At 41.5% G+C, this 574,097-nt stretch overlaps 6 protein-coding genes and 2 long non-coding RNA genes across 41 annotated transcripts in view; 5 read left to right on the forward strand and 3 right to left on the reverse strand.

Annotated features, from left to right (window-relative positions):
* The first annotated feature begins 5,970 nt into the window (after window positions 1-5,970).
* On the forward strand, window positions 5,971-73,945 carry slc6a2 (solute carrier family 6 member 2). 2 transcript variants are annotated; one of them, XM_061765604.1, is made up of 16 exons: window positions 5,995-6,018; window positions 6,271-6,389; window positions 6,699-7,096; window positions 14,761-14,892; window positions 21,708-21,945; window positions 41,063-41,201; window positions 41,277-41,411; window positions 45,958-46,061; window positions 51,729-51,853; window positions 55,958-56,070; window positions 58,140-58,268; window positions 59,653-59,752; window positions 62,229-62,329; window positions 68,898-69,065; window positions 70,926-70,997; window positions 71,096-73,945. In XM_061765604.1, the coding sequence occupies exons 3-16, from the start codon at window positions 6,799-6,801 to the stop codon at window positions 71,117-71,119; spliced, it is 1,878 nt and encodes a 625-aa protein (XP_061621588.1). In that variant the 5' UTR covers window positions 5,995-6,018; window positions 6,271-6,389; window positions 6,699-6,798; the 3' UTR covers window positions 71,120-73,945. The 2 variants fall into 2 exon arrangements, with proteins under 2 accessions (XP_061621587.1, XP_061621588.1); XM_061765603.1 differs by having other exon boundaries at window positions 5,971-6,389.
* An 11,729-nt stretch (window positions 73,946-85,674) lies between these two features.
* slc12a4 (solute carrier family 12 member 4) lies at window positions 85,675-113,551 on the forward strand. 2 transcript variants are annotated; one of them, XM_061765606.1, is made up of 24 exons: window positions 85,678-85,932; window positions 97,671-97,765; window positions 97,835-97,966; window positions 99,777-99,923; window positions 100,454-100,508; window positions 100,627-100,757; window positions 102,439-102,680; window positions 102,783-102,997; window positions 103,500-103,664; window positions 104,361-104,459; window positions 104,550-104,607; window positions 104,703-104,877; window positions 104,986-105,104; window positions 105,562-105,660; window positions 105,816-105,935; window positions 106,027-106,131; window positions 106,232-106,400; window positions 106,520-106,715; window positions 107,746-107,915; window positions 107,994-108,125; window positions 109,101-109,208; window positions 109,281-109,471; window positions 111,929-112,062; window positions 112,148-113,551. In XM_061765606.1, exons 1-24 carry the CDS (start codon window positions 85,803-85,805, stop codon window positions 112,237-112,239), a joined length of 3,279 nt encoding a protein of 1,092 aa, XP_061621590.1. In that variant the 5' UTR covers window positions 85,678-85,802; the 3' UTR covers window positions 112,240-113,551. The 2 variants fall into 2 exon arrangements, with proteins under 2 accessions (XP_061621589.1, XP_061621590.1); XM_061765605.1 differs by having other exon boundaries at window positions 85,675-85,932; window positions 109,101-109,471.
* Window positions 113,552-116,335: 2,784 nt separating this feature from the next.
* Window positions 116,336-119,118, forward strand: LOC133474183 (uncharacterized). Its single transcript, XR_009787390.1, has 3 exons — window positions 116,336-116,589; window positions 117,880-117,987; window positions 118,060-119,118. It is a non-coding gene; the product is annotated as an uncharacterized LOC133474183 (long non-coding RNA).
* A 3,748-nt stretch (window positions 119,119-122,866) lies between these two features.
* Window positions 122,867-125,824, reverse strand: LOC133474182 (uncharacterized). Of its 2 annotated transcripts, none has more exons than XM_061765609.1 (2): window positions 125,692-125,824; window positions 122,867-125,239 (listed from the first exon to the last, which is right to left on the reverse strand). In XM_061765609.1, exon 2 carries the CDS (start codon window positions 125,148-125,150, stop codon window positions 124,326-124,328), a length of 825 nt encoding a protein of 274 aa, XP_061621593.1. In that variant the 5' UTR covers window positions 125,151-125,239; window positions 125,692-125,824; the 3' UTR covers window positions 122,867-124,325. The 2 variants fall into 2 exon arrangements, with proteins under 2 accessions (XP_061621593.1, XP_061621591.1); XM_061765607.1 differs by having other exon boundaries at window positions 125,537-125,820.
* Window positions 125,825-221,673: 95,849 nt separating this feature from the next.
* On the reverse strand, window positions 221,674-466,986 carry celf6 (CUGBP Elav-like family member 6). Of its 10 annotated transcripts, none has more exons than XM_061765614.1 (13): window positions 466,637-466,981; window positions 444,278-444,360; window positions 318,136-318,184; window positions 300,887-301,015; window positions 292,038-292,117; window positions 268,360-268,533; window positions 266,044-266,188; window positions 261,190-261,339; window positions 257,535-257,597; window positions 256,271-256,351; window positions 253,406-253,549; window positions 245,329-245,478; window positions 221,674-229,468 (listed from the first exon to the last, which is right to left on the reverse strand). In XM_061765614.1, exons 1-12 carry the CDS (start codon window positions 466,887-466,889, stop codon window positions 245,351-245,353), a joined length of 1,479 nt encoding a protein of 492 aa, XP_061621598.1. In that variant the 5' UTR covers window positions 466,890-466,981; the 3' UTR covers window positions 221,674-229,468; window positions 245,329-245,350. The 10 variants fall into 10 exon arrangements, with proteins under 10 accessions (XP_061621598.1, XP_061621600.1, XP_061621601.1 ...); XM_061765616.1 differs by having other exon boundaries at window positions 266,044-266,191; window positions 300,893-301,015; window positions 466,637-466,980; XM_061765617.1 differs by having other exon boundaries at window positions 266,044-266,191; window positions 268,390-268,533; window positions 466,637-466,980.
* On the forward strand, window positions 273,380-276,236 carry LOC133474185 (uncharacterized). The gene is made up of 3 exons (XR_009787391.1): window positions 273,380-273,475; window positions 273,882-273,957; window positions 276,125-276,236. It is a non-coding gene; the product is annotated as an uncharacterized LOC133474185 (long non-coding RNA).
* Window positions 466,987-510,616: 43,630 nt separating the features above from the next.
* On the reverse strand, window positions 510,617-557,762 carry parp6a (poly (ADP-ribose) polymerase family, member 6a). Of its 18 annotated transcripts, XM_061765623.1 has the most exons (26): window positions 556,786-556,928; window positions 553,210-553,375; window positions 552,421-552,480; window positions 550,448-550,580; window positions 550,232-550,328; window positions 549,841-549,918; window positions 544,702-544,796; window positions 543,436-543,496; window positions 543,185-543,275; window positions 542,948-543,014; window positions 541,124-541,273; window positions 536,579-536,729; window positions 535,446-535,577; window positions 535,170-535,265; window positions 532,661-532,753; window positions 531,503-531,629; window positions 523,327-523,394; window positions 523,056-523,123; window positions 522,004-522,052; window positions 521,769-521,881; window positions 518,942-519,014; window positions 514,584-514,653; window positions 513,138-513,217; window positions 513,002-513,083; window positions 512,808-512,892; window positions 510,617-512,310 (listed from the first exon to the last, which is right to left on the reverse strand). In XM_061765623.1, the coding sequence occupies exons 5-26, from the start codon at window positions 550,232-550,234 to the stop codon at window positions 512,223-512,225; spliced, it is 1,920 nt and encodes a 639-aa protein (XP_061621607.1). In that variant the 5' UTR covers window positions 550,235-550,328; window positions 550,448-550,580; window positions 552,421-552,480; window positions 553,210-553,375; window positions 556,786-556,928; the 3' UTR covers window positions 510,617-512,222. The 18 variants fall into 18 exon arrangements, 10 of the variants coding, with proteins under 10 accessions (XP_061621607.1, XP_061621610.1, XP_061621609.1 ...); XM_061765626.1 differs by lacking the exons at window positions 553,210-553,375; window positions 556,786-556,928 and adding an exon at window positions 557,569-557,762; XM_061765625.1 differs by lacking the exon at window positions 553,210-553,375.
* Window positions 557,763-559,946: 2,184 nt separating this feature from the next.
* The window catches only part of pkma (pyruvate kinase M1/2a), a 27,370-nt gene continuing 13,219 nt past the window's right edge, over window positions 559,947-574,097 (forward strand). The window contains exons 1-5 of one of the 5 annotated variants that reach the window (XM_061765636.1): window positions 559,947-559,996; window positions 568,776-568,960; window positions 570,650-570,741; window positions 571,695-571,826; window positions 571,915-572,101. In XM_061765636.1, the coding sequence (XP_061621620.1) occupies window positions 559,962-559,996; window positions 568,776-568,960; window positions 570,650-570,741; window positions 571,695-571,826; window positions 571,915-572,101 (631 nt within the window). In that variant the 5' untranslated portion in view covers window positions 559,947-559,961. Of the gene's footprint in view, window positions 559,997-560,542; window positions 560,697-561,366; window positions 561,501-564,937; window positions 565,103-568,775; window positions 568,961-570,649; window positions 570,742-571,694; window positions 571,827-571,914; window positions 572,102-574,097 lie in introns of those variants that run through there. The other 4 variants (XM_061765637.1, XM_061765635.1, XM_061765634.1 and 1 more) reach the window with 4 other exon arrangements.

Consider the following 574,097-nt stretch of genomic DNA (forward strand, 5'->3'; position numbering starts at 1 on the left):
TGGCTTGCGAAGGCTACGTGCGTGGTTATGTGACTGCCTTGTGTCATCTGATTGGTGAATTGGATACAAATGACATTAGTGATCACGTTGGATTGGCGCAACGGCCGCCCTATTCAGAAGTCAAAGATGAAGTTTAAAAATAGATGCGCACACGCAAAAATGGATAAATAAAAGTAGCGAACGGAATGTCGATCATTGTAACAGAGTAAACGTATCGATCCTTCTTCACATAAATAGTCAAGTAAAAGTAAAAAGCATGGTGCATTTAAAGTACTCTGACAAGTAAAGTTTATCGAAAATGTTACTTGAGTGAATGTAACGAAGTAAATGTAACGCATTACTACCCACCTCTGGCTGAATGTTCCGTACAGAAAAATACGAACAAAAATACATGTGCAGTCAACCCCTGCTATTAGCGGGGTATAGGGACTGAGCCATGCCGTGAATAGTGAAAATCTGCAAGCAATTGAGACCCACCTTGAAATGTTTGTAACTGCCTTTTGTTGCCACAAGATGGTGACAAAGTAATATTTTTAAATAGGACAATTTCGGATCCTAATCCTAAAAAGCTGCGAACAGGCAAATCTTTGAATGCCGAACTGGGAATTTTCAGGGGTTTACTGTACCATTAAACTCCTAGTATCCAAAAAAGATCAGATAATATAACCTCTAATAATGGGTTTTCTCTGGGCACTCCGGTTTCCTCCCACATCCCAAAAACATGCGTGGTAGGTTGATTGAAGACTCTAAATTGCTCGTCGGTGTGAATGTGAGTGCGAATGGTTGTTTGTTTATATGCGCCCTGCGATTGGCTGGCGACCAGTTCAGGAGGTACCCCGGCTCCATCTCACACAGTGAGGATAAGCAGTACAGAAAATGGATGGATAGTAAAACTATGGGAACATTTGGATCGTTTCAGTAGCAATCGTGGATAGAGGAAATACAGTGTGAAATAAAAGATGTATTCCCTTTTAAATCACTCATCAGCAGTTGCAACTCTGCAGTAAGGGCAAGTGAGGTGGACAGTGCCCACCCAGATAGTGCTGTTTTTGTTTCTTTCTAATTTTTACAAGTCATAAACACAATCTCATATGGGACACTTGAAATTGAGCCCTTTGAACTCTTCCTTGCAACTTGTGGCTGGGCAACAAAAATATTTGGCTCTACATCTACGAAAATGTCACTTTTGATGTGTTATTATGAACCGCAAATGATTTCTGTTGTCCGTGCTATTTATAACAATTCAAAAATATTGGTCGGCAAATTAGGATTTTAGAAATCACATCCACGAACTGTAGTTTTCATAGCAGTCAGTGTCAATTTTTCACCATTTCAATTCTAAAGCCTCCTACAATATCCAACCTATACTGTATCATTGTGCTTTTGCAGTATGGTACTTAATATACTGTAGCTAAATATGCTGCAGTCCAGCAAATACAAAAATTCTGCAGATTACTACTGACAGGGGATTTTACGGAGACATTATGGCAAATTTATGGTTTATTATTTAGCATTGCTTTATTAATCTTTGACTTTTGGGGGGCAATTTCTAGGTTGTTTAGCTGTTATCGAGCTATTGCAGCTATTGCAATCCCGCCTTTACACAAGACTGACCTAGAATTACTGAATCATCCGAATTGCGCCTGTGGCAACGCAAACTGAAGCAGGCCTACGCGACTTCATTATTATGGTGGGCATCATCATAGTCATGGTTGCCCTCAGAGGACCGATTATACTCATTTTCTTTTACCAAACACATTGTTGGATGACTAGTTTTCATATCAGAAGTCAAAGAAAACTACTGGGCGACATTTGCGGCATTATTTCCAGGACATGTTAAACATAACGAGTTGGACAACTGTGCTTTAGCTGATGTCCCACAATTTTTTTCAAACAAAACTTTTACTTTCAACTGATGATCCAACCTTCCTTGACCTTTTCTCGCCAATCCCCCTTCTGTCTAGCCACCCTTTTTTTGCACCTCCCCCTAATTACAACCTACCATTCAAACGAACCAGCTCAGGTTCACTCCCTATTGTGCTCTTCATCTAAGCATCTTAGAACCTATAGAAGGACTTTTCCAGTCGGTCGTTATTTTGAATGACATTCTCTTGCATTCGCTGCGCTGATGGCGGTCTTTGCAGATGTGCTGCAGTCCTCCTTTGCTGCGGACATCTGAATCATGTTATTTCCACTCCATGCAATGTATGGAATAAGGCTTAACATTACTAAGGCACTTACACATTTTCAGATACTATAATCGGAGAAGCTTAACCACAATTGGAGATTTTTAACACAGCAAGCCTTGGATGGTATTGAGAAAAACAAGCATACTTATTGGTAATTCCATGACCCTTATTATTACTACGTGGGTAAAGCACTTTGAGATGCATGTTCGCATTAGCTTCCGCTTTATGTTTGCTGTGTTAGCAGTACTTGAACCGTGTTTGTTATTTGTTGTTGCATGACGCATTGGGGCTATTTATGGTTATGCAAAGGTCTTACACCACCAATTAGATTATAGTATTGCTATAGTGACCATATATAACTAATGACATCAGTAAGCGAAGACCTCTGCCAAGGCCAAACTGTTAGTTAGTTAGTTAGATAGTTAGTTAGTTAGTTAGTTAGTTAGTTATCAGGCTCAAGGAAGCTGGTACTGTTATCATTCTGTGAGTTTGGACCTTTAAATTGACGTCATAGTGATGCAAATGGTAAAATTAAATTCACGTATCTACACTTTTATCCCAATGCTTATCTTCAACTACTGAAAGAACTTCAATTGCCTTTAACTGAACTTTTGTAGATTACTGTGACCAAGATCTGACCTGATGTTCACAGATTCTCAAAGAAGCCTATGATTGGCTCGGCAGACAAGTTAGGTCAAGAGTTCAAAGCTGGACTATACGTATTTAAAAGTCTAGGAATACACCGCTTAGTCAATAATCTAATCAATCAGATGTTGGGCAAGGCCCCTTCGTTCACTATCAATCTTAATCCTTCATTTATTCAAGGCATTTTGGACAATTGTCTGCCTCCAATATGGTGGGATCATGGTTGGGAAAATGCAAACCTGACCTTGTCTCAGTGACCTTACAAATATTCTGGATGTAAAATCCCACAGACACTCCAAAATATTCTTCTCTTTGCAAGTAAGAAAAATACTTGCGCGTGTGGGTCAATAAGGTAAAAGGCAAAAGGTTGTGACTCTAGCTTGGTGCTCCAGCGGTTCATGGTGGGACTACTGAGAGGCTACGTCTTGTTTCATTACTCTCGCATCTTGAAGGTCAACAACCAGAGCAACTAAACCTTAAGAATGGGACAGAGAGGAGAGTGCGATCAAGGTAAAGGAATGATGAAATTAACGTGATTTTTGAAGGAGCAACGTTACAACTGCAAAGGTTAGGGTTCAGTCTGCGCAGTGTGCACCTGCGCTAGTCTTAATCTGGTTGCTGATAATATACCAAACATACAGAAGTCGTTCAGAAAAACAACAACAACAGTAATATAATCTTTTCTTGTTACCTGTTCCCTTCACTGCAGTTAATCAATCTCCACACAACACAACAACCGAGCCTATTAGGCTTTTATAAAACAAACCCCTGAAGAGCAAAGAGGACAGTCATTGACTTTAATAGGATGAACTGATCAACCATATCTAATAGAAATCATTCCCCCTGGCAAAAGCTGATGTGCAATTGAATTACGTGTGGAACACAATGCTTTTACTGCTTCTTAGAAAAACCCTAATTTGATCACTTTAGTGCAGAGAGGAAACAGATTGTCTGTAATGTAAACATTATTTTTGCAAGTTTAGTTGCATGCAAAATTCTAGTGTTTTTTGTATAATGCTAAATGAATATTCAAAAGTCTATTGCAAAGGCTGTATATTTGTGTTTTTATCCCGAAGTATTTTACATAATGTACTTTAGGCGTTGGGTAGCCAAACTGCGGGTCAGGACTCAGGTCAATTTTTATTGGGTTACCAGTTTCTAGAGTAGACTGCTAGAATAATGTATTTTATTGAAGGCAGACAACTTAATGTGAATGTTTGTTCTGATAAATTCATGTCTGCGGAAATTGTACTTCTTCACGAGTAAACTCATCCAGAAGTGGTATCGACTGTTGAAGGGGGTGCGTGACATAAAAAGTTTTGGAAAGACTGCAGGTTAGATAAGCATTTAGGTCTTTAGAAACAAAACTTTCTTACTTACTGACAAGTAAACATGTCCATGAGGTCAAAGATCAGGGATTCCCAAACAGTGGAACGCACAACCCATCCATCCATTTTCTGAGCCGCTTCTCCTCACTAGGGTCGCGGGCGTGCTGGAGCCTATCCCAGCTGTCATCGGGCAGGAGGCGGGGTACACCCTGAACTGGTTGCCAGCCAATCGCAGGGCACATACAAACAAACAACCATTCGCACTCACATTCACACCTACGGGAAATTTAGAGTCTCCAATTAATGCATGTTTTCGGGATGTGGGAGGAAACCGGAGTGCCCGGAGAAAACCCACGCAGGCACGGGGAGAACATGCAAACTCCACACAAGCGGGACCGGTGATTGAACCCGGGTCCTCAGAACTGTAAGGCTGACGCTCTAACCAGTCGCCCACCGTGCCGCTGGAACCCACAACCTACCCTCCAAAACAGAAAATAAAATGGTTAAATATACAAGTAAATATTTATCTATAAAATGTATTTAACTCAAAATAGGCTTCCTTGGCTGTAAACTTTGTTTTGACTCCTTTGAACGTGTGTGCGAGGGAAAGGGGGTGCGCCAATATGTTAAAGGAAATGCAGGACTTGAAAAGTTTGGAAAAGACGGGATGAGAATTTGGCAAAAATGTGATTTTTACTAAGATTAGTTAGATCAGGCGGCACGGTGGACGACTGGTTAGAGCGTCAGCCTCACAGTTCTGAGGACCTGGGTTCAATCCCCGGCCCCGCCTGTGTGGAGTTTGCATGTTCTCCCCGTGCCTGCGTGGGTTTTCTCCGGGCACACCGGTTTCCTCCCACATCCCAAAAACATGCATTAATTGGAGACTCTAAATTGCCCGTAGGCATGGCTGTGAGTGCGAATGGTTGTTTGTTTGTTTGTGCCCTGTGATTGGCTGGCAACCAGTTCAAGGTGTACCCCGCCTCCTGCCCGATGACAGCTGGGATAGGCTCCAGCACGCCTGCGACCCTTGTGAGGAGAAGCGGCTCAGAAAATGGATGGATGGATAGTTAGATCAATGATTCACAAACAGTGGTTTGTGCACCGCACTCGCCACAATACTAAATATGAATATTCCTTCAATAAAATGTATCCTTAACTTTATTAAGTTTGCATGATTAAACTGAATGGCCTATAAACAGACTTTGTTTGGACTTCTATTAGGTGGTTTGCAGGGCTGGGAGTGGGAGGGTGGGGGGCTGGCTTGCAAAGTTAGTTGTCAGATGTCATAACAGAGATTTCCAAACAGTTGGCGTGTGCACCTCTGGGAGTGCTTGAGTTTCATCCATCCATTTTCTGAGCCGTTCTCCTCACTAGGGTCGCGGGCGTGCTGGAGCCTATCCCAGCTATCATCGGGCAGGAGGCGGGGTACACCCTGAACTGGTTGCTAGCCAATCGCAGGGCACATACAAACTAACAACCATTCGCACGCAGAGTCACACCTACGGGCAATTTAGAGTCTTCAATTAATGCATGTTTTTGGGATGTGGGAGGAAACCGGAGTGGCCGGAGAAAACCCACGCAGGCACGGGGAGAACATGCAAACTCCACACAGGCGGGGCCAGGGATTGAACCCGGATCCTCAGAACTGTGAGGCTGACGCTCTAACCAGTCGTCCACCGTGCCGCCAGTGCTTGAGTTTAAAAAAGTAATTGTCATCTTAAATAATAAAAACACTGAGTATTTGAAATATAAATAATGTTTACATGATTTAAATTTGTTTTATGAGCTTTGTTTTGACTTTTTTCCAGGTTTAATGCCGGTGACGGAGTTGCGCCAACTGTGTGATGCTGAAGGGGGTGCGTGACTTTGCATTTGGGAAAGACTGAGTTAGCCTTTTGTTTTCCTGAATAAATGCAGACAGTTGACATAACGTACATCATTTATAAGAACTTGAGCTCCTCATGCACAACAACGAAATAAATAAATACAAGCAAAACACATCTAGTTGAAAGTGGAGACAAAGTGGCCAATTACGGTACATCACGTGGATGGGAAACCCGGTTAAAAAAAACAACACTTTTTTTTTTTGGTGGGGGGGGGGTTATTAGCGTCTCTGGTTGGATGGAGGCGAGTCTTAAAAGTTTCTTCAGGATGGGCCAGCTCCCTTCAGACGCATCTGGAGCAGAGCGGCACCGGGTCACGGAGACGTGTACTTGAACGTTACCAGGTACGTTGTTTTCCGCCAACCTTAACTTTTAATTAGTTTACCAACAAAGCTGTAAAGTTCTTTTGTTAGCTTTACGAGACATTTTCTGGATGATTATCTGAATTGAATAGCTTGTTTGGTGCGTTTGTGGACTTCTTTGTGGAGTGTTGGTTCGTTTGTGTGTTGTAAAACTATCCATTTATTAGTAGGACACGCAAAAAAAAAAAAAAAAAAAATTCTTCTCTCAAAGTGTATTTCTCGTTGTGCGTAATGGCGCAACTTTTACGCACGGCCACCTTACCCTCTCTCCACCTCATTTCCCCTCCGCAGCCCATGTAGGCGAAGGTGTCACCGGCTCTTTTTCTGGTGGCGAGCACCCGCCCGCTCGCACACCGTGCCGCGTGGACCGTGAGAGCGCACCCCTCCAAAAATGAACATCCAAGTCGTGCCCGAGCACAAGCTCTCGTCGGTGGCCCCGCTCAAACAATGCAATGTGGAGAAAAAGGAGGTCGAGCTCTTGTTGGTTAAGGACCAGAACGGGGTGCAGTACACCAGCTCGTCCATCGCCCCCACGCCCAGCCGATATGCGGGGCCGCACGGGTCCAACTCCGAGGAGGAGCGGGAGTTGTGGGGCAAGAAAATTGACTTTCTGCTCTCGGTCATCGGCTTCGCGGTTGACTTAGCCAATGTTTGGAGATTCCCTTACCTGTGCTACAAAAATGGAGGGGGTGAGTATAAAACACACACTCGTGCAATTTACAAACATACCGTGATGATGGTGTGGAGTGTAGACATTCGTCTCAGAATGATGAGTTTGCAGTCACAGTGTATTTAAATTTTTTTAATAAACCACCCGTCATAGATTAGACCATCCGGCTTTAATGCGCCCTCTTTCAATTTCAATGAGCTAAAACTAATGTTTCTGTTCAGGAATGAAAGTCAAAGCCCATAATCTGACAATTTAATTAAGAAATAATAATGTGCTTATGCCAGATGTACTTTAATCTTTAAATTTCAACGAGCTAAAACTAATGTTTTTATTCCAGGATGTATGTGCATAAATATATTTTGCCGTCTCAATCAATACACAATAATGCACTTTATATATATTTTCAATAAAACATTACATTGGAAATTCATGGATAACAAGACAAAAATTATTTTAGCATTAAAAATAGAAATAAAGAACGTACTACATACAGGTGTATTGATCATTACAACATAAATGATGACGTTGGCAATTACCAAGGCTGTTCGTTTAAGGGCAACTGTGGCATAAACGCAACCCGTGCTTATACAGTGTCTCGCAACCTTTATTGAGCCAAGGCACCATTTTACATTAGAAAACTGTCACGCCACACCAACAACAAAAATGGCTCAAAAAGTATGAATATTGAAATAATGATGATCCCGTCTCAGCTTAACCACAAATTGACTTAGTGCGAAATCTGGGCCTGTTTAACTGAAGGCAAAGCTGATATACTCACAGGAAGCCATAACTTTTTCTCTTGTATGAATGGCAACAGGTGGATGTTCTGCCATCTAACAGAAGAACTTTGTTGTTCTGCCTGTCCCTGTGCGTCACTGGCATAGATCGATGAATGAAGATATATTAATAATTAATAATTAATAGTTTTCGAAAAAAAATATGTGAAATTGGATCGTTTCCTGCAGTACAGCTGATGATCTCCGGGGGCACAATAGGATGCCACTGCACCCTGATTGGGAATCACTGGTCAAATAAACTTTACTGTCCCTGTGGGGCAGTTGGGTTTGCGGTACAATTATAAGGCATTTCATGACCTGACAGACATAAGGAACAGTCCATACATCAGACATTGACAGACAACACGGAGAAGATACCTCACACAATTACTGCAAATACACTATGCACCCTTGGGAATGACTTAGTCAGCTGGACATCTAGTTTATTTCAACAGATTTATTGGATTGTTGTGACTTTCTTAAATTCTTTCTTATTGGTATTTGATAGTGTGAAACTGGCCCATGATCTACCTCCCCATCCTATAGCAGGCTCATTAGAGCTCTGTAATCTGCATTTTTAATAACACACCTGTTTTGTGAAGTGCAAGTGTGTGAATTTGTGTATAAAATAAATCTCTGTGGAGAGCCTGTGAATGTTGTCGTCATATCAGACAGAGATGAGGCCACTCTGACCCATGTGCCCATCCAATAAATAATACCTGTCTCTTTAAGTGGTGATATTGGAATACATTGTAAATCTTTACCAGATGCTCCAGGCACGACATGACCAGTGATGTACCGCTATTGGTCGGAAGTCATTGGACTCGGTGGTTCTTGGCAGTCTTGGAAATGGTACAATTGTGGATGATTTACACAGGATATGGACTTTCCAGAGGTTTTAAGGTAGGAACTTAAAATGTCAGTGAACACAGTGGCTTACTGTTCTACACAGTGCTTAAGTTTCTTACCACATACATTTTGCCAGGGACAGGGCTTTTCCGTGGATTACAGCAATTAAAAAGGTTAAAGGACTCCGATTGTCTGATGTTTAGGACAGATGCAGGGGACGGAAGGGGCAGAACGATGCCAGCTCCAATAGCACTGCTGCTCTCAAAGCAACAAAAGAAATTTCTTTTGTTGGAAATCCAGACCTCTCACATGGAAAGAATGGTGCTTTCTATGGGTATGACGTTTACGTTCAAGTTTCTGCAATTAAAACAACACTGCAGGGCTATAATGCTGTCATTATTCCATGCTTTAACTGAGCATTCTTGGGGATTTTCCTTTTGCAAGAGCCTCTGATATGTAGGCTGGAGGTAAACCACATTGTGGTCAGATGGCCCTAGTGGTGGGAGATCATGACTAAGAGAAGGCGTCTGACAGTTCCGTAGCAGAGGTCGAAAAATTTATTATTCCTGTAAGCTGCTTATATGTGAAAAATAACTTTTCCACAGGACAGTTATTAAAGCCTCCTAAAATAAATGTGAGGGCATCAGGAGACATTGAATTGAGCTTGTGGGAAGATATTAAAAATAATATTCAGACAGTGCCCTGTCAAAATTTGCCTTTGGCTGTATGTATATGAAAGATATCAGAGGCAACTCTCTGGGCAGATACCGTAGAAAGGCAGAAGGGAGATGAGCGGCATTTCACTGTCAGGGGTAAAAAACTCTCTCCACTCCTGTCCGACACCACTTGTCCCAGATGATCAGACAGACCACAGAGAAGTTGAGGAGTCCCACCTCACTGGACATGATGCTGTTGTCCAACCATGTCTTTGTGATAGCCACTAGACAGGTGCTTAGGTATTCATGCACGTGGCAGATATTCACACTCAGTTCATCCGTTTTCGCTTTTAGAGACAGGGTGTTGATGAGTAGTGTGACGGGCAGAGGAAGTTTGCTTTTCAGTCTCCTTACTCTTCCCCGAATACCCTGTTTAGATCCTCGTTTGCACTATGTCTGGGTAGTCCCATTCTTTGGGTTGGTCTTTAGATGGTTCGGAACAGAGTTTACTCTAGCTGCATGATCAGTAGATGAACGTCTCACGTGTTAGTAGGAGGAATTATCAATTGGATTTCACCCACCATGCCAGTGACATGGTCATGGTAGTTTCCATGGTCGAGACATGTTTAAAATCGCCATAAGCAGTCTGATCATACACCAATAAGACAAGCCCATGGTTGCCTTTAGTGCAGTGTGGGATTAGACACATCCATACAAACAATATAATAGTCAAAATGCATCCAAATAAAGAAACAAGTACTAGATGCGAGAAGCATACAGACAGGTTTATGCTTGCCTTGCAAGTCTAAGTCTAGTAGTTTTCTACAGCAGTGTCATTTGAATAGGATTATACCTCAGTGATGCTCATTGTTTATTAACCAAGAAGTCCTGAAAGCATCTTTCCAAGCACATGGAAAATAAAGGATGAGACGTAAAACATTAACTGTGTCACTACAGGACAGTCTGGTGGTTCATGGAAATTTTGCGATTGATTTTATGGGTTTGTATGTTTTGAATGTCCCATAAAGCTGGCGGTTCACTCAGCAGGTTATAGCTCCCAAACGGTGGAAGGAGACAACCACATGAAGGTCTGACCAGCTGCTTTTATTCAGGCCCTTATGTCTTAAAACTTACGTAAGCAGTGACATGTGCCCCCTGTTAAACACCAGGCTTTGTTTTTGTTGGCTTCAAATGCTAAGGAGGATTTGTTCCTCCCTCCTCCATGAGAGAGTGATGTCTTTACAGCTTGGCTGTTTTCTTATAAGAAAATCCCCCTCTAGTAAAAGCAAAAACTTTCTCTATAAAATTTAAGTTGAAATGGATGTTCCATACATGGTGGTTTGAGAGACATAGATGGTGGGTTTTTATTTTCTGGCAGAGACGAAGAAAAGCAACTTAGCCGATTTGTTTTACTTTTGATTCTTTTAAAACTATTCGGATGGATGGATGGACAAATAGACATATACATAGATGGATGGATGCACAGAAATAGATGGACAGACAGACAAGGACTGATAGGAAAACAGGAAGACAAATTGATGGATGCACAAATGTCCAATTTGACAGACCGATGTACGGACGGACAGACAGATCGATAGGACGGATGTATGGACCGATCAAACTAGATGGATAAATTGACGTTGATTAGGGGTCACCAACATTGTGTCCGCAGGCACCAGGTCGCCCCCCCCCCCAGGACCACATGAGTAGGCTGATCATTTTAAAATTTCAGCACTTTCAGAGATCTTTAGAAATTCTTTCAAGTATTGCCAATTGATATTTGTTACCTACCTTGTTAACTTATTGTGGATCATAATTAAGAAATCATTAACACGAACAGTCTCTTTACAGAGATAAATATAATTATTTAATAACATAAATTTTAAGGCAAAATGAGCAAATATATTATTTCAGAAGAATGGGTCAAACTGGTGGGCAATTGCAATAATCAGTAACGAAGCAGTAGCTCTCACGTTTAAAAAAAAGTTGATCACTGCTGAAATACATAGGTAGATGCATGATACACTCAATGGACAGACAGACAGACAGACAGACAGATGGATGGTTGGACAGATAGATTGATGGATGTCTCAATAGTTAGATGGACATCGGGAGAGACATAGATGGATGATTGGATGACTGACAGATAGAGAGACAGAATACAGACAGATGGACAGTTAGAGAGAAAGATTGTTCAAAGACTGCAGGAGAAAGATCACTGGAAGAATGTACAGATAGACAGATGGATGGACGTTAGGAGTTAAATGGCTTCAGAGGAACCAGACAAGGATGTCCACTCTCACCAATGATATTTGCAATATTCATCGAACCTCTTGCTGCCGCTATACATCAGAATGCTAATATTAAAGGTATCTGCTCACTAGCGACAGAACACAAAATCAATCTTTATGCTGATGATATTCTTCTTTATTTACTGGAACCCAAGTATTCTCTTCAGGCAGTCTTCAATCTCATTAAAACATTTTCAGAAATATCAGATTACTCTATCAACTGGACAAAATCAACAATACTCCCAACAATACTACAGCAAACTCATGGACTCCTGCAGATCAAATCCCAGATTACCCTATTCCGATAGGAAACATTAAGTATTTAGGTATTAATATTTCACCAAAACTCACACAGCTAACCAATCTAAATTACACACCACTTCTGGAAAAAATCTCATCTGATTTAAGACGCTGGAATAACTTCCCTATATCACTACTGAGAAGAATAGCCACAATAAAAATTAAAACCTTACCTCAAATAAATTATTTATTTTCAATGATTCCATTTAAGACCACATTTAAATGGTTTCAAACCTTTGATTCTGCTCTAATAAATATTTATTCAAAAAATAAGGAAAATAGAATTAGTCTATCCACTCTTCAGAAAAGTAAACAGGAGGGAGGCCCAAATGCTCACAACTTTAAACACTATTATTTAGCTAACCAATTACAATACCTCATCAAATGGTTGCACCACAATGAGGAGTGTGATTCTTGGCAAGAATTGGAACAAATAGACTGCAACCACATCAAACCAAAACTCCAATTTATTTCTAAAAGTCTTAAACACCATAAATGCTTCAAGAACCCAATAATCGCATCCACCATAACGGTTTGGTGACAAAGTTTAGAATCTATAGGATCATCAATTAGTTGTATGAGTGAGTTGGGCGGGTCCCAGTGAACGGCGGAAGCACGGCGAAGGTTGACGTGTGAGAGAAACATTACGCTTTTCGTATGTTTTCTTTGGAAAGATGAATCGTTCATTTTACAATAAAGAGGTTGTTAATTGACCTTTGCTCATCCTCTTTTCATCATTTAGGCAGACACCACAAATATTGTCTGTGTTTTCACTGTTACAGGAGGAGGTTTGATGAATTTGCTGATGTGAGGATTTAAGCCGCTCGTCAGCTAGATTTAGAGGGTACATTTTCAGAAGGGTGTACATAGCACTTGTGCTTTTGTTATATTTGTGGATAGACTTGCAAGTGCTATCGGTATAATTTTCAGTAAAATACCACCACAACCCTTGAGGCACCGCTGCTTGTTTGCTGCGTGAACCCACCACCTGTTGATTCCAGCAAGAGGTCCGTGTTGTTCTCAAAACATGTAATTGACTATTAATCGACGACAAGCTATTACCATTATTGCAGAGTGGGAAAGCCGACCCGTCGACTAGTCAGTCCAACCCATATTGGATGGGTAGATAGATGGACAGACTGCAGTATATAAACAATTGGAAAGGTGGACGTAGAAAGCAGAATGGATGAACAGACATGAACGGACAGACAGAGAAAGATGGATTGAAATTTGGACAAACATATGGACGTAAATACATGGATAGATGAATGGACATACAGTAGCTAGGTAGATGGCTGGACGGACAGACAGCTCGGCCTGTCGCGATAATTCCTACAGTATGTCAACTTAGCGTTCGATAAGTAAAATGGATACGATAGTTTTTCTGCACTTGATAAATTCTCATTGTTGTGGTGACCTGGCGCACGGCTCAAGCTGTAAGCCGACAAAAAATTTGACGGCTCCACTGTGAAGTTGCCTGCTACTAGCGGGTGGGCTAGTACGTATTAGCCGCAAGTGGGCTCATGGACTTGCGGCGGCCCAGCGTTGGCTCCGTCCAATACTCCACAGCCTTGCTTCATGCGCCGTGCGTAGATCCACACAACAGAGACACTTAAGGGAAAGTTAACTGTTTATTACCTTCACTAGTCCGCCAGCTAACAAGCTAGCAAGCTAAGGAGCTAAACAGTTTGTTCGATCACGGCGACGTCATTTAAAACATCAGCGCCTCAGTCAGAGTTGTTGTGTGAGTTGTGAGGTGAAGGGCTCATCTCCAGCGCCTTTAGGTGACATGCCCACACAATCCTGCAGCTCGAGGGCGGGCCTTATTTTTCATGATTTAAGAGCCTTATTTTAGATACATGGTGTTTTTTTTCTTTTAATTCATTGAAATTTGGCAGGCTTTTTAAAAACACTCTTCTCTGCGGTGTGTCAAATTTACAAGACCTTTTATGGCCTCTTCAGTGGGTTAATGACTCTCTACCTCTGTGCCAAATGTTTCATGTTTGTTTAAGTACAATTTTTGTGAACAGAACCTGAGTCGGTTTTATTCAAATTTCATCATTTTTATTTTTGTATTTACTGTTGTTTATTGGGATAGTTTTGGGGAAAACATTTGCGATCGTGACAAGCCTACAGACAGCTAGTGATTTAATTACAGGTTGTCAGTGCGGTGTTAAAAAGTGACCCATAAAGCTGTCGGTTGAGCCATTCAAAGTTCATCATTGTTACTGTATGTCTTGTTGTGATTCTGTTTCCACCGTGACTCAACACTGATTGCTTTGAATGGAGGCTGGAGTTGACACGGTGTGTGTGTGTTTGTGTGTGTGTGCGAGTGTATGTGCGTGCATGCATGCGTGTGGCCTCATGTGCCTGTGTGTGGCCTCCCAAGACGTCTTAGCTCTGCCACCGGTCTCTCAATCATATTAGCCCAGGGCAAAAAGCTATTTATTACTGTACATAATGTGTCGTTTGCAACATGAGGGAAAATCCAATTACTTGAGATAATTTCCTTGTTGTGCCGCGTAAACATAGCTGCTTGCCTTCCCTGCCTGCACACGTGCACGTGTTGGTGTTCTTAGAATGTCAAGATGGCCACCTCGTCAACATATAAGCCCTGAGCCTAATTCTATCATCAACCTGTCGCCTCTAATTGTCATGAATGGTCTTGTTCCGTTAGTTCTTTAATTCTATTGTGCACTGAATCAATGTGACATTTCCGCATGGTTATGTCACACATCCACACCACAGGGTGCTATGCTCACTTGATTGTCTTTTTTCCCCCAAACGCAATTATTTCTGTTTTTTTTCCAGGAGCCTTTTTGATTCCCTACATTCTTTTCTTGGTCATCGCGGGGATGCCATTGTTCTACATGGAACTGGCCCTGGGCCAGTACACCAGGGAGGGGGCAGCCACTGTGTGGAAGATCTGCCCCATCTTTAAAGGTGAACTGGAATTTGCACCACACATTTTGTACACAAGATAATTCTCATCATCATGCTTTCCTTTGACTTCTGCATTCAATAGCGATACAATACAAAATTCTGCCTTCACAAAGAAAATTAGGGTAAACAAAATTTTCACTGACTAGAACAAGGACCTTCACCAAGGTGGAACTGTGATGATCACTGGACTGTGCCATTTTTTTCACTTTGAGAAGGGCAAAGTTCCATCATGACGCAAAAGCCCAAAAGTGAACAATTAACTAAAGTGACAAATTTTCAGAGCACCTTATTCATTTTCTCAACCATCAGGTTACTTCCTGGTTCATGGAGGATGACGATTTATAGGATATTATTTTTTATTCTCGGGAAGATTAAAATGTTCTATCGTGCCTCAGATGGTAAAAAGAAGATGCATGTCTCTAACTAACAGGAAATTGTTTTTAGAATGACAAAATTATATTAGTCATTTGGTTTGTTAGCTAGCAGGCTAGTTCCTGGCTCATGGAGTATAACGTAACACAACAGGACTCTACCATTTAGAAGGGTGAACAGTTCTTTCGTGACAAATCGCAAAAAGTGAAAACAACCCCAACCACCCCAAAAAAGGGAGCAAAAAATGTGTATTCGGGCGCTAGCAGTCTACTTCTTGGTTCACAGTAGGTGGCTAAGTGACTATACCATTTTTGATTCTGTAAAGGTCCGTTGTGACTCAAATGGCTAAAAGAGAAAACAATTGTCTCGAAGAAAAACACTGTAATCTGTGTTTGTCTGTCAGTTTGTTAGCTAGTAGGTTAATTCCTTGATTACTGAGATTGACCTAATAGTGCTTTGCCAGTCTCAGAAAAGGTGAGCTGTTTGAATCAGAATCAGAATCATCTTTATTTGTCAAGTATGTCCAAAAAACACAAGGAATTTGTCTCCCGTAATTGGAGCCGCCCTAGTACGACAGCAGGCAGTCAATTGACAGAGAACACTTTTGGGACATAAAGACTGATTGTGACTCAGATGGCAAAAAGTAAATGCATTTCACCAACTAGGTTGAAATGTAATAATAATAAGACCATACCATTTTTTATTTTGAGACTTGGTTAACCGGCACGGTGGGCGACTGGTTAGCACATCAGCTTCACAGTTCACAGAGGACTGGGGTTCAAATCCCGGCCTCGCCTGTGTGGAGTTTGCATGTTCTCCCCGTGCCTTCATGGGTTTCCTCCCACATCGCAAAAACATGCATGGTAGGTTAATCGAAGACTCTAAATTGCCCATAAGTGTGAATGTGAGTGCGAATGGTTGTTTGTTTATGTGCCCTGGGATGGGCTTGCGACCAGTTCAGGGCGTACCCTGCCTCCCGCTTGAAGATAGCTGGGATAGGCTCCAGCACGCCCGTGACCCTTCTGAGGATAAGTGGTACAGAAAATGGATGGATGGATGGATGGACTTGGTTATGAGGTCATAGTGACTCAAACAACTACTATCTACCAGAAATAAAAAATCATGGCGCACTGTATTTGAATTTTCCTCTCCGTTTGCTTGTGAGCTGGCTCCTTCATGACATGACTGTACCATTTATGACAATTGTTCCATCGTGACTCAAAGCAAAAAGAGAAAACAAATTTATTTTGTGAAATTGTTTATTAAGTAGGCTACTTTGTGATTCCTGGAAAATGATGTAAGACAATAAGAATACAGTCAGGACACTAAAATTTGCATTCTTGGATTAGTGGGTATGGCTAGTTTGTTGTATTGTTTTAATTCGGCTCGTCAAGAAACCAATAAAATGGCTATCAATATAATCCCACTTGCCTTCAATCCATAACTGCAATGACAAATATACTGTTAAATTAATTTCTCGCTGGTAATTTAATTAAAAACTGAGCAAGAACATTTTGTTTTTTTTCATTTTTAAATTGTATGCCATTGTTAAGATGTGTACCTAATGTTACTGTATAAATGTATATATTTTTTGCAAATGGCAGGTGGGGCAAAGGAACATTTTGATGATGTCAATCAATAAAATAACAAATCAGTCATACAAGAAAAATATAATAAAGACTGATTTTTAACAAGAATAAAACTGACAAAATGAGCTTCATACCATATAATAATTAATATAATTTCTAAATACTTTCTATAATTCACACATTGACAGATACGAGTCATGTGTATATGATGCGACTTAGACCAGTGCTCATTTCCTGACTATCTTTGTCTTTTTGAGCCATGTGTTTTTAGCTTAACGGCAGACAGCAGTGTGAACTGATGCTACCTTTCCGTTCCCGTTATCATCGTAACCATGACAACCAGTTCTCCGTGTATTTACCTTCATGTCACTTAAGGCGGTATGTTTAGATGACGAGCATGTGCAGGTACTCCGACTTCCTAAATATAGACGCGATGAGAACTACAATATTACATAGTTGCTCAAAGCTTCAGTTACTGTAAATTGCGGTTTCATCTATTTGTCGTCCAATACAATAATTCAAATTATAAGAAAAAAAAGTTTGAATGTTATGAGAAAAAACTTAATATTATGATCATAAAGTCGTAGTTTCATATAAAAAGGTCCCATAATTACAAGAATAAAGGCGTCATGTTACGAGAATATAGTCATAATGTCATGGGAATAAAGTTGTAATAATAGAAGAAATGAAGACGGAGTCTCCCCAAGGATGTTAATTTTCAATGATCTTCCAGTAGGCACCGAGGTTCTTAAGCACCGTGTCCTGCGCTGTTCCCAGAAAAATTATTTAAAAAAAAAAAATAAAAAAATCAGTCTATCTGTGCAACCCATTACTGTATGGCCTGTGGCCTGTTACTGGTCCACAGCCAAGTGGTTGGGGATCCCTAGCATTGGACACCACCGTTATATACGTGTGTTTACACTTGTTTTGTCTTGGAATCTGTCCAATTCCTTCTTTTTAAGTTTGTTGCTAACTGGAGGTAATTAGTGATAATTTCAGCAAAGCTCCTGAAGCCCAAGAAAACAAGTCAGTGCGAGGCTGGGGGGGTATGCCCGCGAGTGTACGGGAAATGATGTAAAGATGTTGGTCACGCCTTGTGTCTCTGATACGTTGTTCTTCCTCGGGCGTGGTGGAAAAGAAAAATGCAATCATCCCCTTTAATATTACAAGAAGAATAAATTCATAATTTTACAAAAATAATGTAGTAAAAATTACAGGAAAAATGTGTAAGTCATGGTGTAATATTACCGGCATAAAAGTCACAATGTGAGGAGATATATTTCTGAACAATTAATAAAAAATTATTTGACTATATTCTTGTAAAATTTCTAATTCTTTCTCCAACGAATAGAATCTTTTTCTTGTAAACTTACAACTTTCTTCTTATAAAATTAGAAAGAAAATTTCTTCAAAGGTATGACTTGATTTTTGTAAAAATGACTACTTCTTTCTGAGAATAATACAACTTGTCCAGTACAACTACAGTTAGGGCTGTCACGTTAATTATTATATCGACTTATCGTTTGATAAATAAAATGGTCACAATAGTTTTTCCGGACTCGGTAAATTGTTATTGTTGTGGTGAGCCGGCACACGGATCACACAGTGAGACGACAGTGTTGGACGGCTGTGTCATTATCCGCTTCACACAACAAAGACACTTAAGGGAAAGTTAACTGTTTATTGGGTTTGCTATCCCACGAGCTAACGAGCTAGCCCGTGAGCTAACGAGTTAAGGAGCTGAACAGCTCGCTCCACCGCGGCGATGTCGTTGAAAATGTCAGCGCTTCACTCCGAGTTATTTTGTGTGTTAGTCCCCAATTAACACACACGCACGGGAAAGTTAACTCTTTATTATGTTCGCTAGCCCACAAGCTAATGAGGTAGCGAGCTAAGGAGTTAAACAGCTCGCTCCACCGCGGCAAAGTTGCTTAAAACGTCAGCGCCTTTCTCCGAGTTGTTGTGTGTGTTAGTCCCAGAGGTGGGTAGTAACGCGCTACATTTACTCCGTTACATTTACTCAAGTAACATTTTCGATAAACTGTACTTTTAAAGTACTTTCAGAGTACTTTAAATGGACTGTACTTTTTACTTTTACTTGAGTTTTTATGTGAAAAAGGATCGATACTTTTACTCCATTACAATGATCGACATGCCATCCATTCATGCTTATGCGCGGCAAATTTTAGACTCCATCTTCGACTTCCGCATAGGGCGGCCCTTGCGTCAATCAAACGGGGTCACTAGTGTCATTTGACTCCAATTCACCAATCAGACGATACAAGGCAGTCGCATGACCGCACACGTAGCCTTCGCGACGCAATCAAAATGACTCATTTTGGGGGGTAAAACCATCCCCACGAGTGTGTTTACAGACCAAAAAACATCAGCATTGTCATGCAGTTCTTCAATTGTGACTGCCCAAACTTGGATATTTCAGCCCACTTCTAACTTGAGAAAACACATTGCAGTAAGTTGCAGATGTCTCTACTGCTGTTTTGGCAGTGGATATGGCAAAATTAGCACTATCCCTATGGTGTCGCACACACAATCACAAAGTGTAGTCAGCAAACAGCTTCTTCATGAAGTCATTTAAGTGAATAAAGCAAATGATGTTTCTGTAGGGCCCAATCCATGTGTTGTTGTTTTTTGGCCACTTAAAATGTAAAATGGTGGCAGGTGTGTGTGTCGACTCCCATATATTATTTTTTTTATTTGATGTTCATGGTCTGATTTAAATTTATTTATTTTTTTAAATCAGAAGTTACTCACAAATTACTCTTTACTTGAGTAGTTTTTTCATTGAGTGCTTTCTTACTATTTCTCAAGTAAATATTTGGATGACTACTTTTTATTTTTACTTGAGTCATATTGTTCTAAAGTAACAGTACTTTTACTTGAGTACAATATTTGGCTACTCTAGCCACCTCTGGTTAGTTCCCAATTAACACAAACACAGGAAAGTTAACTGTTTTTTTGTTGTTGTTTTTTTTTAAGGATAACCTCAGTGGCACACATTATTCAGCTAGTAGTTGACTACAGCGAACGTCAACATATATTTGACTGACAAGTGAAGGGTTCATCTTCAGCGGACCAACCACACAGTCTTGCAGCTCTTTATTATTTCAGACCCATCCATATCAAAGTTTAAAGAAAAACAATTTAATTGAGAACCAAGAAAGGACATTCATAGATCATTTTACACTGGAGACTATGTGAGTCCCAGCATTCACATGACTGGAAACAAGAAAGGACATTCATACATCATTTTACACTGGAGACTATGTGAGTCCCAGGATTCACATGACAGGAAACCCTGAGTCCCAGCCCTGGAACAATGACGCAACTTATCATCACACAATACAGATATATTAAGCCTTCTCTATATGAAAGTTATTGCTTTGCGGTCCCGCTATATTGCAGATTTTTATTAGTAAAATTTGTACAATATTTTTGTGTTATCCATTGCTCTTGCTCTACTATATATATTTTTTATGCCACTGATATAATGATATAGAGCATAATAATTCAAGTACATAATTTTTAAGAACAGTTAACTTTCAATTCTAAAGAACAATGAACATTGGTATTGTAAAGTAGAACAATAAATAAAATATCTTTGATAATTAAAAAATCTAATAAATTCCCAGAAATATTAAACATTTGGCACATAGTTATGGAGTAATTTATCCAACGAAAGAGGCTCAAAAGATGTCTTAAAGGCTGCCAGATTTGAATGAAAAAAACAACATGTACTCGAAAGCATCTGGGCTTTGTCACTGTTTTTAAATCAGATGCCATACATTTTAATATAACTGTTATTTTTGTTATTCTTTATTTTTATTTGTTTGAATGTTGTCGCGTTATGTAGTGTATAATTTCTGCTGCCTCTTGGCTTTTGAAAAAAAAAGGATAAATAAAATGTAAAATAAGGCCCGCCGTTGAGCTGCTGGACTGTGACGTGAGACCTTTACCTTTCAATCAAATGACAAATGAGTTCGCTGAATTCATCTACTGCCTGAATATTGATAACGTGTGCCGCTGTGGTTAAGGTTTATAAACAGTTAACTTACATGAATGTGTGTGTGTGTGTTATGTGGTGAACACACACAACTCAGAGTGCTGACGTTTTAACGATGTCACCGTGGTCCATTGAGCTTTTTAACTCTAGCCCTTAGCTCGCTAGCTTGTTAGCTCGCAGGCTAGCGAATGTAATAAATAGTTAACGTTCACTTAAGTGTCTCAGTTGTGCATCTACGGAAAAAACGCCGTTTTGCCAGCAGCTTGCTGCATTGTAAGCAGCACGGCGAGTGTTACCACAACAATGAAAATTAATCGAGTCCAAAAAAACTCCCGTTTCCATTGTATGGAATGATAACCTGCCCTCCTCTGCCTCTGATTGTCTTGCACCAAGACAGGATTCATACTTTTCATTAAAATTTCTACTTTATTCTTATTCAATTCTTCGATGTTATTCAAGTACTATTTTGTTTTCTTTTCAATGTGACCCTCACACTGTACTCTGTAGTATCAAAACTAGGCAACTAATATTTTGTTTTTTAGGTAAGAACATGTGAGGAGCAAAATATTAAAAAACACTCTTAACCACTTAAAAAACAAATGAATGCTGAGTGTCAGTTGAGAAGTACTCTGTAACACTAATATTATATCACATCAGAGCAATTTGACTGCAATAAGTGAGGTACGATCGGGTCATGACAAGGAATAATTTTTGCGTCATTACATTTCTCGGTAGAAAAATGAATACCTCAGCTGGGTTGATTCTGTGGGTTTGCAACATATAAAACCCTTTGGATAAGTTATTGCAAATGCTGACACAGCCTTGCTCCACAGGCGTGGGCTACACAGTGATCGTCATCGCCCTTTACGTGGGATTCTACTACAACGTCATCATTGCCTGGTCACTCTACTACCTGTTCTCCTCAATGACCCGCAAGCTGCCATGGCTCGAATGTGACAACCCCTGGAACAGCCCCAACTGCACTGACCCCAAGGCAATCAATGGCTCCGTCCTGGGAAATGGTACCTCTTACGCCAAGTACAAGATCACCCCAGCGGCAGAGTACTACGAGTAAGTGACTTTTTAATTTTGTAACATTATTCACATCATTCACTCTTTGGAACGTCCTCGTTCCTCGACCAGTGTTTGCCGTAATTCAATGTCCTTTCATTGATGTTACCATTTCATGGCGATGTCAGTTAAATATGTATCGTCTCTGCAGTTGATTTTGCAAATGCTTATGAAACTTCAAATCTGACTTATAAAACACCTTTACTCTACATCACTATGTAAGCTACTAGATAGAGCAGAGCATAAAATATACGCAAACAGAACTGATATCTTGATGTACGGTACGCGATGGTGAACAATATTTTTATTACAACTAACTAACTTTCTCTGTAGATAGGGTATATATATAAGAGGGTAACCAAAATGTTATGTAATTACACAGTGTTTTGAGGAACAAATTCTGGGAGAAATGTTGTTATGTAACAACAATAAAGTAGTAATGTAAGGAGAACAACAGTGCAATGTCTGAGACAAAAGTCTTAATATAACACAGTATTAACTGAATGAGAATGAAGCCATAATGTAACAAAGTCATAATGTAACAAGAATAAAGCTAAAGTGTAACATTAACAATGTTCGAATGTAACGATAATAATGTCAGAATTTAACAAAGTTGTAATCAATGTACAGTTGCAGGAGCAAGTATGTAAACCCTTTGGATTTACCTTGATTTCTGCATAAATTGGTATTAAAATGTGATTGATCTTCAGCTAAGTCACAACAATAGACAAACAGTTTGCTTAAACTACACAGAAACAGTTATGTTTTCATGTTTTTGTTTTTGTTGTTTGTTGTATACATGTAAACAGAAATTACAAAGTATACGACCTAGGGATTTACATACTTAAGTTTTACTTTAAGGACTTCACCGAGAGCTAATCAGAGTCAGGAGTCAGCCAACATTCCAATCCATGTGAGGAGATGTTGTGTTGGTTAAAGCTGCCCTGAGCTTGAGTTTCTACTCGCAAAAAACATTGCCCGATGTGAGCCATGCCTTGCACAAAAGAGCTCTCAGAATACATAAAATTAAGAATTGCAAACTTGCATGTAGGTGGAAAGGATCACAAAGCTATTGCTTAGAGGGCTTGATGGTCATCACTCCACGGTAAAACGGCAAAAGGTTCTGCACTGTTGTTACTCGCCCTATGAATGGCCGTCCTGTAAAGAGTACAAGAAGAGCACAGTGCAGATTGCTCAATGAGGTGAAGACCTACAGTGTCGGCTAAAGACTTAGATAAATCTCTGTCATAACCTAATATCTCTGTTGACAAATCTACAATAAATAGAACATTAAAAAAAAATGGATGTCATTAGAGGACGCCACGGAGGAACCCACTGCTGTTTGAAGTTTGCAAGAGTGCCAGGGTGTTCCACATCACGACTGAGAAACCATTCTGTGGACGGATGAAACCAAAGATATGTTGTTTGGAAAAAACACCCAAAGCATTGTGTGGGGAAAAAAAAGCAACAGTTCTTATAATTTTGTGAACCGGCGTACCCCCAGCGCATTAAAAAGTGGGACAGCTCGGCTGGTGTGGGCGTCGTCAGAGCCGATTTCTTCCTGTCCAATCGAAGCCATCTTTTTCATTTCCTTTAAAAGCGGCACACTAGTTTCGCATGGAGACGTCTCAATATACGGAAGAGGACGCAGCAATCTCTGCGTGACTGGAGCATTGAACGTTAGCTGGTGAGATGGTGAAAACCGATGACGACTTAAATATGTCCGCAGACCTTACCTACAAGCGTCCACTCCAACGATCGTTCGTTCCCATCCCCTGCCCTCCACTACCCCATAGCTGCGCACTGGCCAGTATGTATAATAATAATAACAATGTGTTGAATTATTTACTTTCTTCAATGATTCAGAGGGTTCGATGTAATGAAATACGTCTGATCAACCACTCATGTCCATGGAGCATGCGTATCAGTCTACCTGCACTTCAATCAAATTCACCAAAATCAGGTTAGACTAGCTGCACCAAAAGTTAGACGTGGTCCAAGCAGGTGTAAGTTTAGACTGACTTTCAGTCAAATTCTCACATGCGACAGGCAGATGTCAAAGGAGACACCCTCGTTGCGTCAGTACGCACATCTAGGTGCAGACCAGTCTGCCAAATTGGAACATTCCAGTGAGTCTTGCGCTTGCACAAAAATCAAGATAAGATACTCCACCATTTGCGCTCTGGCGCACCTTGCACAGTGTGTGAAAATAGAGCCCCTTGTCTTCAGTAAAAAAAATGGAAACAGCAATATTTGTGTAGTATTAGTTGAAAAAAACTATGTTTGTCTATTGATGGGGCTTGAAGAAGTATACAAAATATACAGAAATCAAGGTATTTCCAAAGGTTTCACATATTTTTTTTCTTGCAACTGTACATCTCAAGATATCCCAAAATTGTCACAAACGAGGTTTATCCTTATGTACGTATTGCAAGCTGTCCTAAGGATACTGAATCCAGCCATGTATGAATACATAAAAGTTCATGTAATCTTTGAAGTGTACTAAAAAGTTCCATATTTTGTACTGTACTTCAACGTGTGCTGGTCCTGTGCTAAAGGGAGCTCAGGGGAACTTCAACTGCTTATACAATACAGTCCATGGCGTTCACTGCTGACTCTCCAAGCCAATAGTTATATTAGCTCTCACCCTCCATTAAGTCCTCCTAGGGTCATACTAAAATTATGACAAAATACGATTGAAAGAGCGATCATATGTTTATTATTTTTTAATTAGCATTTGTGGGTTGAATGTTTTTGTGGGTTTTCTATCAAAGTTCTTCTGGGGTTTTATTCATCATGACAATGTTCATTTTTGTGGTTGTCGTTAGCAGTGGCATATAACTTCCCGGTATCATACTGAGAGCTGTTTGTAATACTGTGAACTGTGTCTCTGTGAAAAATTCCAAGTGAAACACGAGAATCTGATACTCAAATGAAAATGTGTTCAATCACATATTCTCTTTCATTTACGGCTCGCTCACCATTTTTCTCACTAAATATACTGTACTTCCAAAGGTGCAATTGACCTGAAGATTTCACCAGATGTTGGGAACAACCCAAGTAATCCATACATACAAACAAAGTAGCACAAATAAGATCAGAAATTAAGTTGTGTAAAAATGTGAAATGGCACAGGGAAAAAGTATTGAACACATAAAGGGTGATGCAAAAAGCCATGGAAAGTTAAGACAACACCTAAAATCTATCAATAATCAAATAGCAATCCAGCCCCTTGTCAGTGCAAATGAAAATCACCTGGTTCAGTCCTAATTGATGGCCAACAAAAAGGTCTCATTGCCAAGGTTTGAGTCAAGACACATCTCATGATGGGTAAGAGCTGTGCGCTGTCTCAAGACCATCGCAAACTAATTGTTCCAAAACATAAAGATGGCATTGGTTACAGGCGCATATCTAAGCTTCTGAACGGTCCAGTGAGCACGGTTGGGGCCATAATACGTAAGTGGAAAGCCAATCATACCACCATAAATTTGCTTCGATCAGGTGGTCCTTGCAAGATTTCTGACAGAGGAGTGCAAAGAATAATCAGAAGAGTTGTCCAAGAGCCAAGGACCACATGTGGAGAGCTTCAAAAAGACCTGGAATTAGCAGGTACTGTTGTCACAAGGAAAACAGTGAGTAATGTAGTCCACCGCCATGGCCTGTATGCACGCTCACCACGCAAGACGCCATTGCTTGAAAAAAAAGTATGTCAAAGCTCATTTAAAGTTTGCTGAACAACATTTAGACAAGCCAGTTAAATACAGGGATAATATAGTATGGTCGGATGAGAGCAAAATTGAACTGTTTGGATGCCATAATGCACACCACGCTTGGAGGAGAAATGGCATTGCACATCACCCTAAAAACACCATACCAACAGTGAAGTTTAGAGGTGGGAACATGATGGTGTGGGGCTGCTTTTCATTAAATGGTACAGATAAACTTCACATTATTGAAGGAAGGATGAATGGGCAAATGCACCGAGACATTCTTGACAAAATCTGTTGCCATCTACGAGGATGATGAAAATGAACCGAGGGTGGACATTTCAGCAGGAAATCCAAAACATACTGCCAAGGAAACTCTCAATTGGTTTCAAAGAAAGAAAACAAAGCTGCTCGAATTGCCCAGCCAATCACCTGACTTGAATCCAATCAAAAATATAGAACTGAAACTCAAGGAAGCCCACGGAACCTTGAAGATTTCAAGACTGCTCGTGTGGAGGAATGGGCCAAAATCACACCAGAGCAATGCATACGACTAGTTTCTCCATACAGGAGGCGTCTTGAAGCTGTCATTGCAAACAAAAGCTTTTGTACAAAGTATTAAATAAATACCAGTTGACATATTCAATACTTTTTCCCTGTGTCATTTCACATTATTACACACAACTTAATTGCTGAGCCTATTTGTTCTACTTTATTTGTATGTATGGATTACTTGGGTTGTTCCCAACATCTGGTGAAATTTTCATGTCTATAACACCTTTGTAAATATATTTAATGAGCTAGATGGTGATGTGTTAAATACTTATTTCAGCCACTGTATCTTTGGGCAAGAGGCGGGATACACCCTGAACTGGTCGCCAGCCAATCGCAGGACACATATAAACAAACAACCATTCACACTCATATTCACACCTGCGGGCAATTTAGAATCTTCAATTAACCTAGCATGCATATTTTTGGGATGTGGGATGAAACCAGCGTACCCGGAGAAAACCAACGCAGGCAAGGGGAGAACATGTAAACTCCACACAGCCGAAGCCGGATTTGAATCTGGGTCCCCAGAACTGTGAAGCAGAAGTGCTAACCAGTCAACCACCATGCCACCAAATAGGCCGATTCAACAAAATTCCAATTGACTGTTAGTGAGTGTAAAGTGGATAAGGTAGATGTTGGTGCAGTGAAACAAAGGCTCCAATTACTCCAAAACCTTTTTGACAAGCGAGCCATAAATGAAAGAGAATATGTGATTGTTCATTTGCACAAACTCCACTTCTTGCTCCTTTTTGACATTTTCACTCATTCCCCTCTCATAAGCAAATAAAAGGGAACTTTATGAGAAACATAGACAAACTGACTTTGTGTTAGCGCTATTTTAACTTTGGGACCCAATTGTCGACCACCAACTGACCAATCTTCAAAACTGTTGCAAATGGTAAAACATAAGCAAACCCATTAGCGTCCTTTAGGGGAATTCATGCGTCGGTTAAGGATGTGATATCTAATAAACAATGGCTGGCTTCCAAACATATAAGCGTGAATGTTATCATGGCAACAGTTTTCATCAGAACAACTGGTCCCTGCTTTTTCCAAACAGTCAGCTCTTTTAGAACTATATTTTGAGTCGACCACAGCATTGTTTGAGGAAACACCTCAAGGTGTGAGCGCTTTAAATAATAGCAGTACCAAACATTTCAGGGAAGTCACGGGGGTATTCCTGCAGCAGGTATTGAGAAAACTTGTAGGAAGTTCCCCCTGAGGTGAGGGAAAGTCTAGTCTACTTACCCATTGCAGAGAGCCGGTAAAAGAAATTCAGAATCAGTCACTACTGTACTAGACTCTGTGAACCTAACCTGCTTGCTATCAACTTTTCTATGCTCAACTCTGACTTTCTACCAGTCTCATCCCATCTGAAGCGACATGGCTTGTCCTTTTCGCCATGATCCCATCCATATTGAGGCCCAACCAAATTTAAAATTATATCAGAATCATCTTTATTTGCCAAGTATGTCCAAAAAACACACATGGAATTTGTCTCTGGTAGTTGGAGCCGCTCGAGTACGACAACAGACAGTCAATTGACAGAGAACACTTTTGAGACATAAAGACATTGACAAAAAACAGTCACTGAGCAATAAAGGGTTGCTAGTTATCTGGTAATGCCGGTACATTTATTGATTTATTTTTTTACAATTGTGCAAAAAGATGCAGAGTCCTCTAGCACTTAGAGCAGTTCGAAAGACTAATATTGCAATAGTCCGGTGCAATGACCATTGTGCAAAGGGCGCCGAGACTTCAAGGAGTGTATGCAGTTTAAAGTGACGAGTAGTGCAAATAATCTGGGACAATGTTGATTGTGCAAATGTTGCAGATACTCCTCAGTCAGTGTGCAAATGGATCAGATGGAGCAGATGCTACTCTGGCATGAGTGGCCAGTATTGGTCAACAACAGATATGCAAATAGTGCAGCGTGGCGAGAGTACTACAGTGAGTGCACGAGTAATATATAATTGGCCCCACAGAAATGTGACAACAAACTCAAGACAAAAAATTGCAAGCATGTTGTAATGGAATTGTAGGTTAGGTGTTTAAGAAGTTGATTGCAAGAGGGAAGAAGCTGTTGGAATGTCTGCTAGTTCTAGTTTGCATTGATCGGTACCTGAGGGATGGAGCTGGAAGAGCCGGTGACCGGGATGTGGAGGGTCCGAGAGGATTTTGCAGGCTCTTGTCTTAGTTCTGGCAGCGTGCAAGTCCTCAAGGGTGGGTAGGGGGGTACCGACAATCCTTTCAGCAGTTTTGATTGTCCATTGCAGTCGGAGTTTGTCCTGTTTTGTAGCAGCACCAAACCAGACTGTGATGGAAGAACACAGGAATGATTCGATGACCGCTGTGTAGAACTGCCTCAGCAGCTCCTGTGGCAGGCCGTGCTTTCTCAGAAGCCGCAGGAAGTACATCTTCTGCTGGGCCTTTTTGAGGACGGAGTTGATGATGGTCGCCCACTTCAGGTCCTTAGAGACTGTAATTCCCAGGAACTTGAAGGTCTCGACAGTTGACACAAGGCAGCTGGACAGCGTGAGGGGCAGCTGTGGCGAAGTATGCCTCCTGAAGTCCACGATCATCTCTACAGTCTTGAGCGTGTTCAGCTTCAGGTTGTGTCGGCCGCACCACATCTCCAGCCGCTCCACTTCCTGTCGATATGCAGACTCGTCACCGTCCTTCATGAGGCCGATAACAGTGGTGTCATCTGCAAACTTCAGGAGTTTGACAGCCGGCGCGCTGAGGTGCAGTCGTTCGTGTAGAGAGAGAAGAGCAGCGGAGAGGTCACAACCTTGGGGCGCCCCAGTGCTGATGCTGGGTGTGGATGAGGTGGCCTCCCCCAGCCTCACCTGCTGTGTCCTGTCCGTCAGGAAGCTGTAAATCCACTGGCAGATGGTCAGGTGAGATGCTGAGCTGGAGAAGCTTGGAGGAAAGGAGTTCAGGGATGATGGTGTTGAATGCTGAGCTGAAGTCCACGAACAGAATCTTCGCGTAGCTCCCTGCACTGTCGAGGTGTTCTAGGATGAAGTGCAGTCCAAAGTTGACTGCATCATCCGCAGACCTGTTCGCTCGGTAGGCAAACTGCAGGGAGTCCAGCAGGGGACCTCTGACGCTCTTGAGGTGGTCCAGCATGAGACGTTCAAAGGACTTCATAACCACAGATGTCAAGGCGACAGGCCTATAGTCATTTAGACCCGAGATTGTAAGTTTCTTGGGGACTGGAATGATGGTGGAGCGTTTGAAACAGGATGGTACTTCGCACAGTTCCAGAGATCTACTGAAAATCTTTGTGAAGACTGGAGCAAGCTGGTCCGCGCAGACTTTGACGCAGGATGGAGACACATGGTCTGGGCCTGCCGCTTTGTTAATCTTTTGTTGTTTGAAGATCCGTCTCACATCCTGTTCGCGGATGGTTAACGCAGAAGTCGGTGGAGTGATATTGGTCGGTGGTGCGGCTGGGTGGGTGTGGGGTGTGAAAGTGTCCTTTTCAAATCTGCAGTAGAAGGTATTCAAGTCGTTGGCTAGTGTGCTATTGTTCTCAGCTTGGGGGGATCGTCGCTTGTAATTTGTCAGCGATTGGAATGCATGCCAGACTTATTTAGAGTCGTTAGAGCTCAACTGTTTTTCCAACTTTGCTGCATAGTTCTTCTTTGCAATGTTAATTTCTTTAGTCAGATGGTTTCTAGCTCGATTATACAGGGCCCTGTCCCCGCTTTGATATGCGTCCTCCTTGGCTTGGCGAAGCTGCTTAAATTTGGCAGTGAACCAAGGCTTGTTGTTGTTGAATGTGCGAAATGACTTTGTTGCCGGCATTCCCAGAGTAATTTCTGATTGAACGGTATCACTTTTCATCAGACTCAGTCATGTACCGTAATAATTCTATCTGGCCATTTTCCGACGATTTTCTAAAATGGACAAAGATCTTTATAGATGCACCATTGCAGCAGGCAACCAGTACCTGCTTTTTTTCCAAACTGTTGCTGTTTGCTCGTTTTCAACTTCCTTGTGAGTGAACCAATTTGCATCCTTTAAAGGTAATAGCAGCAGAAACTCAAAGGGCTCTATTTTCCTGACAAGCGCAAATCTGTTGTATTTTTGCAGACACGCCCAGCAATGTATTTAACCAAAGGGGCTGTCTGCGCCAGTGGGCGTGCTTTGTAATATTCATGGCTTTAAAGTATTTGAGCGTTTCAGTGTAAATAACAAGACACGTGTATATATCAAGAAACAAAGGCAAGAAAATATGATTATTCAAGAAAGAGAATGATCATAAGAATCTACTGTGTAGAAATACTGAACACTAACAATGCGGCCTCGTTGAAGAAAAGCATTGTTGTATATGCTTCTATTATATACACGTAGTGAGGTAGTCACAGTATGTTTCAATAGGATGAAGCTCATTGTTGAGGTCAAGAAACAGGAGCCAATTGCTGCTGCGCAGAGTGTCAACAGATTCAAGTAAGCTAATCGCCAGTAAATACTGCTCTGGTGGATGAGTACAATGTATGAAGTGGTGAATGACTCCAGAATCCAATTCAGACTACTCTGCTCCCACTTTTTATTATTATTTTTTTGCGAGTAAGTTACTCTAAACTTGAATTACATTCACTTATTGGCAACATTGTTGCCAGTAAGTTACTGTTAAAAACTTTATGATTATCGCACTACTCGTCACTTTAAACCGCATACACTCCTTGAAGTCTCGGCGCCCTTTGCACAATGGTCATTGCACCGGACTATTGCAATATTAGTCATTCGAACTGCTCTAAGTGCTAGAGGACTGCATATTTTTGCACAATTGTCAAAAAAATAAATAAATAAAATGTACCGGCATTACCAGATAACTAGCAACCCTTTACTGCTCAGTGACCTTTTTTTTCTTTTTTTTTTTTTTCAATGTCTTTATGTCTCCAAAGTGTTCTCTGTCAATTGACTGTCTGTTGTCGTACTAGAGCGGCACCAACGACCGGAGATAAATTCCTTGTGTGTTTCTTGGACATACTTGGCAAATAAAGATGATTCTGATTCTGAAATGTCAAATTGTGTGTAATGCTTTGTTAACTTCCACCATCACTTCGACTTACAGTTGTAGCCAGAGTTGTACCCAATCACATGGATCATGGAGCCGTGGTCTCCACCGAGACGATCATCTCCTCGGAAAAAGGCATCTTGTCTAATGGCCATGAGGAGCTGCATGGATGTTTATGGTAGACTGCGAGGGCGGCAGATGAATTGGATAAGTTATGCAAGATTCATTCAACACATTGTGGCAGATGATTGACAAGAGCTAGCCAGCTACCGCTATCTAGTAGCTTAGCTAACTAGGTGGCTTAGCAGAAGCAGATGTTGCCAGCCAGCGTGGATTTACGCATTTTACGGCACTGAGACCGGCGTATAACAGACCACAGCCACGATGCGGCGAGGGATCCTGGTTAAAGTAAGCCATTTTAAACACAAAATAAGCATTTTTGCAACCACTTTTTTCTGGAGAGAAAAGCGGTTGCTAAAACACGCCAGCCAAAATGCATCAGCTGTCTTCTCTGGTGTTGTGACAAAATCTGCTCCCAGAAGAGACCCCGAAAAAACCTTTGAATGTATTATCAGCTCAGATAAGGCCACATCAAAGTGGACTTTCACAGATCCCTTTGGCTTGTCTGCCTGGATGTCGTTCTGCTTTGCGTGTCTTGTTTGTGCTTGAATGTTGTGTTTCGTCGTTTATCAGCACTGCATCACATGCTGACTCAATTAAATCTAGACATCAGTAAATGAACATAAGTAGTGTATTGAAGTCAAACAGTCAGTCCTTGGTGCTTTACTTCAATGGGCCACAGTAAAGTATGTTTGTTGCAGAGCTACTGTTATCAGTAGTGCGTACAAATACTTCCTTAGTGTGCTTAAGTCCATTTGTCAGGTATCTGTACTTTACTTGAGTATGTATTCTTCGGACGACTTTTTAACTTTCTACTCCCTGCTTTGTGAAAATAGGCACATTACATAACCTCTACAGACGACGACATTACATAAAGAAGACGTAACTAGAGAGAGGTAACATCAATGCCGGTTTAAAGTCTTGGTTAATTGATTGAATGATTATTAGGGATTTAGAAGGGACAGCAGCATCACGTAAGAACATGAACCAGGAAGCATTAGAGACCCTGTGAAGTAGTGATGCACCAAAATTCCGGCCCCCGAAATGTTTCCGCCGAATGTAGCCTAAAAGTAGTGATGTTACGAGATGTGCAGAGTAATGCAGGGGACGTTTCCACAAAGCACGTATCGAGGCTTGCTTCATTTAGGGGTGGACCCGGATGTGATGACTTCCGAAGCCTCCCTGCCCGGCTGTACCACGTGACCGATTCGGGAAGCGCTTCAGGGTTTGCCGCGAGGTTTGACAACAATCTAAACCCCTCATGCAGTGTGTGTGTTTTTTTATTTTTTTCATTTTTATGTAGAGTTGTGGTCAGTGCCCGATGATAGCTGGGATAGGCTCCAGCACTCCTGCGACACTTGTGAGGATAAGCGGCTCAGAAAATTGAGTTGCGGTCAGCTCAGTTTGGATAGCGACTGTGTAGTTTGTATAGGCTAAGAGTTTGGAGAGTGTTAACAGCTGTTTGGACAGCTTGGACAGTAGATAGCGATTCTACGTCACTCCTCGGAATCCTTCGAAAGAGGCTGCTGCCCGCTAACCCCGCACCCTGGTCTAATAGCCCACCAGTTGGTGGACTCGACTCTCAACCTGGGGTACGGTGGTCGCCTGAGTTTCAACCCCAAGCAAGACCCCACAACATAAGGAAATATAATTGAGGCTTATCAATTACCTTTGTTTATCAAAAACTGCATTTTCCACCATTTCTTATTTTATTCATGGGGAAAGTATTTATTGTCTTCACAGAAAGCAAGGTAAAATAAAACCTACCTGGGAGAGGAGAAATTACTGTACCCCAATTTAAACTGTTATTTCTAAATAAGCACTTTCAAAATCCTCTGCCCTCTTAAGCCCATGCCATTTTCAGTGAGAAAAAAACATTATACAACCTGCCATACCAGTGATGATGAACAATTTAAGCACACAGAATATGTTAAAAAATAATATATTTTACACTTTATGTTGGGAAATTACTTGGTCAAACATTGTTTTGTAATACATAGTGATTCACAGGACCCAAAAATGCAACGCAGCACATACTGTATGTGGTAAAGATACAGCTGCCTGTGATTAGCCAGCAGGTTGTTTCGCGTGCAATGAAGCATCAAGAAATGAACCATTACTAGAACGAATGGCTGAAGTGTTACGATGCTTCATGAAGCTTCACCTCGCCATCACTACCTAAAATAACATTTTCAGTTTCGGACTGAAAGACATCACCGAAATAAAACTACCGAACTAACATGTCACATGCAGAACATGTCACATGTTGAACGTCGACGGCCGTCGCTCATGAGTGTGTATACCTCAGAGTAAAGAATAATTTAACAAGCAGTGCCCTATAGAGCTTTGCTAAATATCCAGTTGAAATGACTGGGAGGTCGCGATATTATACACAATCTATAGCCATGGTTTGATAATGACAGTGCCATAAATCAACCATCAATGTGAAATAAGCATAGCTGTTAAATAACATACATTCACCAAACTACTGGTATTATAAACACACATTAATAACAAATATGAACATCTTTTTTACTGTAATAATTAAAATGTGCATGTTGCAATGAATTATGGGAACCACGTGGCTTTTCCATCATCTTTCTAGCAGCCCAAACTGGAGTGTCCCTATTGTTGCCCAACCTCGCTGTTTTCCGCTGCTAATTTGCGCTGGCCCAGCTACCTATGAGCGACAGCTAACGCTGCTAATAAGATGTCGAGTCGCGGAGGCGAATGTGCGCCTCGTGTCCGTTGTCAGCACAGCATAAGTCACGAATCATCGCCTCCATGACAGCGAATAGGCTACACTTTTAGACAAGTTTCGTTATCACGAAGGGCGGGCAGAGGATAAGACGGGGACAAACGGGGATGAGAGTATTTCCTAGGCTATCACATGAAGTCACAAAATACCAAAATAAGTGATTGGGTGGTACAGTACACTTGTCACATTGGTCTGACTGGATCCATGTTATAGCGGAGATAAGCCAACTTTGAAGAGCAAAATAGCAGGCAAAGTAATATGTTTCTATAAAGGAAAATACTGAAATACACTACAATAGACAGCCACACAGGGACCGGAACCCGGAAATTAATTAGTACGTTACAGCTGCTATGTCACTTGAAAAAATGAACCTAAAATTGAAAAGTACATTAATATAATAAATCTTTACAGTGTAAGATAACCTTTATTAGTCCCACAATGGGGAAATTTACATTATTTCAGCAGCAATACCTAAAAGATACCATTGAATACGGAAAATACAAAAATAGCATGCAAGAGAAAATATTTGACTGCAAATGCTTCCGCCATTACAAGGGAATGCCATAAATACAATTAAAATAACAAATATTGAAGCCATGATTTATTAACCAGTACAGAGTAATGATTATGTTGTGAAATTGAACAATACGCAGAATTTATTTTTAATCCTATTACATAATATACTGCAATAACTGTCCTGCTGTAATTTTTGTACATAATTTTAAACATGGAAATCCAGACAAATTGTTCTGGGAGTGAATTTCTATCGGTTAGCAGCTCTGCAGTCATAGCCATAATGGCAATTTTACGAATAAGTGGCATTGTTTTCTCATTAATAATTGGTGGATTTGATTATTTTTATATTTTAAATAATGTGAAACGCTTTGTATTGCTTCCTTTTGTATGAAAAGCGCTTAGAAATAAAGTTTGATTGATTGATACAGTAATTAGCAGCCTGAAGAATAGAGCGTCAGCCTCACAGTTCTGAGGACCTGGGTTCAATCCCCGGCCCCGCCTGTGTGGAGTTTGCATGTTCTCCCCGTGCCTGCGTGGGTTTTCGCCGTGCACTCCGGTTTCCTCCCACATCCCAAAAACATGCATTAATTGGGGACTCTAAATTGCCCTTAGGTGTGACTCTGAGTGCAAATGGTTGTTTGGTTGTATGTGCCCTGCGATTGGCTGGCAACCAGTTCAGGGTGTACCCCGCCTCCTGCCCGATGATAGCTGGGATAGGCTCCAGCACGCCCGCGACCCTAGTGAGGAGAAGCGGCTCAGAAAATGGATGGATGGATGAATAAAACTGTCTTTGAGTCAGCTAGTCCTGGCCCGTAGACTCCGCAGTCTCCTCCCTGATGGCAGAAGACTGAAGAGGCTGTGTGATGGATGGGTGGCATCCCCCGCTCTGCGGAGGGCTTTGCGGGTGAGGCGGGGGCTGTAAATGTTCTGTAGGGAGGGAAGAGAGGTTCCAATGATCTTCTCAGCTGCCCTCACTATGCGGTGGAGAGTCTTGCGGCAGGATGCGGTGCAGGCTCCGTACCACACAGTGATGCAGTTGGTCAGGATGCTCTCTATGGTCCCTCTGTAGAACGAGCACATGATGGGGGTCGGGGCTCAGGCTCTTCTCAGCTTGCGCAGGAAGTAGAGAAACTGGACCCTCCCCACTCAGCGCCGCGTGGCTCGGGCTGTCCAATCTAGTGCCACCTGCTGCCGTCACGAACCCCCGGTCACTCACAGGGGACCGAGAAACAATCGAACCGTGAGAACAGTGATCTTGAAAATACTATATGCTTGTTGTTATTATTTTGTTACGGTATTGGTTGTGTTTTAAGTTTTCATCACCACTATTTCGTTGTATCTGCACATAAAATGAAAATAAAGGCTTTCTATTCTATTTATGTTAAATTTTTATGTACAACACTTTGTTTTTCCAAGTGGTCTATAAACAAAATTGAATGAGTGTCTTAAAGCTGTGCAAGTCTTAATTACACACACGTGCGTATGTATGTTGCTTGTAAATACTGTGATACTGCGAATGGCTCATGAAATCAGATAAGGACCCTTTGATTACTTTAATGATACTTGGATAACTCTAGCAATTATAATGGTATTATACGGTATAATGCCATTCATGTTAACTTTACGTAATTCCATTAGCCAACGACTATACTTTGAAGAGTTTCATGCTGTCATTGCTATCGCTATGCATTTGCCAGGCAACCGGAAGTTAATGTGCTACCTCCACCCAAACATGGAAGTGGTGCGTGCATTGGGTCTGTTGCTGAAAACGTGCAAAGACTGAGAACAATATAGTAGCGACTGAATCGTTGAGAAAAAGCATTAAACTCTTTTTCACTCTTTCAGTTGTCCAGATTTTTGGGGCATGGCTAAAACAAAGCGCAGGTACGCACTTGGACTTTATGACATGAGTCAGCCCACCCCCACTATATACTGTATACTATGGACCTTCATTCTATCCGTGGCTATCTCAGAATCAGAATCATCTTTATTTGCCAAGTATGTCCAAAAAACACACAAGGAATTTGTCTCCGGTAATTGGAGCCGCTCTAGTACGACAACAGACAGTCAATTGACAGAGAACACTTTGGAGACATAAAGACATTGAGAAAAACAATCACTGAGCAATAAAGGGTTGCTAGTTATCTGGTAATGCCGGTACATTTTTTATTTATTTATTTTTTGGGACAATTGTGCAAAAAGATGTAGAGTCATCTAGCACTTAGAGCAGTTCGAATGACTAATATTGCAATAGTCCGGTGCAATGACCATTGTGCAAAGGGCGCCGAGACTTCAAGCGAGTAGTACAATAATCTGGGACAATGTTGATTGTGCAAACGTAGCAGATACTCCTCAGTCAGTGTGCAAATGGATCAGATGCTGCTCTGGCATGAGTGGCCAGTATTGGTCAACAACAGATATGCAAATAGTGCAACGTGGTGACACTGGCACAACTACGAGTTACTTAGTTTTTATTAGCCCTTCGATTGGCTGGCGACCGGTTCAGGGTGTACGCCGCCTCCCGCCCGAAGATAGCTGGCATAGGCTCCAGCAGCTCGCGACCCTGGTGAGGATAAGCGGTAAAGAAAATGGATGGATGGATAGTTTTTATTACAAGCCCTATTTGTACCACTACAGCGTGCAGTTACCAACCAATCAATGCTACATAACTTTAAAAATGCATCCTCCCTGGATGACACAATTTACAGAACAGCTCGATGTTGTGTTTTAAATTCCCAAGTGTTCAATGTTTTGCGTTATTCCAGCCACCGTAATCGAAACATTTAGCATTGTGGGTTTATAACTAGCAGGATGTATGTGCTCAAATATCTGTCAGTGTGTGCCAATGGCTGAAGAACGTGTTGCTGTAAGTGAGGTGGTGACGGCAGGACGGCACAGTCGCTGGTCTGGAAGCCTGTTCGCCCGCGAGTTATAGCGGCTCGCACCGAGACGTAGCGGCCTGTAAAAGTCCCATGACGACTCGGTGGGATACATTCCAGGCACTGGAGGCTTGAAGCAAATATAATGTATTTTCAGGCCTCAAACATGTAAGGATGTGTAGACATATACTAAACCTTTTTAAACATATTTGAGTGACTGGTGAGAGTCGAGCGGGGTGTGTTATATAGACTAGTTGCCTTTCAGCTGGAGAGATTGTGACTTGAGTGAACGGACTGGTCCGCGCTCAATTGTAGGAAGATTGTGAATAGGGGGAATGGACTAGTTTACAATCAGTTTTAGAGAGGTTGTGAATAGCGCAAAATTGACCAGTTGCTAGTCAGCTATGCATTCATTTCCAGTATCGCAACACCACGTTGAGTATCTAAAGAAGTCATGTAGACAGGATGCTAATGTTGTATTTAGTATATTGGTTACAGCAGACACTCCACTACAAAACGGAACGAGTTCAAAGCAATTTAGCCTGTTTGTACATGTAATGCATTTGATAAAGGCTTCTTGTCAGTGCTACAATGCTAGTAGTCTTTTCAGATTGTTTATTTTGAATAAGATCAGACAAGACGTCTAAGTTGACAGACATCAAAGGTGGACTTGGTCCATGCTCCTGATGACCGTTTGCTGCCTCAGCCAATCTTCTCAAACTTTTTTTAGATTAGATTTTTTTGTCCATGTCAGTAAAACCCAACCCAATAATCCTATTGAGTTTTTCCTATTGATTCCAATTATTTTTTTAATATCTGACAAAAGACAACTGAGGTGGCTCCGATTTAAAATAAGAACATTCTTTATCATCTTTTGCTGATCGTCAGAGAACTTTCATTAATTGTTTGTATGTCATTGGAAGAAAATTAATTCATTCATTATCTCCAGTAGCTTTAGCAGGGAAGCCCAGAGTTCCCTCTCCCCAGCCACTTGGCCTAGCTCTTCCAGGGGGGATCCTGAGGCGTTTCCAGGTCATCTTGGAGACATAGTCTCTCCAGCGTGTCCTGGGTCGTCCCCTGGGCTTCCACCTGGTAGGACGTGCCCAGAACACCTCACCAGGGAGGCATCCTAATCAGATGCTCGAGCCACCTCATCCTCTTGGATGACCGTGCTTCTCACCCTATCTCTAAGGGAGATCCCAGACATCTTCCGGAGGAAACTCATTTCGGCCGCTTGTATCCACGATCTTGTTCTTTCGATCACGACCCACAGGTGAGGGTAGGAACTTGGATTGACTGAGAGCGCTTCGCCTTATGGCACAGATCCTTCTTCACCATGACAGACATACACAGAGTCCGCATTACTGCAGATGCTGCCTCACTCGTGAACAAGGGTGGGTACTCTGAGCTGCTGTTTGGTGCACAAACAATAGTCAGGACCGGTTCCCTCACTAAAGGCCCACCCCAACATACAGGCACTGAACCGGGGCAATTAGTGCCTCTCAACTCCAGAGTGGAAGCAAGTCCAACCCTTCTCAGGAGGACTGGTACCAGAGTCCTAGCTGTGTGTAAAGGTGAGCCCGACGATATCCAGTTGGAATTTCTCAACCTCACACACCAGCTCAGGCTCCTTCCCTGCCAGAGCGGTGGCATTCCACATTCCAAGAGCCAGCTATTGTAGCCGGGGATAGGACCGCCAAGGCCTTTGGCCACCACCCAGCTCTCTGTGCACCCGACCCCCTTGGCCCCTCCCACAGGTGGTGAGCCCATGGGAAGGGGGACCCACGTTGCCTCTTCGGGCTGTGCCCGGCTGGGCCCCATGACATGGGTGCAGGCCCGGTCACCAGGCGCTCGCCATCGAGCCCCACTTCTGGGCCTGGCTCCAGAGGGGAGCTGTGGTGGCCTGCGTCCGGACAAATGAAGACATCGTCCATATTTGTTTGCCGTCATAAGAGGTCTTTGAACTGTGCTTTGTCTGGTCCCTCACCTAGGACGTGTTTGGTATTGGTGACCCTACCAGGTGCATGAAGCCCCAGACAACTTAGTTCCCAGGGTCATTGGGACACACAAACCCCTCCAACACAATGACAGCTCAAGCAGGGGTGCAGTCAAGCCAATCTTTTCAAAATAATCTAAATATTTTTTTCCCTGACAAAATGCCACTTTTTAATTTTTTTGTTATATTCCAAAGCAAGAACCATACTGATCTTGTGTCTTTGTATTGATTTTGCCTGATGGTCGGAATTGATGTTTACACCTTCAGGGACATTATTTTTCTGTCAGAGTACGAACAATATTTGTTTTCAAGGCGTATCAGTCCAAAATGGATGACTTTGCAAAGATCATTTTCTCAACGTATCTTTGAAATTTCCAGTAGTACAATTTTTGCTAACTAATGGTCCTCGAGTTAAGTGGGATTAACAGTCACAGTGGCGTTATTTGGAATCCAATGCGTGTTCCTGACAAGACTGTCATATAATATATATATATATATATATATATATATATATATATATACATAGTTTGAGATCGGCTGAGGATAGCAAAGGTGACAAGCATCTACTAACTTTGTATTTGAGATCAGCCACCTTAGTCGCCTTGTACCAGATCTCAGTCAAAATCAATAGGATTCTTGCTTTGACATGGCCAAACTACCACTGAAAGTTTGAAAATCATCAGTTAAAATTTGCAAATGGTGACGAGGAACATGCACTGATTTGGTATTTGACCTCAGCCATCTTAGTCATCTTGTGCCAGATCTCATTCAAAATCAATAGAATTCCTCCTCTGACGCCAAAATAATGCTCACAAGTTTGAAGATCAGCATAAATTTGCAAAGCGGACAAGGAAAATGTAACTATTATGAATTTGAAGTCAGCAACCTCGGACGTAGAGCGACATATCATTCAAAAGCAATAGGATTGTTGCACCTATGTGGCCAAATAATGTCTGAAAATTTAATTAGCGGATGCAAATTACAACAAAAAGTGACAAGCAATACTGATTTTATAGCTTTCATCAGCCACCTTAGTCATTTTGTGCCAGATGATGTTCAAAATCAATTGGATTATTGCTTTTCCATGGCCCAATAATCCGGAGATGTTAAAAAAAAAGATTGTCAGGAAATTGAGAACAGTGACGAGGAACATGCACTGATTTTAAATTTGATGTCGGTCATTCAAAATCAATAGGATTCGTGCTTTGACAAAAGTTCAAACAAGATTGTAAATGGTGAAGAGTAAGTGTACTGATTGGCCCACTGACATCAGATACCTTTGTCATCTTGTTCTGGATCACATTCTAAATAGGATTCTTGCTCTGCCATGGCCAAATAATCCCTGGACGTTTAAAGATGAGTGTCAGAAAATTGCGGAAAGTAACTAGGAACGTACACTGGTTGGACTTCTGACAACAGTAATTTTGTGCTATATCTTATTCAAAATCAATAAGATTCTTGCTTTCACATAGAAAATATTGCTCCAGGATTGGAGGCCATGGTCTACTGCTTCATCACTGTTATTTCTTGTGTGTATGTGTGTGTGTTTCTGTGCAGACGCGGTGTGCTCCACCTCCACAAGAGCAGAGGCATTGAGGACCTGGGCCTCCCCCGCTGGGAGCTGTCATTATGCCTTGTTGTGGTGGTCTTCATCCTCTACTTCAGCCTGTGGAAGGGTGTCAAATCCTCAGGGAAGGTACGAGCCCACCACACCTTAGTCTCCCAGTACTATACGCCGGTTCTATTTAATATCTGTTTGGTTTCCGCTTAGGTGGTGTACATCACAGCCACCATGCCCTACGTGGTCCTGTTTGTGCTGCTCATTCGAGGAATCACCCTGCCGGGGTCCATGGATGGGATCCGGGCCTACCTGCACATCGACTTTAAGAGGCTCAACAATCTGGAGGTCAGCAAAAAGGCATACCATCTAAATGCAACTATTGAATAATAATATCTTTTCCCACTGAGATCAGTTATATTTGGAATACAACAGTCATGGTTGCGACTTGAGGCTTGTCCCATCGTGGGTTGCCACAGGAAGTCACTCACATGATTTCTTTGGCACAGTTTTTACACTTCCTGATGCAACCCTCCCATTTTTTATGCGGGCTTGGCACTGGCAGTGGTTGGATATTTGGGCATTGGTCGTTTGTCATCGTCATAAACCCTTTTATTTGTTGTAGGGGCAAAAATTAGCTTAAAAGTCGTACAAGTATAAGCACAAGTTAAGAATTGTACTATTGTATATTAAAAACAACATTTTAAACCAGGGGTAGACAAACTAGTGCTCAAGGGCCACATTTGATTTTTTTGTGGATAGATGGGCCAGGATCTGATTTCAATTTAAAAATACTTTTTGATGATTAATACAATTATAATTAATTAAACTATTATTTAAAAAATACATAAATTTTTGATGTGCAGTATGTTACAAAATTATTATGTTATTTAGAATAAATCAATTAAACAATTATTCAATTGAATAAATACAAAATTAATGGGAAATGTAAAAAATCAATGTTATTTAACAAAATTTCAGGAAAAAAATACCTAAATTCATTCAATAAATATTACAGCACTCTTGAAAATGTAAATGCTTGATGGGCTGTATTAAATAACAGAGGCGGGCCATACTTAGTTTAACCCTGATTTGCACATGATCAAAACTGAGAAGCGTATGGCATCTAGCGAGCCGGTGGCTATGGTGTGAAGCTAACGTAGCAGTCTACATCTTTATTATATATCTTTTTAAAGAACATGGTTGGACTCAAATGCACCACAGAAACTGAAAATCAAAGTGGGAATGAAAACAAGAAGTAGAAATCCATCAAAAGAACCCCTGCAACAGAATACAATTTTAAAAGACACATAAGAGAAGAATTTCATACACTTAATATCCACTAAGTTGGCTAAAACATGCTCTTTTGCGGTGGGGTCATGCAAATGCCGAGCATATTACCACGATGACCGAGGCACAGCTAGGACCCGCAACAAAATGAGACACAGTACACAGTGTTGCCAACTTCGCAACTTTGTGGCTATATTTAGTGGCTTTGCCAACCAAAGTAATGAGCAACAAATCTAGCAACATTTTGGGGCATTATTAGTGTTACAAAGGAGTGGAAAATTTCAGGAAAGTCTCCAGAATGTTTCTGGTAAATTTCCATGTGAAGATAAGATAGGGGATTTTGGAAATATTCCACATTTTTAACATTTTATCAGAATTGAGGGAATTTATGGAGATTAACTGAACATCTGAACTGTGGGTCGTGACCGAAAGAACAAGATCCCGGATACAAGCGGCCGAAAATGAGTTTCCTCCGCAGGATGTCCGGGCTCTCCCTTAGAGATAGGGTGAGAAGCTCGGTCATCCGGGAGGAACTCAGAGAAGAGGAGCCAGATGAGGTGGCTGGGGCATCTGATTCGATGCCTCCCGGACGCCTCCCTGGTGAGGTGTTCCGGGGACGTCCCACCGGGAGGAGACCCCGGGGTCGACCCAGGACACGCTGGAGAGACTACGTCCTTCGGCTGGCCTGGGAACGCCTCGGGATCCCCCCGGAAGAGCTGGATGAAGTGGCTGGGGAGAGGGAAGTCTGGGCGACCCGACCCGGATAAGCGGTAGAAAATGGATGGATGGAACTGAACATTTGATGGTAATTTAATGGGAAAGTATCATATTCAAGGATAAATACAAACAGACAATTCCCATGGAACGTTTCCAACTTTGAAAATTCCTAGAATTTTTCAACCCTAGGAGAACCCTTTAGAGAATTCTAAAGACTCTGAGACTCTTTCCAGAGCAGGATATTGGCTATTTTAATTCCTCCACATTCAGACTGCAAATTAATGGCATTTGTACAAAGTCACCACTGGCTAATTTAATCATATCCTGTACAACCACCCACCAGCCCAATCCCCCCATTACGTGGCGCAGACTTGCAGACAGCTCGTTCACAGAATCATTTTCCAAATTAGGTAGATTATACAGGTAGTCAGGTTTAGAATATACCTTAAAGTTATGCTACTGGTCTATAAATCACTAAATGGTTTAGGTCCTGAATAAATGAAAGAAATGGTAATGGAATATAAACCCAGTAGGGCTCTGAGATCTACAGAATAAAATAGTGGAGCACAGAGTCCAAAGCAAACATGGTGAAGCAGCATTAGCTATTATGCTGCACACAAATGGAATAAGTTGCCAACAGAAGTGACGTTAGCACCAACTGTGAATGTTTTTAAGTCCAGGTTAAAAACTCTTCTTTTTCTCATGCTTTTTAGAGCATTTCCACTTTTAAATGATATTTCTTACACTGTATGCAGTTTTAATTGTACTTTTCCCCCTCTTTGTTTTAAATGTTTATCAGATGTTTTTTTCTTTGGTTTTAAATGTGTTTAATCATGTAAAGCACATTGAGTTACCTTGTGTATGAAATGCGCTGTATAAATAAAATTTGCTATCCAATGTATAAATGAGTCTCCAAAGCCAAATTTTTGATGTACTGCAAATAGGAAGGACAGTTAACTTTATCGAAAGCTTTCTCTGCGTCAAGTGACATGATGATTGCTTTTAGGTTTTTACGCTGTCACATCCATCCATCCATTTTCTTTACCGCTTATCCTCACTAGGGTTGCATGCTTATTAAATTCAATAGACGTCTGACATTATTTGTGGAATTTCTACCTTTAACAAAAACTGTCTGGTCATAGTGGATTATCGACGGGAGTACCTTTTCAAGTCTCACTGCAAGGTCTTTCAAGATAATCTTCATATCGCCATTAATCAGTGATAAGGGCCAATAATTCACCGGGAGAGTGGGGTCTGCCTGATTTTGGTAGTAATTTGATTGCAGCTGTGTTCACATGACTACTAATTTGACCTTTATCTTTTATCTCCTTGACTCTTCTGAAAAATAGAGGCACGAGTATTGACCAGAAGCGTTGAATGAATTTGACCGAAATTCCGTCCGGGCCAGGCGCTGTTCCTGATTGTATATTTTTTTATCCATTATGTAATTTTTTGATGTTAAAAGAGGTCAAGACAGTCTCTAGTTTCTGTGTTTAATGGAGGAATGTTTAGATCATTAATAAAAAAAAAGTTATTTATTTTTGGTCTGGGTTACTCGAAGATGCATAACACCGGCATAAATATTTCATTTATTTCTAGCAGTGACTGTGTACAGCTGCCGTTTGAATCTTGAATGGCTGTAATTAATGATTTTTCTTTATTGCATTGAAGTTGGTTTGCGATAAATTTGCCTGATTAATTATCGTACTGAAAGTTGGTGTATCTTAACTGTTGTAGAAATTCTGTTGTTTTTGATGTGATGATGTCTCATTGATGTTTTGCTTTTTGAAGTTGGTTTCTAAGCGTATATGTCGGGTTAATTGCCTATTCTTTTGTGAGATGTTTAATTTTTTCCTCAATTTCGTTTTCTAATTTTAGTTCTTGTTTTTTCTTCTACGAAGAATATGATATGATTCAACCTCTCATTACAGATTTAACTTAGCCATATCGTACTAAGCAGCCAGCATATAGACGCCGGAAGCACTTCCGTTGTTACGTTACCTGTATGTTCGCAATAAGTTCCATTTCCAGTTCTTAAGTTGCTTTTGGGTGGCACGGAGGCCGACTGGTTAGAGCGTCAGCCTCACAGTTCTGAGGACCCGGGTTCAATCCCCGGCCCTGCCTGTGTGGAGTTTGCATGTTCTCCCCGTGCCTGCGTGGGTTTTCTCCGGGCACTCCGGTTTCCTCCCACATCCCAAAATCATGCATTAATTGGAGACTCTAGTTGCTTTTGGGCCGGCACAGTGGCCCTGCCTGGGTGGGTTTTCTCCGAGCACTCCGGTTTCCTCCCACATCCCTAAAACATGTGTGGTACGTTGATTGAAGACTCGTAATTGCCCGTAGGTGTGAATGTGAGTGCGACTGGTTGTTTGTTTCTATGTGCCCTGCGATTGGCTGGCGACCGGTTCAGAGTGTACCCCGCCTCGCGCCCGAAGACAGCTGGGATAGGCTCCAGCAGCCCGCGAACTAAGTGAGGATAAGCAGTGAAGAAGATGGAAGGATGGATGGAAGATGCCTTTGTCTTTTGCCTTCACTTTAGTCATATTGTACTGAGCAACCATGATCGAGTTGCCTCTCACGTATTCGTCCCTGCACTCGTGCTACAATGTAATAAGTTTACTTCTGGTTTCATAGTTGTAATTTTTCCTCTTTTCCATCACTGGTACCGCTTTGTGGGAAATCACCAAAGAACCAAAGGTTTAGGTGAAACAGACTTGTGGAGTTCATCCTAGGTTAGAAGATCACTAAGATGAACTCTCCGAAATGTACTTTTGGGTGACTTTTTTGGGGCAGATGTTTTTTTGTTGGTTTGTTTTTTGTAGAATGTACATTATTTACTTTAGTGGGCTAACCATTTAAAGCTGTCCCGTCTCGTTTTTACCAATAGGTGTGGATCGATGCAGCCACCCAGATATTTTACTCCCTTGGAGCAGGATTTGGGGTGCTCATTGCCTTTGCTAGCTATAACAAATTTGACAACAACTGCTACAGGTAAGCGCCTTGCACAGGAACACACTTCTAAAAGGTCTGTAATAAATTTACAAATATGAACGCAAAAGGGTGTGCACAGTAGATTAATGGCTACTTCACATTCGGAGGTTCGAAATTTGAATCTGGGCTCAGGTCGTCCCTTGTGTATTTTGTATGCTCTCCCTGTGTTTGCGTGAGTTTTCGGCGGGTACTCTGGCTTCCTCCCACATGCCAAAAACAACATCTGAAGACTCGAAATTGCCCAAAGGTGTGAATATGAGTGGGAATAGTTGTTTGCAGATGTGTGCCCTGCGACTAACTGGTGACTGGTCTCTCACTCTCCATCAGCTGGGATAGTCTCAACAATGACGGTAGCCAAACAATTAAGAACACCTCCACTTCTGCTCCCTTTGCTGCTGGACATATATCTCAAACGGCTTTCGTTATCGTAACAACTAGGATAAGCTAGGGGGTGGCTACTTGTTGAGCACCAATTGTAAAAACGTATATGCAAACTGCACCAAGCCACCGAATTGAACTTGTCATTTAGTATAAGAGATCCACACAAATGGTGCATGCAGCAGGCACACTGGCAAAACCAAATTCTCCCCATGTTGATAACTTTGGCAAACATTTGAGTTATGCCAACATTGATAACACAGTTAACTAATGCTAATCTGTGCATCCAGCAAACTCAATGCAGCTCTTCTTAACCTTTGGCTTTGACATTGTGTTGAAGACACAATGGCTGGGTGCACTTTTTTGGGGGTTGGTATAGTTGTTGTTGGTATTATATACAATGCCGTGAAAAAGTATTTGCCCCCTTCTAAAATTCTTTTTTTTTTTTTTTTTAACAGTGTCCCTACTTTGTTTAAGATCAAATATAAATATCAGACAAAGATAACCCAAATAAACATAAAATGTATTTTTTAAATGGGGATTTTATTTATTAAATAAAGAAAAACTATTCAGAGCTACCTGGCCCTGTGTGAAAAAGTAATTGCCCCCTAAACCTAATAACTGGCGTGGCTACCCTCTGCAGCAACAACTGAAATCAAGCGTTTTCTTGCAATGAGTCTTTCACATCGCTGTGAAGATATGTTGACCCACTCTTCCTTGCAAAACATTTTTCATTTCGCAACAGTGGAGGGTTTTCAACCATGAACAGCCTTTTTAAGGTCATTCCACAGCATTTCAATTGGATTCAAGTTCGGACTTTGACTAGGCCACTCCAGAACCATTTTTCTCAAGTCATTCAGAAGTGGACTTTTGGATCATTATCCTGCTTCAGGACCCAAGCGCGCTTCAGCTTGATGTCACAAACTGATGGCTGAATATTCTCCTTCAGGATTTTCTGTTAAAGAGCAGAATTCATGGTTCCATCAATCACAGCAAGTCGTCCAGGTCTTAAAGGCGAGAAGAGGACCCAGACCATCACACTACCACCACCATATTTGGCTGTTGGTATGATTTTATTTTCAGAAATGCTGTGTTTCATTTACGCCACATGTAACAAGACACACACCTTCCTAAATGTTCAGCTTTCGTCTCGTCATCATAGGTGGGAAGTTACTGTATCTGTAAGTTTCTGTACTTGAGTATTTTTTTTTTTTCTGGCAACTTTTTACTTTTACTCTTTACTTTTTAAACACGTATCTGTATTTTCTAGTCCTTACATTGTAAAAATGCGCTTGTTACTTTGAAAACCTAAAGTCAGCAACAACATGACATAAAAAGCAGAACGCTGAAAAAGCGAAGTAAGCTAGTCAAGCGCCTTGATCATAGACATCAGAGATATGACATTCCCCTTTGAGCCGCATATCTACGCCGACGCTAAGCTAGTGGGGCACATTCCATGTAGCTAAACTAGTGTGGGCAAAGTGTCAGTGCATTCCGGGTTTGTGGATGGCACGGTCCAAACCAAAATAACGACGCCTGCACAATGTGCTCTGTGCGGTTGCACACCCGTCGTACAATTACAACAAGGGAACTACGAACTGGTCATAACCTTTCATAGGTAACAATTAGGGCTGCACGATTATGGCCAAAATAATAATCGCGATTATTTTGATCAATGCAGCAAGGTGGTCGACTGGTTAAAGCATCTGCCTCACAGTTCTGAGGACCGGGGTTCAATCCCCGGCCCCGCCTGCATGGAGTTTGCATGTTCTCCCCGTGCCTGCGTGGCTTTTCTCCGGGCACTCCGGTTTCCTCCCACATCCCAAAAACATGCTTGGAAGGTTAATTGACGACTCTAAATTGCCCCGTAGGTGTGAATGTGAGTGCAAATGGTTGTTTGTTTGTATGTGCCCTGCGATTGGCTGACAACCAGTCCAGGGTGTACCCCGCCTTCTGCCCGATAATAGCTGGGATAGGCTCCAGCACTCCCGCGACCCTTGTGGGGATAAGCGGCTCAGAAAATGGATGGATGGATTTTTATCAGTATCGGAATTATTATTCACAATTATTTTTCATGCTATAGAAAAATCTTTATTTTTATTGTACTACTTTTCAACAAACAATATGTAACAGTTTTCAGTGCAAAATGAATCTTTAAATAAGAATAGATGATAGATAATAATATAAAAATAAATGTACTCCCAAAAATTCTACTTTACAAAGGGCTGAATAAATATGCTATTACAAAGTGCAATCACGAATTGCAACTTAATGTAAGCAAATACCGTTAATGCATAAAACGCAGTAAGAGTAGGCTGTAAGCACCGACTTTTCATTTGAAAATCCCCGTCAATATAGTGAATTGTCAAGGAAGGGAACATTTCTGTTCTGTTTGATTGGACAGTCGTGCACGGTCACAAACTGCAAAAAACTCGACAGTTATGATTTCCCTCTCTATTTACTTATCCCGTTTTTTACTGTGGTCAGGCCACTCGGTAAGATGACGTCAAGGTAGCCGCTACAACGATTGCTAATTAGTGTCTTACCGTGACACGCCGCCTCTTCGTCAACATGCTGAGAGGGCCAACTTCAAAATAAAAGCTTCTTATATTCCTATATTGGACATCAATGCCACTTTAAGCTTTTATTTTGAAGTTGGCGACGGAGTGCGGTGCCGGCCCTTAATGAAGCCTTAACCATACATTTGCCCCCTGGTGACTGGCTGACAAGGTTGCGGGCACTGCTGAAAATTAAGCACTTTTCATATACAGCAGTGCCCACATTTTAAATGTAAAAAATCGCCAATGATCAAGCTCATTTAATCGTGGCAGCCAAAATCGCGATATCGATTAAAATTCGAATAATTGTGCAGCCCTAGTAAGACTATTTGTTCGCTCTTTTTTCAAAAGTGACAGCAATGAATGAACTATGTTAGTTTTTAGAACGCTAGGTTGTTGAAGTCTGCCTCACTGGCAGGAAATTATGTCACGTTTGAGCATTATTATTTGCCCACTGCCAAAACAAAATCGTAAAAAAAACAAAAACTGAGAATAGCCATAATTTGCTAATTTTTGATTAGTTTCAGTCGGACCATTTTGCCCAGTCTCTTACTTATTGTTGCTTTATGAACACTGACCTTAACTGAAGCAAGGGAGGCCTGCAGTTCTTCAAATATTGTCCTGGGTTCCTTTGTTATCTCCTGGATGAGTTGTCACTGTGGTCCGGTGTCATTTCTGTAGGCCGGCCACTCCTGGGAAGGTTCACCACTGTTCCATGTTTTCTCCATTTGTGGATAATGGCTCTCACCGTGGTTCTCTGGAGTCCTAAAGCTTTAGAAATGGCTGTTCAAACATTTCCAGTCAATTATTTTACCTGTTCTTGAATTTCTTTGGATGGTGGCATTTTGTTGCATATTTTTGAAATCTTTTGGCCGACTTCTTTTTGTCAGACAGATTCTATTGAAGGGATTTCTTCATTGAACAGGTATGGAGGTTGTCAAGCTTGGGTGTGGTCAGTGAAAATGAACTCACCTTTATCAAAATGTGATTAGCCACACTTAATTCATGATTTAACAAAAGTAACAAAAACTTTTTCACATATGGCCATTTTCACAACACTGTAAATTACTGTATTATGATGATGATTATTATTATTTACTGTGTCTCCTTAAAAGCATCAACAAATCTAAAACTAAACGTATCACTTATCAAGCCCATGCCTGGTTGAAGGCATTGTAACCTCTTTTCTTTCATGTCCAATTTTGAGACTTGCACATGGTGTACAGTAGAATTTCATTCTTGAGTGACCTATTTTGGATGAAGTGGGATCGACATTCTTTACATTTTTAGGCTGTGTCTGATGGGTGTGTGAGAAAATTTCAGCCAACTTTGTTACTGGACCCCCAATCTCTGCTCATGGCTTTGGGTCAAAACTGTTTATGAAGATAGACAAATTCATATGACACCTGCACAAATTGAATGAGAGCCAATACAAGAGAATACATTGACATTATTATTGACATGTGTAAGGATACGGAGGCTCTCTGGCCAAGTTTCAAGGGTTGTTATGAAATAAGCAACCACTAGTCACACCAATATATGCAACAGATGTGAGGTGATGTCAGGTGAACAGGACTGTACCAATTTGGCATCAGAGGTGACTAACTAACTAACTAACTGACGAACTCACTGACTGACTGATTGTCTAATTAACTAACTCAGTGTTTCCAAACCCTTTTTGAGCCAAATTTGAAAAATCTGATGACACACCTCCAAACAAAACTGTCACAAAAAGCATATACAGGAAGTCCTCGATTTACGAACGAGTTTAGTTCCTACGCTGGCGACGTAAGAATAATTTCCGTGTAAATAGGATTTCACCGTTAAAGGCGAAATTTACGGCGAAATACTTCTGTTAAGGGTATTGACCCACGTGATTGCGACAGCAAGCTCAGTGTGTGTGGGCGTGTGCGTCGATGTGTGAGTGAGACGGGACTGCGCAGGCTGTGACGGAGGAAGGAGTGCGCGCCGGTGCGAGTGTGTACAGTAGCAAGTGTAGTGACGGCGACCGGGGAAGAGTAGCGATTAGCGGAGGACCCGTTGACGTTGAATGTGCAGAGGAGCTAATAAAGCCATTAAAGCAGCAAATCGGTGCTTCGTGCCTTTATTGTTGCCGCCACCCAGCTCAGCTGTGCAACGAGAGAAGGGAGTTAACCCCTGCGTCTCCCGACCACGGTCAGGTCATCGTAGCAGGAAAGGTTAATACTTCGTATAAAGAAACTAAAATACATTAAAATAAAAAAATAAGATGCTGTACTTACCATTACTGCTGAGAGTGTGAAAAAAGGAGGGCAAAAAAGGCAAAGATACTCCCGGCGCACAAACACAGACAAGCACTATGCACTAGCTAAGCAGAAACACTATGGTGCTGGGGACAAAATGGCGGATGAGGCACGGGCGTCGTAAAGTCGAAACGTCGTAGGTCGAGTGCGTCGTAACTCGAGGACTTCCTGTAGAATGAAGATACACCGTAATGATGATCTTATTTCAGTTCATTCTCAAATTTGCTTCGTGTGAAATCTGGGCCTCTTAAGTTGTCTGTTGTATGAATGGCATGAGCAATGGCAGGTGGATACATTAATTAATTGTACATTCTGCGATCGTGTGGAAGAGCATTTCATTGTTTTGTCTATCACTATATGTCACTGGCATACTGTAAATAGCTGAACAAAGACATTTTTTGGAGTAAATCATGAACTAACTACTATAAGTTATATTTTTATCTCTCCAGGGATGCTCTGTTGACCAGCACTGTGAACTGCGTCACCAGTTTCTTCTCAGGGTTTGCCATCTTCTCTGTGCTGGGCTACATGGCGTACAAACATGGGGTGAAAATCGAAGACGTCGCGACGGAGGGTGAATCAATGCATCATTTCCTCACAATTGCATTTTTCACCAAACTGCAACATCAGAGGGCCACTCATTAGTTTGTGTATTAACTATGAACTTCTTGGAGCAGAAATTGTCTAAACGTTGATTGTTGGTCATAGAATTTTCCATCCATCCATCCATCCATTTTCTACCGCTTATCCGAGGTCGGGTCGCGGGGGCAGTAGCTTTAGCAGGGACGCCCAGACTTCCCTCTCCCTAGCCACTTCATCCAGCTCTTCCAGGGGGGATCCCGAGGCATTCCCAGGCCAGCCGAAGGACATAGTCTCTCCAGCGTGTCCTGGGTCGTCCCCGGGTTCTGCTACCGGTGGGACGTGCCCGGAACACCTCACCCAGCCACCTCATCTGGCTCCTCTCGATGTGGAGGAGCAGCGGCTCTACTCTGAGATCTTCCCGGATAACCGAGCTTCTCACCCTATCTCTAAGGGAGAGCCCGGACACCCTGCGGAGGAAACTCATTTCGGGCGCTTGTATCCGGGATCTTGTTCTTTCTGTCACGACCCACAGCTTGTGACCATAGGTGAGGGTAGGAACGTAGATCGACCGGTAAATCGAGAGCTTCGCCTTTTGGCTTAGCTCCTTCTTTACCATAACGGAGCGATACAAAATCTGCATCACTGGAGACGCTGCACCGATCCGCCTGTCGATCTCCCGTTCCATTCTTCCCTCACTTGTCAACAAGACCCCATGATACTTGAACTCCTCCACTTGGGGCAGGATCTCTTCCCCGACCTGGAGAGGTCACGCCACCCTTTTCCGACTGAGGACCATGGTTTCAGATTTGGAGGTGCTGATTCTCATCCCAGCTGCTTCACACTCAGCTGTGAACTGCTCCAGTGAGAGTTAGAGATCACGGCTTGATGAAGCCAACAGAACCACATCATCTGCAAAAAGCAGTGATGCAATACTGAGGCCACCAAACCGGACCCCCTCTACGCCTCGGCTGCGCCTTGAAATTCTGTCCATAAAAGTTATGAACAGAATCGGTGACAAAGGGAAGCTTTGGTGGAGTCCAACCCTCACTGGAAACGAGTCCGACTTACTGCCGGATATGCGGACCAAACTCTGACTCCGCTCGTACAGGGACCGAACAGCCCGTATCAGGGGTTTCGGTACCCCATACCCCCAAAGCACCCCCCCCGAGGGACACGGTCAAACGCCTTCTCCAAGTCCACAAAACACATGTAGACTAGTTGGGCGAACTCCCATGCACCCTCGAGGACCCTGCCAAGGGTGAAGAGCTGGTCCACTGTTCCACGGCCAGGATGAAAACCACACTGCTCCTCCTGAATCTGAAATTCAACTTCCCGACGGACCCTCCTCTCCAGCACCCCTGAATAGACCTTACCAGGGAGGCTGAGGAGTGTGATCCCCCTGTAGTTGGAACACACCCTCCGGTCCCCCTTCTTAAAAAGGGGGACCACCACCCCAGTCTGCCAATCCAAGATGTCTGTCCCCGATGTCCACGCGATGTTGCAGAGGCGTGTCAACCTGGACAGCCCCACAACATCCAGAGCCTTTAGGAACTCTGGGCGAATCTCATCCACCCCCGGTGCCTTGCCACCGAGGAGCTTTTTAACCACTTCGGTGTCCTCAATCCTAGAGATTGGAGAGCACGCCTCAGAGAACCCAGACTATGCTTCCTCATGGGAAGGCGTGTCCGTGGAATTGAGGAGGTCTTCGAAGTATTCTCCCCACCGGCTCACAACGTCCCGAGTCGAGGTCAGCAGTGCCCCATCCCCACTATACACAGTGTTGATGGTGCACTGCTTTCCCCTCCTGAGACGCCGGATGGTGGACCAGATTTTCCTCGAAGCCATCCGTAAATCTTTCTCCATGGCCTCACCGAACTCCTCCCATACCCGAGTTTTTGCTTCAGCGACCACCAAAGCTGCATTCCGCTTGGCCAGCCGGTACCCATCAACTGCCTCAGGAGTCCCACATGCCAAAATGGCCCGATAGGACTCCTTCTTCAGCTTGACGGCATCCCTCACCTTTGGTGTTCACCAACGGGTTCGGGGATTGCCGCCACGACAGGCACCGACCACCTTACGGCCACAGCTCCGGTCGGCCGCCTCAGCAATGGAGGTGCAGAACATGGTCCACTCGGATTGTCACCCCCCTTCTCTGCCCTGCCGGTCCTCCAGTTTTTAATGCATCCTACACCTGACAGTGAGGGGAGGGCAGTGTCGAGCTGAGGAGGGCACTCGGCCAGGTGTTCCGGCCCTCCAGCCTGCTCTCTAGCCCACCTAAAATACACGCTTCCTAGCCTAAAACATTAAATTTGCAACAACAAGAAAAAATCAGTCTAACATGTTCCATAATTTTTCGTGCATTTCCACCCCCCCACCCCCAAAAAGAAATTGTCAAATACCCTCACGGGGCCATATTGATATAAAATCCAAAATATTGGGGATTTTGTTCTTATATTTTCAGATGGGGAAGGAAGCATAATTAAAGATGTCCATATAAATTTTGGTGACGATTGGTGGCAGTTTTGTATCATTAAGCGACATTAAGCTTTTTCTGTATCGTGAGTGGCCGAATGGGAGGAAATGCTTAATGTCCATAAAATAAAAAAATATTAGGGACTGGATTCTGATATATTCAGAGGTTGAAGTGGGCATAGGTATAGATGTCCGCATAAATTTTGGTGACAATTTGTCGCAGTTTTGTGACATTAAGTGACGTAAGGCTTGATCTGTATGGTGAGCGCATATGGAGAGGAAAACGTTTAACGTCATTAGAATCCAAAATATTAGGGATTTCTTTCTGATATTTTCAGATGGGGAAGAGGACATAATAAGAGCTGTCCATATAGATTTTGGTGACGATTGGTCGCGATTTTGTGACATTAAGCAACGTTAAGATTTTTTAAGCATGGACTGTCTCGACACGAAATTAAAAAAAAAAAAAAACAGCATTACATCAGCGCATGCATGCTACTTGGTGGAGTTGACCTATTGCGGGGATGGTCTGGAACCTAACCTCCGCAAAAAACGAGGCATTACTGTATATGTCGTCTAATGATGCACGCTTGCAGGGATATCATAAATATGTGACACCTTACAATCCTTTCAAAGTTTTTAAATCGCCCAAAGTTAAGTAGGGAGGAGTAATTGTTTTCATATGTTAGTTTTATTGGCGTGCCAGGCCCCATATATAGGTCAATTATTTTTAAAGATTATACGACAAACTGTGCGGCACGGTGAACGACAGGTTAGAGCGTCTGCCTCACAGTTCTGAGGACCGGGGTTCAATCCCCGGCCCCGCCTGTGTGGAGTTTGCATGTTCTCTGCGTGGGTTTTCTCCGGGCACTCTGGTTTCCTCCCACGTCCCAAAAACATGCGTGGTAGGTTGATTGTAGACTCTAAATTGCCTGTAGGTGTGAATGTGAGTGCGAATGGTTGTTTATGTGTGCCCTGCGATTGGCTGGCAACCAGTACAGGGTGTACCCCGCCTCCTGCCCGAAGATAGTTGGGATAGGCTCCAGCACTCCCGCGACCCTAGTGAGGATAAACGGCTCAGAAAATGGATGGATTGACGACAAACTGTCGCTAATTCTTTTAAGTTATGATTTGCAGACCCCAAACATCAGTTTGAGAAAGAAAATAGGCGTATTTTGACGAATGATTGGGGTGGGAGTCAGTCTCCACGTGGCCAATTCATGGCGCAGATCTGTGATCTCCTCCTAAGCCGACTTCACAGCATCCGCCCGTGGAGGTCTGCTTGCTGCAAACTGTACTTTACGCGCTTCGACCTCCCGAACTCGAGCAAATCAGTTTCTTCTTCTGCCATGTCAAAGTCTGTCAGTGTGCTCCTCATGCGCCACATTTAAAAGCAATGAGAAGAGCAGCTTTGATTGGACAGGTTTGAAGTCGGCTGTGATTACGCCGACAGCAGCGCAGACGTCACTCTTTTAAATATGGCGGGGGTGCACTGGTCCATGAAACCAAACAACACCGGGTCTAACCCGCCTCCGCACAGAGTTATGCCATGCGCCATGCCGGATTCACGCCAGTCATGAAAATAGAGACCCATGTCTTGACATGTTTGTTTTTGGACACACAGGGGCAGGATTGGTGTTCATCATCTACCCAGAGGCCATTTCTACCCTTCCGGGCTCAACGTTTTGGGCTATTATGTTCTTCATCATGCTGCTGACTCTCGGCATCGACAGTTCGGTCAGTCTAAACTGATTACTCAAACATCAAGGATTCAAAAGTAAACTATGGATGCAAATGTGTACGGGTGTCCTCAGTTTACGACAGAGTTCCGTTCCTATGGCAGCAATGTACTGCAAATTTGTGTGCAAATCACTGCAGTCCAATCACCAACCTACGCGAACGGAGTTACTCATAATTACATTTGGGGACTTGGGTTCAAATCCCGGCCCCGCCTGTGTGGAGTTTGCATGTTCTGCCCATGCCTGGGTGGGTTTTCTCCGGCCACTCCGGTTTCCTCCCACATCCCAAAAACATGAGTGGTAGGTTGACTGAAGACTCTAAATTGCCCGTAGGAGTGTATGTGAGAAGCAATGGTTGTTTGTTTCTATGTGCCCTGCAATTGGCTGGCGACCGGTTCAGCGTGTACCCCGCCTCGCGCCCGAAGACAGGGTGTACCCCGCCCGAAGATAGCTCCAGCAGCCCGCGACCCTAGTGAGGATAAGTGGTAAAGAAAATGGATGGATGGATGGATTTGTTTTAAACACTATTCTAGGCCAACAATCAAATGAAAAACAGTATGTTTGTTGATAACTGAGCATGTTTTCCTGTGCTGTGTGACGACGTATTCTAACGTCGCTGCACAAACCAATTCATTGTGTGTAAACAACGAAATGTCATGTCTTTACTGTAGTTAACAGAGGATGCTAAGTTACTAAAAAGAGTGTAAAAGCCTTTGATTTTTGTTTAATATCAAGCGAGATAATTGTCATATTTACTATTTACTATTGAAGATTATTTGGAAGGAATCATATCTTGTTTACTATACAAGGACTCAAAACTGGCACAAAGTAGAAGGGGAAACACATTTGAGATAATCAATTCGTCATTTAAATGTCATATTTGGACTAACAATTGGGATGGGCATAACAATTGATTAGTCGAGTAAATGATCTTTAATACGTTAAACAGTTGGGTGGAATTGGTTGTCAATGTCTGGACCCACCCATTCATCCATTTTCCGTACCGCTTTATCCTCACAAGGGTTGCGGGCGTGCTGGAGCCTATCCCAGCTAATCAAGAAAAAAACATTAGTACACTCTTGATATCTGTTGAAACACTGTTGATAGTGTCATGATCACTTGCCTTAATGACATTCAGCAGATCTCCATATGTTACAATAAAAAAAAACTAGCCTGCTGGAATAAAAATAAAAATAAAAAAAACCTTAAATAAGGCGGCGGCACGGTGGACGACTGGTTAGAGCGTCAGCCTCACAGTTCTGAAGACCCGGGTTCAATCCCCGGCCCCGCCTGTGTGGAGTTTGCATGTTCTCCCCGTGCCTGCGTGGGTTTTCTCTAGGCACTCCGCTTTCCTCCCACATCCCAAAAACATGCATTAATTGGAGACTCTAAATTGCCCGTAGGTGTGACCATGAGTGCGAATGGTTGTTTGTTTGTATGTTCCCTGCGATTGGCTGGCAACCAGTTCAGGGTGTACCCCGCCTCCTGCCCGATGACAGCTGGGATAGGCTCCAGCACGCCCGCGACCCTAGTGTGGAGAAGCGGCTCAGAAAATGGATGGATGGAAAACCTTAAATGTTTTTTATATACTGTATTTATAAAAGAATCAAGAAATAACTTTTATTTTTTATTTATTAGTTTTATGAGAAACATTTAGCACTTTATCCATTAGTTTTATTTCAAGTTCAAAAAACACCTTACATCATTCCATACATTATTTGTATTTCAATATTTATGTCATTATTTTAAAAAATAATGAACTAAAAATAATGTATACAATGCTATATGGTATTTTTTATCTTTTTAAAACTAAAACAATTAAAAAATACAAATGCTCTTAGCTATTGCTTTAAGATTTTTTTATATAAAAACAAACAAATAAAAATAAACGGTATCACCTTTTAAATAAAATTGCTTATAGCGTTTTCTTTTCTTTTTTTACCCAATAAAAACTGACCCAGGATCTGTTTTGTGTCCCTACCTTTAGCCTGGGAAAAACACAATTAGTGGATTATGTTTGTGTCAAAGCAGTGAAGCAATAAATCTCTTGTCTGTTTTGTCCGTCAGATGGGCGGCATGGAGGCCGTCCTCACAGGCCTGACGGACGACTTCAAGATCCTCAAGAGAAACAGGAAGCTGTTCACCTTCGCCACAGCCTTTGGCACCTTCCTGTTTGCACTGCTCTGTGTTACTAATGTGAGTATCACAATGTTCACCCATTCTCTGCCCTTCAATACCTAAATGAACAAGTGCTTGTCCTGCTTTTATAACAAGCTTTATCCTTGCTGTTATGTCACCTTACAGTGGAACTGCAAGTCAAACTCTCCTGAGGTTTCAATTCAGAATCCTAATTTGAAACCTTGACCCTGTCTTGACAACCTGATTAAAATTCCCTGACCAGAAACCCTAATCCCATCTAGAAACCCCTATTTGACATCCTCACCTTGGCTTTAAATTGTAATTTGAAACACTCACAATGACTTCAAAACCCCAAATGAGGTTTAAAATCCTAACCGAGGCCTAACCTGAAACTCTAACCCTGTCTTGTAACCCTAATTTGAAACCCTAACCCTGTCTTGAAACCCTAATATGCAACCCTAATCCTGTTTTGAAACCCTACTTCAAAACCATAATGATGTGTTGAAACCTTGGAAATCCTAATCCTAAAATTCTAAGTGTTGAAACCGTACCTTGAAATTCTAACCCTGGCTTGAAACCCAAACACAGGTTGGAAAGCCAAATATGAAACCTTATACCTGGCTTGAAACCCTAACCGAGTTTGAAACCCTAATTTGAAACCCGAACTGTAGTTTGAAACCTCAAGCCTGTCTTCAAACACTAAATTGTAACACCCTGTCTTGAAACCTGAGCGCAGGCTGGATGTTCTAAATTGAAACCCTACTTTAAAACCCTAACCTTGACTTGAAACCCCCATATTTTACCCCTATTTGGATATACAGTAACGATGTCTGTTTGTATTGTGTAAGCGGCCGAAATGAATTTTTTTTTTTTTTTTGGTCATCAGAACCTTAAATTAAAAATATCAACATTCACCCATCTGTCATCAGTTAACCCATGTAGGTCTGCTGACATCATACACTTATCGTTGTTAGAATACAAACAAACAGCGTGTCGTCGCTGCCTCAAAGGATCTAGTCATATCTCATGATGCCTTTAAACGTCAAAGGCGCTCGGAGCAATCAAAGGAGAACTCCGGTTAACCGATTAGAATTTAATGAAAAAGGCATCAGGACACAAGATCTATTTTTCCCCCACTTTTTCAAGCTTCCCAATGGTAGCAAAATTAATTGTTTGGACTTTGTTAAAGAAATCAGTCTAATGATTAGAAAAGTGAACTAATGTCCTCCGCCTGCTTCTTCCGTCACATGAGGTTTGGAATCCAAGATATGAGTCAAAGAGACCACTCACAAAAATGACCGCTGCCATGCACCACTGAGGACTTGCGTTTCCACTGGTGAATAATTAGATCATTAAAGGGAGAAAATTGAGTGCACCATTTTTGTTTTTATTTATTTGCCAAAAAAAACCAAAAACACAAGAAATTCCCTTGCCTCTTTAGGGCGGAATCTACGTGCTGACTCTGTTGGACAAGTACGCTGCCGGGACATCCATTCTCTTTGCAGTGCTGATCGAAGCCATCGGCGTGTCGTGGTTTTACGGTATGGAATTCTATTATGCCATGTCTCTGCCTATAGGAACAACCTCACTGCGTCATCCGTCTTGTTAATTGAAACGGAACGACGGAAAACTCAACCGCCAGTGTCTGTGGAAACAACAACAAGCATTTTGTCCTTTTCAATCAATCAATCAGACTGTATTTCGAAAACACTTTACTTACATTAAAATGCAGCACGAAATACTTTACCCAATAAAAGCAAGGAAAGTAAGCAAACCCAATGCCACCGACACACAAAAACAGATGCACACAAAGACACAGAAATTCCCCTCACCCCTTCACCTTCTTTCACACATAGCAGAACTGTGAGGCGGACGTGTTAACTAGTCGTCCACCGTTCCGCCTAATATAAAAATTATACCATTTAAAATAATAATATTATATAACATAAGATAATAAATAAATAAATTGGCGGCATGGTGGCCGACTGGTTAGAGCGTCTGCCTTACAGTGCTGAGGAGCGGGATTCAATCCCTGGTCCTGCCTGTGTGGAGTTTGCATGTTCTCCCCATGCCTGCGTGGGTTTCTCCGGGCACTCCGGTTTCCTCCCACATCCCAAAAACATGCATTAATTGGGGACTCGAAATTGCCTGTCGGTGTGAATGTGAGTGCGAATGGTTGTTTGTTTGTATGTGCCCTGCGATTGGCTGGCAACCGGTTCAGGGTGTACCCCGCCTCCTGCCCGATGATAGCTGGGATAGGCTCCAGCACGCCTGTGACCCTAGTGAGGAGAAGCGGCTCAGAAAATGGATGGATGGATGGATAAATAAATTGTTAAAAGATGACATGTCAATAAAATAGTTAAAAGCAAAGTTAAAATCGTAGTGTTAAGAACAAAAAATAAAGTAAATGATAAATGATTCATTAAAAAGTAAATATATATACTATATATATACTATATATATATATATATATATATATATATATATATAAGGGGGTGAGGGGAATTTCTGTGTCTTTGTGTGCATCTGTTTTTGTGTGTCGGTGGCATTGGGTTTGCTTACTTTTCTTGCTTTTATTGGGTAAAGTATTTCGTGTATTACTTTTAGGGCGGCACGGTGGCCGACTGGTTAGAGCGTCAGCCTCACAGTTCTGAGGACCTGGGTTCAATCCCCGGCCCCGGCTGTGTGGAGTTTGCATGTTCTCTGTTCTCCCCGTGCCTGCGTGGGTTTTCTCCGGGTACTCCGGTTTCCTCCCACGTCCCAAAAACATGCATGAATTGGAGACTCTAAATTGCCCGTAGGTTGCGAATGGTTGTTTGTTCCTATGTGCCCTGCGATTGGCTGGCAACCAGTTCAGGGTGTACCCCGCCTCCTGCCCGATGACAGCTGGGATAGGCTCCAGCACGACCGTAGTGAGGAGAAGCGGCTCAGAAAATAGATGGATGGATATTACTTTTATTTTACCTATACAGGGGTGTCAATATTTTTGGCCATATATATATATATATATATATATATTTTATTTTTATTATTATTTTTTTTTTTTAATGGATGCATGGATGGATATGATATAAATATTCAGACACGAATGAAGCCTATCCATATCAAATATTTTAATTTTGGTTGCTCTGTGCTTACATCTTCTGGTGAAAGCCATTGTAATTTATTATTAATCAAATATTTTGCAGGTAAAGTCCACAAGCTCGAGATGACAGCGATACTCGCCATCGCGTGATGACATCACTTAGGAAAAGTGGAGTCGAATTAGATAGATAGATAGATAGATAGATAGATAGATAGATAGATAGATAGATAGATAGATAGATAGATAGATAGATAGATAGATAGATAGATAGATAGATAGATAGATAGATAGATAGATAGATAGATAGAGCTGTACAGTCTTTCCTGTGTTCGAAAGGAAGCACCTTTATATGTCTCCTTGACCCAATGATGTATTCCAACGAAGGTTAAGGAAAAGTGGCATAATGAATAGGAGATTGGACTTTCCAAAGAGGGCTATGGTGTAAATGCCTGTTTGTATTGTCTTTAAGACCAATTATTTTCAATGTGTCTTTATGATACAAAGCTATGAGGATTTATGAATAGAAAAGCATGCATGTCTCAATGGTATATGAGTTGTTGTTGTTTTTTTTTTTTAAATCAGAAATGCTAAGAAAAATTATAGCGCTTGTTTTTTTGAGGAAACCTCACTAAGCTTGGAGCTGCTTGCTATTTGGTCGTCATCAATTTTATCTTGAATTTATTGGCAGGCAAGCCAAGTCAAATTAAAACAACATTTTTTCAGGACATGATAATTAGAAATTATGTGCAAAGCCATCACATCAGCTCATATCACATCTTGAGGCTTTGAGGGTTGTCTTTTGGGAGCATATAGTTGGCTTTATAGTTGGCTCGCTCGGAGTAGAGCGGCTCCAACTACCAGAGACAAATATGTTTTTTGGACATACTTGGCAAAATAAAGATGATTCTGATGAACTTATCATCTTCTTTTAGGTGTGGATCGCTTCAGCGAAGATATTGAGCGGATGATGGGCTTCAAGCCAGGACTTTACTGGAGGCTGTGCTGGAAATTTGTCAGCCCTGCTTTTCTTTTGGTGAGGAAAATATATACACAGTATTCACACACACACACATACTGTACAGTATATAGTGTACATGTAGATATACATTGTATATACAGTACTTCACAAATTAATTTGACCGCCACCGCCTATTAGTTTCAGAGACAATCCAGCATCATGAAATGCTTTGATACCGACTCTTTCCATTTCAGTGAGATCTTCTCGTTTTACCATTTTGAACAGGAATGAGAAATTTCTAATTGGATTAACTATTGTATACCCACATTTGAGCTTGGCTCACTGGGATTCTCTGTCAAAAATTCAGCTTTAAATCTTATTATTGTCGACTCAGCCATATGGTACTGAGCAGCCAGTACAGTAACCTGTGTACTACTTTCCTGTATTGGTTCTCACATTTTTCCATTTAATGGGGGCACCACAGCAAAAAAATACACACATACCCACACACACACAAAAGCAAAACATACTTTTGAGGTTAATACTTTTCAGATGCTCAGAATCCAAAGAACTGTGCTTCTTGACTGGGATAGGCTTGCACACACCCCTTAACCACCATTTCATTTGTTAGTGCTTGTTCAAGTCACTTGACTCATAGGAAGGCACTGTGTAAATATCACTAACGAGTTCACTTGTGGTCAAATGAAAAAGTTTGTAAAAGATAATGAAAGCACTGTAGTATATGTTAAAAGATCTCGAGCACATCCATCATCCTCTTTCAGTCAAACAACTCGTCCAGATATTAACGGTATGACAACTTTGCTTTAATGTTTGTTTGTTTTTTAAGTACCACCCATGATTTTTATATTTCTCAGAATTCCTATTCCTGGAACAGAGTGGGCTCCAAAAGTCAGACCCCAAAACCCAAAAAATCTGGTGTTGGGTTTTTCCCTTTGTTGTTCATTTTATCGTTATTATGTTGGATAATATCTCCTCCATGTATTTCTTTCCACAGGGAAGATTTTAGAAGAATCTCTTTTCTCTTCGCACAGAGAAAGGTCCCTTAAGGCCAGCGATGAGCAAGTTACTTCCAAAATAGATAGATATATTAAGAGCTATTAAGCGACCAGTAATTTAAAATATTTCCACACCGACATATACAAAGAAACCAAAATAGTAGATATAAAGAGGTATTCCAAAATGCTATAACTCCGTTTGGATTTTATTCTGAGAAAAATGACATGAGGCGGCACGGTGGCCGACTGGTTAGAGCGTCAGCCTCACAGTTCTGAGGACCCGGGTTCAATCCCCGGCCCCGCCTGTGTGGAGTTTGCATGTTCTCCCCGTGCCTGCGTGGGTTTTCTCCGGGCACTCCGGTTTCCCCCCACATCCCAAAAACATGCATGAATTGGAGACTCTAAATTGCCCATAGGCATGACTGTGAGTGCGAATGGTTCTTTGTTCCTATGTGCCCTGCGATTGGCTGGCAACCAGTTCAGGGTGTACCCCGCCTCCTGCCCGATGAGAGCTGGGATAGGCTTCAGCACGCCCGCGACCCTAGTGAGGAGAAGCGGCTCAGAAAATGGATGGATGGATGAAAATGACATGAATTTACCAAGGTTTTGGGCAAGGTCATCCGGGACCCTAAAATGCATATATTTTTGGCAAGATTCATGGGTTTGCAAAGCATCACGTTTTTGTACACACATTGAGTGACAGTACTACTGACTGGATGTACATGACATCTCTCTCTTCTACTGGCGAGTCACCCGTCACAGAAGTTCCATACATTGACAGTCAGGTCAGAAAGCAAGAAGGTGGGACTTAAAAACATGTTACTGAGATTGTAACAGGTAAACTGTTATCGTAATTAAAGAGAGTTGAATGGTGTTTGGTGTGGAATAACTTCACTGGCCAAGCACTTTTAGAATTGGCTTATAATGCAGATCACAAGCAAGGCCCTCTGATGCAGGTGTGATTGCACACAAATGTACCTTTTTTTTTTTTTTTTTTTTTTTACTGGGAAAACCAGAAAAGAAAAACGTATTCAGCATAGGAAAAAATCTATAACCACTACCTTAAGGGCCACCACACACGGAGCGACACAGACGAAACCGACTGAACTGTTAGACAGTGTGGAGGGTTCAGCAACTAGTTTTCACGAGTCGCTGACAGTTGACCACTGGTTTTGCTGTGATTCAAAATTTGAATTGCAGGTGAATGGTGTCACAATGTTGCCAATCAAAAAACAAAACAAAAGTTTCCGTATGCATAAGCGAGACACAGCCGGCCAGTGGGCACAGTGGCGCCAACAGGCTGTACCAATACAGTATACACAGTATTTATGTATTGTGTTTTACACTAATACTTAACAATATTTATCATTTTATATGTATCTATGGCTAGAAGGCAAAGTGCAGGGAGTCTGTCGCTGAAATGCACGTGTAGTCATTGAACGTGGCAATCAATCAATACCAGCAGCCTCTCAAAATATCCGCATTCCCTCCTGTATTATCACCAACTTTCCTTCTTTGTGGCAATCCGCTTCTTTTTTGGCAATTGCACCATGTTTTTATGGTTCAATAAAATAATACAGTACATCCATCCATCCACTTTCTGTACCACTTATCGCGGGCGTGCTGAAGCCTATTCCAGCTATCTTCGGGTGTGAGGCGGGTTACACCCTGAACTGGTCGCCAGCCAATCGCAGCTAATACAGTACAGTATATTCTATATATTATGTGGAGTGTCAAAACCCAATACAGGTTGTGGCGAAGAGTTGCCAACTTTAATTTTTTTCATAATGGGTCACTTCACTAAGTGTTGCTTTCTTGCATTCCTTCCCAGGAGTGACCAACCATTTCGGTTTCTAATGTATTGTCATTTAAAATTGGCTTTACCCACCACATCTGCTAAGGGGCAGGGAGGATATTTAAGAAACACAAAAGGTGGCATTAATAATATTGACAGGGACTCCCCTCGGGTAGTCTTGAATCAAGAGGGGTCCAGGGTGAGAAGTTGAAGCGTTTACAGGACCTTCAATTGCAACATGACCGAAAATCTCAACAAACACCCCATATCCAAGCCTGTCTGCACCGCTCCAGGAAAACCTATAAACCAGGGGTGTCAAACTCATTTTAGTTCTCGGGCCTCATCCAACCCAATTTGATCTCAAGTGGGCCGGACCAGTATATCTGTGGCCTTATAAACTATTAGTAACAACAATTTCACTTTTTTTTTTTCTCTCTTTTTGCTTTTTGAGTAACAAGTGACCCCTTCTCCCAGTCTTGCTGGTCAGTTGGGCTAGTTCTACAGCACACCCGTGACCCTTCTGAGGATAAGTGGTATAGAACAGATAAAAAAGATCTGCGCTTTACTGAGAAAAGCGATCCCTTTGAAGAAGTTGGACCGATGATTTGGTCCATTCTCCAGTGGGTCATTGCTTCTCACACTAAACAAATATATTCCATGTGAGATTCACGCTCCTGTTGTATATGGAGAATGTCATCGGGACCAAACCATAGCAGACGCTAATGTACACACCAGGAAGGCTCTAGCCAGACATCTGTTTAATGCACTTAACACCTTGACAATGCCCAGGTCAACACACAAGATTACAGCCCCTGTCACAAGGCCAACTTGCCACAGGCAGACACAGTGCAGCTTCAGTGCTTTCATAACTCATTTAGCCTCCTCGTCCTTCAAAGGCTAAAACTACTGGGAAACAGTGGCAGAAGACAGAAACACTTATCAGCAAGTGAATACAAGAACTGAGAAAAAGGATAACATTAACTTGATACCTGACACATCTAAAGGCTTGAGCGACGCGGCCGATCACAACTTGCACAGTGTGCTGGGTTTGGCAACTATTTTTATGAGTGAGTGATCAGTCGGCCACTGGTTTTGAAAAATGTTATTTGCCAGTGACTGATCAGTCACAATATTGCAGATTACAGCCAATCAAAATGCATATAAGCTTTCACTCACGCTAAAAATACATTTCTGTGTTTTAAGACCACAAGACACAGGACGTCCCTTGTGCCGCGTATTCATAATCTGTAATGCTCATGGGGATGAAGTAGACAAGCTTGTGGCCAAAATGTGCGCGAGCCGTACGTACTGCACTCGGTACATTGAAGCGAATGCGAGCGAGCCTCTTTTAAAATATCCAGTCTCGCTTATTCTCGCGAACATCCTCTCTCCTTAGCAGCCCGCGTCTTCCTTAACTATGCATCTATCTTTTTATGATTTTATAAATGTGATTAATTACAAGCTCGCTGTACAGGGTGTCCGTATAGCCAGTCCCTTCGTGTGCGGGGGGTAAGTCACCAACTGTCATTTTTTTCCGATGGTCCGGTCCAGTCGGGTTTGACTGCATTGCGCAGTGTGCAGCAGGCCATAGAGTGAATAAAATTCAAATGCATGTTGAAGTTTATGGTTAATAAACCGTTAACCTTCCCATGTGTGTGTGTGTGTTATGTGGGGACCCAGACACAACAACTCAAAGCAAGGTTCTGACGTTTTAAACGACGTTGCCGCAGTTGAGCTAGCTCATTAATTCGCGGGCTAGCAGCTAACAGTTAACTTTCCCTTAAGTGTCTCTGTTATGCGGATCTACGTGTGACGTATGGAGCAAGGCTGTATTGGAAGGAGCCAACGCCGGTCCGCCGGTCCTCGAGCTCACTAGCAGCTAATACATACTAGCCTAGCCGCTCGTAGAGGGCCACTTCGCAGTGGAGCCGTCCAACTCACCATCGGCTCGCTACGGGAGCAAACACGCATGTACGGTGCACTTGAGTAAGTTTTTAGCCAGGACTGTGTAGTCTATATTATACAGTATATATATATATATTTTTGTATCCTTCTTTCATTATTCTGGCATTGAGCAAATAGAAATTTTTTTTGGTAATCCTAACTGACCTAAAAACAGGTTGTTGGAAGGTGAACCTTTTGCCCAGTCTGAGGTCCTGAGCACTCTGGAGAAGGTTTGCGTCCAGGATATCCATTTACTTGGCCGCATTTATCTTTCCTTAGATTGCAACCAGTCGTCCTGTCCCTGCAGCTGAAAAACACCCCCACAGCATGATGCTGCCACCACCATACTTCATTGTTGGGACTGTATTGGACAGGTCATGAGCAGTGCCTGGTTTTTCTCCACACATACCGCTTAGAATTAAGGCCAAAAAGTTCTATCCTGGTCTCATCAGACCAGAGAATCTTATTTCTCACTATCTTCAGGTGTTTTTGTTGTTTTTAAACTCCATGCAGGCTTTTATGTGTCTTGCACTGAGGAGAGGCTTCCGTTGGGCCGCTCTGCCATAAAGCCCCGACTGGTGGAGGGCTGCAGTGATGGTTGACTTTCTAGAACTTTCACCCATCTCCCGACTGCATCTCTGGAGCTCAGCCGCAGTGATCTTTGAGTTCTTCTTTACCTCTCTTACCAAGGCTCTTCTCCCCCGATTGCTCAGTTTGGCCGGACGGCCAGCTCTAGGAAAGGTTCTGATCGTCTCAAATCGTCTTCCATTTCAGGATTATGGAGGCCACTGTGCTCTTAGGAACCTTAAGTGCAGCAGAATTTTTTTTGTAACCTTGGCCAGATCTTTGCCTTCCCACAATTCTGAGCTCTTCAGGCAGTTCCTTTGACCTCATGAGTCTCATTTGCTCTGACATGCACTGTGAGTTGTAAGGTCTTATATAGACAGGTATGTGGCTTTCCTAATCAAGTCCAAGGCGTATAATCAAACACAGCTGGACTCTAAGGAAGGTGTAGAACCATCTCAAGGATGATCAGAAGAAATGGACAGCACCCGAGTTAAATATATGAGTGTCACAGCAAAGGGGATGAATACTTATGGCTGTGCGATATTTCAGTTTTTCCTTTTTAATAAATCTGCAAACATTTCAACAATTCCGTTTTTTCTGTCAATATGGGGTGCTGTGTGTACATTAATGAGAAAACAAATTAACTTACATGATTTTAGCTAATGGCTGCAATATAAAAAAGAGTGAACATTTTAAAGGTGTCTGAATACTTTACCCACTGTATATATGACAATTTATCGAGTCCAGGAAAAAAACGATCATCTCCATCTTATTTATCGAACGCTAAGTTGATTGTAATAATTATCGTGACAGGCCTAAACATCATCCACACTTGCATTCACACCATCACTGAGTGGGAACTGAGCCCACTTAACCAGTCAGTTTATTTATTTTCTATACTCTATACTTTATGATGAGGCATCAACCCGGACTGCTCATAAAAATTTGGTAATCCAATAATATTTTATTTTTCATTGTTGCAATTGGTTAAATATTTCACATTTGCATCTATACAAATCTGAAATTGCATACAATTTAAGATGTTATCGAATCTCATCATAGAAGGTTATCATTTCCTAGGATCTAGTCGGAATTCTGCATGTGGTTGGGACTTTTATCTTTAACACACTTTGAAACTAATCTGTGACCCTTTGTGCTACAAAGAGTGTGACAAAGGCAGCTGATTGGGGAAGAGATTTGAAGCATTTAGTCATTGATTCCACTGGTCACAACTCTTTCAGCCTTGGCGAAGGTCTCAAAGTATTTCTAAAGAACACCTGCATTTATTTGTTTCTTTTTCTCCTTGTCTTTCCCTTGGCAGTTTGTGGTCATCGCCAGCACTGTGACCTCGTCGGGCCTCAAGTATGATGAATACGTCTTTCCACATTGGTCCAACGTGTTGGGATGGGGCGTGGCCATGTCCTCCATGCTGTTTGTGCCTGTCTACGCTGTGTACAAGTTCTGCAGCGTGCCAGGAACTTTCAGAGAGGTCAGTGAAACCCATTTCATCAAGGTAAATAGCAATAAACACATGTGAGGGGGGATTGCTAGTGCTAGTGTGATGTTTATAGATGCCATTTGTGACGGATCATGTTACAAAAGAAGTTACATAATGGAATCCAGCGAAATTGCTGTTATGGCTACGCTTTGAAGCTGGAGGGGATGTTCCCCTCTTAAACTACATCCAATATAATCATCCCTTTTGGAAAGAAGCCATCAAGAATTTACGATGGCAATCATCAAAGTGCCAGAGAGTTGTTTGCATCCCTTCCGTGTCAACGTCCAGCTGTTGTAACTGCGCCGCATCCCGGTATCTTCATTGGCATTTCCTGTTGCCACTCCGTGCTCAAAAGTTTCTTCTCCTTTTCCCAGAGGAGTCATTTCCTCACGAGAGGTCTTGCCATCGCCCCCTATCAGTTTTTAAGCTCGTCCACTATTCGCGATAATGGATGTGTTTGAAGTTCCTAGCAAAAAGGTTGCACTTAACAATTAATGGCATTCCTCTCAGATCAGAAGAAAATCTTCAGACGTTTGTTTAGACCTCAATTCCCTCATTTCCCCCCCCCCCCCCCAAAAATATCCCCATAAGAAACAATCTACAGTATTAATGTGGTAATGATTTATGTCACAATTTAGCATAGTTACTATTACAGTACAACCTCTAAAGTCTAACACAATCTGTTGCAAGGTCTTAGATATCTCCTCCACACTCTTGGCATTATTCTTTCAAGTAAAACGTCATAATTAAGCTATCATTTTTTCATGGTAAAAAGTCTTATTTTTTTTCAAAATGAAAAAATATTATGAGAATAAATTATTTTTCAAAAATAAGTACAATTGTTCACGTTCTTCCTTGTTGTACGAGGTGAGTCAAATAAGGGGCTATCCTGATATCGGCCATGAAAACAGGTCCCCATGATGATCACCTTAAGCTTGGGAAGAGGGAACAAAAAAGTCTGGTTGGATGAGTTGGGAGGATGCTCCCTCGCGGCGATGTTCTTCTTGGCCAGTAAGTGTTAGATGCTCAGGGCATTATGAGCGGGTGGGTTGTGATGGTGAAGCAGCCACAAGTTGTCCTGCCGCAACTCTCTTTGTAGACGAGTTGGTTGATTGTCTGGCCCACGTTGAAGGGGTAAAATTTGTAGTTTGGATTGGAAATATATTTTTTTGACACCAGTCCTGGAACCTTTCAACACACCTTTTTTTCCCTCAAAAAATCACTTTTCTTTTGTCAAAGTTAACTTGATTTATATATTTATTCATTTTTAAAAGGCGGCACGGTGGCCGACTGGATAGAGCGTCTGCCCTACAGTTCTGAGGACCGGGGTTCAATCCCCGGCCCCGCCTGTGTGGATTTTGCATGTTCTCCCCGTGCCTGCGTGGGTTTTCTCCGGGCACTCCGGTTTCCTCCCACATCCCAAAAACATGCGGGTTAATTGACAACTCTAAATTGCCCGTAGGTGTGACTGTGAGTGCAAATGGTTGTTTGTTTGTATGTGCCCTGCGATTGGCTGGCAACCATTTCAGGGTGTACCCTGCCTCCTGCCTGATAATAGCTGGGATAGGCTCCAGCACGCCCGTGACCCTCGTGAGGAGAAGCGGCTCAGAAAATGGATGGATGGATGGATTCATTTTTAACAGTTAGGCTGGTAAACATCTTTTCACACTTACAATGTTTTATTTGTATAATTCAATAGTAATAGTGGTAAACATATTTTACACTTGTACACTCGCCATCAAGAATGTTAACATTTTACATTATAGTAACAGTTTGATCCTGTGGTTTACCAGCCTCCTGAATTCCAAGAGGTTTCACTGTATATGCTCATGTTATGTGATTGTTTTTCAGAAAATAGCCTATTGCATCACTCCCGAACATGAACATCACTTGGTGGCGGAGGGAAACATACGGCAGTTTAAAGTAAGTAGCTTTTGGTACAAAATGTCTTCCATTCTTATGAATATTCACGCAAACGTTCCTAACTTTTTTTCATTTTCTTTTCTTTTCCGGTTTCTCAGCTCAGGCACTGGTTGGCCATTTGATGAATACGCCAAGAATCCTGTCATCCATCCTTGCCATCCCAAGACAAGAGGGGCCTTTTTTAACGCAGCTGCATCACTCTTGTTACTTAGCAAGGCTTTTTTTATTGTCAAGCACTTGCTATCAAAGTAGTCTACAAGTAGTTTCACGTCATTAGATACATGTACTTGTCAATGAAAATGTGTAGTATTGCATTCATTCGACTCAACTTCAGCAATGTTGACTGTTATCTCCTGCAAGGCACTGTATCAAAACCAAAAGTTGACACACATGACACACTTTTTATTTTTTATAGGTCTTATGAATGTTATTATTGCTCTTATTTAAGTGACCATATTTCCTGTTTTGTTGGCTTATCGGTGCCTTAATCAAGTGAGACACTCTTTATTTTTTACAGCGCGTTTCGGAAGAGGTAAAAAAAAAAAAAAAAAAAAGTAGTAAAATTGAACCGTATTGACTCAGGAAGCCGCGGCATATACGGTATAAATATATATAAAACCACAGTTTGTGGATAGCTATCTCTCTCTGTCATCGTTAATGATCCTATAGGGCCAAACGGGTCGCCTTTTTTTGTGTCACACTGAATTACAAACACAAGGGAAAACAAAATACTCATGCAGAACTCCAAAGAGACAAGAAAAAAAATGCTTGAACGTGTGGTGAAATTTCAGCAGTAGTGGTGGTAACTGTTTCATGCTCGTTTGAACAAAGTGTTAGGGCCACAATGAAACTAAAAGACTATCTATTCTTCGGGATTAAGGTTGGAGTTTATGAGAAAATAGTTGTAAGGTTGCAAAATACAGTAGAAATGTTATGAGGAAAAAGGTCATAGTTTGTGAATTCTTAGATAAAATATGACTTCTTTCCTTTGTGAATATTACTATTCTTGTAACATTATCAGTTTACTTCCTCAGGTTTTTTTCTTTTTCTCATATTGAAAATAATATATTAAAAATACAATTTTATTCCCCAGAAATATGACTTTATTCTCATAGTCTTGTAAAATAAACACTTTCCTCCAACAAAATATGACTTCATACAGGAAAAAATATGAATTTATTCTAAAAGAAAACTTGAAAAATACAACTATTCTCATAAATTTAATATTACAGCTATTTTTATCTAGAAGAATATGACTTTATTATCATATTACTATTTGCCTCGAACAAACATATTTTTATCAACAAACATTTTTTACTTTATTCTCAAAACACTAATTTTGCCAAGAAAAATCTGACATTTTTCTCACAATTTCTGAAAAAAAAAATTATCCATGTAAAAGTAATTGGTTTTTTTTCTTGAAAGAGTACAATTATATTCTCATGATATTTTGATTTTTTTTTTATGTCGAAAAAAAATCAATGTACGGTTTCTTTCCCCCTAAACTTTATTCCAATAAGATTACCACTTTCAGTCTTGCAAAAATACCACCTTTTTTTCTTAACATTAAATTCACTATTTTCTCAACAAATACAATTTAATTCTCATAAAATCTAAATCTTTTACCTCGAAAAAATAGGACTTTATTTTCAGGTGATTAGTAAAAACAAAAATGCATTTTTGCAATATTGTAACTTTATTCTTGTAGCATAATTGTTGTTTTTTTAGTGCAGCCCTTAGCCTCCTTTGTACTTTTAGTAATGTTACTGTGCGTGTTGTCCAATGCCTATGGGGCTTCAACAAGAGAGAGGCGATTGTGTGTTTGGCTTTTTTTCCGTCAAGCAGGGTTTTTCCCAAACTGACCCAACCTTACTTAAATGCATCATGTATTGCCCTAACATAAACATCCTGTATAGTGTACATAAAGTAAGGATGACAAACATTGCATTATTGTGACAAAATGAGTCATGAATCAAAATGAAACAAAAAATGTGTGATGATTAATTTATATGTATCTTTTTTTAAATTGTCAAACCCCCCACAAAAAATGCCTATTTTGGGCACCTGGTCCGCAGTCTGGAAACCCTGCTATAAAGTATGCTGGCCATATAAGTGCCATGATGAAAATGAATCTGCCTTTTTTTAATTTTAATTTATTTTTTTTACATTGACTTGTAAACGTGACAGAAAGAAGTCACAGAGTTAAAAAAAAATCCAATTATATGTGGAATATATAAGATATAAAAGTATATATTCTTTTGTTATATCTAATCTTGTATTTATCAAATTGTTTATAACAAAATGTGAATGTAAAGTATTTCAAATGTCCTTAACGTCATATGTGTGTTTGATGTGTAGCTAAGATTATAAAGCCAAACTATTTTTTAGCATAATCACGGGCGAATTTGTCATAATGCAACGTGAAAAACTACACCCTGGCTTTCCTGGACTAACCAACCAACCAACAATATTCTGAGCCGCTTATCCTCACAATGCTCACAGGAGTGCTGGAGTCTATCCCAGCTATCATCGGGCAGGAGGCGGGGTACACCCTGAACTGGGTGCAGGCCAATCGCAGGGCACATATAAACAAACAACCATTCGCACTCACATTCACACTTAAGGGGAATTTAGAGTCTTCAATTAACCTGCCATGCATGTTTTTGGGATGTGGGAGGACACCGGAGTGCCTGGAGAAAACCCACGCAGGCACGGGGAGAACATGCAAACTCCACACAGGCGTGGCCGGGGATTGAACGCCGGTCCATAGAACTGTGAGGCAGATGCTCTAACCAGTCGCCTACCGTGCTGCCGCTTTCCTGGACTATGTTTACAAAAATACTGTGTATTATTATAATAATAATAATAATATCCTATAATGTCCTGTTGAACGTAAGTGGAAAATATCTATGAAGATGTAATAAAAGTATGTATATCTTCTACACTCACTTCGCTGCCATCTGGTATATTTGGTGTGCTGGTCTTTCTCCTAGTATATTATCCACTCTCTTGGTGTACTGGCTTGTCTTTTTGTATCTTCACAAAAATCACACTCAGCTACAGTATATCTCCTCCACACACTACTAGTGTACTAGCCTGTTTCCTACTATCTTCTACACGTCTGTAAGTGAACTGGCCTGTCTCCTGCCATCTCTTGGAGTACCAGTCTCCTGCTTTCTTCTCTATACTCTTGTTGTACTGAGCTGAGCTTTTGGTGTACTTGGCTGTCTCCCAGTATCTCAGCCACACTCTTAACACTGACCTGGGAGACAGAGCAAGCACGAATGTATGTGTTGAGTCACACAAACATGTACTGGTTTTCTACTTTCCACACTTGAACTTCTTCTTCCAACAATGTGAATCTGAGCCAGTTTAGGTTGTTTTTATACTTTGTAAAACTCCAGTGCCCCTCATTCCCCGGCAACAGGAACCTGCCATAGTGTTTTGTTTTGTTGCTGACTGTGGACCTTTCATAACGGCTGACTGTGCTGTGCTTCCTTTTTTTTCAGCCTGCTGCACTGCTATGTGGGCTGTCATCAGCATGACCTTTGCCTACACTGATAAGGCTAACAATGTTCACTCCCTCATATGCGTTCCTTAATTGATCTGGCTCAGCCTTGAGGTGAGAGATGAGGTGAGAACAAGTGTTGCCGTACTACAAGTGAGTGTTAGGTACACAGATTTTTTTTTCTTCAAATGGTAAAAAGTCATAATGCTAGAATATAATTTTTATGAGACTTCCATAATGTTATGAAAATGTACTCGTTTTTTTTTCCAAGAGTAAAATTGTAGTATTAAGAAAATTCATTAATGATTTTACAAGAATTTTGTTTTTCAAAAAGGTTCCAGTTATTTATTTCAAGAAAATAATTAGAATAAAGTCACAAAAAAGTCATAATTTTACGAGAATTATTTTATACTGAGAAAATGAAGTATTTTTTCCCCAAAAATGTTTTAATAGTACAAAATGCAGTCTTTTTCTTGTTTCAGTTGTTGCATTAAGTTAATTAAGTCACAATGTTTCTAGTGTTCGTCAATTTTCTTTTTACACGGTGGACGACTGACTCCAGCACCAGCGGCATTGAAAATGGATGGATGCATATTTCCATTATTTCCAATGCGAAAAATAATGAAATTAATCCTGTGTTCTACAACGGATTTTGCTCGATCTGTTTCACTTTTATGTAAATTGTCCCACTAAACACTCATGAGAACACATTGACGTGTTAAATCTATTTTTCTGCTATGAATTACATTACATAAGATAAAGAAGTCTGCAAGCAAAAGCAAATGCCAGGCACACAAAAAATGTAAATAACTGCAATCACTATGCCATGAATCGAGGCGGTCCTCTACCACATCTTTTGCATTGTTGACATTGTTGTAAGGAGGCACGGTGGGCGACTGGTTAGAGCGTCAGCCTCACAGTTCAATCCCCGGCCCCGCCTGTGTGGAGTTTGCATGTTCTCACCGTGCCTGCGTGGGTTTTCTCCGGGCACTCCGGTTTCCTTCCACATCCCAAAAACATGCATGCTAGGTTAATTGAAGACTAAATTGCCCTTAGGTGTGAATGTGAGTGCGAATGGTTGTTTGTTTATATGTGCCCTGCGATTGCCTGGCAACCAGTTCTGGGTGTACCCCGCCTCCTGCCCGATGATAGCTCCAGCACTCCCGTGACCCTTGTGAGGATAAGCAGCTCATAAAATGGATGGATGTCTGAATGTAACAATAAAGTTACATATTTTCAAGACAAAAAAATAATATATGATGGGGGAAAAAAAATCATCTTATAAGAATTAGGTAGTATTTTTTCAAGATTACAAAATGTACAGTTGTACCATTGATCATTATAATTTACAAAAATAAAGTTGTATTGTTTTAAGAAAACAAGTCAAATTATGATTTGTAATCACATTAATTACGCTTTTAGACAAAAGATAAAATAAAATTGTACTTTAAAAACATAATATTACAAGAACAAAGTCAAAGTTAAGTTATGAGTATTATTAATTTGTTCAAGAAAAAAGTAATGTTCAGGGAATAAAGTCCTAATATGAGATGAAATCAGATTTTGATAGCTGGGATAGGCTCCAGCACGCCCGCAACCCTAGTGATGAGAAGCGGCTCAGAAAATGGATGGATGGATGAGAAAAATCGAGATCAGTGATTTCAAACATTCAGCCTGTGGGCCAGAATCGGCCGGTCAGGTGGTCCAATCCGGCCCGCGGAGATAGTTTTAGTTTATTTAGTCATCCAGGTTTGGTAGGACCGTTTTATGTTTTCATTGCCACAAGTTGTATGTATTTTTATGACTTGCAAAACAGAGGGTTATCTGTACCCTCATTCTGAAAAGTCCCAACTTTAGTATGTATGGTGTCATGAGTAAATTGAGGTTGACCAGATTTACAGATGGATGTGGAAATTTACGTAAATTAAAAAGTTGTTTCATATAAGGTACATACAGGATATAGAAGCACTGTGATCTATAAAGTGCATCTGTAAATGAAAACTAAGATTCATAATAATGTTGAAATTGCACATTTTTGTCTCAAAATTTCGATTTTAAGCCAAATTTGTAAAAAGATATTTAATAAATGTGAATATTTTCAAAATGGTCACTGATGGTGTTGGGGTGCACTCACCTGACTTTGGTGTGGGCAACATGGATTCCGTTCCCACTCAGTGACCGTGTGAATGTGAGTTGGAATGGTTCTCCGTGTCTATATATGCCCTGCGACTGACTGGGGACCAGTTCAGGGTGTAGTCTGCCTTTCACCAGAAGTCAGCTGGCATAAGCTCCAGCATGCCTGTGACCCTAACCAAGATAAGCAGTGTTGACAATGGATGGTTGGATTTTCCAAATGTGCATGTAATTTGTCATTTTCACCCCAAGTATGGCATTGTCTGTCGCGATGAGATGGTGTTAATTTTAACTGGACCCAGAAACAGGCGGAGGCTGAAGAAGTTTGTGATGAATGGTTTATTGTGAAGGGAGTTGGAGGTGGATCCTTGAGGCGTACTAGCGGGTCGTCGAGACAGGGAGCGTGCGGCAGTCAGTGGCGTGGTGGAAGAGGTCTGCAAGGCGGGGAACACGGAAGGTGCACTGAGGACAAGGAAGAACATGGAGGTCAGAAATATTGCGAGGACTGGCGTAGCTTACGTGTAAGTTCAGAGCCGTTGTACCACGGGTGAACGTTAATACTCTGGCAGTGGTCTTGGATCTGGCAGGCTTAAATGCAGGTGATGAAGAAGGCAACAGGTATGCGGCTGAGGTAGTGCTGATTACTGGGAAGAGAGATAGTGAGAGAGAGAGAGACAGAGAGAGAGAGAGAAAGAGAGAGGGGACGAGAGGGGCGCAAAGGGCCATCCAAGCTCCAACATGGGAACTGCAGGGCACAGCTCATGACATTGTCATTATTCATAGCTTATTGGACAATGAATATTCTGATCCAACCCACTTGAGATCAAATTGGGGTGTATGTGGTCCGCAAACAAAAATGAGTTTGACACCTCTGCCCTAGATTCTATATAAATGAAACAAAAGCATTAAAAAAAAATCAATAAATTAACGCCGATAAAACATGAACTCGGAGGCAGTAAAGATCACTGAAGACATACAAAGGAGTCAGTCGTGAGTGTACTTTTTTTTTGTCCTGTTTGGCTGTTGTCAAGCAGAATGGAGGATCTGTATCCCTTTTATGCTAGAACAGTTTTACTGTGTCACAATGGAGTTTTTAAGCTTCCGCTGTGGTTTCTTAGTATTTATAATTGAAGTTCATTGACAATCAGAGTCGAACAGAACAAAGTTTCTAGAGGGGAGAGAGAAACGAAGACAAAAGAGAAAGCACTAATTGTAAACAGGATGAGAAAAGTAAGACATTACATTATCTACAACAATGAAACATTAAATATGAGTGTTGCATGGGGCTGTAGTGCTACACCCTGTGAGGGAAGGACAGGACAAGATAGAACAGGACAAGGACAGGAGGAGAAGCATGCAGGACAAGGGTCGTGAACCCGGCTGTACAATTGAAGTGTGGTGGGATTGACTATGTAAATTATAATAGTCTAGTCTATAGGACGAGAGTGTGAGTGAGGGGATACACAAGCAATTCGCATATTCATGAGTTATTGGTTGCAACAAGTGAGTGGCCCCACACCCAATGAAAGAGTCCCAGGGGTGTGTGCGCCTGCAGACACATGCAAGTGAATTGACACCGTTCTACATGCACAAAGACTGACAGAAGTGTCCTGAGTGTACAAAGGTAACAGCATTTTCATGCCTTTTTTCACGTCCTAAATAAAAACTCCAGAATGCATATACCAGTGGAAACCTTTGAGTCTCCTGGTAGGTCCATCTTTTTTACTGATGTCACGGTTCTGGTTCTCAAAGGTCAAAACCGCTCCAACTTCAGCCAAATGTGTTTAGCGATCAATGCTAATGTAATTGGGCCAAAGCAAAGTCATTCTTTAACGTCCCTCTCGCATGTGACCACTTGTTCCATGCGCTTGATCGAATCCCTGTGATTGTGCAGTAGATGCCTTTTGGTGTTTTTTCTGCCTGCCAAACTTAAGTTCAGTGAGCATCTCGAGGATTTTACCAGTAATTGCAAACTGTGATGATTGAACCGATTAATGTAGCGCCAAAAGCGATACATGATACTTGTTAAGTGAAAGAACAACAAAGGTAATCTACACGACAAAGTCAGTTATGTTGAGTTTTGATTTGAAGAGTCCCACATACGCACCACAGATAAAAGAAAGGCGAGGAGTTTGATTCCATTTTAGTTCCGTAATTGTCTTAAAGCTGTTAACTTAATTTTGCATGTGTATATCAGTGAAGAATGTTAAAATGTAACTGAAACGAAGACTACGCAGTTGATAGAAAGTAAAATAAAAAATAAAGTACACAATAAATTCAGGCATACTAGACAATAATTTAGACAATTTAAATAAAGTAAAAGAAAGTAAATAAACACATTTTGATAAAATAGAAATGACTTCCATCAAGAGAAGCCCTCAATAATTTTCTGTTGTACATTTCTGATAGTGATGCACCAAATTTTAGGCCAACCAAAGATTTTCGTCCGAAAATGGCCCAACAAAGCAGTTTCGGCAGCCAAAATACGTTTGTCACTGAAATAAAACACCAAGATAGGATGTTGTCATGACGGAGGCAAAACCCGTGGCCAGCATGTGGTTGTGTACACTATAGTATGAAAAAAAGATGCATCGACATTGAACCTCCCTGCTTTTCGCGGTTCGCATCGGGGAATGCTTGTCAAACACTATTTTGCGCCTATAAATTTAAAAGTACATTAATACAATAAATAGTTATGATATGGGGATGATATAATTATGGGGAAATTTGCATTGTTTCAGCAGCAATAATGGACAAAGAAATATAGAAAAATAGCATGTAGGAGAAGACATTTGGCTGCAACTGTGTCTGCCAATACAAGGTTGATGGAATAAATACATTAAAATAATACATATTGAAGCCATAATTTATTAATGATTACAATTACAGAGTAATGATTAGGTTGTGCCATTGAACAGTATGGAGAATTACTTTTATCCTATTACATAATATACTGGAATAACTGTACGGCACATAATTTTAAAAATACGGAAATTTAGACACATTTTTCTGGAAATGAATTTCTACTGGTTGGCATCTCTGCAGTCACAGCCATAAATGCAGTTGTACTAATAATTGGCATATTCATTTCTTTTCGTTTTCAGCCTTGGTTTTCTCATTTTCTGATTTCATTTTCGGCCAAAAAGTTTCATTTCGATGCTCGATGCATCAACTAATATCCCATAAAACTGGTACTTTAAATATAGCAGTTAACTTGTTTTTGTACAGTTGTGTGACAGTGAAAAATGTTAAAATGGTGCTGGAAACAAAGCCTGTGTCGTAAAAAGTACAATAAATGTAGTACATTTTAAAAATACAAAACTATAGGCACACCATAAAATAATCTGAATAAATGATCAAATAAAATAATGTAGTACATGTTTGATATAAATGGTACAGTACTAAGTGGAAAATCCTTGCCATGTTTTACAATACAGCGCCTAACTTATTTTGACCCTTGTATAACAAAAATATAAAACATGGAAAAGTCAGGCACATAATGAAATAATTCATGAAATACTAGTAATAAATTATTTCCATCTTGTTTTTACTCTTTTTGTATTTATTTATTTTCTTTTTTAACTACCACTGAGTATAAAATCCATGCCATTGTTTACAAAATATCCCTCACTACTTGCTTTCACTAAACTTACTTTATGATAACATTGAGGTTCTAAAAACTTTATGAACTGTACGTACGGCCATTGGCCAAAGGCACCCACCGTCCATGATACACTTCCTGTTTATCCCCCGGCCCTCCCATCCCATGAGAATATACTGCTGTATGTAAACAATGCGTGTAACCCCTTCTACCACCTTCATTCCATCCCTTTTTATCCACAGAAGCAAAAAAGTACCGCCTGTTTCCTGTCTTGGAGACACGAATCTACTGTAATAGACGTCACATTTTGATGGCAACAAAAGATACGGCCATATATCGCAAAGGCTTATCGCAGCTTCCGTCTGACCTCGGGTCGAGGAAATTAATGAGCAGAAAATAGGAAACGTGCGGTTAAACAATGGAACTGGTGGAGAAAAATTTCAAAATGTCACTCGAGTCCGATGCGTGCAAGGTTGAGGAAGAGCATGTCATACAGTACTTGGAGAACCAGTCGTGGCGAAATACAAATACTGTACTTCGTTAGTGTACGAAAGTATATTTTTAGGTATCTGTACTGGAGTTTATTTTTATGATGACTTTTTACTTTTAGTATCTACAGTACATTTGAAAGCAAATGTACTTCTACTCCTTGATTTGTAAAAAAAAAAAAAAAAGGCTTGTTACTTTTTTCACTTACGACATAAAATAAAGTGGTGAAAAGAGAGAGGAAAAGTTAATCGTGGCTGAGATCGTGATTGACTGAAATCTCGCTGGAAAAAACTGGCACTACAGCAACATTAAGATTAAAATGATAAGCATTAAGATGACGGCAACAGATTCGGAGATTCACACATTTTCAGAGTTCTTTCTGCGTGCTCTGTTTTTACTGTGTTTACAGACATACAGATTCTGAGTTCATGCGAAATACGATATTTCCCTTAAAGAGAAAGCTCTTTTCACAATTGGACAAGCATTCCCCCAAACTGCTAGACGTCATCAGGAGCAAGGGAGGACATCTGACACCAGATGAGCAGACCACCGGGACCTTGCATGTTTTAGATGAGGTGTCTATGAGTTCGGTATCAGCGGGATCCATAGTTGAATAGTTGGTGTCTGTGCAGACTGAGGACATCACCATCAGAGGAGAATGAGTCTTCAAATCTCAGATCTACCCGAGTGAACCTGTTCAACACCTTCTTCTGAATGTATTACTTTCCAAACTGCATTTTACTTCAATAGCGCCTACCTGAGGGAAAGAGTTGAAAAAGGTGATGACCAGGATGTGGAAGTTGGAGAATTTTGCATGCTCTTGTCTTAGTTCTGGCAGCGAGCAAATCCTCAAGAGTGGGTAGGGAGGTACCGATGATCGGCAGTCCCAACTGTCCGTTGCAGTCGGATTTTGTCCTTCTTTGGAGTAGCATCAAACCAGGCTGTGAAGGAAGAACACAGGACTGATTCAGTGACTGTTGTATAGAACTGCCTCAGCTGCTCCTGTGGCAGGCCCTGCTTCCTCAGAAGCCCCAGGAAGTAAGTTCATCCTCTGCTGGGCCTTTTTGAGGATGTAATTGATGTTGGCCTCCTACTTCAGGTCCTGAGAGATTCCCAGGTCTCGATGGTTTACACAGGGCAGTTGGACAGCGTGAAGGGCAGCTACAGTATGGCGAAGTCCACGAGCATCTTTACACTCTTGAGCGTCTTCAGCTCCAGGTTGTGTTGGCCACACCAGAACTGCTTCAGCTGCTTCACTTCCTGTCGATATGCAGACTTGTCACCATCTTTGATGAGGCCGATACGTGTGGTGTTATTTGCAGACTTCAGGAGTTTGACAGCTGGTTGCGTTGAGGTGCAGTCGTTTGTGTAGCAAGAGAAGTGCAGTGGAGAAAGGACACATCCTTAGGGGGTCCCACGTGTTGTGGTGCATGTGGATGAGGTGGTTTTTCCCATCCCCACCTGCTGTGTCTTGCTCGTCAAGAAGCTGTAAATCCATTGGCAGATGTCCCATGTTGACTGCATCATCCACCGACCTATTTGATCGCAAGGCAAACTGCAGAGGGTGGAGCAAGGGGTCCCGTGACGCTCTTTAGGAGGCTCAAAGGACCCCATGACCAATGATGCTTTTTTTTTATTGTAGTTTGCAGTGGTGTTAAAATGAGCTGTATGATACTGCAGAAGCAGCCTGTGTGCATCCTATCAACATGTCCTTCTGTAAGAATCTTGTTGGAAATTTTGATCCCATGCTTGTGGAATCGAATCGAAGTAGTCACTTTGAATCCATGCGAAAAGGATGGTTTTGATACCACTTCAGGTGTAGCAATCGAAAACGGTCCAATTCATTTGGATTTCTGAGTGATTTCAAGTGGAAATACAAATAATCAGTCGTACGGCTAAACTGACAAAATCTTCTTGAGGCTCATCCTTCTTTTGGAATAAGTCTTACAAAAAGCCAAAGAAAAGACGAAGTATGGACGCTCGCTGAACTGATGTCTCCAGAGGTATGCTGAGGTCTGTCGTTACATCAAGCATGATAGCGGTTCTAACTCTGGAGTTTTGTACCACTTTATAGTTGTATTTTCCCAGGGGTATTCAACAACCCCAGTCTGTTCTGGGGTATTGCATAAAAGCCGTCACAAGTAGGTATTGTGTGACCATTGCAAACAGTCTTGCGGGCGCCATGTCAAACTAATGATGGCAGCCAAAGTTAATTGGATTGACTTCAGCCCCCTTCAGGCTCAGTATTAGAAAATCCAAATCAATGTCACTGCCGGACGAAAGCAAGAGAAGCTTAACCTTCACTCCCAATTAGACTGGGCCATGAAGTAGCATTTATTTGTTCTTTATCTTATGATGGTTCGAAAAGCAGACAGGGGTGACTGTGGGAAAAGGGCGCATTGTCTGGGAAATGGCTGCAAACATTCATAATTTTGAATTACATTTCTGCACAATCAGCATGAAAGAGGTTAATAAGAGTGACAGTTTGACTGCTGGTGCATAATAGAGTAATTGCAGTATATAGAGATTTAATCTCACAAATATTCTCCAATAAAAGTAAGCATTTCTTAATAATAAATAATAAAAAATCCACAAATTGAACATTTAATTAGGTACACCTCTCATAGCTAATGAGGTTAAATACAACAAATAATACTTTTGCAAAGATAATAATAGTCCATTTTGATTAAGCGTTATTTATATGTTCATTTTCGTGGTTTTAATCTGCACGGTTTCACTTTGTACTAGGACTATGCTGTACAGCCCTACAACCTCAATATCAAATTTGCCTGAATAAACTCATTAACACATAACACCTCTCTTACAGTGTCAGCGCAAAATGTACATATTTAACCCTCACAAGTTAACTCTTGTATGGAATCTCATGAAATCGTGTAAGTGCACTTCATGTTGTGGCTGCATTTCTGCAATACAGTAGCGTATACTGCAATTTCTTTCATAGGTCTGCCATCTAGTGGTGATAATCAAACTGCAAAATTGGCAGCAGGTAGGATACACGAGGCGAACCAATGTCGGCATCTAGTGGTTGAAAACATTAGTTACAAGTCAGAAATCTAATAAACGTCATTCCAAATATGGTAGAATTAGAAATTACAGGCGGAGGTCTAAAGACCCCTCTTGCGGGCCTCTGGAGACCCTGCATGTTCTTCTGCATGACTGAGCCAGGTCTGTGGCAATGTTATTATGTGGCAATATAGCCACAGGTCTGTGGCTATATTCAACAAGTGTCATAGTTCAACCATTAGGAATGAAAACATATTTTTCTGCTGTCTTTCTAGGTCGCTGTTCTGTAAAAACAATGCAGAAATGCAATATTCCGGCTTCGGAGGTAGTAAATGGTGAATTTAAATGTGAGTGTCTAAATGGTGAATCCCGGAATGGAGGGACACGGGTGTGAAGTTTCACATTGGGCACTCAAGGTCTCCTGCGGGGCCTGTTGTGTTGAAAGCAATGTCGCTGTCCTGCACGCGTCACACCAGACACCGGGTTTGATGTTGTCGCGTTTGTAATTATCTGATTGTGGGACGCCATGTGTAAAACACAAAGCGGCCTCAGATCTTCTGATTTGCCAGCTATGTGGGCTCTGTGTAAAAGAGGCACATAGTAAAGCTAAGTGGCTAGTTAGCAACTAGGGCCTTCTGGTCTGGATTTACACTGCATGGTCCAAGCGACACAATTCCGATTTTTATTTATTTTTTTGCTTTCAGGTGGCAGTGGCGCGATATGAATATGCGTCATAGCAGCCCAAATAGGTTTGAAATGGACATCTACATATTAGAATCAGGCCTCGTCCAAACGTGGATAAAAATCTGGTGCATATTGGGTATGTGCCAATGCGAGTACAGCGCAAATGCACAGATCGTATTACCTGTCAGTGTGAGCTTCATGTCATCAAAATACACCGATCGGTTATGTATACACACCCCGTATCTCCTCGAGCGCAAATTAACACATTAAATGCTGCTAAGCTAAGGTACTGTACTGTACTGTACAACGAAACCATTAAATACGTTGTAAATATGGTACAATAAAGTTGCGTTTTAATAAGCAAACTGAATACAGGTCACGGCCAGTGGCGTAATGGCAAATTTACTGGCATTTACATCAGTGGCATTCTTATGTTTATGATTTGTACTATTTTTGTATGGTTTACTTCAGTGTTGTCACAGACACTTGTGGGGTTATTAATGTGCAATTTGGGTGTATGCACATGTTTTTTGTCTTTTGTCAGTGTAAACACAGCCACATTACATTACTGTCAATAGAATTGGCAATATAGTCGGTATTAAATCGGAATTGTGCACTTGGACCTACAGTGCAAATCCAGCCTGTGTGGACTGTGTTCCAAAGACCATTTCTCTAACAATCCCAGCAATAAATGTAAGAGAGCTCATAAAGTGCCATCCGAAAAGAGCCGTTCGCAAGGTCCACGAGAGCTTTCATAACAGAACGTTCTAGGCTTTGATCGGACACGTTTGTGGTTTTAGGACTGTTCTTGGAGCGCGGGGGCAGAGAGATAATGGTTGTGCAAACATCTGCAAACTCTTTTCAGTTTTTAGGTACAGCTCTCATTGATTCCTGTCTAGTGATCACCGGTTCTGGCTTATTTTCCAGACTGCCACGTAGCAGTCAAAGGGCCCACAGAGCAGGGCACTGTCTGGACCTTGAACACACAACATTGACTCTGTTGGTTGAAATCAGGATGCACGCCCAAACCAAGCGGGGGTCACCCTAAACTTAACTTTGCAAGGGGTGGATGACTTCACATAACCCAACCCCCTTAGGACCCTCCTTCTTGAAGGTAGGCTGTGTGTACGTGTGTGTGTGGGGGGGTTGCTTTTGTTAAGTGTTAAGACCTCCACATGGCCTCTCCCTCTTCTCACACACACACAAAACCAGTGTGCAGGAGGGGGGCCGGCCCATGGGCGGGGAGTGCAAGCATACCCTGTCCGGGGGAAGTGAGCGCAGGGTAGTGGAATGTAGTTGCCATTAGCGGGAAGAGGCGCTAACAGCTAGCCTGCAATGCCCAGCTGGAGTTGGCGGGGATGAAAAAATGCCTCACTTTACGGTGGTACCCGTGAGGGATCGAGCCCAGTCCGGCTATGACGGTCTGGAGGGGATCAACTCGGTGGACCACGGGGACGGTGGACCACCAGATCATCAAGACACTGTCAGCTCTGACGGTAAGTCACACAACTTTCAAAGTTTGGAATTAGTGGTGATGCTTGAAGCGGAATTCGCTCAGCATGTCTCCCACTCTTATGAACAGCTGGTTGGGCGGTTACCATGGCAATTGTACAAGGCCAGAAACCAGTTTTTGCAAGCTCCCTTCTTTATACTAATATCTTTAGAGGTTTCAAAACTAGGCGCAGAGACAGTTGGGAAGGGGTGAGAGCTACACAAAGGGGGGTAAGCTTGTATGGAGGTGGGAGGGCTCCGTTGATAGCACCCACCACCAAAAGGCCTCAAGAGGCGCCTGGTACAAAAGATGGTGCCAAAACCCTCCTTTTTTGCCTTTACCAAAATGGGCTGCAGCACATTTCTGCCTCAGCTTGTCGCTCGCGTGTTTCCACCCTGTTCACACAAGAAAGGGAGGGCGGAGGATCCAAAACAAAGAGAGAGAGAGAGAGCAAGGCAAGAAGAGTATGATTATGTGGGATTTGTACATGGGCTCAAGGAAAGAAAACATTTTATGGAATAAAAGACACATTGGGTGCGGTCTTTGAAATGAATCCGACAGAACCAAAGGCCACACTTTGTACAAACCCACACACTGACTGCCTCCTTTTTTATTTAATAACTGAAACTCAGACTGAAGATGTACCATAAAAGTTGTTGCGAGCTGTGTGGTAGATTTGTTTAAAAAAAGATTCCTCCATTCCCTCTACCACTTATCCTCACTTGGGTCACGGGTATGCTTGATCCTGCCTTTGGGCGAGAAGTGGAGTACACCCGGGACCGGTCGCCACCAATTTACGGGGCACAGATAGACAAACAACAAGTAACACTCACATGCACATCTATAGACAATTAGAGTCCTCAATTAGCCTACCATGCATGTTTTTGGGATGTGGGAAGAACCCGGAGAGGCACGGGGAGTACATGCAAACGCCACACAGGAAGGCTGGAGCCATGACCTCAGAACTGTGAGGAGGATGCGCTAACCAGTAAATCCACTGTGCCGCAGCCCAGTGTTTGAAAACATAGAGCCAACAAAATCAAAATCAAATCAAGTTGCTCACATGTACATTTCTATTATTATCATTTTAAATAGTCTTTAAACACATTATACATTGAACTGCATTAAGAAAGCACAGTAGAGAGTAAGTATAAAGACATTTCAAGGCTATTACAACCCCGATTCCAATGAAGTTGGAACATGTTAAACATAAATAAAAACAGAATTCAATGATTTGCAGATCATGTTCAACCTATATTTAATTGAATACACTACAAAGACAAGATATTTAATGTTCAAACTGATTATTGTTTTTAGCAAATAATCATTAACTTACAATTGTATGGCTGCAAGATGTTCCAAAAAAGCTGGGACAGGGTCATGTTTACCACTGTGTAACATCACTTTTTCTTGTAACAACATTCAATAAACGTTTTGGAACTGAGGACACTAATTGTTGAAGCTTTGTTGGTGGAATTCTTTCCCATTCTTGCTTGATGTACAGCTTCAGCTGTTCAACAGTCCGGGGTCTCCGTTGTCGTATTTTATGCTTCATAATGCGCCACACATTTTCAATGGGAGACAGGTCTGGACTGCAGACAGGCCAGTCTAGTACCCGCACTCTTTTACGACGAAGCCATGCTGTTGTAACACCTGCAGAATGTGGTTTGGCATTGTTTTGCCGAAATAAGCAGGGGCGTCCATGAAAAAGACGTTGCTTGGATGGCAGCATATGCTTCTCCAAAACCTGTATGTCCCTCTCAGCATTAATGGTGCCGTCACAGATGTGTAAGTTACCCATGCCATTGGCACTAACACAGCCCCATACCATCACAGATGCTGGCTTTTGAACTTTGCGTCCATAACAGTCCGGATGGTTCTTTTCCTCTTTGGCCTGGAGGACACGACGTCCACAATTTCCAAAAACAATTTGAAATGTGTACTCATCGGACCACAGAACACTTTTCCACTTTGCATCAGTCCATCTTAGATGAGCTCGGGCCCAGAGAAGCAGGCGGCGTTTCTGGGTGTTGTTGATAAATGGCTTTTGCTTTGCATAGCAGAGTTTCAAGTTGCACTTACGGATGTAGCGCCGAACTGTATTTACTGACATTGGTTTTCTGAAGTGTTCCTGAGCCCATGTGGTGATATCCTTTACACATTGATGTCGGTTTTTGATGCACTTCCGCCTGAGGGATCGAAGGTCACGGGCATTCAATGTTGGTTTTCAGACCTGCCGCTTACATGCAGTGATTTCTACAGATTCTCTGAACCTTTTGATGATGATATGGACCGTAGATGATGAAATCCCTAAATTCCTTGCAATTGTACGTTGAGGAACATTGTCCTTAAACTGTTCGACTATTTTCTCACGCACTTGTTCACAAAGAGGTGAACCTCGCCCCATCTTTCCTTCTGAATGACTGAGCAATTCAGGGAAGCTCCTTTTATACCCAATCATGGCACCCACCTGGCACCCCAATGAGCCTGTTCACCTGTGGGATGTTCTAAACAGGTGTTTGATGAGCATTCCTCAACTTTCTCAGTCTTTTTTGCCACCTTTCCCAGCTTCTTAGGAACATGTTGCGGCCATAAAATTCTTAAGTTAATGATTATTTGCTAAAAACAATAACGTTTATCAGTTTGAACATTAAAAATCTTATCTTTGTAGTGTATTCAATTAAATATAGGTTGAACATGATTTGCAAGACATTGTATTCTGTTTTTATTTATGTTTCACACAACGTCCCAACTTCATTGGAATTGGGGTTGTAGATTGCACCAAAAATGTAACATTCAACTGCAGTTGAAATGTGACACAGCATTAGAGCTTCTATTCCAACTGTTCCCATGAAGGGCTTGATGACAAATGGGAAACAGCCAAGTCCTGATTCTGGGAGTGTTTCACACTGAGAGCCCTCTTCACTTGTTGCTGAGCAATGAGCTTCCCAGAGCAATGACATCCCAGTTTGCGGGCAGCTGTCACGGTGACTACATGCTGTCGAAAAGGGAAGTGAGACTGGTGAATAAGGAGAACAGGCGCATGCTATAATAAGGTCGTGTAAACAGTTTGGTTCATGGCCATGGAGATGTAGTACAACAATGTCCATCCATCCATTTTCTGAGCCGCTTCTCCTCACTAGGGTCGCGGGCGTGCTGGAGCCTATCCCAGCTATCATCGGGCAGGAGGCGTGGTACAACCTGAACTGGTTGCCAGCCAATTGCAGGGCACATACAAACAAACAACCATTCCCACTCACAGTCATGCCTACGGGCAATTTAGAGTCTCCAATTAATGCATGTTTTTGGGATGTGGGAGGAAACCAGAGTGCCCGGAGAAAACCCACGCAGGCACTGGAAGAACATGCAAACTCCACACATGCGGGGCCGGGGATTGAAACCGGGTCCTCAGAACTGTGAGGCTGACGCTCTAACCAGTCGCCCACCGTGCCGCCTTACAACAATGTCAACCATGCAAAAGATGTGGCAGAGGACCGCCTCGGTTCATGGCATAGTGATTGCAGTTATTTAAATGTTTTGTGTGCCTGGCATTTGCTTTTGCTTGCAGACTTGCAGTTTTATCTTATGTAATGTAATTCATGGCAGAAAAATAGATTTAACACGTCAATGTGTTCTCATGAGTGTTTAGTGGGAAAATTTACATAAAAGTGAAACAGATCGAGCATAATCCGTTGTAGAACACAGGATGAATTGCATTATTTTTCGCATTGGAAATAATGGAAATATGCATCCATCCATTTTCAATGTCGCTGGTGCTGGAGCCTAGTGCGGGCGAAATGCGGACTACACCCTTAACTGGTCGCCGGTCAATCACAGGGGACATACAGAGAACGGACAGCCATTCCCGCTTACATTCACAGAGGGAACAGAACCAACGCTGCCTTCACCCAAGTCAGGCAAATGTACCATTACACCATCAGTGGCTATAATAGAAGTAGAAATAATTAACTATTGTACGGGCAGTGTTTAAGTAACCTTTAACATTCTTGTCTTGCAGTATACTGTATCTTACCCAGTCAGCAAACATACGTCACACCGATGTCGGCCCGTCATCGAAAGCTCCATCGCCCAGATATTGCAGGGAGATTTATATTTATATTTACAGACATTTATATAAGTTTTGTTGCCGTGATGTCAGCATTCAACCGAAAACCACCACACAACGTCTGAACGATTCAAGCTGGAGCGTCAGCCAGGGTAGCCTCTTCATGTGCCTTTAATGATGTCATTCAGCGTGCCATTTAGCTGATATGCAGGTGGCAAGTCTCTCTGCCACTTGTTGTCCTCCATTCACTTGACTCCACCGGCTCAGTGCTGCATTCACTCTTCGAAGGTGCGTTGGAAGTCTTACTATGACCCCTAAGAACAACAACACAGATCGCTTCAGTACAATCAGTACATCTTTAAAAACAACCTAATTTCGTGTTTGTAATGAAAACACAGAATTCAGAATTCATTAAGAAACGTCAAAATTAGCGGGGGGGGGGGGGGGGGGGGGGGGGGGGGGGGGGGGGGGGGGGGGGGGGGTAGCTCACGTCATCTTGTAAGTTTCATCATTCAAAAGTGTCAAACTCATGGATGGTGCTATTGTTTGGTGTCGACACACAGATTTGTTTTGTGTGACATCAGCTGTAAGATCGAGTTGCATGTACCGCAATTATTATTAGTCAATACTTGGTCGGGTTAAAACAGGACAAAGTGTGTGGAAAAAAAAAAAAAGAACTGTGGAAATGAAAGGCAAACTGTTTACATAATTAAAGAATTATTACAAAACATTGCTTGCTGGTGAATTAGATACACATCGGTTTATCTTCTGTGGTACTAGTCCGTGAAAATCACAGCCAGCTGGTCGAGTTACCTTTAATATGTGTGTAACGCTGGCAGCAGTCGGGATATGAAGGTTCCTCCTGGCATACTCGGTTTGTTCCTACAGTAACCCACAACTTCATTACCTGTGACAACATTGTGATTTTCTTCCAATTTAATGACAATAGCTTACCTGAAAACTGCCGGTGGCGAACGGCATGCTGGTGATGTAATTAATACAGCTTTGAACAATTTATGCAGCCGCGGCGCTGAAACCGGTAAATTCCTGCCCACATATCTCGGGATTGGCTATCCGAGCCTAAGCAAAAGACCATTCTGAGACGTTTTGAATCTGGGAAGTACACGCTTTTCGGCAGTTGCTTGTCAGACACATAGCAAATGCCGGCCGACGGGGTTTCCTAAAGCCGACGTCGGTGCTACGTATGTTTGCTGACGGGGTACATATGTGTAAAAAAAAAAATAGGTCAACCTCGGTGATATTCATGTTAAAACAATTAAGTGAAAAGAAGTTACTAATATAAGTGAGCTAGCATTAGGCAGCTAACTAGCTAGCTATTATGGTGCATTATTTCGTACAACACGCTTCATCGTCAATGAAATTTAGATTTAAAGTATATACAATGTTTTGGAAATATCAGCACGAGGTCAAGAAGTTGGGTTTGATTCTCAGCTCAAGCTTTCCTGTGTTGCATTTGCATGTCTAGGTACTCTGGCTTCTCCCCACATCCCAAAAACAAGCTTTTTAAGTTAGGTGAAGACTGAATTGTCCATAAGTGTGAATGTGAGCGTGAATGCTTGGTTGTCTATAGGTGCTCTGCAAATGACTGGAGACCAGTCCAGGTTGTACCCCATTTCTTGCCCAAAGTCATCTGGGATGGGTTCACTCGTGACCCCAATAAGGACACATGCTATAGAAGATGTATTTTATTTTAGGAAACGTGAGCTTATACATGCAACAAGGGTGGAAATGACACACTTTAACGTCATCCTCAGCCTATAAACACAGCTCTGTCGGGCCCAGAAACAGGCCACTGCTGTAACACTGCGGTCATTGTGGCAGAGCTAGAAGACCACTCCTATATATTCACCACAAAGGGCGGAACGTTTGCAGTTGCATGATTCGACTCTTGGCAACCTGTCTATGGTTTCCCACCCCTTTAGGTTTAACTCCACAAGTCCTTTTTTTGATGTCAATAAAATGGCAAAGAGGCGGCACGGTTGACAAATGGTTATTAAATCTGCCTCACAGTTCTGAGGACCCGGGTTAAAATCTGGCCTCGCCTGTGTGGAGTTTGCATGTTCTATTTTCTCCAGGTACTCCGGTTTCCTCCCACATCCCAAAAACATGCATGCTAGGTTAATTGAAGACTCTAAATTGCCCGTAGGTGTGAATGTGAGTGCTAATGGTTGTTTGTTTATATATTTGTCCTGCGATTGGCTGGCGACCCTGTTCACCGTGTACCCCGCCTCTCGTTCAAAGTCCGCTGGAATAGGCTCCAGCTCGTCCGCAACCCTAGTGAGGATAAGCGATACGGAAAATGGATGGATGGATGCAAAATGCCATAGAAGGAAAATGTGATAAAGACCACAGAACAGAAAATGGAACGCAGGGGCAAACCGAATTGCTCAGTAGGGTACGGCCATATCATTTGGGTGGTATCCTCAAAGGTTCTGCTTTTGTAATAGTAATGTTAGTAATACTAGTAGTTCTTGAATGTAGTATCTTTTAAGGACAGCTTTGGACTTCTACTTTACCTCAAATATATTTGTAGCCTATTTATTTGTTAACTTGCACAATGACGGCATGTGATTAACTGCAAATTCTACAATTTAAACCTTCTAATCAGTTAACTAAAAAAAAAAAAAAACATTAAATTAAATCTAAAATGTTGCCTTTCCCTGTTGACATTTTACCCTCCGAGTTCATTGGATCACGCTGTGGACTCATCATTAGTGCAGATCAGCGCTAATATGTTTTGCTGTGCATCTCAGCCGGTTAGCACTGCATGGAAGACAGCCATTAAGGCTACATTAGGACATGGTTAAAGCTACAGTGTTTGTTACCCCAAGAAAGGGTAAGCGCCCTTTGCACAATGGTCATTGCACCGGACTATTGCAATATTAGTCATTCGAACTGCTCAAAGTGCTAGAGGACTCTGCATCTTTTTGCACAATTGTTTTTTGTCAATGTCTTTATGTCTCCAAAGTGTTCTGTAAATTGACTGTCTGTTGTACTAGAGCGGCTCCAACTACCGGAGACAAATTCCTTGTGTGTTTTTGACATACTTGGCAAATAAAGATGATTCTGATTCTGAAATGAAGGCATGTGCCTAGTTTCTACACCAATTTTACAGAATAGAAATCAAAATATAATCTTCTCCAACATTTATTAATACCTGAAAACTGTCTCTGACGTGTATTAATGATATGATGATGATTATGGGGAGGCCTTTATTTCTTCAAATTCATTTTTGTAATGGTTTTAAATAATGTATTTCTAAAATATTTTTCCACATAATAGTTAATTTAAATACCGCCTATTACAATATAATCTGTATTATATTAAACATAATATATATTCAATTAAGGCCTTTGTCATTCATTTAACTGGCAGATCTGAGTTGATTTCTTATAATTTTTCTCCTCGGTTATGCATATCACTTCAAACTCCACTGTAATGTAAAAATCCAATCTTGGGCTAAAGTGGCTCTATCATATAAAAAAAATAAAAATAAAAATCTGTACAAGCAATATTTAAGTAACATTTGAATACTTTTGTCATACAAATATAAAAATATGTCTACCACTTTATTATTCATTCATTAAAACAAACTCAAATAAACACTTTTATCATCCTCGTAACATTATTGACATACAAGGTTAGCATAAGAAAAATTTAACATTAACAATACATTTTATACATGTTAAGTGTCCCACAAAAAGGAGTTTACCACTAATTTAAGTGAGCTAGCATCATAAACATCAGCTTAACAGATGCCACATCTATGTGTTGGACTGTATAGCGTGACATATGGACACATTGTAAATATAATCACAGCCATTTTTTTCTGAGTGGGGGAAAATTAGGTCACTATTTGGGATGCACCTGGCTATTATTTGGGACATGGCTTCTACCAGAGCAGAGATCACTATTTCAGCCACTATGGTATGTTCATATAAAAGCTCATTATTTAGTGTAGATAGCTAAATTTGGGAGTCTACCTATAATTGGAAGGAATAAACCAGTATTTACGCAGCGGCGTAGAAACCATATTAATTAGGAAGTAGAGTGAGCTAATCTACCTTTCAGTGTTAAAAACCTTTAATTCAATCATTATAGGGGAAGTTTAGCAGATAAGAAGCTTTTCCAATAAGGAGCTGATGGACACTCATACTGTTGAGAAAGTGCAGGCTGCAGCTGCAACACAAACAAAACATCTTGTTTTGTACCCAAAGCAAAACACAAATGTTCTCTTATAAGAAATGACATATTTTGTAGTCGCTGTGCACATGTCACTTTGAAATCAATGTGACAAACTAATATCAGCTCTTCCAGCAATCTGATCTGTTTGTATGTTTGTAAAAGCACCCACTGAAAATGCGAGTGTGACTTTCCTGACATATTGGGGTAATCATCAACACTTTTTTTGACAGTCAATTGTACACCAGAGCTCCAATTAAACCCATGACAGAAAAGTTTACTTTATTCGTGAGATGGTTTAAAATATAAGAGCCCAGTGTTTACTCTGAAGCTGCCGCTTTCAGAGGTATCAATTTAACAACACATTTATTGTTAGGGTTGTAGTTTGTGACAGTGAACATAAGTACTGCATCATCCCTTCCAAGTGAGATTTTCTTTTAGTAGTCTACTCTTAGTATTAGTCATGTTACTGAAAAAATATATACGTTATTTTCAAATTAATGATGTTAATTAACACATGACTCATGCTGTTTTAACTTACATTGTATAGCACAACACTGTGATAAAGGTTGCCTGGTCATCCTGGAAGGGGGATTCCGCCATCTGTGGTCCCTTCTCAAGGGTTTCATCTCTTTTCGCCCCCCAAATGTATTTTTTAATTTTTTAGTTTAGTTTTTTTTTTTGTGATTAAGGGCTATACAAATAAATTCGACTTGACATGCACTGAAAAATATTAGATTAATTTAGTTGTAGATGTTTTTTCTTAAACAGTCCAGCGACTAATTTCACAGGAGTCCAAGAAGGTGTAGTATTGCTATTATATTATAATCTGTGAAGATTTACTGTGTGATTTATTCCTCACCAGCACCTAAATGAACCAGATAATGACAAACATGTAAACATTAATCCAGACTTAACCCTCCTGTTTCATTTGTTTCTTTGGTACAGTAAAATTGATCAAGGGTTCATGTGAACCATTTAGTAAAAAAAGATACATGTAAAAAAGAATAATGATAAATAGATCAATACAAGAAGAGTCAGTAAGTTTCAAGTTTTCTTTTTTTTTTACATTTATAAAATATATTTTTCTACGTTTTAAAATTTTAAACTCGGTCAATTTGACTTGCACTGTAACAGGAGTGTTAAAATTGAGCTCGGATTCAATGCATTGACTACAAATGGACACTAGATGACAGTGCTGTGTTCTTATTTTTAATTCACCTTGCTGCAACTCATCTGTGTAGCATTTTGATGGTGATCCATCATATGTATGCTTTTACTAGTTCTGTCTTCTCATGTGCACCTCACTGAGACACTGCTACATTCACGTAAGATGACAGGAGGCTCTGTGCTGCATCAATGAGCACTGCCTCATGGGCCACGTGTTGGATCAGGCCCCGCATTGGGTGTTGACCCAGGGTGAGCGGGGGTCCTGGATAGTAGTTGGTGATGTGAGTGCAGCATGCACAACACTGCTCATAACTATGCTGAGCCTCAGTGACACCAGTAGCAGCACCACTGCACCTCTGAGCACAGGTGAGTGAGAGGACCAGACATATTTATTATTAACCACTGGTGCTGCAGAAGATTATTTTCTTAAACAATTTTTTTTCCAAGGCTGATGCAAGGTTTGATGCAGATGTCATTTTGGGTTAGTGCATTTGCATGCATACATTTCTAGGCAGGGTTGGGTTCGGTGCCTTCCTGTGTGTTACTTCATTTACAGTAGACGTAGTATTGTGTTGCCCTAAATGGCAGGAACCATATATGGTATGGCAGCTACACTCCTCACTGAATACAGCATGTGATTTATCCCAGCCAAACAATTAAGAACTGTAATGATAAAAAAGTTAAATATAGAGATGTTAAATGTGTAATACATGCATATTAGAATTGTTTTTCATTATTATCAATAGTCAATTTCAAATATCAAGCCAGATGTGCTGCCAGAAAGTTTGTTCTCAGCAAAAAACAAAACTCACAGCTAAAGAATGTCTTGGAACAAAACAGCAGACTATGCTATAGTGGCCTCCTGTGAACCCTGATCTAAATTTATGAAGGTACCTGAAGCATGCAGTATGGAGATGTTACCCTTCCAACCTGACAGGTGGAGCAGTTTAGCCCCAAATAACAAAAATAGTTTCAGGTTGCTTCAGTTGTCCTAATGGTTAGCATGTCTTCCTCAGAGTTGAGAGGTCTGGTTTTGAATCTCTGCTCAGGCCCTCCTGTCTGGAGTTAGGCTAATTGAAGGCTGTAGTCTATGTGTGAACCCAACCTGATCATGTACTTGGTGGTGGATTTTCCATAATGCCCACAGGTTGGCTGTAATATGTGCCGGTGCTGACAACCAACCGCTACACAAAACCCTTTCATCCCTTCTGCCGCAAGGTTGCGGAATGCACAAAATTGAAAAAAGAATGAGAAGTAATCATTCATTCTGCATGCTGTTCGGATGCACGGTCACTGGTTGTGAGTGTTGTTGTTGTTATGTCATGAGGTACTATTTACTCAGTTAAATTACCTTAACTCTATGTGTGATGGACACATATATATATATAATTTTATATTATATATACATTTTGCCCTGCGATTGACTGCCGACCGGTTCAGGGTGTACCCCGCTTCCCGCCCGAACATAGCTGGGATAGGCTCCAACAGCCTGCGACGCTGGTGAGGATAAGCGGTAAAGAAAATGGATGGATATATATACATTCACTGTACACTAACAATATGTCTAAGATGAGTCTATGCTCCTCTGCGTCTTATGACTCAAATGTTTGCTTGTCTACATGTGTCTTGTGATTGACTGGTAACCAGTCCAGGGTGTGCCCCACCTCTTGCCCTAAATCAGCTGCGATAGACTCCAGCTCACCTGCAACCCTATTAAGGACAAGCGCTACAGAAAATGGATAGATGAAGTTATTTCATGGGATGACTCAACTTTATTTCTCGAGCTCTTTAACAACAATTGCAGCTGGAACAAATTGTTGTACAAAAAAACATAAATAACATAAAATGAAAATAAATCACAATGAATTAAACTAATAATAACAATCATAATAATAATAATGAATAATTATAATAAAAAACAATATTCTTATGTATAAGAGCTCCCTGTACATTGACATTTAGCATACAGGAGTTGCAGAGTTTTATTCCGTCTGGCTGCAAAGTCTACATGTTTTTTAAGCTGTGAGTAGATGAGAGGAAGGCACAAGAATGAAGTCTCCAACGACCAGTATGAAGGCCCTGGGATCATAAACGTCTATGGCCGGGATGCTATAATTGTAATCTCGCGATTACAGTGTGCATGCCATGACGTCACTCGTGTTTGCAACAAGCTGAGTTTGAATGTAAACAAACAACTTCAGTTTTCCAATAAAGATATAAGAAATGACTGATGTGCAAAATGCTTGAAGTACATCCTTAAATTTACTGACTTTCTAACTTGTATTGTTTGTTTTCAATCATAGGACTTGGCAATCACAAAGAGAACAGCCCGTTCCTCAACAGTCCTGATGAGAAGAAGAAGAATGACTTCTATGACAGGAACCTGGCTTTGTTTGAGGTATCTTGTGGGTTTTCCATCAAATTCTAATAACAGGAATGATTTTATTTAACTGTTCCCCTCATCCAGGAAGAGCTGGACATTCGACCCAAGGTGTCCTCTCTGCTCAGTCGCTTGGTCAGCTACACAAACATCACCCAGGGAGCAAAGGAGCATGAGGAGGAAGAGAGCACTGAGGCCTCTCGGAGAAAAACTCCCAAGGTCAGTGTAATGGTCCAAAGATGCCTGGTAACATTATTAATCCACCTGTAGGGCAAGTTTTGTATGAACACTTGCTGACAGATTATCCAGCATGATTGGCTTTAATACAATGGAGCCTCTAAAGCCTGACATAATCCAATTCAGGACTGATTTGTTTGGATTTCTGAGCATTTTTACTGCATAGAAAATAATATAAATGGAATTATTTGTGTTCCAGGATCAGTCTGTCACCATCATTGCCCCTTTCCTAACTGGATCTATGTTTTGAGTACTGGTAACATTTTGAGTACCTTTTTAGAACCAAACTTTTTAGTAACATTATAACATTCTTAATTGCCAAACAAGTGTTTAAAAAAAGTGTAATAAGAAGTTAGCTAGGGCTAGCTAGAAGTTAGGGTAGCATGGTGAAAACAAACATAATCAATGACACGTGACAGACAAGGGCAGCGTTATCACACACACCACAGTTGGCATGATTGCTTGAGTCTCATTTACCGTAATTTCTCGTGCATAATGCGCATTTTTTTACCCCCAAAAATTTTCAAAAGGCAATAGTGCACATTATACATAGGTATAGGAGTAAATGAAAAAGACTTTCACATTTTATCAATGTATGCTGCCATCGAGAGGTTATGAAAAAGCTGTACACTTTCATTCCACTATGCCACCGCCCCCAAGATGTTATGAAAAAGTTGTACACTTTCATTCTAGTATGCCCCCTAGAGGTTATGAAAAAGGTGTTGACTACACTTTCATTCCAATATGACAGGTGTACATATGACTGCATATATGTACAATTGTGCTCATAAGTTTACATACGACTGATGACTGAACAACAACCATCATTAATTTATTTATGGTTATGTTTTGTTTAATGATATTGCTTTTCTGTAATGCTTGACAGTTTAATTTGAATCCCATTAAAATAAAATTAAATATGTTTCGCCTGGTCCTTCATGTTTTCTTAAAATAATTGTACACATCTTACAATTCCTGCCGGGGTAATCAAACGAGGACAAATGTGTGTTTTCTCATTTACTAAATAAAAGTAGGGCTGTGAATTTCAAAATAAGAGCAAGTCAATAAAAATAAAGTATTGTGTGTTCAAATAAGGTGTTTAACTTCAGAATAATTCTTTGAAAAAAAACTAACAAAATACAGATAATACTTTGTTTTGTTCATATGGGTAGAAGCAAAATCATGCATTGTAAAATTGCATTATACATATGGAGAAGGGTTTTCCAGAATTTTGAGGTCAACTTTGGGGGTGCGCATTATACATGGGTGCGCATTATACACGAGAAATTACGGTAGTTTATGTCACTTCCAATGCTAATTCCATCAACTACAAATGTCTCTTTGCTGTGCTATATTTATTCCTTACTATGTATTTTAATAATGTATGCAGTGTTAGTTCATTCTCGGCTCTTAATTTTAAATTATTATTTTTTACTGTATATGTAAGTTTTGTGTTTGATTCTCCATAGTTCTGAATGTCCGTGTGAATGCTTGTTTGTCTGTACTGTATGTGCCTTACAATTAGCTAGCAACCAGTTCAGGATGTACCCCACCTCTTGCCCAAAAGTCAGCTGGGATCGGCTCCAGTTCACCTGTGACCCGATTGTGGTAAAGCAGTTTAGAAAATGGATGGATGATGGATGGATAGGTTCCACTGCTCATGAAAGCTGTAACATGCTATACTGACCTTTAAAGAGTACACCAATCAATACTGTTTCCTGAATTGCTCAATAATCACAACCCCCGCACTTCCCACCACCCATCCTCACTCTCTCGCTCTCTGTCTCCCCAGTCGCCCAATATGGGCACTCTGATGGGCGTCTACTTGCCGTGCCTACAGAACATTTTCGGGGTCATCCTCTTCCTGCGGCTGACGTGGATTGTTGGGGTGGCCGGCATCATGCAGTCCTTGCTGATTGTCATCATGTGTTGCACATGTGTTAGTACACACGCATGCACGAACACACACAAACACACGAACTAGTCTAATATGCCGGGTGGGCATTACCTCCAATGTGGGTCATGAGTCTGTTCCTACTGCATACAAGTCAATAGAACCTTCTCACCGAGCACAACATTAGGTACGCCTGGCCAATACAAGAGCTGTATTAAAAATTCCGCCTTTACAAAGATACTAGAGACACCACCAGTGAGGTACCGGTAATATTTCAATCATATGTTTTGTATTGATCGTGGTGTAATATTAAGAATGCCATTTTGACTTGTATTTCTGCAGAGCGTGCCTCCATTGCCTTCCACTGCCTTACACAATCAATGTTGTAGTTGTATGTATTTCCAGGACACACCATTAATATTGATTATTTCAAGCGGGATTATGCTCAGTCAATTGGAAAACCATCCGCCCGAGCGTCACTTTGATGGGTGGATGTTGGCGTGCCACACAGATGTTCCCTCGCAACATCCGGGCCAAGCGTTTTTTTGAATGCAATGTCCCTTTCCTTTTTGCAGACCATGCTCACAGCCATATCGATGAGTGCCATTGCAACAAATGGTGTTGTTCCAGGTAATGTGTGAATCACTGTGGCCACAGATAGTTTAATAGTCTTGCATAAAAATGACATAAAACTGTATTCCGAATCATCTGGATTAGTGGATTGTAACAGTCTGTTTCCTCTTTTTAGCTGGTGGGGCCTATTTCATGATCTCACGCTCTCTGGGTCCAGAATTCGGAGGAGCTGTTGGCCTGTGCTTCTACCTGGGCACCACCTTTGCCTCCGCCATGTACATCCTTGGAGCCATTGAAATATTTTTGGTTAGTTTTTAATAAAATAACCACATTTGGTTATGTCAGATGGTGTTGAAAATGCCAGCATGCCTCTCTGTGAAGAGCCATTTGCTCAAATAGTGGCCTCAGCTGTGATAGACATCATGTCAGCTGGATAAATCAATGTCACAGCTCAACGTCACACCCTTTCTTTCCCCTCAAGGGAAAACAAAATACCCTGAAGTGACCGTAACCTTTACTATGATTGACACGTAATGTGGGTAGTAATTGTCAGAGCAGAGCTGGCATCGGTAAACCTGAATTTTGCAGTGAAGTTTAAAGAGAATGCTTTGCTGTACGGAGAACATGAAAACAATATTTCATGTTGATTATTATTATAAAAACGTATTGTTTTTAAAAAATTCATGCAAAAGCTCCTGGCTATGTATGACAAAAAAATATTAATTACTCAGGCAAATAATAATAATAATATATCACAAACAAAAATGAAATGTTCTGCAATGTAATCCAAAATATCGTGAATTTTCTTTTAAAATATTTGTTTAAATATAATTGAAATATTCAATGTAATTAATTGAATGAGGTCTAATAATAATATAATATATTGTCAACAATATTCATCCATCGATCCTTTTTCTTTACCGCTTATTCTCACTGGGGTCGTGGGCTGCTGGAGCCTATCCCAGCTATCTTCGGGCGGGACACGGGGTACACCCTGAACCGGTCGCCAGCCAATCGCAGGACACACAGAAACAAACAACCATTCGCACTCACATTCACACCTATGGGCAATTTAGAGTCTTCAATCAACCTACCACGCATGTTTTTGGGATGTGGGAGGAAACCGGAGTGCCCGGAGAAAACCCACCCAGGCACGAGGAGAACATGCAAAATCCACACAGGCGGGGCCGGGATTTGAACCCCAGTCCCAAGAACTGTGCTAACCAGTCCTTCACCGTGCCCGCGTCAATAATATTATAATTATAATATTAAAATCCATCCATCCATCCATTTTCTGAGCCGCTTCTCCTCACTAGGGTCGCGGGCGTGCTGGAGCCTATCCCAGCTGTCATCGGGCAGGAGGCGGGGTACACCCTGAACTGGTTGCCAGCCAATCGCAGGGCACATACAAACAAACAACCATTCGCACGCACAGTCACACCTACGGGCAATTAAGAGTCTCCAATTAATGCATGTTTTTGGGATGTGGGAGGAAACCGGAGTGCCCGGAAAAAACCCACGCAGGCACGGGGAGAACATGCAAACTCCACACAGGCGGGGCCGGGGATTGAACCCTGGTCCTCAGAACTGTGAGGCTGACGCTCTAACCAGTCGTCCACCGTGCCGCCAAATACTGCAATATAACTATAATTAATAATTAATTACGTTTAATGTATTTATAATATGTCATATATGTATATTTTAAATGTTGCAAAGTATAATAATAGTTATTTTAACTATTACTCATTACTAACAATACATTTTGACAATGTTATTAATATGTATATTTAATGTAAACATTAATAAGTGGTCAAATATCATCAAAACTTTATTTGAATATTTAAATTTTATCGCAATATTTTATGACTGGAAAATAAATCACTTAATTTAATAGTAAAGTATTCCAAAACCTGTCTAGCATTTCAATGAGTTACATGTAAATTGAAAACGCTAATATACATTATTTTTGTATTTTTTTCCACCTTAGAAATATCTGGTCCCCCAGGCCGCCATCTTTCATGCCGTAGATCACCACGGCACTGACAGCGCGGTGCTGAACAACATGCGCGTCTACGGTACCATCTGCCTCAGTCTCATGGCTGTGGTGGTTTTTGTGGGTGTCAAATATGTCAACAAGCTGGCCTCGCTCTTCCTCGCCTGCGTCATTATCTCAATTGTCTCCATCTATGCTGGCGCAATCAAGTCTGTCTCTCATCCACCAGAGTTCCCGTGAGTCTCTGTAGAACAGTTGGTGTGGCTGTAATGCATCCACTGAGAGCTGTTTGAAATATTTTGGTTAACTTATGTCACTGATTTCTCTGATTGCATTAGGATCTGCATGCTTGGCAACAGGACCTTGGTTAGAGATCGTTTTGATGTGTGTGCAAAGACGATAACCACTGGCAACATCACAGCGCCCAGTCAGCTGTGGGACATGTTCTGCCTTCCGGGGAACATGAGCAGCGCACAGTGCGATGACTACTTCCTGCAGAATAATGTCACAGAGATCCAGGGCATCCCCGGGCTGGCGAGTGGAATATTGCGAGGTATACGCAAAGTTATCATAGTGTAGTGTACAAGTGTTCAAACTGCTGTTCATTGTAAAATGTATAAACAATGATTTGGAAAATGTATCTTTTATATATACGAAATGTTAGTTCTTTTAGTTTTATATAACCTTCACATGTTTTACTGACAAACATTCTACCTTAAATTTGACAAGTGACAGTGCACCTGAAGCCCAGCTCATGTAACCTGTTTACACGTATTGCAAAAAGCCAAAGTCAATACAAAACACAATCACATATTTGATCTTTGGATGCTCAACTAAAGTCCCGCTTAGGTCTTCCATGACGGCAGTTCGAATTCTCAAGTCTTGACTTTAGAGGCATATTTGTCCAGAAAATTTTGCTCAGATTCCCATTTTGTACAACCCCAGGGTTGGTCAAAATGTGAGCTTTTGGGCTCCTTCATTGATACAAACAATCAATCATGAAAACAAAATCTGCTTGGGGGAGGTAATAAAAAAAGGTCTTCTGTTTCTGTTAGACAACATGTGGGGCAACTACCTACAGAAAGGGGAGATCCTAGAGAAGGAGGGGCTAGCGTCGGTGGGCTCACACGGCACCATGGAGAACTTTGGCATGTACGTGTCCGCAGACATCGCCACGTCCTTCACACTACTAGTGGGCATCTTCTTCCCATCTGCCACGGGTAAGACAATGTCATGAACGGGGTACGATCTGATAAATTTCCACCTCTGCAAGTAGTATCAGTACGGTAAGAGACTGGATGATGTTTGTTTGTAATAGAATTTTCCAATAACTAGGGTAGGTTGGGTTTGAAGTTTAACATTCACCACTCGCTCTCCCGTCCAGTTGTGTTGTAAGCTAATGTCCCTGTCCGACAAGTATTGTATACATTTAATTAGCTAATATCTAATAATCTGATTGTGGGATGCCAAGTCGCTGTGTTAAAGCACACACAGATGAAGCTAAATCCTACTTTACTGACTGTTTAAAAGGTAAATGCAAAGGCAAATAAATACCGGATTGAAAAAAATCATGCTCGGTGGCGCTAATACACATTGCAAAGTGGGTGCTACCTATCACGCAAAGCAAGGTATTTTCACAACTCCTTCTGCTTGATCTGGTAGGTCATTGCCCCACTTGGTCCCAATGCAAGCAGACTGCAACAGTGAAAAGTCTGCCACCTTATCAGCATCTGTACCAAAATTTAACAGGCTACTTGTTGGGCTGTGCACCACCCCTTGCATTTGTTAAGTATCTGATGCCGCATGGCTATTGTTAGCTATTAGCTATACTATTAGGATTTCTTGTGAATACCATTAAATTAAATTACATTTTACATTAAGAATAATCATTACATTGTCCTTGTGTTGTTTTGAAGGCATCATGGCAGGCTCCAACAGGTCTGGAGATCTCCGGGATGCTCAGAAGTCCATCCCCATTGGAACCATTTTAGCTATTACCACCACTACTCTTGTCTGTATCCTTATTTTGGTGACCATATCAAGTCAAACGTTTTGTTTGGAAATTTACCTGCCGTGATCTTAGTACCTTGACTTATTGTTTCAAGATCTAAGTTCTGTTATCCTATTTGGGGCCTGTGTCGAAGGGGTGGTCCTAAGAGACAAGTAAGTCCAGTTGCATGCTAATGCAAGCAGTCATTTATCATGTTCTATTTTTATTTTTATTTTATTTTTTAAACTTACCCAGTATGTATTTTCAGATTTGGTGACGCAGTTAGGAACAATTTGGTGGTGGGAACTCTGTCCTGGCCGTCCCCTTGGGTCATTGTCATCGGGTCATTCTTCTCTACGGTGGGAGCAGGTTTGCAGACGCTAACTGGAGCACCAAGACTTCTCCAGGCCATCGCCAAGGACAATATAATCCCTTTCCTCAGAGTGAGACATTTCACATTGTGGATTATAAATGTATTACTAGAAGTGTTAGACCTTGCCAGAGAAACCACGCAAGATGTTTGATTTGTTGATTATTTGTCTTGGTTTCAGGTGTTTGGACATGGGAAGACAAATGGTGAGCCAACATGGGCCCTATTGCTGACTGGCCTCATAGCTGAACTTGGTATCCTGATTGCCTCCTTGGATATGGTGGCTCCAATCCTTTCCATGTAAGATGACTTGCAGATGTATTCCTGTGTACTGTGGATCCAATCAATAACCACAATAAAATGAGATCAACACGAAAGCTGTTTAAAATATCCTTCCATAAAAAGATACATACAATGGCAGACTTGCTGCGTGATACTGTTTCCTTTTTTTCCTGTTGGTGGCAGTCATGTTCATTACAATGTGGGTGCCAACTGGCACGCAAAAAGCTTTTTTCACTTTCATGCCATTCACCGTGTCTTGGTCACTACCCCATTAAGCCCCAATAAAAGCACACTGTAACAGTGATAAGAGTAGTGTGAGACAACTGCAACCTATCTAGCCGTGTCAATTAAATCCAAGCATTTTTATTTCAGAAATGGTAGAATTTTTCATGTAGTTCTTATATTGGATCGTAATGCTTTGGCTTTATTTATGTATTTCATTTTTTATTAGGTATTTGTGTTGTTTTTCCCCCAGGTTTTTCCTTATGTGCTATCTCTTTGTTAACCTGGCCTGTGCCGTGCAAACGCTGTTGCGCACCCCAAACTGGAGGCCAAGGTTCAGATATTACCACTGGTGAGAACAACTTAAAACTGTTTCATTTCACTTGAAAAGCTTGATCAGGATTTTGCTAGAGAATTTATAACTATATTTGATAAGATGAGCATGTTTTTGGCCAATAAGATTGCTTGTACAAGATGCAATGTGTTCTTGATCTTGTTCCCTAAAAGGACTCTATCCTTCCTTGGAATGAGCATGTGCTTGGCCCTGATGTTCATCTCCTCCTGGTATTATGCTATTGTGGCCATGGGCATTGCTGGGATGATCTACAAATACATAGAGTACCAGGGGTATGTCCAAAGCTTGAGTGGATCTTATGTCCTCTATACCGCTACAATTGAAGTAAGCCTTGTCTTTTTCCACTCATACAAACAAAAACAGAGCAGAAAAGGAGTGGGGAGACGGCATCCGAGGACTATCCCTTAGTGCGGCACGTTATGCTCTGTTAAGGCTAGAAGTCGGACCCCCGCACACTAAGAATTGGAGGTACAGCTACGCTGAAGTCTTCCTTCAAAAAGGTTTTTTATATAAGACCCAATAATCTTGGTGAAACAGTAATTATGCCGCTCATGACTATGCCTAACAGACCTCAGTTGTTAGTTCTGTCAAAGCTGGATGAGGACCTCCATATCAAATATCCTCGGCTGCTGACCTTTGCCTCTCAGCTTAAGGCAGGGAAGGGCCTGACCATAGTAGGATCTGTCATCCATGGAAATTTCTTGGAAAGTTACGGGGAACTGCAAGCAGCTGAACAGGTAAATGAAGACATTTCTCAAGTCTTGCATTGTGTATGATCAAAACTGTGTGCATGCTTATCAGTGGTGGTGATAAAAGGCACGTTAACTTATCAAGATTGATTGATTTATCCTACCAGACCGTCAAGAACATGATGGACATTGAGAGGGTCAAGGGTTTCTGCCAAGTTGTGGTGGCGACCAAGGTGCGGGAGGGCATCGTCCACCTGATCCAGTCCTGCGGGCTCGGGGGCATGAAGCACAACACGGTGATGATGGGATGGCCGTACGGCTGGAGGCAAAGCGAGGACCCTCGAGCCTGGAAGACCTTTATCAGTAAGCCCCTGAAACACAGCTGCATTTTTGCACCGAGGAATCCAATTTATCCCCTTGGTTCCCCTGGTAACTAAGGTAACCTTAAAGTCAAATGTTGCATTCCTAGTTTGTTTCTTTTCAGCGCTCGAGCAGTTGCAATTCTATGCCAATCGTCAAATCTTTTTCCTTCAAACCTGGTCAATAACGATTATCTTCAAGGATTTCTTACTAACATCAGAACAACAAGCCTGTTGATTTTTAGACTGTATCTGACCTGTTAAACAAGGTCAAAAGTCATACTGTATTTCCAGCCTCAGGTCTGATAGTGACATAATGTATTTCATATTAAAACTTTTAGCTTTTCACCGGGCATGTGCACACATAACCACTATGTGGTGCTCAAGCACCTGCCCTTTTGCTCTGAACCAAAAAAGTGCCCTTTTTGCTGCAGCCCATTTGTTCTTCATTCATCAATATTTAGTCCTTGGGAGAATTGTATATATGATCCCGCCTTGCCCCCAGCCCCCTTCCAGAAATCTGTCATTTGAACAGGGGTGTGTTGAATTTTTATATCCACTGTACCCTCCCTACACCTCCTCTGTTAATGGTGACTGTTGTGTTCACAGAAATAAATACATAAGTTAAATACATACTACTGTTTTTCTTAATTGTATAATTTTTGCGATAGGTGCCTTTTTTGGCTGGAGCACCTGCCTCCAAAAATTTATGTACACGTTCCTGCTTTTCATTCTTGTCATACAGTGTGTACTGTGCCTGTCAAAGAAGGGGTTAACCACTATCAAAGTTCTGTTTGCTAGTTTTACAGTATATTTCCACTCTGCGCTCTGCTCGGCGTAACTTTCAAAGGCCAAGCAAAAAAATGTAATAATAAGGTTGCTCTTGAATTATGAACTGTGAAGTAAATATCACGGTATCATTCCTGCCTGACATACTGTATATTGGAACATCATGACGCTATGCATCCTCATGTCCTGGGCCGCTATGATTCAATTAAGCCCTAAATAGCCTTCATGTTCTCATCGCTGCACAGACACAGTCCGGTGCACCACAGCAGCCCACCTGGCTCTAATGGTGCCCAAAAACGTGTCGTTCTACCCGAGCAACCACGAGCGCTTCACTGATGGCAACATTGACGTGTGGTGGATCGTCCACGACGGTGGGATGCTCATGCTGCTGCCTTTCCTGCTCAAGCAACATAAAGTACAAGAACACAAATCATATCAATGATGCTATTTGAAGTAGAGTTTAGTTAATAAGTTCTAGCTCTGTTTTTTGTAGGTGTGGCGAAGATGCAGAATGCGTATCTTCACGGTAGCCCAGATGGATGACAACAGCATTCAGATGAAGAAGGATCTAGCAACATTCCTCTACCAGCTGAGGATAGAGGCTGAAGTGGAAGTGGTGGAAATGGTAAGAGTTGCTCTCACGCAGAGAGACGTAAGATTTAAATTATTAATAAAATAATTTCACAGCTATTTATAATTGCCAGACTTTATTGACGCAGTTTTGGTTAATATGTGGTGTGCGAGTCAGTTTTATTTGGAACCTATTGTTATTTTGTGACTGTAATGCACATTATTACAAAGAGGCGGGAACCAAATGTTCAAATCAATCGTTGGTTGATTAGTTGGAGGAGGGAAGTGGTTGGTTAGTCAGTTAGGAAGGTAGGTGGATGGTTGGTTGTTTGGTCGGTTGGTTAGTTGGATGGTTGGTCAGTAGGTTGGGTTGATCAGTGGCTGGTAAGGTAGTTAGGTAGGTGGTTGGTTGGTTGGTTTATGGGTCGGTCAGTTTTTTAGTTTGTGAGTAGCTTGGTAGTTTTTTTTAGGTGAGTTGATTGGGTGGGTGGGTCGGGACTTAAGTAGGTTGTTTGTTAGTTAGGTGGGTGGGTGGGTGGATGGTTGTTTTTTCGGTGGGTCCATTGGTCAATAGGTGAGTGGGTAGGTTGGTGGTTGTGAAGATAGGTAAGGCTGTTTGTTGGCATGGGTAGGTGGATGGTAGAGTGGGTAGGTAGGTAGGTAGGTGGTTAGTAATTTAGGTGGGTAGGTGGATGGATGGTTGGTTGGTCAGCTGGTTAGGTTAGTGGTTAGGCATAGGTAGGTGGTTGGTTGTTGGTAGGTCTGATCTGCACAACACAAACAATGGGATGATGTCCGGTGGGTAACGTTCTAGTGGTCATCTGCTAACAAAAATGTACATTTTTCAAGAGTTTTCAAAATACCAATAGAGGCACACATTATTTTTGTACAGTGGACACAACATCAGGTACACCTAAAAAACGACTGAGATCCAATACAAGAGCCGTACCAAAAGGCCTGCATTTAGAGAGATGATCATTTTGACTTTTGATGGATACTATTGATTTACAAATGCACTTATGTATTTCAGCATGACAGTGACATCTCGGCATACACTTACGAGCGCACGCTGATGATGGAGCAGAGATCTCAGATGCTGAGACAAATGAGACTTTCCGGCGCAGAGAAGCAGAGAGAGGTAACGCACACACAAAAGTGTCATCAAGATGGGCATGTCTGGAATTCATACTTCCGTCCTTTCTCCTCACAGGCCCAACTTGTTAAGGACAGACACTTGCTGGTGCGAATGGGAAGTTTGTACTCAGATGAGGAGGAGGACACGTTGGAGAGTCCTCTGCCGGGGAATGTTCAGATGACCTGGACGAAGAAAAAGTCTGAGGCTGAGAGAAGAAACACAAACAATGCACCCGAAAACTTCAGAGAACTCATGAGCCTCAAACCGTGAGTTACAATTTCTCAACATTAAATTAATTGTGATGAACCGGAAATGTCCGTATGCAGAGTTCGCGCACCCCTGTGCCGGCACCAGTCCTGTACAAAATACCTCAAAACGAGACCTGAATAAAAATTAAATTATTTTAACAGAAAATGACTTTGGTAGAAGTTGGTCACCTTGTAGAATATTACTTTGGTAAAAGTGTTAAAGTATCTGACATTTTCTGTACTTACGTATCAAAACTAATTTTCAGAATTTTCTAATTAAATGTAACTATCATTAAGTATTGGAAGTAAAAGTATTCAAAAAATGGAGTGGTTAGAAATTAAATTGTATTTTTATTCATTGTAATTTTATTTGTACTCAGTTTACTTCAGTAGTGTACAGTAGTTAGAGATCTGCATGTTGGCTAATGAGCGAAGTTAGCCTGGCCATCACACGACGCTGGTGTCTGCTGGCCTCAAGTCGAAAGGAACGACAGAGAGAGAGAGACACGCACTACCGTTGCGCCGATATAGATACTTCCTGATTACCTGCATCTCGTTTTCATGACTTCCCCTTACATTTATCCCAACAGATCAGTACAGGCGGGGCTAGTTTCCACTTTGTGCTGCATGGTTCAGGCATTACTTCAACAAGCAAATTCTTTGTTTTGTAGTCATGACTCAGTGACAGACATGGTTAGGGGAGGTCCATCGCAGTAAAAGTATACATTTTATTTAAGAAATGTAGTGGAGTAAAAGTGAAAGTTGACAGAACTATATATGACAAAGTAAAATACAGATATGTGAAAAGTAGTTGTAATTTGATACATTGAACCACAACGGCAAATATAAAAATCCAAACAACCCGTGTTTGGAGTACAAACCCCATTTTCAATGAAGTTGGGACATTGTGTAAAATGTAAATTAAAACAATATAATGATTTTCAAATCCTTTTCAACCTGTGTTCACACTGCAAAGACAAAATATTTAATGTTCAAACTCATGAACGTTATTGTATTTGTTGTTGTTTTGCAAATATTGTCTCATTTTGAATGTGATGCCTGCAACACGTTCAAAAAAAGCTGGCACAGGGGCAACGAAAGACTGAGAAAGTTGAGGAATACTTACGAGTATTCCTAGTCGGCCACCGTGCCGCCTATATATATATATATATATATGTATATATATATATATATATATATAGTGATTTGTATTCCTCGGTGCCATGCCACTCTCTCTCACTTTATGTGCAATAGACAATAGATATAACCATTATCACATGATAATGGTAACCATCACATGGCCGCCACGTCAATGCCCCACATTCAAGGCACGGGAGGCACGTCTTTTGAAATTGAATCTAGTCATAGTCTATATGTATGACCCAGAAAAACATCAGTCCCATTCTCTGCCTGCATTGCACCACAGCGAAAGTAAACAACAGCAGCCAATTCTGAAACTGACAGACTTTGTCAACGGCATTTTAAGTAACAAATGGACACTATTTTTGGACACATTGTTCAGTACCGACGGTCCATTTTATCCAATATCCGTTATATTGGAGTCCGTTTTATCAAGGATCCACTGTATTTCACTTTTTTCTTATTTAAAGTAGCGACTTAGATGATCGGTAGGGGGCGCCCTTATTGACTAGCCGTCACTGCTTCTCATACTTTTCCCCAAAGAAATTGTTTAGTGTATACCTATGTTGATTTTCTGTGGTCGAACAGCCTTTCCCAATTTTTTCCAGAAATGCACCCCCTTCAAAACTACCAAAGAATTGGTGCACCGCTATGCCTGGCACCACAAGCCCCCCACCCCAAAAAATATAAATACAATGCAAACAAACCCCGAGAGTATAGCTATGTTGATTTGATGTCATACTACAGCCTCCCCATCCACCCAACTTAACACCGCAACAGAGTTGGTGCACCCCAATTCCTGGCAAACATACCCAAAAAGCCAATCAAACTCTGGCTGAACCAATTTTTTTCCCCAAAACTTTTGAAGCCACGCACCCGCTTCCAGATCCCTGGCAGAGTCAGTGGACCCCCTTTCCCTGCACCACAAACCCTCTTCCACCATCCCCAACCCAAACCCCCCAAAAAATAAAATCCAAACAAAACTAAATTAGAGTATAGCTCAAAACAAATCCTTTTAAGTATATATCTAAGTACATCTGTTTTTTTAACCCAGCAATAAATGTCAGCTTTATTATAGATACTATGTATTTGGGTGTTGTGGAAGCCATCTAACGCGACACATAGTGGCATCAAGTCATAGTGAAGATAGTTACATCCACCTAATGGTACAACCATCTTTTTCTTCATGTCAAGTTTCTATTTGATGTGCAGCATTTATTTGTTAGAGGTGGACAATGCACCCAGCGATTAATGGAGGCTATTTGTGGAAATAAATTCTATATATTTTTCAGAAAATGTAAAAACTTCATGTATCTTATACATTTTGTACTCCAGGGACCAGTCCAACGTGCGGCGCATGCACACAGCCGTGAAGCTGAACGAGGTGATCGTCAACAGGTCTCACGACGCTCGGCTGGTGCTCCTCAACATGCCGGGACCACCTCGCGACACAGATGGAGATGAAAACTGTATCCTTTTGCTGCCGTGACAACAAACACACTATCTGAGCATTTTGTTGTTGTTGTTTCCTTCACTCCCCCCCGCCCCCTTCAGATATGGAGTTTCTGGAAGTGTTGACCGAAGGTTTGGAAAGAGTGCTGCTAGTGCGAGGCGGCGGGCGTGAGGTCATTACCATCTATTCTTGACCAAACAACAAACCATGGAGGTTCACATCACATTAGAATTCAGTGTCTTCATATACTGTAAGATCATGATCAGACCATTTATTTAGAGCAAGAGTGGGGAACCTTTTTCCCATCTAGGATCATTTCAGTCCTTTGAGGTCCACATGGTGGACCGGATCACATGGCCCATAGGATGTAGGTTACCTTCCCTGACGCAGTATACAGTATATAGAGCTGCAGTACTGCCTGTGTGTACACAAAGACAAAGAAGATTTTGATTTTGGGGGTGAGGGGGGGGGTCACTTTATTTATTTATTTATTTGACACTTTACATGTTTCTCCTTTATAAGGCAATATACTGTGTTCCCAGCTATAAAGCAATGGAAGACTTTAGTATTCAGCTTTGCATGCAAAAGATGATTGGTTTGTCTGTTATTTTAAACTGATATTTCTATTGTTTGTATATTTCTTTTTCTGTAAAGTTTTTATTTCTAAGATGATGTGCAAAACTAGTGTAGGGAACCACTGGGTCTTTCTCTTACTGAAAGAACAGTGTGTTTTAAAGTGATTACGGTCGACAAGTTGTGCAATTACAGAACAATGCTAAGATTCCTGAATTAGATTTTGTTTCAAGTCAGTTAAATTTAGAAAATTACTTCAAGCTAATAGATTTCAATCAGTTTAGTTTAGTAATTATATTTTTATTGTAGTTTTAATTTTTAGTTGATGTTTTTTCCCCCAAAGCAGAATTGGTCGGTGTTAAGGTTGAACAATGTAGTAGTAGCTATTTTTATATTCTAAATTAATGGTGGCAATAATCATTTTGGTGAGATTTTTTTTCACAAAACTTCCCACATATAAAAAAGTGAATTTCTATGACTAGATGTCCTTCAATAAATATATTTATTGCAAAAGTCATACTCTTGTCCACTGATGCTTTGTGCTTCTTCTATTTTATATATTTTATTTTGGCACAAAAAAAAAAACAATATAAAGAATCTATTACAATATAGCTATTAGTAGTGGTTGTATTTTTTTGTGTACTTCTGACCTGCTGCTGGTGATGGATGTTGCAAAATGTTGTTTGGTTCAGTCTTTCAAGTGTGAATATTTTTAAATTCTGGTTAAAAACTTTTTTTTCAAGCTTTTTAGAGCATTTCCATTCTTAAATGATCTTTTTTGCACTGTAAATTTTTTTTTTGCCTTTGTTTTTAAGCTTTTTTTCTCTCTTTATTTTTATTTTTTTAAATGCTTTTAATCATGTAAAGCACATTGAGTTACCTTGTGGATGAAATACGCTACATGAATAAATTTTCTTTGCTTTGCTTTTACAGTTGCATTAATGACTGATGTTTGTTTCCACTCCATTTTATTGGTCTGCTGCACAGAAAGTGAGCATGTGCCTGTGGCTAAAAAGCGAAGCGTGGCGAGTCTGTCGCCAAAATGTACAATTGCCGTCAATGAGTAGAGTCAAACGCCTCTCGCCAATTTCCTCTCTTTGTATTATAATGTAGCAACAGCAGCCAGGACAATCTGCTTTTTCCTTCACAATCGAGCCATGCTGTTTATTGTTTAATAAAAAAAATAATACAACACAGTACTGTTCATGTAGCGCCTCAAAACGGGGAATCCAAGTTTTTCTTTTGCAGCGAGTTGGTGTATGTGTGAGGGTCAATCGCCTAATGTACGAGTGTGTGTGTCACAGACTGCAGTTTTCGCTATTTTCCAGTTACGTCACGTTTGGTCGTGTCGCTCGATGTGCAGCAGCTTTAACATAGCAACATTCTCCATTTAACTAAAAAGTAGAAATTGTCGGTCCACACAAGTATGTCTTCTACTGGCTTTGTGGAGCATATGGATAGCTTCTAAAATATAGCACAAATCAAACTTAACCGTTCAACTTGGAAGCAAAAAGTGTCTTGGCTGTGGATTTTGGAATTGTCTCCACCAGAGGGAAGCAATACACAACTCATCTGTCAAGGAAATAATCCACACAATTGATAGATAAAACTATTCATCCAGCCATACAACCGTCCAGAGCAATGGTGAGTGTGGTCAGGAAGTGAAGAAACGGGTCCAAGCAGGTTGGAACGGGTGGAGGAAGGTGTCAGGTGTGTTATGTGACAGAAGAGTCTCTGCTAGGATGAAGGGCAAAGTTTATAAAACAGTGGTGAGGCCAGCCATGATGTATGGATTAGAGACAGTGGCACTGAAGAGAAAACAGGAAGCAGAGCTGGAGGTGGCGGAAATGAAGATGTTGAGGTTCGCTCTCGGAGTGACCAGGTTGGATAAAATTAGAAATGAGCTCATCAGAGGGACAGCCAAGGTTCGATGTTTTGGAGACAAAGTTAGAGAGAGCAGACTTCAATGGTTTGGACACGTCCAGAGGAGAGAGAGTGAGTATATTGGTAGAAGGATGATGAGGATGGAGCTGCCAGGCAAGAGAGCTAGAGGAAGACCAAAGAGAAGGTTGATGGATGTCGTGAGGGAAGACATGATGGCAGTTGGTGTTCGAGAGGAGGATGCAGGAGATAGGCTCTCATGGAAAAGGATGACGCGCTGTGGCGACCCCTAACGGGACAAGCCGAAAGGAAAAGAAGAAGAGATCCAGCCATACATAAAGAATGTTTTCTGTTTCAGGGTATGGTTTTCTTGATGCTACTCAGCCACAAACTAGTGGATTATATATATATATATATATATATATATATATATATATATATATATATATATATATATATATATATATATATATATATATACCATTACCATCTTCAATTTCAACACACTGTTATCATTTCAGTAGCAAGGAAGCCTTGCAGGAGACAATAAATGGTGTGACATTTTACTGCATGCTTTGAATGTAAAAAAATAAAACAAATAGCACCATCTGGTGGTCAAATATACAAATTAAGACATTGAAAGCCAGTATTCCAAATTGAAGGTTTAACATAAATGATTGCATTGGTTTATGTTCATGTGGGATCAAAACACCTGGTCAGTAGTGAGTCCTGAGTATATTTTGCTTTTAAAAAAATGCCCTGTTGTTGAAAGTAATTACAAAGTGCCCTCATTTCCTCGTGAGGCTTTAAATAACGCTGAAGTGACAGTTTTGTAAGTTGTCATTTCTTCTGCCCTGGATGTTGGCAGCCTTGTGGCCATGTGCTCATTATCTGCTCTTACAGCTTTTGACTCCGGCACGGCAATTACATCCTCGGACGCACTGATTAATCCAACACTGAGGGTTTATTTTTTATTTATTTATTTTCTGAATTCAAAACGATAAGAACATTGGCAGACACTTTGCCAAGGAGGAGTTGCTCATTTATGCCTATAGCTCTTACGTTACAATAAGAAGTTTCAATGGCTGCTTAAGTATTCTATAAAATCTTCAATAACTGAGGGATTAATGTAATCCATTTAATTCCAGAAATGAAAGGGATGTGATGTGGTGTTTAAGCAATAAACATTTCTGTGTCACTGCACTGCACTTGAACATATACATACCTCTACCTCAAAAAAGGGTGGGGGGGGGGGGGGGGGGGGGGGTTGGTTCCTACTTTTTTAAAATTCTCACATGGAAATTGAAGAGAATTTCTCTTGCTAACCAAAACAGCAGCATCTACAAAGGCTTGTTGCCAGGATCTCCAAAGAACTAAAGTGTTTTAAAAATAATAATAATAATAATTATAATACATTTTATTTGTAAATTCCTTTCGAGACCATCAAGGACACTGTACATAAAAAGCAACAATAAGAACAGAATTATACAGAGAAAGTAAAAGAATAAAACAATTACAAAAAAAAAAAAAAAAAACAGGGCAGTGGAGGGTAGAAAAGTATAAAGTAAAAATACTCCTATGCCTTGGCCAAACATGGCCAGACATAAATTACACACACACACGCACACACTTGGAGGTGCGCCCCCCCCCTTTCATTCTGTCAACTTATTTCTCCACCACCCATTTCCTTCTCACATGCCTTCTTTCTTTTCAACATTCTCACCTCGCCATCGTTTTGCAAGTTGCTGACAAAGGAAATTGAGGTGACCCTGAGCCAATCAGATCTCAGCAAAAATATGGACGAATCCAAAGTGGTTTGGGGGAGGGGGGCGGAGACCACAATACTGCTAAATTGTTGGTCGCACAGTGCGCAGCACAGCAGCAACGGTCCGGTCCCACGAATTCATGATTTATCAACACATTCTGCTGTAGCCCGGCACCTGCGTGCACGGCTTTGTTGACAATATTAGACGGACTACCCATTAAGTCTTCTTTTATTTGTTGGATAGTAGTCTCGAGTTACGTTTTGTTCAAAGATAGCTCTACACGCGCCTGCTCCTCTGAGACACCTCTTGTCCTCAAAGCCCAGGTAGATATCATATTAATAATGCATTTGATTGTGCTAGACACTGATAAAGTTGTCGTGAGGTTAGGAGAAGCTTTCCAGAAGCACCATTTAGGTCTACCTCAACCCGGCAGATGCTTTAGTCAAGCAACGCTTTGGCCTAGCTAATGCTATCGCCTAGCCCAGTGCTTCCATCTTTTTACCTAAAAAAAAAAAAAAAAAAAAAGAAGACTACGTAACGTAGTAGGTTTAAGTGTTCATCAAAAAAGGCAGAGGTTTTATTCTCACAAGATGTATTGTAAACCACGTTAACATTATGCACAGTTGGAATATTAACACTGTGCTTAAATATAGGAAAAGCGGGGAAAAAAAGTATACTTAAATGATTAAATTAAATGTATTGCATATCAGTAAAATACAAAGTGTACAAGTTTAAAAGCAAATTGTTCTTTAAGGTTGAATGCAAATGTGTTGTAGCCTACTTAAAAGTTAAATACAGCGGAACTGTCCTTAAAAACTAAAAAATGTACTGCACATGAAAAGTAAAAATAATGTAGTGTACTAGATTTCAAATAAGTTTAAACCGATGTACGCCTAGCTACAAGCTTCATTCTAATATGTTTGAATGTATTTCATGTTTCATATGTTTAAAAATGCACTTAAGTCATTCTTTTTGATTCATTCTTGAGCGAATCCTCATACCAGTAGTGGTACTTGTACCACACTTTGAGAATCACTGCCTTAGCACCTACTTTAGCTTTGTACATGCTCAAGAGGCACGTGGCCATACATTTGGATGGGTAGATATGACGCGCCCCTTTTAAGATCATGCCTATGGGGACACTAAGCTAGGATTGTGTATATTATAATGTTTAATATGGTTCTATAAATATATTTATGCAAATGAAGGCCTCGCCCTATTAGAGTCACAATGCTGGCCCAATTTGCCCTTGAGTAAATAACTACATGAGCCAATTTAGTTATCTCACTAGCAGTGATTCTCAATGGGTGGGTCATGGACACCAAGTGAAAAATACATTTAAAAAGGTGCTTTTATTCTGGAAGTTATTTTATTTTGAAAGGACATTTTGTGCTGCTGTTCGGAGGCAAGATGTCTGAAATCTAGCCCAGGGTTTATAAAATGTGGATTTTTTGCATCAAATGTGACATAAATTCAAGTGTGTGTCTTGTTTTTATAAACATTTAGTTGTCATGCTTCCCCTCATTTTGGGTTCAGTGCAGAGAATAAATTATTTAATTTGTTCAGCATTTCTTCCGTTTCTATTCTCTCGTTTCTGTCATGTAATCAATCAGCGTCCCCCCCTCACTTGACAAGTTAAAGGGGGGAAAAAAACAACAACAGCAGCACCGCAAACTACGAGAGCAATGTCGACTCCACTCCGGCACAAAACATAGGCCTCGGTAAATATTAAATTTAAAAGGATTCCCAGATAAGGCGGTTTGAAAAATTGAGGCACCACCCCATTCTTCTAGATAAGAGAAGACGGAGCCATCTGGAGGCTGCCAGATAGCGAACTCCCACGCCATCCGCGAGACCTCACTCTCATCCGAGGCGGCGGCCGAAAGAAAGACGACTGACACTTTCATTTTGTTAACTTTCAAAATTAACTCATTGGCATTCAAAGCATATGCAGCTTTTTTTTTTTTTTTTTTTTTTTTTTTTTTTTGCTTCGTAAACATAATGTTACTCATGCAAAATCTTTGACGGGTCAGTCCCTCAACTAATGTTTATTATTGCTGTGTATTGTGCTAGTGAAGTATTTGTAATATTTTGCTCACCTCATTTAGCCACACGAGATGGTCAAAATATGAGAAACTGTCTTCAGTATGATGCACTGCACTTCTAGACCCAAGCAAGCAAACAAACATCTATCTATCAAGTCTCTCTCGCGCTTCTCCCTACTAGGGTCGCGGGTGGGCTAGAGTTTATCCCAGATGACTTTGGGCGAGAGACGGGTCACACATGAACTGGTTGTCAGCTAATCACGGGGCACATACAGACAAACAGCAGAGCTGCCCACCTATAGAAATTCACTACCAGAACAATTTGTCTGTATTTCCATTTCTTTAAAATTATGTCAAGAACATTACCACGGTACAGTTATTGCAGTATATCATGTAAAACACAGGTGTCAAACTGGTGGCCTGGGGGCCAGATCCAGCCCGCTGCAACATTTTATGTGGCCCTCGAAAGCAAATCATGTCCTTCAACTTAATGTTTCTTGCGAAAATATTAAAATTGAAAATTGTCTTCACTTCTAATAACGTTTAGAAATTGCAAGCATTTTTTCTTGCCAATCCCCCTTTTTTAACATGTTTTTAATGAGTTGTAAAAACATGTTTTTTTAAAGGCTTATGATTTAAAAACTAGTTATCCATCAATTTGTTGTGCATATGTATTATTATATGAGGTGCTAATTAATTTATTTGGGTTCATAGTCATAAGGGCCCTCTGAGGAAAATCATAACTACGTGATAAAAATGAGTTTGACACCCCTGATGTAAAAAGAATAAAAATAATTCTACATGCTGTTCAATTGCACAACATAATCATTACTCTTTGTCAATAGATTACGGCTTCAATATTTCCATCCATCCATTCATTTTCTGAGCCACTTCTCCTCACTAGGGTCGGGGGCGTGCTGGAGCCTATCCCAGCTATCACCGGGCAGGAGGCGGGATACACCTTGAGCTGGTTGCCAGCCAATCGCAAGGCACATACAAAGAAACAACCATTCACACTCACATTCACACCTACGGGCAATTTAGAGTTGTCAATTAACCTACCATGCATGTTTTTCGGATGTGGGAGGAAACCGGAGTGCCCGGAGAAAACCCACGCAAGCACGGGGAGAACATGCAAACTCCACACAGGCGGGCCGGGGATTGAACCCCGCTCCTCAGAACTGTGAGGCAGACGCTCTAACCAGTCGCTCACCGTGCCATGGCTTCAATATTTGTTTTATAAAATAAAACAAAAAAACTGTCATTGATTTGTGATTGCCTACAGATGTCACAAGATGGCAGCAAAACACTTTATTTTTAATTTTTTATATTAGACAAGGCAATGGAGTGACCGAATGAAGCGACTCCCCTCTCTTCAACGTGTTTGCTTGGCACCAAGATGCCTCAAGATGGCGCCAAAGATAATTTTTTTATATTAGACATCACAAAAAACTGTGACTTGGTGAGTTTGGTTTGGTGATTTGGTGATGAATATCCTTGGTGAGGAACAATTTGCAGATTCCGTACCGGGAATATGTAAGGGTTCACTTTATTAAAGCACCTCTATTTTGCCTTGATTCTTTGAAAATTTAATTTAACTGACAGAATTCTCATCGATGAATTATTATGGCCAACCCTAGTCGAGAGAAGACTGAAATCATCCATCATGAAATGCCATGTCGTTCTGATAAAATCTCTGGTTATGGAAGCTGATATATGTTTTTGAGAGAGCATTTTCTCACAGGGTGAAGCCCAACAAAATGGTTGCCTGCTGGTTAATCTATAAAATAGCTTCTAACATTTTATTCTGACAATTGGGAGTCCTAAAGTTTGTGAGACCGTACCTTAAAGAAGAACTAAACCCAAGAAGTCAAAACTTCAGATTATGTTTTAAATGTGGATATCTTTTTTTATCAGCTGCTGCTTAAATCTACAAATGATTTATTCTAAAAGATATATTTCCTGAGGCTGCCTGCCATTTTTATTTTTTATTTTTTTCCAGTCTCGCAAGAGTGCAAATTTGCGGGAATGTGACCTATGATCACCAATTTCAGCCTGCTTTCTTAACTAAGAAAACCAAACAGTAAATACTCAGCAAGGACAAGCTACATATTCAATTGCATTGCATTTACAAAAGCTACAGAATATACCATGATCACAACATCATTATCTACATGTACTTACAGAGTAGCGAGACGATCTGGATTTCTTTTTGCTGAGCTCCTTCACGTCAAGAAGTTGTACAATGCTTTTACTCTTCGTTGCACTTCCTCTGATAGCTGCTGCATGTTAACCCACCCAGCCATTATGTAGACTGGATCGAATGATTAAATCAGGACAAAGTCTCAGGCGGCACAATTCAATAGGCCGCTGTATTAGCAGGCAATGCTCTTCTTGCGCTTCGTCACTTCCGTTCTGCACCTGGAAATGATTTAGCTCCACATGGTGCCACCCTTACATTTATGAATTATTATATTTAATTCTTATTCCACAAACACAATATTAAGCAGAGTTCTGAGTTTTTCTTGCTTGAAAATTTTTAGGGTTTTTTTTCCTCTTGAAAAGATGCTGACTTATGTGTAGTAGTTTTATCTCAAATATACTCTACATATCAAACAGGACTCCTGTATATCTTTTTTGGGGGGGAGGGGCTTAACCCCTTATTACTTAATTTATAACGCTAAGTGTGGATTTCTAAGACACAAGACTTATGAAGTGGGACACGAAAGACACTTATACACACCCGCTTTGTTTTTACATATACACCATGAAGAAAACAGTAAAAATTTGTTAAACCTTGCTGCAAATAAGACACACATATGCACTCACACCCACACAATAATATCCTCCAGTAATAGACATACTTATAATTTCAGTTGAAAGGCAAACTAGCATGAAACAATCCAAGGTGTGATATTTATTTATGTATTTATTTTTGGCTGGATGCTTTGAATGGGGAAAAAGGTGGCTGCTATCCAAATTGAAATTTAAAAATAAAAGACTGCATTAGTTTATGTTAAGATAACTGGGAATTTTCTGTGGTTTTCAATAGTATTTTTTTGTCATCATGAAAAAATGTGTCAGTTTTTGGGTAGCTCTGCCATTTTAGGATCATTTAACAAATACAGATGACCTGTATTCATTCATTCAACACACTTGAGAAAGAAAACAAATTATGGCACAAAATCTCTCCTAGGGTTTAAATAGACTGTGTGCAACACACAAACATTTTGTGGTTTGGGTGAGGGCCAGCATCTCCCCCAAATCCATGTTGACCGCCTGTTTGAAAACAAATAATATGACTGTAATAGACTCTCAGGATGTGTGAATAACCTTGTCCACATTGCTACATTGTTGACTCCTCCGCTATTTCTTCGCAGCCACATTGGATTTGGCTCCAGGATAATACTTTTGTCACAATGTTTTATCTGCGCTCTCACTCCACCGTTACCCCTAATTACCCCCACCCCTCCGCATTTTACACTCGGCCCACCAGAATTCTCAGATAACAGATGCAGGTCGATTAGGGAATATCTTTTTGACCTGCATTGCGCAGCGCCTGTCCTGTAGGCTCTGGGATGAAAGCTGTTACCTGCTTGATAACGGGCGACCCTGGAGCGATAACCTTCCAGCTAGTTTCGAGGACACGCCGTTTCGTTTCCCACGTAAGGGCTTGCAGTCGCAGCATTTCTTATTCAACCTTGTGCCAATGTTTTTTTTTTTTTTTTTTTTGAATAAATGGGATTTGCCGGGAGGGTAATCATTAAGTTTGACTGGTCGGGTGACCGCCGACCACTTGTTGAAATGTGATGAAGGGCTTTGAAAGACAATCCCATGGAAAATGCAGTGACTTCTTTCTTTCTGTATGCAGAACAGATTTGTCGGCGCGGTTACGCCGAGTCACTTTGATTAATTTACTCATGGATGCTGACATCTGCATTTGCAGATTTTCATTAAGATCAATGGCAAACACTTCAGACACGCTTCCACTTGTCTAGGCTATTATCCCCAAAAGGCACGGTAGATTAAGTAGAAAAATAACTCGTTGATTAGGATAAAATCTCCCTTTCAGAATCAATTGTTTTTGTTTAAGGCAGCTTTTTAAGAAATATAATTAGAACACACCTTACCTGAGTGTTCAGGAGATGTGCATGGAGGCCCCCGAGGCTGAAAGTGATGGTGGTGGGGGCTGGGAATAATGTATTACATACTTTTCAAGAAGAGTGGAGTGTGAGCCACTGTCAACCCTAGTTTTAATCCTTCCCTCCTCTGTGTTGTGCGATGTTATGTTGTTATCTTAATGATAATCGCTGCCTGTATTTCTGCCCCCCCCCCCCCCCACCTCCCGCCCAACCCCTGGGCTCCTCTGCCAGGCTGAAGAAGAGCTGCGCCTTATCAACAGCTTTGTCATTTAATCAGCTTTTTCTACGCCACGTCCCAAAAAGTTTACCGCCGTCGCTGTTATCAGAAAGGATCGGCATGCTGGTTTTCTTTTCAATCATGGCTTTGCACATTCAGCCAGGCGGAGATCAAATACAGCACAGGCTTTTCCATAGGGGGTGGAAATAGCATTTAATACTGAGACAAATAAAAATGGACAATGGCATGATTTGCATTTGTCATCAGTGGCATTCAGCTTTTTTTTATACAGCCACACACACGCAAACAGATGCGCACACACACACACACTTTATTTTGACATAAAATCACGAGAGACACATGATTTCAGTAGCAAGGCAACCTTGCACAAAACAGTATAAGTTGTCACATTTTGCTACATGCTGTTAAAGGGGAAACATAGCGCCATCTGGTGGACAAATAGTGGTCAAGTATTTTTGGAAATTAATATGCTCAGACAAATTCGAGCTATAGTAAATTCGTTCAACACAACTAAAATAGCAGGGGGGATAACATAATACGGAGGAAAAGAAAAATGGGCAATGGCGTGATTTGCATTCGTCAGTGACTTTCACCTGTTTCACACATTTGCCGCTCATCAAGAGCGATACACACTTATTTCAGCAGCAACCAAAATGTCGCATATTGCTACGTGCTTCGAATGGGGGAAAAGTGGTATCATCTGATGGACAAAGTCAGCCGGTAGTCCAAACTGAAATTTTAACATAAAGAATTGCATTTGTTTATGTTAACATAAATGTCGGATTAAAAAAAAATATTTTTTTTTCATTATGAACATCCTCAGGCAAATTGGACCTATGTAATTCATTCAACACAGCTAAAATAGCATTAAGAAGAATATAACGGAAGCACCTAAAAATGGACAATGACATGATTTGCATTTGTTGCCAGTGGCTTTCAGCTCTTTCTTTCAAACACATTCATACGCGCACTCTTTATTTTGACATACATCAATAGCAACACACACTTTGCACAAAATTGTAAAAGGTGCCATATTTTGCTACATGCTTTGAATGGGGAAAAGTAACATGTGATGGACAAATGGTAGTCAGCTGGTAGTTCAAAATCAAACTTTTAACATATACTAATCAAACCTAAAAGAAATCCTTTGTTAAAATGTGTGATCAGAAATGGGCATTTTCATGTTCTTTAATGAATATCCTCTGGTAATTTTGACTTAGATTTATTCAACACAACCAAAATAGCACTGGGCTGAGAGTAACATGTAATACTAAGAAAAATTAAATTGGCGAATGGCATGATTTGCATTTGTCGTCAAGGGGTTTCAGCTATTTTACTTTGTAATCTTAGCTTGGAACAAATTAAAAAAAAAAAAACTTTGTCTTTGCAGTTCATGGCTATTTTTCAATCTTAAAAGTATTGTAATTGAGTTAAAGGTTTTAGAACAGGTACATTAACACAATTCTCACAGCTTTATGTTACAGAAGGCAAGCTGTTAACATCCTAGTAAGGATGCAATTGGTAGATAATTCTTGTGAGAAAACGCTGTTCTGTCCCAGGGACTGTTCTGATTGTCTTGGTGTTGTGCTTGAGTGCAGGGCAGTGCCAAACGAACTCTGATGTTTGACATCCAGTCAGTGCAGGAGGGGGGTCACGGAGATCCCCTCACCCAAGCACACACGCTTGGAGTCCGGCAAACTGCTGAACGGCGTAGGTTCTGGAGGTCTCTTGAATGCGGATGGCATGGCACACCCATCTCTGTCCTCCCACAGTGTGCCGAGAGTCTCTGGGGGTTGATAGCCCGGCTCCTGAGGATCCAGCGGGTCTTTGGAAAGCAGAATGCTGATGGAGGGCACCGTCCTGTGCACAGTCATCTCCGATGTACCCCGCTCGGTGTTCTCCCACACTTCCTTCACCACCTTGTTCTGTAGCTTGGTCAATTGGTGCAGCGAGCCCACTTTGCGCTTCATGATCTCGGCACACGTGATGGTCTTGGTGACGGCGCGGCCTGACCCGGTGAAGACCACCTGTCTGAGCCCATCCTCTCCTCCACCGCAAAGTCCTTTCTCTCCTTGCATCCGCGCCATGGCGAAGCCCATCAAGTTGCGGATCTTACTCCCCTCTTTCACACGCATCTCCAGTACCCCCGAGGTCAGTCCGGGGAAGGGACAGGGGCTGTGCTCCTCAGTTCTGCAGACTTTCTTGAAGCCTTCCTGCCCCAGTTTGAGTGCAGCAGGAGGCACCGGTAGGGGTATCGGTTTGAATGTGGTTGTAATAACATTATTCTCCACTTTGGGCAAGCTGGCATTGTTGTAAATCTGGCCCTGGTATGGAGGAAAGGTCCCAAAGTGTTGTCCATTCTGTATTTGAATGGAGGCGTTTACTTCCAGTCCCTGATGGGGCTTGAACGCACCCCCGGTCAGGAAGTGGCCACTGACCACGCCGTCCCCTGTGAACATGGCTCCTGTCCTCAAAAGCCTCACTAATAGTCCAGATTTGTTTACTTTTCCATCATGGCAAGCCACTTGATTCTTCCTCCTACTGTCAGCTGTAAAGTTTTACAAACAGACTTCATAAAAGAAACATTACACTCTTCTCCCCTAAGAGTGATATCAACGCAGTCTTTAATACAGACTCTCTTAAAGAGGTGGAGAATTAAGATAAATGCCCGGCTCGTGAATCAAAAGCACTGCCGGGACCATTCAAGACGTTCTTTAAAGAGAGTCTCCATTTCATAGCATTTAGAAAGCGCTTCGGGGACAGATAACGATAATGAAAATAGCCTATATTATTCATTTCAGTTGAGTTTTTCTGCAAAAGGTATCAAATATAAGAAGTACTTTGCCTGTATCTTAAAGAAGACTTGACCTTTCCTCAAGCAGTCCAGTCCATCCGGGTGTCGCTCTAAACTCAGAAGTGACCTCGTTTCACTCCCGCTCATAAGTTCCGCCATCATATTTTGGACTTTTGCCCATTTCTAGTCTGGCATGAGTCTGTCACCTGAGTTGTGTGGAGTTCCCTGGAGCGCCCCGGAGCGTTCCTCCCCCGGAGCTCTGCCTCGTCTCCAGTGATGCCACGGGAAGTGTGTTGTTGCTCCCACAAAGAGACATGAGGGACAGGAGCTGCCTCGCCAATGCTCACAGGAGGAGTGTCTGTGTGGCTGAGAGGGAGTGGGGGGCATGAGAGGAAGAGGGGAGACGGCCCTCTTAAAGGCACAGAGTTTTTCATCTTCCATCACAACACCGTCCCCTCCCATGCCGCGTCAGCCCACTGTGTCCCTTTAAGAACACCCCGCATATCCCTGGCAACTTTGCCAATCTCTTTAGAGGACATTCCACTGTTCAATGTACATGACTGATTAAATCTGAGTATCAGAACAGTGGGTAAGTCAACCTTTAAAAAAAAACAAGTTTCCTCGAAACAATGGATTAAATTAGCTGTGTTGTAATTGCAAACATCCTTCAAAAGAGGTGAATGAAAGTCAGCTCCATAAAATTGTGGTGCTTTTAACTTTTTGCGGCCATTAGACTTTAAATAATGCCACTTTAAGGGCTTCAGTCAAGCGGTCCCGTTCTTGGGTTGTCATGCTGCCATCCAGGCTGAAAATTCTTTAAAGGAGACATTAAGCATGTTTGTTCTCAATTTCAAACAATTGTCAAGTGTCTTAATATAAGGTGTCTGTCATTCTGAGATCATAATACAAAGAGGAGTAAGAATTACAGCTCACTTATCCACATATAATGTTCCACATGAAACATTTGGGTTGCAGTTCTTTCTCATGCAAACGAGCCACTGATGAAGCCGCCCCCCAGTATTGTGGGGCCAATGCCGAGTATACTGTAGCTTTCGTTACCAAGATGACCAGGGCCAGAGTCAGGGGGTTGCACCAAGGCAAGGACTACTACTCGCCCAGTGTGTATTTAAAAAAAAAAAAAAAAAAGTGAGCCTACATTAAGAAAATCACTTCAACTTGGTTCAACTTGTACGCCAACCCAGAGCAACGTCACCAATCTGATGTCCATATGTCACTTTGAGTCAACAAAGCAGTGTACGACTACAGTTTGCTTGGCTTTTTGTTAAATGTTCACCTCTCGTCACTGCCCCTTAACCATTGACGTAAAAGGAACCTCTCTGTTGGGTCTGCAAAGAGATGGTGCTGGTCTGGCACCAGATTTCCGAGCTCCAAATTGGTGCTTTTGCTGTAAAACCATTGAAGAACAGGTGTCAATTTTCAGTGGTTGTACGTGACAAATTATAACTACTTCATATTGTAATAACATTTTGTAGGTATCCGTACTTGAGTATATCGTTTTCTGACGGCTTTTTACTTTTAACCTCTACATTTGAAAACAGAAATCTGTACTTTCTACTCATTACATTGTAAAAAGAGGCTTGTTTCTTAATTTAATCTCAGCATCTGACAACATGATATAAAAAAGACATTGAGAGGTAGAGTCAACCGCAGTTGAGATCTTAACTTATTTATTGACTGACATCTTCAAGTTACATAAGGTGGAAAAAAACAGGCACAGCAGCGACAGGAACGTGAACCAGGGAACATAAACGAAAAAAAAAATTCAAAGGAGCAAGATATTCCCAGTCCACGGTCATATTAAAGAGACTTCTTTGATGTTGTCAGGTGCGAGAAATATTTGTTGCTTCTGGTATTCAAAAATGTTCAGTCTAATCTGGAAAAAGACACAAGTTAAAGTGCATTTTTTCAGTTATCGTTAATTCTTAGCATTTCTTGTTCGGCAGTTCACACCGTTAGCAAAGCTATGGTTAAATGTTGTTTTGGAGTGTTTAGTGATTTATTTTTTCTTTCTTCCCAGTGTGACCCCCAATAAAAGAAGGAAACTAGTTTGTGTGCGGTGAAGTTTTATTTTTGGTTGTGCCAAGCTATTAAAGTGGGTACTGTATATGACTGACCAGTAAAAATTAATTTTTACTTTTGTACTTGAGTCTGTCTGTACTTTTCAGTCTGTACTTTTATTTTTTTTTTAAACTTTTAAGTAAAGGAGTTAAATCAGTAATTCTACTTTTACTGTTCTACTTTTTTTTTTTTTAAACACAAATCTGTACTTAAGCACAGAATGTGAGTACTTTTCCCACCTCTGCTAATTTTGGCTAGACCTCTGAACCATAAAAAAAGTGTGTTTTTCTTTAGTGATCAAAGACTCTAAACAGAAATTGCAGAGCATTTCCATGCTCAAAGCACCTCTTCGGTGACAGTCTTTCTTCTGTTAGATAGAAAGATGGATGGATAGATGAAGGGTGGATAGGAATCTTGATGGGCTTTCCATCACCAGTGGGTGGCGCTGCCCGACTTGCTTCTTGCACCCTATACAGGCCCAGACAGTTGTAGCGTCCACCTAATCAGCTTGGTGGACAGGTGGATTTGTTTTTTTCCACGTGTGACTGACAGATTGGAGAATGTGCGAGGACAGCCCACTGAGGCTGAACCTATAAGGCCGAGAGAGAGAGACCAACGAGTCGTAACTACCCTTCCACTCAGTATATCTCCCGGTAAACAGTGGTGCCCAGACAGGTACAGTATATGAGGCTAATATACAGGCCTGTGTGTTGCATAGGATGCTAATAAGGGAGTCCCTCGACCTTATTCAGGGATAGTACACCTTGTCACCTTCAAATGTCTCCATTGTACCTCACTGATCACCATCCCGAAAACTCAAATCATCTACATAGGCTATTGTCAATATTATCGAAATGTTTTGTATAACTGGCAATGAGTCTTTCAACATCTCTGGAGATATTTTGGCCCACTTTTTCTTGCAGAATTGTTTGAATTCAGCAAAACTGGAGGGTTTTCCAGCATGAACGGCCTTTTTAAAGTCATGCCACAGCATTTCAATCAGATTCAAGTCCTGACTTTGACTAGGCCACTCCAAAACCTTCATTTTTCTTTTTTCTTTTTTTTAAATACATTCAGAAGTTGACTTGCTTATGTGTTTTGGATTATTGTCCTACTGCAGAACCCAACTGTGCTTCAGGTTGAGTTCACAAACTGATGGCTGAGCATTCTCCTTCTGGATTTTCTGGTTATGAGCAGACTCTTGGTCTGATGTTCTTCTTCTGAAATGCTGTTACATTTACACCAGTCTGTCAGTCCATAGAATATTCTCCCAAAAGTCTTGGGAATCAGTCCTTTTTTTTTTTTTTTTTTGCCAAAGTAAGAGTAGTCTTTGTTCTTTTTGTTCAGCGGTAGTTTTTGCCTTGGAACTCCACCATGGATGCCATTTTTTTCACAATCTCTTCCTTATTGTTGAGTCATGAACACTGACCTTAACTGAGGCAAGAGAGAACTGCAGTTCTTTAGATGTTGTCCTAGATTCCTTTGTGACCTCCTGAGTCGTCGCTGTGCTCTTGGGTTATATTTTATAGGCCAGCCACGCCTGGGAAGGTTAATCACTGTTCCATGTTGTCTCCATCTATCCATTTTCTACCACTTATCCGAGATCGGGTCGCAGGGGCAGTAGCTTTAGCAGGGACGCCCAGACTTCCCTCTCCCCAGCCACTTCATCCAGCTCTTCTGGGGGGATCCCGAGGTGTTCCCAGGCCAGCCGAAAGACGTAGTCTCTCCAGCGTGTCCTGGGTCGTCCCCAGGGTCTCCTCCCGGTGGGACGTGCCAGGAACACCTCACCAGCGAGGCGTCCGGAAGGCATCCGAATCAGATGCCCCAGCCACCTCATCTGGCACCTCTCGATGTGGAGGAGCAGTGGCTCTACTCTGAGCTCCTCCCGGATGACCGAGCTTCTCACCCTATCTCTAAGGAAGAGCCGGCACACCCTGCGGAGGAAACACATTTCGGTCACTTGTATCCGGGATCTTGTTCTTTCGTTGTCTCCATTTGTGGATAATAACTCTCATCACCAAGTTGTAAAGCTTTAGAAATAGCTTTGTAACCCTTTCCAGACGAATAGATGTCAATTACTATTTTTTGTCTTTTTTTTTGATCGTGGTCTTTTGTTTCACCTTTTTGAGATCTTTTGGCCAACTTCATTTTGTCAGACAGGTTCTATTTAAGTGGTTTCTTGTCTGAACAGGTGTGGAGGTAAACAGGCTTGGGTGTGGTCAATGAAAATGAACTAAAAAAAATTAATCAGCCACAATTTAATTCATGGTTTAACAATTATTCACACAGGACCAGGAAGTTTTGAATAGTTTTTGTTCTTTAACTAATAGAAATCACCATTTAAAAACAAAATCTTACATTTAATTGTGTTATCTATGTCTGATTTTGACATTTGTTTGATGTTCTGTTGAATGTTTGATGTTGAAAAAAAGACATGATAGCAAGGACAGAAGGAGGAGGAGGAGGAAGAGGGAGTGTTTTTAAGCGCTTACCACCAAAGTGATCATTGTGTTGTTTGGGAGAAATTACTCTCATCAGTCATACAGGGATGCACAGCTGCCTACGGGGATGTGGTAATGTCACTGCGTAATAAAGCGTGTGTGCGAGTATAGCAGTGGGGGGGAGGTGGTTTGGTGCAAATGTAAGAGGGCAGCAGGGAGAGAAGTCTAATTTAACCACAGAGAGCTTTAAATTGATGATGAAGACTGCTCTGTAATCATCTGTATTTACCACATCATCACGGCGCGTAGTTTACTGCTTGTCGCGTCTGGAAGGTGATTGATGAACAAAATGGCCGTGTTAGAGGGAGCGCACTATGGTTTTAAGAGGAAAACGCACACGAGAAGCCAACGTAGCAGTCTACAACAGTGGTTCCCAACTGTTCTGCCTTGAGAACCCACCTTCACTCCATATATACAAACTGCGACCTAAAAACATGTTAAAACTTGAACCTAACATATTACAAAATATCGGAGTACGCCAATAGACACGAAATCCAACTTTTACGATAAACAAACAAAAGTGCGACGATCGAGAAGAAAACTTTCCATTCAATACTCAAGTAAAAACCAAAAACTGAATCTTGGTGACACAACAAGCATAGAAATTTAGTGTAACTGTTTTATTCACAAACCGGAAATAAAAGTGCAGCAGTTTATAATCTACAAACTCAAAATATATTGATCAAGATGAAGTTTACAAAATGCAATTCAAATATAAAAAAATAACTGTCATTCAATCATTGGTCTACCTTTACTCTGTGCTTCTTTGCTTCAAACAGCACACACAGATTGTCCTACGTTCATAAAATCCAGGCCAAGAGTACCAAAATGCCGAACACCTTTTGATCACAAGTGACAAGCACATGGCACCTAACCAAGCTACGGCTAATAAGAGAAGCTAACATAGCAGTCTAAGGTTGCGTTCGGAAATGCACTCCGAGCGCGCTCTGCTACATTCCGGACCGTTGGGAAACTAAGAGCATTGTTGGAATGTAATGGGTGATTTGAACGACCTCATTCACCATTCATGTAACGTGGCTGTACGGACTCTCAGAGTAGAGTTATGGCATCAGATTAAATTTCCGAATGCACCCTATGTCTTTTCGCAGGGTTCTTTTTTTCCTTCTTTTACAAATGGCACAAACAGATGAACGACACCATTCATAGAAGATCCGAATAAAGTGACAAGCTTAAAGGCTGACACACACCGAGCGACGCGGCTGAACCTGACTGAACTGTCGCGCAGTGTGCATGGTTTGACAACTGTTTTTATGAATGGCTCATCAGTCTGCCAATGGTTTTGCAGCAATTCAAAACCTGAATTGCCGGCACAAATCGTCCCAATGTCGTAGATTATAGCCAATTAAAAGGTACACAAGCTTCCACTCATGCTAAAGATACATTTCTGGGTTTTTAAGTGAGCGAGACAGAATGGCTGCCACACTGTATTAATATTTGATCTGATCTATTCTTATATGCCACACTGCCATATAAATACAGTATATACTGTAAAGCATCAAATATTGTTTTACAACACTACTTAACTATATTAATAACTTCTCATGTGCCTGTGGATGAAAAAGCAAAAATTGTGGACAAATAAGCAACCCGCTTCTTCCCTAACTATTAATGTATCTTTTTATGGTTTATTAAATGTGATAGAGTACAATATACTGTGTATATATAGTATTAAATGCTTATATAGACTTGCTGTTCAGGGGCATCTACATATCCACTCGCTCAATGTGCGGCAGTGAGTCGGCAACTCTCATTTTTATGCAATGGTCCGGTCCAATCGAGTTAAACCACATTGCGCAGTGTGCGGAAGGTCTAATAAGGCTTCTAACCTGTCGGTGGCTAATGCGATATGTAGCTAAAGTAGCAGTCTACATCTTTAGTGCTCCTTTTTGACAAACAGATGGACTTAAATGAAGTACACCAGTCACATAAAATCAAAACCAAGTGAAAAGCAAATGGTAGCTAACCCATGGCAGTCTAAATCCTCATGCAGTACAGTGCTCCCTCTTATGAAACAACACAACAAGATGGAGTCCAAAGACAAACTCTGAGGAAATCTAAATTGAGTGACAAGCAAATGGAAACTAACCGGCTTGCGGCTAATGTGAGCAGCTTTGTAGCGGTCTACATCTTTACACACAATTCTTTGTTGTCAAACTCCACAACCAGATGAAATTAAATGTACGACACTGGTCACAGATCCAAATAAGCAAATGGAAGCTGACCTGACGGTTGCTAATAGGAGAAGCTAACTTCTTTACTTAGTGCTCCTTTTCACCAAACAGCCTGATGGGTTTCTTTGCAGTTTCCATTCATATTCTTCTTCACCTCGCTTTGTAAAACCATCAGGGCTTTGAAGTGCTGTGTAATGACCTTTTTGTGGAGAGCATTTTTTTCCCCTTGCACTTCTCCCTCCCTTGTAAGTGCCTTCATTTAATGACGGGGAAAAGGCGGCGGCCATGTCGGGGGATGATGGCTGTGTCGGCGGCGACGGGCACTCGTGCTTGGTGACTTGCTCCTTTGTAATTCCTTCACACTAACACTTCACTTGATCTGACCTTGCTTCTTCACATCTGTGACATTCAGCCCTCAGAGACTTACTGGAAAGTCAGACAAAACTTTTGGCTCACCACAGCTGGAACTGAAAGCAATACTCAGGACTTGTTCTTCGTCCCAGACTGCACAAACAGATTTTTGTGACATGTATTGATCATACCATACAGTAGTTTTAGTATGTGTTAAAATTGGTGTAAGAACTGTACTAAAGGAACACTAAAGCAACAATAAATTTTGTTAGTTTTTTCTTTTTCATTGTCCTCTGCTTTCCTTATGTCTTTAAGTGAATATAATTCCCATTGAATTTACAGCTACAATAAGGGATACGTTTTTTAATACGATCTTTTTTTAAAAAATTATTAGTACAACAGCACATGGAATTTAAAGCGGCAATAAGGGACCCTCATCGTTCCCTATTAGGCTTACCTCTTGTTTTCTACTAACAGACTGTCAATAGAATTTAAAGCAACAAAATACTAAATTTTATTCCCTCTTAGGCTTTCCTTAGGTTTTTACTGACCAGAAAAGCATATAGCATTTGCTTTTGAGCTCCTCTTATACGAAAAATGTAAAATAAAAACTTGTTTATGCACAGCAGAACCTTGAGGCTCGAATGGTTAACAGCGTTACTCCATATTTGTAATTCGCTACTCCCAAAATCGCCTATTCACTGATTATTATTATTTATTATTTATTTTCTGGGGAACTTACTGTAAGTTATTCACTGAAAACTCACCTTATCGTTGTTTACTTTCTGTGTACAGTTCAAAGCCCTGTCTAATAATCCATCCATCCATTTTCTGAGCCGCTTCTCCTCACTAGGGTTGCGGGCGTGCTGGAGCCTATCCCAGCTGTCATCGGGCAGGAGGCGGGGTACACCCTGAACTGGTTGCCAGCCAATCGCAGGGCACATAGAAACTAACAACCATTCGCACTCACAGTCATGCCTACGGACAATTTAGAGTCTTCAATTAATGTATGTTTTTGGGATGTGGGAGGAAACCGGAGTGCCCGGAGAAAACCCACGCAGGCACGGGGAGAACATGCAAACTCCACACAGGCGGGGACGGGGATTGAACCCCGCACCTCAGAACTGTGAGGCTGACGCTCTAACCAGTCGCCCACCGTGCCGCCTGTCTAATAATAATAAAAATAAAATAAAAGCCTATTGCTTTGTTGCCATCTTGTGGCAACTTGGCGCGAATGAACTATGTTGAAGTGAGGGGAGGAGCTTTATTAAGTCAAGCCTTTACGCTATCTAATAGAAAAGTAGTGCTTTTTCACCATCTTGTGGCATTTATAGGCAAATCTAAACTTTTTGGGGGGCGTCAATTACTTGGGTATTTTCGCTATTCATGGCATGGCTCGGTCCCTATCACCTGTGTATAGTGGGTTAACACTGTAATTCTATTTCCATTCATTTCAATCGGAACCTTTGCTACAGTTTGCAAGCAGAGCCTCAGAACAAGTTAGGTTTGTGTACCTTAGCTTGACTGTACTTTAGTTTTCTGCAAACTTTGTAAAGGCACGATATCTAACTCAAATTGCAGTGTATAATGTCAGAAGCAGTGCTCGCTGTAACGTAAATTCATTAGCGCTATTTTGGCCACTAAAAGTTTACGGTCTTGGGTGACCATGGCAACAGTAGACACCATATTGCACCAAGCAAAGTCTATGTATATGTTGAGTCATATACGCCTTACTGTTTCCTTAACTAGAATTGGGAGGGAAACGTAATTGCTAACCGGTTTGACACATTGATTTATTTTTCTGACGGAACTGCAGAGGCGTCCATTTTTATTGTTTGTTTGCACTCTGCTGAGTGTAGTCGTTATGCTTCGTTGTCAGGGCTGCACCCAGACACACTCACACATACACATGCCCCCCTGACAGCCGGTCACTCACTTTGCGTTAACCGCAAGTGTTTTCACGGTCATCAAACAACGTTGGCCTGCAGGCGCTCATTTTCGCTCCGTGTGGCGCTCGCCCTGCAGCTCGGTTCTGCCCCACAAATTCACAGCCGGCCCCCCAGTTGAAGCGGGGAAATAGGGGGCACAGACACACGCACACACACCTAAACTTGCATATGCGCACAGCCTCTGGATGAGGACACACACACAAAAAAGTATACCCTCAGCATAAGGAAGGCTGTTGGAGCAATTACAAAAACATGGCAGAACACGAGCAAATAGGGCTGCACGATCAGAGGGGAAATAGAGTGAGCGACGGAAAAATGATGACGCCATTAATAATGCTCGCGGGAGGCGGATGGATGACTCTCCCCGCCATTTGTGTGTGACAGCACTTTGAGGTGAAAATGGTTGCTGTGTTTGATTTTTGGACATTTTAATGGGCCACCATATTTTTGTTATTAAAAAAAATACACGTGTGTGTGTGTGTGTGTATATATGTATGTGTGTGTGTGTATATATATGTATGTGTATATATATATATATATATATATATATAATCTTTGAATAAATCTGTAATGTTTACATACGATTTTCACCTTTTGTGTCTATTGTGGGCCATTGCCACTTTTGCCCAATTGAAACTTATACTGATAATAACTTTGATACCTTGTTATTTACTGGATTGAATCATACAATTTGTGAAAAATGGGTTTCATCCAAGACTCAACACTTGAAAATCTGTTTTTTTATATTTGCTACCAGATTACATTCATTAATCTTTGGACAAGGGACCAACTTCATGTAAAACACTAGTTTCCGAAAGAGGCGTTTAATGGCTTATGGCACTGCAATTGAGCAAATGAATGATGCAAATTTGAATTTAATAAGAATTATGTTTTAATTTAAGAAGTGGAAGCTTACTCTGATGATTGACCAAAGACAATACTATTAGCACTATTAGGGGGGGAAAAGTACTGAAAATATACATGAAAACCATTTTTGAGGTTGTTTTATAACATGCACACTTTATTAACAACAACAGATTTTAGTTCAACACTTTAAGCAAAAAATGGCCACGAATAACCTAAAATGGAGGTAAACTCAAACAAGACCTGAGGGTTAAAACATTTACTCAATGATATGCAACTGTACCCTTATGCAGGGGCCTAGCTTGTTATTTGAGGTCCCAATGAAAACATTGGGCCCGCCACCTCCATGTGTAACTAAATGCATTTGCTCAAGTACTGTACTTAAAGGAACTAGTTAACGGTGAGAAACATTGGCACTTATTCCATAGTTCTGGACTTAAAAATGTCTGCAGAAAAATATCCTGCCAAAATTGACTCAGTAGTAATTTGAGCCTCGTTTTGTGATTAAATATTTGATTTTACGCCAGATTTTGGCCCATGCTATTGTCGGTTCTGCACATTCGTCACTGTGAATAAGTTGAAACGTTTGATAAAAAGGTTAGTTTCCACTTTATTTCTCCTTTTCACTGCTTAACTGGGGTAACTCCACTTCATAGCTAGAACCGCACCAAGAAGTTTATTTTGCAAGCATCTTCCTGATTACATGTGCTGTAAGAAGCTGGAATAGTCAATCCATTGCATGCGCTTGGAAGGGGTAGCAGTCCAAACGATCATGATCATGCTTTTTAATGTATTTTCAAGTATGGGAATTAAGACTTTTAAACAATAATTACTTAAAATTTAAGAAAACTATATTATTCAGTTGTATTAGATATTTGAGAGACCCTGGAAATCTCGGGCCCCAGGCAACTGCCAATGTTTGCCTGAGGGTAAGTACGCCCCTCTTATTATACCCCTTGTTTGGCTAAGAGATTAATGGCTTAGTGCCTGTATATTTATTATACTCCTTCTTTTGTAAGATTTTGTGTTAATAAATATCTATCATTTCATTCATGCATTCAGCCCCACCCTAAAAGTAAAGCATTTAATGCTATGTGAATTACATTATGTAAGGTTTTTTTTTCTTTGAGGAGCAGTTTTGCTCATCATTTCTTCATTTGAGGAGCAACTTTATAATTTTGAGGAGCAAATTAATTATTTTTTTTTTTTCAGGTTTATCGCACAGGGACCAGAAGCAGGGTTTTTATTAAACAATACAAATACGACAATATAATGGCGGAATTGAATGTAGGGCTTCGTCTGTTGAATATTTTAGTACTCTGGTATTCTACAAAACCCTCTTCTGTTTTGGTAAATAACCCATTTTACCCGTTATTCCTCTCTGACCACATTTGCTGTGTTTTTCACCTTTGAATAAAAGTGCACCCACATCCAGATCAGATGGTAGGATACAGGCCATTTGTCACACAGTGACTACACAGCAAACCTTTTAAGCACCCTGTTTGTAAGTAATGTCAGTGTTGGGAAAGTTATTTTTCTACGCGAACTAGTTTAAAAAAGTTCAGTTCACTGTTCCAAAAATGAAGTCGTTCAGTTCATAGTTAGTAATTCAAAATTTTGAACCAAGTTCACCATTCCTAAAATGAACGAGTTCATAGTTGTTTTTTTCCTCAATATTTCGCTGATGGGTCATTACCCTCAAAATACTGGCATTTCATTTCCCCCATTGTCCACACTAGTAGCCAGCTGCAGCGTTTACCCTACAATCTCAAAAACATGTTGCTTGAATTATCTTTTTTTAATGTGGCTTTTGTCTATAATGTGCAAACTACAACGTGCAACACAATATGACAGGAACGATGATGAAAGGACATTGATAACTTTGCATTCCTTGCAGCTCTGGCTGACTATACAGTATTAACAAAATATTTGATCTGATCTATTCTTATACTACAAAATTAAATAAATTCACTTTTATGACAGTGTGATCGTACACTGTTTTAATTAAATCATTCTGATACTAATAATTATCCTAGGAATCCATGTTTACAATGATGTACTGTATTACAAAAGAACACATTCGCTCCCACTTACGCAAAACTCACCAGCTGCGATGTAAACATGAATGGCGGCAGCGGCCACACTGAATTGGTTGTCAAATAGCTTACAGTGTTTATGATAAATGTTTTTTGTCGTTTGTTTATAACGGCTGAACCCCGGCTGAACACACTTTATACGAGCTTTCATACTGTATGTCGGTGAAAATATTTTGCCGTACGGAAAGGTCTGTGTTACATCCTTACACGGCACAGGTGCTCGCCTTGCATGTCACGATGAAATGCGACAATACTTCGCCATTTTCCATGTTGCCCTTGCATTTTTCTTATTAATTCAGCTTCGCCCTTCCCGCGCCAGCAACCAAGCTTCGCTTCACCTCCGCCTTTTAGGTGACGAAGTAATCGCATTGTCACGTCCATACATCCATCGAGCACAGTGAGCAATCTGTGATTCGCAATTTTGCTTTTCAATGGGTTTTATGGGGCGCAAAATGAGAATTTTGACTTGAAAATAGCGATGCAAGACCACTTAATTTGAGCCCTGATCTTGTATAGGATAAAGAAAAAGGGTTGCATGACGTGTGAGGAAATGTTTTCCTGTCCCCCGAGCATCACTTTTGTTGGTTGACGACACTCTCCTATTCTTTCTTCTTCTTGCCTTCTCCAACTGTTCACAGAAACACACGCGCATGCACACACACACACACACACACATGAATCCCTGCTCCCTTGGGTGCGACCATTCCCTCGGCACTGCATTGCAGATGAGTCTCACACAGCGAGCTGGAAGTTGCACTGTAGACACGCAACATGAGACGGCTTGAAAGACATGGAGTCAGAGGTACAAGTTGACACATTCCCTTCCAGGATACTGGTTCACCTTCCATTTTGTTTGGATTTTGAGAGAATTTTCCGCATTGGAAATAATGGAAATAGAAATAATCAGGTCGAGGGTAAAATTGTCACCATCATAAAAACATTCGCTGTACAAGCAACATATTTAAATACCCATTCGGTTTCTACATGGTACAATATGTCCTCACGGACCACAGTTTTCGGTTTTGCAATCGGATTTTGCATTCGGGGTGAGTTAAATAAAAATAAATAAAAACTAAACTAACTAAAATAAGTGATAAAACATTTATACGGTTATCGGCGTGAACGGTTTATTTTCTTTACCTCCGTGTTTTTTTGTTTTTTTTTGCCTCCTCCACTAAAAAAAGTTTAAAAACCTCTTTTGAACACGGGATACGAGCTGTCGGGATGTTCCGTGTGCAAAACCACAGAGATGATAAGCGGGCTGCAGTGTACCTCGCTATCCCTAATCAAGTGGCCATCCCTTACGGATAAAAACACCTCGCTACTTCAAGTTACCACAAGAGAATATATGATGTGGTTGCAAAAGTAAATGCTTTTGAATGCACTAATTTAAAGGTCAATGCTTTAAGAGACATTTTTACTTTATTTTATATGATACACTTTTTGTGCCCAGTATGCACAAAAGATTCTACTGCATTTTAGTGACCGTGAATAACTATTTGTTTTTAGCATTTCTTATCGATAATTTATTTCTTCAAAAATGAAACTCGTATTGGAACGAGTAGTCTTCTCTTGCAGACAGAATTTCACCTACTTTTAACCTCAGACTGCCTTTATTGTTCGTTTTTAAAATGACTACACAAGACAATTGATTTTCCAAGCAGTCAAACGTATAACCTATACAAAACTAAACCAAAAAGCATGACCACATAACAAAACAGAAAATTAAAAAAATATGAACCGAACCATGGATTTTGTGAACCGTTTCACCCCTACTACCTACTGTAACTGCCTACCCACCTACCTACCTACTGACCATAATCTGAGCACCACATTTCCATTGTAACATTCCTTGCTGTTATAATCAATATAATTGATTGGCCTATTCATAGGTTATTAAGAATTGTGTTGTGAGAAATTGATTGTTGATTGATTGCTTAGCCACAACCAGCAGAGGCACTGTTAATTCAGTCCCAACTATATTTTGATGTTAGCATCTTCATTGATTGGAACAGTTTATTTTCCAAGTGGAAAACCTGTTGCGGATGTTTTTATATTTTATTATTACAGGCTGTTTGATGGCGGCACGGTAGCCGACTGGTTAGAGCGTCAGCCTCACAGTTCTGAGGACCCGGGTTCAATCCCCGGCCCCGCCTGAGTGGATGTGCCCTGCGATTGGCTGGCAACCCGTTCAGGGTGTACCCCGCCTCTTACCCGATGACAGCTGGGATAGGCTCCAGCACGCCCGCGACCCTAGTGAGGAGAAGCGGCTCAGAAAATGGATGGATGGATGGAGGCTGTTTGATGAATGACACCCATTTAAATTGACAACAACCGCAGCAGCTGATAATGGCCTTTTGTGTCTGCGTCTGTTTTCACTCGGCCTTCGGGCTAAAAGTTAATGGACGCTATAGAAAAATGTTGATCAATTATATTGTGAATTAATAAACCATGCAAAGGCAAATTCGCAAGGCCTTAATGAATGCCTCAGAGACACAATCTACCATCTTTACTTTTCAATTTGGAAGCGTTGTGCCTCTCCACACTTCACATCCAGAAAAACAATGCTGCACCTGAATGGAAAGATCCACAGCCGAGAGACAAATAGACAAGGCATTTTCATGTTGTAGTGGCCCAAAGGCAGGCATGTTGGGAAAATGGAAAAAAAAAATATTTTTTTAATAGAAATCATTTAATATGTATCTGTTGGTCTCAATTTGTCTCTGAGAATTTTTGAGGCTCCCAACTCATCATAGATACATTTTCATATTATCTGTAATTATGTAGAAAGTTCCTCTCTAATCAAACCCTTCTTCTTCTGTGAGGAATTTACATTTTAAGCAATCCTGACTGATTTGTGATTGGTTTTGCTCTATGAGCTCCTAATCTTACTCATGGTTTGATTTAGTAGGAAATCAAACAAAAAGTTACACACTCCATGGAACCTCCAAAGTCAAATGGACCAAAAGTGGTATACAGTTGTGCCTTGAGATACAAGTGAACCGACTTACGGGTTTTTCAAGATATGAGCCGCTGTTCAGATGATTTTTTCTGCTTTGACTTCTGAGATATGAGTGTTCCATGGTGCCAATGAACTCAACTCAATACAGCAAGCAGTACTTGGGCAGAAAGTAAAAAAATATTTAAAAAGAGGCTTCACGCTGTTCACTGCCTATCCCAGTTTACCCTAAACCTTTACTGTCAAAAGAAACAAAGAGAATGACATGTTGTGTATTTAAAACAGCCACATAAATTTGCCTTAAAGTCTATCTTAATGCGAACAAACAATTCACAACTACATCAATTATATATTATTAATGGCATCGGTGTTGCCGTGATTTAAGCAAAGGCAAAGCAAATTTATTTATATAGCGCATTTCATACTCAAGGTAATTCAATGTGCTTTACATGATTAAAAGCATTAAAAAAAACAAAGAAAAAACAGCTTCTAAACATTTAAAACAAAGAGAAAATAAAAGTACAATTAAACCAGCGTACAGTGCAAGAAATATAATTTAAAAGTGGAAATGCTCTAAAAATCATGAGGAAAAAAGAGGAGTTTTTAACCTGGACTTAAAAACATTCACACGTGACATCACTTCGGTTGCCAACTTATTCCATTTTTGTGCAGCATAATAGCTAAATGCTGCTTCACCATGTTTGCTTTGGACTCTGTGCTCCACTATTTGACCGGAGTCTGTAAATCTCCGAGCACTACTGGGTTTATATTCCATTAACTTTTCTTTCATGTATTCAGGACCTAAACCATTTAGTGATTTATAGACCAGTAGCAGAACATTGAAATCTATTCTAAAGCTGACTTGGAGCCATTGTAGAGACTTTAGAATTGGAGTAATTTGCTCTGACCTCTTTGTTCTGGTCATAAACCGTGCTGCAGCATTCTGAATGAGCTGCAGCTGTTTAATGCTCTTTTGGGGGAGTCCAGTCAGACCATTACAATAGTCAAGTCTACTTGAGATAAAAGCATGGATGAGCTTCTCCTGGTCTGCTTGGCACATGCAAGCCTTCACTCTGGATATGTTCTTCAGATGGTAGAAGGCAGTTTTAGTAATTGATTTGATATGACTGTTTAAGGTCAGGTCGTAAACTATTTGTACACCAAGGTTTCGGACTTGGTCTTTGGTTTTTAAAAGAGTGACTCCAGGTATTTACTAACCGCAATCCTCTTTTTTTTTAAATTGCCAAAAAACAATGATCTCAGTTTTGTTGTGTTTTAATTGAAGCACATTTTGGCTCATCCAATTATCTGTTTTGGACAGTCACACAACACCTCAATTGAACTGTAGTCATCTGGAGACACTGCTAGATATAAAGGTGTGTCATCAAGCTATGATAGTCAAAATTAAAGTTCTGAAGAATTTTACCCAGGGGTAGCATATACAGGCTGAACAGGAGGGCTCCAAGAACTGACCCTTGAGGGACCCCATAGGTCATTACCATTCGATGAGATTGAACACTTCCAGTGGTTACAAAATAACTCATTTCCTCCAGATAGGACCTAGAGCATTTTAGGACTGTTCCATTTAGTCCTAACCACGTTTCCAACCTGTTCAGCAGTATATTATGATCTACCGGGGGGTGGTTGTGAGCTTGTCAACCACAGTAAACAGAGTGCGAGTATTGTTGAAGTTCTTACTGATGATTTCAGAAAATTGTTGCTGTCTGGCCCTGACTAACTCTTGGTTAACGGTCACAGTCAATTTGGAGTTTAGTTTTTCTCCACTTACGTTCTGCTTTCCTGCACTTTGATTTAGAGGTCTTTTCCATCATTGTGCTCCTCCACGGTGTTCTCGGTCACCTCAAGATTGTCTCTTAATAGGAGCGACAGCATTCATGACATTTGAAATTTCCGAGGTGAAATTATCCAAAAGTTCATCAACTATCTCAGCATTCACAGTTTGTGCCACAGCTGTGGTCACCGTAAAATTAGTGGCGGTACTCTCATTTATGTACCTTTTCTTAATAGACATAGAGGTTGTCTGAACCTTTGGAAAAATCTGTAATTCAAAGTACACACAAAAATGGTCAGAAATAGCCATATCCTTAATGTCAAGTGATAGAATTTCAACATCCTTACAGATGACCACGTCTAAGATGTGACCTTGAGTGTGGGTTGGACTCTTATGTTGAGAGAGGTCAAATGTGTCCAGTATAGCAGAGAGTTATTTAGATTATTTTCCCCATGTTATTGTCAACATGAATGTTAAAGTCTCCAGTTATGAAAAAATTGTTCTGAAAAATCGTCCATAAATTTTCCGTTATGTCTTGGAGGTCTAAAAATTATTAAAATAACCTTTTGGGTCACCTTTAACTACAAAAACTGATATTCAAAAGAGCTAAAATGACCCAGTATAATTTATTTACACAGAAATAATGACTTAAAAATAGCAATACCACCGCCAATAACTTAACCCTTCGTCAATTTAGACAGAAACCGTTTGCCTTGTAAAGATGTCTGCGCTCCCAAAAAAACGCAGAAATTGTCAATGAAGCTCACGGATAGCGTAGCACACACTTCTTTGAGCCACTTATTTAATTGACTGAGCCTACTGAAACGTTAACCTCCAAATCGTGCCATTGGTGGAGGTCCACTTATGAAAACCTCAGCATCTAAACATTACACTTTTGTTAGAAGATCAAGGAAACATTGCTTCAGTACCACTGATTGCTGCTTGACAACATCCAGGGCCCCTGTGTGTATTATTAATGACAGATTTCACAGTTGGGTGCTCATTCGTGATCTCCAGGATTTTTTTTTAGAGCTATCAGACACCATATCATTGGTAAAACAGTACTTTGGTATTCTTCTCACTGCAAAAATGTTTCCCATCCTTGACAGCTCCATCACCAACTATTAACGTTTGGGGTGCCATTTTTTTTTATTAAATAAAAATAAATTCATGCCTCATTGCCCCTGTAGTTTGGAGTTTATAACTTTCACACAAATCCATCCCCCATCCATCCATCCTTCCATCCATCCATCTTCTATAGCACTTGTCCTCATTAGGGTTATGGGTGAACTGGAACCTATCCCAGCTGATTTCTGGGTGAGAGGAGGGTTACATCCTGAATCAGTCGCCAGTGATGCCTGCCCCCTAAGGCATTATAAAAAAAAATAATAATAATAACACTTAAGGAAATGTAGTATAATGCCCATTCCTCAATAAAATACCTTGTTAAACACATATATAATGGCAAGTCTGTGAATTGATACATCATAGCAGCAACTCAGGCTTCTTTTAACATAAAAAACTCAACATTCTGTACCCTCTCTGTTTCTGACTGCTTGCCCAATCATCCGTGACCATGTTTTTGTCTTTCCTTTAGTTTAGACACCATATCACTTACTTGGATATTGATCCCCCCGCCCCACTCGGGCTCCAGTCTGAGCCTTCCAAACCTGGCTCTCTCAAAGCCTTTTGACTGCGCTGCACTGAATCAGTGACTTGTGTAAGACAAATAGAGACAAAGTAGGTGGTCTCACTTTGTCCCTCGCCGCCACCTAGTCACTCATCAACATCCTCCTGTTTTTGTAGTTTTCCAGATGGCTTCACTCCTCTGCATCCCACCGTTCCTCGCTCGGAACTTCCCAGAGCACACATTTGCATCAGGTCACTGCTTGCTTCCACGAGTGCTATAATCATGCCGCGCTTGCCACCCTGAAAATGCTCTCTTTGGAAGTACAGCGGGAGGTCGATCACAATCTGTTCTGGGGCGCTGGTCAACCTTTTTTATTTGTTCACTTTTCAAAACCATTCGTCCCGCCAGGGGATCATGGGAATTTAGTAGTCTAGCATTTCTGGGATCAAACTGTTGCCATTGTAAAACTGTTATTAACTGTACAGGTACGGTTTTAAGTCACATTTCAACATTTTTAACATATTGTAACTGTCATTGTTTGAAGTCATTTATTGTTTACTTCTTGCTCACTTAGCCATATTGTACTGAGCAGCCTGAACAGACACGCGTGTATCACACAGCCGACGTACGGTTGCCTTAAAAGTAAATTCCGCCTATATTCAGGTGCACCTTATGTTTTTTTTTTATATTGTCAACTTAATGTTGAAGAAGGTGTGTGTACCAACAAATTCATTTCGTACATTAAATAACAACAAGCCGTGGTTCACTGCCAAACTTAAGCAACTTCGCCAGGACGCATATCGAAGTGGGGACATGGCCCTGTATAATTGCACTAAAAACTAACTGACTAAGAGAAACTATGCAGTAAAGTTAGAAAAACAGTTTTGCGCTAACAACTCTAAATCAATCTGGCATGTATTACAATCGTTAACCAATTACAAGCGACAATCCCCCAAGCTGAGAACAATAGTAGACTAGCCGACGATTTGAACACCTTCTACTGCAGATTTGAAAAGGACACTTTCACACCCCACACCCACACAGCCGCACCACCAACCACCATCACACCTCTGACTTCTGTATTGACCATCCACGAACAGGATGTGAGGCGCATCTTCAAACAACAAAAGATTAACAAAGCGGCAGGCCCAGACCTTGTGTCCCCATCCTGCCTCAAAGTCTGCGTGGACCAGCTCGCTCCAGTCTTCACGCAGATCTTCAATAGATCTCTGGAACTGTACAAAGTACAATCCTGTTTCAAATGCTCCACCATCATCCCAGTCCCCAAGAAACCTGCAATCTCGACTATAGCCCTGTCGCCTTGACATCTGTGGTCATGAAGTCCTTTGAACGCCTCGTGCTGGACCACCTCAAGAGCATCACAAGTCCCCTGCTGGACCCCCTGCAGTTTGCCTACTGAGCAAACAGGTCTGCGGATGATGCAGTCAACATGGGACTGCACTTCATCCTAGACCACCTCACGGGTACCTACGCGAGGATCCTGTTTGTGGACTTCAGCTCTGCGTTCAACACCATCATCCCTGAACTCCTCTCCTCCAAGCTTCTCCAGCTCAGCGTCTTGCCTGCCATCTGCCAGTGGATTTACAGCTTCCTGACGGGCAGGACACAGCAGGTGAGGCTGGGGGACACCACCTCATCTACACGCACCACCAGCAGAGGGGCGCCCCAAGGTTGTGTCCTCTTTCTGCTGCGCTTCTCTCTCTACACAAACGTCTGCACCTCAATGCACCCGGCTGTCAAACTCCTGAAGTTTGCAGATGACACCACAGTCATAGGTCTCATCAAAGACTGTGACGAGTCTGCGTATCGACAGGAAGTGGAGCGGCTGGAGCTGTTTTTTTGTCTTGAGTTTGTTGTCACATTTCTGTCCGCCCAATTACACATTACTCGTGCACTCACTGTAGTAGTCTCGCTATGCTGCACTATTTGCATATCTGTTGTTGACCAATACTGGCCACTCGTGCCTGAGTAGCATCTGCACCATTTGCACAATCAACTGAGTAGTATCTGCAACATTTGCACAATTGGCATTGTCCCAGATTATCGCACTACTAGTCACTTTATACTGCAGGCATTTCTTGATGTCTCTGCGCCCTTGGGGGGCAGATATCATACAGGACAATTTTGTGTCAAGTAAGGCTACATGACAACGCTTCAATATATTTAAAGAAAATACCCATTTATCAACTCCTGTGTCTTTTTGATGTGTGTGATATTCTTGGTGTTGGTGTGGGGGAGGACGCCAAAGAATGTTTTACCCATTGCCATTCAAGCTAGGACTGCCACTGATCGCTGATACCTCCACAAATACTGATATCAATTATTTTGATAATTAAAATGGGTTAATCATAAAATTTCTAAATCTGAATGGATTCTCATGACCTCCTGATATGTTTTTTGGGTGTTTCCCCCTCTTTGGATTGTTAATTAGTTAAAATCCACGACAGCATTTAGGAAACGTTTATAAGCAGATAATAATATAATAATAATTAAATTTATCTTGTTTTTGTTCAGAATCAAGTTGTCATTATGACTGGATTGTTTGCTTAAAAAAAGTTAAACAAATTAAATTATTTTTTATTAATGTTCAAAAACTACAATACAGTAACAAAATTTCAAAATTATTTATTTCATTTAACTGGATTATTTTCTTTAACTCCAAACACGTGCAAATGTACTGTATATTTTCAAAAGAAGAATTATTTGTGGTGGAGAAAAATTACACTAATGTATGAAAATCTAAAAAAAAAAATTAAAAAAAGTATCCATCAATATCAAATACCAACTCTGACATCCATATGATTGATTCTGTATTTGGAATGATCCTTCAAACTATAGTGTGGTGAAAGGGTGTGACTGACATTTCATAAAATAACATCTAAGGACACTTTTTGTTTATAAAAATGCACATTTGGGTTTAAAAAAAAAATCGACTTCGACTAGAGCATACAGTATAACCAATTAGCAGTACCAGCCACAATTACTATTATCAAGTCCAAAGCTTTCATCGGCATGGGAGATTTTAGTTGTTGCTGGCTGCAGTGACAGCCTGTTTGGAACAGTAGCAGTCAACTTAAAAGGATCTTCTCACAGGTCCATACCAGATTCATCCTGGATTTAATTGCGTCACCGACCAATCACTCTGTGCCCCACAAATCCTTGGTAAAGCCGTGTTTTACAATAGAGGCATAATTGCGAGAGTTTAATTGCCTGCCAATGCTCTGCTCCCACAGCCTGCTAGCGTTGAAGAGCCCAATAATTAGAAACAGGGAGAAATTAGGCAGCAATTTTGTCTTGGCAATTATCATAATGCAAAAGAAGTGCCATTAGTATTGTTAGCCCCACACAACATAATCCTTTGATATCATCAAGTCTTCGCATTTTCCTGCTGCGTGCAATGTCTCTTGATTTCCCCACTAGCCTTTTGCACTGCCTGTGTCTCGTTAGTCATTAGGACAGACCAACGGGTTCGCAGACTGAGCCTGTCCGCACCCCGGAGTGTTGCAAGGATTAGTCGCTAGCGCATTTGCAGCCCCGTGTTTCCCTTTAAAGGTATATAAATTGGGTGTTAATCCTTTTCACCATGTCATCCATGAAATTGGGATTGATGTAAAATAAAAATAATGCACAGGATGGTGGACTGTATTTTTACCTCACTAGCACTGGATTTTCATTGTATGAGGTTGTATATTATTTGTCCAACACTTGTTAAGCATACAACCAAAGATTTATTACACAGATAAGGCCTGCTTTGGTTAAATGCCCTTCGATATCTCCACAGCAAATAAACTTTGCATACGTTTAGTAAATTTGGACATTCTGCAGGAGGAAAAAGAAAATGTCTCAGCTATTCGCCGCACATCTTAATCTTTGCCTAAAGCCAAGCAAAATGTGTATTCTGCAAAATCCAAAGGAGCGTTTAACATCCGCGCGTTTGGAGATGATACAATTCTTTGCCAAACATAACTCACTTATCTGAAACATTGGGGTTCAGTGTTCATTTATTGTTTCTTTAATACTCAGCTGATAAGTATTTGGTGGAAGGAACAACATTTTTGGCTGCAGTTTATCAATTCTGTAGAGATTTTTGGGGTAATGACTTTTATGATGAATTTACAGGTCATGATTGTTCAACTGAAATCACACAATAGTGCACTCTCAGGTCAAACAATTTGTTCCATAAAACTGGTCAGCTGTGTCCCAGGGTGACACTGTTGCCTTGATAAAACCTTTATCAACTGTGATATTTGAAGTATAATTTAACATTTGTAACTGGCATACATACTCTAAACAGAATGGCCCATGTCAATTCATGTATAATTTCATTTTCAATTGGCAATCAAAAATCAAAAAGGGAAAAAGTGACTGATTAATTTCCTATTTTTTGTTTAATACAACACAGAATAATTAAAAAAGGACACATTTTTGATCATTCAATTTTAGGCTCACATCAAAAATAGGAAATTAAAAAACAGGCCACAGGACTGAGTCTGATTTTAGTATTTAACTGGTCGTTTAGGTTTGGTAAGAAGCATTAGTGAAGATACGTTAGCTTGTTAGCCATCACGGAGAGTGAGGACCACGACCACACTCCATCAATTGATCCATCAATCAAGTCCGAGGCAAACATGTTTGCGGTATTGTAATTAGCTTCATGCGTTACAGGTGATACGTAACATACACATTTGCTGCAGTCAGAACCAGTTTGTGAATGTTTTCCTTCTGCTTGGTGTAGTTGCACCATACTGTACAGACTTTCTGCGGCCACGCCCCACAACTGAGACATATAATGTGGACACAGTTCCTTGCGTGACATCGTACATTGGTTAAAAGAAGAACGATGATAATGGTGAGTGGAAGACAATGTCATCGGACAGACAAACGGTGCTAAAAGCAGTTGTCACCTCTTCCTCCTTAAGACTTACACATTTTATTTCTCTTAATGTTATAATATGGTTAATGGACCATGGTCCTGGTCCTGGCTCTACAACGGACTACTGACACCAGTTGTCACATCTGAGGAGGAGTACCCTCCACCCGAAACTAACTAACTAACGTTCCGGTTCTCCTGGAACCGTTCAAATTAAAAAATTTCTGGTCCCAGTTTCGATGCCTAGTCCTCCAGCTGCGAAGAATTGCCGAAAAGCAACAAAGAAGCGGCGTACACCAACGAAGAAGAACGCGCACGATGACATGCTTGTGCCCAACGGCGGCGAACAAAGGTTTGTCTTAACTTTGTTCAAATGAATGACCAGTAGACTCACAACACTTGCAATAAGATTATATTGTGCAACGGAGGTTTTCACAATGTGTAGCATATGACGCGCTCCAAGCCTCAGCCTACACCGCGCGGAGCTTTAGTGAAGTCAACTCTCAGTCAATTGGGTGAGTGAAACAATAAAATACGTCTATGCCAACATTGAGACGGTTAACAAGGGAAACTGTTGCTTGAACTTTTGCATTGATGGTTTTTAGTATTTATATTAATCTTCAAACCAACGTAAGCGGCGATGACAAAAAAAAAAAAAAGCTTAGCATTGGGCTAAAACTTCACCGTAGCACCTTTACATCACAATGAATTGGGACAAAATTCACATAAACGTCTCATGGTATCACAAACACTAACCTTGTGCCTCATTGGTGGGTTGGGAAAGGAAACAGCATTTTATAGCGTTTGGTTCCATCCATTTGAAAAAGGAAAAAAAATCAAATACAATCACCGGTGCCGTGTGAAATTACTTTTCGTGGTGCGTACCCTTCAAAATAAAAGGCTACAAGCTTAAAACAAGAATTCAAGTTAAAACTTGCACATATAAACCATTTGACGTGATGAAACAGAATACAGGAGCAGCTATATAGCATTGTTAAAATAACCATTTTTAAATTAACTATTTTAACAATGCTATCAGTCAAGTCAACTATGTCAACTGGGTGAGTGAAACAATAAAATAAAATGGTTAAAACAGTTAAAATAACTATTTTAACAATGCTATATTTAACTTTTAGCTGAAACATTAATTAATGAATATTAAGTCAATTGGGTTAGTTCCACACACATTGCCTTTTCGTTCATAGGTTTGATAATGGCGTCAGCCTCACAGTTCTGAGGACCCGGGTTCAATCCCCGGCCCCGCCTGTGTGGAGTTTGCATGTTCTCCCCGTGCCTGCGTGGGTTTTCTCCAGGCACTCCGGTTTCCTCCCATATCCCAAAAAATACATGCATGAATTGGAGACTCTAAATTGCCCGTAGGCATGACTGTGAGTGCGAATGGTTGTTTGTTCCTATGTGCCCTGCGATTGGCTGGCAACCAGTTCAGGGTGTACCCCGCCTCCTGCCCGATGACAGCTGGGATAGGCTCCAGCACGCCCGCGACCCTAGTGAGGAGAAGCGGCTCAGAAAATGGATGGATGGAGGGTTTGATAATGATAATAGTTATAAAGAACCTCGAGTCAAATGTTCATTTTAGTCTATTTTGCGGGCTGCTAAGAAAATGGATGTTCATAATTTGGACACCCTTTATTTAAACCATGCAACATTTTTCGACCTAGCCTCCTAAAAGAATCGGAATCGAGAATCGTTTGGAACTGGAATCGAACTAAGGAACCGGAACCGGAATCTCTCAAATTCAAACGATGCCCAACCCTAGCCAAGGATGACATTTCAGCTAATAATCCCACTTAGGATGCCTTTTTTTTTTTTTACAGATCTTCAATCAGTATTCAAATATGATCTATTTGGTTGAAAAAAAAAAACTAGCACTAAGTCGCTGATGGTGTAGCGGTACACTTGCCTGACTTTGGTGCGGGCAGCGTGGATTCAGTTCCCACTCAGTGACGGTGTGAATGTGAGTGCGAATGGTTGTCTGTGTCTATATGTGCCCTGCGACTGACTGGCGACCAGTTCAGAGTGTAGTCTGCTTTTCGCCCGAAGTCAGCTGGGATAGGCTCCAGCGCCCCGTGACCCTAAACAGGATAAGCGCTGTTGAAAATGGATGGATGGAAAAATTAGCACTGAACTTGACACCGAAGAGCCAGCCACAGAGACAAAAAACACTACGGTGGATGACTTTGTCCTCCGCCATACTCTTCTATTTACAAGTTTAGAACGTATTATTGGATATCATATTACAGACCAAAAGAACCATCTGCAATGCTGAAGTGTAGGATTAATCGTGCATCTCCAGGAAATGACTTTGGGATTTAGGAAGCCCTTCAACATTGATGTTGGGTAACTCTCAGTGGCTCGCGAGTAATAAAGCAATGGGATTTGCTTAAGATTTTAATTGGGATGCATTATCCCAACCCCTCACAGACCCAAGAAGCAGGCAAATGATATGCACCGGTAAGTATGAAGGTCAACCAGCTGCTTAGGCGGAGCTACCTGTGCACCCCCTACTTGGTATCACTCTTGCAAAGTCAAGTGCATGAACACGTTAGCCGGTGACCAGGTGGTGATAACATTTTCGAAAAGCAAAACTGTGAGCATAATTAGCCTGTTTTCCCTCCTCGTCAAGGTTTACGATCACTGCAGCACTTGTTATATCGCACATTTGGTGCGACGCTGACAAGTTCCAAGCGCCATAAAAGAGAAGAGCTAATGAGGCCGTATGTAGAGAATAAAAGAGGGATTAATAAACGTGTTTTGAAGATCAAAGCCCTTTACAATACACCCTTAAATATATAATATACACTAGGTGAGAATATTTGCAGGCTTGGCATTGAATGGTTCATGCCGCGCTTGGAGGAGCATTCTGCTGATGGAATCAAAACCCCTTTCACACATTCAAATGAGGCGCACTCAGCTGTGATTGGTATTGGAAAGGCATTTGTCGGAACAGAGGCTCACAGAAGGCTTCTTAAATACAAGGCAATCACAGCGACTGACGGCGAGGCGAGAGAGGTGTGCCCAGACTGCAGAGTGGGGAAACGGGACAAAGGATTATGATGGTAATAAGCAGTAAACCAAAACAAAGTCATCCCCTGATTCCCTCCCCTTCACTCGCGGTCTCTCCCAATCTCGCTCGCCCCTAAATCCTCTTGCTTGCCGGCTGAATCGTGCATGCTACATATTGACAAGGCCCATTTTTCCCCACTGCTGCCGAAGTCACAATTTAAAACTCATTTCTCATTATTTGCGGCGAATACATACACACGCGCGGCACAATTTCTAATCTGTCGAGTCCATGATGGCTGCTGGCAGAAGCGCAGGCACTTTATGCAGATGCCTGACTGTACACCTGCACGCAATGTCAACTCTTGCACACCCGGCTGGCCTTATTTTATTACAGGCGTCAGTGAATATGCAAGCCGTCAACTGTGAAGCTTTTTGTGTTAGTCTTTTTTTCCTCTCTCGCCCTTCCTTTCGCTGGGCTTGTCGTACAGGCTTTTTATTTATTACTATTTTTTAATATCCCAGTAATGTGCAGATCTTAAAAATACTTTTTTAGAGTTAGCCTCCCCTTGCACGGCTGTGATGCGCAATCACAAAGGGTAAAGCGGGGTACACACAAAACGATTTTTCACATCTTAAGGGATTTTTGTAATGCGAGAGAGCCCACACATACAAAGGAACAAAATCGGCACGTTAGTGCTCTTGTAGTGTGGGGTGTCCTCGAGATGATCAAAACAGCACACCACACTTGCAATAATAATGTCTACTATACCAATGGCTAGTCTCCACCTCCAAACTAAATGTCTGTCACAGTACCATGACTGAGCTGTGAGAAGCAACAAAGTGCAACAGGACCTCCAGAGTGCGGGAATACAGAAAAGAAGAAAAAGTAGTAGTAGAAGAAGACATTGCAAACTTGTCATTTTAGTGTGGTGTATGAGACACGTTATCTCGGCACGTTACTTGTGCCGAACAACAGCGTAAGATTCAGGTCGCTTCCTAATTAGTTGTCATTCAATACAATCAATCACAGAGTTTGTGGCTTAGCCAAACTCAGTGCTGACCACACAAAAGAACTTGCGTGAAAATCCTAAATATTGAACAGGTTTATCTTCAAAGCGGAACAGGGAGAAATAATCACACTTACCACATACCCACACCACTGGATAATCTGTCACAATAATCTTTTGGAAACATCTGACAATTGGAGCTTTGCTGACTTAGAGATGTAGTTTTTATTTTATGTTATTATTTTTTTTTTTTAGTCATTTTCACTTGCCACTACTATAGGAGATGATTAAGCCCATCAGCTCCTCTAGCATCTTGCTGTGTTTTTCAGTGTATATATATATATATATATATCCGTGCTTGCTGGTTCACTGAAAATGACGTGCCAAAAATGATAGAGCGGAAATGATGCATTTTACCTGAAATGGGCGGCACACGGCCCCTTGTCACCCGTTTTTAAAAAGCTAACCAAACATATTATTTTGCATTTCTGGAGCAGGAAATAATCATACAATAACTACTGTGTAAACGGAAACAATAATTGCTGCAAACAAACTCAACCCGTCTTTCTGAAAACCCCTTAGTTGCCCATCAAGGTGCTGGACGTAAACTACACGAAGTTCAGCACCCTACGAACAATGCATGCACAAAACGCAACAATAGGGAATTCACAATAATTTCTTTTCTGAAGAATCCATCTTTTTTCTTTCTATGCAGATAACCGCGTAGCGTTATGGAAAACCTGTATTAATCTGGATTTGTCTTGGGTGTTTATATGTGCCTTGCGATTGGCTGGCGACCAGTTCAGGATGTACCCCGCCTCTCAACTGAAGATAGCTGGGATAGGCTCCAGCACGCCCGCACCCGTGAGGATAAGCGGTACAGAAAATGGATGGATGGATGTCTTGTGCTTTGAAAATGAAAAGACAAATATCCCTTTAATCCCTACGGCTAATACACACGACAGAGAGGAAATCTGGGAAATGTAGCCTCTTTTCTGCGCTACGCTGTGTTTGGCCAGTCTACATTCTATGCTTGTGGTTTAATAAATGGCCAATTAAGTTGTTTCAAACCCAGAGTTTGCATTCTCTGGTCTGGAACAGTTGATTCCCCTTTTTTTCGATTTGCTGTAGAATAAGCCTTGTTCTTCTAAAAGGCACTGATGCAGTTTTCCACCTTCAGAGAATAGAGAGTGGTAGAATATAGCAGGAGTGAACTTTAACTCTCAGAAGTGTGGCTCTGATACTATTTCCAAAGATGAAATATTCCTGCGACAATTTAAAGTCTCGATCCCCACTCCATCCCTTTCAGTGTCAGTGCCATTCATGAAGAAAAGCAGCTGGAACAGACATCCATCCATCCATCCATTTTCTGAGCCGCTTCTCCTCACTAGGGTCGCGGGCGTGCTGGAGCCTATCCCAGCTGTCATCGGGCAGAAGGCGGGGTACACCCTGAACTGGTTGCCAGCCAATCGCAGGGCACATCGAAACAAACAACCATTCGCACTCACAGTCATTGAACCCGGGATTGAACCCGGGTCCTCAGAACTGTGAGGCTGACGCTCTAACCAGTCGTCCACCATGCCGCCTGCTGGAACAGACAGACAATGCAAAATGAGATTCATCATGTTGTTAGACTCAAATTATTGACCCTCTTGGAAGTATTGATCAAACTATATCGGGTGATCTGTTGTGATCCTCGGATTTTAAAAAACATTTTTTAGGCAATTGTGTTTTTTTTTTTTTTACTTTTTGCTCCTATTTAATAGCCCGAATATGTTTTACGAACACCCAATAATATGAGTCATTACCAGTTGCACCCCTGTTAGTGGTACGAGATCCATCTTGTTTATGTGTAGGCACATGAACACGACACTCAAGTAGGCGGCCGGGTGATCACAGCCATCCATAAATACGGTTGTTAATTCAAGCGGCTCTTATTGATTGTTCCACCTCAGAGTGGATCGACAAAGTAAATGCCCACTAGTGATGTATGGTTGGGAGAAAAATGGATGAAATACTGACTTTGTCTGAGGGAACTTGAGAAAACTACTCTGACATAACACCTCTCATTGCTGTAAATGTATGTAAACTCACGTTTTGCCAATTGTTTTTGTTTTGTAATATGTTGCCCTCATACTCCTTCTAGAAAGTTGACTTTCTTTTTAACCAAAGTGAGAGAATAATCTTTAGATTATATTCAAGCGTGAGCTGTCAAAGACATTCAGACAGGTGCTGACTTCGGTTATGGGGGAGCGAGTGAGCTAGCTCAGAAGCCCAAACCTTCTATGTAAATATTTCACTATCCTGTCACAAATCACCCACTGGTTTTCTATTTAAACACAGTATTACCATTATCAGCTGCTAAACTTGTTACCAGGAAGAAAAAAAAAAATCATTCCACGGTTGACATCACGTATCAGTGTCATCATATCATAGTGTGTTTGTGTGTGTTTGCATGTGCGTGTCTAAACCTTAATTTGTCCTCTTTTTGCCATTTCACTCATAAGAGTATTTGGCTCATGTATGATGGAATCAATAATAGTATAGAATACTGTAGTATCTAGCTAGCTAGCTACGCGAGGGGCCATATTTACTTCTGTAAACACAGCACCTTGTGTTTTGTGCGCGTGCATGTGACATCACGGACGCACTCCTTCCACAGTCGATCACATTTGTTTTTGTAATGTGAACGACTACAGAAAAAAGCCAGATTTAACAAGGCATTAAATCAAAGCCACCCATCCATCTATCGATCCATCCATCTGCAGCACAGCAAACACGTTTAGCACGTCTGCCTAGCAGTTCTGAGGTTTTGGATTTGATCCTGGGTGCTCAGGATCCCCCCTGCATTACAAAACCATGCATAATAAACATTAACAAGTCTGAAAAGACCAGGCACATATATATAAATGCATTTAAAAAAATAAATAAAAATAATGACAAGAAATTAAATATCAATGCAAGATATTTAATTTCCTTTGTCATTTTTTGTAGCACATTTCTTAACAGGCACCTAGTCACTGGATTGGAATATATTTTTAAAGTAACCCTCCCAACCCTGATTTTATGGTTTATAAGATTATCCTATAAGACTATACCAAAGTCCGAGTTGTTTTAAGAGTGGATTTGCCCCGGTAATAGGGTCAAAAAGGTTCAGGGCCGACAATCTTAAAAAATGTATGTGTTCAATATTTATGACCAAAACTCGCCATCATCTCCTGAATCATGACGCTGACGTGAAAAGGGGAATGTAGCCAATGCAACCAAGAAGCGACCTGAGTGACGAACAAGAAAGTGGCCGTAAATAAAAACAAACAACGTCTTACCCGATGTCGTTTTTTGCATAAAAGTGGGTTCCCCAGACGGCAAGTATTTTAAAGTATTTTTATTGACATCACCACCATTTTACACCAGTTCCGCCTCCAGTCCCTTCAACAACAGATTGGGGCATACCGAAATTGTCTGCCCGCCTTGTTCTTTATGGGTTTTTTTTTTTTAGATCATGTGTGATCACACGAGATCTCTACTGCGGCGGACTTGTTTGTAGAATGGCAGTGGAATAGAATATTTGTGTGTGGTGTTATGAATTGATAACAATTGAAAATACAACCAAAACAGTTAAATGCATGTGTGGGCCTGTCACAGATTAAAAAATAAAAATAAAATTTGAAAAATCTTTGTGTGTACCAGGCCTAAGACTCACTGCCCATGCCGCAATTTTCACTCTCCCAAACGCTGAGAATGATGTTGCCACGTATGTACGTAACTACTGTATCTAAAGAGTTGAAGCTGCAATGGCCATTTGAAGGTGGACTTCAGTGAGTTCTGTCTAAAATTCCTCAATAAGTACACCCCACAGTGTAAGAATAACACCCCAGGAATAATGCCGAACAGACTAAAAAAAACAACATCTTAACCAGGCAGTGTGGTGTTTACACCTGATGTTAAGCAAGTGGATAGATAGAGCATGTGCAGAACAGGTCAAGTGTGGTAAATCTTCAGTTCTTGGCAAATCCACAAATATGCGATTGGGCGATGGGAAAAGGGAGGGGTGAGTTTAGACAAAGAGCGGTGTTGGGCCACTGTGTGTGTGAGCCACCTCTGGTGAGGGAGGGAGTGTTTTTTTCATGCTCTGTTAGCGCGGGAAAGCCGTCGCCGGGCAGATGGATGAAAGGAAAAAGTGCTGCTATGGCACCGATAAAGTGACTGAGGACCACTACCGCCACACTTGGATAATTCTGCACACGCACGCACACACACACAATCCCGTCCCCTCTTTTCTTTACTTGCCCCTGCTGCCAAGAGCACTGATCTTGCAGGCAGTCATGACTCTCTCACTCGTAAAGCACACGAGGTGGCTACTAGTTTAAAGGAGACATACTGTATTATGCAAATGTTTCACAATATAATATCAATCCCAGGTGTCTTAATAAAAAGTCAGATATTCTTCTGTCAAGATACAAAATGAATCAAGAATAATTAGAACACGTAATATCCACTTGTAACTCTGTTTGAAATCACACGGTTTTGGGGGAGAGGTTCTGTCTGTAAATGCCCAGTACGGCTTTCATTACCAGGGACAACCAGGGGTGGCGCAAGGACGTGACGAAGCAGGTACTAAGTGTAGCCAATTTAGCAACTTATTTTTTATTTAAAAACAATTTTTGTAAACTACTTAACCCCTCCAGTAACGTTTTTTTAAAGTGACAAATAATAAAGTGACATTTCGTGGCGTTTTTGGAGACTTCTGGGTCTGAGACACGCTCCAGAGCAAGAGATGTTCACACCTGCGCTTCCAAACTGCAAATGAATGGCCTTTGCACAAATCCAGCACTGGCCAATTGAACCATATCCCCCCCTATCAGTAGAGCGAGCACCCTTGCAGATTGGATTGTATTTTCACTCGTGGAGGCTGCACTTCACCGCTAATCCTCAGATTACACATGATCAATTATTGTAGCGCATGACCTCACAAAACAGAAATACAGTGAACCACCATTTGCAAGTTGGCTTTTACAAATTCGCCTATTTGCCACATTATTGTGGCAACCTATCCAATCAAACTTTCTTTAAAGAGCATTTTTCATACAATGCCATGCAACTCAAAGTGCTTTACATAGTTAAAATTCATCCCCTCCCACCACTCATCCACACAGACACACAAATACACATGCAGGTAAAACTAAAAATAATAATCTAATGACCTATGGCTGAGCACAGAGAATCCAGGTGAGGAATACCATCTCATGGAGTCGTCTGTCCAAAGGCAGACAGCAGACTGCGGCCACAGAACTTGGTATGGAGCCCAGGGTAGTGGTGTAAAAGGAGCCAGTTTGCCCGTGGGCACCATGTTGGTGACCCTTATGCTAATTAATACCACTATCACTGCAGCTCTGCATACCTTTTGGCTTTGACATGATAGTGCTTCCATGTAGTCCACCCATTGTGATGTAACAATTGGGGGTGTCGCGATCCAATCTTTGAGATCAGAAATTGGTCCAGTGTCAGCAAAAAAACGAGCGTCAAATCGGACTGGATCTAAAATCTCAGATTTTACCGCTCTTTTACAAGCAGTCCATTCCAAACTCCGCTCCAGCACTTTTATCCAGCAGCGCCCGGATCGTATGCAGAGCCCACGTGATCTCAAACAAAAGGTTGCTAAGATGCTACCAAAGTAGCAAGGAGTAAGAGTGAATGTTGCTGGCTTAAAGTCGTTCATTGACAGTCCAGTTTAAGTTTACTGTAAAACGAAACTCACAGAACAAAAGAATTACACCTAATGAATGTTCAAATTCCCCATCCACATATAACGTGATTTTACTTTGTAATGTGTCTTGTAGTCAATTATCTTAACTATCATTCTGTTGTGGTTCACACCCCTATTCCCCTTCTCTCTTCTGTTCCTCTGTCTGTCCCCTAAAACCCTTTTCTGTCTGGCTGCATTTTGAATAAACATCAGAATAAAAAAAGAATGTCCAACTATATCACAGACTTTGTTCCTTCGTTTTTGTTCACAAAAATCGCTGGTCAAAGCTAACACACAATGAATGAAAAACATCATTGATGAGCTAACAAAAATTAGCATCGAACTCGCGGCACTTATATCTCCCACAATAATGAAATACACAAATGCTGTATAAACTCATACAAACAGGCAGTATAACAATATTCTCTGGTGTATATTCTTCAAACTCTGGAAAAAACGAGTCATCATAACAATATTTCATCGTGACTACTTCCACTTTCTTTGTTACTGCAAGTGTGTATCTCATTGTGTGCACCACACTTCCCTTCAGAGGTCAAACGTGCACAGCAGCTGCTTTATGTAATGCTTTGGTTAACAATAAATGGGTCACTTTTTCTCATACATACATCATGTTGCTGATTATTGTTCTCTGTTTGAGAAATGTCACTTGATCAAGCCTTTTCTAACATTCCATACTACAAAATAAGTAAATTATTTATGATTATTGCTGAAATCGGATCGGACGATATAATTTTTTTGCCAAAACTCAAGGCTGCAATATTGGTAGCAGATTGGAAGTGAAAAATTTTGCTTGGGATGTCCCTAGTCACAATTGCAAAATTCTGAATGACTGTCTCAGAAATACATTTTCTGGAATTGGCAGGGAACATTCATCCATCCATTTTCTGAACCGCTTCTCCTCACTAGGGTCGCGGGCGTGCTGGAGCCTATCCCAGCTATCATCGGGCAGGAGGCGGGGTACACCCTGAACTGGTTGCCAGCCAATCGCAGGGCACATACAAACAAACAACCATTCGCACTCACATTCACACCTACGGGCAATTTAGAGTCTCCAATTAATGCATGTTTTTGGGATGTGGGAGGAAACCGGAGTGCCCGTAGAAAACCCACACAGGCACGGGGAGAACATGCAAACTCCACACAGGCGGGGCCGGGGATTGAACCTAGGTCTTCAGAAATGTGAGGCTGACGCTCTAACCAGTCGTCCACCGTACCGCGGCAGGTAACATATTTTCTTTAATTTGACAGACACTCCAACTATTGTATGGAGGCCATTAAAAGTTAATTTTCCATGTCCCCTTTCAGACATTCAATACCCTAACATATACACATTCATGGTGCTACTGCTCCATTTAAGGTTTTTTTTTTTTGGCTAGTTGTACCAAGTAATCACACACAATCGGCCAAATTCTAACAATCAATTTCTCGATTAATCGATTTTAATTATTTCCCCTTATCAGGTGTGCTATATGAAAACAATTCAGCTCAAAAATCATCCTAAATCAATGGTTTGCGCTTCAGGCAAAGCTGGCCACGCACGATCACTTTTAAAGGCTTCAGAAGGCGTAAGCAAACTGGATGAGCTGATGATCAGCAGGCTGCCCAAAGGCCTTGTGTTGACCCACTCAGAGGTGAGGGGTGATGTTAAGTCAAAGATTGCCAAAACTGTATAGTTTAACTCATCACAGTACAGAATCTGCTCTTATCCAAGTGCCAAATGATATAAGGTTGAATATTGACTCTGGAAAGGTGTCAATTCTGGTCTTGTTGGACCTAAGTGCGGCTTTTGATATGGCAGATCATAATATACTGCTGAACAGGTTGGAAATGTCGGGAGGAGTAAATGGAACAATCCTTAAATGGTTCAGGTCCTACTTGGAGGAAAGGAGTTATTTTGTAACCGTTGGAAGTGTTCAATCTCATCGAATGGCAATGACCTATGGGGTCCCTCAAGGGTCAGTTCTTGGAGCCCTCCTGTTCAGCCTGTATATGCTACCCTTGGGTCAAATTCTTCAGAACTTTCATTTTGACTGTCGTAGCTATGCAGATGACACACAGTTATATGTAGCAGTGTGTCCGGATGTCTGTAGTTCAATTTTGGTATTGAGTTACTGTCTAAAACGGATAACTGGATGAGCCAAAATTTTCTTCAATTAAACCACAACAAAACTGAGAACTGTTTTTGGTAATAAATAAAAGAGGATTGCTGTTAATAAATACCTGTAGTTACTCTCTTTAAAAACCAAAGACCAAGTCTGAAACCTTGGTGTTCTGCTTAGATTCCGACCTGACTTTCAACAGTCATTTCAAATCAATTACTAAAACTGCCTCCTACCATCTGAAGACCATATCCAGAGTGAAGGCTTGCATGTGTCAAGCAGACCAGGAGAAGCTCATCCATGCTTTTATCTCACGTACACTTGACTGTTGTAATGGTCTTCTGACCGCACTCCCCAAAAAGAGCATTAAACAGCTGCAGCTCGTTCAGAATGCTGCAGCTTGGGTTCTGACCACAACAAAAAGGTCAGAGCATATTACTCCAGTTCTAAATAGTCTCTGCACTGGCTCCCAGTCAGGTTTAGAATGGATTTTAATGTTCTGCTACTTGTCTATAAATCACGAAATGGTTCGATCTTTTTTCTTTGTTTTTCAATGCTTTAAATCATGTAAAGCACATTGAGTTACCTTGTGTATGAAATATGCTATATAAATAAATTAGCTTTGCTGTGCTTTGCTTTACATCTGAAGCCACCCAGGAAAAACTCTATTTGCATGTCAGAATTTGATACAGTTGACCAAAAAAACTGTAGCTAAAACGATTCAGCAGCTGAAAACATCATTGAGCTGTCTTGACTCAATACCATCTGACTTTTTCAAAGCTATTGTGAAGTTTGTGCTAGCTGATTTGTAGCAAATAATCAATTGCTCATTTAAGTCAGGTGAGTTTCCTAAAGCTCTTTAAGTAGGTGCCATGAAGCCTCTTCTAAAAAATAGAATGCTGGACGCGTCCATGTTAGCAATCTATAGACCCATCTGAAATCTCCCTTTCATAGCCAAGATTATTGAGTTTTTTTTTTTTTTTTTTTTTAATCAACTCAGCAATTTCTTGAAGTTAAATAAGCTTTTTGACAAATTTCAAGTTTTACGAACTCATCACCGTACAGAATCTGTTCTTATCAAAGTGCTAAATGATATAAGGTTGAAAACTGACTTGGGAAAGGTGTCAATTCTGTTCTTGTTGGATCTCATTGCGGCTATTGATATGGCAGATCATAATATACTGCTGAACAGGTTGGAAATGTGGGTAGGATTAAATTGTAGTGTGCACTAAAGTCCTTAAATGGTTCAGGTCCTACCTGGAGGAAATTTGTAATTTTGTAACCATTAGAAGTGTTCAATCGCAATGGAATGACAATGACCTATGGGGTCCCTCAAGGGTCAATTCTTGGACCCCTTTTGTTCACCCTGTATATACTACCGTTGGGTCAAATTCTTCAGAACTTTAATTTTGACTATCATAGCTATGCAGATGACACACAGTTTTTGGCAATAAAGAAAAGAGGTTTGCTGTTTAGTAAACCTATCATGCTGCACACAAATGGAATAAGTTGCTAACAGAAGTGACATCAGCCCCAAGTGTGAATGTTTTTAACGCTAGGTTAATAAATGCAAAATATTTGATACATCTCTTGTATTGAAGTCCATGAATCTGCAAGAGGTGCATATGTAAAAGGTAGAGAAAAAATATACAATTTCTTTACAAAAATCTGTTCAGCCGAAGTAAGTGGCTTTTCCATTGTTGCACATCGGTATGAGCCCATTGAAGAATGTGGCCAGATTGAGCAAATAATTGATCAGGCTGAAATTACCAATGGATTTCTTTCACGAGCTTGCGCCTGGGAATCCATTGTACTTTCAGGGGTGGGGGGCGTCTATTGAGAATCACAGCGGTATGTAATCTAGTGGAATGGGCACACAACACAGCATTAATAATCTGTTTACACAAGAGCCCCCCACTTCACATTGATTTTCATTGGCGCCATGCTCCATGAGCTCTGGGTTAGTTTCGAGACATTTGAAGCGTAGCAAATATGAACATTGTGGATAGCAAATATGAACTGTGCTATCCACAATGTTGTTTTTCGTGCAATACATGGTGTCCATATAGTCTTTTGCCAATAAAAAAGCATTTGATGGGACATGTTAATCGTATTTGTTCTATGTACTCAGTGGTTATCAAAGTTGTTAATTACATTTGTGTAATTTAGGTAAGCAGTTGATGAAACGGGGTACTCCTCAAGAAAAAAAACAAAAAAACAAACTGTATAATGTTTGTTAAAAATGAAAGTTATGGAAGATATACCATGTTGTTAATTTGTTCATTGAACAAGAATTTTATGGAGATGGGGATCATAGTGGATAAAGGGAAGAGGGGATGGCCAAGTTTAAAAAATACAATTAAAAAAAAGATCAAACAAAAAGCTTGAATATATACTCCTTATTCTGGAATAATTTCCACATATTTGTCACTTCATTTATTTTAGCAATATCCATCCATCCATCCATCCATTTTCCACTATCCTCACTAGGGTTGCGGGTGACCTGGAGCCTATCCCAGCTGACTTTAGGTGAGAGGTGGGTTCCCCTTGGACTGGTCACCAACTAATCACAGGGCACATAGAAAAATTCACACTTACGTTCACACCTACAGACAGTTTAGTCTTCAATTAACCTAAGAAACATGCTTTTGGAAAGTTTTCTCCAGTGTACCCAAAGAAAACCCACGCAAGCACGTGGAGAACATGCAAACTCCACACAGAAAACCGGAGCCTGGATTCAAACCCCCAAACTCTGAACTGTGAGGTGGATGTGCTAACCACTCACCATCTTGCCGCCACTTGTGGGAAAAAAATGTTTTCATCTGAAGAGAATTTATTTACAAAATGTAATGTGAATTAATCATTTTGAGTATGTACACAGTTTAACAAGTGTGTTGGACCACCTGTCTTTCCCTATTCATCTTAGAGACCATCCAGCTCCATGAAGTGCTTTCATGCCAGCTCACTCTTTTTCTTTTCGCATTTAGTGTGCTTGATGTTTTAACATTTTGAAACACTGAATTCACATTTTCATACCCTATTTTCTTCTCTTCAAGAATGCAAGTAAACTATATTTTGACATCCTCAGAAATTCATGGATAACCATAATAATCATTTTAGCATTAAAATATTGCAGTTAGAGAGCTTCTGTTCATTTATTCTAACTGGCATAAACTTTACAGTGGTACGGTGGACGACTGGTTAGAGCGTCAGCCTCACAGTTCTGAGGACCCGGGTTCAATCCCCGTGTGGAGTTTGCATGTTCTCCCTGTGCCTGCGTGGGTTTTCTCCGGGCACTCCGGTTTCCTCCCACATCCCAAAAACATGCATTAATTGGAGACTCTAAAATTGCCCGTAGGTATGAGTGTGAATGGTTGTTTGTTTCTATGTGCCCTGCGATTGGCTGGCAACCAGTTGAGGGTGTACCCCGCCTCCTGCCCGATGACAGCTGGGATAGGCTCCAGCACGCCCGCGACCCTAGTGAGGAGAAGCGGCTCAGAAAATGGATGGATGGATAAACTTTACATTGTGTGCTGGTGTAATACATTTATTAAGCACTGTATGCATTTGCGTAAATGAAAAAGAAACACAGACTCTTTACAAAGAGCGGTTTTTAAAAAAAAATCTTTCACAAATTCACACAATGCTAATTAACGTCACTTGATTTAATTTGTTGTGGGCAACACTGATAGCACTGTGCTTTTAAAATGCAGTTGAAAAAAAAAAACATCTTCAGAATTTCTAATTTGCGTCATGTTTTTGATAGATTATCTGCATAGTTTTGCGCAGAATCACAGCGCATACCCCTTCAAGGCTAAACGATTCCAATTTAGAACAGCGCCAAGATACTAAACCTTGGTCATTGGTTGACTTCCAAGTTGCTCTCAGTTCAAAACAGTTTTGGGAAATGGAGTAATGTGAAGTGAATTTATTAGTTCGAGGTCCAAACTGTTGCCATCGTAAAAACTTTAACTGTATATGTAAGGTTTTAAGTTACATTTAACATTACTAACTTTTAGTGAATTTTAAAGAGACTGTGTAATAAAACTAAATGAAAGTAAAATAAAGTAAAACAAATAACTAAGACAAGTAATGGAGAAAGAATAGATTTGTTAGCATCTGCTTGGTCACAAATTTAACTGATTGTAGGGCTCGTAAAACTGAACAACTAGAAACCTACGTTGCAGAAAGCTTAGTTTCCTTTTCTATGATTATCATCACACTTTTCCATCTGTGACACAAGTGTCAAACTCAAGGCAGAGTGGCCAGATCCAGCCCACCACAGAATTTTTTTATGGCCCACTAAAGCAAATACAGCAGAGTGCCGTCTTCATGTTTCTTGTGAAATGCATTTGTTCATATTTTAGTTAAAAATCTGTACGGAAGTTGCAATTTAAATGTATTTTTTTTAACCAGCATTTTTTCCTCCATGTCCCTTCTTAACATAAATTAAACAATAGTTCAATATTTGCATGCCAAAGTTTACCATGAATGCTAATTTGAAATTCAATTTGTTGTAAACAACATATATGTATGAAAATCAATTGCAGGGGCATTGTGTATACTGTTTGCAATATGATGCAGCCATCTGACGGAAACCATAACTGCAATGTGACCCACAACGACAATGCGTTCAACACCCCAGCTTGAGATGCTCACTGAGTCTCCCAAGATTTGGTGAAGTCATACGTGGCATCATGTATGAGGAGGATGGAAGTTTGGTTTGACTTTATAATTATATGGCATTTGTCTTCAGTGGTTATCATATCAAATTGCAATGAAAACATAAACCTCCTGGTGGAGGTAACTATAGCCATCTCTGTGGCACGTTCAAGAAAATGTGTATGCATGAGAGCCACGCAGCTCAGTCTATCTGTCTTCAAAAGAGGCCGTGAATGATCTTATTTAGCGTCCGTGCCGATTGCCGCTTTAACCTGTTGGCTACGCCGGCTGCCGTTGCATTAATAATCACAGGGTGAGGCAGGAGTGTAGCTGGCGATGCCCGCACCTTGTTGTCTGCTTGCTATCTCCACATCCCGGCCCGTAGAGCGAGGAGAAGGAAGAAACAGCAGGGGAAGCGTGGTGGAAAATTACTGTCAGCCAGGAAGCCTGCTGCTGCTGCTCAGCTAAGGAATCGGTCGGACATTTTATCCTATAATGTATGTGTGAGGGCACGAGAGCCGCCGTGTGTGTCTCTACAGTTTTGCCACATTATCCATTTGAAGGCGTTGGTATGAAATTAAACTCTTGAATTGTAATTCTTTTGAAATAGACTATTATTATTTATATTGTAGGGGGGGAGTGCTCAATGAAAATATGTTCCCTTTCAATAGCAGAGTGGAATAGTGAAAGAATTCCTTTTAATGTCAAAAAATTGAGCTATATTTTCAGGTATTTACATCTTGATTGGATGCACAACTAAATTGAGGTACACGTGTACTGATTTAATGTTTTAACCTAAACAACTATTTGGAATGTCTCAAAGAAGAAGAAAAAATTCACTGCTGTACGAAATAGACATTGGATAGTTAGACCAGGGAAAACAACAAAAGTAGGTGTCAAACACTTTGAGATCTGTTAAGAAAGAACATAAAACAACTGATCATTGTTAGTCGTATAACTAAGTATTTGGGTACACTGTATTTTATGGGTAAAGTAGTTGATTGTAAGTCCTTAATCTGGAGGAGGCTTATATCATCACTGTCCAATTCAAACCTTGAATTTCCACATTTTGAGCAGTTATACTTTTAAAATGTATGTATATATTTTTTTGTATTCTTTTGTACCCCTAATGGAAATAGACCCCACTCCAAAAGTATTTGAACAGTTAATGCAATAGACTCTATACACGCAACACTTCCACATTTGGGGTACGGGAGCGTGCGAACTTCCGGTCGCCAGTTAAATGCATAGCAATAGCGTAACAATGACGGCATCAAACTCTTCAAATTATACTCACTGCCTGGTGGAATTACAGGTACTTAAAGTTACCCTGAATGATGTATTACCTTTATAATTACTACAGTTTCCCAAGTATCAGCAAAGCGATTAATTTCAGAAGATATAAACAGGTTTCGTCAGCGCAATTTTGTACGAATTACATCAGAAATTCCTCTATTACGTTTGAAAATAATTTGATGGATACATAGGTGTTTCTGTAGGTGGCATTGGTGGCTGCATCGGGAGCTGTAATGGAGCGTGGCCATGATCCTGCCTCATGGGGTCCTCAATCGCCATATGTGGCACCTCTTACGCCACTACGCTGGGGCTCCATGCTTGTGGCCTGTGGCCGTGGTCGGTTGTCTGCTTTTGGTGCTACCAGAGATGACGTTTCCTCTCCTGGATTCTCTGTACCCAGCCATAGGTCATTACATTATTTTTTATTTTTTACCTGCGTGTGTGTATGTGCATGTGTGTGTGAGACATCATAAAACGAATAGGAGACAAGAGATCAACAGTTCAGCTTTCAATTCTGGGTACAGTTTTTATATCTGGATTGGATACACAATACTGAAGATCGCGCATTTTGTAAGAACTCACCTATTATTGTGTTATGTGACCAAAAGAATTAGAACAGACTGACAGGTGTATTATGTAAATTCATTTGTGTCCAATTACATTCATTGTTCAAACAAAAGTACCACTGAATGTCTACACTCACTTTCAGACCAGATTTTGCCTGTGCAACAAATATTTACGGTAGGGGTATGACCAACATGAAAACCAGAGAGCTGTCTGTGAGTGAAAAACAATCAATTGTGAAGCTGAGTGACAACAGAAAACCAGTCACAGCCATTGTACAAACATTGACCATGGTGAGTAGAACCATTTGAATGATGTCCTGAAGAAGAAAGAAACCACTCGTTTACTAAATAGCAGACGTTGAACAGATAGACCCCCCCCCCCCCCCCCCCCCCCAAAAAAAAAGAAATCGTAGCAACAGAAACATTTTGAGAGCAGTAAAAAAATAGAGCAGAATTTACAAATGTTAGTGACCTCAGCAACAATGTCCAGAGGTTATGAGCAAATATTTGGATATAGTATAGGACAGGAGTCCTTGATGGCTACATCAGGGACAAAACCCGAATTTGTACTACTCTGTAATTTTTTACCATGTTGTACTTTTTGACAATTTGCATGAGTGTCCACGTCAGACACAAACTCGTTGAAACTGCTGCTCTTTTTAAGTGTGGCCAACCACCCCACCACCTCCCCCAACAGTACCACTAGCCCCTTCCAACACCCACCCACCGCTCTTTTTCAGTTCAGTCTAGGCAATGTTCTGATTGGTCGTGCAAAGATTAAAGCTTTGCACTTTCTGCCAAGGAGAAAACTGTAATTGATATTTCACAGCTCTAGGCAAACTTGCGCTCGTTGGCCACTGGCTGTTTCAGCAGAAAATTAATGTAAGCACAGCTTGTAAGATACTGTATTTACTCTGAGTCTGGTCTTTGCTGCAATGGTTTTACAAAAGGAAAGTCGGCTATAGTGGCAGAAAAAAAAAAGAAAATGTCAAAAATTCATAGAGGTCGTATAGATACAGTATTTACAAAACTAGGCAATGAGAATAAGCAACTGTACCAGGACAATAAATACTATATATCCAAATGTAAATGTGAACAAAAGTATCATGCATTGCATAAATACAGTACGTGCTATACATGTAACTGTGGTGGCATGCGCGGTCCAGCCACCCATTGGCTCAGACCCACAGCAGTTAATAGCTTAGTGTGTCAATGGCTAGGCTAAAAGCCCAGGCTTCAACCTTACCGGCCAGTGCACTCTTAGGGCACTACTGTTGCAGCACTTGCTTGCATCCATCATATAGAGTCTATATCAGCAACATGAAAAATAGGTGAATGCCCGAACACCGAATCACAAATATGTGGGGGAACACTGTATTTACTTTTCAATATGGTAAGAAGACGGCTTTTATTAAATAGATTAATGGTGGAAAGAAAACAGGACCGCTGTAGTGCATAATTGGTACATGTGTATCTCTCCTAAAGATGACATCAATCCCAATTCCAATGAAGTTGGGACGTTGTGTTAAACATAAAGAAAAACAGAATACAATGATTTGCAAATCATGTTCAACCTATATTTAATTGAATACACTACAAAGACAAGATATTTAATGTTCAAACTGATACACTTTATTGTTTTTAGCAAATAATCATTAACTTAGAATTTTATGGCTGCAACACGTTCCAAAAAAGCTGGGACAGGTGGCAAAAAAGACTGAGAAAGTTGAGTATGGGTATAGGTATGGGTATAAAAGGAGCTTCCCTGAATTGTTCAGTCATTCACAAGCAAAGATGGGGCGAGGTTCACCTCTTTGTGAACAAGTGCGTGAGAAAATAGTCGAACAGTTTAAGGACGATGTTCCTCAATGTACAATTGCAAGGAATTGCATCATCTACGGTCCATAATATTATCAAAAGGTTCAGAGAATCTGGAGAAATCACTGTATGTAAGTGGCAAGGCCGAAAACCAACATTGAATGCCCGTGACCTTCGATCCCTCAGGCGGCACTGCATCAAAAACCGACATCAATGTGTAAAGGATGTCACCGCATGGGCTCAGGAACACTTCAGAAAACCAATGTCAGTAAATACAGTTCGGCGCTACATCCGTAAGTGCAACTTGAAACTCTACTATGCAAAGCGAAAGCCATTTATCAACAACACCCAGAAACGCCGCCTGCTTCTCTGGGCCCGAGCTCATCTAAGATGGACTGATGCAAAGTGGAAAAGTGTTCTGTGGTCCGATGAGTCCACATTTCAAATTGTTTTTGGAAATTGTGGACGTCGTGTCCTCCAGGCCAAAGAGGAAAAGAACCATCCGGACTGTTATGGACGCAAAGTTCAAAAGCCAGCATCTGTGATGGTATGGAACTGTGTTAGTGCCAATGGCATGGGTATCTTACATATCTGTGAAGGCACCATTAATGCTGAAAGGTACATACAGGTTTTGGAGAAACATATGCTGGCATCCAAGCAATGTCTTTGGACGCCCCTGCTTATTTCAGCAAGACGATGCCAAACCACATTCTGGACATCTCACAACAGCGTGGCTTCGTAGTAAAATAGTGTGGGTACTAGACTGGCCTGACTGCAGTCCAGACCTGTCTCCCATTAAAAATGTGTGGCGCAATATGAAGCATAAAATACGACAACGGAAACCCCGGACTGTTGAACAGCTGAAGCTGTACATCAAGTAAGAATGGGAAAGAATTCCACCTACAAAGCTTCAACAATTAGTGTCCTCAGTTCCCAAACGTTTATTCAATGTTGTTAAAAGAAAAGGTGATGTAACACAGTGGTAAACATGACCCTGTCCTAGCTTTTTGGAATGTGTTGCAGCCATAAAATTTTAAGTTAATGATTATTTGCTAAAAACAATCAAGTTTTATCAGTTTGAACATTAAATATCTTGTCTTTGTAGTGTATTTAATTAAATATAGGTCGAACTTGATTTGCAAATCATTGTATTCTGTTTTTATTTATGTTTAACACAACGTCCCAACTTCATTGGAATTGGGGTTGTATTATGCAACAGCTCCGGTCGGCCACCTCAACAATGGAGGCAGGGAACATGGTCCACTCAGAGTCGATGTCCCTCGCCTGCCCCAGGATGTGGGTGATGTTCTGTTGGAGGTGGGAATTGAAGCTCCTCCTGGCAGGGCACTCTGCCAGATGTTCTCAACAGATCCTCACAATACGTTTGGGTATGCCAGGTCGGACCAGCATCTTCCCGACCAACGGAGCTAACTCACCACCAGGTGGTGATCGTTTGACAGCTCCGCCCCTCTCTTCACCCGAGTGTCCAAGACATGTGGCCGCAAGTCCGATGACACGACAACAAAGTCGATCATCGAACTGCGGCCTAGGGTGCCCTGGTGCCAAGTGCACATGTGGACAATCGCTCTCTTGAGGTCATGCCACAGCATCTCAACGGGGTTGAGATTGCCTGAACATTGTGTTTGTTATGGACAATCCATGACGAGCACAGAAGTCCAATAACAGAAAAACACTCTGGTTCTGGTGGGGGGTGCGTTCCTACCAATCACGCCCCCACAGGTCTCACTGTCATTGCCCACGTGAGCATTGAAGTCCCCCAGCAGAATGAGGGAGTCCTCAGCGGGAATGCTCTCCAGCACCCCCTCCAAGGACTCCAAAAAGGGTGGGTACTCTGAACTGATGTTTGATGCATAGGCACAAACAACAGTCAGAACCCGTCTCCCCCACCCGAAGGAGGAGGGAGGCTACCCTCTCGGGGGGCATTAAGTATGCCCACACCTGTTCGGCACCTCTAACCGTAAAAAATAAAAGTTGAAAAAAATTAAATAAATTGGAAAACCCTGAAAATTAATCTCAATAAATAATAAATACAATATATATTTTTAAAGTGCAAAATATCAAACTTCAATTCAGTTTTTTTTACTGTCAGTATATGGTGGGAACATAATTTTTGTTACGGCTCGCAACACAGGAGAGGACCCAACAGTAGAGACAAGCAAAGCAAGTAAACGTTTTGGGCGTTTATTTCCTTGCAACAAGCAAACAGGGGGAAACGGCGCCCAGGTAGGGGGAGCAGGGACTTTGTGTGGTCCGTCTCGGCCAGAAAAGGGGATACACAGGCAGGCAGATGTGCAGGCGTGAAGGGAGTGCGGGCGAGGAAGCAGGCGTGGGGGAAGTCTCCAGCCAGGCAGGTGTGCAGGCCAGGTGGCAGGTGTGGAATTTCTCCGCAGGCAGGCAGGTTTGCAGGGTAGGAGGCAGGCATGGAGTCTCTGGGTGACAAGTGGGAAAAAGCTGATCAATATTTATAATATATATATATATATATATAATATTAAGATTTGCGAGCTAGATGCAACTGACAGTACGACTACTCAAGACGATCTGGCGACGAGGTGGTGTTCGGGACTGGCTTAAGTACACCGTTGATGAAGATGAATTCCAGCTGGTCCCGGCTCCATTTCGTCTCTCCACTCCTGCACATAGACACAGAAACTCCCAAAGAAGGAGGAGTTTTGGGTGCTGAGGCAGCAGCTCTGACAATTGTCTTTCTCCAATACTTCTTGATGCTACTGGGGTTTATTTTTATTGACAATTGCTGTTCCTGCTGTGCACGTCTTGGCCTCTGAGGGGCAGTGTGGTGCACACAATGTAATACACACTTGCAGTAACAAAGAAAGTAGAAGTCACAATCGAATATTGTTGTTGTAACTCGTTTTTTCACGGAGTTTAAAGACTATATGACAGAGGGTATTGTTATATTGAATGTTTGTATGTGGTTATACGGTGTTTGTGTACCAATATTCATTATTTTGAGAGATATAAGTGCCGCAATACAATGCTAAGGTTCAAACGTTCATTAGCTTGTCAATGGTGTTTTTTAGTTATCGTGTGTTAGTTTTGAGCTTGCGTTTTTCGTGAACATAAACAAATTAACGGTTGTGATGTATTTGAACACCCAATCGGTGCTGTTGCTGTGATCACGTGGGCACTGCCTGCCGTCGAGGCACTGCTGGATAAAAGTGGTGGAGCGGCGCATGGAATGGACTGCTTGTATAAGAGTAACAGAGATTTTAGATCCAGTCTGATCCGATCCGATACTCGTTTATTTGCTGACATCAGACCGATTTCCGTTCTCAAAGATCGGAACGGACACCATACTAGTGAGGATAAGCAGTACAGAGAATGGATGGATGGATACATGAATTTGAATTTGAAATTTTAAAACTGAATACAAAATATATTCAACATATCAAAAAGATTCAACATCAAAATTCTAATTCAAACTAAGATGGCAGAGATATACTTAAATACTCTGCTTAGGTTTTTTTTTGTTTTTGTTTTGTTATGACATGGTTTTGTGTAATCCACCACCCAGCTCCCATGTGGTGGATGGAGGCGATGTTATTTAAAATAGTTTTAAGGCCTAAAACATACATATTTTCTGACATAGGTAGCTCACAAAGAAAAATACTTGGTTATTTAATTTCACTCCCCATACCCCAACTTTGTATGCAAGCAATTAAAAAGTCAAATTTTCCATATGCTCCCTTTAAATATAAGGAGTTACGATTCAGGATGAACTAAAGTGCCAACTCCTGATTAAGACTTTTGCCCTTATAGTGTATCTGCTGTATTCTCAGCAATTTAGCAGCCTTGCAAGGTTAATTTCTTTGTAATTGCATTTTTAATGGCCCTCATAAAGATGTTACGTTTTAAGATGTCAAGCACATCAAGGGAGTCGAAGTCAGAGCCGATCAGTCCCCAGAGCTTCTTAGCTGCCAGAAGCATCTCTTGTCCACTTCATTAGTATCACTCAGAGGGTGTGAAGAACATAAAACCCCACCTAGCATGAAAACAACGCTCTGATCGCGCCCTCACTGTGCACTCGTCTTGAATGGGCCATTCGAATGGACACAGGGGATTAAGCAGAACACGGCCTCGTATCAGCTGCGGTGTGACTCTTCTCGGACCGCATTAACGGGACATTAGGGTTCATTTTCATTCCGCCAACGTGCAGCCTCCACGCCGCGCAGGAAAGCGAAAAATCATTGTGACCCTCATGCTCCGAGCCTTTCATTTCCTGTTACTATTGAAGCCTGCCTTATCGCTTGCTCTTGCCCTTTCAGCTGCTGTCTTTGCTATTTCTCTCCTGTCCTTGGTCCTGCACCTCCTCCTTTTCTTCCCGTCTTGTTCCACATCAGCGGCCGAGTGAAGCTTCTCCCCTCAACCCACCGTCACGCTTTGCAGCCCTTCCCTTAATTATCGTGTATTCTTGTTCTTTAGCTAATAAAAAAAATGCTGATGAAACAGATTAAATGGCAGCGGGCCTTTGTGCCAAGATGAATTTGGGCAGAAGGATGTGGAGCTGGAGACAAAAGGTGCTTCAGAGAGGAGGAAGAGAGAATGTAAATGGTCGATGGAAATAAGAGGGAATGGTTTGGGCAGTCACTCGTTTGTTGTCTTTTTTGTTGTTGGGGTCAGCGATGCTTTAGGCCCCAAGGGAACTTCCGCATCTTATCACAGTGAGCAGACGGCTGGCACATCTTTCTCATTACGAGCCTCTCAGTTATAGATGACTCCTGCTGTATTCCCCCCTAAGCTAAAGGCAACCTCCTCTCTTAGCGCTCGGCAAGCACAGTTTGAAGTCCTGGAATATAGACTTTGCTTTATCCCTCTCATGAACATTTAGTCCGTCTGTCTGTCTGTGTAATTTAACGTTCAAGCGCGACCTGCTGTGGCTTGGAGGAGAAAGTGAATTAGCGCGTCTGGCTTGATTGAAAAGCCTTCTGAGAGTATGCTGCTTGCCGCTTCATGATAGCCATTCTCTTTGGATTATACGCCATTGCTGCTTCAGCTGGATGCTATGTGGCTCATTTAGGTTCAAACTCAACACTCCGTCTATATACACTTGTTTCTGAGTTGAGAAGCAAGAGTGTCCACCGATAGATGCCTGCATCTACATCTTCTTTATTGACCACAGCAGTGTACACACATTATTATTAATATCATAACTGATTTGTAAAATGTGAGAAACCCCACAGATGATGAAGAAAAACAATTCTGTGTTCTAACTGCTCACAGTTTCTGGTGTACTCGAGATGACCATCACAGCACACCACACTCGGAACCATATTTCCAGGGACAATGGAGAGTCTCCTCCCCCAAACCAAATGTCTCTTGTCGTACTAAGACTGTGAGAGGCAGCAAGGTGCCACACGGCATCCAGAAGAAGAAACCGTAGTAGTAGAAGATGAAAGCATTGTCATTATTATTGTGATGAGTTAATTGTGAGGCACATTATACAAACACTCAATCAGCTCAGTTACTCCTCTGTTTGTGTCTAGCAAAAGCACGAGCTTCAGATCGCTTCCTAATGAACTATTAATCTGTTTAATGTCACAATCATGGAGTCCATGGTTCGGCTGCACGAGGATTGGCCATTTTAAATATTGAACAGGTTTAACATTTACAACTGTTGGCCTGGGCTGTTTTCCCAGCAGATTGCAAGAATAAAATCACTCTCGACACACCACAGGATAATCACTCAGGATAACCTTTCAGAGACTTCTGACAGCTGTGGTAATGTATATGTGTGTGTGTGTGTGTATATTAGACTTTACACCGATTTGATCGGGCTGATCGTTGTCGGCCGATATTTAGCATTTTATGCTGATCGGCTGATCGGCTTTAATGTCATAATTTGCCGATCCAATCAATGAGGTCATTGATCAGCTCCGCAAAAGACAGTAACTCCGCGTCGCCACGTGCCCAGTATATTTGAATCCAAAAGCTAGTTTATTTTTAGCCTTGTGTGTCTTTTGACGTAGTACTGTGAATATCTGATGGCCAAAGAAGTTATATATATATATATATATATATATATATATATATATATATATATATATATATATATATATATATATAGATATATATATCTATATATATCTATATATATATATATATATATATATATCTATATATATATATATATATATATATATATATATATATATATATAGATATATATATCTATATATATCTATATATATATATATATATATAGATAGATAGATAGATAGATATATATATCTATATATATAGATAGATATATATATCTATATATATAGATAGATATATATATCTATATATATAGATAGATATATATATCTATATATATAGATACACTTTTTCCCTGTGTCCTTTCACATTACACACAACTTAATTTTAGAGCTTATCTTTTCTACTTTCTTTGTATGTATGGATTACTTGGGTTGTTCCCAACATCTGGTGGAATTTTCAGGTCAGTAGCACCTTTGGAAATATATTTAATGAGAAAAATGGTGACATGTTAAATACAATATTTCAGCCGCTTTATAAAGAAAGTAGAATTCTTCTTCTTCTCGAGCTCCCCGATTTCCGGAGTGGTCTCCTACGTTGAGTGCAACCTGTATCTGGGTTGTAGCGCTCCAAGTTGGGCTTCCGTGCGCCACACACTTGTGCTAAGTCGTCCCATGCTGTGGATGCTTTCGATCTGACTCTCGTGTGCATCGAATGCCAAGTTTCTCGAACAGGACAAGAGAATCCACTGCATATAATGTAACACTGACTTTGCTCACATAGCCTCGTGAGCTGCGGATTCTGAGGTTACCGTCGCGGTGGCCAACGCTAACGTGTGCTAACGTGTCCGCAGGAGGCAGAAACTAGTCAGCAGTTTGAAGCCATTTGTTCTCCCGGCTCCCGCACAGTCGCACGCACAGAACCCTCGTCCCACATGCCACACTTAAAGGCATTTTCCAACATTTCAGGAGATTGGAAGTCAATGGCTGACTGTTGGCGTTTTGTGTGCTGGCTTTAAAGACACCATATGTGCGCTGTTGGGTATGTTTGTTTGTTTGTTTTTTTCTTTAAAATACTGGTACCAAAAAATAAAAAAAACTGGTACCGTGCTATATTTTATGTCAAAATACCTCCGGTACAAGTACTTGGTGCAACACTAAGCGCAGGACAAACACTTCCATTGTGACTTCAACAGAAAAAGAAAAAGGGTGCTTAATGTCAATAATTGTTAAACGGTTGATATACTACAATGAAATAATGTCACGTGCTTATTATTCAAACAACTGCCAACTGTGAAATTTAAATTGTGAAAAAAAAAATGCATAATAGCTTCTTCTGAAGATGTCAACATGATATCTTTGCAAAATTGAGCTTCATCCACACTACATCCAGTTTTGGCAGTAACTCATCCAGACATCATTATTCTGACAGTACTGATACAGGAGTTCAGAACATTCAGAGTGAACTTATCCCATCGCATTCACATTATAAAATAAATATACAGTAATTATCATTAATTTTCCCCTTCATCCATCGTAAATTTAGTCAAATTCCTACTTTTAACTAACCCCTCTTTGATAGCATTATATCTCTCTAGTACAACATGTACTAGTGCAACTAATGTAATGTCTAAATATAAAAACAGGACTTTTTACAAATTACACAGCATCAAGCTGATCTTCTGAGTGCACATCCGCTCCCATTAGCGTGAATGCTTCGCAACAAGCTGTGCCATTGCTGGTTTGTTGTCCTACTCCGTGACCCTTCCTCGCCCGCGCATGCGAGCCCCTGTGCGGCACCCCGCCACCACATTTACATGTTAATGCTGGCAATTTGTAAACATAAATTGAAAATGTCAGGAGCTCAATAGCTTAAATGGAGATAAGTAAACGCATTATTTAAATGCTCTGTCCACTTAAAAGTCAGACACCCCTTCCATACAAAAGCGGCAAATTATTAGAAAGAGGAACATGAGGAGGAGAGGGAGAAGAGGGAAGACAAAGAGGATGAAGAAACAGAAAAGAGGGCAAGGGCACTTTAATTCGCACAGCACGTACTTGCCGAGGGGGTGAGACGATTAGGTTTGTGATGAGAAGCAGCAGTGTGACGGAGAGGGCATGGGCGGTGTCAGGATGAGCGAGGATGAGGCAGATGAGAAAAGGGGAGAAGCATTATCTCGCCGTGCTGTAAGAATAGCGCACGCGTATGTGCACTTGTTTGTACGTCCTGTGGCTTTTTATGCACGTCTATGCGCTGCAACAGGGGTGGGGAACCTTTGTCTTATCAGGCGCCGTTTCTATAAAGCAACTTTTTAACAAATATCTAGTCTGGTTTATTATCCCAGAATTTTGTTTCCTTGTCCATCCATCCATCCCTCCATTTTCTGTACCGCTTATCTATCCTCACAAGGGTTGTGGGCATGCTGGAGCCTATCCCAGCTACAGTATCTTCGGGCGAGAGGCGGGGTACACCCTGCACTGGTCGCCAGCCAATCGCAGGGCACATGCAGTATAAACAATCAACCATTCGCACTCACATTAACACCTACAGGCAATTTAGAGTCTTCAGTCAACCTACCACGCATGTTTTTGGAATGTGGGAGGAACCCGGAGTGCCCGGAAAAACCAGCGCAGGCATGGGGAGAACATGCAAACTCCACACAGGCGAGGCCGGGATTTGAACCCGGGTACTCAGAACTGTGAGGTAGACGTGCTCACCAGTCGGCCAGCATGCCGCCTGTTTCCTTGTCATTCTTCTAAAATATATAGCTATTTTGAGGGCTTTTCTATACCAATAAAAAATTCCAAGCCTGTTTATCCTTGTGTATCTTTGGTAGGGGTACTACACATGAACCCTAAAAATTGGATTGGTTAGTGCCCCCCAGAGGTTTGCCACCTAATATGGGCAGAGCAGAATGTCAAAGGTCGATCATTTCGAGGATTTACCATGAAAAAGGGCCTTTTATAACTGCTTGCAGCTTTAATTTAGCATTGCTTGGCGAGCTGTATCTAATGCTCATGTAGGCAATATTCCCCTTCTCTACATGTACCTAAGTCATGCTTGCTTACACAAAGCATTGCGTCGAGTCTTTACCTCACACACTCACCCACACACACAGGAGAGTCAAGGCAGTTGGTGCTGGGTTCCTCTTACTACACACATTCATCACTCACCCATGTGTCTGACAGAAGCCTCTACCCTTCAGGCCACTGTAGACACACACACACACACACACACACACACAAGCAGCGATGAAGTAACTACCCACGGGCTATAAACATACACTATCAGTCAAACATGTTTACGCTGTATTTTAAATGACCTAAAGCTGCAAACGGCGACTATCAGAGACTAAATTGCATCGGCTAGAGATAAACCATGTGGAAAAATGGTTGACCTCGATCCATTCCAGAAGACTGTCGATCTGTTCTGATTTTTTTTATTTATTTCCCCAATTTCTCCACAAGAAATAATGGAAATACAATTAATCTGCGCTCGGTGTCAAAACTTTTAAATACTGTACTGGTATGGTTGAATTAACTTTTAAGCATAGGTAATTGTCATGTAAGCACAAAATCAAGTTAAACAAGTAACTGTTGGTAGGGTCATTATCACTAGAAAGTGTCTTTGTGTCCTCATCAAAATCCCTCAGTCATCTTAAATATGTAGCAGAATAATGAAACTTTGGATTCTTCTTGTAAGTGGCCAAACGTGCACATTTACCAGTAAAATGCTGAATTTCTTTAAATGTGTTTCCTTCATTTTATTCCTTTTTTTTCATCAGGTGCATGTGATTTTGGCATGTACAAACTAGGACTGGGGATACTGATGAATTATTTGAATAATTAATTATTAAGAATTCTGTGGAATTGATTTTTGAAATTATGGCAAAAGGAAGTGCACTATACCGGTGCAACCAGCTGTTGATTCAGTCTCAACTAGTTTACTGTTGAAAGGACAACGTGGAATGAGCTAGGGGAAGTTGTGAAGCTGCTTTTTTCTCAGTACAACACTGGCATGGAAACAGGAGCTCAGAACATTCAGAGAGAAATTATACCATCCCCATTTCCTCCTAGTCAATACATTTCATTTAGTCAAAGAAAAAAAAATGGTATCCATCTCGCTCGCTCAATTTATTTAACCGCTAAAGCTCTCAAATTCTGATCTGCATAATCTTAATTTGTTATTTAACTGCTTACAGCGTCAGCCTCACAGTTCTGAGGACCGGGGTTCAATCCCCGGCCCCGCCTGTGTGGAGTTTGCATGTTCTCCCCGTGCCTGCGTGGGTTTTCTCCGTGCACTCCGGTTTCCTCCCACATCCCCAAAAACATGCATGAATTGGAGACTAAATTGCCCGTAGGTGTGAATGTGAGTGCGAATGGTTGTTTGTTTCTATGTGCCCTGCGATTGGCTGGCAACCAGTTCAGTGTGTACCCCGCCTCCTGCCCGATGATAGCTGAGATAGGCTCCAGCACGCCCACGACCCTAGTGAGGAGAAGTGGCTCAGAAAATGGATGGATGGATGGAAGTCCTGTTTATCTGGCCCCTTCTATCATACCACACTTTGCAACGTGTTCCCTTCCCATCAATGTCAGCTGCCACACTCATTCGGCCATCACTTTCCTGATGTAACACTGAATTCCTGCAATCCTCCTAACTCTGTTAAGGTAATGCCAGTCACTGGGTATTTTTATTTCAAAATGATGTTCATTGGGTACCTTTTCCTTCAATGAAGGGGCGAGGGAAGTGCACCTTGGATGTAGCATACACACTAGTCAAAACAATCCAGATCCACTCTACTTTAAGTGTGACCAAGGATGGAACTGATTTAAACTTGTGTATACATGTATCCATCAGTAAAAATTCAGTTTTACTCTACAACCTTGAGCCCAGATTAGCTTGTATTAACTGCTGTGATAAATATTGAACTTCTTTGTAGAAATACCACAGAGGGATGCATTTTGATTTTACAGTCACAATGGGCCTTAATGGGCATAGCAGGATGCCTTGATTGTTTGTAAAAAAGAAAATGCTGAACTTAATGTAAATAACCCTGAGTTAGGTAATGCTGCCAGCATAGTCGAGTGCAATTGTTATAATAGTGTACACTCGGGCCTCATAGCATTGTTTAGGGTTTCCATTTTGGTGGTCTCTCCAGTCCCCTTAATGTTCATATATTATTACACATTAAGTCACTGATAGTGTAATGGTACGTTCGCCTGACTTTGGTGTGGGCAGCATGGGTTCAGTTCCCACTCAGTGACAGTATGAATGTGAGTGCGAATGGTTGTCTATGACTATATGTGCCCTGCGACTGGCTGGCGACCAGTTCAGGGTGTAGTCTGCCTTTCACCTGGAGTCAGCTGGGATGGGCTCCAGCGCCCCGTGTCCCTGAACACAATAAGTGGTGTTGAGGATGGATGGATGGATTATACATTACTACAAGCCCCAATTCCAATTAAGTTGGGATATGATGTAAAATGTAAATAACGAAGTACAACGATTTGCAAATCCTTTTCAACTTATATTGAACTGAATACACTACAAAGACAAGAGATTTAATGTGCAAAATGTTCCAAAAAAAGATGGGAAAGTTGAGGAATGCTCACCTGTTTGGAACATTCCACAGGTGAGCAGGTTAAATGGAAATAGGTGAGTGTCATGATTGTGTATAAAAGGAGCATCCCTGAAAGGCTGAGTTGTTCACAAGCAAGGATGGGGCAAGATTCACCACTTTGTGAACAACTGTGTGAGCAAATAGTCCAACAGTTTAAGAATATTTCTGTTGGTAGAATTGCAAGAAATTGAGGGATTTCATCATCGAGGCTCCATAATATCATTAAAAGATTCAGAGAATCTGGATATGTCTCTGCACGTAAGTGGAAAGGCCAAAAACCAACATTGAATGCCCATTGTTTTCAATCCCTCAGGCAGCACTGCATTGAAAAGTGGCATCGTTGTGTAAAGAATCCTGCCATGTGGGCTCAGGAACACTTCAGAAAACCATTGTCAGTTAACAGTTTGTCGCTACATCTACAAATACAAGTTAAGACTCCATCATGCAAAGCAAAAGCTGTATATCAACAATACCCAGAAACCGCGCCGGCTTCTCTGAGCCTGAGCTCATCTGAAATGGACTGACGCAAAGTGCAAAAGTGTGCTGTGGTCTACCGATTCCACATTTCAAAAATTGTTTTTGCAAATCATGGACATCGTGTCCTCCTGGCCCCTCAACACCCTTTTTATTTTAAATTTTTTTTTAAACTCCCTGTCAATCCTGCTTTGTTTTTCTTCCTCAGCATAAAATACGTAGTACGTCTGCTTTAGTCACCGTAATAAATACATTGAATCATCGGAATGATCAAGAAACTAAACAAGTTTATTAACAAAAGTCGTATTAGTCCTTTAGTTTAGCAAAGTTTAGCTCGATGCTGAGGGGAAATGTTCCAATATTGATTTGATTAAAGATAAAATATAACTGCATCATGGTTTCAATTCCATCATGGTTTCCACTCACGTCAACTCCCGCCATCACAGTTTTGACTCCCGTCCATTCCCGGTGACTTTGTTTTCATAGTTTCCGCTCATACCCCCTCCTGATGACCTTCGCTCTCACTCCTGCCTAGTTCTGTGGTTCACTCGCATCCCGCAGGACCCAGTGGGAATCACGAAAAATGTCAGCCTCTAGTCCAGACCTATACCCCATTGAAAATGTGTGCTGTATTACGAAGCGCAAAAGATGACAACGAAGACCCTGGACTGTTGAGCAACTGAATTTATACATCAAGCAAGAATGGGAAAGAATTCCATCTATAAAACTTCAGCAATTAGTGTCCTCAATTCCCAAACGCTTATTGAGTGTTGTTAAAGGGAAAGGTTAGAACACAGTGATAAACATGCCCATGTCCCAGCTTTTTTGGAACATGTTGCAGACATCAAGTTCAAAATAAATGAAATTTTATTTATACATATAACCAATAATCATCAGTTTGAACATTAAATATCTTGTCTTTGTAGTGTATTCAACTTAATGTAGGGTGAAAGAGATTGGCAAATCATCGTATTCTGGTTTTATTTAAATTTTACACAACATCCCAATTTCATTGGAAGTGGGGTTTGTACATTATAACAGCAGATTATTGAAGAGGTACAATGAATAATAATTTCCCCAAACTTCTATATTAAACAGCTCCTGGTCGATCAAAAACACACTTTACATTAAAATACTGTCTCTGTGTGGTCCTAAATAAAGCCAGCTTAACAGCGACGTGCGTGTGCTCGCAGAGTGAACAACTGCATTTGAATTTAAATGAGCTGCGAGTCGGGCACCACCTTCATTTGAAAGAAAGTAATTAGCCTTATCATCTGAAGTGGAGAACTTTTCCAACACAGGGGTCTTTATCTCGGCTTTAAAAGACTTAATTACAAAAGATGGCGACTTAGCATTAGATGACTGTGTTTATTTATAGTAGAACAATGATACGGCAGGGAATATACTGAAGCTCGCTGTGGTCAGTAGATAAAACTACAATTGAACACAGTTAATTTGCTCTATTTAATTAGAAAGTCGGATCTTACAATCAAGCATATTGGTCACAAGATACATTTTTCATACTCTGCTCATTACTCGGGATTTTCCATCAGAAAAACCAGACACTATAAGGTACTGTCCTTAGTACAGTAGCTGATCAGCCGAGTGTGCCGAGCCGATACCATATCGGCGATGTAAACCACTTCTAGTGGCTTATTCATTGTACAGCTTCACCATTGCTCGAAATGATGAAAGTAAAGACACATGCTAACGCTAACTTACATTGTTGCTGGAAAAAAATACCGTACTGAGCTGAACGGAAACTGCGCAGTGGAAAAGAGGCTTTCCACCTTAAGTTGGCTCCATTGACTGTAAATGATATTACAGAGTACCTTAATTTTATAAAACAATCTAATAATAACTTAGCGGTACAGATGAAAATGTTCAAACAAATCTCCCAAATAACTGAAAATGTAGTACTGAAAACCTCAAATTCAAATAATTTTTTCTATCCTCCTTATTGACTGAAAAACTCAGCTAATTGCTGTTTTGTGCCCAGGTCATAGGCATCCACCCATTCATTTTCCATACCCCTTCTCCTCACTAGGGTCGCGGGCGTGCTGGCGCCTATCCCAGCTGATTCTGGGTGAGAGGCGGGTTACACCCTGAACTGTTGTCAGCCAGCCAATCGCAGGGCACATATAAACAAACAATCATTCGCACTTACATTCACACCGACGGACAATTTAGAGTCTACAGTTAACTTATCATGCATGTTTTTGGGATGTGGGAGGAAACCACAGTTCCTGAAGAAAACCCATGCAGGCACGGGGAGAACACACAAACTCCCCACAGGTGTGGCCGGATTTGAACCTGGGTCCTCAGAACTGTGAGGCAGATGTGCTAACCAGTCCCCCAAATCCATATTTTATATATGATATACAAATTTTGCTTGTGGGTGGGAAGAGCTTTAGTCAGGCCATAGCCTAGTTTAAAAAAAAAAAAAATAAAGTGATTTGCGTCATCTTGTGGAATCTACAGGCGATTATGCATCTTTTTTGGGTGGGCTGTGTTTCACTATTATAGCATTTGTTCGCTGTTATGCCCATACCAGGCCAGTAGCTGGAAATGTCCGTTTGTAAAGAAATATTACAATCATGCATACAAACTGCTTGTCCGCATACGTCTTGTCAAAAATCACATTTTGATACCCCAAATCACCCATTAATGCGTTTGAATTTAACATACAGAAGTAATTTGCCTCCTCTCGTGGTAGTAGAAATGTTGAGCAGCAAAAAGAACAGCATCACTGTGGTTGCCATTACTCTTGAACTTTTTTACTTTTAAGTTGACTTCTGAGCTGTCAACCGTTCGACTTCTGTTATACTTAACCATAATTCCCACATTTGGACAATGCTTGGTTCTCTAACCCAGTGATTCCCAACCACTTTGGTGCAGCACACTGTGTGCCGTCAGAGCTCATCATGGAAATGTGCTCACAACTACACCACCACTCGGCCTAGTTTGTTTTCAGCCTACAACATGCTTTTGTCCTGTCAATAAATTGCCAGAATGAGTTTTTTTCTTTGTCAAGCAACTCTATTATGAAATTGCTATGGATTCAAACATTAATGCCCTCCTGGTTTGTTGGAATGGGTCACAAGCCCAGTCTAGACTTTTTGGGTGAAAATTATGTTTTGGAAAATACTGTGTGTCAATTTTACAAGGTCTGTTATTGTTTGTACTTGTGTTATGTCTTCTCGGAAACAACAATAAAATGTATTTTTTTAAATTAATTAATTTATTTAAAAAAAAGATCTATTCAGTTTCTGTTGCAGCTGTGTTTTCAGATAGTTGGCATGCGTCCTCCCATTGTGCGTTGACCTAGACTGGCATGCCCAATGTCAAATGTAAAAGAATCGGGCTTCAACGCGGGGTGCTACCTTTTTTTTTTTTTTTCTTTTTTTTTTTCCTCTCCTGGGGAGGGGGGGCGACGGCTTTGCTATTCTGCACCAACAGTTTGTCTTTGAAAGTGGATGCAGACGCTCAGCGGTAATCAGAAGCGGCAAATGTCACCTCGCAAATGGAGAGCAGACAAGCTGTTATTACTCCCAGGGGTAAACCGTTGCCTTAGAGAAAGACAAAAAAAAAAACTACGTTGGAGTGGTAAAAGACCTTCACAGGGTCCCGACATATGACGTTTCGAGGTTATGAACCGCTTAATAATACATCACACAGGGAAAGTAGGCACACTCTGTTACGGCCATATTGTTATTCATTCATTCATTCATTCGATGGTTTTAGATTTATAGCCTAGAAGTGTTTTTCAAACAAATATTTACTGTAATCATGACCTCTGTATCAGTGATAAGACTACAGTTTGTTCCGACTGAAGTACCGAACTGAACTGTACTCCGTTTTGGGCATGTGTCTAAATTTTCTTGATTAAATATGAGGAATTAATTAATTGTTGATATTTTGAAACATTTCTCAAGAGATGAGAGTTTCTCTAAATGTTCTTAACTTCTGTTTTTATGCCGGTGGCATAATGATCAGAATTCTGCTGCCTGGACGAATTGCTATTGTGTGGATTTTGGCTCGAGAGGTCATGTTTAGACTTTACACCGATCTGATCGGCTTGATGGGTATTGGCCGATAATCAGCATTTTATGCTGATCGGCCTTAATGTCATAATTTGCCGATCCGATCACGCCGCAGAAAACATTTACTCTGCGTCGCCATCATGTACAGTACGTTTGAATCCAAAAGCTAGTTTATTTTTAGCCTTGTCACGCCGCGTGTCTTTTGATGTCGTACTGTAAATATTTGACCGCCAATAAAGTTTTTTTTTTTTTTTTTATATAAACATGTCGGCAATGTGGGACAGACAGCAAGACGAATTTGGTCTTTCACGATTGCACTACATCAGACTACTGCAATAAAATCTTGTATTCCAATACCACTGCATCCCGTCTTTTACAATCACTGGGCTTTATCTTGTCAACTCAAACACTACCGGACAGTAACAATGGATCGCGCTGCGTGTGTTACAAGAACAAAATGTGGAAAAACGTGTGGTGGTGGTCACCGATGCTCAGGAGAGGACTTTCATTCAAGGATTTCTTGAGGTATGTTCACGTACCTTTTATACGATACAAAACCTTATGTAGCCTAGCCAGCTAGTGCTAGCACTGACTGTTGTACGTAAACATGCCGGTGCTCTGTCGAATCATGTTCTAAAGTATTGGTGTGTGTGAAGTAATGTAATTACCGTATTTTCCGGACTATAAGCCGCTACTTTTTCCCCGCGCTCTGAACACTGCGGCCTATGCAACGATGCGGCTAAAATATCAATTTTTTTGTCTTTTTCGCTAACTGCAATCAGGGAGCGCAATAAGTGCAAAAACAAGACAGGCCCAACTTGTTTTAACGTACTGCCAAACTTGTTCGAACGTAATGCAAGGCTAAATATGGTTAAAACATGACCCTTTCCCATAATGCACTAGGGTTTGGGCATGCGCAGATGCTTCCAGTGTGTAGAAGACGACAACGCTAGTTTTTGGCGCACTCAACGCAAAACGCAGCACGACACGCACGCAAAATATTTTTTATTTTTCACACCCTCATCATGGAAAGTACAAGAAGAAAAGCGTATGATGCAGCTTTTAAGTTGAAAGCCATCGATCTGTCTATCGTGCTTTGAAAGCGGCACGCCGAGGTGAGTGGGAGACTTGGATGACCACTGGCGAGAAATCTTACACAAAAATTGGCCGCATGCGAAGATCATCCTTTTCTGAGATCTGCCAGTGGATCTTAAAAGCGTGGAGCAGTGTGAAAGAATCTATGATCACCAACGAATTTTGAAAGGCTGGACTGCTACCTGAGGAGAACAGCACAACTTCAGCGGTAACTGTGTCTCGAGATGAACCTGACATTGAGAGCGACACCGACAGAGAGACTGAAATGGTGTGTGACGGAGATGTTCTGAGGCTCTTCAACTCCGACACTGAAGAAGATGACTTCAGTGGTTTCAGTGAAGAGCAGGAGGATGAATAAAAGCAATTACTTTTCTGTTATGTTTGAGCCGTTTTACTGCCGTGTTACAGGCACTGTTTGGAAACAATTAAGGTATGTAAATAAACATTTACAGAATCTTTCTGTTTAAATATCTAATTTCACAACGTATATATCCGTGGCGTATAGTCTGGTGCGGCTAATATATGTAAAAAAATATATATTTTCTACAAATTTAGTGGGCGCGGCTTAAATTCCGATGCGCTCTGTAGTCTGGAAAATACGGTACAATAAAGTAATTTAATTATAGTAAGTTAGCACCCATTAATTCTGACATGTTGTAAAGTTGGTTTGACCTGACTAGAGAATACTTTTGATGATACTCAGTAGACAGTACACAAGTATATCCAGTAAATGAACAAGTCATTTACATAGACACATTGGTCCATCTTGTGATTGGATCAGTGATTGGTTATCGTTTTTTTACATTTTTCTTTAAATTTAAACTCGCTGATCGGTGCTCGGTTCCAAAAATCCTGATCGTGTAAAGCCGAGTCATGTTCTTTCATTTATTTACACAGCAAACAAGGAATGGAATCAAGAGTGCCTCTGTTTGTCCCAGCCAAATGGATTTTGCCTCAAATGCTTCAATACACATTTAATCAATAACAATCACTTCCGCTGAGTTGAAAGAATTACTAATGATATATTAATTTTGACCATCCCTAACAATAATAATAAGCATTATTTATAAAAGCAGACATTATTTTTCATTTGTTCAGTTGTAACAAAGGATAGTTTGGTTTAGCCTGTATGCATTTAGCAATGCTCATGAGTCGGCCATTTGTTGTTGTTATGTCCTCTACGGACGTCTATCTGCCTTTTGCAAACAGACCAGCATGCCCTAAATTAATCCCTTCAGGGGTTTCCCACGGTGACTCAATTTGAAATGCAGGCCTGCTCCCACAAGCCTATGCTTGTGAAACCGAGTTTGACTGTTCTTGATGTGATTTGTCTCCCCCAGGATCGGTGCGGCTCGGCCTAATCAGTGGAACTGTTGGCTGCCAGTTGTTTTCCAGTGATAAATATCAAGGCAGCATCTGTTCAGTCACTTCTATATTACTTTTGACACACAGCTTCCTCAATCGGTTATCAATCAAACATTTGAAAATCACAACACTTCCCACATGTGTTTGGGAAATTTTGTCATGGTCCAATGAAACCAAGGTTGAATATTTTGGCCATAATTCCAAAAGGTATGTTTGGTTCAAACACAACACTGCTGATCACCAAAAGAATGCCATACCTACAGTGAAGCATGGTGGTCGCAGCTTCAGCTGGAACCCGGGCTTTAGACAACCTACTAGACCAGCTAAACTTTATTTGGGGTTAATTAGAGGCACTTTGAATTGTGGCACAGGTGTGTGCTGACTGGTCAATTGTGAACAGAGCCACATCCCAGTTATAAGAGGATGTGGACAAAACTTCCAGGCTTTGCAAGAAAGCCAAAAAACAAAAAAAAACATGACAGTAAAAGCGTACAAAAACAGATTAAATTTGTTTGGGGTTAACCAGAGGCATTTTAAATGGTGTAAAGTGTGCTGACTCCCATTAAACATGAGTTTAAATGTGATTGGTTAATTCTAAATACAGCCACATCCCAGTTATGAGGGTATCCACATTATGCAACCACATTATTCCAGTTGAGTTGTTCAGGTTCTACATTACAATAATGGTGAAAAAACTTTTGAAATAATTTAACTTGGTCTCATTTTTCTACATTACACAAACCTGACATCTCAGCAGGGCCGTGTCAACGGTTTAACCCGGTATAGGACCCAAAAAGTCTAACTTTAATTTATTATTAAATTGTTACTTTGAGAAACTGCACGTGAGTATAGTTGAAATCAAAGTGGTGGCCACTTAAATACATGCCCACATGTATTTACTCAGCTGAAGAAGGAGATAGTACCATTGTATGTTCTATATTGTATGGCATGTTTGGGGCAGTTTTTATATTTTTTTAAGTGCATGACACACCTGGCAATACAGTTTGGTAATAATTGTAGAAAATCCAATATGGAATTTTAATTTCTTTTTTCTACGAGGAGAATAGACTTAATTGAGCTGAGGCCACTATTTAAGGAATTATTGTAACTGGGAGGGATGGCCGTGAATGACTTAAGAGCACTATGAATTTGTATGGCTCCATCAAGGCTTGACATTACTTTGTCACTCTCGAAGTGACTTATTTTCATAATTCAGATTTGTATGATTTTATTTTATTTTTGCATTACAGCGTGTGTACAAATAGCAAATTTGAAAGTGAGATTATCTTTTTTTAAGTTTACAAACTTTGTTTGACTTTCTTTCATAGAGCTGCACATGCATAACGAGAAAACACAATTTGCTCAATACACAGGACGTGTTTGCTCCTGTCCTTCATCTACGAGGCTGTGGAATTGTGCTGATAACACCCAGCACACAGCGTTTGACTAATTGCCCATCTTGTGTTAGCAATGGCGGCAGTCTTTTTGAGATTTAATAATTGTTTTGTTGTCTGTTCAAAGAAAAATGGTCACATAACAATAACAAAGGTGTTGACAGCAATTTTCAGACAAGCATTGACTCAGCCCATTTACGATAGTAAAGTGAATTACGATGAAATAATTACACGATTAAAAATGTCTCATTTCTTGGAGATCCACTAGCAAAGAAACAGCAAAGTCTTTACAAAAACAAAAATTGGAACATTTGAGTACTATCATGCATTGGCACTATCATGCAGAAACGTGTGACACGCCTTGCTATCATGTCAAAGCCAAAAGGTAAGCACTGACATTTTTGGGATATGCAGATTAGTTTAGCCTAGAGCAGTGGGTTCAAACTTGTTAGTTACTACCTAAAAAAAACTTTATTTAATTACAGGTTTTATTTCTAAAAATGCACCCATATGGGGGGCACAAGCCAGTGCAAACTGTACGCCGGTCCCGAGCCCGGATAAATGCAGAGGGTTGCGTCAGGAAGGGCATCCGGCTTGAAACTTTGGCAAACAAATATGAGCGTTCATCCAAAGAATTTGATACCGGATCGGTCGTGGCCCGGGTTAACAACGTCTGCCACCGGCGCTGTCAACCTGCAGGGCGCGGTTGGAAATTCAGCTGCTGTGGGTCGAAATCGAAGAAGAAGAAGAAGTGGAAAGCGGGTTCTTCGGCAGAAAGACAAGAGGCAAGCACAGAGCCTAGAACTGAATGTGGGGACTTTGAATGTTGGGACTATGACAGGAAAATCTTGGGATTTGGTTGACATGATGATTAGGAGAAAGGTTGATATATTGTGTGTCCAGGAGACCAGGTGGAAAGGCAGTAAGGCAAGAAGTTTAGGGGCATGGTTTAAATTATTTTACCATGGTGTAGATGGGAAGACTCCATTTGTCGGGCTTATTTTAAAAGAAGAGTTGGCTAAGAATGTCTTGGAGGTGAAAAGAGTATCAGATCGAGTGATGAGGCTGAAACTTGAAATTGAGGGTGTTGTGTATAATGTGATTAGTGGCTATGCCCCACAGGTAGGATGTGACCGAGAGGTGAAAGAGAAATTCTGGAAGGAGCTACACGAAGTAGTTCTGAGCATCCCAGACAGCGAGAGAGTCGTAATTGGTGCAGATTGTAATGGACATGTTGGTGAAGGAAATAGGCTTGATGAAGAAGTGATGGGTAAGTACGGCATCCAGGAAAGGAACTTGGAGGGACAGATGGTGGTAGACTTTGCAACAAGGATGCAAATGGCTGGAGTGAACACTTTTTTCCAGAAGAGGCACGAACATAGGGTGACCTACAAGAGCGGAGGTAGAAGCACGCAGGTGGATTACTGTTGGATCTATCTCGCTCAACACCTATAAAAATAGACACAAAGGAATGAAGACGCTGGTTTCTTTTTGCTCATGAGGAGGACGTGTGGGAGATTGTTCAGTTACATTCTCCTATCACGCGCTGAACAATCTCTTGCGTTGCTCCTGTATTTATTTAATTTAGGGAGGTATCTAAGTTACAAAACATGTCATACTAAGGGGAGGGAGTCAAGGTGAAGATATGAGATTAACACCTGGCTATGTGTCCTTGGTCAAGGTGTCCTTTCCTGTTGATTCCTGCTGAGTCATTTTCTTGAGGGCGAAACATCTTCCTCCCCCCCACGGTCAGCAAGCAACCATCAAAATCGTCCACAATACCAATGCAAGCCAGCAAATAAATGATAACTTTGTACAATTTATTTAAAAATATATCTTGTGCAGACGATGTAATCTGAAGGAGGTTAGCGACTGTAAGGTTGTGGTAGGGGAGAGTGTGGCGAGACAGCATAGAATGGTGGTGTGTAAGATGACTCTGGTGGTGGCGAGGAAGATTAGCAAGACAAAAGCAGAGCAGAGAACCATGTGGTGGAAGCTGAGACAGGACGAGTGTTGTGCAGCTTTTTGGGAAGAGGTGAGACAGGCTCTCGGTGGACAGGAGGAGCTTCCAGAAGACTGGACCACTGCAGCCAAGGTGATCAGAGAGGCAGGCAGGAGAGTACAAAGGAGAGAAGGAGACTTGGTGGTGCAACCTCACAGTACAGGAAATCATACAAGGAAAAAGGTTAGCTAAGAAGAAGTGGGACACTGAGAGGACCGAGGAGAGGCGAAAGGAATACATTGAGATGCGACACAGGGCAAAGGTAGAGGTGGCAAAGGCCAAACGAGGCATATGATGACATATACAGCAGGTTGGACACTAAAGAAGGAGAAAAGGATCTATACAGGTTGGCCAGACAGATGGATATAGATGGGAAGGATGTGCAGCAGGTTAGGGTGATTAAGGATAGAGATGGAACTATGTTGACTGGTGCCAGCAGTGTGCTAGCTAGATGGAAAGAATACTTCGAGGAGTAGATGACTGAGGAAAATGAGAGAGAAGGGAGAGAAGAAGAGGCAAATGTGGTGGACCAGGAAGTGGCAATGATTAGTATGGGGGAAGTTAGAAAGGCATTAAAGAGGATGAAAAATGGAAAGGCAATTGATCCTGATGACATTCTTGTGGCGGTATGGAAGCATCTAGGAGAGGTGGCTGTGGAGTTTTTGACCAGCTTGTTCAATAGAATTCTAGCACGTGAGAAGATGCCTGAGGAATGGAGGAAAAGTGTGCTGGTGCCCATTTTTAAGAACAAGGGTGATATGCAAAGCTGTGGGAACTATAGAGGAATAAAGTTGAAGAGCCACACAATGAAGTTACGGGAAAGAGTAATGGAGGCTAGACTCAGGACAGAAATGAGTATTTGCGAGCAACAGTATGGTTTCATGCCTAGAAAGAGTACCACAGATGCATTATTTGCCTTGAGGATGTTGATGGAAAAGTACAGAGAAGGTCAGAAAGAGCTACATTGTGTCTTTGTAGCCTATGACAGAGTACCCAGAGAGGAACTGTGGTACTACATGCGGAAGTCTGGAGTGGTAGAGAAGTATGTTAGAATAATACAGGACATGTACGAGGGCAGCAGAACAGCGGTGAGGTGTGCTGTAGGCGTGACAGACGAATTTAAGGTGGAGGTGGGACTGCATCAGGGATCAGCCCTGAGCCCCTTCCTGTTTGCAGTGGTGATGGATAGGCTGACAGATGAGATTAGACTGGAATCCCCGTGGACCATGATGTTTGCAGATGACATTATGATCAGGGAGCAGGTGGAGGAACAGTTAGAAAGATGGAGGCATGCACTGGAAAATCAGGGGAATGTAGATTAGCCGAAGTAAGACAGAATACATGTGCATGAATGAGAGGGGTTGTGGGGGAAGAGTGAGGCTACAGGGAGAAGAGATAGCAAGGGTGGAGGACTTTAAATACTTGGGGTCAACCGTCCAGAGCAATGGTGAGTGTGGTCACGAAGTGAAGAAACGGGTCCAAGCAGGTTGGAACGGGTGAAGGAAGGTGTCAAGTGTGTTATGTGACAGAAGAGTCTCTGCTAGGATGAAGGGCAAAGTTTATAAAACAGTGGTGAGGCCAGCCATGATGTACGAATTAGAGACAGTAGCACTGAAGAGACAACAGGAAGCAGAGCTGGAGGTGGCGGAAATGAAGATGTTGAGGTTCGCTCTCGGAGTGACCAGGTTGGATAAAATTGTAAATGAGCTCATCAGAGGGACAGCCAAGGTTCGATGTTTTGGAGACAAAGTTAGAGAGAGCAGACTTCGATGTTTTGGACACGTCCAGAGGAGAAATAGTGAGTATATTGGTAGAAGGATGATGAGGATGGAGCTGCCAGGCAAGAGAGCTAGAGGAAGATCAAAGAGAAGGTTGATGGATGTCGTGAGGGAAGACATGAGGGAAGTTGGTGTTCGAGAGGAGGATGCAGGAGATGGAAAAGGATGACGCGCTGTGGCGACCCCAAAAGGGACAAGCCGAAAGGAAAAGAAGAAGATTCCTAAAAAGCCACTGCCACTTTAAGCCACTGTAAAATGATGCAGTTTGAACATTAACACTGTGCTTGCTCCTTGCTGCTGCAGCTTCAGCTTGCCTTGCACTGGTGAATCTAATTCGTATTTCGGTATTACTCTTTCTTTTTGTGTAATCTGTTCAGATAATGAAGACGCCGTCCGATACACGCCCCAAGTGTGTGCTTGTTTTCATGCGCTTGACTGACTCAGAATTAGCTGTTTGGAGAAACAGATGCCAATGAAAGCCCCGCAAGGACAAATGGTAAAATCACGTACGGGAGTACGTTCACTGCGTAGTACATCGTTCCTTGGCGAATCGCGAACGAATCACTAATGACCAGTGTATTCAGTACAGTGAAGTCCCTCCCCTGCCTGCACACTAGCTGTTAATTGGTCATCCTCCAAAGATTCACAAATGAATGACAGAACGTTGCAGCAGTTCCGTTTCAGCTCCAAGCCAGCTCCCTCGTGGCAGAGGTAACAGAAGAAGGAATTACTTCATAAATTGATTCAGTTCACTACGTTCACTAAATGTTTTATGGTTTGGACAAATTGTACGTTTGAATGAATCATTCGTGAACGATACAACATTACTGTACTGTACTATACTATACCATAGATCATTTTACACTTAATACTATGTCAGTCACGGGATGAACATGTCATGGAAGCAATGAGTCCTAGCCCCAGAACAATCAGTCGCTGCAATTTATCATCACGGAATACAGATACAGTAATTCTCCGCTATATCACGGTTCTTGCTTTGTGGTCCCGCTATATTGCAGATTTTTATTGCAGTTATTCTTTTTTACACTGTTTGTACAATACTTTTGTTGTCCATTGCTCTTGCCCTCTCTCAATATATTATACGTGTTTAGCACTACCATGATAGCAAATTTTTTAGAATATGTTTTCCAAAAAACTTTCACGATAAACGATAGTATTGTTGTTTTTTTTTATTTTATTTTATTTTTTTTTTTTTTATAATGCTACTGAAATAATGATATTACAGCATAATAAAGAATTGTACACATCTTACAAATTCTGCCCTGGTAATCAAACATAAGAGCACAACTGTGTAATGTTCTCTCATTTACTATAAATAAAAGTAGGGCTGCATTTCACAATAAGAGCAAGTAAATAAAAAGAGAAGGTTACACGTGTTCAAATGAAGCGCTTGACTTAAGAAAAATACAAAGGTTTTCTGTTTGGAATATTGACACGACATAGAAGTCTCAAACAGTTTTACATATTTTAATTTAACAAATCTTAACAACTGAACCGTTTCAGAGATTATGTTTGTTCAAAACCTGTGTTTTGGTTCATAATGGCATTTCACATAGACGCACTTTTAATGAGTGCTCCCAGTGGGAACTTCCCACTGATAAGTACAAACAAAAATGACACAGAGCGTTCCATTTTAAGCACCCTTTGTTCTAAATGTTCTCTTGCTTTATCAGTCATTTCCTGATCTTTCTCTGTCTTTTACCAAACTTCTTTGTTGGCTATGGTGTCAGTCCATTTAGGACTGTTTCTGGGTCTGAACGTGGACTGTGGTCCGCCAGTCAGTGACCTAGTTTAAACGATGTCGCCACGATCTAGTGAGCCAGAGCGATCTGTTTGGCTCCTTAGCTTGCTAGCTGGTTAGCTCCCTGGCTAAAGAATGTAATAGCTAACTTTCCCTAAAGTGTCCCAAGTGTCTGCATCTACGGATCCAAATCCATTCCCCCAGCGTCTCGCTGCCTCGTGAGTGGTGCGCCGGGTATCACCACAACAATGAAAATGTATTGAGTCTGGGAAAAAAAAGTCTGTTGTGTGTTTTTTGGAACGGTAACCCGCCCTCCTCTGCCTCTGATTGGCTAGCACCAAGACAGGAATCATACTTTTAGTGGATAATGATTCGCTGAAGCACTTCAGCAAAACATGCACGCACACGCACAAACACACACACACACACACACACACTCACACACACACACGTGTAGGTAAACAATGTTGTGTTTCTGTGTGTCAGATTGATCATACTTTATGCTTTCCTGCTCATTTTTGTGCCTCTCAGACATGGACCGCACATCAAACGAGATCCATGTTATACTATACTATACTCTATTATAGTATACTAGCAATAGAAGGATGTAAGATAGTGAGCATGTTACTGTAGAAAAGATATGATAGATAGATGGATGTGACATCATAGATAGCGCCCTAAAACTGCACATTTGTGTCTTTCTCAACGCGCTCCTTGATAGGAGCACTCAATTGTGGATTTCAGGATTAATGGTCTTTCCAGTACATTTGGTCCGATGCCAATGGACCCAATTGCTGAGCATGCCTGCAGGACATTAATTGATGGCCAGGTTACACTTGCTAATAAGCGTCATAAATAACGCTTTAGCAGGACAAGGGGTGACGGGGAGGGTCGGTCTCAAAAATATGAACGGCTGCTTTGACATCTTAATGGACATCGGAGTGAGATAGGATCACGTGTTGTGGGGTGGTGGGGGGATTATCCATTATGGCGGAGCGCAGCCCTCTGCAGTGGCAAAGCGGTGACATAATGACCCAAATGGCACAGACGGGCCGGAGTGCATCTCGCATGTGTCAGGCCGGCGTAGCGTTAATGGAAAGCCTTGTCAACACGCTCAGCCCCCTGCTCGCACACGGGTCCCTCACCAACACAGCTGTTGAAGATCCGTCAAATACCCTCGAACCGGCGTCGACAGAAAGGCACAGCCCTCCTCAAAGTCACTGATGGCGGCCGTAAAAACCACAGAGCATTTACTGACGGCGTCATTGATTTTATCCTCAAATTATTGTTGAGGACACACCACGCCTTGCATACCAATGGCAGGCCTTTCACCAGCAGGCAGAAAGTAGGGGGCCAAATGCTTCGCGGATCACGGCCACCACAGATTTTGTTGGGCAAAAAGAAGTTGAGCAACACGTGCGTATACACGCACACAGTTTGCCAAGTTTTACCTCAGCATATTGCAGCCAGGAAGCTCATCAGTGGAAGTGCAGGTTGTGCCAAAACAATGTTTTACGTAAGAACGAGGCTCAAATTTCGGGATTAAAAAAACAACAACAAAAATGAGCTGGCAGGACAGAAGCCTTACTGGACCAGGGACTAAGGGTGCAAATCCTGCATTCCCACCTAAAGTTCCAGGAGCAGGAACTAGTAGATTATGCAACTACATATACACGTTTACTAATCACCAGCCCAAATGTTTTCCCTCTTTCCAATCAAAGTCAGCAAACAACCAATTGGCTGATGTTTGTAAAGATCAGAATCAGAATCAGAATCATCTTTATTTGCAAAGTATGTCCAAAAAACACACAAGGAATTTGTCTCCGGTAGTTGGAGCTGCTATAGTACGACAACAGACAGTCAATTGACAGAGAACACTTTTGAGACATAAAGACATTGACAAAAAACAGTCACTGAGCAGTCACTGAGCAATAATGGGTTGCTAGTTAGTTTTATTTTTTTTGACAATTGTGCAAAAAGATGCAGAGTCCTCTAGCACTTAAAGCAGTTCGAAAGACTAATATTGCAATAGTCCGGTGCAATGACCATTGTGCAAAGGACGCCGAGACTTCAAGCGAGTAGTGTAATCTGGGACAATTTTGATTGTGCAAATGTTGCAGATACTCCTCAATCAGTGTGCAAATGGAGCTGATGCTACTCTGGCATGAGTGGCCAGTATTGGTCAACAACAGATATGCAAATAGTGCAGCGTGGCAAGACTACTACAGTGAGTGCACGAGTAATGTATAATTGGCCCCACAGAAATGTGACAACAAACTCAAGTCAAAAAATTGCCAGCATGTTGTAATGGAATTGTAGGTTAGGTGTTTAAGAAGTTGATTGCAAGAGGGAAGAAGCTGTTGGAATGTCTGCTAGTTCTAGTTTGCATTGATCGGTAGTGCCGACCTAAGGGAAGGAGCTAGAAGAGCTGGTGACCGGGATGCGGAGGGTCCGAGAGGATTTTGCGCGCTCTTGTCTTAGTTCTGGCAGCGTGCAAGTCCTCAAGGGTGGGTAGGGGGGTACCGACAATCGTTTCAGCAGTTTTGATTGTCCGATGCAGTCGGAGTTTGTCCTTTTTTGTAGCAGCACCAAACCAGACTGTGATGGAATAACACAGGACTGATTCGATGACCGCTATGTAGAACTGCCTCAGCAGCTCCTGTGGGAGGCCGTACTTTCTCAGAAGCCACAGGAAGTACATCGTCTGCTGGGCCTTTTTGAGGACGGAGTTGATGTTGGTCACCCACTTCAGGTCCTGGGAGACTGTAATTCCCAGGAACTGGAAGGTCTCGACAGTTGACACAAGGCCACAGCTCCGGCTGCTCCACTTCCTGTTGATATGCAGACTCGTCACCGTCCTTGATGAGGCCGATGACAGTGGTGTCATCTGCAAACTTCAGGAGTTTGACAGCTGGGAGCGCTGAGGTGCAGTCGTTCGTGTAGAGAGAGAAGAGCAGCGGGGAGAGGACACAACCTTGGGGCGCCCCAGTGCTGATGCTGCGTGTGGATGAGGTGGCCTCCCCCAGCCTCACCTGCTGTGTCCTGCCCCTCAGAAAGCTGTAAATCCACTGGCAGATGGCAGGTGAGACACTGAGCTGGAGAAGCTTGAATGAAAGGAGTTCAGGGATGATCGTGTTGAACGCTGAGCTGAAGTCCACGAACAGGATCCTCGCGTAGGTAGGTCCCTGCACTGTCGAGGTGTTCTAGGATAAGTCCCATGTTGACTGCATCATCCGCAGACCTGTTCGCTCGGTAGGCAAACTGCAAGGGGTCCAGCAGGGGACCTGTGACTCTCTTGAGGTGGTCCAGCACGAGACATTCAAAGGACTTCATGACCACAGATGTCAAGGCGACAGGCCTGTAGTCATTGAGACCCAAGATTGCAGGTTTCTTGGGGACTGGAATGATGGGGGAGCGTTTGAAACAGGATGGTACTTCGCACAGTTCCAGAGATCTATTGAAGATCTGTGTTAAGACTGGAGTGAGCTGGTCCGCACAGACATTGAGGCAGGATGGGGACACATTGTCTGGGCCTGCCGCTTTGTTAATCTTTTGTTGTTTGAAGATCCGTCTCACATCCTGTTCGCGGATGGTTAACGCAGAAGTCGGTGGAGTGATATTGGTCAGTGGTGCGGCTGGGTGGGTGTGGGGTGTGAAAGTGTCCTTTTCAAATCTGCAGTAGAAGGTATTCAAGTCGTTGGCTAGTGTGCTATTGTTCTCAGCTTGGGGGGATCGTCGCTTGTAATTTGTCAGCGATTGGAATGCATGCCAGACTGATTTAGAGTCGTTAGCGCTAAAGTGTTTTTCCAACTTTGCTGCATAGTTCCTCTTTGCAATGTTAATTTCTTTAGTCAGCTGTTTTCTCGCACGATTATACAGGGCCCTGGCCCCCCTCTGATATGCGTCCTCCTTAGCTTGGCGAAGCTGCTTAAGTTTGGCAGTGAACCACGGCTTGTTGTTGTTGGTTATTTTTGTCGGGTGTGGGTGAAGCTACGCAGAGGTGCTGCGCGGGGCAATTCGTTGGTCACGTGATGCAATGTGTGCGTTGTCGGCCGGGCGACCGTGGGAGTATAAAGAGGCTTTTAATCTGCCCACACAGGAAGGCATAACAGTACGTATACTATTAAAAGCCTTTTGAAAAAGGATTGCTTAAAAAACGGGGAGTGGCTGGGTGTCACGAATGATGAACCACGATGAGTGGGTGGGTATTCACTATACTGTACTTTTCTTTTAAAATAAATAAATAAATACATTTTATAAATACAGTACATTAAGTATATAATAGGGTTCATTTTTGTTCCTGGAGTCTGGTGTAATAAGGCCGTGTTGAGCTCTTCCAGCAGAGGGGTGGACGTACGCTATCATTAGCCTACATGCTAACTTGACAACAGCTTTTGTTGGGTTCTCTTGAAGTTCCGGTGCCGGACGTGCCAGCACTTAGGCGAGTGCGCGCCAGCAATTTTGTGTCCGATATACGTGCAACTTGTGTGTGTGTGTGCGTACGTTCTTGCATGCATACATGCATGATTGTGTGTCTGTGAGAGAGAGAATGTCTTCTGGGGCCTAGTGGGGTGACAGTTGTGCTCTAGCAAGTAGGTAATTAACATGCATTATTCAAATGAAAGACGGTGGGAATGAGGGTGGGGACCCAGTCCACCTGGTTGTCAGGCTCCCGAGCTCGTCTCGTTCAGCACCACTTACTCGGCACATTGAGAACATCACAGTGCTTCTTGTCAATGCATTACCCCCCCTCACCCCCCTCATGTCCACGTCCCCACCCCTGCAGGGGGACAATGCACCAAATTGTCTGAACCACATTGTGAAGGGATTAGCCCAAAAAGTAGCTGATGTGCAGAAGTCACCAAGCTACCACTTGGTTGTTATAATGAGGTTTTTCACGGCAACCGTTGTCATATATGTAGAAGCTCATGTCTTAATAAATGCCCATAATGTAATTCATTTTCCCTTTTTAAACATAATAGGCCCATAACATTATAACTGACCAATAACATAATAACATACAAGTAATTAGTTTTGGCCAATTACGGAATAAGTTATTACGTTATGTGTGTAACGCAATAAGTTATTACCTTGTTGGCTAAACGTTATTACGTTATAGGTTCAAGACATTATATGCCAGTTTTTTATTTTTTTATTTTTATAAAGTGACTGCCAGTGACTCAAATAGTGGAAATAAATTCCTATGTGCACATTCATCGAGATCAGGTGTCCATCCATCCATCCATTTTCTGAGCCGCTTCTCCTCACTAGGGTCACGGGCGTGCTGGAGCCTATCCCAGCTATCATCGGGCAGGAGGCGGGGTACACCCTGAACTGGTTGCCAGCCAATCGCAGGGCACATACAAACAAACAACCACCGCACTCTAATTCACACCTACGGGCAATTTAGAGTCACCAATTCATGCGTGTTTTTGGGATGTGGGAGGAAACCGGAGTGCCCGGAGAAAACCCACGCAGGCACGGGGAGAACATGCAAACTCCACACAGGCGGGGCTGGGGATTGAACCCCGGTCCTCAGAACTGTGAGGCAGACGCTCTCACCAGTCGTCCGCTGCACCAAAGCAATATTTTTATATTAGACTTTGCTTTGGCCTTAGCTCAAAAACAGTGAATAGGTTATCTTCTGTGAATAATAGAGGTACAAAAATACTTGAAAAGGAAAATTCTGGTTTTGGTCTTGGTGTTCCTAATGTCGTGGCCACCAGTTTGTTATTCCAAGCATGTTGTTGAGCGCCGCTAAATTAAAAATTTCTACCCAAGCCTTTTGGCATATTTTGCATCTACACTGACCACCAGCTGCTTTGCTGCCTTCTCATCTCCTGACTCCATTTAGCCACAGATGAGTCATTAGCACTTTAGCGTTATCACCCACACATCCCACCAGCCCCCTGCCTCCTTGCCCCCCCCACCCCTCCAAAAGAGGCCTCTGTTTACCAAATTGATCAAATTAGCTGTGTAGAGTAGGCTCCCCTGCCCCCTCCCCTCATGTGTTTAGCAGTGCCAATATTTACATGTGTCCGTTGCTCCTCTTCCAAATGAATTTCAAACACATTCCATAACATGTATGTCCTCAGGCGACCGATCGCACCAAAAAAAAAATAGTGGCTCATCAACTTTTACCTGCGAGCATCAACACACACACACACACACACAAAACAGCGACAAAGACACGTGATGATATAATACAATTTAAATGGAGAGAAATTACACTTTGTGTGTTTTTACAATGCTTTGCTCCCCAGCCAGAGCCTATCCAACAATGCTTCTCCTGGCTCCAGGTCCAATTCCTAGTGGATTGACTGGCCATGAAATTAGACTGGCCTAAACCCTCCACACGATTTACATGCAGCACTTTCTGGCTGGTTTTGACCACCAACACGTCCTTTGTTCCAGGGGCGTTACGGCAACAGACTTAGACTGCCCCCGTGTGACAAAAGTGTACGACTGCACACCAGTGTCCATCTTTCAGCTGTGTCTTATATAAAAATGACATTACAAATCCTTCCGACAGTACAATAAAATACAATACAATAATTGGAAACAACATGATATAATACAAAATATTACATTACATATACTGTAATGTCAAATGTAATATAAAATTGTCAAATATAACATTATATAAAATTATAACTCAGCATATTAGGTCACATTATATTATTCTTATAATTTTCAATATTTTTTTTACATTCTTAAATAAAATATACTATATTTACTATTTTCTTTAAACCAGATTGTCAAAATGTTCATAGTTTCTAAATCATATTACCATGATTTATTCCATATTGTGCTCTTATTAAGTATGTTGCATTATTAATAAGTACAATGGAAGTATAATTAATGTATAATGTAAATCATATGCTACAAATTCTTTAAAATGTTCTTGGTTTGGAAATCCGATATGTATCCTATATGAATATACTCTTTAACCTTTATTGCTTTTCTTCATTGTCCTTATGCATTTCAAATAAATAGTTTTCAAATGTTTATAGTTTCTAAATCATTATTCTTCCAAGCTTTATTTTACAAATGATTGTTTTTATTTTTTTAATTAAATATGTTCACAGCAGGCGGCACGGTGGCCGACTGGTTAGACCGTCAGCCTCACAGTTCTGAGGTGCGGGGTTCAATCCCCGTCCCCGCCTGTGTGGAGTTTGCATGTTCTCCCCGTGCCTGCGTGGGTTTTCTCCGGGCACTCCGGTTTCCTCCCACATCCCAAAAACATGCATTAATTGGAGACTCTAAATTGCCCGTAGGCATGACTGTGAGTGCGAATGGTTGTTTGTTTCGATGTGCCCTGCGATTGGCTGGCAACCAGTTCAGGGTGTACCCCGCCTCCTGCCCGATGACAGCTGGGATAGGCTCCAGCACGCCCGCGACCCTAGTGAGGAGAAGCGGCTCAGAAAATGGATGGATGGATGGATGTTCACAGCAAATATGTTAAGCATAATTATAATAATACATGATGCATGGCACCTTATTTAAAATGCTATTGTTTGTTTGTAAATCATTATAGTTTATTTAGTTTAATTCAACATTTAATTTACAAGTCACTTCACATCATACAAAAATTACTAAAATGGAAATGTATTCGTTATTATTATTAATACAGGTATTTCATGTTAATAGAACTAGCTGTGGACGTACAAAAAAACCACAAGATGGTGCCAAAATACTTCTTTCTTTTAAATCTTTTCAAACCAATACTGCATATACCTGTATATACTATGGTGTCTTTTCTAATTACTTGACATATATCAAGAATAGTGTTCCTTTAAAAGAAATAAAAAAAATAAAAAAATCAATAGCAGGCTATTCATCAAGTGGTGTAATTAAAAGATCTGCAGTCTCCAAATGCAATAAACACTAATACATTGTCAGTATTTTATGTTCACAGTGTGAGGTTGTTTTGTTTTTGAACTCTATGAATTATTTGAGTGAATGAAGTCCCGCCATGTAGCCTACTGTGTGTAAACGCTACCATATTGATCCATTCCCAAAACAACGGCATATTGCAACTGAGTCACATTAATACATGCAATGACTTCACTGTGTATTGTCGACTAGGAGTTGTACCATATGTCATAAAGCAAAACAAAGTGTTGTGTATTTGCAGACTTGAAAGTGCATGTTTCAATGGAAAGTAAAGGCTGAAGAGAGATGCTCATTAATGTGGACACTAGAGAGAGTTTATAATGGTGAGCGAGCGATCATGACACAGAGCAGGTGGCTTCACCAGCTCGCACTTTCCTAGGACACGCCGGCTCCGTTCCAGCTTGCTCTCCGGTAGCAGCCTATCATTAGCCTGCGAGATGGAAAGGCATTGGGGGAATTGCGGCCTTTCACATACACAAAAGCCGGTCTGCAGGACACCAGGCGATTTCAGCTCAGAGGTCGTGGAAAATTCTGGGCTAGTTTAAATGACAAGTTGTTGGCAAAAGCACTTGTCAGTGAGTGGGCCGTCCACATGACATGATGGCTGCCTGCCATGCACACAGCCAACAGAGAAAGTGTATGCGCCACTGTGCCCCTTAAGTCCTTATCTCTTTTTAATCAATGTTTTGCAATGAAGATTCTAAAAATATAAAATATACTCAAAATATGACAGCTTGCGATCCAAGGGCCATGATGAACATAGAGCTTTTTTTGTGTTCAAAGAAACTCTGAAAATCAGATAAGTTCAAAGTACAAAAAGTATCCAAATATACTGATATTTAACACAATCCAAAACCTACCTAACGAAATTCTGTAAAACTTTATGGGCTAGTGGAGGGAAAAAAGGGAAGTTTTTATTGAGAGTCTCCTTTTTTCCCATTAATATTGCATGCATCTTGACAAAAATGACAAAAATTCAGGCAATTATCGTTCAAGGTGTCCAACTTAATAATCCGTATGTGTTTTAGGGGGTCTTTGCCACACTGTCACTGTATTATTTATGTGTATATATACATACATATATACAGTGGCTACGGAAACTATTCAGACCCCCTTAAAATTTTCAATCTTTGTTATATTGCAGCCATTTGCTAAAATCATTTAAGTTAATTTTTTTTCCTCATTAATGTACACACAGCACCCCATATTGACAGAAAAAAAATCTCACACAGCCATAAGTATTCAGACCCTTTGCTCAGTATTTAGTAGAAGCACCATTTTGAGCTAATACAGCTAATACAGTCTTTTTGGGAATGATGCAACAGGTTTTTCACACCTGGATTTGGGGATCCTCTGCCGTTCCTCCTTGCAGATCCTCTCCAGTTCTGTCAGGTTGAATGGTGAACGTTGGTGGACAGCCATTTTCAGGTCTCTCCAGAGATGCTCAGTTGGGTTTAAGTCGGGGCTCTGGCTGGGCCATTCAAGAACAGTCACGGAGTTGTTTTGAAGCCACTCCTTCGTTATTTTAGCTGTGTGCTTAGGGTAATTGTCTTGTTGGAAAGTGAACCTTCGGCCCAGTCTGAGGTCCTGAGCACTCTGGAGAAGGTTTTCGTCCAGGATATTCTTTTACTTGGCTGCATTCATCTTTTCTTCGATTGCAACCAGTCTCCCTGTCCCTGCAGCTGAAAAACACACCCACAGCATGATGCTGCCACCACCATGCTTCACTGTTGGGACTGTACTGGACAGGTGATGAGCAGTGCCTGGTTTTCTTCACACATACCGCTTATAATTAAGGCCAAAAAGATCTACCTTGGTTCTATCTCTCACCAAGGCTCTTCTCCCCGGATTGCTCAGTTTGGCTGGACGGCCAGCTGTAGGAAGGGTTCTGGTCATCCCAAAAGTCTACCATTTAAAGATTATGGAGGCCACTGTGCTCTTAGGAACCTTAAGTGCACCAGAAATTCTTTTGTAACCTTGGCCAGATGTGTGCCTTGCCACAATTCTGTCTCTGAGCTCTTCAGGCAGTTCCTTTGACCTCATCATTCTCATTTGCTCTGACATGCACTGTGAGCCATAAGGTCTTATATAGACAGGTGTGTGGCTTTTCGTATCAAGTCGAATCAGTATAATCAAACACAGCTGGACTCCAATGAAGGTGTAGAACCATCTCAAGGATAATCAGAAGAAATGGACAGCACCTGAGTTAAATATGTGTCATAGCAAAGGGTCTGAATACTTGTGATATTTCAGTTTTTCTTTTTTAATAAATCTGCAACAATTCCATTTTTTTCTATCAATATGAGGTGCTGTGTGTGCATTAATGAGGAAAAAATCAACTTAAATTATTTTAACAAATGGTTGCAATATAACAAAGCCTATCCCAGCTATCTTCGTGCGAGAGGCGGGGTACACCCTGAACCAGTCGCCAGCCAATCACAGGTCACATATAAACAAACAACCATTTGCACTCACATTCACACCTACGGGCAATTTAGAGTCTTCACTCAACCTATCACGCATGTTTTTGGGATGTGGGAGGAAACCCATGCAGGCACAGGGAGAACATGCAAACGCCACACAGGCGGGGCCGGGATTTGAACCCCAGTCCTCAGAACTGTGAGGCAGATGTGCTAACCAGTCGTCCACCGTGCCGGCCTACTACTACTAATTAGAACAAGTTATACTGGGATTTTTTTTTTAAAAATGTTTCCCCTGTATTTAAAATTTTAAATGCTTCTTTATTTTTTATATGTACAGTGTGAATGAATTCTAAAAGTATGTGAAGCACTTTTGAGCCCTCTTTGAAGTGAATATAAATACAATTTACTTTTCTTTTTTTAACGTTTCTTACTATCCTACTAATAGCAGTACTAATAATTGAAAGATGTTGAGCTGTGTTGATGTATTGTTTATTAATACATCTTATTCACTTTGATCTTGAAGCTTTGGTGAAAAAAAAAATCAATCCTCCATCTCCGTCTCCCTTGGCAACAGGTTATCATCTATAGTTACGAGGAGTGGTTGCTAGGCACGTTGCCGAGATACCGACCCCTCGATCCGCCGCTGGTGCTACGTAGGAGGCCGTGGGGTCTTCGCCGATAGTGCGGAGAGATGAGGGGATGGGTGAAAGAATGACAAAAGGCGGGACAGTGAGGCACGGGTACAAAATAGCTCCACGCTTGATCGACAGCTCTGGAAGGACAATGCAGCAGCCAAAGTGGGCAATCTGCTACAGCTGCATTTTAGTGTGTACTATTTGTGCAAGACAGAAACTGAACCAGAGCTGAACAAGCAGAGTATACTTTTAAAAAAAAGCACCAAAAAAAAGAAAAGAAGGCCGCTATCTTGCTTGGAAAAGGTGTGGACGACTTCAGTCGTTGTGTCCTTTGCGGGTTTTCCTCAGCGGGGTTGGCAAAAAGTTAAGTGTTGGGAAGAAACTTTCTAGCACAGCCTGCATTTTGCAAGATAGCTGTCCTCCCTTAAATGATACATGACAAGCAACACAGCTGTGGTTGCTATACTTGAATAAAAGCTGTACAAAGTGAAGGTAATTTAGAGTTGGTTCCCAGCTTCCACTTTTCATGGGAAAACTTTCTACAAGATGGTGAAGTGTGTCTGTGGGAATATTTGTCCATTAATCGAGAATAATATGTATGAGGTTGTTGAAGCGTCTTCTATTGCAAGGTCCATCGTTCCATTGATCAACCTTCTAATATGGCTTTGCACAAAATCTGTCTACAAAAATGGAAACATAGAATTGTCCATAATGTCTTGATAAGATGAAGAATTAAGATTTAGCGGGTAGGTCATATTTTTGTCATATCTTTATCTTTCCATTTATTTTTACAGGAATATATCAAGTTGGACTTATAAGTGCAAGATTAATATTAATATAATAGATAGGTGTGTCCCAAGAGTTTTGGCCAATATATTTTTTAAATATATTCCTCACGGATTTCACTGTTTTCGTGCTTTTAGCCACATAAACACCGGACTCATACAAGTACACACACACCATCTCCCATCTATTTCAAGACCAGTTTTTACAGTTTTCTTTTTTTGTTTGAAAGAAAGGGAACATTAACACAATGTCACCGCAGGAGAGGCTGACCTCCAAAAGAAAGGCTCACTTTGGATGGGCGTCCAGATGTTTCTTTTAGTTCTCCGCTTCTGACGTCGTTATTAGGATGTTAATTGACAAGTGAATAAACACCCCAAAAAAAAATAAAACACCCCATGTGAATATGCCACTCAGGTTGGCTTATTGTTAGCGTATTTCACTGGTATTGTGTCATCTGGCGAGGGAATGGAACATGTCGGGGTCGATTTGAGGTGAGCGCTTTCATGTGCCGAGCTTTTTCAAAACGATGGCAAGCTTTCCCTCCCTGCTTGAGCTGCTGCCCCCGGTGACCCGACCTCAGATGAGCGGAAGAAAATGGATGGATGGATGTCTGGATGGATAAAGTCTTCTGACTTGAATGTTCAGGTTACGTCCCTGCCGTAGCACCCCGTGTTACATTGACACGCATGTCGTCGTTCCGACATGAACGGTTTGTTTGTTAAAGTTTGAGTAAACATTGTCAAACATTTAACATGTCACAGTCATGTACTAAAGATGTCGTTTATGGGGATTTTATTTTAAATAATATATATGTCATGCAAAAACAGCAGTTGTGCTTCAGTCTTGGAGGTGTCTTTGGCAAAGGAGAGATCGGAATGACAGCCCTAATTGGATTCAAACCCTAATTGAAACATAATAAAAATGCATCAGTACACAGTGAGCTGACAATTACCTCATGCAAATCTCTTGATGAATTGACGTGAGGGGTATAATTGCAAATCAAAAAAAAGAAAAGAAAAACGCATTGATTTTTTTTCCTTACTCCTTACCTGGAATAACATCAATACAAATCGGGTTTGATCGGATGGCGTGTTTACACAAGGAAGCATTTAAATGCACCATGCAGAGGAGGGACACAAAAGGCTTGTTTTTTTTTTTGTTATTTTGTTTTCCTCTTTTGTTTTCACAGAATCGGTTGGCTGCGGTTTGCATCAGTTTGCTGAGCAAAGACAATGAAACTGCCATCCAGCAAAGTTAATCACGGGAGAGAAGAAAACATATTTCCTTTACAAGCTATTCTGATCATAGTGCTCAAGGAGAATTATTGTCTATCGCTGTAGTCATAGCAGCAGGTTAATAAGATTCCCCCCCCCCCCCCCCCCCCCAGTTGCTGCACAGGTTGCTAAGATACCAGCAGCATCCTGCATCCAGCGCGCCGATGCTCAAACACTATTTTGATAAAAATTCACTTTAAACTTGTGCAGCATTGTGAAATAAGTTGTAATGTAAGACAAGATACTGCATGGACCAAACTCAGGGAGGGATGACAACAAAGTGGCTAAATCCGAAGACCTCACGAGCGGTTGGCCCGTGTCGAGAGCCGCACGGGCCAATCGGCGGCGGCCTGCTTCCTCGACGCGTGCCCGGGGAACCAAGGGCGAAAAAAGCCAAAGCGTTGCCTCCGAGTTGCATCAGCTCCATTAAAGTGGGGGCTCGCCGCAATGTCTCTTTACGAGAGCCACTCTCTCGGAGAAGAATTAGCCTCACTTCCCCGCAGTGATGGGCCTTTTTATGAACCACACTGGCATCGTGTGTGCCAGCTCCTGCAGGGGCAAACTGCTGTTAAATTGCCAGGGGAGATGCTTTTGCGGATCCCTTTGTTACTTGTAAGGTGATGTAATAGCACAGCTGGTTTGATTCACTCATCCGAGAGACATGAAATCGGATATTAAGGACCAGCGTTGGTAAATGTAATGCCAGTGACATTGTTTTGTTGTTGTCATCTGCTCATCTCTTTTCCTGGTGAACTTTTATTCTGGAAGTGCACTGACTCAATATGTGCGCAAAGAAAGAAAGAGAGCTCTTTTGGAGTACTGCACTCGTTTCACGACAGAGCTTGATCCAGCTCATGTCTCACATTTTGGTTATGCACATTAAAAATTATAAAACGTCAACCCCAGTATATTCGTGTTTGGGCATTCTTGAATTCGGTGATTCGCTGATTTGTTTTTTTTTTGGGGGGGGGGTGGTAGGGGGGAAGCCTTTCCTTTGTTATCTGCTGAAAAACTCACCTATTTCGGAATTTTGTGCTCAGTCCAAAACCAGGTCTATACAAAATATAGCTTTGGCGTCATCTAGTAGTATTCTGGGGCCAAGGAACAACGTTTAAGTGAGAGGAGGAGCTTCATTTGGTCAGGCCACAGCCTTGTGTTATAAAATGTGCTCTGCTGTCATCTTGTGGCATCAAGAGGAAATTACAAACCTCTTTGGGTGGACAACCAGTATTTGCAGATTTTTGCTATGAGGGGCAGGGCTCGTTTTCACATATATATATGTAGTTCAGTTCCCAGGTGCATTAATAACAATAACACGTTTGTGACATGATTTTGTCAAAACACCCCAGGAGTCAAGAATAGCTAACTTTACTTATTTATTTACTCTAAATGGTCACTGAGCTAAAGTCTCGTGATATTTTCTATTATCCTGTGGGATGACATCGTTAATGTTTTTTTGTTCTTGTAGTCACATGGAAAGGTCATTTGGGTTCACCATGGCAAGGACAGAGATGTTATTCTCCTTATAACAAGCCAGTACACCATCCAATTGTTTCTAAAGATGTTATTCCAAGGTCAAAATACCACTTATTTCTTCATTCATTACTTGTCTATAAATGGATCATGATAGCAAATCATCACACAGTATATTGTCAATTAAACAAAAGGAAACACACAGTCTAGTAGAAAGCAGTCACTGATTAAAAGCGCCCCAATGCGCTGCATGGTGGTCCGAGTTCATTCAATCTCATCCTTGATTACTCTATTGGACTTATTGATTCAGCGCCAACTTTAATGGCCATATTATCACAAGTGTTAATCAGGTGTCGACAAAAGCCCTGCAGAATGAGCACCTAAAACATGTGAGTTGGTACACAGCCCTAAGAAAGATCTTTTTTTATTTGTATTTTTTATTTTAGACTTCTTTTCAATCTTCTCTTACAGTTTTATCACCCTATGAATTACATAGGCATGAGCAAGGAACAAACACAGAGCCATTTTGTATGTTCATATAGCCCGCACACAAGTTTCATAAATTTAGAGAGCCTATTTTAACCCAGAGAAATATTACCCTTCGGGATTTTTATTGGGAATGGGAACGGGGACTCTCATCTGGGCCGGAAAGTATTTCAGGGTTGTCAATCAAACCTATGAGTCACTCCAAACTTTTACAAAATTCTTTTAATTATCTTTTCTTTTTTTTTTATCCTGATTTTCACTCATGGTCACATCACAGTGCAATCATAAGAAAAATTGATACAAATTGGCAATATGTGGAGATATAAAACCAAAGAAAGTATTGTAACAGTGTAATTAATGACTGTTGGCAGGGAATAAAAAGTAATTATGACTGCTGTCACGGTGTATAGTTCAACACTGCTCCCGCTAGAATACACGCTCACCTTCATGTATTGTATTAATAACTCTTGTACAATATTCAACATGTGACGGCAATGACCAAATTCTGAAGTCCTCTGACGGGAATAAATTAGTGAGCATATTTAAAAAAATATATATAAGGCCTGTCATGTTGTTATTTTTAAGGACCAGCTTCAATTGTGTATTCAGAATTCTGTGTACACTGGAATGATAGACGCTAATGTCTCCATCACTGCTGATGCGCTGCAGATTTTTAACAGGAGGAATCTCAAGCATCTTTAGAATGGTAAGAAAAGAAACTACCAAAAAGAATAAAGTAGGAAATATTAACAATATATCATAAATATACAAATAAGTTAACCACACCTCTTGAGAAAATGTAAAAACACTTAAACCAAATGTCGATTTACGTAATTTCAAGTCATGCGCAGCACAAATGTTCTTCTTGTTATTTTGACTGTCACAGTTGTAACAAGAAATTAACTGCTGTTAACATGACCTTAACTTAATGACACTTGCTTCGAATGCAAGTCTGCACCCCGTAATGATGCTGCTCTATCTTGTAAAAAGCCAAACAAAAAGCAAAATGCAAACACACAGAGTTAAAACATTGATCATTGCTGAACTCGGCTACACAGAGTTTACATATGTGACTGCGCTCCAGACCTGACTAGCGAGTCGTACATCTCCCACAAATGTTGGTCAAATTCCGAACTGTACAGAGTTGTACAGGAAGAGAGTCATTGGATGCTGGCTGAAATGAGGTCTATGGAGGTTCACCTACTGATACACATGACGATGGTTCAAATCTCAAAGTACAGTGTTCCCCGCCAATTCACAACTTGCGGATTCATATTTTCTTTTCCAACCTACCGGTATCGGCTAGCGAGTTGATGAGAGCGTAGCAGAGAAACACTGTACATAATCTTTGGGGTGTTTGGAAGCATGGTGGAGCAGTAGTTAGCATTTCTCCCTCGCAGTTGGGAGATCCTGGTTTGAATTTCCTTGGAGCAGCAGCCATACATATTAGTTTTGTTCTGTTACTTGACAATGATACAGTAAATGACAAAAGGTTTTTGTATTTCACTGGGGTATGATTACAAGCAACTGAAGAGCTACAACAACTCGGCTACTTAAAGAAATATCACAAAAAATGGACACTAGATGATCATCCAGTCCTTCAAGAAATCTAAATGTTATATCCCTAAATGCAATTTATGCTGACAAAGACCACATGCATCATTATTTTGACTGCCTCTTTCGCTTGATTTAGCCAGACTTTTAGTATAGTAGAAAAAAAGTAATACCGTAATTTCTCGTGTATAATGCGAATTCCCCCCCCAAAACAATTGTGCACGTTATACATAGGTATAGGGGCAAATGGGAAAAAAAGTTTTACATTTTATAAACGTATGCCACCATCTAGAGGTTATAAAAAGCTGTACACTTTCATTCCGATGTCACCGCCACCTAGAGGTTATGAGAAGGTGTGCACTACACTTTAGCCTACACTTTCATTCCAAAATGACAGGGGTCCATATGACTGCATATACTGTATTTACAGTTGTGCTCATAAATTTACATACCCTGGCAGAATTTGTGAAATATATATATATATATATATATATATATATATATATATGTATATATGTATATATATATATATATATATATATATTTTTTTTTTTTTAAATATGACTGAACAACAACCATCATTCATTTCTTTATGGTTATGTTTTGTTTAATGCTAATGCTTTTCTGAAATGCTTGACAGTTTAATTTGAATCCCGTTAAAATAAAATTAAATGTATTTCGCCTAGCCGTTCATGTTTTCTTTAAAGAATTGCACCAGTCATACAAATTATGCCTGGGTAATCAAACATATGAGCAAAAATGTGTGTTTTCTCATTTACTCAATAAAAGTAGGGCTGTTAATTTCAAAATAAGATAAAGTACATAAAGTACTACACGTTCAAATAAAGTGCTTAACTTCAGAATAATTATTTGAAAAAATACTTCGTTTTGATCATATGGGTAGAAGTAAAATCATGCATTGTAAAAATGCATTATACATAGGTAGAATGTTTTGAGGTCAACTTTGAAGGTGCGTATTATACATGGGTGCGCATTATACATGAGAAATTACGGTAGTTCTGGTCAAAATGCCACAGAGCGCCCACAACGCGGGAGAACCAACACCAAAGCGGTCGTAGGACTGTAGAGTGCAATACCTGTGGAAAAAATAAAGACAAATCTGCCCCCCATTGGCGATCAGTATTTGCCCCCCCGCCTCGCATCGAGAGCCAGTCTCCTTTTACCAGTGACCCTAATGAGGGCAAGTGCTATAGAAAATTGAAGGCTCGACTTCTGGATTCCCACTGTATTCTTGATTTTCACACATACACTCTCCACATTTTCCCATTTTGGACCCAGCTGAGTACCCCCCCTGCCCCCTCACATCTCTGTTTAATTATCTCCCTTTTCCATCCCGCCCTCGTCAGGTCTCATCAATGCTTCTTAATTTCCATCAATACCTCTGCAGCCCTAAGCTCCCCCGCACCTGTCCGATCGCCATGGCAACCCTCACCTCCGACAACAAAGACCTCCATAAGACAAGGCGCGCGCTGTATTCCCCTTAATTAGATATTGATTAAGCTTTTGTAATACATAATGGGATCCCGGGGATTCTGCTGCTTTTGCTTACCGGCGTTTTACATGCACTTTCATTTAGTTATAATCCTTTGTTACTAGGGGAATCTGCATGTAATGAAATTGGAATTTTTCACCCTTTTGTCGAGAGCCTCCGTTTCCACCGCCTGGGGAACCTTTTTTGCACAAAAGTCCCTTGGGAGCACATCACAATGCATGGAGGAGTCTCATCTATGCATCATCTCCAATTTAAGTTCTGACCGTGGCTTGGTTTATGCTTCACTTGTTGCGGGCTGCTTCGCCATTAAAGCAGAGAATAGTAAAGAGAGCCTGTTCAAAAGTGCACAGGCTTCCAAGTGCTTGAGTGTCCCTAATGGATGCACTGATAGATTAATGGACGATAAAAGTCAAGCACTAAATGCGCGCTAAGTGACAAGTGATAAGTCAATGTGGTAAATATTTGTGTAGGAGATGGTTAAGAAGTTGAAAGGTCGTTATTCAGGATTACCTACAAACGAGCCATCCGACACAACAATGAAAAGTGGCGTATGAATTCCAAAGAAATGCTCTTGTGCACATTTGGGTTATATTGACCTTAGCAATGTTCGACGTTTCAACAAGTCATAAATGAATGACAAATGAGTCTCCTGTATCATCAACCATTTTTAGTTGTAATGCTACAAAAAAATCAAAAATCCAAATGATGAGGTTTATCTGAAGCTGACACAACACATTGAATTATTTTCCAACAAGATACAAAAACAACTTCTTCGTACTGGAATAAATCTAAACTGCCTAACTTTTTAAAAAACCAAAATTAAGGCTCTATTTACATTAAAAGGTTCAAGTGATACTATTGCAATATTTTTCTCCCATGGGGCCCTATTTGAATGTGCGTCATGGAAAAGTAAAGGGGAAAAACAAACAGTGGAATCAGATATTAACAAGTCGGAGTCGTGCCACTTCCAAATGTTGATAACAATTGACAGAAAGATTCAGTCAACGGCAGATAAACAGCATTTAACATATATTATTATAATTCTTATCGTTTACCTCTGTGATGTCCTTGGACAATTTTGACACTTGTGTAGTTGTGTACGTTCATTGGGCATGCGTGTATGCAGGTGGTATCAGGTGTTCAGTAAACGGGATATGAGCCCGATACGAATACATGTATTGCCATAAACGTCTATGATGGCTCGACTACAAAAATGGTGTCACGGATAAACTTTGAGATAGGACCATGATGCATCAATCATCATCGCAATCAGTAAAAGCATATTTCTGTGTATTTGATATTGTGATTAATGTGTTATAGATATTAAAGGCCATCTGCCCTAATACTTAAAAATGACATTCCATACAGTATGATTGTTTCATCCTCTGCCGCATTTCAAAGTATCACAACTTTTGGCTATATTTTGTGTGAAATTGGGGTGATTGATTATGATGTTGTATTAATAATGTATGGCATCATTGACTGAATTGTATTTTATTAGAATTTGAGGGAATCACACTGTAATTAGAGGTAACTGTATTGTAATTGGAGTGAATCACATCGTATCATACTGTAATTGGAGTGAGTCCTGTCCTAATTGTTAGTAAACTGTATTGTATCATAATTGGACTGAATTCTATCTCTTGCCATTGTAATTTGAGTGATTTATAGTGTATTGTAATTGGATGGGAATGCATAACATTGTCATTGTAATGAATCATATTGTAATTGGAATGAATCGTATTATTGGAATGAATCGTATCGTATAATTGGAGTGACTCTTATTGTAATTGAAGTGAATCACGTCAAGATTGGAGTGAATTGTATCATATCGGATTGAAATTAGAGTGAATTGCATTGTAATTAGTCATTCGCATCATAATTGGAGTGAATCACACAGTATGTAACTAGAGTCAATTTTATCTATATATTGTAAATCTCTTGTTTCGTTTCAGATATAGTTTGCTGTTAAATCAAGTCAATCATCCATCCATCCATTTTCTGAGCCGCTTCTCCTCACAAGGGCTGCGAGAGTGCTGGAGCCTATCTCAGCTGTCATCGGGCAGGAGGCGGGGTACACCCTGAACCGGTTGCCAGCCAATCGCAGGGCACACATAAACAAACAACCATTCTCACTCACATTCACACCTACGGGCAATTTTAGAGTCTTCAATCAACCTACCACACATGTTTTTGGGATGTGGGAGGAAACCGGAGTGCCCGGAGAAAACCCACGCAGGCACGGGGAGAACATGGAAACTCCACACAGGCGGGGCCGGGGATTGAACCCCGGTCCACAGAACTGTGAGGCAGACGCTCTAACCAGTCGTCCACCGTGCCGCCTCAAGTCAATCACTCAATCAATATTGTGTGTAAATGGGGTCTCAAAGAGAAGAAAAAGAATTGAGGCTAACTCGCTCCAAAAAATAACCTATTGGAACAATCCTTCGCTCCTTTTTGTTACAAGTCAAACACGGATAAAGACAGCACTCTGCCCCCTGTCCAATCCATACTCCTTGATTATCCCCAACGCCGAAACATTTAAAAAATGGAGCTGTCAAAAGGGTCTTCTTCCATTCCCCTCACACCTCCACCTCCCAGAGACAAACAAACCAACCCCCCTGTTAGCACCTTTCATTCAGTTTTAGGGGCTTCACAACAGATTGAGTATCGACATCAGGTGGCTGTCAAGGCTCACAGCTCAAAGGCAACAGCGGTGGGAAATTCTCCCGGGGTGGGAGATTCAATCGAAGGAACCAAATAATTCAGAAAGACTCACTCAAGGAACATTCCAGTTTGTCATGTGGAATCGTGGATCGTCTTCCCTCACAATGGATAATTTCTCCGGAGACTTGAGCGCTGGAGTTGAGACGTGAATAGCCGAGAGTTAGTGGCCTAGTCTTTGCCCTTTTTTTATCACCTGCAAATTTAGCGACTGTAAATCTATTTCCACACCAATGCTAGTGCCCAGATACACCACGGAGGGCCATAAACAAGAAATTATGAGCGGGGTCTCTGGTATGGTTTGGCCACTGACGTCCCCTGAGGTGGAACACCCCATTCAGGGAATAATAACTGTCTAAGGGAGTTTAGATGTTTCCACCGCGATGGGGCAGTTGTGGCTGTAGGAATCGGTTGATTTATGTTGTGGAAAGAAATGGCCCACCCACCAACCTTGTGAAACAGAGGATAAGCTTTAAGACTTTTCACCATCTAGACATTTTTAGAAGGTTTTCCCCTGTTCAGGGTTCAGGGCTAGAACTTAACCTGACTGACTTTGGGTCTAAGGCGGAAAACACCCTGAACTAGGAATGGGCATTTAACTAAATGTTCTTGAGCTAACAATCAATGTTATGAACTCCCTGTTTCTATGCCATTGGAAATGGCATAGATTCTAATGTTACATGGAGAGCTTGTGCCATAATAGAGTTTTTTTTTTTTTTTTTTTTTTAACCTGTCCTGTTTAGCTGCATGGCCATGCAAAATGGTGGATCTGTATGCCTTTTCTGCTGAAGCAGTTTTGCTGTGGAATAGGGGAGTTTGAAATACTCCCTCTGCTTATATTTTATTATTATTTGTTAATTATTCTGATGTTTATTGAAAATGCAGCCGGACAGAAAAGGGTTTAGGGCACAGACAGAGGGACAGCGTGGAAAAGGGGAATAGGGGTGTGAACCACAGCAGAACAATAGTTAGATATAGTTTAGATATTTGACCACAAGTAACGTTACAACAGTCAAATCGTGTTCTTATTTGTGGATGGGGGGGACAGCCAGTTAGGACATGAAATAGCGAACCAATAGGACAAGATGAGATAGGACAGAAAAGGGCAGGACAGGACAGGATGTGGGAAAGGAGCAAGGCAGTGCTGCTGATGAGTGGTGCGGTGGGCAGCTTTTTACAGTGTCTAAACACCTATAAGTACCTGTGAGTTGTTAATATTACCTGTGTTATTATTAGTGGTCCCAGCACAAGCAATTCAAGTCTATAGCATGTCTATGGAACTTAGGAGTGAATGAACACCATACTGGTGTACGGAGTTGCTGATTGGGCACATTGAGGAAGGGTTGGCTCGGCCGCCTCCACCTGCAAGGGGGGGCCACGCCATCAGCACAAAAATCAGCAATGTGAACTCTTACACTACCAATGGTCTTAAAACTGGAGTCATTTTCTTTAAATCAGAGGTTAAGTTTCACAGTGTTTTCTTACATTTGGCTGTTTCATTACACAAGTGTCTGAAAAAAACGTGCGCGTCCAACTCATGGTGAAAGAAAAAAAAATAAATGCTAGTATAAATTGTTTTAATTAGTAGTAGTAGGCCGGCACGGTGAACGACTGCTTAGCACATTTGCCTCACAGTTCTGAGGACCTGGGCCGCTCCTTTGTGGAGTTTATATGTTCTGCCCGTACCTGCGTGGGTTTTCGCCAGGTACGCCAGTTTCCTCCCTCATCCGAAAAACATGCGTGGTAGGTTGATTGAATACTCTAAATTGAAAAAACCTAAAATGGTTGGAGAAAAATATTACTCAATATTACTTTTATATGATGCACCTTGACTGACATGTTTCATATTTCATATCCATATTGCGTTACATATGATTCCTCTACTGCATAACAAATGGCTTTATTCTGTGAAATCACAGACTCACCTTTCCAGTAGATGTCGCTCCCTTGTTATTGTCTCTACTCATCCGTCCTGATTGCTAAAGTTCAATCGTCTATTATTATTAATATCTACTCAACTATAAGTAAATGAGCTCAGCTCCTGTTTCGTGGTGTGAATTCATACACAAAGTTCACTCTATAACCTTCTTCATCTTTATGTAAACAGCCAGAAGCTTCATGATGCATTTCAGGCTAATTGACAAGCAAGTTAGTCAGGGAAAGCATGGACTGGGGTTTCAGTAAGAAGGACTTTCTCGAGAAGACAAAGTGGAACGGATTGGATAGCGACAAGGTCCTCCCTACCACCCTATGATCCATAGATTTATGGTCCTATTTAAGTGACTATTGACACTCCATCCTTCACTTTTTTCCCCTCACGCTGCTTTTAATCAACCCTGTGAGCTACCTACCAAGGTACACTCTAATAGAGGTAGGTACCAGTGCAAGTAAGGTTGCAGGTAAAATTGGATAATAAGTAATAAGGACGTTCTCTATATGAAATAGTGGAACAGAATGGACAACAACACACTATAGATTCACTGTATGATCATATTTAAGTGAATACTGTTAGGTGATTTTTTTTTTTATGTGTTGTTATTTTTTTGTTAAAAAAAGAAAAGAAAAACAAACAAAAAAAACAACAAGGTGGGTTTAAGAACAAGCCCCCCTAAAATAGGCCTAACGACGCCACTGTATTGATATATATTATCTGTCTTGTTTTGTAAATGTTTAATTTGCATGTTTTGGGAATTTGGGAGTGGGAGGAACACGGAGGGTTTCAAATCCAAAACCTCAGAACTGTGAGACAGACATACTAAACTCTAACAATGTTTTTAAAAATATCCACATGACTCAGTGTGTGTGTGTGTGTGTGTTATACCGAGGGAAATGGAGAAAAAAAGAGGACTAAATTCATGAAGGCAACCTTTGCCATTACTGGTATTTTAACACCTTCCCTCCCTGACACACACATTCAGTACACTCACATGCACACGCACGCACACACACACACGCACACACACTTTATGACACAATGATGCATCGCTAAAAGGAAAAGGTTGGGGTTCAAAATCAACAACCGGCCTTTCCCTTCATTGAAATTGTATTCCTGCAAAATGATCCCAATTTTTAATGAATGTACCTGTAACCGGATTACAGTAATTTCTCGTGTATAATGTGCACCCATGTATTATACGCACCCCCAAAGTTGACCTAAAATTCTGGAAAACCCTTCTACCTATGTATAATGCATTGTTACAATGCATGATTTTTCTTCTACCCATATGATCAAAACAAGAAGTATCTGTATTTTGTTAGGTTTTTTTTCAAAGAATTATTCTGAAGTTTAGCACTTTATTTGAACATGTAATCCTTTTTTTAATTTACTTGCTCTTATTTTGATAGCCCTACTTTTATTTAGTAAATTAGAAAACACACAGTGGTGCTCATATGTTTGATTACCCAGGCAGATTTTGTAAGATGGGTACAATTCTTTAAAGAAAACATGAAGGACCGGGCGAAACACATTTATTTTTATTTTAATGGGATTCAAATTAAACTGTCAAGCATTTCAGAAAAGCATTATCATTAAACAAAACATAACCATAAAGAAATTAATGATGGTTGTTGTTCAGTCAGTCATATTTAAAAAAAATATATTTTACAAATTCTGGCAGCGTATGTAAACTTATGAGCACAACTGTAAATATATGCAGTAATACGTACCTCTGTCATATTGGAAAGAAAGTGGAGGCTACACTTTTTTTATAACCACTAGGTGGCGGTGGCATTTTGGAATGAAAGTGTACAGCTTTTTCATAACCACTAGATGGTGGCATACATTTATAAAATGTGAACGTTTTTTTCCATTTGCCCCTATACCGATGTACAATGCGCACGATTGACTTTTGACAATTTTTTTGGGGGAAAAAGGCACATTATATACGAGAAATTACGGTACTTGTTTATTTTCCTGTGACTTTAATGGATTGTATTCTGATTATATAATCCTGTTACATGTATTCTATTCCCCGCAAGCCTGATCACAAGTAGCTAAACTAGCATCTTACCCCTTCAATCAATACGTTTCGAAGACTTGGATAATAAAGAGAACGAGATGGGGTTCCTGAAGCCATGAGCTGTTGGGCGGTTTTATATACAGTATCAGAAGTCATTGATTGAAGTCATTTTCGTTGGTGGCACATAACAGGCAGATCACAGGAAAGGAGACTCTTACGTGTTGGCTGACAGAGAAATACAAACCCCAATCCCAATGAAGTTGGGCTGTTGTGTAATATGTAAATGAAAACAGAATACAATGATTTTCAAATCCTTCTCAACTTCTGTTCAATTGAATACACTACAAAGACTAGATATTTATTGTTCAAACTGATTTTTTTTTGTGTGCAAATATTCACTCATTTTGAATTTGATTTGAAATTACAACATGTTCTGTTTCTCTATTTTTTTGTACCTATAGGTGCTCTTCGGTTTATGGCAGTCACGACATATGAGGCTTCAACGTTGCCAAGAGTACGCAATTAAGTAGTTCGCGCAGCAGCATAAGATTAAGTTGTCACACGGCACAAGAATGCACACACAGTTACCACTGTACTTAGCTACTGTTTTTTCCCCCCATTGGATTGTTTATATTTTTTATAACAGTGTACAACTGGTATGAAGGGGAAAAGACAAAAGGCTTTCTTTTCCACATCCATTCACAAACGCTGAAGGCGGACATTTTGAGTCTTCAGCCTGGCCGAAATTTTTCAAAATATCTATCTTAAAGAATAAAAACCTGAACGTGGCGAAAAATCCCAATTTTACGAAAATCAGAGCACTTTGTAGTCTATCACAACCTAATCATTACAATAAATACTGCTATGAAAATACCTCTTAGGCCATGAAAATAAAACAACCTAATAAAAACAAAAAACAAGCGTTAAATGAGTGTGCCTTTTTGTGCCGCATGACGTGAGCCATAAACTCAAAATGACATGTCAGAACTTTCATAAAAACATGTAGATTTACTCAATCTCTCCCAAAATTCAGAGTAAAGGGCTATTGTTGCTTTTAAGGTTTGTTTTATGGCTATTTCAAGCATTGTGTCACTTATTGGTGATATGTAGGTGGAGAAGTGTTTTATTTACTTGTTGAGTGATACACACAATAAATAGCAATATTTTTGTTTTGATTTTATTGTTTTGTGTTTTTATAATTTCTCCACAAAACCAGGAACCTGCCGGCCTCCCTCCCTAGCATAACCTGTTTTAAATGTTAAATATTGGGATTAATGAGGGAGGAGGAGCCAAAGGGCCATTTAATGGAAACTAAATAAAAGCCTTCAATGTGACCTTTACTCTCCTTTGCCATGCAGTCTACATCAATAAAATGCAGCATGATTAACCAATTGACCTCCCGCTTGTTATGTCGGCGGGGACCAGCAGCTCCCTTTTGCACCTGGTTTTCGGTTCCGCGGTGAGGCCTCAGTCACGAGCTAAAGATCCATTTCCATTTAATCAATTCTTTCCGCTCTCCTTCCAATCTCCCTCCCATTTTTTATGCATCATTCACCCTTTTTTCAGTGATTTTCCACTAACCATCTCATCTGATTTGGTATTTGGCTCTGTTAGTTAATACAATGATATGTCCGACATGCACGGCAAATGACATGGGGCTCGCCAAAAAACGCAAAATTTTTCTTAGGGACATCCCAGTAGTGGTGCAGACAAGTCAAAGTTGTTCATTTGACGATACAAACATGGCATTAGGCTGAAATACCCATTGTGGGGTAAACTATAAGAGAAAGTATAACCACCTGAAATTCCAACATGTTGTCCATTTTCCAAGATGGTGCTTACAGTGAAAAAAATAACCTGTTGTTGTATGAATAGCCAAGGCACAGTTATCATGATGGTGGTTAAATAAATGCCTATTGTGCCCAATATGCAAAAGTTCCTGGGTATTACTACATATTTGCCCATGTATTGTAACTCAACCTTTATGTTTATTTTTATGTAGTTATTTGTTAAACGATATATTGAACAAACAGATATGATTTGAATATTAACGCATTATCAACTAATGTATGTATCAATTTGAGAACTACAGACAATAAGTCCTTCAGTAATTTTTAACACAGACTTAACCACTGTGAGCAGTAGACTTGTCTCATGATATAGCAGATAACTGGTTATTTTTCGAGAACCTTCATTTTGAATGCCCTCATGGCCATCTTGAAAAAATGGTGACGAGTACATTTATTCCTCGCAAATAGTGACTAAAAGAGTATATTCATACCAAATGTGAAAAAAAACATGAATAATTTTGGCCAAAAATCACATTTACCTGCAGCACAAGCTCTGCAATGTGAAAGAATAAAATGGACAGATCGTTTTTATACAGGACTGTGCTTTATTTTAGTCTAAGCAGAATATAATGAACTAGAGAACTACAGTGTTCAGGAGCACTATTGGGAGGATATGACTCCAAAATCAGGGGGATCAGACCCGAGCCAACATTAATTCAAATTACATCTGTTTCAAAAACATATTTTAAAAAAAATGCTATCTCAGTTGGTTGGAGTCATGGAATAATACCATTTCATTCATTGCTAATTTGAATAAATACATGAGAGCAAATAAATAGGATAAAATGGTGTAGCTGAGAATTATTTGTGATAGAAAAATCCATGAGGCAAACATTTCCAGTGACTCAATGTGACTTCTCTGAAGGCTCTGATTAGATTTTGTGCAAACCGCTCAATCTGAGTTTGTTTACATTTTGGTCCTTGTAACCAATGGCAATGGAGACATTCTCATTCTTACAACAAATGGGCTTGAGGTAACTTAAACAGCAGTTTTTTTTTTTTTTTACTCTTAGGATTTGGCACCTCCCCATTTTTACAATACATGGTGTCCAAGCAGTGTTCACAGGTGAGAGAGAGAACAGGCTGGATTTAAGGCAGAATTCCCTCATCACATTAGCAAATCAACATCTCCAGTGGACTGCGGTTGGGAGGCAAAACCCTCGCCGCTAAATATGAGATAAGCATGTAAACACAGAGTAGATGAAGTCCAGAGACATGACCAACCACCAGCCCTTAAGAAATGAAACATAATCAAACAAAGAGAATTCCTCCATTGCTTAAATACAAGGTTACATAGGTTTTGATTTGATGTTGTAAGTGGATTTTCTTGACTTTGCCACCTTTCGAGGACTCTTTTACAACCGATGACGAGTTAATTTGAGATGTCTAACACTACCAGGGTCAAAATTGAGTCCTTAACTCGTCTGATTTTTTTTAAAAATATGTTTATATATATTTTTAAATTAAAGGTCAATGTTAAGGTTATTGGGATGACAGTCTGCAAGGGTCCCCAAAAGTGACATCAGCAAGAGTATGTTGGACTTCTCCTAGATTCCCCATGACCAGTACCATAAGTGCATTTAGTTCAGTTTATTATTGATCCAAGAGCTGTCAGCATGCGGAATCAGATTTTTTATTTTATTTATTTTTTATTAAAATGTTTTTTTTTAACATATGGAGCCTGGTAAATATAAATAATAAAAACAAAACACATCATAATAAACCTCATGACAATGAGTCCATCCCAGCTTCGGAAAACATTGGAGAAATCACCAATTTCCCAACATGAGTATAAAATCCCCGTGAATCACTGTACAAGAAATTATTGTAATATTATCTATTCATTTTTTTTGTTAAAATTATTCCATAGGTTCCTTCTCTTTGACTGAAATATATTATTTAATTAGTTTTTTTTTATTTTATTTTATTTTTTTTACTTTTGAACATGATATATTGTACCTAGCCCAGAAAGAAGGCTGAACAAAATTGAAAAATAAGCTATATTGTATGTACAAGAGAGATTTAGCAGCAGTGTGGTTGAGAGTCGTGGCAGGTGACACTTTTCTTCACTAATTTGTCATTTCTTCAAACCCTTCTTCCAATCACCACTTAGCTTAGGTCCATTACTGCTTTTTAATGTTTCAAAGCAGATTAGAAACATGACCCAGAGTTCTGGCATTGTTTTACAGAACTAGGTTGTAGGTACAGTACCTCAAGAGTCAATGGGACCATAGCTTTGTTTCCACCAAGCAGTATGATCCGGTTTAGTTTGGAATGCAAGTTTTTTCCCATCAAATGTAAAGGCTCCAAAAACGTTAGACCTGAACGGTCAGTTCGTCGGTCGCAATGGTAGGCTTCGGTACGCTACGGTATGCTTTGGTAGGCCTGTGAAGGGTGGAGCTACACATGTTGCTGTCAATTGATTGGTCCACCTTCTTCGCTGTCATAACAAAAATCCCTATTTCGCCTACTCATGTCTCAGTGAAAACGCAATGACCAGAATTGAACCGTGTTGGACTGAACTGAACCGCTTGGTGGAAACAACTTCTGTTTTTTAAGATAGATAGATACTTTACTGATCCCAAAGGAAAATCTACAACCTCGGTCCAATGCTTGGAAGAGTAAGATAGATTCAAAACCTGAGGGACTGAAAAATGACTCCCAGATCCCAGCACTGCTGTGGTGTATATAGTGACATCATTGTACCAGAGAGTGGGGCTTCTCAGAGCACACTACTGTACAATCTCTCTAATTTTGTATTTTATAAGCTATTTACATAAAGAAATAATAAAAAAATTGGTCATTATTGTTCCGAGTCCAACATGATCGTACATCCCTAGTGACGTCTGTGCAAGATTGGCTAAGACTACGCTGTAATCTGTTTGTTGTTACTCTTGTGATTGATTGACAATAGGATTTAGGTACTTCATCACCTTGTTATCACTCCATCCCAGTGACTGTATGCGATCTCCAATCTCTGGATAGGGTGATAAGGCGAGGCTCTGAACTGTTCCCCTAATCATGACATCATCGTGCTTGATGCCCTGAGTATCAGGAATGATTTTGTAGAGTTTTTGGGTTTTAGCCCTCCCCCCCAACTACCACCTCACAAAGCCTATTTCCATCTCCAAAATCCTATTTCCACAGCAGAGCTCACTGTCCCAACTGCAGTGAGATGACGAAGCAGCTCTTAAATAAGAGGCATTAATTTCGTCCCTGCTGTTCAACAGGTTACTTTACTTATCCCTGCACTTTCATTCAATTACATTTCATTTCCTTTCCTTGACAATGTCTACTATTTTAGGGTGAGTGTCGGAGACAGGTAGACATTGGTTGCAGAGGATCTTAATGGCTAGAGGCGCACTGACAACTGAGAGATACAGTATATACAGTATGCCCTGTCCACATGACCACAGGATTTTTTTTTATTAAAAAAAAAATGAAAACAGCATTTTTGAAAACAAAATTTTTAAGCCATTATCAGCTCACCAGGGTTTTGTGTCTGTTACAGAACATAACAGTAAGAGTTGTTTTTATTTTCCCCTGCCAAGTGAAAAAAACAAGGTCTGATGGTCTTTTTGCAGGATAACACAATAACTACTTTTCAGGAAACTTAGTGTAGGGATGATAAATGTGACAAACAAGAGCCCGTACACTTTTGGTGATGTTCCAACTACACGTCTGGAAAGCGGACACAAGAATCTCTATTCCCTTTTGGCTGTTACAGTCCACCTGCGTCGTGGGGTATTAACCAAACATATCAATCAGATGAATTGATCAACAGGACTACACAAGCCCATTAAATGTCGGTTAGAATCGGTATAAAGGTACAAATGGAAGACGTTTTCACCGATGCAGTCTACTTGTTTTGGGGGCCGGGACCAACCAGACCGAGCCTCCAGGGCTAATGGTATGGCTTTGCGTGTCATGTTTTTTTTGCCGACACAAACCAGTTACATGGACGTGTAGGATTGCAGAGCTGTGGCAGAGCTCTGCGCTCTACTGTGGAGCTTGATTCTTTAATTGAGTTCATATTAAAACATGTTTCATTCGTTCAAGAATTACTCCGCCTCCTTATAAGTCCACATTACATATTTACTAAATCTGGCCGTTGTTGTTAGTGGGACATTTTCAGGGAATGGCTTTTAATTTAATTGGGTAAAATGTCCTCATTTTTAAGAGTTTTAGCATCAACTGTTCCCTTTGCATGATCATAACACACTGAAAATGCTCCTTCAGGTTGAAGTGTTAAAATATATGGTTGGTACAAGTTTGGTGTTTTTAATTTTTGAAAATACCTGTGTACATGTGGACACATCTTTTGTCATCTTTTTGTTATAGTGACTCAGACTCAGAATATATTATTGCATCGATAATAAGTAAGATAATATAATACCTTTGGGTAAAATAATCTACATGGCTCTTTTCATTTTTACTGCTCATCACTTTAAAATCCTCTTCCTTCAGTGGCAAAAGTAATACAGGCTATCGTTGTTGAAAGTTTCCAGCTGTCTTTCTAACGGTTTCATTTTGCCTTGCTGTAGGATATTACATGTCGTAAATTCAGCGCTGGTTATTCAGCAGCATGCTAGGCTAGCGTGGGGGTCAGCTCACCTGCGGGCCCAATCTGCAACCGGGAGCTAGAACCGCATCTGGTAACGACGAGTACGAGAGTAGTTGTGGAGGTTTCGGTTCCGCTTACAGCATTCACTGTAACATGAGGCCAAGAAGAGCGCAGGAAACTTCATTGGAACATTGGATTTGCTTCTTGAATACACCTGATGGCAAATCAAAGACCGGGGGAGCGGGACAGCAGTACCGTATTTCCTCATATCGTGGTCAAGGATGTTTAGTCTTGCGACTGCAGAGAGTACAAGGTATCAGTTAGGTGTTTATTGTTTGTTAGATTGTTCTTTTTTCCCCCCTAATCCCTCATTCTTTCCACATCAAAGTTGAAAACCTATGCCTCCGGAAGTATTTAATCTTCAAACTCAACCGTAAAAATCGGCTTTACAGATGCCACTGGTGGTATCAGTCATAGTAAACGCAAGTACAGCGATCTAGTTGTACTACCTATTAATTGAGGATATTTTGGCAGTGTTGCATGTGCCAGGTCAGCTGTCAACAGCCTTCCCAATATGGGGGTAGGCAGAAACATCATCTGGCCTACTCGTCCCTCTGTCATCCAACGAAGCAACGGCCTCGCCCTCGCCATTTGGTCCCGGTGAGTATTTCGGTGATTTTCTTCTTATTAGACTCTGTTGCTGGATACAAGCTGGTGATCAGAGTGCAAGCTTGGCTAATACTGAACAGGGGATAATTGAACAGTAGCATTGACAGACATTCTGTTCAGTGATATGAACAGAACTGAGGGACGTGGTTTTGACTCTGGCTTGGCAACTTGTGCTTTATCACAATTCATCTACAAATCTGTAGCACATTGTCAGTTATTTGCAATAAATTTGGTTTAGTTTTTTTTTTTTTCTTGTGACAAAATGAGATTTAATACTCAAATTATTTGTACCAAGCTAACAGACTTTTTAAAACCTTTAATCCTATTCCTTTTTCTGGAAACACACAGCACAGATATATGGTGCTTGTCACCAGGAGCTTGGTTACACTTTCTATTTTTATAATGTTTGGGCTTCATCCTAGAAGCATGACTTTGAAAGATGTTTACTATCCCCCACCTCCCTTCTTACCGCCTACCATCCACCACTGTTGGGATCGGATCGCTATTGCGCTCCAACCGAGAAAATTAGGGAACGTTCAGAGCCAGAACCAATTTACATGTTTGCATTTTACGAAGCAGTGTACCCGCATCTTTTCTGGAATCTATATGGATGGTTACCAAGAAAATAGGTCAAATAACATGTTCACAGTGAAATGTACATTGTATGATAGTGTAATTGTGATGGTCTTGTGTCTTACATTTGTAGGTAGTTGTTCATTTAACAGCACAGCTCGATGATTTTGAGGGGACATGTGACACAATGACACAACTTCTTTATGTGTAGGCCGTGTTTCCACCAAGCACTATGGTTCCGTTCAGTTTGTTACACATGTTATTGTTTCCATGGTAATGTCCCACTTTTGAGTTTCTTTTTGTAGGGATGTCAAAGTGGTAACTTTGGTATGCTTTTGTAAGTAAAGTTCTCTTGGAGCAAGACGTGGTTTCTCTTTAGCTTTTTCTGTCTCTCTTACACAGACAACTCGTCAGAGCCGTAACAAAATATCCAAATATCTGCTTGTTACCCACAACCTGGCATAGGCGGGATATTATTGCAATTGTGTGCATTTTTACAAAGCGGCCCAACATTCTTTGAGCAACCAAAACACAGTGGGAAAAGCAAGTGTCAAGTTTGTAGCTCTGCACCACGAGCCCACACTTCCGGAATTGCTTTACACGCGTCATCGTCACTCTGTTGCGGCTCTGATACTACTTCAGAAGGCGGAATATTGGCGGGCTTTTGGTCACCGAATTCCGTGTTGTTTATACAGAACAGTGACGAGGAAAGAGAGGTGGAAAAATCCTGTTTATTTCCAGGTACTGTCTGCACACAGCACTGTACCATTATTTTCTTTGATTAATTAGTTGGCAAAATTACATGCTATAGAATGGTGGATTATTGTATGTGGTTGGCTCACAGTTAAAAGGGTCTGGGTTTTAGACTTGGCTTAATCTTTTCCTCGTGGATTTGATTTTCTTCAGCATTCTAAAAAGACATGCTTGTTCCGTGAAGACTTTGGTTATGAATGGTTATTTGTCAATATGTGTCCTGTGACGACTGGCGACCAATTGACAGTGTACCCAGCCTCTCACCCAAAGTCAGCTGGGATAGAAGATAAGCAGGACCAAATTGATGGATTACACTCAATCTTGCTGGCATGCGCCACTATGTATGTCGCTACCAAAGCCTGATCAGAGTTTACAGAGCCATACTGTGGCAAACTGAACTATACCACTTGGTGGAAACGTGGCTTCAAGGTTCATTCTTCTGGCAGTTTCAGTAGCTTTTCTGTTCCTTAAAAATTCTTGTGTTCACCTCCCTTCATTGAACCACTTTGCTTTTCACGTTGCGTAATACAAAAAGGTCAAGAAAAAAAATCCAAAAAGACACCCCGGGGGTCCGTGTTGCTTGGTCTTTTACAGTGGATTGTCGCTTGAACGTAAAGGCCAAGGAGAAGCCTTGCGTGTCTGCACCCTGTCCAGCGCAGGCACGAGTAAGTTCAGTCTTTGCCCTTTCTGGGAAACAGTCTCTCCTTTTGTGGTGCCTCGGACATCGTGATGAGCGCAATATCCAGTGGTTAAGACTTTTTCTAGTCCCGTTTCAATGCAACTTCAAGTATTTTTTTTAACAACAGGAAAAATGAGCAAATGTACATTTCTTTTTTTTTTTTTTTTTTTTTTTTAACCTACTTCACTATGATACAAGATGGTGCCACATTAGCATCCAGAGCAAACAAAAATCAGCCCCTACACTACGGTTCAATTTTTTTTTCAATACATAGTCCATTTTCTTTTTTTACAGTAGGCCACTGGATATCGATTTAATGATTTGTTTTTGTTTGTTTTGTTTTTTTGACAGAGTAATACTTCCAGCTACAAAGTTTTTTTTAAATATATATTTATATATTTATATTCTTTTAAAAAGCATTTTTTTTAGTCCTTTGGTCCCTATTTCCTAAGGAATGATGCATGTAAATTATCCTGGATTCTTCTTCTTCTTCTTTGTCGTCGTCATCCATCCAGAGCTCGGCCCTGTCACAGAGCACACAACGTCTGTGTAGGCACAAAAAACGAAATGGCAGCAGGCTGGTGTGTGTACGTATGTGTTTGCATGTTTGTGTGTGTGTGTGTTTGATTCAGTACTTGAATTGGCATTTGCACTTATGTACAATGTTTTTTTTTAAATTATTTTCATTAGCAATAACTTTTTTTTGTATGCGTGTTGACAGTATGCATGCGTTGAGCATAATGAGTCTATAAATGTGTTATTTTCTTCTTTGCAACCCATCATCATGTCTAAAAAAAAGAGCAGCAAAAAAGTCGGTCTCTGCAAAAAATCTGCTTCCACGGACGCCAAAGCAAAAAAACAAAAAAAAACAAAAACCAAACAAAAAAACGGGATTAGTAAGACAAAAAAGGCATTTGCGAAAAAAGGAAATAACTCTGGGATCCATCGCTCAGTCACCCAATCTTCCAGCGGGATTCCAGTGGGATCAAGGGACCACCTGTCCGTCGTGATATGTAGCAGAGCAAGGAGTCTTTGTACTTTGACTGCACTTGTGGAAATAAGGTGTTGTGGGCCCTTCATCCTGCGACACAGAGAGAGAGAAGGAGAGAGCGAGGAAGTCATCACACAGACTGACTGACAGGCCTAGCCAACAGCATAAGGCACAGACGGGGTGGGGTGGTAGGTATATCAGCAGTGTGTGTCAATCAAATGCAAAAATATGTGCTCTTGAGGTGGTGTGGAGATTCTTTTTTAACCTCACACATCAACATGGCCCCTTTCAAGGGAGTACGTAAGGAATTGGGCACCAACCAAAGCCCATAGAGGTTAAAGTCTCAAATGATTTTGACTGGTACCTGATGGCGGAGTTTATCGACGTCAGGGTTTTCCCAGAACCAAATCAGAAAATTGTTTTCGTCTTACAAAATGTACAAAACCACAATATCCCTCTCCCGATGACAACAAACAACCTAATTTGCATTGGAATATTTCAGAGGGATACAACATAAACGACTTCTTTTCACAGCTTAAACCGGAGCCCCAGAAACTTAAATCCATCATCTTTCATTGCTGTAGGTTGTACGTTTTACTGTATGTTATAAAATGTTTAAATTGACTTGTTCTGAACGTCCATGTGCGAATGACAGTGTATGATACATTCATTAGGAACACAGTCAATTATGTGGACATGTTTGAAGTACTTGGCAGAGGCGCTGTTGATTCAGTGTCAACTGGTTTGCTGTCAAAAGAATGACAATGATGTCTTCTACACGGAGTTGAGCTATATTTTTGTTATTATCGATTTTGAAACAGGTATTCAAACAATTCCTCCCATTTAAAAATAAATATATTAAAAATATTCTTCCATAATTTTCCTTGTCCTTGATCAAGGACATTTGGTTAAATGCCATTAAAACTGGCTATTTTAAATCACTTCATATGCCTCTTAGCTTACAACAAAGGGTGTCAAGGTTAAACAAAGGTCACACAAAGCTCACAATGTCATAATATTGATATTCTACATTGAAAACCACACAGCCCAAAACAAAAAGTGTAATGTTTCATGTTGTTTTCATGTTAATGTTTTCAGTCATTGTCCAAATTGATGGCATTTGGTTTAATAAAACAATTGGTTCTTTTCATCTTCAAAACAAAGTGAGTGTGTGAGATGTGGTCTGAAGAGGAGGTGCTGTATGTGTTTTGAAAGAAAGTTGTGGTTGCCAATGTAGAGTATACATTTATAAACCGAGCGTTGGTTTATCTGGAAATCGAACTGGGGTCGCAGGTAAATAAGTAACGCCTTTTTATTTATGTATTTATTTATTTAAACCTGTCCTGTTCAGCTGCATGGCCATGCAGATTGGTGGATCTGTATGCCTTTTGTACTGGAACAGTTTTGCTGCGCAACGGGAGTTTGAAACACTCCCTCTGCTTAGTTTGTAATTTTTTTTATTATTCAGATGTTTATTGAAAATGCAGCCGGACAGAAAAGGGTTTTAGGGGACAGATGGAGGGACAGAATGGACAAGGGGAATAGGGGTGCAAACCACAGCAGAACAATTGTTAGACAGTCTAGATACTTGACCATAAGTAACGTTAGAAAAGTCAAATCGTGTTCTCATTTGTGGATGGGTTGGGGACACCAGGTGAGGACATGCATCAACTAACCAATAGGACAAGATGAGAGACGACAGAAAAGGGCAGAAAAGGACAGCATGTGGGAAATAAGCAAGGGAGTGCTACTGATGAGTGGTGCGCTGGGATGCTTTTATAGAGTCTAAACACCTGTAAGAACCTGTGAGCTGATATTTTAATATAACCTGTGCTATTATTCGTGGTCCCGGCATAAGCAATTCAAGCCTATAGCATGTCTATGGAACTTATATACTTTTCCCATATCACATGCATGTTAGTCAACTGGCGTGCAGAGTTGCTGAGCCGGCGCATTGAGGAAGGGTGGGCCCTTATATGTTTATGTATGTGTGTATGTGTGTGTGTGTGTATATATATATATTATATATATATATATATTATATATTTGAGAAAGTCTTTGAAATGGTAAACTACTATAACATTTTCAACAGGGTAACAAATGTAATCTAACACTGGTTGTCAAACTTTCATGGATTCATTTTCATCTAGCCGATAGCTTTTAGAGAATATTCGCCACAAGATGGCGGATGTAGGTGAGGTTGAAGCTTGTCTTGCTTCGGTTATTGTTCTGTTTTAGCGCCCTCACAGACACAAGTCATCATATCTTCTTGAAACATTGATCGATTGTTGTCGATGTCGAATCTAAATTGTTCGGTAAAAATCCTATTGAACTTGTTCAGTATCGAAAATGTTTGACTGCAATTGACTGGCGACCAGTTTAGAGTGTACCCCGCCTCTCATCCGAAGTTAGCAGGGATAGGCTGCTGTTACCCTTTACGCAAATGAGGACAAGTGGTGAAGATGGATGGATAGATGGTACTTTTGACCAAACTTACTTGCTTATGCTGGAGTATTCTGAACCCGACTAAATTTTCTCAATGCTTATTAGTGATGTCCTAGTGTGGATGATACATCTGGCAAAGCTTTTTAGTTATTTAGTTTAGTTTATCCATCTATTTACTCTACCGCTTATCCTCACTCGGGTCGCGGGCTGCTGGAGCCTATCCCAGTTATCTTCAGGCGGGAGGTGGGGTACACCCCGAACCGGTCGCCAGCCAATTGCAAGGCACATAGAAATAAACAACCATTCGCACTCACATTCACACCTACCGGCAATTTAGAGTCTTCAATCAACCTACCACGCATGTTTTTGGGATGTGGGAGGAAACCGGAGTGCCCGGAGAAAACCCACCCAGGCACGGGGAGAACATGCAAACTCCACACAGGCGGGGGCGGGATTTGAACCCCAGTCCTCAGAACTGTGAGGCAGATGTGCTCACCAGTCATCCATCGTCCCGGCTAGTTTAGTTGAGTTTTTTCTAAAACTAGTAACAAAACAGGTCATCGAATGACAGCAAAGGCAGCAACAACCAAACAAGAGACGGTCCATGAAAAACACCCATGCCTTTGTGTTACGGATAAATGTATCCATGCGCCGGAGATTTGGACATAAAAGATCTAGTTTATCTCTAATATGTTGGGAGCTATGATGTGGGTGAAGAAAGGCTGGCATATCACAGTAAATTGCTCTCCGAAAGAGCGAACATGAAAAGCCGCGACTCGCCGATGCAAACCCGCCGCCAGACACTCTTTGTTCTACCGTCCGCCTCCTGTAAAATGAGCTTGTTATCGTTCCATAATAGATCTGCTTTTTAGATGTTAGTCAAATCGAGGCCGGCCATTAGTGGCATACAAACGCCTGACGGGTCTTCTTATGGATTCTGGTTAAGAGGCAACAACTGACTCTCCCTGTACATCTACCAGAACACAAGATCATTGGATTTAATTGAGTTTTATTTTATTTTCTATGCCAGGAACTTCTCGGAAAACATTGCATTTCTACAACTTTGCTAGATAACGTGTTTGTATACTGAAATCTCTGAAGTTTATCGCTCCAAAGGTCGTCCACGTCAGAATTCAAACTAAATATGCCTCTTAAATTGAGGTGTTCTGGGCACGTCGCACCAGGAAGAGACTCCGGGGACGAGGTTGTAACATACTGCCAATTTTGCACATCTCTGTCGGGACACTTATTCGTGCACTCACTGTAGTAGTCTCATCACTCTGCACTAGTTGCATATCTGTTGTAGACCAATACTGGCCACTCATGTGGTTGAGAACTATCTGCACCATTTGGACAATTGTCACTGATCCAGATAATCTCACTACTAGTCAGTATAAACTGCTTAAATTTCATGAAGACTCTTCACCATTTGCACAATCGTCACTGTACCAGATTAGCGCTCTATTAGTCATTTCAAACTGCTCTAAATTGTACAGGACTTTGCATCATTTGCACAGTTGTCATTGTATCAGCATTACCACACCATGGGTAACCTTTCATTGCTCAGTGACTCTCCGTAGTATTTTTATGTCTCAAAAGTATTTTTTGTCACAATGGGTGTCTGTTGTTGTATTAGAGCAGCTCCAACTACCAGAGACAATTCCTTGTGTGTTTTTGACATAGTTGGCAAATAAAGATGATTCTGATTCTGATTACATATGTTTGAATGACCAGTCACGCAGTCAATGGTGATACATTATCATCCCCACATAGTTGTGGTTCACTATTCACAGATTCACCTACACACGTCTTTTTTTTACTTCTGTGGAACCTATCCTGAGCTATTTGCGTAAAAACACATCTAGTAGCTCTTTTTGTGCTCTTTCAGAAACGCCTAAAGACTCCGCAAGATGCCACCAAACCCCTGTCTAAATATAAATTGGTACAAGGAAGTATATTGAAGTGATACGTCTTAACTGAGAAACATTGCATTGTCAAGGAGAAGCTAAGTTTTGCATATTTTGTTAGTGGAAGTTACGGAGAGTCATTGCATGTGCATGTACTTGCAGACTTCCTGTGCTTTTTTTTTTTTTTAATAAAATCATCATCGTCATCAAAATGGCTTTTGAATTACAAATATTAAAATGTGTTGGGATTATATAGTTTGTGGTGCTTTTTGTTATACCTTAAAGTACAGTACAGTGAAAATAAAACCACAGAGAAGAATGCTGTTAACAAGCCTGACAATTTGAATGAAAAAATAAAATAAATGAGAAAATAAGAGAATAAGATAAGAGTAAAAACATAAATAATTAAAAAAATCACCTAGTAAATAAAATAACGTTCCATAATTGTGAAAAATAGACCTCCTCCCAGTCCCAATCGACCTTCCCCTGTCACTCAGATCCATTCATTCGTACAGTCATACCCGTCACCATGGGCGGGCCATAAAGAGCCGTACCCGCCAACCAAGATGCTTGCCACGCTGTTTTAACACGTGCAGAATGTGGCTTGGCATTGTATTGCTGAAAAAAGCAAGGTCATCCAAGACTTTGCTTGGATGGCAGCATATGTTGCTCCAAAACCTGTAAGTACTTTTCAGCATTCATGTTGCCTTCACAGATATGCAAGTTACCCATGCCATTGGCATTAACACACCCCATACCATCCCAGATGCTGACTTTTTAACTTTGCGCTGATAACAATACGGATGATACTTTTCCTCTTTGGCCAGGAGGACATGACATCCGTGATTTCCAAAAACAGTATAAACTGCTTAAATTTCATGAAGACTCTTCACCATTTGCACAATCGTCACTGTACCAGATTAGCGCTCTATTAGTCATTTCAAACTGCTCTAAATTGTACAGGACTTTGCATCATTTGCACAGTTGTCATTGTATCAGCATTACCACACCATGGGTAACCTTTCATTGCTCAGTGACTCTCCGTAGTATTTTTATGTCTCAAAAGTATTTTTTGTCACAATGGGTGTCTGTTGTTGTATTAGAGCAGCTCCAACTACCAGAGACAATTCCTTGTGTGTTTTTGACATAGTTGGCAAATAAAGATGATTCTGATTCTGATTACATATGTTTGAATGACCAGTCACGCAGTCAATGGTGATACATTATCATCCCCACATAGTTGTGGTTCACTATTCACAGATTCACCTACACACGTCTTTTTTTTACTTCTGTGGAACCTATCCTGAGCTATTTGCGTAAAAACACATCTAGTAGCTCTTTTTGTGCTCTTTCAGAAACGCCTAAAGACTCCGCAAGATGCCACCAAACCCCTGTCTAAATATAAATTGGTACAAGGAAGTATATTGAAGTGATACGTCTTAACTGAGAAACATTGCATTGTCAAGGAGAAGCTAAGTTTTGCATATTTTGTTAGTGGAAGTTACGGAGAGTCATTGCATGTGCATGTACTTGCAGACTTCCTGTGCTTTTTTTTTTTTTTAATAAAATCATCATCGTCATCAAAATGGCTTTTGAATTACAAATATTAAAATGTGTTGGGATTATATAGTTTGTGGTGCTTTTTGTTATACCTTAAAGTACAGTACAGTGAAAATAAAACCACAGAGAAGAATGCTGTTAACAAGCCTGACAATTTGAATGAAAAAATAAAATAAATGAGAAAATAAGAGAATAAGATAAGAGTAAAAACATAAATAATAAAAAAAATCACCTAGTAAATAAAATAACGTTCCATAATTGTGAAAAATAGACCTCCTCCCAGTCCCAATCGACCTTCCCCTGTCACTCAGATCCATTCATTCGTACAGTCATACCCGTCACCATGGGCGGGCCATAAAGAGCCGTACCCGCCAACCAAGATGCTTGCCACGCTGTTTTAACACGTGCAGAATGTGGCTTGGCATTGTATTGCTGAAAAAAGCAAGGTCATCCAAGACTTTGCTTGGATGGCAGCATATGTTGCTCCAAAACCTGTAAGTACTTTTCAGCATTCATGTTGCCTTCACAGATATGCAAGTTACCCATGCCATTGGCATTAACACACCCCATACCATCCCAGATGCTGACTTTTTAACTTTGCGCTGATAACAATACGGATGATACTTTTCCTCTTTGGCCAGGAGGACATGACATCCGTGATTTCCAAAAACAATTTCAAATGTGGTCTCATCAGACCACAACACACTTTTCTACTTTGCATCAGTCTATGTCAGATGAGTTCAGGCTCAGAGAAGCCAGTGGCATTTCTGGGTGATTTCTTTCACTTTGGATGGTAAAGTTTTAACTTGTCTTTGTAGCTGTAGTGACAAACTATGTTAACTGACAATGGTTTTCTGAAGTGTTCCTGAGCCCATGCGCCAATATCCTGTACACAATGATGTTGATTTTTAATGCAGTGCAGCCTAGGGATCAAAGGTCACAGGCATGTTGTTTTTCGGCCTTGCCGCTTGCACGTCCAGAGATTTGACCAGATTCTCTGAATCTTTTGATCATATTATGGACCATAAATGACATAATCCCTTAATTCTTTGCAATTGTACTTTGAGAAATGTTGTTCTAAAACAGTTGGAATATTTTCTCACGTAGTTGTTCACAATGTGGTGAACCTCGCCCCTTCCTTGCTTGTGAACAACTTAGCCTTTTTGCGAAGCTCTTTTTATACACAATCATGACACTCACCTGTTTTCAATTAACCTGTTTACCTGTTTAATGTTCCAAACAGGTGTTTTCTGAGCATTTATCAACGATCCCAGTATTTTGTCTCCCTGGTCCATGCTTTTTTCTAATGTGTTGCAGGCATGCAAATTCAAAATGAGAGAATATTTGCAAAAAAAAAAAAAAAAAAAAAAAACTAAACAAAGCAATAACGTTCATCAGTTGGAACATTAAATATCTTGTCTTTGTAGTTTATTTGATTGAAAAGGATTTGCCAATAACTGTATTCTCTTCCTTGAGCCATAACCATATCGTGGTGGGGGAGGGGAGGGGGGGTTAGGTGGGTGGTGTTACGTGTCCCAATGATCCGAAGAGCAAAGTTGTCTGGGGTTTTATGCCCCTGGCAGGGTCACCCATGGCAAACAGGTCCAAGGTGAGGGACCAGACAAAACACGGCTCCAAAGACCCTTATGATTTTTAAAAATACTGGAAGACATTTTCCTTTGCCCAGACGCGGGTCACTGGGGCCCCACTCTGGAGCCAGGCCTGAAGGTGGGAGCCGAAGGCGAGTGCCTGGGGCTGGGCTTGCACCCATGGAGCCCGGCCGGGCACAGCCCGAAAGGGTAACGTGTCCCCCTTGTCATGGGCTCACCACCTGTGGGAGGGGTTTTAGTGGTCGGGTGCAGTGTGAGCTGGGTGGTGGCCAAAGGCGATCCGATTCCCAGCTACAGAAGCTGGATTTAGGGATGTGGAACATCATCTCTCTGGCAGGAAAGGAGCCCGAGCTGGTGGATGAGGTCGAGAGGTTCCGACGAGATATAGTCGGACTCGCCTCCACACACACCTTGGGGTCTGGTACCAGTCCTCTTGAGAGCGTTTGGACTCTCTATACTCTGGAGTTGCCCACGGTGAGAGGCACGGAGCAGGTGTGGGCATACTTACTAGCTGCCGGTTTGGCGCCTCTACATTGGGTTTCACCCTGATGGATGAGAGGGTAGCCTCCCTCCACCTTCGGGTGGGAGGACAGGTCCTGACCATTGTTTGTACCTATGTACCAAACAGCAGTTCAGCGTACCCACCCTCTTTGGAGTCCTTGAAGGGGGTGCTGGAGAGTGCTCCCGCTGGGGACTCCAATGCTCACGTGGGCAATTACTGTGAGACCTGGAAGGGCGTGATTGGGAGGAACGCACACCCCCCCCCCCCCCCCCCCCCCCAACTCCCGATCTGAAATGATTGTCCACCTGGTGGTGGTTTGGCTCCGATGGTGGGGAAGATGCCGGTCCGACCTGGCAACCCAAATGTATTGTGAGGGTCTGCTGGAAATGTCTGGCAGAATCCCTTGTCAGAAGGAGTTTCAAATCCCACCTCCGGCAGAACGTCACCCACGATCCGAGGGAGGCGGGGGACATTGAATCCAATCGGACCATGTTCCACGCCTCCATTGCTGAGGCGGCCGACTGGAGCTGTGGTCGTAAGGTCCTTGGTGCCTGTCGTGGCGGCAAACCTGCACCCAGAGAGTGGAAGCGTTCCGTCAAGCTGAAGAAGGCGTCCTATCGGGCCTTTTTGGCCTGTTGGACTCCTGAGGCAGCTGATGGTTACCTGCTGGCCAAGCGGAATGCAGTTTTGGTAGTCGCTGAGACAGAAACTCGGGCGTGGGAGCAGTTCAGTGAGACCATCGAGAACGACTTCCAGATCGCTTTGAGGAAATTCAGATCCACTATCCTGCGTCTCAAGAGGGGGAAAGCAGTGCACCATCAACACAGTGTATTGTGGGGATGTGGCGTTGCTGACCTCGACTTGGGACGTTGTGAGTTGTTGGGGAAAATACTTCGAAGCCTTCCCCAATTCGATTAACACACCTTCCCATGAGGAAGCCGAGTCTGGGGTCTCTGAGGCGGGCTCTCCTATCTCTGGGGTTGAGGCCACTGAGGTGGTTAAAAAGCTCCTCGTTGGCAAGACTCCGGGGGTGAATGAGATTCGCCCAGAGTTCTTAAAGGCACTGGATGTTGTGGGGCTGTCCTGGTTGACACACCTATGGAACATCACATGGACATCGTGGACAGTGCCTCTGGATTGGCAGACTGGGGTGGTGGTCCCCCTTTTGAAGAAGGGGGATTGGAGGGTGTGTTCCAACTACAGGGGGATCACACTCCTCAGCCTCCCTGGTGAGGACTATTCAGGGGTGCTGGAGAGGAGGCTCTGTCTGGAAGTCGAATCTCTGATTTAGGAGGAGCAGTGTGTTTTTCGTCCTGGCCGTGGAACAGTGGACCAGCTGTATACCCTCAGCAGGGTCCTTGAGGGTGCATTGGAGTTTGCCCAACCAGTCTACATGTGTTTTGTGGAATTGGAGTAGGCGTTCGACCATGTATCCTGTGGGGGATGCTTCGGCAATATGGGGTACCAAACCCCCTGATACGGGCTGTTTGGTCCCTGTACAACCAGTGTCAGAGTTTGGTCCGCATTGATGGCAGTAAGTCGGATTCGTTTCGGGTGTGGGTTGGACTCTGCCAAAACTGCACTTTGTCACCGATTCTGTTCATAAATTTTATGGACAGAATTTCTTGGCGCGTTGGGCAGCATGGGTTCAGTTCCCACTCAGTGACAGAGTGAATATGAGTGCGAATGGTTGTGCTTCTCTATATGTGCTCTGCGACTGACTGGCGACCAGTTCAGGATATAGTCCGCCTTTTGCCCGAAGTCAGTTGGGATAGGCTCTAGCGCCCCGCGACCCTGAACAGGATAAGCGGTGTTGAGAATAGATGGCTGGAATTCTCGGTGCAGCCGAGGGTGTCTGGTTTGGTCGCCTCAGTATCCCATTTCTGCTTTTTTGCAGATGATGTTTTTCTGTTTTGGCTTCATCAAACTCTCACTGGAGCAGTTTGCAGCCGAGTGTGAAGCAGCACCTCCAAATCTGAGACCATGGTCCTCAGTCGGAAAAGTGTGGAGTGCCCTCTCTGGGTCGGGGATGAGATCCTACCCCAAGTGGAGGAGTTCAAGTATCTTGGGGTCTTGTTCATGAGTGAGGGAAGAATGGAACAGGAGATCAACAGGCAGTTCGGTGCAGCATCTGCAGTGATACAGACTTTGTATCAGTCCATTGTGGTGAAGAAGAATCTAAGGCGAAAGGCAAAGCTCTCAATTTACTGGTCGATCTATGTTGCTACCCTCATCTATGGTCATGAGCTGTGGGTCGTCACTGAAAGAACAAGATACTGGATACAAGCGGCCGAAATGAGTTTGCTCCTCAGGTTGTCCGCGCTCTCACTGAGCGATAGGGTGAGAAGCTCGGTCATCCGGGAGGGGCTCAGAGTAAAGCCGCTGCTCCTCCACAGTACGAGAGGACCTAGATGACCTGGCTCGGCCATCTGATTAGGATGCCTCCTGGACGCCTCCCTGGTGAGGTGTTCCGGACAAGTCCCACCAGGAGGTGACCCCGGGGATGACCCAGGACATGCGGGAGAGACTATGTCTCCTGCCTGGCCTGGGAACACCTCGGGATCCTCCCCAGAAGAGCTGGATGAAGTGGCTGGGGAGAGGGAATTCTGGGCTTCCCTGCTAAGGCTACTGCCCCCGTGACCTGACATTGGATAAGCAAAAGAAAATGGATGGATGGATGGATGGATTCTATCTGCTGAGTTGTTCAGTTGTTCAGCAACCAGGGCAGGGCCACGGTTCCAGTCCCCCGTGGAGTACTGTACTCGATTAAAAAAAAACGGTATTATAAAACACAAATATTTGGGTTACTTAGGAGAACGCTGAAAATCTCATGTTACGAAATTAGCAATGTTGTTCCATAATACATACTGTACATGCCTTTATTGTTAAGAAGGGTTTTACAAAGCCAAGAGTTTGACAGTGAAATGCATTGTATTTCTAGTCACATCATTTCCTATTGGAATTATTGTTTCAAACCACAAACAACATCAGGAGTGGATTGTGTTTGACTTTAGAGGTTCCAATTTATTTCTTTGTTGCACAATCCGGCAGCTCCTTCTGTCACCTTTTGTAGACGCCTCCGTAAAAGGCTCCTAGAACGTTAAGAGGCGTGCTCAAGGCCACAAAGGCACCGGCGGTGTCCCTCCCAACCCCTTGCAGCACACAGTCCCGTGGGTGCATCTGGCTAGACAAAAGGAAAGGGTGAGTCACCTGCCTTTGAGAGAACACACTCTCACTGAAATTGACTTAGCCTTATCAAGGTTTGACCTGGCCAGACTGGAAACTTGCAAAGAAAGGACCTTTTTCACAGATAACTGGATGCCAGCACAAACAACTCACCCCCTCTCCAGTTACCAACAGGATGCGTTCTGTAAGTCTGCACAATGGTGATATTTTGGGACTAATGTGGCTAGGCATTACCTCTAGCTGCTCTGTTGCCACAGTGTGAACGGTTTGCTTCCTCATAAAAATAAAAATAAATGATAAGCGATTCTGGTGTTGAGCAAACAAAACAATCTTGCACAAATGAAGCCTGCACAGATGGAAATCTGCAGAGAAGTGGAGTGTCAACATTTGCAGGCACTCTCTGCGAGATTTAATTGGCCGCGCAAATACGGCGGGGTCATCTCGACCCATCTCTCTGCAAAACAGTTGTTGATTGTGTGAGGAAAAAGGTCCTTTTTGCAGACTTTCATACAACCCCAATTCGGATGAAGTTGGGACCTTGTGTTAAACAAATAAAAACAGAATACAATGATTTGCAAATCATGTTCAACCTATATTTAATTGAATACACTACAAAGACAAGATATTTCATATTCAAACTGACAAACTTTGTTTTTAGCAAATAATCATTAACTTAGAATGTTATGGCTGCAACACATTCCAAAAAAGCTGGGACAGGTGGCAAAGAATTTGACTGTTATAGACGGAAAGTTCAAAAGCCAGCATCTGTGATGGTATGGGGCTGTGTTAGTGCCAATGGCATGGGTAACTTACACATCTGTGAAGGCACCATTAATGCTGAAAGGTACACACAGGTTTTAGAGAAACATATGCTGCCATCCAAGCAACGTCTTTTTCATCGACGCCCCTGCTTATTTCAGCAAGACAATGCCAAACCACATTCTGCACGTGTTACAACAGCGTGGCTTCGTAGTAAAAGAGTGCGGGTACGAGACTGGCCTGCCTGCACTCCAGACCTGTCCCCAATTGAAAATGTGTGGCGCATTATGAAGCGTAAAATACGACAACAGAGACCCCGGACTGTTGAACAGCTGAAGCTGTACATCAAGCAAGAATGGGAAATAATTTCACCTACAAAGCTTCAACAATTAGTGTCCTCAGTTCCCAAACGTTTATTGAATGTTGTTCAAAGAAAAGGTGATGTAACACAGTGGTAAACATGATCCTGTCCCAGCTTTTTTGGAACATCTTGCAGCCATACAATTCTAAGTTAATGATTATTTGCTAAAAACAATAAAGTTTATCAGTTTGAACCTTAAATATCTTGTCTTTGTAGTGCATTCAATTAAATACAGGTCGAAGATGATTAGCAAATCATTGTATTGTTGTTATTTATGTTTAACACAACGTCCCAACTTCATTGAAATTGGGGTTGTATAAAAAAATGAGTAATAGCTCGTTTGAGAAAACACTGAACGTGAGGAAATATCGATGTAGTGAAACATCAATAATAAGGTGGAACCTCCAACGTCGAACACCCCAAAAGTCACACAGTACAGCTGTACGCTGTCTAGATCTTAAAAGACTTCAACTCAGCAAGCGTCTAAAGATTTCATCATGTGTGTTTTTCTTTTTCTTTGGCTTTTTCTTTATTTAAGTACCAGAGATTGTGGTTACAATTGACACCTGTGATCTGGCTGCTTTGTATTTTATGACTAAAACAAAGAATTAAAAGGCAATTAATTTTACCACTATATAGATTGTTCTTTATTTTTTAAATATTGTGACTCTATATTCTGCCCCATGTACAACATCAACATTACGTGCTGTATATAACGTACTTCAACCTCCAATTTTTTTCTCACCCCAGAAAAGAAATGCTGCTTCCACTTTTCATCAAACTAATGTACATTTTCATGGTAAAACTATTTTTATATTCCAATATTTGATGTATTTATTTGGTTGCACGTGCAATGTGCAAAACCTCAGTACTTACATGGACATGATATATAAAAAAGGACCATTGACACTGATTGACTTCTATCTGTATCATGATACTATAGGGTCGTCAAAAATATGGTGACATCATATCACAATAGCTTTTACCTCCAGCAATATCATAAAATACCACTAGATGGCAGTATTGTCTGTCAGTTAGGTTTCTTCAAAAAGTGAGCAGTTTTACTTTAGGTTAGTTTTATAATATCAAGGTTAACATCTCTCAGGGAAGTTAATGTCTTACTTGAAACATTGCCTGTACAGTTAATACAGATTTTATTGTAGCCGGAATGAATACATTCAGTATATTTTATGTCTATTGTGAGAAAGTCAAGACTGTTCAAATATTATACTTAAGATATTGTCTGTACAGTTAATAACGGTTTTATGAGCCTGTGACAATTTCATTCTCTTTTAATTATTTCCTGTGTGTGTGTGTGGGGGGGAGGTGCTTGGAAGTCAACAGGCATTATGGCACACATTGTGGTTAACTTTGGAGGTTTCATCGTAAACATGAACCACACATGATAAAGTCAAAGCATTACAAGGGCACACTAGACAGCAGCACAAAGGGTTAATAAAGGCCACTTCCAGAGATAGTCCAATGACCCAGTTTAGCACAGCAGCTACAGTAACAGATACCAGCCAAGAAAGTCCGTTGCACTGCACTCCACAAGCTGCCGGTGGACAGAATATGGTGTTTAATCAACGCTCACGTCATGCAACGCAGTCACAGTCCCACCTCATGATGTCATCAGAAGTCAAATGACACCATGGCTCCGACTTACAGCTGCGCCAACTTGGCTGGCCCCCGTGACGGGCGTGGCTACAGCGAAGAAAGGCCATCTCACACTGTGACTGGCCATTTGGGTTGCCAGGTTGGTGGAAAAGAAGGAGACACACACACACACACATACATAATGGGATGGTCCTTATGTCACAAAGCACCCACTTATCTTGTTATTAATGCTACACACTATAATGATTAGGTAAACGAAAAAGAAGAAACAACAGAATTGACATGTTAAACAGAAATGACAATTTATCAGCACACCACCGTAGAAAGTCATTTGTTGTTTCTCTTTGTGGTGGAGAGGACAGATTCTCAGACAACTCGTGGTCTGAAAAGGATGAATTGATGTTTTTTCCCCCTTTTTTGTATATGCACAAAGATAACCCTGAAGGCAGAAATGCATATTTCAAAAACCCTCCTGTCTACAGTAATTGGATTTTCCTTGCATTGTTTGCGATGAGGTCGGCCAAACAGAGAGGGGTCCACTGTTTTTTTTTTTTTTGAATTATTATTTTTTGTTTTGTTTTTTTGTCTGCATGAAGTTTATCTTTCCAGCACAGAAACACAATTTATGAGTAGCTTCTTCCTGGTAGAAGAGAACAGCGCTTGAGCTTTTTTTTTTTTTTAAATTAAAATTTCACCAACCAAAATTAAGTATCAGTGAGGATACAATGGGCCTCGGGATTTATCAACATGAAAGTTTTTGTTAGTGTTGTTTTTTTTTTTTTTTTACTAAAGGGAAACAACATTGAAGTTTCATTATAGTTTTTTTCCCCATTATTATGGACCTGGTGTGGAAGGCTGGAAACCCAGCTGTTGCTGCAAAAGTTTGATGAAGTTAGTTGAAGGCTGAAATGGATGGAAAAAACAAAACAAAAAAAACTGACAACAAACACAGACATTTTGGACCGGGTGTCTATTCGGCCAATTGTGCAAAATTTTGGACTATGTGTCTATTAGAGGTAAGTTAAAAACATTTTGAACCAAGTGTCTGTTAGGACTTAGACATATTGTACCATTTTGGACGTACAGTAGCTTCGCTTAGGGTGCTGCTGGTTTGGTTAGTAAAGACGTTTCAAGTGTCAAAAATGAACTGAATATTTAATATTTTGTATTTACAAAAAAGTGTTTGCAATCCACCTGAGAAAATATTTGAGAAAAACAGTTTGGAATAGGGCCGGTTTTATGTTATTATTAGTGTGTTACTTTATAACATAGCATTTATGCTCCAATTGGGTGTTTTGGAATTTGAGCCAAACCATTACGTTCCTGATTTATACCTCCTCTTTTGGACCCCATGCCTCATAATGGGTGAATTATTTATCATTGAATTGGATATCTCTAACCTAAAATGCTACCATATGTAATTATCTGAACAAACCTGAAACTGGAGAGAACTAAAATATTTGCCAAATCTTGAAATCCTACAAAATGTCATAGATTGTGAAAGTGGATGATAATGAATTCAGTCGGGGTACTACATTGCCTTTCCGTTTGAAATGTGTGAGCGGTAATCGTGTCACTTCATCATTCTAATATGAAATCACACTGGTTCCAGAGTACTATGACCAAAGTTACTGTAAGCTGTCTTTCCACCTCCTGACATGATCTCGGAAGGCTGTTGGCTTTTGTGGATTTGTCCACTGGACAGCTCGCATCAATTGCGAATGCTGTCTCCAGTCGTCAGGTAATTATGCACAGTTGGATATTGATGGTGTCATCAATTTCGCACTGGTGCATCCCGTAGATGCTAATGGTATTCTGAATCCCACAGATAAGATGATTCTTTTGAGCGGGCAAATTTCACAACATATTTACTCTCTCACGGGGACAAAGCTGTATTTTATTTTATTTTTTGAATTTATTTTTGTAATTCACATCTTATATTTGCTATTGTCAAACGTGGTTGACATGACACCTAAGAGGGAAATTTGTGGATGTCACCATACCTCGATCAGGACTGCAGACCAGTCAGTAAGGTCGGTTGGCATCCTTTGGCCGCTTAAGCTGCACCTTCAGCCTCTTCATGCCTATTTGGAAGCCGTTCATGGCCTGGATGGCAGCTTGGGCGCTAGACGGGTTATCAAAACTCACAAAGCCTGAGATGAGAACACAGAGGGGCGGAGGGACAAAAGGGAATGGGAGAGTGGAAGAAAAAGGCATATCGGCAGGGATGGAGAGGGGTGACAGCAGGAAGACGAGATGAGACAGCGTTTGAAAGGAGGCCCCTTTTAACTCGCAACAATGAGATGACAATAGCTCTTTGTCTTGTCTTTTTAGCACATTAATTGAAAATCTGGGAATTAAGAAATGATTACATAAAATAGCACAAAGGCTAATAAGGCAGATAATACAATCAAACAGACAAGGTGCTTTTAGAAACTCAGTGGAGTCACAGCAGTGAACACAAGAAACACATACAAAGGTGTGAAAAGATTAAATAGAAAATAGATTTGCAGGAAGCATTTGATAATTAAAACCACATTCTCACTAAGTGTTCACTAATTTCAGTTCACCACAAAATGGTTCATAGTAAGGATGGGCATTCTGAGTGGATTTGCACAGTGTTTGATTGTATTGTGCAGTGATAGCCCAGTTGTTAGCCCAGTTGTTAGCACTGGCTTCCTCCCACATTCCAAAAATGACGTCATACATACTAATGATGGGAATTTTGTCGCTTTTTGGTGAGCCGGTTCTCTTTAACAGCAAAGGGACACAAAAACAATAAACTGGCTCCCACTGTTCACTCCAAAAGCCGACTCTAAGAACCGTACGAAGCATCACTAATAAATACCAGCGAGACAACACTTAATTTGCCACTTAGCGGCGCAAAAACATACACCTGCGGTGAAGACTCTGTAACTTTTGCTAACAACCCGGCTGAAGCTTAGCTTCTGATCGTAGAACAGTTGAGATGTATCACTTCCACATACTTCCTTGACAAGTAAACACCAAATGCAGCTTTTCTGTTTGCCAGGGCTTTGGCGGCATCTGTGAAATCTTAGGCTGTTAGGTAACGAATGATACGCAGTTCACTTGTTTGTACAGTGGTGTAAGAATACATCGTCATGCGGCGTGCTCAGTTTCTGCCATACTAAGTATTTTTCACACAAATATTTACTGTAATATTATGATTTGACTTTTGCATTAGGGTAGGTAAGTGATCGGCGACAGCACGTTCAGACTTACACGTATGTCCACTTTTAGGTTACATTTCCCTCATACAGTAGGAACAGAACACTGTTGTAAACCGAGGACCCCCTGTATTCGAAAGAAGAGGACTAGTTGGCACATACTGTATTTAACTAGTGTTTCTTTACAACATAAATATTATCGACAACTACTGGTGTGGCATGCACGTTACAGAGTCATTAGTCATTTTCTTAGGTTTGTGCAAATGCGGATCATTTTGACAGTGTTCTCTGAAATGCCATTATTGTCGTGTAAATGTTGAACGTACGTGACAAAGCTTGCAGGCGAATAAATGGCACCAGCTTGGGATGAGATCTGACCCAAGAGGGTTGGTGGGGGGCTACAGGATGTAGACGCCTGCAGCACTGCGTTATCACCTGGGAGTCACAGCGCAATGAGAGCAGAGGTTTCCACACTGGGACTCCGTGCCCGCTCTTATCAGACACGGATGTGATTGACGGCGCGGATTTTCCACCTGCCAGCTGATTTCATCGCACTGTTACCGGTCCAATTTAATTTGGGGGTAGAGGGCAGGTTTTTGTCAGTGCGGCTGAGATAAGGCTGCTGCTTTTACAAACCTTTTAAACAAACGGCGCAGGCAAGGGCCTGTCAGTTGGCAGTGATCCCCCCTCCAAATCCCTCATTTCGCTAACCCCCCCCCCACACACACACACACACACACGCCTGCGCACAAACACACGCACACACTTCTGTTCCTAGCAACCACATTTAATGAATCGCCATACCTCACATTTACATCCTCTTGCCAAAAACCGGTGATAGGAAATTGGGGAGGAATAAAGGAAAGTGTTGTTAGAGGACGGCGGAATGTCTCAGGCTACTGGAGGATTTTTGGACATCAATTAATTGGCTTTTTTCACAAGACAGTTTAAGAGCTGATTTGGTGCATGTTCGCGGTTTGTTTGGGAAGGGATCTCTGAAAGGACTCAGCATATCAGGATCCTGCATGGTTAACTTCATAGAATTTATATCATACTGTAGGATGTGTGAATGTATACTTGACTTAATTTCCATGACTAAGGAAATTGAATGATCTCAAAGCTTTTTTTTTCAGTAGGGTTTCAGTCTCTGAATGTTCTCCCCTCCTGTTTTGATGCCAGTGTTGTATTGAGACAGATAATGTTGTTATAGAGGATGTCTGTGTGGATGTAGTTCAACATCCCATAGCTGACGTACTTCTTGAGACGGCAAACGAGTTGACGGTGAATCAAGTGGTGCACTCCAGTTTGCCTCAATTGCTTCAAGGCGAGATTAATCAATAATTAATTCATCAATACTAAATTCCTCATGATTCTTCAATCAATTAATCAATACTTATGTCCATATATAATTATTGCTGTGCAATGATGCTTTATTTTGTCTGAACATTTTTGTATAAGGGATTTTAGAGCTTTTGGTAAGGTGCAAGTCTTCTGGGCAGCATCATTTTGCCCAATCATTCTGGCATGGAAACAGATGTTCAAGACATTTAGAGAAATGGTGTATTCTCCCCTTGCATTAATTTTAATTTTTAATTAATTTCACCATAATTGATGGAGAGTTACTCAAATGCCCCGAATCTCTAGTCGGAACCAATTGTGATATACAGTATTAAAAAAAAAACCTGGGAAAAAATCCATTTTAGAAGGGATTTGAAAATCATTTTACAAAGTAGTTTAGTATTGTTTTTTTTGTGTGTGTTTTTCAAGCTTGTCTATGGACCTCCGAAGACTGTGGGCGGTGTAGACAGTAAATGACTAAATCAATAATTGAGACGATAAAGGTGGTTTTTTTGGGGGGGGGAAGATTGCACCTGCTTTCAGACATGAAGAGGCATACTTAGAAAATTCATTCTCTGCAGTGTTCTTCAACCTTTCCAGCTCTCTTTACTATTTGTTGTCACGTGTGTGTACCGGTGAGCGTAATAGCCACTCGTAGTAACAATTTGCCCTTTAACCACTTCAACATTTTAAGCAGAAATAGCGTACTTTATTAATAGCTTAGTCTCCAGCCTGTAGCAATTTTACAAAGAGGAAACCTTCACAAAGAACAAAGTAATGTGCTGGTTTTTTTGTTTTGTGTTTTTTACAACCCCAATTCCAATGAAGTTGGGACGTTGTGTTAAACATAAATAAAAACAGAATACGATTTCTAAATCATGTTCAACCTCTATTTAATTGAACACACTACAAAGACAAGATATTTCATGTTCAAACTGATAAACGTTATTGTTTTTAGCAAATAATCATTAACTTACAATTTTATGGCCGCAACACGTTCCAAAAAAGCTGGGACAGGGTCATGTTTACCACTGTGTTACATCACCTTTTCTTTTAACAACATTCAATAAACGTTTGGGAACTGAGGACACTAATTGTTGAAGCTTTGTAGGTGGAATTCTTTCCCATTCTTACTTGATGTACAGCTTCAGCTGTTCAAAAGTCTGGGGTCTCCGTTGTCGTATTTTACGCTTCATAATGTGCCACACATTTTCAATGGGAGACAGGTCTGGACTGGAGGCAGGCCACTCTAGTACCCGCACTCTTTTACAACGAAGCCACACCGTTGTAACACGTGCAGAATGTGGTTTGGCATTGTCTTGCTGAAATAAGCATGGCCGTCCATGAAAAAGACGTTGCTTGGATGGCAGCATACGTTTCTCCAAAACCTGTATGTACCTTTCAGCATTAACGGTGCCTTCACTGATGTGTAAGTTACCCATGCCATTGGCACTAATACAGCCCATACCATCACAAATGCTGGCTTTTGAACTTTGCGTCCATAACAGTCCGGATGTTTATTTTCCTCTTTGGCCCGGAGGACACGACATCCACAATTTCCAGTCCACAATTTGAAATGTGGACTCGTCGGACCATAGAACACTTTTCCGCTTTGCATCAGTCCATCTTAGATGAGCTCGGGCCCAGAGAAGCAGGCGGTATTTCTGGGTGTTGTTGATAAATGGCTTTTGCTTTGCATAGTAGAGTTTCAAGTTGCACTGACGGATGTAGGGCCGAACTGTATTTACTGACATTGGTTTTCTGAAGTGTTCCTGAGCCCATGTGGTGATATCCTTTACACATTGATGTCGTTTTTTGATGCAGTGCTGCCTGAGGGATCGAAGGTCACGGGCATTCAATGTTGGTTTTCGGCCTTGCCGCTTACATGCAGTGATTTATCCAGATTCGCTCAACCTCCATCCATCCATCCATTTTCTGAGCCGCTTCTCCTCACTAGGGTCGCGGGCATGCTGGAGCCTATCCCAGCTATCATTGGGCAGGAGGCGTGGTACACCCTGAACTGGTTGCCAGCCAATCGCAGGGCACAAACAAACAAACAACCATTCACACTCACACCTAAGGGCAATTTAGTGTCTTCAATTAATGCATGTTTTTGGGATGTGGGAGGAAACCTGAGTGCCCGGAGAAAACCCACACAGGCACGGGGAGAACATGCAAACTCCACACAGGTGGGGCCGGGGATTGAACCCGGGTCCTCAGAACTGTGAGGCTGACGCTCTAACCAGTCCGCCACCGTGCCGCCCAGATTCGCTCAACCTTTGATGATATTATGGACCGTAGATGATGAAATCCCTAAATTCCTTGCAATTGTAGGTTGAGGAACACTGTCCTTAAACTGTTCGACTATTTTCTCACGCACTTGTTCACAAAGAGGTGAACCTCGCCCCATCTTTGCTTGTGAATGAATGAGCAATTCAGGGAAGCTCCTTTTATACCCAATCATGGCACCCACCTGTTCCCAATTAGCCTGTTCACCTGTGGGAGGTTCCAAACAGGTGTTTGATGAGCATTCCTCAACTTTCTCAGTCTTTTTTGCCACCTGTCCCATCTTTTTTTGGAATGTGTTGCAGCCATAAAATTCTAAGTTAATGATTATTTGCTAAAAACAATTAAGTTCATCAATTTAAATATTACAACATTAAATATCTTGTCTTTGTAGTGTATTAAATTAAATATAGGTTGAACATGATTTGCAAATCATTGTATTCTGTTTTTATTTATGTTTAACACAACGTCCCAACTTCATTGGAATTGGGCTTGTAAGACATTATTTTAATAACTGGCTGAGACTGATAGGGTTGCCTTCTCCCAGCATATAGCGTCTCCTGCGGAGTGACGGACAGTGAAGAAGGGGCTCCGTCCTGAGATGGACGTGGGGGTTAGGTGTTGGGGGCTGTTGAGCGCCTCATAGACAAGCGTGTTGAAGAGATGCTGAAAGAAAGCCAATGCCGGGAGTCTTTCTTGAGCTCTCTCTTGGGTGCTGCTGTCCAACTGAATCAACAGCAAGGTCCGCCCCAGTCTATTATTATCTCTTTAAGCTTGTGGAGTCCACCTGCACCGCCTCCACCCTGATGAACTGGTTGCTGTTGGGAGGCAAGAGGGGAATGGGGTGGTGGGTGGGGGCGAATGTTGGGGTGCTGCTAGGTTAATTAGCGGTGGGGGTTTTTGGGGTAGAATAGGCCTGGAAGAGAGGGATGTGTCACGCTGATTGTATTAGAAAAGTGAAGCTATGCCGAAAATACCCTAATTTTACCACAATTTACACTTGCTTCTAATAAGAGGAATACTTCTGCTGTTACCAAATATCACCTACTGTACTATAAACGTGATTAGCATTCAACATTCAATTCATTGATAATTTTTTGAGTACTATTTCATTGAGAGAAACTTGGGATGGGCGAGCACCAATACCAGCAACCGTGCCTGATTTCAACCCGATACCACCCACCGATACTTAAGGCAAAACAATTCTGACATCAACTAAGTCCACCTCGCCAGTACCGGTCGTTGCCAATACACTGTGGTTTGACACACTGGCAAATCATCATATGGTATTGGTATTAGGTACTCGGTATCGGTGAGTACTCAAGAGTGAATACTCATACGGGTATTGGTCTAAGAAAGTGGTATAGAACATCCCAAATGTAAACACATATAAATGTATGATTGCCTAATATTATTCAATATACCACAACAAATTGATGGGTAACTAGTTTTGAAATCAGATGCCAGTAAAAAAAAAAGTTCAACTATTACCCAATTTATTTTAAAATGAGAATTGCTGACAAAAAAAAAAAGTAGAGATTTTAGCAAGAATCATGGAAGTTGACGCAAATGATTTGCTTCCATGTAAAATTATGTGGCTGGCCTGATGTCGCCGCCGGGCAGCAAGTTTGACATCCCTGCTATTTGATTCAATCAGATCCACTTGATACTCTTCATCTGAGAGGTGTTGCTTGAGGATTAAAATAGATTTTTTGTTTTAGCAGTAATTGATTTCACATTTTATCAAATTATGAATTGGTGTCTTTTGTGTTAATGTTTACATGTTCGACTCTGTAGCATATATTTGGAGTAACTACTGTATCAATGAATCATGTGTGATTACACTATAGATGGACTTTGTGCTGTACGAATCTATTATTTGTACTATTGATTATATGTGGATTATATGTGATTAGCAAACTGCTACAACACAAGCTAATGAGGATGCGTTCGCGACTGCTGCTTGAGACAGTCATTGATATTTTCACCAAAACACTTTGCCTACAACACCAAAAATAGCAAATATCCAAAGTTATTTAGCATATGATCGCCAGCACTAGCTGTAATTGCAATCATCCACGAAGGTTCATAATTACAACAGTTAACTAAACTAGCTAGCTTTAAACAACAAACAAAGGCAGCGTACGCTGGAGCCATCTCATTTTCCGAGACACACTGAGAGCTATCGCATTGTCAGATTTACTTCAAACTTCACATAAAACAGGAATAATAATAGTGAATCACGTCCATATACCGGTAGTTTTCCATTGCTTCCAAAAAATCCTATAAATGAGGGATTTTCAACGCCAAAATCACTTTTTGCAGTCTGATTTGCTTTGTAATAACCACGAGGAACATTTTCATCATTATCAAAACCTTGAATAAACACTAACGTAACGTAGATAACCTTAATGAAAACTAACCCCATAAGAATCTGAAAAGCATTTCTCTAGACATCATTGCCTCTGAACATATGAGTGGTCCGTCCGCGTTCTTTTCATCGTTGTCGTTCGCCAGTCACTTTCACTTTTTGCAGTTCATCGGGAATGCGTCTTCATTCACTCGACAACAGAGCTTACAAAATTAGCAGTAACAGTTACTAGTACTTAAACTGCATGAGCCGTTCATAAGTAGTCGTGGCTCATTTGAAACTGGTACCTGTGTAACGGGAACAAGCTTGGCTTTGCTGATGTACATTAAGAAACCTCACACCTCAATCCTAAGAGGGTACTGGTCAGCGTTCTATCTCTCTCTCTCTCTCTCTCTCTCTCTCTCTCTCTCTCTATATATATATATATATATATATATATGTATGTCTTTAGAAATATACCATGTAATTCATTAGTATCTAATCAATAGTCTTTTCAATATCCTAAATCGAACTTTCCTCAATAAGATTGTTTACAAATGCGTGAATACTGCCTCAGCATGGGTTGTTAAAATTTAATTACCCTTTAAACAGCATTTATAAGACATTATTCCTTATTGTTACTTTAAGTGTTGATCTTTCACTCCCTCCCCAAAGCTACTGTTACCAACCCCCACCACTTTTTTCTCTGATTGATAAAGGGATGCTCCCCCCGCTCGGTGGCTTGAAACACCACCTTCAAAATGTTAATTGCAGCTTGATTAGGATAGACAGTGGGAATTAAAAAAAGGCAAACCCTAATTGCCGGAAAGCAACAAGAAGCATGAGATGATTTCAAAACACAGCTGGGTGGTTTAAAGCAGTTTCCCCCGCCCCCTTCGCTGTTGATTTTGAACTCACCGAAACATTTGCTCTGATTGGTCGCTCTGTCCACAAAGACCTTCGCTGAGATGACGTTGCCAAAAGGGAGGAACATTTGCATGAGCTCGGCATCACCGAATTCCTGGGGCAGGTGATAAATAAACAGGTTGCAACCCTCTGGCCCTGGTGAGGGGAGGAGACACAGCAAAGGAGAGATGTCTGACATCAACAAGACACTCTCAGACAAGAAGTAAACAGTATATCCATCCATTTTCTATAGTGCTGATCCTCATTTGGGTCGCACGTTAGCCAGAGCCTTTCCAATGCTGACTTTGGACAAGAGGCGAGGGATAGCCTGGACTGCTCGTCAGCCAATCCCAGGGCACATACACACAAACTCACATTCGCACTAGTGACAAGTCTTCAATGAACCAAACATTGATGTTTTTAGAATGAGGGAGCTCGACTACTCAGAGAAAACCCACGCAAGCACAGGAGAACAAAATCCACACAGAGATTTAAACCCTGAACCTCAGAACTGTCAGGCAGACGTGCTAACCACCAGCCCACCCTCCTGGCGGAAACAGCATTTATTTTCTAAAAGTGTGAAAACTCCCGTTATGTTTCCGTGAGATTTATATTAAGGTTGTGAGAAATGCATGTAGATTAGTGTAGTGAGATAAATTGATGAGATAAATTGAGATAATTTCAATGCACTACTTAACTACAACCAGCAATGGTGATATTGTGTGCGTGCGTGTGTGTAAAGAAAACAAATAATTAAAAAAAAAACATTCTTAATGTCTCAGATAGTCAAATACCAATCTAAAATCTTTATGAATGTTCTGAAGACAACAGGGTTAGGAGGTCTGCCTCGCAGTTCTGTGGCAGAGGTTCGAATCTCCGACTCTGGTCTTCCTGCTTGTAGTTTGCATGCTCTCCCCTGTGCTTGGAAGGGTTTTCTCCAGGTACTTCCTCCTTCATTCCAAAACCATGCAGGTTAGGTTCATTGAAGACACTAAATTGTCCATAGGTGAGATTGATTGTGAGGTGTAAATGGTTGTTTGTCCATACAATATGTGCCTTGCAATTGACTGGTGACAAGTTCTGTGCTGTACCCTGTGGCCCTCCCAAAGTCAGTTGGTTTAGGCTCAAGTTCACCTGTAACCCTAATGAGGACAAATGCTGTAGAAAATGGATGAATCGTTCTTAAGTCCTCTTTCCATGCCTCTGTCAAATTGAGTCGAATAGTTCTGCCCTGCGACACGGTGCCCGACTGGTTAGCAAATCCGGCTCACAGTTCTGAGGACCCAGGTTCAAATCCGGCCCCGCCTGTGTGGAGTTTGCATGTTCTCCCAGTGCCTGTGTGGGTTTTCTCCGGGTACTCCAGTTTCCTCCCACATTCCAAAAACATGGTTAATTGAAAGCTCTAAATTGCCCGTAAGTGTCAACGTGAGTGCTAATGGTTGTTTGTTTGTATGTGCCCTGCGATTGGCTGGCAATCAGTTCAGGGTGTGTACCCCGCCTCCTGCCCGCAGTTATCCGGGATAGGCTCCAGCATACCCACGACCCTAGTGGGTATGCTGAGGATTTTTGCGATAGTGGATACCTGTGTGGATGTACTGTATCTTAATTTCTCATAGCTGATGTCATCTACTTTCCCATTCTTTAAGGCCTCTTTATACTCCCGCGGTCGCGTGTCCGACAACGCCCGCATTGCATCACGTGACCGATGAATTGCCGCGCGTAGCATCTCTGCGCAGCTTGCCGAGCACCCGACAGAAATCTCTCGTGATTGGTCCGGTTTAGTCACATGCTGTGATGACGTACCAGCGTGCCCATTGGTTCTACATACCATCTACTGTCCGCCTTCTCGATCGATTTTGCAGCATAATTAAACGTATCATCTGGTCATCTAGGTCCATTTGTTCTTTCGTGGTCGCCATTGTTGTTGCTTTGTTCCTTGTTACTGAAAGGAAAGTAAAAACGGCTACCGGAAATGGCAACAAAAATAAATAAATGCAGCGGAGACTCCACCCTGTGGTGTCCTAGCCAATACCAGCCGGAGCGACACCCCCGACTTGGAGGAGAACTGCAGCACACTTTCAAAACAGTTGAAAGTGGGTTGCGCTCGAGTATAAAGACAAACTACGCGTGGGACAGCCGCAGTGACCTCAGCGCGGTCGTCGTCCGCGCGAGTATAAAGAAGCCTTTAGACAGCAAACTAGTTTAGAGTGATTCAACTGGTTGCAGCTGCAGCACCCGATTTAATTCCGGACAGGGACCTTCACGTGCACTCCCACTGTGATAAACAAACTTTCTCTGCAGGGCGACTTTGGAAGCACTTTTCACTTCACACCTCCTATAGAGAATATTCATGCTGTTCTAAGCTGTCTCCTACATACAATCATGCAGATGAATAATTGAGATGGAGCAATGATGTCAAAAAGAGTAATTTAACATCAGCGTACATCCTTTGCTTTATTACATTTGATGCCAAGGCTCGTGTGCGTGTGTGTACATGCGTGTGATTGCGTGTGCGTGTGAACACTTCTAGTAATGGCGCTAAATGATTATGCATGCAGATAATTAATCTGATGAATATTTATAACCACTTAAATACATTGTAATGGACTGATTAAGCAGTCCAAGTGTGAATTAGTGCACTTTTTGAATAATGACAGAGTAACTTTCGTCTCGCCACTAATGTTCTTTAAATGCGGAACTTTTTCTCAGTTTATTTTTTTTCTCCTTCCTCCAAGATGGCTTTGTATTTTCTTACCATCACCCTACCCCCTTCTCTTTCCTGTTCCCGTCGCTAATTCAAAGCAGCGCAGCAACATTTGAATGGAACACAGCAATTAACACCTTTTATCTTGGGTGTGTGCATTCGCCCTCTCTTACCTTCCCGCTGTTGCTGGGGAATGATGGTCGGTTGCTGTGGAAATGCTTGGCTGATTGGCGCATAGGCGGCAGGGTAGGCTGCTGTTGCAAAAGGGGGAGAAAGCAAGAAGGGTGGGAATAATCGCGTCTCCGTTTTCATTTTTGATGCAACAAATACAATGGTACCTTCAAGTTAAACACCCCAAAAGTTGTACACAATTTAGATGAAAAATATGCCTCAGACCTCCAACATTTATTGGATTTCCACAGAATGCAAAACCTCATCTGTACCTCACAAGACCTACTGTAATTACAGCCGGCATCAACTGATTAACTGTGTTTTATTTTGTGTTGCTTTTTGGGCCATTTTTATTCTGAAAGGGCGATTGTTGTGAGAAAAGAAGAATATTTACCAGAGGTTGACTTTAAGTTAGCAAAAAAGTGAACCACCTATTTGCAATTTTCTCAAAGCTCACCTTTTCACATATTTTTTTTTCTCTTTCTGTAATGCCCTAGGATGCCCCGAGACTCTAGATAATGGGAAAGTACTTAAAATGGAGAAAGTATTGTTGAAGTGATACAGTAATGTAATAAAATGAGTTTGAAATTATTATCGTAGTTTGTCATTTATTTATGGCTTAAACTATCAATATCATGGTTGACTTGTGCTCCTACAAACTCATGTGATTTTAAATGTTACTTAAAAGGTTGTCTGTACAGTTTTTATGATGGTGACAGTTGGGGCTCTGAAACAAATTATTCCAAATATAATTGCTCGCTGTGGGAAATTTTGATAGCAGACCAAATCAAAGTTTGACCAATGTCACTGAATGGATTGTGGTCTCACTTGGAGGTGCCACTGTACTCTAAAGCGTCATAGAACGAGTCAATAAGCAGCGGCTCACCCGAGCATGAAGTCTTACATCTTGTTAATGAGAGTCGATGTCAGGCAGCAATGAGAAGCCTATGTCATCTTTCGTGTAGACTATGACAAGTTCAGATCCTCAGCTCTTTTGTGTATTTTTGGAATTAAGAGATTTTTTGTGTGTGTGGGTGTACTATCAAGTCAACTCAAAATCCTTTCGCAATCCTAATGTAAAGCAGCCTAATCCTGGTGGAAATTAGCCGGTTGTGCCTGCTATCTTCACTTGTCAGAGTGTCTACCAGTGTGATAAACAGAGAGAGAGAGAGAGAGAGAGAGAGAGAGAGAGAGAGGAAGGAAGGGAGAGGTGCATGTGGAGCGATCGAGCGACTTTAGCGAGAGGATGCAAGACAGACAGATCACCTGCGTAGTGTTGGACGCCAGCGTAAGCCTGCTGGAGAGGGTCGGTCACCGTCGGACTCTGTGCTGCAAGAGAGGTAGTGGGGAGGAACAGGGGGGAGGCAGAAAACAAAGAGAGGGTGGAGAGTGGTCAAGAGAGGCTCTGAGACAAAGACAAAGACATGACAGGAGTGTCTCTTTCCAATCAGCAGTACAGTATAGTGTGGTACGGTTTGCGATTCGTATCCACTTTACAAATTGCACTGTAATTGGACCAAAATGGCAGAAATATAAACCAGGGATATAATCCATTACTCACTCAAATTTGCTTGAGTTATGGAATTGGTTGTTGTGATTAATCCCATTAGAACTGAAAATCAAGATTCAATGCCCTTTGGGATTCTTATTCAAGGATAATGAGCCAGACTGGATGAGTGCTTCTTGCCGAAACAGTAAGAAGGTTCTCGTTCCAAATCCTGATTCCAGAGGGGTCTCCCTGTGCTACCTTTGGTTTTCTGTCTCTCATAGACCAAAAACATGTATAATTAAGATGTATTACCTTTTAGTACACTGTTGTCACTTGGTGTAAGGCTAGACTGTAAGACACTATACACACAAAAGGGCTCTTTACACAAATCCACGATGAACCAAGAACTAGGGATCTAACGACACAGGTATTAGTATTTTGATTTTGTGGTACAGATGTGCTGCGATTGGCTGGCAACCAGTTCATGGATGATGATGAATGGATGGATGGATGGTACAGAGGCGTACCAGGTTCTCACACGGAACATATTAGGTAAGGGACAGTAAGTGTAACTGCCAAAAGCTCTCGCCACACATCTAGTACATAAGTAAACAAACAGTGCTGCTCTGCTTCTGCTAGCAGATATCATTGCTAGATACAGCATATACTTTTGGAGTACAACCCTAATTACAATGAAGTTGGGATATTGTGTTAAACATAAATAAAAACTGAATAAAATTATTTGCAAATCATGTTCCTATATTTAATTGAATACACTACAAAGACAAGATATTTTATGTTCAAACTTTATTGTTTTTAGCAAACAATCATTCACTTAGAATTTTATAGCTGCAACATGTTCCAAAAAAGCTGGGACAGGTGGCAAAAAAAGACTGCGAAAGTTAAGGAATGCTTATCAAACACCTGTTTGGAACATCCCACAGGTGAACAGGCTAATTGGGAACAGGTGGGTGCCATGATTGGGCACCCACCAATGAGCTTCCCTGAATTGCTCAGTCATTCACAAGCAAAGATGGGGCGAGGTTCACCTCTTTGTGAACAAGTGCATGAGAAAATAGTCGAACAGTTTAAGGACAATGTTCCTCAATGTACAATTGTAAGGAATTTAGGGATTTCATCATCTACGGTCCATAATATCATCAAAAGGTTCAGAGAATCTGGAGAAATCACTGCATGTAAGCGGCAAGGCCGAAAACGACCATTGAATGCCCATGACCTTCAATCCTTCAGCCGGGACTGCATCAAAAACCGACATCAATGTGTAAAAGATATCACCACATGAGCTCAGGAACACTTCAGAAAACCAATGTCAGTTAATACAGTTAGGTGCAACATCCGTAAGTGCAACTTGAAACTCTACAATCCAAAGCAAAAGCCATTTATCAACAACAACCAGAAACGCTGCCGGATTCTCTGGGCCTGAGCTCATCTAAGATGGACTGATGCAAAGTGGAAAAGTGTTCTGTGGTCCGACGAGTCCACATTTCAAATTGTGGACTGGAAATTGTGGATGTCGTGTCCTTCGGGCCAAAGAGGAAAAGAACCATCCGGACAGTTATGGACGCAAAGTTCAAAAGCCAGCATCTGTGATGGTATGGGGCTGTATTAGTGCCAATAGCATGGGTAACTTACACATCTGTGAAGTGACCATTAATGCTGAAAGGGACATACAGGTTTTGGAGAAACATATGCTGCCATCCAAGCAACGTCTTTTTCATGGACGCCCCTGCATATTTCAGCAAGACGATGCCAAACCACATTCTGCACGTGTTACAACAGCGTGGCTTCGGAGTAAAAGAGTGCGGGTACTAGACTGGCCTGCCTGCCATCCAGACCTGCCTCCCATTGAAAATGTGTGGAGCATTATGAAGCGTAAAATCCGACAACGGAGACCCCGGACTGTTGAACAGCTGAAGCTGTACATCAAGCAAGAATGGGAAAGTATTTCACCTACAAAGCTTCAACAATTAGTGTCCTCAGTTCCCAAACGTTTATTGAATGTTGTTAAAAGAAAAGGTGATGTAACACAGTGGTAAACATGACCGTCCCAGCTTTTTTGGAACATGTTGCAGTCATAAAATTCTAAGTTAATGATTATTTGCTAAAAACAATAAAGTTGATCAGGTTGAACATTAAATATCTTTGTAGTGTATTCAATTAAATATAGGTCGAACATGATTTGCAAATCATTGTATTCTGTTTTTATTTATGTTTAACACAACGTCCCAACTTCATTGGAATTGGGGTTGTACATCGAACTTTGTTTAGTCATTTAAAAATGGTATACACGCATGGCGACAACGTGGAAACACCACACAGAAATGCTCCCAAGTCAGGTGCTATAAGAATGCTCCAGTAGGCCACCATGCTGCCGATGAGTACGTCACAATAAAAACACTGGTAGAATACAGTGAAGATGCATTATTTTATATGTAAGTCCAATTTAAATGTACACTACATATTGTATAAGCCTACAACAAGTTTTTAAAAGATAATTTCAGCTAAGACCATGGACAGTGGTGTAGAACGAGCAATCAGTGGATCAACTGCTAGCCTAGAATGCATATTACTTAATTTTGCAGTTTTAAAAGGTCAGGTCACTGGATATCATCCCGGCAATTTCGTCTGTCCGTGAAACGTTTCCGTTTTTACAGAACAACCAGTGTAGAAGGGATAATGTCACCCTTTATTGTAATTTATTGACTCGTTACACTGTTTCATCACATTGCTATGATGTCACACTATTTAACTGTATATGTAATTGAGGCAGTTATTGCCACACCCCCTACAAACCTTCATGCAAGTCAGTTGCCGACCGTTATCCGGGACGAGCTGAAGTAAACTGTAGCGCTTTGAGGGAATCTGGCAAAAACTTCGAGAGGGGGGGGGACAAGATCGCACAGAGAGATGGCAGATATTTGGGTTGTCAACCCCCTCAGTTCTTCAAAATTGCCTGTTCGACCCAGATGTTTGCATCAAATATTAACAACCTGCCAAACAAACCACTTTGTAGTTCATTACAACTGCCTCTTTCTTTGCGTAATACACAAGCAAGGGAGCGTGAGTCCTGTCACTTCTCTAGGAATCATTCCCAAACAGCATATCAAGGAGCTCAAGATAGGCTGACGCAGGTCAAATTAACCAGAATGGATTGAAGGGTGAAATGATTGATTCATCATCATGTGGCGGTCGGCCGCTCAAAAATCTGCCAAAGACGCAGCCGACTGGCCCCAGAGCTTAAAAGGCCTAAAATCAGAAATAGTACGTGTCATGGGAGGGTAAACTGGAAAAAAGACCTCCTGTCAAATTTTAAATTGTAACATGTGACAGCGTTCATTGTGCCATGTGAGATGTTGTTCATCAGGTGATGCTTGTCAACAACAAATGCTTACCACAAAACAATCAACTCACCTGGGTAAGGGTGAATGCCGTTGGTGTAAATGGGCTCGGACGTGGGCTGCCCGTTGGTTTGTGGCGCAAGAGCACTAAATCCATTGACCCCAATAGGGGTGCCTATGCTGGGGACGGCAGTTGCAGTGATACCTGGGGGTGTGCTGGTGCCTGCAAATATAAATATGTTTAGTAAATAAATGGAAAATTGGGTAATTTGCAAGCTGCAGACTCAAAACAGAACTAGGAAATGTGTGTAATTTTCATAAAAAAAGAAGGAAGGCACTTACAACAGTGGGCTCGCAATTCAATTCAAAATAAAACTTTCTGTTATAGCAGGGAAATTCAAGAAAAGCATTCGCCACTGTATAATATTTGAACTGCTTAAAATGGTATATTTTAACATAATTTTAAAGAAAACTGCTGTTACCAAAACCATTTAACTGTAAACTAACAATAAGATGTAAGAATTGGCTGGGGGTTGCTTTTTTTGTGGGTTTGTCAAAAAATGCAAGCTCGCAGGAATGATTGTGGCTGCCTTGTTAGAGCAGCGCTACCTAGTGTCGAAAGTAACAAGTACAGTGCAGACAAGCCTAAGCACAAGCACAAACATTTAATACGGCCTGCATTAAGGTCATATTAAATATTTTTAGAATAAACCATGGAGCCAGCGAATATTGACCTGCATGAATCAATCACATTGTGGCAGCGAAAATCTACTTTTATTTTCAATCATCTACTCAAAACATTATCCAATGTTGTCAGACCACAACAAAGTAACAATGGTTCTTGTCTTGACCATTGAGACTGCCGTCTATAAAAAAAAAAAAAAAAAAAAAATCCCCTGTCACACTGCCCATCTATATTTTTTGGGGCTTATCTTCCTATGTGTGTATGGTACCAATGCGGGATGAGGGGGAGATACGCGGAGGCGGATAAGTCATTGACCCAGAGTATGAACTTTAACACCAGAGACAAATAATTTCACAACACACAGCGACTCTGGCGCTGACGTTGCCATGCATCTAATTATCTGAATGTGTGAAGTTGTAACAGTAACTATGGACATGGCAATACCACGGTTTGGCGAATTCGATCTGAAGAGCACACGCAAATTAATGCTTGAAGGTGGGAAGTGTGGTCTGTGACTTGTACTTGTTTTGAAGGGCAATTCTGGCACCAAATGGAAACATGCCACTGTTGTATTTGGTTATGTAGCTATAGTGTTGTAATTGTAGCAGGACATTGAGAAATTTATGTTAAAAAGTCATAAAACATGTCATTAAATGGACTCATCATCCATCAACAACAATGCTATTTCTCTACTAATTGTGAAGCATGACTTTCTGTAGGAAATCCTACCAAAATCTCTTGAGGACACTTATTTAATCAGATTGCACAGGCTTTAGACTGATTTTATGTGTAGTTCATTTACAATTAGCCAATGCATCACTTCGCTTTTGAATCAATCCGGTTCGTCATAATTTTTCTCTAAATTAATCCCATCAAAAAATTATGATAATACAGAAAACTAGGATTAGCATCGTTTCAAATTCAAACAAATTGTAAATGGAAGCATGTTGGAGCATATTTGAAGATGATAAGCATCCAATGACCCAAATATGAGTCGCACAAAGGAGATTGTAGAACATATTTTGGATGTAGTAGGCTGCCTTGTGTGACCTTGCCAGTGCCCTTTTGTGCTGACGGATTTTTATTATTTTTTAAATCCAAGGCGAAGGGCATTTAAAATATCTGGGATTATGTTTGAAAGGCAATACCTGGTATGTGTAGGCCTTGTGGATTACAAATGCTCTGTACAGCATCAAGGCACTTTATTTAATGTATTTGCAATGACCCTGCCTTTCAGGCCGCCTGCCTACTTAGTGTCGAGCCGTCAAAAAAGTCATTCACCACAACAGCTGAGAAGGTAGTTCAGACCGAGGTCTGGGATTATCGAGTGCGAATTGTCGCTCTTATATTTGCTAAGCCAAGGACTCAGAATCCAAAGTCATCAGGATTGGCGGCGTTCCCAGGGAAAAAGAAAACACACACCGTCATGGACAGCGAGTGACACCAAGGCAGTGAGAGATAATGAGAGCGAGAGGAAGAGTGTTATGTGTCTGCCAATGAATGTGGAGGGAGTGCTGTAGATGTCCTCCCATCATGGCCTCCCTTCAACACGGGCTTCTTTCAGCCCAGAAAGTGGCGTCTTTAAAAAATGTAACAAGGGCATATACAGAAAGACCTTGGATGAATTTATTACAGCTGCTTCTCATAATCCTGCTAGTAAAAATCAATTTTCCTATAGCTGCTTGGAATTGCTGCAAATGCTTGGATGTTTTAACATAGCTTTTTCAAGGCTTGAAAAGTTTGCCGAAAACACTTGCGAGTCGTTGGGAATCCAAAATTCTAACTAAGTATAATATACTATGTATTTTTTTTTAATGTATTCTAATATTAGTCTTTGATTAGCCAGGATAAATCGTTCTCAAAGTGAAAGCCAACATAACCCCATTGCAGAACTTAAAGTTTGGCTCCTTGCCTGACATCGACTGCCGACAGCAGGTGATTGTTGAGACAAATCAGTGAAATGTGTGCATGTTGTTGAAAAGGGCATTACATGTCACATAACACCTGAGTTTTTAGGTGAAGAGAAAAGTAAGGCCAGCTGCATTGGAGAAAACAGTACAGTACAGTTCTGCAAGCCACTTCTTAACCCTTATATACTATTAATCTTCCATGCACACATAGTATGTCCCGGGTCAATTGTGACCCAGGACAAGAATATCCTGATACTGTAATACTGTAACTGTCTCTCTAAAATTAGGAAACTATAGCTCTGTTCAAAATGTATTAATAGCCTGCCTAACTTTAATACATGGACTTTCAGTATTTCAATCAATGTTTCAGAGAAGTGGGGGCATTTGTATTTGTGACATTGCAACTTTGACACATCAGTGGCGGGTAGTGGGTGCTGGCGGGAATGTGTGTGTGGGGGGTGGGGGTCCCGGGGTCAGTACTGTGGTTCTGGGTGGGGCAGCACTCTTCGTCGATGGTTGTCCTGCCTGATGGGCCCGAACTGCAGGAGCCATGCCTCTTAATCACTCACTTAGCACACGCTCACACCACTCACTGTATATATTTTTCTCACTAATCGCATCTGGGCACAAATACATATCAAAGGGTTCCTGGGGGACTGGTATGGGGTCGGGAGGGTGTGGGTGTCAGACCGGGTTTCAGCACGTCTGTGCTGTTTCCCGGTCCGTGCGCCCTGCCACTCTGCCCTGCCTGCCCCCCTGGATTTTAAATGCATCACACACACTCATCCCTACATTTTAATGCACCACATACACCCATCTCTGGGTGCCCTGCCCCACCTCGGCTCACTGGCCTCTCCAGGTTTTAATGCACCACACCATTCGGGGGAGGGGGCACTGATACATGGGGTAGGGCCAATCACTACCAGTCGGGGATCTAGGGCGGTGGAGGAATGGGGGGTTTGGCTGGGGGGCTGGCATTGGGTCCCTGCGGCCCCCACCGGGTGGCCAGTTGTCGGGGCGCCTCGGTGGGGCCGGCGGACCGCTCTGGGTCCCTCGGTGTGGGACGTGTCCCGTCCACTGGGCTGCTCTCGGGTGGACCCCTAGCCCCCCCCCCCCCGATTGATAGGGTGGGGTCCTCAGCCTCCACGGTGTGGGTACAGCAATAACAGGACACTTCTGTCAGTATTTGTGCATGTAGAACGGTGTCAATTCACTTGCATGTGTCCACAGGCACACACCCTTGGGTGTGGGGCCACTCACTTATACAAATAACTCATGGTTCGAATTGCTTGTGTATCCCCTCACTCATACTATAGCTCTATATAATTTTATAATTTACATAGTCAATCCCACCACACTTCAGTTCTACAGTTGTCCTGCATGCTTCTTCTCCTGTCCTTGTCCTGTTCTATCTTGTCCTGTCCTTCCCTCACAGGGTGTAGCACTACAGCCCCATGCAACACTCATATTTAATGTTTCATTGTTGTAGATAATGTAATGACTTAATTTTCTCATCATTTACAATTAGTGCTTTGTCTTTTGTCTTCGTTTCTAGAAACTGATTCTCAATAAACTTCAATTATAATACTAAGGCGGCACGGTGGACGACTGGTTAGAGCTTCTGCCTCACAGTTCTGAGGAGCGGGGTTCAATCCCCGGCCCCGCCTCTGTGGAGTTTGCATGTTCTCCCCGTGCCTGCGTGGGTTTCCTCCGGGCACTCCGGTTTCCTCCCACATCCCAAAAACATGCGTGGTAGGTTGATTGACGACTCTAAATTACCAGTAGGTGTGAATGTGAGTGCATATGGTTGTTTGTTTATATGTGCCCTGCAATTGGCTGGCAACCAGTTCAGGGTGTACCCCGCCTCCTGCCCGATGATAGCTGGGATAGGCTCCAGCATGCCTGCGACCCTAGTGAGGAGAAGCGGCTCAGAAAATGGATGGATGGATGGATATAATACTAAGAAACCAGAGCGGAAGCTTAAAAACTCCACTGTGACACAATAAAACTGTTCCGGCATAAAAGGGATACAGATCCTCCATTCTGCTTGACCTAACAGCCGAACAGGACAAAAAAAAAAGAAAAAAAAAAAGAAAATTTGACACAGACAGTATGTAAGTGTTAATAGAGATACTTAAAAACAAGGTTGTTTACCTCAATGGTTTTAACAATACATGCAGGAGCAATTATGTAATCTCATCAGTCAAAATCATCATAACGTAGACTAACAAAGTTATAATCAGATAACAACTACTTAGGTAATTTGGAAAAATATAAAAGTTTTCAAGGGCTGCAGTGACGAGTTTTGGGAAGAGAAATCTGCCGTCTATACCTGATGATGGTGTCATTGGGGTCGCCACCAGGCCGTTGACATTGAACGCCGCCATTTGCTGCATTTGCGCGGCAGCGATGGCCGCCATGGGGTTCAGGTAGGACCCTTGTGTTGCTGCCATCAGGGCTGCTTGCTGTTGCATCATCTGCTGTAGGATTAGAGACCAGCGGGCGGGGGAAGGAGGGGAAGGACAGAGAGGAGGGTGAAATAGCCGTGGGAGCAGAACGTGTTTACTCTCACATCTCTGTTTACTTGGCCCGCGCCTTGTTCTTGGACCGCATCGCCGCTCACCATCGCTTTCCAGCTACTTCCAGTCCATAACACTCCTGTGGCCTCATTGTACTGCCTCATTATAAAGACTATGTGTTGGTGATTCAATATACAGTACATCTATAGGCACTATGCATGCGCTGTTATGAGGGAACGAGGGAGGGAGTGGGGTGGGATTGTGAATGCGTGAGTGGGCGATTCTCACCTGTCAGGATGAGTTGTTAGCTACCGTGTGAGTGCAAAATCTCACAGACTTCTAACTCAGGCTGTGACTTTCATGTGTGAATATGAAACGTGGTGGTGGTGCCAGGGGCGAGGGGAGGAGGCTGGCAGGGATAGTGGGTGAGCCGGTGTTGGTTCTCGGTAATGACATGCACTTGAGTCTTGAGTGCAAGGTAAAATGTGTTGGCGGATAAATTAACAGAAGTAGTCCAAAAAATAGTCCCATGAATAGGAAGTAGATGCACCACAAAGCAATGCATGCACACGATAAGAACACTGAGTAAATTATTTGGTTAAAATACACAATATCAAGAAGTGATATATTATCCTAAAAAAATGTTGTATTACAGTAATATGAGCCCAAACTTTAGGTACACTTACGTGAACTAATTACAGGGGGTCCTCAGTTTATGACAGAGTTCCATTCCTATGGTGGTGGCGTAACCTGAATTTGTTATTAAGTTGTATTCTATCACTTACTTAAAACGTGTGGAATTTATGACAAACATCTCTTGGCCATGAATATAACACAATCAAAGGAAAACCAGTAAGAACAGCAGTAACTGAGCGTGACAATGTGTTCTTACGGTGCTGCACAAACTAGTTCATTGTTACAATAAATATTTATATGGAAAAATACTTCTTTGTCATAAATATAAATCAATCAAATGAAAACCAGCAAATACAGCTGTATTACAGCTAACCGTGCCTTCTTGTTCCGTGTGCCGACGTATTCTACGCTGCTGCGCAAACTAGTTCATCATGTGCCGTTCTTAACCTCAGAATACACCAAGGACCCCCTGTATATGCAATACAAGAGCTGTACCAAATAGGAATGGGCATAACCAATTAACTGATAAAGAATTCTCTCACTTGTGTGAAATTGATTGTTGATTAATCATGTCTTGGCGCAACTAAAGCAAAATGGTGTATTTAGCAGAGGCGTCGTTAATTCAGTCTCCACTAATGATTTAGTGAGGGTCTGGATAAAGGTTGCAGATGCAAGAATTATGTTTTGAGTCAATGTGTCATCAGTGAAATTGCCCCGCTCCCATAATCTGTTCATCATTCGCTGTGAATCAGGAAGTAACCTGCTTCTTTCACTTTTGGCAACAATTTGGTCCATTTATACTTTATTTTTAAGGGATATCCCAGCTATCATCGGGCAGGAGGCGGGGTACACCCTGAACTGGTTGCCAGCCAATCGCAGGGCACACATAAACAAACAACCATTCGCACTCACATTCACACCTAGGGGCAATTTAGAGACATCAATTAACCTACCATGCATGTTTTCTTGGGATGTGGGAGGAAACCGGAGTGCCCGGAGAAAACCCACGCAGGCACGGGGAGAACATGAAAACTCCACACAGGCGGGGCCAGGGATTGAACCCCGGTCCTCAGAACTGTGAGGCAGATGCTCTAACCAGTTGCTCACCGTACCGCCCAATAAGATCTAATGGTAGCGTGTTGTAACGTGGAAGGTGCTTGGTGGGATACATATTGGTCTTTTACAATTAGGTATTTAAAGTTGATGATGGCAATGTTTGTTTTCTGTACCATATTAACCTACAAGAGGGGGTGAAAATAGAAAGTTGTTTGTATGGTGCAGTGCAATTCTACACCACTGCCAACTGCAATCACAATAAGAAACATATGGTAAACATTTGGTACTGTATCTTGTATTAGATTAGATGTGTACCCAATGTTGTGGCCAGTGATTGTATTACTCAAAGAAGTGGATATCATTACATTCCTAGTGGGAAAGAGAAGTGAGGTCAAACCTTCAATGACAAGCGTTTTGTTTTCTGTTTTCAAGCTCACCGTCTCCTCCCCCGCCGGGCTGAGACTTACAGCGTGAGAGTAGGCGCCATAGGCCCCAAACTGGATGGTCATGGGACTGAAGATGCCGAGCTGACCCGCCATCTGGTGCATCCGGCGCAGTGTCCGCTCCTTGTCCGTGTCTGCAAATTTGACCACCAGGCTGGACGAGGCGCCCTATAGGTAAGTACACACATTAGAATATGTTATGTTAGGTTTCACGTGGCGCAGAATGAATTACCTCCAGGGACCCTCTGATTTCCTGAGGCTTGAATTTTCAAGGTTTGAAAAGCTTGTATTTTGGATGAAATGACTTTAAAAGTGAAATTATAATTAATCTTTCACAAGAAACTTAATTTTAATCGAAATACATTTGCAGTTTTCTTGTTAGTTAAACCTGTTTTTAAAAATTTTATTTCCATGCCTGTTTTCATTCCCACATATTCTCATTTTGTGATTATGAAACAGAATATCAACTCTATACGTGATAAAGCAAAACATTCCATGTATGCATTGATACATATAAATTTACCCCCCCCCAAAAAAATTTCTGCTCAATTGCTTATTCATTGGTTGTCCAAATGATGGAAGAAATACACAAAGGAATACACATTACTTTCACGCTTTATATTGGACGGTAAGAATATCGTTCAGCAATACTATTGCTTCAGCTAGTCTGCTGATTTAACTTTCTGGTAACTAATTATTGACTCGACTTAGGCCAGTAATCGAACATTTGGAAATAAAAAAGCCAAAAACAAAATATACTCAATGTCTACTAATTTGACATTAACTTTGACTTTAGGTTTCTAAGATTTCTAAGACATGATGCGAAACACCATGGATATAGACAACATTGTCTACACAAAACATCTGAACCGTCCCAATATATTAGCTATTAAGAAAAAAAAATCTGAAAGCAACTGAAAAAGTAAGAATACGTACAGTATGTGATCAGTATGTTTGTATGTGTTCCATCACTTCATGATACAACGCAGCATTAGTGCAAGTTTCCTGTGTTGTGGCTTCTTTCGACTAGTCCATTGTGGTTTGGCTCTATTATGCAAAGTTATAGTAACCACTAATAACTAATGAAAGGAGCGAGAACTTATACCGGTATTACAAGATGTGCGTGCTTTGACTTTGTGGATTGCTTGGACATTGTCTCTTCCAAATGTGCTTGAGACTGGGAAATATACAGTACTTTGGCACAGATCGGAGCAAACAAATCAGAGTTTGGGTGTCAAGTGTATTCAAGCCCATTAAAAATTGTCTAGTGTGAGTCCGCCCTTTGTCTCCCAATAGATTTTGCTTCTCTGTCCAATGCGAGTGAACATACTTCCTGACCGTCAATAAAAAGTGGAGAATGTACAACCACAATTCTAATGAAGTTGGGACATTGTGTTAAACATAAATAAAAACAGAATACAATGATTTGCAAATCATGTTCAACACTTATTTAATTGAATACACTACACAGGCAAGATATTTAATGTTCAAACTGATAAACTTTATTGTTTTTAGCAAATAATCATTAACTTATTACATATTTTACGCTTCATAATGCGCCACACATTTTCAATGGGAGACAGGTCTGGACTGCAGGCAGGCCAGTCTAGTACCCGCACTCTTTTACTACGAAGCCACGCTGTTGTGACATGTGCAGAATGTGTTTTGGCATTGTCTTGCTGAAATAAGTAGGGGCGTCCATGAAAAAGACATTGCTTGGATGGCAGCATATGTTTCTCCAAAACCTGAATGTACCTTTCAGCATTAATGGGGCCGTCACAGATGTGTAAGTTACCCATGCCATTGGCACTAACACAGCCCCATACCATCACAGATGCTGGCTTTTGAACTTTGCGTCCATAACAGTCCAGATGGTTCTTTTCCTCTATGGCCTGGAGGACACAATGTCCACAAGTTCCAAAAACAATTTGAAATGTCGGACCACAGAACACTTTTCCACTTTGCATCAGTCCATCTACGATGAGCTCAGGCCCAGAGAATCCGGCAGCGTTTCTGGGTGTTGTTGATAAATGGCTTTTGCTTTGCATTGTAGAGTTTCAAGTTGCACTTACGGATGTTGCGCCGAACTGTATTAACTGACATTGGTTTTCTGAAGTGTTCCTGAGCCTATGTGGTGATATCCTATATTATGGACCGTAGATGATGAAATCCCTAAATTCCTTGCAATTGTACGTTGAGGAACATTGTCCTTAAACTGTTCGACTATTTTCTCACGCACTTGTTCACAAAGAGGTGAACCTCGCCCCATCTTTGCTTGTGAATGACTGAGCAATTCAGGGAAGCTCCTTTTATACCCAATCATGGTACCCACCAGTTCCCAATTAGCCTGTTCACCTGTGGGATGTTCCAAACAGGTGTTTGATGAGAATTCCTCAACTTTCTCAGTCTTTTTTGCCACCTGTCCCAGCTTTTTTGGAATGTGTTGCAGCCATAAAATTCTAAGTTAATGATTATTTGCTAAATACAATAAAGTTGATCAGTTTGAACATTAAATATCTTGTCTTTGTAGTGTACTCAATTAAATATAGGTTGAACATGATTTGCAAATCATTGTATTCTGTTTTTATTTATGTTTAACACAACGTCCCAACTACATTGGAATTGGGGTTGTACTATGCCTTAGTTCAACGGATGTCTTGCCATCCATCAAGGAAGTCAGTGGAACTGAATGTGCAACCATTATGAGTGCAGTCATTTAGCTGTCAGCATTAAATGAAAGACAATGGTGATTGATGTGTGCTTTTGCAATCTTTCAAAGTCCAAAAGAATTGTGATCCTAACCAGATCCCGCAGGAGTTCCAGTCATCTGGCAGTGAAGCTCTGCTGTATACAGTAATGCGTTATTAGATTTGACCAGAGCCTTCGGCATATAACGGGTGAAGTATTGACTAATGGCTTTACCTCATGGCATATATACAGTAGTTCTGTCTTGATGTCCAGACTCCTGAAAATGCATCCAATTAAATCATTTTAGAGACGGACACCAGAGTCAGTTCCTCTGTGACATCCAGGGCAGAGAAAGTCCACTGTGGCCAGGCTGCTGTTTAATTAAAATAGTTTTATGCTTGGAAAGAGCACTAAGATGGAAGGACGCAGAACCCCAGAGGGTCAGCTGGGATATGGTTATTAAGATCATAAAAGCAAAGATATGACAAGATGAGATAAAAAACTTGGGATTCTGTCAGAAAATGTCTCATGCTGACAGGGTCTGTACAAATTAAGGCTTTGATTGAAATTTCTATTGTCTCCTGGAGTGTGGACTTTAAAAGTGAGAGCGAAGTTACCAGTGCTGCCATACACCTGTTTCTCACGCATGAATGAATTGAAATTGAGAAAGCTACACCCAGATGCTCCCCATGTCAGATTGCATGAGCATGACTACTAGTTGTATCCCAGCGGAAAGGCACAGAAGAAAGGATGCCTTTGCCCTCTACAACCAAACAATGCAACAGAGCAGTAACAGTCTGCTACAATATGACACGGCCACTATCTTACAGTGCAGCAGTCATAATTAATAGTGACTCATTTGATTGTATCCCAGTGGGGGAACCCACAGGATACACTGGATTCATAGTTGTCTGTCCACCACCATAGAGATTGGTGTTTACAGTTTAGTTCATTAGGATCAACATTCTAAGTTGTTGTTAATAACAATGCTTTGTCTCAACATGGGTAACAAAAAAAACAAAACAAAAACAAATCATCTATTTCTGAAATTTGAAAGAAAGTCATGACATTTTCAAGTGGTTATTGGAACGTGACTGTTTTGTCGAATGACTTTTATGGTACATAAACAATTGAATGATACCTGATGTACGGTGGCCTGGAAGTGCAAAACAATATAACAAATTGTGAAACACTTTTACATTTAAAAAAAAAGAACAAAAACCGAAACACTTTTATATTTCAGAAAACTAATTAACAAAATCAGAAACACTTACAAAAGACGAAACAAATTACAATTGAGACAACCCGGAAAGGGAACGTCCCATTTCACAATCATTCTTAGAAATTCCACGCCCTTTCTCGGCAAGCCCCTCCCCGCTTCAACATGATTGGCTCCTGCATCGCAGGAAGGGTACGCTACGCAGATGTAAAGAGATGTCCATCCCAAATATATAAAAACAACAAAATAAAAAAACAAAGGAGTTTACTATGGTTAGGTTTAGGACTAGGGTTGGCAGTTTAGGACTAGGGTTAAGGCAGTTTAGGATGAGCTAAGGTTAGGATTATGGTGGTTAAAGCTGGCGCACACCGAGCACCGTTGCCAAACCCGACTGAGCTATGACGCAGTGTGCATGGTTTGGCAACTGTTTCCATGAGCGGCCGATCAGTCGGCCACCGGTTTAGACGTGATTAAAAATTATAATCTCCATTGGACGGCGTCTTCACGTCCCATTTTACATTCAATCAAAATGCACAGAAGCTTCCCCCTACGATGAAAATACATTTCCGTGCCGTCACGTTGCCTCGGCTCAAGCCATATAAATAGTATGTAAAGCATCAAATGTTGTTTTAAATCAATACTTTCCTATATTCATAATGTATAATGTGCCTGTGCATGAAAAAGTGAAGTTTGTGACCAGAATGTACGTTCAAATGAATGGAGCCGGCAGCTTCCTTTCAAATATCCACACTTTCCCTTTAATTCTCGCCACTATCCTCTCCCTTTGACAACCTGCTTCTTCCTTAACTCTTAATCTATTTTTTTATGGTTTAAGAAATATGATCAAGTACAATATATTGTATACACAGCATCAAACGCCTATACAGGCTCACTGTTCAGGGCGTCCACATATACAATCACTCAATGTGCGGGGGTGCGTCGACAACTCTTTTTTTTATGCAATGGTTTGGTCCAGTCGGGTTCGACCACGCAGTGTATATTAACGTCATCACACTAAATAAGTCACATACTTATTTTACCATCTGGAAGCAGGAGAGCGTGTTCTACAGGGATACAGCAGCCAATCATAGTGCAGCGCCGAGTGTCCTGGAGCCAGTAATATTGGAGAAGGGCGTGTCCTTCCAAGAAAATGCACTGGATTCCTAATGATGTTGGACGTTCCCTTTCCGGGTTGTCTCAATCGTAATTTGTTTCGTCTTTCTGCTTTTGCTAATGTGTTTTCTGAACTGTCAAAGTGATTTGGCTTTCGTTAATTTGTTTTCGCAAATGTAAAAGTGTTTTGGCTTTTGTTATATTGTTTTGCACTTCCAGGCCACCGTACTGATGGGGCACATTGCTTTTGTCTATGAGCGTGTAAGGCAAATTACAGTAGATGTGATTTTATTGTCCCATCCATCCACTGTCTGTAGTTCTTGTCCTCATTAGGGTCGCATGACACCCCAGTGGACTTTGGACAAAACGTGGGGCACACTCTGGGCTGATCGCTGGCCAATCACAGAGCACAACCACCAAACAAACAACAGTTCACATCTATAGACAATTGAGTGTGTATTGTTAATTTAACATCCATGTTTTTGGAATTTGGTAGAAAGCTGGAGTATCCAGAGAAAACCTACACAAGCATGTGGAGACCCCTGGGACCCCTCGACTGCGAGGCAGATGTGGTAACCACAACAATTGTCCTTTAAATTGTCCCAAAATACATAAGTTGTTCTGCCAAAAAGCATAACCTTTTTCAACCTTTTTTCAAAACTTACTTACAACCAATGTTCCCTCTAAGCTGCGCGCCTGCGCAATGGCGCACTGCCAGCACATACTCAGCGCACAAGAAAATCTATGCTGCGCAAAAAATTTAATTCAACAGAAATGTATTAAATAATGTCTGATTTTACACCTGATATAATCTAATTAATTAGACCAATAATATTGTTTTCTGTAATGCAATGTAACTCAGTGAGCGACAGGTGCCCAGCCAATGAGACGATACGGTTCACTTACGCTACGCAGCCAATCATAGCATTGACAATGCTTGCATATGTGCCCTGCCCATACGTGCTGTGCAGGTTAGCGAGCTAACAACGCGGAGTTAAGAGACACAAACGCTAACCCCTTATCATGGCGAAACGAACAGGCAGCGAGACATCCACTCATCAAGCCAAAGTGAAAAAGAAATGTGGTTCTTTTAAGATGGAATGGTTGTCGGAGTACGTGCAAATAGAAGAACAAGCGATGAAACTGTGTGATAATTTTTCCTTTTCGAGTGAGAAAGGTGTAGCGAAGCCAAAGTAGCAAGTGAGTTTTCGGAGGGAAAAATGTGGACTGAATGGAGGTTGGACTACCTCAAGCGTCATATTCAGCAGAAATGTCATTTGAAAGCTGTTGGAACTGTACGAAGACTCAAGATGTACATTACATGTACATTATTGCGCGAGAGCGCAAAAGACAGAGAGAAAAAGAACGAGCTGTCACACAAAGCAAAATCTGACCCCGAGCAAGTTAAAGTACTCATGGACAATATTTTACTTGCTATCAAAATGAATGCATCAATGCTGTCAGTTAAACAAATCCGCGATCACATGGCAAAGTATGTAATTATACCAGAAAGCTAGCAAATTAAAAACTATACCTTTGAATTTGTGAACTCAATCAATTAAATAGTGCAGAATGAGACTATGTGCAGTGTTAAAAATGCACCCTGGCATACCCTGATAGTAGATGAGAGCACAGACATATCAGTACACAAAATGTAGTCCTATATATTAAATATAGGGAGGAAAATGATGTTAACCATAAAACTGTGTTTGGTGGCATCATCCAACTGACAGCTCGCGCTGCTCAGGATATTGTGCAGGCAATAACTCAGTTTTACTCCAAACATGGACTGGACATGCAGAGAATGGTGATGTTGACCTCCGATGGTGGCTCAGTAATGCTCGGAAAACACAACGGAGTTGCGGCTTTGTTAAAGCGCCAAATACCACACCTAACTGAACAACATTGTCTGGCTCATAGAGACGACTTGGGCATTGATGATGCCTGGAAAAATGTACCTTTGATGCGAGATGTGGAAAGTCTTAGAAATTCTTAGAACTGTGTATTCCACTTTCTCTCGGTCCACTGTGAAGAGGGGCAAAATGGAGGACCTAGCAAAGATTCTTGATGAAGAAGATACACTGTCATTCAGGCCTCTGAACGAAGTGCGATGGCTGTCACGGCACCAAGCTGTCAATGCTGTTCTGAGAAACTACACTGTGCTTGAAGAATTCTGCAAAAGAGAATTCACCGATAACAGAGATCCAGTGGTAAAGTACTGCAAAAAGCTGAGTGATTCAAAGCTCAAGGTTACTGTCACTGCTCTGGGAGCTGTTTTGGGTGAGCTGGCACAGCTCTGCCTCACTTTACAAAGACGCGACCTGACTTTGATGGAAGGACACTGCTTTGCTAGAGCAAAGATTGAGAAGTTGCGTTCCCAATACTTGAGGGAGAAGGATGTACAGTGGAGTGACCATGTCAAAGAGGCAACGGGGACCTCATCGGCTGATTGTCTAAATACTGTTGAGATTACTCTTTTCATTACTACTCTGTGATCACATGGATGCTCGTTTTCCAGAGGATGAATTAACAGTCAATATGCTGAATTCAAGTACATAATGAAGCATAAACTTAAACAGGGGTCAAGGGCACATTCTCAGATATGGTTGCTGCAGCACTTAGATGTGAGGAGCTAAAGGAGATCTCACAGCTTGTGGATATTTGTGCTACATTTCAAGCTTCCAGTGCAGATTGTGAAAGAGGATTTAGTTTAATCAATCATATCAAAACATTATCCAGAAATCATCTTGGTGTGGCACATTTGGACCAGCTGATGTGCATAAAGTCAAAGCAAGAAGCAGAGGAAGTCATCGACCTGGACAAAGTGTACAATCATTGGAGAAGCGAGAAGGACAGACGTGAACAATAAGGTAAAATTTAAGTCAGATTTGTGCATATTCTAGTGACATTATTTAATTTACATTTTTTTAAAATAATAATTTAACATATTGTTAAATATGAGGAATGGGAGTGACGACGCTGAAAGCCTCCCCCACAGTTTCCAAAAAACCCTAGAGCAAACCCTGATTGGTAGTAGAAATGCTAATAAAAAACTGAGTAATTAGATATTTTACATACAGAGAGTTACACGAATTTACACTGTATCACAAGCTACAGTACACGTTATTGTGCAAAATGTGAATGTTTTAATGTGAACAAAATTATATGTCTGAAGGTGTATATGTGTCATTTCTTCCAGAACGTGACCCTCACCCAGGCCAAAGTAGGACTCCTGTGTTTAAAGCATTTTCATTTCAAGTGGGCCAAATCAATTATATTAAAAGTTAACCAATGAAAATGGCTGCTGTAATTTGTTTCTTTAAATAAGCCATGCAACTTGCGATGATCCAAGGTTTTGAACAGGTGTCATACTGGTGTGTGGCCACAGCGGGCACATCTGATGTTGCTCACAGTTGTCCTCAGTGCACTCAAGGAGCTTGTGTGTCTGCCCAGACACATGAAAAATTAGAGGGAACGTTGCTTACAACTATATATGTTGTTTTTAAATGTCAAATTCTTTCACTGTACAAGTTAGTCACTTGTGACAAACAAAAATTGAATTGATGTTTTAGGTAAAGCCGGAGTCGTTGGTGGCCCACTAAAGTTCTTGTCAAAAGCATACATTTCAAACTGTTGTCGATTGTCAGAACTAATCAAGATGACGACTGTCAACTGTCTTTTGACTCGGAATGCTAATTCTCAATAAATGCTCACAACAAATCGTCTATCTGTAGCGTTTATGCATAAAATTATACATAACGTGACTTTAGGCGCAGAGTCAGAAATTCATCCGATCGCCATGGGAGTGGTAGGGACCTGCCAATCATTTCTTCTAACCTCGCGTACATTGAACAACCATGTCGGATTAGATTTGAATTCAACCGTGATTCAAAAGTGCCATATACTGTATGAATCGGTCTTGAAACAGGTTTTGGTTGATGGTCAACTCAAAATGAATGGTAATAGTAATACTAGACCTCAGCTTTCCTCCTGTTACATTATATTTAGTAGCTATCAAAACAAAGAGAGCTTGCTGAATGCTGACAAATGTACAGTAAAACTACCCTGGGGAATACTGGGGAGCATCAATGCGGCCCCCGGGGGACATTTCGCCAGTCAGTGTTGCTCCTGAGGCCAGAAGACGTCTTGATTCCTCTCATTCTATGCCATTTTAATTAGTTGTATCAATACCCTGGCACGGTGGAATTAACAGAACTGTTTTATTTTCCATTTCTTATTTGATTCCATCGCACAACCTGACCTTTTTCCATGTCTTTCTCAACTTTGGTGGCCATTTGAAGGCACCAGGCGGTTTGGTTTAATGAGACTGACGATGAGCAAACATTGTCCTTCTGCCTTGCTGCCAGTGAAGCCTGCCCACCGTGGCGACGCCGCCTGGCATTTAGCTCACACCACCCTGCGTTTTCATATTCATTTAATACCTCGCGAAGGATGAATTGTGACAATTGGAACAGTCAAAGCCGGCCTGTGCTGTCGACTCAAAAATTGGGCCCCCGCTTCCTCAAGTCTAAATTTCACCTTCGATTGTGAAGAATCTGATGCATTCCGACGAGATGTGGGGTTCATCTTGTGGATCGACAGTTTCCATTAACAAAAGAGGACGAGCGAGATACTGTATGTCTGGGTAATGAAGGAACAGGTGGCGGCCGATGACAAAAAAAAAAGACAAAAAAAAAAAAAAAGCCTCTCCTGACTGGATGCAGAAAATCCCAAGATGACAAACAAGCAGAATAATAACCTCCAGCAACAGGAGTCTTCATACCTGGAGAGAAAATGAATTCGCTGAATTTGATAAGGGCCAATGGGGAGCCGTCACTTTTGACAGGTACAACGAAGGAATTTGCCATGGGTTCAAAAACTAATCTAATTTCTAAAACAACACACTTGACTTGTGAAAATCTCCCCATATTGGATTTTATATAGGCCGGGAAACGGGGCAATGGAACAATACACAGCAGTAATTGGGGGATTAGAACTCGACTACGCCCATGGAATGGCATTAGGCTTTATCGCTGCAGTCCTCGCGACTCAATTGTGTGTAAAATATGTGCAAACAGGTAAACAGCCTCATTTTCTTCCATCTAGAGCAACAATATGTAATATTACAGCAAAATGTTTCTCAAGAGGAATAATAAGCACAGGAATGATCAATAATAAAGTTTTACCTCCCTGCGGAGCAAAATACTTTTGAAGGATAAGCGAAAGTTTGATGACACGTTTAAACTCTCACGACATTAATTGAGAGTGTGTAATGAATTATTTGAATATATGATAGCGAGTTCTTTGGTAAATGAGTGAACTCCCACTGGGCCTAATGTTGCATGGCTGGTAAAACCACTAGGGAAGGTTGTCTCTCATTAGCAGTGCATGTTGCTGTCTAGGTTTGGCCTTTCTGTTCTACCCCCCAAAGACTGCAGCAGCTGCCGAGTAAAGCCGCATGTAAAGCCCAGAAACACCAAAAAATAGAAATACTGCCATTTAGACCTTTGGACAAAATGACAAGACTGGTCATTTACCTGTGATTTCCTTGACAATATACAAACATTTGTACAACATATGAACATTTTCGATACAGAAGTAATTGGAGGAACATAATATCGAGTAACCTGAGAACCATGGTCTCTACAAAGCTGCTGTTGACTCAGTCTGAACTAGTTTTCTGTCTAATGACGTCAACATGGCGCCGGCTGTGGGAAATTGAGCGACAATTCCCCAAATCAGCATTGGGCTCAATATATCACTGGACTAAAAGATGTTGACTATACTCCATCTCCAATAAACACAATTTCCAGCGAGTTATTTTCTTGTCTCAGTAACTGTGGTCTACATCCTGGATCTGGTATGCTGTTCCGGTATCATTACAAGCAACTTCAATTCCGATTCACCTTCCTTTTCAGACCATATGGTAATACTGCAACTTTTTCTACTAACCAAACCTTTTCCAAAATCAACCTCACCCATGCCATCACTTTTCACCAAATCAAGAACATTACTCTTATCAACAGCCTCCCCAGCACAGACTCACTCTCCACACCCAATTAACTGGTTACTCACTCCAATAATAATCTCCATCATCTCCTCTACACACTTGCTCCATTAAAAAACAGATCTGTATCGTTCACCACCTCTGCACCCTGGTTCACCCCTGCACTGCGACAATTAAAATCCAAAGGTCGTCAATTTGAATGGCTCCAAAAAAAACTGGACTCACTATACACAAGGATAAATATGAAGGTAACTCCAAGGCACTATTCTCCCTGCTTGGCAATATTTCATACCCACCGGACTCCATTCCCTCCCACTTGTATTCATCTGCTTTCTGTAATTCCCTTGTCATTTTTCGATGCAAAAATCAAACAGATCCCCACCAGTAACTTCCTCCTTCCTTTGTCCATCCGTTCCACTGCTGCTGTCCTTGTTCATAGCCTCTTCACTTCCCGCCTAGATTATTGCAACTCTCTCCTGTTTGATCTCCCCGCAAGTCACTACAAAAACTACAGCTTCTCCAGAACTCTGCCCTCTACTCCTCCAGCCCTACAACAACTCCACTGGCTCCCTGTCTAATTCCGCATCCAATATAAAATACTGATCTGGACCTTCAAGGCCATCGCCATCAATAACCTCGCCGTGCCAAATCTTGGTGACCTCCTTCACATTGCCATACCCTCCTGCTCTCTCAGATCTTTGTCCACCATCCTCCTCACTGTCCCTTCTGCCCATCTGTCCACTGTGGGGGACAGAGCCTTCAGTCACTCTCCCCCCTGTTTTTGGAACTCACTCCCACCTGACCTTGTTAACCCTTTTCAAATCCAAACTCAAGACACACCTATTCTGGACTGCCTATTCACTTTAACAATTCCCATATCATTTGCCTTTTAATTGATATTTAATGTTCTGTTATTTTTAATTGGGCTGCTTCATTACATCTAACTATGTGTAACTATGACGTCGGCACTCACCTAATTATTTGAATGTACCAAGGCGCACCTCTACTATTATGCCTCTGATGGCCAAAGGAGCTGATGCGAAGTTGAGCTCCAATCACACAGACCTCTGCTATCGCAATGCCTCTGGGCAGCATGAATAAACCAATATGACAATGGCCTGGAAACAGTACTTCAGAACATTCAGAGAGAGATTACACTGGGGAACACAATTTTTGTTTAGTTAGGTCTGACAGTTGTTTTTAACAAATTTTTGGTTGCGGAATCGAAATCTGATGTCAAATTTTCTCTATCACGTCAAGTTTTTGAACAAAGTGAGAACAAAACGGAACAAAGGAAATACATACCTATGTGAATAAAACACGAAGATGGAATAATTACAAGTTTTCAAAACAAAAAAAAACAGCATAAAACGAATTTACAACGGTATGCCCATGGTTACAAGGTTAAGAGAAAAGCCAGCACAAATCCTCTTAATTCCTACTATGCTAGCTTTCTGTTTGCAGATATTGATAGAACTGGCCTATTGGGAGCTACACACACCTCTCACCGTCTCAATTGTGACTGCACAAACAAGTTGCCACGTAGCCGTAGATGAGTCCAATCATAATCAGTTGGGAAGTCTTGCTACAGCTAATCAGTGGAAGTTTGCTTATTTGGAGGGTAAGATGTGTAGACAAAACTTGACGTGCTAGAAAAACTGACTGCAATTTTTGTGTCAGCATGCCAATTTTAGTTTTAATCAGCATAAAAATCTAAACTCAACAGAATTTTTTTTTTTCAAATTATTCCCCAGTTAATCCTACCCATCTATTGTTTTTCCATATCGGTTGTCCTTAATAGGGTCATGGGTGAGTTGGAGCCTATTATAGCTGGTTTTGGGTGAGTAATCAGGTGTGCCGAGGAAAATTCTCCAATTTCACAAAATTGGTCCAAAAAAGTATTTACTACAAATAAGTCATCTTTGTTCATCTAGCTATGCCAGTCACATATAGTGATTGGCAGAACAGTTGCATACTTTATCTACTCAGTGGTAAAAGGTACAATTAACTATCAATCATGATTGTAAGTACAGCAAATTTTGTGACATTTATGTTTGGTTGCGTGTTGTGAAATGTTCCTAATGTGAAATATATGTACCTTGGCTCAATAAAGGTAGGGAAACACAAGAGGCGGACATGTTAACCATTATCTCACGGTACTGCCTTTCTCCCATCCCCAAAAATACATACATAAAAAAAAAAAAAAAAAGAATGACTTAACCCTTGGTGGTTTTTTCCTCCCGATCATGCAATGAAATTTTGTCAAATGTCCAGCTGTCCACAAGACAACACTGTTGCCAGGAAAATAGTCCATGAAACAATGTCTCGCATTGACTCTAATCACAGTGTGGCTTCCATATAAAAGTGCGTGTTAGTGTTGCGACATTCGGACTGAGGATATCCAAAACCTCATGCAGCATGTCACAGCTTGAGATTCCACAACACCTCGCCGTGGTGTTTGATGCACTCCACAATGCCATAACAATGCTCTCTGGCTCGGTCTTATCTCTCATTAATCCACAAGTAGACTATCACACACACCTGTACACTCTTGTTGCTGCCAACGCTGCTGAGGCTCCACGGGGCCTGTCAGCCGCATAGTGACAGCCAACATGACAATGGCGACAATTTGCTCGCTTGCCTGTCTTACCCTCGGCGGATTCTATTTTGAAGTTCCGCCACACGCGTCTCTTTAGCATGACTCAAACGAGATTGTCTGTCTTTAGAGTTCACGAAGCACCTGCAGTCTGCAGTAAACATCAATGAAAACTTGAACACGAATTTGGCAGTAGTGGAAAGTAACGAAGTACAAATACTCCAGTATTACACTTACGTAGATTTTTCAGGTATCTGTACTTCACTTGAAAATGTATTGTTTTGATGACATTTTACCTTTACTACCTATATTTGAAAACAGATGTAGGTTCTACTCCTTACTTTGTCAAGATGGGCTTGTTACTTTTTTTAATCTCCGCGGCTGATGACAACGTGAAAAAAAGATCTTGGGGTCTTTAAATGCAGAAAAAACGGGACAGTAGCAAGTTTGAGAAACATGAACCAGGGAGCATTAACCTGCACATTTGGAGAAGCAAGATTTTCTCTATCCATGGTCTTATTTAAGATAAAAAGAAAAAAAAAACATTGCGACCTACAAGAATGATTTGTGGCAAATGAGTCGTCCAAAAAACAAAATGTTCTGGCTTTCAAAAATTCTCTGCAAATAACACATACATAGTGGTATTTCTTCAGTTATCATTAGCTAATTTAGCTTGTTGTTTTGTTTTGCTCATGTAGGACATATCAGTTCATGTAGGACATATCAGTTCATTCAGAATTTAGCTTGCAGCAAGGCCATGTCCAGTGATTTGTTTTTTTCTTCTCAGTACTAGCACGATGTACAGTATAAGTAAATAAGAGAAGGAAACTATTTTGTGTGCAGGAAAGTTTTTTTTTTTTTTCTCACTGTGCTAAATAATCAAAATGGGAATTTTATAGAATTGAAAGTATAACTATTTATACTTTTGTACTGAAGTACATTTCAGAGTTTGTACTTTTTTACTTTTATTTAAGGAGAGGAAAGAGTACTTTTACAAGAGTATTTTTCCAAGTATCTGTACTTCTGTATGTCTTTCAGGCTGCAGTGTTTTGGTGTCACGCTTATTTATGGTTTTGTACACGTGTGCCAGGTAACGCAGATGTGATGTGGAGAATATTAAGAGACTCTTTGTTCAATGTTCATGCACACCTCACAGCTGGCAGCAAGACACTGAATCGTGCCTCCTGCTAGAAGGTTGTTGACGACATGTGGCAGCGATATTATCCAAATTAACCGCACCCCCCATCGGTAGTGTCGCGTGCTAATAGCCACCTTCCCTATTCATCTGGGAGGAGGTTGGATTTGGGGCAGGAAGAGGATAACAGGTGCAGGGATAGAGGCGGGAGTTTAGTAAATAAAGAGTTTTAGTGAATTTTTTGCATGGTTACTGGCAAAGTCTGTTTGGGCATCCATTTGTTGCTGTGGGCAGTTAATCTGCAGCAGAGCTCAAGCAGCTCAATTGCTCAAGATAATGTAACTATTGCTAAGGCTGCAGATGAACGACGGAACTGTAGCAAAGCCTGTAAAAAGTAGACTTTACACGATCAGGATTTTTGGGACCGATCACCAATCAGCAAGTTTAAAAAAAACAATAACCGATCACCGATCCGATCACAAGATGGAGCAATGTGTCTGTTTACATGACTTGTTCATTTATTGTATATACTTGTGTACTCTATACTGTATCCATCCATCCATCCATTTTCTGTACAGCTTATCCTCACAAGCATTTAGATGACGTTCCCCACGACGTACTTCAGTTGTGCACAGACTCCAAATAACTTACGTGTTGTTTGTCTGAGACACTGCAAAATAGTCCCACACCAACGGCGTGTTTTTTCACCGACAAGATTGAAAAACTTATTGGCCGTCAGATAGTTACAGTACTGACAAGGATAAAAATAAACTAGCTTTTGGATTCACACGCAACGAAGACGCGGCGTTAAATGTCATGTGCGGAGCCGATCGATGACGTCATTGATCGGCTCGGCGACTTATGACATGAAGGCCGATCAGCCGATCAGCATAAAATGTTAATTATAATAATAATTATTATTATGTTATTATATACTGATAACACCGATCAGATCGGCGTAAAGTCTAGTAAAAAGTATTCCGTCCACTAATTTTTAGTAACATTTATCCGAGGTAGTGGCATGCGGTGGATTGGATGGCCATGTAGGTTATATTAAATTCATGAAAAATATCAACAAACGTGAAGCAATGTTAGAAAAAAAAAGTGCTGTCATTATGAGCAATTGTGTTAAATGTTTTCATTCAAGTTTATTCAGAAACATTAAAAAAGTATTTCATAAAACCAGACCATAAATGGTAAATGTTTTGTACCAGAAAGTAATCTTTTCACAGCTGTCAGTGTGTATTATACAGGTAACTTCAATCTTTTAAACTGGATTTATCAGAATCTATAAATCCAACTCGGTTTACGGCAAATATACCTTTATTATCGTCTGGTCCGCTATGGTCAAAATCAAGGCCCGGAGGCCAGATGTGCCCTGCCACATCATTTTATGTGGCCAGCGAAAGAACAACATATGCATCTATGTCATGTTTCTTGCTAAAATTCATTAATTCATGTTCCATACCGCTTATCCTCACTAGGGTCGTGGGCGTGCTGGAGCCTATCCCAGCTTTCTCTGGGCGAGTGGCAGGGTACACCCTGAACTGGTAACCAGCCAATCGCAGGGCACATATACAGTAAACTACTATGTGCAATTTAGAGCCTTCAATTAATCTATCATGCATTTTTTTGTTTGCTTGGAGGGGGTGGGGGGGTGAGAGGAAACCGGAGTACCCGGAGAAAACCCACACAGGCACAGTGAGAACATGCAAACTCCACACAGGAGAGGCCGGATTTGAACCCCAGTCCTCAAAACTGTGAGGCCGATGTGCTAACCAGTTGACCACCCTGCCGCCTCTTACTAAAATCTGTTTGAAAATTGCATATTGTCTTCACTTTTAATAATGAGGGATTCCAAACATTTTTTGTTCACAAACCACTTTTTCAAATCAATTGAACAATAGTTGAACAAATTGATTTCTTTAACTTCCTATTTCAAAACTAGTTACTCTCTTTTTTTGTGTGTATACTTTGTGTAATATTATGTAATTTTATGATAAGGCGATTATACATTTATATGGTTTCACAGCCATATTGGCTCTAGGAGAAACCATAACTACAGTATTGTCCGTGACAAAAAAAAGAGTTTGACATCCCTGCTCTAGTCAAGTTGTCTGCACTCACTTTATTAAAACAACATACAATATCATCTTTTTGGTCATAAAGTGAATGGAGAAGTTGTGGTCTAAAGTATTTGAAGGACAATTCTGTATACTCTTTCAAATCTGGCTTTAATATACATATGTTTTTGTTGGTTGCATTCCCGCCACGGTGGATGACTGGTTAGCACATCTGCCTCACAATTCTGGGGACCGGGGTTCAAAACACGGCTCGTCCTGTGTGGAGTTTGCATGTTCTCCCCGTGGGTGGGTTTTCTCCGGGCACTCCGGTTTCCTCCCACATCCCAAGAAAACATGCCTGGTAGGTTAATTGATGTCTCTAAATTGCCCCTAGGTGTGAATGTGAGTGCGAATGCTTGTTTGTTTATATGTGCCCTGCGATTAGCTGGCGACCGGTTCAGGGTGTAGCCCGCCTTTCGCCTAGCGATAGCTGGGATAGGCCCGTGACCCTTGTGAGGCTGAGCGGTACAGAAGATGAATGAATGAATGAATGGTTGTTTTGCTACTTTTAACAGAATACACAATGAACCAAATTCAGTGGCAAAACAAGATTTTCATCAGACAACGGCAATATTGATGATAGGCAAATCAAAGCAATTCTAATCAGTATGATAATTATTTGATGTTTTGCTCGTCGGTTTTTAGATTTCCTCCATGTGGTTTACATCTACTACATAAAAGCCTCTACAGGGCAGCTATGCAGAAAGTTAAACAGACTTATTCTCTCCTTTAATGTAATGCAAAAATGGGGCTGCATCAAAAAGAAGTGTAAATCACATCTGGTTTCATGGCTGCCAGGAAGCATCCGTAAATATTTATCGCGGCACATGAGTGAAGTGTGTGAAGAGTGAGTGTTTCCCAGAGATTGTGTGTGTGTGTGTGTATGTATGTGCGCGTGCGTGTGCGTGTGTTCTGCCGTGCATCATTTCTTATACTTACACGGCCTTGTTTGAGTGAGTCGGAAGCATATCGGATTCATAATTAACTGCCGTTAGATGACAGCTTCCGGTTCTGGTGGCCCCATTTTCCAGTTCCCAAATAAACACCATCCAGTGCAGCGCAGTGTATTTTGTTAAAGTTAACAAATACACCCTCTAACTTCACAATTCCTACGACAGTGCATTTGCTACTAAACCCCACAAAAAAAAACCACCAAAAGGACATCTATTGTACTGCAGTGCCCACTTCTACAGCCTCGTCCTTGCTTTGTAATAACAGCGTAATATTGTTGCCAAAAATGGCGGTAAATTGATAAATGGCATGTGTCTGACGCTATTATGAAGGCCTAATGGGTTCATAACAGCTAGGTTAAAATATTAGAAAAACAGTTAAATTAGGCTGCCTTAATAATCTGACCTTGTTTTGCAGCTCAATCTTAACTCCACAGAGTGCTTGTCAGTGTTATTGACATACTTGTTAACCCAGCCGTCTAGTTGCTGCCTTGAAACCTCCCTTGATAAGACTTTTAAATATTTACTATACGCTCTCTTAAATTGGCTAAACTGAACCCATAATTCATATGTGATGGTCCTTTTGTGAGCCATTTCTCCATTGGTGCTGTAGCTTGTGTGAAGCCTTTTACCTTTCCACATATTATTATACTATTAAGTGTTCAATGACTGCACTGTATCAATTATCTATAATACACAGCCCCTGGCTTAATTTTTGTTGTCTAGTAATGGCTTGGACCCAAGGGTTTGTCCTCCTTCTTTGAGCATTTCTATCATCCAGCCATCATCTTCATGGCTTGTAGAGGTGAGACTTTGGTATTATGGCAGACAGCTAAATGTATTTCCTCATAGTGGCTAGGGTGTTTTTTTTAATTCACTCAACTGCAGAAGGATGCCAGGCATTTCAGAGGTCCTCTTTGTTTGCATAAAGATTTGCGTAAGGATGGAGTTGGACCCGCTGCTGCCTGTTGATCGGTCGATGTAGAATTGTTACTTCTGTGTTAAAATGAATAATGGTGGTTTCTATGTGTGTCTCCTTTTATGCTGGGTTTCTATAATGCAGTGTAGTTGGAGGTGTGATTGACTGCTCTTGCAAGGTTACCCCGACTCAAGTGCACTTGCTGCATGACTCCGTGACCATTGGAGGGCCTATAGATCAATGAGGTCCACGGACACATTTAAGTCGCCAGTGGTTTTTCACCAGCACATTCTGTAAAAAGGGTGTACTGCTAACGTTTCATGATCCAGTCATGCACAGATCGCTGAGGCCTCTTCCACATATATGACATTCACCATGCGAGACTATTTGTGCCGCTTTTAAAGGGGAGGAAAGAACCTGCTTTGTTTGGACAGGATTGAAATTGGCTGTGGTGACGCCCAGACTAGCACAGACGTCCCAATTTAAATATGCTGAGGACCTGCCGGTCCACGAAATCACCAAAACCAGGCATAGCCCTCCTCCTTGCAGACCACGTGTTTTGGCAAATCGTTTTCTGACAGAATAAGTGAGGAAGCAATCTTGTCTTTGTGAGTTTTGATTGCAAACTACCAGCTCATACTGTATTTAATCACGTTGTCTTTTGCCACACCGGCCAAGTAACATGATGCTCGAGTCAGCACGGATTGTTTCTCTTAGCATACTTAAAGGGAACGGGCGACTGGTTAGAGCGTCTGACTCACAGTTCTGAGGTCCGGGGTTCAATGCCCGACCGCTCCTGTGGAGTTTGCATGTTCTCCCCGTGCCTGCGTGGGTTTTCTCCGGACACTCCGGTTTGCTCCCACATCCCCAAAACATGCACGGTAGGTTAATTGAAGACTCTAAATTGGTGTAAATGTGAGTGTGAATGGTTGTTTGTTTATATGTGCCCTGCGATTGGCTGCCAACCAGTTCAGGGTGTACCCCGCCTCCTGCCCGATGATAGCTGGGATAGGCTCCAGCACTCCCGCGACCCTTGTGAGGAGAAGCGGCTCAGAAAATGGATGGATGGATGGGTGTTCAAGCCCACGAGGCGCAGACAGTTATGTTTTTAAATACGTCGTCTACGAAATTACAAACACCCGGTCTAACCCGCCTCCTCGCAGAATTACGGACTTGTGCTAGTCACGAAAATAGAGCCAAAAAGTGTAGCGGTGGACCGCAAGATGCCCAAAGTGGTCTCTGAGTAACTAAGGGCAGTGTTTTACAAACATGTTTTAAACCAATAAATAATTAATAAAATGTGTCATAAATTCACCGGTCTCATTTTTTAATATGACAAAAACCTGGAATTTGAACAGGGATGTGTAACTTTTTAAATCCCCTGTATATGTATTTATTTTATTTTATTTTTTTAATTCTTTGAGTGTATTGCCTTTTGTGCATGTTTTTTTTGTGTGAAAGCAAGCAAAATATACATACATACATTTCTACCAATATGTCTTCTTCAACTTCCCTCCGATCAAAGTCTCTTCCTTTTCATTTGCATGAATTGTGTAAAAAAACGTTTCACATTAGCCTCTGTGTCGTTCTTTGACCGCCGAATGAACCGTTACTCGTAAATAACATCCCGTATAAGACATTTGCAGCACAATGTCTCCCAGGGACACATTTAAGAATGTGTGTGGTGTGTGCGTAGTCATCGTAGCTTCTGTAAAACTCGAATGGAAAGGCGATCTGTTTGCTGAGAAGCTAGATTGAATAGATGCAGAAAGAATGGATATAGTGCAAAAAAATGAAAGGATGCTGACTGTTGGGATCTTTTGTCTGTGTGTGGTAACAGTGAAAAATGTCTGTAGTATGTCTGTGGATTGTATATTTTAGGTCCCTGCACCAACAGTATAGATCAGTCTCTGTCAACAATATTAACTTTAAACATATTATACACTAGGGAATCATTTCTTTATAGGTCTTTATCTTTGTGAGATTACATTACCCTATTTTCACCAATCCAATTTGACACGTCAATCTTTCAAACGATGGTGCCCATCAACGAAGAGATTAGTGTGAATGTTGCAGTTTTGTCAGGACTGGACCACATTAATGAAAAAAAGAGCAAAGAAGACTTTTCTTGATAGAAAATGTGTTTTAAATGTTATGACTGACTTCAAGAAGATACTTGTCCAGTTCCAAGGTGGTCGACCTTGTAAACTTGCTACAGAGCTGTAAGACAATTGTGCCATGACCATCTAATTGCTTTTAAGATATTGTAAAATGTATTTTTTGGTAAAGCTTCAGAGTCACAATCAAATTGAAGTGCTAAACGTTTTGATTTATTTTTTCATCTTTAAAACCTTGCTGCATCCATCTGTTTTCACAAATCCAGAATTTTAGGCCCCTCAAAGAAGCGATCTGCGTCGTTATTTGGATGCCGCCATGGTCGCAATATTATCCAAACAGGAAAACATTTCTTTACAAAAAGACCAAAGAATACTTCATGTCTTCAACAAGATACTTTTCGAACTAGGTAGAGTTCACAACACACCATCTTTGTCTGATCACCTTCCTACTCTGCTTTTCCAAACAGTTTCTATTAGCTCTTCCCCCCCAAAATTGTATTGTATATTTTAATGTGACGAAGAAAGATGGCCTGGAATTGTCCAAAAACTCCTAATTTATACTCGATTTTTCATTCATGTCCTCTCTGCTTGGCTGGGTCACTTTATCTCTGATGGATGCCACCACTGCTTGCCAAGAGCAATTTTATATGGGGAGCCACCAGGAGCCCGCCGCCAAGAGGACTGACCCACCTCTAGTTCTCGATTTGTCTTCCTTCACAATCGATGTGATCACACATACAAAATTTTCCCTCAGGACTCATACCGCAACCCTCTGGAGGAAAGCTGAGCTGTGCTCGCAATGTAAACCACCCAAATAGCAGGTGAGAGTTTTATTCGGGCTATATTAAAGTTTTATGTGTTTGGAACAGGCGGCACGGTGGCCGACTGGTTAGAGCGTCAGCCTCACAGTTCTGAGGACCCGGGTTCAATCCCCGGCCCCGCCTGTGTGGAGTTTGCATGTTCTCCCCGTGCCTGCGTGGGTTTTCTCCGGGTACTCCGGTTTCCTCCCACATCCCAAAAACATGCATGAATTGGAGACTCTAAATTGCCCGTAGGCATGACTGTGAGTGCGAATGGTTGTTTGTTCCTATGTGCCCTGCGATTGGCTGGCAACCAGTTCAGGGTGTACCCCGCCTCCTGCCCGATGACAGCTGGGATAGGCTCCAGCACGCCCGTGACCCTAGTAAGGAGAAGCGGCTCAGAAAATGGATGGATGGATGGTGTTTGGAACAGTCCTAGAGACCTTCACATTAGCCGGAAATTGTGTACTCTTTCTTCCATTTTGATGAAATTTTTCTACCATAGATTTCATGTCATTTAAAAGACAGTAAGTTGATCTTAGTTTTTGGACCTGATTGTTTTGTTGAACAACTTTTATGGTTATGAGACTTATACAATTAATCTGTAAATGATTTGTATCCTGGCCAGATTTATTGATCTTTTGGCTAAAAATGAAACAAGTGCCAAGACTGTGTAATAATTTGTCTTTTTTTTTTTTTTTTTTTTGTGATATCAATGAGGGCGGCACGGTGGTCCGACTGGTTAGAGCGTCTGCCTCACAGTTCTGAGGACCGGGGTTCAATCCCCGGCCCCGCCTGTGTGGAGTTTGCATGTTCTCCCCGTGCCTGCGTGGGTTTTCTCCGGGCACTCCGGTTTCCTCCCACATCCCAAAAACATGCATGGTAGGTTCATTGAAGACTCTAAATTGCCCGTAGGTGTGAATGTGAGTGCGAATGGTTGTTTGTTTGTATGTTTCCCTGCGATTGGCTGGCAACCGGTTCAGGGTGTACCCCGCCTCCTGGCCGATGATAGCTGGGATAGGCTCCAGCACGCCCGCGACCCTAGTGAGGAGAAGCGGCTCAGAAAATGGATGGATATCAATGAGTGTTTGCCATTTCAATGTTTTTTTTTTTTTTTTAATATTTCAAATTTTTAGCGAAGTAATCTATAAATCACAGTTTTAGGAAACACAATCTTTTGCACCTTTTTTAAGAATGATGCTCATACTATGCATGTTTTTGGGATGTGGGAGGAAACCGGAGTACCCGGAGAAAACCCACGCAGGTACGGGGAGAACATGCAGACTCCACACAGGCCGGATTTCAACCTGAGACCACAGAACTGTGAGGCAGGGGTGCTAACCAGTCGTCCACCGTGCCGCCTAAACAAGAAACTGATTGAGCAAATCCAATTTGAAATTTTGATTCAGCACATCAGAATTGTCCTAAATAAGCCCAAAAAAATATTTAGACAGTAAATCTTGTGACCAGTGTAATGAAATCAAATATACGACAGAATGACAATGATTTATAACATAGGATGTGCCTGAATGGAGAGACTATGAATAATCCTGGACATTATATATATATTTTTTTAATAAGTTATGAAATTTAAAAACAAAAATTGGGGGATGCGGGGGATTAATCTTTGACATAACAATGTAGACTCTTATTTCTATCCAAAATATACCCATTCACCGAATACAAATGATCTCAGTGTAACAATGCTATCCTGTAAATAGGTTTGTGCATAAATTAAAACAACTGGAGATAACTATCATTCAATCTTGTCCTGAATTACAAAAATGTTTTCCTCTGGAGGTGACATAGAGCTGACTTTGTAAATGTGTTACTCTACGTTGGAATGTTCGACCAGATCAGAATTGCAATCTAATCACATTAGCACAGGTCCGTAAAAGAGAGCCATGTTGTCAAGAATGGAGAAAAACAAGACATTTCTCATCATTAAACCATTAAAGAATAAGCACTATTAATGCTAATGCTGTTGGGAGAGTGCATTACTTACAGGCATGGTCTGTCCACCGTGCAAGCTGTTGATGGCAGCCTGTGCTTCTGCGTGGCTGGAGAATTTGACAAAGGCACAGCCTGCAAACACGCACACACAAAGAAAGGCAAAACAACATCAGGCAGATGGCCTTGGATTTGTCAAGTAAAAAAAAAAAAAAAAAAAAAAATCACCAGTTATTGTCTTCACGTTATCTGATCTATAAATATATTCTGGTCACTTGTGTGTTGGGATTGTCGCTAAAGGCATTAGCGGTGTGGAACATCCCGTCCCTCGCCCCAGCAGCGCAGATTTGATTCCACAGACTTGTTTGTGAATATTAATCTGATTAATATTTACACATTGTGATTTGTGTGCAGTCACTCATAAAGGAGATTAGCACAACAATAGCGCGGTCTTATAATCGGCCTATCCGACGGAATCTGCGCTCGCTTCAAATTCAAGATGTTGGCGGTGGTGGAGGAGGCAATCTGGGGAGGGATGTTTTGGGGTTTTTTTTTTGCCTCGAAGGACGGCGAAATCATCCTGAATCTGTTGTGTGGTTAAGGCTCAGGAAGGAAGAGTCAACATGAGAAGTTGGCCAGAACACAAGAGAAATAAACGTCGGCAGCAGCGTCGTGGAGCTTTGCTGGATTAACGTTTCAAATGACATTAAAAGTGATTCAAGTGGATCATATTAATGCACGTTGGAAGTTTAGATATGCTATCCACAAGATCAAGTGTTGCCAAAAGTTTTTGTTGACTTTTAATCCTACAATATTCACATTGAGATCAACTGTATTTGAAATAATTTGACTGAGAGTCCAAACTGTTTCCATTATAAAACGTTTATTAACTGTCCAGGCAATGTTCAAAGAAGACGTACTAGGCGTTTTTCTTCACAATTTAAAACAGTTCTCTGTTGTCTGTGTCTGTCAAAAACACCTGAAGGATCAAGATTTATAGCACAATTTAAATCTCATGCAACTGAGCGACTCTACAGTATACTGCATGCCGATCTTTGTACTGCTTACCATGATGACCGGAGATGGTGCGCGGGAGCAGAGCCAAAAAAGCATGTGGAGAGTGAAGAACTCTGAGTCAAGAATTCGGTGTGAGGTTTGGTAAATTAGCTCCACTTTTATGCCCAAGACTTGGAAGCTAGGCTGGGTGAAGTGCCACCGTTTTCAAGTGACTGTCAGACTACTAAGAAAAACTATCATGTCAAACCCCAAAACTAAGCAGGGCTGCACTGCTGTTGGATGCATGGATTAGCATTGCGTGACACGATTATCAGCGTTAAGTGTGTTAGGTGACGTGTTTCTTCACGAAAAGCTGCTCGACACAGCATTTTATCAAGTCAACTAGAGTAAGAATGCAAATGGGAATGAGAACATACCAAATTAAAAGCAGTAACAACACTAAACATCACTGAGGCATCACTTCTGCTCATTCACCCACATGGCTACTGGTGATCATCTCTGACTATCAAGATACTGAAACACTTGCTAATGCTGGACTCTGTAATCCTTTCAGGAAAACGAAATACTGCAGAAAGACAAAAAAACATTCAGAGTTAATCCTTTGATGCTGGCTGACATGAGGTCAAGTGAGGTGCGCTTACAGCTCACGTGATATGATGACCTATGATTGGTCAAACACCAACATTTTACAACTTTTGGTGCATTCAGACTTCAATATACCTGTCCTGAACCACAGAGAGATACAACACTGCACAACTTAAACATGTGGTGTGCTAAAATGGAAGTGAATTGTAGTTCATTTGGAAACTACCTTGAATTAATTAGCTTTACCATCATTGAGTACTCTGTTCGATCCTATTTTCATCCTTGGCCTCAGGTCGCTCATGTTTTAACTTTAGAAGGCTATCTAATTAACAACCTTACGGATTTATTCCGCTTCTTTTCATTAATCGAGCTACAGCAGTGTTAACGGAATCGGGCACACGCTTCTTGAGCCGAGCACCCTGGAGATGTCGGGATTTCGGATTTGAAATTGTTTTGCCTTTAATCTGTTGATGATTTTACGGTGGTTTTGGCAGGGGCCCTTTGACTTTGACTGGATTTTGGGGGTATTTCCATTTAATTGATTATCAGATGGACCTTGAGAGCATGTTTGTATATGTGTGTACACACACACACACACAAAACACAAATCTTCTGTGGTTAATAACTAATTAGCTTTGATAAAAAGTCAATAATGGATGCACGGTGTACAAGTGGTTAGCACATCTGCCTCACAGCTCTGAGGTTGGGGTTTGGAATTTTGGCTCCTTCCTGTGTGGAGTTTGCATGTTCTTCAGGTCCTCCGACATTTTAAAAAAACATGCATGGTATGTTTGATGAAGACTCGAAATTGTCCATAGGTGTGAATGGGAGTGTGAATGGCTGGTTGTCTATATGTATATACGTATGTGCCCTGCGTTTACAGTAACTGGTGACCAGTGCAGAATGTACGCCCCCTCTCGCCCAAAGTCAACTTGGAGAGGCTCCAGCTCACCCGCCACCCTAATGAGAATAAGTGGTATAGAAAATGGAGAGACAAAAATGACCAATAATTAAAATGCCTGCCTGTGTCTATAAAAAAACCAGACTTTCTAAAAAGCTAAATCCAGTCAAACTGTCATCATACTGTATGTGACGTCACGTGCGACATAAGCAAATGTTGAGATGTCAGCTTGGTGAGCAGCTAAAAGGTTTACTGATTTTTTTCCTCTCTTTTTTATGCCACCACAGAAGCTGAACAAAGAGGAACAAAGGCAATGATAACCATTGAACCTGAAATGCAATTTATGGCAATGTAGTAATGGTTCACACGTCTCCGTCGTAGCTGCTCAGAACAATATGCCTAAAGTGACAATGAACCAAAAAGAAAAACATAATTTACACCAGCACATCTGCCTTACAGTCAGAAGATCCGGGTTTGAATCTCTGACAGAACATCCCTGTGTGGAGTTTCGACAGTCTCCCCATGCTTAAGTATACGTGTTTTCTGCGGGTACTCGAGCTTCTTCCCACATTGAAAAAACATGTATGTCCGGTTAATCAAAGACTTGAAATTATCCATTGGTGTGAATATGAGTATGAATAGTTGTTTGTATGTGCCCTGCGACTGGTTGACAGCCAGTCCAGAGTTTACCCCGCCTCCTGCTCAAAGCTGGCTGGGATGGGCTCCAGGTCTAATAATATGGATGGGTGGATGGACGGACATAATTAAATATGCACAAACTCGAGGTAGGCCAATATCCCCTGAATATATTGTGTTCAACTTTGGAGGTGGTTATTTTTCTGACTTCGTAGGTAACTTTTCCAAATCAAAAAGTTTCAAAACTTGGGGACATTTGCGCTGTCCCCAATCAATAGAAGACAAAATCCACTTTCACCTGAGGCTTTCCAGCCACTACAAAAGCAGCGTAAACTGTTTGTGTGGAGACATTGAAGTGAGCAGTAAAAGGCCATGTGTGTTTTGTTGTTGTGTCAAATGTCCTTAAAGCTGAATAGTTCTACAGAGGGGAACTGCAAACGTCAAAGAACACTTTGATTCTGTCCCCCTTCCTTTTTACTTCACTTGAACAGCCCTTGGGGGAATCGAGGCAGGAAGGGTCTTCATTTGTCTGACTGAAAGATGTCGGTGACTTGAAGTCTGCCTTTGAAAGAAAAAACAAATTTGACCTTTTGAAGGAAAAATGATGAGGTTCAATCTTTCTTTCAAGAAACCTTTGGTTTTATAGGGCAAGGTAAAGTCTGGTTGTTTATCCAACAAGAGATCCACAATGCCAGTGAGCATCTGAACCATACGGCACATGGCCCAACTATTATTATTATTAATATTACTATTTTTATTATTTGCTAATATTTGATCTGGCCAATCACACAATTCTTTAAAACAAAATACAGGTGCGTGGTTGAGTGGTTTATGACAGAGTTCCGGTCTTCTGGCTGTGACCTAAGCCAAATTTGTTTGTAAATCAGACTGCGCCGTAGTCTATCACTATCCTGCGCTAACGCAATAGTTATGTCTTAATTACAGAAAATATTTGTCTTAAAGCCACTTGTCGGCCAATAATAAAGCAATCAAATGAAAAACAGTAAGTAGGTACAGTGGTAACTTAATGCCTTACTACGCAAACTATAGTTCCATTCATTGAACAACATTTGTATCCTCGAAATGACGTGTGCTAGGACCATTGTAAAACGAGGAATCTGTGTACTGTGGGACCTTGAAGCTCAAATGCCCCGGCAGGTGTACAATTTGGGGTTTAACCAACATTTTGCAACATAATATGCCCAAAAGTTGCGAGTTTAACTTCTTACAGTGGGAAGAGAACATGTGAAAAGAAGCATACGGTTTGGACGTTTCTTATTAAAATTTCTGTGACAACACCCCAAGGATCAAGTACTTCTGAAATTCTCGTTACTACAGCCTAGTTGATATCTGTCACTTTTTTTTTGAGGGGTTGGGTGGGAGGGTAGCAAGTTAAATTTTTTGGGGGGTGAAAAAGGGAATGCATTAGGATCTCCTATGACTGGTGTGGTGCCTATGAACCCATGTTTGTGCCTTTTGACAAGAAAAAAGCAATGTGTTTAGCTGCGACTACTACGTTAGCTTCTCACATTAGTTGCTTGCTCCTAAACTGCCATATGCTGATCACTTGTGATCAAAGGCTATTGTTATATGAGTTTACAGTATTATGTTTAAGCGTTTTACAATTTATTAGGAGTTGATTACGTTATTCTTGTATGACATCCATCCTTCCCTTTTAAATGCTTGTTCGTGGTCTGTGGTTGAGCTGGAACCTATCCCAGCTGCCTTTGGGCTAGAGGCGGGATACACCCGAGACTGGTCGCAACCCAATTGTAGGGAACATAAAGACAAACAACCATTCACATCTATATTCACATTCCTACATATGGATAGTCTAAAATGTGGGATGAAACAGGAGAAAAGACACACAAGGGGAGAACACGCGGACACCACCAAGAAGGGCTTGAGCTGTGATTTCGCCCTGGAACCCCTTGACTGTGATGCAGATGTGTTAATCAAATCCATACTGTGCTGCCCTTGTTAAATCATATTTCTTCGTAAATCTAGTATGGCCCTCATTGTACTGAAAAAGGTTCCCCACTCATGTTCTAAGGCTTCATTGTCATGTCAAACATCCACTCAGTTTGACTTTTTTCCCAATGTGCAGCCCAGAAAGAAAGGGTAATGCGGTGCCAAACATCTCCAATTAAATAGAAGTGCCACAACCTTATGAATTATAGCACGCGTCTTGAGTTTTTTTTACTTTAACATCTCCGAATGAGTCGCGGCGAAAGTGGAGAGGAGAGAGATTGTATTGCTTTCAAGTAAGGGGATCTCGCCGCATTGCCTTTTGAATTCCCCGGGTAGTAATATGTATGCATGAATTCCATCCGGCTGGATGGGTGACATTTATAACACAACTTAATTATAGAGCTAAAAGCCATCTCTCTATTATTCCTGACAACTCGGGGCTCTATTCAATTCTGGCAGCAAGCGCTGAAAGTAGTTTGGAGAAGCAGTGCGGTGGGGAGGGTGTGAAACTTCTTGGCCTTTCTATTGGGTGGCGAGGGCGGTGCTGAAAGGCTTCCGAGTAGCACACATTTACATCAACATGGCAGTCGGCCTGCATCGCGGAGTAGATAGCGCAGTCAATTTCAAGGCCAGCCTCATTGGAATTCCACAAGGCTCATCCAGAGCTTGTTGCTGGGTAAAATAAATTGCGTTTATAATAACTGCACGGGACTGTTGTGCGGTGAGCAACGTGACGGGACACAAGGAGACATTTTGTTGTGAACCTCAAAAGCTACACACCATATTTTCCTGTAGGAAATACTGATATTTGCAAAGGCCACGTCTCCATGTCACAATGCTTTTAAGGCAGTGTCACATAATTGGGCTAAGAGGAAACGCTCTGAGACTTGGAGAGAGGACCTTCAAGACGCAAACATAACTTCTGAATCGAAAGACAATATCCAGCACAGACCAAAGCTACCAAAAGAAGACATTGAGCGAAGTCAAGAATTTCAGATTAGCTCCCTTGGCAAGCGGAACAACATAATTTTCTTTGTGCTTATAAAAAGACAGTTGTATGCTTTACTGTATTTTGTCCGGATCTTGAAACTAATGTTGTATCCATTTGTACTTAGTTTTCACGGTGTTTAATGACTGCATACGGTGTCTGGTGATACCCATCTGAAAAAAAGTGAAGCAGCCATCTGAAAACGTCACGGCTGAGGGACAGCGACAGTATTAAAATAGTGACGCAAACACAGCTGACTTTGCAGTGTAATTCAGTTTTTCCTTCATTTCAATGGTGTTGCTTTGTTGCCGCTTTAGCCATGTTTTATTTTCCTGTACTGCATTGACTTTTGCACACTTGGCCACTGTGCCATCACCTGTACTTTTCTATCTTGCCAGCAATAAAAAGCCAAAGAAAAAGCAAAATACACTTAGCAAATTAGTGTGTAGAGCTGACTTCGCGGTGCACATTCCATTTTTCACAAATAAATAATACATTTTACTGAGTAGCCATGACAGAAACGGGTGTAGCACCTTACTTTATTGTCACACTTTTTTCTCTGAGCTATCACTGGTACCCTTGTGTGGTGGCATCCCAAACAGAAAAAAAAGAAATACAACATTCTTAATATTGTTTTAGCCATATTGTACTGAGCAGCCATGACATGTTTGACACTTTTGTTTCCACGTTACAGCTACATTACAAAAAGGGACATTTCGGCTTCTGTTTTTATCATACTTATAAACACATTTATGGAGATATTCCTTTCAATCCTTGCTGTCTTGAAGTCTAACAAAATATGATGACATCTCATTCAAGTTTTTGTCCAACCTTTGAGGCATGTTTTCCCCGAAAATGTTAGCTGAACTCTTGTATGACTTTGGGGCTTTCGAGATTTGGAGGATCCACTGTACTGCTGACATTCCTTTTTGTCGCAGTGAAACGCTATGGAAGGAATAAAGAAAGAGTGAGAGGGAGGTAATGAGTGAGAAACGAATGCCACTAGAGGAAACATATGGCGCACAAAGAGAGAGAGGAGGCGCGAGGAGGGTGAAAAGGAGCGAAAGTATAGCTCCTGTTGAACACGGCAGCACCGGCCCGATTTCATTTTATGTGCTGTCAATCAGCCCAAAGCATCTGAGCAGACGGGAAGTTAGAAAGGGAGGGAGGGAGGGGACATGAAAAAAGTGGAAGCAAGCGGGTTGGGAGGGGTTGGGGGTGGACGAATGTAGTGGGCAACACAAAGAAAAAAAGGTGGGATTAACAGTGAGAGTAAGTGATGTAGACGCTGAAAAGCCCGTGGTTCGATACGAGCGAGACTTTCTCATTGATTTAACTCGAGGACGCATGGATTATCTACCGCTGCCGTTCCGTCACACACATCGTCGTCCAGATGGACACCTCACAGCTTACAGATCAGTTCAGTTAACTGGTGTTTTCAAGGGTACCTAATATTTTACCATTTGAGTTTTGTTTTTTTTTCGACTATGGAGAAATTTAAGAATCGATTATGAATATAATTTCAGTTTGTAAATTCTATTTTAATGGGGTCGGAGAACCACTCTGTATGTTCTGAACTCCTGTTGAACATGAAAATTATCGTTGAAATTCAAATAACATTCTCCATGACTCGGCCAAACTCGGTGTTGAATACACACTATAATAATATTGAAAAGGTTTTTCCTTGGTCCGGATAATCGTTCAGCGATATCTCAAAATCGGGTCTTCGAAGAGGTAGAAAAATGCGTTTGTGGCTTTAGTGCAGCTTGCGTAGCCTCAGCACGGCATATTTAGTGAGATCCAGGGGCACTGACCAACTCATAAATCCTGAAAAAAATGTCATGTCACCTATATAGAAAGATGGGATGTAGGCTATGTTTTCTTTATTTAACTTTCATTTCATTAATTTATCATATTCATTATACAGTGATTCCTCAAGGGGAAGCTCAATTTACATAATGCTGTGTGCATATTTTATGTTGCACACCACACACAGAACCAAATCACAGTGTGTTAGTCTGTTTAGTTAAAAAAGGCAAACATTTACAAAATTCAACACCCCTGATTATAAGACATCAAGGTGTTTCCTGGCGACACGGTGGCCCGACTGGTTAGAGCGTCAGCCTCACAGTTCTGAGGACCTGGGTTCAATCCTCGGTCCCGCCTGTGTGGAGTTTGCATGTTCTCCCCGTGCCTGCGTGGGTTTTCTCCGGGCACTCCGGTTTCCTCCCACATCCCAAAAACATGCATTAATTGGAGACTCTAAATTGCCCGGAGGTGTGACTGTGAGTGCGAATGGTTGTTTGTTTGTATGTGCCCTGCGATTGGCTGGCAACCAGTTCAGGGTGTACTCCGCCTCCTGCCCGATGACAGCTAGGATAGGCTCCAGTACGTCCGCGACCCTAGTGAGGCGAAGCGACTCAGAAAATGGATGGATGGAAGGTGTTTCCTGCTTTATTGAGAGTCAGTGTGACTAAACTCCGTTTTTTGGACATGATGATCGTCTGGGGAGGGATGATGGCCATGCGGGGAACAAACACCCCATGTTTCAGATAACAGGTGTGGGAGGAGGGAGTTGAACTGGTACATAAGAAGTAAGACGTGAATGGAGTAGTGAGGAAATGGACGGAAGTGTTGGGGCACCAAAACAACGAGGGAGCAAGGGTCAACTTGTGCTGCCTCAAGGACGATCGAGCGGAGGCGGCAGAAATGGGGCTGGACACACAAAAGGAGGGACTGAGGGACTCTGCATGTGTGTGTGTGTGTGTGCGTGTGTGTGTGCGTGTGTGTGTGCATGCGCCCTGACCCTTACTGGTCCCATCAGGACCCCGCAGGACGGTGCATTCCTCGATCTGGCCGAAGGTCTCGAAGAGCCGCCGGACGTCATCCTCGCTCTGCTGCTTGCCGAGCATCCCCACAAACAGCTTCCTGTCTTCTGGATCAGGAGAGAGGAAAAAACAACAGCTGATGGTGGCATTCTGCTGAGCCAAGAGGGGCTTGTGCAACTCCACCCCTCTGCATCCCCACTTCAGCTTTTTAGCAGAAATCAGCCATGCAAAGCCAACAGTGTGCCATACTGGCATACCTCTAAGCTATTTAATGCTGTCACAGTCAAGTCTCCTGTGCTGTACAGTCAAAGCAAAGACAGTGCATCTGTTTCATATGTCCTTTTACAAACCAAACATTACATTACTCATTTCTGTTACTTGTTTATTTATTTTTCAGTAGTCCCTAACTAGCCAGGACTGGTAGTAGCCAGCGATGGGTGTAATAAACTGATTTATTAATATATTTTTCCACAATGAACAATTACACTTTTCTTTGGTTGCTATACACAATGAGATAAAGTAGAACTACAAGCAAAGGGCCTAATTAGTTTGCTACCTAAAAGAGCTGTTGCAGAAATTGAAACAGGAAGTCAAGAAAGAGAGGACAGTTTGTTGCAGGTCAATTTTGAGCCAAAGAAAAACAAAGTTTATTGGAAATATTTTAATATTATTTACAGTCTCATCAGGCAATAAACTAGTCGGGACTGGTAGTAAGTATCTAGGGATGTGTATAATGCATTAATTCATCAGTATATTTGTCAAAAACTCTTTAAAAATGTTTTATACACAAGGAATGTGGTAATGATGCATGACCCGACATGGAGTTCACTGCACGGCAGATACCAGCAGACGGCCTAATTGGTTTGCCACCTAAACGGGATGTCACCGAAATAAAGACAGAATGTCAAACCATTTACTTTTACTTCACCAGTCAGGATTGATAGTAGCTAGCAATGGGTATAATGAATCAATTCATCAATATTTATTAGCGAGTTTGTTAAGAATGTTGCAGTTCATGTAGAATTTGGTCACTATACAAGCGATATATTGGAGGTACCAGCAGAAGACCTAATGGGTTTGCTACCTATACGGGCTGTCGTGGAAATCGAAGCAGGACGTGAAAACGAAGAGAAAAAAGTTTGCAAAGACATTTGTGGGGGAATTATTGAACTACTATCTTTAGTCTCGTTCGGCGAAGAATTTGTCAGGAATGGTAGATGATAGTGCTCGGTATAATTAAAAGATTCATTAATATCTGTTCAGAACTTTCTTTAAAATGTTATTACAAGAAAAATACATTTGATCGGGTTATCAATACATAAAGAGATGAACTGGTGCTCAGAGCATGGTGGCCACTATCGGAGGACCAAATCTGTGGGCTCTCTAGATGGGCTAATGCAGAGACAAAACAGGAAATCAAGAGGAATAGAAGAAAGTTTGTTGCAAGGTATATTTGAACTAAGGAATAAATAGGTTTGCTGTCAAAATATTGAAATACCATCTATAGCTATAATAATAATAATAATAATAACCACAGACTGGTGAAGTCAACACGTTTGGTCTATTTTATCATATTTTGCAACTGTTGGGCAATGCATTCGAATTAGAAAGGGTTCAGATCTGAGCTTCCTGTCACTTGTACTTTTTCATTATTTTTGTATTGTTTGATAAGGGGCGGCACGGTGGACGACTGGTTAGAGCGTCAGCCTCACAGTTCTGAGGACCCGGGTTCAATCCCCGGCCCCGCCTGTGTGGAGTTTGCATGTTCTCCCCGTGCCTGCGTGGGTTTTCTCCGGGCACTCCGGTTTCCTCCCACATCCCAAAAACATGCATTAATTGGAGACTCTAAATTGCCCGTAGGCATGACTGTGAGTGCGAATGGTTGTTGGTTTGTATGTGCCCTGCGATTGGCTGGCAACCATTTTCAGGGTGTACCCCGCCTCCTGCCCGATGACAGCTGGGATAGGCTCCAGCACGCCCGCGACCCTAGTGAGGAGAAGCGGCACAGAAAATGGATGGATGTATGGATGTTTGATAAGGGCGTTCATTGCAAATTTTTGAGAATCTATTAAATATTGTCATTTTGGAGAACAGGTGAAGTGTTTTATGTCATCTAAAATTAGTATAAGAAAATCAACAATGATTCAGTACTTGGCCTTCACTTTTCCACTGACTTGTTTCATGAAGTTCATTCTTAGTTGATGTATTGTTCGATCAACTGGAACGCTGACCATTTTCTTACTTTTTCTCATCACCCCGATAAGAAAGAGACATTATCTGTGAGGCATTCACTGCGCAAGTCACTTTTTAAAGGTCTTCGCCCATCATCAGCGTGATGACTTTCAGATAAATGCCTCATTAAAATGTAGACTATATTTACACATTCAAAACGCTCATCTCTCTGGTTGCATTATATATATAGTCAAGTAGAGTGCAAGAAAGGATAACATTGGAATGTGTAGTGGGCTGAGCGGGAGTAATGAATAAAGTTCTGTCATTTTGGATAATTATGAGCAAGGGTTCATAACAATTGCACCAAGTCTAAGAAATAATCTGCTTTGTGAACACATTCTTGGTCAATTCACTTTTTCTAGGACTTATAATCATCACAGGCACGGTGATGCAAACTCTTTATTCTATTCTTAGAAAGCAAACACATTTAACTCTCATCCATCCTGTTAATAAATATGTTCTTTTCAAGAGCAAAAAAAAAAGTTGTACTCCACTATCATTTTCGAAAGTTGGAAAGCTTAATTTTCCCAATCTATCCTCCTGGTATAGACAGAGCATTCGTCTTCTTTTATGTCTTTTAAATTATTCATCTCCAATACAGCCATGTTGTGAAGTAAAATGGTTACAAGGATGAGCCCGTCGCCGGCACTGATAGAAAGTGGCAGCGAGAGGAAAAGGACTTTATTGGCAATGACACTGTTGATCTTCCACGTGAGTCATTTGACTGGTATGGAGCACTGAGGTGTGGTGGTGGTGGTGGGGAGGTGAGGATGGTGAGAGCATCACCTGGGCCTCAACAGATGTGACGCCTCCTGTACCTGCCCGGCCCCATTAGATGCATCTGGTCTAAAAATAAAGCACTCGGGGCCATCTCCTCCTTTGCGGCGGGAAAATCGGATCCTGTTCCATCTCTGTAAAGTTCAAATGAGACAAGTGCTACCTGCTTAGCTACACAAATGAGTACCTGCGTAATCAATAAGGCTTCGGCGCCTTGGCTCTGCTGCTGCTTTTCACGCTGCTGAATCCTTGAGTCTAGCTTTTTTTTTCTAGACGTGGACTGCACCACAGGGTCTTTCGTAAATGTTTCATATGGTTTCATCGTTCGTTTTTAGGTGTGGGTATTCTTATCAAGAAAAATATTAAATACTATATACTTTTTTCCAAACATTGATTTTCATTTTCAAAGGCAGTAAGGATTAAATAATATCTAGCCATCCATGTTCTACTGCTTATTCTGTTCACTGTCAGGGGTGAGCAGGAGCAGACCCCTGCTGACTCTGACTGTGTTGCCCATCAGTCACCAGACATTCATTTTTAATTTTTGATTTACTATATTGAGATTTATATTTAATTTATAATTTTACAAATTTTGTAATTGCTTTGCTTTGAAAGGTAGGAAATAACACACGTTCAAATTATTTAGAGTTAATTGATAAATTATAGAGTATAGCGTTCATGTTTGAAGGCACAAATATTAACTACATAAATTTTTTATATTTAATTGGTAATTTCTAAATGTGTTAGTATAATTGCTGATGGCCAAAAATATTAAATAGTTTCCCCATTTCCCCATATTAATCTTTCAAATAGCTATGAGCATAACTATCAACAACAGCAGTTAATTGGTATTTACAATGCATCAATATTAAATGTCAAAAATGTGTTTTTGAAATAATAATTTATTCTGACAATTGTCTCATATAACAGGGTTTCTCTTAGGGATAGGCCTTCATTTTTCAAAGTGTTTAGTCGATTATCTACAGATTAAGATTATTCGACATATATATATATATTCATTCTGTTTAGCAGATTGTGTCATGGCTGGAGAAACTGTGTGTGGGGCAGTTATAATGGAAATTAACCCCACTGTTACAGTGGGGTGAAAGTGCAGCACAGCTCACAAACAGACAATTTCAGAAATAGGCAGCTAAAAAAAAAAGATTTACTCGGTTGATTAATTTCACACTTGAGGTTTGGGAAGGCACTCCAGAGAACTATTTGTATACTGTTCAAGAAATTAAAAAGTAAATTGTCCATAATAAATTCCATTTAAATAATGTTTGATCAAGGAAATGTAGTCAAATTCCTGTCCCTGGACATTCGGCTTCAACATATGTTGAGGGAAATGAGACTGACCTCTGTTCAAGGAAGCAAAGAGGAAATATGAAGGAAGGCTACTGGTTGTCCAGAGCACATGTGTCCTAATTTGCCTCTAACTTTCAGATTTCCACTGAGGGGTCCCTGTTAAATGGGCAGAGTACAGTTTCACAGGCCCCCATACTGTGTGGTAATGTTGTGGGACAAAAAAAAAGAAAAGAAAAAAAGTCTCATCTTGGTCCTAGCCCGAGGAGATCTAATGGTGGCTTTACAAGGCTAATTAACAAGCCATGAGCGAGGTAATGAACTTTCCAAATGTGCTGGCAAACGCAAAAATAAATGACACCCCAGTGAAGGCATTAAAGGAAGTGTGAGTGTACTTCAGAGCCGTCCTCCGGGAGAGAAGAATGAATTTGGCGCTTGCTATCTTTTCATTGCCTGACCTGAGAGAGTCTCCGCCGGCCCGCCGCCTGCCCTGGCCCCGAGTATTGATTGCTATTAATTAGTGCTCTTTGCACCTGTCTCCGAAGCTGCTCGTGCTGGATTTTTACAAGTTCACCCCTCCACACACATCTCCCATGGCCACTTGCGCACTTTAAATTGGCATTTTATGAATATGAATATCGTGTAATGCACCCTCTGCGTAAGGGGATGACACCGCGACTTTAAAGTGTACGGTAATCCATTAAAAGTGAAGAGGCACGAAAAAAGAGAGAGCCCTTATGTGCAGTCCTATATTTGCATTAAGAGGCTTGAGGTCCTTCATATAGAAGCAACATATAGGATGAACCCAACACTTCTCTGCCAATGTGCAGAAGACCTTTGGAAACTGTACTTTCAATCTTTAACCCTGCAAAATTGTAACTCTTTATATACACCAGAGGTGGGTAGAGTAGCCAAATATTGTACTCAAGTAAGAGTACTGTTACTTTAGAATAATATGACTCAAGTAAAAGTAAAAAGTAGTCATCCAAATATTTACTTGAGTAAGAGTAAGAAAGTACTCAATGAAAAAACTACTCAAGTAAAGAGTAACTTGTGAGAAACTTCAGATTTTGTTTTTTAAATCAGAGCATGAACATCAAATAAAATTGAAAAAATAATTATATCTGGGAGTTGACACACACCTGGCACCATTTAAATTCTTAACTGCCCAAAAACCAACAACACATGCATTGGGCGCTACAGAAACATTATTTGCTTTATTCCCTTAAATGACTTCATGAAGAAGCTGTTTGCTGAACAGAAGTATTGATTGTGTGTGCACGTGCGTGTGCGACACCATAGGGAAAGTGCTAATCTTGGCATATCCATTGCCAAAACAACAATAGAAACATCTGCAACTTACCGCAAGGTATTTTCTGAAGTTAGAAGTGGGCTGGAATTTCCATGTTTGGGCAGTCACAATTTCAGAGCTGCATGATAAATCTGTTGTTTTTTCGAGTCTGTAAAATAAACAGTCACGCGGCTGTTTTTTTTTTTTTTGGCTGATGGATGACATTCGTGATCACGTTTGATTGGCGCAACGGGCACCCTATGCGGAAGTCAAAGATGGAGTGTAAATATAGACGCGCACAAGCAAGAATGAATAAATAAAAGTAGCGCACGGCATGTTGATCATTGTAACGGAGTAAAAGTATCGATCCTTCTTCACATAAATACTGAAGTAAAAGTATGGTGCATTTAAAGTACTCTTGCAAGTACAGTTTATGGAAAATGTTACTTGAGTAAATGTAACGGAGTAAATGTAACGCGTTACTACCTACCTCTGATATACACTAAATACTTTGTATAACAAAAAACAGGATCCCTGAACACTTTAATATAATTTCAAACTCATCTTACAACTTTACCCTAAAAAACAAGGTAAGTACAAGAACGCTGGTGTGTACGACACCTCTGCAACCCAAATAATAACAAGACCTACAACATGTGTTAGCTTTGGAATAGCAAAAACATATACATGCCACGAAGACTCTCTGTAACTTCCACTAACAACCCAGGCTAAATGTAACTCTTAATATTTTAACCAGTCATAATATATCGCTTTAACATGCTTCCATGACACATTTTCAGCGATTGGCTGAAGATAGATTACAAAGGAAAATATGTGAATTAGTAAATTTCTGGATTGCGAGCTGTGAATCGGCAGAAGTTCACTTTATCAACTAATAGTTTTGGAATTGATTTCTAAATATGGTGCATTAGCTCCTTTTGCGCTGCAGTTTTGAGGTGGACCGTTTTCCACGGGAAACTACAAACACCTTGAACGTACCACTCTGAGCGAGACACGTTAAACAAACAACACCGGAGGAGAATGAAGAACACCTGTGATCAGAGAAGAGACGGACGGCAGGAAGAAAATAGAGGCAGAAAAATGGATTCCAAATGGATTGTCGTTTTTTTTAAACTCGCTGATTGGCCCCAAAAATCCTGATCGTGTAAAGCCTAGTGGAAACTATTATAAACTGCGACAAAACATGCATGTGGCGTCTCCCTTATGCTACAGTACATACAAATGGAGATCAGAAAAGTTATCAGAACACAACCGAGATCTGACAGTTGCTTGTCACCAGGCTGCCTTCGCATTCCATCCCCATGGTATATTAAAAACTAATAGATTTTTCACAGAAGCCATGTGCTGTCAAGATTGACGCTTTTCTCGCCAATATAATATTCTACTTGCATCGTATCCTTCTCTTTATCCTTTATTGCCATTCTTCACTTTGTTTTCTCTCTCTAGACAAGTAATTATTTGTTTTTTTAATATATATATATATATATATATATATATATATATATATATATATATATATATATATATATATATATATAAATTACTTTGCTGCTCCTTTGCCATGGAAAATATCTTTTGTTTTCACCATTCCATCCCATCATGCCTGCTGGCTATTGTCGAGGAGGCTTGGTAGTAGTGTTCACAAAGCATGGACAGCTGCACCCGATAATAAAAGATGCCTACCAGGCCGCCGGGTGCATTTCAGATGCAGCATAATGTTCCAGGCAGCACAACAGAGAAGTTGCACTTCTTATGGACTCATTTGCAGAGATGATTTTAATTAATTTATTTATTTTTGGGGTGTGCCTGCGAGGCTCGCCACCAGAAGCACTCGCCCATGAAGGTGTGCAGAATGGTTGTATAAAATGTTAAAAAGTGTTTTTAATATTGAGTTGGGCTTTATTTCACATCATCTATTTGCTCTCCCAAGTGCGAGACAGCCAAGGGAATCAGTCTGGAATTAAATGGCACCATTTGCTTCTTAGCCGAGCCTGTTTTATGGCGGATAATGAGCATTCCATGTGCTTTTGCCTCATGAAGAAGACAGCTATTGAACTTTTTTTCATGGATTCCTTTTTTTTCTCAATAAAAGACCAAAATGCACTAAAATACCACTCTTACAGCAAAGACCACTACGAAGGCCAAACAGTCCTTATCTGGATTGGCAGCAAATTGATCACATTCATACAATCCAACAACTCTTGCATTATAATGTATATAATAACACTAGCGCTCTTAATGGTCTACTTTTTTGTTTTATTTAGAGAAGATTGGTTGAGTACAGTGAACCCCCACCGCTGAAAAACTCACCTACAGTATTTACGGTTTTGTGCTCTTTCTGTAACACCCCAAGATTCTACAAGATAGTGTCAAAGGCCAATCTAATAGGAAAGTAGGAAATGGTGTCAAGGAAGTATGGTGACGCGATACATCTCGACTGTTGTATAATTTTTGTATTTCGGGGTTAGTTTAGCCTGGGTTGGTAGCAGAAGTTACGGAAAATCTTCACCGCACATGTTGATGTTTTTGCTCTGCTGAGTGCCTATTAAAAAGCTCAAGCATCTTTAAACTCCTTATTTTCAAGTGTAATATAAGATTAGGTAGACATTATATTATATTTTTTGTGGGGATCATTGGTTATGGTTATTGTTTAACCTATCCATCCATCCATCCATCCTTTTTCTGAGCCGTTCTCCTCACTAGGGTCGCGGGCGTGCTGGAGCCTATCCCAGCTGTCATCGGGCAGGAGGCGGGGTACACCCTGAACTGGTTGCCAGCCAATCGCAGGGTACATACAAACAAACAACCATTCGCACTCACAGTCACACCTACGGGCAATTTTAGAGTCTCCAATTAATGCATGTTTTTGGGATGTGGGAGGAAACCGGAGTGCCCGGTGAAAACCCACGCAGGCACGGGGAGAACATGCAAACTCCACACAGGCGGGGCCGGGGATTGAACCCGGGTCCTCAGAACTGTGAAGCTGACGCTCTAAGCAGTCGGTCACCGTGCCGCCTTGTTTAAACTATTTAAAGGCAATTATATTCAAGTCCAGTTTTAGGGGGCGTCAATTCATGGAATTTTTTATTTTTTTTTCTTTCCACGAGATGGTTTCTTCCCTAGGTCTCACTGTGACTGTCACCTATGGTCACGAGCTGTGGGTCGTGACCGAAAGAACAAGATACAAGCGGCCGAAATGAGTTTCCTCCGCAGGGTGTCCGGGCTCTCCCTTAGAGATAGGGTAAGAAGCTCGGTCATCCGGGAGGATCTCAGAGTAGAGTCACTGCTCCTCCACATCGAGAGGAGCCAGATGAGGTGGCTGGGGCATCTGATTCGGATGCCTCCCTGACGCCTCCCTGGTGTGGTGTTCTGGGCACGTCCCACCGGGAGGAGACCCCGGGGACGACCCAATACACGCTGGAGAGACTACGTCCTCCGGCTGGCCTGGGAACGCCTCGGGATCCCTCTGGAAGAGCTGGATGAAGTGGCTAGGGAGTCTGGGCGTCCCTGCTAAAGCTACTAAGCGGTAGAAAATGGATAGATGGATGGATGGTTTCTTCCCTATCTCCCAGCATATATATATATATATATATATATATATATATATATATATAGCATAGTAATAGTAGTTATCTTATTGCATAACATCCTTGTCAGATTCAGATAGGAGGGAAGGGCTTGACTATGCTTCTAAAAAGTTCCTCACAAAACGTCCGAGGTCGAACAGTCGTCACACATGATGCATAGCTCAAACCTTGAGCAAATCCCACGGGACTTCGCCATACTGGGTGAGAGCTGGCTGGCACCACGGAAGGGTACTAATGATGGAAAATAATTAAAATGATTTAGACCACAGAACGCTGTCCTAGCTACTCAGACAACAGCAACCTGTACTTCTCTAAGTCACATATCCGTCATCACGCATCATCAAAATGTCAGTTTTATTTATTTTTTATCCATCAATTTGACTTCTTTTTTTACTTGTATCACAGTTAATGTTAGACTGTTGTTTAAAACATTCAGTTTCCAATCTTTCCCATGGACGAAATGGACTAAAATTAAAACAAATTTGATGTTGACCAGCATCCAGCCTACTGTAAGGTGACAAAAAAAAAAAAAAGGTTAAACAGTGTTTATGCTGATGAGAGTGCTGGACAATCAGTGCTGCAGTTTGCAATGGCTGTTTTCTTGAATGAGGAATCTTACTGGTAACTTTATTGAGAGGTGTTCTCGTCAATGAGGTTGTTAGCTGGGAAAAGCATCCTCGCAACACAGAAAGCCTAATGAAAACCTTTGATATTGAAGGGAATCATTGCTTTTCATTCTCATAATTATTCACACTCGATGGAGTTTTGAAACCCTCTTGTTTAACGTTGTTTCTTTGCCAACATGCATTGAGTTGAATGCACATAAGAAATTATGCTGTCTCTTTCAAGTGCAATATTGAAATGAATTGCTTAATAATAGGTGTAATGATAGTAATATCCTGCATAATGCACTGGTATTTCATGCGGATGGAGAATGGGAATAATTGGACGAAAACAAACATTTGAATTGTCAGTTTTCCGATAGAACTACAGGCTGTGTACGTGTTAATGCATTAACACTTGTATACCGAGGGGAGCTTGAAACCTTCTGGTGCACGCAAAACAGTCAGGGGATACCTATGTGGAATTGCCTGGTGCGGTTTTTGTCCAAAGGCCCTCTCCCAAAGCTCAATATATTATTGTTTCCAATCCCTGCTTTGTTCTCCCCACACTCAAAACAGTCCACCATGGTTGAGTTTTGCTGGGCGGTAGTTTCGGGGCACAGAGGGGTATTTTGGCTTCATTTGCATGTAAAGTGGAACACAGTCCTCTAACGGCGTGAGGTTCCTCCAGACAGCCGCTCCCGTGTGGCCTGCCAGACTGCGCCAGCCAGCGGGCCCTCACTTATCCCATGCCTGCTGGGCTGGGCTATGACAGCAGACTGCGCGACATCTTAAGGTCCTGTCAATCTGCAGACTGCCCCGACTGGGGTCACTCTTCTGAAGAACGGGTTGGCAAGGACAAACGTGAGCCGTTCACAGAGACTCCCCTTCAGCTCGACAGACAAAAGGCGTGGGGATATTAAAAAAGGCTCACACCCGGACCACTAGGAATAGAATTCAGGCGATGCTCTCGGCACTGTATAAGCATCCAATAAAGACCAAGTATGGGGGAGCTAATAAACAAGGAGGACATCCATCCATCCATTTTCCATAGCACTTATCTTGTTCGGGGTTATGGTAGGGCCTGAAGGCTTTCCAGCCAATTTAAGCCATTTTCACTTCATAGTACCGGTGATTGGGTTTCCAATTCAAAGCAGTTCCATAGGAAACTGAGGAAAAACATGCCACATAAAATGCATCAGGTGGAAGAAAGGAGAATGAGAGAACAAGGATCTAATGTATACAGAATACTGTACATACTGGGAGGAGACACATTTAATCCAAGAGATTAAGGGCAGCAAGAAAACACCCAAGAGGAGACTGGAGTATAAAATAAATAACCCTAGCCTCCTGATATAAAACTGCAACAGGGTAAGCCAAAAGTTTAATGTTGGGACAATCTACTCAACGAATGAGTGGCTTGCAATGGTTTGCCTCACCTATACTGTATTGAGTCAGCATGTCTAGTACTTCATAGTATCTGGTAGACTAGTACCCTGTTTCAACAGTGGAAATGTGTCACTAGAGCCTTGTTGAGTTGATGACACCTTGGACTGATCCCAAGTCAATCACAAGGCAATTGTGATTGAATCACACAGTATGTGAACCACTTCAATACCAAAAGGCCCACAATGCTATACAAATGTACGGCGAGTGGCACACTGAGAAAAAAGTCCAGATTGATGGACATTTTAGAACATTTATCAGACTTAATGAAAGTAGAAACTGTTGCCAGCTAACCCATCGTCAGTCTCTTCATACGCGTCTCCAAACTGACAGTAGTGGTGATCGAAATGGGACCCCAGCTCAGAGATTGTGTTTAGATAATGGCCATCTCCAATCATAGATAATCTTGCTCCCATCTTTTCTTCTTAGACAAGGTCAGGGGGAGAATATTCCCGGGCGAGGCAAGGAGGAGATAGGGAATGGGGGCAGCTCTCAGAAGATTTACTACTGAGATTCACTCAGCTGCCTCTATCACTCTGTTAACTTTTTCATCCTGTTGTCGTTGCCCCTTTCGCTCATTCGGCCTTCTATCTCTTGAATTCCTCCATGCAGTTGGCACACCTCACTATCAGTTGCTTCATCTTTCTCCTCGCATCAGCGTACCAATGAGACGGCATAAGAAGAAAGCCAATAGCGAGAGAGAGAGAGAGAGAGAGAGAGAGAGAGAGAGAGAGAGGGACAGAGTGTAAAGAGGAGTTGACATTTTCTCATTCTTGCCCATTTTGGGATAAAGCAAATTGCAGAGGCTTTTGAATGGAGATGTATAGCTTGGCCGTCCACGGACTGTCAATAGAGCAAGTGAGTTGAGGTTCCATGCTTCACTTGTCTGTATCAGATGAATAGATTAGGGCAAAGAGAAAGAAAATTGTTAAAAGAAGACTAAGACCATAAGAAGATATGAAGCTCTGCTTCCATGCTCCGTTCTATATCAATAATCCATGGACAAAACTGAGAAATTAGTCATTAGTTTTGACCAAGTTCAGTGGTGGGATATTTTGGAGGACCCAGTTATATTGTTTATGGAGACGACACCTTCAAAAATCATGTCAGCACTTGCTGTTGTGGCTAATATGTTCTATATTTATTTTACAGTTGCAGAGAATGTTGTGTACAGGAATGGCTTTGTGTGATGATTCATGATGCTAGCTGGCTACATGTTAGCATTATTCAAAATGAGCTTGGGCTGTGAGTAATTTCTCATTAAATATGTTTTTGTCTGCATCTACAAGGTCTACATGGTTTATCTTGGCATCAAAGTAAAGGAGAGACTGATGGTTACTATTGATGTGAAAAAAGTACTGTACATATACAGTTGATGCTAATTTGTAATTGAATAATTGGCTTTCTGGGCTATAGAGACTTCTTGTTTTCCAGCCTGAATTGTGTAATGCAAAGTGGGCTATGAGAGGCCATCAATGATAGTAGCAAGGCATTTAGCAAATAATGGGAAACAAAAGCAGCATTTTAAGGAGACTTCCAATTGCAGGACCCAGTTTTTGTGGTCTACGGAGATAAAAGCTAAGTCGAGCCTTGTTAAATCAACTCCTACATCCGACATAACTTTGCTCACGTTCTGGGGGAAGCGGGGGACATCGAGTCCGGGTAGACTCCTCAATTTCACCGACACGCCTTCCCATGAGGAAGCAGAGTCTGGGGTATCTGAGGCGGGCTCTCCTATCTCTGGGGTTGAGGTCACCGAGGTAGTTAAAAAGTTCCTCGGTGGCAAGGCCCCGAGGGTGGATGAGATTCGCCCGGAGTTCCTAAAGGCTCTGGATGTTGTGGGGCTGTCCTGGGTGACACCCCTCTGCAACATCGCATGGACATCGGGGACAGTGCCTCTTGATTGGCAGACTGGGGTGGTGGTCCCCCTTTTTAAGAAGGGGGACCGGAGGGTGTGTTCCAACTACAGGGGGATCACACTCCTCAGCCTCCCTGGTAAGGTCAATTCAAGGGTGCTGGAGAGGAGGGTCCGTCGGGAAGTCGAATCTCAGATCCAGGAGGGGCAGTGTGGTTTTGGAACAGTGGACCAGCTCTACACCCTCGGCAGGGTCCTCGAGGGTGCATGGGAATTCGCCCAACCAGTCTAATTGGAGAAGGCGTTCGACAGTGACCCTCGGGGTGTCCTGTGGGGGGTGCTTCGGGAGTATGGGCTACCGAACCACCTGATACGGGCTCTTCGGTCCCTGTACGACCAGCGTCAGAGTTTGGTTCGCTTATCTGGCAGTAAGTCAGACTCGTTCCCGGTGAGGGTTGGACTCCATCAAGGCTGCCCCTTGTCACCGATTCTGTTCATAACTTTTATGGACAGAATTTCAAGGCGCAGCCGAGGCGTAGAGGGGGTCCGGTTTCGTGGCCTCAGTATTGCATCTCTGCTTTTTGCAGATGATGTGGTTCTCAGATGTTGGCTTCATCAAGCCGTGATCTCCAACTCTCACTGGAGCAGTTCGCAGCTGAGTGTGAAGCAGCTGGGATGAGACCCGTAAAAGAAGGCAGCATATGAAAAGGAGACTTCAAATTGGGACAGACTTCATGTGGCATTAGGGCCTTCATTTGAAGCTTCAGGAGGATATAATCCCTGGGTAGTGACACACATGTCATCTGCAATGGCAGGCAGGCCTTGGTTTTTTGCACTCTGGCATTACTCACCTCCCGACATATCCCGAGGCATCTGATGTCTCCAAGGAAGAGCTTCCACAAAAGCGGTCTTCTGCACCCACCAAATGGTAGAACATCTTCTAATGCCTTATGCTTGAGGAAACCGAGACCTCTACACAGATTTCATTGTTGATGTCTCGCTCGTGATAAATGTGACTTCATACTGAAGGTCCAAATGTTTCAATTGACATGTGACAATGGATCTAGTGGGTTCTACTGCGAATTATACCCGACTGGTCATTCCACAAATGAATCCTGTGCTACCTCCTCTCTTGCAGTCAGCCCGGGCTGTCTAGTTCCCTTTAACCGCACAGCTTCATAGTAAATCTCATTTCATTGTCAGCCGTGACTGTGGTTTACTTCCCTTGCCGGCGGCCGACTTCCTTTTGCCGTTAAAGCTCAATATCTCTGCTGGGGCCCGTCTGCTTGGTCTTATTTCAATCCGTGCTGTTACTGAGCCTGTCCTTCCATATAGAAACTTCATCTAACAGACGAGCGGCGGCTGTGCCAGCCTAAGAGCCGTCTGTATTTCATTCACACTGCTTGTTCGTCTCCGTTCCCGTTCGGAGAAAGAGGGGTAGTAATTGATATTGGGATCCATCCATCCTCCCCTCTTTAGCCTAGAGATTTAATTTATCTTGGTGAGAATGCCAATTGGCTCCCACACAAGCCTTGTCGGTCAGACTTTGCCCGTTTTTAGATGTCCATTTATTAAAGTGCCAACATGACAAAAATAAGACCTACTTTGGGCGTGTGTGCGCCAATAAAAATGAGCCATCCGATTCACACTTGGGGCAGATAAATCACCAATGTGGCTCAGTCTGATCCTATCCACATCTCCACCCAGAAATTCAAGCAGACGCCAACCGATTCACTTATAGCCAATTCCACCCAGCGTGCACATGTTTAACTGACTTCATCTGCATTAACCTCCTGTGATGGTAGTCACGGAAATGATGCAGTCTGTCAAGGTGTCATCGTGCCTTCTCTTGAGAGTCGGTGCCAGACATTACGCTTAATTTAGGAGGAAAATTTATATTTTAGCATGGGGTGACGATTGAAAGGTTGAGTGCACACACAAATGTTAAGGTAAGCAGCATCTGCAGATATTTAAGGGAGGGTCCTTAGTTTACGACAGTCCCAACATACAATGTTTTGAGCTTACGAAAGGTGCCCAGTAGTCCAGTTTGTGCAATGGCGTAAGAATACGTCATCGCACGGCACAATAATGCATGATCAGTTACTGCCCTACTGTTTTCCATTTGATTGTTTATATTTATGAACTAGAAATGTTTTTCATACAAATATGTACAGTAATTATGACTTTACTACTGCGTTTGCATAGGTTGGTGATGGACTACGGTGCATTGCGATTTATGTACAAATTCAGGTTACGGCGTACGAAAGTGGGGACTATTCTGGGCAGAAGGTATAGGTTACAGATTTTTGGGGATCTCGTTCTAAGTGGCTGTATGTCGTAAATAATAATGTTCTCAATGAAGCTCAACACGGGTTCGAAAAGGTGACTCTTTCTTGGATATTCATTGTTTTGACATATTTTGCTCATTTTGATTCAAAACACAGACGTTAGCTCCTATATGTTTGAGATGAGTATGGTATTGGAAACTTTGTTGAACAATGTCGCTGGTGAATATACAGACAGGTGTCAAACTCAAGGCCCAGAGGCCAGATCCCGCCTGCCACATCATTTTATGTGGCCTGTGATAGCAAATCATTCAAATAATAATTAACGATTTTTGCTAAAATACCAAAATTGCAAATTTTATTCACTTTTAATAATGTTCACATCTTGAAAGCATTTTTTGTTACCAATTTCCCATTTAAAATGGATTAAATGGTTGAAATCTTTTTTTTATTTTTTACTGGCTTAGGATTTCAAAACTAGTTGTCCATCCATTTGTTGTGTATATGTAATAATATGAGACGAGTCAGACGATCATACATTTATATGGGTCCACAGTCATAATGCCGTAACAAGGGAAACCATAACTACGATGTGGCTCATGACAAAAATGAGTTTGACACCCATGAGTCAGGAACAATTGGAATACCTATTGGGATACATTGTGGTTGTTGATGACCATGTATTTCTAGTTAGAGCTAGGTACACTAGGCGGTACCAATGCACTCTTGGAGTTGCATTTATTAATAGTCTTCTGAAATGAATTACCTTTTTGGTTGCTCAAACATGTTCACCACTTGTTGTGGCATGTGTATCCTGCTGAAAATTTACCATTGGAGTCCCAAACAAGACAACACTAAAAATTTTGAGGCCAATTGGAGAACAGTAGCCCCCATACAAAAGTTTCACCTATCGACACTCTTTTTTTTTCGAAATTTGGTGAACATGTCCATCATAAAAAGACACATGAGGAAGTATCAAGGACTCATACACGAAATTGAAAGTAAGTCGGCCTTTTTGTTTTGAAGCAGCTATTTTATGTGAACTCAAGGACTAGTATGATCAGAAGCAGGTATATACACTAATCACAACCTTTTATTTGCCTATGACATGAAAAGGGGGCACAGTATGATGTCAAAGTTTATAATTTATAAATTCAAGCATTTGCCATGGAAAGGGGGTGGGAGGGCCCATTTATCACTGCTTCCAGCTTTAAGTTTGACTGACCATGGTGAATTGTAATAATAAAAAAAAATAAGCTTGAAAATTGCAACGTGAATATGATTATTTTTGAGAGCTGCAGTAATAAGAGGAAACTGTCAATTACAAACAAAAAAAACTACTTAAAATGGTACTTAAAGTATAACACCTTTCCCCTAAAATGGTCTGCTTCTGTACACAATGGAACCTATTTTATTAAAAGGCTGTCCTCTCTTTTTTTTTTTTTTTTTTTTTTTCAATTTTCCTTTTCAATAGTGCCTTCACATTGTCTAGCTCAGGGCTTCTTTGTTTAGGTTTGTTTGGCTTTTCGGTGTGTGAATGCCTTTTCCCTGAAGTCTCACGGATAAGGTTCAGTGTGTCTACTTATTGCTTGCCATCCTTTCGTCTTTCCGCCATGTTTCTCCCGCTTGTCTTTGACCCGCTTGCAGTGACTGTGAACCCCGACAGCCCCCTTTTTGCTCGCACAGATGGGAAGTCAATAGAAGCAAGTGACCTATATTATGGGCCGCACTGCTAACTCCCAGTGCGTCTGAAGTGAGAGGAGAATATTAAGGATTGTGCTTGTACCACTTGTGTATCTGTCTGTGTGTTTTTTAAGGTTATTTACCTCCCCGTCCTTCGCTGTCCGCTGGCTTCACCTGGATGGGCCGATTCATCTGGGGAGAAAAAAGAAGGAATGGTTAGCGAGAAACAATAGGGGCGACTTAATTCATCAAGAGGCTAAAGAAGATGTGAACGGGGGCTCCTGGTGTGTCATGAGTGCTTTGTTAGCTAAACACAAAAATCCCAGCAGTTGGGTTTAATTATTCCAGGGCATTGCCTCTAGAGATGCCCGAATTCCCCTCATAATTCAGCAGAATTTGCACTTTTCTATGACGAAGCCACACCAAGTGTCAGATGGTGCTCAGAGATTAATGCCATTACATCAGCCACTCTCGCACCTCCAGGCAGAGGTCCTTTCAGGCCTGGCCCTCACTCTTCCTGTCCCCTCCTGACTCCAGACTTCCAGTCACCAGTTCGTCCCTGACCCTCAGCAATCCCTTCTTTTCGCTGCCATCATCAATTCCTTCTGCCTTCCCTGAATCACTGCCAATATGCCACCACTCTGGTCAGCACAGCCCCCATGGATAGCTCATAAAAGGTTAACCGTAAGTTATCAATAAACAAGATCTGAAGATCAATTTTGCAGGGGAAATGTGGCCATACAAAGATGAAAAACATCCTTTTAAACAACCCTCCCATTTCTTCTTGTGCTCATGTGTCCTGTTTCATCTTGAGTCTCTCCCAAGAGTTTGGATGTGGAAACAGACAAGTACTTAAGGTCTCCTCTTTCCTCCCTGAGCTGGAGTTTTTATCGCATCCTCCTTGCTTATCCAGGCTACATGCGTCATATTTTGGTGTTTTTGTCACTCGTGGGCACGTCTAGCCGACTACATGTGAATGGCACAGGGCGCTGCCCGCTCAGATCACTCAGCTCGGGTAGCACGGTGGGTGTCGGGCCCCGTGGCAGTGCAGCACTTGACAGCAGTTGACATGAGCCGGGACCATAGAACTAAATATAGAGCTGAGTCTGGTGGGCATGTATTGACGAGCAGATACACGGTGACACCCCGGGGATGCAATGTACTCGCCCAGCAATATGCTACGACACTTGAACAAAGTGGATGGACATGGCGCATCGATGAAGGCGTGAAGGCTCTTTATAAACAGCTATACATTTTGCCTCTGACAAACTTCATTAAAAAATTATATGCAACCTTGTCAGCTCACCACGGCTCTACTTGCTATGGTTACATTTGCGAAAATAGCTACCACCAGCCGGGTGCTAAAAGCTATTTCTAGAAATTAGTCTCTACCAAATGGCTGACCAAAACAACTCCTGCCACCTGACTGGTGAAACAGATTTGAAAATTAACGAGACCTGCTGCCATGTTGCTCTGCCTTAGATCTGGACGCTGCAGTATTTTTCACAGTCTACACTTTGCTTCAGTGTTTCCTTTTCTTGCTCCCCTCATTCTCCTCTGAAATAAAATGTCATCCCACAAAGAAAGTACAGTAAATACACTCTTCTCCATTGTTGTTGTTTGGTAGTATGTCTCGATCTGACTGATGTGCTCAATGCAGTGTGGTTTTCACAATTTACTACTACAGAGGCAGTATTATTTGGAACTGGAAACTGAAAAAAGTTCCATTAGTCAAGGTGGGAGCATGAAAATTGCCTTCATTTGAATGGCAACTCAACAACATTTTTCCCATTGTGCTGTTAGATTGCAACTTCATGCAAGTAGCAGTAACGTAATCTGCGGAGTCTAATAACGCTGAAGTACATAGAATATTGCAAAGTCTGCCCTCAGACATACTGTAAATACGCCATTTTGTTCTTTGTTAGTGTGTCTCACTCTGAGCATTTTTGAAGTTTCTTAGTACAAAGGCTGTACTATTTTGAAGTGTGGGGGGGGCGGGGGGGGGGGGGGGGGGAGACCACCTGCAACCAAGGCAAGTAGAGAGCATAGTTGAGCCATTCCTTTCTAGTAGAAGTTAGTAAAGGGCCATAACTAATTCAAGTTAGGAGAATAACAATCACCTTCATTTGAGTGGCATTCCCTCCATGGGTAGCAACTTCCTGCTTAAAGTAACAATAACATAACAATGCTGAGACAAACAACCATCCGTATACTCCTTGACAAAGTACGTACATAGGCTACAGTACGTGGAGGACATATCCAATGCACAAAATGCACAACTAATGCCTGGCTCATACAGAGTTTTGGTTTTAAACAGTATTCAATGGCAATAAAAGGTAGAAAGGTGATTTTAGCTCAGTTCAGCGGTAAGGACACAGAGGCTATCATCCTACACTGTTTATGCCTAAATGTTAGCTAGCAATGTTTCTGTGTCTTGGATAAAGGTCGTTGTTGTATGCACCAGTCATGCATCAGAACTAATGTAGGTCAGTTGTAGCACTTTAAGTGTTAAGTGTACTTGTTTTAAATATGTAAGTGTCACAGTTTGTCTCGCCTAAGAGGTTAAGGAGGGCCTCAAGGCCCAAAGACCTCTCAGCTCGGTGATCAGTCAGCTTTGAGGACTTTTAAACGGCAGCAATTAGGCAGGAGGCTTCATTAGTGGCCTTGAGCCCCACCGCCCTGCAAAAAGAGTCAATAGACATACCAAAAGTACATTTGGCGTTGCTAGGCAACAGAGTTGAGGCGCCCGGCAGGCAGACGAGGCAGTTTGCCGACCAATTGGCACTTCTTTCTTTTTTCCTTTTTTTTTCTTGTCTAGGTCCAAGGAGGTCGTAGCGAGAGAGAGCAAGAAAAATTCTCTCAACTCCCACACCTTTCAGCATGTCCTACTTTCCTGTCCCTTTTTACTGTCTCTGACCAGGACTTTTCAGTCGCTGCAACTTCTGGGCCAACTATTGAGTTATTGCTAGGACGGACTTGCCCATGGCAGCAGCTAAGTCCCCTAATATTGTTCTCTTGCGGAGAATGTTACTCGCAAACAACTTTCCACAGGAAAAGAAAACCCTCCCCCTTCCGCCCCCATCCCCCCTCACAGTAGCACAAAAAGTCTCGAGGCTCAATAACAGCAGGTGGCTTAGGTGACATTTTAATCCCTTATTACGGAGTGCAGGATTAGCCAACAGATCAAGGCTGAGTTAATTATATGAATTCATCAGAGCCTGGGCAAGAGGTAGCGTACATCCCCCTTGGGCCAAGCAACCACCAACCACCAACCCTTGCTCACACAAAGTGAAGACGAATCACATTTGGTCTATCCGGGGAAGCTAGGTAATAAGGATTTTAGTATCGCAATGCCGCCTAAGGCTGGAATTATACTACATGGTTCAAGTGACCCAATTCAGATATGGGTCATGGTAGTTGAAAGAGGGGGCAAAAGCATCCAATCGGATATCCAAAAAATTGAAGGGTTGCCAATAACTACAGTGTAAACCCGTAAACAGACAATTCAGATCTACCTTGTCGATTTGAGCCTGACGTTGAACGATTGATGATACACAGATGTCTATCCTAACAACACACCCGTGGTAAATGGAAACTGCAACAAAAGCACAGTCCAGTCTTTCGAAACTTTTTAAGCGACAGACCGCATTCAACATCCTGACAGAGTTTGTGTACCCCCACTATCCTGCACACAACCTAAAAAAATATCCCAAAACAAAGTCGCAAAGGTGTAATTATTATAACATACCGCCATTACACGCCCTCACGGTGCACAACAGGTTAGCACATCTGCCTCACAGTTCTGAGGACCGGGATTCAAATCCCGGCCCCACCTGTGTGGAGTTTTCATGTTCTCCCCGTGCCTGGGTGGGTTTTCTCCGGGCACTCCGGGTTTCCTCCCACATCCCAAAAACATGCGTGGTAGTTTGATTGATGACTCTAAATTGCCCGTAGGTGTGAATGTGAGTGCGAATGGTTGTTTGTTTCTATTTGCCCTGCGATTGGCTGGCGACCGGTTCAAGGTTTACCCCGCCTCCCGCCCGAAGATAGCTGGATAGGCTCCAGCAACCCGCGACCCTAGTGAGGATAAGCGGTAAAGAAAATGGATGGATGGATGGACCGCCATTACACTGTTAATCTCACATACCCCTGGGAGGGCCATTGCAGTTTGGGATTCCCGGGCATAGATCTAAAAATTTGCATTGTTTATTACTGTTGGCTTCTGTGTTTTCAGTGCCCATGTGTTGCTGTATGCATTTTGGACATGTGAGGGTGATTTCATGTGTTCAGTGATTGTAACAACGCAGCAATATGGGTCACTCGAGTGCCCCTTTTACACTGCTTTTCTGGTAGCCAAGCAAACATTCACGCAGCTGTTGTGGCGTCACACATTCAGATAATTAGATGCATGGTCGCAAAAGAACCGGTATCTGGGACGGTGTCATTTGCTTTCAATACAAAACGGCAGAGGCGATGAGTCTCGGGTGTTAAACTTCTGATGCTTTGTCAGAAGCTGGCAAATTTGCAGGTCAACTTAAACCGCCCATCCTGCACTAGCACGCTTCACATAACTGTGAAAGATCCACAAAAAAAACAAAAAAAAACAAGGTCAATCCATGAAAAAGACGACTTAGGTGGCCATCGTGAAAGGGACTAAAAATACAGGTAAATAGACAGCCAGTCTCATAAGCCTTGGTCAGATTTTGTACCCCAGGTTCCTACTTTGTGCTATTACCTTTCGCACAGCTGCTGTTCTGCCTCTGAAGCCGGAAACTTTGAATGTGGCTTTTGTCCACACGTTCCGTGTCTGTCTCTTTCACGCAATCCAGCAACACAGGAGAGCAGTGTAAAAGGACTTTAAAAAAAATCTGATATCGGCACTAAATCAGACTTGTGCACTTAGCAGTGTGAACCCAGCGCCAGTGAAACGATTTCTAGCATTTTCCCGTCGGGCCTTTACAAAAAAGCGTGAATCAACATCAAAACAAAGACGTCCGGCTTATTCATCCAGCAGACGTCTGGCTGTAGGGGATTGAAGTCACCCCCACCCACCTCCCTCCAGTCCATGTCTTGCTTTATTTTTGTTTCTTTGTGCCCTTTTGGCCTCCAAAACCAATATACTTCCCTCCACAGCCCCTTAATGGCTTGATCAATGCTGACAAATAGGCAGCTCATGCTGTCCTGCCTGGGAACTCACAGCTCTGCGTCTACGCTGACGCACTAAGAGAGCCCATCTCTCTCTTTCCTCATCCCTGCCATTTCCCCCACTTTTTTAAAATATATTCAACCTTCCTCGCCTCCCTTTACATTTCCCCTCCTTCATGCTCTATTTCCTTTATGTCTATACATTCTTTTTTTTTCTTTTTACCACTCTGTGGCAGTGAACCTATATTTTTCCATTATTTTGTGATGAATAAAAGTGTGCTTAAGACACAGAGGGTTGGAAAAGCAATAGTGTGGAAGAGAGGAGGTTGCTTGCATAGTTCCACTGAAGAACATTTACTGTGTGTGTACGTGTGTAGGTGTGTGTGTGCTCAGTCTTAGTGTGTCAGATTGATAACAGTGCCACAGAGAGGAAGCGGGACAAGGTCAGTGCTGGCCTTTGACCACGCTTGACCATGCTTTGTCTAAAGGCATACTCAAAGTAAACAAGGACGGATGTTTTCTTTTTTTTCATTTTTCCCGACAGTCTGAAAACATTAGAACTGTTAACTTAATGCCCAAGCATAGTGGTTCTCAAACTCTTTACATCTAAACAAAAATACATATTTCTCCAAGTGTCTTCACAATGACCAACATTAAAATACAGTAGCATTGTAGGCTCAAATGTTTATCAAAAACAAGGCAGTGTTTTTTGTTCCTAAAAAGTGATTTTGATTTGATTAAAGATTCAATAATATTGTAAACTACAGTAACATTAGGACTGGTTTCAATATTAACACTGTGTTTAAATGTAGGAAAATATAGGAAAAAAACTGTACTTCAGTAATGATTCAAATAAAATGTATGGACATGAAATTTCAATAAACATTCAACCTAATACATGTTTGAAAACAAACTAAAATAGTAAATATTGTACTCAAATGTTAATTACAACTGAACTGAACTGTTTTACCAAACTAGAAAACCTCTAATTGGTTGCTGCGGCATAGCTTGTTCCACTCTTCGCAATTTATTAATTGGCAATTAATGTGACGTCAGCAGTTTAGATTATTATTATTATTATTTATTTATTTTTATTTTTTTTTGCCAATGCTGTAATAAAAATGTAATCTGTGGATATTTGCACACCTGCTATTCTTCTTCAAGAATAACATGAACTGTCTTTTTTTGTGAACTGTTATATTAATCTTAAGGAGCTGTGATGAATCTTCTCAGCCAGTCACATTACTCATCTTAAGTTTGAAACAGCTGCGCCAATCATGGTGCTGCATGACAAATATGTGTTCTCCTTGAAGAAAAACAGTCTCCTGGGATGGAAAATGAAGAAAAAGTACATCTTTACATGGTGCCAATGGCAGCTAATGAGCCTCTCTAAGATGTATTCATCAATTGAGGTGCTTAAAGTCATCAATAATACAAAGCCTGACTGATCTATTGATTAACAAAATGCAAATGTACAGTATTACTCTGAACAATATAATTAGTCAAAAACAGTATCAGTTGCACTTTCTTGCTGCAGCTTGGGGGGAAAAAAAAGAAAAAAAACATTGAATTACGAAAAAATTCATTAAGACCTTGCAATTAGTATTTTTTTTAAATTGTCTTCAAAACTAAGTAGTAGCCTACAATTTAATGAAGACGTTTTCCCCTCCACATTTTAAAACAGTTCCCAGTTGTCTTAAAAACATGTCTGGGACATGCTTTGTCAAAATACCCCAAGGTTCAAGAATAACAGTTCACTCTACACACCCTATTTTATGTCTTGCTGAATTCAAACAGTTTTGAGGGAGCGGCACTGTCTCATGGAAGCGAGTCACTGGTCATCCCTTCTCATGTACAACGGTGAGTACAGATTTTTCACATCATGTTGACCAAATGCAAACTCGGGCCAGCTGCATGTTGAACAGCGAGTCTTAAAAAAAAAAAAAAGCAACCATGAACAGCAGCCACCACAAAGATTGTATTTTCCCCCGAGTGAAATGCACTTGTCAATTTGTGAAGTGGGTCACTACATGTGATGCATGCAGCAGCCACAACACCCAAATAACACAAATAACCCCCTTAGCACCACCACCGCCCCCATGTAAACAACTTCACCAAGCAATCAAGGATTTGCCGGTTATCAGACGCTAATGCTGTTAGCTAACACTAACCTGTGTAACCAACAAAATCCAATGCAGCTGTGCTCAACTTTTGGCTTTGACATGTGTCAAAAGTGTTTCAGAGAGTGTAGTCAGACCTTTGCTGAAAAATGGCGGAGTTTCATTCTGCCAAGCTGCCAACTTATGGCCGGAGAAATTCAAAATGTTGTTCTCACAGGCATATTACATTTACTTGGTTATCTTGTCCTGTTGGGCTTGATTGACAGCGGCCGGCAAAACAAACACTGCTGCGACGCATTACTGCTGAGCGCTGAAATTTCCAATAAAACTCTATTTTGTATCAATGTCCATGGAAAATTGAAAACCATGGTGATCGTATCCATGCAATCCGACTGCCAGACAAACAAGCTGTAGTGGGACAAAAACCTACTCGATGGGGGAAACAAACAAACTTTTCATTTTAGCATACTTTTTTTTTTTTTTAAAGCCATCACATATTTCCACGTCAATACGCCATTATCTCTTTGATCCGTCTTATTTTAATTCCCGCTGCTCGGATGTGTTTTCGTTGGAGCTGCTGGTGCCATTTACAGCCTTCAACGCTCATTAAAGGTGTTTAATGCTGAATGACTTTTCTTAAAGAGCCAATGGCACTTGATGAGATAGACAATCCTCCTTTGTGAAGGCAAATTACCACATGAAACAATGGCCCCATATTTTTGTTTTACTTGATGGTTGTTGATTATGGTGAGTATGGTTGTATGGATATTAAAATGATGGTACAGGCACAATAAACTGGGGTAGGACAGACATTCACAAATATTTCAAGTGACCTTTTTTACCTATAGAAATTGTATTCATATAATTTGCAATTTTGAGGAGAGGCAAGTTTATGCACCATTTTCAATAATTATGGTGAGTTCGAGAATAATCTACAACAGCATTTGCTGAGCTCCGGTTAGAGAACACATACATTTACTTGATAAATGGCTTTTTGATTCAGTAAAATGTTTAGTGCTACTTTTGTACTGTATATGCTGTCCATCTTATGGCAGTATATGATATATTTCTCGAAAGCGGGTCTTAAGATGAAGGTTTGTGTTTTGTAAGGATTGAGAGTATTAATCATTTTGCTCCAAATATAAATAATAGGGAAAGTAGTGGTTATTTTATCTCTTGTATAGCTACAGTCTTTGACCAATACCCTTTGTCATTTTCAGCTAAAAGATACCCATTCAACAAATCAAAATACATTTAACTAAAAATGTGCCCAGGGTATTAACACTTTATATTTGAATTTTATTTGCTTTTAGTGTTGTTTTAAAACTCTTACTTCTAAAAGGTTATAGCAGAATTTTAAAAAGTGTGCCTCATAGGCAGATCCAGGTTAAGTACCCGTGGCTCTTGATGACAACGAATAAAAACTAGTCTGAATTAGCATTAAAAAAAATCATGGGTAAATGTGCACTACTCCCAAAAAAAAAACAAAAAAAAAGAAAACGAAAAAGGCTCTCAGGATCCATTCGTCATAGTTGTTAAAAATCCACCCAGGTTTAAAATACAATTATCTCCCTCAGGGACTATCTCCCTGACAGGTAAGCTCCTAGATCGAGCAGAAGCCTCGCTGTACCAGCCCGAATTACACCTTCCATCACCCATCACTCACACATCAGGACACCCTGCCCCTCATTCCGGCGTGAAAGAAGAAACAGGGCCAGCGCAGCAGTAACGTTGCTCTCTCTCAAATTGGAGCGTGTGTTCACTGCCGCCTCCCCGCCAGGCCAGGAAGTCCGGAGAGTTTCAGTTGGCCGAGTTTGTTGGAGCAGACGGGGTTAGAATCCAAGTGATATGAAACACACGAGCAGGGCTCAGTGTGGAGTTGCAGGGAGAGGGAATGCGGTCTGACAGCTTGGCAAAATGGTGGACGGTGGAGAAATTCTGCCTATTCTTAGCTCTGAACCCCTTCTGCTATTTAATGCTGTCTGTGATGGGCTCTATTTGGGAAGGCATCAGCACTCTAAAGTCACAGACAGGAATAATTTGACAGTTCATCTGTCCAATTTTGTACTTATCCTTGTTTGCCAGTGTGTAGTCTACCCCTGGACTGGTCACCAGTCAATGGCAGGGCCCTTTCGCACAGGCTGCATGAAAGTCAGCTATATGAACTGCTGCAATACATATGGTCACTTGTGGAGTGTACTTACAGAAATTATTAAAAACACATCGTGCTGAATTTTAAATTGTTACAGACATGATCAGAAGTTAAAGAAGCCAGGCAAGTGAATACACATGTTCCAATATTATGTTTGAAATCAACTTTGTCTCATCATTTCAGTGCCACTGCCACCACACACCAGTATTACTGACTGGTTTATTGACCCTGTCCTGTCTTGTCCCAAACCGTCTGCCTAACCGAACTAGATACCTAACTATGGATGGATCGAATTCTGTCAATTGTGCCACTCCCACCCCACACCGGTAGCGCTGGTTGGTTTACTGCTCGTTTCCGATCTTATCCTGTATTAAGAAACAGCTAGGGATGGACAGAGTTTTAATTGTGTGGAATTGATTGTTGATTCATCATGTCTTGAAGCAATCGAAGCAAAATCAAGTGCAGTACTTGGCTGAAAACAGCAGAGGTGCTGTTCCTCCCGTCTCAACTGTTCGAAGAAACTATATCTCCACTCTGGCAAAAGTGTTGTACTAGAGCGGCTCCAACTACCGGAGACAAATTCCTTGTGTGTTTTGGACATACTTGGCAAATAAAGATGATTCTGATTCTGATTCTGATTCTGATTCTGAAAGTCCTCTATGAAGTATTATTTTGCTTGGCATCCGAGCAGGAGTTCAGAAAATTCAGAGAGAGAGAGTCTACAACCTAACACACTGGATTGACTCTAGTGACTGTCAACTTTGTTCAAGTTGTCAACTTGATAATACTCAATTATTGGTATTTTTTTGTGTAGTTATGTTTAATTTATTATACGTTTTGTTGGGCCTCGGTCTAATGTTTCATTTGTTTGTTACAAAAAATTTAAAATATGCAAATGAGAATAATTAAGTGAAATTGAAAATTATATTAAATATAAAAATAAGATAGAATACATTAATTAGTATTTTTCATGTATTTTTTTTCCCATAATTCCTTCAATACGATTTAATCCATCCATTTACTTTCTTTGGCACTTGGCTTGCCACCAGTCCAGGGTGTGGTTCATCCTCACACCTATGGACAATTTAACATGTTTTGGAATGTCTGAGAAAAACCCACACAAGCAATAGAGGAACATGTGAATTCTACACAGAAATTCCTGAGCTGAGATTTGAACGAAGAACATCAGAACTGCAAAGTAAATGTCCTAACCTCTAGGCCACTATGCTGCCTAATATCAAATAACACTATACAATAAGAAAGTCAGTGATTTGTTGTTGTCATGGCAATAAGAAAGATGCCCCGCTCATACAAGCCAGTGAGGCTTGACTTTACTTAAAGTTTTTACTTTAAGGTCAAATTACTACATGCCATTGCGATGAATGTCACATACAGCTCGCGCTATTCCCTCGTGATGCAGTGCATCTCCTTGTTTTTGTTTTTGTTGTTTTAAATTTTTTTTTTTTGGGGGTGGGGGTTGTAATCTACTTCTCATTCCACATAATTGCCCCCCAGGGAGGAGCGTTGACATTTATCTCTCGCTATCTCTGAGAAGCTCCGCCCGCTTTGGCACTGTCATCCCATCCAATTGGGTTTGCGGGACCGCAGGGCTAGCCCACGCTCATAAAGCTCCTATCTTAGCCTAAATTTGGCTCGATGTGAGGTGGGGCACCCTGAGACAGAAAGCGAATGAGAAATTGAGCCATCTTGTTATCCTCTGTTCCATAAAGTCTCTTTTCTTTCTTGGACTGGAAATAGATTGTCGTGGATGTCCATGCACCCAATGGCCAGGCTGCTATATTACCTTTACTGTCCCATTTTTGCCTCCCTATCTCCTCCCTCACTAGCGGAGGGGTGACGATTGGACAAGGAGCGATAAGACTAACAAATTAGTCAAAGTGACAGAGAGTTTTATGAGGTCTGCTCTTGTGAGGGGACTGCTCACCCTTCCCCCCCGTCTCTTGCTCGTTGTCGCGGGGGACGCCTAACCAGGGCGCGTGCAGGAAGTATTCAGAGAAGGATGTAAAAGCCAGAACACTAAACACGAGGAAGTAAGATTAAAGATCCAAGATTAGAGGAAGAAATCACGGTTACGAGAAGCTTGGGGATCAGGGAACAATGAAAAAGTTTAACTTGTAAGTTCTCGTTTCTGTTTAGTTTTAGGATTCTGAAGTGAGATGAGGAGTAAATTAGTTTGCATTATAGGGGTGGGACCAAGTGCAATGATATTATTTCTTCTTGCAATACATTTGGATACTGTTGCAAGGCAGTAAAATTGTTGCGAAAACTATGATGAAATACACTCCTGTCTTGCCAAAAACTGCGAACTGGATCAGATGTGACTACGCCATTTCATAAGCAAGGGACGCCCCCAATGGGATTAGCTTGGACTTTGCCATAGCTTCAGATTTATCGCAAATGGACAACACAACATATACTGATGAAGGCTTACTATAAGGGATTTTAGGGATTAGTTTAGAAGAATACTGCCATACATCACTGGTACGTATACGGTTCGAGGTAGCGCGCTATACTTTTCCATAGTATTATTCATGTGATTGTTTGATGTTTACGGTCTAGATGTGTTTCCATGCAAATAGTTACTGTGATTATGACTTTACTGTGATTATGACTTTACTATTGCGTGAGTGATATACTTTGGTACGGGCTACATCTCCCTCATTGGAACAGAAACAGAGGACCCCCATTTTGTTAACTTTTACACAATTTTTTTCAGAAAAGAGACACTGATAACCTGTCTCCGACTGGTGTCATTTATTATGTAAATGTGCAAAGCCGCGACAGCTGTGTGAGTGTTTACCGACATTGCAATATCCCGCTTTGGTGAGCTCAGTCCGAAAGACACAAGCTAGGCCACTGTAACACCTCCCATGTGAAATTGTGGCGAAAGGCAGTATGAATGGGAGTGATGTCTATCCAATCAACTTTGCGTCTATTTTAGTTACTTATTGTACAACGACTCATTTCCAATGTGCTCTTTCCAACATTTGGTTTGTTTACAGATCAGCTGTTTTGTGCAACAAATCAGATGCCAAATAATTTCTATTTCCAATAAAACCTCTCCTATTATCATCATTAAATACTGTATCATTGCTTTTAATGAAAATCCAGTATCTCCATTTTATAATTTTGACTTCATCATTTTGAAATTCTTCACCTGTTAAAAGCAAGTAGCCAAACAACCAATGAAAACATGTTTTATAACCTCATGTTAGTCCTTCAAAACACCTACTTTAGCCATTCACTTTGTAATTTTAGTCACTTTGACTGTGACAAAAGAACATCACATTTGTTACTTTTGTGCACTTTGATATATAGATATATAGTATTGAACTCCATGGTTCTGTACAATTAATTACAAAATGCTTTTTTTTAATAGTATGTTGATTCCAAAGAATCCCTGTATCATAATGCTGTTCTTACTACAGATTCATTACCAAGTAAAAGTCAAGTGTGGGTTGCTGCTTATACAGTATGAACTGTATATGAGATCTGCATGCATACTAATCAAGAGAAAAGGAAATCAATAAACATCCACTCCAGTGAATACTTCCATATTGCAGAAGCTTAGGTTAACCGACACAAGCCCTGCACATAAACGCAAAGCCATAACAATAACCTGGCACCTCCCCGGGTGCATCTATCACTTCACAAGGCCACAGTGCACATATTTCTGAGGCGAGCTTTGTGAAACGACCACAGCAGTTTAAAGAGAATGGAAAGAATAATAAATGTAAAGCACTGATGTATCATGCACCTGTCAGATGTACATGTAAGCGTATATGTCCTGTTATGTCCCCCTCATATACCTCGAAACTGAGCGATTATATCACCCATACATGCATCCGTGTTGATGTAGTAGACACTAATACGCCCCTTTTGGCAATTTAATTAGCAAAACAAATGTACTGTACTTCAATTCACATTAATACACCAAATATTTTATAGTCCAACAACACCTCTGACAATAACATTTAACATCTCTGTCAAACTGAATGCTTAACACTTGTGACCCCCTTTCAAAAGGGGGGTTTATGACAGTTTATGCATCTATTTCGTCTTAGCCCTTGTACATTCACTTAGAATCCTAAGTAGTTTGGGTGCTTCCAACAATGCAAAAATTGGGTCTGTCGGATTGGGGCAGTCGTGTAAGATCTTAATAAATTAAGGAATGAAATCAAAGAAAGTGTTGACTGAAGGAAAATGTACATGTGCATGGAAATGACCTGAGATGGTATGGTATGCTAATTAAAGTCAATAGGTAACTCTTCAACATTGCTAATGGCTAAATACAAAAATACTTATAAATACACTGTATATACACTGGCAGAATATGCATACACTTTTGCAAAAGTATAAATATTAAGAAGAGAAGAAAAAAAACTTATTTTCCGCATCATAAAATATGGTTTAGGATTGAGACACAGACTCCTATTAGACACTGATGGTAGCGCAGATTGGCCTCATCCAAGTCCTGTAGTGGACCTGCCATATGGCCTCGAAAACAAGAGCATCCTATCCTCACAACAAAGGCTGTATGTCATTGCTGCGTCCTCACAAGAATAAGAAGACCAGTACACACACACCACACGAATGATAAAGCGAGACTATGTTATTTTAGACCCCATGGCCGGAAGGTTTCACTTCACAGCATGAAATTTGGTAGGCATTTCTATAATGAGTGAACCCATGTCGAGAATACACAGGAACATCTGAGGAAGTTGGCTATTTTGGTTTGATTTTAGGATAATTTTGGCAATTTTCAGGTGTCCTTCAAAAGCAAACTTGTCTGAGAGGTTTTGTCTGATTGAATTTAAACCATGTACTGGGCAGATAGATGGCAACTTTCAGCATTGTGTAAGGGCGCAGCATGTCAGCTCCAAATTTTATTGACTCAGTTCTACAAGTTTAAAGTTTAACTAAACTTCTTGTGTGTGTTGGCCCCAGAAGAGATTCATTGGTGTCCCCATCTGGCAGAAATGCATACATGTAATGGCTCAGCTACCCTTCCGCCGCTTTCCTTCAAACTGGTGTTCTCACATCAATCTGTCCGTCTGACGTAAAAGTCGGTTTACCGTCGCTTGCAGCTTTAATTACATTTCAAGTGAATAAACTTTGCTGCCATGCTCAGCCCACACACAATGACAAAATGTATGTTAATGTCATTCATCTATCTAATATATTAAAATTTGGTAGCAATCAGACATCAGAATATCTTGGACAAGTTTGTTTTTGAAGGACCCCAGAACCCTAAAATGGCTGCTTCAAACCAAAATGGCAGACTTCCTGTATCTTTTTTGGCATGGATTTGTTAGACTCCTGATAGATATGCCTACCAACTTTGATGTTGCCAAATGAAACTAGCTTCAAGGGAATTTTCTTAAGATTCCACAAGGAGTACTGGACCAAATTTTGGGAATCAGGCTGTGACCACAACCAAATAGGAACATTTTTACCAAGTTGCAAAATTTGGTGCGTTTTTGAGTATGCTCAGACCCTTATAAAAACACCCTTGCCATTCACATACTGTAGCTAATATCTTGAAAAGCATAAGCACACACACACCAGCAAAGCCAGGCAAGTGTGTCTCAAGACCAGACTCGGCGCAGACGGCTATTTTGGAAAATGATCACATCAATCGAAATGATAGATAAAGGAGTGGGGGCAATTGATAAAGTGCCACAATTATTTGGAAGATAAATGGCTGAATTTGCTTTTGAAATTGGACTGGATCTCGAGCGCAATGGAACAGAACTCATCATCATCAATGAGGCTGCTGTTAGATTGCTTTCTGTCACAGGCCAATACGGCCGATTGGATCCATCTGCCAAAGAGGATCAAATGGACGCGTTCGCGCAACATCAGGGGCTGATGTATAGTGACCACGTGTAGAACATATCACGCTGCAAATGAACCATACATCACTGTGCGAGCTGTAGTGTGCGTGCGTGTGTGTGTGTGTGTGTGTGTGTGTGTGTTTGTGTTTAACAGTTGACACTGTGTCTAACTATGTTCAGTAGGAATGATGAAGAGTATACAAACAGAACATGCAGAGCAATGATGGAATGTTGTGTATAAAATGATTGCAACAACGACGTAGAGCTCAAATTAGTACATTCACTTCTGTAATCACACTAGGCCATTTGATTTCATGCAGTGTGGTGTTACTGCAATTTTACTTTCAATTGTTTACAGTGCTTGTGCATGCTGTGGACTTTTACTTTGTGGATTATTTCTAGTCGTTCTGTTTATTTCGAATGTGCATGATGTGGTTTTCTTGAATAGCTGGAAGAGGAACGACCACATTAATTTTAGACATGTACGTTGTAAACTTGCATGTGATCTGGATTTTTTTGACTGGATTTTTCATAGCCGCTCAGCAGGTACTAGTTACCATGAAAAACTCACAAAGCAGCCATTACATTAATATTTTGGACATAAATTGTGTGTGGGAATCTACCCCTATGTGCCTTGGCCTTTTTTTAAAAATTTATTTTGTGGATTATTTCTAATTGATCTACTGGGTATACCGTATCTATATTACGCAGTGGTGGTGGAATAACATGAATAACTGGCAAAAAGTGCAATCACATTAATTATATGACACGCACAAGTGGTGTGGACTTTTTGACTCTATGGATTATTTCTAGACATTCTGATGGTTTCTATTCAGCATGTTGCCCGTTAATTCAACTAACTGGCAAGAGGAACAATTGCATTAATTACAGGATATGACACATACGTGAGTTGTGGGCCTCCATGTGTCCATGAGTGCCTTGGACTTTGTTTTAGTTTGTGTATTATTCCTAGCTGCTCTCGCTCTATTGTGTAGGGTGGCAGTTATCATAAATAACTAGCAAAAGGAGTGATCAGATGAATTATATGACAAAGAAATAATGCACGTGCCGGTTGCTGCCATGGATATTTTTTGACTGTGCATTATTTTTAACCATTCTGTTTATTATCATGAGAAACTGGTAGAAGAGGATTCACATTCATTTTATGACATGCACAGTGACCGCATCATGGACCTTTGTGAATATTTCTAGTTGTTCAATGTCTTTCTATTATGCAATGTGCCAGTTATCACGAATTACTTGCAAAGAAAGATTGCCATGACATGTCTACATTTATTTATTGGAATATGCCATGGGCCAATGCAAAACATTTCTACGGTCGCTCATGGCCCTTGGCCTGAACTTTGGACATCGCTAATTTAAAGGAACATTTGAAAATATTCAACTCCTAAAAACCTTGGCACATTGCATCACATTGCATAATTCATTTAGTTTATAAATCTGCTTGAGCCTTTTTACACTGCATATTGATGAAGTGGCGAACACAGCCTGAATAGTCTATGCACTTAAAAATGGCCTTCGATTGAACCAAAAGTGCATATTTGGCTGCATTGCTATCAGTAAAGGAGTATTATTATCTGTTAACACACGCACACATGCACGCACGCACGCACACTTTCACTGCTGTGGTGCAGAATGTCAAGGGGAAGCTCGGAGGGTCCCACACTGTCAGAGATACGAGACCACACAGTGCCACTGGTCCACCTGCTGTGACAGCTAATTAGGCCCCGGTCAGGATTGCAGGCCTGTCTTGGGCATTGGCGTAGCTCACGGTGGAAGGGCATCACGGGTTAGCTAGCATGGCGAAGCTGATGAGGTTTGCGATGTTGTCTATTGGCGCGCTTGACCCCGGGACTACACGCATGACATGGCGGCGCGCTCTCGTCTTTGTTAGACGACCCTTCTGTCATTAATTACGCTCGGGCAACTACTATTAGCACTTCATTCAGGCTAATCAACAAGCCGGGGCATAAGCACTTGTAACAAGAGGCGGCAGCAGTTGTTTGTGAATATTAACACTTTCTTGACCATACCATAATACCTCATAGACGCCTCTCGAAAAGTTAGGGATACTCAGCTTTTGGGTGAAATTTCATGATGAATCTAAAATGCACTACAGCCTTTACAGGTGAACTTAATTTGACATTCTCAAAACTTTTGAATGCACGTCCAACTGTTCCATGTTTTCATTACTTTTTGCTGTTCTCTCACAAGGAGCTGAATGACAAATTTCTCAAATGCTGTTTGATCTATGAATTGACCAATGATTTCCTGACTCAATAAGAATGGGTATTTACAGTCCTCTCCATCATCATCATGAGACCAAGATGACACCTTAAGTTAGCAATTGATCAACAGTACCTTCAAACAGGCTTAAAACTGGATGTTCTCAGAGGCAAGTGGCCACAAGTGTTATAGATTGTCATCAACAGGTTGCAAAAGAGATACAGAGATTGAAAGAGTAACAGAAATGCTTGGAAGTGGACATCCTTGGAAATGTATTAGTTAACTGGAATGCTCAAAAACATTTCGAACAAAAAATCATTAGTACTGCACAATTAAATTCGACTGAAAAGCTGTTGATGTGCCTCCGTAGATGCTGCTGTTTTGATTAGCAAATGGGTTCATGCAGTCTTAGAGATTGGAGATTGAATTTCTGTGTCTTTGAATAGATCCCCCAAAAGAAATTGTGACCTACTATTCTTAAAAAACTGGTGCCTTAACTATTGCTCAGTTCACTCCCAGTGGACACAGACAACATAAATAGAAAGTGCACTCGGAAAAGGGCGTGATGTATTTTGGGCAAGTTAATGTGGAAATTGGATGAAACAGCATGCAGTTCTGTTGTTTCATCCTTGGTAGTGTTTCTTTGAGCGTTTGTGACTCATATTCAACTAAAGGAAGGGGCACAAAGAGGTTGACGAGAAGGAGCACAGCCCCTTGATGGAATCCACAGTGGGCACCTGAAACAATATGCAATACCCTTAGTGTCTTTAAGGCCCGTCTCTGATTTTGCCTTGCAGGTGCGAGCACCCCGTGTGGTACACAACCCAGATTAGCTTCCGATAATGTATAAACAGCACTATACATGCTCCATATCTACATTTATGCTAATATATGTAAGCTACATGCTCTCTGTTAAACCTGTTCAAAACAGTACAACAATCCCCCCGCAATCCCTGGGGATAGGAAACAAGCGATGTCATAAAATTAAAAATTAAAGGAACAGGAGTAAATGACAACACGCCATATTACAATTACATATCTTAATAGTTTAGACTGTACATATACCAAAAATGACAATATCATTTAAAACTCATTTTATAACATCCATCCATCCATTTTCAACACCTCTTATCCTGGTTAGGGTCGCGGGGCACTGGAGCCTATCCCAGCTGACTTCGGGCGAAAGGCGGACTACACCCTGAACTGGTCGCCAGTCAGTCACAGGGCACATATAGACACGGACAACCATTCGCACTCACATTCACACCGTCACTGAGTGGGAACTGATCCCACGCTGCCCTCACCAAAGTCAGGCGAGTGTACCACTACACCATCACTAACTATTTTATAACATTACCCTGAAAAATATATGGCTTAAAGATGATTTGCTTTCAAAAAAAATGCCCTCCTCTGTGTTGATGTGCAGATGTCTTTCCACATTGGGAGAGGTCTGCACTAATTAACAAAATTTCTTCAGGAGCTCTGTTAGATGGATACTATCTAAAAAAAAAGACACCAAACTGAGTGGTGCCAATCAATAACAAAGTGTATTCAAATTAGTATCTCTATCCTGAATGCAATTACAAATAAGTAACTGTATTAACAAGTAAATAAAGTACAACCGCATTTACGGCTGAAAGTGGCTTTATGACTGATAATCACCTGGGGCATTAATCATTTACCCGGTATGAACAATGTTGAAAATGAGCACAATGGGCGAGAAAATGGTGAACAAAGCAGCAGAGGAAACTTGTGCTGGGGCTCACGTGTGCTGTTTCGACTTGACTGGGAATGCACCATCCCGGCCAATTACAACATCCCAAAACTTGTGCTCAGGGCAGCCGGAGGCCCTCTCTGTTCTTTACTTATTAATCCCCATGCAGCCCCACGCTGTATAGTGTCATGTTTGACTGTCCATGGTGAAAAATTCATGTCATCTTATCCGCTGTATTCCCTGATCTGACTGGCTTACCTTCCCTGTGTAACTGTTGCTGACCGGTATGCTGGATTTTCTTGTTGGCAGAAAATGTAATTTAGACAGCCATGCATGCACCGCTGCTCCCGGTGTGAAACAAGACTTGAGAGTTCTCGGGATAATGAAGCCTAGTTGGTACGTGTTTTTTGGTGCCTGTGCAGCTCTGCGATCATGTGAGTGCCTCTTAAATATTTTTTGAACTACTTTGGCAAAATAAGTCACAGGCTATCTGATGAGATCCAAGGTAAGAGTTGTGACAATAAATTTCATAATGCTCAGTTTTCATTGGCATTGTCAAAGATGGCAATATAACACCAAATGTTTTAATTTAAGACCTAACTTTTTATTGGAAATAGTTTTTCCTTCTAATGTAGCTAAATAAAATAACCAAAATATAGAATTGTAAAAAGAAGTTAACCAATGTTGTTGTCAAAACCTACGAACAATAACACGTATGGAAATGCTAGAGTTGTACTCAGTAAAACCTCTTTCACTCAGAGCGCACACAGAAGTGCTATATCAAAGCATTTTCTTTTTACACAGAACCCAGCAAAGGTGGGACATTGTCGCAAATGTGTGTGCTTTTACACAGCTACACAGCACCTCACAATCTGATTATTATTATCATCTGCAACATCTGGTTTGATAGTATAACAACAGCTTCAACACAACAGGACGGCACAAATGAATGGCAGGTGTTGAACTTCGGACACTTGGAATACCGTTCCACACAGACTTTGTCCAACTTCCCTCACCGCTCCCATATGACAGTTGAAGGCAGAAAAATGCGGGTCCACTTCCTCCCTTTAATTCCGTGTCGGTGCAAGATGTATAGAACGGTGATGCTGAAAAATGTGGGGAAAATGCCTTCTCTTCAGTGTAAGGAGCCTTTTTTTCTATGCCAACATTCTTTTTCCCCTCAAACTCTGTGTGACTCCTTCTTTGTAGCATAAGTGGCGCAAATAGTCACAAAAATCGAAAAGAAGCATAAAATACATGCGCCGTTAATTATCATTGAATTGATTGGTCATGTCACTCATGACAGCGGTTTGAAGTCCAAAATTTTGTAAAACTTTGGAGCTGTTTTTTTTATCCCAAAAACATTTTGGTGGGATTCCGTAAGGAGGCTTTGACTTCCAAGGTTCCAGACTGGAAGGCATGGTGGCTTAGTGGCCTAGTGGTTAGCACGTTTGCCACACAGTCAAGACGTCCCATGTTTGAAGAACCGGGATTTTGTCTGGGTACTACGGTTTCCTCCCAGGTTTAAAAAATGTGCGTGGTAGGTTTAATTGAAGATTGACCAAGTTAAAATGTGAGTGTGAATGGTTGTGTAAATGTGCCCTGTGAGTGACTTGCAACCAGTTCAGGATGTACACTGCCTCTCACCCAAAGTCACCCGCGACCCTAATGACAACACGTGCGATAGAAAATGGATGGATGAAGGTTCCACAGTATTTTACAGTATTTGACTGTGTCAATCAAAACCCTACTTAATTTGAATTCTGGATTGGATCTCATTAGTTTGTGTTTGTACACTAACATACTTACCTCTGTTTGGTTTGTTTTAGTTTGTTGGCTCATTTGTAAGCCTGAATACAAACAAACAAGCAAACACATTCAATATCATGTAATTCATGTCAAGAGTGCTTTGGTATGAAAAGGGTTAACTGACTACTTCCTAGCTCTTATCGATGCTTGTAATTGGATAAGGAGAGCAAAAGTGAGCAATTGAGAAAAAGGGAACGGGGGGAGAAAATGTATTTGCGTGTAGGGAGGGAGGGGGGTCCAAGTGGGCCTGCTAAACGAGTGGCTGCTCATGCAAATGAATGCTAATTTATGCATACATGGCAGCGGCGGCGCCCGAGGCGGCTTTGATTGGCAGTTGCAGGTCTGTGTGTGTGTGTGTGTGTGTGTGTGTGTGCTGAGGAGGGACGCTTGGCTGTGGAGTTGGGCATGGTTGCCCTCCCTTCAGCACTTTCAAAAACTCATTTCCCAACACCATCCATATTGTGTAAGCTGTGGATCCAGCAGCAGTAGCACACATTCTCGCCCGTCCGGCAGACTGCTTCTAGAGAGCAAGCAGCGGTGCGCCCCTTTTCCAAAAACACAAAAAATCCACACATGCGCACAAAAGCTCAGCCGCCTCCAATTCCTCCTTGGCTGGAAGCAGCCGGGGGCATCGTCATAAAATCAATCCTGCTCTTGCCTTGGTTCTACGCATGTCCAGTGTATGTGTGTGAGGGTGTGTTAGCATCGTCCTGGGATTGTTTATGTTGATTCTTGGTGGGTGTTTGTGAGTGTCAGTACAAAGCAAGCATCCATGCAATGCTGCCTCTTTCGCCGCGATCGGTAATGGTCACGACCGCCCATTACTTGAGGAAATGGGGAGAACAGGCTAAATGAAGAGAACTTGTGGTATGGTATCATTTTAGTTTTTATGAAGTCCTCAGAGGGCCATTCTGAATTTATGAAAAAAATATGATGCAACAATGTTTATTATTGTATGTTATGAGTATGAACATTTGTGGGTTACTGTATTTCCTCAAATAGATGACGTGACCCAATTACTTGCTGGGTATTGCACTTCGAGTGGTCATCTACTGAAGACAAATAAAAACCTTCCTCAAAAATACTTTTCTTTTTTCCCCATTAACAAAAAAAAATAAACTATGTTGCTAACCAAAACATGAGTATGTCACAATATCTGTCTGGGATCTGCAAGTACAATACCGTATTTCTTCAAGTAGGGCCATTTTTTAACTTGGTTCAGAGACTTCATTGTTCACAGAAGGACATCACAGAAGAATGAACTGTTGGACCAATTTGAATTATGTTGCCAACTAAAACAGCAGCACCTATCAAAGATTTGGCACAGGCTTGTAGAGATGATAGGTCACAATATCTTTGTGGGAATCCAACATTTAATACAAATAATATCTTCAAATCATGGCCCGTCCTCTAATCGACTCAATATGTCCCAGTCTCCAAGTGCGTCAGCCATGTAAGGCAAGCCACGTGAGTTCGCATCATTCATTCTCGCTGGCGTCTATATTCCGCCTCAAGCTAACACGAACGCCGCATTGCTAACGCTCGCCGATCAAGTCAACGAAATTGAAAAAAAACACCCCGACTCACCCCTCATTATTCTCGGGGACTTTAACAAAGCTAAACTCAACCACGAACTCCCTAAATACAAGCAGCACATCGACTGTCCTACCAGGGAAAATAATACTTTAGACCACTGCTACACCACGGTAAAAAACGCATACCGTGCTATACCTCGTGCAGCCTTGGGCTCGTCTGATCACTGCTTAATTCACTTAATACCGACGTACAGGCAAGAACTTAAATGTGCGAAGCCTACAGTGAAAACAGTCAAAAAGTGGACAAATGAAGCCAAGATGGAACTTCAAAGCTGCTTAGACTGCACAGACTGGAGTGTCTTTGAAAATTCAACTGGCAGCCTGGATGAATATACGGACACTGTCACATCCTATATCAGTTTCTGTGAAGAGGTCTGTGTTCCAACAAAATCATTTCGCACATTCAACAACAATAAGCCGTGGTTCACTGCTAAACTTAAGCAGCTTCGCCAAGCTAAGGAGGACGCATATCAGAGCGGGGACAGGGCCCTGTATAATCGAGCTAGAAACCAGCTGACCAAAGAAATTAACATTGCAAAGAGGATCTATACAGCAAAGTTGGAAAAACAGTTTAGCGCAAACGACTCTAAATCAGTCTGGCATGCATTCCAGTCGCTGACTAATCCCCCCAAGCTGAGAACAATAGCACACTAGGCAACGACTTGAATACCTTCTACTGCAGATTTGAAAAGGACAGTTTCACACCACACACCAACCCGGCCGCACCCGCGACCACAATCACACCTCTGACCTCTGCGTTAACCATCCATGAACAGGATGTGAGACGCATCTTCAAACAACAAAAGATTAACAAAGCGGCAGGCCCGGACCACGTGTCTCCATCCTGCCTCAAAGTCTGCGCGGACCAGCTTGCGCCAGTCTTCACTCAGATCTTCAACAGATCACTGGAAATGTGCGAAGTTCCATCCTGCTTCAAACGCTCCACCATCATCCCAGTCCCCAAGAAACCTGCAATCTCGGGTCTGAATGACTACAGGCCTGTCGCTTTGACATCTGTGGTCATGAAGTCCTTTGAACGTCTTGTGCTGGACCACCTCAAGAGTGTCACAGGTCCCCTGCTGGACCCCCTGCAGTTTGCCTACCAAGCGAACAGATCTGCGGATGATGCAGTCAGCATGGGACTGCACTTCATCCTAGAACACCTCGACAGTCCAGGGACCTACGCGAGGATCCTGTTCGTGGACTTCAGCTTAGCGTTCAACACCATCATCCCTGAACTCCTTTCATCCAAGCTTCTCCAGCTCAGCGTCTCACCTGCCATCTGCCAGTGGATTTACAGCTTTCTGACGGGCAGGACACAGCAGGTCAGGCTGGGGGAGGCCACCTCATCCACACGCAGCATCAGCACTGGGGCGCCCCAAGGTTGTGTCCTCTCTCCGCTGCTCTTCTCTCTCTACACGAACGACTGCACCTCAGCGAACCCGACTGTCAAACTCCTGAAGTTTGCAGATGACACCACTGTCATCGGCCTCATCAAGGACGGTGACGAGTCTGCATATCGACAGGAAGCGGAGCGGCTGGAGCTGTGGTGCGGCCGACACAACCTGGAGCTGAACACGCTCAAGACTGTAGAGATGATCGTGGACTTCAGGAGGCATCCTTCGCCACAGCTGCCCCTCACGCTGTCCAGCTGCCTTGTGTCAACCGTCGAGACCTTCAAGTTCCTGGGAATTACAATCTCCCAGGACCTGAAGTGGGCGACCAACATCAACTCCGTCCTCAAAAAGGCCCAGCAGAGGATGTACTTCCTGCGGCTTCTGAGAAAGCATGGCCTGCCACCGGAGCTGCTGAGACAGTTCTACACAGCGGTCATCGAATCAGTCCTGTGTTCTTCCATCACAGTCTGGTTTGGTGCTGCTACAAAAAAGGACAAACTCCGACTGCAACGGACAATCAAAACTGCTGAAAGGATTGTCGGTACCCCCCCTACCCACCCTTGAGGACTTGCACGCTGCCAGAACTAAGACAAGGGCGTGCAAAATCCTCTCGGACCCTCCCCACCCTGGTCACCAGCTCTTCCAGCTCCTTCCCTCAGGTAGGCGCTACCGATCAATGCAAACTAGAACTAGTAGACATTCCAACAGCTTCTTCCCTCTTGCAATCAACTTCTTGAACAGCTAACTTACAATTCCATTACAACAAGCTGGCAATTTTTTGACTTGAGTTCGTTGTCACATTTCTGTATTATGTATTACTCGTGCACTCACTGTAGTTGTCTCGCCGTGCTGCACTATTTGCATATAGTGGCCACTCATGCCAGAGTAGCATCTGCTCCATTTGCACACTGATTGAGGAGTATCTGTAACATTTGCACAACCATTGTCCCAGATTATCGCAGTACTCGTCACTTTAAACCGCATACACTCCTTGAAGTCTCAGTGCCCTTTGCACAATGGTCATTGCACCGGACTATTGCGATATTAGCCATTCGAACTGAGGACTCTGCATCTTTTTGCACAATTGTTGTTTGTTGTTGTTTTTTGTCAATGTCTTTATGTCTCCAAAGTGTTCTGTAAATTGACTGTCTGTTGTACTAGAGCGGCTCCAACTACCGGAGACAAATTCCTTGTGTGTTTTGGACATACTTGGCAAATAAAGATGATTCTGATTCTGATTCTGATTCTGATATAGGCCTCCCTCAAATAGACGTCTCCCCCCCACCCCCCACCCCCCAATCAGGAACTAAAACAGTAACTGTAATCATCTCTGTTCTTAGGTAGTTTATAACTGTTGAACCCATCTGAGCTAATTTGAATGTCATTACTAACCAAAACAGCAGCACCCTCCTAAGCATGTAAACAGTCTCTCAAGTGAATCAAAGTATGGAATCTTTCCGCATGCTGTAAAAGAGTTCACTTCGCAGTATTAGGTTATGTGGGCATCTTAAAAGCTGTTCCAGTAGACTCTTACATGTGGTGACTCCACACCCATGACTATTTGCAGAAACACGGTATTCTGTGTGTAAAAAAACAACATGGAGGACTTCCACATATTGGAATTGAAACATCTGCGCGCCAAAGATTCAGCATCCAACTCCTTGGTGGTGTGAACAATTGCCCTGGGTTGCTGATGGATCGCCAGGAGCTACGTTAGCTTTTTCCGGGCTGCCTTCCCCCACTTTTAGTAATTTGTCTAAACGTTGACATAATCTGCATATTGAATTGCATTTGAAATGTTACACATATTTTGCAATAATGTAATAAAAGATGTACGGTTATCACTTCAGCTGTGACAGACGGGTTGGAATGGGGTGTGTGGGTTTGATATGCATATTTCAAAACGTGCAAAGGGGAAGCATCACGTCTCTGGTTACTGTGCCATACTGTGCCACAACACATTATGTTGGACGAGATCATTGGGTGGAATGCATCCAATTTTCAATTAACTGCTCTGAAAATTGTTATTTATTTACTACAAATGTATTTTTGTTCATTTATTTATGCCACTGACATAGTGACATGCAGAAATATTAAATGCTCTTCCACTACTATTGCATACCATCATGATTTTAGTATTTATACTTATGGTGACATTTTTGTTTGGTAGTCTCATGAGATTTTTCTAATGTAAAATGTATCCCTTGGCTCAATAAAGGCTGGGAAACACAGGCTTAGACGAGTGAAGACAACATGGAAGAACACTAGGGGCGACTCGCTGTCGTATTTTTGGCTCTTTTTTTTTTTTTAAAGAAAGCAGAATGGTGTAAATAAGCATACAGTTTCAATCTTCTCTACAATGAGAATCCATTTGTGCTCCCCAGGTGTGACAAACAAAAGGTTGAGCTCCAAACGCGTCTAAATGGTTTTGCTTTATTTCATATTGAGATTGGAGGGGATGGGGGAGGTGGGGCGGTGTCTGTGAAAACGTGATGCGCCGTCGATGCCAAGTGAATAATTTTGCTGCAGAGTGTATAATGACAAACGCGTTCTGCTTTGGCATGAGCGGAGAAAAAAAAATAAAACTCTGGTGTTGGAGGGGGTGGGGGGGTCATGTGAGTACAGGGACAAGACAAGCATGGCTGCACATTGGAGTGTAATGTTTATTGCACACATGCATGAGTGGTGTTGCACGCTCATGTCGAGGAATAAAATAAACAGTGTCGGCAAAACCTCACCACAACAGAATCTATCCAAGAGGCAGCGTAAAATGAACAGTATCTGTATTCCCATTTTCTTTTCCCTCTATCGGCCTGGAGGCTCACGTGAATGAGTAATAGACAGAGTAATGGCTTCATCCTCGACCAGATAAATTTGTTTTTCTTTCCCTATGCTTTGCAAATATGTAATAAATGTACAAGGAAGATGTAGAGCAGCTACCCTATTATGCTGGCATTCATGAATTTATGTTTACATTATCAACACGTCCCATTGTTCTGCACACACAAACAGTCTTTCCTTGAGGTGAAATTTAAAGTTGGCAGGCACACCACAATGTGACGATGTTGAGTTTGAAGGAGCAGAATTATTTATCCATATATTCATGTCAATTGTGGGCACTTATGTGTCTCTTAAGAATGGGAACTTCATCAGATACTAAATGTTTGCTGAGCTGAGTTATTAGAATTTAGAATCATCAAACTTCACAGCCATGCCCCGCCCACACTACAACGAAAACTGAATTTCTTTGTAGTGTAGTGTCATCCATCTGGTTAGAATTTGGTAGCAATCAGGTAAAATCTCTAGCACAAGTTAATTTTTAAGACCCCTGGAGATATCCCAAAATAACCTTAAAAAGGCCGCTTCAAACCAAATTGACCAACCTCCTGTGCGACCATGAGGCGCACCGTTTTAAAAGGCGCAGTCTCAGTTACGGGGTCTATTTCTGTATTTAACACATACATAAGGCACACCTTATTATTGGGCGCAGTCATGGTAAAACATACGCTAGCTTAAAACATATGGTAGCATGCACGCACGCTAAAACATACGCTAGCATGCGTGCTAGCGTATGTTTTTAAAAAGGCAGCAGGAGCAAAACTGATTTCGGTTGTACTTTATTGAAGTGTTTATCAATGTACTCACGTTATTTTTTTGATCAGTCCTCATGCACAAATCCAGCAAAGTCCTCATCTTCTGTATCCGAAACAGCTAGGCAAGTTCTCCATCAAACATGCCGGGTTCGCTCTCATCATTGTCGGAGTCAGTCTCGTTGCTGGGGGGCTGTTCAGCAATGATGCCGGCTTTCGCGAAAGCTTGGAGAACAGTCAAAGCAGATACCTTAGCCCAGGCATCCACAATCCATTAATATATGGTGACGTAACTCGCCCGGCGCTGCCTCCTAGTCTTAGTAAAGCTGTGTTCGCCATCTGTCATCCATCGCTCCCACGCCGCTCGCAACTTCACTTTGAACACCCTGTTTACACCGATGTCCAGCGGCTGGAGTTCCTTCGTTAAGCCTCCCGGAATGATGGCAAGCTCCGGGTTCATTTGCTGCACTTGGTTTTTCACAGTGGCTGTGAGATGGGCGCGCATGGAGTCACAGATCAATAGGGACATCCGGTCTCTCTCTCTCACTCAGCCACTCTCTCCTCGCCCATCCAGCCATGCTGTCCTCAGTCACGTCCACCTTTCCTCTATATAAGCAGCGTGTCGGCAGGAAATGCTCCCAGTCTGTCAAGCGGAGCGCTCATCAAAGTCACACAACATTCACAGATTTTGGAACTTGGCACACATAAGGCGTGCCGCATTAAAAGGCACCCCATCCATTTTGGAGAAAATTTAAGACTTTTAAGTGCGCCTTATGGTCGTGAAAATACGGTACTGAAAATAGACATGCCCACAAAATGGCATGTTTCTAAGTGAAACGGGCTTCGGTGACTGGATTTTCAAAACGTTCCAGGGGGTGCTATTAAGCCAATTTTGAGGATTCAAGCGCTGACCAAACTTAAATTTTCGCCAAAATTTAAACGCCTGACAAATTTGGTGATTAAGCAACATTTACTGCCAAACTGTGCCCATAGTCTTTTTATTTTTTATTTTTTGCACTTTCGAGATATCGTTAAAATTTAATAGCAATCCTACAAAATCTTGTCTTGACCCCTGAAAATGGCCAAAATAACCCTACAATGGCCTCTTCAAACCAAAATCGCTGATTTCCTGTATCTTTTCAGGCATGGGTTCTCGAGCCTTTTTTGTTGTTGTTGTTAGTCTCCTCATGATGGACATGCCTACAAACTTTCACTTAGTTCAGTGAAACTAGCTGAGTTGAATTTTCAAAAACATTCAAATTGCGTAGCAATAGCACAAAATCTCTAGGACAAGTTAATCTTTCAAGCAACACTCAAATAGGCCCAAATGACTTTTGTGGGTCTACCCATGTTGGACTAGCTAAACTGGCTTCAGGGTCTTGATTTCAATTCCAGGAGGCGTTATTGACCAGATAGCAAGTAGTTGAGAAGTGAAAATTAAAACAGTTTTTTTTAGTGACTACACATTGTGAAAATGATTCTATTCTTTCCCCGTCGGCACTAGTGCAAACATGTGACATTGTTAAAACCAACCATAATCTTCAAGTGCCTTGTTTTGTGGATCTGACCAAGATCCGTTTGAAAAATGCAATTTCCTGAAGCACCGCGTTGAAAGCTGATGGCATATCAAACGGAACAATTGAAGTGTGCTCTGGCGGGGGAACGTGCGGTGTTTGTCACAGTCCCGCCTCGTCCGCTCAGAGATAGAAGCCCACCGAAGGCCTGCGGAAAGCCCTCCAGCCTCCATCATTTAATTTGACAAGGAGGCGTGAGGTGAGCTGAAAAGAGGAAGTACTTGTACATCGAGCTGCTCCAGCCATACGCCACGCGAGAGCTCATTCGTTGCCCGAGGCTATTGACCACATCGTGCCAGCCTCTATGCTGCTAACGCGTCCCCACACGGCACTTGAATTGCATCCGGGCTTCGGCTGGGGGGCGAGCAAACGGCCAGGGAGAAATCAATAAAAGGATACAAGGCTCGGCAGATGCAGGGAAGCATTCGCTTTTATTCAGGCTATTGACGAGTACGCCAGGTACATGGCGGAAAGTGCTATAGCTCACTGGGTTGTTTGTAGTTGACTGGACACGTGCACAATGTCTCACCGGGCTGTTGCACTTAAATGAAAGGTTACATTATTTCCACTGATTAACTCTATAAATGTCTTTTTTTTTAGAAATTATTATTCTATTCATTTGAGATGGCAGAACATACTGAGGAAAGTGTTTTTTTCCCACATAAGATATCTATTTTTTAAAAAATGGGCCTCATTCCACATAACTTTTAAAGAAGAGTTTATTTTTACATAAAATGACAAGTTTATTCTCATATTACAAATAAAATCATTACATATGTAACCTCATTCTCATAAAATAATTTTTTCTTCTTGAAATAGTTCAGGTTTCTTCAGATTGCAACGTTATTCTCATAAAATTAAATCTTTATTCTCGTAAAGTGAATTTTGAAAATTAATGTATTTACGTAATAAAGTGACGGTATCCTTGTGAGTTTCTTTCAAATAAAATCGATCTTTTTCATTTCACATTTTGACTGTATTGTATCACTATTTATTCTCATAATAAAACATTTTTTTGGGACCAATGCTTTGTTTTCTTCTAATAGTATGACTAAATTCTCTTAAACATTTTTACAAATTGTTTTTATTTTTAATTATATTAATTATTTTCCCAATGAAATGACTTTTTTATGTGGCAATATTGCAACTGTATTCCCTCAAAATGTTTTTTTGTAAAATTACTTTTTTTCTCATATTAAAACAATTTACATTTTCAAATCACTTTTTGTTTGTAAGACTTTATTTTCTTTCTTATAATGGTATGACCATTCTCTTAATATAAGAATTTGTTACTGTTACTCACATAAAATGAGCTTTTCTATTATAATAGTATGATTTATTGTCACAGTTAAAATAAAATTACACCTCAGACTGCTCCACCCAGATGCGATGACAAAAACTAAAATAGTTTTGCAATTCAGCATCAGCTATTTGTCTAGTAGATCTGGTTCATCTGTGGTACCAGTCCTCCAAAATCTCTAGTTTGCTTCTGAAGTACACCTTGAAATGGACGTGACCCTAAAATACAGTAGCTGCTTCACATCAAATGGCAAGCACACTTCCACTGCCTTTAAGCGTCTTGATTTTTTATTTTTTTTTGTCTCCTCTCGATAGACATGCCAACTGAATTTTGGGATGTTAAGTCAGACTGACTTCGAGGTATACATTTTCAAAAATATTATACTAATTTGTTGGCTATATGATGAAATCTCTCAGACAAATTTGCTTCAGAAGTTAACCTGGAAATGGCCAAAATGACCTTAAAATAGCTTCCTAAAACCAGACCTTTAGGCTGAGGGGTCCTTGTTGCCAAGTGAGACTGGCTTCAGCGGCACAATTTTCCAAACTTAATTAAAATTTAGTCGCAATCTGACTAAAATTCTTATTAATTTTGAAGCACCTCTGGAAATGGCTAGAATCACATTAAAAATGGAAGGCTTCCTGTATCTTTTGGGGCATGGGTTAATGTTAATGTTGCAAAGTAAAATTGTCTTCAGGGACTGAATTACCCAAAAAATATTATTAAAATTGGTGAACAATTGGACAAAGAGTCAAAAGTCTCTAAGAATAGTTTATTTTCTAAGGACTCCTGGAAATGGCCAATATGACCCTAAAATGGCCGTTTCAAACCAAAATAGAAGACTTCCTGCGTCTTTTCGGGACTGGATTCTTAAGACTTTTTTGAAGGTCTACTAGTGATATACATGCTTATCAAATTTCATGTTACTAAGTGAAACTGAGTTCAAGGAGAACATTTTCAAAGAAATCTGTGTGGCGCTAATGAGCCAAGTTTTTGAGTTTGGGAAATGCCCTCACAATGCCTCAGAGGAACTTTTAGAAAAAGCTGCAAAACATTTAAATGTACATAATATGTAGATATGTACATTTGTTCCACCATATTGCATCATATTTTTTTCAAAAATTGAGTATGGCCCCTAGAGGACTTTATAAAAACAAAACACTTGGTCCCTTTTGGAGAAAAAAAACTTCCCCATCCCATTTGTAGGCAAGCTTTATCATTCAAATAAAATAATCTAATGATCAGAAATGTATAGTCCCCTCCAAAGGTATTGGAACGACAAGGTTAATTTCTGTTTTTGTTGCATGCTAAAGACATTTGGGTTTCAAATCAAAAGATGTATATGAGACAAATGTTCAGAATTACAGCTTTTATTTCATGGTATTCAGGACAGAGCACCTTTTGTTTGAAGCCACCCACTTTTCAAGTGAGCAAAGGTATTGGTACAGACATTATTAAATTAACTTTGAGTGAATAACATTTACTGCGATTGGCTGGCAACCAGTTCAGGGTGTACCCTTCCTCTCACCCAGAGTTAGCTGGGATAGGCTGCAGCACGCCCGTGACCCTAGTGAGGATAAGCAGTACGGGAAATGAATGAATGAATGAATAATATTTAATATTTGGTGGCATAACCCTTACTCGCAATAACTGCATCAAGCCTGCAACCCATTGACTTCACCAGACTGTTACATTCTTCATTTGAAATGCTTTTCCAGGCCTTTACTCCAGGCTCTTTCAGTTCTAGTTTGTTTCTGGGGGTTTCTCCCTTCAGTCCCCTCTTCAGGAGGTGAAATGCATGCTCTATTGGGTTAAGGTCCAGTGATTGACTTGGCCAGTCTAACACCTTCCACTATTCCACCCTGATGAAGTCCTTTGCTGTGTTGGCAGTATGTTTTGGGTCATTGTCTTGTTGCATGATGAAGCTTCTCCCGATTAGTTTGGATGCATTTTTCTGTAAATTGCCAGACAAAATGGTTTTGCAGACTTCAGAATTCATTCTGCTGCTACCATCATGAGTTACATCATAAATAAAGACTAGTGAGCCTGTTCCAGAAGCAGCCATACAGGCCCAAGCCATGACATTACCTCCACCATGTTTCACAGATGAGCTTGTGCGTTTTGGATCATAAACAGATCCTTTCTTTTGCCATACTTTGGCCTTTCCATCACTTTGGTAGAGGTTAATCTTGGTCTCATCAGTCCATAAAACTTTGTTCCAAAACGTTTGTGGCTCATCTCTGTACTACTTTGCAAAATCCAATCTGGCTTTCCAATTCTTTTTGCTGATAAGTGGTTTGCATCTTGTCGTATGGCCTGTATATTTCTTCTCTCAAAGTCTTCATCGAACAGTGGCTTGTGATACTCCACCTCTGCCCTGTGGAGGTTGGCAGTGATGTCACTGACTGGTAACTTTGGGTGTTTCTTCACAGCTCTCACAATGTTTCTGTCAGCAACTGCTGTTGATACCCTTGGTCGACCTGTTCGATGTCTGTTGCTCAGTACACCAGTCGTTTCTTTCTTTTTCAGGACATTCCAAATTGTTGTATTGGCTGCCCAGTGTTTGTGCAATACCTCTGATCGATTTTCCCTCTTCTCTCAGCTTCAAAATGGTTTGCTTTTCTCCCATGGACAGCTCTCTGGTCTTCATTTTTGATGAACAGCAAATGCAGTTTTCACAGGTGAAACCCAAAGCCAAAAAGAAGCAATATCTAATGTTTAAACAATCAATCTAAAAGGCAACACCTGAGCAACAACCCTCAGTCACATGTTCCAATACTTTTGCTCACTTGAAAAGGGGGTGGCTTCAAACAAAAGGTGCTCTGTCCTGAGTTGTTTAACACATCTAGATGTAAATACCACTAAATAAAAGCTGGAATTATTAACTTTTGTCTCATATTCATCTTTTGATCTGAAACCCAAATGCCTTCAGTATACAACAAAAACAAATTGTCCTGCCGTTCCAATAGTTTGGGAGGGGACTGTATTTACTGAGTTAATCACTTTTTTTTGTGAAACCCTTTTTTTGACATCAGTCAAAAAAACTAGAATTTTTCCATATTTGTCTACAAAAGACAAGCAACGAGAAGGAAATGACAAACGAGGCAGCTGAGATGGGAAGTGACAACGACACAAGAGAACAAGAAAGATGCCAAAGTGCGACAGAAGAAAAGTGACAAAAAGCAACAAGGAGAAAATGAGGTGACAGAGAAAAAAGGAGGAATGGGGAGGGGAAAAAAGAGGGATCTGCCATCACAACGGAGAAAGTCAAACTTAAAAACGAATACTGTGAGACGATTTCAGTATGATTGTTGGCTTGTCACTTTGAGTCAGTTAGAAGCATCAGATGAATATTTTAGAAAACACACTGAAGTAAAATTTCCTTGAGGTTGTACGATTCAGAATTACAAGGAAAATATGCCACAAATTCATTATCACAAGACCTTGCATTTTGTGAATTCAGAAAATTCCCAGGGGTGTGTCCCTGTGGACACATGCAAGTGAATTGACACCGTTTCGGATGCACAATAACTGACAGAAGTGTCCCATAATTGCTGTGCCTGCACCGCGGAGGCTAAGGACCCCACCCAATCAATCGAGAGGTGGGATCAGGTCCAGGGGTCCACCCGAGAGCAGCCCGGCGGAGGTCCCACACCGAGGGCCCCACGGAGGCGCCCCGACAACCGGCCACCCGGAGGTGGCTGCAGGGACCCCGCTCCAAACCAGGCAGGGATAAAAACTCCCCCCCCCCCCCATGAGAAGAGGAAGAGGCAACCGCAGCGGGACGCAAGGAACGGAGAAAAGAGGAGGAAGCAGGCCCGAGGATTGACAGGGGGGCCCCACCGCCCCCACCAGTAGCCAGAGCGGGGGACCCAGGCTGGAGCGCCAGCTGGCACTGCCCCAGCACCCACGGAACATGGGCGAGTCATCTATGATCAGTTATCTACTGCTAATTAGTTTAAAATAGAACGAAAGTTTTTATTATGGCAGACCTTATGACATCCATCCATTACCCATACAACTTGTTGTCATTGGGGTCAGCTGACTTTTGGCCAGAGACGGGGTGTACCTTGGACTGGTCACCACCCAATCGTACGGCACATATTGACAAACAACCATTCAAACTCACGTACACCGTTTGTACAATTTAGAGTCTGTACAGTTACGAGCGAAACCCCATGCAAAGCACGGGAGAACATCCAAACTCCACACAGAAAGGCCTGAGCTGAGATTCGAACCCAAACCTCTCGACTGAGGCAGACGTGCTAACCCCTTCCACCGTGGACATCCGTCATCAAATCAGCTACCATATTAATTACAAATTATGCCGATTTGTGCTACATACACTTTTTCTTTATGAGCATTACGCTGACTGTTGTGAGCACAACAAAAAAATCGCAACCACCACATTTCTTTCCTCAAAGAGATAAAGGCTGTGACTTATTCATTCCTGCCTGTCACTTTGACTGCAGGTTTTACCGCAATAGGAACGCATTTGGATGAAACACACACAAACTGCACATTCTTTCCCTTTTTTTGCCAGACAATAACCCTTAGTCTATTGAAGAAAAGCGTTCCACTCTGCTAGATTACGGTCAGGCGTGATTAAGATCTTTTGCCTCACTGAAGCAGAGAAAAGGGAAGGGAGGGAAAAAGAGGGACATGGTCCGTATAACTTGGAGGGAAAAAGAAGACAGAGGAGATAAAACAGATTGAAATCCTTCCATCAGTACGACTCGTCTGGAGCGACGATCCCAACACATGAGCTTCATCACGTGCTGCCTTTGAATGTCTCTTTCTGCATCTGGACTTTTGTTACATGCTCCCAACTGAGTCTCCGTGTTTCTTTTTTGTCCAACCTCACTGATCTGCAGAAAGAGAAATATCTCTTGTGTGTCACAGGCTTGTCAGACCCTTTCATGATTTTTTTCACAATATTCGTTTAAAGCTCAGTGTGTTGCTTTAAGTCTTACGTCCATCACAGTCTACATGCAGCCTACAAATCTATTATGCTAATTTAGGTGCCTTGGTGCTGCTGTTTTGGTTAGCAACAGAGTTCAAATAGGCTTACCAAGTAAATTTTTAGTCAGTGTGTGAACAATTGCATGTATGAAATGAAATAATTACAGTATTTTTGAGCATTCAATCCACAAGTGTAATTCACTTGTTCTTTGGCTTTTATTTGTTTTTCATGTTGTAGCCACTGATGGGAATAGAGAAACTCTGTTATGATAACATTTCTGTCTTGGCTGCTAAGTGCAATATAGCGAAGGTGATAATTATTAAAGGACAAGAATTGAATATACATCACAATGAGAGCTGTGCTTAGTCATGTGAAGCGACTCGCCTCCCAAGCACTCCCGCTGTTATCAAAGTTATGGCAGATAATTTTTCATTTCCTTAGGATCTAAAGCATTCACTCTACAATAATAATTATCTTTTTGTGCTTTTTTGTGATGCCACCATTGATGAAAAAGAAAAAAACACCATCATAATAACCATAAAACAGGAAAATGAACTTTAGTGAGGCAATATCTTAACATGAGTTACATATTCTATCAATACGACCCTTGCATTGAAACAGTAGTTCAGAACGTTAGAAGAGAAATCAGACCTTCCCATTACCAATAATAACACTGGGAAACACGTTGAAAAAAAAATTCTGTTGAGTTAAATTTTTAGGCTAATTAAAACTAAAATTGGCATGCTGATACCAAAATTGAAGTCAGTTTTTTTCCAAGATGTCAAGTTTTTTTCTCCACAGCTTACCCTCCAGATAAGCAAAATTCCACTGATTAGCTGTAGTAAGACTTGCCAGCTGATTACAATTGGACTCATCTACAGTTACGTGGCAACTTGTTTGTGCAGTCACAATTGAGACAATGTGGTGAGCGGTGTGTGCAGCTCCCAATAGGTCAGTACTATCAATATCTGCAAACAGAAAGCCAGCATCGTAGGAATTAAGAGGATTTGTGCTGGTTTTTCTCTTAACATTGTAACCATGGCCATACCATTCTAAGTTCTATTTCGTTTTATGCTGGTTTTTTTTGTTTGTTTTCAAAGCTTATAACTATTCCATCTTAGTGTTTTATTTACATAGGTATATATTTCCTTTGTTCGACTTTGTTCTCACTTTGTTCAAAAACTTGACGTGATAGAGAAACAGCTGTCAGACCGAACTCAACAAAAATTGTGTTCACCAGTGTAATATAAAAATAATTTAATGTACGTGCCTCTATATATGCTGATATTTTGGTTAGCAAAGGAGATCAAATGGGCTCCGCACTTAAATATTCAATGTCCATGTGACAAAGTAATCTGTTGTTGATTTTTTGATGTCAAATCCCCATTGACCATTCATTATTGTTATGAACAATTAACCTTGCAAAAAGCATGATTTCTGGGGGTCTTAATATTGCTAATTTGCATAGTAAGGTCTCTTCTAGTCTTTTACTTATTTGTACTCTGCATCTGTTTTTAGAGGGTTTAGGCAAATTACCAACTATAAATCTAAAGCCCCTCAAGGTGTGACCATCCTGGCCCTCGCCCAGAGCCTCATCACCCACTTCTCTCGATTCTGTCGCCCATCAAACCTTGACAACTGACACCAGACTAGTTGGCTCCCATCCTCACAGACATTTTCAACACCTCCCTGGAGTCTTGCCATATGCCGGCCTGCTTCAAGTCCTCCACCATCGTCCCTGTCCCCAAGAATGCCACGGATTACGGGACTTAATGAATACAGACCTGTGGCGCTGACGTCTTGCAGTCATAAAAACCTTTGAGAGCCTGGTGCTGCCCCACCTCAAATTAATCCCCTCCCCCCTCCTGCTTGCAGTCAACCTCGCATTCCATTCCATTGTGCAGCAACTGGACTCTCCAGGAACTTATGCCAGCGTCCTGTCAGTGGACTTCAGATCTGCCATCAACTCCATCCTCCCAGCTCTACTCCACAACAAGCTCTCCCAGCTCAACATGCCCGACTCCCTCTGCACGGGGATCACAGACTTCCTGCAGCATCTGTGGACTCAGACACTCGGACCATCAGCACCGGCCCCCTTCAGGGTTGTATACTTTCCCCCTGGCTCTTCTCCCTGTACACCAACTGCTGCACCTTCAGCCATGAAGCTGTGAAACTGATCAAGTGTGCAGACGACACCACCCTCGTCAGGCTTATATCGGATGGTGATGAGTCTGCTTACGGGAGGGAGATGGCCCGGCTGGTGTGCTTGTGCAACCGGAATAACCTGGAGCTTAACACATAAAGAAAAAAAATCGTAATTGTGAATGTACCTTTTACTGACGATGGCAATAAAACAGATTCTGATTCTGATTCTGATTATTCCTGCCATCCATGGAATAATACAGTATGGTGCTACTACTACCACTACTACTATCATCTTGAGCCATACAACTCTACTCCAAGTGGATGGGGAATTTCAGCACAAGTGTGTTGTTTCCGTGAATGACAGGGTAAAAACTATGGAAACATTGCAGCAAAGCTTCAAGTTCACAATTTTGTCATTATAACAGACTACAATAGAATCAACAAAGCTCACTACTGGGACCTGCTCTCTTTTCTGTCTCTGTGGCAACCTGAGCGACCATATGGCAAACCTTTCACTTCATCCCGCATGCTCTGCATCCCACCATTTTATTTCCACACTCCTCCGATGACAGTAAAATAGCAGAGTACACCATAGTGTGGCGGTATAGGCCTAGCACCTACTGGTGGTCAGTGGCATACAAATTACCAGTAGTAGTTGCAAGGATTTTTGACTAATGTGGATTCATATAGAAGTTGTCAGTGGCGATTAAGCATCCCTGCTGTGTCGACAGGGCAGGGTCAGAGTTGGCTGGTCAGGAGGAGTGGCAGCTACAAGGCCCATGATGAATCTGCCCTTGGTGCCTGCTCTGCTAGACACTGCGAGCTGCGCAATACTTTGTTACATCCGCCAAGCACAAAAGCATTAATGCAAGACAGTTTACTAGCAGAAAAAGGCAAAATAAGTGACTACCATAACATGTTGTAGATGGATGGCGCATCTACTAATAATATCACACGGCTGTGTTGAAGATCTAGGTTACAGTTTGGATACAGGTTTTCTGCATCAGCTTTTATTATAGTACATGCCAGTTTTAAGTATCAGATATGATGCTAACTTTAGTCCCAGATGTGAACACCAACTTCTACACCAGCTTTAAACCAATTTCAAAACCAGTTTCTAGCACTAATTTTGTCCATCAGCTTCAAGTACCATCTTCTAGCACCAGTTTATACCCCAGCTATAAAATCTGTTTCTACAACAGCTTCTAAAACAGTGTGTAGACCAGTTGCTAGCACTAGCTTCTGCCATCAGCGTCAAGTACCAGCTTCAACATCACCTCTTGCGCCAACTTTTATACCAGTTAGAAATGTAGTTTCTAAACACCTTCTATCCATCCATCCACCCATTCGTTACACCGCTTATCCTATTTAGGGTCGCGTGGTGGTGGAGCCTATCAAAGCTTACTTCGGGCAAAAGGCAGCTTACACCCTGAACTGGTCACTAGTCAGTCGCAGGGCACAGAGACAGACAACCATTCGACTCAGATTCACCCCGTCACTGAGTGGGAACTGAACCCACGCTGTCTGCACCAAAGTCAGGTGAATGTACCACTACACCATCAGTGACTAAACTAGCTTCTAGCACCAGCCTATTCATCAGCTCATGGTACCAGCTTTTATGCCACCTTTATCAACTACTAAAACAATTTTCACACCATCTTCTACACCAGATGCTAGTACCAGCTTCAAGCAACAATTTCTAGCACCAGCTTTTACACCGGGTACAAAACTAGTTTCCACACCAGCTTATTCATCAGCCCATAGTACCAGCTTCTACAGTACTTACCCAACAATAATAAACAACTTTCCACATCAGCTTCTAGTACCAACTCCTACACCAGCTTTGGTGCCAATTTCTAGAATCAGCTTCTAGTACCAACTCCTACACCAGCTTTGGTGCCAATTTCTAGAATCAGTTTCTTGCTCCTGCTTCTACACCAGCTTCTAGCACCAGCTTCTAATATCAGCTACTAGCAGCAGTTTATTCATCAGCTTCTACTATCAATTACTAGTACCAGCTATCTTCTACACCAAGATCTTAAAATGCTTCTACACCATCTTCATTCACCACTTTCTAGCATCAGCCTCTATACCAGCTTATAGCACCAGCTTATAGCACCAGCTTCAAACACCCTCCTCAAGCCCCAATTTCTAGCGGCAACTTCTAAACCACTTTCTACACCAGCCTGCTAGCACAAACTTCTACTTGTACATATTTTAATAGTCAGTACTGGTTTCGAGCACCAATTTGTAGTACCCGTTTCTAGAACAGCTTTTACACCAGCTCCTAACGTATAACAGCTTCTATCATCATTAGTACTAGTATCGAGCACTTCTACACCAGCATGAATAAGACATAATTTCTTTCCACTGTAGTTAACAGTTTGACCTTGGCAGAAGTCTATGCTTTATTGAGTGCCATTCTTACGTTATCCTTTTCAATGAACCAAGTTGACCTGACTTGTGCATTTTTATTCTTCATACAAAAAGAGATTGCAAAACTCTGCTCTTGGCAATAAATGGGAGAACACAGTGTGTTATGACTGTTCACCTCTTTACTCTGTCTGCAGAATTAATTTCAACATTTGAATGCCAACGCTGATGTTTGGCCGAATGTTAGTGCCTGTGCAAAGATCTCCAATAAAAACGACTGAGTGGTTAACATAGAAAGAAACATTTGCCATTTGGCCTTAGAGATGGACCACTTCTCTGGTTCTTTAGAAAGACAATATAACAAGACAAGGCTTTTCATAGAACGTTAGTAGAACTGCTTCGGCACATAAAAACGTTGTCATTCAGCAAACCCTTTTCTCTGTGCTCAGATTATGAGTTGTTTATGCTCCATTTGGAAAATAAATTGTTTTTCACACTAACAAAGAGACAAAGCTGCGCAGATGAAGGCAGCTGCTGTGAGATTTGTTGCTAATGTTGGTGGCACGTCCAGCCATCACGGGCAGATGGCAGCTGTACAGAGTGCCCCCTTTTGGGCAAAGTGCACCAGAAATGGGTGGACACAGTCTGGGCAACATTTAATTTTTATCTGCTCACTACTGTTAGTGTTATAATTTTCTCCAGTATCCTACCACCCTCTTTGGCAAGCCTCATCAGGGCCGCCCCACGTATCCCACAGAAACAGAATGCTGAAATGAAACGAACTATGACGGGGACACAGAAGGCGCATTAGCCGGGGTCAGATTAACCATTATTTGCCACACGAACCTCCACCATGTGAGGCCAAGGTCAGACAAGTGTATAGACACAGTTGGAGGCGGGAGTCCAAGGCCTCCCAGCGGCAAATGGCCAGCCTTTGATCAGGCGTGTCATCTCTGTCACAAAGGTGACCCACAACATCAACGAGCCAGCGTCAACGGACGAATGTTTGTCACGAATGATGGCCGACATTCAACACCAGCAAATAACATCACATTCAAAGCTTTTGCTGCAAGCCCCAAAATAAAGCTTCTCCAAATTCTCCTGTTTAGATACCATTGTCAAATTTCAGTGTGTTTTCTACAATGCAAACAATTACCCAAGCTTACTACTCTGAGCCAGGTCTGTCTGACAGTAAAACATTTCAACCCCAACGTTTGTAGTTACAGAGCTAATCATCTTGCACTTATCAAATTAATGGCGCTTTTCCACTGCACACATCTTCGGTTTTCACTTTAAAATACACTGGTACCTTGACTTACACATGCCCAAACTTACAAGTTCTTCGAGTTAGTCATTGCTTGGTCGATTTATTTATTTTTTCTTTACTTTGTATTGCGAGCCAAAATTTGGGTCAGACTTTAGCTATGCCGCCGCTTGAAGTGGAAAAAAATCCCCCAAAAAACGCAGCAATTAAGGTAATGTAATGCTCTCGCACATGGGCAAGAAAAAACACAGTTGTCAATTCAGTCATTTATTGAAAGAGACAACTAGTCAATCGTAGAAATACAAAATCACAACACTTAAAAGAAGCACTGGAGGCCACAACTCACATCCTGATGCTCACATTCAGACTAACCTGCTCCATCTCTGATGTACTAATGAGGCCACACCCCTTAAACAAATGCACAAATACTACAGGATGTAGAATAATTACACTTTACTTGAACCATTCGAATTCAGAACCCTTCAGGACCATCCAGGAAAACACTGAAGGAGAGAGTGACAGAAGTGGTTTGACGTTTATCTCCCCAAAAAAACATTTTTGGGATATAAACGTAATACCTTGTTAGTTTCTTTTGTTATGTCAGAGATGACTTATCACCAATTGACATTATCTATTGCTGGCGTTGCTTTGATTTTAGATTAAAATGCACTGTTCTAGCTCTCTATAAATGTGATTATGGCCAAAATGCTCAGTCCAGTTAAATGAGCAAGTTAAAGCTGTCCTTGTTCACTGCTAGTTTAAAAGGAGTATGCACTTAATAACCAACAATACAAGCTTAGCGAGACTCTCCTCATCATGTCTATTTGGCTATTTTTAGCTATGGAAAGACATGGTGACACACTTAATTACAATTTTAATCCATGGGGAAATCATGAGCTGCATAACACGATGCAATCATGCCTGGGGTCTAGAGGTCACTTTATAAAATGATAAAGTGCTTGAAATCACGCTCCATTTTGCATTTTGAAATGAGTTTGTTTCCAAACACAAAATACATCATCTGATGCCATGTTTGATGTTGTAAACATGAGGAAACAAATTACCCACAACAGCGTGGGAATAACAATCCATGACTGACAACAAAAAAACGAAAATCAAAGGATCACTTATGATTTGGGGATGGAAAATCCCTCGGCAAAAAAAGTGTGACTCATATACATTTCGCCTCACATTGTTTCAAATCAGATTCAGTGACCCTGGGTTCAATGTATGGATGACAACCTCCGGATAAGTAGTCGGAATGAACACTTACAAACCTTCCCACAGGCTCGAAATCAGATGGAGAAGCAGGGGCCGATCCCGTATTAGAGTTCACCTGAGTGGCAGTATGTATAGGACGAAATAAGTGGGACAACTCCCAGCAGGCAGTGAAAGTACCGGCCAATAAATGATAAAAGTCAACTGGTCCCCACGCTGCCTTATTGAAGTTTACCTTGGACGATACCTTTGTCCTCATTTGCCTTCTATATCGCGGGAACATTCCAACAGTTCCTGACCCGTCGTACTTGACACCTTGGATCTCAAGGTGCTGAAACTAAACTGCGGGATGTGCATTATTCTATTCATGATTTGTGTTTATTGTTTTCAGAAAAAAGTAGCTACTCCAGATTTTATCCCAGTCATTCAAGGTCATTCATGTTAGCATGATTATCAGTAACAATTATTATCATTGTCCAAGCAAAAGCATATTCATGTATTAATGGGCCCAACAACAACAAAAATCTGAGCAGTCGAGCATCCTGAAGCTAATTGGTGGAGGTCGCTAAAGATATCTGGGTGGCTTCAAGTTACTTTTCCAAAACCTGTCAGGTCTTATTTGTCAATAATATCTAATCCAAGACAGTTGAAGTAGTAGTAGTGTTTGGCCAGGGATTAATTTAGCATTTTTGTCAGCACTCCATCAGTTGCCATTTCCAAGTGATTTTATTTGCTGTTACTGTTAATGCCCCAAGATTGTGCATACTTGGCGATTTAAGCATAATCGATCTCCCTAATAAATATTCACAATCATTACTCATTGCGTTAGCTACCGCTAAGAAAACAATTCTATTGAACTGGAAAAACAAACAAGCTATTAACGTCAATCATTGGCTAAAACTGATCATAGAATATATTGCATTATAAAAAAATAACAGCAGAACGAAAAAATCAATTACATATATACGCAGATAGCTGGTTACCCTTCCTCAACATGCTAAATCTCGACCCTTGATTCCTTTGCCTGCGTAGTGTGCTATCTGGCAATAACAAGACTATTTTGTAAGTGTAAAAGTAAACTTTTGAATTCTGTATTCTTTGTTGTCGAGGTTGTTGTTGGTATTTGTCATTCTCTTAATTTTTTCTTATTAATTTATGTACTTGTTTTTTTTTATTTTTTTTTTATTTTTGAAAATTTATTTATTTATTTGTCTTTCCCTTTTTTTTCTTTCTCACATTTTAGCCCGATTTGCATGGTGAGAGGACACATGCATGGAGTGGGCATCTTCTCCTCTTGTCCCTGTGTTTGCGGCATCTGTGGGGGCGGGACTTTCTTCACTCCTTCCCGATCTCGGAGGGGGAACCACTGGAGTTACCTCCCGGAGAGCATTGATGGTGTGATGGTGACTCGCCCATGTTCCGTGGGTGATGGGGTTGTGCCAGCTGGCGCCCGCCTGGGTCCTCCCCTCTGGCTATTGGTGGGGGCGGTGGTGCCCACCTGTCGCTCCTCTGGCCTGCATCCTCCTCTTCTCTCCGTTCCTTGCGTTCCGCTGTGGTCGCCTCTTCCGCTTCGTGCTGTGGGGCCTGGTGTGGAGTTTTCGTCCCTGCCTGGCTTGAGGGCATGGGTGTCCACCTCCCACACTCGGGGGGGTCGGCGCTGCCAGGCTGGGTGGGGCAGCCCTCTTCGTCAGTGGTTGTCCTGCCTGATGGGCCGACCTGCAGTAGCTATGCCTCTTGATCACTCACCGAGCAAACACTCACGCCACTCACTGTATATAGTGGGGGGGAGAGGCTGGTTGGCTGGGGGTGTGGCATTGGGTCCCCACGGCCTCCTCTGGGTGGCCGGTTGTCGGGGCACTCGGTGGGGCCGGCGGACCTGGGTCCCTTGGTGTGGGACGCGTCCCGTCCGCCGGGCTGCTCACGGGTGGACCCCTGGGTCTGATCCTGCCCCTCGATTCATTGGGTGGGGTCCTCAGCCTCCGCGGTGCAGGCACAGCAATTACAGGACACTTCTGTCAGTCTATGTGCATGCGAAACGATGTCAATTTACTTGCATGTGTCCACAGGCACAAACCCCGGGACTCTTCGCTGGGTGTGGGGCCACACTCACTTATTGCGACAAATAAGTCATGAATATGCAAATTGCTCGGGTATCCCCTCACTCACACTCTCGTCCTATAGACTTTTATAATTTACATAGTCAATCCCTCCACACTTCAGTTGTACAGCCGGATTCACGACCCTTGTCCTACATGCTTCTTCTCCTGTCCTTGTCCTGTTCTATCTTGTCCTGTCCTTCCCTCACAGGGTGTAGCACTTCAGCCCCATACAACACTCATATCCAATGTTTCATTGTTGTCGATATGTAATGATTTACTTTTCTCACCCTGTTTCCAATTAGTGCTTTGTCTTTTGTCTTCGTTTCTCTCTCCCCTCTAGAAACTTTGTTCTGTTCGACTAATCGACTCTGATTATCAATAAACATCAATTATAATACTAAGAAACCACAGCGGCATCTTAAAAACTCCACTGTGACACAGTAAAACTGTTCGGCTTAAAACGGATACAGATCCTCCATTCTGCTTGACCCTCTGTTCTCTCTGGGACTATGTTAAACCTTAGTTCAGTCATCTTAACCCTTTGATACTCATCAAACTGAGGTCTTGCGAGGTACTGTACACTAAGTTCAAACCTCTGGAAAAGAGGTTAAATTCGAAACTATCTAACTTCATGGGAAGTGGTTAGCATGTCTGTCTTGCAGTTCCAAGGTTCTGGGTTTGAATCTTGGGCCTTCCAGTGATGAAGTTGCATGTCCTTCCTGTGCTTGTACTAAAACGTACATGATAGGTTTATTACAGGCTCTAAATTGTCCATAGGTGTGAATGTGAGCATGAATAGATAGCTGTCTATATGTGCCATGTGATTGGCTGGAGACATGTCCAGGATGCACCCGGCTCCACCTCTTGTCCAAAGTTGGCTGGGATAGGCTCCAGCTCACCCGCTACTGAGGGCAAATATTATAGACAATGGATGGCGTTTCAACTGTAAATTCACCTTTTCTTGTGACTAAGACAGTGATTAGAGAGTAAACCACAGGTGTCAAACTTATGGCCCGAGTCCCAGATCCGGCCCGCCACATCATTTTACGTGGCCCGCGAAAGCAAATCATGTGCATCGACTTCATGTCTCTTGCTAAAACACCATAATTGCAGATTGTCTTTGCTTTTAATAACGTTGAGACATTGCAAGAATTTTTTTTGTTAGCAATTCCCCTTTTAAAATAAATTGCATATTAATTGGACAAACAATTTCTTTACTGGCTTCTGATTTAAAAACTAGGTATCCATCAATTTGTTGTTTATGGTATATGTAATAATAACAGGTGACAATATGTTTATATGGTTTCACAGTATTGATGTTTGTTTTTTAGACCGATACCAGTATGAGTATTCACTCTTGAGTTCTCACCGATCCTGAGTAAATAGTGCTAATATCACTAGTTGTTTTGAGAAATACAATTTTAGTTAACACAATGACAGATAATTGTGAACAGTGAACTTTGATGAATTGCTGATGTGTCAAACCGCAGTGTAGCGGCAACTACTAGCGAGATGGACTTACTCCATGATCAGATTATTTTGCCTTAATTATCGGTGGCTGGTATCGGCAGCCTTCACATGTATCCGATAGATTGAAATAAGGCCGGTATCAGCCTGATACCGATACCTGGTATTGGTAGTCGCCCATACCTATTTCATCGTCATAAAGGTCAGCCGGGGGAAAACATAACTACGATGTGGCCCGCAACAAAAATAAGTTTGACACCCTGAAGTAAACACAATGCCCAATCACACTCACCTTCCACTAAAAACAATTATACACACAAACGTGTTCTCCATCCATCCATTTTCTACCGCTTATCCAAGGTCAGGTCGCAGGGGCAGTAGCTTTAGCAGGGATGCCCAGACTTCCCTCTCCACTCCATCACTCAACCACTTCATTCAGCTCTTCCGGGGGGATCCCGAGGGGTTCCCAGGCCAGCCGAAGGATGTAGTCTCTCCAGCGTGTCCTGGATCGTCCCCGGGGTCTCCTCCCGGTGGGACGTGCCCGGACACCTCACCAGGGAGGCGTCCGGGAGGCATCCGAATCAGATGCCCCAGCCACCTCATCTGGCTCCTCTCGATGTGGAGTAGCAGTGGCTCTACTCTAAGATCCTCCCGGATGACCGAGCTTCTCACCCTATCTCTAAGGGAGAGCCCAGACATTCTGCGGAGGAAACTCATTTCGCCCGCTTGTATCCGGGATCTTGTTCTTTCGGTCACAACCCACAGCTCGTGACCATAGGTGAGGGTAGGAAAGTAGATTGACCGGTAAATCGAGAGCTTCGCCTTTCGGCTTAGCTCCTTCTTTACCACAACGGATCGATACAAAGTCCGCATCACTGCAGACGACGCACCAATCCGCCTGTCGATCTCCCGTTCCATTCTTCCCTCACTCGTGAACAAGACCCCAAGATATTTGAACTTCTCCACTTGAGGCAAGATCTCATCCCCGACCTGGAGAGGGCACGCCACCCTTTTTGGACTGAGGATCATGGTCTCAGATTTGGAGGTGCTCATTCTCATCCCAGCTGCTTCACACTCAGCTGCGAACTGCTTCAGTGAGAGTTGGATGTCACGGCTTGGTGAAGCCAACAGAACCACATCATCTGCAAAAAGCAGAGATGCAATACTGAGGCCACCAAACCGGACCCCCTCTACACCTCGGCTGCCCCTAGAAATTCTGTCAATAAAAGTTATGAACAGAATCGGTGACAAAGGGCAGCCTTGGCAGAGTCCAACCCTCACCGAAAACAAGCCCGACTTACTGCCAGATATGCGGACCAAACCCTGTGAGCCGGTGGGGAGAATACTTCGAAGACCTCCTCAATTCCACTGACACACCTTCCCATGATGGAGCAGAGTTTGGGTTCTCTGAGGCGGGCTCTCCTATCTCTGGGTTTGAGGTCACCGAGGTGGTTAAAAAGATTCGCCCGGCGTTCCTCAAGGCTCTGGATGTTGTACGGCTGTCCTGGTTGACACGCCTCTGCAACAACGCGTGGACATCGTGGACAGTGCCTCTGGATTGGCAGACTGGGGTGGTGGTTCCCCTTTTTAAGAAGGGGGACCGGAGGACGTGTTCCAACTACAGGGGGGTTACACTCCTCAGCCTCCCTGGTAAGGTCTATTCAGGGGTGCTGGAGAGGAGGGTCCGTCGGGAAGTCGAATCTCAGATTCAGGAGGAGCAGTGTGGTTTTCGTCCTGGCCGTGGACCAGTTCTACACCCAACCAGTCTACATGTGTTTTGTGGACTGGGAGAAGGCGTTCGACCGTGTCCCTCGGGGTGTCCTGTGGGGGGTGCTTCGGGAGTATGGGGTACCGAACCCCCTGATACGGGCTGTTCGGTCCCTGTACGATTGGAGTCAGAGTTTGGTCCGCATATCCGGCAAACGTGTTCTTTACATACCTAATGCAAACGTGACACATTTTTTTGTTTCACCTGCCTAGTTCAATACCTTCCCATTTAATACACCGCCGAGTTAATCAAGGTTGCTTGAAACGGGGAGAGATCACAGGCTCTCTAGCTGCCGATGCGCCTGGCGCGCCTCAAAGGCGCTCGCTTGATGGATCTCCTGTGTTCATTACGCAAAGACAGAGAGACTTCTCTTTAATCACCCGGCGAGTCACTTATCATAGCGACAAAGCTTTCACCATGCGCACGTGCAGACAATTACACACTCCCATGCTGTAATAAATATTGAAACCAACTTTCATTGGGACCTATGCATAGATGCCTCAAAGTATGCATGCATGAAGTGTTGGTCATTTAGACAAGTTGCACCATACACAAAAGGGATGCCAGGTATCATTGTTTTTTTTCTAGCATACAAAATTTGGAAATGATTGCAAAAATGGTCATTTAATTGATTAATCTATTTTGAGCATTTGTGGGTTAAATATTGTTGAGTGTTTTATGACAATTCCTCTGAAGCTTTATTTTTTTTATTGGAATTGCATGGAGGGCCAGAGGAAATGCTCATACTGTATATGGCCCACAAGCCCCACCTACGGTCTGGGTCATTTGTCCCAACAGGGTTAGAGTTCGGGCTAGATAAAATTGGGGATTAGGATTAGGCTAACCCTGGTGTTTTTAACTATCCATCCATCCATCCATGCACCCATCCATCCATCCATCCACCCATCCATCCATCCATCCATCCATCCATCCATTCTCTGAAATTCATCTGATTTTGGGTGAGAGGCAGGGTACATCCTGAACTGGTCACTAGCCACTCACAGGTCACATATAAACCAACAACCATTCACACTCATATTCACACCTATGGAGAATGCAGTCTTCAATTAACCTACAATGCATGTTTTTAGAATATGCGAGGAAACTGGAGTACCCGAAGAACACCCACGCAGGCACGGGGAGACCATGCGAACTCCAAATATGAAGGCCGGATTTGAACCAGGTACCTCAGAAATGTGAGGCAAATGTGCTAAACAGTCGTCCACCATGTTTTAACCAAGGTTGGCAAACATATAATTATGTAACAGCATATAGTGACTTAGTGGGCTTATGATTATGGGTTGGAGGTAAGGGTAACCCTTGTGTTTTTAACATAGGTTGGTAAACATATAGTGTGTAACATAGTCACTGATATTGGAGTCAGATTCACACATTCATGAGCGAAACAGAACAGAGTTGCCATTACATTAGCGGTCTGGCATTAGAACTGGTACACTGGTATTTTCTGACCTGATGTTTGAAACAGATCTGTAAAGATAACAAATAACACTGCTCCAGAAGTGAATGAAAGGGAAGCAATTCATGCACGAGTGAATGCAGTTTCAATCCATTAATTTTATTCATACTAATAGACATTAATAAAGTGAATAATCATTTAACATTCAACACATTTTTTAACGCAATTTTGTTAACATATTTGTGTCATTGATTTGTAGACCCAAATGTAAAGCCATCCAATTAGACTGCATGGGGGGAGCACACCTTTTGCGCTGGAGGGCTCCACTTGATTTTGAAAATAGACAGATGGGCCAGGTCATTTGTAGATGAGGTAAAAAAAAAAAAGAAAAAATGAAAACAAAAGAGTAAAACTTGATTCACTCTAATAATAAAACTAAACTGGGTTCTTTAAAAATATTGTTTTATTTTTATAATAATTCAGTTAACCAATTATATATTGGACAAATGAATAAAAACAAAAAATTATAATAAACATGGACAATTTGTAATTAATAAATGATCCATTCCCATTTTAAATGTTATTATTTCTAATTATTTTAATGAAACGATTATTGAAATGTTATTGTTAATAAAATATTAAAAATAAAATACTAAGACTACTAATAATACTACTACTACTGCTACTACCACCACTTAAATAATTTTATTGACAAATCAATTATGTAATGATTTAATTAGACGTATGAATAAAAAGTAAATAATAATGAATAAAAATGTAAAAAGGTTCATTTTCCAAGTAAAATAATTCTGATTTTAAAATGTGATTATTTAGAATCAAGCTAAATTAACTTAAATAACCAATTATTTATTAAAAATAAACAAATTACTTTTAAATGTACAGTATATATATTTAATTGTATTAATATTTAATCAATCAACCAATTCTAAGACAAATTATTACAAAATAGATTAAACTTAAAAATGTAAGCCCATTTTTTAGGAAAATTTACAGTGCAAAAAATATTTGTGACTCTTGATGAATGCTCTTCTGGTCAAGATTTGATACAACAAAATACTGTATGTTTATATAAATGATTTCTACATCAATCACTTACAATCCTGTGGAACTATTTTCCTTACACGATAACGGCCGTTTCACTTTGACGGTGACTTTTCTCACCCGCGGACACATCGTTGCACATAATTTGACCCGACGTTAGCACAAATCCGTCGTGTTGACTGAGTATGAAAAGCAATAGTTATTGATCAGAAATTAGTTTGGGAATACCAGCATATCATTTTCTATTTAGTTGTGCCTAAATACCGATGGAATTGCGGCTCAAACCGTGTTTGCTTCACGTGGGAGGAGATACGTAGAAAAGTCAGGATTGAGCAGATCTAACCTTTCACGAAATCAGTTACTGTGGTTACTGAGTCAGAATTCCTCTTCCTCAGCTCTGTGGAATGGAATGAATATGTTTTCCCTCATCTCAGGGTCAACTTCCTCTGAGTTTTCACATAACCTCCTTGCTGGAATACAGCACATTTTGACCTATGTTATGCATAAAACAGTAGGAAAAAAAATGTATTCTGTGGGACTTCAATCATGGAGATTATCACATTCCAAAAGACAACCAATAGAAAGCACAGATAAAAGAACTAAAATTGAAAAGAAATTTATGTAATCATATATATATATATATATATATATATATATATATATATTTTTTTTTATTATTTAATAATGCAGGTGAGAGTCTGCCACCCATGCCTCCCCTGACCGCACATCCCTGAATAGGATATACTGAGTGTTTGTGCTAATTAGATTTGTTGTTTGTATATGCATTGGAATATGTATTTTGCCATCATCCTCTGGGTACATGCTTGTGTGGTGTCTGTATGGTGTCTTTATTCCGTTTGTGTGTGTGTGTGTGTGTGTGTGTGTGTAGGTCTGTGTGTGTGTGTGTGTGTGTGTCTCCATCGTTTACATGGAGCCGAAGCCACAGGTCACTAATGGACAACAGACTGGTAATATCCGTGGCAGTTCAGGTTGTTCTGTAATCTCATCACGGTTAACTCGATAAGGTAAAGGTCGGCCTGGCCCCACGGTCGACCGGTCCTGTCCCAGGTATGACCCGCTGGGAAGCAGAAGGCTCCACATAATGCAACCTTTCAGGGGTCTCAGATTGGAGGTCCACATTCAGACAATTTCTGTGCAAAACAATAACTGGAAATGTTGCTATTTATACAGCATGTTTTCTGTAAAGCTGCTTAAGGTTATATGCTTGCACTTCCAAAGGCAATCTGAGGTTAGTCAAAAAAAAAGTAATGGAGGTAGAAATTATCTATTCTAGGGTCAATTTGTCACCCTCATAATACCTACATAAAAACAATAGAACATGCATTCTTAACGTTGAATTATGATGAATCAATTTCATTGATGAATGACAATGGCATCGTGTCACAGAGAAGTAAGTGCCTTACACATCTCAGTTTTTTACATCATCACACAAGTGTAAAAAGAAGTGAGACACTTTTTATACTAAAACATACACAACAACACTATCTTAACTTTGATGACAAAGGTGTTAATGTGTAGAGGAGTCACTTCATGCAGCTATCTTATTGGCTGTCATACAAGTGTAAAAAGAAGGTTAGTCCTGTTGAGTGTAAATCTTGATAAGCAGTTTTAATTGATAGTAAAGCTGGAATGTGGTAAAGGTGTTTAGTCTCAGATGTGCCTCATGCAGCCCAATTAACATTCTTAAGGTGAAGTTTACAGTTTAAAAAAAACAAAAAGTTTTTTGTCATACCTGTTAAAATTGTCCGTATGACCTGACAATAGAATATTATTAAAATGATCTTTTGAAAAATCGCCTCATCTAATGCCGCTACTTAACTTTCAATTTATTAAAAGGAAAAAAAAAACTCACAGCATGACCGGAACAGCCTATCAGACACTAGAGAAAGAAGGCATGACCTAATCATGTGTCAATCATTTGCACACGCATACACACGCTGCAGCCTCGCTGTCTGTACACCCAGCAGCCTTGTGCAGACTTTTTTATTTGGACGGATTGTTTTCCCCCAGTTAGCAAAGGTAATTCCTATTACATACTACAACAACTACAGCTTTTGGGGTATTCAACTTTGGGGGTTCCACTGTATTTTTTTAAAATAACCGTTTAAAGGTCCAGAGATTGAACCATCATGCGAGACCAAAAAAAGTACTTCACGAGACCATGTTTAACGAGCATCAAAAGATAAACAGTGTGCTTTTTGTTTTCTTTTTCCTTGGCTTTTTTGTTTACACATATGTAACATGCACATTCACGTTAGTGAGGGGCATGGCTTCAATAAGAGACGTGAGGGGGGGGAGGGAGCAGTAAAGTGAGACTACATTCAAATGTTGCTAGCAGTTTGAAAACTGCTGACTTCACCTTTAAGTGTCATCCAAATGTAAAAATAAATAAAGAGTGATGAGGCATTTGTTGATGGAGTGGTCTTAAATGCTTTAATGGGTCTGCTGGCTTCTCTTCACATGTTCTTGTTTTCATATTGTTGTTCTAGCAAAAAAGCCAATGAAAATGAAAAAAAAACAGCACACAGTTTATCTTTTGATGCTCGCTAAACGGGTTCTCATGAAGTACTCTTTTGTTTCTGGACTTTTAAATTGTTATTTAAAAAAAAAAAAAAACAGAGGAACCCCCAAAGTCGAATACTCCAAAAGTTGTAGTTGTTGTAATATGTAATAGTAGTTAATATGTTCCAAACTTGTGTGATGTTAGCAAAAAAAAACTCTACAGTGTGTGACGCTCCCACAGAAGGCCACCAATTATGACAAAGAGGAAAAGTGTGATAACGATAACATAACCAACGAACACAGAAAAAGGATTGCCTACTCAATACAAAATGAACAATACAGTCTTGCCTTGAGATATGAGGGACTCGACTATAGATTTTTGGGGGGGGGGGGTACGAGCCAACTTTCAGCCAATTTTTTTTATTTGACTTGCAAGCAAAAATTCAAGAAATGGTGAGGGTGAACTCAAATCGACTCAACTCACTTCCCAACAAGCAGAAGTTTGGCAGACAGTAAACAATGATTCAAACAGGTTTTTGCTACTCCCAGTTGAAGTTTACTGTCAAACTAAATGTAAAACAGAGAGAATTACACGTTGTGTATATAAAATAACCACATAGCTTAATTTTAGCTTAATGCTGACAATGCAAAATGTCATACTAATAAACAGCATCTATTTGGTGGTATTTTAACCATTTTTAAGCAATGGATATTTGAGCACATTTGTTGTAGCAACACATGTAGACAGACATTATAACAATACTCACAGGCATGTATTTGTGGAAAAAATGGTAAATTCTTCAGATTCTATTCAATTTTATCTGTCATGGTCTGTGTTTTGGTTTTGGTTGTTTAGTTTTTTCATGTTTTCCTGTGTTCCATGTTTTTCGTGCCTTGTGTGCTCATTTAGTTATTGTGTCCATCTGTTCTCGTCAACCTTGTACATTGTGTCGACATATCAGCTCCCTCCAGCCACTCGTGTCCTGTCCAGGTGTTCCTCGTTGTCTCGTCAATCTGTTTGTATTTAGTTCCCTGGTTTCTTTCAGTTCTTGTCGGTTCATTGTCAGGTGTCATTGTTTGTTATTTCACCAGTCATGTTTTGTTTCCAGTTTTAGGTTTATTCAAGTGTTTCTTTGTTACTTTGGTTATCAGTTGTGGGACTTTGTTTAGTTGTTTCCATGTTCCTTGTTTGCCTTTTTTTGGGGAAATTAAATATAATTTTTGGAGACTCCCTGCTTCCCTGCACTTGGGTCCTCCACGTTTTTGCCTTGCCTTCCTTGCCTTCAAAAACCCTAAGCGTGACATTATTAATTTATATTTTTAGAAAGTACAATGTTAGTGCTACTTTTCTTAATAAAAACATTACAAACGTGTGTCTTTTTTCAGTGGAAAATGATGATTTGAGATACAAGTGTTTTGAGTTGCAAGTGTGCTCACGGAACAAGTTAAACTCATATGTCAAGATTATGCAATTATCTTTGCACTTAATACTTATTAAGCATCAATTACATGCACAAATGAACTTTTTATCAAGTCGATGCTCATATGAGTCTCGCTAAAAGCATACTGTCTAGTGCATTGCGTGAAAATGACCAAAGAAGTCATTTTTGCTCTGCCAAACAACCTTCCTGTTTCGGCAGTTAACTTCTCTTTGTACTCAACTTTTAACCCAAAAATTACCTGTTCAGATTCAGCCTGGAATGAATAAATTAATTTTACATTATTTCTTATGGAATGGATTGTGATCCACTTTAGAGACTCCACTGTCCCTCCTTAGCAAGTATGAAGAGCAACTGGAGGACAATAGTAGCTGTAAAGATAGGTGTCTTTCTCCATGTGAAGTAAGCTCTCCAAGTGTCAAGTGTTATATATACTGTAACAGGCTTGCCGTAAAAAGGGGGGAAGGAGCGTTAAGTTTGACCCGGCAGTCTCCCAGGAAAACGTCTTTAATCAGCCCCCGGGGGATACGATCCTCTCTGGGCTGCGGCTGAGCTGGGAGCTGGGGGCCGGAGGTGCACAGTGAAATCTGACAAACTCTCGACCCAGGGATCAATAACCAGCTTCTTTTAATTTTTGTCTTTTTTTTTTAAGGGTGACATGTTGAGAGGCAGACAAGGAATTCTACTCCTGAATTCCCTCAGAGAAGTGCTCTCCCCCCTCCTTCTCGTTGTCTCTGAGGGGATTTTCGAATGGATGGGTGTGTGCTGTGTTGCTTTGGATTACATCAGCCTGCAGAGGGAGGGGCCCCCTTAGTTCCAATATGTGTTCACATAATGTGTCATTGATACTACTGCAATCAAGGCAGCGTTCCCATTTAAAAGTAAAGCACCTGTTTACCTCCAGTGCACATTCGTGTTTTCTGTTTGAAAACTAAACCTTATTTCCTAAAATAGTGGCCTCCACTCGACGAGATGTCGAGTCTAAATTATTGCCAGGTTGTTGTCCATCTTTTGCGGCTGTAATTAACTGAGCTAACTGCTCCGTCCTGCAGAATATGCTGCTAACCTACAGTAATTGACAACTAAAACAGCAGCACCTACGCGTAACGCGTGAAACAGCTTCTTAGATTAACTAGTGTGAGTCTTACTGCTTGTAAACAAGTTTCTTGTGCTGTGTTAAACATGATATTACATTGTTTGAAGGCTCATTGTCCAGTAACTTCCATTCCATTAACATCTATGTCTTGTGTGCGTCCATTGTTATGTACCACAAAAATATGCGGCTTCAGATTAGTTCCTACAATATTACTTAGAAACTCCAGTTTTTCATGTCACATGTATTATCTCAATCAGTTAATTATTTTCAGTTACAAAATATATAACATGCATTTATCAATTTATTTATTTGTGAAATATGTACAGTATGTAAATATATATATATATTTTACGCTTCATAATGCGCCACACATTTTCAATGGGAGACAGGTCTGGACTACAGGCAGGCCAGTCTAGTACCTGCACTCTTTTACGACGAAGCGACGCTGTTGTAACACGTGCAGAATGTGGTTTGGCATTGTCTTGCTGAAATAAGCAGGGGCGTCCATGAAAAAGACGTTGCTTGGATGGCAGCATATGTTTCTCCAAAACCTGTATGTACCTTTCAGCATTAATGGTGCCTTCACAGATGTGTAAGTTACCCATGCCATTGGCACTAACACAGCCCCATACCATCACAGATGCTGGCTTTTGAACTTTGCGTCCATAACAGTCCGGATGGTTCTTTTCCTCTGGTCCGGAAGACACAACTTCCACCATTCCAAAAACAATTTGAAATGTGGACTCCTCCGACCACAGAACACTTTTCCACATCAGTCAATCTTAGATGAGCTCGGACCCAGAGAAGCCGGCTTCTGGGTAGAGTTTCAAGTTGCACTTATGGATGTAGTGCCCAACTATAGTTACTGACATTGGTTTTCTGAAGTGTTCCTGAGCCCATGTGGTGATATCCTTTACACATTGATGTCAGTTTTTGATGCAGTGCCGCCTGAGGGATCGAAGGTCACGGGCATTCAATATTGGGTTTTTCGCCCTTACCGCTTTTGCCGCAATTGTACGTTGAGGAACATTGTCCTTAAACTGTTCGACTATTTTCTCACGCACTTGTTCACAAAGAGGTGAACCTTGCCCCATCTTTGGTTGTGAATGACTGAGCAATTCAGGGAAGCTCCTTTTATACCCAATCATGGCACCCACCTGTTCCCAATTAGCCTGTTCACCTGTGGGATGTTCCAAACAGGTGTTTGATGAGCAATCCTCAACTTTCTCAGTCTTTTTTACCACCTGTCCCAGCTTTTTTGGAACGTGTTGCAGCCATAAAAAGTTAATGATTATTTGCTAAAAACAATCAAGTTTATCAGTTTGAACATTAAATATCTTGTCTTTGTAGTGTATTCAATTAAATGTAGGTTGAACATGATTTGCAAATCATTGTATTCTGTTTTTATTTATGTTTAACACAGCGTCCCAACTTCATTGGAATTGGGTTGTAATTAAACATGGGAAAAGGAGCACACTGGGTTCAGTATGTGAAACATCCCTGAAAAAGTTTAATCCATTGCTATAAAAAAACTGGCCAAGGGAGAATTCAGTGTGGGCTGATTTATCAGCGACATAATTTCCTGTTTTCCCCAGTAGGCAAAGTGTAAAAAAATTCCTTGCCAGTACCACTTGATCCGACCCTCGCCTGTTCCTCTGCATAACTATCACCACTATCCATCCTGTCTGACATCTGGCACCGGCTGACTGGGCACAGCTCAGCCCGGCTCGCCTACGTTGCTGTTGGGGAGGTCAGCGACTGAGGGCTCAGTTTCGCGGCCGTCTGGGAAAGTTGTTCTGCATACTGAGCAGCCTGATTAAGTTGATGTGCGCAGAGGTGCTCCGGCCCCTGAGGGTCAGCGAGGAGACAGCCCTGATGGCGCTCGGGCTTCCTTGCTCAGGTAATCAATGGCAACTCGCAGTCATGTTCTCTCTGTCTCCTCAAACATTAGCTACAAATTAAGCAAAAAAATCTATGACATTTTGAGTTATGGACTCCTGATACCCCCGGCCAAGAAAGGGTCACTGACAATTGGAGTTCTTGTCTACAAAATCAGAGAAAACCACTCTACCCAATTTCGATGAGATGCAGAAGTCAGAACACACAACAACGCCGGCACCCACTAAAAAGATGATTACAACTACAGTATTTTTGCAAAAAGTGGCCGTCTACTCAACTGTAGATGAGGGAGGCAGCTATTGGGCCGGAGTGGCCTTTTGAATAATACCAGACAATGTTACACGTACTGTATATTAGGTACACTACAGTACTTATATTACAATTTATGGAGTTTGAAACCAAATAAAATGATTGTTCTAGAGAAATGCCATAAAACAGTATGAACAGAGGCAGCTTGGCAGAATAAGTCTCGTGTCTCCCCAGAAAATAATCGTCTACTCTATTTGAGAGGGGTGACTAATTCGGGCACATGGTAGCGGGAAGACAAATATTTGAGGAAATATTGTAAGTGTATTTAAGTACTTACTGTATGTTATCCTGGATATTGTCAATTAGCAGGCAGCGTGTTGTGGGGATCTCATAATCTGATTGAAAAGACCTCTCTCAAGCAAAGCTACAGTATTTAGTTAATAAGACAGCAGCACATTGACCAATTGGTGGAGAACACTTAGTCATGTAACAATGATTCCATTTCACTAATCAAGTTCGTCAGCCGCGTTTTTTTCTCTACGTCCGACTGTAGGCCAGACCTCATGAGGTCTAAAGTAGAATTAAATGTCTTTTCTAGCGTTCTGAAATGCAGCATTAGACAACAGTACTGCATACTATATGTGGATACTGTATATTTTTATGTGACCAAATCATAACACGAGGGGGTAGGTGCCCCTATTTGCACACTTATGAAAAGTGCAGCATATCACAGATATCGGCCTAAGGAAAAACAGTCGACTCACCGCTGTCCTGCATATTATGAGGGAAAATGATAAAGATAACAAGGCCATGACAGCGCTGGCTCACATCAAGCTCTGCACAGCTGACTGCCCAAAGCAATCCATCCAACCGCTCCGCCTCCACGGGCCACAATGAAACTCTCCCTCTCCATCTTACAATCAACGTCAACATCCTTATCAACATCTGTGCAGCAAATGATTTGTATACTTTTCCCCCAATTTTTCCAAATTGTAACTGAAGACTCTATATTGTTCGTAGGTATGAATGTGAGTGTGAATGGTTGTTTGTTCATATGTGCCCTGCAATTGGCTGGCAACCAGTTCAGGGTGTACCCCGCCTCCTGGCCGCAGTTAGGTGGGATAGGCTCCAGCACGCCCGCGACCCTAGTGAGGACTAGCGGTACAGAAAATGGATAGATGGATGGACGGATTTCAGGCAAATGCAATAGATGAACATCTGTTAAAGAACACATGATGAAGATGATCAACTAAATCTGAGTTATATTGTCTTTGAAAGGAGATGCTATTTGATACAACTCCATTATTATATTTTATTCTAACCGAAGGTGTACTCAACTGACGTGAGAAAAGGCCAATGATATCTTTGTTACCACACAAATATAATAATATTTTCGCTGGAAAAATGAGGCAGGACAAGAAGCGAGCAAGAGGCAGAGGGGTTGGTCATCTCGTGAGATGATAATGAAAGAATAATAAAAATGTATGTGATGGAATTACCCCAGCTATACCCACAATAGCTTCTCTCATTCGCCACTGGCGCTAATGTTTCGTTTATGCTTGTGTTCTACATCAGCTCCCCCTAATTAGGTGCGGGCCTTCTAAAAATAAACGATAAACCAAACATGGGCGCGAATGTTCGAGCGTGTCTGTTTATGTGTGGGAATAATGGTGGCGGGGTAAAGGAGGGTGGGGATTAGTGGTCTGCTTGAGTAATTGAATCAACTTGTGTTGACTTCACGATGGTCGTAATGCCGAATGTGCAGTGTGTGCTACAAAACTTGCTTGGCATTTGTTTTGTATGCCGAGCATGGCGGTGGTAAAGATGGGAATGCGGCACGGTGGGCGACTGGTTAGAGCGTCTGCCTCACAGTTCTGAGGAGTGCGGTTCAATCCCTGCCCCCGCCTGTGTGGAGTTTGCATGTTGTCCCCGTGCCTGCGTGGGTTTTCTCCGGGCACTCCGGTTTCCTCCCAAATCCCAAAAACATGCATTAATTGACAACTCTAAATTGCCCATAGGTGTGAATGTGAGTGTGAATGGTTGTTTATTTGTATGTGCCCTGCGATTGGCTGGCAACCAGTTCAGGGTGTACCCTGCCTCCTGCCCGATGTTAGCTGGGATAGGCTCCAACACGCCCGCGACCCTAGTGAGGAGAAGCGGCTCAGAAAATGGATGGATGGATGGATGGAACACAGAGGGGTTTTCCACTGGTGCACTAATGGGGAAATTCCATTAAATTAGTTTTTTGGGTATTTGAACAGCCACGAAGAGTCCAGTTGCCACAATATATAAAACAGAAACAGTCAGAAGATACGGATTTGAATCTCAGTTGGAACATTCCTGTGTGGCAGTAAGCATGTTTTCCCCTTGCTTGCGTTGGTTATCTCCTGGTACTTGGGTTTACCTGCCATGTTAAAAAAACATGCTTTTTAGGTTAAATTAACACTAAATTGTCCATAGGGGTGAATGTGAGTGTGAATGGCTGTTTGTCTATATGTGCCCTGAGATTGACAGGCAACAAGTTTTGGGTGTACCTAAAATCAGCTGTGATGGGAAGTGTCAATTTGTAGAGTGCAGAGGCACAACGTTGAATTCTATTGTTGAGTGTATAAGGGGTACAAAGTGAAGTTGAGCCACCACTGGCCATCCTAGGACTGGAAAGAGATGGCCCAGTGTTTCAGTAAAATGAACCGTGATTGGACAGCGCTAACTATCCCGCAGTGCTCTCCCAAGTGATTTCTCGAGATTAATTTCCCATAACAAAGACTTTGAACCCTTAAAGAAGTATTTTGAATTCTGTAGCTCTCAAATAAAATCCAATATGAATGAACATGGGGTTGAATGTTGACAGTTTTATGATATGTGAGTGATAGGTTTGAATATACAGTGGCTTAAAGCAATTTTCACAGGCTGTTTAAGAATGGCGAGGGGGGGGGGCAAAGGAGGGCATTGCTCATCTTGATAATTCCTTTCTGAGCCTTGTCACTCCAGTTTTATGTTTTAAAGCAGTTCTCTAATCTCTTGACATTGACTTGGTTATTTTTCTTATCCCTGCTCCATTTTTAATCTTGTTTTTTTCTCTTCACTTTGCATTGTACCAGGGGCTACATTCACAAACATGACTCACATAGAGTACATTGTTTGTGCTGTGGGCATTGGTAACAAGTTGTGTCAACAACATAACACTATTGCTTCCATTTGAGATTAAAATGATCTACTTTGGGACATTTTTATATAAGTGGGCAATTTAAGTTCCAACATTTCTTTCTTTAGAATAGTAAATAGTAGCACCTACTCAACTGCTATCCCTATTAACACTGCCAATGGTGCCAATACATTATTTTACTTGATACCTCCAACTATTGAAAAGCCTGTGGAAACATCATGGCTGACTATCTTTCCTGGGGGGACTGCAAGGAAAGAGTTTTCCCTACTTATTTCCTCTTATCCTCTTCTAAACTTGGCAGGGGTTAGCAAGCTTTTTTTCAAAGGTCTACCAGTAGCAGCTTTTGAATTTAAAGGGATTATTTGTCAAAGCAAAATATGCATGTTTGTAAAAGACTCTAGTAGTAAGTACACCCATCCAACTAGCAGCCTATCCCTGCTGATGAAGGTGGACTACACCTTGACTAGTAACCTGTCAATCGCAGGGTTAGGGTTTGTTAATGTCATACTGAGAATGGCCAAGCATGGATTATTGTGGTCCTGGAACCAGAGTGTTTGATGTCACATCCTAGAATCAAGGTTGAAGTCTTCGTGTCCTGGTTTCTTAATTAACTGTTAGCCTTCCCAGTTAACATAGATATTTGACTTCTATAGCCGTCAATGGCAGTGAATGTGTTAATGGGCTGCAATACCAGGACATTAACCAGTGACCGATGCGATGACACGAACAATTAGCTTCTCAAGGAGACCCAAATGGGACATGTCCATCCGTCCGTGCGTACATCCGTCCATCAATTTTTTAGTGCTTATTCTGTTCTGGTCACAGATGAGCTGGAACATTTCCCCACTGACAGCAGACTGGACCCGGGATTGCCAGTCAAAACCAGGGTCCATAAAGAAAGCCAATCATTTACACTCACAGGAATATGACAGATGCCAGGACAGAGCATGATGTAATAAGTCCTGTAACCTGACTGTTTGGTGTACCAGATATATACATCGACGGACAAAGGTCTTAAGAATACTGGTCTTTATGGTGTTGCGAGGCCAGGACATCAACCAGCGACCTTAGACCTTCTGTAAAAATTACTTGGAAACCAATGGGAAGACTTTGTGTAAAACAATTGGCTTCACGGGGAGACCCAATTGGGACATATATCATTCCTACTAAGGCACTAGGACTATGTGGCACACTTTCGGGAGAATGATGCAACTCTTTGCCTGGGCACCTGACGAGTGGTCAAGACCCAGAGGTCGCCCACGGAACACCTGGATGAGACAGATTGACAGATGCTGCCGGGGGGGCTAGGCGGTTGCTGGACTACGTCAATTCACCAAAGTGCGCCATTGGCACATGCTTCCCAAATTGACCTGACGTGATCAGTTCTATGGAAGTCAACTATTTGAATCACTTTACTATCCATGGCTCTATAGCTAAAGTAAAATCCATCCATCCATCCATTTTCTGAGCCGCTTCTCCTCACTCGGGTCGCGAGCGTGCTGGAGCCTATCCCAGCTGTCATCGGCCAGGAGGCGGGGTACACCCTGAACTGGTTGCCAGCCAATCGCAGGGCACATAGAAACAAACAACCATTCGCACTCACAGTCATGCCTACGGGCAATTTAGAGTCTCCAATTAATGCATGTTTTTGGGATGTGGGAGGAAACCGGAGTGCCCGGAGAAAACCCACGCAGGCACGGGGAGAACATGCAAACTCCACACAGGCGGGGACGGGGATTGAACCCCGCTCCTCAGAACTGTGAGGCTGACGCTCTAACCAGTCGGCCACCGTGCCGCCCTAAAGTAAAATGTCAAATAATTCTTTAAATATGCAAGGCAACAATCCTGATGCTTTTGAAAGATTCAAGACTGCCAAGATACCTGATGTCAAAGGAAACAAGTTACAATGTTCTAACTATAGTTGTATGTCAAAGGGTGATTTCTAATAGATAAACAATTGTACACTGAATTTCTTGAGGGTGCCAAAGTAATTTCCTTAACATTTTAAATTCTTTAACTTGACAAACATGTTTTCAAAAATAAATAATTAACATGATGATTATTTTGTCAGCTTTTGGATGTTCTGCAAGAACAACAAGACCATAATTACTGTTCACACGATGTGGCAAATGCATTACTTCTCTCCTTCCTCGCGAGCATGGTCTAACTGGAATGAAATAGTGAAGATGAGACTTAGGAGGCACTTTGCTGCAAAAAACAGCTCTAATTTGGCACTTCCCACCAATGTCTGCTGCATATCAATTTTCATTCTTATTAAATGCTATTTTAGAGCTATTGGGATGGCATTTGTTGTCTGAGCAATGTCACCGGAGGACACCAAATCTTTGTTATGGTAATTACTGCTCAGTGAAATTATGTAAATGAAACAATTGAATGGGCCAAAGTTTCCACAAGCAATCCGCATGGGATGAACAAAAACAAAAAACAGACAAAAAAAAAAAAAATGCACGCTGTATTTCATGGTTCATGGAGTGAACTCAGCTGGATAGGAATTCAAATTGAAGCAAACCATGTCAAAAAAAGCCCTCCCAAGGAAACATCATGAATGTATGGATAGACGATCGAGATTCTAACATTCTGATGTGTTGTGAAGTGTTTGTGAAATGACAAAAACAAACAGCTTTAATCTTCATTCAAACTTTCTTTCTAACAATTTTACAAACCCTTCAGTTAATCACAACTCAAATAGATAAACTATGCTTTTGTAGTGTATTAGTCATCAATCTGTGAAAAAGTAGAAGTGAATAATTTTCCGCATTCACTGCTGCTTTGGCCTTGCTTTCAGCCCAGCTCGGTCTATTTGGGCAGCTCAGAGTAAGAGACCTCCAGACCTTAGGCTGTCAGCGGGAACGTTCCTGGCATGGAGTTTGCGGGTGTTCTTGTACAAAGAAAATCCTGCTTTAGAAACAGCCTGGATCTTTCTGTAGACTACGTCAGGCGTGGGCAGCACTGAGGCCGTGCTGTTTCAAACTGGATATCCAATCAATATTCTGTCCCTACCGGCAAGCTACTTCAGCCTAGGCAGCTTTTAAAAGATGTCCTGAACACTCTGGTCGTTATTCATCCCGCTCTATTGCTGTCCTTTGGAGTGGTACAAAATTTGTTTTGTAAATTACTTAACAACTCAAGGCTGTTAGTGCTTACCCTCCAACCAGGGCACTTTCATTGCAAATGAATGTGTGCTTCAAGCAATTTTCTATGCTTTGTATGTGGTTAGCCTGAAACTAAAATATTGCTGCTGGGAAACCAAAACAATTTTATGAGGTCCGCCCTCAAAAGGTTTTGGTGAAAGGTAAACAAAAAATAAACATCTGACAGCCTTGATAGGCTTTCATTTTCTTTGGTTGTGGATACCTGCAGATCATTTGACTCTTAGCAGTCCTGACAACAAGCCTTAGTATTTCCTGTAGTACAATTTACAGGCGCCATCACCCTAATGAGCATAAGTTTTATAGAAAATGGATGGATGAATTTACAGCGGCTGAAATAAGTATTTAAGATGTCACCATTTTTCTCACTAAATATACTTCCAAACGTGCTATTGACATGAAAATTTCACCAGATGTTGGGAACAACCCAAATAACCCATACATACAAAGAAAGTACAACAAATAAGCTAAGAAAATAAGTTGTGCATATGTGAATTGACACAGGGAAAAAGTATTGAACACATGAAGAAAAGGAGGTGCAAAAAAGGCATGGAAAGCCAAGACAACACCTAAAATCTATCAATAATTAAAGAGCAATCCAGCCCCTTGTCAGTGCAAATGAATATCAGCAGGTTCAGTCCTAATTGATGGCCTACAAGAAGCTCTCATTGCCAAGCTGTGAGTCAAGACACATTTCCTGATTGGTAAGAGCAGAGAGCTGTCTCAAGACCATCACAAACTAATTGTTGCAAAACATAATGATGGCATTGGTTACAGGCGTATATCTAAGCTTCTGAACATTCCAGTGGCACGGTTGGGGCCATAATACGTAAGTCGAAAGCCAATCATAGCAAGAATATAGTCTGGTCGGATGAGAGCAAAATTTAATGTCTAAATGCACACCACGTTGAGAGGAGAAATGGCACTACACATCCCCCTAAAAACACCATACCAACAGAGAAGTTCGGAGGCGGGAATATGATGGTGTGGGGATGCTTTTCAGAAAACAGTACTGGTAAAATTCACATTATTGAAGGAAGGATGAATGGGCAAATGCACCGAGACATTGTTGACAAAAATCTGCTGCCATCTACGAGGATGATGAAAAAGAAACGATGGTGGACATTTCAGCAGGATAATGATCCAAAACATACTGCCAAGGAAACTCTCAATTGGTTTCAAAGAACAAAAATAAAGCTGCTAGAAGGGCCCAGCCAATCGCCTTCGTGAAATTTTCATGTCAATAGCAACTTGGGAAATATATTTAATGAGAAAGATGGTGACGTCTTAAATTCTTATTTCAGCTGCTGTATAGTCTTTCTGTGCATGACTCTGGGTGCCACCATTGTTGAATGGCCAGATTATGCCATGTTGAAATTGTGGTACGTGCATTGATTTGCAATTAGCAACTCAATTTACAAAGGCATTCCGATATTCTTTTCATAGAAGTGCATAATTTGCATAATTTTGGCTTTTATAATGCTTTTTTTTGTATTAAAAAAACAAAAACGGATAAACTAGGGTAATGTGCTCTCTAAATAAATGGTCCACAACCACCATATATTTAGTATTGGGCTGGACAAAAATAATTTAATTCACACACAGAAACCCACCCAAGCTTGGCCAACAGACATACTGTATTGTGCAATTAACTGCTTCGTGGTACAAAAAACGTTGGGAATCGCAGCTCTAAAGGGACCCGGGGCCCTTTCACAACCCCGTCAGTGCTTGACGGCCCTTAATGATCAAGGTGACATATAGGGGAGCATCTGGCATATGACGAGACGGTCAGGATCTCATTCCCTGACAGATTACAGTGTTGGACAAGCTGTCACTCGCAGCGGCGTGGCCATGATGGCTCTGATAATTGAAGTGTTCGAAGCTGGATGAGTTGGACGGATGAAGCCTGTGGCCAACAGTCAGATCAATAGTGTAATTGTGAGCTCCATGTGGCGAAGCTTAAATGGGTCAGGGGGACTGGACCCAATCCGCATCGGTCCATAAAAGGTCAAAGGATTTATTGTGTCCGCATTGTCTTTTTTATATTAAATCTATTTTTTTCTCACAGGGAGTTGTTGGAGTAAACACCTTGCCGGACAAGTTGGTGAACTATAAAAAAAAATTTATTTAATGACAGCACATTTGGCATTTGAGAAGTGGTTAAACCTTTTAGGTTGTACTATTGTTTTAGGTTGTTTTGTTTTTTGTTTTTACTCCAGAATCCTACGACGTCGACATAACCACCCATTTGCCAATCTCCTGCCGGGCAAACAGTAAACTACTTAACATTCATGGTGTGGCGGCAAACAGGTTTCATAATCATTACTCGCACCCCCTCCTCAAGTCAATAGAGATGACTTTATCATCAGTAAAACACAGAGAAGGTTTGTTCATGGACACAATTAAATAGGGATAGCTGTGCTCAGGCATCATGCAAGCAAAGTCATTTCCATACTGTTCAAATGTCATCAGCGGACACGATGACAGGCTCATCTTGGCCTCCTGTCAAGCCTTCCTGTGATGGGTTCTGTGCCGACCGAAGACAACAAAGTCGAGTTGGGCATTTACAAGCAGCTGCAGTCCAGAAACAAAAGCCAGAGGAGCTGGTTTAACTTCATAGAAGAATACTTTCCTCAGAGAAAGTTGTTGGTCAGTCATTGCAATTCAGGCAGCACAGAGCACGGAAAAACAAAACTAGCAGTGATCTTTGTAGTAAAGAGGAACCTAGCAACCAGAATTATCCTCTATTGGTAATTATGAGAGTCAAACTTTGATTTTGTTTACTAAATGCTTGAATCTTGGGTCATCCACCAGAACAAACCACCATGACAAGAAGCTAATGATAAGCATGGTATGTCTAAGCATCTCAGACATGGTGATTAGCACCAGGATTGAGAAGATTAGCTATGGTATTTGCAATATAGAGTTGTGCCCTCAAAGCTCCACAAGAGACCAAAGGACACTTCATAGTCAAAGCCAGGAATCATAACTAGAACGAGATCCAACCATCTTATTCTGGCCTCCATCTCCATGAGGGATATGTTTAATGGTCTATGGGATGATTAGGTCTTGATGTATGTGTAAAGGCAATGTTTTGGTGGAAGGAAAAATTATTAAGCTTGGAGAACAACCCAACGTGACAAACAGCTAGCAAACAGAAGATTAGCTCTTATATTTAATATATAATAATATAAAATATATAATAATATTAAAATATATATATATATAATATAATATAAAGTTCTGCAATCTAGCCTTAAAGGGGACATACTGTATTATGGCAAAGTGATTTTTAATTGCTTGTACAGGAGGTCTTCATTGGACGTCAGAACACATTGCATTCCATCACTAACCTTTGTTAACACTGTAGTAAAGTCCTAATTATAGTAAGTATTTGTGTAAAAACACATAGGCCATTAATCCATCCATCCCTTTTCTGAGCCGCTTCTCCTCACGAGGGTCGCGGGCGTGCTGGAGCCTATCCCAGCTGTCATCGGGCAGGAGGCGGGGTACACCCTGAACTGGTTGCCAGCCAATCGCAGGGCACATACAGACAAACAACCATCTGCACTCACATTCACACCTACGGGCAATCTAGAGTCTCCAATTAATGCATGTTTTTGGGATGTGGGAGAAACCGGAGTGCCCGGAGAAAACCCACGCAGGCACGAGGAGAACATGCAAACTCCACAGAGGCGGGGACGGGGATTGAACCCCGCACCTCAGAACTGTGAGGCTGACGCTCTAACCAGTCGGCCACCGTGCCGCCTAGGCCGTTAATATGATCATAAAAGAAAGTATGGCCTTCTTCTTCAAAGTGACAACGTATACTTTTGCCACTATGTTAAATAGTTATTGCACGCGGTTCCTAATATTGAAACGTCGCATGTCGGTACCGTCGTAAACTGAGGACCCACTGTATACAAAAAGACAAAAAGTTAGGTCCCCGATTATCATAGTAATGAAAGCTGTACTGTGTATTGCGGTAGAGGGCAGAGTGAGCATTGGCTAATTTCCATGAAATAGGACCACCCACATAATGATTTTCACCGAAATCTTTATTTTATTATATAAATGGTAAATGGACTGCACTTATATAGCGTTTTATCTACACCATCACAGTGCCCAAAGCGCTTTACAAAGCCTCACCTTCACCCATTCACACACACATTCATACACCAATGGGCGACTGCTGCCATGCAAGGCGCTGCCAGGACCACTGGGAGCAAATTTGGGTTCAGTGTCTTGCCCAAGGACACTTCGACATGCGGGCAGTCGTAGCCGGGACCAACTGAGCCACAGCCGCCCAAAAAAAGAAAAAAAATATATATATTTTTTTGTTTCAATGTAGCCTGAAAGGGGCCATATTGTTGAATAATTGCTTGTACTATATGCAAAATAGTGTGGGTGAAAAGCGTAATATAATTCTTGATTCTTGTAGCTATTTTGATAAACGTATGTCACAGAGATGGTATAAAAACACCTAAGAACAGTTTTAAACTGTGAAATCCATGCATAATATGACTCCTAGAACTCACACAAACCCATCGCTTCTTTAGACTTTGGGGCGCGTGGTTTACAACGGTTCTGACGCTTTGAAGTTGTCACGCGGCACAAGAAGGCACGCTCAGTTACTGCCACACTTGTTGTATTTCATTGAATGATTTTATATTCATTGCTAACAACTCTGTCATAAACCGAGGACCCCCAGTTTATGAGGAGGATGTTTGGATGGAACGGCAGAGGCTTTACCCAAAGCTAAAACCCATCAAAACAAGCCAGTATGACAAGCAGCTAATAATAAAAGCATGGGGCGTTCAAGGGTTTCAACAGTGTAGCATGGAGCTAAGCATGATGATAGGGAGTGACAAGGTCAGATGAAGATAAATGCCAGCCTGGAGTTGTGGTTGGACTCTTCACACGCACACACACACGATGAAGAGTAGGTCTTGAGTGCCTTGAGTGTAAGTCAGCAAGAAGAACTTATCGAGGAGAGCAATTTAAAAGTAGCCACAATAGTCGGGGGACAACTTGTAAAGTCAGGAATGGAGAAACAATCCAGGGAGAGGGTACAAAGTTAAAAGCAGCATGGGGTGTACAAAAATAAATAAATAAATAAAAAGTGTGAAAAGAGAAATAGCCAATTAGCAGGAAGCCAGCAGGTGTGCTTTTCCTCTGGATCTCCCTCCTCCTCTAGCACTATCCCCGCTACGGAGTGTGTGTGTCTGTGTGTGTACCCTTTTAAGTGCAGGAAGTTGCCATGGCAACCGCCTGGCATGCTCTGTCTCCAGGGAAACGGAAATGTCACAGCTTAAGAGGTCTCGTGGAAAGCGAGTGAGGGAGGGAGAGAAAAGACAGGTAAGTGCAGAGAAAAGCAAGCGCTTCCCCCCTTCTTTGTCGCCATTGACTTTTTGTACTATCAATTCATCAGCATCACTCCCCCCATCCATCCACTCACTCGCCATGGTGTAGACAGGAGGTAATAAAGAAATGCTGCCTTTAGTATCAAAGTGAAGGCCGAGCAAAACGAGAAGCTTCTTTTTATTTAATCAAATATTTACCGTCATAAGATGCTGCAGCGCCAGAGGGTGTGGCGAGGAAAAAGTCGAGCCAGAGCCGCGTTGGCAGACTGTGTGTGGCGAGGCTTTAATGCCAGGCTAAGGGCTTACCCCGCAAATCACACATTAGCCCGAGCCGACTCGCTGAAAGCCCATTAACCTGAATGGCCGCTGATTGCTTTGCTATTAACACAGCCTGATTCTTCTCCTTCAGGGCTGCAACCCGCTTGCATAGGTGCTTAAGCGCCCTTCAAGGGCTTGGCTTAATCAGCGTAAACAACTGTCGTCACTTTGCTTGATGCATGCCACCCTTTGCAGACACACATAAATGTCCCCCACCCATGTCTATTTAAACGCATTTACCTAATCATGTCTATCTGGTGTGATTAACCTTTTGTGTGTTGCCTGTTGTGCGTCACGAAAGAAAGGTTATAATTGCCTTAGAAAGTCATAAACAAAAAGGAAAGGTTAGTGTTAAGCGGGTTACACGTATCCCAACAATTCGATGAGGCCACATTTTAGCATTTTCCCTCCCTTGCGATTAAAGGAAGCAAAGCCAGAAGTATAGTAATTAATAACCTGAACGATTATCCTATGGTGTGTAAGTTTTATTGTAATTCTCGATCCCTGGGTTACTTGGACCAAAGCAAGTCACATTTCCTCCCACATCCCAAAAACATGCGTGGTAGGTTGATTGAAGACTCTCTTAACTGATCTAAGTGCTAGAGGACTCTGCATCTTTTTGCACAATTGTCAATATATATATATATATATATATATATATATATATATTTATTTTATTTTTATTTTGATTTATTTATTTTTATTTTATTTATTTTTTAAATGTATTTATTTATTTATTTATTTATTTTTTAACCGGCATTACCAGATAACTAGCAACCCTTTATTGCTCACTGACTGTTTTTCTCAATGTGTTTATGTCTCAAAAGTGTTCTCTGTCAATTGACTGTCTGTTGTCGTACTCGAGCGGCTCCAATTACTGTTGACAAATTCCTTGTGTGTTTTTTGGACATACTTGGCAAATAAAGATGATTCTGATTCTGATTGCCCTTAGGTGTGAATGTGAGTGCGACTGGTTGTTTGTTTCCATGTGCCCTGCGATTGGCTGGCGACCGGTTCAGGGTGTACTCTGCCTCCCGCCCGAAGATAGCTGGGATAGGCTCCAGCAACCCGCGATCCTTGTGAGGATTAAGCGGTAAAGAAAATGGATGGCTGGATGGATGCGTGATGTCTCTTGCATTCATAAAATCAACTAAAATAAGTATGGGGCCGGCATTGTGGACGACTGGTTAGCACATCTATCCTCACAGTTCTGGGGACCGGGGTTCAAATCCCGGCCCCGCCTGTGTGGAGTTTGCATGATCCCCCGTGCCTGGGTGGGTTTTCTCCGGGCACTCCGGTTTCTTCCCACATCCCAAAAACATGCATGGTAGGTTGATTGAGGACTCTGAATTGCCCATAGGTGTGAAGGTGAGTGTGAATGGTTGTTTGTTTCTATGTGCCCTGAGATTGGCCGGAGACCGGTTCAGGGTGTGCCCTGCCTCCCGCCCGAGGATAGTTGGGATAGGCTCCAGCAGCCCGCAACCCTAGCAAGGATAAACGGTAAAGAAAATGCATGGATGGATAATAAATATGTGTCTACTCGTCTAAAGCTGTCTGTGTGTGTACGTGCGCTTGGATGGTGGTTTTCTCGCAAAGGAGAAGACCAGCTAAAAGGAGCATTTCTCCAGTCGGCTGCTGCCAGCTTGACAGCGTCGGCTGGCCGTGTTTAATTTATTTCCTCTTTTGTCGTTGTTGTCTCCGTCCCTCGCTTGATTAAACCAACCTCATGCCGCCGTGCTCAACAAATAGCCTAATTGAGTACGACCTTGGCAAAATGATATAGCTGACCGATCCTCCGAAAAGACCACCTGCGCCAGACGCCCGTCGCCGCAGCCCGTCGCTCGGCGGGGGCCGCCAAGACACACACAAGGGGATTCGCCTCCTCGGCCAAAGTCATTTGTTGCTCGACCTTTCCCACAAATCACCTCGATGACACGGGCCTGGATGGATCACCGGAATGGGACGCATTTGTATCACTTAGACCTTTCATCAGACGTGAGCGGATACTCATCTATTATTCCCTCTTCCATTTGCAACTTTTGTGGCGCACAGAGAGGGCAAAAATCACGCCGACCAAACATGCCTATATCTTTCGTCTCGTACAAGCAGCTGCAGAAGGCTTACACAGCTCGGAATTTCCATTTTGCTTTTGGATGGGATCTAGACGGAAGGTTGGAAATACAGCAAGGTTGGGTGTTTGGCCTTTTTGTTGAAAAAGGTCAGCCAGAGTAGTTTTGATGATCATGCCAACATGGGTATGTTTAAACATTTATCTTGTTCTATGTGTTTTTGCCTTTTGTCCAAGCAAAAATGCAGTATTACTTTTTGACTTATTGTAGTGCATGAACAACCAATAATGTTCATGGAGACAATCTAGCAACCGCAACAATGTTGAGATGACTTAACCAAGTAATTTGAGTAAATTAGTTTATTTAGAAGTGTGTATTGAGCTGGTAGCCCTTCACATTAATCAGTATTCCAGAAGTAGCTCTCGGTTTAAAAAAGTCAAAGTACGCCCTGGAATTTGCCCAAAATGGCAATGCAAGATGGACAAATTCCTGTTCAGTTTTGGCCATGGGTCCTTGAGACTTCTTCGTGGACTCATTTCAGTGACCCAGGAAAAAGTGACTCGGGACCTTCTTTTGGTCCCAACACCACAAATGGGAAACCCTGGTTTATGTTACTATCACACCACAGGTATTATCCTTATTTTCCTTGATTCATCATTTTTTAAATGTTTTTCTTTTCATAAAATACTACAGCTTGGCTCAAAGTTCCAGGTTATAGTGCCACCTGTTGTTGTGGCAATGAAGTGACCGCCTTCAAATGTTCTTTTTGACCTTGGACTTCAAAAATGTGATTGTAGCCACTGCTGGGATCGGTTTCCAGATATGGATGCTTGCTATGGGACGGCTGCATACCTAATGAGTCTAAGCTTTCAGCGCGTGCATAATAAAAGCAGCGCTGCCCTCCATTCACTTGTTTGTTTGGCACAGCCCGCCTCCCTCCCTCGATGTGAGCGATGTGTCTGCCCCACAGCTGGCGTATGTGACGCTCACGTGCTCCTCAAGAGTAATGTTTATCCTGCAGGTAAACACCTGGAGGCTGAAAAATCACCCTCCAAAAGTGGGAGATGAGGGAGGCTATGCTTGTAGCCGGGGACTGTTGACAAAGTGATCCTGCTGCCGAGGAACAGGTTCTTTGTCCTGGTAGAAACATGCTCACGATAAGATGCATCTATTTCTTTGAATTCCACACAGCTCAACAGTTACAAATAGAAAGCCACACAGCAGAGTGCAGACCTCCACCAAGGTGGAAAGATTGTGGTCAGCATACAAACACAAAGTATTTCTTGTAGTTTAAAACAAATGTTTATCTTTTTTTTATGAAAGAGAAATTATATAAAGCCATTCAGGCAAGTTTCAGAGGAGTTCATGAAATAGGCAACATGATACAATGCAACCGTACCAGAAGTAGGTAAAACCTGGAATACCCTCTGTGCAGAATGTATTCTCACATTAAACTGCTTTTCACTCAAATGTAATAATAACTATAACGAACGGGCCCTCACACCCGTGCTGTCATGGCAAATCCTCGAAATGATGATCCAACTTTTGACATGCTCCGCTCACATTAGATAGCATAGGCAAAAAGTCTTGATTTACTCCTATGTGCACCAAAATGGATTCTTGCTATGTGTGACTCCTTCACAGTGTTTGATAGAAATCAGTGTTTTTATCTAATTATTTGATTAGTTTAACTTATAGGGCCTCTCCTTGAGCCGTCACCTTATCGTGGTGGAGGGGTTTGGGTGTCCCAATTATCCTAGGAGCTAAATTATCTGGGGCGTCACGCCTGGTCACCCATGGGAAACAGGTCCTAGGTGAGGGACCAGACAAAGCACGGTTCCAATAACCCCTATGACGAACAAAATATATGGATCTAGGTTTCCCTTGCCCGGACGCAGGGGGCCAGGCCTGGAGGTGGGGCTCGAAGGCGAGCGCCTGGTGGCCGGGCCTGCACCCATGGCCGACTTCCGGACGGCTGGGCACAGTCCGAAAGGGTAACGTGGGTCCCCCTTCCCATGGGCTCACCATCTGTGGGAGGGGCCATAGGGGTTGGGTGCAGTGTGAGCTGGGCGGTGGCTGAAGGCGGGGACCTTGGCTATCCGATCCCCGGCTACAGAACCTGGCTCTTGGACGTGGAATGTCACCTCTTTGGCAGGGAAGGAGCCCGAGCTGGTGTGTGAGGTTGAGAATTTCAGACTAGATATAGTCGGGCTCGCCTCCACACACGGCTTGGGCTCTGGTACCAGTCCTCTTGAGAGGGATTGGACTCTTTTCCACTCTGGAGTTTCCCACGGTGAGAGGCGCCGAGCAGGTGTGGGTACACTTATTTCCCCCCGGGCGGGGGGATGGGTCCTGACTGTTGTTTGTGCCTATGCACCAAACGGCAGTTCAGAGTACCCACCCTTTTTGGAGTCCTTAGAGGGCGTGCTGTAGAGCGCTCCCGCTGGGGACTCCATCATTCTGCTGGGGGACTTCAATGCTCACGTGGGCAATGACAGTGAGACCTGGAAGGGCGTGATTGGGAGGAACGCCCCCACACCCCCGATCAGAACCCGAGTGGTGTTCTGTTACTGGACTTCTGTGCCCACCACGGATTGTCCATAACGAACACCATGTTCAATCATAAGGGTGTCCACACGTGTACTTGGCACCAGGACACCCTAGGTCGCCGTTCGATGATCACCTTTGTGGTCGTGTCATCGGACTTGCGGCCGCATGTCTTGGACACTCGGGTGAAGAGAGGGGCGGAGCTGTCAACTGATCACCACCTAGTGGTGAGTTGGCTCCGATGGTGGGGGAAGATGCCGGTCCGACGTGGCAGAGTTAAGAGTTAAGAATGGAACGGGAGATCGATAGGAGGATCGGTGCAGCGTCTGCAGTGATGCAGACTTTGTATCGGTCTGTTGTGGTGAAGAAGGAGCTAAGCCGAAGCTCTCAATTTACTAGTCGATCTACGTTCCTACCCTCACCTATGGTCACGAGCTGTGGGACCGAAAGAACAAGATCGCGGCACAAGCGTCCGAAATGAGTTTCCTCCGCAGGGTGTCCGGGCTTTCCCTTAGAGATAAGGTGAGAAGCTCGTTCAGAGTAGAGCCGCTGCTCCTCCGCATTGAGAGGAGCCAGATGAGGTGGCTAGGGCATCTGTTTAGGATGTTTCCTGGACGCCTCCCTGGTGAGGTGTTCCGGGCACCTCCCACCTGGAGAAGACCCGGGGGACCACCCAGGATATGCTAGAGAGACTATGTCTCTCGGCTTACCTGGGAACGCCTCGGGATCCCCTCGGAAGAGCTAGAGGAAGTGGCTGGGGAGAAGGAAGTCTGGGCTTCCCTGCTGAGGCTGCTGCCCCCGCGACCCGACCTCGGATAAACGGAAGACAATGGATGGATGGATGGATGGATTAACTTATAGGCATGAAAGCTATGCTTTGATCATTAAGAATCCCAAAGAAAACCACCTAAAATTAAGATGTCTTCAGAAACATGTTAAGCATAAATGGAGGGTAATCACTTTTAAACCCTTTGCAGAACACCCGCATCCAAAATAGGTTGGAGATATTGCTAAATCTACACGCTGCCATGACAAAGCCCGAGATTCAAGATTCCCATCCTCCTCAAAACACTGTCTCTTGAACACTTATGTAAAGTCCAGCACGAAAGGGGATGTACAATGGGAGGATAAGGAGATGAGAACGGAGACACGCTACAGACTAAAATATACCTTTTACATTTTTTTTTCATCTTTTACTGGATGAAAATACACAAAGTTTTTACACCGTTGGCCAATTCTGTTTGGACAAAAAAAACGTAGCACTGCTGTGTTTCGAGCTATTATCAGGGAATGGCTTGCAACAATTGATTAAAAACAGGTCCAACTGCAGTAAAAACGCGGTTGATTTAATATCTTCGGCGCATCACTGTCTTTACATGTGTGTGACAGCAAGCGAGCCCATGCTGCGATGACCTCCGATAAAGACAAAGCGGGTTTCCGGATGCTTTTGGTAAACAAGCAAATATTCCTTGAGTACCCCTCGCAGTCTGGCCAGGAGGTCGGATGAGGAGGTGCTGATAAAAGTGGGTCACGTTGCCAGAAAACCACCTGTCGAGATAGCGGAGCGGCTACCAGAGCAAGGGGAGATGAATGGAGGATCTGCTCTTTTTTTTTTCAGATGACCTTTAAATAGAATAGTCATATTGGCAGTAGGCGATAACCAGTCTTAGTTGTGTTATTGTAGTCATGGTATTGGTTATGGTATTGTGCAACTTTCAGCAAACTGTCCTGTGTTTCTTCATCTTCTGTTTTGTTGACAAGAGTTAACATAAATACATTACAATAGAAGTCTAAAGGTAGATATGATTATCATTTCAAGTTGTCGCCATGTGTCATAAGTTGTTCATTGTACAGAGAGCATTTAGCAAACCAGCTGTACGACGATCAAATAAATTTCCGTCATGTCGGAAATTAAATTAACAGTTGAAGCTGAATCACGACCAGGTTTCCCAAACACTGAGTCATTTTCCCTCAGAACGCACAGACAATGAACAGCATGCTAATATCACCCATATGATAAGGGTCCAAAAAAAGCATCAAATTAATTATTTATTTATTTATTTTTTAATCATCGGGTTACATAAAATTTTTGTTGCCGGCTCATGAACTGGGCCAGTCTGTCCATGACTCCCGGTCCACTTAACCCCCCCCCCCCCCACCCCCCCCCCCCACCCCCCCCCCCCCCCCCACACCCCCCACCTCTAAGTCCGGCCCTGGTATGAAGCTGGCCAAATTAGTTGGTTATCATTAAAATGACCCAATTCATTATTGTGTTCGGGGTCACGGGTGAGTTGTAGCCAATGCCAGCAAGCAGGTACACCTGGATTTGTCACCAGTCAATCAAAGAACACTTAAAATAATAAATAATGAAAAAGTAAAATGAAGGAGCCACATTTCAAAGAGATGACCATGAAGATTACCGGTACTCTACAGGACTTAAGCTATATAAGCTTCCATGACAACAGTCATTCTCCAGCTCATATACTTTTTCATTACCTTTAATCAGTATATAATAGCACCCAGCAGCCCACATTAGTCACATCCAATGCGACAGAACTTCATCACTACTGAACCCTAATCATGTATCCATTTCACCGTTTCACAATTTACATATGGCCAATATCTCTAGACTTCATTTAAAAAAAAAAAAAAAACAATCTGGGATCACATCTCTCCTCTGATGTTTGCAAATTCAATTATCCCTTTATCAAATTGGATTTCACTGTTATTATTGTTATTTTTGGGGTGCCTGGCTGTCAGATGATGAAATTGGCGCTGTTTAATTCCAACGGCGTTGATAAATGTGTTTGGTGTCATCACCATCGGGGTAGATACTCCAAAGGGCAAACGCGGCGCTCGGGCAGCAGCGGGGATGACTTTTTTTTTTTGTTAATCTTATTACAGCCGTGCTTCAAGGTTAAAGAAAGACGTTTACACATGAGGAAACACATGTAGGACAAAAGTGGCGTAAGGAAAACAAATATACGTCACCATAGGGAGGCTAGCTAACAGCGCGATGTGAACAGGATTGCTTGTGTTTACAGTTTAAAGACGCGGAGAGACTATAACTTTCCACAGGGAGCGTAATTAGCAGCGAAGTATCTAAATGTGAACAATAAAACTGAAAATCTTTCCAGAACAAAAGCATCCCACATGTATGTCTCTCACATTTTCTGATCTCCATCTCCTTACACAACCTTGTGTTTGTCTTCGACATGAAGATGAAGAGAATGGAAGAGAAGGGATTTCTCCCAGTTGGATAAAGTAGTTGAAGTTTGTTGAAGCAGAGTGTGAAAGTCTCTTGAGTTCTTGAGTCCACTCTGAATGACGCATCTTAAGGCCTCAAGGGAGGCACGATTCACTCGGCAAAGAAAGACTTCATCTCTTGTTTTTTTGGGGGGGGGGGGGGTTTACGCTTCTGCAGTCATCCCTGAAGCAAATAAAGGGGAGAAGAGAAGAACCTTCGACTTGGCATGTTAGTCTGAAAAGCTGTTAACAGATCTTTTATTTTTTCCACCATAGTAATCTGTACACCCCAATTACATAAATTCTGCCTTGTTTTAACAAAACGTTTGCTATTTGGGCCCAACCACGGGCTGCAAAGGCCCTCTTGAAATGGTTGCGATTCTTTGTCAATACTGTTTTTAGGCAAACTAAATTTCCCCAAAAATTTCCCCAAAAATCTCAAAATCTATAAAAATTTGGCAGGGATTATCAGCCCAGTCACAATTAGCATGGCTCATGTATGTGACACCCAATTTTTCTTTTCTTTTTTTCAGCTTCCAAAGTGAATTTACTGTATCAAAGCAACATGAAATTTGGTAGACATGACTATAATAAGAAGACCCATAAAATTCTGAAAGAGGCATGCCCAAAGTCCATCTCAGTGTTGAGCTGCCTCTTTAGGGTCACTTTGGGTCCTTCGAAGACAAAACTACTCCTTGAGATTTTGTCCAATTGCTACCAAATTAGAATTTTGTATTCTAGACCACTGGACAAAAATAGATCATTTTAAATCATGAGAACTAAATTATTAGAAATATTTGAGTTCTTATCAGAGCATGTGGCCAGCATATGGCGGGGCGGCATGCTAGTTTGCTGATTCGCCATAACAAGTTAAACTAATAATGCACCTCTACAAGGTCAAAGTTTGACCAAACATCTTGTGTGTGATGAAGGTTGAAGACAGTTTAACTAAACCTAACTAAGTTAGCAACATAAAATTTGGTAGCCATTTTTACAATAGGTAGACCCGCAAAAAAGCCTTAAGGACCCATGAACGAAATACACAAGAAGTCATCCATTTTGGTTTGAAGCAACCATTTTAGGGTCAGTTTGGCCATTTCCAGGGGTCTTTCAAACAGATTTCTACCAAACTTGCTCCATGACAGTAAAATGCTAAAGATTTGTGCCACCAGAGTATTTTCACAAATTTGATGACTTGAAACATGAAACTTTAATAATCAGGGCTCTACACTTACTTACTTTATTGGCAGGCATTATTGGCAGGCATTATCAGCCAAAAAAAAAAAACACACAAAGGGGCGGCACGGTGTACGACTGGTTAGCATATCTGCCTCACAGTTCTGAGGACCCGGGTTCAAATCCGGCCTCACCTGTGTGGAGGTTCCATGTTCTCCTCGTGCCTCCGTAGGTTTTCTCTGGGTACTCCGGTTTCCTCCCACATCCCCAAAACATGCGTGGTAGGTTGATTGAAGACTCTAAATTGCCCGTAGGTGTGAATGTAAGTGCAAATGGTTATTTGTTAACATGTGCCCTGCGATTGGCTGGCGACCAGTTCAGGGTGTACCCTGTCTCTCGCCCAGATTCAAAAACACAAAAGCTTTACTATTATTTGATCATTTGTTTGACTCAGAGGGGCCAGTTTTTATTGTAAGGGCTCTGAACCCTCTTTATTTACCACAACCATATGATTGGCATACATTTAAAAATGATTGCATAAGTGTACCACCACTATATCAAAGTATCATTTATGATTATTCACACTATTTTGCAAATTATTTACTAAAAAAAAAAAACAGTTTACCTATTTAAAATGATTATTCACACTATTTTGCAAATTATTTCCGAGCAGAACAAACCAATTTAGCTATTTAAAATCATAGGCCCAAACACGGATAAATCATTAACAGTGCAATCATTGCACTTTATTTTAATAGTCAAAGTAAAGTTTTCAAAAAAGCTGTGTTGAAACTGTTACCCATTTGTGTTTTTGAATTAGACAAGTCAACTGAATCACATTTAAATTGAATCACTCAACTGAGACGTGAACATGTGCCGTGGCAGTGAAACAAACAGGCGCCTGCCGCAAAGTGGAAGCAGGGATCGAACAGTGGTCCCTGAGCAGTTATTTGTGGAACAGCTGCAGCACAAAAGCTTAACTTGAGAGTACAGTTTTCTATCAGGAGGCGTCTCTTGTTCACCAAACTGGACCTTTTGTACTGAATGTGCACCAACATTGGTGCTTCAATAACTATCCCTTTGCATATTCAGTGACAAGAATGAATGAGCCACTATAGCGCATCACTGCGTGCCAAACAGACAGTAAACATTGATCAGCAGCTCGCTGGCAGCTTGTGCCATCTCCTGAGACTCAGGCTGTTTATGATATAGGCACTCCGGCCTATACTGTATGTGTCCTTGGTGGGAAAGTGGTTAGGGGGGAGTGACTGGGGTCCATGCCGTATGCTGCGCAGATGCCACCACTCTGCAGGCCTTCCTTTTATACACCCCAATCCATAAACAAAGACGAGGCTCTCGCAGTTCGTCCACCAACTTTATTTACATTCATGCTGGAAATATGAAAACATTTTCAAGTGCCTTCCCACAGAGAAAAACAAATCAAATTCATGCTAATATTCTGCATCCCTCTTCTTCCCTCCCAGTGCCTCACATGACAGATAGGGAGCAGGCCTCGAATTAATGACATTCCATCGGCGCTAATGTTTGCTGCGTTTCATTAACTGGTATATCTTTAATTTCCAATAAACACCGCAATTAGGGGGAGGCGTCCGCCGAGACGGGGCTTTGGCAGGCTGCTCTGCCGCGGTAACAGCTGTAACCAAATCGGCGCCGAGGTAACAGTAGTCGAGGAGGACTCTCAGCTTAACCGAATCCCGGCTCGCCGTGGGGAGCGGCGCAATTCAATTATATGAAAATGAAGCCTGACGCTTGTATCGGGCTCAGAGAAGAATGAGAGCGAGGAAACAAAAGACATCCTCAGACAAAGACATTCAGAATTATTGTATTGATGGCCAAGTGCAAACACATCTAAATAAACTTTTTTTCTCAGAAAACTTTTTTTTATTGCAGAATGATATTTGTTTGGGATACCCAATACATAATATACAGTTTTTTTTCAGAGTACATTAATATATTTTGGCAGCACGCTGACCTAGTGGTTAGCACATCTGCTTCACAGTTCTGAGGTTTAGGGTTTAAATCTCAGCTCCAGACTTACTGTGTGGAGTTTGCATGTTATTCTTGTGTTTGTGTGGGTTGTCTCTGGCTACCTTTCCCATTTCAGCAACATGCTTGTTCGATTAATTTAAACCTTTGTGTGAATGTGAATGGTTGTTTGTCTATGTGTGCCCTGTAATTGCTAGCAACCAGTCCAGGGTGTAACTTGGTTGTCAGCTAATAGGCTCCAGCTCACTCATGAACCTAATGAAAGGATAATGCTATAGAAGATGGATCCTCTTTTAGTTTTTTTCCCTCATCCTTACCTATCACTAGTCACTCATTTATTTCCGATTTATTATATTTTTAATTTTTTTTAATGATTTATATTTTTTTATTGGCAGGCATTATCAGCCAATTAAATAATAAAAAGAGAAAGAAATCACACGCTGACATAAATTGAGGTTTTTTTTTTTGTTGTTGTTGCAGAAAAAGCCTTTCATAGGAGTGTCTCCCTTCATTTCCGCTTTCAAAAAGCTATTTTTCAAAGAGTGCTGAAGAAGGGGGAGACGCAAATATTCACTGAACATTCCCAAACATTTTTTTTTTAAATCAGCCCATCAGGAATTACACTCTTGTACTCTGTGAGCACAAAGGGCAGTAGAATGGATTAAACCCCACATTATAGTCAAAGGACGAGTGAGACTCATGTACTGAGAGGCAATTTACCATCCTGACCTTTCTATCTTTAAAATCTTCACATTTTCTCAGCACACACACACACACACACACACACACACACTTTGGACTCTTTTCCAGTGCAAGTACAGTAATCATGTGAAGATTTTGTTCCTTCTTTTGTCCCTCTCAGTGTAAATTGATGAACATATAAAGTGGAGCTTGAAGGGGAAGTAAAGTTAGGTGCCGGATGATGATGATGATGATGATGATTTAGACAAAGACAGAGGGGGCTACGGGCAGGTAACAGTGCTATAAATGGACATGACAATGGGACGCTATATATTGGATTTGATTGCAGGCTCTGTCCAAGATTTTTAGGTTCCACTGTATTTGCGTTCTGTAACATATTAGGTTTAAGGAAATGGTGGTTGATATCCAATTTGTTTGTATTTCAAAACAATGTTCCTATAGGAAATGATGAGAATAGAACTAATCAGTTCCAAAACTGTCTCCAAAATGACAGATGACAAATATCTACACAAATAGTCATACAAATTCACAATTTAACTTTTTATAAGGTTTGTCTTTTAACAGACACAACACATACTGTATGAATATTGCTTTAATACATTTTCCACGCAATTGTGCTGGCACTTGTTGGCAGGCAGAATATTGTTGGGCAAAATCAATTGTGCTTTTTTTCAGCACAGCACCATCTGTTGGTTTTGGTGAGTACTGCCGTATTTAATAAAACACCCAGTGCAAGGTTTTAACATACTTAAACATTCAACTCACATGCAGCTTGGCGAACATTTGTATCATTTAGGGGTCCTTGACCAGCTCGGTAGTGCACCCTGGAGAATTATAAAATACCCTCCCCCAAACAGCAGTCAGTCAGATTAACATGGAATCTGGTACGCATTTACAGTACATTATTACAGAACATACGAGAACCAATAAAGAACCTATACAGTAAAACGCACAAGTCTGACGGTGCTATTTTGAGGGGATTTTGGCAAATTCCTGGTGTGGTACTTGAATGTATAGGGAATTTCACTACTACATTTTAATCGTCTATACTAGAAAGATGGGTGACGGTAAATTCAAAAAGTTGTAATTTTTCTTTTAAGGGTGTGGGTGAAGCTTGGCGGCAAGTTTTATAGATCGGCATGAAACACAAATCTCTCAAATGTCGCTTTCACAAGCTCCGAGCTTGACCCAAAAATTGGTATTATGTTGTTGCTGAGATAGCCTCAATAGAAAACAAGTTGCGGTCCCAAAAGATTAATTTGTTCTGAATCAACACTATAAAACAAAGGTAGTACTCCCCCCGCCCCCTAAGCAGGTACAATAGAACAACTTTATCTCAGGTTTAGACCCCAAAAAAACAGTCTAAAAACTTTCTGACTGAATTGTTCTCTTCACATTTCTTGACTTATTATTTAGACAGGACTGCGTTGCTGTCTTTTGCCAGAGGTATGTTAATGCATGGCTAGAAGACATTCTGACAATGACACATTTTACTCATGGTTGAGCATTACTTTCTAACAGAACATAGCCTCTAGCTCTTCTAGGAAAATTAAGGTTTTTACATAAGCATTCTAGCTGCATAATTTGGGTTTTAGAAAATATGTTTGGGCATCACAGGCATAATTTCATAATATTTTGTTCATCCCACTGTTGCTTTGTCCACCTCCCCTGAGGTTATACCTCTCTCCAGTATACCAGATTAGGGGCTGTACAAAGGGCATAGCTCACTGGTGGGCCCTCAGCAGTCAGGCCCCTCCTTCAACCTTCTCTCGGTGGGATCGATCCATATTATGGGAAGCCCTCCTGTCCCAGCATGTGGGATCTGTAATGTCAGGGATCTACGTATCCGCAGATGAACCCTGACTCATGAACTGGACCGTGATTAGCGAGTCATTGGTGGCCGCGTGGATTTTACTCATGAGAGCAATGCGAGTTGACACCCTTTCCCATAACAACTGTCTTGACTTTCTTCAGCAAGAACAAAAACAAAAACGAAGAAAGAAGCATGATACCCAGAAAACCAAACTGCGCCTCGTCGCCCTCCCGTTAGAGTTGATCTTTAGGTGAACATATGGCGGGAGGGTCGAGAAAGTGCCGCGTCTCGGCAGGCTGGATTAAGCACAGCCTAACAGGCTGCGAAGGAGCAGTGACGGGCACATGATGTACGCATGCAGGAAGGCGAGAGCGCAGATGCCACGGCGGGCAGGGAGGCTAAGTCCTCGTTAAGGATCTGCTTCACCGAAGAAACACTGCTGTGATGCGTGACTGTCCTCTAGATGAGCAGGAATGGATTATGATTGGTTTAGCTCCATTTTTCGGTGTGGTCTTTTTCCTTGTTACAGATAAAGCAACTGTGCAACAGAACATTGCCATCTATTGATCCATCATCCATATTGCTTATCCTGTTTAGGGTTGCTGCGAGCTTGAGTCGTTTCCAGCGGACTTGCAGACTACACCCTTGACTTGTCACCAGTCAATCGCAGGGCACTAGAGACAGACAACCATGCATGACGACGTCAGTGTGAATGGGATCTGAACCCACTCTGGCTGTACAGAAATCGCCCAAATGAACCACTAAAAACTGATCCATCCATTTTCTAAAGTGCTTGTTCTCATTAGGGTCATGGGTGAGCTCTAACCTATCCGTGCTGATTTTGGGTGAGAGGCAGGGTACACCCCAGACTAGGGTTGGGCAGGGAGAATCGTTCAAATTAAAAAATGTCAGTTCCCAGCTTCAATGCCTACAGTCCACCGACCGTCTCAGTGCAACACTTGGAATACGATTAGAGGCTTTCACGATGTGTAGAAGTCTGACGGGGTCCCTCTCACTCCGGGCCGCAGCCTACACCGCGCGGAGCTTCAGTGAAGTCAACTCTCAGTCAACTGGGTGAGTGAAACAATAAATTACGTCTATGCCAATATCAAGGCAGCTAACAAAGTAAATGGTTGGTTGCACTTTTGCATTGATGGTTTTTAGCGTTTATTTTAGTCTTCAAACCAACGTAAGAGCCGATGACAGAAAAAAAGCTTAACATTGTGCTAAAACTTCACCAAAGGTCAAACTAGCAACTTTACATCACAATGAATTGGGACACATAAACGTTGTCCCACAGTGTCACAAACACTAACCTTGTAACTCATCGGTGGGTAGGTAAAGGAATTGTTTCATAGCATTTGGCTCCATTACCTTCATTTTGAAAATTCACCTGTGTCGTGGGAAGTTACTTTTCGTGCCAAAATGCTGAGTTCTACTGCTTACCCTTCAAAATAGAAGGCTATAAGATTAAAACAGGAAGTCAAGTTCAAATATGCACATATAAACCATTTAACGTGATATATAACTATTTTAACAATGCTATATTTAACTTTTAGCAGAAGCATTAATTAATGAATATTAAGTCAATTGAGTTAGTTCCACACACATTGCCTTTTAGTTCATAGGTTTGATATTGATACTGGTTATACAGAAGCCCGAGTCAAATGTTCATTTTAGTTCATGCTGCGGGCTGCTAAGAAAATGGATGTTCATAAGTTGGACACCCTTAATTTAAACCATGCAAACCTTTTTGACCCAGCCCCCGAAAAGAATCGGAACCGAGAATCATTTGGAACCGGAATCGACAGCAAGGAACCGGAATCGGGACCGGAATCGCTCAAATTGAAACGATGCCCAACCCTTCCCCCGGACTGGTCAACAGTCAATAGCAGAGCACATATAGACAAAGAATAATTTCCATTCACATTCACACCAATGGAAACGTGTGTCTTTAATTAACCAAACGTGCATGTATTGCAATGTTTGAGGAAGTCGGAATACCTGGAGAAAAAATAAAATTCAAGGGAGAACACTCAACGCAGGAAAGCCAAGAATCAAGCTCAAACGTCAGAAGTGCGAGACAGATGTGTTAACTACTAGTCACCGTGCAGACTAGAACATTCCCAACTCTCAAAAATTTACTGACAAGGTGAACGAGTAGCTGAAAGAATGTTGCTGAATTGAACGCTAGGGGAAATGCTCCCATGTGGCCTCATTAGCTCTGCCAGAACCAGTTAGCCTTACTCAGTGCTGTTCAATGTTGATTAAGAAACCAAGGGGGAGAAGGTTTCAGGTCACTTTAGGCCTGCTGCATACTGTGCGATGCGGTCGAACCCCACTGAATGGGACCATCACATAAAAATGAGTGTTCCTGACGCACCCGTGCAACATTGAGCAATTGGATATATGGACACCCCGAACAGTGAGCCTGTATGGGCGTTTGATGCTGAATGTACAGTATATTGTTCATTATCAAATTTAAACCATAAAAAAGATAGATTAGTCATATATATGAAAGTTGCAAGTAAGATCTCTCTGCTATATGTCGTCCAGGAGACTTACAAGTCAAACTTTTTAGTTTATTCCACAAAAAATATAGCATGTCTGAAGCCATTCCATTGCAATATACTACACACTATCCCTTATTGATGAGCAAATTCTTCCATTGAGCTTCAACCTTCAACATCTCCAACAGTGTGAAAGTCAGCGAAGATTGTCCACAGATTCGCACGTAGGCTGAAGTGATGTAAGGATGCTCTTTTTTTTCTCCTCCACTGTAACAACCTCACTGAGCTTTTTTTCATAGCTGCATATGCTTCCGCTTAAAGCACCGCTGAGATTTATGCCGTTGTCAGCTCACATGGGTGCAATCAGAAATAAAGATCCCATAAACCCCTCTGATGTGTCCGCAGGTACAGCACTACTGCTGATGGTGGATATACACCTTTCCAACTGCGGCATTGGAGTATTATTTTTGTCTATATTATCGTTATTATTACTATTATTTTGTTTTTTGTTTTTACTGTTTTGTTGAGGTGTGTGTGTCATGTGTACAGTGTGTTTCGTCTGCTTGTCCCCTGCATGAAATCAGGCCAAGTTGGCATCGAGTGCATTGGGTACGCTAGCAGAGTTAGTCAGCGTGGATGTGAATGAGTAAGGCTTGCCGCATGAGTCTGCAAACCCTTTGAGTCACCGCCCTCCCGTCTCTGTTTTGTTGGCTGTAATCATTTCCTTTTGAATAACACAGATCATCTTACTGTTTTGGAGGTTGTTTTTTATTTGGCTACACAAAAATCTAAATGTTTTTATTGTTCTCTTTATTTAAATGTTATCATTTCTTTTCAGGATCACCTTAACATGGCTGAAAAATTCCATGCTGATGCAAAACTGACTTTCTTTTCTATTTTTTATTTACAGTATTTCTTACTGTTGTTTAGTTTGGCCGAATAACTCAGTCCTGCTGGTGACCTATTGAAAATATGAATTTGATATATATTTGATTACTTACTTACTAGTACTGGGGGGAAAGAAAAAAAAAGTCATTTTATTCTCCCTCCAGATTAATATTTTTTTCTTGGAATACATGTATTACGACTCACAATTCTTGTAACATTACGACTTTATTCTGGAAACCCTAACATCAATTTACTGTTTTTTTACTTTCAGCTTTGCCCAAATACTTCTTTGTAGTGCATGATTATCAAAAGAAAATTTTGTTAAAATCTGATTAGATGGTGGATATGATTTTCCATGCCATTAAATTTTGTTTTATTAAATGTTGCCATGTTTTAAGTTAAGATTTCCATTTGAACTACTAGCTTTTTCAAGCAGATGACACTATTTTCCTTCTAGAAAGCATGGATCTAACTCTCACACCTTTTACTGTTTTCTGCAAGGGTGCCTTGATAGTGTTACAATAAGTCTGTACCGCTTTTAATGTTGGGTATTGGCGTTTTCATGATTTGGTCAATGTAAAAAGTGGTGTGTATATGTGAGTTTGTCTTTCAACTCCAACTTATTTCAAGTTGAAGACTGAGTAGTTCGAAATGAAAAAAAAAATAATAATCTTATAGTAGTTTTGGGGGATGGAGACAATTTGTGTCAACAAATAAGCATATTTGAAGGACCTCTTCAGAGTTACAGGTGGAAAGATGCCAGGCAGGTTTTTTCCCATCCTGATAACGACTGGGTCAAGTTTAAAAGATGCAGGCCCAAGACGCCGAAAGGGATGTTGAGGGTTCGCCCACAGCCCGTTTCGTCGCGTCAATGTAGCAACAGCTCTCCCGCCTCAACCCCCTCATCACCATTCTGTCCGGTCTGTCCCTTCACCGATCTCACCGCTGCATCCTCAGGCCAGACAATCTCTTATCCTGCCGACTTCACTTCTGTCGCATCACTGTCAGAGGCAACTGCGAGGGAGGGAAGACAGGAAGTAGGAAATGGGGAAGAGTTGGACAGATGAGTGGGGTGAAGTAGGATGGGGAATGTCTGAGATGGGGATTGGGACAGACACACACACGCACACACACACACACACTTGTGACATAAACATCACTCCCATCCAATCTTGTGAGGCTGCCACTGGCTCCCATCACCCTCACCCAACCTTACTCGCCTTCATTTTTCTTTCAGGTAATTCCCTGGGTCACATCAGCCCTACTCATATCACCTCCTCTTGGCTCGGGCTCTCAAAGCGGGTGCTCGAAAGAATTTTGCCCCCACCACCCTCTCCAATCCCCTCCTGGAAAAAAAACAGCAAACTGGAAAAAGTAATGGGCAGAAAAATGATTTTAGGGCCCTCATGTAAAAAGCGTGGCTCGCTCCTCCACTCAGGCAATATTCCCTGAATTATTGCCACTCACACAATCCTCCTCCCTTCGCTACTGGCTGAAGTTTTAATTCTCGGGCTTCCGATAGAAAAAAAATACCCTGCATATAACATGGAAAAAACTCTGTGGATTGTGGGCGCTGCATGAACTGTCTATCACTGTTGATGGAGAGCGTATGATGTGGTAGCTGAATTTTTTTTAGTATTAGACCACTATGACCAATTTGTTTCAGAGACAACCCTGCATCAGGAAGTGCTTCAATGGTTGCTTTCAGTTTAAGAGAGCTCTTTTTTTTTTTTACATTTTACATGTTTGAACAGGAATGTGGAATTTCAAACTCAGTTTAACTTGATTAGTAAGCATGTGGACTGCAGTGCAAGTCACGCACACCACCCCGCCCCCCCCCCCCCCCCCCCCCCCCCCGGTATTACGACTTCCTCTTGTATTCCAAAAGCATGCATGTTAGCTTCACTGAAGACTCAAGTTTGCAAGTCTGAATAGTTGTTTCTCTCAGGTGATCAGTGATTGTCCGGTGCAGTTCACTGTGTAGCCAGACTCTTGTCCAAAGTAACCTGGGATTGGCTCCAGCTCACCCAGGACCCCAACGGCAACAAGCGGTATAAAACAAATAATAATAATTGATGGTAAATAGTAATTATGTGGAAACAGACAGCCTTAATATTCATATGCATATGTGAGGAAGCACAATGGCGACTTAAACATGCACACAAGGAAGGCAACAATCGTGACTATAAATTCTTCTGTGACTCAGACGCTGACAGCAGGAAGGACGGAGGCTTCGTCTCAGGTGGGGGGGCTGTCTCGGTTTAACCAGTGGCTGCTTGCTTTATGGAAATGGGAAGAGACACACGGGCCAGGATAGTGACGTGTGGGCAGCTCAGCCGGGATATGCTTCATCACGACTCCCGCCGAGTCTCGCCCAGCAGGGGGCGTGATAGGCTTTGGGGGCTATGCAATGAAATGTGTGGGTAGGTAAACAACAGAACAGGCAGGGGGGTTCCGACTATCTGTGATCGGTATAAGAAAAACCCACTGGTTCGCTCTCTGCATCACGCAGCCCTGTTCTGGTGAAGTTATCTGAGGGAAATGATCCAAAGGACGCCATGTGGGGGAAGGAGAAGAAGAAGTGATGAAGAAGGTCAACTAAAAGGCTACGCAGCAGGAGAATCAACCGAGAAGATAACATTTTGCTCAGTAACATGCTGGTTAATTGGTGATAATGACAATGCTTAGGGAATCGGAGTGCAGCACGGTGTCTATTTAAGCCCCCACACATTCATACCAGCATCTGAGAATTCACTCTTTTTTCCATCCATCCGTTCCATACCAATTGTCCTTGTTATTGTCACAGGTAAGCTGTAGGCTAGCCCAGCAGACTTTGAGCCAGGGTACACATATCTGCCTCACAGTTCACGTCCCTTTCCCCAGCCACTACATCCAGCTCTTCCCAGGCCAGCCGAGAGACGTAGTCTCTCCAGCGTGTCCTGGGTTGTCCTCGGTGTCTCCTCCCGGTGGGGCGTGCCCGGAACACTTCACCGGGGAGGCGTCCAGGAGGCATCCTAATCAGATGCCCAAGCCACCTCATCTGGCCCCTCTCAATGTGGAGGAGCAGCGGGTCTACTCTGAGCCCCTCCCAGATGACTGAGCTTCTCACCCTCTCAGGGAGAGCCCGGACACCCTGCGGAGGAAACTCATTTCGGACGCTTGTAACTGGGATCTTGTTCTTTCGGTCACGACCCACAGCTCGTGACCATAGGTGAGGGTAGGAACGTAGATCGACTGGTAAATTGAGCGCTTTGCCTTTCGGCTTTGCTCCTTTACCACAACTGCAGACGCTGCACTGAGCTGCTAGTCGATCTCAAGACACTTGAACTCCTCCACTTGGGGCACCTCATCCCCGACCTGGAGAGGGCACTCCACCCTTTTCCGACTGCGGACCATGGTCTCAGATTTGGAGGTGCTGATTCTCATCCCAGCCGCTTCAAATTCGGCTGTGAACCGCTCCAGTAAGAGTTGGAGATCACGGCTTGATGAAGCCAACAGAACCACATCGTCTGCAAAAAGCAGAGAGGTAATACTGAGGCCACCAAACCGGACCGCCTCTATGCCTTGGCTGCGCCTAGAAATTACATACAACAAAGGGTAGCCTTGGCGGAGTCCAACCCTCATCGGAAACGAGTCCAACTTACTGCCAGCAATGGGGACCAAACTCTGACCTGATCGTAAAATGAAGGTTTTGGAGTGGCCTAGTCAAACTCCGGACTTGAGTCCGATTGAAATGCTGTGGCATGACCTTAGAAAGGACGTTCATGCTCGAAAACCCTCCATTGTTACCAAATTAAAACAATTCTGCAAAGCAGAGTGAGCCAAAATATCTCCACAGAGATGAGAAAGACTCATTGCCAGTTATAGAAAATGCTTGATTTCACTTGTTGCTGCTGAGGTTGGCCCAACCAATTATTAGGTTTAGGGGGCCGTTGCCTTTTCACCCAAGTTTGAGTAGCTTTGAATAAAATCACAATTTTGATATTTACATTACTTTCATGATCTTAAACATTAAAATGGGGAAACTATGAAAAAATATATAAATTTGAGAAGCGAGGCCAATACTTTTTCACGGCACTGTATGCACCCAGCGATAGGCTGGCAACCAGTCCAGGGTATATCACACATCTCACCCAAACTCAGATGGCATGTGCTCCAGTTAACCCACAACACTAATGAGGACAAGCACTTTAGAAAATGGATGGCTAAACCAAAAATCAGAGCTGAAGAAGCTGATCCTATTGTATTAATGCTTCAACGGTAGTGACATTTGTGGACGATGCTACCCTATCATACGCCGAGTCGTGCGAGCAGCACAAGTTGCACGGGCAGCCTTCCCAAACAGCAACAAGATGGATCATGTTTGTACACCAAATGCAAATCAGCCACTTTATTGATTTAGTGGCCTCTAGTGAGGAGTGCTGAGTGCTTTCTGCCTTTTCAGCTCCATGCTGTGACAACTCTGCTTCTTTTACAATACACCCCTCGACTCGATATTTGGATTAGTTGCGGTCTATAAACAGCCTGTAAATATCAGGTTTTTTTCCCCCAGTTTAAACACAGGTAAAAAAGCTCTGACCTTTTAATAAAATCATCTTTGTTTCCATGTGGCTATATGTGTTGTTGAAATGCATTCGAATAACACTAATTGTTTATGTGCAATGTTGTGCATTGGAGTGTTTGTAGCTTGGAAGCGCTCTGAAACCTTATTACGTCTGCTCACTGAATTTGTATGGGAGTCTGCAAGGAGATACGTGAAGCTTGAAATTATTCAAACAGACCGTCATCCAACCTCAACTGCAGTAACTTAATCTTTATTTATGTATTTGTTCGACCTCCAATGAGAGCGAACGCATTTAATGCTTTCTCCACAGACATCATCCTCTGATACATTGCATCAGGAATAAAGGCACAAAGAATATGAGAGAATTTTAAACACAAAAATAAAATATTGGTGCAGTCCAATAAAAAACACTGTTGGTATTTCAAAATAAACACGTAAATACAGTATAATATGATCAAATAATATTGATTGTACAGTTAAAACAACAATTATAGCAAACTATTTAAGAAAAAAACATGCATTTTATCTTGAAAAAATACAATACCATACATTTATTATTCATTCATTCACTTTCCGTACCGCTTATCCTCACTCGGGTTGCGGGCGTGCTGGAGCCTATCCCAGCTATCTTCGGGGGAGAGGCAGGGTACACCCTGAAGTAGTCGCCAGTCAATCACAGGGCATACTTTTATTATTATTATTATTATTATTTAATATATATATATATATATATATATATATATATATATATAAAATAACCCAAACACAATTTGAAAAGACATTTTTTTTATCAGATTGCCAAAATGTTATAACATAAATATTTGCTACTATTCTCAATTTTATTTCAATTTTAATAAAAAAAACATGCAATTTAATTAGTAGAAATTTGTTTTTAGGCTTCTAAGAAAAAAAAGTATAAAAAAATAATGAAATGAAAACTAAAAATGTCCTTTGAAAAAATATTTTTTTAATTTAAAAGTAGATAAAAATGTAAATACTTCTAATTGGATAATGACAACATGAAAACTTGGTTTTATATCATTGAGTAGGATTTTCAACTGAAAAAGTTCCATACTGTAATTAGTAGAAAATTGTAGAAGTCGTAGTAGTAGTAGTAGTAGTAGTAGTAGAAAAATATATTTTGGAGGTTCCTTTAAAACACCACTCCTTAAAATATTTGTAATAATAGAATTATTTGAATAAAATCATATGCGGAATGGGCAAATTTCTCTGTGACTGTTCAGAACTCGGCGACTGGTTAGAGCGTCTGCCTCACAGTTCTGAGGACCGGGGTTCAATCCCCGGCCCCGGCTGTGTGGAGTTTGCATGATCTCCCCGTGCCTGCGTGGGTTTTCTCCGGTCACTCAGGTTTCATTCCACATCTCAAAAACATGCATTGTAGGTTAATTGACAACTCTAAATTTCCCGTAGGTGTGAATGTGAGTTCGAATGGTTGTTTGTTTATATGTGCCCTGCGATTGGCTGGCAACCAGTTCAGGGTGTACCCCGCCTCCTGCCCGATGATAGCTGGGACAGGTTCGAGCACGCCCGCAACCCTAGTGAGGAGAAGCGGCTCAGAAAATGGATGGATGGATGGAGGGTGGATGTTCTGAATTCCCATTTCTATACCATTGAGCAGAATAATCCTGCTGCCTGGAAGATTCATGACAGTCAACTTCTAGCTTCTTGGGACAGCAAACTCATTGAGACCGAGTCAACAGTGCCTCTGCTGGCTCCAGTCAAGTAGTGGACTCCTTTTTGCCCCAATGAAAGACATGAAAACCCCTCCCCATCACTGAGCAAATCCGTGTTGAATTCAACGCACGTCTGAGCTGTCAAAACTGCTTTTTTTAAACAGCAGGACGCTTCTCAAATTGTGACATTACTGACATTTTGCATGCTTCTGTGAAAATAGATTTTCCACTTTAACTTTTGTGTTGCGTTAATTGAGAACTGCCATGTCTATCTTTAGGTGGTGCATGCATTTAATCCATCCAAATGATGTTGGCACTTGTGCGAATGCGCTGCAAGTGGCGGGGGCGGCATTGTTGAGCTCCTCCAATTCAACGACTAATCCAACAAGTGTTCACAAAAACTGCACATGAATATAAACTGGGTTTTCCTTTTTGGACCTTGTAAAGTAAAAGATTGCCTGTGCAAGAATTATAATCCTCTGGCCATAAATAGTCCGTCAATCACGAATGTATTCAAGGACCTGTATATGGGCTGAGAATGACACATTTGTTAATTCAAAAAGACGAGACCCTTATCCTCCTTGCTTTAAAATGTATTTAAATAACTTCTAAACTAAGTAAAATAACTTTTTATTCCATTTGAATACACTCATGAGAAATTTAATTAGGTACAACATCATTCAACAATTCCATACATTTATAATGTAATGACAAATATCAATGCTCACTTTTGATAAGGGTTGCGAAATGTAGGGAATTTAGAAGACTCAAATGGAAATTGGCAACATTGCAGTTTGAGCTTACAGGGAACAATAAAAAAAATGTTTAATAAAATAACAATAAATTAATAATAATTAATAATTAATAAAAAAATACCTTTTTTTTTAAATGCCGGGTTAGTCTTTTACAGAGGAAAAAAACACGATGCTACTGTTTATAAATGCGGCTAACAGACAGATGTTTGCAAATTATGTGCAATTATCAGAAAATATTCTTATTTTATTCGATATTCATCTTTTCTGTTTAAATAACCTTCCAAGTAATAAAATGATGAATGAATTTTAAAAAATTATAATTAAATTGGTGGTGCATTATATTATTATTATTATTATTATTAATACATTATTTTGTGTTAGTTTCTTTTATTTTACTTTTCTCATGGCTGGTTTCCATAATATATCCAGTAATTTTCCACTCCTTTGCAACCCTACTTTTTTTTTGACACTGTATAAGAGGTAATAAACAATATTTTCACTATTGTTTACGATTGTGGTTGTAATTTGCAATGGTGTAAAACTGCATGACATCATACTGAGAAGTGTTTTATTCATATTTTGCTTATCTTGAACTATGAAAGGTGGCAAGAACAGTTATCAGTATATGCAGTGGCTACAAAAACGATACTATACAGTACATACATAATAAAAACATTTAACATATATTTTTTAAAGGCAACATTTTGATACTGCCCTTGTATTACGTCTCATTCACTGCAGGTGTACCTCATACTGTGGCCAATGAGTGTGTATAAAACCCCAGACTGGGCTCAAGCGCTCTATTATTAGAATACCAAACTATCAGCTAATTAATCAGCTGCTCGAGGAAATTAGATGATAATACGACCTTTCCTGGGCTTCCTGTGCTGAATGGATCTAAATAACCGTGAGCTAACACACACACACACGCACACACACATACACATGCATGTATGGATAAATCCAGCAAAAAGGACTGATTGTTTTTTTCTAATTCCATTTTTTTTTCCCTCATCCCATTCCAAGACGCAGACCAGTCCAGCCAGCACCGGATTCAAGAGCACTGTAAAAGTGCATGAAAGGTGGGCTTCTGCTACAGTATTCAGCAAACGTGAGTCCACCCCTCAACTATTTGTAAATATTGTATTAAATCTTGTCATGGGACAACACTGAAGAAATGACAATTTGCTCAAATGTATAGTCAGTGTAAAGCATTTATAACAGTGTATATTTACTGTCCCCTTAAAATAAATAAACACACAGCCATTTTAGATCAAATCGCTGGCAACAAAAATGAGAACACCACTGAGTCAAAATGCCCAAATTGTGGCCAATTAGCCATTTTCTCTCCCCGGTGTCATGTGACTGGTTAGTGTTCGAAGTTCTTAGCTTTGAAAGGGGAGCAGGCGTGTTAAATTGCAGTATGTGTCCGCACATGTCTGTGTGTATTTGTAGACAGAAAAAGAGAGGGCTGAAATTGAATGACAGCACAAAACAATGTCTTCGGGCGGACGCCCGGAGTTGCCATACATCCTCGTTAGACCTCCTGTCTCCCATCGGCCAGAATGGTCCCTTTTATCTCCAACACACTCAACTGGACGCAGACACACACACATGCACACAAACGCACGCACACACTGGCTCTGCCATCGCCCCGACAAAAATCTTTGGACTGTTTTCAAATTGTCACATGATGGATTTCATACTGTATTAAGCACAAATAGCAACATCGCTATGTATTGTTTGATTTTAAGCTATAGCATCAATACAAAACTGTCAAATTGATTATGGCTGTCTCACAACACCCAGGTACCGGTACTTTATTTTACTGTTTTAATATCCTTAATATTCTCCATCATAGTATTTCCCAGCCTTTATTGAGTCAAGACATTTCAAAGCACTCCACCAAAGCAAAGCTGCACAAAATGAATATGTACTAAAATAATGATTTTTCTCATCTCACTTTAACTAAAACATTTATTTCGTGTTAAATCCAGGCCTATTTATTGTACACAAAGCTGTTATTCTGTTGTATAAATGGGAACAATTGGACACAGAGGTTAATTGTAATGTTGTGGATGTTCCTCCTGCCACTATAGCTGGCATAAATATCGGATTATTTCTAATGATTTTCAGATCACTTATGTAAAATTAGATAATTTACCATACAGTGGTTGGGAATCACTGCTCTATCATATCATGTCATCATGAAGAACCCATGAAGATGTGTGGACTGTTTTCAAATTCTCACGAGTGATTGCATATAAAGTACGAGTGGGACAAAATATCATTATTTTTATGTATCATTTTCTGTTATGATACAGGATCAACACAATAAGCAAAATAATTTAATATGATGTGAATTTCAGAATTTGCCACCATATTCTGTCCTCAATAATAACCAAGGAAATCGAATAATTACAACTTTATATTCCCCCACAGTGTCCAAAACGCCTCTGAGCAACCGAGTAAGTGCTGCTTCTAATAACCCCTCCGCATTCAGACTGCATATGAATGGCGCTTGGGCTTGGCTACAAACCATAATCCCCAGAGACTCAACTAATTGTATACAAACAATGAAAACTCAATTTTCCATAATATGTCCCCTTTAAAAGTGCAACATACAGTGATGACTTCAATACCATCCCTCAATGAAAAGGTAATGATTTAAACAGCTGCAGGCCAACAGACCCGCCAGTAAATGTGTATTCATGTTTATTTCTATGTATGTTTATGCTAACAATACATTTAAAAAAGACCTAAGGGACAAAGGGCTCTGATGAATATTTAGTAGGGTTTTTTTTCCCTGAGTTTCTTTTGGAAGTCTGTGAGGTGACTCTTGAAGCTTGAAATAATTAACGGATTCAACCTCTACCCATTAACGTAATCTCTATTTATGTACGTATTCAATTGCACGTGACAGAAAAATGCATTTAAGTATTTCTCCAGAGAGAGACAGATGCATTAGTGCAAACATTAGCTAGTGATACTTGCCATTGTGAATTAAAAAGAGAAGGAATAAAAAGTTGGAAGCCCGGTCTTGCACAGATTTGGTACGATTTTGTATAAATCCAAATGCAGTGGAAGGATCCCAAAACATGTTTTGCTATATTTTCTAAATGCTTTATTTTTGACGAATTAATTCATACGTTAGAGCGGCATATACAATTTATTAAATATATATAACTTCTAAAGGCAAATTAAAAAAATAGCCCAATGTAACAACAATTTCACTAGTCGGTCCATTTCGCTTCTAATGTGACAGTAGTTGCTGAGCTAAAGTATAATGTACTTTTCCTTATTTTTCCAAAGCTGTTGCACCTTCCCTAAAGTCAAGACAGGGGTGCGCCCCACACTTTGAAAACCCCGGTATTATAATAGAAATGTGAAAATTTTTACATGTAACCTGTAAACGTACTGCACACATAGTGGGTGTGCCCAACACAACGCGCTAAAACATCAGTTTCACCAATCAACATGAAATTTGGTGAAGACATATTACATAAAGGGCCACACGAAAATGTCTCAAGGACCAAAATTGGACATTTAATCAGCAATCTTGGTTTAAAGCGACAATTTTGTCAAATTTCACTTATAGAAGTTCAGGAGCCATGTAATTCCCATCTATTGGAAGAAGGCTTGATCGATAGATTGGCAATGTTAAATTATGAAGCTTTTTTGCCTACGCCGTTTAATATGGCCGGAGCATGGCCTCAGTTTGACAATTATTCCAGAGAAGCGCCATGAAAAAGGTAGTCCAACCCCTTTTGTAGGAAAATTAGAAACAAATTTGCCCACGACCACCGTTGACCAACTGACATGAAATTTGGTGGGCATGTCTGTAACATGATGCAATAAAAAGTCTGAAGGACCTGTGCCAAAAATTGGTTGCTATTTTAGATTGAAGCAGCCTTTTTTGGCAAATTCCATGGCTCATAATTTCACGAACTCCAACTAGGGAATTGGCAAAAAAATGATCCTCAATCAGAAGCAAGGTACACTTGTCAGAGGGGCGGCGTTAAATGGCGTCTACAAGTTTGGTGATCATTTTCATAATTTGACATGAAAAAGCAGCTGTGAAGGCCTGTTTTTTGCTTATCATGATCATCCCATATAAAAATTGCAATTTTATCATTGCGGTCTAAAACTATATATTATTTGAAAGACACCAGTTGATACTTGAACAAGCCACTTGGATGCCATCTTAGATCTTTCTAAGTAACCCCAGAATCTTCAATGTTCTTTTGTTTCCATATCCTGGTCCTAACTAAAGAAGACAGAGCAAGCCGAATAAGACAAACAAGTGTGCTCCAGAAAATATTTTCTGGAATCCATTACCTCGCTTTTGTACATTTTCTTTACAGCACACAAAAGCTTGAAGTGAAGCCACCACCGCCGCCGTCGAGCGCTCATGATGGGCTTCACGGCAGGGTACCAGGCAGCCTTCGGGGCTCATGACTTTTACGAGACAGTCGGAGGTCAGTAATGAATATACATGTGTGGTCTGCAGCGCAAGGGATGAGGTGGCGAGAAGTAGAGTGGAGGGGGAAGAAGAAGATGAATATTGAGTTACGTGCCGTGCGGCGTCAGGCTCCGTTCCCACTCGCCCAGTCGCATTGTCCTCCAATGTTAGTCTCAGCCGGGCTTGTGAACATAAATATTTACACAGTTGTCATGAGCAGGATTTATCGGAGCAGCTCTGCTTTTCCCCATAAGAGAAATACTACTTTCTCCTTTCGCTCTATGCATCTTACCTCTTTCTGTTTTCTTGCCACTGCATGCCCAGTGGAAATATTGTCTCATTGACACTTGTCCCCCCGGGCTCGAATAAGCTGTGGAGAGATTTTATTATTTGCAACTGGTCAGCTAGGCCAATAAAAACTCTGCCAAAAAGCTTATTGTTCAATACTTGATGTAATAACAGAACCGCAGATGTCCAAATCCAATTATTTCTCTTGACCACCTCCGGGATATCCATCCATCCATTTTCTGAGCCGCTTATCCACACAACGGTTGCAGGAGTTGTGGAGCCTATCCCAGCTATCTTCGGGCGAGAGGCGGGGTACATCCTGAACTGGTCGCCAGCCAATCGCAGTTCACATATGAACAAACAACTATTTACGCACACATTCACACCTAAGGCCAATTTAGAGTCTTCAATCAACCTACCATGCATGTTTTTCTGATGTGGGAGGAAACCGGAGTGCCTGGAGAAAACCCACACAGGCACGGGGAGAACATGCAAACTCCACACAGGCGGTGCCGGGATTTGAACCCCAGTCCTCAGAACTTTGAGGCAGATGTGCTAACCAGTCAGCCACCGTGCCGCCCTCTTGGATATTTCCTGTCAAATTCACTGCTAACCATTTCTCCTGATCCACAGATAAAGTTAGTTTTCTACGAGAATAACAATAATGGTTATTTCTCATTATTCCTACATTAGGCACCTGGCTGTGTATCGTTTATTAGTTCAGTAGCTGGGAACACTGGGAAACAACGTGTTGTCCTTGTAGCTCATCTTTTTCCATGAAAAGGGGAAACTGTACAGCGCAGACGGGCATGGAATGAAGCGTAAAAGGTCTTCTGACTGACATATGATTGTTTACAATTACTTTGAACATGTAACTCATCGCTCCCCACACCCATCTGATACGCATGAAAGTTGGGAGATGCTCTGGACCGAGGACCTTGTGAAGCTGAGTTATTTGAGTACAGTGTTTTTGATGGCAAGTCATAAAACCTTGCTGACATGCACTGGCCACACAAAAAAAATATTTTCACTATCCAGCGTTACTCAACACGTGGGTAAAACTTTGTAGAAATCAGATACAATCTCTGGGACAAGTTTGTCTTCAAAGAACGCCTGGAAATTGCCAAAATCACTCCAAAATGGCTGCCTAAAACCAATATGGCAGACTTCTTGTGTCTTTTCAGTTGTGGATTTTTGAGACTTTTATGGTGAGTCTAGTCGTAGATATGACTACCAAATTTCATAATCTCAAGTGAAACTATCTTTAGGGATTGAATTTCCGACTAAATTATGCCCACAGTTGCTACCAGATGTCAATTTTCACCAGAATGAACACACCTGCAAAAAGTCAAAATTGCACCTAAAAAGAAAGACTAAATCCCTCAAAATGATGGTTTACTTAGTCTAAGACCATTTGCAATAGACCTAATCGTCTGATTACATATCGCACCACATTCTGGTAATTTTCCATTATGGTAGCCCTTTACACTGAAACCATATTTGGTTACATAAGTCAAAAGCAATGTTTAACCCTTCCATGTTGCTGCTTTGTCCATCCAAAGAAATATGGTATTTTTTGTGACCGGACCGGGCCCAGCAGCAATGGCCCATCCTTTCCAGTCTCTCATGACTCACCCCCAAACGGAACCGTCGTATAATCTACCAATGCCACATCTACTTTCTGGTGTCTCTCCTCTGATAGCTTGGCATGTAATTAACTCCTTGGCATGCACTGTGGGCTGTCATTTGCATGGTAATAAATCTCACCGCTCCTTACCGTACTCGGAGGAAACGCGCGGGACTGTGTGTGTGCTTTGCTTCTGCAAACACGCCCGTCTCGCTTTGATCAACTTCCCTGTTGGGTCCGAAGCAGAGTAATAATCTTTTCAATGGGGTCTACCATATTGATTAAACATAGTGTGTGTGTTTTGACTAGCTGTGGCCATCCAAGCATTTTGGACAGGATGACTTCCTATTGCTGTTGGAGCCTTGTATTTTTTATTTGTTCCTACAAGCCTTGTGCCATCCATTATGGAGTAATTTCCTTTTGCCCACTTTATCAATGGAGAGGATCATCTTTTCCGGAGATGTCTGGCTCTTGGCCAGAGTGCGTACAGTCGATCAGCCAAAGCCACAAAGCGCAAGCTCGACTTCATTGTGCGTGTCTGTGTGTATGTGTGAGTAGGTGTGTTTGTTGTAGCCATGGGTTCACATGCAAGTAATAGGATGAAAGTTCAGGTGTGTGTGTGAGGTGATTATGTGTGTTTTCAAGATGGATGAACAGAGTGGAGATTGCACCGGGTCCGTCGAGGCACAGCGCTCCCTTTAGGTCTAATGAGCACTACGCCGTGACCTCAACCTCGCGGGTTCATTGGCGCGATTAAACATGGTCTCCGAGACGACTCAGGGGAGGCTAGGGTGGACCAGGAGCGGCAGCGGTTCCCCTTCGCTCTCCTCCCGACCGGGTACGCTCTCCCCTCCATTGTCCTAATGGCTCCTTGCGAACTAACCCCATTTGTCTCCATCACAAGCCAACACACACACACACGTGCGCGCACACGCGCACACGCACACTCAGCACTTCAACAGTGATCTTGCCTTTGTTTGACTGTCATTTGTCTTTATTATTGTTTTGTTTTTCCCTAAAGCTCCCACATCTGATAGTTATATGTTTTTTTTAAAGCAACAGTTGGGAATGCTCCTGGATAAACTGTAAATTACTTTTATACCACTGTGGTATATACAATACACATCGGGTGGAAACGGGATAAGCCAAAAGGAAAAGAAGAAGAAGAATTGAGAACATGAAAGAGGCGAGATTTGTAAAATATTGGACATTGGACGGACATTGGACAGACATTGGCTCTTAAACGGTGCAAGAAAAAGATGCCTTATGACCTACAGCGGCTGAAATAAGTATTTAACACGTCACCATTTTTCTCACTAAATATACTTCCAAAGGTGCGACTGACCTAAAAATTTCACCAGATGTTGGGAACAACCCAAGTAATCCATACATTCAAAGAAAGTAGAACAAATAAGCTCAGAAATTAAGTTGTGTGTAAAACTGTGAAATGACACAGGGGGAAAGTATTGAACACATCAAGAAACGGAGGTGCAAAAAGGCATGGAAAGCCTATCTAAAACCTATCAATATTCAAACTGCAATCCAGCCTCTTGTCAGTGCAAATGAATATCAGTTGGTTCAGTCCTAATCGATGGCCTACAAAAAGGTCTCATTGCCAAGGTGTGAGTCAAGACACATCTCATAATGGGTAAGAGCAGAGCGCTGTCTCAAGACCATCGCAAACTGATTGTTCCAAAACATAATGATGGCATTGGTTACAGGCACATATCTAAGCTTGAGCACGGTTGGGGCCATAATACGTAAGTGGATAGCCAATCATACCACCATAAATTTGCCTCGATCAGGTGCTCCTCGCAAGATTTCTGACAGAGGAGTGCAAAGAATAATCAGAAGAGTTGTCCAAGAGCCAAGGACCACATGTGGAAAAGACATGGAATTAGCAGGTACTGTTGACACAAGAGGCGGCACGGTGGACGACTGGTTAGAGCGTCAGCCTCAAAGTTCTGAGGACCTGGGTTCAATCCCCGGCCCCGCCTGTGTGGAGTTTGCATGTTCTCCCCGTGCCTGCGTGGGTTTTCTCCGGGCACTCCGGTTTCCTCCCACATCCCAAAAACATGCAAGGTAGGTTAATTGAAAACTCTAAATTGCCTGTAAGTGTGAATGTGTGTGCGAATGGTTGTTTGTTTATGTGTGTCCTCCGATTGGCTGGCAACCAGTTCAGGGTGTACCCCGCCTCCTGCCCGATGATAGCTGGGATAGGCTCCAGCATGCCCGCGACCCTAGTGAGGAGGTTCAGAAAATGGATGGATGGATGGATGTTGACACAAAGAAAACAGTGAGTAATGCACTCTGCCGCCATGGCCTATATGCACGCTCACCACGCAAGACCCCATTGCTGAAAAAAAAAAAAAAAAAAGCATGTCAAAGCTTGTTTAAAGTTTGCTGAACAACATTTGGACACACCAATTAAATACTGGGAGAATATAGTCTGGTCGGATAAGAGCAAAATTGAACTCTTTGGATGCCATAATGCACACCACGTTTGCATTATGGCATCTAAAAACACCATACCAACAATGAAGTTCGGAGGTGGGAACATGATGGTGTGGGGATCCTTTTCTGCAAATGGTACTGTTAAACGTCACATTATTGAAGGAAGGATGAATTGGGAAATATAACAAGAGATTCTTGACAAAAATCTGCAGCCATCTACAAGGATGACGAAAATGAAACGAGGGTGGACATTTCAGCAGGCTAATGATCCAAAACATACAGGTTTTGGATATCAATTGGTTTCAAAGGGGGGGAGGGAATAAAGCTGCTACAATGGCCCAGCCAATCAGCTGACTTGAATCCAATCGAAAATCTATGGAAACTCAAGGTCCATAAAATAATTCCACAGAACCTTCAAGATTTGAAGATTGCTTGTGTGGCGGAATGGGCCAAAATCACACCAGAGCAATACATGTGATTAGTTTCTCCATACAAGAGGCATCTTGAAGCTGTCATAGCAAACAAAGGCTTTTTTACAAAGTGTTAAATAAACACCAGTTGGTGTGTTCAATACATTTTCCCTGTGTCATATCATATTATTACAAACAAATTAATTTCTGATCTTATGTGTTCTACTTTCTTTGGATGTATGGATTACTTGGGTTGTTCCCAACATCTGGTGAAATATTCATGTCAATAGCACCTTTGGAAATATATGTAATGAGAAAAATGGTGATGTGTTAAATATTTATTTCCGCCGCTGTATTTGTTAAATTCAGCAGGGCTTCATATTTTAAATATTCAATATGTGGGCTTCAGGAAATTATATGAACAAAGTCAAGTCCAATAAAAGTAACGTGGACATATCATACCATCACTAAAGTTGTGTGGGCAATCTGGCTCCCATGCTTTGGCTTGGCTCTTTGGTTTTGCGGCCAGTATACAGTTTTTTGTTTGTTTGTTTGTTTTTCAGCCCAACAGAACTTGGTTCACATCCAGGGTGAGAGTTCAGTGAGAGACTGGTGTCAGAAGTGGAATGGTATGCAATGAGACCATTTGGTGTGTGCCGGTTTGGACCTTGAGAAATTGACTGAGATGGGTAAGCCCACCTTGTTAAAAGTATGTATTTTATTTTATTTTATTTTTTTAAACTATATACTGAAATGCCCAGTTTGGTTGAGACAGGTGAACCCTGTGCCATTCAGTGAGATGGGCGTGGCATTCCAAAGGTTTTTAATCTATTTTGGGTGTTCATTTGGATTGATTCAGAAACAAATGACTGTAGTGTGAGAAGTTGGGTGGTGATTCTTAAGGTGTCCCAGTTCTAAGGAGGGGGAGGGGAGGATGTGTGATGATTCATGCCATCACTATGGTCTTTGGGTAGGTCTTTGCCACAACACCATGGTGTCAGAAGTAGGAAGCTTGGTCACCTACAACGAGCTTCATTGCATTGTCATATCTGCTATTTATCTATAAAAACAAGCGTCTCGTTAATGATATTTCTTCTTCTGGTATTTATAAAGCTCAGGATAAAGCACAGGGTCAGAGACTAACTCACAAGATTACTGTTTGTTAATTTGATTACCTATGTGTTAACACTTTTCAATTGCACCATCATTTGATATCCAGAAGAAGCACCGTCCACAACTCTGAGCAGTAAACCTAGCAACAGTGCTAGCTAACTAACAACAGTCATCAAGTCAACAGAAGAGTTAATTTGGTCCATGTTACGAGCCAGAGTCCCATCAAGATCATTTTGAAGCCATTATTGTGAGGTCGAATTGATCCATATCGTTCCTTTACCTATGCCATTTTTTTGCATTTTTTTTTTTTTTTTACAAATATATTCTACTATAGTATGTCCAACCCTCACGTTGCCCCCCTCCTGCCATACTTCCACATTTATTCAGATCTAGTAAGCAATAATGGGGCTGAGGTTGAGCGATGATGATAAAAGGCAACAGGATCCAGGATCTGGCATAACTCATGATAAAATAGCTTTCCGCTGAGACTTTGATTTATTTGGTTGTGAGGCGTAGAATATTGGCCATTCCCACTGCCGAAGAGGCCACGAGGGTCACGAGTGGAAGACGCGCCATGAGTTGAAGCAAAGCCACCCCCGTGTGTTTAACCTTCTATCTTTACTTTGATCCGGCTAACTTGAGTCAAAGCGCTCTCCAATCATCAAGACGTTTTAAAGGGCTGCAATTAGAGGCCAAATAGCCGGCCGTTTATCAAACTCCTTTCATGTCCACTATTCTGTTCTGTGAAGGCGGTCGATTGTCCGTGAGGCTCAGCCCCACCTCTGCTTGCTGTTGTTCCTCAGTTCAAAGTGCAATTGGGCCAAGAGGGGGAAAAAAAGGTCTGTTAGCTGACTGCAACACTGTGACCATTACATCACTTGTAGTTACACCACAGTTCCACTGCTCCACAGCATAGTACCAGCTAAACTCTAATCATCTCTGTTAGGGGTGGTTGATTTCACACTGCAAAATAGTACTCCAATAAACACGCTGCATTGAACACGTCACTCGGAGTGTCTCCTGTATTTGTTGACATCAACACATTAAGGAGACTAATTTTGTCAAATAAGAGACTGAGTGAAGCCAGAAAACTTCAGTAAAGTGGAGACTGTGGAGTACAGTAAACTCCCACTATTCATGGGGGACAGGGACTGAGCCCTGTCGCAAATGGTAATAAAACCACATGGACTCGACGCCTCCCAAAATATGTTTGTCATTGGCCATATAAATACAATGCCAAAACACTTTGTTATTCAAACCTCATCGTACAACATTCCTACATTCATTCATTCATTCATCTTCCATTCCGCTTATCCCCACTTGGGTCGTACAGTATTAATCTTAAAAATAACATTTTACAGATTATTTGATTTAGAAAAAATCCACTATAAGTGCGAGGACTATGGTGAATATGTCAACGCTTTGCAGGCTGTAAAAAATATCAGTTAAGAATTAATAAGACTTTTGTCATTTGGACAAAGAATTTAAAACAGTTGAGATGTCTTAATGAAACATACCTCCTTGTCACCAATCCCTTCTTTCCAAAGATTACGATAACGCACCCATGGCCATTCTTGAACACAATGTTCTTGCTTGCCAGTGGAAAAAGTGGGTAGGTACCGTAAGGGGAATGGTCAGCTAAACTTAGTATGAGGCAATACACTTCTACACCCCTGCCAGCTATTAATGTACAACCTTGGTTGGGAAAAAAACTACAATGTACTGTATCTAACCAGGAATTTCACATACATGCATCTCATTACATATTTCTAATGTAGGTGAGTGTATGAATAAAGTGAGTCAAAATGAGCAAGGCTTTTGGGGCAAATGTGTTTGCTTACATGTAAATTGGACATAAGTGGGCAATAGGCCATTGGAAATATGCATTAGCTTTATATCTCTGCATTTTCAACACAGAAAAGAACCTCAACTCTCCCTGATAAAGTCTACTAATCTTCCAACAACCAAAGCTTATATTTATAGTACAGCCATGTAACCGTTTGCACACACATTCACAAATGATAAAATCAGCTTTGTTTTCTTCCCCCAACAAATGCAGGTCTGTTTCCATGGCGCATATGCACACACGTCGGGACTAAATTCAGTAGAAGCCCAGTTGAGCTCCAGCGGTGCGGGGCATGGAAGGAGTAGGATAAGGCGGTTGCAGGCCCCCGACCACATAATCATCTCCCAATGAGCCTTCATCCATGCCTCCAGCGTCCCTCCAGAACTACAGCGAGGCACGGACGAGGGGTAGATAAACACAAAGAGTGTTTACAGGAAGAAGAAGTTGAATTGGGCTGGTGAGAGGCCTGTTTTGATGGGCGAAGAAAATTGGAAGAAGTGGGAGGGTAAGCTTGGGGGGCCTCTGTGATCACAGGAGAGGGGAACAAGAAAGAAAAAAAGTGAACAGAGACATTAGGAATGACAGAGGAAGCCAAGAATTAGAGCTGACAAGAGGCCCTGCGCTGACAGGAAGGAAGAAGCAACAGGGTGAGAAGGGTGGTGTTGGTGGAGTGGGATGGTGGAGGGGGGCGAGTAGACAGAATTAGACGAGTGAGCGCATCTGTTTGCTACTCATGAGTGTGCAACGGCGTTGCCTAGGAAACGCCAACCGCTTGGATTATGAGCTGATTAGCGAGCGTCCTCCTCCTCATAGCCGCCACTCAACAATCTGATGCACAATAGCACACGTGTACGTTAAAGTCTTGTAGCACGTTGCATTCACCAGCCAAGACATTTCCCGACATCTCAAGCTGTCACTTTCAATGTGGACATTTCTCGCTGTGTGTGTGATTGTGGGGTAGGGGTGGATGGGGCACGTGCTAATCTTGGCCCTTATCTTTGCCTGCAGCTCTGCACCTTGTCTACCATTGTCAATCACAGTAGATCAGGCCACCTGACCACCAACCGGGCAGTGTTACACAGTTCAATATTCTACTGAACAAGGATTAAAAAAATGTCATTGTGCCCCCTGGTTTACACAATAATGGCACTTAGGAGCTATTGAAATGCCAACATATGAAATTGGGTCTTTCTGCAAACAATTTCAAAACTGTTTCCAGTTACCGTGAACACTAGCCTACTTGCGGGTTGCTATTCACAATTTCACCTATTCATCTTTCTTCTGTGGAACCTATCCTCATTCACCTATTTGTGTTTTTTTTTGTTTGTTTGTTTTTTTTGCTCTTTCTATAACACCCTAAGATGCCACAAGATTCCCCCCAAACCCTGGTGAATAGGAAAGCAGTAATTGATGTCACGGAAGTATGTTGAAGTGATGCATCTTGATTGACAGACTATGACTTGGCATGTCACGGAGTAGCTAAACTTAGCCTGGGTTGTTAATGGAAGTTACGTAAGGTCTTCATCAAATTGATGATTGGAATTTTCTATGGATTGCAAAGCGGTGGCATACAACCCATTTCTAGGTTATTATAGTGTTTTGGTACTTCAGTTTTAGTATATTTACACTTGAAACTATTAATATAGACAACCTTTTATTGGAGAACGTTATGTCAAGGCTGAGAAATGTGAGTTCCACAAGGCGTCCATTTCTTTCCTGGGTTTCGTGCTGGCTCAAGGTGTAGTCAAAATGGACCTTTGCAAAGTTGATGCCGTGACTGATTGGCCCACTCCCACGTCACGCAAGGATGTACAAAGGTTCTTAGGGTTCGCAAATTTCTCCAGAAAGTTCATTAGAAATTTCAATTCAATAGCCTCGCCTTTGCATGATCTTACTTCGCCACACAGACCCTTTGTGTGGAACCCGCTTTGTCAGTCAGCTTTACAGAAACTAAAATAGAGCTTTACCTCCGCTCTCGTCCTCACTTTGCCAGATCCCAAACAGCAGTTTGTTGTAGAAGTTGATGCGCCTGATACCAGAATAGGAGCAGTGCTCTCCCAGAAATGTCTCAAGGATGGGAAGTTACATCCTTGTGCTTATCTCTCGAAAAAACTGACTCCAGCCGAGAGAAATTACGACATAGGTGACCGTGAACCGCTGGCTGTCAAGGTGGCTTTGGTGGAGTGGAGGCACTGGCTAGAAGGGGCTCAGACCCCGTTTTTAGTATGGGCAGATCACAAGAATCTTGAGTATCTCAAGTCTGCTAAAGGATTAAATGCTAGGCAGGCTAGATAGGCTCTATTCTTCACAAGATTTAATTTCCTGTTATCCTACCAACCTGGTTCTAAAAATGGTAAGCCAGATGCCGTATCACGTATTTTCTGAGAAGAGAATTCTTTGTCCGACCCTAAAACCATTTTGCCCAAGTCATGTTTTATTTCTGCTTTTGTTTGGGAGATTAAAACTGTGGGAAAAGAGGCTCTGAATAACACTCTTCGCCCTGAAGATAGCCCTGAAAACAGGTTTTATGTGGTCCCGGCCTTAAGGGGAAGAGTCATTCAATGGGCTCACACTGTATGTCACCCAGGCATTGCCAAAACACAATCTGTGGTCGAACAGCGCTTTTGGTGGCCTAATGTTAGAAAGGATGTTATCAATTACGTCAATGCTTGCCAGGTATGCGCTGCTAACAAGCCCTCTCGTCAACATCCTTCTGGGGAGTTGCGACCCCTGCCAATACCACAACGTCCTTGGTCAGACATTTCCGTAGACTTTGTGACAGGATTACCGGCCTCTAAAGGAAATACCACCATTCTCACAGTTGTTGACAGGTTCTCTAAGATGGCACACTTCATTGCACTGCCGAAACGCCCCTCAGCTAAAGAAACTGCCGGGTTGATGATAAACCAGGTATTCAAGTTTCATGGTTTTCCCAAGAATGTGGTATCTGATAGGGGACCCCACTTTGTTTCACGATTTTGGAAGGAGTTTTGCAGTTTAATAGGTGCTACCGTCAGTCTGTCATCTGGGTTTCATCCTGAAACCAACAGACAAACTGAGAGGTTGAACCAGGACCTGGAGACTGGGCTCCGATGTCTCTCTTCACAGGAGCCACAATCCTGGACTCAGAAGCTGGTTTGGGTCAAGTTCTCTCACAATTCTCTCCCCTGTGCATCCACTGGTCTATCGCCTTTTCACATTGTGCATGGTTACCAACCATCTCTGTTTCCTGCTATAGCCCCAGAATTCACGGTTCCAGCTGCATTGACCTTGGTGAGACGCTACAGGAGGACCTGGGAGCGAGCCCGCCAAATGCTGCTACGCCAAGGACGGTCCTACAAGACCGCAGCTGACCGTAGGAGGACACCGGCCCCGAACTACAAAGTGGATCAGCAAGTTTGGCTCTCGACAAAGCATAATCCACTCCGGGTGGAGTCCCGGAAGCTCGCTCCCAGTTTCGTTGGGCCCTTCCCCATCACAAAGGTCGTCAACCCTGTAACCATGAAGCTTAGGCTCCCAAGGTTGATTCGGGTCCACCCTGCATTTCACGTCAGCCGGCTCAAGCCCGCCCGGGAGTCCCCTCTGGTCCCGCCTTCCAGGCGGTGGACTGGGAGGGCTACAGGCCTGAGGAACGATCTTGGGTGCCGTCTGGGTTTATCAACCCAACAAGATGGTGCCTATCAGTGTGATCGCCTCGGTTACGCGCTCTCCTATACCTCGTTCAGCCCTGGGCTCGTCTGATCACTGCTTAATTCACTAAATACCAACATATAGGCAAGAACTTAAATGCGCGAAGCCTATGGTGAAAACAGTGAAAAAGTGGACCAATGAAGCAAAGATGGAACTTCAAAGCTGTTTAGACTGCACAGACTGGAGTGTCTTTGAAAATAAAGTTTTGTTGTCTGCTTGCGAGCCGTATCGTATTAAAAGTACGTGAACATACCTCAAGCAATCCTCTAAATGTCCTCTCCCGAGCACCGGTGAACACCAACACACGTTTTTCCCCATTTTGTTCTTATAAACACACAGCGCGATCTATTATTGTTGTCATCGCCATGGTAACGAGTGTATCCGGTCGTGTTTGAGTTTCCAAGATGAAGCCCAGTGATCGTAAAAGATGCGATGCAATACAAGATTTTATTGCAGTAGACTGACGTAGAGCAATCGTGAAAGACAAAATTGGTCTCGGAGTCTGATCCAGGCATAACGTGTCATCTGTCTCAGACGTGTTGTCTGTCCCACACCACCAACATGTTTTTTTTTTTAAATAACTTTATTGGTGGTCAGATATTTACAGTGCTACGTCAAAAGACACGCGACAAGGCTAAAAATAAACTAGCTTTTGGATTTGAATATACTGTACACGACGGCGACGTAGAGTAAATGTCTTTTGCGGAGCCGATCAATGACGTCATTGATTGGATCGGCGAATTATGACATTGAAGCAGATCAGCTGATCAGCATAAAATGCTAATTATCAGGCGATACTGATCAGGCCGATCAGATCGGTGTAAAGTCTCCCGATTATCCAGTTCAGGTTCACGGGGCGCTGGAGCCTGTCCCAGCTGACTTCGGGCAAAAGGCGGACTAAAAAAAAGACTGAGAAAGTTGAAGAATGCTCATCAAACACCTGTTCGGAACATCCCACAGGTGAACAGGTTAATTGGGAACAGGTGTGTGCTATGATTGGGTATAAAAGGAGCTTCCCTGAATTGTTCAGTCATTCACAAGCAAAGATGGGGCGAGGTTCACCTCTTTGTGAACAAGTGCGTGAGAAAATAGTTTAAGAACAATGTTCCTCAACCTACAATTGCAAGGAATTTAGGGATTTCATCATCTACGGTCCATAATATCATCAAAAGGTTCGGAGAATCTGGAGAAATAACTGCATGTAAGCGGCAAGGCCTAAAACCAACATTGAATGCCCGTGACCTTCGATCCATCAGGTGGCACTGCATCAAAAACCGACATCAGTGTGTAAAGGATATCACCACATGGGCTCAGGAACACTTGAGAAAACCATCCATCCATCCATCTATTTTCTACCGCTTATCCGAGGTCGGGTCGCGGGGGCAGTAGCCTTTGCAGGGACATTCACATTGTCACTGAGTGGGAACTGAATCCACGCTGCCCTCACCAAAGTCAGGCGAGTGTACCACTACACGTGACCGGCAATAAATATAAAATATTAAAACATTAGTACTGTTAGTATGCTGTCTAGTTCTGGGTTGGTCTTGAGGGTGGGCAGGTGAGGGTCTCCCCACCAAATTCTGTGCATGCACACTCATACACCCAGCCACTCCTCACCACACTAATCCCGACCGCTGGCATTTTTTTCTGTTAGCGAGCTTTGCCACGGGGGCGCCTGTAGCCCAGGTACTACAAATAATAAAAAAAAAATTAAAAAAAACATAAAATCCCTTTTGGGCAGATTTAATATTTTTTTCTTTTTTTGAAGCAACACTGCTTTTATGTGGGGGCAGGAGTGCACCGGCTCCCTAATGCTGGAGTAATTGTAGATAATGGAGTTTTAAGGACAGCTGCCGATGCAGGTTTAAGTAGGATTTGAGTGGAGATTTATGGTGGAGGGAGAACGAGTGGTCGGGTGCAAAAGTTGTAGAGGTGTCAGAGCGAGCGCACGAGGAGGAAGTCAAGAAGGGTTTGTGGAGAAGGAGGGTTTTGCTGCGGCTTATCCCAGCGAAGGCGAGAAGCAGGTGAAATGGGGAGGAGGGGAACTAAACGGCTATGTCCTATTGCACGACAAAAAAAAACCTCAAATAAAACTGGTCGGTAGTTCAGTGTGAAACGAGGGGACGTCTGGCTGCGGGAAGAAGGGGGGAGGTTATGGAGGGCACAATCTGGATGACTAATTGGGGGGGGATGCGAAATGAGGCTTGACTCAATCTACACCCTTGAATCAACTCTGCCCTGCAGCATGCATCAAATGGGCTCCCTGAGTGCACACACACACCTTGATTATACCCTTTCAATGTTACGCTCTGACTCCTCGTTTGGGGAAATTTGACAGCAAAAAAAGGCAGGACTCTAAAGGGGGCATTTGAGATATCGGTCAATACTTAGCAGGGGCACAAAAGCAGGGGAGCAGAGAGTGAGAAATATAATCTAAACGCATCGTCATGAAAGCGATTTGAAAGTGGGGGTGGTTGGTCCGGGGGTTTGGCTCGCTGTTAAAGCAGTCGTGTGTGGCTCCTCGGTTGCCGTGGCACTCACACTTTATGAGGTATGGAGGTGGTGTCTCCCCTTTTAACGATACAGTTTAAATGGAAAAGAAGGAGCTTCTGTCGGCACCAAGGACTCGATGTGCCGAACACTTGCAACCGCCATCTGACCCATTTGAGGCAAAGGTAAAGAGTATTCTCTCCGATCTGGAAAGTTTCACTCAGACTTGAATAAAACAATGAACCTAACCACAATAACATGACAATCCAGCCGTCCATCTTTTTTCGACCAATTGTCCTGTTCAAGGGTAGTTGGAATCTAACCCTGCTGGCTTTGGCCAAAAGATAGACTACTACCTTTTGGCCCCCCGTCAATCACAGGGGACATATCGAGACAGCCATTGGCCGTCACGTTCACACCAACGTCCCGAAGCGGATTACGTAGAGCCCGCTGACCGTCCGCTGTGTGTATTACTACACTATCAATGACTTACTAATAGAGTTTAGGATTCATAATCCTGTTTACGTTAGTCTGCCACTAGAGAATAAGGACAGACTCAATGTCATCTGTCCCTCCCAACTTAATGTCCATTTGTCTGCATTGTTAGTGTGGTTGTTCATGTGGGGAATTTTTGTGTAGTTCCCGTAGGAAGAATGCCTAATCACTGTTTGGGCAACCAATCATGGGCATATTTCACCCAGAGTGAAGATTCCAGAATGGATGGCATAAAACTCTACTTCCCTAATGATTAACTCACCTACCAAACTATCCCCATATACCTCATGACCGATTGACTGCTCAACCTAACTATCCATGTATGTATCTTTCTACCTAATGTCCGACTAACCTAACTACAATGGCTATAAAAAGTCTAAACACCATTGTTCAAATGGCAGGTTTCCGTGATATAAAAAAATGAAACCAAAATTTTAAAACATTTTACCATTAATGTGACCTATAACCTGTACAAAACAATTGAAAATATTTTAATATTTTAGATACAGGAAGTAAAAGTAAACAACTGAGATAATGTGCTTGGACAACTGTGCACACCCTTTTATAACTGGGGAGGTGACTATTCAGAATTAACCAATCACATGTAAGCTCACGTTGAATGGGAGTCAGCACACAACTACCACCATTTAAAGTGCCTCTGAATAACTCAAAATAAAGTTATAAAGTTTAGATGTTCTGGTATGCTTTTACTGACAAATTTGGTTGTTTTGTTTTTTGCTTTCTAGCAAGTCTACAGGTTTTGTGCTAACACTTAGCTGTTCACAATCGCTTCCACCCTGACTAAGACCCCATTTCCAGCCCAAAAAAAACCACGATATTAATACCACTATATTTCACTGTAGGTTTGGTGATGAGTAGTGTTATGTTTGCGCTAAACATACCCTTTGGAATTATGACCAAAATGTTCAACCTTGGTTTTCATTGGCCCATAACATATTTTCACATATGAGATTTCAAGTATTATTGTTTTTTCTTTGTAAGATAGGCGTTTTTTTTTTTTTTTTTTTTTTGCTTTATTTTTTTGTAAGATAAGGCGTATTGCCACCCTATCCCATAGCCCAGACATGCAGTACGAAGAATGATTGAGAAGGCTTGTGGTCACATGCACTAAACAAAGTGTTGTAAGATATGACAACAAAAAAGTAAATAAAACATTACTGGAAAAGCTGAACTTTATTTGCGACTAACAGACACATGAGTTTGGATGTGATTAGTACCGAGCAACATCCCCAGTTATAAGAGGGTGTGCACAATTGTGCAACCATATTATCTTGTTTTTATTTTTACTGGCACTCTGGAAAATATTTGATTTTTTGATTGCGTTGTCCAGGTTATAGGTCACATTAATGGTGGACAAAGTTTTGAAATGATTTATCTACGTCTCCTCTTTTTTAATCGCAAAAACCTGTACTCTAAACAGGGGTGTGTAGACCTTTTATATACACAGTATGTAGTATGAGCTTGGCCGTAAGTGAGAACCAAGTACAGCATTGAAGCCAAGAATTGAATACCATCTACCTACCATTCGACATTCTAACAGGACAACATGTTGCACTAATGCAATATTGATCTGACAAACAGCATGTGTGGCGGAGACTTGCGCTCTTTGTGAACTTTGTTGCAGTCTTCTTCCTTGTGAGTGTGGGGGGAATTATAGTGAGACATTGGCAGTGATTTATTAAAAGGTAGTAAGGCACTTACTCAGTGGCCTTCTTGGCCCAATTGAAACTTGTGTTGACTTTGCTTCATCTTTTCTCTTTGCCTTTATTCGTTTTTTGTGATGTGAAAATAAAATAGATACACCTCACTAATTCCATGAGGGAAATTAAGATGCTTTTTAAGCAGTGTTCCCAAAAGAATTTAGTAGAAAATTGTATGAAAACAAATAATGCTCATATAACAAGACTATATATTCTAGCGATGTTAGCATGCCCAAGCTTAGAACATACACCCACACGCAGTTGTGGACATGGCATTATGAAAATGCTGTTAAAGTTGTTCTGGGCGGCACGAATGCGAATGGTTGTTTGTTTATATGTGTCCTGCAATTGGGTGGCGACCAGGTCAGGGTGTACCCCGCCTCTCACCCGAAGATAGCTGGGATAGGCTCCAGCATCCCCGTGACCCTAGTGAGGAGAAGCGGTACAGAAAATGGATGGATGAATATTCGATCATTTTCAAATGGATGTGCCATGTAAAAAAAAAAAAAATATATATATATATATATATATATATATATATATATATATATATATATATATATATATACTTATTCTTAAAAAGGGTTCGTTTATTTTTTTCGTCCTCTTCACTCAACACATTTTGGAGGGGTTGTTTATCTTGGTGGGAGGTGAATAAGGATTTTACTGTATTTTATATCTGTTCAAACCCACTACATTTTGAGAGAAATTTTAGCCTTTTATATTTACGAAAATAATGTTAAACTTGTCATGAGTTTTGCCCTGCAGTTCCCATGTTGGAGCTTGGATGGCCCTTTGCGCCCCTCTCGCCCTCTCTCTTTCTCTCTCTCTCTTTTTCTCTTCCCATTAATCAGCACCACCTCGGCCGTGCACATGGTGTCAATCAGCCTTCATCATCATCACCTACATTTAAGCCTGCCAGATCCAAGACTCCACTGCCAGAGTATTAACGTTCACCCGTGGTACACCGACTCGCAACTTACACGTAAGCTACGCCACTCCTCGCAATATTTCTTTTTCTTTTTTTTTTGTCCTGTTCGGCAAAGCAGAATAGGTCAAGCAGAATGGAAAATCTGTATCCCTTTCTTGCCGGAACAGTTTTACTGTGTCACAGTGGAGTTTATAAGCTTCCGCTGTGGCATTATAATTGAGGTTTATTGAGAATCAGACTTGATCAGTCGAACAGAGCAAAGTTTCTAGAAGGGAGAGAGAAACAAAGACAAAAGACAAAGCACTAATTGTAAACAGGATGAGAGAAGTCAATCATTACATTATCTACAACAATGAAACATTTAATATGAGTGTTGCATGGGGCTGTAGTGCTACACCCTGTGAGGGAAGGACAGGACAAGATAGAACAGGACAAGGATAGGAGAAGAAGCATGCAGGACAAGGGTCGTGAACCCGGCTGTACAACTGAAGTGTGGTGGCATTAATTATGTGAATTATAAAAGTCTACAGGACGAGATAATAAGTGAGGGGATACACAAGCAATTTGCCTCGCTATATTTCTGACCTCCATGTCCTCAGTGATCCTTCAGTGTTCCCCGCCTTGCTGACCTCTTCCACCACCGTCAAGCCATCCACCTGCTCACGCCACCGCCTGCCGCATGCTCCCTGTCTCGACGACCCGCCAGTACGCCTCAAGGATCCACCTCTGAATCTCTTCTCAATAAACCATTCTCCACAAACTTCTTCAGCCTGCTTCTGGATTCAGTTAGACTTAAGACCATCGTATCGTGACAAAACTCCTTGAATGGCATTGAGTTCATCAGCTTGCATTGTCCACAATTTAATAAAATATAAATTATATAAATATATAGCGAGTATTACTATCTTTTATCGGAACAGATTTTTTTGGATTGATTGATACAATATTTATAATTTTTATATGCACAATAAAACATAATAAACTGTTACATAGGAAAACTATGTGACTGTTTGGAAATGAACCCGCGTGAACACACACACACGCATGGATGCACACACATGCGCGCGCACACACACACAGACACACACCTACACACACACTGTAGTGGTGTGTAGTGTAGTGTACAGTGTGACTCATATGAGCCCACCATCAGCAGTTATTCCCAGTGCAATAAAACAGGCAGACTAACTAATGGAACCACCCACACACAAAGCATACTTTTTTATTTATTTATTTTGTAATCACACTCACCATCTTCACCAACATACACACATACACACATGCACATACGGGCTTTGTCCCAGCCCACTCATTGCTCGTTAGCTGCTACGCGGCGTGCTTGTTTTTTTGTTTTGTTTTGTTTGGTTTTTTTCCATGCTGTATCTTGCGGTCGCTCGCTGTGCTGCTGCACACACCGACTTCCCCGAACAAAATTCCTCCCAATTACCATTTGACTTTCCCGCCATTTCTCCTTGTCTGCCCTCCTGTCTTTAATCAGCACGTAAACAAGCACAAGGTCATTGTCTTCCGTTGACTATAAATGGAGGGAGATAAGAGGAACGTGCATGTGGTTAATCCTTCGGACAAGCTGATGGAGGAGCTTGTCTTGGTGATGCTGGGCTCATAATTATGTTTCATCTTTTCCTTCTCTCCCTCATTGTGACTCAGCAGGTTACAAACCACTCCCACTCTTTCCCCATTTTCTGTCCTGAACAAGAGTGTGGCTTTATTTTTGCCTTGGCATGGATACTGTTGGCAGCATGGTGTACTAGTGGTTAGCATGTGTGCCGTAGATTCAAGAGGTTCTGGGTTTGAATATCAGTTTTCATGTCCTCCCCGTGGTTATGTGGATTTTCACAGATACTATGGCTTCCTCCCAAATTCCACAATCATGCATGTTAGGTTCATCAAAGATTGTAATTTGGCCAAAGGGAGGAATGTGAGTTTGAATTATTTGTTTTTGGGTTCCCTGTGATTGACAGGCCACTAGTCTCGGGTGTACCCCTGCCTCATGCCCAAAATCAGCTGGGATTAGCTCCAACTCACCTGTGACCCAAAAAAGGAATAAAGCGAGAGATAGAAGAATGAACACTACATTGTATATTTGTGGACCTCTTCTGAGATTGTGAAGGAGCGGTAACGAGGAAATTGTATGGATGGAAAAGGAAAGCACTGGAACCAAAGAGAATGGTGAAAAATAGTGGTAATGAAAGAAGTAGAGGGGGAAAGAGTGGATTTGGATGGAATAGAAAGGTAAAAATGTCGAGAGTGAAAGAACCCAGTAGGCGTGAAAGTAAAGTACCTTAACTAAGGTAAAAACTACAATGGAATAATGGATGGAAAGGGAAGAGAATGGAGGATGTTGAATTGAATTCAGACCAAATGGATAAAAGGGAAAAAAAACAATGGGATGCAATAACATTTGAAAAGGAAGAGAAACAAAGGGACAGAAATGGATGAATGAATAAATTGGAGGTAAAAGAACAGAAAAAGTAGAAAAAAGAGAAATAAATTGGCTCGGACAAGAGATGGAGAGAATGGAGAATTGTGGAAGAATGTGAAACAAAAACAAATTGGAAGGAAAAGGAATGGAATTGAAAGGGAAGAAAGGTAACCTCATTGAATGGAAACAATAAAACGGATTAAAATAGTAATTGAATCAAACTGAAAGTGGGATGAAAAATATTGATTTTGGTTGTACCTTATGAAATACCTGACAATAAGGGGACTCCATGATCAAATAATCAATTATTTTTTTTTGGGAGGGGGGGGGGGGGGGGGGGGGGGGGGAAATCTCTGAATGTTCTGAACTCCTATTTCCTTGCCAGTGTTTTATTGAGCAGAACAATGATGCAGGAGTTGTGCCATAGTAAGGAAGTCATGTGACTCGAGTCCCCCACCTCTGCCTTGAGGGCCTTGAAAGGCGCTTATAAATGAAATGTATTATGATTACTATTATTAGTATTAGTCTGCCAGACGTCAGCAATGATAGGCACAAGCGCTCTGTCACGAATGGGATAAGGGGTGTAGATGATGGCTAGACAGATGGATTGAGCCCTAGTCAATGGTGGCTTCTTTTCTAGTCCCAATCTATTCCGTGGTGTGCACTTTAATAAGCAACATTTTTATGTCCAGTTGGAAAAGAAACTCAAAAGGAAAGTCCTTATTTTTTGGGGGGCGGTTTATTTGTTGTTAAACTGGCTGATCTTGCTGTAGCACAGACTTAGATTTTTCATTGGTTGAAGAAGTGAACTCTCCCAGCTGGCAACCCAGCTTAGAAGTAACGGCCCAGTCTGACTATAAGTAAACTAAAACAACTTTGAAGCATTCCTTCGTGGAGCGATTTCATTTCATTTCCTTGCTATTTGTCAGCCTTCTCACCATTCTTTCTCTCACATTCTCTCTGTGAAGCAGGAATGTTAACAATGCTGTCCCCCCCCCCCTACATTTACCAGTTCTGCCTCATTACAGCGAAAGAAGCAGCTAAATTAGTGCAGGAGAGCGTGCACCTGTCAGCGAGGGGAAGAGACGGTGGTGGCGAGGGGAAGGGAAGGTAAAGGAACCGCTTACTTTAACACGCTTATTAACCAAACTCGGTCGACTTCTCATTTTCCAGCGTCTGCTTCATTATTAGCGACGATTCTACAGCAGAGGCAATATTTGCTGACGGATCAAAAGTGTCTGGCCCAGTTTTTTTTTTTTTTTTTTTTTTAATTATCTTGAAAGATTTAGACGATAATCCCTTCTTAATTTGTCCCCGTGGTCATTTCTGAGGGGAAAGAGAAGGTCGGTCTCATAAGCGCAGGGTCAGAACTTGTCATAAATTAACCTCCTGTGACCCTGCTTCTTTATGCGGGGACATTACATGCGGGCTTTTCCATCTCACAATCAGAATCCTTTTTAATACCGGCACAGCACAGCACAGAATTGGATGACTCACAGATGAAAAAAAACAAACTTACATTTTTGGGATGTTTAAAAAAAAAACAACAACACATGACCCAAATGAGCCCAAGCACTATAGAAATGGATGGATGGATGTTTACTACAATCCAAGGAAGGACTGCATTAATACAGTTCTCTTAACAATTAACAAATACTTAAGCGGTACGGAAAATGGATGTGTTGATTATGTAAGGAAGCGGAACCTGAGATATTGTACAACGGACTAGTCGCCAGTCAATCGCTGGGCCAGCACAATGTCATCCCTTGTAAGACACCTCATGGATTTCTTCTTTTTCTGGTATTTCATTTTGGCAAAGTGATTGTTTATGGTATCACACATCACTGAAGGTTCAGTTTCAAGACACACATGAGGAAAACTGATCTTCGGAGACCCCATTGTCTGCTGCCGGTACGCACTGGGACTTCAAAACCGGTAGCGAAGAGAGGACAGATGGGAAGATTTGATTTGAATGATTATTACTACTACGACATATACAGTATATTGTTTATGACCCACCCAAGAAAACCCCCACCCTGATCTATGGCACTAACTGATCTGTATGTTAGGGAACCGTTGATTTTAATGACAATCTGCTGGAACCCTTTTTATACTACTACCAAAGCTTCATACTGTACATCCTTAGCATACCCGTCAAGTTTTATCAGCGTTGTGTCCAAGAGTGTAGAAACAGAGAGCATGTGGGATTAAAAAATTCTGTTCTTGTTTGTTTCCACATTTGTTTAACCCAAGAGGATTTATCGTATAGACTATATCGTTTCCAGCACCAGAGTTCTTGAGCCTTGAGGCCTCTAAAACCGCTATGTGTCCCACTCGTCTGACCATTACTTTGGGCTTGCCAAATTTACTGGCTGCTTCTAAAAAATCAACTGTTTTGTCATAAATTAAAAAAAAACATTGCCGCCCGTATCCGTCTGCTAGGATTACCATTTAACACAGTCCAAGGTTGAAAATCCCATCAGATGGAACAAAATTAATTCCTGCGTAATAAGGAGGACTAGCGGCCACATAACGGGGGACAATGCCGAGTTCATACCACACATGTGAGTCCATTCACTCCCGAAATAGGTGCAATGGCTCAGTGCAGTGCTGCGGCGGGGTAGATACCTTCATCCCGCTGGGATAAGAAAGACAATGGGCCGTTTTAATTTCTTTTCTATAGCAGACAGTAGAAGGAAAATGATACAGACTTAATTGATGATTAGGAGTGCACAGGGATCATTTGGAGAATTCTCGCATCCGGTTTCTCAGCATTTTTTCTTTTTTTTTTAGACTGGACCTTTTGTAGCATAATTGCCGCTGCTCTGGGGGCTCTGTGGGTGGAATAATCTCACGCTAAGGACAAATTGATCAGCAGCAGACACAATTAGTCCCACTAAAAGATACATAAAGGAACTGTGATGTACAACTAAAGAGGAAAAATGGATTTGCTGGAGCTCAGGGTAAAACATACATCTGGAAGCCCGTAGACAAGAACCCTAGGTATGTTTCATTTGGCTAAATCCCGTATAAAACAGCAGGTTTTACACAAAAACACCAAATCTGGAAAATCTATGAACACATTATCACTCAGTTCTGATAAAACTGCTCCCGTAAGACACGATGAATGACATCAATTGCTTTTTAAATTGCATTCTTTTTGGTGACACTTTTAGGGACCTATACAGTATCAGGCCAGGAATCTTAAAACCATCAATCAGTACATTCATTATTTATCCACTTCACTGCAGGTTACATTTCTGTTTAAGTCCAGTCTTCTTGTATGGTCTGACATGGCTGCCTATGCAGTAACTGTTCATGTAGTCATTGGGAACGATGATCTTACCACCATTTTCCGTCTGCAGCGACAGTTAACCGTTAACTGCAACCGTTAAGTGCTCAACCTGTCAATCATTATTGCAGAACTACTGATTAATTGTGACACAAGTCAGTGTTTGGGCATTTTATATAAGAATTAGACGACGAGCCTGTTTGTACGTTTAAAATGGCACATAGATCCTGACAAGTATACTTTTTTCATGACGAATGGAAGTAAGATTATTTTGCCAAAATGAATCTTTGTCAATCTTTTTTTTTAAATGTTCAGAAATTTATGAGAGAAATACAATAACATTTGCACATAGCATGCACCCCAATAGCTCTTTGGCAAGTGCCCGATTGTGGTAGCTGTGGGACGACATCCGATCTCCTCCTGACCCCATTTTCATATGATGCATACATGAGTCAATCTTTGGAATTTTCCATGGCGGAAAAAAAGCACCCTACCATTGTGGAACACATTTCCCCCTGCAGTGTGCTCATTGAGCGGCTTCTTCATCAACAAAGCATACAGGTGCTGGATTACCGCCCCTACCCCCCCCCCCCCCCCACCCCATCCCCCGTCCCCCCCACACGCACACACTCTTCATCCCAACAAAGACATTGCAACTTTACATACATGAGAACTCATCACATTACACAGAGTGTGAAATCAGGAGATATTATGCATGATGGTAGGAGGAAGATAAAAACAGAGAAGCTGTTGCGTGTGTTTTTTCTTATCCTCCAACATTATAATTGGCTTTTGGGCTTCACTCGTGCCCAATTAGCATGCTTGTTACACGCAAACCCTAGCAGCTAATTGGCCCGAGAGGAGAGAGTCGCGTGGCCCCCGAGAGGAGAGAGCAGCATTCATTTGAAGATTAGCGCCTCCAATGTCAGGAGGCTGTTTGGCAAACACTTGTAAGTAACATTTCAGTGCAGCAGCAACTGCAAATATTAGTTACACTTCCTGCCTTTATGGCCAGATGGCATTGCAAATGAGAGGATATGATTGTTGTAGGATGTTTGGGCAATCAAAGAGGCACTTGGACTTACTTTGGGGGCAAATAAACTTCAAACATGTCTTAAAAGCATTTTTCTTTATCAATCAAATACACCTGTAGATAGAGTATGTCTTCCCCTTAAACATAATTTTGTATGCTTGTCCTGTAGATCACCAAGAAAAAGAAATAAGCAGCGTCAATGTCCTTGTGTTTTCTTAAATATAAATAAAACACACATTTTGAGATGTGCAGTCCATTTACCATTGACTATGTACTTGACAAAAATTGGTATGATTAAGTTTTTCAAGTGCGGCACGGTGGCCGACTGGTTAGAGCGTCAGCCTCACAGTTCTGAGGACCCGGGTCAATCCCCGGCCCCGCCTGTGTGGAGTTTGCATGTTCTCCCCGTGCCTGCGTGGGTTTTCTCCGGGCACTCCGGTTTCCTCCCACATCCCAAAAACATGCATTAATTGGAGACTCTAAATTGCCCGTAGGCATGACTGTGAGTGCGAATGGTTGTTTGTTATCTGTGACCTGCGATTGGCTGGCAACCAGTTCAGGGTGTACCCCGCCTCCTGCCCGATGACAGCTGGGATAGGCTCCAGCACGCCCGCGACCCTAGTGAGGAGAAGCGGCTCAGAAAATGGATGGATGGATGGATGGATGGAAGTTTTTCAAGTAGTTTACCAAGCAACACTGTAGTTGTGGATCGGGTAAAGCTTCAGATTGGATTAAAATGGTAATGATAAACATGTACACACATTGAGTGTTATTATAACAAATTAACCAGTCTTGCTGCTATAATGATTGACATGTGAGGATGCCCAATGTCTGTATGAACAGTGACTGAATGACATAAAATGATTGTTATTGAACATTTGAGCAATCACAGATAAAGTATATGGGCGCTTGGACTGACTTGGGGGAAATACCACCTCGTAATTATCCTTGTGTTTCTTGAATTGAAATAATATACACATCTCGATAAGTACTCCCCCAAATTTGTGTTATAATCTAGTTTCTTTCTGTAGTTGTAAATCAGGTAGAGCTGCAAATCAGGTCCGAAAGTAATGATCAAGTCAATGAGCTACATCACAATCAATCAATCAGTAGTGCTGATGTAATGATTGGCACGTGAGACCCACCTAATGACTGCATGAACAGTGACTGAATGACAGAATATGATAGTTGTGTGTGAACGTATTTGGGCACTAGGGCTGACTTCAGAGGACTTCAAAAATGTCCTTGTGTTTTCTTAAATTGCCAGTCAGTGGTGCACCTATAATGTGACAAGTGAGACCGCTCAATGACTACATGAATAGTGTTTGAAAAGTCAGCTACTGCAATCAGACTAGGGTTGCATGATATTGGAAAAAAAATAACATTGCAATTTTTTTTTTTAACCCTGCGATATATATTGCGATGTCAAAAAAATACAGGATAACATACATTTATATTTTCGTTCTCTAGAAAAACTATGGTCAATAGAGCACAAAAGTATACAGAGTCATTTGTATTAAGTCTACTTGTATATAAATTGAGCAATAGTCCTTCCAGACTTGAGGTTAAAATCGTCTTTTCATGCCCAGTAATACTGTAGATAGTCATGAGTACATTCCTAACACCATTACTTGTTTTTAATCAATCTGTTATTTTAAACCTATGTTTTAACATGGGCATTAGTATTTCTATATTTGAGCGCATTTTTTTTAAGCAAAACACATTGTTGTGTACACCTGAAGTTTGTCCCTTCAATAATGCTGTGGCTCTCCCCCCTCTCCCCAAGTGTAATCCGTTGTGAAATGCATTTGTTTGTCACATTCTGAAGAGAGATACAGTAAATGCAGGCATGTAATTATTTCCCGTGTCCTCATTAATAGTTATTATACAAAAAAATAAGTATTTAACTCTCTGGGCTACTCCATGTGTGTTGTTTAAAGGGTTATAATTTACCATAACATCGCTACTAATCTTATTAGCATGTCCAACCAAGTCCTTCTGCTGGTCACTTATTAATATTACTGTTGGTTGACTGCATATCAATGCACCAACATTGTGCAGGACCCTGCGATGTGACTATTGCGCACACATACATTGCGATGACGATGCTCAAACGATATATTGTGCATCCCTAAATCAGACCATGCAGAAAGCTAGGAAAAATGTACACTAGACTCTGTTGAATATGTGTTTTATTTCTTCCGTTCTGCTCATGGTCTTTACATACAATTCATCAAGTAACGCTAATGAAGTTTGCTGCAGGAGAATCAAAATCATTCCCTCTCATGCGATTCCCAAAACAGTGCAAGATTAAGTAAATAAGCAAAAGCAAATTAAGGAAAACTTCTCAGCCAGTGTGGCGATGATGTGATAATCGTGACTTCTTGCATATTTGAGCACACACGCATGCACGCACGCACACACACACACACACACACATACACTTGTCTTAATAACATTATAAGGCTATATTCAGTGGCTGTTTTCATAATATGTTATAATGATACAGTATATTCCTGGAATATGATATTTTGACAACATTTATCTCAATGAATATGGCCTACGTCAGTGTATTTTAAAAAGGTATGAATAATACAATTTTGTATAAGACTCTCAAGGTAAGGCACTTGGTGACATAATTGTTTTGACTATGTTGTGGTCTTTGCGTGAAACTTTTCAATTAAAGCCTATAACGTGTCTATGGAACTTATGAGTGAATGAACACCATATCACATGCATGTTAGTCAATTGGTGTACGGAGTTGCTGAGCCGGCACATTGAGGAAGGGTACACAGTACTTATACAGTACTTAGAATGGATCTAGAATGTCGACTTGCGGGTAGCCAAGCCTAGTCACAAGTCGGCATTCTGTCCCTGATACAAAAAGCCTGCATATTAGCTGGTTGATTTCAACCTTACACTGCTACCTTATGCAAAATGGGGAAAGGCCATCATAAATTGCCAGTGGGGCTTAAAATTTGTGCATCATTTAGTAAGAAGTAAAGGAAAAAGTTATATACTTACAGGATCAAAATTCTCACATTCAAAAGGTACTTCCTTTGGTTCATGCCCTACCCCTTCATCAAGCAGTCAGGTGGCATCCTTGAGTAAACCTGCTAATTAACACCTCGTCATGAAAACATTTGACTTCCTTGGTGGAGGTAATAGTATCGTTGCATTGGCGTGAGAAGCAGAACCAAATCAGATGAGAAATCACTGCTGGTTATTATCATTTCATGAGACATTCACTGACATGTGGGAGTAGGGAGGAAAAAAGGCTTTTGTATTGCCTGACAACTATGCATGCATGCGCACACACACACACACAAACACACACACACACACACACACACACAGAGAAGGACAGCACAGGACATCTTTATTAGCTGTCAGCCTGGGCCCTGCATGAGATTGCAGGACTGACCCCTCGCTGATGTGCTGTACAGGGCCAATGTTTACCCAAAGCTGGCAGAGCAGGCCATTAACCTCTTTCGAGATAGAAGACAAACAAGAGTGTCCCGTCTTGAGGCCAATAAAGGCAGAAACCATCATGACAATCATCTCATTACTAAGCCGCATGGGATGGCGGCATGGAGCAACGCCCCCAGGGATGCTCTTCGGCTGCAGGTTGAAGTACCTCAGATACCCCGCTGAGTGCAAATGTGATTAACCCAAAAGTAGGAGGTAGACAAACCCCCCCCCAAGTCCATCAAACACCTCTGGGCCCCTTCTTTGCACACAATTATCTTTCGTCCCCAACCTCCTCCAGCCCCCTGGTGGTTTAAGATCCCGCAGCTTTGATTAAAGCGCCAACCTAGCGGGGAAGCTAAAGTGGGGGGTTGGTGGTGTTGGGGAGTTGGGCAGTGTGTGTGGGCAGCGGTGGGGGCGGGGCTGGGGGGGTTGAGTTGGGTTCCCCCTTTAGGACCCGCAGGCGTAATTCAATCACACCTCGATAATTCCCCTGATGTGAGAGCCTATTCCCTACTCACACACGGAGTGCAGACACATAACCTGCATCGAGGGCTTCCTCCTGGGATGGCTTTACGGGGCGCCCGCCACCAGGCAATTTTTCTTTTTTTTTTTTTAACCTGTGCCTTTTTCGTCAGACAGACATTGCTTGAATTGGAAAAAGTTATCCATTCGCCGAAGGCAAGACGTATGGAGGAGGACAAGGAGAAAATAAATGATGGCTGGAGCAAAAACAGCAGATGGTGATATACATGGTTAAAAGAATTGTTTATACTTACTGTTTGATTATATGTGATAATGAGAGAGGGATTCCTCAAGGCAATTAGTGTTTGCGGCTGCCATATTGTGAGAGGACGTTGGGAAGGACAGATGTTATGAAGTAGCGCTGATCAAATATCTTCATTCAGGTGATTTAGTGTAATAAGACACCACGAGGTGAGTTAGACCACTCCCTCATATGTGCGTGAGACAGGTTGATGTCTGTGTAGGTCTGTGGGGTTGGGGCTGGGGGCTGAAGTTCAGGGACAATAAGGCAGAAGGATAAACTTACCCCTGGCAGAGTCTTCTGTTCATGGAGGGCGCTCTGGGCTTTCAGTGCTGACTCTCTGGCACAGTATGTAAGAAAGGCACATCCTGCAGAGAAAAGAAGATTCTAATTCTATCCATTCTAAGTACAGTATAAGTACTGTTTAAAAAATAAAAACTACAGAATGCAGTGGCGGCAGAAATTCCATATGAATGCTGTAAAATGTTGTCGTTGAGCCAAAATGCAGACGAACGGAAAACAGCAATGCTTTTTAATACAGGGCATACAGTAGTGTACAATTCAGTAGAGTAATGCAAAAATATGCAATTTGTCCCCATGTGGCTGTGAACAAAACAGTAATCCCTGCTTTCCTTACAGTGCAATATCAAGTTAAACTCATTTTACAACATTACCCTTATAAATAATTGACTTATATATCATTTAATTTATGCCTGAATCAGAATATAAGACCAATTTGGTCTTTCACGATTGCACTATGTCAGACTACTGCCATAAGATCTTGCCGTATCTCGGTCATAGGCGGCACGGTGGCCGACTGGTTAGAGCGTCAGCCTCACAGTTCTGAGGTGCGGGGTTCAATCCCCGTCCCCGCCTGTGTGGAGTTTGCATGTTCTCCCTGTGCCTGCGTGGGTTTTCTCCGGGCACTCCGGTTTCCTCCCACATCCCAAAAACATGCATTAATTGGAGACTCTGAATTGCCCGTAGACTGTGAGTGCGAATGGTTGTTTGTTTCGATGTGCCCTGCGATTGGCTGGCAACCAGTTCAGGGTGTACCCCGCCTCCTGCCCCATGACAGCTGGGATAGGCTCCAGCACGCCCGCGACCCTAGTGAGGAGAAGCGGCTCAGAAAATGGATGGATGGATATCTATATATATATATCTATATATATATAGATATATATATATATATATATGTTGCGCCGGTCAAAATATGCTATCCTATTGGCCAACTTCAAGTTGTGCTGTCGGAGAGTTGTCGCTGGTATGTCACACTACAAGGAAGATATCACAAAAAATCAGATATGCTAGACTTTTCATTTTGGCGTCGTAGGGCTATCGTAGGGCCAAATCGTTGCTCATGGATTATGTCACACTACAAGAAGTTTTGTCTTCGCCGACAGAATATGTTGGGCTCCATCTGGGAAATCGCCCGCAATAGCTAATTATGCCAATATTGGGGCTAAAATCCTGTAGTCTGATCTAGGCATTAGAGAAGATGCGCCAGAAGTGTGCATGTACATGCACATGCAGGGAAGCGAAGACTCTTTAAAGTCCACTAACTACCCAGGCTAAACTTATATCCTCCCTGACATACAAATAGCTTAGTCTCTCAGTCGAGATATGTCAGGTTAACATACTTCCTTGACACCAATTCCTATTTAGACAAGGCTCTGACAGCATCTTATGGCATCTTAGGGCAACAAAAAGCGAGAGGCGGGATACACCCTGAACTGGTTGCCAGCCAATCGCAGGGCACATATAAACAAACAAACATTCACTCTCACATTCACACCTACAGTCAATTTAGAATTTTTGATTAACCTACCATGCATGTTTTTGGAATGTGAGATGAAACCGGAGTACCCGGAGAAAGAACATGCAAACTCCACACAGGCGACGCCGGATTTGAACCTGGGTGCTCAGAATTGTGAGACAGATGCGCCACCGTGCCGCCCCACAATACATTCTTGATTGTATATTAATCCATTGCAAAATGTTGTTTTTGAATAATAATAGAATGAAAAAAAAATGTCCCTATGGATTTTGTGTGAACGCAATGAGTCTTTTTACCAAAATCTCAAAGAAACAAATGACTCTGAGGGCTATAAAAGTAGTAAATAAATCATGGCAATCTCCAGAGACCATGTTAGTGGCTGTAAACAGTATATGTCATCAAAGCTTCTTCTTTGACATTTAGTGGGTGCCTTGAGGCTATGTGACTTCCATCCATCCCACCTTTCATTTTCTTCCCAATATTTCAGATTTCAAAGTGTTTGGACTACAAGCAGTAATAGCTAAACTGCCTTGAACAAGACATACATTTGGTTCTTGATTGGGTTTGAATTGGTTAAGATATTACTTCTGTAAAATATTGAAATTGAATAATAATAGGGAGTGGTGGGTAGTAATGCGCTTCCGATAACATTTATTTGTTGAATAAATTGTACTTGTCAGTGTAGTTTTAATGCAACATAAATTTTACTTTAATTGTTTATTTTTGTTAAGAAGAAACGCTATTTTTACTGTGTTATGTTAAGCTGCATTCTACACGCTACTTTTTTAAACTTTTATCCAGCCATTAGTGAATAGGGGCAATAACTGGGAATTGATCCCAACAAGTCAGCTCTACGAATATAAAATATGCGAACCACTACAATATCACTGGAAACATCGTGTCCAATTTCACACGTATAAACCCCGAAATCCTTTCCCCCCTTTCACCATTTTTTTTATGTTGTGTCTTTTCTACAAAGGACTTTTTGGCCCGTTAAAAAATGAAATTACTGTTGTTAGTTATTAAATGGGCAGTCATTGCCTTTGTAAAGACAGATTTATTTGCTCCCCCGGTCGTCCAGGTAATACAAGCCGGATTCACCAAAAGGGACTAATTTCAGGAAGACGAGAAAAAGGGTGTGTCAACGTAATATAATTTGTGACCATTGGGGTAGTATGATGTAAGGATGTACAGTATATCGATGGGTGAAATGCAAAAACTCCTGTCTGCAGGTTTTTCTGATAAGCTGATTTTAAAAGAACACTTTTTTGTTTTGTTAAAAACATACATTTTTGGACTTTCTGTTTGGTGGATTTCACTTTGACAATGAGGATTTTGCAAGAACACAAGTTGTTCTTAGTTTTCACACAAAAAAAGAAAAGAAAAGAAAAAACTACATTTTTCAGATTGGAGGTTTTCCATTTCGGCCATCGATATCCCCCTTTACTAACTCAAATTTCAAAACTGTACTTATCTACTTTTCAAGCTTTCATCTAACACCTCAAATTTTACAACCTGTATGACACAAAAGGGCAATTCAAATGTCTCAGATCTCTGCTGAGCCTTGTGTCTACAAGGCTCATTTTTGACCCACTCATAACTTCATATAACAAGAGCTTTATTTATAACTCCCTACTGGGTCAAGCCAGAGCTGGCCTCTTATATTTTCCTTTGTAGTTTCAACCCCATGAGTCATTATAAAAAAACAACTATGACATGAAAGTTGGATCATCTCTGAAGAGCGCTCAGCAAAAGAAAAGAATAAAAAAGGTTCCAGGAGGTAAACATGCACAGATAAACAAGGCACTAACAAATGTGCGACAGCTTCTGTCAGGGAGTGTGTTGTGTGTGTTGGGTGCGCAGCTGACTGTGGGTGACCCCATTCAGCTCGAGGTTTTGCACCGTGTAGCATAATTTCCCATTACTACATGTCACAGCGGCTGCCAAGCATTCCCACGAGAGGAGCACAACACACACACACACGTAGACACACACACATAGTGATGATAACCTGTTCACAGCATATAGTCGCCCCCGAAATCGAGCGACTGGCACCCAGCCAAGAGCGCTCCCTTTCGCGACAACCTTCACCCGCTACCAGACACTTAGTAAGGAGGAAAAATCTCCCCCAGAGACGCTGATGAAACAGCATGGCATACAAGCAAAGCAGAAAAAGTTTGGGAGCCCCCCGGGGCAGGGAAATGCTCCTCATCCTCCGCGATATTATAAAACTGTGAGTCGAGGCCTCCGGATGTCAGTGCGATTCGCGTCTTTGTGTCACATGTATTTTGCTTTGACAAACACTCGCATTCATATGATGATTGGAAAAGCATCAGGGGATGCGCCTCACTCCCTGAAATATCAGTGTGCCATGCCTATGAGTGATTAACATGTGACAAAAATGTAATGTCAAATACCTCAAACATCAAGAAATCAAATAAAATCAATATAATTCTTGTTTTGACAAGATTGATAGTTTTCTTTCAACTGCAACAAGATGTGGAAGGGAGTTCCTGCTATGCTATATTGCGATGCGAAATAATACAGGATTAGAGTTCATTCAGTAAATTTCATTTTGTACACAAACTAGTTCAAAGTTCAGTTCACCATTCCAAAAATGAACTAGTTCATAGTTCTTTTTTTTTTTCAATATTGTATGTTATTGATGGGCTATTACCCTCAAAATACTGGCATTTCATTTCCCCATTGTTGCCACCCATTCAGTCCACACTAGTAGCCAGCTGCAGCTTTCACCCTACAATCTCAATAACATTAGGAAAAATGTGTTGCTTGAATGGTGTTTTTTTTTTGTTTTTTTTTAAAGAGGAATTAAAACAGAAACATTACTTTTGTCCTGAATGTGGAAACAAAACGGTATGACAGGAACGATTATGAAAGAACATTGATAACTTTGCATTCCCGGCAGTTCTGGCTATATTTTAAACATATTTTATGTTATCTACTCTTACATAAAGCATTCTTATACAAATAATTTTCCTAGTAATCAAATTTTACAATTATGTATTGTATGGGCGGCACGGTGACCGACTGGTTAGAGCGTCTGCCTCACAGTTCTGAGGACCAGGGTTCAATCCCCGGCCCCGCCTGTGTGGAGTTTGCATGTTCTCCCCGTGCCTGCGTGGGTTTTCTCCGGGCACTCCGGTTTCCTCCCACATCCCAAAAACATGCATGGTAGGTTAATTGAAGACTCTAAATTGCCCGTAGGTGTGAATGTAAGTGTGAATGGTTGTTTGTTTCTATGTGCCCTGCGATTGGCAGGCAATCAGTTCAGGGTGTACCCCGGCCCCTGCCCGATGATAGGTGGGATAGGCTCCAGCACGCCCGCGACCCTACTGAGGAGAAGCGGCTCAGAAAATGGATGGATGGATGTAATGTATGACGAAAGAATCAAGGAACATATTCACTCCCATTCTCACATTGTCCCTAAACGCACCTCACACAGTCAGCTTGCCTGCCTACAGTAGTTTCATTCTGAAGAGCAAAATATCTTATGAGCATGTCCAAACAGGTCCCTCTGCCACCAAATACCAAATAGTTTTGGGAGGGCTTGAGTAGTTTTTGGGCGGGCTTCAGCCCCCCTAAAATAAGCCTACAGACGCCACTGCCCGGCTTCCTCCCACATTCTAAAAACATGCATGTTAGGTTCATTCAAGATGAGTGTGAATGGTTGTTTATCTTTTGTCAACATGTGCTCAACTGGCGACCAGTCCAGCGTGTACCCCATCTCTCACCCAAAATCAGCTTGGATTTGCTCCAGTTCACCCGCAACCCTAATGAGGACAAGTGTTATATAAGATGGATGGATGACCCAAAATAATTAGGATTCTTTCAGCTAACATAAGGGTGGGGGGGGAAGCACCCAAGAAATTAAAGTGGCACCAAGCAGACCCAAAAAAATGGCATTTAAATTCAACACCCACAGAGAAGAGTAATGTTAACAAGTCTGCCAAATTTGAATGAATAAAACAAACCGCTAAAAATATAAAATCCGGTTTCAGAACTTGTATAATAAGGCCCACCTCTCAGCTCTCAGACACTGTGGGCGTGTCAAATGCATGTGCCAAAAGGAATCAAACATACCGAGGGAGTGATAGCTTATACGATATCAAATCACATTAGGAGGCTCAACTTCAAAATTGAATGGTTATTATGGACTATGATCATAAAAATAAGCGCACAGGTCAACTTACCCTCGTTGTTGGTGACATAATGTCATAGCCGAACACACAGCGACACGGTGTGAGGAAGCCCAGGTCGTCAGACAGTCGGCACTGCCCCATTCACAAGTATCAAGTTACCCTCAAAGCTACTGTATGTTGTCGCTGGTGGAAGTTTGCAAAACTATCCGTCGTAAAATACGCACTGCAGTCACATTGATGATCAGCTCGCCATCCACGTGTGTCTTTAAAAGGTCAATCCATCACATTTTTATTTCCTCATTTTTTGGGAGCTTAAAAAAAACATCACCTAGCTGTTCTGTAAAGTGAGGCATCCAGCGAAGACGCATTTTCGGGGTGTAGCCATCGTTAGCTTGCTAACTGCACGCTGGAGTGGTAAATGGGCCTTGTTATGGAAGCTAAACACAGCTAATTCACAACTGAGCAGCATAGCCAAACGAAAGGACGTCACTTTATCCTTATATAGTGACGGAGGGAACTTGCGCTCGAAAGTATATGCCCCAGCCCCGTGACGTCACAGGGCTGTGTTTTAGCCCCGCCCACAAAAAGATGTTTAAAGCTATAGCTCACCAATCCAGTCCAATCCAATGTCTTTGCATATGTTTTCAGCACTTATCTTCAAACATATTAAATGTATTTAGAAACAAAACACGGATACCTGCTTAGAGCCCCTTTAAGATCACTTCCATCCATCCATGCATTTTCCGAACCGCTTCTCCTCACTAGGGTTGTGGGCATGCTGGAGCCAGCTATCTTCTGGCGAGAGGCGGGGTACTCCCTGAACTAGTCACCAGCCAATCGCAGGGCACTTATAAACAAATAACCATTGGCACTCACATTCACACCTATGGGCAACATGCGTTAATTGGAGACTCTAAATTGCCCGTAGGTGTGAATGTGAGTGTGATGGGTTGTTTGTTTGTATGTGCCCTGCGATTGGCTGGCAACCAGTTCAGGGTGTACCCTGCCTCCTGCCCGATGATAGCTGGGATAGGCTCCAGCACGCCCGCGACCCTAGTGAGGAGAAACGGCTCAGAAAATGGATGGATGGATGAATTAACCTACCATGCATGTTTTTGGGATGTGGGGGGAAACCGTAGTACCCGGAGAAAACTCATGCAGACACGGGGTCGGCCACACTGCCACCCCACTTCCATTTCACATTCGTTAAGAAATTCAATATCATGCAAAGCAATAATTCAAAAGCCATAGGATTCTTGCCCTTTCATAATAGTCACTGAAAGTTATATGGTCCTTTAGAGATTGCGAGACGTTTTTGAAAAGATTGATTTTACTGTTGAACTCACCTTCTTCAAGTATCCTAAATCTGATGTGAAAAAAAACTACAGGATTCTTGCAAATGACGTCGTGAAATTCGTTATATAGCTCCAGTTTACCTCCAGCAGTGAAAGTAATTCAAAATCAGTCGGAGTCCTATAAATCTTGGCCATTTTCATTAAAAATTCAAAGCGTTCTTGATATAATGTAGAACAGCAATTCCTAAACATTCCATCCACTACACCTCAAATAATTTATATTACCATCATTTTAGCATCCGTTGTTTCATTCAAAATATATTTTATGTAGTGTATTTCAACTTTCAGACCATCTGCAAGGTTGCTCGTGAGATTCATGTCTCGTATGTACTGTAGTTCTGGTTTTGGTTTCTTAAACCCAAATGACTTTGTGATTGAGAGAGCTTGTTTTGAGAAGTGATGGGAGGGGAAGAGACATTTAAGTGGAATACAGCAGCTGGTGGCAGGTTGTCGCTGTCAGCGTAACACGTGTGACTTGACTAATAGGTAGGGATTGCAGCAACATGACACCAAGGGATGAATTCTAAGGGGCAAATATGTATCCTATAATGACAATATATTAGTAGTGGAAAGGTCGCACCTGGCTGTCTGTGTTTCCTACTGAAGCTATTGAAGTTGCACTTCTGTTTATGTCCTTACGTGTATTGAATCTCATTACGAACCAATAGAATTCTTTCACTGATAAATAATTTTTACAAATTTAAATAGGACTGTTAACTCGTACAAAAACGTAGACTTCTAACCTGACATGGCACATGATAACACTTCAGACCTCAGCATTTAAAATTAATGGAATTCTTGCACACAAACAACAATCCCATAATGTTGAAGGGAGTTAAAGTAAAAATGTGGAGCATTCACTTAAATTGCTTGCTTGTCCCCCTTAGTAACCTGAAGCATGTTTTAAATCCAATATAAAATATCTATAGGGTTCTTGCTCTGACCTACGATAATCACTGATTGGTTGAAATATCAGCAACATGTATTCAACAAAAGGATCTTAAACTTGAATTCAGCTACCTCAAGAATATTGGCTCGGAATCCAAAATCTTTTGAGTAACTTGCGCATTGTGAATTGAGCCACTGGGAACTAGAGCAGACTAACTCCATTTTTTTTTTTTTATCATTAAGTGCAAAAATGAGTAGAGAAACTGGTCCGTTATTACATTCAGCACTTATCCTGATTGATCAGTCCTTACTTTCATTTTCAAGATGGCGTTTTCCCTAAAACCAGGCTTCACCCCCGTAAAAACATCCCAGAAAGTTACGTTTAAAGACTGATAGAAAACTCAGAAAGTAAGTAATGCTTTAGCTTGGTTTTATTAAAAAATAATTATTAATTATTATTATTAATAAGGTAAAAAATACATTTTGTAGTGAACTATTTTTAGGGGCAAACTGACAAAATCTGACAAAAAACACAAATTCTGTAAAACAAGTATCCAAAAGAAGTAACCATTGCCAAATATACAGGATAACCAAAACATACTGTAAATCGCCCGTAATTTATTGCAACCATATAACTTTAAATCACTATCCTGCAAAATAACAAAAATGGAGTGTGCCCACTCTTGTTCCTCATGGTTCAAGTATAAACTAGCTTCTGTTCCGCGCTTCCAGAATTTTGTTTTATTAAAAAAAACAAGAAATTCAAGAGGATTCTTGATTGAACGAAACAAAATTAAAGACGAAAAAATGGAAGCTGCAAGCAGCAATGAGCAAGCACCCCCTTTTTCATGACAAATAAATGATCATCAACCTTCAGATGGCGCCCACATTAGATGGCATAGGAAAAAAACGGGAAAAAAAACGAATTAAGTCTGTCTACAATACCTGCTTGCGATTGGGGCTCATTTGGGCCAATTCTGGTGTCCGGGAGCTTTTTTCTTTTTTTTTTGTATCCCTCCAGGGGCCTCACCGAGTGAGTTTTGGGGATTCGTCTTCAGGGCTGCTAAAATATATTCATTTTAATGAGGATGCAGACACTTTCAAACATTTATGCATTTTCAGGCATGTTATGTCCCCTTGGTGAATATTGAGGAGCACTTCAGCACAATGCTTTTCATTTCGTTTTATATTTATTTGAGTATCAGTCACAACCAACATTTATTGTTCATGACTCCAGACTAAACATATCACTTAATTATATAAGCAAATAGGGGAAAAGGCTCTCTTTGCTACCAGATGCCATAATAAGCAGTATTTCATATCAATATTTAAAGTTTCCGAAGCAATTAGACTTCCAAGTTGGCCAAGTGAAATGCACAAAGGCTCAAAAATGAGGGATATAAAGTGTGGCGGTTGTTCAACAGAGGAAGTGGCGGCGTCCTGTGATGAGCAGGTTAAGTGGGGTGCGGACAATTTACTTTTCCATCATTCCAATGAAAGTCCCACATATTCTGTTTAAATGGAAAAGTAAAGTGGTTCCAACATGGTTTGTTTGATTACTTTCAAAACTTTCTTTCCTAACAGCTTGTTTTTAAAATGGTAGTTTGAGCATCTATGCAGACAGTAATTACATTGTATATATATTTTTTTAATGACAGCAGCTGTCTGTAATTGAAAAGACTTTTGAACAGATTTGGATAAAACTGTAATTAATTAGCGCTGAAGTATATGTATAATGACCAATTTGCTTGGCTTTTTACAATGTTCATCCTAGTGGAAATGATGATGCAAACAAAGGCACAAACGAGAAAGGATGTAAGAGTATCATTACATTGTAAAACATCTTTTGTCCATAAGTGTGTATTAAGGAAGACACAGTGGAACCTCAATAAAACGGACCCCAATATAACAGATATTGGATAAAACAGACTGCCGGGACTGAACAATGACATTGGCAAAGTCTTTCAATTCCAGAATTGGCCACAGTTGTTAACTGGCGCTGTGGCGCAATGCAGGCAGAGAAAGGGACTTACGTATTTCCGGGTCACAGTTATACAATATGACTAGATCCACTTTCAAAAGATGTGCCTCCCATGCCTACAGTTAGATAAAGCTAATCTGTGCATCCAACAAAGCTCAGTGCAGCTTTGCTTACCTTTTGGCTACAAGGTAATAACAGGTGGTGTCACACCCATTGAGTATTTCTGCATGATAGTGCCTCTGCATGAAAGTATTTCAGACAGCTCCCTCAGACCACACAGTAACTAATTTCTAGAGGTGTCCCAATCCAACATTTAATATTGGATAACGGTCCGATATCAAGGGGGAAAAAAAATTGTCGGGTTATATTGGACTGGATCTAAAATCTTCGATTTAAGCACTTTTATTCAAGCAGTCCATTCCAGGCTCCGCTCCAGCACTTCTATCCAGCAGTGACTGGATCACGCCATGCAAAGCCAACGTGATCACAACAACAGCGTCTGTTAACTTGCTAAGTTGCTAACAAAGTTGCAGCTGAGTGCAAAACTAGTCACTAGGCGAAGACACAAACAACTTGTTCTCAAACAACCGAAACATTTACAAAGCGTGGGAAACTCCCACGGGACGCCTAAAACGCGGTGGTGACTGTTACCATCTTTAAATACTTATTGAGGACCTTCAGCCTCACTACGTTATTCCTACCCGACACTACATTGTCGATAAAATTATAACCCAGATGCATAAACAAGTTCAAAAGTGTATTGCGGGACATGGAAAAGGCAAATGCTGCTCCCACCATATAATGACAGCAAAAAAAAATAACTGAAGTGAACCTGAGTTGTTATTTTACCATTTAAAAGTATAATTTGTATGCATTGGATTTATTGAGATTATTTTCAGTGTTTTAAAATGTAATATAAATAAAAAGACGGAGGGTTCTATTTTCTTGACCAGTGTAAATTCGGCGCAAATTAGTGTGGAAGTGAGTTAGACCGGGTTTTGGCGCGCAGCTGGTGTAATTAAAAGAGTGCGGTCTGAGCCCCTGTGGGAATGAACACAGCCAATTTCATTTGCCGCCAGTCAAAGCGACTTCGCTCATTTCCTTTAAATGCGGCGCAATAACAGTTTCGCATGGAGACTTCTCTGTGCGGAAGAGGACGCAGCGATTCGTGCGTGAGTGGAGCATTGTCACTGTTCTTGGTCGGGCAACAAGCAATGTGAGCAGGTACCTTTATTAAACAGAATGGAGAGTTAAATATGTCCGCAGACTTCATGTCTCTATCCCAACCCCCGATCGTTCATGAGCAGGCGTAAGTTTAGACAGACTTTCTGCCACCAAATTGTCGCTCCACCAAGTGCATGTCAAAGGACACACCGTCGCTGCGCCAGAATGCCAATCTTGGCGTACACCGGTCTGCCAAATTGGGAAACATACGCAGTGAGCCTTGCATTACCATGAAAATCAAGATACGCCAGGATTCGCGCTACACCGCAGATGCCCCATCTATGAGAATAAAGCCTAAAGTGTTTTGGGTGAAATAATTTTGTTAAATACACTCAGTTTAAAACAATAGAATGTTAAATGTTAATGAATGTAAGGTAAATATGTTTTCAGCTGATGACAATTGATCACAACGGTTCACTTCAATCAGTTGTTTCATCTGGGAAAAATGTTACAATTAAAAAAAATGGATGTCCTAGAGGCTCCACTGTACATAGATGTGTAGCTTTTCACATCTTTTCCTGCCATCCCTCCTTGACACCTCGACAGTGCAGGGACCTACGCGAGGATCCTGTTCGTGGACTTCAGCTCAGCGTTCAACACCATCATCCCTGAACTCCTTTCATCCAAGCTTCTCCAGCTCAGCGTCTCACCTGCCATCTGCCAGTGGATTTACAGCTTTCTGACGGGCAGGACACAGCAGGTCAGGCTGGGGGAGGCCACCTCATCCACACGCAGCATCAGCACTGGGGCGCCCCAAGGTTGTGTCCTCTCTCCGCTGCTCTTCTCTCTCTACACGAACGACTGCACCTCAGCGAACCCGACTGTCAAACTCCTGAAGTTTGCAGATGACACCACTGTCATCGGCCTCATCAAGGACGGTGACGAGTCTGCATATCGACAGGAAGTGGAGCGGCTGGAGCTGTGGTGCGGCCGACACAACCTGGAGCTGAACACGCTCAAGACTGTAGAGATGATCGTGGACTTCAGGAGGCATCCTTCGCCACAGCTGCCCCTCACATTTTCCAGCCACCTTGTGTCAACCGTCGAGACCTTCAAGTTCCTGGGAATTACAATCTCTCAGGACCTGAAGTGGGCGACTAACATCAACTCCGTCCTCAAAAAGGCCCAGCAGAGGATGTACTTCCTGCGGCTTCTGAGAAAGCACGGTCTGCCACCGGAGCTGCTGAGACAGTTCTACACAGCGGTAGTTGAATCAGTCCTGTGTTCTTCCATCACAGTCTGGTTTGGTGCTGCTACAAAAAAGGACAAACTCCGACTACAACGGACAATCAAAACTGCTGAAAGGATTGTCGGTACCCCCCTACCCACCATTGAGGACTTGCACGCTGCCAGAACTAAGACAAGGGCGTGCAAAATCCTCTCGGACCCTCCGCACCCCGGTCACCAGCTCTTCCAGCTCCTTCCCTCAGGTAGGCGCTACCGATCAATGCAAACTAGTAGACATTCCAACAGCTTCTTCCCTCTTGCGATCAACTTCTTAAACACCTAACCTATAATTCCATTACAACAAGCTGGCAATTTTTTTGACTTGAGTTCGTTGTCACATTTCTGTGGGGCCAATTATGTATTACTCGTGCACTCACTGTAGTTGTCTCGCCGTGCTGCACTATTTGCATATACTGGCCACTCATGCCAGAGTAGCATATGCTCCATTTGCACACTGATTGAAGAGTATCTGTAACATTTGCACAACCAACATTGTCCCAGATTATCGCACTACTCGTCACTTTAAACCGCATACACTCCTTGAAGTCTCAGCGCCCCTTGCACAATGGTCATTGCACCTGACTATTGCAATATTAGTCATTCGAACTGCTCTAAGTGCTAGAGGACTCTGCATCTTTTTGCACAATTGTTTTTGTCAATGTCTCTGTCTCCAAAGTGTTCTGTAAATTGTCTGTTGTACTAGAGCGGCTCCAACTACCGGAGACAAATTCCTTGTGTGTTTTGGACATACTTGGCACATAAAGATGATTCTGATTCTGATTGTTCTTTATCAGCTGTTTCTGCACCTGATTTGCAAAGGAAACAGCATAATAATAATCAAATGGAATGTATTCCCTTTGTTTTTTTGTTTTTTTTTTGCAGGGCTTAGTGGGAAAGATTGAAAAATGATAAAGGGAGCACAGTGGCCTCCATAATCCTTAAATGGAAGACGTTTGGGACAACCAGAACCCTGGCCGTCGGGCCAAACTGAGCAATCAGGGTAGAAGAGCCTTGGTGAGAGAGGTAAAGAAGAACCCAAAGATCACTGTGGCTGAGCTCCAGAGATGCAATCGGGAGATGGGAGAAAGTTCTAGAAAGTCAACCATCACTGCAGTCCTCCACAAGTCGGAGCTTCATGGCAGGGTGGCCCGACGGAAGCCTCTCCTCAGTGCAAGACACATAAAGCCCGCATGGAAATTGCTAAAAAAAAAAAAAACACCTGAAGGAATCTAAGATGGTGATGCTGCTCATCACCTGTCCAATACAGTCCCGAGAGTGAAGCATGGTGGTGGCAGCATCATGCTGTGGGTGTGTTTTTCAGCTGCTTGGACAGGACGACTGGTTGCAATGTAAGGAAAGATTAATGCGGCCAAGTACAGGGATATCCTGGACGAAAACCTTCTACAGAGTGCTCAGGACCTCAGACTGGGTCGAAGGTTCACCTTCCAACAAGACAAAGACCCTAAGCACACAGCTAAAATAACGAAGCAGTGGCTTCAGAACAACTCTGTGACTGTTCTTGAATGGCCCAGCCAGAGTCCTGACTTAAACCCAATTAAGCATCTCTGGAGAGACTTGAAAATGGCAGTCCACCAACATTCACCATCCAACCTGACAGAACTGGAGAGGATATGCAAGGATTAATGGCAGAGGATCCCCAAATCCAGGTGTGAAAAACTTCTTACATCATTCCCAAAAAGACTCATGGCTGTATTAGCTCAAAAGGGTCCTTCTACCAAATACTGAGCAAAGGGTCAGAATACTTATGGCTGTAAGATATTTCCTTTTTTTAAAATCTGCAAAAAGTTCAACAATTCAATTTTTTTCTGTCAATATGGGGTGCTGTGTGTACATTAATGAGGAACAAAGGGAACTTAAATGATTTTAGCAAATTGTTGCAATATAATAGAGTGAAAAATGTAAGGGGTTCTGAATACTTTCCGTACCCACTGTATATACAGTATATGTACAGGCGCTTACTCATGGTTTATATTGTCGTGACTTTTGGCTTATCCCAAAGGGTTGCCACAGTGAGTCAGTCACGTGATTCGTTTTACACGGATGCCCTTCCTGATGTAACACACCCGATTCTTTTATTCAAGCTTGGGACCAGCAGTGGCTGAGTACTGGGGTGAAGAATCAAACCCATACCGCCTGCATCACTACTTCACTAGTGCATGTAGCGTACTGTTGGTACCCCACCTTTATATACTGTGCATATTGTATTTTACTAAAACGGCACTGACTGACTCATGGCTGCTTGAGGACTAGATGTTGGCAAGACAGTGACGCCTCGTCTGTGGAGTGTCTTTTCTACATCCTTAAGTCTAGAACAAACTGTTCAAACCGGGCATAACGCTAGCTGTTTGGTTCACACGCAGTTCGCTTGACTGCAACATACAGCGGCTGAAATAAATATTAAACGTCACCATTTTTCTCACTAAATAGATTTCCAAAGGTGCTTTTGACATGAAAATTTCACCAGGTGTTGGGATCAACCCAAGTAACCCATACATACAAAGAAAGTAAAACAAATAAGCTCTGAAATTAAGGACACAGAGAAAAAGTATTGAACATGCCAACTGGTATTTTTTAAATGCTTTGTACAAAAGCCTTTGTTTGCAATGACAGCTTCAAGATGCCTCCTGTATGGAGAAACTCGTCGCATTCGTTGCTCTGGTGTGATTTTGGCCCATTCCTCCACACAAGCAGTCTTCAAATCTCGAAGGTTCCGTGGGCCTCTTTTATGGACCTTGAGTTTGAGTTCTTTCCATAGATTTTCGATTGGATTCAAGTCAGCTGATTGGCTGGGCCATTCTAGCAGCTTTATTTTTTATTTTTTTCTTTGAAACCAATTGAGAGTTTCCTTAGCAGTGTTATTATCCTGCTGAAATGTCCACCCTCATTTCATTTTCATAATCCTCGTAGATGGCAGCAAACTTTTGTCAAGGATATCTCGGTACATTTGCCCATTCATCCTTCCTTCAATAATGTGAAGTTTATCAGTACCATTTGCTGCAAGGCAGCCCCACACCATCATGTTCCCACCTCCGATCCTTTCTGTTCGTATGGTGTTTTTAGGGTGATGTGCAGTGCCATTTCGCCTCCAAACATAGTGTGGATTGTGGCATCCAAACAGTTTAATTTTGCTCTCATCCGACCAGACTATATTCTCCCAGTATTTAACAATCTTTCCCAAAGGTTGTTCAACAAACCTTAAACGACCTTTGACATGCTTTTTTTTTTTCAAGCAATGGCGTCTTGCATGGTGAGCGTGCATACGGGCCATGGCGGCGGAATACATTACTCAGTTTTCCTTGTGACAACAGTACCTGGTAATTCCAGTTCTCTTTGAAGCGCTCCACAGGTGGTCCTTGTCTCTTGGACAACTCTTCTGATTATTCTTTGCACTCCTCTGTCAGAAATCTTGCGAGGAGCACCTGATCGAGGCAAATTTATGGTGGTATGATTGGCTTTCCACTTCCATATTATGGCCCCAACTGTGCTCACTGGAACGTTCAGAAGCTTAGATATGCGCCTGTAACCTATGCCATTGTTATGTTTTGCAACAATTAGTTTGCGATGGTCTTAAGAGAGCTCTTTCTTACCCATCATGAGATGTGTCTTGACTCACACCTTGGCAATGAGACCTTTTTCTAGGCCATCAATTAGGACTGAACCAGCTAACATTCATTTGCACTGACAATGGATTGGATTGCTGTTTGATTGCTGATAGATTTTAGGTGTTGTCTTGGTTTTCGTGCCTTTTTGCACCTCCCTTTCTTCATGTGTTCAATACTTTTTCGCTGTGTCACTTCACATTATTACATACAACTTAATTTCTGATCTTATTTGTTCTACTTTTTTGGATGTATGGATTACTTGGGTTGTTCCCAATATCTGGTGAAAATTTCATGTCAATAGCACCTTTGGAAGTATATTTAGTGAGAATAATGGTGACGTGTTAAATACTTATTTCAATCATCACACCTCCCGATTTCGGCTTGTCAATTTCCAAACCAAAAAGTAGCGTGAACAAAACATTCCGTGTCATATTTTTTGGAAAGGCGATATTTTATTAATGATAGGCACTGGAACGTCTACATGGGTTTTATTTCAGTTTCTTGTTCTATTTATAGCATGCATGGACTCTCCTATGAGCACACAATGAATGAGGATATTTAGCTCTCTTTGTATCTGCTCCTCCTGTGCTGTGCTGTGCGGTGCGGCTCCTCTCAGCATCGCAGACGGATTGATAAATAACGCTACTCAAGCAAAGGATTTGCCCCCCGCCATCATTCAGCATGTCTGAGTGGCGCACACAGGCTCCATCACTGACACTAAGTGTTATGATAATGTAATGCCCGGCCAAAATGATGAATGTTAAACAGCGCAACCTGGGCTGACGAGCGCCGTGCCCTCTAGTAGTGTGAAGTCAACCCCCCCCCTCAAACTATGAATTATTTGCATCTACCTGACAACAAAGACACACTCGTAGTGACTGACCTGAAACATTGTCTTAACATCTGCAGGTGAATAATTGTACATTCAGCAGACGCACACTTTAAATAATAACCATTACATATAAAACTGGAATTATGGATTGATCATGGTATATAAGGATGTGTTTATATTGATTTTATCCATACGTCCATCATATATTTTGGCCATATGGGAGACTCAGTAGTATTTAAAGTTTTTCATGGGTTTTTACAGTACAGTACTTACTTACTGTAATGTCCTCGCATGTGGGGAAGGAGATCACAGTTGCTGATGCACTTTTCAGCCCTTTATTGAATGCCCGGAGAACACATTGACAATAAGCACACTCACGCAGGACCTGCTATCGGCCACAGCTCACATCCAGACACTCACAGGTAGACTCGCTGACCTCACACGCCACTCCAACAGGCCCGCCTCTCAAAAGCACATGCATGTACACAGACACCACAATATGCACAGTATTTTATAAACATTTTGTGCTTTATTTTTGTGTGTGTGTGTTTAAATATATTTGCACTGTGTTTAAAAGCAGTGTTTTGATCAATTTAAATGTGTTTAAAGCATATGGGAGGGGTAAAACGTTTCTCTACTGTGAATTTTCACCTTTTGCAGGTGGGCCTGGAATGTATCCCTCATTATTAATGGTGATTTCCTGAATACAGAAATACAGTTTAGATATTGTGTTGTTGTTTTTTTTATGCTTTTGTTTAAAAAATAAGGACATTTCTAAGTGACCCCCAAAGTTTTTAATAGTAATGTAAATATACAGCAGTGTGTGTTTTTTAATGGAAAACAGGAAAATATTCTGGGTGACTCCAAACTTATCTTTGGTAGTGTATGTATGTAGTTGTCAATGTTGGTGTCCTGCATTAGTGTTTCAATCGCACCGACTGGTTTTATGTTTTTAAAAGAAGTATATTATTATTAGTAGTAGTAGTAGTAGTAGTAGTAGTAGTAGTAGTAGTAGTAGTATTTTGTTGTTGTTGTTTTCTTTGATGGTTTATGTATGATCTTTATTTCTATAGTTTCATTTTTAAAGTGCTGTATAAATAAAGTTGAGTTTGGTCCCCTCTAATTGTTTTGCACCCACATTCTATGTCCGCTATGAGGTTATTACTTGGACAGGTGGAACTATATTCATCACATCTATACAGCTATCCCCCAGTCCCGCCATATCCGTGACTCCCGTGACGCATATACCGGGTAATAGTATTGAAGTGGTTACCTTTTTTTTCCCCAGAATTTCAAAATTGCAAGAGTCACCACAGCATTGGCTGTATCATCTCCATTGGCTTTCGCATGCCCTAACCTTTGGAGAGTCCATGTTGGCCATGGTCATAGCCAACTGTGTGGCACTCAGGGACTCTTAAATGGAAAAACAAGATTCTCAAAAACAATTCCCAACAATCTAGTCTGACTGTCTGTGGGAGGCCCAGCTGCGTAGCCGGGGCATTCGAGGGCAGCGGTTGCCAGGGGCACAGCATTTTGGGTAGTGCAATATTTCAAAAGAAGAAAAAATATACAGTGGTCGTAAAAGTAGTCATAAATATTTTTTTACAATATCTGAATTGTAGAGTTGTTTAGAGTCTTGGCAACATTGTCATCTATAGCTTCAAGAGTGACCCTTTCAAGACTTGATGCCAGTCATTTAACCTTGGTTTCAGTGAATAATAACACAATTTCACAAACACATGTGTTTATACAAAAAAATATGTCAAAGACAAAAATCTCTGACTGTATAGGAGGTCCAGTGGCATTGGACAGGGCAGTTTAGGGTGGCAGTCACCCAGGGTGCAGGAATATGGGTGGAACAACAACTCCAAAGAAGAAATAAGTGGTCTTAAACTGATTTTTTTTTTTTTTTTTTTACCTGAAAAATCCAAGTCCCAGCAAGTGTCTTGAGTACGAGGTCATACAAGGTAAAAAAAAAAAAAAAAATTAATAAAATTCACTCCTGACCGTATAGGAGGCCCAGTAGTGTAGCATGGTGCAATCATAGGGGCACAAAATGTTGGGTGGCACAACATTTGAAAAGAAACAACAACAACAAAAACACCACTGGCAAGACTTCGAGGTATAGTTGCTACACAAGGTTTTTATGCTTTATTCTACAAGTGACATTGCTTTTATTCAATGAGGATTTTTGTCTGTCCCTGAGCGGGCGCCCCACCCTTGGAGCGACACAGCTGCTGATTCACTTCACCTACATTGGTTTTCCTTAATGACACTAATCCCATTTTCTTGCATCCTCCTCTAGCCTGTACGACCACATGAACACGTGTTACATGGGCAAAAACTCATCCCTGTAATGCATTGGTGAAATCTCATTAAAAGTGCAGACAAAGTGACTTTGAATCTCACACGGGACGAAGCGGCAGGAATGAATGCCTGCCTCGGACCGGCGTCGGCGAGGGATGGGGGAGCTCCCACTTAGGTCCGGCTGTCTTCGGAACAGGATTATCCCTCCCTTTCCGAGTCGGACCTTCGTCCTCCTTGGTGTTGACATTCAAGGATGGCCGAGGACGGGGCGTAAACGGCAATAGGACATATTGTTTTAATCGATCACGGCGGGAAAAGAAGTGGAGCGCAGGGGGAACAGGTGGCGCAGGAGGGGGGGAAGGAAGGCACTTTTCAAAGGCTGCTTGAGCTGAACTCATCTCAATGCAATCAATAAGATCATGCACTGTAGCCACCGACTTACATATCATACATATTTTGACTGCCTGCACTGAGGGGAATGATTGTGAATGTTCACGCCAATATTAATGTGTAAATGATTGACAAGTAGCCATTTTAGGGCAATGAACCACATTTAGTACCTGAAATGGACGCCTCACAATAAGACCATGTGATTTCTCTTAGCCCATCAGCAAAGATGATTATTGATAGTAACAAATCATTTTAAAAAATGTATTACTGTATATTGTTATAACCATTATTGTGTTTAAAACAAAAAATCCATATGACCAACTAGAGATACAATACTAATCACTGTGAACACCTCTTTTTACTATGTTGTTGAGCTCTATAATAATAACCTGTATGCTCAAATCAGCATAGAAATGCAGGTTTGACTTGAATCCAATTCAGCACATACAGTATAGAATAGGAACACCATATATGAGCTCACATATCAGTAATAATGATGAAAGTTTTTATGACAAGTATAATAATTTTATGTGAGTTCAAGTGGTAAGTTTAAGTATTTTCATGAGTGGGAGTTGAATAGTTTTTGGCACATTCTCGAAAATGCACATTACTGAATTTACTAACTATTTCAAATAAGTATCTGTTAGAATCATTCACTTATTATTGAAATAAAATTAAACATATGGGGTTGTTTTCCCTTAATTTATGACCCTTCTACTTTTACAAGACATACTTTTGCTTTTTTCTAATGTGATTCCATGTGGTGAAGTACAAAGTTTGCACTATTTATAATTTTATGTAAACTAATCATTTATGGGCGTGTATGAGCTGAAGAAGCCTGTACATTGATTATTCTTGTAATAAAGGACCACAATTAGTAGCAGGTAGATATCCTAAAGTCTATATAAGAACATACATTACTTGTATTTATTTCAGTAAAGCCCTGACAGTATTTAGGAAAAGAAGTCGAAAGGCAGTAAAACCAAATAACAAAGACATCTGATGATTACAATGAAAAGCAGCATTTAAATTCAAAGACAATATGATGTAATGCTATGTAATTAATACAAATGTCATTTTAAAGTAACCTAAGTAATTATCTTGGAATGTACTAGTAATTTCTTGGTGTCACAAAAATACCTGATTCCCATTTATTGTGGCAGAGAACGTGCCTTGAACATATAGGAAAAGTGCAGAAAGCAATTAAAGTTCCGCCTAATGGACTTTGGACTTAATAGCTCCCTGTGCTTTGAAAAAGTCTCGCATCCTCACTTTTTGGTTATCATTAAGAAGTGATCGATCTCTGTGTAATCAGCGGCTTGTCGTCGTAATTACGAGGTGATTACTGATGTCTCAGTCGGGAGGGACGGTGAGGAGAGCGCGTCGCCAGTGTTTTGCTTTTCTACTGCCTGACTGCAAGTCCACCCACGCAGCTGATGAACAGTTCAGCTGCTGCTGTGTAAAATTCCTTGAATAGTGGCCCCCATGCTAATAGAAGACAATCAAATGTCACACCCCAAATAGATGCCCCCTTTTTTTCCCAAGAGGGAAAATAATTCATAGTAGTGAGCGTAATTACTTCAGTTGATGGATGCTAAATTCACACACTCACTGCTGAGCCCATTTGAACTGAACTCTGTTGCTACCAAAAAACAGCAGCACTTACCAATGTGTAAACATTTATTTGAGTGTGGAATGAGTTCCCCGATCTTATGCAATGTTGAGAAGGCATCTTAAACTAAGATCTGATTTGCAGCAGATTGACGTGGTGACTTCATAATGTTGTGGGGTCCACGTTTACATTGCAAGGAGCTCCGCGACTTACTAGCCCTGCCGGGTTCGCCTCGGTTATTGCCGTTTCTCTGCCTTATTCCCTTCACAGTATTAAAAGTGATCTTACGGCCGATACATGGTCACTCCACAATGTGTTGCGTGTAAAGGTTTACGGTATGTTCTCCAGTTTCTCGTATAGCGCCACCCAGTCTGCCTCGGTTCTTGGCATTTCTCCACAGATAAATAAATGCTCATCTCTGCAAATAAAGGCACTTGTCCTTGTATTGCTCTGCGCCTCTAATAGATGCCTCCAACAAAAACAAACATTTTGTTAACATGAATTAGTTGGGTTTTTTCAATTATTACATCTCAGTTAATTTATTTGTCAGTCACTTTTTGCAATACACAAAAAAAGCACGCAAAGTTAAACTAGCTGACAACAAATTATAACATTGCTTCTTTAATATCATCATTATTCTGCATTAATGACTCACGTTGACATAATTGTGCCATTCATATTATGATCATTCAAGTCTATATCATCGACTGATACTGTACATGCCATCTCCCCATGCAAAGCATTATCATTGTGCGTGTGTGTGCGCGTGGGTAAAAAAAAAAAGAAAAGAAAGAAAAGACAACAAGTTGTGAGACCCCTGCACTAAAAGTTCATCCACCATCCATTTTTTGACTCATTATGTGGAGCTATGTATAAAAAAAACAACAAAAAAAACAGGTTGTGGGACCGCTGCCGTAAAAGTTTACCTGCTATCCATTTTGTGATTCATCTTGTGTGCATGTGTGCTGTGAAGCTGCGCGAGCGCCGAGCGGGGTCCCGCCCCCTTCTACGCGCATGATTGTCAATGTAAACACACACACGCGCGCGCGCACATAAAGGCGTGTAGTAGCCGTCTTCACGTTCTCATGCAATTAACACGCGCCAAACCACATGCACGTGTTAAATAGTTGGGTCCGACCCCACCCCCAGCATACACACACGCAAAAACACACAACCACCTAAATGAGAAAAAAAAAAATGAGGTCATAGTTTTCTGTTTGTACAGTTACGTCAAAGATGACAAACAAGTACTAACGTCCAGAACCAACCTTTATGCATCCCGGTAAACCTGTCTTTCAGCACCGTGAGTTCGTAAATCTTGCCGAATTCCTCAAAGAGCGGCTTGAGGTCCTTCTCCTCCAGATTGCGGGGGATCTGGCCGATGAAGAGCTTGATGGCGTCGTGGTCCTTCATGGGGATGGTGTTCTGACTACCGAGGCCGAGCCCGTTCATCCTGCCGCCGCTGTCCGTGGTGCTGAATCCATTCTCCCGCAGCACTCCGTTTGCACTGACTGTGGCCATCTTTCCTCAATGGGCCGCCGGCGGGGCTCGGCTCTCGCTCTCTCTCTCTCCCTCTCTCTCTCTCTCTCTCTCTTTTATTTTTTCTTACGTTCAACCCCCCACCCTCTCCTCCACTCCCCCTCTCCTACTCCTCTTCCTCGTCGTTTTTCGTGACGTCACTTTTACAAACAGACGCGGCCCACCCACCGTCTCATTTGCATATAACAAGCGCCCGCCTCCCTGAGCGAATAGGAGAGCGGGAAGGAGTGAAGGGGGCGGGGTTAAGCACACAAGGCAGTGTAGTACAAAACTCCACCGCTTGTATATTTATAATTTGCTTTTAAATACCTGCGATTGGCTGGCAACCAGTTCAGGTCCAGTTTCAATAACCAGCAGTGGGCGTGCCTAATTATAAGTGTTGTCTATGTTAATATTAGTATATTTTGACATTTTTTGAGCGGTTTTATGGTGGTATTTCACAGTTTTCACCCTGTCCCTAGCACAGGGTTTGGATATATGAAGCTCTATCTTTCCACTAAAAAATCCTAAAATGCTGTAACTTTTACCATGAGTATAATACAATTAATGATTTCTCATCTTATATACAAAACATTTCAAATTCTGTCTTTTATTTTTACTAAAATATGTCTGTCCCTTAAAGTTGCTGTCATTACTGCCACGTTGACCATTTTCAGATCCAAAAAGTTTATTCAAAATCTGATTCATTTTGTCTTGTCATTCAAGCACATGCTCGGGCAGAGAGAAGTCAGACATTTTGATAACTGGAAGAGTAAGTTTTTTTCCTCATTTGTACCCTTAAGTCACATAATATTTTTATTGCATGTCATTACTAACCGACTTGTAGTGTTGATATGTTTAAAGATTTTCCTGTAAAAACTTGATAATCATATAAAAATGTACGGAACTAGCTAGCTGAAAGAAACATTTAAGCTAACTCTACCAGCATATATACAGGTAGCTAAAAACTTTGAAATGTCATTACCATCACAAGATTAATCAGTTTGAATCAATATGATATTGTGGCGGTAATGACATTTCTCTAGGTTATCTGACAAAAAGACCAAATTAAAAAAAATCTTAAATCAATATATATGGATATGAACAGATTCTGACTCACAGAAAGATGACAATTAAGGTAAGGTAGGTAGATATAGTTTTTGTGACATTTTATTTTTGAGAAAAATGAAAATCAAACATGCCCGAAATCAAACAAACACCTATGTACTACATTTCTATTCATCTCGATATGAAAAAAGTGTATTCATTTTGTTTGCTCAACTAATAATCAACACATATATAATAATAATAATAATAATACCAATTAAAAGTATAATTATGAAAACGTCTCACTTATTTATATACTGTCTACATGTTAAAATGCTGTATATATATATATATATATATATATATATATATATATATATATATATATATTGCATTGATTTACCGGGGTCCAGCTCACCCACACCCCTAGTGGGGATAAGCGCTATCGAAAATGGGATGGATAGAGAGATACATTGATTTAATCATTGATGTATTCATTTTGTGAACTATAGATAAAAAGGTAGATGGTTAGATGTATTTATTATTATTTATTCTTCATATTCATAAAACTGTCACCCTTGTACTGCGCGCTTTAAATAAAACAAAGAAAGACAGACAGAAACAGACAGACAGTTCGGTGAGTCAGTTGGTCGGTAGTGGTAGATATTTTACACTTTAGCCAATCCGAGGCCTGATGAAAGTCTTTTCTGGAAAAGAACATATAACAATCAAATAATATCTATGTATTTATTTGTGACATACAGTATTTGTTCGGTTTTTGTTGTTGTTTAGTTAACTTAAACTGGTATTTCATACAGCATTTTGTATAATTTTGATTGATTCCTTTTTTTACTATAAACCATGTTATCATATTTGAAATCAGTAATATACACCAAGACTTTGGGGGGATTTTATGTGACATTCTCCAGCAAAGACGGATCAATTGGTCAACTGACCGACTGACTGATTGAGGCGCAACCAAGTAGACATGTACTCCCTCCTAAAAAGAAATGAAAATAAAGACAAAGGTCATGTGACAGCAATTCATGCGCTTCCACCCACAGGGAGGAGACAGACATGTTTGGACCTCTTCAGGAGTCAAGGTCAGCTCATAAATAACGTCCCTCAAGGTTTGCATATGAAGAGCATCAGATTTTCAGAGAAGAGCTCCGGAATGTTACCACACAATAACCTGATGATAACATGGATCTCACTGAACAGAGGTGATCACTTCATACTTCTATCCTGTCAAACAATGTATCACTTATTATAACGTATTATATTACTTTAGGCACTCTATGTGTTATTTACCTCTATTGGAGGGTACTTATTCGTGCACTAATTTTGACAGCCGGGCACCTCATGCCATTTGCTTCCCACCAGCCTGTGTTGAAGATTACAAGTCACGTTCAGAAGTGTTATTGTTAAATTAAAAATCTCGCAATAGGCTTTTTCCCTATTTTGATTCCTATGGCAACCCATTTAGACAGCAAACTAGTTGGGCCTAACTCATTAGACCCCTATGCAGGTTGCTGCCAGATAACTGTTTTAATGTGGATTTTTTTTTTCAGGAAAAAGCAATACCATGTACAGTATATACAATACAAACATTATAATCAACAATCATCAAAATTCCTATCTAGTGAATATAATGTTTTCATATTGATTTGTGGGTTTGATATGTGGTGAAGATTGGTGAAATAAATTATTTTTTTTGTTTTTGTTATGTCTATAGTGACAAAATAATTATATATCTAGCAAGCACTCATGAAAACTTTTATTTTGAGGTATGACTCAATGTGGTTTGTTATGTGATTCAATTCTATTCAAAACATTTATTTAAATCTCAAAAGATCCTTGAGGGAAAGCCCTTATTTCCAATGATACTGTATACATTCTGTAGTTAGTGAATAATGTAAACAAGCATGTGACCTGTCGGTGTCAGTGTGCGTGTCGCACATTGAGAGGCTTCATAATTAGCACAGTCGGTGACGTGGCGTCAATACAAGGGCAGCGAGGCCCCCACGCTGATACGGGTAATTAAGTTAGATGCGATGGCGTCGCATCATGTATCAATAATTGATTGCATGTCGCAAGTCAATTAAGAGTGCTGCTTATGAGGACTGCGTGCTAGTTTACAAAGCACTGACGTGTGCTGTTTGAATATCCTTGAGTTTGTTTGTCTGTCTACTTTGTGTCATTAAATGTCTTTTTTTTGTGTGCATACGCAAATTCATATTTTTCTTATGTTGACATAGTTGAATATCCATTTGTCATCATTTGGTAAATGACCCGCTCAAGGTAACAAGTCAACATCAGGCATGTTATCTAAAGGAAAAAGAAAAAACGGGACACATAAAATGTTCATATGTATCCTCGCGAGCAATTTGTATGAAATGAATGAAAACATATTTAATTTTTTCTTAAGGGCAGTGGAAGATTGACTTGCGTATTTACTTAATTTCTGTATACAATTGAACCTCGATAGAACAGACTAATAGGGGCGGGGTTTTGTCGTGGCTTAAAACGCCCAGTACAGTACAAAGTTCTTTCATACATTTTCCGTACCGCTTATCCTCACTAGGGTCGCAGGAGTGCTGGAGCCTATCCCAGCTAACTGCAGGCAGGAGGCGGGGTACACCCTGAACTGGTCGCCAGCCAATCGCAGGGCACATATAAACTCAAAGTCATGTTTTTGGAATGTGGGAGCAACTGAAGTACCCGGAGAAATGCAAACTTCACACAGGCAGAGCTGGGATTTGAACCCGTGTCCTCAGAACTGTGAGGCAGATGTGCTAACCAGTCGTCCACCGTGCTGCCACGGTACAAAGTTATTGTAAATAAATATAAAAAAAGCTTGAAAATGTTTGAAAGTCACATTTTATCCAAACCTACCATGCCGGTGTGCTTGATCATGGTGACATTGTTGCTGTACGGTACTCACTCGAGTCGCATTCATGAGCTGCAAGGAATTCGTGTGCTTCCTAGTTCCAAATCCGTTGCCAAAGGCAAACGCCAAAAAAGAAAAAAAACTACTGTACCAAAAATAGCACATTCTAGACTCCAAAGACTTGCCGCCATGCTCTCTCCCTCTCTCTCCCTCTCTCTCCCTCTCTCTCCCTCTCTCTCTCTCTCTCTCTCCCTCTCTCTCTCTCTCTCCCTCTCTCTCTCTCTCTCTCTCTCCCTCTCCCTCTATCTCTCTCTCCCTCTCTCTCCCTCTCTCTCCCTCTCTCTCCTACTCTCTCCCTCTCCCTCTCTCTCTCTCTCTCTCTCTCTCTCTCTCTCTCTGCGCTACGAGTCTATGTGCAATAGATATATCCATCATGACATTGCCGGCACGTCAATGCCCCACATTCAACATGACCACCTGGTAGGCACGGGAGGCATGTCTTTTGGAATAGGATATGTGTTTTTTTTTTTTTTTTTTAAATATCTGCGACCCGGAAATATGTCAATCCCATTCTCTGCTTACATTGTGCCACAGCGCCAGTAAACAACTTCGGCCAATTCTGGAACTGACAGTCTTTGTCAACAGCATTTTAAGTGAAAAATAAAAACTATTTTTGGAAAAAAAATTCAGTCCCGACGGTTCGTTTTATCTTATATCTGTTATGTCGGGGGTCTGTTTTATCGAGCTTCCACTGTAATTAATTTGTCCCATTCAATAAATGGCTGAAAGTGCATCTGCGACGGTGGATCTCCTCTTTCTTTCTGTCACTCGAGCGGCGGACTGTCTGATGGTCGCTAGGAACTCAAATTTTGCTTCACAGCACAAAGCAAAAAAATTGACCAAGCTCATAACTAGAAAAAAGTTGTAAATTAGGCCACTTCTAAGTCAAGGAGAGCGGGAAGGAGTGAAGGGGGCGGGGTTAAGCACACAAGGCAGAGTAGTACAAAACTCTACCGCTTTTAAAGTCAAGGTGCCATTGTACAGGGAAACCCCAGAAGTTCAACAGGCAAATATGCCTCTAAAGTCTCACAAAACGCAAGGGTTTGAGCTGCCATCGTGCATAACAAAACAGTCCCTGACGCTTTGACATTACAGTATGTTAATATAAAGGGTAGACAACATAAGCCTCAGCTTCTGTCTCCACCTTTTGGTCTTTGTTTGATTATATGTAAGATTTTGTATGGAATACTGATTAGTTTATTTGGCCATATAATATTCCACCAAAGTAAATTTACAAAATTATGAATCCCACTAACCCTAACCCACATTAAGCATAATCCTGAAGTTAGCCCTAACCCTTTAAACCATTAATCTGTGAATCCTGCCTTGCTGCCGCAACCAAAATCATACTGCAGTGGGGTGTGTCCTGCTTCAAACTCCAGTGGGATTCAGAACAGCGCATCCCTGACACTACAGGACAAGAGGATCAGAGGATACTCTGCGTAGTCGTTTTGCTTTTTCCTTGCCTTTTTGCAGCTCTTTTGACACACAAAACAAGGAGCATCAAAAAGGAGAGTTGAGAGAAGACTAATGTGATAAGAGAAGCAGAATATACATAGAAAGTTACGTGACCTTTTTTTAAAGTTCATTTCAGGGCGCAGGTGGAGACAGGCTTTAGCAACGAGACGTGGAATGTGGGATGAATCTTTAGGGACTGTGGCAGTTTTAACTGGACGGAAGCGGGATTAATGAGTTTGGTGATGGGAAAAGGACCAATGAAGCGTGGAGCGAGTTTACGCTACTCTGTTTGAAGGGGAAGGTCGTGGGAAGAGAGCCAGACGGATTGACCCACTTTGTATTCGGGCGTCGGGGAGCGATGACGGTCTGCGAGCTGGTTGTTGCGTGCAGCGGACCGGTTCAGCGTTGCCCGGACGTCCTTCCAAACCGCCAGGGCTCTCTGGAGGTGATCTTGTATGGAGGGGACTGCCACCGCCTGCTCCTGTAGGTCGAAGAGTTGAGTTTGGAAACCGTAGCAAGCCATGAATGGTGACATACTGGTAGCGAAGCTGGTGAGGGAATTATGAGTTTATTCAATCCATGGGAGGAAGGAACTCCATGAGGAGTGGTTGCGGGCAGCCACACAGCGGAGTGCTGATTCCAGGGTTTGGTTGGCCCGCTCCGTCTGGCCGTTGTTCTGCGGGTGATACCCCGAGGATAAGCTGGCTGCTGCGCCCACAGCCTTGCAGAATTCCTTCCAGATCCGAGAGGAAAACTGCAGACCTCGATCGGTGACTATGTCGATGGGGATACCATGGAGTTTGAAGACATGTAAGACAAGGAGGTTAGCAGTTTCCAGGGCGGATGGGAGTTTGGGGAGGGGCACATAATGGACACACTTGGGAAAACAATCGCTAATTGTGCGAATAACAGTGTTACCTTCAGAGGGGGGCAGGCGAAGCAGACTTGAATGAACTCTTGGGTGTCTTTGATGAGGCTGGGCCACTGCTGCTGTTGAATGAACCGGGTGGTACGGGTGATGCCAGGGTGACAAATTAATTTAGAGTTGTGGACCCACTGCAAGACTTCCGAAGGTGCTGAATCCAGGATGAACAGGTGGTCAGGAGGTCCGGTCTTGGGATCAAGTTGGGTCTTTTGGCCCTCCTTGACCACCTGCTCGATCTCCCACGTGGCTGCTCCAACGAAACAGGAGGCCGGAAGGATGGATTCGGGTTCTGCTGTGCTCGAAGGAGGTGAGTGAATACGGGAGAGGGCATCTGCCTTGGTGTTACGGGAACCGGGACGGAAGGAGAGACTGAAATTGAATCTGCTAAGGAATAGTGCCCAGCGTGCTTGTCGGGGGTTGAGACGTTTAGCGGTACGGAGGTAAGCGAGGTTGAGAAATGAGAAATGGTTGTTTAGATCCCTCCAGCTAGTGCCTCCATTCTTCCAGGACCCATACAATGGCCAGCAGCTCGCGGTTTCCGACGTCATAATTTCTTTCTGCTGAAGATAGGTGATGGGGAAAAAAAGCACACGGGTGAAGTTTATGAGTCATGGGATCTCGCTGCGAGAGGACTGCTCCAGCTCCGGCATCCGAGGCGTCAACCTCCACCATGAACTGGAGGGAAGGGTCAGGGTGGCGTAGAATGGGAGCAGTGGTGAACAGGGATTTGAGTTTATTGAATGCTTGTGAGGCTGCTGGGGTCCACTGAAAGGGGGAGCTGGTGGATGTGAGACTGGTGAGGGGAATAGCGACCTTGCTGTAATTACGGATGAATCGGTGGTAGAAATTGGTGAATCCAAGGAAACATTGCAGTTCTTTGCGGGTTGCGGAGATGGGCCAGTCGATGATCGCTTGGATTTTGGTGGGGTCCGGTTGTAGTTGTCCTTTTGCAACGATGTAGCCGAGGAAAGGTACTGACGATAGGTGGAATTCACATTTTTCCGGTTTGACGTATAGACGCTTCTTGAAGAGGCGCTGGAGGACTTGGCGTACATAGATGCAGTGTTCTTCGGGGGAGCGGGAGAAAATGATGATGTCATCAAGTTACACAAACACAAACCGGTTGAGCATGTCACGGAGGACGTCAGTAATTAATGTTTGGAAAACTACAGGGGCGTTGGTTAAACCGAATGGCATGACCAGATACTCGAAGTGTCCAAGAGGGGTATTGAAGGCAGTCTTCCACTCGTCCCCCTCTCGGATACGGATGATGTGATAGGCGTTACGGAGGTCCAATTTGGTAAAGATTTGTAAAAAAATCTATAGATTTTTTCCAAATCTGGAAGAAAAATGGAAGAAAAATCTTCCATTAAATGTATTTACTGATTTAACTTCATGCCTTCTAAAACCGTATTGAATTGCAGGACACATTGACCACCAACATTTCAAACATACATTGCGGTTATATGCTTTAATTAGGCGCCAAGCGGCATCAGGCCTTATCTTCCCCGACGTGCCGCTCCCCGCAGCTGGGAAAGCCCATGAGCCTGTCTGCTTGGTGAGCAGCGGCTGGACGGCGGCTCTCCTGAGCCCACACTCGGTGACGAATTGAAGCATTTTGTGAAGCGGGGGGGGGGGGTGGGAAACTAAACCACTAACACTGTTAACACACAGCAGAATATAAGAGAGAGCGTTAACTTTTATCAGGAAGGGCTTTTGACGCAGGAGATTTTGACCCGCCAGCTTGGCTAACATGGGCAATATTCGCTTTGCCACATCCTGTTTCAATTAACCATTGGCAAGGTGGCGGATGGGCAGCGTGAACACTGCTATAGCTGTTGTGTTCATGTCAAAGTGCAAAGCAACGGTATATGACGATTGCTGAGGCTGACAAGGCTCGCAAGGACGCGTGGCACCGGCTGCTGTGTTGTATCATTTTAATCGATGACACCCTAATAAATTAGCTTTTTATCATCCGATTAAATTAGCGATTGAACATAATTTGGGAGCGCTAGCTGCTGTTCATGTGAGAGTGCAACAGTATATTATAGCAGTAAGGCATAATACCAACTTGAACAAAGCGGTGTGCGGAAACTCTCGCAAGCTGTTTTTGTATTGGTTTTTTTCCCCTGAAAAGTTGTCATTTTGGAGGTTGGGGGGATTCCATCCAACAGCCACGATATATAAAATGTGACTAAATACTGCCACCTTACAGTGTAGTACATTCTCTTTCTCATACTGGCTACGCAGTGAATTTGGTCTCCACTTCTGCCACTGACGTCACACCAAGACATGCGTGTCAATTTTGCCGAAGAAAAAGGGGCGTTCCAAAGGCGGTTACATATTTACCAATTGCGCCAAAATGGATTGATATTATTGGAATTGAGTGCCAGTTTCATCTTCTTGAGTACAAAAATACCAATGTACATAAAATCAAATTGGTAATGAAATATGGACCATTAAGACCCCATAGCTCCTTTGAGTATTGTTGTAAAACATCCAATATTTAAATTTTGAATCGCGGCGAAACCACCCATCAAAACAGTTGCCAAACCCCGCACAGTTCGGTGTGCGGCAGCCTTTTAACTGTGCAACAAGAGGGAATAAAAAAACTCTGGACCTCTTGTATGCCAATGTGAAGGGAGCAGCTCTTCTTGTCTTCCTCCTCTGGGGAATCGTCTTCATAAACCTTGAGACCACCAACAGGCAGCCAACATCAGTACTGTGACTGTAATACAATGAAGCCCTGCATATTTTTTTGTTATTTGCTGTAAAACTGACCTATTCACTGTTTCTGTTCTCAGGCCAAAGAAATGTGTTGCTTTGGTACCATCTAGTGGGAGCTTGGTGCCAAGGAATTATGTTGACGTGAGTTGAGGGGCTTCATGTAGTACTTTGCCTCCATCTTGTAGCATTTTGGTGCCAAGAAACTATGTTTAAATTGAGTTGAGGAGCTTCATGTCGTGCTTTGCTGCCATCTTGTGACATCTACAGTATAGGCACTTATAAAGCTTTTTGGGGGGCGGCAATTGATATTTGATTTCCTTATCCACGGTCCACTTGGTTCTTATCCACCATAAATAGCAGGTGTTCATTGTACGGTAATTTCTCAGAAGAAAAAAAATATTTGCATTCCAATCAGCGTCTCAAACGACAATTTTTTAGTGTTCAGAACTTCCACCACACATCAGGCTCGTGTGTACGTGCCTGCATGTATGTATGTGTGTGTCAACTGTCAATGTGAGCGGTCTTTTGGGATGACGGTTCTTACAGAGCTACACTAACATCTGGCCATGGCTTTGTTATGAAAATGTTATTCATTTTTCAATTATGACTTTGGAGATGCTCTACATCTCCAAAAACTACTTCTGCGCTCTTTTTCTTTTTTTTTTGCTTTTGTATTTAACATTTTCTGTGTTTCTTTTCCTCATCTTCCTCCTGCAATATGGTTTGCCTTCACAGCTGGAAGACTTTGAAGCCTCAGGTTTGCTCGTCAATTGCAGCAGGCGTGTTAGTGTCATCTTTGTTGGAACACGAGCAAGCGTATCTTCTTCTTCCACTTGGCTTCTTCATGTGCCAATTCTTCCCCTTTCAACCTCAAAAAGAGGACTCAGAATGCTTGTATGAATTTGACATGGAAAGAAAGAGAAATTCCACAAGGCGCCCGCTCACGAGAGGCGCGTTTCACTCAAATTAGCTCTGGATGGAAAACTTCCATTCGGCCGTTAGCTCCGAGCCTCACAGGCAAAAATCATTTCAGCGGGAATGCAAAACTCTGCTGTTCTTATTAATGGAATCACTCACAGCGCCGTCAAGGTGACTTATTGTAACGTCACAATATATGCCTTAAGTGTCATGCACAATTCCTTTATACTGTGTTTTCATTACGCCGTTAAAGGGGAAATATGGCACATGGAAGCCAGGTGGTGCGTCGTCATGCATGAACATTTTTCCACTGGCCCTGGGTTCGAAAAGGGGGAGCAATAATTGATATTCACGGCGCATGCACTATGAGGTATGACAGTATTTTTTTGCGTGGAAGTGTGTGTGTAGTAGCAGAAGGGCCTGAAAACCTCCTCGCCTGAGGGAAGTGGGTACGTTCTCCATTGCACATGCACGGCTAGATGTATAACTTTTCACTCAGACGCCATCATTTGCTACTGAAACAATTTCATAACACGTCATTTGTTCTTTAGGGGAGAAGTACGTTTTCATAAATTAACTTGAGTTTCAATGTAATTTGGATTTTGTTTTTGTTGTTTTTTTTTTTACCCTCATATTGAGTGGCTCTGTGTGGTGTGTTGTTCACATTCCAGTGAATAATGATGGAATCGTGATTGCAAGGTGGGTAATAAATGAAATGAAAAAACAAAAATGAGAGGTCAGCGGATCGCAGTGAGACATCCTTTTCCTGGCTGCTCATGAATCCCCAAAATACAAAATGCTCATTCCTCCTCTGACGACTCCCTCACTGTTTGCACTTGAATATAGATATGCATAGACATGCACTCAGTCATGTTTTATGCTTTTCCCTTTATAGCATTTCCTGATTAACATTTCTGAGTTGAAGTTTTGCTGTTATGAGTGGAGTAAGACAACTTTAACAGTGTTGTACATGATTGTAATGGAGGCAGCATGGTGACCGAGTGGCAGTGGCGGCTGGTTAATAGAGGGCACTAGGGTGCCACCCTACCACTCAGCTGAGTCGCCTTGAATAATACCAAAATTATATAATGAAAATAAAAGTGACATATTATTATAAAAATATGCTTAAATATATGTATATTTTTATTTTTTTTTAGATGAGAAGGATAAGTGTTATATAGTTAAAAATGCGTAAAAGTTTTTCGTTTAATCTCTATTGTCTTATAGGGAACGCATACACCACGGTACATAATAAGACATAAAAGAAAGGAAATCAGGGACACACACGCACACACTGGTCATTTTGAAACGGTGATGACGATACGTGATGTCAACCAATGAAAAACGTTTGTATTCCCGGTGACAAGTTAAGCAGCTGGTATTGGTAATATGGTGTTTAAATAGTAAAGCAGTGGGTGATTTGGGACACGATGGTGAAACATCTACTAACAAGGTTAGGGCGAAGTGCGAGCCCGCTGCTTGATCCTCCATAGCCGAACTCACTAGCAGTCCAGATGACTTTGACAGCTATTCCGTGACTCCCCAAGCCTGGTTGTAGTACAGATGTCTACCGTGACGTAAGGTGGTACAGTAGTAGATATACGTAGTAAAAGAAATTTTAAAAAGAATGGGTCAGTTTGTGGATGACATATACTTGGCGACTAACTGCTGTTGTATAGACCCTATTACAAGCGAAAGCCACTATTTGAGGAAATGCGGTATTCTTAAGTATTGTTACGGTCATTGAGGTCATCTTATTTTCTTTCCTTAATCTCAAATTAACATCTAAAATATTGAAGTCCAAAGCACAACGCTACCCGACAACCATAAGCAGACAGGCCCACCATTATGTTTTGTCTATATGCTTTGTGTGTTTTGCTTTTACAAGCTCTCACAGTCCTCCCAGTCTCCTTCCCTGAGGCTGTTGTTGCAAAACTGATGGCATTTTTCTGTCAACCTCAATTCCCCTGACATGGATTTGAAAAGCACCCACGGCTGCGTTATGAGCAGCATCTGTAACTTTAGTTCACACAACTTTTTCTTTAAACCTTTCTTGTTTCTTATACGCATACCGTGTTTTATCAGAGCATTAAAAACAAAACTCACAAAGGGAACATCTCTGCGGAATGTTGTGTAATATAACTATAAATATAACATGGATGCATTAAATTATTGCTGCGTCTGTTTGTCAGTCATTCGTATTGAGCCTTGCTTCATGGCTTTTCTTTGATCTGACTTAATTTATCCTGCAAATGTTTCAAACAAGGGCTCAAGTCAAAAACAATTCTGATAAAAGGAATAGTGGAGGGAAAGCCATTTTCCATTGAAAAAAAAATGTTTAAAAAATGGTTTTGAAAAGTGGACTTTTCTGAGATTTTTCAAATCAGCTGGGTATGTTTGCCCTTTTTGGGTTCAAAGTATCACCTGCATCTGGCCAAATTTCATAGTAAAACATTTTCTTTTCTTTTTGGACAGGACTTTTGAGCTAAATTTGCATAAGAAATTTTAAGTTGACCAATCATGTTGGGCCTGTCAGAATTGTTTGGCTCAATAACAGCTCACACATGTTGAAGTGTTTTTTAAATGTATTTATTTTTATAGGACATTAAAATAGAATTGTGCGAGTACTTTATTTTAGTTAATAATGTTTTGAGATGACGGTGACCGACTGGTTAGCACGTCTGCCTCACAGTTTGGAGGACCCGGGTTCAAATCTGGCTTCGCCTGTGTGGAGTTTGCATGTTCTCCCCGTGCCTGCGTGTGTTTTCTCCGGGCACTCCGATTTCCTCCCACATCCCCAAAACATGCATGGTAGGTTAACTGAAGACTCTAAATTGCCCGTAGGTGTGAATGTGACTGTGTATGGTTGTGCCCTGTGATTGGCTGGCGACCAGTTCAGGGTGTACCCTGCCTCTTGCCCAGAGTCAGCTGGGATAGGATCCAGCAGGCCCGCGACCCTAGAGAGGATAAGCGGTATGGAAAATGGATGGATAGATGATTTGAGGGTTTTTTTAATTTTTTTTTTTTATGATACAGTTTGAGCCTCTACATTGTTTCCTATGGGATCAGTTGGATTGGCAGTGCCAGAATTTGGCATGTGCGACCTGTGCGGCCATACATGGCGGCATTACTCTGGAGGGGTGGAGGTGGCACCGCACCCTCTAACCCCCAATTCTTTTCTATCTGATTAGGATTTAATGGCTGCTGTAGCTCAGTTGCGAGAGCAGGTCGATGGGTCGGCAGTTCGAATCCCAGCTCAGACTGTCTGCTGTCGAAGTGTCTTTGAGCAAGACACTGAAACCTAAATTGAGAGAAGAAACTCTTCTCAATTGCTTTACATGGTTAAAGAAAGAAAATGTATGTATTTATTTATTTTTACTACCAATTGGCCAGTGAAATACAAGCGTTTGTATAAGCTGTGTGAAGGAGCCATATAGTCTATAGGATTTCCAGGAGACAATTATTTCAAAATAATAATAATAATTTAGCTGATGAGTATAAAATCTACAAATGACTGTACAAATGGACAAGTATAAGCAACTTACTTGTAGCACTGCACACACAGCGAATGAACGAGATACTCAACAGAGTACGGTACTACCCTTACTGTGAGGAGATATTTCCAGCACTACATGTTAAAGGAAAATAAAACATAATGAGTACTACTACCACATGGGAATGATAAACGACAACTGACGTTATCAATGAGCACGTAATGTATAACACTACTTTACAAAATGCCCCAAAGACATTCTGCGAAGTGTATAGGAAGGTGAAGACGAGCATCCCAGAATGCCTAGCGGCCTTTGTAAATACAGTAGTTGTAGCTTACTACCCGTTTTATCATTAATGTTATGCTTTGTTTGAGTTTCATCTTAGTTTAATCAAGTTGTATGTGTGTTCTATTCATTTATTGTGCATCATTTTGTTGCATCCTAAGTTGAAGTCGTGTTCTGTTTAGTAACCTCCCTGTCCATTCCATACCATGTCCACTGAACCTGTGGAACGAAGTGTCAAATAAACTCAACAGCTTTCATAAGCTTCTAAGGAACTGCCTGCTTGGTCATCATCGCAGCTTCGCATGTACTATTGTGACAAGCTGCTGCGTTCATCAGGGCCAGAGGTACGGGATCCAACTTTACGGGTGCAGAGGCAGTAGCCTGCGCAGCCCCTGTGTGTCAGAGATTTGATTGATTTGTTTTGCTAAGTTTAAGTGCACATTTGGGCTAAGACAGAGGCAACAATTAAATTATGTTGCTACGTTTTATCTTTTATTTTATCTTTTACTGTTGTTCGTATATTATCTTCGCCCTTGGTAGCTGGAATCCGTCCAGGACAGACTGCAAACTGGCTTCAAGAAGTAGCCCCCTCACCATATGTAATAAACACAACATGTTCCTCCAGTAAGTCCATGCAAAGATTAATCACGGTGACAAATCGTACTTGTAATCAAGGCCTTTATTTGAATATACAGACGCTTAGGACTTTAATTCTTTTGGTCGCCGGCCAAACTCTGCGAAACAACAGCTTGGAAAGAGAGCACTTGCCAAGAGCTGTCAGACCAAGCGCTCCTCAAATAAACACCCCACTGAACTCGCCATTACCAACAATAACATCAGCGCAATGTCACCGACATTCAGAGACCATTCCAATAAAATGGCTGTTTCAATTTGCAGACACATCATTTAACATTTTTTTTTTCCCTTCATATGAAATTTGAGTTGAGCAATATGGAAAGACGCCGCAGTGTCCTTGGATTTCAAATTGACTGCTATTTATTTTAGCAGAGGAAGCGTCGGTTTTCTGTTCATAATAATCATTACACAATAATGAAATACAGCGACTGAAAGGACCTCTCGAGGACCCTTGCCGATGCCTTTACAGTCACAAAGTGTCACATTCGCTGCCTGGGCAGTTTTATGAGTACAAAGGTTTTCAGACCCGCAGGCTGCGAATTGAAATGTAGAGGGATTTGTCTTGGTGACATTGGTGCACAGACGTTGACAACTTACAAAGTTTCACACACAAACGCGGAGGCGCGGGGTCAACGGCACTAGTGGCGACACGCAGTCGACACAACTGCATCAAAATGTATGTACAAAGACACACACCCAGTGGACTTAATGATATGTTTTTAAACTTTTAATGGAGGCTTCTATGCATCCATATTCTATACTGCTTGTCCTCAGTGGGGTCACGGGTAACTTCAGCCTATCCTAGCTGAATATTTTGGGAATAGGTAGGGTACTCCTGGACTGGTTGGCAGTCTTTTGCAGGGCACATACCGACAAACATTCACACCAATGTATGGAGAATTTAGAGCAGCTATATCCTTTAAGAGACCACATTTGATTTTTAAAATAGAAAGGTTTGTACATACTGATATAGATAAAGATGTAAAAATATACAACACATTTTTTATTTTTTTTAAAAACAATAATCAATGCTCATTTTTATATAATGTTTATAATTATAATGAATTAACCAATTTTAAAATAAAAGAAATGTACATGTAAATTTTACTTTCAAAAAACTAAATATTTAACCAAAGGAGTAAAACATTAATTCATGCAGCTTAATTAACCAATCAGTATTTAGTTGTTTTATTGTTTAAATAATGGCAACTTCCTTATACGAGCTAAAGCCAATTAAGAGTGCTATAATAGCCGAATAACATTGCCTCTACACTTAAAAAAAAAAGGTTTTATCCAAGAAAAGGATTGCCATACAAAGGATGAGTTTTGATTAGCAAAGCCAAAAGCTGCAGCACAGAATCAAACAACGTGCACAGCACAGTGCTAAAAGCTAATGAAAAATAGATTTAGTGTGGAGCTTGTTGCTTTATTTAAGGCTCTGCGAAGCACTGTGCGAGGAGAGGAAAGCAAAGCAGCTTGCGAGCTGCTTGCTAAAGCGATGTGAAGCGTCAACGTTTGTGTGTCGACGCCGTGAGCTTCGGATGTCGCAGCGTTTGTCCCACCAAGGAAAAAATAGACTGTGGTGACAACTTTGGTGCCATAAGTACCCTCATTAACAGCATGTTTCTGCCACTGCCCAGGGGGGCTGCACATCTCTTCACCTGACACTTTGCAACAGTTTGAGACAAAAGAAGAGGGGAACATGAATGTTCCCTAAAATATAATGCGAACAACCTTAAATGTGACTGTATGTCAAACCAATGGACTTGTTTGACCTATCCAACTTTTCAAATGTTACTTTAAAAAAATAAAATAAAATAAAAAAATGCCTGACATCAATGGGTTTTTTTTTTATTATTCATTTTTTTATGTGGAGCTCTGGAATTGTGTCTGAAATGTCAAGTCAGTACGATGTATCTGGCAGGCTATATCAAACTTTTGAAAATACCAATATGGAAGGCCACAACATGACTTTATTTCCTTTTATGCTCATCGCAGCAAATGATGCAGAGGCAGCATGAGATTGTCCACTGATTATTGCTGTGCAACCCTGGATGGTCCAGATGGATGGAATAGTAGATGGCCACCATGTCCCAACAAGGTAGAGGAGTCATATATTTGGCCGGAAATATGCCGGGGAGAAAGCTTGTCGACCGGTTTAGGGTCCCTGAAGGTGTGAAACTGGGCTTTCATTAACAAAGTCATCTTCAAGCATGACAATGCACCATTTCAAAAGAAATGCAAGCAGAAACTTTGCCAAAAGTCACAAGTTTAATGGATGTAAGAATTGTGCAGCTGCTGTCAAATAATGGGTCCTACTGTATGTCAAAATGTAAGTTGACTTGTTCTGATGATTTTCATTGAAATAGCTTTTGATTTCAGAAAATATGACCGCCTACTGCTACAATTCGATAAATTACTTTTCAGTTCTTTAAAACCTGTTAAATGTCTTGAAACTCTTGTGCGTAATAATTTGACATAATAAAATGTCAGGAAAAGCATACTACAATCACATACTAGAACAACTGAAGTTTATTGGAAATTCATCAGTGGCACTTATGTGCTGATTCCTATTCAACATAAGTTTGAATGTGATTGTTTAAGCTACCGACCCGACCCCGGATAAGCGGAAAAAGATGGATAGATGGATGGAAATATCAGGCATTTAAACAAGGGTGTGTAGACGTTTTCTATCCACCGAAATGTTGCCGTTTACTCCTTCTGGTCAAACAAAATTCCCTTCCCAGTAGTGCGCTAGCAACCAATATCTCTTTATTGAGCTTGAAAGGCAGAAAGTGTTTGTTTTTGCTATCGAAAGGATGGATTTTACACGTACATGTGGGATGTCACACTTCGACACGAATTCCTGTTAAACTGCACCAACACACACACATGCATGGTCATAAAAAGCATTCATTTTCCATATTTCACTCTTTATGAAATTTTTATTTGACTTCTTTTTATATCCTCCATGCCTGATAAAAGGTGCCAAGCCAAAACATATAGTTTTATAATAGATCATTGAACTCCATTTGTCGCTGGAGAGTTGCTAAATTACAGTTATAATTCAGCACCTCACACCTTGCTACAGCAGCAAATTACACAGCGATTGCACCGCTGGGTGTTTCATGAAGTGATGAGCTAATGTGTAACCCAAGGCGAAAGCAGAATTGGCAATAAGATTGACTAAAAATGATGTTTTGGCGATGCTACAATTAAAAGCGCTGTTGTTGTTGTGTTGAGCAGGCTGCAGGCTGCTGTGTATTTTTTTAAAAGAGCACAGGCCAGTTTCCTGCATGATAACGTGCTTTTTCACTGGGTTCTTAATCCCTCCGGGACGGCGCCTCTTTTCTTTCTCTCTTTCTTCTTTTCTTCATTGTTTAGCATATTCATATACAATGGGTAAGCGAGTGCAATTAAAACTAAAGCAAAGGCTTGGACCAGAACCAAGTGGATCTATCTAATTTACAGGAAGTAAGGAAAGTTAAAATGGGAAGTAGAAGTGCACACTTTAGAGTTGAGGCCAGCGTGCGCCGCTAAATACTTCAAGCACTCTGCCAAATGTAAACAGTAAGAGCATCAAGGGAGCACACAGGACCTCTGCCAAACTTTACTACTACTGACAGTATACTGCTATAAATATATCCAGTGCATGGATACACCAGTAGGCAAACATGTCTTCTCCCCATTCATTTCTATCCTTAGATACAAACATTCTAATGCAGTATATGTCGCATTTAGCGTTATGATTTTCTTTTTGCCTGATTGTGGTACACTCGTCTGACTTCGGTGCAGTTATCGTGGGTCGGGTTCTCATTCTGGGAACTGGTCGTCTGTCTATCTGTGCCCTGAGATTAAAGGAGTTTATATAAAATGGGGGGGGGGGAACCACTTCTTGTCATAGTTGTAAAACTGTCCATATCAACCTGACAGTAGTACGTTGTACATTGTAATGCATCCATTCATCCATCCATCCATTTTCTGAGCCGTTTCTCCTCACTAGGGTCGCGGGCGTGCGGGAGCCTATCCCAGCTATCTTCGGGTAGGAGGCGGGGTACACCCTGAACTGGTTGCCAGCCAATCGCAGGGCACATACAAACAAACAACCATTTGCACGCACATTCACACCTACGGGCAATTTAGAGTTGTCAATTAACCTACCACGCATGTTTTTGGGATGTGGGAGGAAACCGGAGTGCCCGGAGAAAACCCACGCAGGCACGGGGAGAACATGCAAACTCCACACAGGCGGGGCCGGGGATTGAACCCCGGTCCTCAGAACTGTGAGGCAGACGCTCTAACCAGTCGTGCACCGTGCCTCCAACTTGATTTAGGAAACCACCGCACCCAAGGAAGAACAACCAATCATAGAAGCTGTAACCGACGAGGTGTCAATCATTTACTGTGCACTCGCAGGGACATTCAGAGTTGGTCTCCAACACACCGCTTGACGCTGAGTTTATGCTACAGGAACTTTGCTGAAAATATAGTGGAATATCCACCTCCGGAAAATAAGAAGTAAAAATTCCCATCCCTCATTTTGCTAACAACTGGGCATGAAAGCAACAATAGGAAGCAGAGCGAAGGGGCCTCCGGCAGCTGAGGATTCAGAAGTGTTGTTCACTCTTTTAGGAATATGTCCTGCTATCAATGTAGCCAATTGCTACAGTGCTAATTCTATTTTAGTCTTGCTGCTTTTTCTTGAAGCTGGACAACATTCTATGTGGCTATTTATCACAACTACATGGGTCATTTCATAACTGCACGTTGTTATGAACGTCACGTCAGTGAGGTTTACGTCTTTGGCCAGAAACTTGACGTGGGGGAGGAATTAGTAAAGTGAGTGTATGTTAAAATCTTGCTCGCAGTTTAAAAACAGCCCCTTTAACTAGTGGCCAGTTCAGGATGTAATCTGCCTTTCGCCCCAAGTCAGATGGGATAATCTACATCTCCCGGTGACCCTGAACAGAATCAGTGTTGTGGAAAATGGATAGATTCATTAACGTAACATGGGTGAACGAACCTGAAGTTCCCAAAGAAAACCCACAAAAGCACAGGCAGAACATCAAACTCGATCAGAAAGGTCAGAGTCGAGATTCAAACCCAGAAGCTTCGACTGTGGGGCGGATGTTGCACCCTGCCGCGTAGCAGGGATACAAATACTCACAAACCATTACATCCCCCAATTATGTAGGTCGTAGGCTATTTGTATTTTCACTCTGTAAAGACTTGTCTTAGGTGCTTTTTCTATGGGCCAGCGCATCAAGATTGGCTGGAGAATTGCTAGTGGATCTCCTGCCAAGTTTCCCTTAAGCACGTGATTTGTTCGGGGTATTCTTTTGTTTGCAGCACACTCATTCCATTCCACTCTACCAATTGCATGAGTATATTTCTAGTCTTTGAGTGTGTATCACATCTAGTGCGTAAAAAAATAAATAATAATAATTGAGAATCCCCTCACATTCCAAAACTAACTTTTGAAGCGAATAAAGACTCCATTATTTGTCTTCGCTGTCAAGCCGTGTACTAAAAGATGCCAACCAGTGAGTCGGATTGCATCCATTGTTCCGCACCGACGGGTCATTTGCAACAATCCAGAGATAAATCTGTGTTCTCTTTTCACGCCCCAGACAGTCCCCAACCTGCACCCAGCTGCCTGCGCGCGCTCGGGCCCAGACACTGACTGGCCCTGCGTCTGGTCTGGTCACAGTGGCTTCCTTCAAGCGTTCCTGCAAGTTAATAAATTCTGGCCCATCTGTTTCAATGCCGAGGCCCTTTTCCATTACCACATACTCGCCCCCCACTCTTCTCCCCCTTCTCCCCTCTGTGGACATCTTTCTAATTAACATCCCTCTCTCTCCTCGCATCTCTTTGTGCCCAAACTGGGGAAAGAGGAGGTTTGGAGAGCAAAGGAAACGATAGTGCAAGAGCAGGGGATACATTTGTTCATCGTGATGTTTTGAGGCAAAATAAACAATGCGATAACCTAGTTAGCCAAAATGCATATTTTTGTAAGCTATAGCCGCGGTGTTATTAATAGCCGCATGAAGGGTAGCTACTTAACCATGCAATAAAGACAAGGGGCATTGAGTGCCACTGTTTCACCTCCACTTCAGAGAGGAGTGCTAATTGCAAGTTGAGAAATCTAATGAAAACCCCGCAGACAAATAATGAGGCAGCACACGGACGGTAGAGCAATGTAAAGATCACGATATGGGAAACGTCCACATACACAGAATGCGGTAAATATGTAACTGTTCTTTATATACATCGATCTGTCCATGCAAATAATGTGCAAATCCATCTTGTCACACGCACGCATAATGTAAACATCTTTCTGTCCATTCAGATACACGTAGCATGTAAACATCTGTCTTTTCACATGTGAAACATAATGTAGGCAGTTCTGTCTGCCAATTTACACATACATCTGTCCGTCCATATGATACATGCACACAATACAAGGCAGTAACTGTCTGTCTGTCCACGCCCACGCTCACGTGACACGCTTACTGTCAAAGAAATTTATTTTAGACCACTTTGTTTCTTCAATTTCTTGTTCATTTTAATGCCTGGTACCACACGGTACGTGAAGAATACAACACATCAAAATATCAAATAATACTTAATGTACATTTAGTTGTACTAGGCATTAAAATGGGCAAAACAAAAAGAAACAATGGTGGTCTAATATTTTTTTTCCATGACTGTACACTCACTATATAATTTGTTGTCCATCAATTCACATCCACAAACAATGTAGACATTATTCTTTGCATTTACATACACACAATGTAAACGTCTGTCCATTCATACATACATTCACACACGCACATTCACATACACACAAAATGTAAACAAAACTGTCCTTTTAACATATCCTGTACACTTTCAACAGTCTAACCAGTTTCGTGCACTCATAATGCAAACATTTGTATGTCCATTCAAACACACGCATCATGTAAACATCATAGATGTTGTATCTACTAGCATACACACATAATGTAAGTTTCTGCCTGTCCATTCACATACACACACAATGTAAACATACACATAGTGTCCACATCAGGTTATCCATTTGCATACTGCATATGTACTTGGTGCAAATAGTCCGTCAAATCACATACAGACGGCTCAATATCATTTTGTCAATTCATGTACATGCATAATGTTCTCAAATATGAACAATGTGGCCCACATTGCCAGCTCCAACTGACTGTCTTTGTGCTACATGAATGCTGTTGTTGAAACGGTCTTAAGACTCAATTCCCTTGGCATGTGACTACTTTTCCCTCTCAATCGAAATGAAAACATTCCCCATCAATACCATTAGGGTGTCAGGACCCCCCCCCCCGCCGTGTTGCCATTAGCTGAGAAAATAGTTGACGGCCATCACGGCTCCTCAGCACCAACACAAAAATGTGGAGCATAAATAGCCAGAAGAGAACAACTCTCCTCACAAGGTGAGGAGTCCGCATTGTGGAGGGAATGTAAGTGATGTGTCTCCATTAAGCTGTTATGCTCTTGGTGGCGATGATGCCACTTTTTTTATTGTGACGCAGTTAACTATTCATGGAAGCGGTGACGCTGGCTTTGGGAGATTAGATCCCTGCTGTTCCAGGGCACCCTCATAAGCCCCGCTTGTAATTTCCAGGCTTCTACCTGGACGACAAAGTTTATGTGGCTCTTTATAGGGGGGCTGCCAGCTGTGCGACGCCCCGCCCCACCCCAGGGGGGGACCTCCAAATCTATTCATCAAGTACAATAATGATGCAAGCTTGTCAGTATTAACACGAGGCTGCTTCTCCAAGACGCAAGGCTTCTAGCCAATGGCGGCAATATTTCTGACACGTGTTGGAAGCATTTGCATGAATCCCATGTATATTACATCGCTGTGACCTGTTGGCTAGCGCGGGAATTGTCATCATGAGTTGCAGGCAATAATAGTAAGTTACCGCTCCTTGTCAAAAGCCATCCTGCTTCTGCTATAATTTATGTGCAGAGGACCATTACTTTGGGGCCCAGCGGGCATTTTGCGTCCTTCCGATTTTCAGCTCTATGTCGCCAAGGAGCCCTCGCTGAGGACACGGACCAAAGCCCATGCCGAGAATCCCCTCCCCAAATTAATGTTTTACTTGCCTCCCGCAAATTGATTATGCGATGGCGGCATCTTCCTGTAAGTGAAAGATGGACAATGCAAGGAGAGTTTACACCTCTCGCATGTCCCCCTCATTACCTGGCTTTTTTTTCCCCTACATTTTTGGGTCTTCCTCCGGAAGTGGAAGCCATTACCCTCGTTCAAACCCCTAGCGTCGCCGCCTAGTCGTCGTGGCAATGCAAAGCCGTACTTGTGTTGCGCACACCCCAGTAGAGGGTGGCGGGGTGAGGAGTGACTCATTTGCATGAGGTAGGACAGCCACTCAAAACAGGCTGATTTCAGTTAGGCTAAAAAGAGTGAAAAGTCCACGATAATTCTCCATCCTTGGGGTATTTTGACAAACACAGACATCTTAAGACACACACAAGATGTTTTGAATTGTGACAAAAACACATTTCTCTTTTTAATTATTCAGCTGTCTATCATGTTTTTCTCTGCTGCTTTACTAGGAAGGAACTGGCAATTCTTCTACCTTATAGTAATATAGAGTATGTTTCCATGTCTAATTAATTATTAACTCTTTTCCACAAAACTCTGCAAAGGGTTAAAGGACAGGATGAAAACATCTGATTAGCATATCCAGGATTTTTCTTTTGATTTTTGGGGCAGTTATCATCAATGTCTTTGTAATGTACCACCACCTGCGGGACTGGGGGGAAACTTACTGCTGTCATTTACAACCAAACTGGTTTTCTTCTACATAGAACAATATAGCCTAAAGTCTAACTGCTTTGATCTGTCTCATTCCTCTTCAATTTTATTTGGCTATTGGACTCTGTATGACTTGTGGGTCATACCTTTTATTGAATTGCATTTTTTTTCCTGGATTTCACTTCCGCCTTCAACACCATTATCCCACAGACCCTAGTGGCAAAAGATAGAGCTGAGTCCGTCACTTTGTCAAAGACTCAACCCACCCCACACAGCCTTTCTTCCATCCCCTCCCCTCAGGCACGAAGCTACGGAGCATCTGCTGCAGGACCACCAGGCTGAGGAACAGCTTCTTTCCGGAAGCTCTTAGACTTAAACTCGAACAGTGCTGTGTAGCCAAAACATCAGCCACTCCCCCACGCCTGTTCACAAGGAACATTTTTTTCAAGTTCAAATGATCACGTAAATATGTGCAATTCAAGCCCATTTGTATTTGTATTTCCGCTGCATCTACATCCTTGCTGGATTTGCATCTTTGCACGCACCTATATCTGTAGACAAGTATTTTATCTTTTTCATCTTATTTTCAAATTCTATTTATATTTCACGTCTCAAAATATATTGGGCTAATCTGGGACCTCGGTATCATATTTCATGCCATATCATGTGTAAATGTGTGTTGGAATGACAAATACATTCCTTGAATCCCTGAAGTTTATTGTGATAGGATAGGCAGAACAGAAAATGGATGCATGAATTCTCAAATGGCATGTTTCATGTAATCTACTCTTTACTGCTCCGTTTGCCTGACGTAATGTATTCACTGCTAAATTAGTTGTAGGAATTCATCACTTTTTCTTTGACTTTTTTCCCCACCATTTGGTACAGTGAGTCATACCACATGATTTGGATGGCCCAGGTATTATGCCGGATTCCCTTCCTGACGCAACCCTTCCGTGTCTGGGAAGGTTTAGCTCAAAGCTGAATTGCTTTCGTATGTCTTATCTTCTCTACTTTACATACGGGTTCTGGATGACATTGAGATTTTTTTTTAATTCTATGTGGTTCAACTGGGCTATATATTTTTTTTTATTCTGTGTGGTTCAATTGTCAAAACACTCAGGCTCTGAGCAATCACTGTAATGAAAACATTTCTAGGCTGTGCGTATCCTTTGAACCCATATTACCCTGCACTGGATAGTATGTACAGATACGCTCTCCTGAGTACTTGACGGTTTTCTAATCCATTGCTCTTACGTTCATCATTTGCCACTAAGATAGAAGTAAAGGCACAATCTTTTCTTCTATTTCAACACCTTTCATCAGGGGCCATGTTTCTAACTTGCATAATGTGTTCAGCTCACATTCTGCACCGGATGCCATTCCTGATGCAATGCTTATGATCTGTACTAGAGCTCTCCATTGGCTGGAAAGGAGTACAAGTGCCCCAAAACAGCTGCATGACAAAGAGGGTTTGGTTAGCAAGGTTACAAGGCTACTCTAGCTCTGAATCACTGGGGACCTCCACAACCGAAAGAAGAGTGGGAAAGGCAGGGGCGAAATGTTGTGGTAGAGCGGTAGGAATAACAAGGACTGGGGAGTGTCAGTATTAGGTGAGATGAAATGAGAGTGAAAGAGCTAAGCAGCAGGAGTAAAAACTGACAAACGCATCATGAGTGGGAGGGGAGGACGTGGGGAATATGCGTACTGGACAAGTCGCTGCAACCGCCTCTGTGTCACAGCCAGGTCGTTTGAGGGAAACCGAGGGTCACAGACAGGGCAGCTGAAAAAGGCCCTTGGGGCCCAGTGGGCAACATGAGGGACATCATGTTATCAAATGAGACACGGTCCACTGGTGCTGTCTAAACACAGTGCCGAGCTCACTATTTGCATCCTAATGATGTTTAGCATTTCAACTGCACGTAGCTCACAGTTTGTTTACCAGAAAGCCTCAGAAAAACCTTCCATTTTCTTCTATAGACCTCTATTTTTACAAGGAGAGGACAGAATACTCCCCCAGGGTCGACTCTTGTTATGAAACAGGCATTCTCATCAAACATCTGTCCCAAAAACAGTATATGGGTCCATTATCAGCCGTTGCAATCAAAGCAGAAGGCTGGAATCACCAATTGGATCCTTTACAAGGCATTTATTGGAATCCTTGTAGATTTAAATCATTTAAACCCTACACGCTCATTGGAGTACATTACAAGGCATTTGTACTTCTGAGACTTTTGTTAGTTTTTTTTGGTTGTTATCAGTACAATTCTTCGTCATTTAAAAAAATAAGTTCACATACGTTTATTCGTATTTCAAATTAATGTAGTACCTAAGAATTTATTAATTAAAATATAAGCAACATTTATTTACATTAAAAAAAACAAATTGATTAAAAAAAATAAAATATTCCAAAATATTTACAAATGCTTAATGTATATATATAATACAATATAACATATTATATATGTATAAATATATATACATATATATACATATATATATGTATATATGGCGGCACGGTGGCCGACTGGTTAGAGCGTCAGCCTCACAGTTCTGAGGTGCGGGGTTCAATCCCCGTCCCCGCCTGTGTGGAGTTTGCATGTTCTCCCCGTGCCTGCGTGGGTTTTCTCCGGGCACTCCGGTTTCCTCCCACATCCCAAAAAACATGCATGAATTGGAGACTCTAAATTGCCCGTAGGCATGACTGTGAGTGCGAATGGTTGTTTGTTCCTATGTGCCCTGCGATTGGCTGGCAACCAGTTCAGGGTGTACCCCGCCTCATGCCCGATGACAGCTGGGATAGGCTCCAGCACGCCCGCGACCCTAGTGAGGAGAAGCGGCTCAGAAAATGGATGGATGGATGGATATGTATATATATGTATATATATATATATGTATATATATATATATAACACACACACAATACATCCATCTGTATCAAAACATTTGATACAGTGGTCACAGTTTGGTCTGCACTAAATGACAATACATAATTTTATATTTACGGTATCAACCTCTGACAATGAGAAGCTGTGCTAAGCTATGCCGCCATACGCCTTTTGTTGAGCGCAGATCCACTATGCTGCGCCTCATGCATTCATTCTGACCAAGGACTGGTGCGTTCGGAATTTTACCCTGACGCCTTAACTCTACTCTCAGAGTGTCCAGTGTAACAGAGCATGCCCTAGTGCCGATCCGGTTGTCGAGGTAACAAAAGCCGTACTTGGCATTTGAACAAAATGCCCCCCCAAAACTGAATGACTTCAACGAGGGTGTGACAAGCGGATTTAAAGTGTGCTGTAATTCTTTAGCCTTTGTGCATTTTGACAGGAAAATGTCAGAGACAGTTTAGTAAGACACATAGTGACTATTTTAAACTGTCGAAAAATAGGAATGTCTCCTTTAAAAGGTAAGGACATGGTGAATGTTTGCCATCGTGTCCTCGGATCAGCATTAGAATGCTAGTTCAACTGTCTGGGAAGGTTGTTTCTCAAAGTACTCACATTTTTTTATATCAATCATTCTCTTATGAATATAAACATATGGCAGGAATTACAAACTAAGGATGGCGCACGATGACAGTAAAGAAGGGCTTCTTCATGTCACTATCCATTTGTCAACTCCACTGCCCCCGTGTTAGACACCTTGTCCCTATAATATATTTCTACATTTTAATTGAGGACTTAAAGTAATAGAAACACAACATGACGGGGGAATTTATGAAGCTACAACTGCTGTGATAGCGGAGGCAATAACCTAACAAATACCAAATGAACATATGAAGGATAGTGTTTGACATGATCGATGAGCCTTTTTTATAGGCTTGTTTTGCGTTCACTTTTAGTCGTCCACTAACACATTTGCAAGGATGAGGGATTTGTAATTCTGCCAGAGTCGAATTTGTTCCCCAATAATGTGCATTACAATACACACAAAAAACATGATGCCATTCATCTGTAAGCTTTCCAATTTCCATTAGCATCCGCGGCGGTACACCAATGTAAAAATACACAATCATTACATCATTTACATGAACACCCGTTCATCCGTCGACTGTCGTTCTCTAAGATCAGCATAGTTTAATGGTGCCTTTTTTTTTTTTTTTAAGTTCCATTATTAACCACGCTCCACAAAATATTTATGCACGAGATGCCTTTACAAAGTATGCTCTCCTCAAGTATAATGAAATGGAAAACCATCACACACAGTCAACAGTACAACTGTGTCCAAGTATGCAATTTTTAATAATGCTACATTGGGCTGCAAATGCCTGTTGTTGTTGTTTTAACCATGCGTGTGCCGTGCATGAGTCAGGAGTTTATGTACTATTGTTATTTTATGGTTTTGTACTATCATTTTTGTATGTAAGTGGGTTAACTAGTTGATTAGCAGGAATATTCAACCTTGAAATTTTGGAAAATATTCTGCATCCTTTTGATCATTTAAAACAGTTGTGAGACAACGGTAATGTTTTTTTTCCTTTTCAAAATACCTCATGGATCAAGAATTTTGGGGCAGAGAAGTGAGTGGCTTATAGCTGCTGAAGGTCTGAAGAAAGAGTGGGAGGGACCACGCAGTATTTTCTTTCATAGAGGCAACAAAGGTCATACTAGGTACCCTTGTGGAGTTAATAATAGAACAGTATAATAGTAGTTAGCAATTTGGCCTTATAGCCGAGAGGGTCTGGGTCCGAGTCTCTGCTCCAGAGTGGAGTTTGCATGTTCTCCCAATGCTTGCATGGATTTTCTCTGGGTACTCCGGCCTCATTCCAAAAACATGGATGTCAGGTTCATTGAAGAAAGTGTGTGTGAATAGTTGTTTGTCAATATGTACCCTACGATTGATTGACGACCAGTTCTCGGTGTACCCTGCCTCTCGCCTGAAGTCAGCCGGGAAAGGCTCCAGCTCACTCATTGGGGGAGGTCACCTCCAGTTGCCACCCCTGCGGAAAGTTTCTCAGTAAACTGTGTGTGTAATCCTGCTTGCTTACATGCCAATTTACACACTACGATCAAAACAATACCTTTAGTGTTCACATTTTCACGCTTGGCAGATTTGCATATGATGCAAATGCTTTCTCGAGAGACTCAACTCTTTTTTGAAAGATGGAAACTGGAAAGCTGGTGAACATGTGGTGAGCGAGCAGTGATAAGCAAGCTACGAGCAGCGGAACCTCTCCGTCTTCCTTGTCTCTGGCGCCTGTTTCCAAGAAAGACAGATGGATTTGCTTCTCCCTAGATATATATTCTATCACACGCTGTGCACACACACTTCAATGCCCATGCATGCACGTACACACAAATGTACTACTGTATATGTGTGTGTGTGTATATATATAGATAGATAGAGAGAGAGAGAGAGAGAGAATGGGATTAACACACAACCAAAGACCCAAATATCTTGGAGAACACAGGCACAGTGACTTTGACAAACAAATAGACTCCAGCGGGCAGACACTCAAACACTCAATGCTTGGGAGGCAGCTGCACAAATACACCAACCCACATTCTTTGCTTCCGAGAAGCGCTCCAAACACAACAGCAAATATTTCCCCTGCTGTCATCTCCTCTATTTTCTCTCACTTACTGTATTTATCAGAAGTGTGCCCAGGAAGTGGCAGGAGGGGTTTCACAGCTATTCACACTGTGCGGCCCGGGGAACGATTGCATCCTTCCAGGACCTGTTTGGTGATTGGTGGGGCTGAAAGTTGCGTATCCCCTCCCCTCCGCTACCTTTCCCCTTAAGATGAAATGTAAATTTAGCGACGGGAGCTCATTGGAGGGAGTGTGGAGCTGTGTGATAGGACCTGACTGGAGGCACATTTGATTAAGCTTAATTCTGTCCTCATGTAGACCGCTGTGACAACATTCGTTAGAGTAAGAGGCCCACACTTAATGAAAAATTTGCACCACATGAGAGATGCTGAGCCAATTTTGTAGCATTAACTAATGTAGGACAATTTACAATGCAAGACTGTAAAAACAAGCTGCTAAAGCAGGAATCCGTCATTTATTGCGGGGGTTACATCCCTGACCACCCCCAAGACAAAGGAAATCCAATGTAGCGACCATATATTTATATACATTTTAAGGCTTCCTGGATATGATGCCAAAATATATGCATGTGAGGTTCAGGTATTATTTTTGCCCACTTGCCCTCATGATCGACGGTAATGTATTATCTGTGGTTTTCTGTGACTGAATGTCCGTGACTTTTAAAGGCAGGGACTGGCCTCTTGAGAGACATGGTACTTAGTAAATCAGAATGTAGTTGGCTGGCTGTTAACTGCCTAACCGTTAGCCAACCTGCGTGTTGAATGAGGACACGCCCCACCGCAACATGATTGGTTCTTGCATCGCGGGAAGGGTTGGCTAGGCAGATGTAACAAGATGACTATCCCAAACATGTATCATATTTGGATGAAATAAAAGCAAAGAAGTTTGTTATGGTTAAGTTTATGACTGGGGTGGGGTCTGACGGTGATTTAGGAAGGGTTAAGGATGGGATTCGAGTGGGTTAGGGAGAACCTTATTAATGCCGCCACACCTTTTCCCGTCTGGAAGCAGTAGGGCGTGTTCTATCGGGATGCAGCAGCCAATCATAGTTCAGCGGCACATGTCCTGGAGCCAATAATATTGGAGTAGGGCGTATACTGCCTGGAAACTATTTGGGAATCCTAACAACACCTCGTGGACAGATGTGGCAAATGGCAGATTGTGTGTAAATATATGATGGTGCTTTTTTACACTCTTCTCCTGGTTTGCACATTCTGCTATGCAGTAACAGTTCATATGGAAAAATTATTACCGCACTCTCTCACAATGTATCAGATAATCTATTATGTGACTACGATAAAACAAACTGCAATGAAGTAAATCTGTAAAAAGTGACTCACGATACAGAGAGGGATTGGAGGAGATTGAGAATTGATCAAATGCTAACATGCTAAGAGTTGGTATGCTATCATAGAGCAATTTAGCAACCTGATTAGGGGAATTGCTGTGGTTAACTGATAAGGATCTTACATTTTGCCCTGTGGTCTAGTACTCTATATATAGTATTTTACAAAATGTGATTTAAAAACATGACAGCAGTTGGTATGCTAACATAAAGCATGTTAGCAACCTGAGTAAAAAAAAATACTAAGGCGAACTGATGAGGTTTTTACATTTTGCCAGTTACTGTATTTTATGAGAATTAATAAAAAGGCTGTTAAAATATAGTAAGATGGCAACTTAAATAAAGAATCCACTCAGGCCGATAGTTAAGAGTTTTGTGTATAGCCTCTAGCACGGGTCACCAACATGATGCCTGCGGGCACCAGGTATCCCAAAAGGATCACATAAGTAGCCTGTGGACCTGTTCTAAATATAGCTCACCAGTGATTGGACACGTTGATTTCAGAGGAAAGTTGTATAAGTGATCATTTGAAAATGTAAATCATTAACATGACCAATGCCTTCACTTAGATGGATATCATTGTTTATATATTATTGGAGGTAATTTGAGCAAATTTCAAAAAGGTGTGTATCAAACTGGTATGTCTCAGTTTCAAAAAGGTTGGTGAGGCCTGGCCAAGAGCATTTAGCTAGAGAAAAAGTCATGCAGTGAGCTAATAGTCATATAATGTCATTCTTGGTGTATCTTCCTCCCTCTGGCCTCACATGTTCTTATTTGCCACATCTACAATGGAGACATCCAAATGTACTGACACCATCAATTAATCATCCCGCCACTAATTACATTCCAATTAAACTGTTCCCACGTGACATCCTGCAAGAAAGCCAGTGATCCAACCCTCCATGAGCCAGCTCCCCCTCACCACCACCACCATCCCCTCCTTAGTCACATAGAGTTGAAAGAAGAATCCACTTTAATGGGGGCATTCTAGGTTATGGGAGGCCTCAATATGCCTGAAATATCACCAGCTTTTGCAAATTCATGTACGCTGGACAGCTTGAAAAAGTTCCAGTTTCACCAACCAACACGCAAATCCACGTCTATCATCACAGGATCCATGCCCTGCTTTCAACATTAAGTCATTCAGTTTAGCGCAGCCATTTTGGGTCAAATTCTAGGGCTTGTAGTTTGACGAACTCCTACGAGGCAATTTTACCAAACGAGCCCCAATCAGAAGCAGGTATCCAAAACAGATGGGTGATGCCAAATTGCCACGCTGTAGCAATCTTGGGGGGGGGGAAGCATGGCGTCAAAGTTTGATCATTTGGAGGATTCGCCACAAAAAAATGGCAGAGAGACAGCCCAGTCATGAAAATAAGCCCCATTTAGTATTTTGAAGCAGGTATTCAAAAGTTGGGCAATGCTAAACGGTAAAACATTTGGTGTCAAGGTTTTTCATAATCATTTTGAGTCTTTGCCATGAAAAATGGCCAGCTGAATGTTGTTACAGGTTTAAATATTCTTCTGACAAATTAATCACCTTTTGAGGGGACCCAGCGTGCTTGAAAACTCAGTTTCTGCAAGCATGTATCCATGTGAAAATGTGTGTGTTGTAACGGTCCTGAATACAAACCCCACAAAAGTCATTCAGTAAGTGCTCCCTGGAATGCGCAAAAATAAATAAAATAAAAAATAAATAAAAAGCCCAGACACCAGTTTCAGCATTTAACACAACATTGAACAGACAGGTCTATGGATGTCAGTCATTTTGGTTTGAAACAGCCATTTTGGGTGAATTCCAAGGCTTGTATATTTTGACAAACTCCTACTAGGGCATTCGAACACATTGGCCCCAATCTGAAGAAGATAAATAGGTACTAGACAGATGGCAAGCACTAAATTGTGAAGCTTTATTGCCTATGCCACCCACTGAGGGTGGCGCATGCGGCGTCAAAAGTTTGAATATTTGCCACGACGAATTATCTCATTCATGTCAAGCGAGAGCGTGTAAATAGAAAAGGACCCCATGGCAGACATCGAGCCGTAGAACGAATGAATATAGTATTTTAATAAACAAAAGGCGCAAAATAAACACAGATGCAAACAATGGGAAAGTACAACCAAAAGCAATAACAACAAAAAAAAAGGGGGTCGTGAGGAGAGTTACTGAAAACAATAATTAAGGGTGGGCTGGACAAGGATATAAGCAAACTACTCAGAAAATAATAGTAAAAATAACACAAATATGAGATACCACCGAACCATGGACAGGGAAGTTGAGAGTCGGCATACTAGGAATACCAACTGGGCAATCGCAGTATGCAGGAGCAATAATCAGACAAGTCCTTTCAGCTGCTGCTGGGCTTTAAACCCTCCACATTGCAATAGCTTGCAGGTGCGTCTCAGCCGGCGACACCCACCAATGATCACCAAGGTAACTGAAAGACAATGAAACCAAATGAACAGCAACACCAACTTAAGAACATAACAGTTCATTGTTGCTTTCATCTTTATTTCATGTTTGTCTTATGCTGTTTTTATGGTTTGACACAATTAGGCTCATGTTTCCCCAATCAAACATTGTTAAAACTTGGATAGTGTGGCGTTATCTGTCCTTTGGGAATAAAATAGCCCTTTATCTAAAAATATAAACTCTTAAAATGAAGGCTAAGAAATATGTGTATGCGTGAGGAATGGCCATGATACTCAATTAGTCATTGAATGATCGTTAATAATTCTGTCAATTGTGTGCAATTGGGCGTTGATTAATCATGTCTTGAACCAATTGAGGCGAAATGGAGTGCACTACTTGGCCACAACTAGCAGAAAGAACTATCGATTCAGTCGAGTTTGCTAGTCTAAAGAAGTCTTGTGTTACATCCACGCAGATTATTCTTGAAATAAAAATATCGACTAAAAACACACTTTACAGTCATCAGGGACACATTTCAGATACCCACACATACGTTACACGTGTGGTTAATATGTGCACATAAAGTAGAACAAACACCTACACGCGTACTGCGTGGATGTACACACAGATGAATGTACACTAGCACTATTAGCAGCCCTGGATTTGCAGTCGCTCGTCAGCCTTCAGCTTTTAATGCCACGCGGGGCCTGTTATACAGCTCTGCCCGAGGCCCCCCCCCCCCCCCCCCCCCCCCCCACTCCCCCGATCGGCTTTCAATTAGCAGGTTAGCTGCAGCCAGTTCGCAATCAATAGCCCCATACAGGCAGAATCCCTGCACTCGACGGGGACCCCCAGCAGCTTGGAGGGAGGGGGAGCTCCCTGTTAGGGAGGTGGGATTGTTGTGCAACGGAACAGTGTGGTCCATCCATCCACCGATTTTCTATAGCGCTAATGCTCATTAAGGTCTCGAATTAGCTGGGGCCTATTGCGGATGACTTTGGGCACCCTGGACTGGTTGCCAGCCAATCGTGGGGCACATCCAGTACAAACAAGCAAGCACACTTACATGCATACCTTGGGACGATTTAGAGTCTTAAATGAACCTAACATGCATGATTTTGATACGTGGAAGGAAGCTATGCAAACTCCACACAGGAAAGCCGGATGTGCCAAGATTTGAACCCTGAACCACAGAACTGCAAGGAAGACATGCTAACTACTAAACCACTGTGCCGTCTTCAGATATTTCCACCAAGGAAAAAAAATACCAGTGTAGCTGTAGTTACATCTGGCACAGCAGCTCTGCTCAATAGAGACCTCCTTCCGATAAATGCCTGGTTAAGTATAAGTACAATACATGCAGTCACAGCATTTGAGGAAATACAGTACTTTAAATGGGCAGATTTGATTCATATTTAGCTTCTTTGCATTATCAGGTTGGTCGTACTGTATTTTTTTGTGTGCTCTCGCAACTCTGGATTAGGGGCAGTGCCCTACCAGCTATGCTGTTTTTCCTATATTGCTGGTATGGTATATTTAATACAGGGCAGTTATTTTATTGACAAATTCATGCATACACTTCAACTTTTGGAAATTATTAATGTAGTAATTTCCCTGTCTGCATTCCTGTTACTGCTTTTTGTCCAGGGGCACAAACCGTCAGTCCCGTCATTTTAAAAACCAAGTGGGTCGAAATAATTGTAATATGACAATTTTTCATTTGGACTATGGGGCAAATTCCTATGAACTCTGCCTAGCTATCATTGAAAAGAAACAAAGAAAACAATTGATTATGTTGAATGACGTTACTGAATATGCAAGAACATGCATCATTCATGTGATCCAATACAGTGTCTTATTAACAAATAGATAAGCTAATAAATAATCATAGGTGCAAATATATAACATCTAAATGGGGCTTGTTCAACAAAAAAACAGCTAAACTAATTTAATCTGAAAATAAGGAGCGTTTCCTACTAATTAGCGCCAATGCTGGGTTTCCATAACAAAACCACGTGTGGTTTTTAACAAGACATTTGATGGTTAAATGTCGGTGTAGCTCATTATCCCAATATAGTTTAAAATCAGTTTCGAAGGAAGTGATACTCATTAAAGGCTTTGTTTTGATTTTGAGAACGAGAACTGTCGAATTTCAAAATTTGATACGCGTACAAAGGTTTTTTCCCACGTGATTTTCTTTATTTTAAAAAAAAAAATGTCAAATGATCCAAGAGGAACTTGAAAGTGAGCTGCATTAGAAAGACTGCTCTAACATGTACCATGAGAGATATAAAGATAATTGGATGAAATGAAAACACGATTGTTGGCAGCTCCTCATCATTAAAACCCATCATGAGTCAACTTAAATTCTTCTGATATGTCTACATAAAAAAAATTCTTTTTGAATGTGGAAATGTGGAAATATTTCACGCTTTTACTCAAGAACGGCAATCAATTGGCTTTGAATTGCTGTTTGTGCAGCTGTGGAATCTGCCATCAACATCACTGCAGCTCCTCAGAGGAAAGCAAAATGAAGCGTTTCGATTCTCGTCCACCTCGTCGGAGATAGATAGCCGAGTCGTTTTTAATTGTGCTTTGCTCCCATCCTCCAACACATGAAAAACAAACCTTCGATGACAGCAAAGAGCAGGGACTCTGCCAAGGCAGGCAGCTTGCCTTCACTGTACAACAGAGCAGTTTTTCAAAAACATCACTCTGCAGTGATTGTCAGAGGAATAACCAACATCAAGCCGTTTTTTTATTTTTTATTTTGTCGTTATTTTATCTTCTGTAGGTTTCCTTGTGAATCGTGCACACAGGAGATGAGTGTAAAAGAGAGGTCTGTGAGGGCGGATGGGGTGACACGGTGATCTTTGAAGGCAACACAGCAGGGTGGCGTGGCCAGGTGGTGGGGGCTGGGTGAATAGATAACTAGGTCTCCTTCGTGTGGCACACGGGTTTTATCAGATCGAAGAGTAAAATGTGTCTTTGAAGGCCTCCCGGCGGGGGAGCCTTTGATTTGTGTCTAGTTTGTGTAGTTTGCTCACATACTGTATATACACAAGTATTGACACACAACTAAAAAAAAAAAATCACTCACTAAACCAATTAGGGGTTAGGCAAGAACCTTTCACTTCCTTCTGAATTTAATGCTACATTACTGACTCTAAAAACACTGCAAAAAAAACATGCTGCATTGAACACACCAGTCAGAACTCACACGCTAACCAATAACAGCAGTGGAGGAGCGAGAACATCTCCTATATTTACTTCTCAGCAGAAAGGAGACCATTTTTATTTGATTTGAGACTAAGGGCAGCAAGAAAACAGCGCTGCAAAAAAAAGTGGACACCACGGCATCCATTTTTCATTCTTGTATCTGATATTTGTTGTATGAAAAAACAAATAGCTTCCCACATTACACAATTCAATGTTTCGAACTTTGTGGGAACTTCCACAGAACTCTGATCTCAACCCCATCAAACACCTGTGGGATGAAGTACAACAGAACAAAACATCCCAACGCACTTTCAAATCTTGTAAAAATACCCTTCCAGAATAGTGGAATAGTACATCTTGTCGGAGTAATGACCATTGGCCGAGTGTGTTCTCGTATAGTCGCCCGCTACACTAGCTGGAGTTATATAGCTCGGGTGAAAGGCAGACATGGCAGCTCTTCCCTTCCACACATCTCAGTTCAAAGGAGCCATCAAACTCTGGCAGAAATGTCAGTGCTGCAGGCGGGGGACCGGCCCCTGAATGTCAGCCCTTCTCAGGTCAGCACTGCCAACGAGCGAGCCTGCCTCACATAGACAGTCAGAGTGAGAGAGTGTGAGGAAGAGAAAGATAGAGAGAGAGAAGGGGAAAGAGTGGCATTAGATGAGGGTAAAAGAAAGAACATGACACTGATGCAGCAAGAACTTGATGGACTGATATAGGCGATAAATGACTTGTACAGTACGGAATTATCCTGGTTAGGGTCGCGGGGCGCTGGAGCCTATCCCAGCTGACTTCGGGCAAAAGGCGGACGACACCCTGAACTGGTCGCCAGTCAGTCGCAGGGCACATAGAGACACGGACAACCATTCGCACTCACATTCACACCGTCACTGAGTGGGAACTGATCCCACGCTGCCCACACCAAAGTCAGGCGAGTGTACCACTACACCATCAGTGACTCCCAGTATGAAATTATGAAGGGGAAAAGCAAAGACTAAAAAGACACTGCGTAAACAGGCACGATGTTGACAAAAGTTTTGGTACACCTTGGCTTCCCACCTACAAGAAGAACTGGTCCTGTACTCATACTTTCCTGACTTTATGGATTATTTTCAGTCGTTAAATTGATTTCTAATGTGAAAGGGGGCAGTTAACATCACTAACTGTATGACACTTACATCCTTCATGTGCCTGTAGATTAGTTGTTTGTTTGTTTTGTTTGTTTGTTTTTGCCTCTGTGGATTAGTTCAAGTTGTTCTTTTTATTTCTATTGTGCCATTTGGCGGTCGCCATGAATAATTGGCGAGAGGAGCAATCGCATATTGTATGACACAGTATAGTGTGCGTAGAATTTAGCATGCCATGGAGATTTTTGCTCTGTGGATTATCTTTAGTCTATTCTGTTTCTTTCTATCATGCAAGATGGCGGTTATCATTAATAAGTGGCAAGAGCGGCGATCCTATAATCATAATGATGTAATCATGCGACACAAATATCGTGCACATGATCAAGCAAGCCGTGGACTGTTTTTTAACTTTGTGGATTATTTCTAGACATTCTGTTTAGTTCTGCTCCGCAAGATGGCAGTTTTCGTGATTAGCCAGTGAGAGGAGCCATCGTATAATCATATGACACATACATGTCACATGTGTCCATGGGTGCTGCCGGCTGTTTTTTTTGCCTCTGTGGATTATTTCAAGTCATTCTGTTCATTCTATTGTGCAAGTTAACGTTATTGTGAATAGTTTGCGAGATTAGTCATTGCATAATTATATGACACAATCATCACGGACATGATCAAGGTTGTAGTGGCCTCCTTTTGTTTTTATTCGGTGGATTATTTCAAAGCATCCTAATTCCTATTATCCAAGGTGGAGGTTATTGTGAACAAGTGGCAAGAGGAGCGATGCATTGGTCCATTTTTTGCTCTTTTTTTGCTCTTTTTTTCTGTCGTGCAAGGTGGCAGATATCATTAATAGACAAAAAAAACTGCATGATCATATGACACGAACATCGCAAATATGGCGGTGCAATTCTACTCTTTCACCAGTACCCTTTGTGGGGATATTATGATAATTTAAAAAAAAAAACAACACACATGCACAAATACACACGTATTTAGGACATCTGGGAGCTCACAATTACACTTCTAATTCATCCTAAATGTGTTTGACGGGCTTTAAAATTCAGGGCAAGTTTTTTCACACCAAGCTCATCCAAGCCATTGACCTAAACCCTGATTGATGAATTAATAAACGATCTGGTGTCCTGATGTGGATTTTTTAGCATACACGTACATGAATACAAATGCAGGGGCAAGAGATGATATGAGGCGCAAATGCGTAGAGACAGGAGACACACACACATAGGGCATGAGGAGCCTGTCAGATTACAGCCATGTAATTGAATGGTAAGGGAGCAGACAACACATCTCACACAGTCGGACTCTCGAGGCGGCCGCCGCCATAACAGAGCTCAGGGGAAATTCGGGGTCCCACTTAATAGTGAATTGGATATGGGACATTGTGTGTGTGTGTGTGTGTGTGTGTGTGTGCCAGATGCCAAGGAAAAAAGGAGAGTGCCCTTGGCATGTGAAAATGGTCCTTAAAAATGTGACGATTTGAGAAAGAGGCCAACAGTCAAAAAGCACAAAAAGACACATCACAAAAGAATGATAGAAATAAAAGATTGGCAGAAGAACAGAGAGATGGATGGAGGGAGGGCTAGCGTGCGTACACAGGTGGAACAAGAGGCATAGAAATGGAACACAGCAGATAGGGAAGTGTGATGGAGATGCACGACGGGGAAATGGGAATAAAAAGGAAAAGAAAGAGGAGGATGATGAGCAGGACGGACAAAGAGGAGGGAGATGAAGATGAAAAGGAGCCGAGGTGAAGGAATTTAACGGTCATGGTTGTGTGTGAACAAGGACACGAATTTCAAACCCTAACTTGAAACCTTGACCCTGGCTGCATCCTAACCTTGGCTTCAAACGCTAACTTGAAACCACAATTTGAAACCCTAAATCTTTTTTGAAACCCTAACCCTAACTTGAAACCCTAATTGTTTCTTGAATCCTCAATTTTGACCATAATATTTGTTTGAAACCGTAATTTTAAACCCCAACCCTGGTTTGAAACTAACTTTGAACCATAACCATGTCTTAAAACCCTAAATTGAAGCCCTACCCATGGTTTGACATCCTAACTTGGAACCCTAACCATGGTATGAAACCTAACTTGAAACTAACATTGGTTAAAACCCTAATTTGAAACCCTAACGCTGTCTTGTAACTCTCGTTTGAAACCCTAATCTTAGCTTCAAACCCTAATTTAAAATCCCAGACTCTTGTTTTAAGCCCAATTTGAAACCTTGACCCTGGTTTGAAACCCTAATCCTTTGTTCAAACCCTAATTTAATACCTTGACCGTAGTTTGAAGCCCTAACTGGAAACCCTGACAGTCTTGAAACCCTAATTTGGGACCCTAAACTTGGTTTCAAGCACAAATTTGAAAGCTTAACAATTGTTTTAAACCTTAAACCAGGCTTGAAACCAAACGTTGAAGTCTTAACCCTATGTTAACTTAAAACTCTAACTTGAAACATTGAACGTGGTTTGAAACCCTAACATACCACTCTACCGCTGGCTTGAAACCCTAACATTATATTGAAATGTAATCAAAACCTCCAATCCTTGTTTGAAACCCTAACCCAGGTTTGAAACTGTAACTTGAAACCCTAATGCTGGCTTCACTTCCTAAATTGAAACCCTCACCCAAGCTTGAAACCCTGCAGAAACTGTAAATGCCAAATCTCCTTTTACAGCTCTGATGCAACTATTTGTGGCATCTCCATCTAAAAGAGGCTACTGTGACCTCGCAATATGGCACCATAGCAACAATGGCACACACTGTCCACACTGTCAGCACAGTAAAATAAGACCAAAAATACACTTCTGCCTCATAGCCGTAAAAAGTATCGGGAGAAATTAAAGTCGAAGGTCTGCCGGGTATAAAGTTCCCCCTGCATATGATATGTGGGTACGTGGATGTCATCAAGCCTGTGAAGTGGAAATAATAAAGAATTAGGATTGTCTCCAAAGACGGGAGGAATTAATCCCAAAATGAATTATGAAGGGAGGTAGAGATGAAAAGTGAAGGGGGAAGGAGGGTGGGGTGGGAAGGGGGGGTGACAAAAGAAAAAAATCAACATCAGCTATTTATTTTTCCTCTGCTTGAAGCCAGATTGGGGGGTGGGGGGGTGTTGCGAAAAGTGTCAATGCTATAAAAATTATATTAATAACAAAAGAGAAAACACGCACATTTTAATCGAAGTGGTACGGGGGTGGAGAAGGAAAAAGAGAGAACTGAGGGAGAGGATTGTTGCTGCCAGATTGCACCACACTTTTGCCCCCCACCACTCTTTCTTTTGTTTTTTGACGACACGTTGGCCTTGCAAATTGCACGGTGGATTTATACAGAATGCATATGGATCCTGTGTATAGGGAGTACAGAAAAAAAAATAATAAAAAGGCAGGAGTGATAATTAAGACTTAGGGGGTGAATGACAAAGTCACAAAGCCATTTGTTAAAAGACAGAACATGGCGTCTCCTGTATCGCTCTCTGTAAAACAGTTGGGATCCGAGTCACAAAACATTACGCACACAGCTGTTGGCTTCATGGCAATAGCGTATTATCTTATGATGCCCCCACCACCCGATTGACCTTGGTCGCCTCACATCCCTTAAGTGGCATCTGAAAGAAGTCAACAGTAGTGTCTTTGTAGTAAAAGTAAAAAAAAAAAAAAAAAAAAAAGTTAAAATGAAAGCTGTTGTTAATGAAAGATGTTGGCGGAGTATAAAGGAATGTTGGGGGGTTTTATTTATTACATTGCTAGAATAAACGTTAATCCAAGAAAAATGTGGCAGGAGGCGGGGTACACCCTGAACTGGTTGCCAGCCAATCGCAGGGCACATACAAACAAACAACCACTCACACTTACATTCACACGTAGGGGCTATTTAAAGTTGTCAATCAACCCACCATGCATGTTTTTGGAATGTGGGAGGAAACCGGAGTGCCCGGAGAAAACCCACGCAGGCACGGGGAGAACATGCAAACTCCACACAGGCGGGGCCAGGGATTGATCCCCGATCCTCAGAACTGTGAGGCAGACGCTCTAACCAGTAGTCCACCGTGCCTTTAAAATAAATATTAAGGGTAATATTAATATCCCGCACGCAGTTTGCCTTTATACTCGAGCGCAACCCACGCGCGCTGTTTTGAAAATATGCTGCAGTTCTCCTCCAAGTCGGGCGTGTCACTACGGCTGGTGTTTCGTCTGCATTTTATGGCCATTTCCAGTAGGCGTTTTTATTTTACTTTCCAAAACAAGGAACAAAGCAACAACAATGGCCACCGTGGAACGGTGTCTGCTAGAACAAATGGACCTAGATGACCAGATGATACGTATAATTATACTGCCAAATCGATCAAAAAGGCAGGTGGTATATAGAACCAAGGGGAACGCTGAGTACGTCACCACAGCATGTGACTAAAACGAACCAATCACGAGAGATTATCTCCACGGCATTCTGGGCGCGACCGTGGGAGAAAAAGAGCCCTTTACACTTGAATAAATTAGTCAATAACTTTGAGAAAAAAGTTAAGACTAAAGTCAATCATTCATCTTCTTGGATTAACAACAAAGAAGTCATAATTTTAGAAGGGAAAAAAGTACATATTGCAAAAAAATGTAATGTAAATAATAATAATAATCATTAATGGAGGATGTGTATAACTTGTATAATTAAGAGAACCTGAACAGTTACCCAAAAAATTAGAAAAAAGTTGTAATGTTATAAGAAAAAAAAAATATTGCAAGAAAAAAACTTACGAGAAAAACTTGTAACGTCACACAAGATTTTTGAGGAAAAAAAGTCGTAATATTATGGGAAAACTGTGAAACAAGGACAAAATATGAACTGTTTGACAACAAAGTCAAAATTAAAACAACAAAGTCATAATGTTACCAGAAAAAAAAGTTACCAAAACAAATGATGTTTCACTATTATGAGAAAATTGTGCTATTCTGAGGAAAAAAGTCGTAAAGTTAAGGGGGGGAATCCATAATATGCATACATGCATAATAACCTATCCCCAGCTAGTCACTGAATCACTCTTCAATGCCACAAGATGTCGCCAAATCCCTGTCTAAATAGTGGTGTCAAGGAAGTACGTACTGTACATTGAAGTGTTACATCCCGACTGAGAGACAAGCTTTGTATTTCGAGGGGGAACCAAGACAAGCCAGAGGGCCACAGGGAGTCTTTGCTGCATGTGCATTTAAACATGCGCTTCCAGGGCATTTTTTTTGGAAAGCAAGTCATCTGTAAGGCATTTATTTTTTAAGGGTGGTATGTTTTAAATTAGTTTAAAATGTTATTACACTATTACACACTACGGTTTAAATTATTTATATTGGCAATTATAAAAACTTAAGGGGGCGGTGTCAATTACTCGCGTTTTTCTCTTTTCCCGGCAGGGCTCTGTCTCTATCCTCCGCAAATAGTATTACCGTCCACTAATTTTGTTTAATCGTCAACTGTTTCCACAGAGAGTTGACAGCACTCAAGCACGACTGGCCCATGGACCCACTGAACACAGTGAGCTGCCAGGGACACAAATATACTAAAAATCAAGACTAAGGATTATGAGACAATGTGGATCACTGCTCTGTATTAAATACAAAACAATGTATATTTTAATGAAAAAAAGTCATCTGTTGGATATAATGATGGAGAGGAGGTGCTGTGCACCTATACAAAGAGAGTGAAAATACAATAAAAATCATTGACACTCAAAAGACCCGGGCTGTGTTTTGAATCGGAGTTTGGGCTTACCGAAGCTCGGGGCCGGACTACAAAGTAGGGAAATCGAATCCTGTTGTTTTTGCCCGGTACGCGCCGACAAGTATTTTGTATGCTCAACCTGGTCCGCGCGTTACCGTACTCTGAATCACCCGTAACTGCTGTTTTTGGTTCTGTAGCTCCTGTCAAGCATCTACTTGTTAAATCATCGAAATCCTTTTTCTCTGTTGCTCTAGCGGGGGGCGGCCCAACTAACACAATGACGCACGTGTGCAGTCCTCGTCTCCGCATTAATTGCCACGCACAACCTTCACATTCCATTTATTGCACTGCAGGGGTCAGGCCCGGCCCCAACCCGCCGACCTCCTACTGGGGCGCATCCCCGAGCTCAATAAAAGAGCGCTTGATTAACACAATCCCCCCGGTAATTGCTCCTTTTGTGTGGGAATCGAACTGCGGCACTTCCTTCGATGGTCCATAGGTCGTCCCCGCCGGGTTGAGACACCTCGCTGACCCTACTGTTGCCACTCTTATTCTACCAAACCACCACTGCCTAGTCTCTCTGCGTGCGTGTCTAGCCACCGAAGAATCCAAAGGAAGTTAGAAAAGTATAAAACCAGAGCTCCTCTTTGTGGCCGATGGTGAAATTACACTTCCAAAATCTGGTCACAAAAAAAAAAGGGGCCAAACCAGGAGGGATGGTGCTTCCCTTCAGAGGTCATAGTGACACATCACTTACCTATTATACAAGTCATCAGCCAATTTACTATAGTAGAGGAGCCGAAGATTTAAAAAAATATATATATTACCAGAAAACTGTTATGTTGTGAAACAAATGTGATAAGAAAAAAGTATATTTGTGGGAGAAAAAAAAGTCATATTACAAAAACACAATTACACAAACATGCGAATAAAGGATGATTAATATTGCTGAAGTGATGTTAACGATGTGAATTCATTTATTTTGGTTGTATAGGGCACATTTGACTATCATGATGGAGGAGCGCCCCCCTCTGCTGAAAGATGGTTGATGACAGCCGCCCTTAGGGAGTGTTCTCAAAAGACAAGGCAAGAGTATATAAAAGTGTGCAAAACCAGGATTTTATTTTTATTTTTTTTTTGATCCCACTTTACATCGCTGTCTTTCATCTTCTTGAATACTTTCGACAGAGTGAGAGTAAACGTTCAAATTCGCAACTAAGAAGCCCCCCAAAAACAGGCGTCCGTTCTTTGCTCATTATATTTCATCCATATTTACAGCCAGTCTCTGTACAGACATAAAGATATCACAGGTTCCCAATGTACCTTTTTGTCCCCCCTTTTCCTCCAGGACACAGAGGATACATCATTTTAGGCAAGCGTTGAGTAAGTGCAATGTCTCATATGATGCAGAGAAAATACCAGCCCATACATACATACGACTGATAAACCAGATTAACTATACAAGGATTTGCTAATAATGTGTATTTAATGGATCTAATGCAAATTAATCTGTGGTATTTTCTCTGAAGTGAAGTGATGCCCACAAATGCAAAATTATGCAATCACAGAAAATAAGTACATAAATCTAAGGTGCTGTTTGGTACATAATCTTGTCGTTCATTCATTTGATTGCAAGTATAATCAATTGATCTTTGAGGGGGGTGGGGTGGGGAAAGAAACAATTTTTACCAGAAATTTGGTAATATGGCTGCTCAACTGAAATTTTATAAGTAGTTTTGTGTCACATATGTACTGTTTAGTATGACGACAGGAAATCATTTCTGCCTTATAAAAAAAATTAAATAAAAAAAAAAATACAGTTAGACAATCGTGATACTTGGAAACCAAGAAATATTTTTTTACTCCAGTATTTTGGTTTCCCATAATGACACAAAGGACATTTACCTCGTAGAATGTTTAGCTGTTCATCATGAGAAAATATTAAAACTATCAATAAATGTCAACATATCAAAGTGCCTTTAGTGTAGTTCAAACCCACCCTTATTGAATTCTTGCAAATGAATTCTATTGGCCAAGGACAAAATTACAGAGCTGTGCTTTCCCTTTAGATATCAATTGTACAGGCATAATTGATGCCATTACTCAAACAATATTCAATATTCAAAAAAAAAAAGAAAAAAGTGCCACTTTGTCTCGCAGGGGTGGGGACTCTACGAGGCCTGGGCTGCATATGAGAGCGCCCGATGTGGTCGGGAAAAAAAAGCCCAAAATGTTTCATAATATTCATTTGTTTTGCATTATATTTTTAAGGCCGTTGGAGGACTAACAAACATTTCCCCACCCCTACAATAAGGGGATGAACGACAGTGTGCCTTTACATCCGTTAAAAGAGGAACCACAAATGGATGTAACAATCACTGGAATATTGAATGAAAAAAAAGGAAGAAAATACATGAAGCATAATGTGACTATGGAAAAGCCATGCCAGTGACAATTTTTTCCATACAGTAAACATGTTTATGGTTAAAAGTGTCCGCAAGAGAGGAAGTTAGTCCCGTGAAAGAACATGATAATGTCCTCCCAATACCTCGCCTCCTCAAAAACATTCACCTGCTCTTTTTTTTTTTTTTTTTGGACCGCCTGCTTTGCGCACCTCTGCCCAAGGTGACGCATGGATCTACTTTACATGAAGTGTGGCCCCGCTTGCAAAAAGTCTCCTCGCATCAGCCTGGAAATTCAGACCTAGGTCCCGATCACGCGCATGATCTCCTTCTGCACCTTAGGCTCCTGCGTGTTGATGTTGGCGTCCCCCACTTGGCCGTCCTCATACCTGCATAGACAAAAATAAGATTCCTATCCCATTCACTATACATTAGATATGTCCACCCATCAATTTTCCATTGTGCTTGTCCTCATTAGAGTCACGGGTGAGCCGTAGCCTCTCTCAGCTGACTTTGGTACACCCTGGACTGCTCGCCAGCCAATCGCAGGGCACATACTCTATTGACAAACAAGCATTCAAAGTCTCATTCACTCTAGGGACGATTTACAGTCTTCAGTGAACCTAACATGCATGATTTGGGTTGCTGCGGGAGGAGCACAGGAAAACCCTACATAAGCTCGAGGAAAACATGCAAACTCCACACAGGAGGACTGAAGCTTAGATCCAAACTCAGGACCAGGCAGACGAGTGAACCACTACACTAGCATGCTGCCTAGCAAGATTAAGTCCAGTGTGTCCCAAGTCAGCCCGGAGAGCTCGCCCAAGACCCGAATGAGGACAAGTGCTATAGAAAATGGATAAAGTGATTTAAAGCTATTACTCACACAAAAAAGAAGCGAGTACAAACATGGTCCGACACAGGACACACCCAAATGTTGCCGTGCTTTTGCAGATCCTTGGATGTGATCACTGTGAAAAAAAATAAATACATTTTTAAGAGAGAGAAGGGAGAGAGAGGACGTACATGAGCTGGTGTGTCTTTTCATTACAATCAAGTGTCTTTCTCAATTGTTTTTACCTTCACAGAGTGCTATGCAGTTCAGATTTCGACTTTGCAGAAATCTCGATTGGATTGGACGACTCTGCTTGAAACAACAAAACTGGAACATGAGGAACGTTTATGTGATTCTGTTGAGCATTATTCCATCACTTACCTGTGGTATGGTATTCATGCGGTTGTAACGCTGCACCAGCTCATCTTTGGTAGGCATGCGGTGCTGTCCCTTCCCCATTCCTGCACAGAACGGAACACAAACAACCCTCCATTCCAATATGACCTTTTTGCAACTGGTGGTCTCCAAAGTCTCCTCGAAAGAGTTCTTACAGTGTTACTAACATCCAAAAACTTTCTTGAATATATTACTAAAGCTTACTTGTCAGTGCCTTACTGGTTGCAATACCAACCTTCTCAAAACATTGCTGTTTGAAAAACTGTCTGAAATTGATAGCTTTTTTGGTCACAAGGATCTGAATGACTGAATGATATCTGATCTAGTAGTTAGCACATTTTCCTCACAATTCTTCTGAACTGGGCTCAAATCTAACCTGCAGCCTCCCTGTGTGGAGTTTCCATGGGTTGGCAATGGCGTAACTAACATTTTAAAAACCCAATGTCGTTTGAACTTAACTTGTTTGACAAACGCGTGTCTCATCTTGTTAACATTCTTAATTGCCATTCAAGTGGAAAAATAAGTTAACCAGTTATACTGTTCAAACCCCTTAACACCCTTTGTTAAGGTTAGTAAACCTCTTTGGAATAAGTGGGGGGTGGCGGGGGTGAATGCCACAAAAAAGAAACTAAAAGCAAAATAATTAATTGATGCTTGCTTTACTTTCAAGGAATATTTTTTTTTTAATTCCAAAACAAACTTCGTAGGTTCAACTGTATAACCTTTCTGCATTAATTCTAAAGCCGTTGAGATTAAGGGTTTATTATTTCCATAACATTCATTTCCACTTACTTCACACAATTTCTGTTTAAGTGTTGTAAAAAGGTCTCGTGTGACGGCAGTTGTAATACTCTTTTTTTCTTTTTTAACTTTAGCATATTTTTCTCAAAAATGTCTCAATTCCAAAATTAAAGTATATTCACTTTTTCAAGAACAGAATTATTTCACATTAATTAAACAATGAAAATGCCTAACTATAGATCAGATCCATGAGGGTTGCGAGTTAGGCGGAGCCAGTCCATGGGTACACTCTGGACGGATCGCCAGCCAGTCACACATAAATATAGACCCAAATAAAGGAATTTACGCTTACATATACACCTATGGACAATTTACAATCTTCAATGAATCTAACATGCATGTTTTTGAAATGTGGGAGGAAGCCCGAGTACCCGTAGAAAAAAACCAGCAAGCACGGGGAGAACATGCAAATTCTAGAGATTCTACATATAAAGGCATGAAGCGAGATTCAAACCCAGATTCTTAGGACTGTAAGGATGGTACTAGCCACGAGACCATTATGCTACTCATCCTTTACATATCTAGCTAAAATGATAAATTACAGTGTACTTTACATGAGCAGGTGTGGAGGACTTGAAGTGGGCAAGGGGGAGCAGGGTGAATGAGAGGCCGCAAGTGGCTCATTCCTACCTGAGTATCCAAAAGATATGCTGGAGATGGGGCTGAGATAGATGCCCTTTCCATATGCGGCCCCGTGCAGCTTGGTTTGGACAAGAGTGGGGTGGGGGAGGTATAATTTAGGATCAATGTAGCACAGAACAAAACTTGACTACACAGAGACCACCACAGATAGCTATTTGTACACAACGGTGAGGCAGAAATATGCTGGCTGTGTAAAAGTGACAACCAAACGCTCCCAATGGAAAGCCAATGGGCAGAAGGCAGTGAGGTCAAGTATCAGAATCATCTTTATAATAAATAGAATTCAGATTATCTAAGTAATCACCGCTGGAGTGTGACAAGGCAGACCATAGATTAGTGCCACCAGAGGGTAAACAGTGTTGACTGAAATGGCATTAACAGAATCAGTAGCATCTTTACTAGTCAAGTCTCTGGGATTTGGAGCCACTACACTACTACCGCAAACAAGCTACTATGAAAAAAATACTGTACACATTTAGGACATTATATGGAAGAACAAGTGCGTCCGAGTGCCCATTTTAATTTCAAACAGTCATACTGCAGATGAATAATCAAAATATTCAACGTTACATAGTGTTTAGGTGGACTGGGCTGACTTTTCTCTCCATTTAATTAAACAATGGTAACCTTCACTATCCACTCTTGGCAATTATTTTTGTTATTTAATGGTGGACACACCAAATTGAGTTGTCTGTTTTCGCAGTTTTTTTATTTTTTATTATTATTTAAATCAGGTTTTAAACACGTTTGTGTTGTTTGGGCAGACACAGATGTGTTTACGTCACTAATGGGTGTATTTCCATGACAGCGAGTTTGCGTTGACGGGGTGGACAGTATCTGATCTGTGCGTTGGCAGATATCCAATATGCAACTATTGCATTGTTATCCACAGGAACAGGCCTGATTCCGATCTGTAGATATCCGATCCATATAACAATGGTGCACATCCTAATTGTGCCACTTGAGGGGGAAAAAAAAATCTAAATTGTGTCACCTGAACCCAGCCTAAGATAAGCCATTTGATGTGATGGTTCAGAGGCAGGAAGATGGAAAAGAATGACAGGAAGGGGACAATGATGTTCAAGGTGGAGCCGGGACGCGGCGATTCGACAGCTTAAATGTTTGAGAACAATTAAGTCACAAATTAAAGCCATCAAAACGACATGAGCGATCATCAAGGTTTAAAAATAAACCTCCTAATTTGACATTAGGAGAGTTTAATCTATTTTCAGCACTTCTCCAGGCACTTGTGTTGTGCAAATGAGATGTTTCTGCAGGCTGCGGAATTCGTCTCTTTAATTTGATCACCGATGTCCTTGAAAAAAAGCTGGCTTGCAAAGTAAACTGAAAAATGAGCACATGTAGAGAGGCATCTACAATTTAAGATCTCTCATTCCTGTTCAAAATGGTAATGTTCATCAAAACGAATCTTAATGATAACATTAAGGTCATAGAAATTGAAATGATAAAACTGTCTTTTAAGTAACACTAAATCAATGTGGGAAACACAGTCATCAAAATTGCCATTATTGAGAGCACAAGTACTGGTCATTCAGACCTGAAATAATATCAATAAATAATAGACTTCCGGATGGCTTCGAGGAAATTCTGGTCCACCATCCGGCGTCTCAGGAGGGGGAAGCAGTGCACCATCAACACTGTGTATAGTGCAGTGACGTGCGGTAAGGTTCATGATTGGTGAGGCACTGACTACGTCACGTGACTGTGGCGCTCGATGAAGCTTAACTCGCCACATGCTGGTTGTGGCACCGTACATACCAGACTCCATTGTGCACTTTTAGTGGCTTTAATGGTCAACAAGGAAGACTAAATGTCATACACTTTCATTAAATATATTAGACAGCCTGTTAAACGTCAGTAAGTGCAGTACATGTGTGATAAAACGCATATTATTGGCGATGTAATAAGGAAACACCAATGTCTCTTGTGTAAGCAACGGACCAATCACAGCCTGCCTGAATGGATGTGTGCGTGGTGTCTCTTGAAGCATCATGCGAGCGATGACTCAACGTGACTCGTAACTGCGCTTCCTATGCATTTGAAAAGGAAATATGAAAATTCAGCTATTTTAATGATGAAATCATTGAAATTATTGGATTGAAAAAGAAAATCGATGTAAAGCACGGACCATAGAACTAGAATGGAACAATTCAATGTAATTATAAGGTTTTATTTAATATTCACATGCAGTGGAAAGGAAAGACCACCAGGGGGCAGTGAGGCTCTGCCACACTTGCCTACCCTGACTGCACGTCACTGTTATAGTGGGGATGGGGCGCTGCTGACCTCGACTCAGGACGTTGTGAGTCGGTGGGGAGAACACATTGAAGACCTCTTCATGAGGAAGCAGAGTCTGGCTCCTTGGTGCCAAGGCCCCAGGGGTTGATGAGATTCGCCCAGAGTTCTTGAAGGCTCTGGATGTTGTAGGGCTGTCCTGATTGACACGCCTCTGCAACATCGCATGGACATCGGGGACAGTGCCTCTGGATTGGCTGACTGGGGTGGTGGCCCTCCTTTTTAAGAAGGGGGACCAGAGGGTGTGTTCAAACTCCCTGGTAAGGTCTATTCAGGGGTGCTAGAGAGGAGGGTCTGTCGGGAAGTGGAATCTCAGATTCAGGAGGACCAGTGTGGTTTTTGTCCTGGCCGTGAACAGTGGACCAGCTCTACACCCTCGGCAGGGTCCTCGAGGGTGCATGGGAGTTCGCCGAACCAGTCTACATGTGTTTAATGGACTTGGAGAAGGCGTTCGACCGTGTCCCTCGGGGAGTCCAGTGGGGGGTGCTTCGGGAAAATGGGGTACCGAACCCCCTGATGCGAGCTGTTCGGTCCCTGTACGACCAGTGTCAAGAGTTTAGTCCACATAGCCGGCAGTAAGTCGGACTTGTTTGTCACCGATTACTTTTATGGACAGAATTTCTTGGCGCACCACAGGTGTAGAAGGGGTCCGGTTTGGTGGCCTCAGTATTGCATCTCTGCTTTTTGCAGATTATGTGGTTCTGTTGGTTTCATCAAGCCATGATCTCCAACTCTCACTGGAACAGTTCGCAGCAGTGTGAAGCAGCTGGGATTAAAATCATCACCTCCAATCTGAGACCATGGTCTTCAGTCGGAAAAGGGTGCCGTGCTCAGAGTAGAGCCGCTGCTCCTCCGCATTGAGAGGAGCCAGATGCCTCCTGGGCGCTTCGCTTCCCTGGTGAGATGTTCTGGGCACGTCCCACCGGGAGCAGACCCCGGGGACGACCCAGGACACGCTGGAGAGACTGTGTCTCCCGGCTGGCCTCGGAACGCCTCGGGATCCCCCGTAATAGCTGGATGAAGTGGCTGGGGAGAGAGAAGTCTGGGCGTCCCTGCTAAAGCTACTGGACCCTCGACCCAACCTCGGATAAGCGAAAGAAAATGGATGGACTAGAGTAACATTTGGCTGTACCATACTATACAATCAGCGAGCTAGCAAAATTGACGAAAAAGAGCCGTAACCGGTGTGAGGCCTGTGCGTTTGCGCCTTTGTTACAGCTCTGATACTATGTCTATTTTTTTCTATATTTTATAAAGAACAGTTAAACAGACAAACAGCGCAAATGTCAGGCTTTTACAGCTACTGTAAAAGTGGGGTTAGGTCAGTGGCAGTCTCTGGTGTGACAATAAAAATATTTTTGCTTTATAATCAACACAGCAGGGTGGGTTAAGTGAGTGCCATTTCTGGTATCATGGAATGTTCTTGCACTGGTATTAGTTAACCCACCCGTTACAGCTCTGATACTACATCCAAAGGCGGAATCTTGTCGGACCAACAGTTTATACAGATACAGAACAGCAACACAGAAATAAGGCAGAAAAATGCTGGCTTTTACAAGTGGTAGAACATGTTTATGTATAGTAAGGGTGGCGGAGGGGGGGGGATTCTGTCAGCGTCTTGTCCCAGAATGGTGTGAGTTTACTCAGCATATTTGGTTTTAGTTACTGACCTCCTCTGATAGTTTTTACTCACTATGCGTCCAGTTATCCTTTGCATTCCAGAGCATCAGACCTAGCCTACACTGTGCTTTAAGTGGTTCACCCCAAGAGGACGCACAGGCAGCCCCCGAGCTGGCATCACAGCTAATGCCCCCCTCCTCCTCTGTTTCAGAGCGGCATTCACTGTTAACTGCACTAGCTGGGGGGAAATTCTGCTGGTACGCCCTGCTGGCTAAAATGCAAACCGCAAAGCAGCCCAAAAGGGAAGCTGGCATCTATTAACTGCAAAAATGAATCAGCCGGACAGTCAGCCCGTTCTGTTGCAGAGCAGGCTGACGGTCCGAGAAGGCGAACTGCCAGGGTTTACATACCTGCAGTTTGGTATAAGAGGCATTGACTAGTCCATTTCTCAGAACAGAGTGCCAGTTCTCTATATGGGAACCACTAGAGCAAGTGTAGGGGGAAATGAGAGAAAAGAGGCATGTGAATAATGTCCTGTGTGCTCAGTACAGCAAGACAAAGAACACAATGTACACTGCAATGTCAATTTTGTTCATTGTCGATGTTAAGCGACTCACCTCCCAGCCATGCAAATGTTTTGTTGGGAACCAAAATATGAACGAGCGGTGTTGCATTAGTCTCTTGGATGCAATAGAGAGCTAATATATAGCTAATGTTAAGTACTGAATTTACTATAATAATGGCCAGTACTCTGATTAAAGCCTTACCTCAATGGATCGCCTTGTTAGTTGTATACAGTGGGTACGGAAAGTATTCAGACCCACTTAAATTTTCACTCTTTGTTATATTGCAGCCATTTGCTAAAATCATTTAAGTTATTTTTTTCCCCTCATTAATGTACACACAGCACCCCATAATGACAGGAAAAAAACGGATTCGTTGAAATGTTTGCAGATTTATTAAAAAAGAAAAAGTGAAATATCACACAGCCCTAAGTATTCAGACCCTTTGCTAAGTATTTAGTAGAAGCGCCCTTTTGAGCTAATACAGCCATGAGTCTTTTTGGGAATGATGCAACAGGTTTTTCACACCTGGATTTGGGGATCCTCTGCCATTCCTGCTTGCAGATCCTCTCCAGTTCTGTCAGGTTGGATGGTGAACGTTGTGTGGACAGCCATTTTCAGGTCTCTCCAGAGATGCTCAATTGGGTCTAAATCAGGGCTCTGGCTGGGCCACTCAAGAACTGTCACGGAGTTGTTCTGAGGCCACTCCTTTGTTATTTTAGCTGTGTGCTTAGGGTCATTGTCTTCTTGGAAAGATAACTTTTCGTCCAGGATATCCCTTTACTTGGCCGCATTAATCCTTCCTTCGATTGCAACCAGTCGTCCTGTCCCTGCAGCTGAAAAACACCCATGCTTCACTGTTGGGACTGTATTGGGCAGGTGATGAGCAGTGCCTGATTTTCTCCACACATACCACTTAGAATTAAGGGGAAAAAAAGTTCTGTCTTGGTCTCATCAGACCAGAGAATCTTATTTCTCACCATCTTGGAGTCCTTCAAGTGTTTTTTAGCAAACTCCCTGTGGGCTTTCATGTGTCTTGCACTGAGGAGAGGTTTCCGTTGGGCCACTCTGCCATGAAGCCCCGATTGGTGGAGGGCTGCAGTGATGGTTGACTGTCTAGAACTTTCTCCCATCTCCCGACTGCATCTCTGGAGCTCAGCCACAGTGATCTTCGGGCTCTTCTTCATCTCTCTCACCATGGGTCTTCTCCCCCTATTGGGAAGGGTTCTGTTCGTCCCAAAGGTCTGCCATTTAAGGATTATGGAGGCCACTGTGGAGGAACCTTAAGTGCAGCAGAAATATTTTTGTAACGTTGGCCAGATCTGTGCTTTGGCACAATTCTGTCTTTGAGTTCTTCAGGCAGTTCCTTTGACCTCATGAATCTCATTTGCTCTGACATGCACTGTGAGCTGTAAGGTCTTATATAGACAGGTGTGTGGCTTTCCTAACCAAGTCCAATCAGTATAATCAAACAGCTGGACTCCAATGAAGGTGTAGAACCATCTCAAGGATGATCAGAAATGGACAGCACAGAGTTAAATATATGAGTGTCACAGTAAAGGGTCTAAATACTTATGGCTGTGTGATATTTCAGTTTTTCTTTAATAAATCTGCAATAAAAAATCTTTTTTTCTGTCAATATGGGGTGCTGTGTGTACATTAATGAGGAAAATAAATTAACTTAAATGCTTTTAGCCAATGGCTGCAATATAACAAAGAGTGAAAAATTTAAGGGGCTCTGAATATTTTCCATACCCACTGTATGTACAGTACATATACAAACACACTGTACAAACTGTATATAGTGTATATGCAAATTAAAAAAAAAAAGGTGATAAAGCAACAGAGATCTGTACTTCAGTGAGTCACACAAGCCATAAATAGAATCAAATATGATACACATATTGTGATTATATGTAATATTTTAAATACAGTATCGCTAATTTTGTTGAACAAAAATAATTGAAACATACATGTAATTTATTATTATAAAATGTATTTGTGCAAATAAAGGACTCCTCTCTAATAAATGCCATGGCTCTGACAGTACTCTCTGAAAATGAGTAAATAAACACACCTGGCCACTATTTGTTATTTCAAGGTGACAAGCAGCTACTGAAGCTTGGTACGTAAATTGTTTGTGCTATTTTGGGGGTATTTGAAGTCTTCCGCTGTCTTTTATGGAAAGGAATATCAATATGTTCACTGTTCTACAATTAAACACTTACAGTAGTGCTTTTTTCCACTGATAACTAAATATGTATTGATGAAATGCAGTAAGACAATTATTAAAAAATAGAAATCCAGACTAGTAATCTAACATTTGTGTTTTATGGTGGTGCACTGAAACAATGGATCAACATGAATGGTTTTATGTTAAGGACAGTTAATTACAGTTATTTGGGCCATGCTAGGGTCCAGTAGAGCTCCATGTGCTTTTATCCAAATCCTGATCTCACCATCACATTTTCTGGCTTCTCAACATACCACCAAAGTGCACCTGCTGAGTGGTGGCACTTGTTATACCTCCATTGAAATCTGCTAGACTGTGGCCCAATGGCAAGTACTAATTGCTATGTTATGTAACACACAAAATGTACAAAGTCCCATGTGACACGGACAAAAATTGCCTGGATGCAAAATGTCTCGCTGATGGGGAGCAAAATGGACTCACTGAAAGGCGAAGGTACTGCCGTAAAGCTTTTTGGCAGTGCGGAAACGAGCCTCCTTGGCTGGAGGGCTGCTGAGCAGCAGGAACTGGTGGGAGGTGTGCATGAATTTCAGTTGCTATCACGATGATGTCGTTGTAAGAGAGAAGAAAAGAATGAAAAAAGAGAATTGAACGCTCAAATTGTACAAGGCAAAACCTGTTTGGTAATAGATAAAGCGAGGTGCTTTTGATTTCCTACCCTACTAAGAGGCAACTTGACAATGTGAGATCTATTACTGGAAATAATCCTGCAAAAAGACAGAAAACAAAAAAAAACAAAAAAGTACAATCAAATCAATAATCATCATCATCATCAATAATCTGTTATCACTAAAGTAAAATGTAATTTTCTTGTGAAAACTATCTATGTCCATGTGATTGACTTTTTTACCGCTCTAATAATACAATTAACCATTTAACTGTACACATTTGCCTCCAGGTACACAAAACAACCAATGGGGGAAAATGTTTTTTTTTTTTTTTTTTTTATCTGTTACAGTAGAACTTCAAAATTGGTACAAAAATTAAAATTAAAATCTGAGAAAAATACGAAGTTGCACAAAAATTGGGTAATCTCACGCAGTCACCGTGCATGATGACAGCTCAATGAGCATGTAAAGGAAGTCTATTTTTATTTTTCTTTGTCCTGTGTTGTTTTTTTTTTTTGGAGGGCTGATAACACCACAGAAGGGCAGGAAGAAAAATATGATGACGACCATACAACAGGAAATAGAACTTGAAATGCTATGTGACAAAACAGGTACACATACCTCTGTCCTGGCTACTCAGTACAATATGGCTAATGTCGACTGTCTAATCTACTGTATATTGCAACGTGTACTTTTAGTGTTGATGTGAAGAAGCTCGCCTCCCAGGCGCACACAGTAATTTTGATTTTATTCTATATCAGTGAGCTTCTTTTCAGATTTGTGTGGCAGGTAATAAAGTTAAAATGTTACTTATAACATTGCCTGTACAGTTAATAAAGGTAAAAGTAAATGTTAAATATATTCTAGAAGTTATCATTTATTTGCTTAGCTTGCATTAGTATTATGGACGATTTTAGATGTTTCGCCTTCAAAAAGATGACTCAGCATCATCCGATGGAAGGGCGCCTGGACCAAGGACGTGATCGGATGTGGTCGGGGACGTGACAGGTGTTGGTCCAATGTTTTGTGTTGTGTCTTATTGTTTAGAACATTATGTCTGGGAAAAAAATGCTCCTTTTTAGAACATGTTTTCTCCACCCACCACTGTAGCAGGGGATGGGCCAAAGGATCCAGTTTGTCCATCTGCTTCTTGATCTCCAAATACGAGCCCTGGCAAAAGCACACAAGCATGTGCTCTGTTCAATTTGCTTCCAAAACCAAATGTGCAAATCACATTTTAAATCTAAATGTAAACACTCGACTGCCACAATGGGGACAAAAGCAAAGACACCATTGGGATATATGAAGGTAGAGTACTTTAGTAAATGACCTATTTTTTGTATATTTTCCATTATGCCGTGATCTCCTTGTACCTGGGTCATTTCCCGTATGGACATGACACTGTCCAGTGCTTTCTGCAGCCTCTCATAATTCTTCTTCTGTGTTCATCGGTGGAGCCCAGCGGCATTTGCATGTAATGAGAGAGAGAGAAAGGAAAGAACATGCACACATCTAAAATCCACTGTAAGGACAAGAATAATGGGCTTCATTCACCAAGTTTCATGGTGGAGTTGCTGTATCTAGTAGTGCAGTTGATAAGTTACAATCTCATCCAACTATTGACACTATGTCACTAATATTGAATGAAGTTGCATTTTTTTGTTCATATTGAGTAAAAAATAACATAAATAAATAAAAAAGGCCTATGTTCAAAATGCAAAAGAATATATAAATCCATCATAACTCGTGGGATTTAATTACAGTGAACCCCGGCTATTCGCGGGGGATAGGGACCAAGCCCGATTTCGAATAGCAAATTTCTGGAAATAATTGACACTCCCACTAAAAGTGATAGAATTTGTGATAAGGGATAAAGTTACAATTGCCTCTATCAACAGTTTAGACTTAAAGTATGCGTCAAACTATGATCCTTAAACACCTTAATAGCATATCATACACTTGTAAACATCTTCAAACAATGTTGTACTCTTAAAAATGCCACAAGTCAACGTATAAGCAAAACTGAGATGTGGCGAGAGGCGAACGAGTTACGTGCTAACCATTGCGCAGAGATAAACAAAACATATACAGTATAAGCCTACTATATCTATGGGTCTACAGCTACCTATTGGTTTGGACAAAGACCCGAAACCAAACAGACATGCGGGCTACATGCCGACGTGCCCACCTAACTACTTAGCCTGTTCCTGACGCAGAGATGAGCTGAGCATTAACAGTTGGTGTGCGGATATTGTATTTGGATGATGGATAAATGCTGCTGGATGGACATTGAATTGCTAAAGATGTTAAATGGTGACGTTTTTTAACCAGCAAATTAGTTACTGTGTACAAGCTGGTTGTTTACGTCCCACTGGGGGCCGATAAGACTAATATACTAGCCCTCACTCCATGCCCTCATAGATAAACATGGAGCCATACCAAAGGTTAACCACTGAAAACCTCAGGACTGTTCTCCAGAAGTACATACATGCAGTCCATACTCGTGGTTTGGCACCAACGGTACAGTATTCACAGATTTTTTTTTCTGGTATTTGTTCAATTTATCATATTTTGTTTGGGGGGTGAGGGGGACCAACCCATTTTTTCATGGAAAACACTTATGCCTAGATCAGACTACAGGATTTTAGCCCCGTTATTGGACCGATTTGCTATCGTAGGCGATTTCCCAGATGGGGCCTGACATATTTTGTCGGGAACGACAAAACTTCTTGTAGAGTGACATAATCCACGACCAACGATTCGGCCATACGATGGCCCTACGACGCCAAAACAAAAAGTGTGGCATGTTTGATTTTTTGGGATAACTTCCATGTAGTGTGACATATGAATGACAACCGTCCAACAGTGCACCTTGACACTGACCAATAGGATTGCGTATTGCAACCGGGGCATTGCCTCCCCTACTCGCCACTGTCAACATACTTGGTTGCCAATGTCAACATTTATTCAGGCACACAAACCAATATTTACCAAAGCTTTAGAGCATGACTCGGCAGAACCCCATCATGTTTACGTCCAAACATTAGTGCTAGCACAAGCTACATAACGTTATGGTGCCTGGTTGCGAGCCATGTTAGAAGTATGTGAACATACCTCAAGCTCTCCTTTAATGGACAGCCCAAAACGCCCTTTTTGTTCATTTATTTACCACAATACATTGCCGCATGCCATTGCTGTTGTTGTCGGCATGGTAACGGTTGTATCCGGTCAGGTGACTGGTGACCTGTATCTGGTCCCGCCTCCCGACAATATTTGATTTGACAAGATAAAGCCCAGTTATCATAAAAGATGGGATACGGTGGTCTTGTATATGTGTTGTATAGTGTTGCCAGGGGCTGACGGAGATACGGCATGATTTTATGGCAGTTTGTTTGACATAGTGTCATTGTGAAAGCCCAAATTTCTCGTAGTCTGATCCAGGCATTATTGGCGGTATCTTCTTCTTTTCCTTTCGGCTTGTCCCGTTAGGGGTTGCCACTGCGTGTCATCCTTTTCCATGAGAGCCTATCTCCTGCATCCTCCTCTCGAACACCAACTGCCATCATGTCTTCCCTCACGACATCCATCAACCTTCTCTTTGGTCTTCCTCTAGCTCTCTTGCCTGGCAGCTCCATCCTCATCATCCTTCTACCAATATACTCACTCTCTCTCCTCTGGACGTGTCCAAACCATTGAAGTCTGCTCTCTCTAACTTTGTCTCCAAAACATCGAACCTTGGCTGTCCCTCTGATGAGCTCATTTCTAATTTTATCCAACCTGGTCACTCCGAGAGCGAACCTCAACATCTTCATTTCCGCCACCTCCAGCTCTGCTTCCTGTTTTCTCTTCAGTGCCACTGTCTCTAATCCGTACATCATGGCTGGCCTCACCACTGTTTTATAAACTTTGCCCTTCATCCTAGCAGAGACTCTTCTGTCACATAGCACACCTGACACCTTCCTCCACCCGTTCCAACCTGCTTGGACCCGTTTCTTCACTTCCTGACCACACTCACCATTGCTCTGGACGGTTGACCCCAAGTATTTAAAGTCCTCTACCCTTGCCATCTCTTCTCCCTGTAGCCTCATTCTTCCCCCACCACCCCTCTCATTCATGCACATATATTCTGTTTTACTTCGGCTAATCTTCATTCCTCTTCTTTCCAGTGCATGCCTCCATCTTTCTAACTGTTCCTCCAGCTGCTCCCTGCTTTCACTGCAGATCACAATGTCATCTGCAAACATCATGGTCCACGGGGATTCCAGTCTAACCTCATCTGTCAGCCTATCCATCACCACTGCAAAAAGGAAGGGGCTCAGGGCTGATCCCTGATGCAGTCCCACGTCCACCTTAAATTCTTCTGTCACACCGACAGCACACCTCACCGCTGTTCTGCTGCCCTCGTACATGTCCTGTATTATTCTAACATACTTCTCTGCCACTCCAGACTTCCGCATGCAGTACCACAGTTCCTCTCTGGGTACTCTGTCATAGGCTTTCTCTAGATGTACAAAGACACAATGTAGCTCCTTCTGACCTTCTCTGTACTTTTCCATCAACATCCTCAAGGCAAATAATGCATCTGTGGTACTCTTTCTAGGCATGAAACCATACTGTTGCTCGCAAATACTCACTTCTGTCCTGAGTCTAGCCTCCACTACTCTTTCCCATAACTTCATTGTGTGGCTCATCAACTTTATTCCTCTATAGTTGCCACAGCTCTGCACATCACCTTTGTTCTTAAAAATGGGCACCAGTACACTTTTCCTCCATTCCTCAGGCATCTTCTCACGCACTAGAATTCTATTGAACAAGCTGGTCAAAAACTCCACAGCCACCTCTCCTAGATGCTTCCATACCTCCACAGGAATGTCATCAGGACCAACTGCCTTTCCATTTTTCATTCTCTTTAATGCCTTTCTAACTTCCCCCTTACTAATCATTGCCACTTCCTGGTCCACCACACTTGCCTCTTCTACTCTCCCTTCTCTATCATTTTCCTCATTCATCAACTCCTCGAAGTATTCTTTCCATCTACCTAGCACACTGCTGGCACCAGTCAACATATTTCCATCTCTATCCTTAATCACCCTAACCTGCTGCACATCCTTCCCATCTCCATCCCTCTGTCTGGCCAGCCTGTATAGATCCTTTTCTCCTTCTTTAGTGTCCAACCTCCCATACATGTCATCATATGCCTCTTGTTTTGCCTTTGCCACCTCTACCTTTGCCCTGTGTCGCATCTCAATGTATTCCTTTCGCCTCTCCTCGGTCCTCTCAGTGTCCCACTTCTTCTTAGCTAACCGTTTTCCTTGTATGATTTCCTGTACTATGAGGTTCCACCACCAAGTCTCCTTCTCTCCTTTCCTGCCAGAAGATACACCAAGTACTCTCCTGCCTGCTTCTCTGATCACCTTGGCTGCAGTGGTCCAGTCTTCTGGAAGCTCTTCCCGTCCACCGAGAGCCTGTATCACCTCTTCCCGAAAAGCTGCACAACACTCGTCCTGTCTCAGCTTCCACCACATGGTTCTCTTCTCTGCCTTTGTCTTCCTAATTTTCCTCCCCACCACCAGAGTCATCTTACACACCACCATCCTATGCTGTCTAGCCACACTCTCCCCTACCACTACCTTACAGTTGGTAACCTCCTTCAGATTACATCGTCTGCACAAGATGTAATCCACCTGTGTGCTTCTACCTCCGCTCTTGTAGGTCACCCTATGTTCATGCCTCTTCTGGAAAAAAGTGTTCACTACAGCCATTTGCATCCTTGTTGCAAAGTCTACCACCATCTGTCCCTCCAAGTTCCTTTCCTGGATACCGTACTTACCCATCACTTCTTCATCACCCTTATTACCTTCACCAACATGTCCATTACAATCTGCACCAATTACGACTCTCTCTCTGTCTGGGATGCTCAGAACTACATCATCTAGCTCCTTCCAGAATTTCTTTCACCTCTAGGTCACATCCTACCTGTGGGGCATAGCCACTAATCACATTACACATAACACCCTCAATTTCAAATTTCAGCCTCATCACTCGATCTGATACTCTTTTCACCTCCAAGACATTCTTAGCCAACTCTTCTTTTAAAATAACCCCGACTCCATTTCTCTTCCCATCTACACCATGGTAAAATAATTTAAACCCTGCCCCTAAACTTCTAGCCTTACTGCCTTTCCACCTGGTCTCCTGGACACACAATATATCAACCTTTCTCCTAATCATCATGTCAACCAACTCCCGAGATTTTCCTGTCATAGTCCCAACATTCAAAGTCCCCACATTCAGTTCTAGGCTCTGTGTTTTCCTCTTCTCTTTCTGCCGAAGAACCCGCTTTCCACCTCTTCTTCTTCTTCTTCTTTGACTTTGACTTCGACCCACAGTAGCTGGATTTCCAACAGCGCCCTGCAGGTTGACGGCGCCGGTGGCGGACGTTGTTAACCCGGGCCACGACCGATCCGGTATGGAATTATTTGGATGAACGCTCATATTTGTTTGGCAAGGTTTTAAGCCGGATGCCCTTCCTGACGCAACCCTCTGCATTTATCCGGGCTTGGGACCGGCCTACAGTTTGCACTGACTTGTGCCCCCCATAGGGCTGCATTCATTATTGGCGGTATATCCCCACTTATTCAAAAAAATCTTTGGTTTAAAAAGAGATTTTTTTCCTCAAGGCCATTATAATGGGGGTCAATTATTCGGAGATTTTCACTATTTGTGGTTGAGCACGGTCCTTATTCCCCATGAATAGTGAGGGTCCACTTTACTGTAAACAGAATTTTGCCACGAAAAAAAAAAAAAAAAAAAAAAAAATATTAAATTTTTTTTTTTTAATCTGACTTTTTGCTACATCATAGGAAATTGCGAGTAGGCGGGGTTTTCTGCGGCTAAAGGAGGTTCAGTGCCTTAAAATAAATAAATAAATAAATATACCTAAAAATATTGTCAATTGCCAAACCTCAAATGTGTGGGGGTTGACTTTTTTTTTTTTTTTCTAAAGTTCAAAAGTATGGTATCTCGTGTTAATATCTATGAACAAATTCCAAGAACACTATGATTGATAATGTGTCTAAGAATAGAACAAATTTGGTTTTCCAAAGCTGAATCGCTGTATTGCAATATGGTTATCATTAGCAAACTATCATGCCATTATTGTATCTCGTGTGACTTCGCAATTTCAATCATTTTAGCAAGTCCATGTTAATGAGGGTTGATTCGATAATTATCTACTGGAGAAACTTTGCAAAATGATAAAGAAAAAGGTTCCAATTTTTACTAGATTTTACAGGTATATCTATATTGTATATTCAATTGGCTTCAGAATGAACAATAAAAGCCTTATTTCACTAGTTCTTCTACATCATTCGCAGAGACACAAATAATTTAAAAGAACATACAACAATTGTTGATGGTGAAATGTTGACTTTATGGTAGGGTGCTAGAATTCCAGTAATAGATGCCAAGCACAGAATTCCCAAAATTAAAAGACTGTACTACGAAATAAGAGACACGAAAATCTGGAAACGTAGAAGTGAAGAGAAATGCAAGGAATAGATAAGGTCACTGCTGTTAGAGAGCAAAAAGTCATGAACAAAATCGAGCGAAAGGAAGAACGCTCGGAGTAGGCCTGTCACGATAAATACTATATAGACTTATGGTTCAGGGCAGCACAGTGAACAACTGGTTAGCACATCTGCCTCACAGTTCTAAGGCCCAGGGTTCAAATCCGGCCTTGTTTGTGTGACACAACAGAGACACTTTTGGTAAAGTTAACTTTGTTATTTTCGCGAGCAAGCGAGCTCAACATGTTGCTCGACCGTAGCGAGGTCATTTAAAACGTCAGTGGCATTGTGTGTGTTAGTCATCACATAATACACACAAACACAGGAAAGTTAACTCTTTACTAACCCTACTAACCATAACCACAGCGGCTCACATTATTCAGCTAGTAGGTGACTACAGCGACGTATTTGTTTTGACAGGTGAATTTCTGTCTTCAGCCCCTTCAGCGGACACTTCCACACAGTCCTGCAGCTCTAGGGTATTATTTTTCTGGATTTCAGAGCCTTATTTTACATACATGGTGATTTTTATTAATTCATTCAAATTTGGCAGGCTTTCTTTAAAAAAAAAAAAAAAAAAAAAAAAACATTTTTGGGCCTCTTTAGTGGGTTAATACGGAGCCCCCCTGGTGCCAAGGTATGAGAAAAATAAAATTCACTGATAATCTGTTCCCTCAATTTAGTAATCCGTTGCCTCAGTTTAGTAAACTGTACCCTCAGTTTAGTAATCTGTACCCTCAATTTAGTACTGTGTTTAGGAAACACGCAGGCTAATTGTAGCCAGTCCTGCTAGTACTGCTATATAATGATCAACCCCCTCGAACTACAGCAATATTGCCTTTCAGTTGAAAAAAATGGGATGTAGGATATATCACGACATGACAATTTATACACAGAATTCACACGAGTAAGATAACATACAAATAGAATTTACTTTACTTGACAGATATACGTAGGTATACGGAGCCCCAGACATTTGCTAAACTGAGGGTACAGTTTACTAAACTGAGGGTACGGATTACTAAATTGAGGGAACAGATTATCAATGAATTTTATTTTTCTCATACCTTGGCACAAGGGGGGCTCCGTAGGTTAATGACTCTCTATACCAATTGTTTTATATTTATGTGCAATTTTTGTGAACAGAGCCTGAGTGTTTTATTTGTATTTTTTATTTTTTTATTGATCTAAGATATTTTATTTATTGTTCTACATTTCAATGCCAGTGTTCAATATTCTTCAGAATTAAAAGTGAATTGTTCTTAAAAAGGATATACTTGAATTATTATGCTCTAATATCATTATATCAGTGGTATTTTAAAAAAACAAAAAAAACAATGATGCGTTGGTTTATCGTGATAGTTTTTGGGAAAATATATCATCCTAAAGAATTTGCTATCGTGACGGGCCTAGCAAGGAGTTACAAAGGGAGCAGAGTGCATCAGAAGCCATTGCGTTTGAAAGTTCAGAGTGCAGTGAGTGGTTTAAAACCTGTCCTTACTAGACAGGAAGAACAAAAACAATACCTCCTACAAATGGTTGAGGCACACAGACGCCAGTATCCCAACATGGCAACGAGACCCGGACCATAAAATGAGAACAATTGCAAATTTCATTAAAATATACGTAGATATGAAATGATTACAGCATTATACATCATAAGGTCAATACATTTTATACAATACACAATTAAGCATTCTTGTACAGCACCAACAAAAATAGCACTGCTATAACATTTTATAAAACATGTTTTCTCATCATTTGGAACGTTTTTGGAGGGTGGCCCCTAAAATAAATTCTAAACTGATTTTTAAGGCACACCCTTCCCCTTAATCAAGAAAGCTTATGTATTTCAGATTCACCAGTTATATAGAAGGTGGCATGGTGAACAACTGGTTAGGACATCTGCCTCACAGTTTTGAGGTCCCGGGTTCACATTGGCCTGTCTGTGCACACAGAAGAGTACTTCAAGGGATACTGACCTTTGGGTTGAAGGCCAAAGTCTTGGGGTCATTGGGGTCCACGACGGAAGGGTAGGGCTCAAAGATGATGCTCTTGCGGGGAGACTCAAGCGCAGCTCGGCACATCGCCACAAGGAGATCGACGACCTGGAGAAAGGAATGGTAAAACATGATTAATTATTCTCTCTGAGATTGCAGTCTTCCCGCAAATAGTGGCCACGGGGTACTTATTGACTCAATTGCATATGGACGAATGTCTACCAGGTAAAGAGGCCTTTATATTTGTGCACTTTTTTGGGGGGGGGGAAATAATACTAAACAGTGTTACCGCTATATTAAAATTCAGAGAAACATCAAGAATACATTGCGTAGAACCTCCTAACAAAAACATGACTTCAATATAGGCAGTGTGAGCTCATTTCCTACTCAGTGACGGTGTGAATGTAAGTGGTTGTCTGTCTCTATATGTGCCCTGCGAATGACTGGCGACCAGTCCTGGTCGTAGTCTACCTTTCGACAGAAGTCAGCTGTGAAAGTCTCTGGCTCCAGGCAATCCCCAACAGAATAAGCAGTAGGATGGATGGCTTTTTACTACTGTGCGGGGAATCTGTTTACAACAAAGAGTCTTCAGACTTCAATTCATCTGAGACTTTACGCGCCTCCGCAGATACTGCTGTTTTCGTTAGCAACTGTTTGCAATGGGTTTCAAATGGGCTCGGCAGTTTAATGTCCACTTCTGAATGACTGCGTCTATGAACTGAGATAATCACTGTTGCCACAGGGTTTTTTTCGGATGGGAAAAGCGAAGCTGTATATTTGAAAGAGGTGTTTGTGTTCCTAAGTCAAGTGGCATGTGATTGTGGTTTGCTCTTCTTGAATTTTTGTATTTTCTAAATCTTGGCTCTGGGTAATCTGGCCTCCTCCTACATTCCAAAACATGCATGTTAGGCCAATTGAAGACTACATTGTGCATAGATGTGAATGTACAGTAAGTGTGATTGCTTGTTTGTCGACATGTGCTCTGCAAATTAATAGCAACCAGTCCAGGGTGTGCCCCCGCTCTTGCCCAAAAATCAGCTGGGATAGACTCAAGCTCAACTGTGACCCTAGCGAAGACAAGTGCTATAGGAAATGTATGGATGGATATTGCATTTTATGTGTGTGTATGTGCTTATCACCTCAGCACCGGTGGCCACTTCCTCTGCCGCCCCCGACATCACACCCAGCGTGTAGAAAGAGAATACGCACAGCTCCCTTGTGCACACAGCCGGCTACACGCGTGCACACACACAGGCACACACACAGGAACAAGAAATAAATACAAATGACAATTATTTACACAGTTCATCCAGTTATATTAGGGATAATCCCTTGGTCCACTTGTTTGGTTTGGACCAAGAGCGGAGTTTATTTCTTTTATTTGGTGCGGTTCACGTTCATCCATCCATTTTCTGAGCCGCTTCTCCTCACTAGGGTCGCGGGCGTGCTGGAGCCTATTCCAGCTATCATCGGGCAGGAGGCGGGGTACACCCTGAACTGGTTGCCAGCCAATCGCAGGGCACATACAAACAAACAATTCACACCTACGGGCAAATTAGAGTCATCAATTAACCTACCATGCATGTTTTTGGGATGTGGGAGGAAACCGGAGTGCCCGGAGAAAACCCACACAGCCATGGGGAGAACATGCAAACTCCACACATGCGGGGCCAGGGATTGTACCCCGGTCCTCAGAACTGTGAGGCAGACACTCTAACCAGTCGGTCACCGTGCCGCGGTTCACGTTCATATTGTACATTTTGCAAGTGAACTATAAATTTGAAACAATGTCACGAGTGTGACGATCGTTGCTCCATTGGACAGAAACTACGAGGGCGGACAAAGCACAGGCAAGCTGCAAAATAAGTATCTTGACATGCAGCGTCAGTCATTCCTGTGTTAAGCCTCCAGTTAATATAAAATCTCACTAACCTCACCACACCTCACTAACAATAAATAGCAGCTCATTCAACAGAAGTTACACAGCGTTCTGAATACACTTTTATTAACACCAGGTAAAAGCTATTAAAATAATTACAATACAATGGAACCTCAACTCTTGAACACGTCAAAGCTTGCAAAAGCTGGAGTTTAACCAACAAGGAAGGAGAGTAAGGAAAGTAGTAAGTAAGTAAAGTAGTAAGGAAAAATATGCCTTTATATATATCAGAAACAAAATCATCTTTATTTGCCAAGTATGTCCAAAAAACACACAAGAACTTTGTCTCTGGTAGTTGGAGCCGCTCTAGTACGACAACAGACAGTCAATTGACAGAACACATTTGAGACATTGACAAAAACAGTCACTGAGCAATAAAGAGTTGCTAGTTATCTGGTAATGCCGGTACAAATTTTGTATTTTTTTTTTTACAATTGTGCAAAAAGATGCAGAGTCCTCTAGCACTTAGAGCAGTTTGAATGACTAATATAGCAATAGTCCAGTGCAATGACCATTTTGCAAAGGGCCCCGAGACTTCAAGGAATGTATGCAGTTTAAAGTGACGAGTAGTGCGATAATCTGGGACAATGTTGATTGTGCAAATGTTGCAGATACTCCTCAGTCAGTGTGCAAGTGGTGCAGATGCTACTCTGTCATGAGTATTCAGTATTGGTCAACAACAGATATGCAAATAGTGCAGCGTGGCGAGACTACTACAGTGAGTGCACGAGTAATGTACAATTGGCCCGACAGAAATGTGACAACAAACTCAAGACAAAAAAAATTGGCAGCATGTTGCAATGGAATTGTAGATTAGCTGTTTAATAAGTTGATTGGAAGAGGGAAGAAGCTGTTGGAATGTCTGCTAGTTCTAGTTTGCATTGATCGGTAGCGCCTACCTGAGGGAAGGAGCTGGAAGAGCCGGTGACCGGGATGTGGAGGGTCCGAGAGGATTTTGCAAGCTCTTGTCTTAGTTTATATTATTATTATTATATTATTTATGTTTATATATAAAACATTGCCTTGACTTGACCTCCTTTCAGCCAGCTTCAAAGGGTTAACTCTGTGCATGGATTTACAATATTTTTCCTTTGGCTTTGGATTTACAGTATTTTTCCTTTGGCTTTTTGCAATACTTTATAAAATAATAAGTGGCGATAAGAGAAGAAGAATAAGAGAGGTTACTCTCTCAGACTGTGTCCGAGTACTTTTGTCCAGTGTTAAACTAATGTTCTCGTGTCATGATAGTCAGGGATGTTCACGAGTTTATGACAGAGCAGTGTTGATTCTGTTAAGTCATGTTACGCACATTGTTCTACTTCCTGTTTTTGGCCTGTTCCTGTTGGTTTTATAGGTGCTGGATTTAAAGTTGGTGCTGATCAGATTTTGTGCGCTAAGGACTGGTTTGGACTTTTTGTCTGGTGTTGTGTATTTGAGTCTATAGCTGCCTCTCTGGTTTGAAAGGAGCACTCTGAAGGTGTAGACTTAGCTTCTCACGCTAGCTGCCATATAATTGTAACCTGTGATCAAAAAGTAGAAAGAAAGTTTTCTGTGTGTTCATGTAATTTACCATTAGTGGCTGATTTCATATTAGACTAGGATGGAAGTTTTCCGTGTGTTCAGGTTGTAATTTACCATTTGTGGCTGATTTCATATTAGACCATTTCACACAACTAGACTAAGATGCATTAATCTGTCTCTCTTGATACCTTCAGCATGGATCCGTTCTGAAAGACGTGCTGCTCGTCACAGACCACACAATACTCATTGAGCGTGGGGATCCTCTGCTCGGAGTACTTCATTATCTGGTCAGAGAAAACACACACACGGACACACAGGCAAAAACAATTGTCCTGCTTAAAACTCCCTAAATCAGTGTTGAGATGGAGAGATCTAGTGCTACAGAGTTTACCTTGATAAATATTAACTATGTGTGAGAGTCTAACATACAGTACATTATAAACAGTGAGGAGTTTGTATTGCACCTGCACTAAAAAGCCATACTCCAGTGTGGGAATGTTCTTGCAGTGTCCGCCCGCCTGGGATGAGAAAAATAATTCAATCAGCTGCCTCGTGGTGATCTGTGCTGGGGCCCTGGCCGCTGGGACCGCCACGGTCTGATGAGTCAAGTGAAGACAGAGCATTATGGGCAACGGCACAGCAGTCACATTAAAGAGAGGGTAAAGGGTGGGTGGTGATTTGAGAGGAGGAAAGAACATCAACCAGTGGATTTGAACTCAATGTACAAAGACATCCTACTTCCTGTAATAGTCTACTCTAATGGACACAGTGCCTCAATTAGTTATCATGTGCGTCATCCACAACAAATAAATGCCTCTCCCCAAATATACATATCCCTTGTGGCCATCAGGAAAAAATAAAGAGTAATAATTATAATTAAACACTATTGTTTACACACAGAAAATTAACTCTCGAGCCAATTCAAACTTGTTGCTAATAAAAAGAGCAGCAGCTACCATTACATGTATACAGAGTCTACGATGAATTAAAATCTGGGCTCTTAACACATATTATACACACATAGAAATGGACTCAAGGTGCCAGCTTGTCTCGCTGCCAAGAGACCATTTCAGCAAGATGAGAAATAGGGTGTGTTCAGTGAACTATAATTCTTAATCCCTGGGGCATTTTAAGAGAAACATCTCACAAACTAAGTAAATTAAGACACTTGGGAAAAGTTTTGAATTGTGAAACAATTGCAGAGTATGGACAGAAATGATGAGGGTGGGACAAAGTACAGACCCGAAAATGTGGGCTACTGTATATATTTTGGTGCTTGATCATTATTTTTGACCAAGCACCAGTTTTATTTATGAAAAATTATGAATTATCTATATATTATTGTATATTGTATAAAAATGCTAACAAATAAAGTCCCCCCCGCAAATAGACACTTCCCCCAATCTGCAGTTGAGTTAAAAAAAAATCTATTTTTTAAATACCTCATTCACTATGTGAGGAAATGCAGTCTGCAATATGCAAACAATAGAATTTGGGCAGAGTGACCATAAAAGAAAATTGATGAAGAAAATACTTTTGTTCATACAGTATAGGCAAAGGGGAGAACGGCAGAGTTTTTTGTGTGAGACGCACTAACCTGGCTGTTTGGTGGATAGCTGAAGAGCTCCCCTTTCGGGTTCTTCATGGTACATGAGATGGATCGATTCATGAGGCGGGTCACGCGGAGTTCAGGGACGCTCAGCTTCCCTTTCAGGACAGTGTCTTGGATCAAAGGGAAACTTGGAGACCTTAACAACAAGAGCAAACACTAAGAATGTGCAGCAATTCCTGTTTACTTACTGTTCACTACAAGACAATGCTGTGTTTGTCATTTCGAGGTCAGTAGGTGTGCTTTGAGTTAACTAAAGACCTTCCATACAAACAAATCCTTCATTCATAACCAGAACTGTCCACATATAACAGTAAGAATTTAAGTAAGAGTTTGGAGTTTAAAAAAAAATAAAATAAATGTTTTGTCATAGAGTATAATATAAAATATAAAACTGTATGACCTGACAACATACTGTATTATTGAAAGGATCTTTTGAAAAATTATCCCTCTCTGGCCACATCTAATGCCTCAAATTTAATTTTACAACTGGGCACGGCGTGAAAAGAATAGCCAATCAGAGACTGTAGACACAGGAGGCGGGACCGAATAGTCTGTAAATCATTTGCACACGGACACACAGCCTCACGGGGAAACACAGCAGCCTAGCGCAAAAGGAGACTATTGTAGTTTCTTGGCCGGCTTATTTAACTCTGGTTAGCCACAAAACTACTTCAAATCAAGCGTAAACATATAATGGTGCTTTTGTTTTTGAACTGTAAGCCATTCTCCTCGCCGCATGAGTTCGCATCATTCATTCTGGCTGGCGCCTATATTTCGCCTCAAGCTAACACGAACGACCCACTGCTAACGCTCGCCGAACAAGTCAACGAAATTGAAAAAAACCACCCGGACTCACCCCTCATTATTCTCGGGGACTTTAACAAAGCTAAACTCAACCACGAACTCCCTAAATACAAGCAGCACATCGACTGTCCTACCAGGGAAAATAACATTTTAGACAACTGCTATACTATGCAAAAAACACATACCGTGCTATACCTCGTGCTGCCCTGGGCTCGTCTGATCACTGCTTAATTCACTTAATACCGACGTACAGGCAAGAACTTAAATGCACGAAGCCTACAAGGAAAACAGTGAAAAAGTGGACCAATGAAGCAAAGATGGAACTTCAAAGCTGTTTACACTCCACAGACTGGAGTGTCTTTGAAAATTCAGCTGACAGCCTGGTTGAATATACGGACACTGTCACATCCTATATCAGTTTCTGTGAAGAGGTTTGTGTACCAACAAAGTCATTTCGCATTTTCAACAACAACAAGCCGTGGTTCACTGCCAAATTTAAGCAGCTTTGCCAAGCTAAGGAGGACGCATATCAGAGCGGGGACAGGGCCCTGTATAATCGAGCTAGAAACCAGCTGACTAAAGAAATTAACATTGCAAAGAGGAACTATGCAGCAAAAGTTGGAAAAACAGTTTAGCGCTAACGACTCTAAATCAGTCTGGCATGCATTCCAATCGGTGACCAATTACAAGCGATGATCCCCCCCAAGCTGAGAACAATAGCACACTAGCCAACGACTTGAATACCTTCTACTGCAGATTTGAAAAGGACACTTTCACAGTTTGCCTACCGAGCGAACAGGTCTGCGGATGATGCAGTCAACATGGGACTGCACTTCATCCTAGAACACCTCGACAGTGCAGGGACCTACGCGAGGATCCTGTTCGTGGACTTCAGCTCAGCGTTCACTCCTTTCATCCAAGCTTCTCCAGCTCAGCGCCTCACCTGCCATCTGCCAGTGGATTTACAGCTTTCTGACGGGCAGGACACAGCAGGTGAGGCTGGGGGAGGCCACCTCATCCACACGCAGCATCACCACTGGGGCGCCCCTAGGTTGTGTCCTCTCTCCGCTGCGCTTCTCTCTCTACACAAACAACTGCACCTCAGCGCACCCGGCTGTCAAACTCCTGAAGTTTGCAGATGACACCACTGTCATCGGCCTCATCAAGGACGGTGACGAGTCTGCATATCGACAGGAAGCGGAGCGGCTGGAGCTGTGGTGCGGCCGACACAACCTGGAGCTGAACACGCTCAAGACTGTAGAGATGATCGTGGACTTCAGGAGGCATCCTTCGCCACAGCTGCCCCTCACGCTGTCCAGCTGCCTTGTGTCAACCGTCGAGACCTTCAAGTTCCTGGGAATTACAGTCTCTCAGGACCTGAAGTGGGCGACCAACATCAACTCCGTCCTCAAAAAGGCCCAGCAGAGGATGTACATCCTGCGGCTTCTGAGAAAGCACAGCCTGCCACAGGAGCTGCTGAGGCAGTTCTACACAGCGGTCATCGAATCAGTCCTGTCTTCTTCCATCACAGTCTGGTTTGGTGCTGCTACAAAAAAGGACAAACTCCGACTGCAACGGACAATCAAAATTGCTGAAAGGATTGTCGGTACCCCCCTACCCAGCCTTGAGGACTTGCACGCTGCCAGAACTAAGACAAGAGCGTGCAAAATCCTCTCGGACCCTCCACATCCCGGTCACCAGCTCTTCCAGCTCCTTCCCTCAGGTAGGCGCTACCGATCAATGCAAACTAGAACTAGCAGACATGCCAACAGCTTCTTCCCTCTTGCAATCAACTTCTTAAACACCTAACCTACAATTCCATTACAACATGCTGGCAATTTTTTGACTTGAGTTCGTTGTCACATTTCTGTGGGGCCAATTATATATTACTCGTGCCCACTGTAGTAGTCTCGCCACGCTGCACTATTTGCATATCTGTGGCTGACCAATACTGGCCACTCATGCCAGAGTAGCATCTGCTCCATTTGCACACTGATTGAAGAGTATCTGCAACATTTGCACAATCAACATTGTCCCAGATTATCGCACTACTCGTCACTTTAAACTGTATACACTCCTTGAAGTCTCGGCGCCCTTTGCACAATGGTCATTGCACCTGACTATTGCAATATTAGTCATTCGAACTGCTGTAAGTGCTAGAGGATTGTAAAAAAAAAAAAATGCATTACCAGACAACTAGCAACCCATTATTGCTCAGTGACTGTTTTTTTTGTCAATGTCTTTATGTCTCCAAAGTGTTCTCTGTCAATTGACTGTTGTCGTACTAGAGCGGCTCCAATACCAGAGACAAATTCCTTGTGTGTTTTTTTGGACATACTTGGCAAATAAATATTATTCTGATTCTGATTTATATATACAGACAGGTGGTGTCATATACACAGACAGCTGCATATTTCTGGGCTTGGAAATTACCACCAGCGCCGACGTACTTCAGAATGGGGATTGTCACCGTTCTTACCGACTTGTCAGGTAAGATGATCACATTTCGTATTTTTAATTGAATGTAGGTTTGAAAAAATAGAACATCAAATTGGTAACATTTTGTTTGGTACACGCAGTAGTGAGCTGGGGAACGTTACTTTGGGCAGAGACGTGAGGCAGCGGGGTTAGGGAGTGAGTGACCCACATTCAACTCTTGCTAGTTTGAAAACTTTCATAGTGTACCTTTAAAGCATATTTTGTTTTCCTGGAAAGCACAGTTGTTGTTAGTAATTGTAGTAAAATAGCACTGTTTTCTAAACAATAATGCACTCTGCACATATTCCAGCAGATTCGTGGAAACAAAAAATCTTAACAATAATGTTCACCCCTTTTTATAACCGCTGTATCGTGAAAATTTAGGGGTTCTTGCTTTGACATACTGAAATAATCCCTTAAATATTCCTACAGAACTACTGAGTCACATGGAAATTTGTGCCAAACCGTTATCATGCATGACATAATGTGAGAACTCAGTGTACCCCACAAGAGCTCAGGTCCCAATGCTAACTGCTCCATTATGTCGTCCTCATTTATAAAAAGTTATCTATTTACCATCTTACATTACATTAGTGGTTTACTTTTTTTATACATATATGAATGACTGCTATTAAAAAAAATCTGCATCTTTAAATCTATGCTTAACTATAACTTATTTTTAAACTTGTATGGGGATTCAAAATGACAAAAGGATACTTCTCTATATGTACAGTTAATCCACATGTTAAGTTGCTGGTCAAATTGACCCGTATTAATATTTTGAGACAAAATGAAACAAAAATATTCTGTCTTTTTTTTCCCCCTTTCTATTTTTATGAATGTTTTTTTTTCTCACATGGTATTTTAAATATATTGACCTGACAGTGAAACAAGCTAACAGTGGCAGGTGTTTTATGATTAACCCTAATGATATGTTGACTCGTGTGTATTTAAAAAGTATTTTTCATGGTTGAAAATGCAGTGAGTCATAATGACCCAGGCCGATTTTAAGAATACCAAAGAAACAAACAAGAGTTTGACGTGGGAATAGAATAAAGATATTTCCTATGGGAAAATTGTAATTGAAATTTGAATTTCAGGAACTGTGTTGAATCTTTAAGCTGCCACAGTGGTACGTACATCACTTTTACTATATTAGAATTGTATACACATAAAAAACTTTATCATGACTATTTATGACCATCTTAACACACAGCCTATTTTGCATTTAACATAGGAGAAATTTACTTGGGGATTGGAGAGAAGATGCTGAGCCCGGCACGAAACTTTTTGATGGTTCCGCCGGCTTTGAACCAGCTGTGCCTCTTCTCCTGCTGGGCCTTAAGGAACTCATTACTGAGATGCTTCCACTGCTGGGACGTGAATGTGCTCAGGATCCTGTCAATTATAATGAGAGTTGCGTCAGGGTTAGTACGAATTGGGAGGTATTTATTGACAGAAATGACAAATATTACCCATGGTTACATTTCAATTTGTGCATAATTGGCAAACCCTTTCATTTGAGACCAGCATGTACACACACCATACTAATGCATACTAAAGTAGTGCAGGGAAGAGAAAACAGCATTAAGATGCATGTGAAGGAAAGTTACCTAGCTAGTATAGTCTAAAACAAGAATTTGGTCAGATCGTAAAGCTGATACCTTATTTTTTGAAAATCCATCTTGATGTAACTTCACTGTATGATACTGGGTTTCGGAATTCCTTTACAAGAGCAATTTGTAATGTAGCCCTAAATTAGCACCTTTGATTTCAATGCAAAATCTAATATAAAAAAAAAAAATGTAAACGTTATTTTTGATTGCAATTGGGAGTTGGGGCTGGAACCCACTTATTGTAATGCCAAGTACCACCACGTCCCGCAGTGTTTCTCAATCAGAGGGCCGTGGACCCCTAGTAGTCCGTGGTGTAATTGCAAGGGGTCCGTGAAAATAAAATACCTTTTTAAAAATAATCTAACATTTATAGGGATAGGATGATTTAAAAATTTGTGGGGGGTTCCGGACCCTAAAATGGTTGAGAGCCACTGACCTATAGGACTGGAATGGAACAGTATTTGTTTTATTCCATCCAACGATTGTGATGTTTAGGATAGTTCAGCCTTGGTGGAGGTCTGCGCTCCTGTTGGATATGATGTTTGTACACTCTGAACCTTTTTTATTTTTAACAAATAAGGGATTTGCATGGGCATGCAGTGTTGTAGTGGTTAACACAAATCTACAGATCTATGGAAAAAAATATCACCATTAGATTTGTTCTTTTAGCAATGCAATAATATCCATCCATTTTCTGAGCCGCTTCTGCGTGGGTTTTTTCCGGACACTCCGGTTTCCTCCCACATCCCAAAAACATGCATGGTAGGTTAATTGACAACTCTAAATTGCCCGTAGGTGTGAATCTGAGTGCGAATGGTTGTATGTTTGTATGTGCCTTGCGATTGGCTGGCAACCAGTTCAGGGTGTACCCCGCCTCCTGCCCGATGGTAGCTGGGATAGGCTCCAGCACGCCCGCGACCCAAGTGAGGAGAAGCGGGTCAGAAAATGGATGGATGGATAATAGCCATAAAATTCTAAGTTAATGATTATTTGCTAAAAACAAAGTTTATCAGTTTGAACATTAAATATCTTGTCTTTGTAGTGTATTCGATTAAATGTAGGTTGAACATATTTTCAAATCATTGTACTCTGTTTTTATTTATGTTTAACACAATGTCCCAACTTCATTTGAATGGGGGTTGTGATAGAACAAACAATGTTTTACTGGCGTCTGATTTCAAAACAAGTTATCCACCAATTTGTAGAGAATGTGTAATAATAATGAGGCCATCATATATTTATATGGGTTCACAGTGGTAACGAGGGATACCATAATTACAATGTGGCCCGCGACAAAAATGAGTTTGACACCGCTGGGTTACTCCTTAGCCCATACACAATATATCATACTACGTCTATCGTCTGAAACATTTGGAAAATGCTATCTACAGTATAGAATAAATTCAAAGCAAAACAGTAAATTTGAAAATATATACATATACATAGCTAAGCTCACTTTTTGAGTTGCAAGCCAAGGCTGAATCCTTCTTTATTTGAGGGTTGGAACACATCAACTGATGGCTCTGCGGGAAGATGACTGGCGTTATTATTACACAGGGCAGTCATGCAAACACTTCTCCTGCGCCTCCCCTGCTCCCTCGTGCTGCACGCGTGCTACTCACCTCCCACGCTCAGTGAGTGGCACAAATTGCTAAAAAGCGCCATCAACATCAACAACGACATCTCTACTCACCGGGCCCATCGAGGTACTGAGAAAGAGAAAAGCGTAGTCTCAGAATAATGGGCTCTGTTCTGATTACTTTCCAAGCTGTCGCAACCTCCTCCTAAGTCAGACACATACACACATACACATGCACATAGGCACAACGTTAGCCTTCTATTTAGGGCGGTTTCTCTTAAAATGAATATACTGGCATTGTGTTGGATAGATATGAACAAGAGGAACAATAGTAATGATACACAATTATTAGCATACTGACTCACATCGAGGAAGCCAATGTTAATATGAAGCTCGATGTCGACGTCGTCAATGATGCCATACTCCCTAATCAAAGACACAATGGATAGATGTTTATTCAAACAGTGATTTTTACCTCTTCCAAACTCCGAAACTTGAGGTATTGTTTTGATTGAGATGTGAGAACAGATTTGTTCCTGTTTGGATTACACAAAAACTGCACCTTTTAATGGAGCTGACATGGGATAATTCCCACTCAATGCGTTGTTCATGGTCAACCTTCGATTGACAAGCGAGCAGTCCATGCAGTCTTTATAGTGCTTAACACTCAGTAGGTTGTTTATTGTCAACCTGTGATTCAGTAGTTATCAATCCATGCCGTCTTTGTAGTGGTTAACATAGCTAACTTTGATGAAGCTTGTGTGGGATCACTCCTACTAAATGCGTTTAATCTTAGTCAACCTGCTTTTGACTGACGACCAGTCCAAGGTGTAGTTGTTCACAGTCACCTTACGAGTGACTAGTGACCAGGTTTAGTGTTTTTACTGTTTCACAGTTGACTTTCATGCAAGAATCAGAATCATCTTTATTTGCCAAGTATGTCCAAAAAACACACAAGGAATTTGTCTGCGGTAGTCGGAGCCAATCTAGTACGACAACAGACAGTCAATTGACAGAGAACACTTTTGAAACAATAAGACATTGAGAAAACCAGTCACTGAGCAATAAAGGGTTGCTAGTTATCTGGTAATGCCGGTACAATTTTTTTTTTGACAATTGTGCAAAAAGATGCAGAGTCCTCTAGCACTTAGAACATTCTGAGCGCCCTTTGCACAATGGTCATTGCACCGGACTATTGCTATATTAGTCATTCAAACTGCTCTAAGTGCTAGAGGACTCTGCATCTTTTTGCACAATGGTTGAAAAAAAATAAAAATAAAAAATTGTACCGGCATAACCAGATAACTAGCAACTCTTTATTGCTCAGTGACTGTTTTTGTCAATGTCTCAAAATAGTTCTCTGTCAATTGACTGACTCTTTTCGTACTACAGCGGCTCCAACTACCGGAGACAAATTCCTCGTGTTTTTTGGACATACTTGGCAAATAAAGATGATTCTGATTCTGATCCATGTATTGGTTTACGTAGCTGACTTTCATGCAGCTTTGGTCGTATCAATTCAACACTCAATGTGTTGTTCAATGTCGAGCGCGTCATTGATCTTTGTAGTGGTTCAGGTAAGTGCATCTGCGTGTGCGTGTGTGCCTGCGTGTTTGTGCAAGTCTATGTACCTGACGGCGATAGCACTGTCAGTGTAGATGTCTTTTACTGCCTCGATATCTGCATCGAGCTGAGGATGACGGTAGAGATCAGCGGTGCAGCTCCCCTGTCATACAAACATTTTTTTCCATTAAACATGCAAAACAGATATGAAGGAAGCATGTATCATGATGTCAATACCGGGTACTTATTTTTCTTTATGAAAAAAAAAAATCTACCGTAATTTCTTGTGTACAATGCGCACCCATGTATTATACGCACCCCCAAAGTTGACCTCAAAATTCTGGAAAAACCTTTTATGTATAATGCATTTTTACAATGGAGGATTTGATCAAAACATTAAGTATTATCTGTATTTTGTTAGGTTTTTTTTCAAAGAATTATTCTGAAGCTAAACACTTTATTTGAACACATAATACTTTGTTTACTTGCCCTTATTTTGAAATTCACAGTCCTACTTTTATTTAGTAAATGAAAAAACACACAGTTGTTTGTGCTCATATGTTTGATTACCCAGGTAGAATTTGTAAGATGGGTACAATTCTTTAAAGAAAACATGAAAGGGCAGGCAAAACACATTTAATTTTATTTTAATGGGATTCAAATTAAACGGTCAAGCATTTAAAAAAAGCATCGTCATTAAACAAAACATAACCAAAAAGAAATTAATGATGGTTGTTGTTCAGTCATCAGTCCCATTAAAAAAAAATAAAAATAAAATTTACAAATTCTGCCAGGGTATGCAAACTTATGAGCACAACATGTCAATATATGCAGTCATACGTACCCCTGTCATATTGGAATTAAAATGTAGGCTACACCTATTTCATAACCACTAGGTGGCGGTGGCATTTTAGAATGAATTTTTTGGGGGAAGAAATGTGCATTATACACGAGAAATTACAGTAAATGGCAATAGCAATTAGGGCTGCACGATATTGGAAATAAAGACATTGCGATTTGCTTGAACCCTGTGATATACACTATATTGCAAAAAGTATTTGCTCACCTGCCTTAACTCAGATATAAACTTAAGTGACATCCCATTCCTAATCCATATGGTTCAATATGACGTTGGTCCACGCTTTGCAGCGATAACAGCTTCAAATCTTCTTGGAAGGCTGTCCACAAGGTTTAGGAGTTTTTGATGGGAATTCTGGACAATTCATCCAGAAGCGCATTTATGAGGTCATATATCAAGGGTGTTCTATCGGGTTGAGGTCAGGACTCTGTGCAGGCCAGTCAAGTTAATCCACACCAGACTATCATCCTTGCGTTGTGCACTGGTGCACAGTCGTGTTGGAAGAGGATGAGACACTGGAACTAAGGGCCAAGCCCAGCTCCTGAAAAACAACCCCACACCATAATCCCCCACCACCAAACTTCACACTTGGCACAATGCAGTCAGACAAGTACCGTTCTTCTGGCAACCGCCAAACCCAGCCTCGTCCCTCAGACTGCCAGATTAAGAAGCGTGATCCGTCACTCCAGAGAACGCATCTCCACAGCTCTAGAGTCCAGTGGCACCGTGCTTTACACTACTGCATCCGATGCTTTGCATTGCACTAGGTGATGTATGGTTTGGATGCAGCTGTTCCGCCATGGAAATCCATTCCGTGAAGCTATCTGTGCATTGTTGTTGACCTAGTCTTAAGGCCACATGAAGTTGGGAGGTCTATAGCGATTGACTCAGCAGAAAGTTGGCGACCTCCTCGCACGATGCGCCTCAGCATCCACTGACCCCGCTCTGTCAGTTTATATGGCCTACCATTGGCTGAGTTGCTGTCCTTCCCAAATGCTTCCACGTTCTTATAATGGAGCTGACAGTCAACTGTGGAATATTTAGGAGAGAGGAAATTTCACGACTGGACTTGCACAGGTGGCATCCTATCACAGTTTCACGATGGAATTCACGGAGCTCCTGAAAGCAACCCATTCTTTCACAAATGTTTGTAAAAAAAAAAAAAAAAAGTCTGCATGTCTTGATTTTATACACCTGTGGCCATGGAAGTCATTGGAACACCTGATTCTCATCATTTGGATGAGTCCGCGAATACTTTTGGCATCATAGTCTATATTCCGATGATAAAAAATACAGGATAACATACACGTAACGTGAAAACCAGCACACATTGCTCTTTGTTTAGAAAAACTATGTTCAGTAGAGCGCAAAGGTATTCAGTTATTTGTGTAAAGTCTACCTGCATTTAAATACACTGTAGTATTGAGGAATAGTCAAGCTATGCATGAAGTTAAAAAAAATTCTTTTCATACCCACTTGTACTGTAGAGTCATTAGCACATTCCTAACAGTATTCATTTGTTTTTAATCGATCACTTATTTTACACCAATGTTTTAAAATATGCATTCGTATTTCTATATTTGAATGCATTAGTTTAACCAAAACATATTTTATACACCTGAAATTTGTCCCTTCAATAATAAAATAATGTCCCTCCTTCCCCAAGTGTAATCTGTTGCGACATGCATTCGTTCGTCCCATTCTGCAGAGAGATACAGTAAATTCAGGCGTGTAATTGTTTCCAGTGTCCTCATTAATAGTTATCATCCCCCCCAAAAAAGGTATGTAACACTCTGGGCTGCTCCGTGTGTTTTTGATGGGTTATAATTTACCGTAATAATGGTGCTAATTTTATTAACATATCCAACCTGGTCCTTCTGTTGATGACTTATTAATATTACAGTTGATTGACTGGAACATTGCACAGGACCCTGTGATATGACTGCAGCGCACACATTGCAATGACGATGCTCAAACGAAGTGTTCGTTTTTTTTATTATTGATACACATTCCGATATGTTGCTTGTGACTGATTATGAAAGTTATTTAACAGATTTACAAAACACATTACCTTTGTTTCAATTATGACAACATTCAAACATTTTACAACCAGTAGCAGAATATAAAGAACACAAACTTGATGACCGTTGAGATGTTGTCCTGTTTTGATAAAACTACCATTATGGTCACCATTGTTTAACAAAGTTGCTATTTTGCATTTTTTTGTCCAAACGACAGCCTCGTGGCCACCACTATCTCCTCAAACTCCTCATTTTGTGGCTACAATCATCAATCCATCCATTTTCTCTCCTGCTGACATTGGGCAAAAGGACTACTACACCTCGGACTGACCATATATGAGACAATATTATATATGGGTTCACAGTCATAAATGCCCTCAGAGGGAAGCCATAACTACAATGTGGCCCGCGACAAAATTAGTTTGACACTCCTGGCATATAGAGACAAACAACCATTCATACCATCAACGAGTAGGAACTGAGCCCACGCTGCCAGTACCGAAGTCAGGTGATTGAAACAATATACTGTGAGTGATTCACTACAATACAATTTTCTTGAAGATTGGCTAAATCAATATGTAAAATAGCATTACCGGAATCTCAACAATCCACTGCCTTTCAAATTTGATGTACTGAATATATTTTAAAATGGTATATTATGCCATTTCTTCTTCTGTAGCAATGCAGTTCTGTCAGTTGGCTCAAAAAGATCATGGATAATAGGGAGCTCAACTGTTGTCCACGTCTTTCTCCGTCTAGACGCAAAGTTAGACACTTGATCACCTTGGCTTGTGGAGACATTCCGCACACTTTCATCCTTATCTTCTCCCCTCTGCTTTTATGTTCTAACTATTGACTAATCGACTAGGTTTAGATTTCGATTATCGGCCTTGGACAATAATGCAAATTGTGATGGTAAAGTTAAAGTAAAATACGGAAAGTTGCAGGATGGCACAATGTGATAGGTGTCTGAAGGTGACAGGTAAAAAGTGCTGGAAAGGTTGACAGTACTGCCTGTGATTTTTTCAAAAATTCGTGCTGAAGAAATGGTGAATGTTTTTACATTGCTCGTTTTGAGTGAACAAAAGCCCTATTGTAGGGATGTCTCTAAATGACTGATCAATTATCCTGTGCCATGGGGTGTGTTTAGAGTGATTTTCCCAACGTGATCTGCTAAAGGACCATTCAGGCCACCAATCTCAAATGTTAACGATGACAAACCCTATGTGTGGTCAACGGCAAGTCAGGCCGAGCCACAGACTTCGTGATTGTGACGTGAAACGGAACTGCAACCTGAAGCTCACATTGTTATCGGACACAAGGAGGAGGAGCTGATTGTGTTAAGCGTTTGTAACATGTATCTCACACATTAAAAAAAAAAATTTAAAAAACGTGAGGTTTGCCAGTTAAGTTAGCCTAGCTTCCTTTATTTATTCTTCTACGCTACATTTTCTTCTACTTTATATTTTTCTGGCAGTTTGGATCCCCTGTGGATCAGTGACATCTGGTTTAGTGGAGGGGACACACGATTGTTGGTGGAGCTATGGTTAAGAGTTGTGTCAGAAAGGTTCTGGGACTGGTGGTGTCACATAAAATATATTTCACACCCAAACTGAGTTTTCCTTTTCAATGTGAGCCAAACGATCAACCAGCATGTCTACAAAGAGATTCTGTGGCGTAGGCTTGGTTCAGTGCCTGAGAAGAGACTTTTGGCAGGACAACTTGTGGCTGCTTCATCATGATAACATCTCATACGTGTGTGGTGTGCGGTGTTGTTCATCTCGAATAAACCCCACACAAACATCTCGATGTGTGTGGTGTACGGTGTTGTTCATCTCAAATAAACCACACAAAGAGAAGGGAGGCATTTTTTTCACCATCGTGTGCAGCCCCTTACATTTTAAAAATCGCTTAAGATGTTAAAAATCCTACACGTGTACCCAATTTTAAATGCCGCAAATGACAGAATTCCAACTGAAATGATTAGCATGAGTGTTACTAACGTAGCAGCAGTCTTGTCAGAACTGGAGAAAAGGTTTCATTCACCTTAATGAAAAGAAGTTTTCTTATAACTTAATTTAACAAGAGACTGGTGAGAAACTACTTTATGATCCAATTGGCCCATAGAGTGATGGTCTAATCACTTCCTGTTTGTTTTTTTTACTGCTTGTTTACAAGTGCAGTCAGTATACCAACTTCTTTTAATGATTTTATCCCATATTGATTCATGCAACAAACTCCCTCACAAAACTATCCATTTTGGCGTGTCAAGGTTAATGACGTCCCAACGCCAACAGCAGGTAAGGACTGAACTTCCGCCTCCATACCTGGATGCCATACAGGAATTGCTCTGGCTCGTTCTCCCCGTCCGACTCCTCGTCGGTCCAACACTGGCCTTTGATGTCCTGTGAGCATTTAAAAAAAACATTGTTGTTAAAGCTGAATATCGTGACTTTCAGCACACATCAGTATTTGTCTGTTCAAAGGCATCAAAAACAGAGCTTTATATAGCATCTCCAAAGGACCGGAGAAACACAGATTTCACTTTATGAAGTGGTTAAAAATAACCAGCCTTTTGTTATTGGAATCTATAAGCAAATTCCCCAGAGGCCCAATAGAATACATAGCATTTATTTGGCGTACTCATGAGCTGACTCGTAGAATAAGTGTATTCGGCTAAGCAGGTAATTCTATCAAACAGGGCGCTGACTAGCTTACCATAGGTTTGGCTGTTCTCAGGGCTCAATCAGACAGGTTTAGGCCACATGCCAAACATCACAGGTGGGGATGAAGGAAGCCAGTGCGTCTTGCACACCTTGGTATGACAGACAGACAGACAAATCCATAAAAACGTGGCCATAGAGAAAGAAAGAGACCACCTCATGTAATTAGACACTGTCACAAACACTCTTCTTTAAACCGTCTACACTTCACCTTTCCGCTGTCTCCTAGCAACAGCCGTCTCTGCCTGCTTTTCAGAGTGGCATTAATCACTGTGGAGAGAGAGTGTGTAGGAGAGCGGTGCTGGATGTGCAGTACTCGGATTGTCTTTGTGTCGTGTCTTTTCCTTGGGAGGAAAAAAAAAATACCTTTTTTTCAGGTCAGCTCACCTTTTCATGGAATCGTTGCAAAAATAGCATTTCTGCTGATGTCAGCCGAAGACTGACATTTCCTGATTTGCTGCCATGGTTAATTGAATTTTTATAAGGTCACGTTTAGGGATGCGCTTCGTAAAGAAGCATAATCATCGAACCATTTGTTGCAAAGGATTTGGTGGACCGCATGGAATTGATGGTTGATTAATCATCTCAAGCAAGCAATGAAGTTAAAAGTTGGCTGCAACCAGTAGAGGTCATTGTTTATTCACCATAGTTAATCTACCAAGAATTAAATTCATATAAATATTCTCCCATTCATACATTATAAATACTTAAAAATAACTTTGATTGTGATTTTTTTTTATTTTTTTTTTACTTTTCCTTGTGGAAATGTAATCAAGCGTACTTCAAGAGACATCAGTTAACCAGAGAACAAACGGCAATAGGAGAAATGTTTTGCTTTTGCTTTTTCTGTAACAATTGAAGGAGCCTCAACAAGCGGGAAGAGGGGAAGAATATACACTGGGAATTACGTGCAGTGTTAGTGCCATGTCAGATGATATGAGTCACCATAAAAAAACGTTAGCTGTTAACGTCTACATTGCAAGCCATCTCTTGGCTAGGCTCTATGCAGCCTCACTTGTTATAAAAGGTGCCATTTTTTATTGCTGATATTGTTGTGTAAATTTTACACAACATTGTTTCATTTACCATATTTGTCTCAACAGTCTTTTGAGAAAATAAAATGAATGCAAGGCAACTTTTGTTTCACTCTCCTCATTTGCCTTTAAAGTTACAAGAGTGTTTGGACATTTATTTATTCTTTTTTGTTTGGAGATTTATTTATTGTTTTCATAGCAGTTAACCTTTTTTTTTTTTTTTTTTTTTTACAGTTTGACAGTAAAAATGTTAATGTTACCGGGGGGTCATCAGTTTACTACAGAATATCGCCAACAAACACTTACGCAGGAGTAAGTACAGCGGTAACTGAGTGTGCCTTCTTGTGCTGTGTGACCATGTATTCTGCGCAAATTAGTTCATTGCGTGCCATATGTTACCTCGAAACGTCACATATCCATACCGTTGTAAACCACGGTCACCTAAAACATTGCCTGTGTAGAAAATAAGGGTTTTGTATAGGTGAGAGTTTTACCTCAAAATAAATTAGTACTATTTTCATTATTTCTGAAATCTGAACAAATCAGCTATCAGCCAGTTAAATGTTCCACTGTAACTATAAAGGTGCCATGTATTGTATAACAAAAGAAAACAGCAGCCCCTCTTATTTTGGTTCATTAAGTTCAACAATGAGTGTTAGTGAAATGGTGTCTTGTCAACTGCTTGGGCATGGCTGAATGTGTCACGCAAAAGACCATTTACATAATTCACAAACCAAAACACGAAGCACTTCTGTGTTGCACACACCAAAAAGCAGCACAGCATTGCATTACGGTGGAGAATGCTAATACAAAACCCAAATGAAGTCAATACAGAGATTCCTCATGCTGTCTTTGTGTTCTGCGTCACTTTAAATACCTTCTTCCTCATAACAGAATTTTACCTTGTCATGTCCGGAATATGAAAATACCCCTTTCACTCTCCCAGATGCACACAGCATCCTGACGTGCAACCCCCCCCCCCCCCCCAATCACGATCACCATCCCAAATAGGCTTTGTGGTACCACATACCAATAAAGCACCATCGGCCACATTTCTCCTCATGATGATTATTTAGCACAAAATGCATTCGTGCGGATTTCCCCCTCCCCCCTCCACATGCCCTCCAACACCGCCACCATCCATGTTTACCTTCACAGAAGATGGAGACTCAGGATGCTGTCCTTGCCTCAGCCTCTTCCTGCCTGGCGCCTGCAAGCACAGACAACAGTAACCTCATCAAAAATAACTCCGCAATTTGAGCCAGTGTGTTCGTCAACTACAGCTCTCGCCGCAACGACTGCCGTCTAGTGTATTTTGCCTGACAACACTGAAGGGGTTGGAGCATGCTCAGTGAAAGCAGACAGCCAAGTCATGTGACCCACAGCTGACTGCACTGCTGCTGCTGGGGTGGGAGGATAATGAAAAAAGGGGGAAGATGGACGGGAGAGGCTTGTGCGCATGTCATTAGTCACTGTCTGCTGATGAGTAATCATGTTGATGCTGTTGAGTGCATCAATGTAATCGACAAAAAAACATTACTGTATTAGCTTTGCACACACTCAATATTCTAAGATTCAGTGGCAAGTCTGCATTGGTGAACCCCAATACATGGTCTTGTTTACTATTTAATACTGAGTGTAGAAAATGGATAGATGGCGATCACCTTTCTATTAAGTTGTATTTAATAAAAAGCAGTGATACAGATGCCATTCTAATACATATTATAATACATATGGCTATTATCCATCCATCCATTTCCTGAGCCGCTTCTCCTCACTAGGGTCGCGGGCGTGCTGGAGTCTATCCCAGCTATCATCGGGCAGGAGGCGGGGTACACCCTGAACTGGTTGCCAGCCAATCGCAGGGCACATACAAACAAACAACGATTTGCACTCACATTCACACCTACGGGCAATTTAGAGTTGTCAATGAACTTACCATGCATGTTTTTGGGATGTGGGAGGAAACCGGAGTGCCCGGAGAAAACCCACGCAGGCACGGGGAGAAGATGCAAACTCCACACAGGCGGGGCCGGGGATTGAACCCCGGTCCTCAGAACTGTGAGGCAGACGCTCTAACCAGTCGTGCACCGTGCTGCCTATTTCTAACATAATACAGAGAAAAAGAATGGTGATGTTTTGCTTTCTTTTTCCCTAATATGTATTTTACACAGTATTTAATAAAGGGCACTGATACAAGTATTGCAGCTTCAATTGGTTTCTAATAGAAATGTAATGTTTAATACAGAGCAGGGATATAAATGGTATTGATTTATTTTCTTTCCAATACATTTTCAGATTTAATATTTTCTATTCAATGAAATGTAACTGCCTGTGAATCTGTTCTGTTAAACACAATGTAACTCCTGTTGGATTGATATTCACAGGTGGTGAAACTTCGCTTTGCAACACTTCCTCCAGAGGTACAGTAGATTTGTTTGGCAGGATTTGCTGTATTACAAAAAGGATGTAAAACTGAAATGGGTCAGTGACATGACATGCATATTTTTGTGACTGAGTCAGTTATTGAATAAATTATAATAATAATCTTTTCATGAAATCCATGATTTTATTTTTTTAAAGCTATTTATTTTTATACATTTTTCAGTATATTCATACAATTACATTATTTTATGTTTTGCCCTCTCAAACCCCTAAGATGTCAGGTGATGCAACTGTCTGAGCAAATGAGCAGACTAAGCACTTAAATCTTGATAATATTAAGGTAAAAATTAAACACTGTGGCAGTCTTTTGGATTTTTTTTTTTATAAATAACTGCAAAACATTTGTCCAGCAATTTACATTTCCTAAATGTCAGGGTGGCGCAACTGTAAACATTGAACTTTTAATTTCAACGTGAAGAGACAATAGCTCTATACAGGATGCTGCATCTGCCAGATGACCCCAAGTGAACCGTAGTACTCAGCTAAAAGGTTTGTAAATCTCTTGTCAAATACTGATAAAAAATAATTACTTTCAAACACATAGGCTAGTACACTTTCCATGTCAGGTGGTACAACCAATGTAAAACTAGAAACATTTTGTTTTATCATAAAACTTTTTTTTTTTTTAATAAATAAAAAAGTGGTCTGTTTGAACTCGATGACAAAGGTATTGGAGCTAATGCTAGCATCCAAACAGAAGCCTGTTTAATTAGTTGCAATAGTCAGGTGGCACAACTGCAAGGAATCTCACAATATAACGCTATTCAAAGCTATAAGATTATCCCTGGCACTTAAAATGTTTGCTAGTTTTACATTTAAATATATTACACACTTTAAAACATCCATCCATCCATTTTCTGAGCCGCTTCTCCTCACTAGGGTCGCGGGCGTGCTGGAGCCTATCCCAGCTGTCATCGCGCAGGAGGCGGGGTACACCCTGAACTGGTTGCCAGCCAATCGCAGGGAACATAGAAACAAACAACCATTTGCACTCACAGTCATGCCTACGGGCAATTTAGAGTCTCCAATTAATGCATATTTTTGGGATGTGGGAGAAAACCCACGCAGGTACGGGGAGAACATGCAAACTCCACACAGGCGGGGCCGGGGATTGAACCCGGGTCCTCAGAACTGTGAGGCTGACGCTCTAACCAGTCGTCCACCGTGCCGCGGTACTTTAAAACATTTTACATAATAATAATTTTAAGTCTGTCTTCCGATGAGCCAACATTTGAACATTTTTCGGTTTTGTTAAATGATAGATACTTCATTGGGGGTGGCACGTGAGAGACTGGTTAGCACATCTGCCTTCTGAGGACCTGGGTTCAAGTGCGGCCTCACCTGTGTGGAGTTTGCATGTTCTCCCCGTGCCTGTGTGGGTTTTCTCCGGGTATTCCGGTTTCCTCCAACATCCCAAAAACATACATGGTAGGTTCATTAAAGACTAAATTACCCATAGGTGTGAATGGTTGTCTGTTTATATGTGCCCTGCAATTGACTGGTGACCAGTTCAGGGTGTATCCCGCCTCTCGTCCAAAGATAGCTGGGATAAACTCCCGCACACCAGCGACCCAAATGAGGATAAGCGGTTCAGAAAATGGATGGATGTTTTTATAAATATTTGGTTGGGCCACCTGACATTTTCTTTCGTGAGGATTAAAAATATTGTTAAAAAAATAGTTAAAGCAAAAGTTATTTCATAAATGAGACTTGTTCAAACACATTTGGGCCTGATTTACTGATAAATGCATAGAAATGTTCTCACTCTGCGCACAAATTGGCCATGTATGCAAAATCACAGTCAGATTTAATACACAATTTTCTGTGCATCACCATGCGTATGTTAATGAATCAATTCATTCCGGGCTCGTGCCCAAAAATAATATGTATATTGAAAATACTTATACTTATATATTATTATAATAACTAATGTATTTGATAACTCAAGGGCAACTGAATAAGCATGCAAACAGTCTATATTAAAGGGAAGGTGCTACATCATGAACATTAAATAAAAAAGGCAGAATATAGTGTCTATTGCAGATGAAAAAAATTAAAGACACTTGTATTGCCACGCGCAGGGCTGGAACAAGAAGATTGATGTGAATGCAAAAAAAATCAACTTCCGAGCTTCTCTAAAACTGTTTATTATATTTCCTGTTATCTCCTGGTTGACATTCTAACCCAATAATGAACATCGCCCCTCTCGTGGCCATATTAGAACATATTTTACATGTTGTTAGTTTTCCTGACCACTAGAGGGCATACATTCCTTATTCGTTTCCAATGTCAACCAGAAGATTGTAACAGGAAGTGATATAAAAATTATGTTTTTTTTTTGTTTTTGTAATTATTGACACGTCACTCGAGGACGTTCTCCTCGAAAAAACTGACATACCAGTAAGTTCTCTTTGAAAAACGGTTGCTCAGGAGTTGGAAGTGTGTTGTATTTCTTCATAGATTCCCAGAGTTACACTGGGTGCAACAGAACAATAACACAGAGATGCCGCTGTTTTAGTGTCTTTCTAATACATTTCTTATTTGATGCAGAGCAATGATAAAGATGGTGCTGGTTTTCTTTTTTTCTACTATGCATGTTATATTTAATACATAGCAGTGGTACAAAATATTGCAGCTTTTTAATTTTTTTTACTACGCGCAGTGAGCCCAACGAACCCTCACTATTCACAAAGGTTGGGGACAACGCCCTGACGGGAATAGTTAAAATCCTCACGTAATTGGGGGGCGGGGGCGGGGAAGGCGTGTGTGTGAGTGACTACAGGCCACAATATGGCGGCATAGCAGACAGCATCATTACAAAAAGGTTGCGTGAACATACTTTATATTTATTGTACTCTGTAACAACACGGACAAATAATAATCCGCAAAGCATCAAGACCATGCATCAATCTTGACCCCATGTAACATAAACCACTATACATGTTGAGCAGTTAAAACTATTCAACACCAACCTACCTCCTTTGCGTTGACTAGCATATTAGCCCAAATACGACATCACACATGGGCAAATAAAATAAGCGCACTAATAGAACAAAGTCTTTAAACTTACCTTTTGGTCCTTTACCCACAATAATAAATGTTAAGGATTAAAGGCAAAGTAGACAACACCTGGTAGGTGAAGCAAAAACTAACTTTTACTTTCACTCTAGTTCCCTGTTCAAGCTGCATTCAAGGGCAACCAACAAAACAGGACATCCCAAAAGCAGACGAAAAAAAAAAAAAAAACATTAAATCTAACAACATCAGCAAGATTCCGCAGGATGGCGCCAAAGTAATACTGTATTTTAATTGCTTTGGCAGGAGCACACAAGCAACAGGCGAGTTTTTTTTTTTTCAGCAGACAACACCAGATAAGTTTTTTTTAATGTGCGAATAGGTACATTTACAAATGCTCACTGTATTTTAGTGTTCCGGATGCTGCTGTTTTTCTTCTACACTAATATGTACAGTATTTCATAATCAATACAGTGCAGTGGTACAGATGTGCTGTTCTAGATTTGTTATTTGTGTGTGGAGTAGGACCTAAGTGCAGAACACCAAATAACCAGAATTGTTGGAAAGAACTTTTAATATCAACTATCAAAGCTCCTGTTACAAGCGGATAAGTAACCAAGCAATTAACGTCACAGTCACATACATAACAGTGGAATTCAAAGCCCAGATATTGAGCATTTAACTTTAAAGTCCAGATATAAAGATTTTGGAGGTGGGGATAGGTTTTTAGGGCCCCAAGTCTTGTAATGTTCCGTAATCCACAGAAAGCAGGACAGGGAAACTCAAACTTTGTTGTCGTTGTGTTCCATGATTCAGATAGGAAGATGGGAAAACTCACACTTTGTAGTCGTTGCAGAAAAATCCCAGACACTATGGCCAGGGCCAGAAGACTGGGGGGATTCCTGGTAGGATGCCACCTGTCACACGAAATCAGCCAGTAGGGTCCAGCACACCTGTTACTCAAATGAGTAGTGTCAAGGCATAAGCGGAATAGAAAATTGAAAGGATGGATGGATGAGAAGGTCAAAGGCCGCCCGGTTCAGCAACAGCAGAGCCTTCTTTGACAAAGCTTTGATTGGCTGCCGGGTTGTGATTGGCTGACGTGCAGATTTGGGAGTGGCTGCATGGCTGTGAACAACTTTGACAATTTTCTTCCAAATACTTCAGTGATGCTGCAGATGGTGCTGTTTTATATTCTTTGTACAACCCCAATTCCAATGAAGTTGGGACGTTGTGTTAAACATAAATAAAAACAGAATTGAGTGATTTGCAAATCATGTTCAACTTATATTTAATTGAATACACTACAAATACAATATATTTAATGTTCAAACTGATAAACTTTATTGTTTTTAGCAAATAATCATGAAAATTAGAAATTTATGGCTGCAACACGTTCTAGAAGAGCTGGGACGGGTGGCAAAAAAGACTGAGAAAGTTGAAGAATGCTCATCAAACACCTGTTTGGAACATACCACAGGTCCATCCATCCATCCATTCTCTACCGCTTATCCGGGTCGGGACGCGGGGGCAGTAGCTTCAGCAGGGACGCCCAGACTACCCTCTCCCCAGCCACTTCATCCATACCACAGGTGAACAGGCTAATTGGGAACCGGTAGGTGCCATGATTGGGTATAAAAGGAGCTTCCCTGAATTGCTCAGTCATTCACAAGCAAAGATGGGGCGAGGTTCACCTCTTTGTGAACAAGTGCGTGAGAACATACTCGAACAGTTTAAGGACAATGTTCCTCAATGTACTATTGCAAGGAAATTGGGGATTTCATCATCTATGGTCCATAATATCATCAAAAGGTTCAGAGAATCTGGAGAACTCACTGCATGTAAGCGGCAATGCCCAAAACCAACATTGAATGCCCGTGATCCTTCGATCCCTCAGGTGGCACTGCATCAAAAACTGACATCAATATGTAAAGGATATCACCACATGGGCTCAGGAACACTTCAGAAAACCAAAAACCAACGAAAAGTGTTCTGTGGTCCGACGAGTCCACATTTCATATAGTTTTTTGAAATTGTGGACGTCGTGTCCTCCGGACCAAAGAGGAAAAGAACCATCCAGACAGTTATGGACGCAAAGTTCAAAAGCCAGCATCTGTGATGGTATGGGGCTGTGTTAGTGCTAATGGCATGGTTAACTTACACATTTGTGAAGGCACCATTAATGCTGAAAGGTACATACAGGTTTTGGAGAAACATATGCTGCCATCCAAGCAACGTCTTTTTCATGGACGCCTCTGCTTATTTCAGCAAAACAATGCCAAACCGCATTCTGCACGTGTTACAACAGCGTGGCTTCGTAATTAAAGAGTGTGGGTACTAGACTGGCCTGCCTGCAGTCCAGACCTGTCTCTCATTGAAAATGTGTGGCGCATTATGAAGCGTAAAATAACAATAATGGAGACCCCGGACTGTTGAACTGCTGAAGTTGTATATCAAGCAAGAATGGGAAATAATTCCACCTACAAAGCTTCAACAATTAGTGTCACAGTTCCCAAATGTTTATTGAATGTTGTTAAAAGAAAAGGTGATCTAACACCGTGGTAAACATGACCCTGTCCCAGTTTTTTTGGAACATGTTGCAGCCATAAAATTCTAAGTTAATGATAATTTGCTAAAAACAATAAAGTTTATCAGTTTGAACATTAAATATCTTGTCTTTGTAGTGTATTCAATTAAATATAGGTTGAACATGATTTGCAAATCATTGTATTCTGTTTTTATTTATGTTTAACACAACATCCCAACTTCATTGGAATCGGGTTTGTAAGATATCTTTTATTTCGTATAAATCTGTTGGTACCTGGAAGTCCATTACCCCCCAAACATAAATACCACTGATAACGTTGAAATAATGATCATCATTAAACTAATCAAAGATGCAAAGCCACTCTGTACATGTTGGAGACAATGGTGATGCGGCTTTTGGGATAATCTGTCTGTACCCTGGTTATCTCATGGTGTCTATTTGAGACTGACCTACAGACTAAAGGGATTAAGCATCCCAACTGTCTGCAGTTTGAAGGAGAAAGTGAAACCTCCCAAATCACACACACACACACACACACTTCCTCCTGAGATGTTCACTCCTCAAAGTCCAGACTGCATATTAATGGCTTTGCGTGGAGCCACCACTGCCTGCACCAAAATTTGTTTTTGTCATGAATAGGAAGATAAAAAAAGATCATTGACTTGATTGTTTAATTTCACTTGATGTGTGGGAAAGCACTCCAGAGGCCCAACTATTTGTAAGTCAACTTTATATGCTTCCTTTAAAATCACATCATATATACATTTGTATATATATGAGCTTCCCTTGCCATCAATTAGCTAACCATTTTTCGAACGCTATAGATGACGACATTGCCTCAGTACCAAAACCACACAGCCTCCTTATGTAAACATATTGGTTACATTTAAACCAATATGTCGTGTAATGTAAATAATATGGCGGTTTTTCTGATTTTGCTTTTTGCTATTTACGGGTGGCGGTTTTCAACTAAGGGAAGTAACCCTGGCTTGTGGATTTTGCGGAAACCTGTCTCGATTTGCCCTCATGCGTCACGTGTTGAGGCTGCTGATGAATTTTTGCGTTATGATTGGCTGACTGCTTTCACGTCTACATCGCAGCTCTGTTTCCAATGTATCCATCCGCAGGCGCGAGCCTTACCCGTGTATCTCCTAATTTCTTGGCGTTTAACTAATTAAAAGTACCATAACCGAGGGGACTCGTATACACAAGTATATTAAATAGCGCGAATGTGCTGGAACAGTGTCGCAGTTGGTGTTTATTTACAGTGTGTCAAGCGTGTGCTGGCTACCTCGGAGGGATATAGCTCAGCATCATGACAAAGTAGTTCGGCAGACTAAGGAGAGTAGAGATCACCTTGAGCTGCTTGTCACTGCTTAGGCTGTTACATCAGTGCGAGCGGCCTACAACGAGGGAAGGTGGGTTGAACGAACCTCTCGGTCGTTTTGTCACTTCATTTAGGCTCGATTTGGTTTTGTATTGTCGTCACTGTCACTTTATTGCCCACATTGTGCACTTCCTAAAACGCGGTCGCATTTTCGCTCATTGTGACCCGTTTGATGGCGTTCCTAAATAGTTGTCAGTAAGCTTGGTTGTCTAAATATGTCCTCGAATGTCTTCCTAACAAATGCACGTACATTGCCATTGGATTCAAGTGGATGTGTGTAATTTTCTTTTCAACCATCTTGCAATGCACTCTCCCGATAACGTTGTCATTATATTTGCGTTGGTGGGCGGATACGCCGTAAGGTTTTGGATAACTTAGAAAGTCATTTCTACTTTTACTCATAGCAAAGGTACATCAGTTGTTGTTAAAATTCACTTTGTGAATCAAAGATGCATGCAGTCGTCGCCCCGTTGACTCGCTTCATGATGCTTCCTGTTGTGGGCGTGGCCTCGGCGTCTCCCCGGCCTCGATTGGTCGGTTTGCTCTCCATCGCTCCGACGCGAGAAAATATGACGCAGTGATGTGAACGTGACTTTTGACGCATCGACGACGCAGTAGTAACGTTCTCCAGAGCATTATTATCCAGACAACTGCTGGTTAAAAAGTTGCTCTCCGTTGCATTGTTAACAATTATACTTATCGCCGTTTTGTTAAAAATGTCTTCAGAGGAAGGTCTATGTGTTGAGGACTGTTCATGTGTTGAGGACTGTTCACGTGTTGAGGACTGTCCATGTGTTGAGGACTGTCCATGTGTTGAAGAGCACGCTTCTCCCATGTAAGGTCTCTTTAAATTAACTGTAGCTTTTACGTTACGAATGGCAGTATGTTAAGTCCAGTATGAATAGCGGTCAGCAAACCACCGCAGCAATATAAGAGGCCTTGTTGTTGACAATAAAGCACCTTGCAAAGATGCAGGTGCTTAATTTACAGTCACAAATAGGGGTACATTAATAATCTTTTCTTTTCTTCGTGCATTTAGGAACTTTAATTAGTTGATCCATAAAGATACAAGTTAGGCCTCATTCCATGTTTTTTTATTTTCATTTTTTTAGTAAATTTTTTAAGAAAATTCCACAAAGATGACAGCCACTTGTCATGTTGCTACAATAAATGTTTAAAAGGGCAACTTGTCAAACATGTTTTTTTTACACCATCTAGAAATTAAATTAAGTGAGGTACCGACACAATCAAAGGCACAGTCTGATAATTGTAGTTATTATAGTAATACTTTATACAGATGATACAAATATTTTTATAAATAGATTATTATACTTATAACCATAATTTATTTATTTATGTTTTTACAAAAGTATATTATTAATTCATAAAATATTGAATTGTGTATCGAACTCTGGGTCAGAAATTGATATTAAAATCTTAACTTTGGGGTATCGTTACAGTGCTAATATATCCTAATACGGACGTTATTACAGAGGCAAATCTTTTAGTCTTATGGTATATAGATTTGTTCATCCCGTGAGGGGAAATTAAATAATTTGAAAATAATTCATTACCTCCACAAAGGTTGGTTATGGGCTATTTGTAGGTTTTTACACAAACTATCAATAAGTGTTGTATTTCCTTAGATTCTGAACAATGTGCGAGCAAAAAGAAGTTTTTATGGTACTCTAATAATGACTGCTTTGTGTTTGGTTTACTTTGAATAAACACTTTGTGATGGTTACTCTAGTTTGTAAAAAAAAAAAAATATATATATATATATATAAATATATTTTTCAAGGCATTCATTTAATGTTGAACTGGATATCTGAATTGTCTTATTTTCACAAATAGAATCTTTGGCATGAGGTAGTGAGTTCTGTTGAATGGCTAATTAGTATTTTAGAAAACATGCTTTCAAATACAGTATGCAAGTTTATGATGATCTGTTTTTAGGTTAGCTTGAGCACTTGTCAGCTGAAGTCACCATTTCAGTTCAGTAATTACACGAGAATGACAGTCAGAGGAGTACAAACCTCTTCCGCCAAGAGTCCAAGACCCAATAATTTTACTTTGAAACTGCACCACTTTGAAACTGCACCAAATCATAGTCACGGCTAATCTCTTACCGGATTATGTTTAATTATAAAATGTGTCTTTATTAACTGAGAAATGAAGGAAATCTTGCAATGTATTGTTAACAAAGCTTTGGGGAAATTCCTGGATTTGTTCTGGAAATTGTTTAAATAGTCCACATCTAATCATTACGACAAATCTCAAATGATCTTTCCTTCTTAATTCTAAGGCAATGCTGCAACTACATTGTCTGGTTCTTGGCTTCCCTGGCCTTGATGTCTGTTGTGTGGTGTACACTTCACAAGTGTTCATTTGCAGTTCTGTCCCACGACAGTTATGCTGAGTAACTCTGGTCTGGGAGATTTCCAAATCTACTTCTTTACTTGTGGAGACTAAACCAGTTTTGCAAAATTAGAACCACATTAATCCTCGATTAGTGTCCTTAACCTGGTGCACCCAAACCACACTGCATGAAAGATGGACAAGCACAACAATGTCAACACAAACCTAACTTATGGATAAAAACCTGTCGCTTTGACAACAGCATCATTTCAGGGTCTGAAAACTCTGCCCGATATTGGAAAAAAAAATTACGTTCATGCAGCGGGGCACTGGTTGGCAGCGGCTGTTGCTGATGCAGTGGGTCGTGATAGTCATGGATTATTTGACCAAAATTCTTCGCCAATTTTTGTTTTCTTTCTTTCTTTCCCCCCACCTACAGTACTTGACTCAGACTCAAAATGTAGCCACTTGCAGGTACGATTTAAGTTACACTGGCCATAATATACAAGTACAGTACACGTGACTATGACATGACATAACGTATTCAGGGTGCTTGTTAAACACTGTGAGATGTGTCTAACCTTGACAATTAACTCTTTCATGCCTTTAACAGGCAGCTACTGTATATACCAATAGTATTGTAATACCCTCAGAAGTGGTCAAGGAGGAAGGGAGTCTGCAATGCACTTTCAGTCGCTTTATTTAACTCGCGGCAACACAAGAACATCACAAACTCATGCCAACAGCATCTTCCCAGACTGACTTTTCCTTGTGCTCAAGTCACACTAATTGCGCATAATTACAGATACAGTATCAAACTCAATCAAACTGGGAGGGCTGGCAGTGCATGTTAAGCGCGATCGCAGAGGCACAGCAAATTCATCAAGCATTTTTTGTATTCAAATTACGCGAAAGAGTCAAGTATTCGTTTCAACCTTAGTGTTGATTGTACAATAACAAAGTACATTTATACATTTCAGCTCAGTCTCATTGTACTTGTGTATAGTGACAATAAAAAGGCATTCTTTTATTCTTATATTACATTACATATTTTATACATATGATATTAAATGACGATACGCAATTTGCATAATACTATTTTAATTTTAATTATATTTTATATAGAAAGGCATTCTATTATACGACCAGTTTGATTGAACACTATTATATACAATATACATAAATTGGGGGTCCCCGCTCCGGCTTTCCATCAGTTTGGTGGTCCTTGGTCTTGAAATAGTTGAAGACCCCTGATGTAAACCATATTTTAAAATGATATCAGTACAGGTTTGGAGAAGCAGCAAGTTATCAGTTATCAGTATCAATGGCAAAAAAAAAAGTTATCGTACATCAATACTGGAAATGCAAAACCATTGAAAATAGATATAATGGTAGCGTTACCATTTCCACAAAAATGATGAAAATGGTAATCTAATGACTTTGTGGGGTCATTACACTTCTGGAACCTGTGAGGCTCCCCCCTGAGAAGATGTTCATCCATCCACGTCTAGAATGCAAATGAAGGGCGCTTGTGCATACCCACCACTGGCTAACCATTTGCTGTACGTTTTGCCCTGAGTTTGATTAGCTTAATTTCACAAGTGCTCAGTTCCGCACAATTGGCCACTTCCCAATAAACATACGCCAAATGACTGGCCATGCATCCTGAGTATTGAATTTCTAAACGCCCGCTGCATGCTGTATTTTATTATTAGCCCTAGCCTGTCTTTAGGTCAGGGGAATTGTATGACCAAGGCTAGTAGTGACATTGTAGTGACTGTAACCTCGTGGTGGATGTCTCATGTACGGCCGTCGTGTCACGTCACTGCCAGTGCCCGGTCAACCCGGGAACCGTCTTTGTACTTCACCTTCATCACAGAAGGGATTTACTCTTGAGATCCTAAAGGTGTTGTCACCGTACACAAGTGCCTCGGTTGGCAGTTGTGTCAGGCCTGCTACTGCTAGGTGTAGTCAGCTATTGCAGGGTATTGGCGGCTCCAACACACTGGGGTTCCTCCGGCGGTCAGTAGCGGTGGCATGCCTCTTTCTCCCCAAGAGGACCAGGATGATCTACTGGGGGTATGTAGTGCGTCAAACAAGTTGGTGGAGTGGATGACGATGCCATCTTGGATGTGTTGATTCACCGTCCTAAATGTCACGACACCATGGTTGCACTCCTCCTGCCTATGATTGTACTTGGGTGGTTATCAGAAAAGTGATAAAGCACGTGTCTAGGAAGATAAAAGGTTTTGATGGAGAGCTTTTTAAAGAGCAAGAGTATACCACTAGCTGGAGCCAGTTAGGAAGGGATTGGAAAGGATTATTAGCAGTCAGATCTTAAATTAGCCTTGCATCTGTGTCAGGGTGACTGCTAACTGCTTCTAAAGGCTACTCAGCTGACTTTGTTAGGGAGTGACATGCGATCCATGTCTCCCATACAGAGCCATCTGTCTCATTTATGTAAGCTTTTGTTACCATAACACCAGAGTGGTGGCTAGCAAGGTTGAATGGATAAAAAATGCTATTGCACAAAATGAATGCCCTTTTGTTTCTACTTTTTTGTAAAGCTCCACCACAAACTTCATCTTTACAGGTGCCTTGCTGCTGTGCAGGCAACTGATGGGAAAGTGCACCGGATCATCAATTTGGCTATGGTGTCTGAATGAGCGCAGGCCACTGTTAGAGGAAATGCAGTGTGTAGTACTGTCATCCACAGATATGTGCAGTGATTGTAGTGTTTTTGAGTGGCATTCATTCATTCAACTATAGGGGATTCAGGCTGCAACTTGTTTTGTAATGTGCAATGAAATCCCCGCCTCGCAACAGCGGTGTTTAGTGTTGTGGTGTTGAGTGTAGTTTGAATGTTGTGAATGCCAATTATTAGCCTCCAGTACACTTGTTATTGTGCCGCCCAACAGCAATGTATACCTGGTGGTATAGAGGTTTTAAGTGTCCATAAATAGACAATAAGACAAGTGAGGAAAAACAGTAATTTCGGTGGCACCCTGTGACTCAGCCCACTCGGCTGCCTTCCTCTTCCATGGCTTTCTATTGCTGCAGTACAGCAAGATGTGACTGCAAGCACGTACAGCTCTCCTCAGCCACTAACTGGTCTGCTGCATTCACACCACTGTTACATCATCAGGCAGCAGGCACTGTGCAGGCAGACCGTAGAGGCCTGGAACCCCCGCCATTCTCCATTTTAATTAGATGTCGACAAGGAAGTAGTTCTGTCCCCTTCTATCATGAGGTTATGGAACCAGAGTCATTGTTAAAGAGAAGCAATGATGCACCCTGCTCATATTTCTTGACTTTTTATTGTTCTTGTTAATACGCATTGTGTATGTGAAATTTATTCAGCATCTGCCTACATTACAACCTTGAATAATCTGCCGAGGAAAAACATGGTAATCTCTGTCCTGTCATTGGATTCATAATGAATAGTTGCCATTGGCAACCCAGTGCCGATGGCTGGTAGAGAACAGAGTGTAGACATGCAGTCTGGTCTACATTAGATGTTGAAAGTACACCACTTGCAAAATACTAGTTGTTCTTTTTTCTGATGAAAATGACACCATGCCAAAGCATTTAATTTTCTTCTTTAAAATAACAGTTTAACAAAGTTTGCACAGTATACCAGTGCTTAAAGTACTGCGATAACTTGCCGTCAAAAACAATACAATCCAATGTCTTTTCAGTACTTGTATTTTTAAGAGTGACCTGGCAGAATAGTCTCAGGCAACCTCATTTTTGAGGTTTATTTGTATTAATCACCAACCGCAGTGTTTTAGGTTAATCCAAAATGTTAATAAACCTCAAACAAGAATGTTTAAGAAAGTAAAAGTGAGGTTTAGGTTTTCTTTGGAGAATATCAATGTGTGGACAATTATTAGGCAACTATTGGTGTGCAGAATCATTACTAAATAACTAATTGAAATACATTTTTGCCATATCACTTATTTTCATTTGTTCAAGTGAGAATTATAAACAAACTACTCAAAACCTTCCATTAGAATTTGATCGAAACTGGTGTGTGTGTAGCCCAAATGTGTTAGATTGTGAGGGCACGTTGTACTTTTGTTTAGATTGCAAGGGCATCTGTGTTACGTATTTGGTTTTAATTGAGTTTGGGTTTCAATTCCCAAATTGAGGCAAGGAAGGTAGCAAGGAATACATTGTTTTAACTGACCAGATTCAATACTTTAAAAGTTACAGTACCAGGTTTATTTTACATTAATCTTGTTTTATTACTTAACAACACATTTCTACACTCTAGATACAGTATTGTGCAAACAAACATCCTTTGGGGGAATTAGGACTCCTGTTTTGTACAAATACTGACTTATTTTAACCTAAAACAAAGAAATCAGAACATATTACTCATTCTTAAGTTTCTACACTCTCTCCCAGTCAACTTTAGAAAAAGACTTTAAAGTTCTGCTACTGGTCTATAAAACACTAAACTGTTTAGGTCCTGAACACATTAAACACATGCTAATGGCATATAAACAAGACTTTACACCGATTTTATTGGCCTGATCGGTATCGGCCGATAATTTGCATTTTATGCTGATAAGCTTTGTCATAATTCACTGATTTGATCGGCTCCGCAAAAGACATTTACTCTGCGTCGCCATCGTGCACAGTATACTTGAATTCAAAAGCTAGTTTATTTTTAGCCTTGTCGTGTGTCTTTTGACGGCCGATAAAGTTATTTAAAAAAACAAAAACAAAAAAAACAAAAAACAACACGTCTGAGACAGACAACACGTAATGGCTGGCTCCGACTACAAGACAAATTTGCTCTTTCACAATTGCACTATGTCAGACACCTGCAATAAAATCTTGTATTCCGAAACCACTGCATCCCGTTTTTTGCGATATTTGGGCTTAACTTGTCAACTCAAATGCGACCGGATACACTCGTTACCGTGGCGACGACAAGAAGAGTGGATCGCGCCGACTGTATTATAAGGACAAAATGGGTAAAACCGTGTGTTGATGGTCACCGGTGCTCAGGACAGGAGAGGACGTTCGTTTAAGGCTTGCTTGAGCTATGTTCACGTACTTTTTATACGATACGGGTCGCAAGCAGGCAACAAAACATTATGTAGCCTAGCAAGCTACTGCTAGCACTGACGGTTGTACCGGCGTTCTGTCGAATCATGCTCGGTGTGGGTGAAGTAATTTAATTACAGTAAAGTAATGTAATTACAGTAAGTTAGCACCCATTATTTCTATAATGTTGTTTTGACCTGACTGATTAGAATACACGATCTGACTAGAGCAGTGATTTCCAACCTTGATGGAGCAAAGGAACATATTTTACAATTGAAAAATCTCACGGCACACCAACAAACAAAAATGTCACAAAATGTAGATATATTAATTACTGTATTTACTTCCTGACATCTAATAGAATTTAATTTGTTTCATAAATAGAGGAACAAAGATACATTATTGTAAATGTAATTTTTTGAGCAATTAAGTACACAGTAAATACAGTAAATGAACAGGTCATTTAAATAGACACATTCCTCCATCTTGTGATCGGATCGGTTATCGGTTTTTTAAATATATATATATATATATAAATAAATTTGCTTTGCTAGATTTCATTCTCTTGGCACACTGTGCTATTGCCACATATTATGAAACCTGATTGTAAGGCTTTGTGAGGTGCCCAGGTATACCAATAGCTAGAAGCAAAACGAGTAAGTCAAACCATTGTTGTTGTAATTCCGCCCTTTAGGACCTCTCCAGACTCCAAAATAATCGCCATGCCTCAGCCAAAGATTGTCGACATGGGCTCTGCCTTCATCCAGACGCAGCAGCTCAACGCTGCCATGGCGGACACCTTCCTGGAACACATGTGCCTGCTGGACATCGACTCAGAACCCACCACCGCTCGCAACACTGGCATCATCTGCACCATTGGTGTGTCAATAAAACAGTTGTATTCTATCTATCATGAGAGTTAAGTTGCAGACAGCTTAGACTGATAGTATATTATACAGGAAACAAAACATGCATTTAGTTGTCTAAAATCAATAAAATGATGGAATTCTTCAGCCAAGAGGAATGATCTAATGCCACCCTGTCATCAATCTATTTTCTACCGCCTGCTCAGGTTCACTGTTGAACTAGAGCCTTTCCTGGCTTGACTGGGCAAGAGGTGAGGTTCACCCCTGACTGGTCGCCATTCCCACCTATAGACAATTTTGAATTTTCAATTTACCATAATTTCTCGTGTATAATCTGCACCCATGTATAATACGCACCCCCAAAAGTTGACCTCAAAATTCTGGAAAACCTTTCTACCCATGTATAATGCATTTTTACAATCCATGACTTTGCTTCTACCCATACGATCAAAACATAAAGTATTATCTGTATTTTATTGTTTTTTTCAAATAATTATTTTGAGGTTAAGCACTTTATTTGAACATGTAATACTTTCTTTTTATTTACTTGCTCTTATTTTGAAATTCACAGCCCTACTTTTATTTAGTAAATTAGAAAACACACAGTTGTGCTTATGTTTGATTAACCAGGCAGAATTTGTAAGATGGGTACAATTCTGTAAAGAAAACATGAAGGGCCAGGCGAAAGACATTTAATTTTACTTTAATGGGATTCAAATTAAACTGTCAAGCATTTCAGAAAAGCATTATCATTAAACAAAACATAACCATAAAGAAATTAATGATGGTTGTTGTTCAGTCATCAGTCATATAAAAATATATATATATATATATATATATATATATATTTTACAAATTCTGCCTGGGTATGTGAATTTATGAGCACAACTGTACATATATGCAGTCATCCGTAGCCCTGTCATACTGGAATGAAAGATTTTCCTGTCATACTGGAAATCTACACCTTTTTCATAGCCTCTGGGTGGCCATGGCTTATTAGAATGAAAGTGAACACCTTTCTCAAAACCTCTAGGTGGGGGTGGCATATTGGAATTGAAAATGTACAGCTTTTTCATAACCTCTAGAAGGCGGCATACGTTTATAAAATGTGAACGTTTTTTTTTTCATTTCCCCCGATACCTATGTGTAATGCACACTATTAACTTTTGACAGTTTTTTTGGGGAAAAAATGTGCATTATACACGAGAAATTACGTTACCTAATATGCATTTTTTTATGAATGTGGAAGACCATCCACAAAGGAAAGGGGAGCCTAGATTCATAACCTGAACCATTCGACTTTTAAGGCAGAAGTGCTAACCAATAGTCCAATGTCAGCACCGGACCAATTGTTTGTTAAAACAAATTTAAAATCAGCTTTCCAGATGCCTTGTTGACAAAGAAGTAAGTGTGTGTTGTGGTGAAGATCTCTACCATGAAACATAGTCTGTTGAGGTAATGACAGCCACCTAGTAAATTTTCGCTAGTGTTCTCTCCTTCAAATTTGGCAACCGAATGACAGTTTTGTCAAAAGGTTGATGAAACCGTAACATACCAGCATCCCCACTAGCTTGATCAACCACAATCTTGACTGATTTTTACCCAATTATGCAAAGGAAGTCATCGAAACTTTTCAATGTGGTCATTTACAACCAGTCATTCGTATTTATATAAAAAAAAACTTTTTCCCCTCTTTTTTTAGGGCCAGCCTCTCGCTCTGTGGACATGCTGAAGGAGATGATCAAGTCCGGAATGAACATTGCACGCTTGAACTTCTCCCATGGCACACATGAGGTGAGCTGTTTCATAACTTCCTCTTTGGCGTATTTGAAATCAGCTGGGGCGAGCCCAACTGCCACCAAAAGGCCGTCACGTTCAACCCATGCAGATCAGTCCTTATCGCAGTATGTGCGCTGATCCTTTTTTGCAATCTTTGCTTTTTGCAGCTTTGCAAACATTGCACATAACTCTATGAATACAATGCCTGCCAGTAAACTGGCATGTATTTACAATATGGTATTAAACACGATCGGACAAGCCAGCTTACAAACTTTATGGAAATTGATAACTATATTCAAGTGGATATGATGCAGCTGGACATAGATTGTTAAAGGTACAACCAAGGGCAGACATACAGACTATTTGCTTATAGTGAAACAAAATGCTCATTCACGGTCAATCAAGTGTTTCAAGGAATTCTGGGAGATTAACAGACAAATTCATGCTTTGCAAAATGTTTTCATTTTATAGAGAAATTGCCCTGGAATTAGCTGCATTAGCCTCAGTATTACTATTGTACATTAAACATGAGTGGATCAGTGGTCTGCGGCTGGAGCATTTTCCTTGTGTGTTTTAGTTACAGTATGTTGTCTTTTATCTATATATTTTTGTGTGATGCTCTGCTGACTCATAAGTGATACAGAGGGAAGGTGTTGGTTGTTACAGTTTAGGTGAAATAACACATAATATAGCTCGTCCTGACAGTTGTCCTCCAAATTGGTATTAAGAGCTTATATAAAATAAAAAAATTAAAAATAAACGTTCTTTTACCTGATTTACTGCAACATCTTCACTTAATCGTTCATTGTTGGACTGCGCAGTCATTGGGGTAGTAGAAAGAGGTTAATTACCGCATTATGGCACTTATTACTCATGCACTATATATTTTGATTGATCTGGTTTGTTTGGTTATTAAGAATGTAGAACCTTTGATAAAGTTTCCATAATTGAACTTTTATTCTCCATAGTATCATGCTGAGACCATCAAGAACGTGCGTGAGGCATGTGAGAGCTTCGAACCAGGTAGCATCCAATACCGACCAATCGGTATCGCCCTGGACACCAAGGGCCCAGAGATCAGAACCGGCCTCATTCAGGGAGTGAGTTCAGCGTTCCTGTTCTACCATGTTGGTTGGCAACTTGACTTGGAAACAACAGTCGCATGACGACATCTTTGTGGTTTGGCAGAGCGGTACAGCTGAAGTGGAGCTGAAGAAGGGCAAGATGATAAAGATCACCTTAGATGACAGCAACCAGGAGAAATGCAGTGACGAGATCCTGTGGCTCGATTACAAGAACATCACCAATGTTGTAGAACTTGGCAGCAATATCTACATTGATGATGGACTCATATCGCTGCAGGTCAAGGAGATCGGTAAGATTTGTTCATATTTAAAATGAAATTTTCCCAAAAGAAACAATGTAAATATTTATGGCAATATACATCACTAGCTTAACCAGTGTAAAATAAACTACAATACATGCAAGGAACTGAAGAGGGAGGCTTGCAAAACAAAACTTAAAACCAACAAATTTTCAGTTACACGAATTTTGATGCAACATGGTAGTGATCTGGTGTGTTCCTGAGAGGTGAGTCTCTTCACATGAAGACGCACTACATTCTGTTATTAGGGCCCCACCACCAGGCCATGCAAAGGCCCTCTTTGAATTGCTGTTTATTCTTTTTAGTCTGACGCTTCAGTCGCATTGTGAAGGGCCTAAACTCACTAATTTTTAATCTTGCTGACGATTTACATATGGTAGTCGTAATTGTGAACATGACGCAGCAAAAGTCACTCCGTACCATGCCCTGAAAAGTTGGAAAAAATTACCCCTGACGTCATTTTTACCAAATGACACGAAATTGGGTGGACATGTCTCCAACAACAGGATGCATGAAAACATTTATTGGTCCAATGCCCAAAATTCAACAGGAAATAAGCTATTTTGGTCTGAAGCAGCCATTTTGGGCAAGTTCCCCTGCTCGTTCTGGGCTCGTCCCCTTACTAGGTAATTTGCCAAAATGAGCCCGAATCGGAAGCAGGTAATAATGGATAATGCTGAATTGTGAGCATTTGAAAGATTTCCCATGAAAATGGGGATGCGAAGGTCCATTCATCACTGTTCTCACCTTTAATTCTTCTATTATTATTGTCACTTCAACCATGTTGTACATAGCAGCCTGGACAGAGACTTGTGTGCCACTTTCCAATGTTGCAATCCAATTTCCAAGCTATGGTTATCATCAAACTTCTCCTCTTTGCACACACTGATATTGTGGTGGCATCGCACAAAAAAAGAAAAAAACGCACCACCTCCATTAGATTCTCATTGAAGTGTTGCGTGATTTGCTGCAGTCCTGTGTCACACACAAGGTTTTTTTTCTGTAGGTGAAGCTTGGACACAACCTAAGGTCTGCATGGCCTTACGTGGTTTGAGGCTATAATTTAGTACAGGGAGAGCACTAGGCTTGTGAAGAAAACTAACAAACCACTCCAAACACAGAAAACTAGAAATGGTGATAGGTTGGGGCTGGGGCTAGCAATTCCATCCCGACAAACACTCATACTGCTGCAGAAACAGCAAGTACAGTTCTAAACCAACAAAAGCCCAGCAGGGGTAAGCAATATATATTGCCTACAATATAATCATGAACTTTGCTTTAACGTTGTGCAATTTTACATTATCGAGTACTCCTACGAAGAAAACAACCCAAGGGGTGCATGGACGCCATAGGAGGAAGAGAGAAAGGAGGACGTACATAAAGTCTTCATTCACTGAATCAAGTTGACATGATTCAGTCATGTGACTCAGTGGAAAGCAAAACAAACTCTCGCTCTCAAACTAGTGGGCCGACTCCAAGTAACCTTTTCAGGAGTTTAGCAGCTGCACAAGTGGGTAAATGGTCGCTATTGACCTCAATGTTGTTTTTTTTTTTTTTTTTTTTTTTTTTTTTTTTTTTTTTTTTTGGGCCAACAGAAAAATGATGCTGGCCACCAATGTAAGTGCTGGCTTCCCAAACGTGTTCAGTTTAAAAGTGAAATGAAGAGAATGGAGAGTGGAACAGTGCTGTTTCGAGCGTACATTCACTGGAGGATTTATTTATTTTGAATAATATTGATTTACAAAGAAAACTGTGCGCTCTCAGTCATCCTGACTGTTGGTGAGGCTAATGGAGGTGCTAGCTGGCATAGCTCTACTGCCACATCGTAAGTAAATATCTCACTATCCCGTCATCGATCACCCACTGCTTTATTTATATAAACACTAGGTTTTACACGATCAGGATTTTTAGGACCGATCAGCGAGTTTAAAAAAACAAAACAATAACGGATCACCGATCCGATCACAAGATGGAGGAATGTGTCTAT

Source organism: Phyllopteryx taeniolatus, chromosome 2 (genome assembly GCF_024500385.1).
Source record: "Phyllopteryx taeniolatus isolate TA_2022b chromosome 2, UOR_Ptae_1.2, whole genome shotgun sequence".
Classification (NCBI taxonomy): Eukaryota; Metazoa; Chordata; class Actinopteri; order Syngnathiformes; family Syngnathidae; genus Phyllopteryx; species Phyllopteryx taeniolatus.

Excerpts from the sequence above, each read along its gene's own strand:
- LOC133474182 (XM_061765609.1), bottom strand. The coding sequence starts at position 125,150 with ATGTTCACAGGGGACGGCGTGGTCAGTGGCCACTTCCTGACCGGGGGT.
- slc12a4 (XM_061765605.1), top strand. The coding sequence starts at position 85,803 with ATGCCTCACTTTACGGTGGTACCCGTGAGGGATCGAGCCCAGTCCGGC. Across the intron at positions 102,681-102,782 it reads TCTCATCCACCAGAGTTCCC|GATCTGCATGCTTGGCAACA; the intron begins GTGAGTCTCTGT and ends TGATTGCATTAG. Across the intron at positions 106,132-106,231 it reads CCGCACACTAAGAATTGGAG|ACCTCAGTTGTTAGTTCTGT; the intron begins GTACAGCTACGC and ends TATGCCTAACAG.
- slc6a2 (XM_061765603.1), top strand. The coding sequence starts at position 6,799 with ATGAACATCCAAGTCGTGCCCGAGCACAAGCTCTCGTCGGTGGCCCCG. Across the intron at positions 41,412-45,957 it reads AGAGGCTCAACAATCTGGAG|GTGTGGATCGATGCAGCCAC; the intron begins GTCAGCAAAAAG and ends TTTTACCAATAG. Across the intron at positions 69,066-70,925 it reads TGCCAGGAACTTTCAGAGAG|AAAATAGCCTATTGCATCAC; the intron begins GTCAGTGAAACC and ends ATTGTTTTTCAG.
- celf6 (XM_061765610.1), bottom strand. The coding sequence starts at position 466,889 with ATGGCCACAGTCAGTGCAAACGGAGTGCTGCGGGAGAATGGATTCAGC. Across the intron at positions 444,361-466,636 it reads GTTTACCGGGATGCATAAAG|GATGTGCCTTTCTTACATAC; the intron begins GTTGGTTCTGGA and ends TTTTCTCTGCAG. Across the intron at positions 245,479-253,405 it reads CAATCAGAGCAAATGTTTCG|GCTTTGTGAGTTTTGATAAC; the intron begins GTGAGTTCAAAA and ends TTCTCATCTCAG.
- parp6a (XM_061765622.1), bottom strand. Across the intron at positions 522,053-523,055 it reads GCCCATCCCCTGCTACAGTG|GATTATTTCCAGTAATAGAT; the intron begins GTGGGTGGAGAA and ends GTCTTTTTGCAG. Across the intron at positions 513,084-513,137 it reads GCATGAATACCATACCACAG|TTTTGTTGTTTCAAGCAGAG; the intron begins GTAAGTGATGGA and ends CTCATGTTCCAG.